The 576,716-nt window shown below is 38.8% G+C and overlaps 4 protein-coding genes, 3 long non-coding RNA genes, 3 other non-coding genes and 2 pseudogenes across 16 annotated transcripts in view; 8 read left to right on the forward strand and 4 right to left on the reverse strand.

The window, feature by feature from the left end:
• LOC141610993 (CSC1-like protein HYP1) overlaps positions 1 to 7,967 on the forward strand; it is a 19,631-nt gene extending 11,664 nt beyond the window's left edge. For both annotated transcript variants that reach the window (XM_074429367.1, XM_074429358.1), the window contains exons 8-11: positions 1,126 to 1,402; positions 3,709 to 3,984; positions 6,534 to 6,767; positions 7,558 to 7,967. In XM_074429367.1, the coding sequence (XP_074285468.1) occupies positions 1,126 to 1,402; positions 3,709 to 3,984; positions 6,534 to 6,767; positions 7,558 to 7,725 (955 nt within the window). In that variant the 3' untranslated portion in view covers positions 7,726 to 7,967. The remainder of the gene's footprint in view (positions 1 to 1,125; positions 1,403 to 3,708; positions 3,985 to 6,533; positions 6,768 to 7,557) is intronic.
• Positions 7,968 to 30,133: 22,166 nt separating this feature from the next.
• On the forward strand, positions 30,134 to 33,076 carry LOC141586128 (DNA polymerase-like; annotated as a pseudogene).
• Positions 33,077 to 34,415: 1,339 nt separating this feature from the next.
• Positions 34,416 to 39,940, forward strand: LOC141586139 (DNA polymerase-like; annotated as a pseudogene).
• A 29,706-nt stretch (positions 39,941 to 69,646) lies between these two features.
• On the forward strand, positions 69,647 to 69,753 carry LOC141620824 (small nucleolar RNA R71). Its single transcript, XR_012532047.1, has one exon. It is a non-coding gene; the product is annotated as a small nucleolar RNA R71 (small nucleolar RNA).
• Positions 69,754 to 132,319: 62,566 nt separating this feature from the next.
• On the reverse strand, positions 132,320 to 132,426 carry LOC141617785 (small nucleolar RNA R71). Its single transcript, XR_012531210.1, has one exon. It is a non-coding gene; the product is annotated as a small nucleolar RNA R71 (small nucleolar RNA).
• An 86,259-nt stretch (positions 132,427 to 218,685) lies between these two features.
• LOC141607803 (uncharacterized) lies at positions 218,686 to 473,295 on the forward strand. Its single transcript, XR_012526951.1, has 3 exons — positions 218,686 to 218,764; positions 473,037 to 473,129; positions 473,215 to 473,295. It is a non-coding gene; the product is annotated as an uncharacterized LOC141607803 (long non-coding RNA).
• LOC141611018 (putative WRKY transcription factor 4) lies at positions 320,111 to 325,110 on the forward strand. The gene is made up of 4 exons (XM_074429418.1): positions 320,111 to 320,775; positions 323,540 to 324,141; positions 324,231 to 324,389; positions 324,530 to 325,110. Exons 1-4 carry the CDS (start codon positions 320,359 to 320,361, stop codon positions 324,789 to 324,791), a joined length of 1,440 nt encoding a protein of 479 aa, XP_074285519.1. The 5' UTR covers positions 320,111 to 320,358; the 3' UTR covers positions 324,792 to 325,110.
• Positions 325,214 to 329,774, reverse strand: LOC141610999 (uncharacterized). 4 transcript variants are annotated; one of them, XM_074429406.1, is made up of 11 exons: positions 329,513 to 329,774; positions 328,057 to 328,399; positions 327,895 to 327,966; positions 327,509 to 327,646; positions 327,160 to 327,426; positions 326,771 to 326,903; positions 326,519 to 326,681; positions 326,273 to 326,401; positions 325,951 to 326,145; positions 325,730 to 325,852; positions 325,214 to 325,598 (listed from the first exon to the last, which is right to left on the reverse strand). In XM_074429406.1, exons 2-11 carry the CDS (start codon positions 328,334 to 328,336, stop codon positions 325,479 to 325,481), a joined length of 1,620 nt encoding a protein of 539 aa, XP_074285507.1. In that variant the 5' UTR covers positions 328,337 to 328,399; positions 329,513 to 329,774; the 3' UTR covers positions 325,214 to 325,478. The 4 variants fall into 4 exon arrangements, with proteins under 4 accessions (XP_074285507.1, XP_074285491.1, XP_074285498.1 ...); XM_074429390.1 differs by having other exon boundaries at positions 327,509 to 327,649; positions 329,513 to 329,597; XM_074429397.1 differs by lacking the exon at positions 329,513 to 329,774 and adding an exon at positions 328,631 to 328,718 and having other exon boundaries at positions 327,509 to 327,649.
• LOC141607692 (uncharacterized) lies at positions 330,582 to 333,209 on the reverse strand. Its single transcript, XR_012526938.1, has 3 exons — positions 333,060 to 333,209; positions 332,872 to 332,967; positions 330,582 to 330,835 (listed from the first exon to the last, which is right to left on the reverse strand). It is a non-coding gene; the product is annotated as an uncharacterized LOC141607692 (long non-coding RNA).
• Positions 461,889 to 465,091, forward strand: LOC141607731 (uncharacterized). Of its 3 annotated transcripts, none has more exons than XR_012526947.1 (4): positions 461,889 to 462,034; positions 462,322 to 462,374; positions 462,518 to 462,607; positions 464,512 to 465,091. It is a non-coding gene; the product is annotated as an uncharacterized LOC141607731 (long non-coding RNA). The 3 variants fall into 3 exon arrangements; XR_012526946.1 differs by having other exon boundaries at positions 461,889 to 462,029; XR_012526942.1 differs by having other exon boundaries at positions 461,889 to 462,374.
• Positions 473,296 to 571,159: 97,864 nt separating the features above from the next.
• On the forward strand, positions 571,160 to 571,266 carry LOC141622274 (small nucleolar RNA R71). Its single transcript, XR_012532920.1, has one exon. It is a non-coding gene; the product is annotated as a small nucleolar RNA R71 (small nucleolar RNA).
• A 2,354-nt stretch (positions 571,267 to 573,620) lies between these two features.
• On the reverse strand, positions 573,621 to 574,186 carry LOC141586164 (peroxidase 18-like). The gene is made up of 3 exons (XM_074407304.1): positions 574,160 to 574,186; positions 573,935 to 574,100; positions 573,621 to 573,850 (listed from the first exon to the last, which is right to left on the reverse strand). Exons 1-3 carry the CDS (start codon positions 574,184 to 574,186, stop codon positions 573,621 to 573,623), a joined length of 423 nt encoding a protein of 140 aa, XP_074263405.1.
• Positions 574,187 to 576,716: the final 2,530 nt, after the last annotated feature.

The following is a 576,716-nucleotide window of genomic DNA, read 5'->3' on the forward strand; positions in this document are numbered from 1 at the left end:
AATAATGGATACCTCATAAATGAGCTCGTGAGGGGGTACTTATAAAACTTTTCTTTGTCCATTAACCTTGTTGCACTGATGACGCATGGCATCAACATGTGGCTAATGACTTAAATATAGGCGCGACCTTCTTAATCACCCAATTGGGTTGACGTTGGACGAGTGTTTGTAATAAGTGGGCCGGCTTTTGTATATTCCATGCCCGTCAGTTATCCATTTTAGTATCCTAGATTATTATAATATTCCATATTAATATTATTTTCTTAAAAAAATTATTCTTGTATTGTTTTTTTATTGTTCTACTTGACAAAAAATCATTGTTGTTGTTGATGGTGATAATTATGTCTTTGTTTTCAAGTTTTCTTCGTCTTTGTTTTCAAGTTTTCTGCTTTGAACGACTTCCTTCAAGTGTATTTCGGGAGGGAAGGGAAGGGGAGACTAAATGGAGGCAGTAAGCTTTCTCTCCAATCTTACCTTTGTTGGAGGGGAAATGATTTGTCTTGGAGGGGAATGAAGTGATTCATTTTCCCTCCGCTCCAAATCCCTCCATGGTTCCATCTCCATTTTGCTACCGAAACAATGGAAATTGTCTCCCTCCAAATCTCTCCCCCTCCCTTTCCCTCCCTCCAAATTCCTCTATCCAAACAAGGCCTAAGTTGTTTTGGGATTAAGGGTATCTTCTTGATGTTGTTGTTGACTTGTTCGTAATATTCACTTATTATGATGGATTATCTTCTTAATCAAGTATGGACAGATGGAAGTAATATATGACTACGGTACACAAATTCGTGGAAAAGGAAAAAGAAACTTGAACTTTTGCATAAAAAAGCTCTTGTCCGGAAACATTTCTTAGATTTTGTTTATTTAATAATTTCATGGTAACTCACATGATGGGTAAGTAGACCGTCAGCATTGAATGTTAAATCTGCTTTTCATATATATGTCGGTCTCTGTTAGGTCACAATGTCTATGTCATATTACTTTTAGCCTTTGTTCTTACATAAAACTTTCATAGTGAACTCCTGCTCCCAACGCCATAGCTTTGTTTTATCAGTGTTAGTAATTGTCCATGACATTTTCTTTGCGAGTGAACTCTGATGTCATGACTCGTCTTTGGAATTGCAGAACATTCGTCAGTCAGGTGATCACTGGATATCTACCAAGTCTTATCCTTCAATTATTTCTATATTTTATACCACCCATCATGAAGATGCTGTCCTCGATCCAAGGGTACATATCCATGAGTGAAATACTGAAAAGTGCTTGTAGTAAAATGCTTTGGTTTACGATATGGAATGTATTCTTTGCAAATGTGCTATCTGGATCAGCTCTATATGGTTTTGACCTGTTTCTTGAGCCTAAAAGGATTCCTATGTTACTCGCTCAAGGTGTTCCTGCTCAGGTGAATAATCTCCTCTGTAAACAGTTGATCAGTTGGATTTCTTTTGTCAAAAATGGGAGGGAAATTTAACTTCTAAAAAAGGAACATGAACCATGTAAAGGTGGTGTTTCTTGCTCATCAGCCCTTTCGTTTTTTAACAAAGATGGGGTTCAATTACTGGACTTAGAGCATCTTTCTGCCCCTGCCCTAGTGTTTGACACTATTAGGCATGCTCCTTTTCTCTCCCGATCAAGAGCGTTGTTTTTAAAAAACATTTAGAATGCCAGTCACATGGTTCCATGTTCTTGCTAAGACTCAAGAGTTAAGACAGACGAGCGATTTAATGAGAATGGAGGTAAAAATATATACTCGTAGGTCTTTTGAGTCCTTTAATTTGTTTATATTCCAGATCACTTCACCCCAATGCCTCAAAACCATTCACTTATGGTGAGGTAAGGACCGCCACTATAATTCAACATGGACTTGCGATGATATTTTTTTGTTGCAAGAGACACTCAATTAAAGATGCAACAAGTACATCCCTGAATAACTGGTGTTATGTCTAAGGTAACCGAAAAATCAACTATTTTCGGTATATTTGATTCGATAGCATGAATTTGTATATAGAAGATGTTGACTTTGATGGGAGAATTATAAAGGAAGCATTCCACCAATTAAGGATCTCGGTGGGCTCAAATGTGGGATATGAATTGGGCTCATATATGGGATATGAATAATGAATTTATCGAGGAAATGTGGTAGAAATGAACCTATTAGAGAGTAAACAGGAGTGAACCTTTTGGAGATCAGCTAAAAGAGAATCTGGTTATTCGATTTTTTTGTCTTATTTTATATATCAAAACTGTTTTCTTTACATTTGAATATTGTCTATATTATTTTCAATTAATCTACGCAGATATTTTTTTTTTCTGTAGATCCTTTATTCTAATTTCTCTTATTTAAATTTGTGTTGGAATTAGTCCTTAGGTTTCCACATTTTTATGTCTTCCCCTATCATCTATTCACACTTTGTTTATTTTTAACATATATGCTTTTGTTTAATCGTGTTTCTTCTTCTTTTTTCATATTTTTCATTGTTGACTTTTCATGTTAGGAGTTAGCCTACCTAAAATCATTTTGGGACTAAGTCTTAGTTGTTTAATGATGTACGTGCAATACTGCCAAGTGCCAAACATATATCGAATCACTGACATTTTCATGTATAATCAAATGTTTTCTTAACGATTAACCATATCTTTATGTTGTGTAGTGACATGTCATTTTTTTTTTTTTTTTCATTTTTGCACTCCTTTATCGTAAAAAGTTGGCTTTTTGGAGAATTCAAACCGTGTTACACACTTACACGGTTACACCTATACCAATTTTCGAACTTCAAGCCATTCGTTTGGAAAATTAGATCCCTAGCGTACTATAGAGTAATCTACTCAAACCTCAAGGTGCCAAAGTAAACATTTCTCTAGGGGAAAAAAAGGGTAATGACGGTTTCCTTTTTTTTTTTTTTCATGTTTCCCTTCCCTTTTTTCTCCGTTCATCGTATTTTTTGATGTGGAACCAGTGACGGTTTCAAAGGAGATTCACGTCAGTGGACCCAAAATCATTTCGGGATTAAGGTTCTGTTACGTTGTCACAGGAGAAAAGAGAAAGAAGGGGCGGTGGGCAATGATAAAAGAAGTGTGAGATGACGAATAGTTAAACAGTAGCCTATTAAGCATTAGCCTATTACTGGGTGATCAGTACGACATCAATACAGACGCCTGTCCCTCAAGGAGTTTCAGGCCCCAGGCCCCAGGCACCTACTTCCTAACAATTTTATTATTTACATACATAAGGGTATCAAGAGCTCTTTTTCACATCTCAAAGCCAACATGAGTACATGACAATGTTATAAGTTGAATGACATATTCAGTATATCCTCATAAGTCGTATCCCTCTTTCTTGCAGCTAAACAACTTATCTCAGTGTGTGACAGCAGTTTGAGTGAACACATGACTCACAATTTGAGTGTTACATCAAATCTTTGCATTTCGGGATGTCATAAGACTCATAACATCAAAAAAATTCACTTTTTAAATAAGCTGTCAAACTCGTAGTCCTAGCCTCTAGTGATCTTAAATTTGTACTTTGAAGTATTTCGTAAGTTTAAAATAAATTAGAAACTCAGAAAGATAGACCTGGTTTTTTTTACCATTGTTTGCAAGAGCTGCAGAAGTATGTGTCAAAGATTATACAACCAAACTTTGTACATGGATTATTTAGCGGGAAGCACTTAGCATGTTTCTTATTTGGCTTGTATTTGCCATTTGCAGGCTACATTCTTCATTTCGTATGTTGTGACTAGTGGCTGGACGAATTTATCCTCTGAGCTGGTCCAGCTATTTGCTCTTGTCTGCAGTTTTCTGAAAAGAATATTCTCGGGTGAAGAGAGTGATGATTTGGTGGTGCCATCTATTCCTTATGAAAAAGAAATTCCAAGAATCCTCTCCTTTGGGCTTCTCGGAGTAACATATTTCCTCCTTGCGCCGCTTATATTACCTTTCATTTTAGTATACTTTTGTATGGGATACCTCATTTTCCGGAATCAGGTTGGTTAATCCACTTCTTGTCTTCCTTCACACTAGTATTTTTCTTTAATTTGATGGATATACTAGAGACAAAATAGAGAAATGATAAGTTAGAGGGTATGCCACTGTACAGTTTGAAGAACTTCAACTGAATTTCAAATCCTGCAAATACTATCTTCCATGATATTAAATCCTGGTTTTAGTTTTGATTCTCGGAATCAGTCAAGACGGTGGTGTTATAAATGTGTCTCGCCTCACAATGTAATCACTATAGCCTTCAAAACAAACCTATATAACTCGGTTTGATGGCCCATATCTAGTGCCATGCTGCTGTATGCTCCTTAACTTATGGTTAACTACTTAGTTGATAAAAACCCACCTTTACTTTCTATGACACTTTTTCAAAACTTAATTTTATAAATTTTCTTCAAAACTTCTACCTTATATAAGTATTTCCTCCAAATCTTCAAGTAAAAGCTTATTTTAGCAATTAATTTTTTTTACAGCAAAATCATGAACAAATGATTTTTATTTTTGCTGAAAAGGGCCAAAACTGTCTTTTATCATGAGGGAAAGACCAATTCTGATTTATACTCGCCTGAAATTGACTTTAAATTTTGTCAAAGTTAGCTTTTGGTAGGAAGTTTGGATGCAATGTTCATATACTAGGTAGGAGTCTTGAAGAAAATTTGAATAAGGTATAACTTATAAGTTTATACATACAAGATGGGAAGGATATTTTTGCTGACGGCTAAGAACTTTCATGGTTGTTGAGGAGGATGTAATATATGATTTTAATGGAGAAACTAACTAATCAATTCGATATTCGTGTTCCCAAAATGGTAAGTTAAAGTGCAACTGGCTGGACTAATGTCTACTAATAAGCTATAGAGTTTAGCGGAACGAACCAAAATAGAAAGGGTGTCTTTCGCTTTGGAGCAGAAAGAGTATGCATGGAAGGGCAATGGTTATTTTGCTCAAATATCTAGTTGCAGAGTTTGCAACCTGGCATTAGGTAGCTGCTTGTTCTAAGAGTGATGCTTGCTGATGTATCTCTGAAGCAAGGCAATACCCATAAATTTCTATCTTCCAACAACAACAACAACATCACAGCCTTAATCCCAAAATGATTTGGGGTCGGCTGACATGAATCATCCTTTAGAGCCGTGCATAGGTGAACGCACACCTCAAAAATGCGAAAAAATAGAAAAGGAAAAGTGAAAAACAAAAGGGGAGTGAAACATAATACGAAAGCCAAGTAAACTTAATAGGTTTTAAAATCGAAGTGCGGGTTTCTTTTAAAAAAAACTTAGAATTTAAATTGAGAACAAAGATTAAAACGATTTTGAAAACCGAAGTAAAACTTAAGGGTCCGGAATACCTTAAAAGTGAACCAAGTATTAATATATAAGAGAGTTGTTGGTAAAAAGGTGTAATAAATCCGAAAAGAACAAATAAATTTTAAAAATTAAATAAAAGCATTAAATATATCAAATAACGTCAAATACTAAAGTCCACATGTATCATTGCCCTCCATTGTGCCTTCTCCGTCACCATTCCCTCATCAAGCCCGAAAAATCTCATATCGTGCTATATCACTCTCAGCCATGTCTGTTTTGGTCTCCCTCTACCCCTAGCAACCTTTTCTGTTCCCCAAGTCTCCAGCTTGCTAGCTTGCTTTCTAACTGGTGCGTTCATAGGTCTCCTTCTCACATGGCCAAACCATCTTAGTCGGTTTTCCATCATCTTGTCCTCTGTTGGCGCAAATTTCACCTTTTCCCTAATCACTTCATTCCTTAATCAATCTTTCCTTGTATGACCGCACATCCACCTCAACATACGCATCTCCGCCACACTCATCTTTTGAATGTGACAATGTTTCACGGCCCAATACTCGGAGCCGTAAAGTAAAGCAGGTGTAATCGCCGTGCGATAAAATTTTCCCTTTAATCCTTGGGGCATATCTTTCTCGCATAAAAACCCTGTAGCACTTAACGCAATGCCTGATTAAGAGATTTTTATATTTGCCTTGCCTAGGTAGCAAATAAATGCACAAAATAAATGGAGAGATTCAGAGGGACCCACCTAAAGGGGTTGGGGGGACTTGGAGGCAATTCATCTGACATTTGAGAAACTAATTGTGAACTGAAACGAATGGTTAGTTCTCTAAAATATGTTCAGCGCGTCCGACATCAATTGAGTCATGATGTCATTTTCTGTTCCTTTTTAAGCCGTCGAAGTGTAACCAATTTTTGTATGAGACATTCTTTTTCTCCATATTGAGTATTGCAAAGGTTAACTATTAGTTCGTTCATCTAATGTCATTTAAATGTGAAAGCTAGTTTTAACGGAGTTTATAATAGACGACAAATGAGGTGCTACATTCTGCTGAAAGCTCATTCATGATGTTCTTTTTCTCTAGGTGGGATTTGTTAGTCAAAAGTCAAAAGAGCCTTTTCTCCTTTGATATTTGGCTGGACTTTAGTCTTGTTTAAAATGCTGTACTCTTTAGCTTTCTGAAGTGGCAGAGGTGAGTCGATTATGTAACTTGCCTGCTCTATTATGTGCAGCTTCTGACAGTGTATGCACCAAAGCATGGAAGTGGTGGTAAATACTGGACTATAGTACACAACTCCACAATATTTTCCTTGGTTCTCATGCAGATTATTGCAATAGGAATATTTGGGCTTAAAGATCTGCCTCTTGCATCTAGCTTAACTATTCCATTACCAGTGCTCACGCTTCTATTTAACGAGTATTGCCGCCAACGTTTCTTACCCATATTCACGGCCTATCCTACCGAGGTATAGATTTATGCACTTCTATATTTCCCAGTTGAGATGCATATTTTGTTATTATTCTATTGGGTATTTTTATTTTAAAGCGGGATGTAATGAGGGGTGGGACGAGTTAGTTTGGCAGATTACAGGGGGTGATTGATTACATACAAGGTGGTATAAGATGCAGTGAACACATTACTACCCATGGATATTGAAACTTTAGCACCATAGTTATAGTATAGGGCCTAGGGGGAACATAGCGGAGGGTTCATTACCTAAGCGATTTTGTGTTTGCTACTTCGCTTCATCTTGAAGTTAATGCGAGAATTAAAACGGTAGAGCAAGGCCTCAGTTGTTGCCTATGACGTGAAAGATTTTCTCACTTTTGCCTCCAATCAATAAATGGTTCTGTTGTTATTAACTGTTTTTGCAGACTTTCAGTCATTTATCATACATTTTAGCATATGTAATCTCAAGTTTAGTTTACATAATTTTGTTGTTATATTATTGTCTATGCCCTCTGATACTAAAATTGGGTTTCAAACCTTCACCTTGGAACTGCTTTCCGCTGCCTAATCTCGTTTGTTACATAGATATTTCCTCTTCCATTTTCCAAAGGGATACTTTTAATCTCTGGGAGTCTGAGACTTGCCCTTTGCTTCCCTTCCCATCCTTTACCTCCCTTGGAAGTTGGAACTGTTTTTCCCCTCTGCTTCCCTTCCCATCATTTACCTCCCTCCATCCCTTTCCCTGCACTTGTTTTTTATAATCCACCCATACCTTCAGTAATCAACCGTTCTGTAAATTTTTGCAGTGTTTGGTAACAAAAGATAGAAAAGAGCAGGGTAATCCCCGGATGGCCGAATTTCTCGACAAATTAGTTGATGCGTATCAAGATCCTGCTATAAGGCCAAAATATAATGACAGGGATGACGATACACACACCTCACCTCTTCTTCGTTCAAGTGAAATTGGAATTTAGCCGAATTATTGGCTTGAATGTTACAAGGCACAAGTTTTTATGTTAGAAAATGTACAGGCTATCACGGTTTTTCTTACTCTTGGTGATCTTATATAATTGCAGCTTTGCTTCTTTTTGCCATTATTTGGAGGCATGAATATATTCCATTTCGTTGGTTCGTCTTTTCTTGCGGATGCCTAATACTGGAGATCTCTTTTGAGAAACAAATGTTTAAATAAGACCATTATAGGATATTCAACTTCTTCGTTTTGTTAATTTTACAGCTGCCCAAAAAAAAAAAAAAAAAAAAAAAAACACCACCGTTTTGTGTAGTGCACTTCATCTTATGATAACGACACTTCCTATGTTTCACATCCTTATTTTGTTGGTTTTTCTATATATAACACCGTGTTCTCTCAAATTTACATGGTAATTTTCAGGGAGGGGCGGATGCTGTGATTTTACTTTGGGAGGGCACAATTTTTCTCCTCCGAAAGACTCCTAAGTTGTTATACTTATAATACCGTGTGTTTCGCAAGTATAATTAATAATTAATAATTAATAGATTGATAATTAATGCTTCTCTTGTTTGAAATTGTCCTTTTTTTAAGAAAAAAAAATTCTTGTATTTTTTGATATTTGGACAAGTTCAAAAAAGTAGAAAGGAATATTTCAAATGAACAGAGAAAACACACACTCCATCCATTTTTTTTAACACAATTAGTCTCCCTTGTGACGGACATTGTCCGTCATAAGGTGAAGACAAGGCGAATTGATACCATTTAGGCTAATATGGATACTAGTGGGGTATGTGTGTATTATTATATAATATTATTGATTTGACAAATGAAAAAAAAGGGAATCCATTTTTGAAATAATGGTCAAAAATAAAATATTTATCGTTTTGGGTCGGTTTTGAAAATATTTGTCAAAATGGTGTCCACGTAGGCTCGGGATTTCTGGACCTAAAACACGCCACTACCAATGGCGTGTTTATAATGAATAGGGAAAGAAACTTCATTAAAAAATGGACTAAAACAAACACGCCATTGGTAATGGCGGGTTTCGGAGGGGAAACACGCCACCCCCTATGGCGTTTTTTTTTTTTTTTTTTTTAAGTTCAGTCAGTTGAGGAAAAAAATTGTTGTAAAGACACGCCACTGCTAATGGCGTGTTTCCTTCACAAAACACGCCATTAGTAGTGGCGTGTTTCAGGTCTAGAAATCCCGAGCCTACGTGGACACCATTTTGACAAATATTTTCAAAACCGACCCAAAACGACAAATATTTTATTTTTGACCATTATTTCAAAAATGGACTCAAAAAAAGGGGCAAAAAATGTCTCACCTTTCACTCTACCTCACCTCTCTCATCACTCATCACACTCACCTCATCTCTCTCAACCTCACCTCTCTCTACAAACAATAATAAACGGTTCTTCATCACCTACTCCATCACCATTTTCAATCTTTAAATCACCCAAAAAAGTATTGTCACCATTTTCACGCTTCGTGAACGAGATGGGAAGAAGAAGAAAACAAATGGTTAAAAGGACACCCCCGAAGAAAAAAAAAATGGAAGGTATTGTGGTATTGTTCAAGATGTTGATTTGATGGTGGTAATTTTTATTTAGTAATTAGTACTAGAAAATGGTGACATTAGTGTAATTAATTGAATGTAAAGGCGGTCTTTTTTGGGTATTTATCGTTTTTTGGTATTTAAATTTTGTTTTATTGGTTATAATGCTTACAATGCATGCTTGGATAAATGGTTACAATGCATGCTTGAATAAATAAGAAGCATGGAGTGTATGGTGGTGTTTAATTGATGCAATCAATGGAATGTATTGTGTTGAATTTATCATATTTTTTATTGATAAATTGATTATTTACATTATTTATTAGTGGTGGGCATAATCCGCTCCGGACCGGAAAAATGGACCGGTCCGGACCAGAATCTATTAGACCGGAACCGGAATTAAAAATTCCGGCCCGGTCCAACATTTTTAAGGATTTCGGTTTCCGGTACAGTCCGGTCTTGGACCGGAAAGACCGGAATTATAGTATTTTTTTTAAATATTATATATAAAAAAAAGTATACGCCTATTTAATCCGTTCCAACCAGTTCGGTTTTTTTGACCGGAATTTGAAAAAGCGGCTATGTAAGAATAATTTCGGTCCAGTCCGGTCTTGGACCGGAATTTTTAATTCCGGTCCATGATTTTTTTGGATTCCGGTTCCGGTCCGTCCGGACCGATGCCCAGCCCTACTATTCATGCATAAATAGATAACAACAAAAGAAAAGAGAAGCAGCCGTAAGAGAAGGCTAAAATTAAGGTGACATTTGCAGAGCTGGTGGTGGAGACTGATGAAAGTGAAGCAAGTGATGGTTCAGACGAGATTTCAGAGGAGACGGAAGGCAGTGGCGATGAGGAAGGCGATGAGGAGAGGGAAGACAGTGGAAAGGAAAATGAAGGAAGTGGTGAGGAAGTGTCGGAATCCGAAGATGATGGTTTGCAAGGTGCGAAGCTTAACAAATTTGTTGTTTGATTGATAATAGATTTGTTATGTTTGTTGGGTACTAGTAATGAGTTATGCTGGTGTGAACATAGGTCACCTGCACGCCAAGCCAATTTGTGGACATAAAGCAGTCTGAAAGCCACGCTCGGTAGCGTAAAATTGCTTTCCACCAGATCACTTTAGATCGGTCGGTTTTGCCTCGGCAAGGGTCTCGAAACGATGCAAGAGATGTTCGGAGTCGCCACAAAGCATTTGTGGGATGCTTGGAACCCGTTCGAATCCACTTTATACCTAGGTCAACCAAGGCAAAAAGCGGTGTTTGACATAGGTACTAAAGATAAGGAGTCGTCCCTCTTTAGCATCCTATCTCTAGAATGACTCTCGTTCGCCCTGGATAAGGTCGTCCACTATCCAAAGTTTCTGAGTAAGAGGTGAAGGTACGTATTGGGAAGCCCTTTAATCGGACATCCAATCCCGCCCGCAGTAGCGGCCTCTACTGATCGATCTTGGTGGGTTAAATGCAAAAGTTGATGAAACGGATAAATGCATGAATGCGCATCCACAAGTTTAAACCTAACATGTGAGCTTTCTATGTCGGTTGTTTATCTAAATATCAAGTAATTGATGTCCAGTTGGATTTAGTGTTGATTTGCATGCAAGACGGAAATTAAACATCCATTTAACGAGTTAGGTTTATGATGCATAACGTGATCCATTTGTCTTAGAAAGGCGTTTTGCAAATACAAAGTAAAAGGGCAGGCTTGTCATCTGATCCGTCCTGTATTCGGGTTAACCGAAGTCGGGATTGTCCTAGACAAGTGCTGGAAAGGAAGCAGGACCTGCATCAGGCAACCCATTGAGACGCGAGCCATCAGGCGATGCAAAGGGACCTGTCCTGATTTGAAAACTAGAAAGCAGTAAGCCTGTATAGGCGCGAGGCAGCTGATTGTCCAAGGGGACGTCTTCTGACTGTTGAAAACGTTTGTAAAACGGTTTGTAAAGGGGAATTTGAACCCGTCTTTGTTTGAAAAGGTCGTTACCGCTTTTGTGTTAATGTGAAGAACAGACTTGAATAATCATCATTGTATTGACGATATTCGACGTCGGGTTCGGTTTTCCAAGCTTGACATGAATAGTTCTGAAAAATGTTGATTATGAACTAATTGTATTAAGTCCATTTGTTTGTAATTAGTCAATGTTTATCACCGTACTCGGGTTAAACCGACATGGTATGTGGAACCAAGGATGACTATTCATATATGACTAATATGTTTGTTTTTTAAATGTAAAGAAATGAATAAAAAGGTTTTAAAATGCCATTTTAAATGTGATTAACCAAATACTATCACCGAAACACGGATTAAACCGTCATGGTATAAGGAAACAATGGTGAACATGTTTTATGGTTAAAAAGGTTTATCATAAAAATGATTTGAAATGGTAAAAACCGGTTGTAAAGAGAAATTAAAATGGAAAGAATGAACTCAAACATGTTTGAGCTCTGACCTGGACACCCCATTGAGGCGCGAGGTACGTAGTGGTGACTAGGGCCTTCTGTTTCCGGTCAAAACTCGGTTTTGGCTCATTCGATCCGTATTTTGGACCATGTTATGCATGTTTTAACATGTTAAGGTCATAAAAACAGATAAAAAGACATGAAAGAAAAGGATTATTACACCCTCATACTTACATGCTAGGTTTGAGACGAGAAATCGACGGAAGTGTAAAAACTTGTTAGGTCGGAAAACTCGGTTGAAAACCGTTTTAGCAATGTAAAGAGTGTTTGTTTAGTTTAGTGATTGTGTAGTTGGTCGAAATGGTCGGTCAAGTGATTTAATGCACGATGACGGTACCAAACAATGTGTATGGCTTGTATTTTCGATCGGTAGGTCGAAAACACGTGTCGGTTTGTGACTTGAGAAGTCGAGTCTAGAATTTTAAGAGAGAAATGAGGGGGCGGACACTCGCGTACCTTCAAATGGTGGCATTTGAGGGGTATTTATAGAGGATTGAGTGGTTGTGTGCATTTTGAGAGACGTGGCCACATGGGCTACTCGAAGAGGCGCGAGCCATTTCGCGGGTCTTCGAGCTGTCTTGTCACTATCACGCAATTGAAATCATGATTTGTTTTATCCTAGGTTTTGGATGGCATGATTGTTGTACTTGACCATTCAAGTATACCGTGTATAGTTAACATGGAAGCTTTGTGATGTTTGTTTTTTGTGTTTGACTCGGTTTGACTCGTTGTTGGAGTCGAGATTTGAATTTTTGAGTCGGTTTTTAATCCGGTGTCGGTTTTGACTATAGTTAGTGTCATTGCGACCCCGTCGTCGTGCATAAAACACTCCGGGTACTTTTGAAAAGTTTTGAAAATGTTCTGTTTTTGAAATCGTTTTGAGTTTTCCGATGTATAGTTATACAAAACTGTCGATTAAACGATGCGATTCCTAAGCATGTTGTAGTCCGATAATCATCGGGTGTTTGTTGGAGATTCAACAGATACTGGGTATCTACAGAGCCCCCACTTTGACTGAGGCTTGGACATGGCGAAAGTCAAAGTACAGCCCCCAGGTCAATCGAAGTTACAACCTGGTGACCGGAGCGACGTCGGGCGGCTCGAAGGGATTCGGGCCAAGGACCTGCCGTCGAGAAGGGCGACGCCAAGGCGACTCGGGGGTACGAGTCAGGGACCTGTCCGTCGGGAACAGTTTAGAGTCTGCTGACTGTCCGTGTGGGTCGTTTAAAGTCCGTTAGACTACGTACGAAGGCTCGCCAGCCATAGGAAGGAGTCATACCTGAGGCATCTTCGGGATATGTCCTTGAGTTGTTTCCTGTTTGCGCACGAAGGCTCGCCAGCCGTGTTGCGGATATGATGGGGCTCGCCAGCCGCACTGAAGGTACGTTTTGAGGCTCGCAAGCCGTGTTGAAGGTGCGTTTTGAGGCTCGCCAGCCATGTTGAAGGTGCGTTTTGAGGCTCGCCAGCCATGTTGAAGGTCGAATGATCGACGGTGGGAAATAGCCGTGTTGGACGGGCTTATTTCGAGAGGTTGTTTGAGTAAGTGGGCTCTGCGTGGGGAGGTCTCCGGTATCCTGCTGGGGATTTTCGGTGTTTATATTGGATGTTTGTGGCGCCGGAAAGAGATAGGCCTGAGCCTGACTGAAGAGTTAAGAATGATAAACACCTAAGAGGGGGAGGGGGTGAATTAGGTGTACCTTTTAAAAATTTTCTCGTTTACTTGGTTAATGACTAACACAAGTGAGATCTATTAGGTACGAGTTTGAGAAACTTAATGGATTGTAAGTTCACAAACGGTACAGCAGGTCTATGCAACAGTATGATGAACTGTTGCACAGTACTGACAACGAGATAGGTAGATAAAAAAGCAAAGGATAAACGAATGTAAAAGTAAATAAACAAACAAGACGATGTTTTAAAAATTGGTTCAGCTCCTACTCCGGAGCCTACGTCCAACCGTTATTTTATTGCTTGTTTAGAAATTTACTCAAACTTAACTAAACCCCTTACAATGAAAATAACTCGTCAACCTACTCCGGTTGCAATTGCTTGAAGCTACTCCGCTTCAAGACTTTCCCTTGCTCAAAGCTACTCCGCTTCAAGACTTAAAGTTCGATCTCAACGGTTTCTGAGTCGAAATCTCGGTGGTTCACTTAAGAACATGGAGATTACAATTAAGACCTAAACACGAGAATCATTGAACATATTCTTTATGCAACAGTTAAGCGAACTGATACTTGGAGATTTTACAGCTTTGAAAAACAATTGAAGACTTTTGAAAAACAGAAAACGGTTTTGCAAATATTTGAAGAACAAAGCTTAAAATGCTGAAATGATTTTGCAAATGTTTTACAATGAGTGTTCTGAAAAGTCTTGCAATAAATGATAAATGAAGTGGCTATTTATAGAGAAAGGAAGTGTGTAAGAGAAGGATCTTAACACTTCTTTAATCTAATATCCATAGGTTTGTAGTATGCATTTTCATTTAAAATTATAAAAGAACAATCAGGTTTGTGAGGCTCAAGGTGGCTGCATTTTTCCAAAGCAAATGAGTGTTTCCCATAAAATATGGGAACTCACAATTTTGCCACAAATGGAAAAAGCATAAGACCTATTTTTAGCATGAAAAACAATTTGCACAAATGGGATTGACATCTTTAAATTATTGTGCAAGCATATTCTTTTTGTTATTTTTGTTCTTCAGTTTTGAAATAATATTCCTATTGAACATAGAAAGACTTTATAAAGAATTTGAAACACTTGTGAATTTTTCGGAAAATTCTCCATGCGTTAGTACCAAAAACCTTGGTGCAACAGTCACATGAACTGTTGCATGGTTTTGCAATCACTTATGCATAAAGAGGATATGTTTAACTACCTCGTTTACAACATTCATTCTAGGCAATGGGCTTTCTTGTCTTGCCTTCATCTTGATCATCTTGTTACTTTGATTAGCTTGTGGACTCTTTGATTGATCATTAATAGCTTCAATTTTGCTAAACAATTTAACTAAGAGGCAAACAATTAAATAACAAATGAAACTTGACATCATCAACCAAATGTGTTCTAACAAATTCCCCCTTTGATGATGGCAAGTTTTAAATATGTGTTAAGTTCCCCCTAATCCCATGGTGAGTCGGTCTTTGAACCATATTCAATAAGACATCAAATAAACATGACATGATCAAGGTGAATGAGGGTCAACATGCTTATCCTAAGTAGAACATCTAATCATTATATCTAAGACATTTCAACGGTGAACGTTAGCCTAAGAGTCATTGAATGATCATAAACACATAATTAACATACTTCCCCCTCTTGACATCATCAAAAGAAGGATGAAAACATGTTCAAGGAGTACAAGATAAACCACCAGCAAATTGTTCGAGAAAAGCTTAAAAACAGTTCACAGATTGCATGAGATATTAAGACAAGAAGCCAAAAGGGTTAGGAAGGCAATTTGGGCAAAAGATGGTTCGTTCATCATCATTGGGAACAGTTCTTCCAAGGATTTGGACACGTTCTATGAGATATTCATTGATGGTTTTGAGCGCAACAACTTACTTCTTAAGGGTCTCATTATATTGACAGCAAGTCTAGTCACAATGGTCAAAAGCTTGTCTAACTTCGCATTTACCGGACCCATTGCAACAGTTGATCCAACTGTTGCACCAGACGGCCGCTTTGGGATTTGATCCTCATTTTCTTTTGGCAATGGGTTTGGGTTTTGTGTTTGGTTTAAGATGAGATTCAACAAGAGGTTCATCACCATCACCAAAACGTTCAGTGATTTTTCTTTTGGATTTGGATTTGGATTTGGGGGTTTTCGGTAAAGAGGGGATGAAGACCATCATCAAGTACCTTGTCATAATTGTTTGGTTCATCAATTTGTTCATCATTTAGGATGAACTCATCTTCATGCATGACCTCCCTTTCTGATTTTTCGGCTGGAGTATCCATATTTTCATCAACATCATCATTTTTCCCACCTTTGGTTTCCTTTTCGTTTTCAACACCTTTTTTTTTTTTTTTTTTTTACTCACTCACTCCATCTTTCTCCTTTCCTTTTTCTTTTTCGACATCAACTTCCTTTTCAACAATACTTTCAGCTTCTTTAAAAACATCTTCAACGATCACTTTCTCTTTGTTGATTTCACTTGCCAATTCATTAAGTGTAAGCTTATCTTTCTCAGAATCAATATCGATATTAGAGTTCAACATCATTGAAATTTGGGGACTCCTTTTTAATCCACCACGACCTCGCCCTTTGCATGTCATGGTTTTCTTTCATGCAACAGTGGACTTGACTGTTGCAGGCTTGGTAGGGGACGGTTGGGTTTTGACGGATTTTTCGATATATGCAGCGGATTGGGTGGCCATTTTTTAATTTGGCAATGTATTCTGGGTTGAAGGAGTTAATAGGAAGGTCGGTTGGTTTAGTGAGGGTGTGGATAATGAGCGCTAGTTGAGTGTAAGAATGAAGAATTAATGCTCAAAAAGTGGGCTAGATGGAGGGATTATCTTGATTTGAAATAAGGTGAAGTTGAGAGGCTCAATGAAATAATTCACATGCAAGTGCAAGATTTTAATTAAAATTCTCGGTCCATTTTGCATGTTGGAGATTTTGACATTTTAAACTTTAGACATGTACATCCCTTTTTCTAGTCAATCATATAGGAAAAATAAATTCATTAGAGTCACATATCACCCAACAAACCAATTTCCAACCGAAGTTTTACGAATTGTTCTCTTTCCAACGGTTTTGTAAAAATGTCCGCAATTTGATTTTCCATTTTACAAAAGTTAAGACTAATTGTTCCTTTTTCGACTTGATCACGTAAGAAATGATGCCTAATCTCAATATGTTTAGTACATGAATTTTGTATTGGGTTATTTGAAATGTTAATTGCACTAGTATTATCGCAAAATATCGGAGTTGTTTCGAAGATCATACCATAGTCGTGCAATTGTTGATGAACCCAAATGATTTGTGTGCAACAGTCTTTGCCTTTGTTGTATTCACTTTCAGCCGTGGACAATGATACCGTGTTTTGCTTTTTGGATGCCCAAGTGGTTAAACAAGGGTCCATGAATGTAGCAATTCCAGATGTGCTTTTTATGTCCACCTTGCTGCCGCGTAATCCGCATCAGAGAATCCTACAAGATCAAGTTCGTAATGAGATGGATACCAAAGATGCAAGTCTTGTATTCCAATCAAATACTTGAAAGTCCGTTTGACGGTTTTAAAGTGTTATTCCTTAGGATTTGATTGGAAACAAGCACACAAACATACGCTAAATTGAATGTCGGGTCGACTAGTGTTTAAATAAAGCAATGAACCAATCATACCTCGATACACCGTTTCACTAACACTCTTACCATTTTGGCCTTGATCAAGTTTAATACCATTGGTGTAGAAATGGGTTTGGCATTAGTCAACCCAAACTTACTTAGCATTTACTTCAAATACTTTTGTCAATGGATCATGGTGCCTTGTTCACTTTGCTTAATTTGGAGACCAAGGAAGAATCCAAGTTCTCCCATCATGCTCATTTCAAACTCAGAAGTCATAAGATCCGAAAAGTACTTATAAAGAGTGTTGTTAGTTGCACCAAAAATAATGTCATCGACATATACTTGCACAAGCAACAGTTCCTCTGACCGTGACTTGATAAACAATGTTTTATCGACCGAACCACGTAGAAAACCATTTTCTAACAGGAATTTTGAAAGTCTATCATACCAAGCTCAGGGAGCCTGTTTTAAACCATAAAGTGCTTTGTCAAGTTTAAATACGTGATTAGGGAACTCATTGTTTATAAAGCCCGGAGGTTGTTTGACAAAAACTTCTTCTTCAAGATAGTCATTTAAGAAAGCGGTTTTAACATCCATTTGAAAAAGTTTTATGCCAACATGAGATGCAAAAGCTATGAGCATTCGTATGGCTTCAAGCCTAGCTACTGGTGCAAAGGTTTCATCGTAGTCAATCCCCTTTTGTTGATTAAACCCTTGTACCACTAGTCTAGCTTTATTCCTTACGATTTTTCCACTATCATCAAGCTTATTGCAAAAGACCCATCTAATACTAATTACAGTACGATTAGATGGTCTAGAGACAAGATGTCATACCTCATTCCTCTTGAATTGATCTAGCTCCTCTTGCATGGTCGTCACCCAACATGAGTCATTAAGAGCAATGGTGAAGTGGCTAGGTTCGATTTGTGAGAGATATGGATTGTAGGCACAAAAGTTTTGGAGGAATGACCTGGTTTTTACTTCTGATTCAAGGTCACTAGTCTGATTTGAGGGGGGATAGGAGCTTTGGCGTTTTCATTTTCTTGGAACAATGGTGTTGGAGGCTTCATTTGTTTCGTTTGATTCTGATGCAACAGTTGCAGTGACTGTTGCATGAGGTGATTTTGTGAGGGTGATTGTGGATCAGTTTCTATTTGAGTAGTGAATGGTTCACTACCATCCTCATTCCCCCTGGATGAGTTAGCTCTATTTAAAGATGAGGAAGGGTTAGTTCCCCCTGAATTTTGGCCAACTTCTTCATGCAACAGAGGTTCTGACTGTTGCACAACTTCCTCAACCTCTTCCACCATGTCCATGTCATGACAAATCATTCCAATGTCGAAATCATCATCTTTGTCTTCATCATCAGCCTGTTCATTAGACATAAAAAGACTAGATTCGTCAAATATTACATGAACGCTTTATTACATTTTCATAGTCCTTTTGTTGTAAACTTTGTAAGCTTTACTATGACTAGAATAACCAACAAATACTCCTTCATCACTACGAGAATCAAATTTACCTAGGTTGTTTTTGCCATTGTTGTGAACAAAGCATTTAATACCAAAGCATTTTAAATGTGAGATGTTTAGACTGTAACACCCCCATACTCCGAGTGCCTTACCAGGACCACTCAGGTATGAAGACATCACCATCTCGGTTGCCCGAGGTATGATAATCAAATAGACAAAACAGAAACAACATTTATTATAAGTAATTTAATGAATAAGTACAATCCGCGAAACCAAACTGAAAGTACAATACATTATTCCAAACTGTCTATTCTCAACTGAAAATTAAATAAAACTAAACTACAGCGGAAGACTCTATCGTCATGTCGTGGCCATCCCAGCTATCCCCGTATCATCTCTATACCTGTTCAATATCTGCTCACCATCCCCGAATGGATCACCGCAGGTTTTACAAAACAACACCGGGGTCAGTACTAATCACACAATCGAAATAGATAACAACAATAAGACAAACAGACAGTTGAACTGCCACACACACACACACACATCCAACCAACCGTCTCAATCACTGACTGTCCACTGGACCAGCCCTGCCAGTGGGGGACCGCAGCCGTTCCCACCTAAGCCCCGCTCATCGTACGAGCGATAACCCTGTCCATTAATGTGCACATCCCCTTTCGTGGCGGGTTCCACGAAGGGCGAAACTAGGGCGTGAGACCACTCCCGCAAGTGACCCCACTCAGCCGAGAACGCATCTCGAGAACCATCACAACACAACCACAATCACAATCACAATTACAATTACAATCATCATATCAATCAACTAACTACAGCACATTACCAATATCCCATTATGGGACTAATACTGAGTAGGAAATCCTACCTGGAAAGCACAACACGCAGACGGTATCTACAAATTGCCTCAAAACGCCTCTTCTATGAACTCTCCTCCTACCATACAACACATAGATACTACTATTCAATTACTATTCATAAAAACCCCCAAATCCTAAATTAGGGTTTCACTAATCTTAACAAAACATTATATAAATTGTATTAAAAGCTTACCCTCGACGCAAGGAATCCAACGACGCAAACTACGATGCAAACCGACCGTCTGAACTCCGGGAATTGTCAAGAACGCGATTAGGAAGAAGACAAGTTGCTTTCTCTCTTAAACAGGTTTTAGGTTTTGTAAAAAGTGATTTAGAACAAAGACGAATTGGTTTAAATACCTTAATCGCGTAATTAACAAAACCCGAGAAAACTCCCCCGTAAAACCGGACACTCGATCGAGTACCCAAGGTACTCGATCGAGTACCCTACTCGATCGAGTGCCCCACTACTCGATCGAGTGCCCAACAGGTCAGAAACTATTTTATTCTGCAACATACCCTTACTCGACAGAGTAAGGGCTACTCGATAGAGTACCCCCAAGACCATAAATACGGAGTATTACATAGACTTTCTTCCTCGTAGTAATTCATAAGGTGTTTCGTTAATTATTTTCCTAATCATGACTCGGTTGTAGATGTAACAAGATAATTACGGCCTCGGCCCAAAAGTTCTTTGGTACTTTAGAGCTAATGATCATAGTCCTACCCATGTTTTCAAGAGTTCGATTCATTCGTTCCACAACCCCATTTTGTTGAGGGGTTCTTGCGGCCGAAAAATTATGGCTAATACCATGATCATTACAATAGTCCTCAAATGATGAATTCTCAAGTTCGGTTCTATGGTCGGATCTTAAGAATGCAAGTTTTAGACCAAATTTGTTTTGAACCATTTTAACCCAAATTAAGAATTCATCAATTGCTTGGTCTTTGGAACTTAAGAAAACTAGCCAAACATATCTTGAAAGGTCATCTACAATCACACAAATATAGCGACTTTCACTCTTGCTAACAATACGCATGGGTCCACATAAATCAACGTGAACAAGTTCAAGGACATGAAAAGTGCTAACACAATTTTTGGATTTAAAGGAGCATTTAACTTGTTTACCTCTAACACAATCATCACAAAGTGATTTAAACTCAAATTTCATGTTAGGCATGCCATCTACTAGGTCAAGTTTCTTGAAAGTATTAAGGGTTTTAGCATTAACATGACCCAACCTTTTATGCCAAAGCAAAGGGTTATTTTTGTGAACACTCATACATGATAAAGTTTGACCCGACAATGAGCATAGGTTAGTCATGTACACATCTTTGACACGCTTACCTTCAAGAATTAACTCTCTAGTTTTACCATCAAGTATTCTACATATACTAGCATGAAATTCAACAATGTTACCTCAATCACACAATTGTGAAATGCTTAGAAGATTGTGTTTCAAACCTTTGACAAGCAACACTTTGTCGACACATAGTGACTTTGACTTACCAACTTTTCCAATACCAATGATTTCACCTCGTTTGTTGTCACCAAAAGTCACCGTGCCACCTTTGTAGGCTTCTAGCGAGAGGAATTGGTTTTCTTCTCCCGTCATGTGACGAGAGCATCCACTATCTAAGTACCAATTGCTGCTGCCTCCCACTAATGCCTATACAAGATCAAACAGTTAGTTTGGGAACCCAAACAAGTTTGGGTCCCTTCTTGACACTAGCTTGTTTCACCAAATCTTTCTTGATCCATACCTTTTTAGCTAATTTAGTGTTCTTTTCTAGGTCACGTTTTCTCTTTTCACAATTGTTAAGCTCATGACCAGTATTACCACAATAGTTGCAAATAACAAAATCAGGAAGTCCAGCGTACTTTCGTCTTCTAAAATCAGTTTTGTTTGGGTCTTAGTTTCGGATGCAACAGTGCGTGCTACTATTGCATTTGAAACCAAGTTCAACATTCTTTGCAAGCTTTTCATACTCTTGGGACTGTTTTAGAGGAAACTTTAAAACATTCTGACTTCCTTCCCATTTTAGGTGAAACATCTTAGCCTCATCTAGCTCTTTGGTTAATGTATCAATTTTAGCAAGATGATTAAGATTTAGTTGACCTACTTTGTCGAAAGCGTGTTTAGCATGTCTTACTTCATCACTAAGCAATAAACCAATTTGCTCAAGTTGCTCAAGTTGCTTGTTATCTCTTTTACACAAAGTGAGGTCAGCTAGCAGAGAGTCACGTTCCTTAATTAGCGAGGACACATGTTTTGTGAGAGTCTCAATTTCCCTTTTAGACTCAGATGCAACAGTTGCATCATCTGTTGCATGGATTTGTTCAGCCTTTTTCAAAGTTTCAATTTGAACAAGAAGGTCATCGTTTGATTTTTGCACTTGATCTAAAGCACTTTTAACATGACTTGACTCGTCGTTCAACATTTCAGCAATTTTGACAAGATCATCTTTTTGAATTTCGCATGTTGCAAGATCAATCAAGAGTTGGTCACGTTCTTTTGTTAGTGAGGACACGTTTTGACGAGGGACTCATCTCCTTTGTTAGACACGGATGCAACGATGCGGTGCTCTTTGCATGCGTTTTTCATCAACCCTTTTAGCAAGAAACAAATTCTGTTTTCGGAGCTTTTTAATCTCCTTTTCAAGACTCAATGATGTACTAGGTTGATCAACCTCATTTAGACATTCTTTCAAACCAACATTTTCTTCGGCTATGTCTTCAATTTCAGTTTGCATAACCTCTAATTTATTGTTTTGGACAAGACACTTATCAATGAATTGGTCTAAGAGGAGACAAACTTTGTCTTTAGAGAAAGATCGAACCTTTTTCTTGAGCTTATTTGCCTCATTGTCTGAATCTGAATCTGAGTTCACGGAGTGAGCCATAAGACATTTGACATTTTGTTTCTTTATTGACTTTGGAACATCATTGATTGATTGAGAAGAGATGCACATTTTGGCGTCTAATTCTTCCTCAAGGACATCGTCCTCATCGGAATCGGACATGCCCCAAATGGCTGTCAATACTTCATTCTTGTATTCTCTTTTAGCAAAATCACGCTTTTCTTTAGATTTGATGTCATTCCACTTAGGACATTCTTTTATTTGGTGACCGTTGTCACCACATTTGAAGCAACCCATAGTGGAACTAGATCTTCTTTTGGGAAAACGTCTTTTGCTAGTATTGTTATTTGACCTTTGTGAGTTTCGACCATTAATCATGCCAACAATGTTTTTGGTGAACATTGCAAACTCATCATCTTCATCCTCCTCATCACTTGAGAGAGCATTGAGAGCGAGTCCTTTCCTTTTAGAGCTTTCACTAGAGCGCTTCATGAGAGTTAACTCATGAGCCATGAGTGAGCCCATAAGTTCATCAAGGGACAACAAGGAAAGGTCTTTAGCTTCCTCAATAGCCGTAACCTTCGGTTGCCATTTTTCAGATAGGCTACGAAGGATTTTACGGACTAAATCCTCGGATTCAAAGTTTCTACCTAGACTCTTGAGGTCATTAACAATACTAGAGAAGCGTGAAGACAAACTATTAATTGACTCATCTCTTCCCATGTTGAACATCTCATATTGTTGCATGAGAAGATCAACACGGTACTTTTTGACTTGTGACGTTCCCTCATAAGCAAGATTAAGGGTGTCCCAAATTTCCTTTGCCGAGTCACATCCGGATATCCGGTTAATCTCTTGTTCACCGTTGTCATATTGAAGGATGGACATGGCTTTAGAGTTTTTCTCGACTTTCCTATAATCGGCTTCAACATATTTGTCCTCACTTTTGAGGGACTTAGTGCCATCGGCATTAGTCATCTCAATTTTGAGGGGACCCTTTTGAATGATCAACCAACATTCGTAGTCCGCACTTTTGACATAGTGCTCCATGCGGTGTTTCCACCAAGCATAGTTTTCCCCCTTAAAGATGGGAAACTTAGTATGTTTTGAATCGTCCATAACTATAGGATCAACTCTTTGGTTTTAACCAATATCATGAGCACGAGGCTTTGATAACAATTGAAGAGTTAAGAACGATAAACACCTAAGAGGGGGAGGGGGTGAATTAGGTGTACCTTTTAAAAATTTTCTCGTTTACTTGGTTAATGACTAACACAAGTGAGATCTATTAGGTACGAGTTTGAGAAACTTAATGGATTGTAAGTTCACAAACGGTACAGCAGGTCTATGCAATAGTATGATGAACTGTTGCACAGTACTGACAACGAGATAGGTAGATAAAAAAGCAAAGGATAAACGAATGTAAAAGTAAATAAACAAACAAGACGATGTTTTAAAAATTGGTTCAGCTCCTACTCCGGAGCCTACGTCCAACCGTTATTTTATTGCTTGTTTAGAAATTTACTCAAACTTAACTAAACCTCTTACAATGAAAATAACTCGTCAACCTACTCCGGTTGCAATTGCTTGAAGCTACTCCGCTTCAAGACTTTCCCTTGCTCAAAGCTACTCCGCTTCAAGACTTAAAGTTCTATCTCAACGGTTTACAGAGTCAGAATCTCAGTGGTTCACTTAAGAACATGGAGATTACAATTAAGACCTAAACACGAGAATCATTGAACATATTCTTTATGCAACAGTTAAGCGAACTGATACTTGGAGATTTTACAGCTTTAAAAACCAATTGAAGACTTTTGAAAAACAGAAAACGATTTTGCAAATATTTGAAGAACAAAGCTTAAAATGCTGAAATGATTTTGCAAATGTTTTACAATGAGTGTTCTGAAAAGTCTTGCAATAAATGATAAATGAAGTGGCTATTTATAAAGAAAGGAAGTGTGTAAGAGAAGGATCTTAACACTTCTTTAATCTAATATCCATAGGTTTGTAGTATGCATTTTCATTTAAAATTATAAAAGAACAATCAGGTTTGTGAGGCTCAAGGTGGCTGCATTTTTCCAAAGCAAATGAGTGTTTCCCATAAAATATGGGAACTCACAATTTTACCACAAATGGAAAAAGTATAAGACCTATTTTTAGCATGAAAAACAACTTGCACAAATGGGATTGACATCTTTAAATTATTGTGCAAGCATATTCTTTTTGTTATTTTTGTTCTTCAGTTTTGAAATAATATTCCTATTGAACATAGAAAGACTTTATAAAGAATTTGAAACACTTGTGAATTTTTCGGAAAATTCTCCATACGTTAGTACCAGAAATATTGGTGCAACAGTCACAGGAACTGTTGCATGGTTTTGCAATCACTTATGCATAAAGAGGATATGTTTAACTACCTCGTTTACAACATTCATTCTAGGCAATGGGCTTTCTTGTCTTGCCTTCATCTTGATCATCTTGTTACTTTGATTAGCTTGTGGACTCTTTGATTGATCATCAATAGCTTCAATTTTGCTAAACAATTTAACTAAGAGGCAAACAATTAAATAACAAATGAAACTTGACATCATCAACCAAATGTGTTCTAAAACTGACTCCTATTTGACGGCGGTCTCTGTTATCGTCGTTCGTAACTTCGAATTTCGAAGAGAAGTAACGGTTTTTTCTGTCGTTGTTCGGGGTTTGTAGAAATAGCGAATGTGAATTCCGCCATTCGATGTTTGTTTGAGAGATAATGGTTTTTGATTTCGTCATCTCGCGATTTGAAATTCGTGTAGAGTAGTGAATTTGAATTTCACTATCCTGTTCGAAGGCGTGACGGTTTTTAATTCCGTTGTTTGAAATTGTGGAAATAGCGAACTTGAAGTAATTTTATTTTTGTGAGGAAGATGACGGTTTTTAATTCCGTCGTTTGTAATTTGAAACTTGTGGAAATAGCGAATTTGAATTTCGCTACTTCATTTGTTTTGTGGTGGTGTTTTTTTTTTTAAGAGTGAAAAGTGACGGTTTTTAATTCAGTCGTTTGAAATCTGTGAAAGTAGCGAGTTTGAAGTTCGCTATTTTGTATTTATTTGAAAATGACGGTTTTTAATTCCGTCGTTTGAAATTTGTGAAAATAGTGAATTTGAATTTCACTATTTTGTTTTTGATTTGAAAATGACGGTTTTTAATTTCGTCGTTGGAATTTAGGAAAATAGCGAGTTTGAGTTTCACTATTTTGTTGGTTTTTTTGGTAATGACGCTTTTTAATTCCGTCGTTGGAAATTGGGGAATTCGTGTGGAAATTGGGCCAAACCCAAAATTTCGCTGAACAAGCAGGGAACACCCCAAAGAGGCGCGAGCCATCCTGCGATGCAAGGGGCTTCCCCTTTTTCTGTAATAAGACGCGAGGAAGCTCAGCTCCTCATTGTCTTCGTCTTCCTCGACACAAATCGCAAAAAACCCAACAAAATCGCTATTTTTGACCTTGCCATTTGCTTGTTTTCGTGCCTATTGTCCTTATGTCATCTCAAGGTATGTAAATCCTCTTGAATCCATTTGAATATGTTTGCCTTTTTGTTAATTGAATTAGGGCAAAACCTAACCCCTCGAAAATCGATTTGGACGTTTTTGCTTGGCCCATTTTCGAGTGAAATTGGTGGTTGCATTAGGTTAGAAACCTGTTTAGGAGTATAGGGGTGCCTTTAGTTTGCATTTTGATCCCTATTCCCGCTCTCTAGGAGCAAAAAACATGAATGAGACGAAAGTTCGTCTTATTTCACAATGTCGTGCTTGTTTGCTTGAGTTGTGTGCCCCACTAGGTTGCATTGTAGTCGGGGAAGACCGTGTTTGCCAAGTTGGACCTTCATTGGGCGTTGTGGGCAAAATTTGAATTTTTGCCTTTGTGAGACGGTTTTATGCTAACGAAATAAGCGTCTATTTGGGCTCAAACTAAGCCGGTTTTTCTTGAAATGGACCTTAAAGGTAGTTTAGGTGACTTTGAGACGTGATTAAATCACGTTGTTTTAATGTGGTCGTAATTTGAATTTTTGACCTGTTTGCGCCCGAATTGGCGTAAAATTGCCTTTTTCGAGCTGTGAAAAATGCCCAGTTGTGTCGGAAATTTTTATTGCTTACTTTTGCGGACCTTGTGTGGGCCTTAAAGTCTTGGGTGGATTTTTTGTACTTTTGTCGTTGTTTTGACTCGTCTTTTGCTTGAAAAGAAGGGCGAGTCGTTTTTTTTGTGAATTTTTGGTGAAGTGTTTTGCTGGATGGGTTTGGACGGGTTTGCCCTTGTTTTGTTTTTGCAGGTGGCTTTGTTTTTTTTTTTGGGTCTTGTACATTTTTTGCCGTCGTTATGCCTAAATTTCGGCTGACGCTATTTTTGTTTTGTCCTGATTGTAGGTAAGTGTTCCGAGGCTTCTGGGCCTACTGGGTCCGTGGCCGAGGCCTTAGAGGAGGAGGATGATCCAGGAGGAGGAGAGACGGCTATTGTCTTGTCCTTGTCGAGTTGTGTTTCTCCCTGGTGGCCTTTGTCCAGCCTTTGATCACGCGTTGATCATTGGCTGTTGTCTGCAGAAACTTGGAATCTGATGGTTGGGGTTAACATCAGTGCGTCGTTCTACCTTGCCGTTTTCAGTCGTCGTTAAATTCTGATGATTAAGGGTCAACATCAGGGTGGTAACCTATGTCATGGCTTCTCCTCGTCACTAAATTCCGATGATTGGGGGTTAATGTCGGGGCGATGCACTGTGTCACAATTCCTGATCGCCACGCCGTCCCAAGTCTGCTGGGCATTTTTTCCTTTTTTTGTTACGGAGTAGGAAAGAGGTATTATCGTCATGGTAACCACCTCTGCTTCTGCGGTTACTCCTCTCTTTTGCATGTTGTTCCCTTTCTTTTCTGATTAGAAGGATGGGGAGTGCTTAGTTCGGTAGGTGGCGGATAACCCCCAGTTCATTGTTTTAGGCCAGTGTTTGTATGATAAATACTTGTACCAGATCCTGTTTGTATGGTCAGTCGTTTGTATTGAACCTGTGTCGATGTATTTTGCGTGAGGCGGTTTGTATATATATGTTTTTGGTTTGTAGTTTATTTTTGTTTGGAGTTTTTTGTGTGTTGTGTTTCGGAGAAGCACGGTCAACAGTTGATTCCCCATTTGCTTCACCTTCTCTTCTTGCATCGTTAGTGTAGAAAACAGGCAACGGGTAGCACATACGCATATACGTAAACACGCAAAAGCATTTGATGAAAACAAAAATAACCACGATGACTCGAAGTTAAAATTGAAATTGTTCGTTGAAAGAAATTTTGAAAATTCCGCGACAAGTCGTCATGTTTGGATTTTTTAAATAAATTTGGTTTTAAAATTTCGAGAAATTAATTTGTGTTTGAATTAAATTGCATCGAATTTTACCAAAATTGATTTGCGACTCGAAAAACTAAAACTCAAACCGTCATGGATGAATTTCAAAAGAGGTTTTGCGAGTGTGTTTGATTGATCAAAACTTGGATTTGCAAGAGTTTGAAATTTTGAGGAAAATGACATCGTGTTATCAATTTTCGATATTTTTGTGAAAAAAAGCGAAAAATTTTCGACAGACGTGGAAACGATCCGTCGCGGATCGGGGCGATTAGCCCTTCCCCCTAAAAAAAAGAGGAGAAAATCCCGTATGTTTAAAGCTACGTCATGGAAACCGTGTCGAATTTCGTAAAACGCGAAAACAAGGAAATGTGAGTGTGAGAAAACACAAAAATTTCCAGATAGGCCTGAAGAGGCGCGAGCCTTAAGGCGAGAAAATATATGTGTCAGGAAGAAACACAACTTGATAGGGACAAATCAAGGTGCGGATCCTGAGAATCAGCCCAAAGAGGCGCGAGGCCCTGGGCGATGCAAATGAGCTTCCCCCTTTTCGGAAAAAAACGCTGATTATTTTGTATAAATATGGACGTTTGTGCTTCATTGTTTCATCATCCGAAACACGAAAAGCATCTCTACGAAAACCTTTCTTCTTCTTCAACAAAATAATTCATGGATACTTTCGAAAATATGTTGCGACATTGGTGTCGGGATTTGTCGCCTCCCGAGAAGTATCAACTCGTTGTAATGGGAGTTGGTCAATTGTTTGTACTTCATCAAGTTACGGTGCACTCCTCGCTTCTTGAAGCATGCTCTCGGTTTTGGGATTCGAAACATCATGTTTTCGTTTTTCCGAAAGGTGAAATTTGCTCTCTTGCCAAAGAAGTGGGCGCCACTGGAGGGTGGCCGGGTTGTACACCGGTGCTTCCTCCGACTCGGTTGTGTTACAAAGAGAAGTTTCATTCAATGTTGGGCTTGTCAACAAGCCAAGTGAACTTTCTCCTTGCTCCCCATGGTGTGGATATGTTGGCTCTTATCAACATTTTCTCAAATCGGTTGGATGTTAATGTCTCGGAGGTGGCTAGGAGAAGGGCTCTTGCCTTTTGCCTAGTGCATGCATACCTCCTTGTCGATGCCTTGAAGAAGGAGGGGTCAAGATGGTACGGTAGTATGACCCTTGTGCATGTGGTTGAGCAAATGGAGCACGGTTGGGATCCATCATGGTTGGTGCTTGGCGAGATCATCCAAGCTTTGAACAAAAAGGGCTCTTGTGGAGAAGCTCCCTTGTTCGGATCTCCAAGGATCCTCCAAGCGTGGCTCATGGGGAGGCTAAGGTATGTAGAGCCTCCGCTTGATTCTTCTTCTTATTCCTTCCGTCACCTTACTGTGAGGAAGAAGTTGTATTCGGATAGCTTTGCGTCCACCGAGGCTTATTGGACCTCGAAATTGGTGGAGGAGGGTGGTCCTCATATCCGTTGGGTGGTGCCGTGTTGGCACTTGAGGTCCTTCACGGGGTTGCCCGCTTCGGCCGCTAGTTCTCGTTCTTTGATGGTGGTGGGCTTGAAGGATGCTTCCTTCATCTATCCCGAAAGGCTCATGAGGCAAATTGGGCGCCAACAAAAGGTGCCCGCTCAAGATACTCTCGTTCAAGAGAGTGTTTTCCGAAACTCTGAGCTTGTGGAGATTTTTGAGAGGTAGTGGGCCACTCGGACGTTTTGGGAGGTACCAAACCCCGTTGCCACGACATGGGTGACTCCTGCTTATGTCAAGTGGTCAAAAGCTCAAACCTTGGAAGAAAGGTCCAAATTCGGTAAGGATGAAGTCGTTGACTTGAAGTATAGGGAAGTTGGCAAGGTCAACCGTGCCTTCTTTGACAACTTTGCTGATGATGTTAGCCCGGATAGAGTGAGGCCACCGAAGAGGAGGAGTTCGGGTCCCAAAGAGAGGGTGGGCCGTGTGTGGGCTCGGCTAGGACCGAGAATGAGGTCTTGCAAGAGACCGGAGGCCGTCGCCGTTGTAGATCCATTGAGGATTCGTTCCGAAGAGGAAGTCCATGCTAGGCAGGCCAACAAGAAGAGCAAGGGGAAAATGTACCTCGAGGGAAAAGGCAAGGGTAGAATGGACGAATGAAGACCGTCATTACCCGTTTTACTATTATGTTGTAATAGTGTTTGTGTGTTTTTATTATGTTGTACTAGCAATGTATTGTGTATTTTTGTGCTAGTTTTACTATGTGAGATGTCTTAGTCGACATTCTAGCTTTGAAAAGTTGTATACTTGCTTAGCATTATTTATTGTCAAGTTCGTAATCTTTTTCATTATTAATTAAAAGGCCCCCCAATTATTAATGCCCTTTAGACATATAAATCGTTCCGCTTACTATAGAGACGTAACACCAGGTCAGAGGACAGGTTCACGTCAATAACTATAGAACCAGAAATGGGTAAGCTTAGGCGGACAAAATCCTAAAAAGATTTTGAAAGAAAATGCTGATTTAACATGTCATCATACCACATAAGACTTGGAATGTTATGGTTATGATTAAAAAGCATCTTTTTCATATGAAGGCAAAATACCTTCAATATTCGAATCAATTTAACTTCAATATTAAGGGTGGATACCTTCGATCATATAAGATCCTTAAACCAAAGGTTCTACATTGTAGATATAGAAAGAAAGTCTTTCCATACTATTACTATACTCAGTATAAAAGAAGAAGAAATGAGAAAAAGAATGAGAAATATAAAGATAATGATAAATTCAAAGAGATAGTAGTCTTATTAAAGACACTGGATTCAGTAACAGAATCAGAAAAGAATTCGAACCCATATCCAAAGTTAATCATCCCATCTCGGATCTTTAATGAGGATATCCTCATCAACGAGTTTGACCTATTAACCATATCGGTTATGGATCTCTTAGTAAAGTATGTTTACCCTAGCATAAATTCTTATTGTAAAGCTAATATCATCTTATATATGAAAAAAGAGAATGATGAAAATATAATCAAACGTCTTTCTAAGACAGCTTTTCCACTAACCACAGATGATGGTGAAGTGCTTCCTAAGTTCAATATAACGAATCATGTCAATTGTTTATTACTACAATTAATTGATTTCTATGATGATTTTCTAATTACAGGAATAAGTATTAATGTTTATTTTGAACATAATATAAAACAACCTATACCTATTGTAGATTACAAGTCTAGATTAGAAGGGATATATGAATGCTATTATGATAAGAGTCATGATGATGATGAAAAGGTTGATGTTAAGAATTTAAAGCCAAAAATCCTTCGTTCTACTAAGAAAGTCTATTCTACTCATATAACAACGTTGAATAAGTATAAAAAGACAAGTTTAAAGCCTTTTATGGTGGCCGATACCGAAACTATCCTTATTGAGGATATTCATGTGCCATATGCTATAGGTGTGTTGAAGGTTTACCCGGGAGATGTCCCTCTAGTTGAGAATATAGATTCTTTCTTCAGTGAAGATTACAATAAAGAAAAGTTCCCAAAGTTTGAAGATAGGAGTGAGAAAATGATGTTTGATTTTATATTTAGGATTAAAACAATTGCTAGACGGAATAAAAAATATAAAATGGATATTATTTATTTTCATAACTTAGGACGATTCGATGGTCTTTTTCTTATTAAGCATCTCTCCTTACATCATCAAGATTTAAAAATCAAAGCCCTTATTAGAAATAATACGATCTATGAGATAGCCGTCTATTCGAAAAAGAGACTTTTATTCCGCTTCAGAGACTCGCTTCATCTACTCCCCAATGATCTACAATCTCTAGCTAAGAATCTATGCCCTGAGTATGGTTCTAAAGGATCTGTTGACTTTTCAAAAGTAACTCTGGAAACCATATCTTCAATGAAAGAGACCTTGATTTCATATATGAAACAGGATATTCGCCTATTGGGTGGTATTATGTTGAAATTCCAGAATTTGTATTTTCTAGCATACCAAGCTGACATATTAGATAAGCTAACCACCCCATCACACGCTCTCTCTCTCTCTCTCTTTCGTTCGTGGTTTTACAACGATAAAAAGCATTATATCCACATACCTGATGAAAATACAGATAATTATATTCGACGTGGATACTATGGTGGGCATACCGACGCATACCTTCCATACGGTAAAGACCTTTACTATTATGAGGTCAACTCTCTTTATCCTTATATTATGAGGGAATATCCAATGCCTGGAGGTAAGTCTGTTTGGCATTCTGATTTTGAAAAGATGGATTTAGATGAAATCTTTGGTTTCATTGAAGCTTATATAGAATGCCCAGAAAGCATAAAGAAACCCTTTCTACCATATAAAGATCCTAAAACTGGGACTCTGATCTTTCCAACGGGTACATTTATTGGTGTTTACTATAGTGAGGAGCTCAAGTTTGCAAGACAGATTGGATATAAAATAATACCTCTAAATGGATACATCTTTGAAAAGATGGAAAGCCCTTTCATTGGATACGTTAACGACCTCTTTGAAAGTAGATCCAAAGCTAAGCTTAAAGGTAATGACTCCTTATCCTTTATCTATAAACTCCTAATGAACTCATTATATGGGCGATTTGGCATCAATCCCGAATCCACCAAAACCGAAATTTGTGATGAAGAAAGATCGAATCTTATCCTTAAAACGAAGGGTTTAATGAAATATATAAAGATTAAAGAAGATCTTAATATAATAACATATATAAACAAACGGGGTCGTGGGGAAAGAGCTTCCGAATATTATATTCCGAAGATGGCTGCTGTTCAAATATCCGCGGCTATCACAGCATCAGCTAGGATCTACATGTATCCATTTATATCCAGAGATGATTGCTACTACACTGACACAGACTCTATAGTTTTAGGTAACCCTCTTCCAGATGAATTTATATCTTCAACAGAATTGGAGAAGTTTAAGTTAGAAGATAAAATCAAAGAGGGTGTCTTTTTAGCGCCAAAATCTTACTACTATAGCAGATATTCCTCAGAGAAAGACGTCCTGAAGTATAAGGGTGCTGGTAAATAATTTGCAACTAAAGACTGGTTTCTAGAACAGTATCGAGAACCCGACCGAATTCAGACTGTCCCAATAATCTCTCATTTTAAAAGAGATTGGGATTCACTAGATATAAGAAAGGAAGAAAGAAAATTCACTCTTAGACTCGTAGATAAAAATAAGAGGGTACGTCAAATAGAAAATGGTCGCTGGGTAGGTTCTGATCCTATTAATATCCATGACTTGCGTTGTATAAATAAAATTGGAAGAGTTATAATAAATAATTTAAAAAGAGAAAAGGAAGAAAAGAAAATGAAAGAAAAGAAGAAGGATAAGGATGATTCAATAAAGAAGACCCATACAATTGATCCTCAGAATGAGAAAAAGAATGAAGAGAATGAGAAAAAGAATGAAGTCAATACTGTGAAGAGTCACTTTTATAATGAAAAGATAATTTGAAAGAAAATGAAAAACCATTAGATAATAAGACAAAACCATCAGATAGAGGTAGGAAACCATCTGAGACAGACCCTCCCTGAACATAATTTAAATAAATGAAAAGATCTTTCTTATATAATTCTCAATAGATAGGATTTCATTTCAGAATTACCTTCTTCTTATCTTTATATTTAAGAATCTTCATATTAAGCGAATTCTTTTTCTTTATATAGAATATTAAGGGAAAGAGTCAAGAATAGGAAGAAAAGAGCATCAAAGAACCTCTATTACCTCATTAAATTACCTAGGGCAGATCTTCCTCTAGTGGGAATGAGTGGGGTCCCATTCCATACCTTACGCTAAGGGCCTAACTACACCTCTGACTAACTCCTTGTATCATTGATCTGAAAAGAAAGGCATAACTCCTATGTGTACTAACCCTTGACTTTCTTATCTTACCCTAAAAGGTAGAATGAATCAAAGTATGAACTCGGACCTAATAGTCTAAAAAGACCTCTTTCGTTAGTCTCTATACTTTACCTTTCGTTAAAGGAAAGAACTTGTTCCCCTATACATTCATTGCTACTTTCTTATCTTATTCTGACTCCTCTCTTTTTCTTTTTATAAAACATACATTATTCCATATATAGATGTGGACTCTTTTAAAATAAGACATAGTATTATAGAGGCAATATAGACAGAGAAAGCATTTCTTATCTTATGATCTTTCTTTTTTCTTTTTAAATTTAAAGGATCATAATGAAGCTCTGGAAAGAGTCTCTTTACCATTTGATTTAATGGTTCACCACATATACATGGACTTTTGATATTAATATGAGTACTACAGACTTTCTCAATATATGTATTTCGTAGGACTCTACTAATAAGTTTAAGATCAGGTGAACATACAGCTGCTGTAGGTTTTAAGAAGATCATTTCTGGAGATACTACCCACCAAATAACTAACCCTAGAATTAAGGAAAAAAGAAAAACAAAACGAAGATCATTTATATATGAGTAAGATATCATATCTCTTATATTCAAAGATAGAATTTTTTTCTTTCTTTTTAAACTCTTAAAATTCTCAGATAAGAGATCTTTAAACCCTAGCGTTTTCTCACGATAGATTCTCAATAATCTACTATAAATACCATAAATTCCTAAGTTAGGTGCTTTTAAAGCTATATAAGGTAATAAAGCATATTGAAGATAATATTCATATTTTTGATTAGACTGAGCTAAGATTCCTAAACCTTTCCATAAACAGTTTTGATCTGGTGATAATCTATCTAATGTAGAACGAAGTTCATCTTGTTCTTTCTTATTTAAATAATCATTTAGATCTGGAACCTTAGAAAGAATGATTTTAGTCTTTGGTATAGACACCAATCTTTTCTTTGTTATAGACACCCATATTGTTTTATCTAAATGATTTTCAGGTATACTTGGTGGTATAAGACTTTTCTTTCTTGTTATATAACTTTGTGAAGTTAGATTATTAAAGAAATTGATCATATTTTCTTTCTAATTCTTTGATGTTAGATGACATATTTAAAGATATTCATGAATATCTTATATTCTATAATTCATTCAATATCTTCTTTTTATTTAAAAATCAGCATTTTCTTTCAAAATCTTTTTAGGATTTTGTCCGCCTAAGCTTACCCATTTCTGGTTCTATAGTTATTGACGTGAACCTGTCCTCTGACCTGGTGTTACGTCTCTATACTAAGCGGAATGATTTATATGTCTAAAGGGCATTAATAATTATGGTTTAAAAAACATCTTTTTCATATGAAGGCAAAATACCTTCAATATTCGAATCAATTTAACTTCAATATTAAGGGTGGACACCTTCGATCATATAAGATACTTAAATTAAAGATTATACATTGTAGATATAGAAAGAAAGTCTTTCCATACTTTTACTATACTCAGTATAAAAGAAGAAGAAATGAGAAAAAGAATGAGAAATATAAAGATAATGATAAATTCAAAGAGATAGTAGTCTAATTAAAGACACTGGATTCAGTAACAGAATCAGAAAAGAATTCGAACCCATATCCAAAGTTAATCATCCCATCTCGGATCATTAATGAGGATATCCTCATCAACGAGTTTGACCTACTAACCATATCGGTTATGGATCTCTTAGTAAAGTATGTTTACCCTAGCATAAATTCTTATTGTAAAGCTAATATCATCTTATATATGAAAAAAGAGAATGATGAAAATATAATCAAACCGCTTTCTAAGACAGCTTTTCCACTAACCACAGATGATGGTGAAGTGCTTCCTAAGTTCAATATAACGAATCATGTCAATTGTTTATTACTACAATTAATTGATTTCTATGATGATTTTCTAATTACAGGAATAAGTATTAATGTTTATTTTGAACATAATATAAAACAACCTATACCTATTGTAGATTACAAGTCTAGATTAGAAGGGATATATGAATGCTATTATGATAAGAGTCATGATGATGATGAAAAGGTTGATGTTAAGAATTTAAAGCCAAAAAGCCTTCGTTCTACTAAGAAAGTCTATTCTACTCATATAACAACCTTGAATAAGTATAAAAAGACAAGTTTAAAGCCTTTTATGGTGGCCGATACCGAAACTATCCTTATTGAGGATATTCATGTGCCATATGCTATAGGTGTGTTGAAGGTTTACCCGGGAGATGTCCCTCTAGTTGAGAATATAGATTCTTTCTTCAGTGAAGATTACAATAAAGAAATGTTCCCAAAGTTTGAAGATAGGAGTGAGAAAATGATGTTTGATTTTATATTTAGGATTTAAACAATTGCTAGACGGAATAAGAAATATAAAATGGATATTATTTATTTTCATAACTTAGGACGATTCGATGGTCTTTTTCTTATTAAGCATCTCTCCTTACATCATCAATATTTAAAAATCAAAGCCCTTATTAGAAATAATACGATCTATGAGATAGCCGTCTATTCGAAAAAGAGACTTTTATTCCGCTTCAGAGACTCGCTTCATCTACTCCCCAATGATCTACAATCTCTAGCTAAGAATCTATGCCCTGAGTATGGTTCTAAAGGATCTGTTGACTTTTCAAAAGTAACTATGGAAACCATATCTTCAATGAAAGAGACCTTGATTTCATATATGAAACAGGATATTCGCCTATTGGGTGGTATTATGTTGAAATTCCAGAATTTGTATTTTCTAGCATACCAAGCTGACATATTAGATAAGCTAACCACCCCATCACACGCTCTCTCTCTCTCTCTCTCTCTCTTTCGTTCGTGGTTTTACAACGATAAAAAGCATTATATCCACATACCTGATGAAAATACAGATAATTATATTCGACGTGGATACTATGGTGGGCATACCGATGCATACCTTCTATACGGTAAAGACCTTTACTATTATGATGTCAACTCTCTTTATCCTTATATTATGAGGGAATATCCAATGCCTGGAGGTAAGCCTGTTTGGCATTTTGATTTTGAAAAGATGGATTTAGATGAAATCTTTGGTTTCATTGAAGCTTATATAGAATGCCCAGAAAGCATAAAGAAACCCTTTCTACCATATAAAGATCCTAAAACTGGGACTCTGATCTTTCCAACGGGTACATTTATTGGTGTTTACTATAGTGAGGAGCTCAAGTTTGCAAGACAGATTGGATATAAAATAATACCTCTAAATGGATACATCTTTGAAAAGATGGAAAGCCCTTTCATTGGATACGTTAACGACCTCTTTGAAAGTAGATCCAAAGCTAAGCTTGAAGGTAATGACTCCTTATCCTTTATCTATAAACTCCTAATGAACTCATTATATGGGCGATTTGGCATCAATCCCGAATCCACCAAAACCGAAATTTGTGATGAAGAAAGATCGAATCTTATCCTTAAAACGAAGGGTTTAATGAAATATATAAAGATTAAAGAAGATCTTAATATGATAACATATATAAACAAACGGGGTCGTGGGGAAGGAGCTTACGAATATTATATTCCGAAGATGGCTGCTGTTCAAATATCCGCGGCTATCACAGCATCAGCTAGGATCTACATGTATCCATTTATATCCAGAGATGATTGCTACTACACACGACACGACTCTATAGTTTTAGGTAACCCTCTTCCAGATGAATTCATATCTTCAACAGAATTGGGGAAGTTTAAGTTAGAAGATAAAATCAAAGAGGGTGTCTTTTTAGCGCCAAAATCTTACTACTATAGCAGATATTCCTCAGAGAAAGACGTCCTGAAGTATAAGGGTGTTGGTAAAGAATTTGCAACTAAAGACTGGTTTCTAGAACAGTATCGAGAACCCGACCGAATTCAGACTGTCCCAATAATCTCTCATTTTAAAAGAGATTGGGATTCACTAGATATAAGAAAGGAAGAAAGAAAATTCACTCTTAGACTCGTAGATAAAAATAAGAGGGTACGTCAAATAGAAAATGGTCGCTGGGTAGGTTCTGATCCTATTAATATCCATGACTTGCGTTGTATAAATAAAATTGGAAGAGTTATAATAAATAATTTAAAAAGAGAAAAGGAAGAAAAGAAAATGAAAGAAAAGAAGAAGGATAAGGATGATTCAATAAAGAAGACCCATACAATTGATCCTCAGAATGAGAAAAAGAATGAAGAGAATGAGAAAAAGAATGAAGTCAATACTGTGAAGAGTCACTTTTATAATGAAAAAAGATAATTTGAAATAAAATGAAAAACCATTAGATAATAAGACAAAACCATCAGATAGAGGTAGGAAACCATCTGAGACAGACCCTCCCTGAACATAATTTAAATAAATGAAAAGATCTTTCTTATATAACTCTCAATAGATAGGATTTCATTTCAGAATTACCTTCTTCTTATCTTTATATATAAGAATCTTCATATTAAGGGAATTCTTTTTCTTTATATAGAATATTAAGGGAAAGAGTGAAGAATAGGAAGAAAAGAGCATCAAAGAACCTCTATTACCTCATTAAATTACCTAGGGCAGATCTTCCTCTAGTGGGAATGAGTGGGGTCCCATTCCATACCTTACGCTAAGGGCCTAACTACACCTCTGACTAACTCCTTGTATCATTGATCTGAAAAGAAAGGCATAACACCTATGTGTACTAACCCTTGACTTTCTTATCTTACCCTATGAGGTAGAATGAATCAAAGTATGAACTCAGACCTAATAGTCTAAAAAGACCTCTTTCGTTAGTCTCTATACTTTACCTTTCGTTAAAGGAAATAACTTCTTCCCCTATACATTCATTGCTACTTTCTTATCTTATTCTGACTCCTCTCTTTTTCTTTTTATAAAACATACATTATTCCATATATAGATGTGGACTCATTTAAAATAAGACATAGTATTATAGAGGCAATATAGACAGAGAAAGCATTTCTTATCTTATGATCTTTCTTTTTTCTTTTTAAATTTATAGGATCATAATGAAGCTCTGGAAAGAGTCTCTTGACCATTTGATTTAATGGTTCACCACATATACATGGACTTTTGATATTAATATGAGTACTACAGACTTTCTCAATATATGTATTTCGTAGGACTCTACTAATAAGTTTAAGATCAGGTGAACATACAGCTGCTGTAGGTTTTAAGAAGATCATTTCTGGAGATACTACCCACCAAATAACTAACCCTAGAATTAAGGAAAAAAGAAAAAACAAAACGAAGATCATTTATATATGAGTAAGATATCATATCTCTTATATTCAAAGATAGAATTTTTTTCTTTCTTTTTAAACTCTTAAAATTCTCAGATAAGAGATCTTTAAACCCTAGCGTTTTCTCACGATAGATTCTCAATAATCTACTATAAATACCATAAATTCCTAAGTTAGGTGCTTTTAAAGCTATATAAGGTAATAAAGCATATTGAAGATAATATTCATATTTTTGATTAGACTGAGCTAAGACTCCTAAAGCTTTCCATAAACAGTTTTGATCTGGTGATAATCTATCTAATGTAGAACGAAGTTCATCTTGTTCTTTCTTATTTAAATAATCATTTAGATCTGGAACCTTAGAAAGAATGATTTTAGTCTTTGGTATAGACACCAATCTTTTCTTTGTTATAGACACCCATATTGTTTTATCTAAATGATTTTCAGGTATACTTGGTGGTATAAGACTTTTCTTTCTTGTTATATAACTTTGTGAAGTTAGATTATTAAAGAAATTGATCATATTTTCTTTCTAATTCTTTGATGTTAGATGACATATTTAAAGATATTCATGAATATCTTATATTCTATAATTCATTCAATATCTTCTTTTTATTTAAAAATCAGCATTTTCTTTCAAAATCTTTTTAGGATTTTGTCCGCCTAAGCTTACCCATTTCTGGTTCTATAGTTATTGACGTGAACCTGTCCTCTGACCTAGTGTTACGTCTCTATAGTAAGCGGAATGATTTATATGTCTAAAGGGCATTAATAATTGGGGGGCCTTTTTGTTACATCTCTATACTCTGAATGAGGTTACACAGTCTTATGATGCTGACCCTTTCCTTGATGGTATTTTACTGAAGTTCCTGGAGAGGATTTGCAGGAAACTGCAGAAATCTCTTCTTTTCTGAATGGTTCAGTTCCTCTTGCTAATAAGTATCAGGTTTTGGAACCAGGAGAGATACTAGAGGATGTTGAGATTATCTCCGAGACTGATTTGGTACTAGGTGATACTTCTGAAGGGGTCAAAATTGGTATGGCATCCACTCTGGAGAATGTAGATTCAGGATGCTCTTTGCTAGGTCAGAGATCTCCAGTGGAAATGCCTTCCTCTTCTGATCCTTCTTCCGAGTTACACTCAGGATGTGCTGTGTTGGATGGTAAGATTGTTGTCCCTCCTGATAAATCACAATAAAGATAGCTTCCTGGAATATAAGAGGGTTCAACTGTCCTTTAAAACATAGTGAAGTTAAAGATTACTTAGTGGTCAATAAGCTTGATATTATGGCTCTCTTAGAAACCAGGGTTAAGGAGCATAAAGCTTCCAAAATCATTAAAAAGAAGTTTAGTAATTGGCATGTGGTTTGCAATTATTCTCACCATTATAATGGGAGAATTTGGGTTTTTTTCAACCCTAGTACTGTTACTATGCTTAGTAATACTGTTGCTGATCAGATTATTCACTTTAAGGTGAACCATCATGAGTCTTGCTCAACTTTCCATTTGAGCATTGTCTATGGGTGTAATGATCCTCTGGATAGGCATAGGCTATGGTCTAGTCTTGTTGCTGGTTCCACTGCTGAACCTTGGTTGGTGCTTGGTGATTTTAATGTGGTGAGAACTCCTTCTGAGAAATTAAGTAACACTCCTCCTGTGCTTCAGGATATGCTTGATTTTAATGATTGTCTTGCTTCCTGTAATCTTGATGATCTCACTTACACTGGGGTTGATATGACATGGACTAATAAGCAGGATTCTGGGACTAGGGTTTGGTCTAAACTGGACAGGGTCCTAGCTAATCCTGGCTTCATTTCTTCCTTCCCCAATGCTTATGGTCATTTCCAGGAGCCTGGTATATCTGACCACTCTCCTGTTTTAGTCCATGTTTCTTATGATAAAAAGGTAGCTAAGAGGTTTAGTTTTCTCAATAGTTGGGCTGGGCATCCTGATTATTTACATACTGTAAAGGCAGCTTGGGAAACTCCTTTGCAGGGAAGTCCTATGTACTGCTTTTTTCAGAAGTTAAAAAGTGTCAAGCATGCTCTTACCCACTTTCATAAGCAGCATTTCAGTAATATATCTCAAAGAGTTCAGTCTGCTAAAGATGCTTTGGTGGAGTGTCAACACACTCTTGTTTCAAATCCTTACTCTGATAGTCTTATTCAGGAGGAAAGGCTCTTAATTGCTGAGTATACCAAGCTTAAAGAACATGAGCTCTCTATCCTTTCTCAAAGAGCAAAAATTAGGGATATCCAGGACTCTGATTGTAGTTCTAAATATTTTTTTGCAAAGATTTCTGAGAGAACTCATCAGCAGGTTATTGGTGGCATTCATGATCACCATGGCAAGCTTCATATGGGTTTTTCTTCTGTTAGTACTGCTTTTAATCGGTATTACCAGGACCTGCTGGGGCACAGCTGTACTACCATCCCCTTAGATACTGATTTTATCTCTTCTTGAGCTGTGGTTAATTCTGCAGATAGTCACTCCTTGGTTAGGGAGATCTCTCCTGCTGAAATCAGAGATGCACTCTTTAGTATGGACTCTAATAGTAGTCCTGGAATTGATGGTTTCTCAGCTGGGTTCTTTAAATCTGCTTGGAACATTATTGCCAAGGATTTTTGCAAAGCTGTGAACCAGTTTTTTTCCTCTGGCAGGATGTCTAAGCAGGCTAACTCAACTGTTATTTCTCTAATCCCTAAGAAGGCCATACCTAATGCTGTCACTGATTATATGCCTATATTTTGCTGCACTGTTTTCTATAAGACAGTTAGTAAGATACTTGCTAACAGGCTTCAAAGTATTCTTCCTTCCATTGTTGGTGCTGAACAAGCAGCCTTTATTAAAGGTAGAAGCATTTTTGAGAACATTATGCTATCTCAAACTTTGGTCAAAGGTTACAATAGGGCTAATATTTCCCCTCGCTGCATGATCAAGGTGGATATTAGGAAGGCCTTTGATTCCCTCCAATGGTCTTTTATTGCTAATATGCTTTCTGGTTTGGGTTTCCCTCAGCAATTCATTGACTGGGTGCTTGGTTGCATTCAAACTCCTTGGTACTCTTTAAAAATTAATGGAGAGCTCTCTGGGGTTTTTCAAGGGAAAAGTGGCATTAGGCAGGGTGATCCCCTTTCCCCTTACTTGTTTGTGCTTAGTATGGAAGTTTTGTCAAGATATCTCAGGACTCTTTGTGATCAACCCCTTGTCTCTTATCATCCTAAGTGCTCTAGGCTTAAACTTAATCACTTGGTCTTTGCTGATGACTTGATGATCTTTGTTAGGGGAGATGTCCCCTCTGTTGCAGCAGTTAAGAGTACTCTGAGTTTTTTTGCTGAGCTTTCTGGGCTTCATGCTAACATTGAGAAAACCAACATGTATTTTGGAGGGGTGCATCCTGATGTTAAGGAGGCTATGCTCGCAAAGAATCGGTTTCTCGATGGTCGGTTCCTTTCGAGATACTTAGGAGTCCCCTTGTCCACTTCTAGAATTTCAGTGGCAATGTTTGATTCCCTAATTCTCAAGATTAAGCATTCTATCCAACATTGGTCCTCTAACTTCCTTACCTATGCTGGTAGGGTGCAGTTAATCAATTCCATCATTTTTGGCATGGAAACGTTTTGGTGTTCTTGTACTCTTTTACCTCAGGAGGTTCTGCGAAGAGTCAATAAGCTTTGTAAGGACTTTTTTTGGGGAATACTGCCTGATGGCAGAAGAATGGTGTTTAAGAAATGGAAGGATATATGTTTGCCATGGGATACAGGAGGTTTCAATATTAAAGACCTCTCCACTTGGAATGATGCTCTGCAGTGTAGATGGATTTATCTGCTGGCTCATACTACTGAGGGGAGTTGGGTTTCCTGGCATCAGACTTATATTTTGCAACATTAATCTATCTGGTTTGTTCAATCCCAGGACAGTTTTTCCTCTAGTCTTAAAGGAATCTTGGCTGTACGGGACAGGCTAGTTGCTCTAGCAGGTAGCATTATCGCTTTGCTTCTTCTCGATTAACAATGGTACTCTCATGGTAAATTCAAAGTTACTGCAGACTATAGCTATTTGAGAGGTCTTTGTCTTAGCTGGTCCTTGACTGCAGGCTCATCTCTCATACTCGTCTTGTTCCAAGTCACAAGATTATTTGCTCTTTGGCAGCTCAACAGAAATTGGCAACAGTGGACAATCTGCAGAGTGGAGGGTTTTACGTGGTTAATCGATGTTCCCTCTGTGAAATTGCCCTTGAGGATCATGCTCACTTGTTCTTTAATTGTTCATTCTCTAAGGCTGTCTGGCATCAGCTTCTATAGTGGATGGGTATGCACCGTGCTAGTTCTTGTTTACTGACTGAACTTGAACACGTAAATTTTGGGAGTACACACAATTGGAGGATGGCCTGGTATTGTACTTCATTGGCAGCTGCTGTTTATCAAATCTGGAATGAGCGAAATACTCGTCTTTTTAGAGGAAGAAAGGCTGCAGTTACTGAAATTGTTAGTAGGGTTAAATTTCTTGTTTCTACTCGACTTCTAATGTGGACTAGTCATAAGCAATACTCGATTCTAGCTGCTAGTTTATGATCTTGTTGTATATTGGATAGTCTTTGCAAAAATCTCTTGTAATTTCTTTCATAATTTGAATGAAATGATAAATTTTTTGCAAAAAAAAAAAAAAATTAAATAAGAGGATTGCTTGTGTTAAAAGAAGTTGTGAACGCTTGTTTCTTCCATCCATCTTGTAAAGGCAATTCAGTTTGAATTATCCTAAACATTGCACCTGTGAAGGGGGTATTTGTGGGAAGGGAGAAAGGCTTCTTTTTTTTTTTGTGGAAAAGGGAATGTTTTCCTCTTTTCTTGTTTTTTGTTTGTTTTGAAGTTGGTATGGGTGATTGTTTTTTTATGTGTGGGGATGGTTGTATCCTTCTTGTGTAAGAAGGATTGCCTACGTATCCACCTGAAGAGGTGAAATCAAACCATGTTCGTAGTTCGAAACGTTTTGTTTATTTTGTTTGGGTGTTGTGGTTGTATCCTTCTTGTGTAAGAAAGGACTACCTACGTATCAACCTGAATAGGTGAAATCAAACCATGCTCGTAGTTCAGGTATTTTGTTTGAGTGCAAATGGATGCTGCCTTTGACAGATCAAAGGTCGTTTGAAATATGGTAAGGTGCCGTAACTTAGACTCGATAAAACATACAATTTCAAATCAGATCGCGTTGAGGAATTGAATTGAAAGGGATATTGTGGTCACTAGTCATGGAACTAGGGTAGGGTTTGTGATTGCTAAGGTTCAAGGGTAGTATTTATTGAGTTGGTCTAGGTTGGTTGGGTTTGTGAAATCCTCCTCGTCTAGGTCACTCAGTCTCACTGCGCCCCCGAAAAGTATTCTCTTGACCAGATATGGCCCGACCTAATTGGGTTTGAATATCCCCCTCGGATCGACGGGTAAGGGTGCTCGAACTGACTTGAGGACCAAGTCGCCTTCTTTGATATCCCTGGGTTTGACTTTTTTGTTGAATGCCCATTGTATACGTCGTTAGTATAGCTGGACGTTGTGCAAGGCGTTGAGTCACCGCTCGTCAAGGAGTGTGAGTTGTTCGAACCTTCGACGGGTACATTCCGCCTCAGGAACTTGACTTTCTAGTAGAATGCGCAGAGATGGAACCTCCAACTCTACCGGTTGAACCGCCTCCATACCGTACGCTAGGTAGAAGGGCGTTGCCCTTGTTGGTGTTCGAATGGAGGTTCGGTATCCCCAAAGTGCGAATGGGAGTTTGCTCGGTCAATCGCGGTAATTGTCTTCCATCTTTTTGATGATGGTGACAAGAGTTTTGTTTGCTGCCTCTACCGCTCCGTTGGTTTGGGGACGATAGGGGGATGGTCGATGCCGTTTGATTTTGTATTTGTCCAGCAAGGCTTGTGTTTTTGCCCGAAAGTGGGAGCCTTGGTCGCTGATGATTTCATGGGGTACCCCATATCTGTAGATGATATTGTCCTAGATGAACTTGGCCACGTGTTTGGCGGTCAAGACTGCATAGAACTGTGCTTCCACCGATTTGGTGAAGTAGTCAATTGCGACGAGGACAAAACAATGCCCTTTGGTGCCTATCGGGTTGACTTTTCCGATGATGTCGATGCCCCAGGCCGAGAAAGGTCAGGGTGATGTCATGGTGTATGAAAGGGATTGTGGTATATGTTATATGTTGGCGAATATTTGGCAATTGTGGTAATGTTTGACTTAGTTTCTGCAATCGGCTTCGATGGTGGTCCAATAGTAGCCTAACCGCATGATTTTTCGGGTTAGCATCATTGTGCTCATGTGAGGGCCGAATTCTCCGTCGTTGACCTCTCCCATGACTTTTTTGGCTTTGTGGCGATCAATGCAAATTAGAAGGATCCCCTAGGGTGTTCTTTTGTATAGTTGTTCTTGGTTTATCACGAATTGTGATGCAAGTAAACGGATGGCTCTTTGTCCTCTTGTATCAGAGTTAGGAGGGGATTCTTTTTTTGGTTTTGTAGTTGAGGATGGCTTGGTACCAAGGTTTGACATGGCTTTCCTCGTCGTTGTTAATGGCGCAGATGTGACCTGGCTTGCTCTTTCTCTCGACGCATAAGGGCATCGATGTTATGTCGTCAGGTATGTTGACGAGTGCGACAAGTTTTCTAGGGCATCAGCAAATTAATTTTCCTCTCGTGGCAAGTTGAAGTAGTCGACTTGGTCGAAGAATTCGGCCTCTTGATTGATTTTTGCTTGGTAGGGTGCCAAGATGTCGCTTCGGATTTTCCATGATCCGGACACCTGATTGATGATGAGTGAGGAATCGCTGTGGACCCTCAACATCTTGATGCCAAGTGTTATGACTGCTTGTAGGCCGATGAGGCATGGTTCGTATTCGGTGGCATTGTTGGTGACGGTGAAGTCTAGCTTGACTCAGATCGGAACGTGTTCCCCTTCTGGTGATATTAGAAGGATTCTTACCCCGAAGCCTCTCAGGTTTGATGCACCATCGAAGTATAGGTCCCATACGTCGGTATCAGCACAAAGCATGTCTTCGTCAGGAAGTGACCATGTGTCGGTCGTTGGATCCTCGTTGACGGGATTTTCTGCTAGGAAATCGGCGACTGCCCTTCCCTTGATAACCTTGAGGGGTACGAATTTGAGGTCAAATTCGGATAGCATGAGTGTCCACCTAGACAGCCTTCCGTTTAGTTTGGGTTTTTCGAAGATGTATTTGACCGGGTCCCTCTTGGAGTAGATGTGAACCGTGTAGCTGAGCATATAATGTCGCAGCTTCTTTGTTGACCAAACCAGGGCAAGGCATGTCTTTTTTCCAGTTGGGTGTACCTCGTTTCGTATTCGATGAACTTTTTGCTAATGTAGTAGATGGCCCGTTCTTCGCCGTCGACTGTTTGTGCTAGCATTGCTTCCATGGCTTTGTCGGTGACATACATGTATAGGGATAGGGGAATTCCCTGCTGAGGTGGCATGAGGATAGGAGGTTTGGATAGGATTTCCTTTATCCTGTCGAAGGCCTTTTGACAATCAACGTCCCAATCGGTGTGATCGGAGGCGCGGAGGTTCTTGAAGATTGGTTCACAAATCATAGTGAGTTTTGCTATGAAGCGGCTGATGTATTGGACTTGACTGAGAAATCCACGAAACTCCTTCTCGTTCTTAGGCCGAGGCATTTGTTGAAGAGCTTTTGTGGACGCGGGCGAAAAGCGAGCAAGCTTTTCTTGTGCATTTGTGGAGTCGCCACCAGTTTATTGTGGAAAATTGGAAACCGTTCGAATACCTCGTGTCATGTCAAGACACAAAGTAGTGACATGAACACCAAGAACTCGTTACCCTTGGCATTCTATGTCTAGAATGACTCTCGTGGATGCCAATAAACACGGATGTTCACAGAGATCTGGAGTAAGAGGTGAGGGTACGTATTAGGAAGCTCTTTTGATCGAACACCTAATCCCTCCCGCCTCGATAGCGGCCTCTACTAATGATTAGGGAAATTGTCTATACTCGATATGTTGTCGATTTATATTCATGCAATGCAACATTTATTAGATTAATCCTAGCATATGAGAATTAATACTAAGTCGGTTATCACGTAATTTAACATGCAATTGAGTCGAAGTAGAAATTTAAGATCGATTACATGTGAGAGCATACAAGCAATATGATAAAAGAAATACAAGAAAAATACAAAAAAGAAAATTATAATAATTACATTGGATTAATTGATTTATGTTGAAAATACATTTAAAACAGATAATTTTAGAAAAGAAAGAATAAATAAATAAACAAACAGAAATTAGGTGATAATACGATTAATAGTAAATTAAATACGTAAATTAATAAACTAAGTCAAGGCAGAAACGGGAGTTCAGAGACAGAACTCAACCAGGAACAGGCGCAGCAAAGTCGCGTCCTTTGGAAGAGGCGCAACAGACGCTGCGTCTGTTCCTGAGCTCAGTTCTGGCTGTGAAGCCGGAATTGCAAATCGTTAATATTCATTGGTGATTTTAATGCTTGATTATATTATTTGACTCGGATGGAAGTGGTTTAACAGATTATTTACATGTGATTGAGGTCATAAAAACGATAAAACATGGATAAAAACTAATTAGGGCGAATTAATTACAAGATTAAAAGAGATTAATAATTTACAAATTAAACAAACTAAACAAATTAATTAGGTTAACGACGAATTAATGATGGTAACGATAAATAACGAACGAAAATATATCAAAGATGAATTCCAGAGACTCAATATGGATGAATCGAACCTCTAAAAACCCGAATTGACTTAAATGACGAAAACCCGCAAATATGAATTATAAGGGATTTAAGTCGGGATGTTAGTGATGATAAGTTATTAATGAATTACAGGTTAAAATTATCATATTAGAATTATTGTGTTGAAAGAAACATGAACAATTGAAAGCAAAATAAAACATACAGACGAACAAAAGACGAAGGAAGAAGAAAGGAAGCAGGAACTGCGGCAGCCTCAAGAAGAGGCGCAGCAGTTGCTGCGTCCTTTCTCGACGATTGTCTCCTATAATCCGTAAAAAGGGTTTGAAATAAGGTTTTATAAATCGGTTTTAAACATATTTTCGACATAAATCTTACAATAATTATTACAAAAATAAAGAATAATAATTAAAAGAGAAGGATTTACACCCTCAGACTTACATGTTTGACGAAATGAGATTGACTAAGTTAACGTTTAGTGATGCTCGACTCGAATGTACGACGAAAGTGCCCTCTTAGAGGAATTATACAGATTGATTAAGTTGATTGATTGTGGAGTTGGTCAAATTGGTCGGTCATGCAAAATGAAGCTGGTACTCCGAAAGATCCGAGCTTACGTGGTCGAAAGTTCAAGGACGTAGACGCCAAAAAGTAAAACGTGGTCTAGAATGCAAAAGGAGAAGAGAAGGGCGGACACTCGCGTGAGAAATATGTGAGACCGAAGGTCTCTATTTATACTAATCAAACGACGGAAATTAGGGTTTTCGGAGAAACTTTGGAAGTGAATCTCGAAAAGATACGGAAAATACGCAGAAAAGGACTGAGGAAGAGGCGCAGCAAGCACTGCGTCTCTTGGAAGAGGCGCAGCACCTGCTGCGTCTTTTCCTCAGTGGTTTCCTCCTGCGGAAGAAAGATTTATGTGTTTCTATTATGGAATAGTGGATTAATCTTATTTCCTTAATATTTTATATGATAATTTCGGGATATATTTTACCAAAGATTAAAAGATTAGAAAATATGGAATAGAAATATCCGGAACATCCCAGAACATTCTGACTCGGCATTTTAAACGGTTATTAGAAAATGAAGACAGTTTTTGACCCGGACTCCAAATGTACTCTAATTACTGTCAAAATGACCGTATCGGCGCGTAGATGACGACTATGAGGTAGACACAAGTGTTTGAGCGATCACTTGATGATAAACTTATGAACTGTCACAAATCGTTCCGTGTACCAAACATGCGGCCCAATCATCACCGGGTGGTTTGCGGGAGGTGCAGAAATGAGGTATCTACAGAGCCCCCACTTTGACTGAGGCTTGGACAAGGCGAAAGTCAAAGTATAGTCATCAGGTCAATCGAAGATTATAACCTGACGACTATGGCGACGCGAGGCGGTTCAAGGGGTCTGAACCAAGGACCTGTCGTCGGGAACATTTTAGAGTCTGTCGACTATCGGGGAGGGTTGTTTAAAGTCCATTAGACTACGTAAGGAGGCTCGCCAGCCATAAGAAGAAACCATACCTAAAATTCCTTGAAACTCCAAGGGGAAATAAAACGCGATATTGGAAGAGGTAGCAGGACGTAGGCAGGAACTGCTAGGATAAATCTGCTTGGGTCGGCTTTCAAACAAACTTCGGAAGAGCTTGGCGTCGATGTTGATCTCCACGTGTTGAGAGGGACAAATGTCTGTCCGTATACTCTCGTCGGGGAACATAATCGGGAACTGATCTCCATGTTTCGAGAAGGACGATTGGCTGTCCGTGTACCCTCGCTGGGGGAACAGAATCGGGAACTGATCTCCATGTCTCGAGAGGGACGATTGGCTGTCCGTGTACTCTCGATTACGACAGTTTGCAGTTGGCTTGGAAATGCGGGTTTGAACGAAGAACAAATGTCAAATGTACCAAATATACGATGTGTGGTATCAAGGAAGAGGCGCACCAAAGATGGGCCCACAAATAACGAACTTATAACGAATCTTCAAAAATTCATTTTGAGGGAAAATGAGAAAGAGGCGCAGCAAGAGTTGCGTCTCTTGGAAGAGGCGCAGCACCTGCTGCGTCTTTTCCTGAGTGCGGTTTTCTTGAGTAAAAACTCGATGAAACACGGGATTCATTTCATAATTTCGAAACATAAAATCTCAATTACTCTCTCAAATTCCAACCATTTCTCGCCAAAATTTGATCAAAATCTTGCATTTGCCATGACTAGTCGAGGTATGTATATTAATTTTGCATTAATCTTCCGTATTTGATCAAATTGGATCGACAAATCAGGGTTTTTCAACCCTAAAAAGTCGAAAATTTGGGGCTTTTCCCCCAAATGATTTTGCCTTGTAAAATTGACCTTGCAAATGGATAATTGATAGTATAAGGATCGTAACCATGTATTTATTTCAAATTTTCGTTGAGTTTTGAGCATTTGAGTGAAATTGAGACGGTCTCACAGCTAAACCGTATATTGCTTCGAAAATAGCCTTAGGATTGCCAATTTGCGATGAAACTTGGTATTTGGAATCCTCGTATGATGGGTAAACTTCCTACCATTTCAGAATTTTGATTTGTTACAGCTTTTTCATGACACTTTTCTAGGGCATAATCGCCGTTATATCGAAATGCTGTAGAAATTTCGACTCGAACCCATGACTAGGCTTCAACTTAGGCTTAACTTGACCCAAATTACCACATGAGCGGACGCGTTTGTGGGAAAATTGGCCAAAGATGGCGAGAAAAGAGCGATTTCGGAGCTTTGAAAACTCGAAAATCCCCTAATTAAGGCTTGTCGTCACTTGACGCGGCCTAAATTAACTTTAATTTTGAAGGTGATGAGGCTTCTATTTCAGGGAGGGGTCCCATGGATGTGGACACATATCTTGACCCTTCTCGTACGCTTGAGGAGGCGTTAGAGCAGGCTTTCACTGCTGCAGTAGCAGCTGCTGAGGACGAGGTCGTCGAGGAGGAGGTTTTTTAGGAGGAGGAGGCCCCGAGGCGGGCCAACGTCGGACGAGGTGGTCACCAGCTGAGGGGAGCACCAGAGTGGGCTGAGACTTGGGACAACAGGCACCTCATCTGGGGTGCGGACGGTCACCTGTCCTATAGGACGGTGAAGAGCTTGGTAACTTGAACTCATCACTCTTTCATTCATCTTCTTTCATTTCTATTTGCTATTCCTTTTCCCTTTCATTTGAACTAAAGATAACTCTTGCTTCGAATCAAAATAGGAGGCTGGGAACAGCAGGTCTTTCTCGGGTTACACGACGATGATGAGGGTCTACGAGAGACTGTCAGCAGAGGAGCGGGCAATCATCGAGCGAGGAGCGTTTGGTGCCTTGGTACAGGCTTAGAGAGACATCATGAGGAGGAAGATTCGGGCTAACCTTAGCCTGGTTTGAGCCTTCCTGGATCGGTTTTGGGACACGACCTATACCTTTCACATGCCCTTCGGTGAGGTTGGGGTCACGTTGGAGGATTACGGCATGATTTCTGGCTTGCCGTGCGGGACTGAGGCTGTGGTGTGGCCGGAGACAGCCATGAGGATGGACTCGGCTGAGACTAGGAGCTTGATCGGCTGGAACCTGATGTCGAAGGCTGCTGCGATTCCCGGGTTAGTGCCTAGTTCCTATGTTCGGGATTACTTTGCTGGGAAGAGACCGAAGATGGTGGTGATCGATGGGAGGGAGACGGCTCCTCCTCCTTGCACTGCCGAGCAGAGAGCTCGTTTGTAGCTCTGGTGGTTCTTGTCTTCGATCTACCTCGGAGACAAGGGAGAGAGGCTGTCGACGAAGCATCTTCCCTTCCTTTCTGACCTGGATGACCTAGGCCGTTGGGACTGGGTCAATGCTGGCTTTGCGGTCCTCATTCGCTATATGAGGGCCATGGTTCGTCCGGAATTGATAGAGAAGGGGACTTCTCCTGCCACTGTTGGCCCTGGACTGTTGCTGGAGGTACGAACCTCCATTTATTTTCATGAAAGATCATTCCTTTATTGAATCACGAAAGATCTTTATTGATTATCTTGTTTTACAGGCGTGGGTGTACTCCTACTTTCCGAGTCTCGCGCCCAAGAGGGCGAAGCTAGGGGAGAGAGCTTATCCCGTCGTGAGGGATTGGGTGATGTGTCCCACGAAGAGCCAGCGTTCCTTCCACGACGCCTGTCGACGGGACGTGAACGCTCTGCAGCTGGACGGCGTGAGTATCTTCGGGCCACTTTTCTTTGTTCACTTTTTCATTGCTCTCTTTTGGAACCGATCATATGAATGACCTCTTGTTTTCTTTTCATAGTGGGTGCCCAGACCTTGGGCGGACTACACTAGCGCTCCTTCTTTTGTGGCTGAGGTCCTTCGACTTAGGAGCTCGAGCCGGTTGCTTTTGAGGACGTCGATGGGTCCTGTGTGGTACTTGGGCGAGCGCTTGGCTCGTCAGTGCTCCCGAGATGTCTTGACGGCTCCCATCGATCCTCCTCGGACAATGTTCAGGGAGCCTTTCGATGCTGAGAGGGAGGGTGACTTAGCTGGCGTCGGTGGCGACGCCCTCCTTCTTCCTGGTGAGGACTACTCGGCGTTCCTCTACAGGAGGTTGGCGTACTGGCCAGTCGTGGTAAGTGCTTTATTCTTTTTCGATTGACATGAAAACATGATGAATGATCATCAATTAATGAAAACCATTTGAATTTTACAGGAGGTTGAGGTGGCGGGCATCGAGCCCCCAGCGTACCCCGAGGCCCTCGAGTACACTGATGCGACGGGGATGACGACGATCTCCGAGCTTCGCGACTTTGACGCGGCGGTGAGAGATGCTGGTCTAGACGAGTGGCAGCATCTGATTCGGAGGGTATGCTCCCCAATTTAATCAGCTTTCGTATAAGAATACACTTGTTTAAACTTATCAAATTATTGAGGATACTTGAAATGTAGGTTGCGCCATCCCGGTTCGTGGCTTTGTGGAGAGTAGCCAACTGGCTACGGGCTACTGCCATCGAGGCACTTGTTGGCGGTCGAGGACGTCAGGTATGCACCTTCCGTTTACTTCATTCTTGAATTTTCTAACTTCCTTTATTGCTTGAAACGATTGACATGAGCCAATTCTTGTCATTTGCAGAGGGAGCATGACTTGGAGCGAGAGCTAGCCCAGTCCCGAGAGGAGACGGTGATACCCGTCGTTGTGAGTACCAAAAATAAGATTTATAATTTCCTATTAAGACTAACCTAGGCTAGTGGTAACAGGGTCAAACCACAAGGAGGCAGACGTAATTTCTAGCTGTCTAATAAAAGTCTAAGGTAACAATTGTGGGGGTTGAATTGGATTGGTCTATAGCTAAGAGTAAATAAAGACAATAAATTAAAAAGACGGATCAAACAGATAAAGAAGGGGTACTAGGATGATCGGTTTGTTATAGCTTCAAGGCAAGATACTAAACAGTCTAAATCAAAACACATGAGGCGGGAAATAAAGAGGTCCTCTCGGTCCACTCTTAACAAATAGCATCTTTCGATCTCGCTATAGGTCCCTAATATCACTAATACTAACTTTCATCCTAAAAAGTGATTTATGGTCTAAACTTTACCTATCTTTCGATCTCAGTTTAGTTTAGTCATTTTAATTGATGGTCTAACAACTGTCCCTATCTCTCGATCTAATGGGTCAGTCATATCCTAAACATCCAACTAGTCGTGTGCACTCGATTCGTCGAATAAAGAATTAAAACAATTAAAACGATAATAAAAACCTCACGTGGTCAGTCGATCGACCGGGTAGGGTGGTCGATCGACCAACACGCGAGTCAGGCCGTGTTCTTTATAATGCCGCCTACGCTATAATTCCCCTACATCCTAGCACAATTGATTTAGCTACTCATGATGATGGGTATAACAACAATAAAGCTAATGAAATAAACAAAAGAATTCATACTTGAAACGATAAAATAAACAATTGACATAAACGATGATAAAGGTTTCGGGAGACTAACTAACAATTCTATACTATAAGCAATAAAGTAATGAAACTGAAAATAGGGCAGGAAGAATACCGAAATTGAAGAGGAACGATTGAGAACCGAAAATTCCGATGCTAAACAATATTCCAAACCCTAATTATCAAACTAAATGTTACTATATAAAGACTTGATTAAAAACTTAATCCTGTATCTGATGTTCTAGGTTACGTTATATAGCAAACATACGTAACACTTATTATCAAAACCTAAACATAGTGGGCTTTAAGTTCCTCGATCTTTTAATTCTCGTCTGGAATAGCAGATTGGTCGATCGACTGCAAGGACTGGTCGATCGACTGAATAGCAATGAGCAGTAGCTTCTGAAGACCGATGGTTGGTCGATCGACTGATGGTAATGGTCGATCGACTGCTCGAGCTGCTACTTGACTTCTACAATTTCGTGGATTTGTCTTTCGGGCCTTGAATTGCGCACCAAGCTCGTTCCTCAGGTGAATACTTCACGTCAAATGCAATGCAGGATACTCGGGGACGGATTTAGCTCGATTTCCGCTGGATTCTTCACATTTCTGCAATAATGTACAAAAATACGGAAGTAGATGGAAACAGGGAGAAATGTAGGATAAACTACATGAATGAGCTCTGAAATGCGTGTAAAATGGGATGTAAAACATCATATAAAAGACACGCATCAAACTTCCCCAAACCAAACCCTTGCTTGTCCCCAAGCAAGAACTAGACTTGATCTAATGACCTAATGGAACGAGTTCAATCTCAGAGCGAAATGCAACATGTGAAACCTAAACTAATTTAATGCACAACCAATAATCAATTAGCAAATGAATCATGCAAACGAGTTATGAAGTCGTTAGATACTGCTGAACCGTCGACTGTAAAGACTTTATCAAATCGGACTCTCACGGGTCGCTCGTATCACTCAATAAGCACAGGTGAAAAATGTAAGATAGAAAGAAGAAAATATGTAATGACTCTCACCTAACTACGACCTATAAGAACATCCCTGCAGTCTAATATGAAAGTAATCTCTACAACCGTACATACGCATTCCAACCAACAAGAGACCATGACACATGCCGAGGTATATATGTGGATATGCGAGGTATGGGCAAGAAGAGGCAAAACATTTATGGAAAAGTGGAGGTACAGGTGATCAAGCTAGTACCGAAACGGAACCATATGGCAACATCCTTCTTCTTGCTCAAATCAAATGAAACGGTGCTATAGCAAGCACAAATCTCACAATCTCCAGGTATAAAAGTAATCAACTAACTCCCCATAAGATATGGATAATACTTGGGAGCAAAAATCGCCAAAAGATAAGGATTTGAATTATGCGAATTTGATTTTCTTTTCTTTCTCTCGAACCTCAGTCGATCGACCAATGAGGCCAGTCGATCGACCATCCTCTACAGTACACATGCGGTTTTTTTTCTTTCTTTTTTCCAACTTTTTTTCTTTTCTATTTCTTTCTTTCCTCCTTTTCGTCTTTCCAACAATATCTCAAACATGAGCATATGCTACCAAAAACTAAGTAACAATCCCAAGAACACAGACTACTAGCTTGACAAGGGCAGGCTAAATGTAGGATGTAGTAATGGGACAAAAAGGCTGTTTTTAGCAGTGTGGGGTTCATGGGCAAAACGAATAAGGGGAAACCTCTACCACATGTGTCAACTAACCACAGACCGAATGCGTACAGGTATTAAGCAGATTAAGTTCATATTTGTGCACATTTATGTGACATGCCTCATAAGGAGTACTACTCACATTCCTAAATAAACTGGTCATAGATGTCACCAGTTATAAGCTCTAAACCTCAGAAAATGATGTAGCTTGCCAATTTTCTAAGTCAAGTCTCAAGTCCAACAAATAATTAACGAAAACTCATAGATATGCACTTATACGATTCTACTAATAACATGATGATAAGCAAGGCTCAGGCAAAACAGGTGCAAAATGCAATATCATCCTTGAAATACTACCGTTCCGACTCGACCTATATGCTAAAATAAACGTGCATTTTATTTGAATTTTTTTGAAATTTTTCAATTTTTTTGGATTTTTGAATATAAGAATGAAATAAACAATGCAAAACAAGATGTAAACGTGAATGCAAGCAAATGATATGCGACGCAAAACCCTTCCCCAAACCAAATCGCACAATGTCCCCATTGTGCAAAATCATGTAATGAAGAAAAGAGAAATGGGAATTTGCGAGAAAATGAAATAAAAAAGACATGAAGTGGAAATCGGGAACTTACATGACTTTAAGCGCAGCAAAGGAAACCTCCCCAAACCAGCGTGAGCTAGGAGGTTTCAGTAGCCAGCAGTGCTACTAAAAGGTACCTGAAAAACAAATAAAACCCACGCATAAAATCGAGAAGACAATTTTGAAGCGGTAAAATATGTGCACAAATGAGAAAATTAGAAGAAAAAAATAATTTGACGGAAAGTAAAGTGGAGTAGAAAACTCCCTTAAGTCCGCATATCGACCAAACACAGCAGGGGAGAGGTCGTGAACAGTATCAAAAGACGCGTCCCTGGTCGATCGACCAAAAGGGGCAGTCGATCGACCAGTGTCTCAGGAACAGTAGCTCCTGGAAAGTGCAACTCAGTCGATCGACCAATGTAGCCAGTCGATCGACTGAAAATACTGCTTTATTCCTTATTTCTTCGTATTTGCTCAATTACTTGAGCTAATGAGGTCTAAAAACCTGAAAGTGCACAATAATACGTGCCCAAAATTGCGCAAGACCCAGAATAAAGTCTCAAACATATAAAATCCTAAGCAAGCAGAATAAAATGCGAAGTTTCGCGCACACCAAAGCAATAAAAAGTGTCTAACAAAAGCAAAAAAAAAATGAAGTTTATAAAGAGCTCGATCAACTAATAGTTGATCAAGAATGGCCACGGTATGGCCCACTTCGTCGGCTTCTGGCTACTAGAGGTAGCCTCAACGATGCTTATTTGATCAGCTGCACTATCCTTAGCTTTCACGTCCGCTGAACTCAATGGGTCAACACTCTCATCATCTCCCCAGTCGATGATCTCTTCGGGCTTGTCAGAATCAAAATTAGACTCTCTGGCTTTGACCGGCTCGTCATTAACTTCCTCATCAATTCCATAGCTTAGGCAACCAAGACCTCCTCTTTGAATGATCGGCTTCTTTACAGTTGAAGCAACTTGCAGCACTTCCTTCCCCAAACCAGCTCCTGCAACATCTAAAACAACAGATTCTTCCTCCTTTTTGCTCCCGATGCAGGGGCGGAGGCGTCAACACAGAAGTAGTGATAGAGACAGGCAATTCAGGAAGCACAAAGTACGATTTCTTTTCAGAAACCGTATTACAAGTCACAGGCCACATGGGGTCCTTTTTCTTAGCAGGTTGGGCAAAAACAATGGAATGCTTTCCCACTTTGAAAGTCAAGGTTCCTAGACCGACATCTATGACTGCACCAGCAGTGTGCAGAAATGGCCTACCCAAAATAATGGGAATATGGGCATCCTCAGGCATATCAAGGACCACAAAGTCTACAGGGAAGAAAAACTTCCCTATTTGGACAGGGATGTCCTCTAAGACTCCTACGGGTTGGACCGCAGAGCGATCGGCCATCTGGACGGTCATGTCGGTCACTGTAAACCAAGTCAGTTTAAGCTTCCTAGCTAGACTCAAAGGCATGCCGCTTATACTAGCTCCTAAGTCACATAATGCCTTCTCAATAGAGAAGGTACCTATATTGCAAGGAACAGAAAAGCTACCCGGGTCCTCTAGCTTATGGGGTGCAGTGTGAGACAGATAAGAGCATGACTCTTTGGTTAATGCGACAGTATAGACATTTTCAAGTGACTTTTTCTTAGACAGGATTTGTTTTATGAATTTAGTGTAGGCAGGCACTTGATTGACCAACTCAAGGAAAGGTACTTGTACATTCAAACTACGGATAACCTTTTCAAATTTATTGAAAGATACATGTTCCTTTGTCGGCACTAGTCTCTCCGGATATGGGGCTGTAAGAAGTACCTTAGCCCTCTCCTCTAAATCGCGCGTGCCGGTATCCGTGGACTTAGGTTGGAAGTCCACCACCTTCTCCTTATTGAAGCTTGAATCCTCCTCAAACCAACTCAAATGTGAGCCATTGACCGTCATCGGATCGAACTTCGGAGCCGGGACTGACCCATCAGCACTCGGGTCTTTCCCCAATATTTTCGGGATTGTCGTGCCCCGAAACAAATGATCCCTCGTTATCGGGCATTGAAGGACGAAATTTCTCGCTATCGCGATGATCTTGGTCGATCGACCACTATCCTCGATCGATCGACCGAGGTGTACAGATTCAGAAAAATGCTGTAACCCGCGTATCGATCGATCGGCCAAGGTGTATCGATCGATCGATGATATACCTGGTAGACTCCTTTTTCTTTGAATTATTCGTTACAGCTTTCTTTTGACTCGGATCTGCTTCATTCTTTTCAACAGCGTCCTCGACCATGGCAGGCCCCTCCAGGGTGGACCCGCTCCTCAACGTGATAGCGTTTAGGTCTCCTTTTGGTCGGTTTGAGTCGGTAAGTGTCCCGGAGCTCGAGTGGTACTCTTACTAGCCAATTGAGCAATTTGGGATTCATCCCGGCCTCTCTTGCTTGGGACTCCTTCAGCAACAAGTTCTTGAACTCAGCAAAATCAGAACTGTGGGATTGTTGTTGCTGCTGCGGCACATAAGGAGGTTTTTGATGTTGTTGTTGCTTTTGATGAGGGGGCACATAGGGCTGCTGCTGCAGAGGTGGAGTTGGATTCAGAACATTCTGGCTACTCCACCTCAGGTTGGGATGAACATTAGGCTCATAGTAGGTGTTTGTCTGCCTATAATGTTGAAAGGCAGCAGAAGACTCGAAGGGACTAGGGCAATTCTTCGAAACGTGTCCCTCAGCTCCGCACCTTTCACAGACGAAAGGACCGTCTGACACAGCATTTACTTGGTAAATACCCCCCTTTGAAGCTCCTCCTAATTCATATTTGTCAAATCTCGCAGTGAGAGCTTCAAGTGCAGCAACAGAGGAAGATTCAGCAGCTCTCCTCTGGTTCCCTCTGGAATTCCCATACTCAGCCTTGTGGGTGGCTAGATCGTCGATGATCTTCCACACCTTGGTCTCTCCCAAGTTCTCAGCAAATCGGCCATTGGCTGCAGCATCCAAAATAGCCCTCTGATCGTCATACAACCCATTATAGAAATGATTGCACAAGCTCCATTTTTCGAAACCATGGTGCGGTATGGTTCGCACCAGCTTCTTAAATCGGACTCATGCCTCGTGGAAGTTCTCATCCGACCCTTATTTGAAACTCGTGATTTGAGCTCTAATAGCAATCGTCTTTGAAGCAGAAAAGTACTTCTTGTAGAATGCCAATGCCAAGGAATTCCAGTCGATGATCCCATGAGCAGCTCGATCCAGATCTCTATACCACTCCCTTGCGGATCGGGGAGCGAGAAAATGAACATGGTCTCCTTGATCCGGTCTTGGGTCACGCCGGTGGTGGGGGTATGGAACAATGATGAGTCAATAAATGTCTCCATATGCTTAGCTGCATCTTCATTTGCAGCTCCCCCGAACTGGTTTCTCTCAACCATACTAATGTATGAAGGCTTTGGTTCGAATTTCCAGTCATCTCCTGGTAATTCAAACCCCTTATATAAATTTGCACTGTCGGCTCGAATGACTAGTCAGTGCTCGCTTCCTCGGCCATGACTGGAATTTTGGGAGAAGTGACTGTCTCGGCTGAAGAGGTGGAAACGGGTGAAGAATGTGGATCTTCCTCGAACAGCTCGTTCTCGTAATAGCTTGACAGAGTACTCAGCTCTTCCTCTGTCGGTAATATCCTTTGTGATCGTCTCAACTCGCGCAAAGATTTCTTTATCTCACGATTGAATGGTACTAGTTCACCACCCTGTGACCTGCGCATAAGAGGAAACTACAAAAAGAATATAAGAAGAGTTTAAGGAACAGAAGTCCCTTAAACTAAGAAAGACTAAATTAAAACAACTAAAAATTAGAACTATTGCCTCCCCGGCAACGGCGCCAAGATTTGATACCCGTCGTTGTGAGTACCAAAAATAAGATTTATAATTTCCTATTAAGACTAACCTAGGCTAGTGGTAACAGGGTCGAACCACAAGGAGGCAGACGTAATTTCTAGCTGTCTAATAAAAGTCTAAGGTAACAATTGTGGGGGTTTATTTGGATTGGTCTATAGCTAAGAGTAAATAAAGACAATAAACTAAAAAGACGGATCAAACAGATAAAGAAGGGGTACTAGGATGATCGGTTTGTTATAGCTTCATGGCAAAGATACTAAACAGGTCCAAATCAAAACACATGAGGCGGGAAATAAAGAGGTCCTCTCGGTCCACTCTTAACAAATAGCATCTTTCGATCTCGCTATAGGTCCCTAATATCACTAATACTAACTTTCATCCTGAAAAGTGATTTACGGTCTAAACTTTACCTATCTTTCGATCTCAGTTTAGTTTAGTCATTTTAATTGATGGTCTAACAACTGTCCCTATCTCTCGATCTAATGGGTCAGTCATATCCTAAACATCCAACTAGTCGTGTGCACTCGATTCGTCGAATAAAGAATTAAAACAATTAAAACGAAAATAAAAACCTCACGTGGTCAGTCGATCGACCGGGTAGGGTGGTCGATCGACCAACACGCGAGTCAGGCCGTGTTCTTTATAATGCCGCCTACGCTATAATTCCCCTACATCCTAGCACAATTGATTTAGCTACTCATGCTGATGGGTATAACAACAATAAAACTAATGAAATAAACAAAAGAATTCATACTTGAAACGATAAAATAAACAATTGACATAAACGATGATAAAGGTTTCGGGAGACTAACTAACAATTCTATACTATAAGCAATAAAGTAATGAAACTGAAAATAGGGCAGGAAGAATACCGAAATTGCAGAGGAACGATTGAGAACCGAAAATTCCGATGCTAAACAATATTCCAAACCCTAATTATCAAACTAAATGTTACTATATAAAGACTTGATTAAAAACTTAATCCTGTATCTGATGTTCTAGGTTACGTTATATAGCAAACATACGTAACACTTATTATCAAAACCTAAACATAGTGGGCTTCAAGTTCCTCGATCTTTTAATTCTCGTCTGGAATAGCAGATTGGTCGATCAACTGCAAGGACTGGTCGATCGACTGAATAGCAATGAGCAGTAGCTTCTGAAGACCGATGGTTGGTCGATCGACTGATGGTAATGGTTGATCGACTGCTCGAGCTGCTACTTGACTTCTACAATTTCGTGGATTTGTCTTTCGGGCCTTGAATTGCGCACCAAGCTCGTTCCTCGGGTGAATACTTCACGTCAAATGCAATGCAGGATACTCGGGGACGGATTTAGCTCGATTTCTGCTGGATTCTTCACATTTCTGCAATAATGTACAAAAATACGGAAGTAGACGGAAACAGGGAGAAATGTAGGATAAACTACATGAATGAGCTCTGAAATGCGTGTAAAATGGGATGTAAAACATCATATAAAAGACACGCATCAGACGGCTCGCCTGCTGAGGGAGCTAAAGGTCCGCGACGCCGAGATTGCTGCTCTCGAGGTGAGAGTTGCTGAGCTAGGCGGCGACCAGCTGTAGTTTGTTTATTGTTTTTATTGGCTGTACTTTATACATGTTGCACATTTTTAGGACCTTCATTTTGGACTTCCGGACTTTGTTTTGGGCTCGAGCCCCCAGTTTGGTGTACATATTCCCTTTTTGGTTGTATATATGGCGGCCTGAGTGCCTTTGCTGCTGGGTTGCTTTGTTTGTACCTGCAGGTTAGCTTTTGAACAGGTTTGGTAGATGACGGTTTACGCCGTCATGCTGCCGACATTTACACAGAAATTGCACATAAAACACATATTTGTACACATGGCCTAAATTAGCGCAAGACAAAGACTCGAAAATGCAAAATATTTACTGAAAATGACCGGACGGTAGGGAGGGTTACCCCCTAAAAAAAGAAAATAATAGAAACATATAAGTTTGAAATGTGAAATGGAATGGGAGTGAAATAATTCCCCCAAAAAGAAAATTAAAAAAGAAATGTGTAAGTTTGAAAATGGATATCTAAATTGGTGAAATGATTCCCCAAAAAGGAAAATTAAAAAAGAAATGTATAAGTGTGCTGAAATGACAAAAAGCCGATATTTCCTCGAAATACGTGCCCGTGGAATTTAGGAAACGCGCAATATGGTAATTTGACGGATTTACCAAAATAATAACCCGTATGAATAGGAAATTATTCTTGGAGGAATTAGGAAAGATTCAACGCGGAAAATCACAGAAAGAAGGCTTAGGAAGAGGCGCAGCAGGTGCTGCACCTGTTACCCAGTGTGTCTGTCCTGACAGATTTTAGGAAACAACTTTTAGTATAAATATAGACGTCGAGGGAGGTTTTATTCACATAGTTCTTCCGTCTTTCTCTCGTCTTATTACATAAAAGCTCTCTAATTAAGCATACATCATGAATACTCTTGAAATCCGTCTGAAAGAGTGGACAAATGAGTTCTCTAATATGGACAAACACGATATGGGCGCCTATAATTTTGGATTGATCTTGAGTTTGAAGCTGATCAAAGTAGTCAAACCGTTCCTAGATGCTTGTCTTGATTATTGGGACCCGAATTATCACGTATTTGCCTTTCCTGGAGGCGATATTTGCCCATTTCCCGAAGAAATTGCTGCGATCGGTGGTTGGGACCCGGAACATTTGCCTGCTATACCCTCTACTTCTCAAGGGTATAAGAATAAGTTCAGAGATTTGCTTGGGTTGACAAGAGCTGAGGTTGACCGTCTTGTGACCTCAAAAGGAGTGCGAATGTTGGACTTCATCGATCGATTCATAAACAGGGCAGATCCTACCATTTCCTATGTTGCAAGGCGAAGGGCATTTGGATTTTGCCTACTGCATGTGTATGTCCTTCAAGGGCATGTTGATGAGGATTTGAGAGGTGACCCTCGTTACTTGAGCTTAATTGAGCAAATGGAGCTGCGCAGGAGCCCAGCTTGCCTGTGTTTAGGAGAGATCCCGTTGGGGTTAAATAACAGGAAAGCCAACCGCGACCTTCCTTATTTGGGAAGTCCCATCATAATGCAGGTAACGGAACGAAGCTTTTTATTTCCCTTTTTTTGTTTTTCGATTTTTGTTGTTTTTTTGTTGTTTTTGTTGTTTGTTTTGATTCTAATACTTGCGTTTTGGTAGGTCTGGCTCATGGAGCGTCTTCGATTGATCGAGCCCCCAGTTAATGTTCCTGCTTATCATGCTCGCTCAATTGCAATGAGGACTAGACTTTACATGGTGGACTTCACTCGAGTCTGCAACTATTGGGAGAACAAACTGAAGAGTGATGATGGTCCACTGATTAGATGGATCGTACCATGGTGGCATCTCAAATCTGTCACTGGAGTATCGTCCTTGGATCCTACCCGATCGGTGCGCATTCCTGGCTTGGAGTTTATGATATGCATCTTCCCGGAGAGGTTGATGAAGCAGGTTGGATTAAAGCAGATAATTCCGAAGCTTGATGCCGTCCCGCAGACCGCTATGGCCCTTACCACTGAGAGCCGAAGAGAATGGGCCATCAAATGGGCTCAAAGAAATGTATGGTTCTTGAATTCTTCTGTTAGTGCTCTATGGGTGTCTGATTCCTATACGCGGTGGAGGAAAGCTACTACTCCGGAGGAGAGCGAGAGATTGAGGAAGCGCGAGCCTGTTGACTACAAGGTTCGTGATGTAGAAAAGGAGAAAGAGAAGCATCTGACTGAGGAATCGAGAGGAAGAAGCCGGGTTTCGAGTTGTTCATCCTTCGAAGAAACCGAAGACTTCTCCTGCCATGGAAAAGGTGGTTGACAAGAATGGCAAAGCAAGACCACGAGAGAGACCGTTGGTGATTAGGTCTGAAGTGGCGCAAGAGCGTCCGGCTCGAGGTCGAGATAAGAAATATGATAAAAATGACAAAGGCAAAGGGAAAATGGAAGAATAGTGATACCCGTCGTGAGGTATCAAAAATAAATTTATAATCTCCAACTACAACTATAGCTAGCGGCAGTCGGGTCGAACCACAGAGAGGCAGACGTAATTCTTAGTTGTTTAATTTCGGTCTTAAGGTAACAAAAATGTGGGGGTTTGATTGGATTTGGTCTAAAGCTAATAGCAGTAAAAGAAATGTAAACTAACGAAATAAATGAAATCAAATATAAGAAGAGGTACTAGGATGGTCGGTTCATTATAGCTTCGGCGGCAGCGTACTAAACAGGTCTAAATCAAACACATGAGGCGGGAAATAAAGAGGTCCTCTCGGTCCACTCTTAACAAATAGCATCTTTCGATCTCACTATAGGTCCCTAATATCACTAATACTAACTTTCGTCCTGAAAAGTGACTAACGATCTAAACTTTACCTATCTTTCGATCTCAGCATAGTTTAGTCATTTTAATTGGTGATCTAACAACTGTCCCTATCTCTCGATCTACTGGGTCAGTCATAAATTAAGCATCTAACTGGTCGCATCCATTCGATTCGTTAAATACAATATTAAAATCAATTAAAACGAAAGGTAACCTCATGTGGTCAGTCGATCCACCAGGTATAGCAGTCGATCGACTGACACGTGATTTCAGTCCAAATTAATATTACGCCGCCTACGCTATAATTCCCCTACATCCTAGCACAATAAATTTAGCTACTCATGCTGAGGGTGATAACAAAAATAAAACTAGGGCATAAAAGTACTGAATTCATAATTAAAGCGGTAAGATAAATAATTAACATGCAACGATAAAATTGGCTTGGAATCTAACTAGCAATTCTAGGCTAACGACGAAATAAAAGTGAATCGAAATAAGGCAGAAGGAATACCGAAATTGCAGAGGAATGATTAAGAATAAGAACGAAATTCCAATGCTAAAACAATGTTCCAAACCCTATTTCTTTGAATGAATAAAACTCAATGTTACTGTGTAATACTTAGATAAAAATCGGATCCTGTATCTGTCGAACTAGGTTACGTTATATAGAAAGTATACGTAACATAATTCCTAAACCTAATAACCCATGGGCTTGATTAATCTCGATCTTTTAATTCTCGTCTGGAATAGCGTCTTGGTCGATCGACTAAGGGTAGTGGTCGATCGACTGAGTAGCAGTGCACAGTAGCTTTTGGAACCCGATGGTTGATCGATCGACTGAAGGTAGTGGTCGATCGACTGCTTTAGCTGCTACTTGACTTTATATTTCTCGTGGACTTGTCTTTTGGGCCTTGAATTGCGCACCAAGCTCGTTCCTTAAGCGAATACTTCACATCAAATGCAATGCAGGATACTCGGGGACGGATTTAACTCAATTTCCGCTGGATTCTTCACATTTCTGCAATAATGTAAAAAAATACGAAAGTAGACGGAAATAGGAGAAATGGTAGCTTAAACTACACAAATGAGCTCTGAAATGCGTGGAAAATAGGATGTAAAACATCATATAAAAGACACGCATCAAACTTCCCCAAACCAAACCCTTGCTTGTCCCCAAGCAAGAACTAGACTCGATCTAATGACCTAATGGAACGAGTTCAATCTCAGAGCGAAATGCAATATGTAAAGCCTAAACCATTTTAATGCAACAACCAACAATCAATTAGTAATGCGAACCATGCAAACGAGTTATGAGGTCGTTAAAAACTGCTGAACCGTCAACCATAGAGACTTATCAAATTGGACTCTCACGGGTCGCTCATATCACACATAAGCACAGGTGAATATATAAGAGGATAGAAAGAATTCATTTTGTAAAGACTCTCACCTAACTACGACCTATAAGAACATGCTTGCAGTCTAATATGAAAATAATCTCTACAACCGTACATATGCATTCCAACCAATCAGATGACCATGACACATGCCGAGGTATATATATGGAAATGTGAGGTATGGGTAAGAAGAGGCAAAACATTTATGGGGATGTGGGGGTACAGGTGATCAAGCTAGTACCGTAACAGAACCATGCGACAATATCCAACTTCTTGCTCATAATCAGTCGAAATGGTGCTATAGCAAGCACAAAACTCACAATCTCCAGTATAATAGTAATCAACTAACTCCCCGTAAGATATGAATAATACATGGGAGAAAAAATCGCCATAAGATAAAGCTTGAATTATGCGAAATTGATTTCTTTTCTTTCTCTCGAACCTCAGTCGATCGACCTATGATGCCAGTCGATCGACTGCTTCAACAGTACAGAACCTCTTTTTCTCTTTTTCGAATTATTTTTTTTTTGTTTCTTTTTCTTTCCTTTCAACTTCTTTCCTCTTTCATTTCATCTTCCCAACAAAATCTCAAATAAGAGCAAGTGCCACCAAAAACGAAGTAACAATCCCAACAACTAAGACTACTAGCTTGACAAAGGACAGGCTAAATGTAGGATGTAGTAATTAGGACAAAAAGGGTATTTTTGGCAGTGTGGAGCTTATGGGCAAAACGAATAAAGGGAATCCTCTACCACATGTGTCAACAAACCACAAACCGAATGCATACTGGTATTAAGCAGATTAAGTTCATATTTATGCACATTAATGTAACATGTCTCATAAGGAGTACTACTCACATTCCTAAATAAACTGGTCATAGATGTCACCAGTTATGGGCTCTAAACCTCAGAAATATAAGTAGTTTAACAAAAATCTAAGTCAAATTTCAAGTCCAGCAAATATTTAACGAAAACTCGTAGATATGCACTTATACGATTCTACTAATAACATGTCAATTAGCGAGGCTTAGGCAAAAACAGATGCAAATGCAATATCATCCTTGAAATACTACCGTTCCGACTCGACCTATATGCTAAAATAAACATGCATTTTTTTTGAATTTTTTTGAAATTTTTCAATTTTTTTGAATTTTTCGTACATATAAGAGATGAAATGAACGATGAAATAAACGATGCAAAACGAAAATGTAAACGTGAATGCAAGCAAATGATATACGACGCAAAACCCTTCCCCAAACCAAATCGCACAATGTCCCCATTGTGCAAAATCATGTAATGAAGAAAAGAGAAACGGGAATTTGCGAGAAAATGAACAAATAAATATGACATGAAGTGGAAATCGGGAACTCACAAGACTTTAAGCGCAGCAAAGGAAACCTCCCCAAACCAGCGTAAGCTAGGAGGTTTCAGTAGCCAGCAGTGCTACTAATAAGTACCTGAAAAGACAAACAAAGTACCACGCATAAAATCGAGAAGGACAATAATGAAGCGGTATTATGTGCATAATTGAGAAAAATAGAAGAAATCAATAGTGACGGAAGATAAAGTGGAGTAGAAAACTCCCTTAATTCCGCAATTCGACCAAACATAGCAGGAGAGAGGTCGTAAACAGGTACAGCAGTGCAGGTCGGTCGATCGACCACATCACTCAGTCGATCGACCAGGGTGAAAGGAACAGTAGCTCCTGGAAACTGCAGACCAGTCGATCGACTATGCAGCCCAGTCGATCGACTGAAGATACTGCTGTAACTTCTTACTTCTTCGTATTTGCTCAATTACTTGAGCTAATGAGGTCTAAAAACCTGCAAATGCACAGTAATACGCGCCCAAAATTGCGCAAGATCCAAAATAAAGCCTAAAGCGTATAAAATCCTAAGCAAGCAAAATAAAATGCGAAGTTTCGCGCACACAAAAGCGATAAAAAGTGTCTAGCAAAAGCAAATAAAATGTTTGTAAAAACATGTGATCAACTAGTAGTTGATAAAGAACGGCCATGGAATGGCCCACTTGGTCGGCTTCTGGCTACTAGAGGTAGCCTCAACGGTGCGTATCCCATCAGCTGCACCCTTCTTAGCTTCCATGTCCGTATGGCTCAACGGATCAACACTTCAATCATCTCCCCAGTCAATGATCTCTTCGGACTCGTCAGAATCTAAATCGGACTTTCTCACTTTGACCGGCTCGTCATTAACTTCCTCATCGGTGGTATAGCTAAGGCAACCAAGACCTCCTCTTTGAATGATCGGCTCCTTCACAGCTAGAGTGACTTGCAGCTCTTCCTTCCCCAAACCAGCTCCTGCAATATCAGAAATAGACAAATCTTCCTCCAATTTGCTCCCAATCTGGGGCTGAGGGGTTACAACAGGAATAGAGATAGGCATATCATGAAGCACAAAGTACGATTTCTTGTCGGAAACCGTATTACAAGTCACAGGCCACATGGGGTCCTTCTTCTTAGCCGGCTGGGCAAAGACAATAGAATGCTTTCCCACTTTGAAGGTCAAGGTTCCTAGACCGACATCTATGACTGCACCAGCAGTGTGCAGAAATGGCCTACCCAAAATAATGGGAATATGGGCATCCTTAGGCATGTCAAGTACAACGAAGTCGACGGGGAAGAAAAACTTCCCTATTTGGACAGGAATGTCCTCTAAGACTCCTATTGGGGGACCGCAGATCGGTCACCATCTCATCTTGTCATGTCTCATCACTGCGAACCTAGTCAATTTGAGCTTCCTAGCAAGACTCAAGGGCATGACGCTTATACTAGCTCCTAAGTCACATAACGCCTTCTCAATAGAAAAGGTACCTATGCTACAAGGAACAGAAAAACTACCCGGATCCTCTAGTTTATGGGGTGCAGTGTGAGACAAATAAGAGCATGACTCTTTGGTTAATGCGACAGTATGCACATTTTCAAGTGACTTTTTCTTAGACAAGAGTTGTTTCATGAATTTAGTATAGGCAGACACTTGATTAACTAACTCAAGGAAAGGTACTTGTACATTCAAGCTACGAATAACTTTTTCAAATTTATTGAAAGATACCTGTTTCTTCGTCGGCACTAGTCTTTCCGGATATGGGGCTGTAAGAAGTAGCTTAGCCCTCTCCTCTAAATCGCGCATGCCGGTATCCGTGGACTTAGGCTGGAAGTCCACTACCTTCTCCTTGTTGAAGCTTGACCCCTCTTCAGACCGTCTCAAATGTGAGCCATTAACCGTCATTGGGTCGAACTTCGGAACCGGGACTGACCCATCAACACTCGGGTCATGCCCTAATATTTTCGGGGCGGTCGTACCTCGAGACAAATGATCCCTCAAGTTGTCGGGCATTGGAGGACGGAATTTCTCAATATCAGCAGCGATCTCAGACGATCGACCAGTGATGTCAGTTGATCGACTGAGATGAACAGGACCAGAAGCTTCTAAAACCCGCACTTCAGTCGATCGACCGGGTATGTCAGTCGATCGACTGATATACCTGGTAGACGCCTTTTTCTTTCCTTTGCTCATTCCAGCTTTGTTTTGACTCGGTTTTGCCTCATCTTTCGCAGTGGCATCCTCAACCATAGCAGGCCCCTCCAGGGTAGACCCACTCCTCAAGTTATGACATTTAGGGTCTCTTTCTGGTCAGTTTGAGTCGGTAAGTGTCCCGGAGCTCGAGTGATACTCTTGCTAGCCAATTGAGCAATTTGGCTCTCTAGCATCTTCATCCAGGCCTCTCTAGCTTGGGACTCCTTCAGCAATAAGTTCTTCAACTCGGTGAACTCGGAATTTTGGGATTGTTGTTGCTGCGGCACATAGAGAGGTTTTTGATATGGTTGTTTGTGAGGGGGCACATAAGCTTGCTGCTGCTGCTGCTGTTGTGGAGGTTGAGTCGGATTCAGGACATTCTGGCTACTCCACCTCAAGTTGGGGTGGACATTCGGCTCATAGTACGTGTTTGTCTGCCTATAATATTGAAAGGCAGCGCAAGACTCGAAGGGGACAGAACAATTCTCTGAGACATGCCCCTCAGCTCCACATCTTCTACAGACGAAAGGACCGTCTGAAACAACGTTAACATGGTACATCCCTCCTTTAGAAGCTCCTCCCAACTCATATTTGTCAAACCTTGCAGTGAGAGCTTCTAGTGCAGCAACAGAGGAAGATTCAGCAGCTCTCCTCTGGTTTCCTCTTGAATTCCCATATTCAGCCTTATGAGTGGCCAAATCATCGATGATCTTCCACCCCTTAGTCTCTCCCATGTTTTCAAAAATCGGCCGTTGGTCTGCAGACATCCAAAATAGCCCTCGATCGTCATACAGCCCATTATAGAACTGATTGCAAAGACTCCATTTTTCGAACCCATGGTGCGGTATGGTTCGCACCAATTTCTTGAAACGGACCCATGCTTCATGAAAGTTCTCATCAGGCCACTGTTTAAAGCTCGTGATCTGAGCTCTAATGGCATTTGTCTTCGAGGCAGAGAAGTACTTTTTGTAAAATGCCAAGGCCAATGAATTCCAGTCGGTGATCCCATGAGCGGCTCGATCCAGATCCCTATACCACTCTCTTGCAGCGTCACGAAGAGAGAAAATGAACATGGTCTCCTTGATCTGGTCTTGGGTCACACCGGTCGGCGGGGGTATAGAGCAGCAATAGTCAATAAAAATCTCCATATTCTTGGCTGCATCTTCATTTGCAGCTCCCCTGAACTGGTTTCTCTCAACCAAGTTAATATAGGAAGGCTTCGGCTCGAATTTCCTCACCTCCCCAGGTAGTTCGAATCCTTTGTAGAGATTCGCAGCTGTCGGCTCTGAGTGACTGGCAATGGTTGCTTCTTCGGCCATGACTGGAATTTCTGGAGAAGTGACTGTCTCAGCTGAAGAAATAGAAGCAGGAGATGTAGGTGGATCTTCCTCAAATAGAGTGTTCTCGTAGTAACTTGACAGAGTACTCAGCTCTTCCTCTGTCGGCAATACCCTTTGTGATCGTCTCAACTTGCGCAAGGATTTCTCGATCTCAGGATTGAACGGTACTAGTTCACCACCCTGTGACCTGCGCATAAGAAGAAACTACAAAAAGAATATAAGAAAAGTTTAAGGAACAGAAGTCCCTTAAACTAAAGAAAGACTAAAAATAAAACAGCTAAAAATTAGAACAATTGCCTCCCCGGCAACGGCGCCAAAATTTGATACCCGTCGTGAGGTGTCAAAAATAAATTTATAATCTCCAACTACAACTATAGCTAGCGGCAGTCGGGTCGAACCACAGAGAGGCAGACGTAATTCTTAGTTGTTTAATTTCGGTCTTAAGGTAACAAAAATGTAGGGGTTTGATTGGATTTGGTCTAAAGCTAATAGCAGTAAAAGAAATGTAAACTAACGAAATAAATGAAATCAAATATAAAAAGAGGTACTAGGATGGTCAGTTCATTATAGCTTCGGCGGCAGCATACTAAACAGGTCTAAATTAAACACATGAGGCGGGAAATAAAGAGGTCCTCTCGGTCCACTCTTAACAAATAGCATCTTTCGATCTCACTATAGGTCCCTAATATCACTAATACTAACTTTCGTCCTGAAAAGTGACTAACGGTCTAAACTTTACCTATCTTTCGATCTCAAAGATAGTTTAGTCATTTTAATTGGTGATCTAACAACTGTCCCTATCTCTCGATCTACTGGGTCAGTCATAAATTAAGCATCTAACTGGTCGCATGCATTCGATTCGTTAAATACAACATTAAAATCAATTAAAACGAAAGGTAACCTCACGTGGTCAGTCGATCGACCAGGTATAGCAGTCGATCGACTGACACGCGATTTCAGTCCAAATTAATATTACGCCACCTACGCTATAATTCCCCTACATCCTAGCACAATTAATTTAGCTACTCATGCTGAGGGTGATAACAACAATAAAACTAGGGCATAAAAGTACTGAATTCATAATTAAAGCGGTAAGATAAATAATTAACATGCAACGATAAAATTGGCTTGGAATCTAACTAGCAATTCTAGGCTAACGACGAAATAAAAGTGAATCGAAATAAGGCAGAAGGAATACCGAAATTGCAAAGGAATGATTAAGAATAAGAACGAAATTCCAATGCTAAAACAATGTTCCAAACCCTAATTCTTTGAATGAATAAAACTCAATGTTACTGTGTAATACTTAGATAAAAATCGGATCCTGTATCTGTCGAACTAGGTTACGTTATATAGAAAGTATACGTAACATAATTCCTAAACCTAATAACCCATGGGCTTGATTAATCTCGATCTTTTAATTCTCGTCTGGAATAGCGTCTTGGTCGATCGACTAAGGGTAGTGGTCGATCGACTAAGTAGCAGTGCACAGTAGCTTTTGGAACTCGATGGTTGGTCGATCGACTGAAGGTAGTGGTCGATCGACTGCTTTAGCTGCTACTTGACTTCATATTTCTCGTGGACTTGTCTTTTGGGCCTTGAATTGCGCACTAAGATCATTCCTTAAGCGGATACTTCACATCAAATGCAATGCAGGATACTCGGGGACGGATTTAGCTCAATTTCCGCTAGATTCTTCACATTTCTGCAATAATGTACAAAAATACGAAAGTAGACGGAAATAGAGGAAAGGTAGCTTAAACTACACAAATGAGCTCTGAAATGCATGGAAAATAGGATGTAAAACATCATATAAAAGACACGCATCAAATAGCCTGAGTCTTTATTATTATTTATTATTATTATTATTGTTTGTAATAAGAAGGTGGGGTTTTTAGAATGTAGCGTATTATTATTTTTTTAGCTTTATTTCTATTATGTAGCGTATTATTATTAAAAGAAATGAAATAAAAGAGGTTGATTGGTTATGAAACCGCTGAGATTTTCTATTATTATTCTTGTCGAATTCCAAATGCATATGGAAATGTCTTTATATTTACATTTAAAATAATGGGTTGTATCCTGTGAAGGATTGCCTACGTATTCATTTTAAAAAAAAATGAAATCAAACCCTTGCGCGTAGTTCAAGTAAATGTAAAAGAATAATTGTTCTAAGCAAGAGCTTGTAGTGAACTAGAAAATAAGCATGAGCTTTTTACTTACTCCTAAAGTGCAATTCAATTTATTTGATGATATGAGGATGACAAATTGTCAAAATGCAAGAGCAAGGTGACGTTAGCTTTATTTAGCTTGGCCAGGGGCCGTTTATATTCCGTGCCGCAGGAGCGATACGTAAGGTTACGCGAGGCGCGTTTTGTTCCTATTCTAGGCATAGTAACGTTTCAATTGGTCGAGGTTTGTCGGGTTGGCAAATTCATTCCCATCTAAGTCTGTGATCCTAACCGCACCCCCTGGAAGTATGGACTTGACTAGAAATGGTCCGGCGCAGTTGGGTTTGAATTTCCCTCGTGGATCGACAGGTAAAAGAGCTCTAATTGATTTGAGGACCAAGTCTTCTTCTTTGATGTTCCTTGGTTTAACCCTTTTGTTGAAGGCTCGTTTGATACGTGCCTGATACGTTTGCATATTATGTAATGCGCGCAATCTTCGTTCATCCAGGAGGATGAGTTCTTCATATCTATCCCTCTTCCAATCGGCTTCCGGGATTTGACTTTCGAGTAAAATACGCAAGGATGGTATTTCGAGCTAGACTGGTTGCACGGCTTCCATGCCGTAGGTCAAATAGAAAGAGGTGGCCCCAGTGGGTATCCTAACAGATGTGCGATATCCCCATAAGGCAAATGGTATCTTGCTTGGCCAATCTCGATAGTTGTCAATCATTTTCTTGAGGATTGTGACAACGTTCTTGTTTGCCGCCTCTACCACGCCATTAGTTTGTGGTCTATATGGCGAGGAGTGGTGATGCTTGATTTTGTACTTAGCTAGCAATTGCTCAGTCTCAGCCTAGAAATGTGACCCATTGTCACTAATGATCTCATGTGGGCAACCGTATCGACAGATGATGTTGGTTTGTACGAACTTCGCCATGTTCTTGGCTGTGAGACTAGTGTAGGAAGCCGCTTCTACCCATTTGATGAAATAGTAGATAACCACTAGAATGAAACAGTGACCTCCTGTTCCGGCTGGGGTGATCTTTCCGATGATGTCAATTCCCCAAGCAGATAAAGGCCAAGGAGATGTCATGGTGTAGAGTAGTGAAGGAGGGGCATGTTGCACATTCAAGAAAATTTGGCAGTTATGAAAATGTCTGACATACTTGATGCAATCGGATTCCATTGTGGTCCAATAGTATCCTAAACGCGTGATTTTCTTTGCCATCATTGGTCCACTCATGTGAAGGCCACATTCTCCATCATGGACTTCTTCCATCACTTTTCGTGCCTGTGAATGATCAAGGCAGCGTAGGATTACGCCAAGAGGTGTTCTTTTATATAATTCTCCTTACATGAGGACGTATTGGGAAGCTAGTAGGCGTATAACACGTTGTCCCCTCTTGTCCATATCTGGTGGATAGGTGCCATTGAGTTTGAAGTTCAGGATTGCTTGGAACCAAGGTTCCTTTGTAATTTCTTCTTCATCTGTATTTTGGTGCACATAAGCCGGTTCTGACCGTCGTTCAATGCATAGAGGCATTTCTACCATATTATCCGGCATATTATTCAAAGATGCAAGTTTTGCAAGAGCATCTGCAAATTGATTCTCTTCTCGAGGTAGATGTAGGTATGTTACTTGATCGAAGAATTAGGCAACTTGGTATATCCTTGCTTGATAGGGTGCTAGGCTTTCACTTCGAATTTTCCAAGATCCCGTAATTTGGTTGATGATCAAAGATGAATCTCCATGTACGCGAAGATTCTTGATGCCTAAACCTACTGCTGCTTGTAATCCGATGAGACAAGCACCATATTCTACCGCGTTATTTGTCACCTCGAAGTCGAGTTTGACAGATATTGGTGTATGCTCGCCTTCAGGAGAAATGAGCAACACTCCTATTCCAAATCCTCTCAAGTTCGATGCCCCATCAAAATAAAGGTCCCAGGAGTCTACATCGGTTTGGAGTATATCTTCATCCGGAAATGACCATGTGTCTATTGTTTGTGCATCATTGATGGGATTTTCTGCGAAGAACTCGGCAACGGCGCGCCCTTTTATAACTTTCAGAGGTACATACTTGAGATCGAACTCTGAGAGCATCAAGGTCCATCATGCTAGGCGTCCATTGAGAACGGGTTTCTCGAAGAGGTATTTGACAGGATCCATTTTGGAGTATACTTTGACGGAGTAGCTAAGCATGTAATGGCGTAGCTTCTTCGTTTCCCACACAAGAGCGAGGCATGTCTTCTCGAGTGGTGTGTATTTGCACTCGTACTCCAAGAACTTCTTACTAAGGTAGTAGATAACTCTTTCTTCTTTTCCTACGGTTTGGGCTAGCATGGCGCCCATGGCTGTTTCAGTTACCGTGAGATATAAACCAAGAGGTTGATCTCGTTGAGGTGGCATGAGCACTGGTGGCTTGGCTAGTATCTCCTTGATTCGGTCGAATGCCTTCTGACAGTCATCATCCCACATGGTGTGATCTGTTTTCTTTAGCTTTTTAAAGATAGGTTCACAGATCATGGTGAGTTTTGATATGAATCGACTTATGTATTGCACCTTACCCAGGAATTCTCCAACTTCTTTCTCTGTTTGAGGTTACGGCATTTCGATTAGGGCTTTGATATTAGAAGGGTCTATTTTTATTCCTCGTTGGCTAACAACGTATCCCAGGAGTTTACCAGATGTTACCCCGAATGCGCATTTCTGAGGGTTGAGTCTCATGTTGTACTTTCGTAGCCTTGAGAAGAATTTGCGAAGGTTCGCAATGTGCCCCTATCTATCCTTGGACTTGACAATCATATCATCTACGTATACCTCAACTTCTTTATGCATCATGTCATGTAAGAGCGTAGTTGCGGTGCGTTGATATGTAGCTTCGGCATTGATTAACCCAAATGGCATAACCGTGTAGCAATAGGTGCCCCATTGAGTGACGAAGGCGGTCTTATGCATATCTTCTATGACCATCTTGATCTGGTTATATCCTGCCTACCCATCCATGAAGGACAATAACGCGTGATCTGCTGTGTTATCCACCAATATGTCGATATGTGGTAGAGGAAAGTCATCCTTGGGACTTGCTTTGTTTAGGTCTCTGAAATACACACAAACCCGGATTCTCCCATCCTTTTTGGGTACGGGTACTATGTTAGCTACCCAGTCTGAGTACTCGGAAACTTTGATGAACCCGGCTTTGAATTATTTGTCGACTTCTTCTTTGATCTTAAGAGTCCATTCTGTCCTCATTCGTCGAAGCTTCTGGTTTACGGGTTTTAAACCTGGTTTAATCGGGATTCTATGTTCTGCAATGTCCCTGTCGATCGCTGGCATGTCTTTGTAGGACCAAGCAAAAACGTCTTTGAACTCGTGTAGGAGGTCTATAAAATTGGCCCTTTCGGTAGAGCTCAAGGTCGTCCCTATCCTAAGTTCTTGGGGTTCTAGTTCGGTTCCTACGTTGATGGGTTCAGTATCTTCTATTACTGGTCCCCCTTCCCCCTCTTGTAGTATTTCTTTGGCTATGTAGGGAGGTATTTCAATTGAGTCTAGGTCCGGGTCATCCTCATTATCATCATAAACAGAATTTCATTCTGAATAACACAAAGAGTAAGCAGAACCTGATTTATTCATATTAAAATTTGAGAAAAGTTGAAACAAAGAAGCCATCTGTTCTGTAGTCAGTGGCGGTAAAGGGACAGCTGTTGGGACATTTCCCGAACTGCTGTTGCTACTTGATGCTAAGCTAGGAGAAACAAAGGGAGTGGGAGTGACGACAGGAGGAGACTTCTGTGGGAAATATCGGTATATTTCATTAAGAAAATTTCGGATTATAAAGAAATTATGAAATATGAAATTGCTAGTCATAAACGAATTGTATAAACAAAAGAGTAGAGATTAGAATTAACCTTCGGTCCTAACAATTTGGCCTAAGAACAAATATCGAGATCGATATTCTCCTAATCGTTGCACCCAAAATGCTTTGAGAAATGCCTCTCCTTTTGCTAGAATGAGATCCCTAATTTCTAATGATTTTAGGGTTTTCTTTTGTGATGCGAGAATTAGGTCAAAAAGAAGTGAAGAAAATCCTCCCTTTTCTTTTTCTTTTAACCGTCCAAATAAGAGCAAAATAAGGAAGATTTTTTTCTTCCTTTTTTTCTCACTTTGACCGAAAAAACCACCAACCAAAATAAGGAGATAATCTTCTTATTTTGGTAGTTCTCATATTGTATAAAATGTGTATAATTATCAATTGTCGTTTATGTCGTCACGTATTAATAAGTCCACACACAACAGTTTGTAGTCGATTTATTAATACCGGTCTGACATCATTTAATATGACAATTTCGTATAATATATACATTAACTATAAATATCGCATATTTATAATTTGCAAATTAAATATAACTGGTTACGTTTAATTATGAATTAATATCTTAATTCGTTTAAGCTAACATTATATACATTAATAAAATATAACAGTTTATATTCAATTTACGAATTAACAATTAATTCGTCTAAGCTAATATTATTTAATTGAATTAAATAATCGACATCACATTGACTAACCTTTTAGTCAAATACATGGACTAACTTTTTAGTCATATAAGGAATCAATGTGATTATATTTTTATATAATCACATCTCTCAAACGCAACCTATAGGTGTGACTTTTAGGGACCAGTTGATCACCGCCATCAGTATGATAATAACGTCAAACTTCTAGCAAGCCAACCGTTATTAGTAAACGTTAATCAACTGATAAAATACTAAGTATACCTTATGAACCTATAAGAGATTTATATACGTTATCACACTAACTGTGAAGGACACTAGCTCCAACAATCTCCCACTTGTCCTCACAAGTGTATGTGCGATAACCGATTCTCATATCCTAAAATTTCTCCCACTCAATGTAAAACAATTTGGAAAATCCGTATTCACAAAGGTCGTATTTTACAAGTGATCAATATCAAGAGTGGTTTTCCCGACTAGAGAGTAGCTTAACTGATAAACGAATCATCATTCGAGCATGGCCATGCATTTCAGTTACAACTCCTCGAGTGGCCCTGAGAAATGACTAAACCTGATAAAGGTTGGATATTTTCTTCAACTCGAATCCTGCAGATATAAGCACAGTATGAAATGACCCAGTAAAAATCTGCTTAGCCTCCTGTTACGGTCGACCATGAGAAAGAAACCAAAGTCACCCTAAAACTGTCTTAATCTCAAGAGACTGTCGATAGTCAAAAGAATCGACTCTAGGAACACAATGGACGTCCAATCCACGACCTGGCACCGAATGTTTTTAAACATTTAGGACTCCATTACGTTGTCACAATGTCCTACGAGGTATCGTTATAACTCGCATCTGTGATCGATCAGCCAACCGTTTGACTTATGGCTCGTTGAACCCACCATCAATCAACTTCACAATATAATAGCCAGAGTTATCAGCTCATGTAGGCGATTACGGACGGAAACAAATATAATGTAATTCAGTTCACTTTGTGGCGTTCAAAGTTGTCGTACAATCCACATGAAAAACAAAATATGAACTAATACGATGAAGTTATAAATAGCATATGAAAAGGAAAATGTATCGAATCCATAATCAACTACTACAACTCAGGAACACGTTTAATTCCCATGGAAATAACGTGCCCTTCATGCTTATCATATTTCAATGGTTTAGTGAGAGGATCGCGATGTTATCATCTGAAGCTATTTTGTCAATCACTATCTCCTGTTGCTAAACGTAATCACGGATCAGGTGAGCCTTCCGATGTACATGTCTAGACTTTTTGCTAGACTTTGGCTCCTTGGCCTGGAAGATGGCACCTCTATTGTCACAATAGATGGTGATTGGGTCATTCGAACTAGGAACTATGGATAGTCCTTGTAAGAATTGACGCATCCATATAGCTTCCTTTGCTGCTTCTGAAGCGGCATAGTACTCGAATTCAGTAGTAGAATATGCTACAACTTCCTGTTTGGAACTTTTCCAGCTGACCGCAACACCATTAAGAGTAAAAACGAATCCAGACTGAGATTTTGAATCATCTCGATCCGTTTGGAAGCTAGCATCTGCGTAACCGATTGCAAATAGCTTAGCATCTCCTCCATAAGTCAATGCCCAATCCTTAGTCCTCCGTAGGTACTTAAGGATGTTTTTAACAGCGATCCAGTGTGTTTCACCTAGATTGATTTGGTACCGACTCGTCATACTCAATGCATATGCCACGTCTGGACATGTGCATATCATGGCATACCTGATTGATCCTATGGCTGATGCATAAGGAACGCGACTCATGCGTTCAACCCCTTTAGGTGTCGTGGGTGACTGAGACTTGCTCAAATGCATCCCAGAAGTCATTGGAAGGTTCCCCTTCTTGGAGTTGGTCATGCTGAACCTTTCAAGAATCTTATCTAAATAAGACTCTTGACTTAGTGATAACATCCATTGTGATCTATCTCGATAGATACGGATTCCCAATATGCGTTGTGCCTCACCCAGATCTTTCATCTGGAAATGGTTCTTCAACCATCCTTTTACCGAAGATACGAGAGGAATGTCATTCCCAATCAAGAGTATGTCATCGACATACAATATAAAGAAAACAATCTTGCTCCCACTCGACTTGATATATAAGCATGGTTCCTCGACCGATCGAGTGAAACCATAATCTTTTATTATCTGGTCGAAACGATGATTCCAACTCCGAGAAGCTTGCTTAAGTCCATAAATGGAACATTTAAGCTTGCACACTTTCTTAGGATTTTCAGGATCTATGAAACCTTCGGGTTGTACCATGTACAATTCCTCCTCCAAATAACCGTTTAAGAAGGCAGTTTTCACATCCATCTGCCAAATTTCATAGTCATTAAAATCGGCAATCGCTAAGATTATACGAATGGAACGCAACATAACTACGGGTGCAAAGATTTCATCATAATGCAATCCGTGCACTTGAGTGAAACCTTTTGCCACTAGTCGTGCCTTATAGGTATCTGGTTGCCCGTCTACAGAATGCTTTATTTTGTAAAGCCATTTGCACTGAAGAGGTCGTACCTTGTTAGGTAAATAACCAAGATCCCATACGTCATTCTCATACATGGAGTCCATCTCCGATTGCATGGCTTCAAGCCATAGCTTAGAGTCGGAACAGGTCATGGCACCTTTATAGGTAGCGGGTTCATTACTCTCTAGGAGCAAAACGTCATTTTCCTCGACCATACCAATGTATCTGTCTGGAGGATTAGAGACTCTACCCGACCTCCTAGGTTCCTGAGGAATGTTAACCGTGTCATTAGTTGAAGGAACATCTTCCTTTATCCGTTCCTCGGTAGTTGGTTCTTGAATCTCCGACAGCTCGAAGGTTTTATTACTTGACTTGTTCTCGAGAAATTATTTCTCTAAGAACTTTGCACTAGCCGCAACAAAAACTCGATGTTCGGTAGGCGAATAGAAGTAATGACCAAACATTCCTTTTGGATAACCAATAAAGTATGTCTTGACCGATCGCGGACCGAGCTTATCCTCGTGTCTCCTTTTGACATAAGCCTCACAGCCCCAAACCCGACTAAAGGACATGTTAGGGACCGTTCCCTTCCACATTTCATATGGAGTCTTGTCGACAGCTTTAGACGGACTTCGGTTAAGTATAAGAGCAGCTGACAAAAGAGCAAAACCCCATAATGAATCAGGTACTACCGTGTGACTCATCATGGATCGAACCATATCAAGAAGTGTTCGATTTCTCCGTTCGGACACACCATTTAATTGAGGTGTTCCAGGTGGAGTTAACTGTAAAACTATTCCACAGTCTTTAAGGTGTTGATCAAACTCATTTGAAAGTTATTCGCCACCCCGATCTGAACAGAGTGCTTTAACTTTTCTTCCCAGTTGGTTCTCAACCTTATTCTGGTATTCCTTGAATTTTTCAAAAGGCTCACTTTTATGCTTCATTAAGCAGACATATCCGTTTCTACTCAAATCATCCATGAAAGTGATAAAATATCTATAGCCGTATCTTGCGGTGATTGACATAGGTCCACATACATCAGTATGTATGAGTCCTAATAGGTCATTAGCGCGCATTCCAACACCTTTGAAGGAAATTAGAGTCATTTTGCCGATAAGACATGATTCACACGTGCCAAAAGATGAGAAATCAAATGTGGGGATAGTCCCATTCTCAATGAGTTTCTTTACACGTTTTTCATTTATGTGTCCCATTCGACAATGCCATAGATAAGTTTGATCTTTGTCACCAACCTTTAATTTCTTATTATTCGCATGTAATATATCTGTGGTTTGATCTAAGATATAAATTCCATTTATGGAAACTGCTTTACCATAAACCATTTCATTAAAAGAGAAAATACAGCTATTGTCCTTTATTGAAATTGAAAAACCGTCTTTATCAAGTACGGAAACAGAAATAATATTCTTAGATAAACTCGGTACATAGTAACAGTTATATAAATATAACTCAAAACCACTTGGGAGCTGGATTACGTATGTTCCCATTGAGACTGCAACAACTCTTGCTCCATTCCCGACTCGCAGGTCCACATCACCCTTTGCGAGGGGTGTGATGTTTTTTAGGCCCTGCAAATGATTACACAGATGAGAACCACAATCAGTATCAAGTACCCAAGTTCCGAAACTTGCATGGTTAATCTCAATCATATCAATATAAGATGACATACCAACAGGAGTAACGCGGCCTGCTTTTATGTCCTCACGGTACACGGGACAGTTCCTCCTCTAATGCCCAGTCTTGTGACAATGGTGGCACTCAACGTCACCGCCCTTGCTCTTTGCCTTGCCTTGTGAGCCACTAGTCTCACCAGGCCCACTCTTACCGTTTCCTGACTTCTTAAACTTTGGCTTTCCTACAGTTAGGTCGCCGTGAGCTTTGCCCTTACCCTTATTCTTGTTGGAAATCATGAGAACATCTTGCTTCATGCTCCCACTCAATTTCATATCCTTCTCGGTCTGTACGAGAAGTGAGTGTAGCTCATGAGGACTTTTCTTCATGTCATTCATGTAGTAATTTGCCCTGAAGAGGGCAAAACCATCATGAAGTGAATGAAGCATACGGTCAATGACTATGCTCTCACTGATTTTGCAATCAAGTGCCTCCAGTTTCTCGACATTCTCAATCATGTTAAGAATGTGTGGGCTAACCGGTTGGTCCTTTTGGAGTTTCGCATCAAAGAAGCGACAGGTATGCTCATAAGTAACGATTCTCGGTGCTTTTGAGAACTCATTAGTGAGCGTGGTGAAAATCTTGTTTGCACCTTGGGCAATGAAGCGTCTTTGCAAATTTGTTTCCATTGCAAAAATGAGTACGTTCTTTATCGCACCCGCTTCCATGACGAAGTCACTATAAGCAAGTGACTCGTTAGCTCTTGCATTGGGGCCTGGTTTGGCGGTATTGGCTCGATTAAGTACTTGAGCTTACCGTCGGCAATGGCGACATTCCGTAATGATGCCTCCCAGTCCGCAAAGTTGGACCCGTCATTCTTCAGTCGTGTGGACTGATTCATGTGGTCCATGAAAGTTTTGAGCCAGGACTCGCGTGCAAGTGTGGCACTTGGCATAGGGATTTCGTTATTTTCAGCCATTTGTTGTAAGCAGTATTATCAATATAAAACGAGTTCTACACTGCGAAAAGAAGAAGAAAAATATAATAAGCATACTCATCGTTATGATTTAAGTCTAATGCAAAAACTGTTATAATGCGTAGACTCAAGCATTTATACAATTGACCTCCCTCAAGAATTATATAAATGATCCCAAGACTCAATTATCTGTAAATTGATAAGCCAACCTCTTGGCTAATTCTACTTTTAGAATTCTTGGTTGATAAATTTCTGTAAATTCTATCTATAGTCCATCATAATAACGAGAAACTCTTCGGATTATAATGTTGAGGTAAAATAAGTCAACACCAACTACTTACCCAACGTAGAAGGGGTCATATGGAGAGTAAGATCCTATATGCCTACCGACGAAGAAGGGATTCATAGTTGTTTGGCCTTATAAAGACTAGTCTCAATTTTAGTTTTAGAGGAAGATCCCATCAACTTTATTTTAATTCATTTTAAGTAAACTAATATCTAGCATGCGAGAATGAATAAACTAAGGTGATGGCTTAAAAATGTGTGTGACATCTTCATGTCCATGATAACTAACATACAATCTATATGAGTCAATTTTCATGCATATTAGTAGGTGGTTTGGTTTAGGCGGAATATGATGCACTAATTATCATGCGATGAAAAGCAACAAGAAAGGAAAAACGTAAAATAAAACAAAGTCCTAGTGTGGCCTATCTACCAAAAGAACATAAATACAACTTTGGAATCCTTCCTAGGACCCGAGAAGCTTGTCTTGATGTTCCATCTTGGTCCATGTAGCGGGAGTGAGCAATCTAATCTCCATCTTTAGTCTTCTCAAAATTACAATTAATAAATTACAAAATAAACCTATTTACATTCTAATTTCAAAACCATAATACTAAAGAAAACCAAAGGAGATTCGAGATCTCAAAATTACATCAAGACTATGTTTCCATCATTACGAAAACATAATCAACTAAGGCCACACTAGGTAATACAAAATTACAACCGATTGCAAAAATACGTAAATTAAACCATTCAACAATTCATACAACTAAATAAAAATGCATCAACTATAAATTAACCATTCAAGACATAATTCCTTAATTATGTAGAGTAATTTATCCAAACCACCTATTTTAAAAATATCAAAATTATGTGACAATTCCTCAATTACTCACAATAATTCCAATCTTAATTCACATTAACTAGTGATATGAATTAATCCAACATTATTTTAAACCTCTTTAAAATAATTGGGTATCTAAAATTTGTGAACTTTTTCACAACAAACAATCATACATTATAAATTTAATGTATAATTATTATTGGCCAAAAACAAAAATAAAAACCGAAATTTTTTTTTTCTCTCTCGGCATTGTGCCCTAAAAAAACAAAAAAACAATTTTTTTTCTTTTCTCGGCATTTAGCCCTAAAAAAACAAAAAACAGTTTTTTTTTCTCTTTTCTCGGCATTTAGCCCTAAAAAAACAAAAAAAACAGTTTTTTTTCTTCTCTCGGCATTTAGTCCTAAAAAAAAACAAAAAACAGTTTTTTTTTTCTTTTCTCGGCATTTAGCCCTAAAAAAACAAAAAACAGTTTTTTTTCTCTTTTCTCGGCATTTAGCCCTAAAAAAACAGTTTTTTTTCTTCTCTCGGCATTTAGCCCTAAAAACAAAAAACAGTTTTTTTTATTGCTTTTCACGAAAAGAAAAAAAAAACTTATTAATGTGAACAAATTTGTTTAATGTTGCTATAATAACAAGATTGGCATAATCATCAATGTTTAATTTAAACATAGATCCAAACTAGATGATTCAATTTAACCTCTTAAAAAGAATATCCAAATTATGATTAAAACGATCATCACAATTGATTTGAACATTATTAAATTAACTTGTATGCCAAAACTATATAGCAAAAACAAATGAACATCATCAATCAAAACGATTTCCATTTACATTTTAATTTAATTCTTATTAAATCAAAACATCTACAAATTTATCATATTATCATCTTAACATATAAAAACAACAATATCAATAAATTAAATGGAAACAAAACATCAAAAAAACAGAAAAACTCTCGGCAAAAAAATTGGTTTCGGCCGAAAATATTTTTCAATTTTTTTTTTTGTTTTAATTCAATTATGAAAATCATATAAAATAATTTCGTGGCCTATGCTCTGATACCACTTGTGGGAAATATCGGTATATGTCATTAAGAAAATTTCGGATTATAACGAAATTATGAAATATGAAATTTCTAGTCATAAACGAATTGTATAAACAAAAGAGTAGAGATTAGAATTAACCTTCGGTCCTTGCAATTTGGCCTAAGAACAAATATCGAGATCCATATTCTCCAAATCGTTGCACCCAAAATGCTTTGAAAAATGCCTCTCCTTTTGCTAGAATGAGATCCCTAATTTCTAATGATTTTAGGGTTTTCTTTTGTGATGTGAGAATTAGGTCAAAAAGAAGTGAAGAAAATCCTCCCTTTTCTTTTTCTTTTAACCATCCAAATAAGAGCAAAATAAGGAAGATTTTTTTCTTCCTTTTTTTCTCACTTTGACCGAAGAAACCACCAACCAAAATACGGAGATAATCTTCTTATTTTTGTAGTTCTCATATTGTATAAAATGTGTATAATTATCAATTGTCGTTTATTTCGTCACGTATTAATAAGTCCACACACAACAGTTTGTAGTCGATTTATTAATACCGGTCTGACATCATTTAATATGACAATTTCGTATAATATATACATTAACTATAAATATCGCATATTTATAATTTGCTAATTAAATAAAACTGGTTACGTTTAATTACGAATTAACATCTTAATTCGTTTAAGCTAACATTATATACATTAATAAAATATAACAGTTTATACTCAATTTACGAATTAACAATTAATTCGTCTCAGCTAATATTATTTAATTGAATTAAATAATCGACTCATCATCACATTGACTAACCTTTTAGTCAAATACATGGACTAACCTTTTAGTCATATAAGGCATCAATGTGATTATATTTTCATATAATCACATCTCTCAAACACAACCTATAGGTGTGACTTTTAGGGACCAGTTGATCACCGCCATCAGTATGATAATAACGTCAAACTTCTAGCAAGCCAACCGTTATTAGTAAACGTTAATCAACTGATAAAATACTAAGTATACCCTGTGAACCTATAAGAGATTTATATACGTTATCACACTAACTGTGGAGGACACTAGCTCCAACAATCTCCCACTTGTCCTCACAAGTGTATGTGCGATAACCGATTCTCATATTCTAAAATTTCTCCCACTCAATGTAAAACAATTTGCAAAATCCGTATTCACAAAGGTCGTATTTTACAAGTGATCAATATCAAGAGTGGTTTTCCCGACTAGAGAGTAACTTAACTGATAAACGAATTATCATTCGAGCATGGCCATGCATTTCAGTTAAAACTCCTCGAGTGGCCCTGAGAAATGACTAAACCTGATAGAGGTTGGATATTTTCTTCAACTCGAATCCTGCAGATATAAGCACAGTATGAAATGACCCAGTAAAAATCTGCTTAGCCTCCTGTTACGGTCTACCATGAGAAAGAAACCAAAGTCACCCTAAAACTGTCTTAATCTCAAGAGACTGTCGATAGTCAAAAGAATCGACTCTAGGAACACAATGGACGTCCAATCCACGATCTGGCACTGAATGTTTTTAAACATTTAGGACTCCATTACGTTGTCACAATGTCCTACGAGGTATCGTTATAACTCACATCTGTGATTGATCAGCCAACCGTTTGACTTATGGCTCGTTGAACCCACTATCAATCAACTTCACGATATAATAGCCAGAGTTATCAGCTCATGTAGGCGATTACGGACGAAAACAAATATAATGTAATTCAGTTCACTTTGTGGCGTTCAAAGTTGTCGTACAATCCACATGAAAAACAAAATATGAAATAATACGATGAAGTTATAAATAGCATATGAAAAGGAAAATGTATCGAATCCATAATCAACTACTACAACTCAGGAACACGTTTAATTCCCATGGAAATAACGTGCCCTTCATGCTTATCATTTTTTAATGGTTTAGTGAGAGGATCCGCGATGTTATCATCCGAAGCTATCTTGTCAATCACTATCTCCTCTTGCTCCACGTAATCACGGATCAGGTGAGCCTTCCGATGTACATGTCTAGACTTGTTGCTAGACTTCGGCTCCTTGGCCTGGAAGATGGCACCTCTATTGTCACAATAGATGGTGATTGGGTCATTCGAACTAGGAACTATGGATAGTCCTTGTAAGAATTGACGCATCCATATAGCTTCCTTTCGCTTTCGAAGCGGCATAGTACTCGGATTCATAGTAGAATATGCTACAACTTCTGTTTGGAACTTTTCCAGTGACCGCACCATTAAGAGTAAAACGAATCCAGGTCGAGATTTTGAATCATCTCGATCCGTTTGGAAGCTAGCATCTGCGTAACCGATTGCAAATAGCTTAGCATCTCCTCCATAAGTCAATGCCCAATCCTTAGTCCTCCGTAGGTACTTAAGGGTGTTTTTAACAGCGATCCAGTGTGTTTCACCTGGATTGTTTTGATACCGACTCGTCATACTCAATGCATATGCCACGTCTGGACATGTGCATATCATGGCATACATGATTGATTCTATGGCTGATGCATAAGGAACTCGACTCATGCGTTCAACCTCTTTAGGTGTCGTGGGTGACTGAGACTTGCTCAAATGCATCCCAGAAGTCATTGGAAGGTTCCCCTTCTTGGAGTTGGTCATGCTGAACCTTTCAAGAATCTTATCTAAATAAGACTCTTGACTTAGTGATAACATCCGTTGTGATCTATCTCGATAGATACGGATTTCCAATATGCGTTGTGCCTCACCCAGATCTTTCATCTGGAAATGGTTCTTCAACCATCCTTTTACCAAAGATACGAGAGGAATGTCATTCCGAATCAAGAGTATGTCATCGACATACAATATAAAGAAAACAATCTTGCTCCCACTCGACTTGATATATAAGCATGGTTCCTCGACCAATCGAGTGAAACCATACTCTTTTATCATCTGGTCGAAACGATGATTCCAACTCCGAGAAGCTTGCTTAAGTCCATAAATGGAACGTTTAAGCTTGCACACTTTCTTAGGATTTTCAGGATCTATGAAACCTTCGGGTTGTACCATGTACAATTCCTCCTCCAAAGAACCGTTTAAGAAGGCGGTTTTCACATCCATCTGCCAAATTTCATAGTCATGAAAATCGGCAATCGCTAAGATTATACGAATGGAACGCAGCATAACTACGGGTGCAAAGATTTCATCATAATGCAATCCGTGCACTTGAGTGAAACCTTTTGCCACTAGTCGTGCCTTATAGGTATCTGGTTGCCCGTCTACAGAATGCTTTATTTTGTAAAGCCATTTGCACTGAAGAGGTCGTACCTTGTTAGGTAAATCAACAAGATCCCATACGTCATTGTCATACATGGAGTCCATCTCGGATTGCATGGCTTCAAGCCATAGCTTAGAGTCGGAACAGGTCATGGCACCTTTATAGGTAGCGGGTTCATTACTCTCTAGGAGCAAAACGTCATTTTCCTCGACCATACCAATGTATCTGTCTGGAGGATTAGAGACTCTACCCGACCTCCTAGGTTCCTGAGGAATGTTAACCGTGTCATTAGTTGAAGGAACATCTTCCTCCATCCGTTCCTCGGTAGTTGGTTCTTGAATCTCCGACAGCTCGAAGGTTCTATTACTTGACTTGTTCTCGAGAAATTCTTTCTCTAAGAACTTTGCACTAGCCGCAACAAAAACTCGATGTTCGGTAGGCGAATAGAAGTAATGACCAAACATTCCTTTTGGATAACCAATAAAGTATGTCTTGACCGATCGCGGGCCGAGCTTATCCTCGTGTCTCCACTTGACATAAGCCTCACAGCCCCAAACCCGAATAAAGGACAAGTTAGGGACCGTTCCCTTCCACATTTCATATGGAGTCTTGTCGACAGCTTTAGACGGACTTCGGTTAAGTATAAGAGCAAACAACAAAAGAGCAAAACCCCATAATGAATCAGGTACTACCGTGTGACTCATCATGGATCGAACCATATCAAGTAGTGTTCGATTTCTACATTCGGACACACCATTTAATTGAGGTGTTCCAGGTGGAGTTAACTGTAAAACTATTCCACAGTCTTTAAGGTGTTGATCAAACTCATTTGAAAGATATTCGCCACCCCGATCTGAACAGAGTGCTTTAACCTTTCTTCCCAGTTGGTTCTCAACCTTATTCTGGTATTCCTTGTATTTTTCAAAAGACTCACTTTTATGCTTCATTAAGTAGACATATCCGTATCTACTCAAATCATCCGTGAAAGTGATAAAATATCTATAGCCGTCTCTTGCGGTGATTGACATAGGTCCACATACATTAGTATGTATGAGTCCTAATAGGTCATTAGCGCGCATTCCAACACGTTTGAAGGAAATTCGAGTCATTTTGCCGATAAGACATGATTCACACGTGCCAAAAGATGAGAAATCAAATGTGGGGATTGTCCCATTCTCAATGAGTTTCTTTACACGTTTTTCATTTATGTGTCCCATTCGACAATGCCATAGATAAGTTTGATCTTTGTCACCAACCTTTAATTTCTTATTATTCGCATGTAATATATCTGTGGTTTGATCTAAGATATAAATTCCATTTATGGAAACTACTTTGCCATAAACCATTTCATTAAAAGAGAAAATACAGCTATTGTCCTTTATTGAAAATGAAAAACAGACTTTATCAAGTACGGAAACAGAAATAATATTCTTAGATAAACTGGGTACATAGTAACAGTTATATAAATATAACTCAAAACCACTCGGGAGCTGGATTACGTATGTTCCCTTTGAGACTGCAGCAACTCTTGCTCCATTCCCGACTCGCAGGTCCACATCACCCTTTGTGAGGGGTGTGATATTTTTTAGGCCCTGCAAATGATTACACAGATGAGAACCACAATCAGTATCAAGTACCCAAGTTCCGAAACATGCATGGTTAATCTCAATCATATCAATATAAGATGACATACCAACAGGAGTAACGCGGCCTGCTTTTATGTCCTCATGGTACACGCGACAGTTCCTCCTCCAATGCCCAGTCTTGTGACAATGGTGGCACTCAACGTCACCGCCCTTGCTCTTTGCCTTGCCTTGTGAGCCACTAGTCTCACCAGGCCCACTCTTACCGTTTCCTGACTTCTTAAACTTTGGTTTTCCTACAGTTAGGTCACCGTGAGCTTTGCCCTTACCCTTATTCTTGTTGGAAATCATGAGAACATCTTGCTTCATGCTCCCACTCAATTTCATATCCTTCTCGGTCTGTACGAGAAGTGAGTGTAGATCATGAGGACTTTTTTTCATGTCATTCATGTAGTAATTTGCCCTGAAGAGGGCAAAACCATGTCATTCTAGTTCAGTTCCTACGTTAATGGGTTCAGTATCTTCTATCACTGGTCCCCCTTCCCCTTCTTGCAGTATTTCAATTGAGTCAGGGTCTGTGTCATTCTCATCATCATCGTAAACAGAATTGCATTCAAGATAACACGAAGAGTAAGCAGAACCTGATTTATTCATATTAAGATTTGAGAAAAGTGGAAACAAAGAAGCCATCTGATCTGTGGTCAGTGGCGGTAAAGGGACAGCGGTTGGGACATTTCCCGAACTACTGTTCCTATTCGACACTAGGCTAGGAGAAACGAGGGGAGTGGGAATGACGACAGGAGGAGACTCTCTAGGAACTTCTCTAGACTTCGCCTCTGACTCCGACTCTGACTCTGACTCGAATTCATCATCTTCTGGTTCTCCTTTGAACATGTCTCCTTCTCCGGTAGTGAGCTTGAAGAGTCTTCCTTGATTTTTTGTCCACTTGATTGATTTTCTCCATCCTCTCTGCTAATTGGTGTTGATTTCTGTGTCCAGTGTGGCAATGATCTCATCTATGATGCTTTCGGCGCTCTTGATTAAGGGAAGATCTTGGAGGTAGACATCTTCCTCACTATCCGTCCATATCCCATTGATCACCTCTTGTTTTGGGGAGATAAGATGTGAGAAATCTAAGGTAGATTCGTCACTTGTAATCATCAGAACTCCAAGAGGATTCTGAGTGTTGTTAGGCTTACCACCAGGCGGTATTGGTAGGCGGCCGTCTTCAATCATGTCTTGAAGCAAATGTTTTAGCTTGTAGCATTTTTCTGTATCATGTCCCTTGTCTCTATGATATTCGCAATACGAATTCTCGTCCCAGAACTTGGATTTCTTTTCTGGTTCGGGCGTAGGGCCTATGGGTTGAAGCTTACCCTGTTTCATCAGTCTCTTTAGAGCATTAGAGTATGTGTCCCCAATATTAGTGAATTTTCTTGGTGGGGTACTCTTCTTAGATGGCTCGAGAAGGTTAACTTCATCAGTCTTGCTAGTAAAGCTGTAAGAACGACTTGTTGAGCCTTGATATCCATGACCTACCGTTTTGGACAAGAGCCCTTTACGGATGTCATCTTTGATCCTTGTTCCTAGTACAGTTAAGTCTTTGAAGGTCTTAATGTTTTGGTACCTCAAATGACTCGCATAGATGGGCTTTAAATTGTCCACGAATTTCTCCACGAGGGTAGCTTCATCTAGACGTTCAACAAGTTGAGTACTAGTCTTCCTCCACCTAGTTAGGAAGTCGGTGAAACCTTCTTTGTCATTTTGGGTAAGAACCTCTAAAGTGCGCATGTTGACTTGGATTTCGGCATTATCCGCATATTGCTTAGCGAACTCAATTGCGGCGTCGTCCCAGGTAGCAATCTTCTTGTGCTCTAGAGAATAGAACCATTGTCTTGGGATAGTGTCAAGAGATGAAGGAAATATCCTTAAGAACATCTCGGGTTTAATGCCTTTAATAGACATGTAATCCTTGAAAGCACGGATATGGTTCAAAGGGTTTTCATGCCCCTTGAATTTAGGGATATCCGTCATGTTGAAGTTGGTTGGCAATTTGGAGCTCACGACCTCATATTTGCGATTATTTTCTCTATAGATATCATCCCCTTTGAGATACATCAATTGTTCCTCCAAGTATTGGAGTCGTTTCTCAGCTGCAGTCATACCTATGGGAGGGTTAACCTCATGTGCTCCCATAGGAAGATTTTCATTCCCGAAGTTATTCACAAATTCATCAGACACTTTACTTTCTCGAGGAGGCAACCTTGTTTCCACAGTATATATTCGGCCCTCGATTGTGTCGAGGCGATCATACACTTGGTCTTGAGTGACTTGGAGACGAGCTAGCGCGGCTAGGATTTGATCATTACCATTCAGGGGTTGGTTGTTGCTTAGGTCGCTTGTGTCAGGCATCTTGGAAACTGAATAATAGATCGACGACGAATCAAAACACGATCGACCATTCTAGCAAACTTACTTGCAAAAAATGTTTTGACTTGTAGAGTGGGAGTGTGCCACTCGTGTTAAGTGAGTTTTTGAAGAAATGACAAAGTTGGAAAATGTTGGTCCTACTCAACTGTAGTGTAGTTGTAGGAGTGGACTCGAAGTGAGGTATTGAAATGGGCTTTGAGGCCCGAATTTTGACTCGACAATTGGACAGAGTTTTGACTGGTTTTGCGCTAATATTGGGCTTATGTTCGAAATTTTTACATTTTGAAAGAAATTTTGATTTTTACAAAAATTGTCGAGGTTTTGTTTAGAAATGGTGATCACATATGTTACAAGCATTTATACAGGCATTATAACGGGATGCTGAGTGCATTTAAAAGAGTTTTGGCTTAAAGGGTGGGTTGCCATACCGAACAATCAAACCCGGGGTCTGTGGAGAGGCTCGTACCAAACAAGAGTAAGGCCGATTCCTAGTCCATTTCCTCGAGTAGTGAAAGTCCTTGATACAAACAAGAGTAAGTACCACGGTATGGATGACGTCAATCGCTATCCATCCTTAGGCCCAAATTAGAATTTGGACTGTCTAGACGGGACGATTGGTCGAATTGGTTGGGTTGGGCCTAGGAAGGCCGAACAAAATGGTCTAGGAAGACCGAGTTATGAAAATCGACAACTGTCTTGTACAAACTATTCCCTAACCTTGTTCAAGTTTCACCCTTGGCAACACGTAAGTGAATTAATCCCCAGCGGAGTCGCCAAATTGTGGACGCGGGCCCACGGGGACAAAAAGCGAGCAGGCTTTTCTTGTGCATTTGTGGAGTTGCCACCAGTTTATTATGGAAAATTGAAAACCGTTCGAATACCTCGTGCCATGTCAAGACACAAAGTAGTGACATGAACACCAAGAACTCGTTACCCTTAGCATTCTATGTCTAGAATGACTCTCGTGGATGCCAATGAACACGGATGTTCATAGAGATCTGGAGTAAGGGGTGAGGGTACGTATTAGGAAGCTCTTTTGATCGAACACCTAATCCCGCCCGCCTCGATAGCGGCCTCTACTAATGATTAGGAAAATTGTCTATACTCGATATGTTGTCGATTTATATGCATGCAATGCAACATTCATTAGATTAATCCTAGCATGTGAGAATTAATACTAAGTCGGTTATCACGTAATTTAACATGCAATTGAGTCGAAGTAGAAATTTAAGATCGATTACATGTGAGAGCATACAAGCAATATGATAAAAGAAATACAATAAAAATACAAAAAAGAAATTTACAATAATTACATTGGATTAATTGATTTATGTCGAAAATACATTTAAAACGGATAATTTTAGAAAAGAAAGAAAGAATAAATAAACAAACAGAAATTAGGTGATAATACGATTAATAGTAAATTAAATACGTAAACTAATAAACTAAGTCAAGGCAGAAACGGGAGTTCGGAGACAGAACTCAACCAGGAACAGGCGCAGTAGAGCTGCGTCCTTTGGAAGAGGCGCAGCAGACGCTGCGTCTGTTCCTGAGCTCAGTTCTGGCTGTGAAGCCGGAATTGCAAATCGTTAATATTCATTGGTGATTTTAATACTTGATTATATTATTTAACTCGGATGGAAGTGGTTTAACAGATTATTTACATGTGATTGAGGTCATAAAAACGATAAAACATGGATAAAAACTAATTAGGACGAATTAATTACAAGATTAAAAGAGATTAATAATTTACAAATTAAACAAACTAAACAAATTAATTAGGTTAACGACGAATTAATGATGGTAACGATAAATAACGAATGAAAATATATCAAAGATGAATTCGAGAGACTCAATATGGATGAATCGAACCTCTAAAAACCCGAATTGACTTAAATGACGAAAACCCGCAAATATTAATTATAAGGGATTTAAGTCGGGATGCTACTGATGGTAAGTTATTAATGAATTACAGGTTAAAATTATCATATTAGAATTATTGTGTTGAAAGAAACATGAACAATTGAAAGCAAAATAAAACATACAGACGAACAAAAGACGAAGGAAGAAGAAAGGAAGCAGGAACTGCGGCAGCCTCAGGAAGAGGCGCAACAGGTGATGCGTCCCTTCGAAGAGGCGCAACAGTTGCTGCGTCCTTTCTCGACGTTTGTCTCCTGATAATCCGTAAAAAGGGTTTTAAATAAGATTTTATAAATCGGTTTTAAACATATTTTCGACATAAATCTTACAATAATGATTATAAAAATAAAGAACAATAATTAAAAGAGAAGGATTTACACCCTCAGACTTACATGTTTGACGAAACGAGATTGACTAAGTTAATGTTTAGTGATGCTCGACTCGAATGTACGACGAACATGCCCTCTTAGAGGAATTAAACAGATTGATTAAGTTGATTGATTGTGGAGTTGGTCAAATTGGTCGGTCATGCAAAACAAGGCTGGTACTCTGAAAGACCCGAGCTTACGTGGTCGAAAGTTCAAGCACGTAGACACCAAAAAGTAAGAACGTGGTCTAGAATGAAAAGGGAGAAGAGAAGGGCGGACACTCGCGTGAGAAATATGTGAGACCGAAGGTCTCTATTTATACTATTCACACGACGGAAATTAGGATTTTCGGAGAAACTTTGGAAGTGAATCTCGAAAAGATACGGAAAATACGCAGAAAAGGACTGAGGAAGAGGCGCAGCAAGCACTGCGTCTCTCGGAAGAGGCGCAGCACCTGCTGCGTCTTTTCCTCAGTGGTTTCCTCCTGCGGAAGAAAGATTTCCGTGTTTCTATTATGGAATAGCGGATTAATCTTATTTCCTTAATATTTTATATGATAATTTTGTGATATATTTTACCAAAGATTAAAATATTGGAAAATATGGAATAGAAATATCCGGAACATTCCAGAACATTTTGACTCGGCATTTTAAACGGTTATTAGAAAATGAAGACGATTTTTGACCCGGACTCCAAATGTACTCTAATTACTGTCAAAACGACCGTATCGGCGCGTAGATGATGACTATGAGGTAGACACAAGTGTTTGAGCGATCGCTTGATGATAAACTTACGAACTGTCACACATCATTCCGTGTACCAAACATGCGGCCCAATCATCACCGGGTGGTTTGCGTGAGGTGCAGAAATGAGGTATCTACAGCTTTGATTTTGGTAGGATCAATTTTCCATGTCCCTTTTGCTGACGACGTGTCCCAGGAGTTTTCCGGAGGTGACCCCAAATGCACATTTCTGAGGATTTAGTCTCATGTTGTATTTTCGAAGGCGAGCGAAGAATTTTTGAAGGGCTCTGATGTGGCCGTCCCGCTCTTTTGATTTGATGATCATCTCATCGACATATACCTCCACTTCCTTGTGCATCATGTCATGTAAAAGAGTGGTGGCGGTTCTTTTTTAGGTTGCTCCGGCATTGATTAGACCGAAGGGCATGACGGTGTAGCAGTATGTACCCCACTGTGTAGTAAATGCAGTCTTGTGCATGTCTTCCTATGCCATTTTGATCTGGTTGTACCCAGCATACCCGTCCATAAATGATAAAAGGGCATGCTCGGTGGTGTTATCCACCAGGATGTCAACATGTGGCAGATGGAAGTCATCTTTTGGACTTGCTTTGTTCTGGTCTCCAAAGTCGACGTAAACCCGGATTCTCCCGTCTTTCTTGGGTACAAGAACTATGTTGGCCACCCAGTCAGAGTATTCTGAAACTTTGATGAATCCGGCTTTGAACTGTTTGTCTACCTCTTCCATGATTTTCATGGCCCATTCAGGACGCATATGGAGCAACTTTTGTTTCACGGGCTTAGCTTCGGGTTTAATGGGTATCCTATGCTCTGCAATCTCTCTGTCGATCCCAGGCATGTCTTTATAGGACCATGCGAATACGTCCTTGTATTCGTGTAGAAGGTCGATGAACTGCTGCCTTTCCGAGGGGTTAAGGGTGGTCTCTATCCTAAGTTCTTGAGGCGTGTTGTCGGTCCCTACTTTAATGGGTATGGTCTCCTCAATGATGGGTGTCCTATCCTCCCGTTTGTCATGTTCCTTGGCTAGGTGAGGTGGGTAGTCACTCAAGTCAAATTCCTCATATTCGTTCACAATGGCATTACAGTTAAATTGAGACGAGTCGTACACAAACTTAGCGTTCATTAAGTCGACTTGAGCAAAAAGCTCGGATAGGATATACATCTCATGGGCAGTCAGAGGCGACGTAGTGGAGGAGGTGGCCCCTGGAACAGGCTCCAGGTTGCTACCTTCCGCGGGAGTGGGGATGACCCTAGTTAACTCGGCCTCTGAGGCTGCCACGAGTTTATGATAAAACAGTGGAAATAGGACTTTGACCGGAGCATCAGGAGCGCTAGGAGCTAAGACAGACTCTGACCCAGACTCAGACTCGGACTCCTTTTCATCTTCACTTCCCTCTTTGAACATAGGGCCCTCTTCCATTGTGATCTTGAGAATGCGGCCTCGCCGATTGGTCTACTTGATAGATTTACTCCAGCCTTGTGTAGCTTTCTCTGGGTCAGCATCAGAGATTAAGGTAGTGGGATCAAAATGGTTATCCTTGAGGTCAATGTTGATAATTTACTAATAGCCGAGATGCTTGATGTTGTTTTCTCCGAAGAGGAGACTCACACATTGCCAGTCCAGGCATGGGGTCGATTCATATTTGGTTGACGCAGCCTTGGTGTTGTCGGGGATGAAGTACAGTCTTGAAAGACCTCTACGCCCGAATGTTTAACCTTAGCTACGAGGTCGTAGATTAGCTCAGGAAAGCCGTTGTAGAGTCCGGACTCTCCCTTGGGGACGAAATATCCATTGAGAGTCAAATGGTAGGGACGGAGGATGACTCCGTGCTTTTTGCGCTTCGATACTAAGAGATTCATTTCCTGGATGTCTTCATCGGTTGGCTCATAGCCTAGCCCGAAGGGGATGTTGGGGACCTTGGCCTGCTTCATGGGAGGCAAGGTGCTCTTCAGCGGATTGAGAGGTAGGACCGGGAAAGAACCCTGGCGCATCAAAATGCGGTTGACTGTGAGGTTCGAGAACGGGTCATAATCAAAAGATGCTGATTCATCGGTTAGGGCATTTACAGCTTGGAATCCCCACATTTCACTGTCGTCCTCTTCAATGACCTGAGAGGTTATTCCCTTCTTTATGATAGCCTTAATCGGGGATGCGGGAATTGTGATTGTTTTCCCGTTGAAAGGGACCCTGATTTTCTGATGGAAGGTTGAGGTGACGGCCTTGGCGGCGTGAATCCAGGGGCGTCCCAGAAGCATGTTGAAAGAGGCGTCGATATCAACCACCTGAAAACTGGCTTGTCTTTCTAGGTGTCCAGTTGCAATGGTCAAGGTGATGAGCCCCGCAACCTTACGACGGGTGCCGTCATAGGCGCGTACTCCTTGATTAGTCGGGAACAAGTCAACTTCCTTGATACCCAGTTTATGAGCCGTCTTGAGGGTAATGACGTTGACCGTTGATCCGTCATCCACTAGAACCATAGGTATGTTTTTTTTAAGGCACTATACATTGATGTACATGGCCAGGTTATGGTTGGCTTCGAATGGAGGGATATCTTCATCATAGAAGATGATCGGGTTGTTCAGGTCGGGGATGTCCCTTGTTATGTGTGCTACCACTTCTTCAGGAGAGGAGGTAGAGGGAACCGTCAACTTTCCCAAGGCTTGTAGCAAAGCCTGCTGATGTTCGAATGATTTAGCGATCAGTTGCCAAATTGAAATTTCGGCTTTCGCCTTTTGAAGTTGTTTATGGATCGAGTTTTCGGGAACCTTGGGTTGAGTGTCCACGTCCGGGACGACTTGGTCATTTGTGGTTGGATTGGTTGTATTGTTCGGATTTTTGTATGGGCGCCTGGATCGGGCAAAGTGGCCGATCTCTTTTGCCTGTTTGCCTTTTCCCGGAACAATGTAGACATCCTCTGCGTCGTCTCTCCAGATACTGTTGATCTCGGGGTCACGAGGATACCTTGGAGGGGTATTCCTATGCGGGTAGTTTTTGTAGGGGATGTTCTTGTGGTTATGATTATTGTGGGGTTGATTATTGTGGGATTGATTAGGGTGAGGTGCATGCCAGAATGGTCACGGGAGCAATCCTTTCTGGAACTGGGAGTTTTGGGTGCTCATACGACCCTCCCTTGGGCGTGGTGTTGGTGTTGGCGGGTTGAAAATAAACCTATGGTCGATGTCCTCATGTCGGGTGATTCTTTCTGAGAGATTCACTATGGCTTCTTCAACCTTCGGGAACATGCTGAGCATGGTTGCGGCGCTGAACACGAACATCCCATCTGGGGTGTCCTTTTCCAAGGCATTCACCTCGTCATCAATAGGTAGGATGAGGTGTGAGCAATCTAGGGTTGGCTCGTCATCAGAGATGGCATTGATTCCCAAGGGCTTTGTCTTGTTATTTGGTTTTGTTGGCGGAAGTAAAGCTAATTCCCCTTTCTCGATCATATCTTAAATAGCGTGCTTCAGCTTAAAGCAGGCTTCCGTGTCATGCCCTTTGCCTTGGTGGTATTGGCAGTAGGCATTGGGATTCCAGAAACTGGTTTTCTTGGCCTCGGACGGGTCAGGAGTGGGCCCAATCGACTGTAGTTTCCCTTGGTCCATGAGTCTTTTTAGGGCACTGGCATAGGTTGTTCCCAAGTTTGTGAACACCCTTTGAGGACGCTCAGTTTTCTTTGTGGTTGGTTCGAGGAGGTTGACCTCACCAATTTTGTTTGTCTAACCTTAAGGACGAGATCCGGTTGATGTAGATCCCTGATAGCCTGTATCGGTGGTTTTGGCTAGAACTCTCTTGCGTAGGTCGTCTTTAATGCGGGTTCCGAGGATTTGTAGGTCCTGGAATGTTTTGATGTTTTGATATCTCAGTAGATTGGCATACACTGGATGGAGGTTGTTGACAAACTTCTCCACCAGAGTTGATTCACTCGGCTTACTGACCAATTGGGTGCTTACCCTCCTCCAACGGGTTAAGAATTCTGTGAACCCTTCCTTGTCATTCTGAGTCAGGACCTCAAGAGTGCGGGTGTTGGCTTGGATTTCGACATTATCGGCGTACTGTTTGGCAAAATCAACAGCGACTTCATCCCAAGTGGTAATGCTCTTGGGGTCGTGGGAATAGTACCATTGGCGGGGAATTGGTTCCAGGGACGATGGAAAGATGTGGACATGGGCCACGGGGGCGCTTGGGAAACAAGCGTTTGCATTTGTGGAGTCGCCACCAATTTGTTGTGGAAAATTGGAAACCGTTCGAATACCTCGTGTCATGTCAAGACACAAAGTAATGACATGAACACCAAGAACTCGTTACCCTTAGCATTCTATGTCTAGAATGACTCTCGTGGATGCCAATGAACACGGATGTTCGCAGAGATGTGGAGTAAGGGGTGATGGTACGTATTAGGAAGCTCTTTTGATCGAACACCTAATCCCGCCCGCCTCGATAGCGGCCTCTACTAATGATTAGGAAAGTTATTCATACTTGATATATTGTCAATTTATATGCATGCAATGCAACATCCATTAGATTAATCCTAGCATATGAGAATTAACTAAGTCGGTTAACACGTAATTTAATCATACAATTAATGTCAAAGTATAAATTTAGGGATCGATTACATATGAAGGCATACAAGCAATACGATGAAAGAAATACAATGAAAATACAATAAAGAAAATTACAATAATTATATTGGATTAATTGATTTATGTCGAAAATACATCTAAAACGGATAATTTGGGAAAAGAAAGAATAAAGGAGTTAACGATCAGGAATTAGGGTGATAATACGACTAATAATAAATTAATACGTAATTAAATAACTAAGTCAAAGCAACAACGGAAGTTCAGGGACGGAAATCAACCAGGAACAGGTGCAGCAGAGCTGCGTCCCTTGGAAGAGGCGCAGCAGTTGCTGCGTCCGTTCCTTGGCTCAGTTCTGGCTGTGAAGCCGGAATTGCAAGTCGTTAACATTCGTTGGTGATTTTAATGATCGATTAACATTATTTGACTCGGATGAAAGTGATTATCAGATTATTTACATGCGATTAACGGTCATAAAAACAATGAACATGGATGAAACTAATTAGGACGAGTATTTACAAGATTAAAGGGTTAATTAATTAATATAAACTAACAAACTAACTAATTAATTAGGTTAAATACGATGGATTAATGACGGACTAATGATGATAAAAAGGTTGAAATATATCAATGACGAATTCCAGAAACCCAATATGAATGAATCGAATTTCTACAACCCGGATTTGACTTTAATGACGAAAACCCGCAAATATGAATTACTTGGGATTTAAGTCGGGAATTTATGACGGATTAAATATTAATGATGATGAATATATTACATGTCAGAATGATTATGCTTAGATTGTTATATTAAAACAAGGAACAACTGAAGAAAGAAATAAAACAAACGAATCATCAAAGGACGAATGAAGAAGAAAGGAAGCAGGAACTGCGGCAGCCTCACGAAGAGGCGCAGTAGGTACTGCGTCCCTTCGAAGAGGCGCAGCAGTTGCTGCGTCCTTTCTCGACGGTCATCTTCTGGTAATCCGCAAAAGGGATTTAAAGCATGGTTTTAGAAATCGGTTTTAATACATATTTTCGACATAAACCTTACAATAATGATTACAAAAAATAAAGAACAATAATAAAATAGGGATTATACACCCTCAGACTTACATGTTTGACGAAACGAGATAAACTAAGTATACGTTTAGTGATGCTCGACTCGAATGTAGGCGAAAGTGCCCTCGTAAGAGGAAAACGAATAAGATTGATTAAAAAAGTTGATTATGGTGGAGTTGGTCAAATTGGTAGGTCATGCAAAACGAGGCTGGTACTCAGAAGGATCCGAGCTTACGTGGTCGAATGTTCAAGCACGTAGGCGCCAAAAAGTAAGAACGTGGTCTAGAATGCAAAGGGAGAAGAGAAGGGCGGACACTCGCGTGAGAAATATGTGAGACCGAAGGTCTCTATTTATACTAATCACGTGGAAGAAGTAGGGTTTTCGGAGAAACTTTGGAAGTGAATCTCGAAAAGATACGAAAAAATACGCAGAAAAGGACTTGGGAAGAGGCGCAGCAGTCAATGCGTCCCTTGGAAGAGGCGCAGCACCTGCTGCGTCCTTTCCCAAGTGGTTTCCTCCTGCGGAAGAAAGATTTCCGTGTTTAGTTTATGGAATAACGGAATAATTTAGTTTTCCTTAATATTATGTGTGAATATTACGGGAAATTGTAACACCCCCATTTATTCAGGAGCCTTTAGCTAGACATTCCCAAGTAAATGAGAGCGTTACCATCTTGGTTTCCCGAGGTAGTGTATAACAAAGTACAACAAACCAAAGTACTTTAAATTAAAACTTTAGTAAATACATGCTTATTACAATTTAACTAACTAAAACTTAAAATAAAATAATTACAACTCGCAGCGTAAATAAATAAAGTGATATAACTACATTTGTGATCTAGACTGTTGCAGGTCCGAAAGCTCACACGCCCAAGCTCCCCATATCCAGCTAACTCAAAACCTGCTATTTAAATCTGCTCCCCATTTAACCGGAAATATTAAATGGTTCACCACAGGATGCCATCAATTAAAGCAGGCATCAATTTTATTTTGACACAGAAGCAAACAAGTCAACCAATGGTTGAGTAGGATAAAATACATGAAAACAACCAATCTTCCACAACTATCAATATTCCAATCTTAACTGTTCACATGTCACATCTCGACATCAACTATCCACGTTATCCACCAGAGACTAAGCCTGGGGCAGTCCAAATACTCACACACGTTATCCACCAGAGACTAAGCCTGGGGCCTTCCAATTAATCACACACGTTATCCACCAGAGACTAAGCCTGGGGCAGTCCAATCACCACTCACGTTATCCACCGAGACTAAGCCTGGGGCGTCAATTCTCATAAACCATTCTCGTAATTAAACACGACAATCATGTATATAAACCATCCAATTAAATAACATCACAAACTAAATTGCCAATCAACCATATATCATAACCGTATGATAAATAACACCAATTACACAATCAGTTAAGTAGATTATCCTACCTAGTCAGCGAATTCCAATAACGCAATCCGAGTAAATATAAATCCAATTAACACGGCTTCTCACAAATCCATCACCTATACAAGTAATTATTATAATTACTAATTATTCACTTTATTTAAATAATTCAATTAATTATAAATTAATTATGTTAATTATGTACTCGTATAATTTAATTCAAAAACCCGTTTCAATAAGACAAAACCCGAGTACCCATTTAAACCCGTATCAAGTATTAACCCGTCTTGATAAATAAATAAATAAAATCAATCGCCCAACCCATTCACGTGTGAAACACATGAAAGCAACCCACAAACACCAACCTCATACTCACGACAAAACCGTGTTCAACAGCCCACCAAAACCCGTCCTTCACAACTCATCTAGCCACCATCGGCTCCACTGAAGCCTGCCATCTCCTAGCCCACACCACGGCACACCCCGAAGACCACTAACCACCAGTCTAGCCATCCCCCACAACCCGTATAAACACGCCCTAACCTCCTCCCTTTAGCCTGACGCAAACAAAAACACAAACAACGTCTTCACCCTTGACCACCCTCACGCCACCAGATACCACCACCTGAAACTCCCTCTGCCATCCTAGTCACGACACTAACCAACCCGTCACAACCACTCACGGCCACAACCCACGACACCGCCAACAATAACAACAAGCAACAAAACTCCTCTATTTTCGCAAAAATCTGTCACCCTTTGCACCACGTGCAACCTTCAGCCTCCCTAGGACCACCAATATGATCGACTAATCACCCCCGAGCCAACCACCTAAGTCTGGTCTCAAAACAGTTAGGTTCGAGTCGAGTCCAGTGGGTTTAAATTCCCTTGTTAAAAAACGGTCTCAATTACGAACCACCACCCCCTGCGTTTTCCGGCCAACCAACCACGGCAAAAACCACACTTGACCACCACATATGTTTACCCAACACCAGGAACCACCCTACCTCAAACCCAGGTCAGCCAAACCTCTGTTTTCGGTTCAAAATCGTATAAAACGTGTAAAACAACATAAACAACCACCCATAAAAACCCGCCTGAAACACCTCTCTCCCGTCGGTCAATGGTGGTCAAAGTTGGGTCCGGTCAATCCCTGGTGTCCCACAGTCAATGTCATGGTCTCGGGTCGGTCAACGGTTGTCTATATAACGAGTTATATTAGTCTTAAGGTGCGTATGTCATGAGACGATTAGAAAATTACCTTGTGACGATCTCCTAGCTAGTTATTTCTTCTCTTTTCTCTTATGTGAATTATTTGTGTTTTATGACCAATAAAGTCTATTTATATAGGTAGGTCATAGGTATAAGGAAGCAATTAGGAAACTATATAATTACCATATTATTTCTAGTATACAAATACGATGATTATTATTATTATTATTATTATTATTATTATTATTATTATTATTATTATTATTATTATTATTATTATTATTATTATTATTATTATTATTATTATTATTATTATTATTATTATTATTATTATTATTATTATTATTATTATTATTATTATTATTATTATTATTATTATTATTATTATTATTATTATTATTATTATTATTATTATTATTATTATACTTTAAATACTCAGTCCAACACATCTTCCTGACTCGTCCATTACTTTATTATTAGTTACCATCTTATTTGCAATTATTAATATAAATGTCTTTTAATTAATTATTAAAATTACATAAATAATTCTTTTAATTACTTATTAAATTACGGGGTATTACAAAAATTGTTTACCAAAGATTAAAAGATTTATAAAAGATTTATAAAATATGGAATAGAAATATCCGGAACATTCCAGAACATTCCGACTCGGCATTTTAAATGGTTGTCAGAAAATGAAGACGGTTTTAGGCCCAGACTCCAAATGTACCCTAATTACTGCCAAAACGACCGTATCGGCACGTAGATGACATTTAAGAGGTAGACATAAATGTTTGAGCGATCACCGGCTGATAAACTTACGAACTGTCACAAATCGTTCCGCGTACCAAACATGCGGCCCAATCATCACCGGGTGGTTTGCGGGAGGTGCAGAAATGAGGTATATACAGAGCCCCCACTTTGACTGAGGCTTGGACAAGGCGAAAGTCAAAGTATAGCCATCAGGTCAATCGAAGATTACGACATGACGAATATGGCGACGCGAGGCGGCTCAACGGGTCTAAGCCAAGGAATTGTCGTCGGGAACATTTTAGAGTGTGTCGACTATCGGGGAGAGTCGTTTAAAGTCCATTAGACTGCGTGGGGAGGCTCGCCAGCCATAAGAAGAGACCATACCTGAAATTCCTTGGAACTCCATGGAAAACAAAACGCGATATTGGGAGAATACAGCAGGACACAGTCTGGAACTGCTGGGAGAAATCTGCTTGTGTTCAGCTTCAAACAAACTTCGGAAGTATTTGGGGTCGATGTTGATCTCCATGTCTCGAGAGAGAAGTGACTGTCGGTCGTGAACTCTCGCTGGGGGGACATAATCGGTAACTTATCTCCATATCTCGAGAGGGAAAGTCTATCCGTGTACTCTCGCTGGGGGAAAGCAGAACCTGATTTATTCATAAAAAAATTTGAGAAAAGTTGAAACAAAGAAGTCATCTGTTCTGTAGTCAGTGGCGGTAAAGGGACAGCTGTTGGGACATTTCCCGAACTGCTGTTGCTACTTGATGCTAAGCTAGGAGAAATAAGGGGAGTGGGAGTGACGATAGGAGGAGACTCTTGTGGGAAATATCGGTATATTTCATTAAGAAAATTTCGGATTATAACGAAATTATGAAATATGAAACTGCTAGTCATAAACGAATTGTATAAACAAAAGAGTAGAGATTAGAATTAACTTTCGGTCCTAGCAATTTGGCCTAAGAACAAATATCGAGATCGAAATTCTCCTAATCGTTGCACCCAAAATGCTTTGAGAAATGCCTCTCCTTTTGCTAGAATGAGATCCCTAATTTCTAATGATTTTAGGGTTTTCTTTTGTGATGTGAGAATTAGGTCAAAAAGAAGTGAAGAAAATCCTCCCTTTTCTTTTTCTTTTAACCGTCCAAATAAGAGCAAAATTAGGAAGATTTTTTACTTCCTTTTTTTCTCACTTTGACCGAAAAAACTACCAACCAAAATAAGGAGATAATCTTATTATTTTGGTAGTTCTCATATTGTATAAAATGTGTATAATTATCAATTGTCGTTTATGTCGTGACGTATTAATAAGTCCACACACAACAGTTTGTAGTCGATTTATTCATACCGGTCTGACATCATTTAATATGACAATTTCGTATAATATATACATTAACTATGAATATCGCATATTTATAATTTGCTAATTAAATATAACTGGTTACGTTTAATTACGAATTAACATCTTAATTCGTTTAAGCTAACATTATATACATTAATAAAATATAACAGTTTATATTCAATTTACAAATTAACAATTAATTCGTCTCAGCTAATATTATTTAATTGAATTAAATAGTCGACTCATCATCACATTGACTAACCTTTTAGTCATATAAGGCATCAATGTGATTATATTTTCATATAATCACATCTCTCAAACACATCCTATAGGTGTGACTTTTAGGGACCAGTTGATCACCGCCATCAGTATGATAATAACGTCAAACTTCTAGCAAGCCAACCGTTATTAGTAAACGTTAATCAACTGATAAAATACTAAGTATACCCTGTGAACCTATAAGAGATTTATATACGTTATCACACTAACTGTGGAAGACACTAGCTCCAACAATCTCCCACTTGTCCTCACAAGTGTATGTGCGATAACCGATTCTCATATCCTAAAATTTCTCCCACTCAATGTAAAACAATTTGCAAAATCCGTATTCACAAAGGTCGTATTTTACAAGTGATCAATAGCAAGAGTGGTTTTGCCGACTAGAAAGTAACTTAACTGATAAACGAATAATCATTCGAGCATGGCCATGCATTTCAGTTACAACTCCTCGAGTGGCCCTGAGAAATGACTAAACCTGATAAAGGTTGGATATTTTCTTCAACTCGAATCCTGCAGATATAAGCACAGTATGAAATGACCCAGTAAAAATCTGCTTAGCCTCCTGTTACAGTCGACCATGAGAAAGAAACCAAAGTCACCCAAAAACTGTCTTAATCTCAAGAGACAATCGATAGTAAAAAGAATCGACTCTAGGAACACAATGGACGTCCAATCCACGACCTGGCACCGAATGTTTTTAAACATTTAGAACTCTATTACGTTGTCACAATGTCCTACGAGGTATCGTTATAACTCGTATCTGTGATCGATCAGCCAACCGTTTAACTTATGGCTCGTTAAACCCACCATCAATCAACTTCACAATATAATAGCCAGAGTTATCAGCTCATGTAGGCGATTACAGAAGAAAACAAATATAATGTAATTCAGTTCACTTTGTGGCGTTCAAAGTTGTCGTACAATCCACATGAAAAACAAAATATGAAATAATACGATGAAGTTATAAATAGCATATGAAAAGGAAAATGTATCGAATCCATCATCAACTACTACAACTCAGGAACACGTTTAATTCCCATGGAAATAACGTGCCCTTCATGCTTATCATATTTCAATGGTTTAGTGAGAGGATCTGCGATGTTATCATCCGAAGCAATCTTGTCAATCACTATCTCCTCTTGCTCTACGTAATCACGGATCAGGCGAGCCTTCCGATGTACATGTCTAGACTTGTTGCTAGACTTAGGCTCCTTGGCCTGGAAGATGGCACCTCTATTGTCACAATAGATGGTGATTGGGTCATTTGAACTAGGAACTATGAATAGTCCTTGTAAGAATTGACGCATCCATATAACTTCCTTTGCTGCTTCTGAAGCGGCATAGTACTCGGATTCAGTAGTAGAATCTGCTACAACTTCCTGTTTGGAACTTTTCCAGCTGACCGCAGCACCATTAAGAGTAAAAACGAATCCAGACTGAGATTTTGAATCATCTCGATCCGTTTGGAAGGTAGCATCTGCGTAACCGATTGCACATAGCTTAGCATCTCCTCCATAAGTTAATGCCCAATCCTTAGTCCTCCGTAGGTACTTAAGGATGTTTATAATAACGATCCAGTGTATTTCACCTGGATTGTTTTGGTACCGACTCGTCATACTCAATGCATATGCCACGTCTGGACGTGTGCATATCATGGCATACATGATTGATCCTATGGCTGATGCATAAGGAACGCGACTCATGCGTTCAACCCCTTCAGGTGTCGTGGGTGACTGAGACTTGCTCAAATGTATCCCAGAAGTCATTGGAAGGTTCCCCTTCGTGGAGTTGGTCATGATGAACCTTTCAAGAATCTTATCTAAATAAGACTCTTGACTTAGTGATAACATCCGTCGTGATCTATCTCGATAGATACGGATTCCCAATATGCGTTGTGCCTCACCCAGATCTTTCATCTGGAAATGGTTCTTCAACCATCCTTTTACCGAAGATACGAGAGGAATGTCATTCCCAATCAAGAGTATGTCATCGACATACAATATAAAGAAAACAATCTTGCTCCCACTCGACTTGATATATAAGCATGGTTCCCCGACCGATCGAGTGAAACCATACTCTTTTATCACCTGGTCGAAACGATGATTCCAACTCCGAGAAGCTTGCTTAAGTCCATAAATGGAACGTTTAAGCTTGCACACTTTCTTAGGATTTTCAGGATCTATGAAACCTTCGGGTTGTACCATATACAATTCCTCCTCCAAATAACCGTTTAAGAAGGCGGTTTTCACATCCATCTGCCAAATTTCATAGTCATGAAAAGCGGCAATCGCTAAGATTATCCGAATGGAACGCAGCATAACTACGGGTGCAAAGATTTCATTATAATGCAATCCGTGCACTTGAGTGAAACCTTTTGCCACTAGTCATGCCTTATAGGTATCTGTTTACCCGTCTACAGAATGGTTTATTTTGTAAAGCCATTTGCACTGAAGAGGTCGTACCTTGTTAGGTAAATCAACAAGATCCCATACGTCATTCTCATACATGGAGTCCATCTCGGATTGCATGGCTTCAAGCCATAGCTTAGAGTCGGAACAGGTCATGCCACCTTTATAGGTAGCGGGTTCATTACTCTCTTGGAGCAAAACGTCATTTTCCTCGACCATACCAATGTATCTGTCTGGAGGATTAGAGACTCTACCCGACCTCCTAGGTTCATCAGGAATGTTAACCGTGTCATTAGTTGAAGGAACATCTTCCTCCATCCGTTCCTCGGTAGTTGGTTCTTGAATCTCCGACAGCTCGAAGGTTCTATTACTTGACTTGTTCTCGAGAAATTCTTTCTCTAAGAACTTTGCACTAGCCGCAACAAAAACTCGATGTTCGGTAGGCGAATAGAACTAATGACCAAACATTCCTTTTGGATAACCAATAAAGTATGTCTTGACCGATCGCGGGCCGAGCGTATCCTCGTGTCTCCACTTGACATAAGCCTCGCAGCTCCAAACCCGAATAAACGACAAGTTAGGGACCGTTCCCTTCCACATTTCATATGGAGTCTTGTCGACAGCTTTAGACGGACTTCGGTTAAGTATAAGAGCAGCTGACAAAAGAGCAAAACCCCATATTGAATCAGGTACTACCGTGTGACTCATCATGGATCGAACCATATCAAGTATTGTTCGATTTCTCCGTTCGGACACACCATTTAATTGAGGTGTTCGAGGTGGAGTTAACTGTAAAACTATTCCACAGTCTTTAAGGTGTTGATCAAACTCATTTGAAAGATATTCGCCACCCCGATCTGAACGGAGTGCTTTAACCTTTCTTCCCAGTTGGTTCTCAACCTTATTCTGGTATTCCTTGAATTTTTCAAAAGACTCACTTTTATGCTTCATTAAGTAGACATATACATATCTACTCAAATCATCCGTGAAAGTGATAAAATCTCTATAGCTGTGTCTTGCGGTGATTGACATAGGTCCACATACATCAGTATGTATGAGTCCTAATAGGTCATTAGCGCGCATTCCAACACCTTTGAAGGAAATTCGAGTCATTTTGCCGATAAGACATGATTCACACGTGCCAAAAGATGAGAAATCAAATGTGGGGATAGTCCCATTCTCAATGAGTTTCTTTACACGTTTTTCATTTATGTGTCCCATTCGACAATGCCATAGATAAGTTTGATCTTTGTCACCAACCTTTAATTTCTTTTTATTCGCATGTAATATATCTGTGGTTTGATCTAAGATATAAATTCCATTTATGGAAACTGGTTTGCCATAAACCATTTCATTAAAAGAGAAAATACAGCTATTGTCCTTTATTGAAAATGAAAAACCGTCTTTATCAAGTACGGAAACAGAAATAATATTCTTAGATAAACTGGGTACATAGTAACAGTTATATAAATATAACTCAAAACCACTCGGGAGCTGGATTACGTATGTTCCCTTTGAGACTGCAGCAACTCTTGCTCCATTCCCGACTCGCAGGTCCACATCACCCTTTGCGAGGGGTGTGATGTTTTTTAGGCCCTGCAAATGATTACACAGATGAGAACCACAATTAGTATCAAGTACCCAAGTTCCGAAACTTGCATGGTTAATCTCAATCATATGAATATAATATGACATACCAACAGGAGTAACGCAACCTGCTTTTATGTCCTCACGGTACACGGGACAGTTCCTCCTCCAATGCCCAGTCTTGTGACAATGGAGGCACTCAACGTCACCGCCCTTGCTCTTTGCCTTACCTTGTGAGCCACTAGTCTCACCAGGCCCACTCTTACCGTTTCCAGACTTCTTAAACTTTGGCTTTCCTACAGTTAGGTCGCCGTGAGCTTTGCCCTTACCCTTATTCTTGTTGGAAATCATGAGAACATCTTGCTTCATGCTCCCACTCAATTTCATATCCTTCTCGGTCTGTACGAGAAGTGAGTGTAGCTCATGAGGACTTTTCTTCATGTCATTCATGTAGTAATTTGCCCTAAAGAGGGCAAAACCATCATGAAGTGAATGAAGCATACGGTCAATGACTATGCTCTCACTGATTTTGCAATCAAGTGCCTCCAGTTTCTCGACATTCTCAATCATGTTAAGAATGTGTGGGCTAACCGGTTGGCCCTTCTGAAGTTTCGCATCAAAGAAGCGACAGGTATGCTCATAAGTAACGATTCTCGGTGCTTTTGAGAACTCATTAGTGAGCGTGGTGAAAATCTTGTTTGCACCTTGGGCAATGAAGCGTCTTTGCAAATTGGTTTCCATTGCAAAAATGAGTACGTTCTTTATCGCACCCGCTTCTATGACGAAGTCACTATAAGCAAGTGACTCGTTAGCTCTTGCATTGGGGCCTGGGTTTGCCGGTATTGGCTTTGATAAGTACTTGAGCTTACCGTCAGCAATGGCAGCATTCCGTAATGATGCCTCCCAATCCGCAAAGTTGGACCCGTCATTCTTCAGTCGTGTGGACTGATTCATGTGGTCCATGAAAGTTTTGAGCCAGGACTCGCGTGCAAGTGTGGCACATGGCAGTATTATCAATATAAAACGAGTTCTACACTGCGAAAAGAAGAAGAAAAATATAATAAGCATACTCATCGTTATGATTTAAGTCTAATGCAAAAACTGTTATAATGCGTAGACTCAAGCATTTATACAATTGACCTCCCTCAAGAATTATATAAATGATCCCAAGACTCAATTATCTGTAAATTGATAAGCCAACCTCTTGGCTAATTCTACTTTTAGAATTCTTGGTTGATAAATTTCTGTAAATTCTATCTATAGTCCATCATAATCACGAGAAACTCTTCGGATTATAATGTTGAGGTAAAATAAGTCAACACCAACTACTTACCCAACGTAGAAGGGGTCATATGGAGAGTAAGGTCCTATATGCCTACCGACGAAGAAGGGATTCATAGTTGTTTGGCCTTATAAAGACTAGTCTCAATTTTAGTTTTAGAGGAGGATCCCATCAACTTTATTTTAATTCATTTTAAGTGAACTAATATCTAGCATGCGAGAATGAATAAACTAAGGTGATGGCTTAAAAATGTGTGTGACATCTTCATGTCCATGATAACTAACATACAATCTATATGAGTCAATTTTCATGCATATTAGTAGGTGGTTTGGTTTAGGCGGAATATGATGCACTAATTATCATGCGATGAAAAGCAACAAGAAAGGAAAAACGTAAAATAAAACAAAGTCCTAGTGTGGCCTATCTACCAAAAGAACATAAATACAACTTTGGAATCCTTCCTAGGACCCGAGAAGCTTGTTTCCATCATTACGAAAAATATAGTCAACTAAGGCCACACTAGGTAATACAAAATTACAACCGATTGCAAAAATACGTAAATTAAACCATTCAACAATTCATACAACTAAATAAAAATGCATCAACTATAAATTAACCATTCAAGACATAATTCCTTAATTATGTAGAGTAATTTATCCAAATCACCTATTTTAAAAATATCAAAATTATGTGACAATTCCTCAATTACTCACAATAATTCCAATCTTAATTCAGATTAACTAGTGATATGAATTAATCCAACATTATTTTAAACCTCTTTAAAATAATTGGGTATCTAAAATTTGTGAACTTTTTCACAACAAACAATCATACATTATAAATTTAATGTATAATTATTATTGGCCAAAAACAAACATAAAAACCGAAATTTTTTTTTCCTCTCTCGGCATTTTGCCCTAAAAAAACAAAAAGCAGTTTTTTTTTCTTTTCTCGGCATTTAGCCCTAAAAAAACAAAAAAACATTTTTTTTCTCTTTTCTCGGCATTTAGCCCTAAAAAAACAAAAAAAACAGTTTTTTTTTCCTTCTCTCGGCATTTAGCCCTAAAAAAAACAAAAAACAGTGTTTTTTTTCTTTTCTCGGCATTTAGCCCTAAAAAAAACAAAAAAACAGTTTTTTTCTCTTTTCTCGGCATTTAGCCCAAAAAAAACAAAAAAAAACAGTTTTTTTTTCTTCTCTTGGCATTTAGCCCTAAAAACAAAAAACAGTTTTTTTTTTATTGCTTTTCACGAAAAGAAAAAAAACTTATTAATGTGAACAAATTTGTTTAATGTTGCTATAATAACAAGATTGGCATAATCATCAATGTTTAATTTAAACATAGATCCAAACTAGATGATTCAATTTAACCTCTTAAAAAGAATATCCAAATTATGATTAAAATGATCATCACAATTGATTTGAACATTATTAAATTAACTTGTATGCCAAAACTATATAGCAAAAACAAATGAACATCATCAATCAAAACGATTTCCATTTACATTTTAATTTAATTCTTATTAAATCAAAACATCTACAAATTTATCATATTATCATCTTAACATATTAAAACAACAATATCAATAAATCAAATGGAAACAAAACATCAAAAAAACAGAAAAAATCTCGGCAAAAAAATTGGTTTCAGCCGAAATTTTTTTTCAATTTTTTTTTTTGTTTTAATTCATTTATGAAAATCATATAAAATAATTTCGTGGCCTATGCTCTGATACCACTTGTGGGAAATATCGGTATATTTCATTAAGAAAATTTCGGATTATAACGAAATTATGAAATATGAAATTGCTAGTCATAAACGAAATGTATAAACAAAAGAGTAGAGATTAGAATTAACCTTCGGTCCTAGCAATTTGGCCTAAGAACAAATATCGAGATCGATATTCTCCTAATCGTTGCACCCAAAACGCTTTGAGAAATGCCTCTCCTTTTGCTAGAATGAGATCCCTAATTTCTAATGATTTTAGGGTTTTCTTTTGTGATATGAGAATTAGGTCAAAAAGAAGTGAAGAAAATCCTCCCTTTTCTTTTTCTTTTAACCGTCCAAATAAGAGCAAAATAAGGAAGATTTTTTTCTTCCTTTTTTTTCTCACTTTGACCGAAAAAACCACCAACCAAAATAAGGAGATAATCTTCTTATTTTGGTAGTTCTCATATTGTATAAAATGTGTATAATTATCAATTGTCGTTTATGTCGTCACGTATTAATAAGTCCACACACAACAGTTAGTAGTCGATTTATTAATACCGGTCTGACATCATTTAATATGACAAGTTCGTATAATATATACATTAACTATAAATATCGCATATTTATAATTTGCTAATTAAATAAAACTGGTTACGTTTAATTACGAATTAACATCTTAATTCGTTTAAGCTAACATTATATACATTAATAAAATATAACAGTTTATACTCAATTTACGAATTAACAATTAATTCGTCTCAGCTAATATTATTTAATTGAATTAAATAATCGACTCATCATCACATTGACTAACCTTTTAGTCAAATACATGGACTAACCTTTTAGTCATATAAGGCATCAATGTGATTATATTTTCATATAATCACATCTCTCAAACACATCCTATAGGTGTGACTTCTAGGGACCAGTTGATCACCGCCATCAGTATGATAATAACGTCAAACTTCTAACAAGCCAACCGTTATTAGTAAACGTTAATCAACTGATAAAATACTAAGTATACCCTGTGAACCTATAAGAGATTTATATACGTTATCACACTAACTGTGGAGGACACTAGCTCCAACAACTCTCTAGGGACTTCTCTAGACTCCGACTCTGAGTCCGACTCTGACTCTGACTCGAACTCATCGTCTTATGGTTCTCCTTTGAACATCTCTCCTTCTGCAGTGGTGAGCTTTAAGAGTCTTCCTTGATTGTTCGTCCACTTGATCGACTTTCTCCATCCTTTCTGCTGATTTGAGTTGGTTTCTGTGCCGAGTGTGGCAATGATCTCATCTATGATGCTTTCGACGCTCTTGGTTAAGGGAAGATCCTGGAGGTAGACATCTTCCTCACTATCCGTCCATATCCCATTGATCACCTCTTGTTTTGGGGAGATAATATGTGAGCAATCTAAGGTAGATTCGTCACTTGTAATCATCAGAACTCCAAGAGGATTCTCAGTGTTGTTAGGCTTACCACTAGGCGGTATTGGTAGGCGGCCGTCTTCAATCATGTCTTGAAGCACATGTTTTAGCTTGTAGCATTTTTCTGTATCATGTCCCTTGCCTCTATGATATTCGCAATACGAATTCTCGTCCCAGAACTTGGATTTCTTTTCTGGTTCGGGCGTAGGGCCTATGGGTTGAAGCTTACCCTATTTCATCAGCTTCTTTAGAGCATTAGAGTATGTGTCCCCAATATTAGTGAATTTTCTTGGTGGGGTACTCTTCTTAGATGGCTCGAGAAGGTTAACTTCATCAGTCTTGCTAGTAGAGCCGTAAGAACGACTTGTTGAGCCTTGATATCCATGACCTACCGTTTTGGACAAGAGCCCTTTACGGATGTCATCCTTGATCCTTGTTCCTAGTACAGTTAAGTCTTTGAAGGTCTTAATGTTTTGGTACCTCAAATGACTCTCATAGATGGGCTTTAAATTGTCCACGAATTTCTCCACGAGGGTAGCTTCATCTGGACGTTCAACAAGTTGGGTACTAGTCTTCCTCCACCTACTTAGGAAGTCGGTGAAACCTTCTTTGTCATTTTGGGTAAGAACCTCTAAAGTGCGCATGTTGACTTGGATTTCGGCATTATCCGCATATTGCTTAGCGAACTCAATTGCAGCGTCGTCCCAGGTAGCAATCTTCTTGTGCTGTAGAGAGTAGAACCATTGTTTTGGGATAGTGTCAAGAGATGAAGGAAAGAACCTTAAGAACATCTCGGGTTTAATGCCTTTGATAGACATGTAATCCTTGAAAGCACGGATATGGTTCAAAGGGTTTTCATGCCCCTTGAATTTAAGGATATCCCTTATGTTGAAGTTGGTTGGCAATTTGGAGCTCACGACCTCATATTTGCGATTATTTTCCCTATAGATATCATCCCCTTTGAGATACATCAATTGTTCCTCCAAGTATTGGAGTCCTTTCTCAGCTGCAGTCATACCTACGGGAGGGTTAACCTCATGTGCTCCCATAGGAGGATTTTTATTCCCGAAGTTATTCACAAATTCATCAGACACTTCACTTTCTCGAGGAGGCAACCTTGTTTCCACAGTATATATTCGGCCCTCGATTGTGTCGAGGCGATCATACACTTGGTCTTGAGTGACTTAGAGACGAGCTAGCGCGGCTAGGATTTGATCATTACCATTCTGAGGTTGGTTGTTGCTCAGGTCGCTTGTGTCAGGCATCTTGGAAACTGAACAATAGATCGACGACGAATCAAAACACGATCGACCATTCTAGCACACTTACTTGCAAAAAATGTTTTGACTTGTAGAGTGGGAGTGTGCCACTCGTGTTAAGTGAGTTTTTGAAGAAATGACAAAGTTTGAAAATGTTGGTCCTAGTCAACTGTAGTGTAGTTGTAAGAGTGGACTCGAAGTGAGGTATTGAAATGGGCTTTGAGGCCCGAATTGTGACTCGACAATTGGACAGAATTTTGACTGGTTTTGCGCTAATATTGGGCTTATGTTCGAAATTTTTACATTTTGAAAGAAATTTTGATTTTTACAAAAATTGTCGAGGTTTTGTTTAGAAATGGTGATCACATATGTTACAAGCATTTATACAGGCATTATAACGGGATGCTGAGTGCATTTAAAAGGGTTTTGGCTTAAAGGGTGGGTTGCCATACCGAACAATCAAACCCGGGGTCTGTGGAGAGGCTCGTACCAAACAAGAGTAAGGCCGATTCCTAGTCTATTTCCTCGAGTAGTGAATGTCCTTGATACAAACAAGAGTAAGTACCACGGTATGGATGATGTCAATCGCTATCCATCCTTAGGTCCAAATTAGAATTTGGACCGTCTAGACGGGACGATTGGTCGAATGGGTTGGGTTGGGCCTAGGAAGGCCGAACAAAATGGTCTAGGAAGACCGAGTTATGAAAATCGACAACTGTCTTGTACAAACTATTCCCTAACCTTGTTCAAGTTTCACCCTTGGCAACACGTAAGTGTATTAATCCCCAGCGGAGTCGCCAAACTGTGGATGCGGGCCCACGGGGGTGAAAAGCGAGCAAGCTTTTCTTGTGCATTTGTGGAGTCACCACCAATTTATTGTGGAAAATTGGAAACCGTTCGAATACCTCGTGCCATGTCAAGACACAAAGTAGTGACATGAACACCAAGAACTCGTTACCCTTAGCATTCTATATCTAGAATGACTCTCGTGGATGCCACTGAACACGGATGTTCACGGAGATCTGGAGTAAGGGGTGAGGGTACGTATTAGGAAGCTCTTTTGATCGAACACCTAATCCCGCCCGCCTCGATAACGGCCTCTACTAATGATTAGGAAAATTGTCTATACTCGATATGTTGTCGATTTATATGCATGCAATGCAACATTCATTAGATTAATCCTAGTATGTGAGAATTAATACTAAGTCGGTTATCACGTAATTTAACATGCAATTGAGTCGAAGTAGAAATTTAAGATCGATTACATGTGAGAGCATACAAGCAATATGAAAAAAGAAATACAATAAAAATACAAAAAAGAAAATTACAATAATTACATTGGATTAATTGATTTATGTCGAAAATACATTTAAAACGGATAATTTTAGAAAAGAAAGAAAGAATAAATAAACAAACAGAAATTAGGTGATAATACGATTAATAGTAAATTAAATACGTAAACTAATAAACTAAGTCAAGGCAGAAACGGGAGTTCAGAGACAGAACTCAACCAGGAAAAGGCGCAGCAGAGCTGCGTCCTTTGGAAGAGGCGCAGCAGACGCTGCGTCTGTTCCTGAGCTCAGTTCTGGCTGTATAGCCGGAATTGCAAATCGTTAATATTCATTGGTGATTTTAATACTTGATTATATTATTTAACTCGGATGGAAGTGGTTTAACAGATTATTTACATGTGATTGAGGTCATAAAACCGATAAAACATGGATAAATACTAATTCGGACGAATTAATTACAAGATTAAAAGAGATTCATAATTTACAAATTAAACAAACTAAACAAATTAATTAGGTTAACGACGAATTAATGATGGTAACGATAAATAACGAATGAAAATATATCAAAGATGAATTCCAGAGACTCAATATGGATGAATCGAACCTCTAAAAACCCGAATTGACTTAAATGACGAAAACCTGGAAATATGAATTATAAGGGATTTAAGTCGGGATGCTAGTGATGTTAAGTTATTAATGAATTACAGGTTGAAATTATCATATTAGAATTATTGTGTTGAAAGAAACATGAACAATTGAAAGCAAAATAAAACATACAGACGAACAAAAGACGAAGGAAGAATAAAGGAAGCAGGATCTGCGGCAGCCTCTGGAAGAGGCGCAACAGGTGCTGCGTCCCTTCGAAGAGGCGCAACAGTTGCTGCGTCCTTTCTCGACGTTTGTCTCCTGATAATCCGTAAAAAGTGTTTGAAATAAGGTTTTATAAATCGGTTTTAAACATATTTTCGACATAAATCTTACAATAATGATTACAAAAATAAAGAACAATAATTAAAAGAGAAGGATTTACACCCTCAGACTTTCATGTTTGACGAAACGAGATTGACTAAGTTAATGTTTAGTGATGCTTGGCTCGAATGTACGACGAACGTGCCCTCTTAGAGGAATTAAACAGATTGAGTAAGTTGATTGATTGTGGAGTTGGTCAAATTGGTCGGTCATGCAAAACAAGGATGGTACTCAGAAAGACCCGAGCTTACGTGGTCGAAAGTTCAAGCACGTAGATGCCAAAAAGTAAGAACGTGGTCTAGAATGCAAAGGGAGAAGAGAAGGGCGGACACTCGCGTGAGAAATATGTGAGACCGAAGGTCTCTATTTATACTAATCACACGACGGAAATTAAGGTTTTCGGAGAAACTTTGGAAGTGAATCTCGAAAAGATACGGAAAATACGCAGAAAAGAACTGAGGAAGAGGCGCAGAAAGCACTGCGTCTCTCGGAAGAGGCGCAGCACCTGCTGCGTCTTTTCCTCAGTGGTTTCCTCCTGCGGAAGAAAGATTTCCGTGTTTCTATTATGGAATAGCGGATTAATCTTATTTCCTTAATATTTTACATGATAATTTCGGGATATATTTTACCAAAGATTAAAAGATTGGAAAATATGGAATAGAAATATCCGGAACATTCCAGAACATTCTGACTCGGCATTTTAAACGGTTATTAGAAAATGAAGACGAATTTTGACAGGGACTCCAAATGTACTCTAATTACTGTCAAAACGACCGTATCGGCGCGTAGATGACGACTATGAGGTAGACACAAGTGTTTGAGCGATCACTTGATGATAAACTTATAAACTGTCACACATCGTTCCGTGTACCAAACATGCGGCCTAATCATCACCGGGTGGTTTGCGGGAGGTGCAGAAATGAGGTATCTATAGCTTTGATTTTGGTAGGATCAATTTCGATGTCCCTTTTGCTGACGACGTGTCCCAGGAGTTTTCCAGAGGTGACCCCAAATGCACATTTCTGAGGATTTAGTCTCTTGTTGTATTTTCGAAGACGAGCAAAGAATTTTTGAAGGGCTCTGATGTGGCTGTCCCGCACTTTTGATTTGATGATCATCTCATCGACATATACCTCCACTTCCTTGTGCATCATGTCATGTAGGAGAGTGGTGGCGGTTCTTTGGTAGGTTGCTCCGGCATTGATTAGACCGAAGGGCATGACGGTGTAGCAGTATGTACCCCACTGTGTAGTGAATGCAGTCTTGTGCATGTCTTCCTCAGCCATTTTGATCTGGTTTTACCCAGCATACCCATCCATAAATGATAAAAGGGCATGCTCGGTGGTGTTATCCACCAGGATGTCAACATGTGGCAGAGGGAAGTCATCTTTTGGACTTGCTTTGTTCTGGTCTCTAAAGTCGATGCAAACCCGAATTCTCCGTCTTTCTTGGGTACAAGAACTATGTTGGCCACCCAGTCAGAGTATTCTAAAACTTTGATGAATCCGGCTTTGAACTGTTTGTCTTCCTCTTCCATGATTTTCAACGCCCATTCAGGACGCATATGGAGCAAATTTTGTTTCACGGGCTAAGCTCCGGGTTTAATGGGTATCCTGTGCTCTGCAATCTCTCTGTCGATCCCAGGCATGTCTTTATAGGACCATGTGAATACGTCCTTGTATTCGTGTAGAAGGTCGATGAACTGCTGCCTTTCCGAGGGGTCAAGGGTGGTCTCTATCCTAAGTTCTTGAGGCGTGTTGTCGGTCCCTACGTTGATGGGTTTGGTCTCCTCAATGATGGGTGTCCTATCCTTCCGTTTTTCATGTTCCTTGGCTAGGTGAGGTGGGTAGTCACTCAAGTCAAATTTCTCATATTCGTTCACAATGGCATTACAGTTAAATTGAGACGAGTCGTACACAAGCTTAGCGTTCATTAAGTCGACTTGAGCAAAATGCTCGGATAGGATATACATCTCATGGGCAGTCAAAGGCGACGCAGTGGAGGAGGTGGCCCCTGGAACAGGCTCCAGGTTGCTACCTTCTGCGGGAGTGGGGATGACCCTAGTTGACTCGGCCTCTGAGACTGCCACGAGTTTGTGATAAAACAGTGGAAATGGGACTTTGACCGGAGCATCAGGAGCGTTAGGAGCTAAGACAGACTCTGACCCAGACTCAGAGTCGGACTCCTTTTCATCTTCACTTCCCTCTTTGAACATAGGGCCCTCTCCCGTTGTGATCTTGAGAATGCGGCCTCGTCGATTGGTCCACTTGACAGATTTACTCCAGCCTTGTGTAGCTTTCTCTGGGTCAGCATCAGAGATTAAGGTAGTGGGATCAAACTGGTTATCCTTGAGGGCAATGTTGATGATGTACTCATAGCCGAGATGTTTGATGTTGTTTTCTCCGAAGAGGAGACTCACACATTGCCAGTCCAGGCATGGGGTCGATTCATATTTGGTAGACGCAGCCTTGGTGTTGTCGGGGATGAAGTACAGTCTTGAAAAACCTCTACGCCCGGATGTTTAACCTTAGCTACGAGGTCGTAGATTAGCTCAGGAAAGTCGTTGTAGAGTCCGGACTCTCCCTTGGGGATGAAATATCCATTGAGAGTCAAATGGTAGGGACGGAGGATGACACCGTGCTTTTTGCGCTTTGGTACTAGGAGATTCATTTCCTGGATGTCTTCATCGGTTGGCTCATAGCCTAGCCCGAAGGGGATGTTAGGGACCTTGACCTGCTTCATGGGAGGCAAGGTGCTCTTCAGCGGATTAAGAGGTAAGACCGGGAAATAACCCTGGCGCATCAAAATGCGGTTGACTGTGAGGTTCGAGAACGGGTCACAATCAAAGGATGTTGATTCATCGGTTAGGGCATTTAAAGCATGGAATCCCCACATTTCACTGTCTTCCTCTTCAATGACCTGAGAGGTTATTCCCTTCTTTATGATAGCCTTAATCGGGGATGCGGGAATTGTGATTGTTTTCCCGTTGAAAGGGACCCTGATTTTCTGATGGAGGGTTGAGGTGACGGCCTTGGCGGCGTGAATCCAGGGGCGTCCCAGAAGCATGTTGAAAGAGGCGTCGATATCAACCACCTGAAAATTGGCTTGTCTTTCCAGGGGTCCAGTTTCAATGGTCAAGGTGATGAGCCCCGCAACCTTACGACATGTGCCGTCATAGGCGCGTACTCCTTGATTAGTCGGGAACAAGTCAACTTCCTTGATACCCAGTTTATGAGCTGTCTTGAAGGTAATGACATTGACTGTTGATCCGTCATCCACTAGAACCATAGGTATGTTTTTTTTCAGGCACTATACAGTGATGTACAGAGCCAGGTTATGGTTGGCTTCGAATGGAGGGTATGCTTCATCAGAGAAGATGACCGGGTTGTTCAGGTCGGGGACGTCCCTTGTCATGTGTGCTACCACTTCTTCAGGAGAGGAGGTAGAGGGAACCGTCAACTTTACCAAGGCTTGTAGCAAAGCCTGCTGATGTTCGAATGATGTAGCGATCAGTTGCCAAATTGAAATTTCGGCCTTGGCCTTTTGAAGTTGTTTAAGGATCGAGCTTTCGGGAACCTTGGGTTGAGTGTCCACGTCCGGGACGACTTAGTCATTTGTGGTTGGATTGGTTGTATTGTTCGGATTTTGGTATGGGCGCCCAGAACGGGCAAAGTGGCCGATCTCTTTTGCCTGTTTGCCTTTTCCCGGAACAATGTAGACATCCTCTGCGTCGTCTCTCCATATACTGTTGATCTCGGGGTCACGAGGATACCTTGGAGGGGTATTCCTATGTGGGTAGTTTTTGTAGGGGATGTTCTTGTGGTTATGATTATTGTGGGGTTGATTATTGTGGGATTGATTAGGGTGAGGTGCATGCCAGAATGGTCGCGGGAGCAATCCTTTCTGGAACTGGGAGTTTTGGGTGCTCGTAGGACCCTCCCTTGGGCGTGGTGTTGGTGTTGGCGGGTTGAAAATAAATCTATGGTCGACATCCTCAAGTCGGGTGATTCTTTCTGAGAGATTGACTATGGCTTCTTCAACCTTCGGGAACATGCTGAGCATGGTTGCGGCGCTGAACACAAACATCCCATTTGGGGCGTCCTTTTCCAAGGCATTCACCTCGTCATCAATAGGTAGGATGAGGTGTGAGCAATCTAGGGTTGGCTCGTCATCAGAGATGGCATGGATTCCCAAGGGGTTTGTCTTGTTATTTGGTTTTGTTGGCGGAAGTAAAGGTAATTCCCCTTTCTCGATCATATCTTAAATAGCGTGCTTCAGCTTAAAGCAGGCTTCCGTGTCATGCCCTTTGCCCTGGTGGTATTGGCAGTAGGCATTGAAATTCCAGAAACGGGTTTTCTTGGCCTCGGATGGGTCAGGAGTGGGCCCAATCGACCGTAGTTATCCTTGGTCCATGAGTCTTTTTAGGGCACTGGCATAGGTTGTTCCCAAGTTTGTGAACACCCTTTGAGGACGCTCAGTTTTCTTTGTGGTTGGTTCGAGGAGGTTGACCTCATCAATTTTGTTTGTCTGACCTTAAGGACGAGATCCGGTTGATGTAGATCCCTGATAGCCTCTATCGGTGGTTTTGGCTAGAACTCTCTTGCGTAGGTCGTCTTTAATGCGGGTTCCGAGGATTGGTATAGGTCCTGGAATGTTTTGATGTTTTGATATCTCAGTAGATTGGCATAGACTGGATGGAGGTTGTTGACAAACTTCTCCACCAGAGTTGATTCACTCGGCTTACTAACCAATTGGGTGCTTACCCTCCTCCAACGGGTTAGGAATTCTGTGAACCCTTCCTTGTCATTCTGAGTCAGGACCTCAAGAGTGCGGGTGTTGGCTTGGCTTTCGACATTATCGGTGTACTGTTTGGCAAATTCAACGGCGACTTCATCCCAAGTGAAATGCTCTTGGGGTCGTGGGAATAGTACCATTGGCGGGGAATTGGTTCCAGGGACGATGGAAAGATGTGGACATGGCCACGACGGCTCTTGGGAAACAAGCGTTTGCATTTGTGGAGTCGCCACCAATTTATTGTGGAAAATTGGAAACCGTTCGAATACCTCGTGTCATGTCAAGACACAAAGTAATGACATGAACACCAAGAACTCGTTACCCTTAGCATTCTATGTCTAGAATGACTCTCGTGGATGCCAATGAACACGGATGTTCACAGAGATCTGGAGTAAGGGGTGAGAGTACGTATTAGAAAGCTCTTTTGATCGAACACCAAATCCCGCCCGCCTCGGTAGCGGCCTCTACTAATGATTAGGGAAGTTATTCATACTTAATATATTGTCAATTTATATGCATGCAATGCAACATCCATTAGATTAATCCTAGCATGTGAAAATTAACTAAGTCGGTTAACACGTAATTTAATCATACAATTAATGTCAAAGTAGAAATTTAGGGATCGATTACATGTGAAGGCATACAAGCAATATGATGAAAGAAATACAATGAAAATACAATAAAGAAAATTACAATAATTACATTGGATTGATTGATTTATGTCGAAAATACATCTAAAACGGATAATTTGGGAAAAGAAAGAATAAAGGAATTAACGAGCAGGAATTAGGGTGATAATACGACTAATAGTAAATTAATACGTAATTAAATAACTAAGTCAAAGCAACAACGGAAGTTCAGGGACGGAAATCAACCAGGAACAGGCGCAGCAGAGCTGTGTCCCTTGGAAGAGGGGCAGCAGTTGCTGCGTCCGTTCCTTGGCTCAGTTCTGGCTGTGAAGCCGGAATTGCAAGTCGTTAACATTCGTTGGTGATTTTAATGATCGATTAACTTTATTTGACTCGGATGAAAGTGATTATCAGATTATTTACATGCGATTAACGGTCATAAAAGCAATAAACATGGATGAAACTAATTAGGACGAGTATTTACAAGATTAAAGGGTTAATTAATTAATATAAACTAATAAACAAACTAATTAATTAGGTTAAATACGATGGATTAATGAAGGACTAATGATGATAAACAGGTGGAAATATATCAATGACGAATTCCAGAAACCCAATATGAATGAATCGAATTTCTACAACCCGGATTTGACTTTAATGACGAAAACCCGCAAATATGAATTACTTGGGATTTAAGTCGGGAATTTATGACGGATTAAATATTAATGATGATGAATATATTACATGTCAGAATTATTATGCTTATATTGTTATATTAAAACAAGGAACAAATGAAGAAAGAAATAAAACAAACGAATCATCAAAGGACGAAGGAAGAAGAAAGGAAGCAGGAACTGCGGCAGCCTCACGAAGAGGCGCAGCAGGTACTGCGTCCCTTCTCGACGGTCATCTTCTGGTAATCCGCAAAAGGGATTTAAAGCATGGTTTTAGAAATCGGTTTTAATACATATTTTCGACATAAACCTTACAATAATGATTACAAAAAATAAAGAACAATAATAAAATAGGGATTATACACCCTCAGACTTACATGTTTGACGAAACGAGATAAACTAAGTATACGTTTACTGATGCTCGACTCGAATGTAGACGAAAGTGCCCTCGTAAGAGGAAAATGAATAAGATTGATTAAAGTTGATTATGGTGGAGTTGGTCAAATTGGTAGGTCATGCAAAACGAGGCTGGTACTCAGAAGGATCCGAGCTTACGTGGTCGAATGTTCAACCACGTAGGCGCCAAAAAGTAAGAACGTGGTCTAGAATGCAAAGGGAGAAGAGAAGGGCGGACACTCGCATGAGAAATATGTGAGACCGAAGGTCTTTATTTATACTAATCACGTGGAAGAAGTAGGGTTTTCGGAGAAGCTTTGGAAGTGAATCTCGAAAAGATATGAAAAGATACGAAAAAATACGCAGAAAAGGACTTGGGAAGAGGCGCAGCAGTCACTGCGTCCCTTGGAAGAGGCACAGCACCTGCTGCGTCCTTTCCCAAGTGGTTTCCTCCTGCGGAAGAAAGATTTCCGTGTTTAGTTTATGGAATAACGGAATAATTTGATTTTCCTTAATATTATGTGTGAATATTACGGGAAATTGTTTACTGTGGGAAGTAATATTTTACAGTCAACTGGTCCACACATATCGGTAATGATTGGCTGACTAGAGTTTGACATTACTGTCGCGCGACGGTGGTGATCAGTTGATCCCCTTAGGTCATACCTATAGGAAAATACTCTTAATTGATTATTTAATTAATCGTATGCCGATACGAGTTAATTAAATTGCTTAAAATTGACGGATAATTTTGTGAGTAAAGTTAACATGTCTTATTGTAATTCGATTAAATTAGATACGGTCTAAGTAATCGAATTATTTTATTACTTAGAATAAAATATTGTTTACGAAACAATTGAAATTGAATGAATAATTTATTATAAATACAAGACGTTGTAATTTATAATTTGATAAACCATTTTGGTACAAGTAATCAAGAATTACTAGTTAAATTTTGTATGTGACATATTTTATTAATATGTTGATTTTTAATATGTTAAAAATACATTATAGTGTAACATGTCATGTAACATGTGACACATGACAAAATTGACAAATGACAAAATAAAATGGATCTTCCATTTTATGTATATGTGCCGAAAAATTGGAGGGAGTATTAGTGGATAAATTGTGTTGATTATTTTAATAAGAGAAAACACAATGATTATAACCTAATATATAGCCTTGAATACCTAGCTTTTGAGAAGAGCATCTTTTGCATGCATTGGCTCCCTAATTACCCACTCCCAAACCGGTTTTTCCACTATGAGGAACCAAATGGATTCCTCTATGATTCATTCACTACTTCTTCTATTTTTCTAGTGTAAGAAAAATACTCTACTCTCTACATTTTGTGAAATAATTTTAGAGATAGAAAACTCGTAAAAATCCTCTCCTCTTAACCGAAATAAGAGAGAACAAAATCAATTTTTGTGTCCAAATTTGAAGTAAGATTAGTATTATTACTAGCTCATAATAATATTAGTCATTAAGGGTATTCCTTGAGTATATGCTTTTGGGAGAAGTTCTAATTTGAACCGTGTTCATCCATTGTTGGAAAGCTCAAGAACTAACAAGAAGGAGATCTTGTTGGTGCCCAAAATCCGAAACACAAATGTAATAAGTGACGATTTCTTCTCTATTTTGTTTTATGTTTGCATGTATAAGATCTTGTTTTAATTTTATGACTAAATTAAACTTTCATACTATGAATATGTATACTAATGAGATTAATGAATCCTAACAGCTTTAACTCATGTTATCCCACAAGGGTCATTAAATTCCGGAAAATAATTTTTGTAACATAAGGAAAACTTGGGAGAGGTCAACTAAATTACAAGAAACTATAATAGAAATCCCCTTTCATTTGGTGTCTATAAAATTGAGAAATTGGGAAAATTCTACCCATATTCAAAAATTTGCTTCAAATTCTTACCTTTCTCATTCCATACCTTGTGTGATCTCCTCTTGTAGCATGGCAAGGAATGCTAGAAACGGCCGTGGAAGGAATGGTCGCCAACCCCAACAAGAAGCATTGCCCGCTATCACCCTCCCGGACTACCCGTCCATAGCTTTTGAGAGTGAGGAGCATCGAGACAAGTTTGAGGTCCTAGCCACTAGGAGGATGGCTCCGACCAAGTGTATGTCGGTAAGTACCTTGGAAGCCCTGGGCATAGAGAAGGAGGTGCATAACATCTTCACGGTCCTTGGATAGGAGGGATTGTACACCTTGGAGGAGATAAGTTACCACAACCTCACCCTCGAGTTTTTGAGCTCCTTCACCTATGACAAGAGGACCCATAAGGTGAGTTTTAGGCTCAAGAATACCCCTTTCAACTTAAGTAGTGATGCTTTTGCCGACCATGTAGGAGTAGATAAGCGAGTTGTTGGTCACCATGACAAGATTGAGAAGGACATGAAAGCCTCAAAATATTACCACCTTTATACAAGCAAGGAAAAGGTTAGTGTAAGTAACATGAAAACTAGTGACATTGATCACCCCGTCCTAAAGATTTTCTTCCGCTCCTTGACCAACCTCCTCTACGGGAGGAGGGACCCGAGCAAGCTCAAATCCACGGAGGTATTTATTTTGAGCTCCTACCTTAACCCCCATCATGAAAACCATCTCAACTTCAATGCCGTGTCTTTGGTATGTCTTGCCCTTGACAGGATGGCTGAGGTGGACCAATGCTCCTTAGATTGTGGAGCCTTGGTGACTCGATTGGCCAAGAACATGTTAGCCTACGAACCGGGGGCGGTGGATGCACCCATGTCTAAGAACGTGGTTTATTTTGATCTTGATTGGTTGAAAGCTAAGTCTTGGGTAGTGGATGGAGAGGAGGACAGCACCTATTCTTGGAGGGTTGATGATGAGTGGTATATGAAGCTTCCCGCCGGTGGGGACCTACCCCCGACTTCCCCTTTAGAGAAAGCTGGATCACCCTGCCCCGAGGCCCAAACGTATACCATCCCTAGTAACCTCACCTTTGAACTTGATGATGCCACCGAGAAACAGGATGCACCCCCGTTACCTCCCTCACCTCGTGCTCCCGTCGACCAAGCTCCCACATCTTTTCTACACTCCATGCCTACAACTATGATGCCCTCACCTTACGCCGAGAACTTTGGCCAAGCCCCACCCACCTTTGACTCCAACTATCCCATGTCATACCTTATACACCGAGTGAACACCAACCTTATGTTGAGACACATGCATGAGGCGGCCTATAACCAAGGAGTATGACCCGCCCACCGCCCTAGCTTTTGGTCCGGACCCGGAGACACTTCTGGAGTCTTCAAGGCCTATGGTATCCAACCATCGGATTGGGAGATCAATTTTCCTTTCGGCGTAGGACACTTGCGTGACCCATACATGGGTGATGCAGGAATCTATCCTAGCTATGCCTACCAAGGGAGTGGAAGCGAGGCGGGAACATCCGCGGCGGCGGAGGTCATGGACCTTGATGAAGTGTGGGAGGCGGCGGCTCACAAAGGACCGGAAGAGGAAGAATAAAATGAGGAAGAGGAGGAGGAACAAGCGGAAGGAGGAAACGAGACGGTGAAGAGTCGCTCCGGATGGGCAAAGTGGATGCCTAGCATTGGGAAGAATAGGAAGTCCTCCATGTAGTGATGGCCTTGTGATTCGAAATCCTCGAGACTTTTAATTATCATTTGAAACTTTGAACAATTTAATTTCTATGTTGTAAGCCGGCCATGAGGCCAAGACTATTAGACCTTGCATAGTAGGATGGTGTAGTGACCACTATTGGACCCCATTGCATGTATGTTCAACCATAAGGAAGCTTAGAGGCCATTAATGGCCGAGATTGGGACTACCTAGCGACACTCGGCCGAGTTCCCTATTCACTCGATCGAGTGGTGGTCCACTCGACCGAGTGCCTCCCTCACTCCATCGAGTAGGATTAAAAACGGGTTCTGGAAACCTCCTGTAAATACCCCCACTCGACCAAGTGGTGTGACCACTCGACCGAGTGACTCTGACTCGGTCGAGTAACTGATGAATTCGACCGAGTATAGTGGAATTTGACCCTTTTTGAGAATTTTAGACCACCTACGACGCATTTGACCTTGATTTTGGACTATGCCAACCTACTAAGATGTTAGAATATGTGTCCTCCGACAATAATGCGATCACAACTGTTGATCATAATGATCACATGTTTAAGTCTCATTTTATAGAATACAATTGGGAAGTAATATTTTACTGTCAACTGGTCCACACATATCGGTAATGATTGGCTGACTAGAGTTTGACATTACTGTCGTGAGACGGTGGTGACCAGTTGATCCCCTTAGGTCATACCTAAAGGGCAACACTCTTAATTGATCATTTAATTGATCGTATGACGATACGGGTCGATTAAATTACTTAAAATTGACGTACGATTTTGGAAGTAATATTTACGTGTCTCATTGTAATTTGATTAAATAAGATACGGTCTAAGTAATCAAATTGTTTTATTACTTAAATGAAATTATTGTTTAAGGAAACAATTGCATTTGAATGAATAAATTAATTATAAATACAAGATATTGTGATTTATAATTGGTAAAATTATTTTGGTACAAGTAATTATGAATTACTAAGTCGATTTTGTATATGACGTATTTTTATTAGTACGTTGATTTTTAATATGTTAAAAATACATAACAATTTTATGTGACATAGGACATGTGACAAATTGACAAATTGACAAAAATAAAATGGAGTCCATTTTATCTATTTTGGCCGAAATAATGGGGTTGTATTAGCAATATATTATGCTAATTGAGTTAGTGGAAAACATGATCATGGTTGCCTAATTCAAGCCATGCAAGCCTACTTGTTCTTGTGAAGGCAACCTCATGCATGCATTGGCTCCCTCTTTTTCCCCCTCTTCCACCCGGTTTTGAGAAGAAAACCACCTTGGTTTTTCTTCTTATTTTTACCAAATATACACTATGATATTCACTAGTGTGGATCATTATTCATTCATCTAAAATATTGAGTTTTAGAGAGATAAAAACTTCTTCCCTCTTCTCCTTCTCTTAACCGGTTTTAAGAGACGAAATCAAATATTTTTGGGTCAATTTTTATACTAAATTAATATTGTTCTAGTATTCATAATATTAATTTGATTAAGAGTTTGCCTTGGGTATTATTCCTTGGGAGGGATTCTACACTTGAATCCTAGTTCATCCATTAAGGAGAGCTCAAGAACAAGAGAGTAGGAGAACTCTCTTGTGCCCTTAAGATCCGAAAATACCAATGTAAGAATAAAGACTTCTTCCTTTTTAATTATTGTTTGCATGCATAAGATCACATTTTAATTTTATGACTAAATTAAAACAAAACATATATGAATATGTTGTGTATTTAGATCTAGTTTTCTAACAAGCGGTATCAAGAGCCTTGGTTGTTTGCATGCAAATCGGTTATAGTTTTTCCGAGTTATACGAATAACATATAAAACTTGTAAATTTGTGTTATTATGATATATCACGAAAATAATTATGCATGTTAAAGTTTCTGGTCCTAAAATGTTTTTAGGATATTTTGGTTAATTTATGGATTTTTATTGTTCATCTTATATAATAATGGCATTAAAAATGTGATTTTATGATTAAAATGTCATTTTCGGACTAAAATTAGCTAAACTTCGAATTTTCCAGTGATTTTTGGATATGTTATCACATGTTTTATTTTTAGATGACCTGTAAATTTTCATAATTGTTGGAGTTTTTATGCTCGAAATATGGATTTTTCATGATAAAAATCGAATCTAAATGAAAAATAGGTTAATATGAGATAAATTTCGAATCTGGTCATAGAAATTTATTATGTTGTCACATGCAATTTTACAAGATGTGTGTAAAATAATAGGCTATATTGAAATCTTTATGCATGATTTATGGATTTTTGAAGAAAGAAAGCATAAATAGTGACTTAATTAGTGAATAATTCCTAAAACATACTCAATGACTAAGGAAAAACGTCACATGTTGCATTTTATTATCTTTTTCAGATCTAAAATTAAAAATTTGATGAATATAATTTTTCTCATGTTTTTATGATTTTTATTGATAAGTCCGATAAACCGCAACATAGTTTTTCCGATAATATTACGAAATTTTAACCTAAGTTTTTGAACATTATGAGTGTCATGATTATTTTCCAGAATGTTCATAAGTTTAAATTTTAAATTTATTTGAATTTATTGGAATATTTTGTGATTTATTTGAAGTTTATAGCATTTTATTGTAATTTTTGGTCCTTTAATGAACAATTTTAAGAAATATGAGTTAATTATAGTCAAATAGTTAGTGAATACTAATTTTGAGTCCTAAGAGGTGATGTGACCATAATTGGCGCATATTTAGCCCCCGAATTACCATTGTTTCCATGCTTTTTAGTGCCTATTTGGGTCATTTCTTATCTTTAGTTCTTTGTTTTGCATATTCTTTGAGATTTTGATCCCTTGGTAGGAAAGGAGTAAGAATCTTGCATTTTCATGGCAAAACGAGGCTAAATTGATCGTATTCAATGACCAAGCATCAAGGAGAGACAAGACTAGAAGGCCTTTGTACATAGCATAGTAGAAGAGCAATGTTGAGAAAAGGATCCTTGAGTCCCCAAGGAAATCCCCAAGGAATCCATGAAGAAAAGGGAAGAAAAGAAGAAGAATTGACGCGGCCAGACAATCCGAACGGATTGTATACAATCCGCCCGTCAGTCCAGACCAATCCGAGCGTCCCTCAAAGGAATCCGCTCGGATTCCCCCTCGCCAATCCGAGCGTCTTGCCCAAGGATCCGCTCGGATTCTTCAGCCAAGATCCGGCCGTCCCGACTCCCATCCGCACGGATTGCAGTACAGCACGTTTTCATTCTTCAAGCTACGATAAGAGAAGCCCTTCTCTCGGAGAATACCGGAGTCTCCTTGCTCAACTTAAAAAGTGTAATTACTAGTTTAGCCCTTAGTTAACCCTAATGCATCCTCCCTAATTTTCACTATAAATACCCCATTAGTCTAATTAGAGAGGCATGTTCTTCTTATCAATAATTAGAGTAGTTAATATCAATCAAATCTCTCTTCAATATTGTAATCAAATATTAATCAAGTTTTAATCCAAGTTTTAGTTCTTAAATCTCTCTCTTGTTCTTCATTTATTTTGGGTAATTAGAAGATTATTGGGTTTATTGGGAGATTGACAACCTTCCATCAATCATCAAGTTCTTCTATTATTCTTTGCATTATTATTTTGGAATCATTAGTAGGTATAATCTCTTAATCCCTTTTTAATTATTGCTAATTACTTTCATTTATTCATCATGTTTCATTATGTTAGTATGATTGACAACCTTTCTAGCATGATCAATATGATAATGAGTGAGTAGTCTCTTAGCTAGGGTTTAATGGGTGATTAGGGAAACCAACATGGGGAATGATTCATGCTTAAATTAATATGCTTTCATAATCTTATTTGCTTGCTTGTTTTGATCTTAATACATGCACATGTTATATTTGATGAAATGCTAAGCCTATGAATCCTTGCATTTACTATCATCTCCTATCTTTTCAATGAGACTTGTAAGACATAACCCAACTCGAGTCTTGTTAGACCATGCATGTATTGAGTAGGAAAGATTAAGTCGACTTGTAGGTGTTGTACAATCTAATCGATTCGGCTCCGGGACCCAAACTTTCCTAGGATTGTAAGATATAACCCAACTCAATCCATCACAACAATAATTGCTTGCTTATAATTTGAGAACATGTTTGTATGATCATATCCCATGATTCCCCTATGAACCCATGACACCCTAGTGCCTTTAATCAATTGTTTACACCCCTTATTTTATTCATCTTGCTAGTTTATTTTCATTGCTATTTTAGTTTAGTAACCTTCTACATCAACCCAATTTGTGACACCCCTAGACACTACTAGTTACAATAGAATTCTCATTTCAATACCCGTCCCTTGGGATCCGACCTTTACTTGCCTCTTTACTAATTGTAGAGTTGTTTGTGAAGTATAAATTGTGTTTTGTATCGACCATTGACCAACGACCACATATGCTTAATTTGTGAAACGAAATGGCACCGATCAAAAATGGCGCCGTTGCCGGGGACGGTGTTTAATTGATTTAAGCTTTCTTTTATTGTTATTAGTCGTGTCTTTTTCACCTTGGGGAAGTAAAACTCCTCAAGGTTTGTTCTAATTGTTTTCTAGTTGTTTGATATTTTGCATGTCTAGAAGGTTACAAAGAGATTTGTTACCTTTTGACCGTGAAATCGAAAGAACCTTGACGAATAATAGGAGACTTGTTAGGAGGAATTTGGGAGGTGTTGGTGAAGTTGTTCAACCCACTAGTGAGTTTGTCAATCCTTTCGCAATAGAAGGAGAAGAAAACCCATTAAACAATACCACACAAAATCCACCTACAATGCCTAAATTATCGTCACACTCTATACCCACCGAGGAGGATCTACCAAATGGTACTCCTACACCGCAACATCTCACCGGTAACTTTATTGCCAAGTCCGCCTTCATCCAACTAGTTGAGAGGAGCCAATTCGGGGGAATGCCTAGTGAGGACCCTCATTCTCATATGGAAACCTTTTGCGATTATTGTGAAGCTATCTCTCAAACGGGCGTGACTCAAGACTAAATAAGATGGGTCTTATTTCCTTTTTCGTTAATCGGCACCGCAAAGCAATGGTTGAAGGGCCTTGATAAGGCCACCCTTGGAATAGATTCTTGGAAGAAGCTAGCTCTAGCTTTCTACAAAAAATTCTACCCACCGGAAAAGACTAACATGCTAAGAGCTCAAATCACGGGTTTTAAGCAAAGGGATGAAGAATCTTTGTATGAAGCTTGGGAGCGGTTCAAAGGTATTTGTCGCTCATGTCCTCACCATGGACTTAGCGAATGGTTTTTAGTGCAACAATTTTGGAATGGTTTATATGAAGATTCAAGGAACATTCTCAATATGGGATCAAATGGAATGTTCACCGAAGTTGATGACAATCAAACATGGAACAAAATTGAGGAAATGGCGGTCCATAATTCACAATATAGTAGACCTCGCAAGGCTACTAGAGGAGGAAAGTATGAAGTGGATTCCGTTACTCAATTGGGTGCTCAACTTAGTGCTCACATTGACACAATCAACTTGAAGTTTGAACAAGCTATTGCTAGACTTGAGGAAAACTCAAAAACATCAAAGCACCATGTCAATGCCATGACGGCATCCTCATCAATCCCAAGCGGGATATGTGAGAATTGTGGAACCTTGGGTCATGACTCAAGTGAATGTAGGGGAACAACCGAACAAGTTAATGCTTTCCAAGCTTACAAAAGTGGTACCCCTTATTCAAATTTTTACAATGAAAACACCAAGTTCCATCCAAATCTCTCATACAAAAGCCAAAATGTTCAAAACCCTCAAACAACATACACTCCACCACCCATGAGAAATCAAAATCAAAGACCCTTTTACAATCAAAACCAAGGCTACCAAAATCAAAATCCATACAATCACCAAAATGACCAAGGTTTTGATGTCCAAAAAGCGGTCCTCCAAATGCAAAAGAATCAACAAGAATTTTTCACTCAAATGCAAAAAGATAGCCAAGCAAAAGACACCACCATCAACAACATTCTAGCTCACACCAAGATGTTGGAAACACAATTGACCCAACTAGCATCTTCAAGTTCACAAAGACAAAAAGGGCAATTACCACCTCAAAGTAATCCCTCTAGACACGAAACGGTTAGTGCCATTCACTTGAGAAGTGGTACAAGATATGAAGCACCGAAGGAGCAAGTTGAGAATGAAGTTGTGAGAGCTAGTGAGAATGAAGTTGTGGTGCAAAGTCCCAAAGAAGGGGAATTATCAAAAGAAGAAAGTTCAAAGAAAAATGAAGACAAAACCAAAGAGAAGGAGCCCATTGTGATTAGACTTCCTTTTCCAAGTCGTCAAGCCAAGCCCAAATTTGATGATCAACTTGGAAAGTTCATGGAAATTGTGAAGAACTTAGAAGTCTCAATTCCTTTCACGGAATTAATCAATCACGTTCCGGCCTATGCAAAGTACATGAAAGATATCCTCACAAAGAAGAAGTCGATCCAGAAACTTGAGACTATCGCCTTCACTAAGGTGAGTAGTGCAATACTTCAAGGGAGTTCACCTCCAAAGTTAAAGGATCCGGGAAGCTTCTCAATACCGTGTACCATTGGCGACACGACGATCAACAAAGCCTTATGTGATCTAGGGGCTAGTGTGAGTGTCATGCCGTACTCGGTGAGTAAAAGGTTGGGAATGGGAGAGCTTAAATGCACCAATATCACTCTTCAAATGGCCGATAGATCGACGAAGACACCATTAGGGATATGGGAAGATGTCCCCGTGCGAATTGGGAAGTTTTTCATCCCGGTGGACTTTGTCATTGTTGATATGGAGGAAGATTCCAACATTCCAATCATCTTAGGAAGACCTTTCCTACACACCGCGGGTGCGGTGATTGATGTGAAACATGGAGAGCTCACTCTAGAAGTGGGAGATGAAAGCATAACTTTTAATCTTGACAATACCATGAGAGCTCCTCGTTTGCATGAGCCATGTTTCATGATTGACCATTATAGCCGAAAAGATGAAAAGAAGAAATCGGAACTCCAATGGAGGAAGAAAGTTGAAGATGCTCCATTCAAAGAGCAAGTGAATTGTGACAAGGAGAGCTTGCAAAGCTCATCAAAATCAACCAAGGAAGAAGATGATGGCCTCATTGGCCAAGAAAAGAAATTGGGAGAGTTGTCTCCATCTAAGTAAGAGATTTTCAATGATCAACTCAATGAAGTTTGTGGTCTTTGGGACGACGAATTTGAAGGGATCTTTAATCCCTACATTGGGCATGCCATCGATCATGATCAACAACAAGGGCCACGGTCTATTGAGGACCTCTACCACAACAATGAACAAGCTTTTGATTACTTTTTCAAGGTGTTAAGCAACATCAACAAAACCTTGAACATGCCCCCTTGACATCTCATCAAGAATGAGAGTTTGGTGGAGTCCTCCCTAAACCACCACTTGTAAATATTTCTAACTCCCTAACTTACTTTTAAATTTTTGTATTGCATTTTTTGTCATTTTTGGATTTTATTTACTTTGATCAAAATAATTGTCATGTAAGAGAGAAGTGAGGGAGGGATTAACAATTTTAATTGATGTGTAGTGCTTTACCTTAGTGTGGGGATGACAATTGCCTAGGCTATTCATGCCTTAGTAGTGCCCCCACAATGAAGAACACAAGATTTGAAAGAAAGAAAGAAAGAATGATAAGGGAATGCGTTTGTGCACGGATGGAACTGAATCCGTGTACACAAGGACCAATCCGAGCGGATTCCTGAGAATCCGCCCGTCTGAAGAAGATCCGAGCGTCCTGCTGAGAAGACGCCCGTCTTGGGCTGAGCTGAATTTGCAAAATTCTTGACTGTCAAAGAATCCGAGCGGATTTCTGGAAAGACGCCCGTCTCACAGAATCCGTCCGTCTTTTGAAAAAGACGCCCGTCTCAAAGCTGAAGAAAAACAAAGAAAAATCTCTGGACTGAAATCCGTCCGTCCTGCACGAAATCCGCCCGTCCCATCTCAGAAGAATCCGAGCGGATTCCTCAGAATCCGCCCGTCTCTAGGCGGGATTTTGAAAATTTTGAAGCTGTAGAATCCGCACGGATTGTCCCTGCGTCTTGAAAAATGTCGAGCTCTTTATAACCCATCCCACCTTCATTCATTCATTCATTCATAAACACTACCCATAACATCAAAACCCTCATCCTCTCCATCTCAAAAACAAAAACCCTCAACAAAATCCACCAAAATCAAATCAAACCATCTTTCAAACAACAAATCAATCACTCCATCTTCATTAACAATCAAAACCAAGAACAAATTCTTCACCTTTGAATCGATTTTTGTTTTTATAAAGGCAAAGCCTTTCACCTTCAAATCGATTTGGGCATTCTACAAATTGAAGATTTTTGACTCTTTACTTGGTTAGTTCATCAAATGGCAAGAACAAAGGGAGCAACAAGAGCAACAAAGGCAACAAAGGCACCAAAAGCAAAGGCTCTCTCTCAAAGGCAAAAAGCTCTACAAACAAAGAAAGCTTTGGCAATGGTGGTATCAACACCAAACTTGGAAGTGCAACCACAACAACAACAAACTTCTATGGGAGCATCACCTTCTACTCCGTGTCGATCAACTCTTGCATTATCCGGAGGTAACTTTCATTTCCGATACCCATAGAAATACATTTGTCAAGTTTGCTATGAAACAAATTCAATCCACCAAATTCATATGTCAAGATGCTTTAGAGAAATTAGGTGTTCTTGAACAAACAAAAGCCTTTTTCAATGCCATGGGTTTGAAGAAATTGTTTGAAATGAAGGAAGTAACATACCCCTCCCTTGTCTTCGAATTCTTAAGTTCTTTAAAAGTGACAAAAGTTGAGAATAGGGAAAATATTGAGTTTCGTCTAGCTAACACTAGTAGACGCATTACCTTTCCGGAATTGGGTGAAATTTTGGGTCTTAGCGATGAACATAAATATTATAAGCAATATGGGAAGTATGACCCCGAGCCTCTTTGGGAGGCAATCTCCGGGAAGAAATTTGAAGATTTTCATGCTTGTCGTTCTCTTTTGGTCCATCATCCGGGCATAAGAGTATGGCACAAAGTTGTGGGAAATACCATAATTGCTAGGAAAGACACCAATCATTTCACGGGACTCGATTTTATTCTCCTTGAATCAACTTTGAATATTGGAAGAATTCACACCAAGCCTTACAATTCTTTGAGGCTATTGGTTGATAGATGGCTCCATGTAGATAGTGGGAAGAAGGGTACAACCGTTATTGTTAATGGCGGCCTAGTCACGGTCCTAGCCAAGCACTTTGATCCTAATTTCAATAAGGATAACAAGTACAAGGCAAAGGAAGGTGGCCATCTTATTGATATGTCCATCATGATTAACAAGTTTAAGTGGGTTGCTCACAATCCTCTTGACACCAAATTTGGGTGGCTTACTAGTGAGGCTCGATCATTCACTTTACCCGCAAAGATTTGCCGTCTTAGTGTCCACCGGACCAACTATTTACTTCCCCTATCCGAAGAAGCCGAGTACATCATTCAACAACAAAAGGGTGATCATGAAACTCCCTCCTCTTCCATTGTTATACCGCCTTACCCCTTTGTGTATGAAGAGTTCAAACCGCAAGGAATTGAAATTGGAAAAGACTATGTAACTCTTCTTATGCAAGCCATGCACAAGCAAGCTTATGAAGATCGGAAGAATGCTTATTTGGCTCAATATCCTCCCCTCTTGCATCTAGCTAGGCAAGGACTCCTTGATCCATCTTGTCCTTTGCCTAGTTGGGCGGATAGAGAAGCCTTATTTCCGGGTGCATCAAGGGACGTGGTGGAAGACAATGAGGTTGTTGGAAATGGTGAAGAAATTGATGATAATATCGAGGAAGAAGCAAGTGGAGATGAAGAAAGAGATGATGAAGATGATGATGAAGAAAGTGATGAAGAAAGTGCCAAGGAAAGTGGCAATGTGACCACTTCTCATGAGGGAAGTGGTGATGATGATAGCATGATGGAAGACTAGCCTTGGAGACTCCTACACTCCCATGGTTTGTCTATATCTCTTTGTATTTTATTTCATTTTGATCATTGTTGGTTTAGTCCTAGCAACATCAAAGGACTCACACCTCGGTTCCATTGAGGTGTTCTTTATTGTTCCCATTTTTGAAAATCCAAAATGACAATCTAGTTTCATGCATAGCATAGTGTGTGCATGAACTATACCCATACTTTGACATTAGCAATAGTGTCTTATTTGGTTTGGGGAAGTTAATGCATACACAACGGGAGGTAATCTAAATTATCCTCTCCGTCATAACAAAAACCATGCATCATGTAGTATAGCTTAGTGTAGAATTGCATTTAGTATAGAAATCATGCATCATCCTTGCATAATTTCCATCATTTTGGCCATTGAGAACAATGCCCATATTAGTGTGGGGATGGGAATTCTAACACTTAACTTTTATTCAAAAAACCCATAAAAATTGAAAAATTTCAAAAATCATAAAAATTTGAAAAATTGAAAAACCAAAAACAAGTTCATTTCCTTTGTATATATTGTCTTGTATATATTGTGTTTCTTTTATCCTTGTTCACTTTGATTGACTACGCCACATCCGAGACATGAGGATATTGAAGACCGCATGGTATGATCTTTCCAATCTCCTTTTTCCTCTTTATGTTAATGACTATGTGGCTTTATTTTGATTGATGCGGTAAAAACAATGTGAACTTAGGACTTGCATTTAGTTTATATGTCATTTTAGTTGGTAGAATCATATGCATTAGGATGTACATATGTTAGTTGCATCATGGCATGTAGTTTGCATGTTAGAAAATTTTGTGAAACCGTCTACTTGGGAAGCTTGACAAGTGTATATAGGCCCTAGTAGATGCTTTTTATTCTTAAGACTTTGCTTGTTAAAATGCTTGTAAAACACCCTAGGATGTGTCATGCTAGTATCCTTTGACCCATGGTTTAAGGCCGAGTCAAGAGTACCTTGTGGTGTGATAACTCCTTGGCTACCGTTTATTCCAAGGTGACCCTTGAAACCATGCATACTTCCATCATTCATCCATGTTCTACCATACATTTTGTCATCAAAGGGAATGGGCACAAAAAGAAATCAATTTGAGTTCAATGAAATGAAAAATGAAAGAAAGTTTGCAAAAATGCATCAAATGAAAAGAGGAGCAAAAATAGAACTCCTAAGCTTCAAATACAAGGCACCCTCGTTACTAATTGGGGTGACTTTGAAAATGTTCAAAAAGAAATTCAAAAAGTTGTCAAGTATTGAAATGCCAAAAATCAAAAGAAATGGCAAAGAAAGTGTTCTCAAATGTCAAATGCCAATGAAATTGGGGGGAAAAACAAAAACAAAGCAAACTCCCAAAATGAAACTCAAATATCTATTGATCCCTTTATCCATCGTATCCATTTTTGTGCATGGTAGAGAGGGGACGACCCTTCTTCTTGTCTAGGCAAGAGGAGGAATTCCGCGATCCTCCAGTGTTTCTAACACCATAGGGAGTCTACTCTTGACAAAAGCATTTAACGATTGAGGACAAAGGTACCCTAGCTTGACACCTTTTGGAGGTGATTTATTGGTATCCTTCTAGGCTTAGTAGTTTGAACAAATTGCATCTATGAAGGATTGTGTACCCTTGAATTGCTTCCCTTGTAGATAATTTCCGCCACTTAGATGAGGAAAGTGGCTATTCTTTTTGTAGATGCATCCATTATGTGATTTTTGTGTGCTTAATGTTTGGATGTGTCGCCATTTTGGCAAGACCCACCTTGCCTTGCAAGAAGGCATCATACCTCATGGTTGTCTTGTTGTGAGTTGAAGGGGCGGAGTGAGACCCGCTAATTGTCTCATATCGGCTATTATTATTAGGTTAGGTTAGTATTGGTCCTAGTCTTTGTCACCTCTTTACTCGGGACGAGCAAAGGTTCGGTTTGGGGATATTTGATGTGACCATAATTGGCGCATATTTAGCCCCCGAATTACCATTGTTTCCATGCTTTTTAGTGCCTATTTGGGTCATTTCTTATCTTTAGTTCTTTGTTTTGCATATTCTTTGAGATTTTGATCCCTTGGTAGGAAAGGAGTAAGAATCTTGCATTTTCATGGCAAAACGAGGCTAAATTGATCGTATTCAATGACCAAGCATCAAGGAGAGACAAGACTAGAAGGCCTTTGTACATAGCATAGTAGAAGAGCAATGTTGAGAAAAGGATCCTTGAGTCCCCAAGGAAATCCCCAAGGAATCCATGAAGAAAAGGGAAGAAAAGAAGAAGAATTGACGCTGCCAGACAATCCGAACGGATTGTATACAATCCGCCCGTCCGTCCAGACCAATCCGAGCGTCCCTCAAAGGAATCCGCTCGGATTCCCCCTCGCCAATCCGAGCGTCTTGCCCAAGGATCCGCTCGGATTCTTCAGCCAAGATCCGGCCGTCCCGACTCCCATCCGCACGGATTGCAGTACAGCACGTTTTCATTCTTCAAGCTACGATAAGAGAAGCCCTTCTCTCGGAGAATACCGGAGTCTCCTTGCTCAACTTAAAAAGTGTAATTACTAGTTTAGCCCTTAGTTAACCCTAATGCATCCTCCCTAATTTTCACTATAAATACCCCATTAGTCTAATTAGAGAGGCATGTTCTTCTTATCAATAATTAGAGTACTTAATATCAATCAAATCTCTCTTCAATATTGTAATCAAATATTAATCAAGTTTTAATCCAAGTTTTAGTTCTTAAATCTCTCTCTTGTTCTTCATTTATTTTGGGTAATTAGAAGATTATTGGGTTTATTGGGAGATTGACAACCTTCCATCAATCATCAAGTTCTTCTATTATTCTTTGCATTATTATTTTGGAATCATTAGTAGGTATAATCTCTTAATCCCTTTTTAATTATTGCTAATTACTTTCATTTATTCATCATGTTTCATTATGTTAGTATGATTGACAACCTTTCTAGCATGATCAATATGATAATGAGTGAGTAGTCTCTTAGCTAGGGTTTAATGGGTGATTAGGGGAAACCAACATGGGGAATGATTCATGCTTAAATTAATATGCTTTCATAATCTTATTTGCTTGCTTGTTTTGATCTTAATACATGCACATGTTATATTTGATGAAATGCAAAGCCTATGAATCCTTGCATTTACTATCATCTCCTATCTTTTCAATGAGACTTGTAAGACATAACCCAACTCGAGTCTTGTTAGACCATGCATGTATTGAGTAGGAAAGATTAAGTCGACTTGTAGGTGTTGTACAATCTAATCGATTCGGCTCCGGGACCCAAACTTTCCTAGGATTGTAAGATATAACCCAACTCAATCCATCACAACAATAATTGCTTGCTTATAATTTGAGAACATGTTTGTATGATCATATCCCATGATTCCCCTATGAACCCATGACACCCTAGTGCCTTTAATCAATTGTTTACACCCCTTATTTTATTCATCTTGCTAGTTTATTTTCATTGCTATTTTAGTTTAGTAACCTTCTACATCAACCCAATTTGTGACACCCCTAGACACTACTAGTTACAATAGAATTCTCATTTCAATACCCGTCCCTTGGGATCCGACCTTTACTTGCCTCTTTACTAATTGTAGAGTTGTTTGTGAAGTATAAATTGTGTTTTGTATCGACCATTGACCAACGACCACATATGCTTAATTTGTGAAACGAAATGGCACCGATCAAGAGGTTAGGGTAATTAACTTGTGCATAAATATGAATTTATGTAATTTTTGTGATTATAAAACGTTGAATCACGCAAATCCGTAAAAACCGTGTAATATACGATATTGGCTCCTTAAAGGCGATTTAGCATAAAATTGGGCATGTTCATACATATTATAATGCTGCATTTTATTTATGATTGTCATAATTTTATTTTATGTAATTTTTGAATTATGTAATTTTACTTAGTATGGCCTTAGTTTTTAATTGATATTACCCGAAATGTATGGGAATATCGATTCGTTTGTAATTTATTGTGATCTCGTATCACCGTTTTATAATTTAATAGATTTATTTTATTTTATTTACAAATGTATAATAGGAAATTATGTAATTTGTTTTGTAATTTATTTATTCCGGAGTTCCTTGAAGACGGTGTCATTCAAGAAGGCGATACATAAAGACGGTGTTACCTCGAGATGCGTGCCTCAACCGAAGTTCAAGGGACCAATGGAGTTGGTTTCCGAATATGTAATAGTTAAATCGTTTTTCTTTTTTAGGAAGGCCATACTAGGATTTATTTTATGTTTTGCATTTTATTATATGTCGCATGCATCGCTAAATCGCCATAACTAAAACATGCATCATTTTTTATCGAGTTTATCGACCGTGTCCATTACAATTATCGTAGTTCACCGCTTTAGTTCACTTAAAACGTGATAGATAATAAATTGACATGACCTCTCGCTAAAATAAACAATTGAGACATAGCCTTACCAAAAAGTAGAAACCATGAAAACCTATTTCGTGAGGGAGTGCACTCGGCCATCCCGGGGTACAAACCTTGTTACGTAGGAGAAGTGGGTGATAAATGTCTATCCACCGAATTCGTGTTGATGAGGGTTTCATCGGCCATCCCGTGCCCAAGTTAATGTGAATTTGGATCATGGACACATTTATTCGAAATTTGGATTGACCTCAACGAAAGTATTCGTGACCGTAGTCACATGTGTTCCTGGCTATAGATAAACATTAGAGTAATTTTATCGACCAAGAGTTCTAAAAGTAGAATCGATTAAACGTTAATTCACCGAGTTATATTAATAAGGGTTTCATCGGCTATCCCGTGCCTAAGTTGATATGAATTTGGGTCTTGGAATCATTTATAATAGTTGGGTAGAGGTCACTATATAAATGCTCATATCTTGTTAATCTTTTTACAAGTATGATTTAAAAGGACAAATGTTAATATTTCCTTTCCTCCATACTTGTAGTTCATTACAATGAATCCATCAAATGCTACCGCACCGATAACTATTGAATCTTACCACAATGTTTTTGACGACGTTTGCTCCAACAATGATTTCGACACCACTAGAGAACTTCATTTTGGGATAGGTTCGGATGGAAACCTTAACTTCATCACTTCTACTAGACCACCTACTACTACTAGATCTCGTGTGAGCCCGTCTCAGGAAGACTACCTCATACAATCTATAGGGTCTTTGTCTCTGGAAGATAAAGATGCCAAAACTAGTGGGAGCTCAAGCAATCAAGTTCTTGCTTTAAAGGGCAAAACGTTCAAGAAGAAGGGAAAGAAGGTCAAAAACTTCAAGCAAGTTAATGATGAGTGCATTATTGCTATGGCATGGGACATTGGCTTAGGAATTGTCCCGTATATTTGCGAAATATAAGGGAAGGAATCATCGTTCCAAAAGGTAAAATTCCTAAGGAAATTTATGTTATTGATATAAATTATACTTCCACTACGACATGGGTACTAGATACCGGTTGTGGTTCTCACCTTTGTAATCATTTACAGGGTTTAAGTGACGTGAAGAGGCTTAGCAAGGGAGATGTGGATCTACGCCTTCGAAATGGAGCTCGAGTAGCGGCCGAAACCAAAGGAACTTATGTTTTAGCTTTGCCTAACGGATTTGAGTTGTATTTACATAATTGTTTTTATGTGCCTACACTCTCTAAAAACATTATTTCAATCGCCATGCTAGACATGGACGGTTTTTGTTTTGTCATTAAGGACAATCGTTGTACTATTTCAAGGAATGATTTGGTTATAGGCCAAGCTTCTTCCATCAATGAAATTTACATTTTAGAGACCTCAAATCCGACTAATGATATCTATAACATTCAATCGAAGAAACTCAAATCAAGTGACCCAAATGAAGCGTTCATTTGGCATTGTCGATTAGGTCACATAAACGAGAATCGCATCAAAAGATTAATTTCGACTAATGTGATTAAACCATTTGATTTTCAATCATATGGAACATGCGAATATTGCCTTCTTGGCAAAATGACTCGTAATCCTTTTAGTGGTAAAGGGACACGAGCTAGTGAACTATTGGGACTCATACATACCGATGTGTGTGGACCAATGAGTATCACCGCTCGTGGAAATTATGACTACTTCATAACCTTCACCGATGACTTAAGTAGACATGGGTATGTCTATTTAATGAAACATAAGAGTGAAGCGTTTGAGAAATTCAAGGAATTTCAAAACAAAGTAGAGAACCAATTGGACAAAAAGATAAAAGCACTACGTTCCGATCGTGGTGAGAATATCTTAGCCTTGAATTCGATTCACACTTGAAAGGTTGTGGTATTATATCACAACTTTCTCCACCTGGAACACCACAACTAAATGGTGTTTCCGAAAGGAGAAATCGAACCCTACTTGATATGGTTCGATCCATGATGAGTCAAACCGAGTTACCAAACTCGTTTTGGGGATTTGCAATCCAAACTGCAATTATATCTTTGAATAATAGTCCCACTAAGGCCACCGGAAAGACTCCATTTGAGATGTGGAGAGGAAGACTTCCTAATCTATCCTACATGAAAATTTGGGGATGTGATGCTTACGTCAAAACAAAGAATGACAACAAGCTTGCCCCAAGATCCGAAAAATGCATCTTTGTAGGTTACCCCTCGAATTATCGAGGATACTAGTTCTACAAACCTCAAGATAACAAAGTGTTTGTGTCTTGCGGGGCTGTCTTCTTAGAAAGAGACTTTATTTCTAAGAGACAGAGTGGGAGAAATTTTGAACTTGATGAAGTTCAAGAGCCACAAACCGAGGAAGAAACGCAAGAAGATGTTCCTTCGTCGTCTAACGCGGTTGACCCTCCCCCACTAAGAAGAACGAGTCGAGTTATTCGCCATCCTGATCGATATGTGGGACTTATCAAAGAAGATGGAACACTCGATGTGTTGCTTTTAGAAAGTGACGAGCCCGCTACCTACAAGGCCGCAATCTCTAGTCCTAATTCCTCCTTATGGCTTGAAGCCATGAAGTCCGAAATGGATTCTATGCACGAAAACCAAGTTTGGGACTTGGTAGATTTGCCTAAAGGGGCAAGACCTCTTCAATGCAAATGGATATTCAAAGTCAAAAATGGCATAGAAGGATATGATGATGTCTACAAAGCTAGGCTAGTGGCAAAAGTATTTACCCAAGTCCAAGGTCTCCAATACGATGAGACCTTCGCGCCCGTAGCCATGCTAAGATCCATACGGATTTTGTTAGCGATCGCCGCATTTCATGATTATGAAATATGGCAAATGGATGTCAAAACCGCTTTTCTAAATGGGCATTTAGAAGAGGAGGTGTACATGATACAACCCGAAGGTTTTGTTGATTCTAAAAATCCTAACAAAGTGTACAAGCTTAAGAGATCCATTTATGGTCTTAAGCAAGCATCTAGAAGTTGGAATCATCGATTCAATCATGTTATAAAGGAGAATGGTTTCACTCGAAGTGTTGAGGAACCATGTTTATACATGAAATTTAGTGGGAGCAATGTTGTGTTCCTAATCTTGTATGTCGATGACATACTACTCATTGGAAATGATATTCCGATGTTGTCTTCTGTTAAGAAGTGGTTAGGTAACCACTTCCAAATGAAGGATTTAGGAGAAGCACAACGCATATTAGGTATCCGAATCCATAGAGATAGATCCAAGAGGATATTGGCACTAAGTCAAGAGTCTTATGTTGATAAGATTCTTCGACTATTCAGCATGGATAAATCTAAAAGGGGATTGGTACCTATGGTAACTGGGACTATATTGAGCAAGACTCAATCTCCCTCCGAACCCCATGATGTTGAACGCATGAAGATGATCCCTTATGCTTCCGCTGTTGGATCAATTATGTACGCCATGATATGCACACGTCCTGATGTCTCGTATGCTTTGAGCATGACGAGTAGATATTAAGGAAATCCAGGTGAGAGTCACTGGATTACCGTTAAGAACATCCTTAAGTACTTGAGAAGGACTAAGGATTCTATCTTAGTGTTTGGAGGAGACACCGAACTCCGTGTTAATGGATACACGGACTCAAGTTTTCAAACAGATAGAGATGACATGAAATCACAAGCTGGTTTCGTTTTCATGCTCAATGGTGGTGCCGTTAGCTGAAGAAGCTTCAAGGAAGCTGTGACCGCGGATTCAACAACGGAGGCTGAGTACATTACAGCATCAGAAGCTGCCAAGGAAGCTGTGTGGATCAGGAAATTCACGGAAGGTCTAAGAGTAGTGCCTACCGCCAATGATCCCATCACTCTCTATTGTGATAATAGTGGGACGATCTTCCAAGCTAAGGAGCCAAAGTCTAGTAATAGATCTAGACATGTACTTAGAAAATATCATGTAATAAGAGATTTCATTGAATGAAAGGAAATTGCGATTTGTAAGGTTGGGACGGATGACAACATAGCCGATCCGCTCACCAAGCCTTTATTGCAGGCCAATCATGATGGACATGTTGCGTCCATGGGACTTAAACGTGTACCAAGTTTTTGTTAGATTTTGAAATGAAATAAAAGTGTTGTTTTTGTTCATGTTCACAATCACATTTGTCTTTTATCTTTAATTTATACATTGTTACATCCAAACGGGTTGTAGTGACAATTGAACCCCGTTAAAGGGAACACGGATTAACATAGTAGTCGCCCATAGTCACTTGTATGAGGTGACGTCTCGAAGTGACTAGAGTGTGATGCGATTGATGGCAAGTTCAAGTGCCATAGAGTCATGTGAGATGACTAGTCGATCACATAGGCAGACTGTTAGGAACACTTTGTCGGGCCTTATGACCGCTTATAGAGTTCTGGCAAATTTATATAGCCTGGTCGTGGCGAGAGCTACTATAGTATTCAAATGAGTCGATTCTTTTGACTAAAGACTATTCGCCTAAGATGGCACAGTTTCAGATTAACTTTGATTTGTGTTACTACGATCTTCGTAAATGGGGTCAAATGGGCACATTTTGGGTTATGATGGCTGTGGCTAGTCGAAGGGAATGAGTGCGATAGGAATTGTCCACCCCTAGTCAGGGTTATAACAATGTCTCAAGGCCACTCGAGGAGTAATAAAATGGAAGTGCGTGGCCACGCTCGGAATGTATCCATGGTGGATAAATCCGGTCAATCAGTTATTCTCCAGATCGAGGAAACCAATCTCGATATGATCACTTGCAAGTACGACCTGAAAGACACCTTGCATTGAGTGGGAGATAGTAATAGGACAAGAGAATTGGTGACGCACACTTGTCGAGGACAAGTGGGAGATTGTTGGAATATGTGTCCTCCGACAATAATGCGATCACAACTGTTGATCATAATGATCACATGTTTAAATCTCATTTTATAGAATACAATTGGGAAGTAATATTTTACTGTCAACTGGTCCACACATATCGGTAATGATTGGCTGACTAGAGTTTGACATTACTGTCGTGAGATGGTGGTGACCAGTTGATCCCCTTAGGTCATACCTAAAGGACAACACTCTTAATTGATCATTTAATTGATCGTATGACGATACGGGTCGATTAAATTACTTAAAATTGACGGACGATTTTGAAAGTAATATTTACGTGTCTCATTGTAATTTGATTAAATAAGATACGGTCTAAGTAATCGAATTGTTTTATTACTTAAATGAAATTATTGTTTAAGGAAACAATTGCATTTGAATGAATAAATTAATTATAAATACAAGATATTGTGATTTATAATTGGTAAAATTATTTTGGTACAAGTAATTATGAATTACTAAGTCCATTTTGTATATGACGTATTTTTATTAATACGTTGATTTTTAATATGTTAAAAATACATAACAATTTTATGTGACATATGACATGTGACAAATTGACAAATTAACAAAAATAAAATAGAGTCCATTTTATCTATTTTGGCCGAAATAATGGGGTTGTATTAGCAATATATTATGCTAATTGAGTTAGTGGAAAACATGATCATGGTTGCCTAATTCTAGCCATGCAAGCCTACTTGTTCTGGTGAAGGCAACCTCATGCATGCATTGGCTCCCTCTTTTTCCCCCTCTTCCACCCGGTTTTGAGAAGAATACCACCTTGGTTTTTCTTCTTATTTTTACCAAATATACACTATGATATTCACTAGTGTGGATCATTATTCATTCATCTAAAATATTGAGTTTTAGAGAGATAAAAACTTCTTCCCTCTTCTCCTTCTCTTAACCAGTTTTAAGAGACCAAATCAAATATTTTTGGGTCAATTTTTATACTAAATTAATATTGTTCTAGTATTCATAATATTAATTTGATTAAGAGTTTGTCTTGGGTATTATTCATTGGGAGGGATTCTACACTTGAATCCTAGTTCATCCATTAAGGAGAGCTCAAGAACAAGAGAGTAGGAGAACTCTCTTGTGCCCTTAAGATCCGAAAATACCAATGTAAGAATAAAGACTTCTTCCTTTTTAATTATTGTTTGCATGCATAAGATCACATTTTAATTTTATGACTAAATTAAAACAAAACATATATGAATATGTTGTGTATTTAGATCTAGTTTTCTAACATAAGAGTCGATTGACCATAGAAAAACCACACGATAGACCTTTATGAATTATTTACTCTTGGCCTTGTCAGTTGTTTGGATGGTATAAGGAAATAATCGAACTACAAATGATCATATGATGGCATAAAGTGCACGAAAACATGTAGACATTCCGTAATAATAGTGAAAAAGCGAATAATAGTAGTGACTACACACCACGTGACGAGTTGGTAACACTAGTACGTGTTGTGGCGGTCCATTACGATATTTGAATGATACGTTGAATGTTAAACGTGGTTGCGTCCAGTCATAAAGAGTACTAGGATTAATGTCTATATATATATATATATATATATATATATATATATATATTATAGAGGAAGGATCAACTAAGGTCCTTTATATATTTGAGTCCATAAGTTCTATTGTGAGCCATTGGATGGAGGGAGATGGATGGCCAAGATCAACCTCCAAAAATGTGTTTATGTACTAATATCACTCATTCTCTCCTCCTTCACTAATCTTTTTAATTAATCACTAATTCACTATAACTTCTTTTCCTCTCATCCACTTTTCTCACATATCACACAACTCATCTTCTCTCTAAAACCCCAAAAAATAAAAATCCAAAAAATCCAAATAAATAAAAAACCCAAAACCCAAATAAATAAATAAAACCCAAAAAATCCAATTAAATCAAAAAACCCAAAAAATCCAATTAAATCAAAAAACCCAAATAAATCATTCATTCTTCTCTTCCTCATTCACCACCACCCACCACTATCCCACCCGACACCAACTCACCACCCATCACCCACCACCGCCGCCGCCACACCGCCGCCACCGCACCGCCGCCAACTTTTTTTTTTTTTTTTTTGCCTCGGTTTTTTTTTTTTTTTTTTTTCGTTTGGTCTTTATTTTCATGTTTTGAGTTGTTTTTTCCATTCATTTTTTGTTGTTGTCTTTTATTTTCTTTTATTTTGTTACTTCTCCTTTTTTATTCATTTTCTCAAATCTCTTCTTGTTATACTTTTTTTTAAGATTTCGGGTTTTAAATCTTGTTATTTGGTTTATTTTAGATTTCGGGTTTGGTTGGGTTGTTGGTTTTTTGGTTTTATTATTGTTATTTGGTTTTTTGTTTTTGTTATTATGAGTTTTTTTGGTTTTTGTTATTATTTTTTTTTTCATATTTTTCATATTTATTGTTTGATTTTTTTACTATTTACGACTAAAGTTATACATTTTATGACCAAAGTTATACAAAAAAAGACTAAAGTTATACAAAAATTGGACTAAAGTTATACAAAAAATTGGACTAAAGTTATACAAAAATGAACCAGAGTTATACAAAAATGAACCAAAGTTATACAAAAATGAACCAAAGTTATACAAGAATGGACCAAAGTTATACAAAAATGGACTAAAGTTATACAAATATGGACTAAAGTTATACAAAAAAAGACTGAAGTTATACAAAAATAGACCAAAGTTATACAAAAAAAGACTAAAGTTATACAAAAATTGGACTAAAGTGATACAACAATGAACTAAAGTTATACAAAAATGAACCAAAGTTATACAAAAATGAACCAAAGTTATACAAAAATGGACTAAAGTGATACAAAAAATTGGACTAAAGTTATACAAGAATGAACCAAAGTTATACAAAAATGAACCAAAGTTATACAAAAATCGACCAGAGTTATACAAAAATGCACCAAAGTTATACAAAAAATGTACTAAAGTTATACAAAAAATGGACTAAAGTTATACAAAAATCGACCAGAGTTATACAAAAATGCACCAAAGTTATACAAAAAATGGACTAAAGTTATACAAAAATGGACTAACTTTTGTATAACTCTGGTGCATTTTTGTATAACTCTGGTGCATTTTTGTATAACTCTGGTCCATTTTTGTATAACTTTGGTTCATTTTTGTATAACTTTGGTTCATTTTTTGTATAACTTTAGTCCAATTTTTTGTATAACTCTGGTGCATTTTTGTATAACTCTGGTCAATTTTTGTATAACTTTGGTTCATTTTTGTATAACTTTGGTTCATTTTTGTATAACTTTAGTCCAATTTTTTGTATAACTTTAGTCCATTGTTGTATGACTTTAGTCCAATTTTTGTATAACTTTGGTGCATTTTTGTATAACTCTGGTCGATTTTTGAATAACTTTGGTTCATTTTTGTATAACTTTGGTTCATTTTTGTATAACTTTGGTTCATTTTTTGTATAACTTTAGTCCAATTTTTTGTATAACTCTGGTGCATTTTTGTATAATTTGGTCAATTTTTGTATAACTTTGGTTCATTTTTGTATAACTTTGGTTCATTTTTGTATAATTTTAGTCCAATTTTTTGTATAACTTTAGTCCAATTTTTGTATAACTTTAGTCTTTTTTTGTATAACTTTTGTCATAAAATGTATAACTTTAGTCATTAAATGTATAACTTTAGTCATAAAATGTATAACTTTAGTCGTAAATAGTAAAAAAATCAAACAATAAATATGAAAAATATGAAAAAAAAAAAAATAATAACAAAAACCAAAAAAGCTCATAATAACAAAAACAAAAAACCAAATAACAATAATAAAACCAAAAAACCAACAACCCAACCAAACCCGAAATCTGAAATAAACCAAATAACAATAAAAAAAAACCAAATTTAAATATCGTGTGTATAACTCTAATGCACGCAGTGTATAACTTTAATAGACAAGATGTATAACTTTAGTCCAAAAAATCAAATAACAATAACAACCAAATAAAAATATAACAACCAAATAAAACCAAATATGTAACACTAACAAAAAAAATACCAACAATAATAAATAACATTAAAATACCAAATCAGAAAAAAATAAATAAAAAAAATAGATCTAAAAAAACACCACACAAAATTAATACCAAATAACAATAAAAAAAAAACAAAAAAAAAACCAAATGAACAATAAAACCAGTGAAGTAAATCTAAAAAACAAAAAAAGACCCAAAAAACAAAAAACAAAGCAACAACACCAACGACAACACTAACGTCAACGACAACACCGACACCAACGACAACACCAACGACAAACCCACGAAACCACCATTTTTTCTGACCCGTGGTGTTTAGGCGGCAGCAGGGAGGGAGAAAGGTGGTACGGCAGTGAGTGGTTGTTGATGTCGGTTGTTGCGGTGGCTGTGAAGGAGGGAGGATGGTGTTTAAGGGTAGTCGGGTTTGTCGGGGGTGGGTTTAGATCTGGTTGGGAGGATGGTGTTTAGATTTGGTGGGTTTGTCGGGTGGGTTTGTCGTGTGGGTTTCTCGGTGGTGGTGGTGGGTCTGGTAGTTTGTGGTGGGCGGGTTGTGGGGTCGGGTGTGGTGTGTGGTGGTCTGTGGTGGGCTCCGGATGCGGGCGGGTGAGGAGGTGGGGGGTGGGGAAATGGTGGTCTAGTGAGGTGGAGGTGGCGGCAGGGTGGTGTAGGCCGAGAAGGAAGGAGGAAATGGGGTGTTTTATTTTGGGTTTTTTTGTTGGGAATTCAGAAAAAATGGGATTTAGTGAGAGAGTGGAAAGGTGGGATAATGAGAGGATAGATTAGGAGAGGGTAAATGTTTAAAGAGTTGGAATGATTAAGGTAGGTAATTAGAGGAGATTAATTTGTGACCTTTCATTTAGATGCAATCTCATCCATCCATCCCATATATCTAATGGTCCATATGAGGACTTAGGGACTCATTATATATGAGGACCTTATAAGAACCACTATATATATATATATATATATATATATATATATATATATATATATATATATATATATATATATATATATATATATATATATATATATATATATATATATATATATATATATATATATATATATATATATATATATATATATATATATATATATATTATTAGGATCATGTAAGTCCCCTCTTATATGTGAGTCCATAAGTCTCATTGTAAGCCTTTGGATCATGAAGATGGAGGGTTGAGATTGGAGCAAAAAAGAGGGGATTATAGGGTAATTAAGCACTCTCTCTCACTACCTTCACTAATACTCCCTCCATTCAACTCCACTTTACAAGTATTCTATTTCCGTCCATTCAACTCCACTTTACAGGTTTCCTTATTTGGACATATAAAAGACCTTTTTATCCTTATTGAAAATCTATATTTACAAAAAATGTCATTCATACCCCACATAAATCCACCATAAAACTCACCTTTATATTTTTTTAATATCTTTAACCCCACCATTCCCTTTCCCTATGTACTTTTAATAGTTTTTTTAATCCGTTTCTTAATACCCGCGCAAAAAGCAATGTTGCAAAGTGGAGTTGAATGGAGGGAGTACACATTAACTAAATACTAATCCACTATATATAATTTATTCTCCCACCTGCTTGTCTCTCATCTCACACAACTCACACAATTTACCTATTTCTCTCATCTCTCTCTAATAAACCAAATAAATCAAAATGAAATCCAAAATATCAAAATTCAAATTTTCCCCCCTCACCCTTACCCCTACCACCCCACCGCCTCTCCCCACGACGAACCCCACCACAGCCACATCTCCACTTCCTAACTTCACCACCACCGGGCCACCACCTTCTCCACCTCCCATCACCACACATACAACCTCCACCACAACCTCCGCACCACCACAACCCCACGCCCTCTTCAAATTTCCACTGCCGCCACACCACGCCGTCACCCCCTCACCTTCATTCTCCTTTTTCGATCTTTTTTTTGTTTCAGATCGAGCCCTCCGGCAGCAGCGCCAACATCAACTCGTCCGTCTTTTTTTTTTCTTTTTTTGTAATTGTTGTTCGTCGTTGGTGGAAGTTGTCGCTGTTGTTTGTGTGTGTGGTGTTGTTGTCGTGAAGGAGAGGGTGGGCTGTTTGGAGATGAAGGTGGTGGTTGGTGGCCGGAAGTCAGACCTCGCTCCTCCCTCCTCCGTCCTCCCTTCTCGCTGCTCTACCTTCTTCTTTTTTTCTGTTTTCTTTTTTTTGTTTGTACCAGTACCTTTGTTTACTTGGGCTCAAAAAACAAGATCTCCGACGAAAACGAGATCTACATTTTAATTATTTTTCTTTATTATTTTGAATATAGGTTTTATTTTATTTTTTGTTATTATAAATTTAGTGGTGGTAGAAGTCAGATTTACTTAGGTTTTGTATTTGGTGTTTTCTCCTTTAATTTTCACTCTTTTTTTTTTTTCCAGATTTTTTAGCCCTTTGAATTTGCACTTGGCTAAAATTACACTTTTTGTTGTTAGAATTACACTTTTTTCTGTTAGAAGTACATTTTTTTGTTAAAATTACACTTTTCTTCATTAAAATTACACTTTTTCCTGTTAAAATTATACCTTTTTTTTGCTAGAATAACACGTTTTTCGGCTAAAATTACACTTTTTGTTGTTAGAATTACACTTTTTTCTGTTAAAATTACACTTTTTTCTATTAGAATTACACTTTTTTCTGTTAGAATTACACTTTTTGTTAGAATTACACTTTTTTCTGTTAGAATTACACTTTTTTCGGTTAGAATTACACTTTTTTTTTGTTTGAATTACACTTTTTGTTGTTAGAATTACACTTTTTTCAGTTAGAATTACACTTTTTTCTGACTTTTTTCTGTTAGAATTACACTTTTTTCTGTTAGAATTACACTTTTTGTTAGAACTACACTTTTTGTTGTTAGAATTACACTTTTTTCTGTTAGAATTACACCTTTTTCTGTTAGAATTACACTTTTTTCTGTTAAAATTACACTTTTTTCTATTAGAATTACACTTTTTTCTATTAGAATTACACTTTTTGTTAGAATTACACTTGTTTTTGTTAGAATTACACTTGTTTTTGTTAGAATTACACTTTTTGTTGTTAGAATTACACTGTTTTCTGTTAGAATTACACTTTTTTCTGTTAGAATTACACTTTTTTCCGTTAAAATTACACTTTTTTCTATTGGACTAATGTTACACTCTCAATGGACTTAGTCATATTCTCATTGGACTAATGTTACACTCTCAATGGACTAAAATTACATTCTCAGTGGACTGAAATTATACTTTTCTGGACTAAAATTACACTTTTCTGGACTAAAATTACATTCTCCTTGACTAAAAATAACAATCTCATTGGACTGAAATTACACTTATCTGGACTAAAATAACACTTTTTGTCATTAAAATAACACTCGTAAAATGCTAAATTACAATAACTTGTGATAAAATTACAAAAATTCAAAATATTATTCGTTAAAATCACTCGGAAAAGATTGAAGTTAAACTTTGTAAAACGCTAAATTCTCGAAAATATTCCTTAAAATTACACTTTTTGTTGTAAGAATTACACTCGTAAAATCCTAAAATGTCGAAAACTTGTCTAAAAAAAAAACGAAAAAAAAACTGAAACTGGAAAAGTGTTAACAAAATTTCCATAAACTTTGAAGTATAAGATAAATGGTGGTGTTAATTGTGTATCATTAATCCATTAGTGAATGTATAATTAAAGCTAGAGAGAGAAAGTAGATTAATTAGTGTATAGGAAACTCATTAGTGTTAAGTATGCTTTTTTGCTTTCAATCTCAACCATCCTTAGTGGGATATCTAAGGGATGTAGTGAGGACTTAGGGACTCAAAATATATGGTGGACTCATTAGAACTTTACTCTATATATATATATATATATATATATATATATATATATATATATATATATATATATATATATATATATATATATATATATATATATATATATATATATATATATATATATATATATATATATATATATAAAAATATAGTATTAGGATCATGTTAGTCCACCTCTTACATGTGAGTCCATAAGTCTTCCTTAGAGCCTTTGGATGAGGAAGATGGAGGGTTGAGATTGGAAGCAAAAAAAGGAGGATTAATGTCTAATTAAACACTTCCCCTCTCTAATTTACTAATCCATACTAATTAAATATTAATCCACTATATAAGATTTATTTTTCCACCAACTTCTCTCTCATTCACACAATTCATTTCCCTACTCCCTCTCTAAAACCCAAATTAATTCAAAACACAAATAAATACTCTCATCCTAACCAAAAAAAAATCAAATTATTTCACACACCACCACCTCATTCCACCCACCACACCGCCGCACACCCCACAGCAACCACCGCCTCCCGCCACACCACCACACAACCACAGCCCACACTCCCCACACAGCCGCACACCCCACACCCCACAGCCACCACACCACCGCACACCCCACACCCCACACCCCACAGCCACAGCCACCACCGCACACACGACCACCACCTCTTCTCCTTCCTTCCCCACACAGCCGCACACCCCACACCCCACCGCGACAACAACACCACCATCACACGTCCGCCACCGCACACACAAACAACCACGACCTCCTTCCTCCACCGCCCTCCCCTTCTCTTTTTTCCAGATCTGCCGCCGTCTTCTTTTTTTTCCTTTTTTTTTTTCTTTTTTTTTCTTCTTTCTTCAATCTTACGGTGAATGTGGTTTTTTTGTTTTGCAGTGAGTTTGTTTTTTTTTTTGTTTTGTTTTTTTTTTTTGTTTTTTAATTGTAGATTTTTAATATTTGTTTTTTTTCTTTTTTTTTTGCTTGTGACTTTTTCTTTTCTTTTTTCTTTTTTAGATCTACTTTTTAGAGGTGGGGTTCTCTTTCTTTGCTTTTGTGTTTGTTTATGGGTGTGGAACTGTGGACGTGTGGTTGCGTTTTTTTTTTTTTTTTTTTTTTTTAAAATTTCTTATCTATTTTTGTAAAAAAGAATGGTGGTGGTTATTGTTGTAAAATATGATCCAAATATCATTTTTTTAAAGACGAGATGAGGGAGGAGGACTTATATCATTTCTTTGGTATATTTTAGTTGTAAGTTTTTGAAAAGAAATTTGATTTTATAAAATTTTGGATCTCACATAATATCATTTATTTTTCGAGTAAAAGTTGTGTTGGTGTTGTGATGGTGGAGATTTGATTTTTTTTTTAAAAAAACAAATGAAAAAGTTAAATCTAGTTTTAAGTTACACTTTTTGATGTTAAAATTACACTTTTTGATGTTAAAATTACACTTTTTGTTGTTGTTAGAATTACACTTTTTTCTGTTAAAATTACACTTTTCTCCATTAAAATTACACTTTTTTCTGTTAAAATTATACTTTTTTCTACTAGAATAACACTTTTTTCGGCTAAAATTACACTTTTTCTGCTAAAATTACACTTTTTGTTGTTGTTAGAATTACACTTTTTTCTGTTAAAATTACACTTTTCTTCATTAAAATTATACTTTTTTCTGTTAAAATAACACTTTTTTCTGCTAGAATAACACTTTTTTCGGCTAAAATTACACTTTTTGTTGTTGTTAGAATTACACTTTTTTCTGTTAAAATTACACTTTTCTCCGCTAAAATTACACTTTTTTCTGTTAAAATTACACTTTTTTCTGCTAGAATAACACTTTTTTCGGCTAAAATTACACTTTTTCTACTAGAATTACACTTACTTCTATTGGACTAATGTTACACTCTCAATGGACTTGGTCATATTCTCATATTCTCATTGGACTAATGTTACACTCTCAATAGACTAAAATTACATTCTCAGTGGACTGAAATTATACTTTTCTGGACTAAAATTACACTTTTCTGGACTAAAATTACATTCTCCTTGACTAAAAATAACAATCTCATTGGACTAAAATTACACTTACCTGGACTAAAATAACACTTTTTGTCATTAAAATAACACTCGTAAAATGCTAAATTACAAAAACTCGTGATAAAATTACAAAAATTCAAAATATTATTCGTTAAAATCACTCGGAAAAGATTGAAGTTAAACTTGTAAAACGCAAAATTTTCGAAAATATTCCTTAAAATTACACTTTTTGCTGTTAGAATTACACTCGTAAAATCCTAAAATGTCGAAAACTTGTCTCGAAAAAAAATGAAAAAACCGAACCAGGAAAAATGTTAACAAAATTTTCACAAACTTTGAAGTATAAGACAAAAGGTGGTGTTAATTGTGTATGATAATGAATTAGTGAATGTATTACTAAAACTAGAGAGAGAAGTAAATTAATTAGTGTTAAGTGTGTTTCTTGCTTTCAATCTCAACCTTCCACCATGCATGATCCAAGGGTTGTGGGAGGGACTTATGGACTCAAAAGATATAAGGGACTTATTTGAACTTTACTATATATACATATATATATATATATATACATACATATATATATAGAGAGAGAGATTGAATCATGTGAGGCACCCTTCTTAGGGTGAGGTAGCTGTACCCATTCTAAATCGTTAGATTTAAAATTAAAGACGCACAAGATGTTGACACGTGTCCCCATAATAATTCCTAACTATCGCACCTTTCCTCTCAAACAAAATCATTTACTCACCCTCACTTTCTCTCTCTTAATCTCGTCTTCGTCAACTCTCCGTTTTCGCCATTCTTCTGAGCTCCTGTCTTCGCCATTCACTCAGATTTCGACGCCATTTTCTCGCTGAGCTTCCTTCCGCCATTATCACTAAGCTTTTGACCTCCATTAACATCCGGAAGTTAGGTAATTTCAATCACTCATTTCGATTCATCCCGATTTTATTCCTCATTATTCACAAAAATTTCGATCAACTTATTTACTTTGTTAAATTCTCTATCAACTATTACAATTACTGATTTTCTTTCCTTTTTATGCAGGTTTTGATCGATTTGAGAGGAAATCTTCGTTCATTCCGTCTTTTTCGATTAATCTCGTCTTCGCCATTATCACTGACCTTTCATTCCGTATTTTTCACACTAACTTTCAATCGACTTAATTAATTGGTAAAATTCAAGCTCAACTAGTTTAATTACTTATTAATTTGTTTTTGTGCAGGTTTTAATCGTTTATTGATCTCAAGTGTGCACAATAGAATGCATACTGATTAATTGAAGATGATTTCTCCGCTTCTTCGTAAGATCCTTCCCCTTTCTTACTTATTTACTACATCGATTTCAGTTTTGGTTTGTTAATCACATACGTTTTGGTGTAAATCTTATTAAATCACTTTAATTGCTGAGTTTTAATCTTGTTTTAATGTTTCTCTTCACTTCACTTAAGTTAGTTTTAGCAGCTTATTGTAAAACTATATTCAAACTTTGTTTTCCTATTTTTGTGAATCTTATATCTTATTTTGTGAAGCTGGGATATGAATTTGTGAAACTAGAATCTGCTACTATAAACCTTGGACTGAATCCTTGCTCTTGTATTTGATTTGCTAAATCTTATGTAGTTAGTTAATTACCGAGTTTTGCTCTTGTTTTACTATTTTCCCTCACTCGACTTCATCGATTTTCTTTAAGTTTTCTTCGCATTCCTACTCTGCTCGATTATGCTCGTAGTTTATGTTTCATTGTTATTGTTCACTGTTAGTTTTGATCATTATATTAGTTAGGCCACTAGTGGTCTTGCAATCTCTCTCTTTTTCATGTGAAATATTTGTGAAACTTGGTCATAAATGGTTGAGATCCCCTATTTTGCTCTTTTTCTTATTTCGTGAATCATAGAGCTTATTTTGTGAATCCTAAAATTTATATTCTTATCTCTTTTTTCCCCCTGATTCCAGTATGCTAATCTCTGCCTGTCTGTTTAATTTTTCCGCTGTGTATCTTTGTCACACTAAAGAGTTTGATCTCGATTATACAGAATCCAACTGTTTGCTTAGCATAATTTTCAGTTTCTCTACCGTGCTCTCATTAAGCTAAAGTTCCGACTACTAACAGATATTTGATTTTCCAGGCTTTTTGATAACAATAATTTCACTGGGATGATTCCGTCAACATTGGGTCTTGTCCAGACTCTACAGGCAGTGTGAGTATCACTTAATCCAGGTTTTGATTTAGTTCTTAGTTTCATGCTGCTTACCTTTTTTTTCCCGCACTAGTCGTCTTGACAGAATAAACGGGAGGGCATATTCCATCCAACCTCAAGGATCTTACGATGTCAATGAGTCAGTAAGCAAAGTACTATCTATAAGTTGCTTGAGCTTTAGTAATCTCTAATTGAGTACACATTTGAATCCACAGTGTCTTATGTGAGACAGTTTTATAATAATATTGTCGTGTCATTATCCTGACACTGACTGCATATGAGAATTGGCCAGGTTAGTTTTTTTTGTGAGTTACTGGTGTTAAAGCGTATATGGGTGTGGTATATGAAATGGTTGATCTCACATTATATTAACACGAGATCCATCTTTCAAGAGAAAAATTGTTTTTAGTATTAACCTCTTTAATGTCCTTATTTATAAAACTTGAAAAGATTGTATAACGAAACATTCTTGTGGTTGTGCTATTCCAGGGTGCTGTCGAACAATGATTTTAGTAGTCCCGTGCCCGATCTTACAGGAATGAATAACCTTAACTATGTGTACGTGCAAACCCGTCTAGTGTTTTTATGTCATGCTCCATATGTTGGGAGTACGTAGTACGGTAGTAGTATCATAACCGTGTACACTACTACACAATTTTGCAGGGACATGAGCAACAACAGATTTTGGTTGCCAATATTTCCCTATGGCTTACATCCTTACAATCATCGACAACAAGATGTATGCTCTTTTGTGCTTTTGCCCAACTTTTGCTCCTTAACCTGCTGTGTTGGTTGCCTCCCTCACCCCTTTGCATATACTCTCATGCGAATGTACGCAACTTGATTTTGTTGATGCACTGCTTGTACTTATTATCTATTAGCTCAAAAGGTAGAGCATTGTGCTATTGCGCAAGGTGTGGGTTCGAGTCCCACATAGATGAACCAATATAAATATACGATTATAATATATTTATCAATGTTAATATATGTCCACTGTCACTTGTTTGTGTGTTAGATTCACAAAATCGGGTCTGGGATTCACAAAATCGGGTCTAGGATTCACAAAACTATGAAGTAAATTAGTGAGGTCGGCCGCCTCGCCATTCACAAGTCAAATTCCAAAATACAAGCAAACTACTCAGCACCCCCTGGCGGGCCAGTCTCAGTCTCACTAGAAGTCGCGACTAAAGCAAACACGGTCTCGCACTCCGGCCACCTCTCTAGAGAGCTCTCCAGCGTCTCCTCCTCCATCACGATCTTTGCCGTCAGGCCTGTCACTTGGCAAGTAATCAATTTCATCTATGATACAGTTAAGGACTATTAGCTTAAGGTTCCCCTTATTCCATCTATAAATACAGTTAAGGCCTAAGATTCCACTTGACAACGGTCCTATTCCATCTATGATACAGTTAAGGACTTGTATTTATTCATTGTTGCATATCTAAAGGCTATTAGCTTAAGGTTCCCCTTATTTAATCTTTGTTATGTACTCGTATATCTTAACGGCTATTAGCTTAAATGGGAGAGCAATGTGCAAATCTTGCACAAAGGTATGAGTCTCATATAGCCTAGTTAATTTAAGAATCTAGTGTATTAAACTTAAATACAATAACATTGAGGATGAGTTAGCCAAATCCGTCCTCAGATGTGCAAAATTGAGGATGAGTAGAAGAAGCTCAAACTTAGATATGCACAAACGGCGTGCATAAGCCAATGTTAGAAATTATCTAAATTGGGTGCAATTGGACATGACAGAAAAGGCCAAAACCCAAAAGTCCACTACAGAAATACTCCTACCAATTAGGCTTTGAAGTAACACTAGCAGTCAATAACCAACATGGGAGTCGAACCCACACCTTGTGCATTGCACAACGCTCTGCCATTTGAGCTAATTGGTTTTAAAATAATTAAATCATTCCACTAGTTTTCATCATGTGAGTTGTTCCCTGATCTTTTTCCACCTTCAGTGAGGAACAAAATTAATTGCGGTTTTTTTGAATATGTGCTGCTTTAGTTCATTCCATCTTGAAAGAATGTGAAAGAAAATCATACCCCCATTTATTTTAACCACTTATGATGATCAAGTTTCACAAAATAAGGTTTGAGATTCACCAAATAAGGAAAAGAGCAAAAAACGTGATTTTAACCACTTATGATGACCAAATTTTAACAAAACAAGCTCTAAGATTCACTGAACAAGGTCTGAGATTCATAAAATAAGGTCTGAGATTCACCAAATAAGGAAAAAAGCAAAATAGGTGATTTTAACCACTTATGATGATCAAGTTTCACAAAACAAGCCTTAAGATTCACTGAATAAGGTATAGGATTCACAAAATAAGGTCTGAGATTCACCAAATAAGAAAAAGAGCAAAAAAGGTGATTTTAACTACTTGTGATGACCAAGTTTCACAAAACAAGCTCTCAGATTCACTGAACATGGTCTGAGATTCACAAAATAAGGTCTGAGATTCACCAAATAAGGAAAAAAGCAAAATAGGTGATTTTAACCACTTATGATGATCAAGTTTCACAAAACAAGCCTTAAGATTCACTGAATAAGGTATGAGATTCACAAAATAAGGTCTGAGATTCACCAAATAAGAAAAAGAGCAAAAAAGGTGATTTTAACCACTTATGATGACCAAGTTTCACAAAACAAGCTCTCAGATTCACTGAACATGGTCTGGGATTCACAAAATAAGGTCTGAGATTCACCAAATAAGGAAAAAAGCAAAATAGGTGATTTTAACCACTTATGATGATCAAGTTTCACAAAACAAGCCTTAAGATTCACTGAATAAGGTATGAGATTCACAAAATAAGGTCTGAGATTCACCAAATAAGAAAAAGAGCAAAAAAGGTGATTTTAACCACTTATGATGACCAAGTTTCACAAAACAAGCTCTTAGATTCACTGAACAAGGTATGAGATTCACAAAATAAGGTCTATCTCAAGAAGAGTTCGTAAAGCACGTGATATAATAGACCAACTGAACTGGAAATATTAGAGGCTTTGCTTATCATTCTGAAGTTGAGCACACAGTTCATATTAATTATGCCTACCCTGAGATTGTTTCATTTCATCCATTGCACCATTGACATTTTTAAAGGTCAATCATTTCCAAACCACTAGCAGAAGTCTGATCATACCGTGGACAACGAGTTTATCAAATACCAACTAGACAAAATTAGTTTTTTTTAGACAAACGACTAAACTAAATCAGTTTAGTTGTTCGCATCACAGTTGACAAAAGGGGAGTTAATGTCCAAAAATCTTCAAAATAAAACGCTACAGTTTTATGAATGTTATACAATTTCTACCACACTGTTACACAGCCATAGCAATCATCTAGATGGAAGACTGTCCAAAACTATCAATGCATAAATTTCTGAATGATCACCAAAGGAAGAAATCTGAAATACAATCATAGTATTCAAATTCTGGTTTGCAAGGTTCAAACAAACACTCCTTTAACAAGTCTAACCTATTTAATGCATCCTTATCATCACAAATTTCAATCAAACAATCACATAATTGAAATACTTCATCAATTATCCTTTTGCAATACTACAATCAGCCAAACGCAATGCTTAAAAAAACAACAAAATTTATACAATTGAAGTAGAAAGGGGGGGAAAGATCGAAGTAATACCTGCTGTTAAGAAGCTGATTATGCGATTGATTAGCTTTAGAGCCTGAAAATTGAATTGAATAATTCTAGGGTTTTGGTTGTAATTTTCCTACCATTTTTGGAAAGAGGGAAGAATTAGGAAGAGAGTCAATCAGGTGAAGAAAACGCCAATGTTTGTTTTGGTACTCCGCGCTTCACACGTTTGAAGGACTCCGCGCTAACAGTCGGCTCTAAGTCTAATGAAGGAATTTGGTGAGGCCGGCCGCCTCGCCATAATGAGGTGCCTCACCTGATCCGGCCTCTATATATATATATATATATATATATACATATATATATATATATATATATATATATATATGTATGTATATATATATAGATGTATATATATATATATATATATATATATATATATATATATATATATATATACATATGGTAAGCATACACAACTTATGGTAATAATGGTAAGTTACCGGACGAGCGTCATGTGAGACCTATAGCGAACCTCGGGACGAAGTTCCTTTTTAGGGGGAGTGAATGTAAGAACTCGGAGAAATTTAGAAAGAAAGAGCGCAATACGTAGGAAAGTAATGAGAGCGAACAAGAAACTTAGGAGAGATAGGACACATGTGTGTAACAATAAGAGTGACGAGGGGAAGAAAATACAAGAGTACAAGAGGACCGAGAATGAAGCTTGAGAGAAGACCGAGGAATAATTGAAAATGGGAGTGAGTGGAGAACTTCGGGGACGAAGTTCATTTTAAGGGGGGGAAGATTTTAATACCCGGCATTTGTGGGACCCGTACTTAGACCTAGGGATGTGTGAGGGAACCCACACGTACTCCGATAAGACCAAGTAAGACCTAAACTAGACCTAGTGGACTTCCAGTGGACCGAGTAATACCTCAAGTGGACCAAGTGAGTCGGTACTCGGTCGAATGAGGGTACACTCGACCAAGTGAGAGACACTCGGTCGAGTGAACCGGTCACTCTCACTCCGTCGAGTGTGCTGAGTTGTACCAGAGAGATGATATTTCGGGATTTCCATTCTATCCAACCCTATCCCGTTCATTCTCCTCATTCTCCCTTCTTACACTAAAGCCCTATACCTTCTCTCTAAAACACTCCCAAATGCCTTTCCCTAAACCTTCAAGCTTGGATTAATGGTGGAACATGTCTCCTATGCCCCGATCTACCTTTGTAAGTAGAAATCTCACCCTTTTCTCTTTGTCTTATGAGTAAATTCGAGTTAGGGTTTACTAAGAAAGGTTAATTAGTATTTAGTTAGGTAAAATGAGTAATTAGTACCTTATAATGAGGGATTTTATGTTATAACTTAGTATAGAGTGAATTGTGATAGTTATTACATGATTTATGTAGGATGAGACGATTTTATGAGATAAATACTTGGTGATTTCGATTAGCTTGAGGATTATGCTTAAAGGTAGGTTATCCTACTCGGTTTCAATGTTGTATAAGCATGTTTGTATGTCTTCCTTTGTCATATGCATTCACAAATTGGTTAGTATGTCATGTGGGTATTAGAAGGGTTGTTATTCATAACATGTGGGGTAGAATTCATGAATTGGTCATATGCTTAATGTGGCTCTTTTATTTTCTATGTATAGTTGTCAATGAATTGTGTTGGAGACCTTTGATGGTGGTAGTTGATTCTTGAGGAGACGTAAGACGGTTGGGAAACCGTCTTACGCTCGGGTCGCCCCTTGGAGATTCCCACTCCAAGGGGAATGTGCACATTAATGGCTTGAGTATGGAGGGACGCGTGTGGTTGAGACACGTCGTCTGGCAGGGGATCCGGTTGGCTTCCGAACCCGGTACGCCTAGGCGTGTCCCCGTACCTAGTATGGTGATCAGTATGTCCGGGCGTGTCCCGGTACCGGAATAGAGATTGAGGGTATGTCTGGGTGTGTCCCGATACCGGTATGATGTGGATTTATCCGTGTCTCATTCATATAATCAACATGTTGCGTGTTTCCTTACTATGTCATGTCTTGCATTTATCAATGAAACTGACGTTTGTCTATCTGTGTAAATGTCACCTTTTTCCGGGGTGGCCTGTGTTGATCCATATGATATTTTCGATCATATGGGGAGCAGTTGTTTACAGGTTAGCTTTGGTAGCATGCGGGACGAGGGACGAGGCTTGGTGATCTCCGAGTCGGACATGATTGATTAGATTAGCCTAGGAGTCATGACTTGTAATCTTTCATTATTCATTATTCGTTGTAAACCATTAAACCTGCTATTTATAATATTGTTCTGGGATTGTATCTCCGATTTCACTTCCTCGCGAAACCGAGATGGTAACGCCCTAATTATCTTGGCCAAATAGTTGGGGTGTTACATACCGGGTCGGGAAGTCAATCGGATCCCCTGCCAGACGTCGTGTCTCAACCACACGAGTCCCTCCGTGACTCAAGTCATTAATGTGCACATCCCTCTTGGAGTGGGAAGTTCCAAGAGGCGACTCAAACGGAAGACAGTCTCCTAATCGCCTTCCGTCTCCATATAACAAGTAACCAATCAAACCTCCATGTCCTCCGACATACAAGACAACACAATAAATACGTTATACCATATAACATGCCAATTACTGACTCGCTCAATGCAATTGATAATAAATTACTCATTTAGCAAATAAACACAATATTGAAACTGAGTAGGATAAACCTACCTTTTCGCAAGCTCCATAAGCAAATCCAAATAATAATAATAATATTGCTCCATAAACCGTCACCTAAATAAAATACGATTACACATAATTACTAATATAATCTAATTAAATTATAATATATGATTTAATATAATTAAATCTGAATCCCGATTCAAACACTCGCCAAAACCCATCTCGCTCACAACCTCATACTCCCTCCCTAACTCTGGCAGCCACCACTTCAACCACCACCTGCCGCTGCCATCGTGGCCACGACCACCAGCCACGGTGGACCACGGTCAACAGTACAACAACAACACCGAACAGCCCACAACAACATACAACCCGATCTACACAACTCGCAACACTACACCCAACCACCACTAGCCGACCCCACTATCGACGCCGGCCCCACCGTAGTCTGCCCTAGCCACGGTGGACCAAGTAGGCAACCACCACGCTAGCAGCACCACCACTCGACACAACATAAACGACAAATAACAACTTATGCAATCACCAACACAACCCGTGCACCTCTCCTTTTCCACCTATTTCCGACCACCAACCACCAACCATTCCGCCACCTAAGACCACCACTATACTCCCCACTCAACCCACGGCCCAACCAGCCCAATGTTAGCCCAGGTCAGTCATGGTTTAAGGGTCAAAATCCGTCTTAAGACGGTCGCACAAAACAGCTATAACTCATTAAAACACTCGGTTAAACGTAGGTATGGGTGGTCAACGGTGGTCAACAAACGGTCAAGGGTGGACAAGGTTGTGACGGTCGAATAAAATAATATATAAGCTAGTGAGACGGTCTTACCTTACGAACTCGGGGCGGAGGGACAAAATTCTCCTTCTCCTTTCTCTTCCTCTCATCTCCTCTTTTCTCTCTTAAGATGGGTGGTGGATTTTGTGAGATTACAAATGGATAAGGGTGGGTGGATAAGCTAGGAAGGAGGGTATATAAGGTGAGTGCGGTATACTACGTATATAATACATGTATAGTATATCGTATTGCGTATTATTATTATCATTACAACTTATTATTATTATTATTATTATTATTATTATTATTATTATTATTATTATTATTATTATTATTACTATTATTACCATTATTATTACTATTACTATTATTATTATTCCGTCTCAAGCTCAACTTGCTAAATACAATAAGTTATTATTATTATTATTATTATAGAATTATTATATAATTATTAAATACGGAGAATTACACACAATTTCTATTCCCGCCTAACTATTCTCTGTTTGGGCATCATTTTAGCCCACGACAAAATATGTTTCAGCCCACTTCATTTTACACGACAAAATAGCAACATGATTCTTAGAAATTGTTTAATAACCAATCAAAAAAACACTACAAAAAATGGCAACTAATCTTTGACCATTTCCTTCCAATTCGGATATGAAAAGGATTTTTTATATAATTATATATCCTCTATGATTATATACTTTTATATTATACTTCTATTATATATATAAAGGATTTCTTGAGCATGCTATAAACTCAGAGATTAGTTGCCATTTTTTGTAGTGTATTTTTTTTTTGGTTATTAAAGAATTTCTAAGAAAGGATTTCTTGAGGATACTTCTAATCGGGTCTTTGTGACATAGGTTAAACGACTATTATAACTCCGTTTTGTTAGCTCTTAATTATAAGTGCATGATAAAGAAACACTTTTTTTTCTATTTGAAATAATTTTTTTTTTGTACATAAGAGGGGCAAAGCCCCAAAGATTAACTAATGACTAAACGAGGAAAAGAAACCCCTAAAATATCGTCTCGGAGTATAGACCGTAACTCCATCATAGGAGTGTCCAAAATAGTTATGGTAGATGAAAAATGAATTCCTTTGTTTGCCAACCAATCCGCAGCTCGATTAACTTCTCGATAAATATGATCGATATGCACTTTCGAGCCATCTAATGCAATCAGGTCCTTGCATTGTTTAATAAGACGACGAAGATGACCACTCGCCAATTGCTCACTACGAAAAAACTCCACACAAGGATTGTTGTCCATATGAACCAACAGTTTGGTTATTCTTAAAGACCGTGCATGTTTCAATCCTACTACCAAGGCTTTTATCTCGGCTCTCATAGACGTGCATATACCACTAGAAAAGGTAAAGGCAGAGATAAAGTTACCCGACTCGTCGCGAATGATACCAGCACAACCCGTCTGACCTGGGTTACCCTTAGAGGCTCCATCCGGACCTGGGTTACCCATAGAGGCTCCATTGCAATATTTAGCGCGTAGAACCCATGCCCATAACCTTGATGGCTCGGAGAGAACCCGCCACCCAAGTTTAACTAAGAAAGCGGTGATACGTGCATATTCTATACACTTTATTTGCAGTTTTGGCACGTATTTCTATGCGTATTTGTTAGCTTAAAGCTACTATTTCTCCCGAAACGGATTACTTTGGAATTTCTATGATTTATTGTAGGAATGAGTGGAAGTAATCTAAATCAAGCTTAAAACGTCCTCCGGAAGCAACTTCATGGAAATTTGGAAGATAGGAGTTCGGACTTGCTCACCTTGGGATGCGTGCATGGAGTATAGAGGCTGATTGGAAGAGAAAAGGAAGTCACTGCACAGCGTAGTTGGTCGATCGACCAACACCTCCAGTCGATCGACCGTGGAAGTTCAGCAGAAGAGTCTGCACTGTACTGCTTGGTCGATCGACCATGCCACTTAGTTGATCGACCAAGTCGCGAACCTGAGATTTATTTTATGTTTTAGTCTTTTAAAAGCCCAATGGTAATTAACTTTTGGGGCATCGTTTATCAGTAGTACGCAACAATAATTTAGGTTATGCTTTTTATTATTCAAGAAGTGAAGTTTAGATCTAGTTTTGTAGACAAGAAAGTGAGACAACAGATTCAAATTTCAATTACTTTGTTCATCAATTCTTTAGTAAGCTTTAATACAATTTCCTTCTTCTTTTATTTCTTATCAATTCAATTCTTGTTGTTACTAGTTTTATTCAAGCAATTCAGTTTTAATCTTTTGTCTTAAATTCAATTTCAATCATGTTAATTTCATTGTATGTCTTTAAGTTTGCAATTGTTATAGTTTTAATCATGCATAGCTAATTATCTTGATTGGGAACGAGGTGAGTCATGGCGTAAATTAGGGTCAATTTTATTAGTATGATTTTCTTCCATATCGATCTTATTACCTTTTGATAAACCCGTCTTGCTAGATTGAAAGATTAGTAGGTTAGGTTTTCATTAGTTTTGGAATTTCCTTTGAGCGAAAGCTTCGAGAAATTATAGGGAATTAGAAGACCGTAAGGTTAATTTTGAGCATTGATCGAAAGGCTTGCTCATATTTCCTTAGACCGTATTACAGGACCTCTGCTACCTTTTTGACCTGACCTTAGCCATGGTGAACCGAAGTTCCTGATCTTCTTTTTATCTTGTTTGAGAAATTTCTTATTTTAGCAATTAGTCACTAGAATCAAAAAATTCAACCCCCCCCCCCCCCCCCCATTTAATTGCTACTTCAATAGATTAAAAATTAGCAAATAGAATTGATCTTGTCTCTCTGTGGCTCGACCCTTACTATCACTAGCTATAGTTTTAGTTTGGATTATAAATTTAATTTTGATACAAAACGACGGTATCAAATTTGGCGTCGTTGCCGGGGAGACGGTGTAATTCTGTTTGCTTTATTTTTAGTTTATTTTTCTTGTCTCAAGGAACTTTGGTTCCTTGAGGCCGTTGCTTACTCTTGCTTCTAGTTTTGCTTTTGCACAGTTAGAAGACAGGTTCTTGAGAGGAAGACTGGAGTACTCTCAGTTTTGCGAACATGACTACAATATATGACAATCTTCACCACAAGAGCAAAGATGTTCCAAAGGGATACGAATTACCTACCCCTACTATCGGTCACTTCGAATTTCGTTCCTCCTATATCAATTTAGTGGAGCGAAATCGGTTTTCTGTCTACCGGACGAGGATCCTTTGAAGCATATGGAAATTTTCACGGACTCATGCTCCATACCTGCACTACTGGGTGACCCAAGATGAAGTAAAGGGGATGATGTTCCTATACTCCTTGAAGGATTCAACGAGATTGGTACCGCTACCTTGATAGGGTAGCAAATGAGTCACTGGATCGGACATCTCTAGCATTAGCTTTTTACAAAAAATACTTCCCACTCGCAAAGACCGATGCCTTGAGGAGCCAAGCATTACAAACTTCCAAAGCAAGGACCGATGAGGAATTTTGTGAAGCATGGAGACGTTTCAAGAGATTGGTTCGATCTGTTCCTCACCACGGTTTCCAGCAGGTGGTACCTTTGCAACCTATTCTACAATTCTCTATATGATGACTACAAGGTTATCCTGGACGCAGCTGTGAATGGTAGGTTCCAAAATAACACTGGTCAGAATAAAGGTTGGAACACTATAGAAGAGATGGAAGTCCATAGAGCTGAGTTTGGGAGTTCGCGTGGAAACTCGCGAAAGCAAAGTGATAAAATAAGTGTCGTTGCGACACTCATAGCTTCTATTACAGCCCGTCTCGAGAAGCTCGAGACTTCTGAAGCTCCCAAGGAAAGAGTTTAAATTCTTGTTCATAACTCAGATGAGACCGCGGAATTGAGAGAAATAGTCCGAGCTCTTTTGGTTCAAGTCACAAAAATAGAAGAAGCTGGGATTGAATCTGCAAAGAATTTTGTGAAGCAGTTAGAGAATTTAGAGGCTAACCAAGTCGCCAGTTCTTCAAGCAAATGTGAAGGGCCAATTGAAACCATTAATGCCATTAATCTCCGAAGTGGCCTCTCTTATGATGGTCCCGATAAGCCAAGAGAAGACTCGGGAAATGATGAAAAGAAAGATTTAAATTCTGGTGCGAAAACGAGCTTTCTCACAGCCCGATTACCGGGTCGATCGACCAACAACAGCAGTCGATCGACCAGGACTTCAGATGAAAAAGTTCCTGACCAGAAACTAATTGAACCCAGCGCATGTGGTCGATCGACCAACAATGTAAGTCGATCGACTGAAGTTCCTGACGAAGGAGTTTCTGACCAGAAACTGTTCATGCCCAGTGCGATTGGTCGATCGACCGAGACCAATGGTCGATCGACTGGGTCTCCAGTGCAGGACGCAAATCCGTCAATTAATTTGCATGATTCTATACTCATTGATGATTTGACGGAGGTTTTAAATTTACGGAAGCTGAAGGTTGCTGATCCTATGGCCACTGTTGCAGTCCCGTATCCGGAGCGTTTAAAGAATACTAAGCTGGAGCGCAAGTTTGGTAAGTTTTAGGAGATGGTCAAGAATCTTGAGGTAACCATTCCTTTCATTGATCTAATTACCCAGGCACCCTCTTATGCTAAATTTATAAAAGACATTTTGAATCGTAAGAGAAATTTTCATGATGATGGTAATGTTGCTTTTGTGGAAGAATGCAATGCTCTTTCGGAAATTAATATACCACCTAAATTAAAGGACCCGGGTAGCTTTTCAATTCCCTGCATTATAGGTAACCACGAAATTGGAAAGGCCCTTTGTGATTTAGGGGCCAGTGTCAGTGTCATGCCATATTCCGTTTGCGAAAGGCTAAATATTGGTAGACTTAAGGTGACCGATATTACCCTTCAGATGGCAAATAGATCGACTCAGAGACCTTTAGGAGTCTTAGAGGATGTACCCGTTCGAGTGGGTAAGTTTTTATTCCTGTCGATTTCGTTATTTTGGACATTGCGAGCACGATCGATACCTATTATTTTAGCTAGACCATTTTTACATACAGCTAGGGCTGTAATATATGTCAAACGCGGAATCATTACCTTAGAGATAGGGGATGACACCATTGAGTTCAGTCTTGCTCGTAAGTCGACTGAACCTGCTGATGATGATACGTGTTATTCCATTGATATTGTTGACAGGGCTGTCAATTGTAACTGGAGGGAATCCTTAGCCAAGGATCCCCTAGCTGATCTAACCCGTTTAGATGAGTGTGCAGATAATACAGCGGAGAATGCTGAGGAGCCAGATGTTTTGGTAGCCTCAATGGAGAGCTACGAGCTCACAGAGGAAGAAGATGAGATGCTCTTAAGCCTGGCCAACGAGAATTTGGTAAACACTTGTTATACCATTGAATTCGATTCTGCCTATGCTGTAGAGGTAAAGGTGCCAGAGCGTAGGCCACTTCCTCCTAATCTTAAGTATGTTTTTCTAGATGATACGGAGCAGTACCCAGCTATTGTTAGTGCTAAGCTTAATGATGACCAGCTTTCTGCTTTGATGTGTGTGCTTAAGAAAAACAGGAAGGCTTTAGGTTACTCTTTGGATGATTTTAAGGGCATCAGGCCTGATAATTGTATGCACAGGATAGAGCTGGAGGAAGGCCACAAGCCTTACAGACAGGGTCAAAACAAGTTGAACCTGAAGATGCAGGAAGTCGTTATGGCCGAGGTGATGAAACTACTCGATGCAGGTATTATTTATACAGTTGGCAACTCCAAGTGGGTTAGCTCAGTTCAGGTAGTTCCGAAGAAAGGAGGGGCTACCGTGGTTAAGAATGAGAAAAATGAATTAATACCAACGCGAGTTGTGACAGGGTGGCGGATGTGCATTGATTATAGACAGTTGAATGCCGCCACCAAGAAAGACCACTTCCCCCTCCCTTTTGTTGACCAAATGACTGAAAGACTTGCTTCTAACAAATTTTTCTGTTTTCTAGACGGATATTCAGGGTTCTTTCAGATCCCTATTCATCCGGATGATCAGAGTAAGACCACTTTTACTTGTCCACAGGGTGTTTTTGCATACCGCAGAATGCCTTTCGGATTATGTAACGCCCCAGCTACCTTTTAGAGGTGCATGATGGGGATTTTTTCTGATTATATAGAGAACATTATGGAGGTATTTATGGATGATCTCTTAGTTTATGGTAATGACTTTGATCGTTGTTTAGCCAATCTTGATAAAGTCATGCAGCGTTGTATTGATGTTAATCTTGTTTTAAACTGGGAAAAATGTCAGTTCATGGTCAATGAGGGAGTTGTGTTAGGGCATCTGATTTCTGATAAGGGTATACATATTGATAAGGCAAAAGTGCAGGTGATTGAGCAATTGCCTCCCCCTGTGAATGTTAAAGGAGTGAGGAGTTTCCTTGGTCACGCTGGTTTTTATCGGCGTTTCATTAAGGATTTTTCAAAAATTGCTAAACCACTTACACAATTGCTCCTTAAGGATGCTGTCTTTGAGTTTACTGATGAGTGCCTTTTAGCTTTTAACAGGTTAAAGAAGGCTCTAGTTTCTGCGCCAATCATTCAGCCGCCTGATTGGGACCTCCCATTCGAGATTATGTGTGATGCCAGCCATTATGCGATTGGTGCAGTTTTGGGACAGCGGAAGAATAAAGTTTTGAATGTCATATATTATGCGAGCCGAACTCTGGATGAGGCTCAAGTCAATTATTACATCACTGAGAAGGAGTTTCTGGCTGTAGTTTTTGCCTTAGACAAATTTCGGTCTTATTTGTTAGGTTCTAAGGTTGTTGTTTATACTGACCATGCAGCGCTGAAGACCCTCTTTCTTAAGAAGGATATGAAGCCGAGGCTTTTGAGGTGGATACTCCTTTTGCAGGAGTTTGATTTGGAGATCAAAGATAAGAAAGGTGCAGAGAATATGGTGGCTGACCATTTATCTCGTCTGCAGCTGACAGAAAGGGAGGATTCGTTACCCATTAATGATTCTTTTCCTGATGAGAGTCTGTTAGCTATTACTAATTCAGGGTCTTATCCACCTCCGTGGTTTGCTGATTATGCCAATTTTGTTGTGACAGGTAAGATACCACCCGAGCTTTCATGGCAGCCGAAGAAGCGGTTCGCTTATGATGCTAGATAATACTTTTGGGATGATCCTTATATTTTCAAGGAATGCGCAGAGGGTCTTATCCGGAGATGTGTGCCTCAATGGGAGGTGAAGGATATCCTAGAATCTTGCCACTCTTCTGCCTATGGTGGTCACCATGGTCCGTCCCGGACTGTGGCTAAGGTACTCCAATCTGGTTTCTATTGGCCAACTTTGCATGCAGATAGTCGCAATTTTGTTGCTGAGTGCGATGCCTGTCAAAGATCAGGGAATATTTCAAAGAGACATGAGATGCCACAGGTAGGCATTCTAGAGGTTGAGATTTTTGATGTCTGGGGCATTGATTATCAAGGACCTTTTCCGAGCAGTCAAGGTAATAAATATATCCTCGTAGCTGTAGATTATGTGTCCAAATGGGTAGAAGCTATCGCTACTCCCCATTGCGATGCAAAAGCTGTGATTAAGCTATTTAAAAAGATTATTTTCCCTCGTTTTGGTGTCCCTAGGGTTGTCATTAGCGATGGTGGAATGCATTTTAAAGAGAAACAACTTAGTGCTTTATTGACTAAATTTGGTGTCCAACATCGTAGAGGTTTGGGGTATCATCCCCAAACTAGTGGTCAAGTTGAGATTTCCAACCGAGAATTGAAAGAAGTTTTAGCTAAAGTTGTTTCTAAATCACGGAAATATTGGAGTCTTAAGTTAGATGATGTCTTATGGGCTTATAGAACCGCGTTTGAAACGCCAATTGGGATGTCACCCTTCCGATTGATTTATGGTAAGACATGTCATTTACCTGTTGAGCTGGAGCGTAAGTCTTGGTGGGCTATTTGTGATTTGAATTTGGATCCTAACCTCTCTCGTGAGAAACGTATGACACAGCTAAACGAGCTGGAGGAATTTAGGCTGCTGGCCTATGATAATGCTAGGATCTACAAAGAGAAAACGAAGCGCTGGCACGACAAGAGAATCATTAAGCTCGAGTTCCATATTGGCGATAAGGTACTCCTTTTTAATGCTCGTATCCGTTTATTTCCTGGAAAGCTGAAATCCAGGTGGACTGGCCCTTATACGGTCACAGCAGTTACAAAGTTCGGATCGGTTGAACTGGAGACCTCTGTTGGAGAAAGGTTCAAAGTTAATGGCCAATATGTGAAGCATTATCACGGAGCTGACGAATTTGTTGGGCAGGTCGAAGTACTTTACTTTGACCCAAATTTAGAAGCTGCAAACTGAGGTAAAAAGGTCGTGCGGGACCTCTTAAACAAGCGCTAACCGGGAGGCAACCCGGCTTGTACATTTTTTGTAATTAGGAACTTTACAGTCTTATTTCATTTAATTTGCATTAGAAGTTTTAGTTATTTGATTTTAATTAGCATTCCTTTTCTTACTCTTTTTCCGAGTTACTAAGCTGTGTTTAATCATAATTAGTAAAGATATTATTCTTATTATAGAACTCTAAACTAAAATTTTGAAAATGCTTTTATGATTTTAATGATTTTAACATTAGTGAATGTTAAATCTTGTTATTGGAGACGTCCCAATAATGGGTTTTCTCATTTATTGGTGTAGAAATATTTTTATATCTTGATATGAATGTGGATGTTCTTGTCTGATCAACAAGAGTATCACCGTTTCATTGAAAAGATACCTATATTTTTCTTATGATTATATTATTAAGATGTTGTATACTATAATTTCTCCTTCTAAGTTTCGAGGACGAAACTTTTTAAAAGGAGGAGTGATTGTAACACCCCGTAATTTCGGACCGTTAATATATTGCGGAAGTAATTTATTAATCAAGTAAAATTTGATATTAATGTATTTGAAGTAATAATAATTCAAAGAAATATAATTTTATTATATTTTGAAGAAAAGTATTTATTTTGATAGTTTCGAAATGTTTAAAAATAGTTTAAACCGTGTAAAAACTTTTTATTTCGAAATAAGGGCATATCGGGGAAAAATGACAACTCTTTTGAAAATTGGGCAAACGATTATGGAAATGGGTCATATGAATACTCAATTTTCTTGTAATCTCGTGTTTAAGAACTTTGGTCTTGTCGGAATTTGCAATTGACAAGCGGTTCTAATTATCATCGAGATGAACCAAAACCGACTCATAAAATTTCCGTCTCAATCCCGCCTTTCCTCTTCCTTTTCCGCGGCACCTCCCTTCCCCCTTTCCTTTTCATTTTTCTTTTTCCAACTTCATCTTCCTCAATGTTCTAAAGTGTTCTATCACAAAAACACCATCTTTAAACAAAAATTCAAGCTAATTTCATCATAACTTCCTCATTTCTACTCCAAATTTCACAAAATTTATATTTTCGGAATCCTCTCTTCAAGATCTACATCCTAGTGAAGATTTGGAGGACGAGTTTGGGGACTCGTATATTGTTGAAGATAGTGGTTAGTTGGCAGATTAGGGTTTGGGTTCAAGGTGCTAATTGCTCATTTTGTTGTTAAAGGTAACATATTTCGAGTTACTCGACGAATAATCGTCACATTCTTTGCTTTTTGTATGATTTTGGTGATTTTTATTTGAGTAGTTTATGTCACATGATAATATGGGTTAATTTCTTGTCTAGTTCATGTCTTTTGGTTAGTTTAAGTTAACATATTAGTATAGGAATGATTAATTGATGCTTGATTTATGTTAAACGAACAAAAATGGAGAAATGGAGGGTTGGGGTGGCGGCCAGCAAGCCCGGCAGTTCCCGTGCGGGCCACGGCGGCCCGGTCACCCGTTGCTTGTTTCGCGGTTTTTCATGCATTATTTGTCATTTCGGGTTTATTAATGTTATAATTAGTATAAGTAACAAATGGGTAATCTTTTGAAATGAATCATATTAGTAGTAAAAATTATGTTGATAGTAAAAATTATGTTTATTTTGGTAGTTGACACATGTTAGAATAGGTTATGAAATGAAATTGTAATGAATAGGCTCAAAATGAATTTTATAGCGATAATTGTAATGTTTGGATGATTATGCCGAAAACTCGAGCCTTGGTCCCTTTGATCAATCGATGTCGATCAATTGTGTGATTGGTCACCGCAATTTAACCCGTACTGTCGCAGATCGGGTTGCGGGTAAAAATTCGGTTGGATGAAATTTTATATGAATTGGATAATCGGCCTTTTTCTTATTTTAGGCCATTTATTAAGTTTTAGTTCACATGTGTTGTTGGTTGAATTTAATAGTTTCTTATATTGTAGAAACGGCCCTAGATTCCCTGAAACCTTTAATATTGTTAATATTGCTAGAAATGGTATTCGTATTAAATACTTTTTGCAGGTTGTTGTGTTTGTCATAGATAGGTCTTTATAGTCTTTGACGAGTATATGTTCACTGCTTAATAGCCTTTGTGTGCCCGACTTGGTGGGATTATATCCAAGTTGGGGCATGACCTCGTTACTTATTTTGATAGTAAGTGGTCAGCTTAAGTACTAGCCAACCCTTTGGTGGACTCCTTAGGGTACTCACTTTGTTTTAGAAAAATTGTGGGTCTTGGGTGCGGTGGTGTGTATCCGCATGTCTAGGTCTGCGCAGATTATAGGCTAGGGTTGTGTTGTGTCTTGGCCATGTTTTGATAGAACCTCTGAGCCAAGATACCGGTTCGATTACCTTCCCTACCTCGTGGTATAGACTCGAGTTACAGAGTGACTATTGACGGGACTAAGAACTTATGCCTGTCTTTGATATATTGTCCTTTCTTGTATGGTGATTTTATGAATTGTAATAGGTGAGATGTAAGCCGGTTACAATTGATAAAGTTTGGATTACTATTTGTTATATGTTTCACATGATAGTTTAATTTGGTCAGTTTAGGGGTCATAGGTTAGAATACTTGATAATTAAATTGTTTATCATATTGTTTACATGTTACATTAAATATGACATTTCGTGGCTGGGAGGACTCGAAGTTACTCCCCACTGAATTGTGGCTTTCGTGTTTGTATAAAATGCGATTGACAGGTTGATGATGCTTAGTTGGGGTTCACGGACGAGCTAGTGAGCAAGAGAACCTTGGACTTAGTTTGGTTATATTTTGTAGAAACCTTTAACTTTTGGTTGTGTATATATTTTGAAGGGACATATGTCTCCCTCTTCTATTTTGGTTTGTATCACTATATCCCCGTGTCTTTAGTTATGTTATGTAAATTAGTTTGTTAGCATTTGCAGGTTTTGGGCACTCTTAAGTTGGAAATGTTTGTGAATGGTTTAGGAAAGTTTTAAAAATTACAGGTTTTATCTAGTTGAACCAATTACAAACATATCCTGTCAGTTTTTTTGTAGAATTTACGCATTTATTTAACGCTATATATAAGGGTGTCACAGTTGGTATCAGAGCTTGTTGCTCCCGACGCACGTTTGTGCATCCCACTTAAATCACTTGACCTTTAAATAATAAACTTGAGAGATGGGTAGGATGGGTAGATTTAGGATTTTATGTGGTAGTCTGTTTGTGATTGCTAATTGTTAGGTACTAATTAATTTTCTCTTTTGTAAGATGGCTCCGCCAAGAAGAATTGATGATGCTCTTTTACTAGTTCTTACTCAAATTCTCCAAAACCAACAAAATTAGCAGAATCAACAAGCTCCTCCTCCCCCGCCTCCTGAGGGTACTCCAGGCACCTATACTTGGGTGGCTAATCAATTAACTCGAATCAACACTCCCACTTATGGTAGAGAGATTGATCCAGTTGCTCTTACGGGGTGGTTTCGGGAGTTGGAGAAAAGCTTTACGTTGTATGATGTTAAGAAGGAACATAAGGTGAAGTTGGCATCTCACTTCCTAGTACGAGAAACAGATCGATGGTGGTCCATGATCTGGCCTACTACGTTTCATCCGAACCGGGATTTGACTGGGAACGTTTCAAGGAATTAGTGGAGGCCCGATTCTATCCGCAAGAGCTTAAACAGCAGAAGTTGAAGGGATTCATGGAATTAAAGCAAGGAAGCCTTCATGTTCAGACCTTCACTGATAAATTCAACGAGTTGGCTCATTATGCAACTAGATTGGTGAAGAATGACAACGAAAAAGCCTTCTTTTATCTTGAAAAGTTCTCTCCTAAAATCAAAAGCATGGTCCGTCGGGATTCCACTAGCTTTGTTTCAATTTACAATGATGCTTTATGGGCTGAGAATTCCCTGAAAGACATCGAAAATGAAGCTCGTGCAACCAGTTCCAATCTTGGCAAGAGGCCTTTATATCCATCTTCTAGGCCTTATACTCCTTCACCCAGGTTCATCTCTTCTCCCTCTAACCCAAACAAGAGGAGATTTGTTTCTAATGTGCAAGCTAACCGGGGTGGTCAATCTTCAGCTTTTAACGACAATAAAGGTACTAAAGACCGAGTGTGCTATAACTGCAAGAAACCAGCACATCCTGGTAAATGCTTCGTTGATCCTATCATATGCTTTTCATGCAACAAACCGGGCCACAAGGCTAATGTTTGCCCGGAGAAGAAGGTGACGGCTCCTACTACTCCTGCCGCCCCAGTGAGGCCAGTGAGGCCGAAGGGTCGGATTTTTGTCATGAGTCGAGCAGAAGCTGAGGCACACCCTGATATCATTACTGGTACATTTTCTATTTTTGATGCTCCTTGTTTGTTACTATTTGATACGGGTGCCTCTTTATCTTTTATTTCAATAAAACTTTCCGATAAATTATCACTTGAATCATCACATGGAGAAAGCACATCTATATCCTTACCCTCTGGGGATGTCTTTTCCTGTTCTAAAATCTATCCGGAAGTCCCTATTTCTATTGCGGGATCTATATTTCCAGCAAATCTTTTCCAATTTCCGCTTGAAGAATTTGATGTCATTTTGGGCATGGATTGGTTACATACTTATCATGCTCGATTTGAATGTCGGGACCAGAAAATAATTCTTACAAGCCCTTCAGGTCACCGTGTGTCTTATCAAATGGTTAAAAGACAAACCGGTACTAAATTAATTTCTGCTATGAAGTTTGTCAATGCGATGAAAAAAGGTCATCAAGCCTTCTTGTGTATGGTGACTCCTTCTGATTCTTCCTCTCTGCCTCCTAAAGAGAACATTCCTGTAGTATGTGAATTTCCCGATGTTTTTCCTGATGAGCTACCGGGAATTCCGCCTGAAAGGGAAGTTGAATTTACTATTGATCTCATTCCTGGTACCGGCCCTATTGCTAAAGCTCCTTATAGGCCGGCACCGTCTGAAATGAAAGAGTCAAGGCTCACCGGATGATTTGATTGCCAAAGGTTTTATCCGACCTAGCTCTTCACCTTGGGGTGCTCCTGTTCTCTTTGTAAGGAAGAAGGATGGATCTATGCGATTATGCATAGATTATCGTGAACTTAACCGGGTTACTATTAAGAATAAATATCCTCTTCCTAGAATTGATGATCTTTTCGACCAACTCCGAGGTGCTTCCACTTTTTCTAAGATTGATCTTCGTTCGGGCTATCATCAAATTCCAGTCCGAGAAGTGATATTCTTAAAACCGCCTTCGATGCGAGATATGGTCATTTCGAGTTTACGGTGATGCCATTCGGTTTGACCAATGCTCCAGCAGTATTCATGGATCAGATGAACCGTACTTTCAGAGAACACCTTGACAAATGCGTTGTAGTGTTCATTGATGACATCCTGATCTATTCTAAATCTGAAGAAGAACATGTCCAACACCTTCGTGCTATTTTGGAGATTCTGCGCCGTGAAAAATGGTATGCTAAATTCTCTAAATGTGAATTCTGGTTACCTAAAGTGACCTTCCTTGGGCACGTCATTTCAAAAGAGGGCGTTATGGTAGATCCTGCCAAAATTGAAGCCGTTGTTGATTGGAAAAGTTCGACCAATGTTTCTGAAATCCGTAGTTTCCTTGGCTTGGCGGGTTACTATCGGCGATTTGTGAAGGATTTTTCAAAGATTGCTAGGCCGATGACTCAGTTGCTGAAGAAAGAGTCTAAGTTTGTGTGGTCTGAGGAGTGTGAAAATGCCTTCCAGGAATTGAAAAATAGGTTGACTACCGCTCCGGTGTTGACCTTACCTGAAGAAGGAGTGGACTTTGATGTTTACTGTGATGCTTCTAAGCATGGTATAGGTTGTGTCTTGATGCAAAAAGGGAAAGTCATTGCGTATGCCTCTCGACAGCTTAGAGTTCATGAAGTTAACTACCCGACTCATGATCTTGAATTAGCTGCGGTGGTGCATGCTTTAAAGATTTGGAGACACTACCTCATTGGAGTCCATTGCAACATCTACACCGACCACAAAAGCCTGAAATATATATTTACCCAAAAAGAGCTGAACATGAGACAAAGAAGATGGTTAGAATTGGTGAATGACTATGATGCCGATCTAATTTATCACGAAGGAAAAGCTAATGTGGTGGCTGATGCTCTTAGCAGAAAATCCTGTCATTCTTTGAATTCTTTTCAGAATTACCTCCGAACTTGCTTTAGAACTTCAAAAATTAGGAGTAAGCCTTGTAAAAAGGGGCTCTCATCATCTTGATGTCATGTCGGCCAACTCGACTTCTCTTGTGAGATCCGTGCTTGCCTTCCCGATGATCCTACTTTCAAATCCATTCGAGCTAAAATTCAACTTGGGCAAGCTAAGGATTGTAAGATTGATGATGATGGGTATCTTCGTTATCATGGTAGAATCTATGTTCCGAGTGCAGCCGATTTGAGAAAAAGAATTCTTGATGAAGCACACCTCTCTCCTTACTCCGTTCATCCGGGAGGTACCAAAATGTACAAAGATTTGAGATTGCAATTCTGGTGGCCTAGGATGAAGATTGAAGTTATGGAGTATGTCAAAATGCCTCACCCGCCGAAAGTAAAGGTAGAGCATCAAAAGCCTGGGGTTTGCTTCAACCCTCGGATGTTCCTCTTTGGAAATGGGAGTCTATTTCCATGGATTTTGTGATGGCTTTACCCAGGACTTCCACCGGGAAGAATGTTTGTTTGGGTGGTTGTGGACCGATTGACTAAGTGTGCTCGGTTTATTCCCATCAAAGAGACCTGGAGATTAGAAGTTCTAGCTGGTGCCTATGTGAATGAAGTAGTGCGCTATCATGGGGTTCCTAAAGATATAGTTTCAGATCGAGACCCTCGATTTTGTTCTCGTTTCTGGACTGTATTACAGGAGGCCTTGGGTAGTAAACTATTGATGAGCACTGCTTTTCATGCCGCCACTGATGGTCAAACTGAGAGAACAATTCAAACTTTAGAGGATCTTCTTCGTGCCTGTGCTTTAGATTTCCAAACTTCTTGGGAGAAATGTTTACCTCTGGTTGAGTTCTCTTACAACAACAGCTATCAAGCCTCCATTAAAATGGCACCATATGAAGCTCTGTACGGTAGAAAATGCCGTACTCCAGTCTGTTGGGATCAAACCCAAAATGTTCCAATGTTAGGACCTGATTTGGTGACCGAGTCCGTCGAACAAGTTAAGATCATTCGGGAGCGGATGAAAGCCGCTCAGGACCGTCAAAAATCATATGCTGATGTCCGTCGTCGACCACTTTCTTTTGAGGTTGATGATCAAGTATTCCTTAAAGTGTCACCTATGAAAGGGGTCAAACGGTTTGGCGTTAAAGGGAAGTTGAGCCCTAAATATATTGGACCTTTCCGGGTGATTGAAAAGATTGGTCCTGCTGCTTACCGTTTAGAATTGCCCCCAAATCTGAGCAAGGTTCACAATGTCTTCCATGTTTCTCAGTTGAGGAAGTACATTAGTGACCCTAGCCATATCATCCAAGAAGAGATTCTTGAATTGGAGCCTAACTTGGCAGTTGACGAAAGGCCAATTCAGATTCTTGAAAAAGCCAATAAGCAACTTAGGAGCAAAGTTGTACCTCTAGTCCGTGTTCTTTGGCATTGTGGAAATGTCGAAGAAGAGACTTGGGAGACTGAAGCTTCTATGTTAGCTAAATATCCTGAATTATTCTCGTAAGGTATTCCTTTTCTTACTCTTTTTCCGAGTTACTAAGTTGTGTTTAATCATAATTAGTAAAGATATTATTCTTATTATAGAACTCTAAACTAAAATTTTGAAAATGCTTTTATGATTTTAATGATTTTAACATTAGTGAATGTTAAATCTTGTTATTGGAGACGTCCCAATAATGGGTTTTCTCATTTATTGGTGTAGAAATATTTTTATATCTTGATATGAATGTGGATGTTCTTGTCTGATCAACAAGAGTATCACCGTTTCATTGAAAAGATACCTATATTTTTCTTATGATTATATTATTAAGATGTTGTATACTATAATTTCTCCTTCTAAGTTTCGAGGACGAAACTTTTTAAAAGGAGGAGTGATTGTAACACCCCGTAATTTCGGACCGTTAATATATTGCGGAAGTAATTTATTAATCAAGTAAAATTTGATATTAATGTATTTGAAGTAATAATAATTCAAAGAAATATAATTTTATTATATTTTGAAGAAAAGTATTTATTTTGATAGTTTCGAAATGTTTAAAAATAGTTTAAACCGTGTAAAAACTTTTTATTTCGAAATAAGGGCATATCGGGGAAAAATGACAACTCTTTTGAAAATTGGGCAAACGATTATGGAAATGGGTCATATGAATACTCAATTTTCTTGTAATCTCGTGTTTAAGAACTTTGGTCTTGTCGGAATTTGCAATTGACAAGCGGTTCTAATTATCATCGAGATGAACCAAAACCGACTCATAAAATTTCCGTCTCAATCCCGCCTTTCCTCTTCCTTTTCCGCGGCACCTCCCTTCCCCCTTTCCTTTTCATTTTTCTTTTTCCAACTTCATCTTCCTCAATGTTCTAAAGTGTTCTATCACAAAAACACCATCTTTAAACAAAAATTCAAGCTAATTTCATCATAACTTCCTCATTTCTACTCCAAATTTCACAAAATTTATATTTTCGGAATCCTCTCTTCAAGATCTACATCCTAGTGAAGATTTGGAGGACGAGTTTGGGGACTCGTATATTGTTGAAGATAGTGGTTAGTTGGCAGATTAGGGTTTGGGTTCAAGGTGCTAATTGCTCATTTTGTTGTTAAAGGTAACATATTTCGAGTTACTCGACGAATAATCGTCACATTCTTTGCTTTTTGTATGATTTTGGTGATTTTTATTTGAGTAGTTTATGTCACATGATAATATGGGTTAATTTCTTGTCTAGTTCATGTCTTTTGGTTAGTTTAAGTTAACATATTAGTATAGGAATGATTAATTGATGCTTCAGACGATGTTAAACTGAACAAAAATGGAGAAATGGAGGGTTGGGGTGGCGGCCAGCAGGCCCGGCAGGCCCGTGCAGGCCCACGGCTGGCCCGGGTCAGCCCGTTGCTTGTTTCGCGGTTTTTCATGCATTATTTGTCATTTCGGGTTTATTAATGTTATAATTAGTATAAGTAACAAATGGGTAATCTTTTGAAATGAATCATATTAGTAGTAAAAATTATGTTGATAGTAAAAATTATGTTTATTTTGGTAGTTGACACATGTTAGAATAGGTTATAAAATGAAATTGTAATGAATAGGCTCAAAATGAATTTTATAGCGATAATTGTAATGTTTGGATGATTATGCCGAAAACTGAGCCTTGGTCCCTTTGACTGAATCGATGTCAGTCAATTGTGTGATTGGTCAGCCGCAATTTAACCCGCACTGCCGCAGATCGTTGCATGTAAAAATTGATTGGATGAAATTTTATATGAATTGGATAATCGGCCTTTTTCTTATTTTAGGCCATTTATTAAGTTTTAGTTCACATGTGTTGTTGGTTGAATTTAATAGTTTCTTATATTGTAGAAACGGCCCTAGATTCCCTGAAACCTTTAATATTATTAATATTGCTAGAAATGGAATTCGTATTAAATACTTTTTGCAGGTTGTTGTGTTTGTCATAGATAGGTCTTTATAGTCTTTGACGAGTATATGTTCACTGCTTAATAGCCTTTGTGTTCCTGACTTGGTGGGATTATATCCAAGTTGGGGCATGACCTCGTTACTTATTTTGATAGTAAGTGGTCAGCTTAAGTACTAGCCAACCCTTTGGTGGACTCCTTAGGGTACTCACTTTGTTTTAGAAAAATTGGGGTCTTGGGTGCGGTGGTGTGTATCCGCATGTCTAGGTCTGCGCAGATTATAGGCTAGGGTTGTGTTGTGTCTTGGCCATGTTTTGATAGAACCTCTGAGCCAAGATACCGGTTCGATTACCTTCCCTACCTCGTGGTATAGTCTCGAGTTACAGAGTGACTATTGACGGGACTAAGAACTTATGCCTGTCTTTGATATATTGTCCTTTCTTGTATGGTGATTTTATGAATTGTTATAGGTGAGATGTAAGCCGGTTACAATTGATAAAGTTTGGATTACTATTTGTTATATGTTTCACATGATAGTTTAATTTGGTCAGTTTAGGGGTCATAGGTTAGAATACTTGATAATTAAATTGTTTATCATATTGTTTACATGTTACACTACATGTTACATTAAATATGACATTTCGTGGCTGGGAGGACTCGAAGTTACTCCCCACTGAATTGTGGCTTTCGTGTTTGTATAATGCGATTGACAGGTTGATGATGCTTAGTTGGGGTTCACGGACGAGCTAGTGAGCAACAGAACCTTGGACTTAGTTTGGTTATATTTTGTAGAAACCTTTAACTTTTGGTTGTGTATATATTTTGAAGGGACATATGTCTCCCTCTTCTATTTTGGTTTGTATCACTATATCCCCGTGTCTTTAGTTATGTTATGTAAATTAGTTTGTTAGCATTTGCAGGTTTTGGGCACTCTTAAGTTGGAAATGTTTGTGAATGGTTTAGGAAAGTTTTAAAAATTACAGGTTTTATCTAGTTGAACCAATTACAAACATATCCTGTCAGTTTTTCTGTAGAATTTACGTATTTATTTAACGCTATATATAAGGGTGTCACAAAAGGTATGTCTCTAATCCCTTTTTAATCCTTTATATTCGATTCTCGCTGAATTTCTATGCCCTTATTTGGAGCAATGTTACATTTTGATCGAAAAATCGATTTGGAGAAAATCAATTTCAGGCCAATTTCTTTCGATTTTTGTGCTTTAATTGCCTTTGCTATCCTATTCCCTTGATTTTCAAGCCATCTTAGCAACTAGGAAATGCTTAATTCCGTTTTCCCCAATTTTTCGAAACCCTAATTTCGTCTTCGAATTCTGATTTTTGTTTAGGGTTTTATCAATTGACATTGTTAAAGGTTATGGGAAGCTAGTTGTTGATTTGTTCATTTTGTAGGAAGCAACAATGACAAAAGGCAAGCAGACGATGTTCGGAGGGCAGTCCAGTCAAGGAGCTGCTAAACGGCCGCGGGGTCCGTTGTTAATGATCGAGGCAACTACGGATAGTTTACCTGACTATCCGCAGGTTATTAAAAATTCAGGCCACTCGTTTTCTTCATAGGCCAACTTTAGAGAAACTAGGTTGTTTTGAGTCTGTTGTGTCTCTGCTAAATGGGACAGGAATGTCGGGACTTGTGGACATGGCTGAGTTCACTTACTACACTTTGACCCTCGAGTTTTTCTCGTCTTTTGCTTTTGACCAGGCTTCTTTTGAAGCCAACCGGAGTAGCTCTTGCATTTCTTTTCGGCTATTCAATGTCACCTACTCCCTGACATTAGCCGACTTTGCTGGTTATTTGGGTCTTTATTTCGAGGGTAACACCTCGGAAACTTCTGATGTGCACAGGGTAATGTGGTCGTGTATCTCTGAATGGAACGGCCCTAAGAGGACGGGCACTTCCGTCCACTTACCCCCTTTTCGTTATTTTTTCCGGCTGATGGGTAATACCATTTTCGGCCGCAAGGAGTCAAATAATGTGAATACCATTGAATTGTCTATCTTGGCGGGCTATCTGAACATTGAAAGTCGGGTAGCACGTATCTATAACATAGCTTATTTGACCGCTTCTCACTTTCACACTATCAGTGAGGGCGCTTTGGCCACTATTGTTTGTGGTGGGTTGATGACGCGTTTGGCCAACCGTCTGATGCTTGTTTTTCCTCGAGAGGAGGCCCCTCTTGACCCTGACGCACGCTTCATGGACCTTGACTACGCCAGGTCTATGAAGTGGGTTGATTCGCGGGGTCGGTGGAAGATCGATTCTTCCATTTGTGATTCCATCCCTGTCCTTGGCCTCCCTCCCATTTTGCCCCTTACCACTGTTTTGGGGGCAGCTCGCCCGCCCTTGCCTAGCTACAGGCTCCCTATTAGGGCGGGCACCACTACTGCTAGTACCTCGAGGCGAGCTCGTGCCTCCTCTTCACAGGCCCCCTCCTCCTCCACTCCTGCTCCCACGGGTTTCCCGGCCACTTTTCGTCCCCCTCCACCTATGGTTATCCCTGCGGTCATGGACCAAAGGGCGGTTTCACGTGTGTTGGGTGACCTGTGCAGGAGTTTTGATCAGCACAGATTAGACACGGCTCTGGCCTTGTACCCAGTTTACGAGGAGTACGCTCGGACGGGGATGGTCCCACGAGGTGCTTGGACTCACCCGTCCTTCTTTGTTCCCCCGGTGGGCGGTTACCCTCAGCCTGCCGCGAGATCTACTCCCATGACTACTACTGCCGCTGCTGCTGAGGCGGAAGAGGAGGACGACTCGGAGTCCGAGGAGGAGAGTGGTTCTGAGTATGACGGTGGTGACTAGACGCATTCTGACCTCCCCCATTTTTGGCTGGTTTGGGGAGGTCGTCTTTTGTGAGTTCTGATCCCTTTTTGTTAGTTTCCTTTTACTATTTTTTTGCTTATATTCTTCCCTATATTGCTGTGAATGCTGGTGATTTGCTGCTGAGCACAATGAGGGCATTGTTCGTTTTGGTTTGGGGAGGGTATTTGCATATGTCTATTGCATCTGCATTTGTTTTTTATTGCATTTCAGTCACACGTTTATTGCATTTCAGCTTTCAATTGTTTTTAATTCTTTTAAAAAAAAAAGAAATAAAAAGGAAAAAAATTGAAAAACCACCAAAAATTCAAAAAAAAATCACGTTTACTTTCGCATTTAGGTCGAGTCGGAGCGGAAGGATTTCAATGATGAGTTTGCATTACATATTGTCTCATTGCCCTTTCCTTGCACTTTGAACATTTCCAAGTTTGTCACTTGCATAGTCTACGAGTTTTGTTGGAATTTTGCTAAACGAATATACTTGACTCAATATCGGCAAGCTACTTAAATTTCTGAGGATAGAGCTCAATAAATCGGTGACATTCATGACCGATTTCATGTAGGAATGAGAGTAGTTTCTCCTTATAAGGCATGTCACATTAATTTGCATAAGCATGAGTCTAGTCTACTTGATACCTATATGCATTCGGGTCCGTGGTTTGTTGACACATGTGGTAGAGGTTTCCCTTTCTCATTTTACCCATAAACCTCCCAAAGCCAAAGTTGCTTTTTTGTCCCATTTAGCTACATACTAAATTTAGCCACCTTAGCCGAGCTAGTAAAGGTAGTAAGTCGGGAATGTTGTCTTGTGATTTGGCTTTTATTATCTTGTTGGATGTTTTGTTGGGAAATGAAGGAAGGTTATGACTTGAAAAAAAAAATGAAATGAAAAAAAAAGGTGAACTGAACTGGGCAGTGAGTAGTAGTCCAGCAGGGGTAGTCGATCGACTGGGTCTGATGGTCGATCGACTGCCCGTCCAGGAAATGAAAAAAAATGAAAAGAAAAAAAAACAAAGGAAAGTCAGAAAAGAAAAGAAAGAAAAAATGAAGAAAAAAGAAAGAGAGATCACATGTTTTTATTGATTTTCGGGTAGTGATTTCTTAATTCCCATGTGCTATTCTTTCTATTTTTGGGGAATTGTTATTTTTGGTAAGCCGAAGTAAGAAGTGGATTTGCTTATAATTTGGTTTAGTGGTTATTAGCTCGGCTTAACCCCTCTTTCCCAAATTCATTTTAGCCTCTTTTTACCTCCAACCTCACGATCCCAAATCGCCTCGGCATGTGTCATGGTCTTTAAATGGTTGGAATGCATATGCACGGTTGTAGAGACTTTATTCATGCTAGATTGCAGGAATGTTCTTATGGGTCGTAGATAGGTGAGAGTCTTATTTTATTACTCTTCTGTCTTGCACAATATATCTTACCTTGTACTTAAATGAGCGAATGAGCGACTCGTGAGAGTCCGATATATACGAGTCTTGCAAGGTCGAAGGTTTAGCAATTTCTTTAACATGTTCAACTCGTTTGCATTTGACAAGAAATTTGGATGTTAATAATTGTATTAAGTCGGTTAAGTATGATATGGTCTGTATTAGCTCTGAGCATGAAATCCGTTCCATTAAAAGTTTTTAGTTGGGTCATAGTGCTTGCTTGGGGACAAGCAAGGTTTGGTTTGGGGAGATTTGATACGTTCATATTCTATACACTTTATTTGCAGTTTTGGCACGTATTTCTATGCGTATTTGTTAGCTTAAAGCTACTATTTCTCCCGAAACGGTTTACTTTGGAATTTCTATGATTTATTGTAGGAATGAGTGGAAGTAAGCTAAATCAAGCTTAAAACGTCCTCCGGAAGCAACTTCATGGAAACTTGGAAGATAGGAGTTCGGACTTGCTCACCTTGGGATGCGTGCATGGAGTTTAGAGGCTGATTGGAAGAGAAAAGGAAGTCACTGCACAGCGTAGTTGGTCGATCGACCAACACCTTCAGTCGATCGATCGTGGAAGTTCAGCAGAAGAGTCTGCACTGTACTGCTTGGTCGATCGACCATGCCACTTAGTCGATCGACCAAGCCGCGAACCTGAGATTTATTTTATGTTTTAGTCTTTTAAAAGCCCAATGGTAATTAACTTTTGGGGCATCGTTTATCAGTAGTACGCAACAATAATTTAGGTTATGCTTTTTATTATTCAAGAACTGAAGTTTAGATCTAGTTTTGTAGACAAGAAAGTGAGATGACCGATTCAAATTTCAATTACTTTGTTCATCAATTCTTTAGTAAGCTTTAATACAATTTCCTTCTTCTTTTATTTCTTATCAATTCAATTCTTGTTGTTACTAGTTTTATTCAAGCAATTCAGTTTTAATCTTTTGTCTTAAATTCAATTTCAATCATGTTAATTTCATTGTATGTCTTTAAGTTTGCAATTGTTATAGTTCTAATCATGCATAGCTAATTATCTTGAATGGGGACGTGGTGAGTCATGGCGTAAATTAGGGTCAATTTTATTAGTATGATTTTCTTCCATATCGATCTTATTACCTTTTGATAAATCCGTCTTGCTAGATTGAAAGATTAGTAGGTTAGGTTTTCAATAGTTTTGAAATTTCCTTTGAGCGAAAGCTTTGAGAAATTCTAGGGAATTAGAAGACCGTAAGGTTAATTTTGAGCATTGATCGAAAGGCTTGCTCATATTTCCTTAGACCGTATTACAGGACCTCTGTTACCTTTTTTACCTGACCTTAGCCATGGTGAACCGAAGTTCCTGATCTTCTTTTTATCTTGTTTGAGAAATTTCTTATTTTAGCAATTAGTCACTAGAATCAAACAAATTCAAAACCCCCCCATTTAATTGTTACTTCAATAGATTAAAAATTAGCAAATAGAATTGATCTTGTCTCTCTGTGGTTCGACCCTTACTATCACTAGCTATAGTTTTAGTTTGGATTATAAATTTAATTTTGATACAAAACGACGGTATCAAGCGGCATTAGACTGTAACACCCCGGTTTATAAAAGAAGTCCTCGTCAAGACATTCCCTCATAAAACGGACTGTTACCATCTCGGTTTCCCGAGGCAGTGAATAACAAATTAAACTCCAAGGCAATTTATATAATATTTTAACTTAATTATTACAAATTCTCTTTTCAAATTAAATTACAAGAACTGACGTAAGTAAAAGTGAAGTCTTCTAGATGATGATCTAGCTACTAGGTCGTCTGATCCAGTGTCTCACGCCCATCACGCTCCCGTCCTATCTCTTAAACTCCGTCAAGTCTGCTCCCCATAAACGGTTCATCACCGGTGTTCACGAATACACAGGGTCAACCACGAGGTTGAGTAGGGAAAACAATAAAACAATAAAATATGATATGCATGATACTCCGTCACCTCCATCTCCATCTCAACTCATCACACACATCTCATACCCCGGAACGCCCACCATACCGATCCCCAGACTATAAATATCGACCGAAGTCGATCTGCCACTCAACAATGAGGACACCAGGGCAAGTCTGCGAACCCGCCTGGCCTTATCACAACATCACATCGTATCTCAACACCGTCACCACCACATCCTCCTCCAACTCCAATGCATATGAAATGCTCAACAAGAATTAATGCAATGCAATATGTATATAAATCAAATCAACCGATAAATCATAAAGTCATGCCAGTTACCCGATGTTGTGATATCATACTCAATACGACCAAATCAGTCAATCACCTTTCCGAATATAAATGATAACGTAAATCAACAACCAGGAATCAAGTCAACACAATTCAACTATGACGATAATAGGACAAGTGTATTTCCCTACCTCAAAGTGCCAAAAATCCAATTAAGCGATTAAGCCGTCCAATGGACAGATGTCCAATAATATTCCATCACAAAATCGTTCTCTGAAAGATAAATAATGATAACAATTACTTAACTATTCCCGTTCCCAACATAGAGGGTTATTAATGATAGAACTTCCTAAAAATGGAAACTTTCCCGATATAGTAACTTTCCCTTAAACCCGACTCAAGATAATTAATTATGATTAATTATTATTTTATTTTAAACAACTCGGAACTAAAACCCAAAATGGTAATTAAAGGATTAAACGAATTATGCTTTTAAGAAAAACCCGTATCAATATTTGAACAACTCAACACCCGACTTGAATTATTAAATGTCTCGAATTAAATTAATCAATTATTTAATGACACGGGAATTACATTACTTAATTAAGAATATGACCCATTAACGAAATATAATGATTAAACTATGAAAACCCGTCTTTAATTATTTTAATGCACTCGGGAGTTAATTAATTTATTTAGAATACGATAACTTAAATAATAATTAAACGAATCAAACCCGACTAACCCACGCATCCCCTTCAACGTGACACAACTCTCTCCGACAACCACCAGCCCTCACCGCCGACCACCAGGCCTGACACCAGGTCTGGCCTGGTCACCTCCGACCACCACCAACGTGGTCGACCCACGCCGGTGGTCTGAACCACCGCCATCAATACCCCATGTCCGCAACCTTGCGCGCCTCAACAGCCATTTTTGGCTCGACTGCCACCACGACACACCCCCTGCTCCCTCGCCTAACCACCACCCTTGACACCACCGTCGAACGACGAATCTGACACACGTGACACCACCACTTCGACCTCCCCCAAGTCCATGGTGGCGCCACCCCAAAACTACCCGTCTAAAACCCGCATAAATCCCATTTCTAACTCGTTTGTTACCCCCCTGTTGCCGCCGCCTATTACCGCCACTAACACCACCAACAACCGCCCTAAACACCACCATTATACTCGTCCCTTACCACCCATTACCAATACCCTGCCAACAACTACCCTAGACGCCATTACAAGACGCGAAACAACCTACCAAAAACCCGTCATAATGCGAAAACAGAGAAGAAGGTGTTGAGTGCTTACCTTCCTGCCACCACGACAACCACCACTGCCACCCTAGGTCGTCGACACTAGACCCTTGCTCGTCCTTGCAGCACCGTCAACACCTAGCTCACTCTCTTTCTCTCTCTATTTGCGTGAATGGCTGAGATTGGATCTGAAAAAGGAGGTAGGAGGGAGGCGGGTAGGGGGTAGAGATTAGGGTAGTGTTTAGGTTATAATTAGGTTTAGGGTTATGATTAATGGGCTTAGGGTTAATTAGGGTTAAATGGGCTGAATGAGTTAATGGGCCACTCAAAGGTTCACTCACATTTCGAATTCCATATAAAACCGACTCAATTAACTTAGCTTGATACGACGCGAGTTAAATAAAATAACTTAACATAATTATCGACTCAACAATTTACCCGACTTAATTAGTAATATAAAATGTATAATAATTAATAATTAATAATATCCATTTAATTTATTATATAAAAATACGGGGTATTACAGTCTTCCCCCCTTAAAATGAACTTCGTCCCGAAGTTCGCTCCCATACCCCAAACCTCAAGATGGTATTGCATATTGTACTTACGGACGTCACGCATTTCTAACATGGTTAACACACACTTTTGACACATCAATTACACACAACAAATGCGAAATGTTACATTCCGCCCTCCTAAAAACAAACTTCGTCCCGAAGTTTAACTCGCTTTTTTCTTAACCCAACTAATCGCAACTAATAACTACTGCGAACACACGGATATATAACAACTATATAATCATCTGAGAACACCGTCATTTTCCATCTAAATTCCGACCTCAAACTCAAGTAACTCAACAACCGTGGTCGCACTGGACCGCAAACGTAACTCGGCACAAAGGCCCCACAACTCATAACTCAATACCGGTAGTTTGACTATACTCTCCTTTTACACATCAACCAACTAACAGAAGTAGGAATAACACATATAGGACTCATTTGCATAGGCAACCTCACAACGAAACATCAACTTGGTCAAACTACAATCTACAAACAAGTGCAAATTAAACATCAAGATTTTACAATCCTACCCAACTAAAAATATGGTTACGTCCTCGTAACCTCATTATTATAACAAAAGTTCTCAAACTACTGCTAACAACTGAAAGTGGCTACCGTTACCAGTAAAAATCATTAGTAATTATTCATTTTACCAATTATTGTAATCTTTTACCTTAGAAACATAGGGGATCCATCAACATGAGAAAAGAATTAGGGTCCAAGACTTACTAAATCGATTTATGAAAATTTATAACCTAATAGGTCCAGTCTGACTTTCATTTACATAATTGTGCAGTTTTAGGTCGAGCCACAGAATCACCAAATGAAGACAATCAGTTTCGCAGTACTTATCAGCCTAGAAATATTTTTAATCCTCATAGCAAAAGGGTTTGGTATTTATTCATGAATGACGAAAGCACCTTGATTGGCAAATTTTTACAACTTATTGGTCGAGTCAACAAGCGAGTAAACCGCGATATTGTAAGGTTAATCATACAAGACTATCATGCATAAAATTTCGTTCTTGGTATTGAATATATTTAAACTGCACCCAACTCAATGACATACAAGTTTAATGTATTTAACGACACCAATTTTACAATTATTCGTTACCTGTCATGCTAATATTAACGTACCATGTTGACACACAACTCACTTAAATCACCACATTACATTCCCGTTTTGACACTCGTAATTAACCACATCCACCAATTCGCTATATGAACGAACAATATGTCTAGATTATCCCACTACTTCGACTCGTTCTAGTTTCATTTCTCGGGCTAGCAACTATCATGAAACCATACAATCGATTACATCGGCGAAATCTCATTCCGAATTTATACTTACATGACAAAATTTAATTTGATTTGCAAAACTTTTACTTTTATACTTTGACGGTGAATAACTTTCTTAACATAATCTTATAACAGTATCACATAGAATCCATTTACTGACTTACTACGAAACTCAAAATCAGAGAACTTAATTCAATTCCTTTAAACAAAACAAGTTTAGGTGTCAACTCATATATCGTAATTTACAGGTTCATCTTATTCATTTCAGTCCTATCTTTACTAATGAACGATTATTACCTCAATCATCAGAATTTTAATTGCACTTCTTTATTCTGTTATATTCACGGCTCAACTAAACGTAGCTATAACGACTCTCATTTAAACCAACGCATATCATGTGAATCATCAGAAGGGTTATCCCATTATAATTGCTAATATAATTATCATGAACAATCTTTATTAAAATATAATTGATAGTAACGACTCGAGAATCTAGATATGTCAAATGTCGTGCTACAATTGCAAAATCATTTTAGCATTTTATGACAATATAATGGTGAACATATCCACTAAGAATTAACAACACCGTTTATTATCCTGTCCTAGGTTTAGGTCCCCTGAAATAGATTAATGCAATGTAAGTAATAAATATACTATAGGCACACCGACTCATATAAAAGGCATTAGAACTCAAATGTCATTCTACGTGTGTGAACATTTAGACACAATCATTACTACCACCCATTGGTAAACTTTTAAACATAATTATTGTAAATATTCATGCGAGTATATTAGAATAATCAAATTAACTTTTTACGCCATCAACTTTACCAAGATACGGCAATATAGTTTTATATTTTTATCTATCCGACCACTATGCAAGGTTATGAACACACGAGAGACATTACAACATGCCAAACATATATAAAATATGCAAACACTGGACTCGTATAAAATATTTCACCATTGATTAAGAATCAATTCAAGTTATTCAATTTTACTCATATTATCATGCCAACAAGGTTATCAACTAAGTTTTAATTTTATCACTTGTTAAAATGCATAACTACTGAACATGCGTGCTACTACCGTCACATAAAACATTATAAATTCACATTACTAAGACTCATGAATTAATCAAACAATCGTATGCAATTTCGACATAGACGCACATTTTAAATGTTTTGATTCACGTTGTAACTTCCAAAAATCACGAATAAATAATTGTTCGATTAAAACTTGTTTCATATTACTTTTATGAAACACGGTGAGTTCAAAACACAGGAAAATAGAGTTAGGTTTAAAGCACAAGAATTCCATTTTTAAAGAATTTTACAACTTAGTTGGTCCAAACAAACATGTGACAGCAATTGGTCTGAAATTTGGGTCAATTTGCAAAACTTATTATTAAATATAGAGACAACATGATTTCTTTCGTGGCTTATCAATTTGAACACATATGTGAATTTTACGACCGATGGAGTTGGAATTATGCGAAAATTATCAATTCCATTTAAATGAGGATTTTTACAAAATCGTTGGTCAAACATCACTGCACAGGGACTCTCTAACCCTAGCTTACTAAAATATTTATTACTCCGAATCCGTATATCATATAAGCATGAAACCGACGCCAAATGAACACTAACTCACAAGGCTACCTCTCATAAAATTTTTATTCGTAGGCAATAAACAGAGAAGAAATGGCAGTAAGGTCGATTAAAGAGTAACATCAACCAAAACGAGTTTTATCACTAAGTCATTCATTTCCTATGTCCCAATTCTTACAACTATACTACCGATACTAACCCATACCAACTTAGATCTCACACTGTACTTACGTAAACATATACCCCATAGAATCCCTTCGCATCTCGATCTACTCATTACATCTAAGTTACGTTTGTGATGACTAAAGATATGAAATTCTATCGTGTTTCTTATTACTATCGCAAGACTATACTAACATGGCTTCGGGATCACATAACCGCATATTACTTAGTCATAGTAGTACTATCAACACATCATTCATACAATTTACTTACCGTAGCGTTGTCCTGCATAATGGTTAGAATATATGGTCTCAAGGCATACATCAACTCAATTAAGCAATAATCAATGCATCAATCAGTTAATACTTAGGCAACGATATTTGAATTCCTGTTCATCCTCAAGCAACTATTCTACCCTTTCTCTCGTATACACTCATGGTTTCCGGTTCAACTGAGAGGATCACAGGTTCGGTGTGAGGGGGCCCCTAACTCATACCTTACCGTAGTGTGCTCCTAACAGTTCTATCCCGGGTTCATTTTATTTAGACACATCCTATGTTCATTGAGCTCATTGGTTCAGGCCTGAGGATCGTTCGCTCTGATACCACTTTGTAACACCCCGGTTTATAAAAGAAGTCCTCGTCAAGACATTCCCTCATAAAACGGACTGTTACCATCTCGGTTTCCCGAGGCAGTGAATAACAAATTAAACTCCAAGGCAATTTATATAATATTTTAACTTAATTATTACAAATTCTCTTTTCAAATTAAATTACAAGAACTGACGTAAGTAAAAGTGAAGTCTTCTAGATGATGATCTAGCTACTAGGTCGTCTGATCCAGTGTCTCACGCCCATCACGCTCCCGTCCTATCTCTTAAACCTGTCAAGTCTGCTCCCCATAAACGGTTCATCACAGGTGTTCACGAATACACAGGGTCAACCACGAGGTTGAGTAGGGAAAACAATAAAACAATAAAATATGATATGCATGATACTCCGTCACCTCCATCTCCATCTCAACTCGTCACACACATCTCATACCCCGAACGCCCACCATACCGATCCCCTAGACTATAAATATCGACCGAAGTCGATCTGCCACTCAACAACCGAGGACACCAGGGCAAGTCTGCGAGAACCCGCTGGGCCTTATCACAACATCACATCGTATCTCAACACCGTCACCACCACATCCTCCTCCAACTCCAATGCATATGAAATGCTCAACGATAATTAATGCAATGCAATATGTATATAAATCACGAATCGATAAATCATAAAATCATGCCGATTACCCGATGTTGTGATATCATACTCAATACGACCAAATCAGTCAATCACCTTTCCGAATATAAATGATAACGTAAATCAACAACCAGGAATCAAGTCAACACAATTCAACTATGACGATAATAGGACAAGTGTATTTCCCTACCTCAAAGTGCCAGCAAATCCAATTAAGCAGTTAAGCCGTCCAATGGACAGATGTCCAATAATATTCCATCACAAAATCGTTCTCTGAAAGATAAATAATGATAACAATTACTTAACTATTCCCGTTCCCAACATAGAGGGTTATTAATGATAGAACTTCCTAAAAATGGAAACTTTCCCGATATAGTAACTTTCCCTTAAACCCGACTCAAGATAATTAATTATGATTAATTATTATTTTATTTTAAACAACTCGGAACTAAAACCCAAAATGGTAATTAAAGGATTAAACGAATTATGCTTTTAAGAAAAACCCGTATCAATATTTGAACAACTCAACACCCGACTTGAATTATTAAATGTCTCGGGAATTAAATTAACTGAATTATTTAATGACACGGGAATTACATTACTTAATTAAGAATATGACCCATTAACGAAATATAATGATTAAACTATGAAAACCCGTCTTTAATTATTTTAATGCACTCGGGAGTTAATTAATTTATTTAGAATACGATAACTTAAATAATAATTAAACGAATCAAACCCGACTAACCCACGCATCCCCTTCAACGTGACACAACTCTCTCCGACAACCACCAGCCCTCACCGCCGACCACCAGGCCTGACACCAGGTCTGGCCTGGTCACCTCCGACCACCACCAACGTGGTCGACCCACGCCGGTGGTCTGAACCACCGCCATCAATACCCCATGTCTGCAACCTTGCGCCTCAACGAGCCATTTTTGGCTCGACCGCCACCACGACACACCCCCGCTCCCTCGCCTAACCACCACCACCTTGACACCACCGTCGAACACGAATCGACACACGTGACACCACCACTTCGACCTCCCCCAAGTCCATGGTGGCGCCACCCCAAAACTACCCGTCTAAAACCCGCATAAATCCCATCTCTAACTCGTTTGTTACCCCCCATTGCCGCCGCCTATTACCGCCACTAACACCACCAACAACCGCCCTAAACACCACCATTATACTCGTCCCCTTACCACCCATTACCAATACCCTGCCAACAACTACCCTAGACGCCATTACAAGACGCGAAACAACCTACCAAAAACCCGTCATAATGCGAAAACAGAGAAGAAGGTGTTGAGTGCTTACCTTCCTGCCACCACGACAACCACCACTGCCACCCTAGGTCGTCGACACTAGACCCTTGCTCGTCCTTGCAGCACCGTCAACACCTAGCTCACTCTCTTTCTCTCTCTATTTGCGTGAATGGCTGAGATTGGATCTGAAAAAGGAGGTAGGAGGGAGGCGGGTAGGGGGTAGAGATTAGGGTAGTGTTTAGGTTATAATTAGGTTTAGGGTTATGATTAATGGGCTTAGGGTTAATTAGGGTTAAATGGGCTGAACAGTTAATGGGCCAGCTCAAAGGTTCAGCTCACATTTCGAATTCCATATAAAACCGACTCAATTAACTTAGCTTGATACGACGCGAGTTAAATAAAATAACTTAACATAATTATCGACTCAACAATTTACCCGACTTAATTAGTAATATAAAATGTATAATAATTAATAATTAATAATATCCATTTAATTTATTATATAAAAATACGGGGTATTACATAGACTGCCGAGAGGAACGAATTCCAAGACCACCTATAGATTTTAGTTTTTGAATTGTTTCCCAAGATACCAAGTGCACCTTCCTCTTCTCTTCATTCCCTCCCCATAAGAACTTTCTAGTTTTTCTATCAATAGAATCACAAATCGACCGCGGAAGCTTCGCCGTATGCAAACTATAATTAGCTACAGTGGACAAAGTCGACTGTACTAAGGTGATTCTCCCTGCCAAAGAAAGGTGCTTCGTCTGCCACCCGGCCAACCGCTTATTAATTTTTTCTTCTAGATGTGCGAAGGTCGCTTTGGTAACCCTGCCATTAATTGTAGACATTCCAAGATAAATGCCCAGGTCCGTGGTGGCTTCAAAATCGAGTATATTTGCAATCTCTTCTCTATCAGAAACTGGAGTATTTTCCGAAAAAAATACCTTGGACTTTGCAATACTCACCTTCTCCCCGGATGCTCTACAAAAATTCTCCAAAACATAATGTTTATAACATACGCTTAATCTGCCCTAGCTTCTGCAAATAAGACCATATCATCTGCAAAGAAGAGGTTAGATATTTTGGGACCCTTTTTGCAAATAGGAACCGGCAGCCAATCGCTAAACCGTATTCGTTCATCAATGGCTTGTTGTAATTTTTCCAGGCACATGATGAATAAATAGGAGGATAATAGGTCTCCTTGACGGACTCCTTTTGTAGGCTTAAACTTCTCGGTTGGCTCACCATTCCATAGTATTTGTATAGAGGGTGTCGACACACATTCCATAATAGTATCGATCATAATCGTAGGGAAGCACATATCCTTCAACGTTGCCTCAATAAAATTCCATCTTAAGCGATCGTACGCCTTTTCTAGATCAATTTTAATGGCCATATATCCTTTTCTACCTTTGTGTTTTCGGATGGTATGAATTGTTTCCTGGAATACCACAATATTATCAGTGATTTGTCGGCCCGGGACGAACCCACTTTGGTTCTCCGAAATGAGGAAAGGCAAAATCTTCTTAAGACGATTAGCTATAATCTTACTCACGATTTTGTAAGCAACATTACAAAGGCTAATAGGGCGAAATTGAGAGATATGCTCTGGGCCGGTAACCTTAGGAATTAGGACGATATGTGTATCATTCATACCGGTGGGGAATCCCTTACCTTCGAGAGCTTTCATTGCCATGGCACACATGTCGTCTTTAACTATGTTCCAGTGTTTCTGAAAGAAAAGCGCCTGGAAGCCATCCGGACAAGCCGCCTTTAGTGACCCCATATCGTGAACGACTCATTCAATTTCAGCTAAAGATCGAATAATACTTTGTTAACCAATCCCAATGTTCATTGCTAAATTCATGGAATAAATCGTATGGAATATCAACATCAACGTCATTAATTTCCTCGGCAGTATATAGACGTTTATAGTAACCAACAATCATTTCTTTAATGTCATCAGGATTTTCAACCCAAGCACCTTCATCATTTTTTAAAGAATTTATCCATCTTCTAACAAGAGTGCTCACATGAAAGTAAGATGTATTCCGGTCACCGTCTCTTATGAAGTCAACTCGAGATTTTTGATATTGTAGGATCTCCTCGCGCTCTAACACCTCATCAAGTTCTTGCCTTAGCTGTGCCTCAAGCTTAATTAGGCGTCGTTCTTTTTTTTATTGAGAGATGCCTTTGACGGCCCTCAATACGAGCTAAAAGCTCACGTTTCTTATGGAAAATATTACCAAATACTTCCTGGTTCCAATTTTGAAGTTTGCTTGAAAGGTTAGAAAGTTGGTTAACAAGGTTGTCTCCATGTGACCAATTTTCGTCAATAAATTCCATAAACTTCTCATGTGTCAACCAGACTGCCTGATATCGAAAAGGTTTTGGTTTTTGGATCGATTGAAGTGGAGTAAACTCATTAGGAGAAATAAGGAGTGGACAATGATCAGATTGATATGCGGATAGGTGCTTCACACTAGCATCACCGAATAAAGTCCCCCATTCACTATTACAAAGTGCTCGATCTAGTCTAGCACTCTGCCTTGTGTCAACAGAATTTACCCTTGACCAAGTATGAGAAGGGCCAGATAATTCGAGTTCAATTAGTTCACAATTTTCTATCCAGTTATCAAATAACTCACAACGTCATGCCATACTTTGATTTCCTCCGTGCCTTTGAGCAAGAGATCGAGTCTCATTAAAATCCCCCGCTAGAAGCCAAGGATGGTTGTTATTCCTTGCAAACTGCTCTAACTCTGTCCATAGTACATAACGATTTTGAGGATTAGGACTTTCGTAAACTGCCGAGAAGAACCAAGGCAACTCACCTCTACGTGCCACTTCAACTGTAATGAATTGATTGTGTGAAGTAATTGGGATTACCGTGACAAGATCATCTCGCCAATAGAGCCATATTCCGCCACTAAAACCAATAGCTCGGGAATGACCATTATATCCCAACACCGTTCTAATTTTCTGAGCATGATTGCCATCCATATGAGTTTCGACGAGAGCTAGGATTGATGGTTTGTAGGTTTTAACAACCTTTTTGACTGCATTTATCTTAGTCTTTCGACTGGTCCCCTGGATATTCCACACCATACAGGTGATAGGGGGCAAATTGGGAGACAGAGGTGGGATTCTATCGGACATATGAACATATACGTAATTTAATTGCGATAGATAAGCTCGACTTACTAGCGAGAGAATGTTATTAACATTCCATGGAATCGCCATCTCCACTTGGAGACTCTGCGGCACTTCCTTGAGAATTCGAATCTTGATGTCCATGACTGGCGACTCCGGTACCATCACCCCCATATAAGGTGCGGGCATCCCCCTCCATATTAAAGTCTTGCCTATTCGAGTTGGAGGGATCATCTCGAATGATGGTGGTTGCGTTAGGTATCGAAGTTGGGGAAAAGGTGGATGGAATATTGAGATGTGAGGGTCTGAAATGGTTATCATCTTGTAGCTTTGTGGTCTCTTGGGTTTGATTCTTGATAGCATAGGTTTTTTCAGTTATATAAGGTTTGGTAACATTGGAGCTAGAATTATTTGGAATGGAAGGTGAATTAGTAATATCTTGTAAAATTTTGGAAGAAATAATAGTAGGATTTTTTGTAATATTATTTGGAATAACAGTACCAATCCTCGAGCCAACCTTTGTTAAAAAATCTTTGTCGAAGTATTCGAGTGGGAAGTTGGGGATACGAACCCGTGTCGTTAAGTGAGTCATTTCTTGGTAGGGACAAAATTCGGGATCCATTTTCGTATCGTTAGATAGTGGTCGTCGATCATCCAAGGCCCTTGAGTAATGACATGTTCATGATATTGTCTTGATGAAAATCGAGCGATGTAATAAGAACGTCCCAGGTCAGTTAGAGTGAGTTTTCCTTTGATTGACCATTTGGCTTGGAGTTTTCTCATTAGAGATGGGTACCCGATCTGTTTATCATACATTTTATTAATCAGTGCATGGCGGCAAGGCTTTCGCAATTTCGCTTTCTCATCTTTGCTTAGACGGATTTTTGGACAGGACTGATCTTCCTCCGCATCTGAAAGCTTCTCGTCATCTGAATCTATAGCCATATCCTCTAAATCAAATATATCATCCTGTTCCGGGTTGAAAGCGACCTTCTGGACCATATCCTTATACGAGATCCTCCCCCATCGAAGGTATGACTTTGGACATTCGTTATTGCTTGTTCAGCAGGCATTATTGTGTTAATAACATCTATGGATGAAGCATCGTTGACAAGGAATTCACTAATATGCGTCGTCTTACGTTTTGTTTTTTTTGTAAGTGAGGGAAGTTCGCAACAGGGGTCACCGTATTAACCTCTGTCACGGAGGCAGGAATCAATGTTGAGTTGACCGCCGATGGGGGGTCGTCAACCATAGCTTGCATTCGCAAGGAAGATTTTAGAGAGAAAATATTTTAAAAAGAGTATTTGAAATAAATTTGACACCACATACATTGTTTATAGATGAGGGCATAAAGATTGAGTCTTCGGTCATAATTTCTTAGGTGATTATAAGAAGAAAAAAAATCAATAAAGAAAAGGACTAAAATAAACGAGTGAAAGAAGATTATCAAGTATGCAGATCACATCTTAGATAGTTGGATGGAAGACTATCACATTAATCCCCGGTCAACCTAAACGATCCCCCTTTTTACTCTACATTTCTATTCATTTAACCCAAAGAGTCACCTCACTACTTTTCCTTATCTACTGCCATTTCTCTTAGCTTTGTCATTCAAGCTCGATGCATTGGAAGCTCATATATTTCCTTTGTTAATGACTTTGTAGGCTCGTCATAACCATGTAACTATATACTCCGTAATAAATTAATAAAGGTCATTTATATTTATATAGGGAGCAAATACAATGGATCATACATGCTAATAAGGTTAGTTCACATATTATGCAGGTTGACACAATAAGAGATGGTAATTTCGAAGGCTAGCATGGCCCTTTCCGGTTAGTAATTGAATTAGTTATTTGTGGGTTTTGTTGCCGTGGTATGATTTCTTTATCCATGACGCCAGGTACAAAAGATGAAGCATTAGAAAGAATGTTCTATTAAGCTAATTGAATAGGCTTCTACGTCATTTACTCTTTAAGAATACTTTAGCGTATCAAATACTATTCGTGAATATCAGAGTAGAGTTTCTAATTGTGTTGAAGATGGAAATGTTAATTTATGTAATGATATACAAAAGGAGGAATAATGATTTGTGAAGGATCCAACAAGGAAGATCTTACAATGTTAAAGTGGAAGAGTGACTTTGAATATGTGAGCTACTTAACCGTTTAAAGTCGGAAGGAACAAGATATACGATCTTTTTTGGAATCCCGCATAATCAAAGTTCAATGCACAATTTTGTGTTATTTATACATACATACCTCTGTTAGTTTTTGTATTTATACCTTTTGAATTGATTAGGAATTCATTTCCGACTTAACTTATTTTGAAGACCTGCAAATAGGGATGGTAATTGTGACTCAAACTCAACAGAAATCGAATCGATCAAAATGAAAAGTTTGATCTAAACCTAACTTTTAAAAACTCACACTCAATCTAATCAAATATTTTTGAAAATTTTGGCTATATCGAACTTGTTATTCCAATTTTTTTCATATAAGATTAACTTTTTAATTATATACTCAAATCAAGTAAAAACTACTTTTTGATAAATAGTGACTACTTTTGGTTATATAGTGACCACTTTTTATAACTAAAAATGACCATTTTTTTCAAAAGGGTCACAATTTACCATAAGATGGTCACTATTTACGAAAATGTACTCACTATTTGCCAAAAAACATGGAAAGACCGGCGTACAAGAGATGTCGTGGACTCGTGGGTATAAACATGATACTTCAGATGTGACAAGAATGTAAAAGTAAAAAACTACTGATATTATTTAAATATACTCCCTCCGTATCACACCAAAGATAATGCAGAGAAAATGGAGTATTTAAGAAAAAAGTGGAAAAAGTAAGGGCAAAGAGTGAAAAAATAGATGGAGTATGTAATTGTGAGTTTAATTGTGGTTTGGTATGTGAGGTATATATGTAATGACATTTTGTGTAAATATCATATGGGTATAAGGATAATTTGGTAATATTATGGGCTAGATAAGGAATGCTACCTTTGGTGTGTTACGTCCGTTTATAAGAGGTGTTACCTTTGATGTGGTACGAAGGGAGCATATGTTATCATAGTTATTAACGAGATTATTTACTCTAGACAGTTGGAAACTTTGGAAGTATGTATTAATTTGCAATATTATACTCCCTCCACACACTTATTTTCACCTCATTTCAATAAAATACTCCTCGCATAATATTAGAGAAATTGGGTGAAAATAATTGTGTGGATGGAGTAACTGTTCTTTTGTACTTGTTTATTACGAAGTACAATTCATTTAGGTTGGTTTTGACTACATATTTCTCATGTAATATAAATCGGTTGTATCATCACTTTTTTTTTTAACCGATTATATCATAAGTTAGACTATAATGTTGTATTATAAAAATTTAGAGCATATCTACGTATATTAGCTATATATGCCCGTGCATTTTTACACAGGTCCTAAACTAGTTTTTTTAGGCCCTGTTCTTTTGGACTGAAACGAATCTGATCTGAACTGAACTGAACTTATAGGATCTGAACTGAACTGAACTTATAGGATCTGAACTGAACTTATAGGATCTCGAACGATCGAACTTATAGGATCTCGAATCGAATCAACTTATAAGATCTGAACTTTTCTGAACTGAACTTATAGGAGCCGAACTTAACTTTATTTCATTTTATTTTATTTAACTTAACTACTACTACTACTATTATTATTATTATTATTATTATTATTATTATTATTATTATTATTATTATTATTATTATTATTATTATTATTATTATTATTATTATCATTATTATTATTATTATTATTATTATTATTATTATTATTATTATTATTATTATTATTATTATTATTATTATCATTATTATTATTATTATTATTATTATTATTATTATTGTTTGGGCTAAAAATCACTTAAAAGGGAAAAGCCCACTTAGTAAATAAATGGATCATATAAGGAGAAGAGGAGCCCGCGGTAGGAGTAAGCATGGGGAAGAAGGAATGGGCCGGCATATGCGCAGGAGGAGATCGAAGCCCACTGAAGGAAGCGTCTGGATTTAGGAAAGAGGATTCAGGGAGAAGTCAGGGAGATCATGGAGAATTAAGGGAGACGGTCAAACATGGAAAGAGTTATTATGGAAGTTATATTCCCTTTCCATAATCAAGGTAGGATATGTCTAGGGTTCTTACCCTATAAATAGCCAAGGAAGCAATCAAAGAAGGACATTCACATACGCACACATACATTCATCCAAGATCTTATAAACACGATACCTCGTGTTAGCAAGATTAGCATTACGATAGTGTTGTAATCATCCTCCTATTCAAAGCTAGTGCAATATTTGGCAGGGTACCGTCCCTCCCGCGGTTGTTCCCACATTGGGTTTTCCGCGTCACCAAATCTTACGTGTTAATTTATATTTCATACTTTAGTTCCTTATTTAAATATCATCATACAAACAAACAATCAAGTATCCGACGAGTAAGACCGCATTGACCTGAATCAACCAATTCGGTAAAAAGTACCTAAACAATTATTATTATTATTATTATTATTATTATTATTATTATTATTATTATTATTATTATTATTATTATTATTATTATTATTATTATTATTATTATTATTATTATTATTATTATTATTATTATTATTATTATTATTACTACTACTACTACTTGTCAAGAGAGAACATTGATAAAAAAAAAATTATAGTCTAAAACACAAGGTAAAATAATAACATTTTTCCGCTTTATATGCATTGGTTTGTTCATACATTATACTACGATTACATTTCGATAACAAATAAATCACATATTATATCTTTTTTTCTAACCATTTATTTCCATATTATCATAATTCTCATCACTTTCATCTTCACTATCACTCTCAACAACAGATCCATTGCCTCGCCAAATGTTTTTGACTATGTTGTTTCGTACCTAATACATGGCCTTATTCCGCTTTTTATCAAACATGCCCAAATTTATTGTGACGCTAAAATTATTAATGAGTGGAGTAATTTTTTTTAAAATAATAATGTATGTATCGAATAATTAATGTCAAATGTTTTTGTATCGGTCTTTAAAAATAATACTCCGTATATAGCTTTTCTGAACTAAATTTATAGGATCTGAATTTTTCTCAAATCAACTTATAGCATCCGAATCCGAACTTATTGGATCTCGAATTGAATCGAACTTATAGGATCTCGAATCGAATCAACTTATTGGATCTGAATCAACTTATAGGATCTCGAATCGAATCAATCAACTTATAGGATCTGAAGTGAACTGAAATTAAGTGACTTTATGTCCAAAAGAACAAGGCCTTAATATGCAGAGGATGCTCTGGAAAACCGCTTTATTTCAACGCTTTTCCTTTGAGCTAAATAATCCATTACTCATCTAACTTATCCGAGCCAACCTTTATTTTCAAATACGAGGCCCAAGAACCGTTGGGAAAAAAAATTGGATATCTTAAAGGGGCATATTAATGTATACTTTAAAAATTAATTTCTCAATGCTTCTCGTTCTTAGTCTTGAAATCTTCAATGCCTTTCTAACGCGCTACATACCCCCTCAATTGTTGTTGTGCTATTAAAATAAAGCTAAAGGATTACTTCTTCTATTGAGTAAATAGTTTTCGTGTTCAATTGAACGAGAGTTAAATAATACTATGAGAGTTATCAATATTTGCACTTCTTTTTTTTTTTTTTTTTGAAAAATCCTAAAGCAGGATTATAATCTCATTGATAAATCTGTGACACCTCATTCATTGCGGAAAAGTAAACACGTAATTCTAGAATAAAACTGCATGGATATGTTTGTAATAGGTTCATTTGGGTAAAAACCTGTAATTTTTAAAACCTGAACCTGTTATAAAGATATCCAAATTGAAAGGTGTCAAAACATACAAGGTCTAAATAGAAGTTTCATAACATAAACATCGCTAAAGTCGCGAATAGCAAAGTTATACAACCAAATGTAAAGAGGGAGACATATGTCGCTAAAATGTATGTGACATAAAAACTCGTATAAAAGTCTCTACAAATAAAACCAAATCTAAGTAAGTCCGAAGGTTACTTTGCTCGCTAGCTCGTCCATGAACCCCATATAAGCATCACCATACCTGTCGATCGCATTTTATACAAATACGAAAGCCACAGACAGTGGGGAGTAACTCCGAGTTCTCCCAGCCACGAAATGTCATAATTAATATAACATGTAAACATAAGAATATGAATATGGATAACACATAGCCTTAGCATATAGATGCTAGACAATCGTGCTTATCATGTGAACAACAATATAACAACACATAGTCCTAGCATGTGAATACTAGACCGACTCATACTACACTATCATGTGAATCACATAACATCCAGGAATCCAAACTCTATCAACCATAGCCGGCTTGCATCTCACCTTCTATGATTCATAGAATCATCAAACAAGAAAGGACAATATATCTAGAGACAGGCATAAGTTCTTAGTACAGTCAAGAGTCACTCTGTAACTCGAGTCTATACCACGAGGTAAGGTAAACACCCTAGTCCTAAACCTGCGCAGACCTAGCGACATGTGGAAAACTACCGCATCCAAGACCCATGATAACAACACATGAGTACCCCTAAGGAGTCCACCAAAGGGTTGGCTAGTACTTAAGCTGACTACATACTTCTAAGTATCCGACGAGTAAGACCGCATTGACCCGAATCAACCAATTCGGTAAAAAATACCTAAACAGTTTGGCGCCCACCGTGGGGCATTGTGGTCGTCAATCGTTGATAATCTAAGTACGCAATGGATAAGCAAGCATCGGAATCCGTGTCAGGGAGCAGACAACCATCACCACCGCCGACCTCTACTCAAAATCCAGCATCAACAGTGGTAACGCAGGCTCCCGGACATACCTCAAGAACCACACCAACAGCAAAAACCTCTTTGCCTCCTAAAACTCCTGCTGGCACAACCCAAGCCAGATCGGATAAGGAGCAACGAGCTCGAGCCTCACCCCGCGACCCAGTCCCACACAAATCTTGCTCGCTGGCGTAGAAAGCCTACAGAAGGCCATGGAAAACATGAGAGAAGATCAGAAGAAAGCTGAAGCTGAAGCAAGGAAGAGGGACAGAGAGCTCTGCGCGCAGATAGATATCCTAAAACAGCAGTCTGTCACCCCAGTAAGCAGGGCAGGCGAAGGAAGGTCCTAGCTAGTAGATCTGACATAGGGGGCAACAGACAGCAGGAATTCACTTCGGCAGATACCAGCTGAACTGGTAACAAGGTTGGATCTAGCTACAGTACCGACAGATGGAAGAATAACCCCAAAGGGGCTGGGATACCTCACACCAGACAACTGGCCATCGGCCAGCTGTGTGGAGGCAAGAACAGGTGGCATCCCTGTCAGCAGTTTTGCGGCGATTGATCAAACACCTGGAGCAGGATTCGAGGGGAACCAACAAGTAAACTGGCAGCAGGGAAGGATCGTTACTTCAACCCCACTAGCTGCTGGGACACATCAGAACCTTCAAGAATTCGGGTCAGGAGGCAGCATATTAAATCGGCCAAGGTGACAAAGCGGACCCGACTCGGGCGGATAACGAACCAAAGAGTACTTGGAGCTAAGAGAGATGCTAAGCAGGGTCCCAGGACTGCCACCCCCACTCGAGAAAGCAGCACCTGACAGCTATGCCGACTCACCATTCGTGGACACCATATCCATCACAGCCATGCCAAAGGGATTCACAAATCCAAATATGCCTCTCTTTCACGGCACAGCAGATCCCTTTGACCATATAAGCCAATCAAGCGAAGATGATAACGAATGAATGTAGGGGCAGTCAAGGAAGCTTGCATGTGTAAAGGATTTGGATCCACCTTAACGGGGTCGGCACTTCGATGGTTTGTAAGCCTGCCCAACAGGTCGATATCCACATTTGTTGAATTAGTAAACGCGTTCACCCAACAGTTTGCAAGCAGCAGGAAGCCGCAAAAGCATGCGGGAGATCTGTACAGAATTGTCCAGGGGGCAGGAGAGACCCTTGGGGAGTAAAATACTAGATTCAACAATGAGAAGGTGGCAGTACGAGAGTGCGACGTTTTGACAGCAGTAGAAGCCTTCAGGAGAGGCCTCCACCATGACTCCGACCTATACAAGCAGCTGACTATGCATCCCTGCCATAGCTTCGAAGCAGTGCAAGAGAAGGCAGTTGCCGCAATCGGGGGAGGAAGACATCCTAGCCAGAGCCAGTCTACCTAATACACCAAGTGTTTCTAGTACCTCAGCGGTGGAAAAATCAGGAAGAAAGCAAACCACCAGCAAAAAGGATGAGAGATACAGGTCATATGGAAGAGGATTCAACATAATCGAAGAAAATCGGCAACTCCCTACTCTGGCAGAATATGAATTCACTACAGGTATCGGAGGAATCCTGAAAGCACTCAGGGAAATGGGAGATGGAGTAAGGTGGCCAAAGCCACCAGTAGAAGGGCAGGCATGGAGAAAGGATAGCAAAAGAAGTGTGAATTCCACCGTGACATTGGGCACAACATTGAGAATTGCTACACATTACGAAGAGAGATCAAGTGCCTGTATGAGCAAGGAGAACTGAGCCACCTATTACCACGTGGAGGCAAGCAGCAGGATAAAGTAAGCTCCACAAAGCCTGCAACCCCACCCACATGCACCAAAATCATAAACGTGATAACAGGCGGCTCAGATCTGAGTGGACTGACATACTCAGCAGCTAAAAGGCATGCCACGGAAACCAAGGGAGATAGACCAGCAAATTCTTGCAGAATTTCTCACAGCAATCTGCCAGCCGTCACCTTTGATGAAGGAGATACGTACGACGAACGGGAACATCATGATGCACTCATTATCACCCTGTCAATGGCAAACTGCACAGTTAAAAAGGTCTTGGTAGATACAGGCAGCTCGGTCAATCTGATTATGCTAAAAACCATAGAAAATATGGGATTCAGCGAGAAGGATTTACAGAAGAAGACTATCCCGCTAGTAGGCTTCAGCGGGGAGACAGCCAACTCACTGGGCGAGATAGTCATCCCAACCTACATGGGAGGAGTCAATAAGCAGATCAGGTACCTGGTCATAGACGGACCCTCTACCTACAATGTCATCCTGGGAACTCCGTGGCTACACCAGATGAAAGCAGTCCCTTCAACGTATCACCAATGCATAAAATTTCCCACACCATGGGGAGTAGAGACAATAAGAGGAGACCAGGAGGAAGCTAGAGGCTGCTATAAGAAGGCACTAAAGTGCACTGCCAGCCCTCCCGCATAGCAATTACAGAAACAGCCTGTCCAGGACGAATACATCGAGCCCCCAGCAGAAGAGCTAGATCAAATTAACCTGGACAAGCTGCACCCAGAAAGAACTGTGCTAATTGGAGCTGGATGCACGGGAAGCTTGAGACAACAATTAATCGAATTTCTGCAACATAACATGGACTGTTTTGCATGGTCACACGACGATATGATACGGATAGATCTGTCCATTATAACGCATAAACTCAGTGTGGACCCAAAGTGTAAACCCATCCAGCAGAGGAGAAAGAAGTTTGCAGCATAAAAAAACAAGGTAATCAACCAAGAGGTAGATAGCCTCCTGGCAGCAAAGAAAATAAGAGAAGTAAAGTATCCAGAGTGGTTGTCTAACGTAGTAGTGGTGCCTAAGAAGAATGGAAAGTGGAGAGTATGTGTGGACTTCACCGACCTCAACAATGCATGCCCTAAAGATCCCTTCCCCCTGCCTCATATCGATGCAATGGTGGATGCAACAGCTGGCCATGAAATGCTGACATTTCTGGATGCATGGAGTGGCTACAATCAGATCAAGATGGATCCTGCAGATCAAGAGAAGACGACATTCATGTCTGAAAAAGGAATATATTGTTACAATGTTATGCCCTTTGGCCTAAAGAATTCAGGATCCACATACCAGAGGTTGGTGAACCGCATGTTTAAGGAGCAAATATGAAGAACTATGGAGGTGTATATTGATGACATGGTGGTAAAGTCAGAAAAAGCCAAAGATCATATGCGGCACCGGGCGAGACATTCAAAGACACCGAGGCGACAAAATGAAGTTAAATCCATCTAAATGTACCTTCGGGGTATCCTCTGGCAAATTCTTAGGCTATATTGTAACTCAAAGAGGATAGAATCCAAAGATCGAGCGATTAAAGCCATTTTACAATTAGAGTCACCTGAAAAACCTAAAGACGTTCAAAGGCTAGGCTGGTAAGGTAGCGACCCTGCAGTACATCTCAAGATCATCCGACAAGTGCAGTGTTCTATGATATATTAAGAAAGAGTCGAAGTTTGAGTGGACTGCAGACCACGAGCAAGCATTCGAGAGAGTCAAACACTACCTCGGACCCGCCATTCTTTGTCAAAACCGGAACCAGGAGAACCATTGTTCCTCTACCTAGCCGTCACGAGGTGGCCGTAAGTGTCGTTCTAGTCGAGAGCGCGAAAAGGAACAGAAGCCGATACTACGTGAGCAAGTCTCTGCTACCGGCAGAGACCAGGTACACATCTCTCGAAAAATTAGTATTAGCACTGGTAGTAGCATCTTACAAGCTGCGCCCTTATTTTGAATCCCACACCATACGTGTTGTGACTAACTACCCGCTGAAATATATCATGAGGAAGCCTGAACTGTCAGGCAGAATGTCAACGTGGTCTGTACACCTTAGTGGGTATGATATCCAGTATGAACCTAGAACAGCAATCAAATTGCAAGCACTAGCAGACTTTGTGTCAGATTTCAGCCCAGCCATCCAAAATCTGGCAAATGAGGAAATCCTCACCCTAGAGGGGAACGGGGAAGCAGAGGTCTGACAGATGCATATTGACGGAGCCTCCAACCAAAGGGGGGCAGGTGTAGGGTTGATCCTACGGTCACCACAAGGAGATCTGATAGCACAAGCAGTAAGATGTGAATTCAAGGCAACCAATAATGAAACAGAATACAAGGCCTTGATATTAGGAATGCAGCTAGCTCTGGAATTAGGAGTCAGGCACCTGCGCATATCCAGTGACTCTCTACTAATAGTCAACCACGTGAATGATGAGTTTATAGCCAGAGATTCAAAGATGATTGCATACTTGAAAGTAGCAAAGGAGTTAAAGCAAAAATTCGAAACTTGCAAGCTTAAGCAGATCCCCAGAGATCAGAATGTGGAAGAAGATGCCCTAGCAACTCTGGGGGCAGCGATCAAGCCGACAGAACTATCCAGCATTCCCATCGCGCACATGCTGGAACCTTCTATCCAGAAGACAGACGAAATAGATAAAGGAGAGCTGGAGGATCAACAGGACAAAATAGGAGTCCAGACAGCCACGGAAGCCGGGGAAGGTTCTCAGACAGCCAACCAGCCACCTGACTAACCCGCTGTACAGGCAAACGATTGGGATTGTCGCACACCTTACCTAGACTGGCTGCGGCATAATAAGCTGCCAGATGACAAGAAGGAAGCGAGGGCTTTCAGAATAAAAGCCTCCAGGTTTATACTTATTGACGATATACTATTCAGAAAGTCACTAGCAGGTCCCTACTTACGGTGTCTGAATAAGGAGGAGGCGCAGACTGTGTTACATGCTCTCCACAGTGGCGAATGTGGAAACCATGCAGGGGGCAGGAGTCTGGCAAATAAAGCTCTCAGACAAGGATACTTCTGGTACACAATGAAGGCAGATGCAGCAGAATACGCACGTAAGTGTGACACCTGCCAGCGCTCAGCACCAATGTGTGGACAGCGGGGCCCACGGAGGCGCTTGGGAGGAAGAGAACAAGCGTTTGCATTTTTGTTGGAGTCACCACCAATTTTTATGGGAAATTGGAACCGTTCGAATACCTCGTGCTATGTCAAGACACAAAGTAGAGACATGAACACTAAGCAATCGTTACCCTTAGCATTCTATGTCTAGAATGACTCTCGCGGATGCCAATGAACACGGGTGCTCATGGAGATCTGGAGTAAGGGGTGAGGGTACGTATTAGGAAGCTCTTTTGATCGAACACCTAATCCCGCCCGCCTCGATAGAGGCCTCTACTAATGATTAGGGAAGTTATTCGTACTTGATATATCGTCGGCTATATGCATGCAATGCAACATCCATTGTTTTGATCCTAGCATGTGAAGATTGACTAAGTCGGTTGACACGTAATTAGCATACAATTGGGTCGAAGTAGGATTTAAGTTCAATTACATGTGAAACATACAAACAATAAAAGAAATACAATAATTATAAATTAAAATAATGAAAATTACAATAATTACAATGGAATAGGCGATTTATGTCGAAAATACCTTTAAAACGGATGATTTGAGAAAAAGAATAAAAAGAAAGAATGAAATAAATTCTCGAACAGGAATTAGCGTGATATTACGGATAATAGTGAATTAATACGTAAACTAATTAAACTATGTCAAGGCAGAAACGGAGTTCAAGGACGAGAACTCGGCCGAAACAGCGCAGAGAGAGCTGCGTCCTTTGAATAAGCGCGTGACGCTGCGTCTGTTCCTTGGTTCAGTTCTGGCTATGAAGCCGTAATTGCAAGCCGTTAATGTTAATTGGTGATTTAATGATTAATTAAATTATTTACTCGGATGAAAGTGATTAGTAGGTTATTTAACATATGAATGGGTCATGAAAACAGTAGAACATGGATGAGACGGAATTAATCGAATTGACACAAGATGGAATAATGACAGAAGTGAAAAATATTAATGAGTCAAACAAATTAATTCAATTAATTAGGTTAGATACGATGGATTAATGACGAGTATATGACGAATACAATAAAAGACAGATGAAAACTATATCAAAGACGAATTCCAGAAACCCAATATTAACGAATTGAATCTCTACAACCCGGAATTGACTTTAATGACGAAAACCCGCAAATATTGGATTATTAGGGATTTAAGTCTGATTTGCGATGATTAAAGGATGTTAATGATGAATAAAAAATATACATGTGAATTATTAGACTATCATGATGAAAAATTAACAGGAAACAAAACAAGTAAAAGAACTTTGACGAATAACAGAGGACGAACGAAGAAGAAAGGAAGCAGGAACTGCGGCAGCCTCACGAAGAGGCGCAGCAGGAACTGCGCTCCTTCGAAGAGGCGTAGTAGTTGTTGCGTCCTTTCTCGACGGTTATCTACTGGAAATCCGTAAAAAGAGGTTTTAAAGCATGGTTTTAGAAATCGGTTTTAATGGTATTTTCGACATAAACCTTACAATTGATGATGATACAATAAATACAATAAATAAAAGAGAGATTACACCCTCAGACTTACATGTTGATGAAACGAGAAGGACTAAGATATCGATTAGTGATGCTCGACGCGAATGCAAAGAAAGTGCCCTCGTAAGAGGAAAACGATTAATTAATTAAGTTGATTATTGTGGAGTTGGTCAAATTGGTCGGTCATGCAACGGGACGGCTGGTACTCAGAAGGATCCGAGCTTACGTGGTCGAATGTTCAAGCACGTAGACGCCAAAAAGTAAGAACAAAGTCTAGAATGCAAAGGGAGAAGAGAAGGGCGGACACTCGCGTGAGAAATATGAGGAGCGAAGGCTCCTATTTATACTAATCACGTGAAGGAATTAGGGTTTCGGAGACTCTTTGGAAGTGAATCTCGGAAAGATATGAAAAAGATACGAGAAACATGCAGAAAAGGGCCTGGGAAGAGGCGCAGCAGCCACTGCGTCGCTTGGAAGAGGCGCAGCACCTGCTGCGTCTGTTCCCAAGGGGTTTCCTCCTGCTGAAGAAAGATTTCCGTGTTTGAGTTATGGTAGGACGGAAATAATCCGGTTTTCCATAATATCTTATGTGAATATTACGGGAAATTGCTTACTAAAAGATAAAATTTATGAAATATGGAATAGAAATATCCGGAACATTCCAGAACATTCTGACTCGGGATTTAACGGTTATCAGAAAATGGAGACGGTTTTAGGCCCGGACTCCGAATGTACTCTAATTACTGTCAAAACGACCGTATTGGGACGTAGATGACAACTAAGGGGTAAACATTAATATTTGAGCAATCACTTAACGATAATCTTACGAACTGTCACAAATCGTTTCGCGTATCAAACATGCGGCCCAATCATCACAGGGTGGTTTGCGGGAGGTGCAGAAATGAGGTATCTACAGAGCCCCCACTTTGACTGAGGCTTGGACAAGGCGAAAGTCAAAGTATAGCTATCAGGTCAATCAAAGATTACAACCTGACGACTATGGCGACGCGAGGCGGCTCAAGGGGTCTGAGCCAAGGACCTGTCGTCGGGAACACTTTAGAGTCTGTCGACTATCGGGGAGGGTCGTTTAAAGTCTATTAGACTACGTAAGGAAGCTCGCCAGCCATAAGGAGAGACCATACCTGAGACTTCTTTCTCGAGATGCTTCTGGAGGTGCGTAGGAGCTAAGGTTGAGCATGGGAGCTAAGGGTAAGACCTAAAGGATACATAAGGATGGGTACTAGGGTATGGGACCCTAAAGGAAAGCATCGTCGGGAGTGAGGCCTAAGGCAAGTTCAACTTAAGGGTAACTAAAGCTTGGGTATAGGAACTCTATTGGTTTGGGAACTTGAAGGCTTATGAACCTAAAAGGATTGGGATTCTATAGTTAAAAAGTCCTAATTTCGGGTTTACGAACCTAAAAAGGAAGGCTTTGGGGTTTGGGAACTTCTGGAGAACGACACCCTTGTCGCACTCCGCGGGGAAATAAGAAATATTGTGAATAGCAGGACACAGGCGGGAACTGCTGAGAGGAAAACTGCTTTGGGTAGTCTTCGGGAAATAATTGCAAGTGGCAGGACACAGGCGGGAACTGCTGGGAGGAAATCTGCTTAGGTAGATTGTCAATCCTTACGTCTTGAGAGAGACAGTACGTCCGCTTACTCTCGCTAGAGACACGATTGGGAATTGTTTATTTTCGTCATGAGAGGGAAATTATATCCGCTTACTCTCGCTGGAGACATAATGAAGGCGTGTCGAATTCCGTGAAGGAATGAATGCTCGTTGCGACAAGCAAAAGGTTTTGGAATGAATGAATAATACACAACAGTCTGCTGCGGGCTTGGAAATGCGGGCCGGAACGAAAGAAAATTGCCAAACGGACCAAAAGAATGAAAATAACATCGGGGAAGAGGCGCACCAAAGATGGGCCCACAAATAACGAATTCATAACGAATTTTTGAAAAATCCGTATGGAGGGAACCAAAAGGAAGAGGCGCAGCAAGAGCTGCGTCTCTTGGAAGAGGCGCAGCGCCTGCTGCGTCTATTCCCCAATTTGGTTTTCCTGCGTAAAAACGCGAAAATCAGGAGGTTTTGTTCATTTTTATTCGAAACATAAATCACTCACTTCTCTCTCAAATCTTCACCATTTCCGCCAAGGTTTGATTCAAAAGCTTGCATTAAACATGACTAATCGAGGTATGTGTCTTAATCTTGCATTAATCTTCTACATTTGTCCAATTTTAAGTTGAAAAATCTAGGGTTTATGACCCTTTCGATCGAAAATTTGGGGCTTTTTCCCCAAATGAATTTGCCTTGTCAAATTGACATTAGAAATGAATAGTAGGTAATGTTAGGAACATAACCATGTATTTGTTTCGAATTTTCATCAAGTTTTGAGCCTTTGAGTGAATTTTGAGACGGTTTTACAGCTGAGCCGTAAATTGCTTCGAAGATAGCCTTAGGAATGCCCATTCGCGATGAAACTTGATATTTGGGATCCTTGAATGATGGGTAAACTTTCTACCATCTCGGAATTTTGGTCTGTGGCAGCTTTTTCAGGACACTTTTCTAGGGCATAATCGCCATTATAGCGAAATGCTGTCGAAATTTCGACTCGAACCCGGGACTAGGCTTCAAACTAGACTTGACTTGACCCAATTTACCACATGAGTGATCGGGTAGGTAGGAATATGGCCAAAGATGGCGAAAAAAGAGCGGTTTCAGGGCTCCCGAAGGCTCGAAAATCCTTTAACCAAGGCTTGTCGTCGTGTGACGCGGCCTGAATTTGCTTTAATATTGCAGGTGATGAGGGTTCTACTTCTGGGAGAGCTCCCATGGAGATAGACGCTGCTACTGTCGAGGAGGCTTTGGAGCAGGCCTTCACCGCTGCGGTGATGGCTGCTGGGGACGAGGCTCACGAGGAGGAGGCCGTCGAGGAGGAGGCCCCGAGACGGGCCAACGTCGGACGAGGAGGTCGTCAGCTGAGAGGAGCTCTTGTGTGGGCTGAGACTTGGGAGAGCAAGCACCTGGTGTGGGCTGCAGAGGGTTACCTGTCCTACAGGATGGTGAAGAGTTTGGTAAATAGGAATTCACTACTCATTACTCATCCTCTTTCGTTCATTTGTCCAAATTTCTTTCAAATTTCATTCAAAACTAAAGATAGCTTTGTTTCAAATCACAATAGGAGGCCGGGAACATCAGGTCGTTCTCGGGTTACACGACAGCGATGGAGCACTACGAGCGTCTGTCGGCGGAGGAGAGGGCCATGATCGAGCGTGGAGCGTTCGGTCCTTTGGTTCAGGTCTGGAGGGATATCGCGAAGAGGAAGTTGCGGGCTAACCTTAGCCTGGTCCGCGCTTTCTTGGACCGATTCTGGTACACGACTTCCACGTTTCACATGTCTTTTGGTGAGGTGGGAGTCACTTTGGAGGACTACGGCATGATTTCTGGTCTGCCGTTCGGGACCGAGGAGGTGGTGTGGCCGGAGACTGCCATGAGGGCGGACTCGGCCGAGGCGAGGAGATTGATCGGCTGGAACTTGTTGCCGAAGGTCATTCTGATCTTGGGTTTGATACCCAGTTCCTACGTTTGAGACTACTTTGCGGGGAAGACCCCGACGCTGGTGACGATTGATGGGAGGGAGACGGCTCCTCCTCCTCCTGTCTGGTGAGCGAGAGGGCTCGTCGTGGCTCGTGGTTTCGTCTTCGATTTACCTCGGAGACAAGGGCGAGAGGTCGTCGACGAAGCTTCTTCCCTTCCTTTCGACCCGAGTTCCCCGGGGCGTTGGGACCGGGTCATCTTTGGGTTTGCGGTCCTCATCCGCTTCATGAGGGCCATGGTTCGTCCGGAGTTGATGGAGAAGGGGACTTCTCCTGGTGCCGTCGGACCGGACTACTCTTTGGGAGGTATGAACCTTCCTTTAGACCAAAGTAAATTCCTTTTCTTTATCAAATTACGAAAGATCGTCATTGATTATTTTGTTTTTTGCAGGCGTGGGTGTACTCCTACTTCCCGAGCCTCGCGCCCAAGAGGACGGAGCCGCTGGAGAAGGCCTATCCCGTGGTGAGGGATTGGGTGATGTGCCGGACGAAGAGCAAGCGTTCTTCTCACAACGTCTACCGGCGGGACGTGAACGCCCTTCAGCTGAGCAGCGTGAGTATCCTACTTATATTTGCTCGTGCTTCTTATATTTGATTTTAATTGATCGTAGGAATGATCCTTTCTTTATCTTGTCACAGTGGGTGCCCCGACCTTGGGCGGAGTACGCTGGAGCGCCTCCTTTTGTGGCTGAGGTCCTTCGACCTAGGAGCTCGGGCCGACTGCTGAGGGACGTCGATGGGTCTGTGTGGTACTTAAGCGAGCGCTTGGCTCGTCGGTGCTCGCGGGCGTGTTGACGGTTCCGTCGATCCTCCCAGGACGATGTTTAGGAGCCTTCGAGGCCGAGAGGGAGGCGGACTTGGCTGGTGCCAGTGGTGACGCCCTTCTTCTTCCTGGCGAGGACTACTCGGCGTTCCTTTACGGGAGGTTGGCGTACTGGCCGGTAGTGGTGAGTATCTTTTATTTTTTTCTCTTGATCCGATTATGAGATTTATGATGAAAGATCATCGATTAATGAGAAACATTTGTCTTTGTAGGAGGTCGAGGCGGCGGGCATCGAGCCCCCAGAGTACCCCGAGACCCTCGAGTACACTGACGCGAGCGGGAGGACGACGATCTCCGAGCTGCGTGACTTTGACGTAGCGGTGACGGATGCTGGCTTGGACGACTGGCAGCATCTGATTCGGAGGGTGAGCCTCTAACTTGTATAACCTTTGTGTAAGAACACATTCGGTTTTGTTCAATTGTTTGAGAATTTCTTTTTGAAAATGCAGGTTGCACCGTCTCGGTTTGTGGCGTTGTGGAGGGTGGCCAACCGGCTGCGAGCTACTGCCGTCGAGGCACTTGTCGGCGGTCGAGGTCGTCAGGTATGAACCTTACGCCTATCCTTTTTTTTTTATTTTTTTTTATTTTCTTATTTTGCTTGAAACAATTGACATGAGCCAATTTATTGTTCACAGGGTGACCGCGGGCTGGAGCGAGAGCTGACCCAGTCTCGGGAGGAGACAGCTCGCTTGTTGAGGGAGCTCGAGGTTCGGGACGCCGAGATTGCCGTTCTTGCGGCAAGAGTCGCAGAGTTGGAGGGCGCCCAGCAGTAGTTTTTGTTTGTTGGCTGTATTTTGTACATCTGTACGTTGATTTTGAACATTTTCGGACTTTGTTTGGGGCTCGAGCCCCCAGTTTGTTGTACATTTCCTTCGTTTGGTATATATATGATGGCCTGAGTGCCTTTGCTGCTGGGTTGTGTTGCTTGTATCTGCAGGTTAGTTTCGAACAAGTTTGGTAGATGACGGTTTACGCCGTCATGTTGCCGAAATTTACATAGAAAAACACGCAAAGCGTACATTTTTATATACATATGGCCTTAATTAGCGCAAAATGAGAGACTCAAAATAATGCGGAAAATGCAAAAAAAATGCAAAAATTTTGCCGGAAATGACCAGGCGGTAGGGAGGGTTACCCCCTAAAAAAAAGGAAAAATAGAAATCTATAAGTTTAGAAATGAAATTAAAGAATAGAAATTAATATTTAAAATGAAAATTATTTCCTAAAATGAAAATGAAATTTATTTCCTAAAATGAAAATAAACAAGTGTGATATAGTGGCAGAAATGTCGATGTCGCTTCGAAATGCGCGCCCGCGACATTAGGAAACCTGAAACATGGTAATCTTCCCGTATTTACCAAAATAATAACCTGTAGGAATAGGAAATTATTCGTTATGGAATTAGGAAAGATCCAACACGGAAAATCACAGAAGTGAAGCTCAGGAAGAGGCGCAGCATGGGTCGCGTCCCTTTGAAGAGGCGCAAAGCAGTCTTTGCGCTTTTCCCAATTGTTCCGTTCTGACGGATTTTTGGAAACAGCAATTAGTATAAATAGAAACGTCGATGGAGCTTTTATTCACACAAATCTTCCGTCTCATCTTTGTCTAAATAAATTTTCTCATCATGAATACTTTGGAGATCCGCTTGAAGGAATGGACCAACGAATTTTTCAATATGGAGAAGCATGATATGGGCTCTTATAACTTTGGATCGTTGTTGAGTTTGAAACTTATCAAGGTTGTGAAACCGTTCTTGGTTGCTTGCCTTGACTATTGGGACCCAAATTACCATGTTTTTGCGTTCCCTGGAGGTGATATTTGCCCCTTTCCTGAAGAGATTGCTGCTATTGGTGGATGGGACCCCGAACATTTGTCTGCCATTCCTTCTGCTTCTCAAGGGTACAAAAGCAAATTTAGAGATTTGCTTGGATTGACTAGACTTGAGGTGGACCGTCTAGTTACCTCAAAAGGTGTGAGAATGTTGGACTTCATAGATCGATTTATCAACAGGGTCGACCCCACCGTTTCTCATGTTGCTAGGCGGAGGGCTTTTGGCTTTTGCTTGTTCCATGTGTACGTCTTCTAAGGGCATGTTGATGAAGACTTGAGAGGTGATCCCCGTCTTTGCGCAGGAGCCCAACTTGCTTATGCTTAGGAGAGATCATATTAGGCTTGGATAATAGGAAATCCAACCGTGATCTGCCATTCTTAGGGAGTCCCGTCATTTTGCAGGTAAAAGACATTTTTTCTTCTCTTTTTTTTTCGTTTTTGTTTTTTTTTTTTTGTTTTTTTTTTTTTTTGTTTTTTTTTTTTATGTCTAATACCTGCTTTTGGTAGGTTTGGCTTATGGAGCGGCTCCGATTGATCGAGCCCCCAGTTCATGCGCTTTCCTATCATGCCCGCTCGATCGCGATGAGGACAAGGTTGTATATGGTGGACTTCACGCGGGTTTGTGATTATTGGAAGAACAAGCTGAAGAGTGATGATGGCCCGTTGATCAGGTGGGTCGTACCGTGATGGCACCTCAAGTCCGTCACTGGAGTGTCTTCTTTGGATCCCACTAGGTCCGTGCGCATTCCCGGATTGGAGTTTATGGTATGCATCTTTCCGGAAAGGCTGATGAGGCAAGTTGGGCTGAAACAGACGATCCTGAGGCTTGATACCGTCCCGCAGACTGCTATGGCGCTTACTACAGAGAGCCGAAGGGAGTGGGCTATCAAATGGGCCTAGAGAAACATGTGGTTCTTGAATTTCTCCGCCAACGTTTTATGGGTGTCGGATTCTTATCTGAGGTGGAGAGAGGCTACAACTCTGGAAGAGCGGGAGAAATTGAGGAAGCGCGAGCTCATCGACTACAAGGTGCGCGAGGGAGAGAAAGAAAAGGAGAAGCATCTGACAGAGGGAGAAGAAGAAGACGGGTTTCAAGTCATTCGTCCTTCGAAGAAATCAAAGACTACTCCTGTCGCAGAGATGGTGATTGGCAAGAATGGAAAAGCTAGACCTCGAGAAAGACCGTTGGTGATTAGGTCTGAAGTGGCGCAAGAGCTTCCGGCTCGAGGTCGTGACAAGAAATATGACAAGAATGACAAGGGCAAGGGGAAGATGGAGGAATAGCCCAAGTCTCTTTATTATTATTTGATTATTATTATTATTGTTGTTGTAATAAAAAGGAGGGATTTTTAGAATCCTAGCCTATTCTATTTTTTATTATGTAGCGTACTATTATTATTAGAAAATGAATGAAAATAAAAAAGGTTAAATGGTTATGAAACTGTGGTGATTTTCTACTTATTATTCTTGTCGAATTTCAAATGCGATGCAAATGTCCTTCTATTTACATTTTAGATATAATGGGTTGAATCCCGTGAAGGATTGCCTACGTATTCACTTTAAAAAGCGAAATTAAACCCTTGCGCGTAGTTCGAGTAAATGTAAAAGAATAATTGTTCGAAGCAAGAGCTTGTAATGAACGTAGAAAATAAGCATGAGCTTTTGCTTACTCCGAAGGTGCGAATTTAGTTTGTTTGATGATACAAGGATGACAAATTTGTCAAAATGCAAGAGCACAGTGACATTTAGCTTATTTTAGCTTGGCCAGGGGCCGTTTATTTAGTGCCGCAAGAGCGACACGTGGGGTTACGCGAGGTGCGTTTTCATTCCTATTCTAGGCATAGTACCGTTTCAGTTGGTCAAGGTTTGTTGGGTTTGAAAACTCATTCCCATCTAGGTCTGTGATCCTAACCGCACCCCCTGGGAGTATGGATTTGACTAGAAATGGTCCGGCCCAATTAGGTTTGAATTTTCCCCGTGGGTCAACAGGTAAGAGAGCTCTAACCGATTTAAGCACTAAATCTCCTTCTTTGATGTTTCTTGGCCTAACTCTTTTGTTGAAAGCTCGTTTGATACGTGCTTGGTATGTTTGGACATTATGCAAGGCGCGCAGCCTTCGTTCATCCAGGAGGATGAGCTCTTCATATCTATCCCTCTTCCAATCGGCCTCCGGGATTTGACTTTCTAGCAAAATACGCAAGGATGGTATTTCTAGCTCGACTGGTTGTATAGCTTCTATGCCGTAGGTCAAATAGAAAGGAGTAGCCCCAGTGGGCGTCCTAACAGATGTACGATACTCCCATAAAGCAAAGGGTATCTTGCTTGGCCAATCTCTAAAGTTGTCAATCATTTTCTTGAGAATCGTGACAACATTCTTGTTTGTCGCCTCTACCGCACCGTTAGTCTGTGGTCTATAGGGCGGAGAGTGGTGATGCTTAATCTTGTATTTGGCTAGCAATTGCTCGGTTTCAGCTTGGAAATGTGATCCGTTATCGCTAATGATCTCATGTGGGCAACCATATCGACAGATGATGTTGTTTTGTATGAACTTTGCCACATTTTTAGCCGTAAGACCAGTGTAGGAAGTCGCCTCTACCCATTTGGTGAAATAGTCAATCGCTACTAGAATGAAACAGTGACCTCCTGTTCCGGCTGGGGTTATCTTCCCGATTATGTCAATTCCCCATGCAGAAAATGGCCAAGGGGATGTCATTGTATAGAGCAATGAAGGAGGGATATGTTGTACATTCCCGAAGATTTGGCAGTTGTGGCAATGTCTTACGTATTTGATGCAATCGGACTCCATTGTGGTCCAATAATATCCCAAACGTGTGATCTTCTTTGCCATCATGGGCCCGCTCATGTGAGGAACGCATTCTCCGTCATGGACTTCTTCCATCACCTTTCGTGCCTGTGAATGATCAAGGCAACGTAGGACTACACCAAGAGGTGTCCTTTTGTATAATTCTCCTTGCATCAGAATGTATTGGGAAGCTAGTAGGCATATAGCACGTTGTCCCCTCTTATCCATATCTGGTGGATAGGTACCATTAAGCTTAAAATTCAGGATTGCTTGGAACCAGGGTTCCTGCGTGATTTCCTCTTCATCGGTGATTTGATGGACATAAGCCGGCTCTTACCGTCGTTCGATGCACAAAGGCATTTCCACCATGTGATCTGGCATATTAATCAATGATGCAAGTTTCGCAAGAGCGTCTGCAAATTGATTTTCCTCCCGAGGTAGGTGTAGGTAGGTTACGTGATCGAAGAATTGAGCGACTTGGTCTATTCTAGCCTGATAGGGTGCGAGGCTTTCGCTTCGGATTTTCCAAGATCCTGTGACTTGGTTAATGATTAGTGATGAATCCCCATGTACTCGGAGGTTTTTAATGCCCAAGCTTACTGCCGCTTGTAGTCCAATGAGACAAGCTTCGTATTCTGCAGCATTGTTTGTCACCTCGAAGTCGAGTTTGACAGCAATGGGTGTATGCTCGCCTTCAGGAGAAATGAGCAACACTCCTATTCCGAATCCTCTTAAGTTTGATGCTCCATCAAAGTATAGGTCCCAGGAGTCCACATCAGTTTGGAGTATATCCTCGTCTGAAAATGACCAAGTATCTATTGTTTGTGCGTCATCGATAGGATTTTCTGCGAAGAATTCGGCGACGGCGCGACCTTTTATAACTTTCAGTGGCACGTATTTGAGGTCGAATTCTGAGAGCATCAAGGTCCATCTTGCTAGACGTCCGTTGAGGACGGGTTTCTCGAAGAGGTATTTGACTGGATCCATTTTGGAGTATATCTTGACGGAGTAGCTATGCATGTAATGGCGTAGCTTCTTCGTTGCCCACACAAGAGCGAGGCATGTCCTTTCGAGTTGTGAGTATTTGCACTCGTATTCCAAGAACTTCTTACTAAGGTAGCAGATAGCTCTTTCTTCAATTCCTACAGTTTGAGCCAGCATGGCACCCATGGCCATTTCGGTTACTGTGAGATATAAACCAAGAGGTTGATCTCGTTGTGGTGGCATGAGCACTGGTGGTTTAGCCAATATCTCCTTTATCCGGTCGAATGCCTTTTGACAATCATCATCCCACATGGTGTGGTCTGTTTTCTTGAGTTTCTTGAAGATAGGCTCACAAATCATCGTAAGTTTCGATATGAATCGACTTATATATTGCACTTTTCCTAGGAATCCTCTGACTTCTTTTTCTGTTTGGGGTTGTGGCATTTCGATCAGAGCTTTGATTTTGGAAAGATCTATTTCTATACCTCGTTGGCTAACAACGTATCCCAGAAGTTTACCAGATGTTACCCCGAATGTGCATTTCTGAGGATTGAGCCTCATGTTGTACTTTCGTAGTCTTGCGAAGAACTTGCGAAGGTTCGTGATATGTCCCTCTCTTTCCTTAGATTTGAAAATCATGTCGTCTACATATACCTCAACTTCTTTGTGCATCATGTCATGTAGGAGTGTAGTTGCGGTGCGTTGATATGTAGCTCCGGCGTTGATTAATCCAAACGGCATTACCGTATAGCAATAGGTTCCCCATTGGGTGACGAACGCGGTCTTGTGCATATCTTCCATGGCCATCTTGATTTGGTTATAACCCGCATACCCATCCATGAAGGATAGTAATGCGTGGTCCGCAGTATTGTCTACCAATATGTCGATGTGAGGTAAAGAGAAGTCATCTTTTGAACTTGCTTTGTTTAAGTCCCTAAAGTCAACACAAACACGGATTCTCCCATCCTTTTTGGGTACGGGCACTGACACGTCTGTCGCGTACCTGTCAAAAATAACCAACTGGTTCCAACTAACTAATATAGCTAGGGAAGTCGGGTCGAATCCACAGAGAGGTAGGAATTTGTCTGCTAAACTAGGTTCGCCAAGGTAACCAATTTGGGGGTTTATAATTTGTAATTTCTAAACTAAAAGAGTAAAGAAAAGAGAAATAAAGGGAGGAGGTTGACAGATAAAGGAGAATAGCTAAGACAAGCGGTTCACCATAATCATCTGGTCGAGTAATCTAGGTCCCAGGTCAATGCAGTACGGTCTAAGGGGTGGCGAACGTCACCTTTCGGTCCTTAATTCACCCTAAAGTGTAAACAGTTTAACTTTCGCCCTCGCTGCAATACTCTATTGTTCGCTACTAGTCTCCCTCTTCCAACCTTTCGGTCCAGGTCAAGGTCCACCAAGGATAAGGGTCTAATTGCGTCGACTCAATTAGGCAATTACAATTATTTGTAGCACTTAAACAACAAAGACGGTACCGGTATTAACCTAGTAAATCGATTACTCTCCCTTCAAATCATGGGTCCCCTATAGTCTTAGCATAGGAAATTAGCTACTCATAGTTGTCAGATTAACAATAACAATAACCAAACAATTAAAATTAAACATGATGAATAATCTAATTGATTGAACGATTATAAAGTAAAGAGAGAAAAGGAATTAAAAACAATAAGTACGATAAAGAAAATTAAATTGATAATACCGAATTCGAGTAGCAAGGTAGAGAATAGAATTCCCAAGAATAGTGACAAAAGTAACAGATGAAATGTACGTAGTAAAAAGAGATCGGCGTAACGTAATGTTCTACTCAGTCTTATACTGTAAAAACATCTTAAACCTAATCTATGGACTGATTACGAAAAGCCCATAAAAGATTAGGCGGAAATAAACTAAAAGCACACGAGAACCCCTCGATCGAGTAAGATGATTACTCGATCGAACGCCAAGTCCCTCGATCGAGCTAGGATATCCTCTCGATCGATCACTGCTTGCTGAACCTTCTCGATCGACTCATTAAGCTGGTCGATCGACCAATCTTGAGTGTATAAAGCATTCGATCGAGCACTAAAGCACTCGATCGAGCTATATAGGCGCATCAGGACTTGAATTTCTTCCTTAACTCAGCTCATACGTCCTCCAAGTGTAAGATTCCTAAGCTCCGGCTCCTTATTTCCCATGAATGCATACAATTAGGACAATTAAGGCTCGATTTAGCTCCTCCTCGGTCAATTCCTGCAAATTACAATAAACGGACCAAAGTAGAATATTCGGGGGTGTTTGTAGCCAGATGCTACATAAAAAGCACAGAAATGCGTGTAAAAATGAGGTAAAAACCTTATACAAAAGACACGCATCAAATCTCCCCAAACCAAACCTTTGCTTGTCCCCAAGCAAATATGAATGCAACTAAGGGTGAACAATAGAACGGGACCAACGCATCAGCTACAAATCATCCACTAGAACCAATTTAATGCAACAAAATGACAAAGTGGCAACTGAGAAGTGCAAACGAGTTAAATTAATGTTCCAAGCATACTGAACCGTCGACCTTGCAAGATTCAAAGATGTCGGACTCTCACGGGTCGCTCGTCACTCAAAATCAGGTACAAGGTGAGAATATATGTGAAAGATAGGAAAAAGCAAGACACTCACCTAACTCGACCTATAAGAACATGCATGCAGTTAACATGAATAAAGTCTCTACAACCGTACATACGCATTCCAACCATACTAGTGACCAAGACACGTGCCGAGGACTTACATTTGGGTTAGTGAGGTAATGGGTAAGAAGGGGCTAAAATGAATTTGGATATGTGGGGTTAATAGCTAGGCTAGCAACAACGGATCCAAATATAGACTGCATCCCAACTTCGTACTCATAACAGCAAGATGAAACGGTGCAAAATTATGCACTAAACTCACAAAACCAAAAGTCGTCAACTCCCCATAAGATATAAATAAGGCATGGGAGTGTGAAACATTGTGCAATTCTCATTCTTTTTTATTCCTCTTTTTTTCATTTGAATTTTTTCTGTCTCTTTTTTTCGCTTTCTTTCCTTTTTTCGTTTTTTTTTTTTTTCTTTCGTTCCATTTTTTTCACAATTCGACACATTTTTTTTCTTTCTTTCCCTTCAATTCTTCCACCATCTTCTGAAATCAGATGAAATAACCATATTGCAATAACACATTCCAAGAACTACTCGTTACTAGCTCAGCTAGGGTAGGAAATATTATAGAAAGTAGTTGATGGGACAAAAAGGCAATTTGGCTATGTGAGGCTCATGGGTAGAATGAAATAAGGGGAACTGCCTCTCCTAACACGTGTCACCATCCACAGACCGAATGCATACAGGTATTAAGAAGACTAGACTCATGCTTATGCAAATTGATGTTACATGTCTTAAAGAGAGTACTACTCACATCCTAAATGAAACCGGTCATGAATGTCACCAGTTTAATAAGCTCTAACCTCAGAATGTATTGTAGCTTGCCGACATAAAGAATCAAGTCTATTCGTTCAGATAAAAGAGAAACAAAAACTCGTAGATTGTGCACATAAACATGCCAACTATCTGTCAAGAATATGCAGGGCTCAAGTAAAGATTCAAAGTAGCGTCAAAGTTCAAACGTTCCGACTCAATTTAAACATGAAAATTTTGAAAATTTTTGAATTTTTTTTTGATTTTTATATGATTTTTTTGAATTAATTAAAACAACAATGCATGCGGAAATAGATAAACGTGCAAGAAAAAATGCAAGAAACATGCAGACACAGATATGGATGCATAACCTCCCCAAACCAAACCGTACAATGCCCTCATTGTACCAAAAATAGGGAAAGAAATGCAAACTGAAAAGAAAAGGAGAAGTGGAGTCGGAGAACTTACAAAACGTCATATAGCGGGACCTCCCCAAACCGACCATGAACATGGGAGGTCAAAGAAAGTCAAACAGTGGCTTTGTATACGTAATGTAGCGGCTGGAAGTCATATCCCTTCGATCGAGCACGTGGAACAGCTCGATCGAGTGTTTTGCAGCAGGAGTGGACTCGATCGAGCATGGAATCACTCGATCGAGTAATCACGGGTAGGGATCTGGTCGATCGAGGACATCACCCCTCGATCGAGAAGCGTACACATCGGGAAGTGCTCGATCGAACACAAAAACCCTTCGATCGAGTACTTAACCTGCAAGGGACGCATAAAAGCAAGGAAGGCACAAAAATTGTTCATAAAGCAGCGTCTAATGTTTAACGTAGAGCTAAAGAAAAACAAATAAAACAAATAGTTCAACAAAAGTACAAATAAAACTGTCCGGGCTGCCTCCCGAAGAGCGCTGGTTTAATAGGTCCCGCACGACCTTCCTGGCATTAATTTACTGGCGCGTCGAGCTCGTCGAAGCGCAAGACTTCAACACGGTTGTCCGCTTCACTCGCCTCATGGTAGTGCTTCACATATTGGCCATTCACCTTGAATCTGTGACCCTCGGAGTCTTCAAGCTCCACGGATCCAAATTTGGTGACAGCTGTCACCGTGTACGGACCACTCCACCTGGACTTCAGCTTGCCAGGAAAGAGTCTCAACCGGGCATTAAACAGCAACACCTTCTGCCCCACATGAAACTCCCGAGGTAGGATTCTCTTGTCATGCCATCTCTTCGTCTTTTCCTTGTAAATGCGTGAGCTGTCATAGGCATTAAGCCGAAACTCCTCTAATTCATCAAGCTGCAAAAGACGATTCTGACCACACAATTTAGGATCATAATTAAGCTCACGGATTGCCCACCAGGCCTTACATTCCAGCTCAACAGGTAAGTGACACGATTTCCCATAAACTAACCTATAAGGTGATGCACCAATTGGTGTCTTAAAGGCAGTCCTATAGGCCCATAATGTGTCATCTAGCTTAAGACTCCAGTCTTTCCGTGATTTAGAAACTACTTTAGACAAGATCTCTTTCAGCTCGCGGTTGGAGACCTCTACCTGACCACTAGTTTGGGGATGATACCCCAAACCACGCCGGTGTTGGACACCAACTCTAGACAGTATGGAAGTGAGTTTCTTTTCCTTAAAATGCATCCCCTCGTCACTAATGACGACCCTAGGGACACCAAAACGGGGGAATATGATCTTTTTGAACATTTTTATCACGGTCTTACCATCACAATGAGGTGAAGCAATTGCCTTAACCCATTTTGACACGTAATCTACAGCTACTAAAATGTACCTGTTACCTTTACTGGACGGGAACGGTCCTTGGAAATCAATGCCCCAGACATCGAAAACCTCAACCTCTAGGATGCCGTTTTGTGGCATCTCATATCTCTTCGAAATATTCCCGGATCGTTGGCATGCATCACAAGTGACAAAAGACTTGGCGTCGGAAAACAAAGAAGGCCAAGAAAAACCAGATCGAAGTACCTTAGCCACGGTGCGCGATGGACCGTGGTGACCACCATATGAAGAGGAGTGACAGCCTTCCAGGACTATTTTGGTCTCCCACTGCGGAATACACCATCTGTAGAGACCGACCGTCGCACATTCCTTAAACAAGTAAGGATCATCCCGAAATCTTTTTGCTTAGCGTTATACGAAAACGCTTCTTTTCTTTGATGAGAAAGGTCGGGCGGCGACTTGCCACTGACAACGAAGTTAGCTATATCTGCATACCAAGGTTCTTGGTTAACAATAGACGATATAACAGCAATTAAAGTATCGTCAGGAAAAGAATCATCAATGGGTAGAGAATCTTCCCCTTCTTGTCGCATCAGTCGCGACAAGTGATCAGCTACAACGTTCTCAGCTCCTTTCTTATCCTTGATCTGCAAATCAAACTCCTGAAGAAGGAGTATCCATCTCAGTAGCCGTGGTTTGGCCTCCTTCTTAGCAAGGAGATGCCTCAAAGCTGCATGGTCAGTAAAAACAGTGACTTCTGACCCAACTAAATAAGTACGAAACTTCTCTAAGGCATAAACTACAGCTAACAGCTCCTTCTCAGTGGTAGTGTACTTCACTTGAGCCTCATCCAGAGTTCGGCTCGCATAGTAGATAGCATTCAAGGCTTTGTCTTTCCTCTGGCCAAGCACTGCTCCTAGTGCATAGTCACTCGCATCACACATGATCTCAAACAGCAAGTCCCAGTTGGGGGGCTGTATGATCGGCGCAGAGACTAAGGCCTGCTTTAACCTGTTAAAAGCAGAAAGACAAGCATCAGTAAACACAAAAGGGGCATCCTTAAGCAAAGAATCGTGTAAGTGGTTTAGCAATTTTGGAGAAATTCTTGATAAACCTAGGATAAAAACCGGCGTGACCAAGGAAGCTCCTCACCCCCTTAACATTAACAGGAGGTGGTAATTGCTTTGAATCACTTCCACCTTTGCTTTATCAACTTCTATTCCCCTATCAGAAACTAAGTGCCCTAAGACAACTCCCTCGTTGACCATAAAGTGGCACTTCTCCCAGTTCAGCACGAGATTAACCTCAATACAGCGCTGCAACACTTTCTCAAGGTTAGACAGACAGTCAGAAAAATCACTTCCATATACACTAAAATCATCCATAAAAACTTCCATGATAGACTCAATATACTCTGAAAATATCCCCATCATACACCTTTGGAAGGTGGCAGGGGCATTGCACAAACCAAAAGGCATTCTGCGATACGCAAAAACGCCCTTAGGACGGGTAAATGTAGTCTTAGCCGATCGATCTGGGTGGATAGGGATCTGAAAGAACCCCGAATACCCGTCTAAATAGCAGAAAAATTTATGAGAAGCTAACCTTTCTACCATTTGATCAATAAAAGGAAGGGGGAAGTGATCTTTCTTAGTGGCGGCATTCACTTATGCTCTGTAATCTATGCACATCCGCCCAACCACTACTCGAGTAGGTATTAATTCATTCTTCTCATTCTTAACTACGATTGTCCCTCCTTTCTTAGGAACCACCTCTCTGGACTCACCCATCTAGAATTACCGAGAATAAATAATACCGCATCCAAAGACTTCATTACCTCAGCCGTCACAACATCCTGCATTTTCTGGTTCAGCCGGCACTGACCCTGTCTGCAAGGTTTGTGATCCTCCTCCAGCTCTATCCTGTGCATACAAATATCGGGACTAATCCCCGTGATATCGTCCAGTGAATACCCATTGCCTTCCTGTTTCTCTTAAGTACAGCTAAACAAAGAGGTCACCGATCATCACTAAGCTTGGCACTAACAATGACTTGATATTGCTCTGTATAGTCTAAGAAAGCATATTTAAGGTGAGAAGGGAGAGGCTTACGTTCCGGTACCTTTACCTCAATGGAGCAAAGAGTGCTGATCATCTGTTCCACCTGCTCTCCTTCGTGCTCATCTAAATCATCAACAAGCAAATCCAACGCAGCGTCATCGTCGTTTGGGCTATCTGCACAGTCATCAAAAAGCATAAGAGCTTCCAGTGGGTCCTTCATAAAAGAACCCGACCAGAAGTCATAAATAGACTCGTCAATGATATCGACCGAATAGCAAGTGTCCTCTATCATTGGGTGGGCTAAAAATCTTGGGCAAACCGAATGTGATAGCGTCATCTCCTCTCGCAAGAGTCGACGCCCTTGTCGACATCAATAACCCAGTTTGTACAAAAGGAATGGTCTTCCTAAGATAATTTGGGTCCGAGTGTCCTCAGCTATATCCAAAACAATGAAATCTACTGGGATGTAGAGCTTGCCTATTTTCACAGGCACGTCCTCTAAGACACCTAAGGGCCTCCTAACAGATCTATCAGCCATCTGTAGGGTAATGTTAGCCACTTTGAAATGACTCATCTTCAGTTTCTTGCAGACAGGAAGGGGCATGACACTAACACTGGCACCTAAATCGCAAAGGGCCTTATCAATAACCATATTGCCTATGCCACAGGTAATAGAAAAGCTGCCCGGGTCTTTCATTTTTGGAGGGGCCTTATTCAACAGCAAATTACTAGACTCTTCCATAAATGAAATCGTCTCAAATTCACTCAAATTTCTCTTACGCGTCACAATATCCTTCATAAACTTAGCGTAAGTGGGTACCTGAGTAACAAGTTCGGAAAAGGGGACGGTTACCTGGAGGTTCTTCACGACGTCCACAAACTTACCGTACTGCTGCTCGATTTTTGCGTCCTTCAGACGACTTGGGAAGGGTACCCTAGTAGCGATGAGTGGCCTCGCAACTTTTTCTTTACCCTTATCAATGCGTGACGTCTCCACAAAGGGGGAAGATGACACGGTGGCGGTATTAGATAGTAAATTAGGATCCTCGCCACTTAAAGTCTTGGATCGAGTACTTTTATCAGTCGATCGACCAATTGCCTTTCCTGTCTCACTCGATCGACCTTGTTTTTCACTCGATCGAGTGATTTCTTTAGCATAGTTACTCGATCGAGTAAGATTGTCACTCGATCGACCAACTTGGAATTCTGCGGTTCTCGATCGACCACCATTTTCACTCGATCGAGTGATAGGATGGTTTAAACTGCTCGATCGAGTAGAAAAGTCACTCGATCGAGTGGTTACAAACACGCAAGCAAGTATTTCCTTCAAAAACTCGTCTAAATCATCATCCGAGTTATCGTCAGCTATCAAAACCTCGTCTTCTTCATGAGTAAGGTCATTTTGAAAATTCGTTGCACTGACTGGATCGCAAATTGGGAGAAGCTTGGCTTGTCATCGCGAGTGTTAAGCTGCGCGACTTGTTCTTTCAATTCCGATATAACCGTTTCAGATTGCCGTGACATCTTTGACATACTCAACATGATGGATTTTAATTCGGCAATTTCTTCTCTTGCAGAAGGAGAGACCGGTTGTGGTACTGGCGTAGAAGGGGTAGAATCATTCTTGATCTCTTCATACAGCTGGGAGAAAGGGACTCCCTGCTTGTATTTCTGATAGGCAAGAACGCGCTCAACACTTTCCATGCATAAGATAGGGTCATGCCCTTCCGTGCCACATCTACCACATGGCTCTTTATGCTCCGTAATAGTAGGCATCTTGGCAAATAAACTTTCAAAGCAACAACTAGCCTGCAAACTAATCAAAACTTTGCGAAAATAAGATCGACCTCAAGGAATGAATTCCCTGAGATGAGGGACAAACTTAATTAAAGCAACAAGTTTGCGCCACCTCCCCGGCAACGGCGCCAAAATTTGACACGGCTATCGCGTACCTGTAAAAAATAACCAACTGGCTCTAACTAATATAGCTAGGGAAGTCGGGTCGAATCCACGGAGAGGTAGGAAAATGTCAGCTAAATCTAAGTTCGTCAAGTAACGAAATTGGGGGTTTATAAAATGTGATTTTCTAGCTAAAGAGAATAAGGGAAAGAGAATAAAAGCGAGGAATTAAACAGATAAAGAAGAACAGCTAAGACAATCGGTTCACCATAATCATCCGGTCGAGTAATCTAGGTCTCAAGTCAATGCAAATGCGGTCTAAGGGGTAGCGAACGTCACCTTTCGGTCCTTAATTCACCCTAAAGTGTAAACAGCTTAACTTTCGCCCTCACTGCAATACTCTATTGTTCGCTACTAGTCTACCTTTTCCAACCTTTCGGTCCAGGTCAAGGATCACTAAGAATTAAAGGTCTAATTGCGTCGACTCAATTAAGCAATTACAATTAATTGTAGCATTTAACCAACAAAGACAGTACCAGCATTAACCTAATAAAACGATTACTCCCCCTTCATATTACGGATCCCCTATAGTCTTAACATAGGGAAATTAGCTACTCATAATCATCGAATCAACAATAGCAACAAAATGATAATCAAAACTAGACATAATGATACAATTAAAGGATTAAATAAAGCGATTACGATAACAATAAAGGGAAGGAAGAATTCCAGCAATGATTAAGAATTAAGAGATTAAAAAGAATGATAATAACGATCGTATCTCAAATCCGAGTAAAAGAAGCAAAAATCCAAAGAACAGTAGCCAGAACTAGAGTAAAAACAACGTGAGAGAGAAAAGTGCCCAAGTAACGTAGTTCCCCCTCAGTCTTATACTAAAACCTAATCTATGGACTGATTACAAAAGCCCATAAGTAATTTAGGCGGAAATTGACTAAAGCACGAGAAACCATTCGATCGAGTAGATAATCACTGCTGATCGAACAAATCATCACCAAACCACTCGATCGAGTGGTAATAACCCACTCGATCGAGCACCTCTTGCAAAAACTCCTCGATGGGCTCCTTAAACTGGTCGATCGACCAGTCTTGAGTACATAAAGCATTCGATCGAATAGTGAACCATTCGATCGAGCTATATAGGCACGTTAGGACTTGAATTGCTTCCGAACTCAGCTCATGCGTCTTCCAAGTGTTAGATTTCCAAGCTCCGGCTCCTTATTTTCCATGAATGCATACAATTGGGACAATTAAGGCTCGATTTAGCTCCTCTTCGGTCAATTCCTGCTAATTACAAATAACGGACCAAAGTAGAATATTCGGGGGTATTTGTAGCCAGATGCTACATAAAAAGCACAGAAATGCGTGTAGAAATGAGGTGAAAACCTTATATAAAAGACACGCATCAACGGAATATTACTAATTATTTACATGAATGAACGATTAATTAGTGACATGGGTGAATGAAATAAACTAAACATGATGAATTGATGACAAATTAATGACGAATATGTGAATAAACAAATGAAAATATGTCAAAGGTTGAATTCCAGAAACTCAATATGAACAAATCGAATTTCTACAATCCGGATTGACTTTAATGATGAAAACCCGCAAATATGAGATTACTTGGGATTTAAGCCGAATTTTAATGACGAATTAGATGTATTAATGATGAATAATAATATACATGTGAAATTATTGTGATATTATATCAAAGAATTAAAGAACAAACGAAAACAAACAAAAGACGAACGAATTACAGAGGACGAAGGAAGAAGAAAGGAAGCAGGAACTGCGGCAGCCTCAAGAAGAAGCGCAGCAGGAACTGCGCTCCTTCGAAGAGGCGCAGCAATTGCTGCATCCTTTCTCGACGGTTGTCTTCTGATAATCCGTAAAAAAAGAGTTTTTAAACGAGGTTTTAGAAATCGGTTTTAATTGGTATTTTCGACATAAACCTTACAATTGTGATACAAAAAGTAAATAACAATAAATAAAAGAGAGATTATACACCCTCAGACTTACATGTTTGACGAAACGAGAAGGACTAAGCTATCGATTAGTGATGCTCGACGCGAATGCAAAGAAAGTGCCCTCGTAAGAGGAAAACGATTAGTTAATTAAGTTGATTGATGTGTAGTTGGTCAAATTGGTCGGTCATGCAAACGAGGCTGGTACTCAGAAGGATCCGAGCTTACGTGGTCGAATGTTCAAGCACGTAGACGCCAAAAAGTAAAAACAAAGGTCTAGAATGAAAGGGAGAAGAGAAGGGCGGACACTCTCGTGAGAAATATGAGAAGCGAAGGCTCCTATTTATACTAATCACGTGAAGAAATTAGGGTTTCGGAGACTCTTTGGAAGTGTATCTCGAAAGATATAAAAAGATAAGAAAATTACGCAGAAAGGACTGGGAAGAGGCGCAGCAGCCACTGCGTCTCTTGGAAGAGGCGCAGCACCTGCTGCGTCTGTTCCCAAGGGGTTTCCTCCTGCGAAAGAAAGATTTCCGTGTTTAAGTTATGGTAGGACGGAATAATTTGGTTTTCCTTAATATATTATGTGAATATTTCGGGAAATTGTTTACCAAAGGATGAAAAGTTATGAAATATGGAATAGAAATATCCGGAACATTCCAAACATTCTCGACTCGGATTTAACGGTTATCGAAAAATGAAGATGGTTTTAGGCCCGGACTCCAAATGTACTCTAATTATCACAAAACGACCGTATCGGCGCGTAGATGACAACTAAGAGGTAGATATTAATGTTTGAGCAATCACTTGACGATAATCTTACGAATTGTCACAAATCGTTCCGCGTACCAAACATGCGGCCCAACCATCACCGGGTGGTTTTGCGGGAGGTGCGAAAATGAGGTATCTACACAAAAATGGATGAGGAAAATCAAAGTTGGTAAGGAACTATACTGGAGCATGTCATGTTGTTCTGATGTATGCTCTGTGGAAAGCAAAAAATGAAGCGCGGATGAATCAGGTGGTTCCCAGGCCTGAAGCTATTATCTCACATATTAGGAGGGATATTAAAGCTAGACTGTTGCGATTGAATGCAAGCACCATGAAGCCGAGTGATTGTCGATGGTTGACGAATTTGGCTATTTAATTATTTTCTCTTATACAGCTTTGCAATAGAATGTAGCTATGGTTGTAACTTACACCAAAAAAAAAACAGTGGTATAACGCTCATTGAAAAGCCTGGCATTCCTCTCCTGCCAAATAAACTAAACAGTAGCCGCCTACGCGAAACGAGCCCGTCATTTCCTCCAATGCCTGCCTCTGAAGCTAGCAAGACGGTAGAGTTCATGCTTTAGAGAACCAGGTCGCCTATAAACACCCTGCCAGGTGAAGAGCTGTTGCACAACGTAGTAAGAGAAAGGGCAGTCAATAAATAAATGTCGGCCTATTTCACTAGCAGATTGACAAAGAATGCACATTCCTTAAACAAGTAAGGGTCATCCCAGAAGTACTGCTTAGCGTTATACAGAAAACGCTTCTTCTGCTGAGAAGAAAGGTCGGGTGGCAGCTTGCCACTGACAACGAAGTTAGCTATATCTGCATACCAGGGTTCCTGGTCAACAATAGACGATATAACAGCAATTAAAGTATCGTCAGGAAAAGAATCATCAATAGGGAGAGAATCTTCCCCTTCTTGTCGCATCAGTCGCGACAAGTGATCAGCTACAACGTTCTCAGCTCCTTTCTTATCCTTGATCTGCAGGTCAAACTCCTGAAGAAGGAGTATCCATCTTAGTAGCCGCGGTTTAGCCTCCTTCTTAGCAAGAAGATGCCTCAAAGCTGCATGGTCAGTAAAAACAGTGACTTCTGACCCAACTAAATAAGTACGAAACTTTTCTAAGGCATAAACTACAGCTAACAGCTCCTTCTCAGTGGTTGTGTACTTCACTTGAGCCTCATCCAGAGTTCGGCTCGCATAGTAAATAGCATTCAAAGCTTTGTCTTTCCTCTGGCCTAGCACCGCTCCTAGTGCATAGTCACTCGCGTCGCACATGATCTCGAACAGCAAGTCCCAATTGGGAGGCTGTATGATCGGCGCAGAGACTAAGGCCTGCTTTAACCTGTTAAAAGCAGAAAGACAAGCGTCAGTAAACACAAAAGGGGCATCTTTAAGCAACAGCTGTGTAAGTGGTTTAGCAATTTTGGAGAAATCCTTGATAAACCGGCGATAAAAGCCAGCGTGACCAAGGAAGCTCCTCACCCCCTTGACATTAACAGGAGGTGGTAATTGCTGAATCACTTCCACCTTTGCTTTGTCAACTTCTATTCCCCTATCAGAAACCAAGTGCCCTAAGACAACTCCCTCGTTGACCATAAAGTGGCACTTCTCCCAGTTCAGCACAAGGTTGACCTCAATACAGCGCTGCAACACCTCAGCCATCACAACATCCTGCATCTTCTGGTTCAGCCTGCGCTGACCTTGTCTACAAGGTTTGTGATCCTCCTCCAGCTCTATCCTGTGCATACAAATATCGGGACTAATCCCCGTGATATCATCCAGTGAATAGCCCATTGCCTTCCTGTTTTTCTTAAGTACAGCTAACAAAGAAGTCAGCTAATCATCACTAAGCTTGGCACTGACAATGACTGGATACTGCTCTGTATCGTCTAGAAAAGCATATTTAAGATGAGATGGGAGAGGCTTACGTTCCGGTACCTTTACCTCAATGGAGCAAAGTGTGCTGATCATTTGTTCCACCTGCTCTCCCTCGTGCTCATCTAGATCATCAATAAGCAAATCCAACGCAGCGTCATCGTCCTCTGGGCTATCTGCACACTCATCAAAAAGCATGAGAGCTTCCAGTGGGTCCTTCATAAAAGAACCCGACCAGAAGTCATAAATAGACTCATCAATGATATCGACCGAATAACAAGTGTCCTCTATCATTGGGTGGGCTAAAAATCTTGGGCAAACTAAATGTGATAGCGTCATCCCCTCGCAAGAGTCGACGCCCTTGTCGACATCAATAACGGCCCCAAATGTACAAAGGAACGTCTTCCTAAAATAATTTGGGCCCGGTGTCCTCGGCTATATCCAAAACAATGAAATCTACGGGGATGTAAAGCTTGCCTATTTTCACAGCACATCCTCCAAGACACCTAAGGGTCTCCTAACGAGATCTATCGGCCATCTGTAGGGTAATGTTAGTCACCTTGAAGTGACTCATCTTCAATTGCTTGCAAACAAGAAGGGGCATGACACTCGCACCGGCACCTAAATCGCAAAGGGCGTTATCAATAACCATATTACCTATGACACGTAATAGAAAAGCTGCCCGGTCTTTCATTTTTGGAGGGGCCTTATTTAACAAATAGAGTTACTAGACTCTTCCATAAATGAAATCGTCTCAAATTCGCTCAAATTCCTCTTACGCGTCACAATATCCTTCATAAACTTAGCGTAAGTAGGAACCTCGAGTAACAAGTTCGAAAAAAGGGACATTACCTGAGGTTCTTCACGATATCCACGAACTTACCGTCTCGTTGTTTCGATCTTTGCGTCCTTCAGACGACTTGGGAAGGGTACCCTGGTAGCGATGAGTGGTCCCGCAACCTTTCCCTTACCCTTATCAATGCGTGACGTCTCCACAAAGGGAAGATGACACGGTGGCGGTATTAGATACTTGAATTAGGAATTCCGCCACTTAATGCAATCGGATCGAGTACCTTTACTTTGTCGATCGACCGCTTTCTTCTTCAATATCACTCGATCGACTGTCTTGACACTCGATCGAGTGTCTTCTTCAAAGATAGTTACTCGATCGACCAACTTGGAGTTCTATACTTCTCGATCGACCGCCATTATCACTCGATCGAGTGACTTGATGATTAGAACCGCTCGATCGAGTGGCTGAGTTGCTCGATCGAGTGGTTACTACACACGCAGCAAGTATTTCCTGCAAGAACTCATCTAGATCATCATCTGAATCATCATTAGCTGCCAATATCTTGTCTTCTTCATGAGGAGGGTCATTTTGGAAGTTCATTGCACTGACTGGATCGCAAATTGGAAGAAACTTGGCTTGATCCGTCGCTTGTGTCAACTGTGCGACTTTTTCTTTCAATTCCGATATAACCGTATCGATTTCTCGTGACATACTCAAAGATAATGGATTTCAACTCGGCAATTTCTTCTCTTGCAGAGGGAGAGGCTTGGTCGTGATATTGGCGTAGAAGGGGCAAAAACGCTCTTTATCTCTTCTATAGCCGGGAGAAAGGAACTCCCTGCTTGTACCTCTTATATGCAAGAGCGCGCTCTATACTCGCTACACATTCGTAGAGGTCATGTCCTTCCTCGCCACATCTACCACATGGCTCTGTATGCTCTGTAATCGTAGGCATATTGTCAACCAACCTTTGAAGCAACAAATAATCTGCAAAACTCACAAAAAATTTGCGAAAAATGAGATCGACCTCAAGGAACAAATTCCTTGAGACAAAAGACAAACTTAATTTAAGCAACAAAATTGCGCCACCTCCCCAAGAACGGCGCCAAAATTTGACACGTCCTGTCGCGACTGTCAAAAAATAACCAACTGGTTCCAACTAACTAATATAGCTAGGGAAGTCGGGTCGAATCCACAGAGAGGTAGGAATTTGTCTGCTAAACTAGGTTCGCCAAGGTAACCAATTTTGGGGTTTATAATTTGTAATTTCTAAACTAAAAGAGTAAAGAAAAGAGAAATAAAGGGAGGAGGTTGACAGATAAAGGAGAATAGCTAAGACAAGCGGTTCACAATAATCATCTGGTCGAGTAATCTAGGTCCCAGGTCAATGCAGTACGGTCTAAGGGGTGGCGAACGTCACCTTTCGGTCCTTAATTCACCCTAAAGTGTAAACAGTTTAACTTTCGCCCTCGCTGCAATACTCTATTGTTCGCTACTAGTCTCCCTCTTCCAACCTTTCGATCCAGGTCAAGGTCCACCAAGGATAAGGGTCTAATTGCGTCGACTCAATTAGGCAATTACAATTATTTGTAACACTTAAACAACAAAGACGGTACCGGTATTAACCTAGTAAATCGATTACTCTCCCTTCAAATCATGGGTCCCCTATAGTCTTAGCATAGGAAATTATCTACTCATAGTTGTCAGATTAACAATAACAATAACCAAACAATTAAAACTAAACATGATGAATAATCTAATTGATTGAACGATTATAAAGTAAAGAGAGAAAAGGAATTAAAAACAATAAGTACGATAAAGAAGTAAATTAAATTGATAATACCGAATTCGAGTAGCAAGGTAGAGAATAGAATTCCCAAGAATAGTGACAAAAGTAACAGATGAAATGTACGTAGTAAAAAGAGATCGGCGTAACGTAATGTTCTACTCAGTCTTATACTGTAAAAACATCTTAAACCTAATCTATGGACTGATTACGAAAAGCCCATAAAAGATTAGGCGGAAATAAACTAAAAGCACACGAGAACCCCTCGATCGAGTAAGATGATTACTCGATCGAACGCCAAGTCCCTCGATCGAGCTAGGATATCCTCTCGATCGATCACTGCTTGCTGAACCTTCTCGATCGACTCATTAAGCTGGTCGATCGACCAATCTTGAGTGTATAAAGCATTCGATCGAGCACTAAAGCACTCGATCGAGCTATATAGGCGCATCAGGACTTGAATTTCTTCTTTAACTCAGCTCATACGTCCTCCAAGTGTAAGATTCCTAAGCTCCGGCTCCTTATTTCCCATGAATGCATACAATTAGGACAATTAAGGCTCGATTTAGCTCCTCCTCGGTCAATTCCTGCAAATTACAATAACTACCCAGTCAGAATACTCGGAAACTTTGATGAACCCGGCTTTGAATTGCTTGTCAACTTCTTCCTTAATCTTTAGAGCCCACTCCGTTCTCATTCGTCGAAGCTTCTGTTTTACAGGTTTGAAACCTGGCTTAATCGGAATCCTATGTTCAGCGATATCCCTGTCGATCCCTGGCATGTCTTTGTAGGACCAAGCGAAAACGTCTTTAAATTCATTTAGGAGGTCTATGAAATCGGCCCTTTCGGTGGAGCTCAAGGTAGTCCCTATCCTAAGTTCTTGGGGTTTAGTTCGGTTCCTATGTTGATGGGTTCGGTATCTTCTATTACTGGTCCCCCTTCCCCTTCCTGTAGTATTTCTTTGGCTACGTAGGGAGGTATTTCGATTGAGTCTGGGTCTTGGTCATCCTCAGTATCATCGTAAACAGAATTGCACTCAAGATAACACAAAGAGTAAGCAGAACCTGATTTATTCATATTAAAATTTGAGTAAAGTTGAAACAAAGAAGCCAACTGATCCATGGTCAGTGGCGGCAAAAAGGACAGTGGTTGGGGCATTTCCCGAACTACTGTGACTACTCGAGACTAAGCTAGGAGAAACGAAGGGAGTGGGGATGACGACAGGAGTAGACTCTCTAATGACTTCTCTAGACTCCGACTCTGACTCCGACTCTGACTCCGACTCCGACTCGAACTCATCGTCTTCTGGTTCTCCTTTGAACATCTCTCCTTCTCCAGTGGTGAGCTTGAAGAGTCTTCCTTGATTGTTGGTCCATTTGATAGATTTTCTCCATCCTTTCTGCTGTCTTGCGTCGGTTTCTGGGATCAACGCGGTGGGGTTGAAGCGATCGTCTTGAAGTATCATAGTAATGATCTCATCCTGCGCGGCCCTAACGAATCGATCTTCTCCAAACAATAGGCTAACAGCTTGTTCGTCTAAGCAAGGTGCTTGACAGGTTTTGACGGTAGGAACCGTTTCTGGAGGGATGAAGTAGCAATCGTGAAAGATCTCGATTCCGGCTAACTTCCTCTCGAGATAATGCCAAGGTTCGGGAAATCCGTGAAAGAGTTCTAGACTTCCTTCTTGAACAAAGTATCCATTTAAAGTAGGGAGATATGGCCTTATTTGGACTCCTACGTGCTTGCGGTTTTAGACTTGGGCAAGCATTTCGAGAACCTCCTCCTTTGTAGGCTTGTACCCTAGTCCAAGTGGTATCCTTGTTGAGTTGCCTTCCTTGTATGGTGCGAAGGTATTCTTCCGAATAGGGTTCAAAGGCATTCCAGGGAAGTATCCCTGGGATTTGAGTATGTGGTTGACCACCAAGTTAGAGTAGGGATTATAGTATAAGGGTGCCAACTCACTTTCTATGACGCTTACACTTTGGAAGCCCCCAAGTTCGTATACAGGATCCGCAAGGACTTGATTGTTCGACTGTTTTTCGATTATTGCCTTGATGGGTGACGAAGTGATCGTCACTACTTTGCCGTTTAGTGGGATCTTGATCTTTTGATGAAGGGTGGATGTTACCGCTTTGGAAGCATGAATCCAAGGCCTTCCCAAAAGCATGTTGAATGAAGCTTCAATGTCCACTATTTGGAAGCTAACCTTTCGTTCGATTGGTCCCATGGCTATGGTTAAGTTAGCAAGTCCTACTACCTTTCGTCGTGTCCATCGTATGCACGCACACCTTGATTGGTAGGGGTCCAATCCGACTCTTTCATGCCTAGTTTGTATGCCGTTTTGAGGGGTATGACGTTGACCGCGGAGCCATCATCCACCAAGGTCATTGGCACATTCTTCTTTAGATAAATGACAGTGATGTATAGAGCAAGGTTGTGACTAGCGCCAAAAGGTGTCAAGTCTTCGTCTGAGAAAGTAATAGGATTACTTAGCTTAGGTGATTCTTGGAAGACCAAGTTGACTACATCCTCAGGAGTGGGGTTATGTGCTACATTTAGTTTGGCCAAAGCTTGCAGTAAAGCTTGGCGATGTGGGAATGAGCTTGCTACTAATTGCCAGACTGAAAGATCAGCCTTTGTTTTCTGTAATTGCTTGAGCAAATGATCAGTGGAGTCATCTTCGTTGTCATTTGGTGTGACGACGTTGGTTGGACCATTTTGAGTAGTGCTTTGATATGGGCGACCCGAACGAGTTAGGTGGTCCACATCTTGGTCTTCACCATTTTGGACTATTTCTTTGACTAGGGAGTTTTCAATGAGATACTCGTCCTCATCATCATCGGCCCAAACCCCATTGATTGCAGCTAGTTCCCTCATTCTCACGATATCGTCTTCTAGTCGTATGATTTGATCGACTAGTTTATCAACCACGGTGATTATTTCTTGCATAGTGGCATTTTGAGAGAAGATTAGCGGCACACGCTCTTCGGGTATTGCGTTGGGATTGCGTAAGGTTGTTACCATGTTTTCTAGTTCCCAAACTTGCCTATCTACACTCCTTGCCCATGTGATGAAGTCGGAAATGGTAGGGGAGATAGTAGATTAGAGCCCTTCATTCTCGATTGCATGAATTTCATTTTCGATGGGAGAAATGAGGTGTGAGCAATCTAAGGTAGATTCATCACTTGTGATCACTAGAACTCCAAGAGGATTCTGAGTGTTGTTGGGCTTACCTCCCGGTGGTATTGGGAGTCGACCATCTTCAATCATGTCTTGAAGTACGTTTTTCAACTTGTAGCATTTTTCTGTGTCGTGCCCCTTGCCCCTATGGTATTCACAGTATGAATTCTCGTCCCAAAACTTGGACTTCCGTTCGGGTTCGGGAGTAGGTCCAATGGGTTGGAGTTTACCTTGCTTCATTAGCCTCTTTAGAGCGTTGGAGTAAGTGTCCCCAAGGTTTGTGAATTTCCTTGGTGGGGTAGTTTTCTTGGATGGCTCGAGAAGGTTAACTTCATCGGTCTTACTAGTAGAGCCGTATGAACGACTTGTGGACCCTTGATATCCTCGACCTACCATTTTGGACAAGAGCCCTTTACGGATGTCGTCTTCAATCCTTGTCCCTAGTACGGTCAAGTCTTTGAAAGTCTTGATGTTTTGGTATCTCAAATGATTGGCATAGATGGGCTTGAGATTATCCACAAACTTCTCCACAAGAGTGGCCTCGTCCGGGCGTTCTACTAGTTGAGTGCTAGTCTTCCTCCACCTACATAGGAAGTCGGTGAATCCTTCTTTGTAATTTTGGGTAAGAACCTCTAGAGTACGCATGTTGACTTGGATCTCGGCATTATCCGCATATTGCTTGGAGAACTCGATTGCGGCATCTTCCCAAGTAGCGACCTTCTTGTGATCTAAAGAGTAGAACCATTGCCTTGGGATGGTATCAACAGATGAAGGAAAGATCCTTAAGAACATCTCGGGTTTGATGCCTTTGATAGACATGTAATCCTTGAAGGCATGGATGTGGTTAAAAGGGTTCTCGTGTCCCTTGAACTTAGGGATATCCGTCATACTAAAGTTAGTTGGCAATTTGGAATTGACGGCCTCATACTTGCGATTGTTCTCCCAATAAATGTCATCACCCTTAAGGTACATCAATTGCTCCTCTAGGTATTGGAGCCTTTTCTCAGCTACAGTCATCCCCATGAGAGGATTTTCATCCTTGGATTCGTTGTCAGAGTCACGTAGTACTTCACTTTCATGAGGAGGCAACCTTCCCTCCACGGCAAAGATACGGCCTTCGATAAGCTCAAGGCGGTCATAGGTTTGTTCTTGAGTAGATTGCATTTGGGCTAGCGCGGCTAGGATTCGATCATTACTATTTTGAAGTTGGTTGAAGTTTGCTTCATCACTTGATCCGGGCATCTTGGAAACTGGATAAGATATCGGCGACGAATCAAAACACGATCGACCATTCTAACACACTTGCTAAAAAGAGGAAAAGTTTTGACTCGTGAAGTGGTTGTGTGCCACTTGTGTTGAGTAAGTTTTGAAGAAAGACAAGGTCTTTGAAAATGTGTGTCCTAGTCAACTATAGTGTAGTTGTAGGAGTGGACTCGAAGTGAGGTTTTGAAATGGGCTTGTGGCCCGAATTTTGACACGACAAATGGACAGAGTTTTGACCGGATTCTGCGCTAATTAAGAGCCCATTTCGAAATTTTGTTTGAAAATGGGTTTTGGTCTTTTTGAAAAATCGTCATGATTTTGTTTAGAAATGGTGATCATGTAAGGTATACATTTTTATACAAGCATTATAACGGGATGCTGAGTGCATTTAGAAAAGGTTTTGGTTTAAAGGGTGGGTTGCCATACCGAACCATCAAATCCGAAGTCTGTGGAGAGGCTCGTGCCAAACAAGAGTAAGGCCGATTCCTAGTCCATTTCCTCAAGTAGTGAAGGCCCTTGATACAAACAAGAGTAAGCATCATGGTATGGATGACGTCAATCGCTATCCATCCTTAGGCCCAAATAAGAATTAGGACCGTTTAGACGGGACGATTGGTCGAATGGGTTGGGTTGGGCCTAGGAAGGCCGAATAAAACGATCTAGGAAGACCGAGTTATGAAAAACTGACAATTGTCTTGTACAAATTATTCCCTAACCTTGTTCAAGTTTCACCCTTGCTACACGTAAGTGTATGATCCCCAGCGGAGTCGCCAAACTGTGGACAGCGGGGCCCATGGGGGCGCTTGGGAGGAAGAGAACAAGCGTTTGCATTTTTGTTGGAGTCACCACCAATTTTTATGGGAAATTTGAACCGTTCGAATACCTCGTGCTATGTCAAGACACAAAGTAGAGACATGAACACTAAGCAATCGTTACCCTTAGCATTCTATGTCTAGAATGACTCTCGCGGATGCCAATGAACACGGGTGCTCATGGAGATCTGGAGTAAGGGGGGAGGGTACGTATTAGGAAGATCTTTTGATAGAACACCTAATCCCGCCCGCCTCGATAGCGGCCTCTACTAATGATTAGGGAAATTGTCTATACTCGATATGTTGTCGATTTATATGCATGCAATGCAACATATGAATGGGTCATGAAAACAGTAGAACATGGAGCCGTTAATGTTAATTGGTGATTTAATGATTAATTAAATTATTTACTCGGATGAAAGTGATTAGTAGGTTATTTAACATATGAATGGGTCATGAAAACAGTAGAACATGGATGAGACGGAATTAATCGAATTGACACAAGATGGAATAATGACAGAAGTGAAAAATATTAATGAGTCAAACAAATTAATTCAATTAATTAGGTTAGATACGATGGATTAATGACGAGTATATGACGAATACAATAAAAGACAGATGAAAACTATATCAAAGACGAATTCCAGAAACCCAATATTGACGAATTGAATCTCTACAACCCGGAATTGACTTTAATGACGAAAACCCGCAAATATTGGATTATTAGGGATTTAAGTCGGATTTGCGATGATTAAAGGATGTTAATGATGAATAAAAAATATACATGTGAATTATTAGACTATCATGATGAAAAATTAACAGGAAACAAAACAAGTAAAAGAACTTTGACGAATAACAGAGGACGAACGAAGAAGAAAGGAAGCAGGAACTGCGGCAGCCTCACGAAGAGGCGCAGCAGGAACTGCGCTCCTTCGAAGAGGCGCAGTAGTTGCTGCGTCCTTTCTTGACGGTTATCTACTGGAAATCCGTAAATAGAGGTTTTAAAGCATGGTTTTAGAAATCGGTTTTAATGGTATTTTCGACATAAACCTTACAATTGATGATGATACAATAAATACAATAAATAAAAGAGAGATTACACCCTCAGACTTACATGTTTATGAAACGAGAAGGACTAAGATATCGATTAGTGATGCTCGACGCGAATGCAAAGAAAGTGCCCTCGTAAGAGGAAAACGATTAATTAATTAAGTTGATTATTGTGGAGTTGGTCAAATTGGTCGGTCATGCAACGGGACGGCTGGTACTCAAAAGGATCCGAGCTTACGTGGTCGAATGTTCAAGCACGTAGACGCCAAAAAGTAAGAACAAAGTCTAGAATGCAAAGGGAGAAAAGAAGGGCGGACACTCGCGTGAGAAATATGAGGAGCGAAGGCTCCTATTTATACTAATCACGTGAAGGAATTAGGGTTTCGGAGACTCTTTGGAAGTGAATCTCGGAAAGATATGAAAAAGATACGAGAAACATGCAGAAAAGGGCCTGGGAAGAGGCGCAGCAGCCACTGCGTCGCTTGGAAGAGGCGCAGCACCTGCTGCGTCTGTTCCCAAGGGGTTTCCTCCTGCTGAAGAAAGATTTCCGTGTTTGAGTTATGGTAGGACGGAAATAATCCGGTTTTCCTTAATATCTTATGTGAATATTACGGGAAATTGCTTACTAAAAGATAAAATTTATGAAATATGGAATAGAAATATCCGGAACATTCCAGAACATTCTGACTCGGGATTTAACGGTTATCAGAAAATGGAGACGGTTTTAGGCCCGGACTCCGAATGTACTCAAATTACTGTCAAAACGACCGTATCGGGACGTAGATGCCAACTAAGGAGTAAACATTAATATTTGAGCAATCACTTGACGATAATCTTATGAACTGTCACAAATCGTTTCGCGTATCAAACGTGCGGCCCAATCATCACCGGGTGGTTTGCGGGAGGTGTAGAAATGAGGTATCTACACAATGATCCACCAGCCAGCAGAGCCCTTGCATCCTATCATTTCCCCCTGGTCGTTCATGACGTGGGGCATGGACATAGTAGGCCCCCTACCAAGAGCTACAGGAAACAGAATATGGATGCTAGCAATGACAGATTACTTCTCCAAATGGATAGAGGCGGAAACATTCACAGAAGTAAAGGACAAACAAGTCATCTCTTTCATAAAACGTAATATCATCTACAGGTTTGGTATCCCATCAGAAATCATATGTGAGAATGGCTCATAGTTCATCTCCAACGATGCTGAAGGTTAATGTGCCAGATGGAACATTACCTTGAAAAAATCAGCACCCAGGACTCCAAAATCTAACGGGCAAGCTGAGTCCAGCAATAAAATCATCATGGACAATCTGAGAAGGAGGTTACAGGAGTTAGGAGGAAAGTGGGCAGATGAGTTGCCACTGGTGTTATGGTCAGATAGAACAACGTCAAAGATAGCAACAGGCCAAACACCCTTCAGGCTGGTGTTTGGCGCGGAAGCAGTCATTCCATCAGAAGTTCTAGTTCCCACTCACAGGTATGGATGTATGACAGGGGAACTGAACAGTGAAGAGATGGTCAGGAGACTGGACACAATAGATGAGCTGCGAGCAAGTGCAAAAATACGCCTAGCTGCCTACAAGCAGTCAGTGGCCAGGAGTTACAACAAGAATGTGAAAGTCAGGCTCCTGGAGGTTGGAGACCTGGTTCTCCGAGAAGTGTTCCAAAACACTAAAAATCGAAAGGCAGGCAAATTCGCCTACAAATGGGAAGGACCATACCAGGTAGAAGGAGTTGTTGACCATGGCGCGTACAGACTGATGACTGTGGACGGTCAAATCATACAACGCCCATGGAACATACTTCACCTGAAGAGATATTAATTTTAATAATAAGTAGATTTTAGCTTGCAGGGTAATGTACTATGAAGAGTCAAATTATTTTAAAATAAAAGAAAGTCCGGTAGTAGGCATACTACCAATTTCATTCTCATTCTTGGCTTCTCTGACTTTTTCAAATTTTAAAACTACTATTGGATGGTGTGGACTGTCAGCGTCCTGAGACCACAATTGCTCTGGTACCCCATGAGATAGCGTCAGGTACCTCACACCGTTCTAATAGGATTTTTCTGTTTTCAGGCTTCTCTAAGTACATCACCCTGAATCCTAATGTCTATGGTACGTTGAAAGAGTATCTAGCAGGACTGTCAACTGCCAACGCGGGGTGACAAGGCACATGGCACTCCAACATGCCTAACCTACTTTCTCCATCAGGAGCACCCTCACCAAAGTGATCCGTGGAACATAAGAAAGGGAGCCTGGTTGACAGCTAAACACGCTTACCCAGCTACCCCTGATACCACCCCCTGGACGTAGCTTGCACTAATCGCAATTAATCAGGGCCTCAGCATGCATGCACACATATATGGCACGTAGGGATCTCTGTGCTACCAGAAACCTACAGCGTCCCATTGGTCCTAGAACGACGATAAATTTGCCTAAACTACGCCCATGTTGGCCTTAAACGTGATAAACACACCTTGCGTCATGAGCAAGGTTAAGTAGTCCAAAATTGCGGCATACGCCTAAATCAGTCATCAGACTGACACGGCAGCTAGCTGAGTCTGGATCAGCCTCTTCAGGCTGACACGACTGGTCTAAATCAACCTCTCAGGTTGACACGGCCACCCCACCTTACATTGCGTCGTACACCTAAGTCAGTCAACAGACTAAAACGGCAGCTAGATGAGTCTGAAAGTCAGCCTCTTCAGGGTGACAGGACTCGCCTAAATCAGCCAGCAGGCTGACACGACAACCTCCTAAACTAAGGAAACCTAAGAAACAAGCACACAGGATATAAGTTAAACTTCCCAAAATTAAGGCAAGGGGCATTCCAAAAACATGGCCAAAATACGGCCCCAGAGTTTAATCGCCACCTTGGCGAAGCTACCAGAAAGAGTTTAAAAACTTACAAGTCTGCCACCACTGGGCCAGACTACCAAAAAGTTCATTGATAAAAAAAAAACTTAATTATCGGTCATATTAATGACCTCCACTTCTGGCATCTCCTATGCCTGCTGACCTTCAGTTTCAGGTACTAGATCAGCTTACACACCCTCAGCTGTCATAGCTTCCTGAGCTCCGTCAGCAGCATCCTGGGGCAATCCAGCATCTCCAGCAGCAGCCTGCTCAGCCAGTGCAAGGGAATTCACCTCCCCAACTTCAGGCATCAGCGCACTCAGATCAGGTGGGGTGGGGTAGAGCATCTTCAGCTGCCTCTCCTCCTCTTCTATAGCTTGCTGGGTTAGAGCCTTCTCAAGAGCAGCACGCATCCCGCTGATTTTTCCCCGCCAGGTAGCATATACAACGACATTGGTGGCCAGGGAGATCAGCTCGCTGATCTTCTCGTTAGAGCGCTTGAGGGAATCAGAGAAGGTGATGCACACCTCTTGAGTGCGTGCCAGCTAATCAGCCCCTTCCTTCAACTTCTTCTTGGCACCAGCGAGCTCAGCCTTCAGCTCCACCACGCGTTCCTTCAGATCAGATTGTTGCTGCGCCAAGTCAGCAACTGTCCCCTTCAGCTCTTGGTTTTTGGCGCTGGTGGCACGGCTAGTGGTCTACACTATGTTGATCATCTTCCTGTTGTAAAGAGCAGACTGCAGGGTCTGGGGCAGGAAAAATTAAAAGTCAGCAAGAAGAATTCAAAGAAAAAAATTTAGAACAGGTAGAAGATGAAGATCACTTACCATAAAGGCGTTGTGCACATCATTCTTAGTCATCTCCTCTGCAGAAAATTCTGAGAAAGCCTCTTTTAGAGGAGGGAAGAGCAGCTGGTCGATTTCTAGCCAGTATGGCACCTTATCAACGTTCCCAAAACCCTCTGGGAAGAGAGAAATGATGCCTCCGCTAGCTGAAGTACGAGGACGGGTAGGAGGAGTAGGGGGATGGCGAGACAATGGATGAACCTCCAAGGGTTCAGGCCTAGCAGAACTGGAATGAGTAGGAGGAGTCTGGAAAGAGGTAGCAGGAGCACTCCTCTTGGAGGCAGATGCCACGTCAGGACTGACAGCGGATCTCTTTTTTTTTTACACTCTGAAGGATAGCTTCCAGAGGATCAACTTTTGAACCTGCAAGCAGACATCATCTGAGGCGTCAGGAAAATTAAAGCTGTCAGTGAAGTTGCATGCAAACTGAAACAACTGTAAGAGGCTTACCAGAAGACATGCTGTAAGCTGATTGAGGGGGGTTGGAGGAGGAAGCAGGTGAGAAACCAGGAAGCGGGTCAGGAAACTTTCTCTCGGATTCAGAGATACAGAACAACTTGCTTCGGGCAGGGATCTGGGCACCAATACGAGTCAGGTAGCAGGGGCCTACAAGAGGACGATGAAGTAAGCTAGTAAGCAACAAGATAAAACGAATCAGGTGACAGGGAGGCTACTTACTCGAAGTTATGACCCATTTCTCGAAGATGTAGTCGGCAGGCGGCTGGATAGAGTCCTTCCTCACAAAGAAGAAGTCCTCAAACCATTTCTCATCTCGAGATTTGGACACATGCCTGAAGGGAGCCTCTCTAGAGCCCCAGAGTGAGAATTGGCCCCTACCCAGGGACCTGATATTGTACATATGGGCCAGGTCGCCCAGAGAGATGGAATTACCGGTCTTTTGACAAGCGGCCAAGGAGTAAAGAAGAACCCTCCAGACAGTGGCGGAAATTTGTGCCATGGCGAAGTTGTTTGTGAAAATGAAGTCTTGGACGAGTTTGGGAAAAGGGAAGCGGAGACCATATCTAAACGGGTATAGATAAAAACAAACCCATCCTGGACGAAGGTCATAAGCTTTTTGACCCGGTTCAGGGATGGCAATATCCACCCCGTCACCAAGACCAAGCAAACCCTTGATCATGGGGATGTCAGCAGGAGTCAAGACGGAGTCACAGTCATGAGGGTAAGTGGAGAGTCCCCGGGAAGGAAAGACCGGGTCAGGATTGCGGTCAGTGGGTATGGAAGTTGATGATGAGTGTCGGGTTTTGCCCATGGTGAAGGAAGAGAAAATAGGAATTAAGAAGAAAATAAGGGAGAAATACCTGGTGGGAAGAACGACGGAGAGTGGAGTAGTGGAGCCGGCAAGGAAAAAAGAGAAGAGAGTTAAGAGTTTGGAGAAAGAGAGAGAGAGTTTTTATTGGAAATGATTAGGGATTAATGGAAGTGGAGGATGGAGGTTGAGGTTATAAAGGAAGAGGGAGAGAGTAAGGTGCGAGAAAAGAGGAGGTAGGCGGCTGAAATGATGGATTTGCATGAAAAGGGGTGCAAATGACGGCTTAGGGTTTTAGCAGTCGACTACGTAAATTCCTTGCTCGACACCTCGAAGCGTACTTCACAAGAAATTTGGGCCAAACTGTTTGGGCTAAAAATCACTCAAAAGGGAAAAGCCCACTTAGTAAATAAATGGATCATATAAGGAGAAGGGGAGCCCGCGGTAGGAGTAAGCATGGGGAAGAAGGAATGGGCCGGCATATGCGCAGGAGGAGATCGAAGCCCACTGAAGGAAGCGTCTGGATTTAGGAAAGAGGATTCAGGGAGAAGTCAGGGAGATCATGGAGAATTAAGGGAGACGGTCAAACATGGAAAGAGTTATTATGGAAGTTATATTCCTTTTCCATAATCAAGGTAGGATATGTCTAGGGTTCTTACCCTATAAATAGCCAAGGAAGCAATCAAAGAAGGACATTCACATACGCACACATACATTCATCCAAGATCTTATAAACACGATACCTCATGTTAGCAAGATTAGCATTACGATACTGTTGTAATCATCCTCCAATTCAAAGCTAGTGCAATATTTGGCAGGGTACCGTCCCTCCCGCGGTTGTTCCCACATTGGGTTTTCCGCGTCACCAAATCTTACGTGTTAATTTATATTTCATACTTTATTTCCTTATTTAAATATCATCATACAAACAAACAATCAAGTATCCGACGAGTAAGACCGCATTGACCTGAATCAACCAATTCGGTAAAAAGTACCTAAACAATTATTATTATTATTATTATTATTATTATTATTATTATTATTATTATTATTATTATTATTATTATTATTATTATTATTATTATTATTATTATTATTATTATTATTATTATTATTATTATTATTATTATTATTACTACTACTACTACTACTACTACTACTTGTCAAGAGAGAACATTGATAAAAAAAAATTATAGTCTAAAACACAAGGTAAAATAATAACATTTTTCCGCTTTATATGCATTGGTTTGTTCATACATTATACTACGATTACATTTCGATAACAAATAAATCACATATTATATCTTTTTTTCTAACCATTTATTTCCATATTATCATAATTCTCATCACTTTCATCTTCACTATCACTCTCAACAACAGATCCATTGCCTCACCAAATGTTTTTGACTATGTTGTTTCGTACCTAATACATGGCCTTATTCCGCTTTTTATCAAACATGCCCAAATTTATTGTGACGCTAAAATTATTAATGAGTGGAGTAATTTTTGTTTTAAATAATAATGTATGTATCGAATAATTAATGTCAAATGTTTTTGTATCGGTCTTTAAAAATAATACTCCGTATATAGCTTTTCTGAACTAAATTTATAGGATCTGAATTTTTCTGAACTGAACTTATAGGATCTGAACTAAACTTATTGGATCTGAACTGAACTGAACTTATAGGATCTGAACTAAACTGAACTTATTGGATCTGAACTGAACTTATAGGATCTTAACTGAACTGAACTGAACTGAACTTATAGGATCTGAAGTGAACTGAAATTAAGTGACTTTAAGTAAAAAAGAACAAGGCCTTAATATGAAGAGGATGCTCTGAAAAACCGCTTGATAGCAGGGTTTGTCGCACTCCCCCAATCAAACAATTAACTCAACTAATGTAGTAGGGTAGTCAAGGTCGAACCACAAGGAGCATGGGTGAATACTAATTGTTTTGACTCTTATGTTTAGCTAAGTCGGAGAAAATAAGGATGAATGATTATCTAAAGGTCTAAACTAAATAACAAGAAATAAATTAAACTAATTAAACTATAGAATGAGAAAGCAAGCTATTAAATACGATTTACTCAAGTTAATTAAGGCCTAGGGCACGACTAAACCACCGACATTCGTAATAAATCATGAGTTCCTTCAACTAGTTGTCAAGGGGGAAGTGTATTGGGTGGAGACGCCTCTAATTCGCCCATCAACTCCCTCCCGGGCTCATGGTGGGACACTAGTGATACCGAATCAACTCCCTCCCGGGCTCATGACTCGATTTCCCCCGACTCAAGACTCAAGGCTCACCAAAGTGGGCCCACTCCGCTCACCTCTCATCAAGATCAAGGGCTTAAGCCCGCGATAAACTCCCCGTCATCCCTACCCTTATCCCGAAGGTGAACTTCAAACCGAAAAACAAAGGCACCCCACTTGGGTTCTCCCTCCCGGGCTCAACCCAAGTCGGCACACGACCAAAAAGGGGTAATGTAATCAATCCCAACCTAACCAACTCCCGTTGGTGGACAAGGGTCAAAACCGACAATTACTCCCAAATAGACACAACAATTCAATTCCTTTGGTTAAACCCAACAACCCCTCCTCAACAACAAATTTAATGAACTCAATTAGATAAATTACTCATGTTAGGGTCTAATCGCACCCTAGTAAAAGACTACTCACTAATCATGTTTCTAAAGACAAGAGAAACAATAAAGATGGAGTCTTTAAGTATAAACATGGTCGAAGAATAAATTCTATTACTAATCATGCAACAATCCAACTTAAATTATAAGGAAAGACAATTTAATTCAAGAGACAATGAAGATTAAACTAAAGGCACAAACTTTAACTCAATAAACCCAAAGACTCAATCCTTAACATGAGAAATTCAAAGATTCAATCTTGTAAACAACAATGGTGAGTAGAGAAAAGATGAACAAGAGAGAGATTAGCATCAATTAAACAACAAGAAGTAGTATTCTAACATGAACAACTAAACAAGAATTAAGAGAAAAACAAAATGTAAACAAATGAAATAAGGAAGAGAAATTATACCACTTAATTGCAAAAGGTGGAAACTTTGGATTGAAAGAATGAAAGGATTCTTCAAATCCCCAAATACAACCCAAAATTACTAATTGTAAACTAATGGAAAGAGAAGAATTAAACTAATAATTAAAGAAAGATGACAACTTTTTATTGAATGAAAATGAGAGAGGAAATATGAGGGTTTTACAATATTGAGAGAGAATAAGATGAACTAATCTAATTTCTTATCTAATTTCTAAGGTAAAGTATGTGTGGTGTGTGTAAAAAGGGGTCTAATTATACTAGTTTTATACTACTACTAAATACAAACTAAATAATAAGATTAATAATAGGGTAATGCTAAATACAACCCATTGGGTTGTATTTAAGCATTAAATACCTTCTAATTTGGGTATTAACTTAGGAATTAAGAACTAAATTACACATTAACCAATACATTTAATGCATATATTAAGGAATTTATTTCCTCTTTTGGTTTCTTAAATACAACCCAGTGGGTTGTATTTATCATTACCCTTAATAATATTATTAGACTACTACTATTAATAATAATAATAATAATAATAATAATAATAATAATAATAATAATAATAATAATAATAATAATAATAATAATAATAATAATAATAATAATAATCCTCTAATCTATCGACAATTTCCTTAAAACAAAGCAAAAGCAGGACAAAAACAAAAAGGGGAAAAAAGGAGGACACGTGTGAATCAAAACGCAGCAAAAGGGTAAACTGCCGGTTGGCCGGCGGCCGGGCTGGTCACAGGTAGCGAGGCCATGGAGAAAAGAGCAGAAATCAAGTGGGATGTGTGTTCTACCGGTCAGTCGACCGCCGGGGCACCGGTGGAGAACAGCAAGACTGATGCGAAATTGTTGATTTGGTGCGTTGTGCCGGCTGGCCGGCTGCCGGTGCCTATGCCGGCAGCGAGACCTTCACAAAAAGGAGAACAAATTGGTGTGTTATGCCGGTTGAGGGAGTCGGTTGCCGGTTGACCGGCAGGGCAAAGCTTCATCAGTTTTCATCGATTTGAGTGGGCTAACATTCTTCATTCTCGTCTTCAATTCTGTTGTTGCTTTGATTCCGAGTTCATGATGCGAGTTGATGATGGTAACGTTGATAGATACGGGATGCAGGGGCATTATGATGAAGGATGTTGGTGCGTGTTGTTGTTAATGCAGGTGATGAGCGGGAATGAATGATGATGGTGAATGAATGAATGTCGAGATAGGAATTGGTTTTGTTGTCGTGGTGGTATGGTGGTGAGGAGGTTGATGATGGAGGCTGAAAATGGTGATGAAGGAGTACGGGTTTAATGGTAATGGTGATAATTGATGGAGGAAGAAGGTGGTTAATGGTGGGTAATTTGTGAATATGGTTGAATATGGAGGAGCTTGGTAACTAAATTGAGAATTAGCCATTGTTAATTGAAATTAAAGGTAGGAGTTGTAGCCAAAAACGAAAGAAAGCAGGGGAGGTAATTGGACTTTTGTGAATTGAATTTGGTGTATAATGATGAATCAAAGGAGGAAGGCACATGGGGTTTGTTTGGTTATTTCCTTGGTCAAATCAGTTGGCAACTACATCTCTTTAGGATAATTCAATCCATTTTCATCCACTTGATTTCGTCTCAACCCGTTTTATTTCCCTCTCGATCCAATTGGCTCCTCAATTTCCGTCTCATTATTCCTCCTTGCCTACACATTATTATAATAAAGTAATATTAATAATAATATTGAATAATTATCCGACTAATTAGTAAATATGACTACGACGACTAATTATTATAATTAGTAAATAAATGAGCTTTTTAACCGTTTAAGTACACAAAATCGAGTCGGAAAATAAGATAAAAGGATGAGCAAAATGACGCTAAATTACTACTTATCACCGCTTTATTTCAACGCTTTTCCTTTGAGCTAAATAATCCATTACTCATCTAACTTATCCGAGCCAACCTTTATTTTCAAATACGAGGCCCAAGAACCGTTGGGAAAAAAAAATTGGATATCTTAAAGGGGCATATTAATGTATACTTTAAAAATTAATTTCTCAATGCTTCTCGTTCTTAGTCTTGAAATCTTCAATGCCTTTCTAACGCGCTACATACCCCCTCAATTATTGTTGTGCTATTAAAATAAAGCTAAAGGATTACTTCTTCTATTGAGTAAATAGTTTTCGTGTTCAATTGAACGAGAGTTAAATAATACTATGAGAGTTATCAATATTTGCACTTCTTTTTTTTTTTTTTTTTTTGAAAAATCCTAAAGCAGGATTATAATCTCATTGATAAATCTGTGACACCTCATTCATTGCGGAAAAGTAAACACGTAATTCTAGAATAAAACTGCATGGATATGTTTGTAATAGGTTCATTTGGGTAAAAACCTGTAATTTTTAAAACCTGAACCTGTTATAAAGATATCCAAATTGAAAGGTGTCAAAACATACAAGGTCTAAATTGAAGTTTCATAACATAAACATCGCTAAAGTCGCGAATAGCAAAGTTATACAACCAAATGTAAAGAGGGAGACATATGTCCCTAAAATGTATGTGACATAAAAACTTGTATAAAAGTCTCTACAAATAAAACCAAATCTAAGTAAGTCCGAAGGTTACTTTGCTCGCTAGCTCGTCCATGAACCCCATATAAGCATCACCATATCTGTCGATCGCATTTTATACAAATACGAAAGCCACAGTCAGTGGGGAGTAACTCCGAGTTCTCCCAGCCACGAAATGTCATAATTAATATAACATGTAAACATAAGAATATGAATATGGATAACACATAGCCTTAGCATATAGATGCTAGACAATCGTGCTTATCATGTGAACAACAATATAACAACACATAGTGTGACACCCTCAACTTTTAGCGTTAAATAAACACGTAAATTCTACATAAAAACTGACAGGATATGTTTGTAATTGGTTCAACTAGACAAAACCTGTAATTTTTAAAACTTTTCTAAACCATTCACAAACATTTCCAAATGAAGAGCGCCAAACCTGCAAATACTAACAAACTAATTTACATAACATAGCTAAAGACAAGAAAATATAGTGATACAACCAAAGTAAAAGAGGGAGACATATGTCCCTCCAAAATATAAATACAACCATATGTTAAAGGTGTACTACAAAATATAACCAAACTAAGTCCAAGGTTCTTTTGCTCACTAGCTCGTCCGTGTACCCCAACTAAGCATCATCAACCTGTCAATCGCATTTTATACAAACACGAAAGCCACAATTCAGTGGGGAGTAACTTCGAGTCCTCCCAGCCACGAAATGTCATATTTAATGTAACATGTAATGTAACATGTAAACAACATGATAAATAATTCAATTATCAAGTATTCTAACCTATGAACACTAAACTGACCAATTTAAGCTATCATGTGAAACATATAACAAGCAGTAATCCAAACTATATCAATTGTAACCGGCTTACATCTCACCTATTACAATTCATAAAATTACCATACAAGAAAGGGCAATATATCAAAGACAGGCATAAGTTCTTAGCACCGTCAATAGTCACTCTGTAACTCGAGTCTATACCACGAGGTAGGGAAGGTAATCGAACCGGTATCTTGGCTCAGAGGTTCTATCAAAACATGGCCAAGACACAACACAACCCTAGCCTAAAATCACAAGCAGACCTAGACATGCGGATACACACCACCGCACCCAAGACCCACAATTTTTCTAAAACAAAGTGAGTACCCTAAGGAGTCCACCAAAGGGTTGGCTAGTACTTAAGCTGACCACTTACTCTCAAAATAAGTAACGAGGTCATGCCCCAACTTGGATATAATCCCACCAAGTCAGGAACACAAAGGCTATTAAGCAGTGAACATATACTCGTCAAAGATTATAAAGACCTATCTATGACAAACACAACAACCTGCAAGAAGTATTCAATACCAAATTCCATTTCAAGCGATATTAATAATATTAAAGGTTTCGGGGAATCTAAGGCCGTTTCTACAATATAAGAAACTACTCAAATCAACCAACAACATATGTGAAATAAAAACATAATAAATGGCCTAAAACAAGAATAAGGCCGATTATCCAATTCATACAAAATTTCATCCAACCGAATTTTTACCCGCAACCCCACCTGCGATGACAGTGCGGTTAAATTGTCACGACCAATCACACAATTGACTGACATCGATTCAGTCAAAGGGACCAAGGCTCAGTTTTCGGCATAATCATCCAACATTACAATTATCGCTATACAATTCATTTTAAGCCTATTCATTACAATTTCATATCATAATTTATCCTAACATGTGCAACTACCAATATAAGAATAATTTTTCCAACCTCATTATATTTACTACTAACATTATTTATTTCAAAAGTTTACCCATATGTTACTTATACTAAATATAACATTAATAAACCCGAAACGACAAATAATGCATGAAAAACCGTGAAATAAGCAACGGGCCAACCCGGGCCAACCCAGGGCCTGCCGTGGGCCTGCCGGGCCTGCTGGCCGCCACCCCTAACCTCCGTTTTCTCCGTTTTTGTTCATTTTAACACCGTTTTAAGCATCAATTAATCATTCCCAATTCATTTCCATACTAATATGTGAACTTAAACTAACAAAAGACATGAATTAGACATGAATTTAACCCATATTATCATGTGAAATAAACTACTCAAATAAAAATCACAAAATCATACAAGAAAACAAGATTGTGACATTAATTCGTCGAGTAACTCGAAATATGTTACCTTTAGCAACAAAATGAGCAACTAGCACCTTGAACACCAAACCCTAATATGCCAACTAGCCACTATCTTCAACTATATACGAGTCTCCAAACTCGTCTTCTAAATCTTCACCTAAATAAACAATAAAAACACAACTATAAGCACTAAAACCGAAATTATGCCCAAAATCATCTTAAATCGACATAAAGAAAACTGAAATTAAAACATACTAGGATGTAGATCTTGAAGAGAGGATTCCGAAAATATAAATTTTGCGAAAATCGGACTAGAAACGAAGAAATTATGATGAAATTACGATTGTAAGATTATTATTTTTTTTTTTTTTTGAGGAATTCGGTCAAGAGGCACCAAAAGAAGAACAAAAGAAGTTTTAGGAAGAAATGGGAAGGAGGAAGAGGAGGGTGTCGTGGAAAGGAGAGGAAAGGAGCGGGATGTGGCGGAATTTCATGAGTCGGTTTTGGCTCGTTTCGACGATAATTAGAACCGCTTGTTAATTGCAAATTCCGACAAGGCCAAAGTTCTTAAACATGAGATTACAAGAAGATTGAGTACTCATACGACCCATTTCCAAAATCGTTTGCCCAATTTTCAAAAGAGTTGTCATTTTTCCCGATATGCCCTTATTTCGAAATAAAAGGTTTTTACACGGTTTAAACTATTTTTAAACATTTCGAAACTATCAAAATAAATACTTTACTTCAAAATATAATAGAATTATATTTCTTTGAATTATTATTACTTCCAATACATTAATATCAAATTTTACTTGATTAATAAATTACCTCCGCAATATAATAATGGTCCGAAATTACGGGGTGTTACACATAGTCCTAGCATGTGAATACTAGACCGACTCATACTACACTATCATGTGAATCACATAACATCCAGGAATCCAAACTCTATCAACCATAGCCGGCTTGCATCTCACCTTCTATGATTCATAGAATCATCAAACAAGAAAGGACAATATATCTAGAGACAGGCATAAATTCCTAGTAAAGTCAAGAGTCACTCTGTAACTCGAGTCTATACCACGAGGTAAGTTAAACACCCTAGTCCTAAACCTCCGCAGACCTAGCGACATGCGGAAAACTACCGCATCCAAGACCCATGATAACAACACATGAGTACCCCTAAGGAGTTCACCAAAGGGTTGGCTAGTACTTAAGCTGACTACATACTTCTAAGAGTACGTCAGGAAGTCATACCCTAACTTGGATATAAACCCACCAAACTAAGACACAACGGCTATTAAGCGGTGAACATACACTCGTCAAAGACTATAAGGGCCTATCTATGACGATGGTCTAAGATACCAACACCCCACAAGACAAGTAGGACACCCACTTAACCATAAGGGGGCAAAGAGTCCAAACTGGCAACATAAATACTTATACTCAAATAGAGGACTCTAGGATAACATCCTTCCTTGTGAAAGACTACAAAAATATAAATTCAGCTGACAATCCAACAATATCCACAATCTCATTAGTAATCCAAAACTCAGCGAACCGTTAATCTCATAATTCATGAGAACAAGCTAAAATGGCAACAAGGCAAGAAGACTCAAGTATAAGGCAACCAATTCATCCAACAACCAACATATGAAAACACAATCATACTCAAAGACAAATCCTCGACCCTAGTCCCGCAACGGGTCATCGATCAAATCAAGGCTGACCGGTTTAAACCTAGCTTGACCAAACTCATTTGGTCAAATTGGCCCAGCTCAGAGTCTTGGCCCATTTTGGCCCACATCACGGAATTTACCACAATGTCATACTCTTGCCATTTTTAATTTCTATCATGTGAAAACTATTGACATAGAGAAAATATGCCAACTTATAAAATAGCCAATTCAACGGAAATATTAGCTTAAACAATTTCCTACATGCCAAAATACCAACATACTTCAAAACATGAACCATAGGCCCAAAACATCAAACAATATACCCAAGACCCGACCCAAAGTGACGGGTCAAAATCCGGTCCGGACCCACCGGGCCTGCCGGGTCTGCCGCGCCCCTTTATGGGCTGTTTTGGGCGGTTTTTCCGCCCTTTTCCCTTTTTCCTACCGAAATCCGTTTCAAGCTCAATTTAATACCGTCTCAAGCAACAATCAACAATACCCATTTCGTTTCAATACTCAAGTATATGAAATAACCACAAATTAGTAAACTTTAACAACACAAGTCATGTGAAAAACGAAACTAACACATTATCAATCACCTAAACACTCAACAAACAACAAACACAACATTTATGTGACATTAAATCGTCGAGTAACTCGGAATAGTTACCTTAAGCTAGCAAAGAGACAAGTAATAACTTGAGAAAGCTTCTAAAACCCAAAATTACTCTTCATCTTCAACCACATATGAGTCACCTAACTCATCTTCAAATTCTTCACCTATAAGAACAACAAAAACACAATTATTAAGCTTAAATTCGAAACCCTAAAAGATGAGCCTTAAAACAAAAATTGGGGAAAATGAAAATAAAGCTTACTAGGAGATGAGGAATGAAAAGAGGATTCCAAGCATATAATTTTTATGAAATTTGGTGGAGAAATGGAGGAATTATAAAGGATTTAGGGTTTGTAAAGAAGATTTTTGGTAGGTTTTTGGTGTTTGAGAGAAGGAGGAGATAGATTGAGAATGGAGGAAATGAAAATTAAAAGAGGAGGCAAATGGAGGGAGTTGGGCGGTCCATATGGCATGGGGAGGTTGGTCAATTATTTACGTTTTGGGTTTGCTTCGACGGTAATTAGAAATATTCGTCGAACGCGATTTCCGAGAATATTAAAGTTCTTAAACACGATTTTACTAAAAGATTAAGTACTCATATGCCCAACATCCAAACTCGTTTAGCCAACGACCGTAAGAAATGGGAAAATCCCAATATTACGACTTTTATCATAAATCTATTTTATCAAAGTAAAAGGTTTAAATATAGTTTAAATTACTTTCAAACATTTCTAAACTATCAAAAGTGATTACATTACTTCAAACTAAAATAAAATTATATTTTATCAAATTATTATTATTTCAAATAAATTAATATTAAATTAAAATGGATTAAAATATTACTTTTAAAATATAATAAAGGTCTTCAAATTTACGGGGTGTTACAATCATCCCTCCTTTTAAGAAGTTTCGTCCCCGAAACTTAGAAGAAGGAACATTGTATATATGTAGGTCTTTCTCTTTAAATCAATTAATCAACATCTTCAAAACATGAACTTATGAAAATATACGTGTCCTTTCAATGGAACGAAAATATCCTCGTCGGTCGCCCGAGAACACCAACATTCCAAATCAGAACAAAAATACATTTTTACGCTAACAACTGAGAAAACTAATTATCGGACGTCTCCAATAACGAGCCTTAACACTCATTGACGTTAAAACCAGTGGGAAAACATTAAAACATTTTCAAAAACCTTTAGTTCGAAACTCTTCAATAAGGATAATGACTCCACTAATCATGACTAAACTCTAACTACGGCTCTTATACAACTAAGCAATGACTACTAACGCGGAGAATATTCCAGGGAAGGAGAGGAACACTCGAAAGGATAGCTAAAACTCACAAGGATTAGATAAAGAAACGGAAAGTACCTCACGAGAAGAGTTCGGGACATTTAGCTAACATAGAAGATTCAGGCTCCCAAGTTTCTTCTTCGACATTTCCACAACGCCAAAGGATACGAACTAGGGGCACCACTTTGTTCCTAAGTTGCTTGTTTGCCCTTTCGAGGATTCGGATCGGCCTTTCTTCCAAAGTCAAGTTAGGTTCCAAATCTGGGATTTCTTCTTGAATAACATGGCTCGGATCACTAATGTACTTCCTCAACTGAGATACATGGAAGACATTATGAACCTTGCTCAAATTCGGGGGCAACTCTAAACGGTAAGCAACGGAACCAATCTTCTCAAGCACACGGAAAGGTCCAATGTATTTGGGACTCAGCTTTCCTTTCACACCAAAACGTTTCACCCCTTTCATAGGTGACACCTTAAGGAATACTCGATCATCAACCTCAAAGGCAAGTGGTCGACGACGGGCATCAGCATACGATTTCTGTCGGTCTTGAGCGGCTTTCATACGCTCTCGAATTATCTGAACCTGATTGATGGTCTCAGTCACCAAATCGGGTCCCAACACCTGAGCATCTTGGACTTGATCCCAACAGACCGGACTACGGCACTTCCTACCATACAAAGCTTCATAAGGTGACATCTTGATAGAAGTATGATAGCTATTGTTGTAGGAGAATTCAACAAGAGGTAAGCACTTCTCCCAAGAAGTGTGGAAGTCTAAAGCACAAGCACGGAGGAGGTCCTCTAAAGTCTGGATAGTCCTCTCAGTCTGTCCATCTGAAGCGGCATGAAAAGCGGTACTCATCAGTAGCTTACTACCCATGGCTTCTTGCAAAGCAGTCCAGAAACGGGAACAGAATCTCGGGTCATGATCTGAAACTATATCCTTAGGCACTCCATGGTAGCGTACTATGTCCTTCACATAGGCACCAGCTAGGACATCTAATCTCCATGTCTCCTTGATAGGTATGAACCTAGAACATTTGGTCAATCGATCTACAACCATCCAAACCGCATCTTTTCCGCTAGCAGTCTTAGGTAAAGCCATCACAAAGTCCATGGAGATTGACTCCCATTTCCAAAAGGGAACATCCAAAGGTTGTAGCAAACCCCCGGGATTCTGATGCTCAATCTTCACTTTCTGACAGGTAAGACACTTGCTAACATACTCTAGGACATCAATCTTCATCCTAGGCCACCAAAACTGTAATCTCAAGTCTTTATACATCTTGTCACCACCAGGATGAATAGAGTAAGGAGAAAGGTGAGCTTCATCAAGAATCTTCTTCCTCAACTCGGCTACTCTCGGAACATACATCCTACCTTGGTAACGAAGGTATCCATCACTATCCACCACACAATCCTTAGCTTGCCCAAGTTGGATTTTTGCTTGAATGGACTTGAAAGTAGCATCCTCAGGTAGGCAAGTACGGATCTCACGGTAATAGTCGGGTTCTGCACTCAAGGCACTAAGATAGTCAAAGCCCTTCCAAACAAGGCTTATCCCTAACTTTTGAAATTCCGTGGTAAGTTCATCAAGTAACACACGGATAGTGCTCAAAGAGTGACTAGTCTTCCTACTCAAAGCATCGGCCACCACATTTGCTTTCCCTTCATGATAAATCAACTCGGCATCATAATCATTCACCAACTCTACCCATCTTCTTTGCCTCATATTCAATTCTTTCTGGGTAAAGATACACCTCGAACTATTATGATCGGTATAAATGCGGCAATGAACTCCAGTAAGGTAATGCCTCCATGTCTTCAAGGCATGTACCACGGCGGCTAATTCAAGATCATGAGTCGGATAGTTCACCTCGTGAACCCTCAGTTGTCGAGAAGCATAAGCAATAACCCTTCGGTTTTGCATCAAGACACAACCTAGGCCATGCTTTGAAGCATCACAATAAACATCGTAGTCCACACCATCCTCAGGTAAGGTCAACACCGGAGCGGTAGTCAACCTAGTCTTCAACTCTAAGAAGGCATTCTCACACTCATCGGTCCACACACACTTAGACTCCTTCTTCAACAATTGAGTCATCGGTCTAGCTAACTTAGAGAAATCTTTCACGAATCGACGGTAATAACCTGCCAAACCGAGAAAGCTTCGAATCTCAGTCACATTTTTCGGACTCTTCCAATCAACAACGGCCTCAATCTTAGAAGAATCTACCATAACACCATCTTTGGATATGACATGTCCAAGAAAAGTTACTTGATGCAACCAAAATTCACATTTCGAGAACTTAGCATACCACTTTTGACGATGTAGAATGTCTAAGATGATACGGAGGTGTAGGGCATGTTCTTCATCATTCTTTGAGAAAATCAAGACATCATCAATGAAAACCACCACACACTTATCGAGGTACTCACTAAAGGTACGATTCATTTGATCCATGAAGATTGCCGGAGCATTAGTCAATCCGAAAGGCATCACTTTAAATTCGAAATGACCATATCTTGTGCTGAAAGCGGTCTTAGGAATATCGGACTCATGCACCGGAATTTTATGATAACCCGATCGGAGGTCAATCTTGGAAAAAGTAGAAGCACCACGTAATTGGTCAAAGAGATCATCAATTCGTGGAAGAGGATACTTATTCTTGATTGTCACACGATTGAGTTCATGATAATCAATGCAAAGTCGCATAGATCCATCCTTTTTCTTCACAAAGAGGACGGGGGAACCCCAAGGAGAAGCACTAGGCCTAATAAAGCCTTTCTCAATCAAGTCATCAAGTTGAACTCTCAACTCTTTCAATTCGGAAGGTGCCATACGATAAGGAGCTTTAGCAATAGGACCGGTTCCGGGAACTAGGTCAATGGAAAATTCAACATCTCTTTCAGGAGGAATCCCGGGTAATTCATCGGGAAATACATCCGGAAATTCACAAACAATGGGAACATCCCTCAAGGGAGAAAGAGAAGGAGAATTAGAAGTAGTCACTACACATAGGAATGCTTGATGACCCTTCTTCAAAGCATTCACCATCTTCATAGCTGAGATCAATTTCACACCTGTTTGCTTTCTAACCCCTTGATAAGATACGCGAGTACCCAAAGGGCTTTTAAGAACAATCTTTTGATCTCGACATTCAAATCGAGCATGATAAGTAGATAACCAATCCATGCCCAAAATAACATCAAACTCCTCAAGTGGAAATCGAAGGAGATTAGCCGGGAAAATAGATTCCGCTATCGATATAGGGACATCCGAATAAAAATAAGAACAAGAGAAGATGTCGCCGGAGGGTAAAGATATTGATGTACTATCTCCAAGTGAAGGTTCAAGAGGTAACTTGTCGGAGAATTTCATCGATATAAATGACAAAGAAGCACCGGTATCAAATAAAACCAAACAAGGGACATCAACTATTAAGAACGTACCAGTGACTATGTCTGGGTGTGCTTCAGCCTCAGCACGGCTCATCACAAAGATGCGACCTCTCGGCCTCTCAGGAACAGGAGGAGTAGTAGTAGTCTTCCTCGCAGGACACTCATTAGCCTTGTGTCCAGGCTTGTTGCAGGAGAAACACACAAATTGCTTATCAAAGCAACCAATTCCGGGATGCAAAGGCTTCTTACAATGATAGCACATACGACCCTTAGGATTTTTGTCGTTGCTAGGAGATAGAACACGAGCACCTTGATTTTCTTGTCCACTCGGAACAAACTTCTTCTTATTAGGATAAGAGGGGGAAGAAGTAGGCACAAAGGGTCTAGAAGGAGCAACATAAGGCCTAGAAGTGGAGTAGAGTGGCCTCTTGCCAAGGGAAGTACGAGAACCACGAACCTCTTCATCAATAGCCCGAATAGAGCTCTCGGCCCATAATGCATCATCATAGATTGAGACAAAGGAAGTAGAATCCCTACGGATCAAGCTCTTAAGCTTTGGAGTAAGCTTGTCAAGGTAAAAGAAAGCCTTTTCTTCTTCATTTTTGACAAGTCTAGAAGCATAGTGAGCAAGTTCATTGAACTTGTCGGTAAAACTTGACAGAAAGACTTCCTTGCTTCAAATTCATAAACTCTTTAAGCCTTTGTTGTTTCAGCTCCTTTGGATAGAACCTAGTCTCAACTAGATCCTTAAAGCGATCCCAACCAAAACCAGGCTCAAGAGTGGAAGTAGGACTAGTCATGGTCCACCATCTATCAGCTTCTTTCACAAGGAAGTGAGAAGCCAATTTCACCTTGTCCTCTTCACGAACATCATACAAGACAAAGCTTTTCTCCAATTCCCGAAACAATTCGGTGAGTGCCACCGGGTCTACTTCACCACCATAAGTTTGAGTCTTGTTTCGAGTCAATTGACTTACCACCCAAGTGTAAGAACCGGGTCTATCACCTTCTAGAAACTGAGGAGGGGGAGGAGGAGCTGGTTGGTTTTGCTGATTCTGAAGAATCTGAGTAAGAGCTAGCAAGATTGCATTATCTACGGATTTTGGAGGAGCCATCTTGCAAAAGAGAACATTGGTTAGCACCTAACAAATAGCAATCACAAAGAGACTACAACATAAGGTCCTAAGTCTACCCATCCTACCCATCTCTCAAGTTTATTATTTTAAGGTCAAGTTATTTATATTGGGGGCGCACAAACGTGCGTCGGGAGCAAATATGCTCTGATACCAACTGTGACACCCTCATTCATTGCGAAAAAGTAAACAGGTAATTCTAGAATAAAACTGCATGGATATGTTTGTAATAGGTTCATTTGGGTAAAAACCTGTAATTTTTAAACCTGAACCTGTTATAAAGATATCCAAATTGAAAGGTGTCAAAACATACAAGGTCTAAATAGAAGTTTCATAACATAACCATCGCTAAAGTCGCGAATAGCAAAGTTATACAACCAAATGTAAAGAGGGAGACATATGTACCTAAAATGTATGTGACATAAAAACTCGTATAAAAGTCTCTACAAATAAAACCAAATCTAAGTAAGTCCCAAGGTTACTTTGCTCGCTAGCTCGTCCATGAACCCTATATAAGCATCACCATACCTGTCGATCGCATTTTATACAAATACGAAAGCCACAGTCAGTGGGGAGTAACTCCGAGTTCTCCCAGCCACGAAATGTCATAATTAATATAACATGTAAACATAAGAATATGAATATGGATAACACATAGCCTTAGCATATAGATGCTAGACAATCGTGCTTATCATGTGAACAACAATATAACAACACATAGTCCTAGCATGTGAATACTAGACCGACTCATACTACACTATCATGTGAATCACATAACATCCAGGAATCCAAACTCTATCAACCATAGCCGGCTTGCATCTCACCTTCTATGATTCATAGAATCATCAAACAAGAAAGGAAAATATATCTAGAGACAGGCATAAGTTCCTAGTACAGTCAAGAGTCACTCTGGAACTCGAGTCTATACCACGAGGTAAGGTAAACACCCTAGTCCTAAACCTGCGCAGACCTAGCGACATGCGGAAAACTACCGCATCCAAGACCCATGATAACAACACATGAGTACCCCTAAGGAGTCCACCAAAGGATTGGCTAGTACTTAAGCTGACTACATACTTCTAAGAGTACGTCAGGAAGTCATACCCTAACTTGGATATAAACCCAACAAGCTAAGACACAAAAGCTATTAAGCGGTGAACATACACTCGACAAAGACTATAAGGGCCTATCTATGACGATGGTCTAAGATACCAACACCCCACAAGACAAGTAGGACACCCACTTAACCATAAGAGGGGCAAAGAGTCCAAACTGGCAACATAAATACTTATACTCAAATCAAGGACTCTAGGATAAGATCCTTCCTTGTGAAAGACTACAAAAATGTAAATTCAGCTGACAATCCAACAATATCCACAATCTCATTAGTAATCCAAAACTCAGCGAACCGTTAATCTCATAATTCATGAGAACAAGCTAAAATGGCAACAAGGCAAGAAGACTCAAGTATAAGGCAACCAATTCATCCAACAACCAACATATGAAAAGACAATCATACTCAAAGACAAATCCTCGACCCTAGTCCCGCGACGGGTCATCGGTCAAATCGAGGCTGAACGGTTTAAACCTAGCTTGACCAAACTCATTTGGTCAAATTGGCCCAGCTCAGAGTCTTGGCCCATTTTGGCCCACATCACGGAATTTACCACAATGTCATACTCTTGCCATTTTTAATTTCTATCATGTGAAAACTATTGACATAGAGAAAATATGCCAACTTATAAAATAACCAATTCAACGGAAATATTAGCTTAAACAATTTCCTACATGCCAAAATACCAACATACTTCAAAACATGAACCATAGGCCCAAAACATCAAACAATAGACCCAAGACCCGACCCAAAGTGACGGGTCAAAATCGGCCGAACCCACCGGGCTGCCGGTCCGCGCGCCCCCTTTATGGGCTGTTTTGGGCGGTTTTTCCGCCCTTTTCCCTTTTTCCTACCGAAATCCGTTTCAAGCTCAATTTAATACCGTCTCAAGCAACAATCAACAATACCCATTTCGTTTCAATACTCAAGTATATGAAATAACCACAAATTAGTAAACTTTAACAACACAAGTCATGTGAAAAACGAAACTAACACATTATCAATCACCTAAACACTCAACAAACAACAAACACAACATCTATGTGACATTAAATCGTCGAGTAACTCGGAATAGTTACCTTAAACTAGCAAAGAGACAAGTAATAACTTGAGAAAGCTTCTAAAACCCAAAATTACTCTTCATCTTCAACCACATATGAGTCACCTAACTCATCTTCAAATTCTTCACCTATAAGAACAACAAAAACACAATTACTAAGCTTAAATTCGAAACCCTAAAAGATGAGCCTTAAAACAAAAATTGGGGGAAATGAAAATAAAGCTTACTAGGAAATGAGGAATGAAAAGAGGATTCCAAGCATATAATTTTTATGAAATTTGGTGGAGAAATGGAGGAATTTTGAAGGATTTAGGGTTTGTAAGGAGGATTTTTGGTAGGTTTTTGGTGTTTGAGAGGAGGAGATAGATTGAGAATGGAGGAAATGAAAATTAAAAGAGGAGGCAAATGGAGGGAGTTGGGCAGTCCATATGGCATGGGGAGGTTGGTCAATTGTTTACGTTTTTGGTTTGCTTAGACGGTAATTAGAAATATTCGTCGAACGCGATTTTCGAGAATATTAAAGTTCTTAAACACGATTTTACTAAAAGATTAAGTACTCATATGCCCAACATCCAAACTCGTTTAGCCAACGACCGTAAGAAATGGGAAAATCCCAATATTACGACTTTTATCATAAATCTATTTTATCAAAGTAAAAGGTTTAAATATAGTTTAAATTACTTTCAAACATTTCTAAACTATCAAAAGTGATTACATTACTTCAAACTAAAATAAAATTATATTTTATCAAATTATTATTATTTCAAATAAATTAATATTAAATTAAAATGGATTAAAATATTACTTTTAAAACATAATAAAGGTCTTCAAATTTACGGAGTGTTACAATCATCCCTCCTTTTAAGAAGTTTCGTCCCCGAAACTTAGAAGAAGGAACATTGTATATATGTAGGTCTTTCTCTTTAAATCAATTAATCAACATCTTCAAAACATGAACTTATGAAAATATACGTGTCCTTTCAATGGAACGGAAATATCCTCGTCGGTCGCCCGAGAACACCAACATTCCAAATCAGAACAAAAATACATTTTTACGCTAACAACTGAGAAAACTAATTATCGGACGTCTCCAATAACGAGTCTTAACACTCATTGACGTTAAAACCAGTGGGAAAACATTAAAACATTTTCAAAAACCTTTAGTTCGAAACTCTTCAATAAGGATAATGACTCCACTAATCATGACTAAACTCTAACTACGGCTCTTATACAACTAAGCAATGACTACTAACGCGGAGAATATTCCAGGGAAGGAGAGGAACACTCGAAAGGATAGCTAAAACTAACAAGGATTAGATAAAGAAACGGAAAGTGCCTCACGAGAAGAGTTCGGGATATTTAGCTAACATAGAAGATTCAGGCTCCCAAGTTTCTTCTTCGACATTTCCACAACGCCAAAGGATACGAACTAGGGGCACCACTTTGTTTCTAAGTTGCTTGTTTGCCCTTTCGAGGATTCGGATCGGCCTTTCTTCCAAAGTCAAGTTAGGTTCCAAATCTGGGATTTCTTCTTGAATAACATGGCTCGGATCACTAATGTACTTCCTCAACTGAGATACATGGAAGAATTATGAACCTTCCTCAAATTCGGGGGCAACTCTAAACGGTAAGCAACGAGACCAATCTTCTCAAGCACACGGAAAGGTCCAATGTATTTGGGACTCAGCTTTCCTTTCACACCAAAACGTTTCACCCCTTTCATAGGTGACACCTTAAGGAATACTCGATCATCAACCTCAAAGGCAAGTGGTCGACGACGGGCATCAGCATACGATTTCTGTCGGTCTTGAGCGGCTTTCATACGCTCTCGAATGATCTGAACCTGATTGATGGTCTCAGTCACCAAATCGGGTCCCAACACATGAGCATCTTGGACTTGATCCCAACAGACCGGACTACGGCACTTCCTACCATACAAAGCTTCATAAGGTGACATCTTGATAGAAGTATGATAGCTATTGTTGTAGGAGAATTCAACAAGAGGTAAGCACTTCTCCCAAGAAGTGTGGAAGTCTAAAGCACAAGCACGGAGGAGGTCCTCTAAAGTCTGGATAGTCCTCTCAGTCTGTCCATCTGTAGCGGCATGAAAAGCGGTACTCATCAGTAGCTTACTACCCATGGCTTCTTGCAAAGCGATCCGAAACGGGAACGAGAATCTCGGTCATGATCTCGAAACTATATCCTTAGGCACTCCATGGTAGCGTACTATCTCCTTCACGTAGGCACCAGCTAGGACATCTAATCTCCATGTCTCCTTGATAGGTATGAACCTAGCACATTTGGTCAATCGATCTACAACCATCCAAACCGCATCTTTTCCGCTAGCAGTCTTAGGTAAAGCCATCACAAAGTCCATGGAGATTGACTCCCATTTCCAAAAGGGAACATCCAAAGGTTGTAGCAAACCCCCGGGATTCTGATGCTCAATCTTCACTTTCTGACAGGTAAGACACTTGCTAACATACTCTAGGACATCAATCTTCATCCTAGGCCACCAAAACTGTAATCTCAAGTCTTTATACATCTTGTCACCACCAGGATGAATAGAGTAAGGAGAAAGGTGAGCTTCATCAAGAATCTTCTTCCTCAACTCGGCTACTCTCGGAACATACATCCTACCTTGGTAACGAAGGTATCCATCACTATCCACCACACAATCCTTAGCTTGCCCAAGTTGGATTTTTGCTTGAATGGACTTGAAAGTAGCATCCTCAGGTAGGCAAGTACGGATCTCACGGTAATAGTCGGGTTCTGCACTCAAGGCACTAAGATAGTCAAAGCCCTTCCAAACAAGGCTTATCCCTAACTTTTGAAATTCCGTGGTAAGTTCATCAGGTAACACACGGATAGTGCTCAAAGAGTGACTAGTCTTCCTACTCAAAGCATCGGCCACCACATTTGCTTTCCCTTCATGATAAATCAACTCGGCATCATAATCATTCACCAACTCTAGCCATCTTCTTTGCCTCATATTCAATTCTTTCTGGGTAAAGATACACCTCAAACTCTTATGATCGGTATAAATGCGGCAATGAACTCCAATAAGGTAATGCCTCCATGTCTTCAAGGCATGTACCACGGCGGCTAATTCAAGATCATGAGTCGGATAGTTCACCTCGTGAACCCTCAGTTGTCGAGAAGCATAAGCAATAACCCTTCGATTTTGCATCAAGACACAACCTAGGCCATGCTTTGAAGCATCACAATAAACATCGTAGTCCACACCATCCTCAGGTAAGGTCAACACCGGAGTGGTAGTCAACCTAGTCTTCAACTCTAAGAAGGCGTTCTCACACTTATCGGTCCACACTGTAATACTCCGTATTTATAAGTCTTGGGGTACTCTATCGAGTAGGCCTTACTCTGTCGAGTAAGGGTAAGTGGCGTTTTAGAAAAGTTTCTGACCTGTTGGGTACTCGATCGAGTAGCTGGGGCACTCGATCGAGTAAAGGGGTACTCGATCGAGTACCTTGGGTACTCGATCGAGTGTCCGGTTTTACGGGGACTTTTCTCGGGTTTTGTTAATTATGCGATTAAGGTATTTAAGCTTCGTCGTCGTTATTCTAAATCACTTTTACAAAACCTAAACTACTGTTTAAGAGAGAAAGCAAACCAGTTCATCTTCTTAATCGCATTCTTAGCAATTCCCGGAGTTCAGACGGTCAGTTCTTGTCGTTGATTATACCGTTGAGTTCCTTGCGTCGAGGGTAAGATCTATGTACCCTTTTTATTGTCTTTCCTTTGATTTGGTTAAACCCTAATTTAGAGATTGGGGGTTTTATGTGTAGTATGTGATTTGGTAGCCTCTATGTGTTGTATGATAGGAGGAGGGTTCATAGAAGAGGCTTTTTGACTCGGCGAGAGAGACCGTCGATTGTGTGCATACCGGTAGGATTTTCTACTCAGTATTAGTCCCATAATGGGATATTGGTTGATGTATTGTATTTGGTTGTTTGATATAATAATTGTACTGTAATTGTGGTTGTGATCGTTGTTGATGGTTCGCGAGGCGTGGCCTCGGCTGAGTGGGGTCACTTGCGGGAGTGGCTTCACGCCCTAGTTTTGCCTTTTGTGGAACCCGCCACAGAAGGGATGTGCACATTAATGGACAGGGTTATCGCTCTCTATGTGGAGCGGGGATTTGGTGGGTACGGCTGCGGTCCCCCATCGGGCGGGGTCCAAAGGACAGTCGGATTGAGATGATGGGAATTGGTTGGTTGTGTGTGTGTGTGATTAAGATGCTTAAGTCTGTCTTTTATCTTATCATTGTTGTTTATATTGATTGTGTGATTAGTACTTGACCCGGTGTTATTTTGTAAACTGCGGTGATCCATTCGGGGATGGTGAGCGGATATTGAGCGATTATTGAGATGAGTCTTTGGGATCGTTTGGATGCCACGACATGATGATAGGAGTCTTCCGCTGTAGCTTATTAGTTATTTACATTTCAGTTAGAACAGTCAGTTTGAGATCATGTATCGTACTTTTGGTTTGGTTTTGAGGATTGTAACTATTCGCTAAATTATTTATAATAAACGTTGTTTCTTCATTGTTGTTTGATTATCATTGCCTCGGGTAACCGAGATGGTAATGTCTTCATACCTGAGTGGTCCTGGTAAGGCACTTGGAGTATAGGGGTGTTACAAATGGTATCAGAGCGACGATCCCGAAACCTGTAACCAATGAACCTAATGAACATAGGGAGTCAATTAAAATGAACCCGGGGTAAAAGTTGTAGGAGCTAATGCAAAGGCTTGGGAGACGTCCTAAAGTCGCGGGGTCGCCCTACAACTTTGAACCGGTCACGTGGGGGGAGTGTTTGTCGAGTCGTATGTGTGTTTGGTTAACTTGTGTAAGAATGTGATGAAATGTGTTAATTGTTGGATGTTCGAAGTTGAAGGTTGAGAATGTTAAAGGTTAATGAAATATGTGGAAACTGTTGATGGAATGATAGCATGTTGAATGTTTTACAACGTGGCATTTAATAACATGATGAAATGATCTCGTAGATAGTAGAAAAGATGCGTAGCATGTTTATTATGATATAATGTGGTTTATAAAGTTTAGCATGTTAGCATATGACGTAACATGCGGGTAGCTTTTATGAATTGGCATGACTCGATCGAGTGGGACTGACTCGATCGGGTGGGTTTTTGACGGTTTTGAGTCCAGAATCGTGTTTTTGGGTACTCGATCGAGTAACTAGGGGTACTCGATCGAGTAGGGGGTCACTCGATCGAGTAGCCTAGCTACTCGGTCGAGTAGGTAAGAGATCAGAAGGTCTGTTAGGGGTCTGATGTTTGGGTACTCGATCGAGTATGTTGGGCACTCGATCGAGTAGCCCGTTACTCGATCGAGTGTGTTTGGGAACTCGATCGAGTAGGTCCTGGGTGGCGTGTTTTCGTATTTTGAAGTTTAGTACGTGTGTTCATATCTACCCTTTCTTATATATGTATAGTTTCAAGATGCCGCCCAAGAAGACTGCTTTCTATGCGAGAGCTGAGCTTATGACCATGGATGACATCGTTAAGATGTTAGAGCACCAGGATGCTCTTACTGAGACCCTAAAGAAAGTGAATGAGGATAAGAATAAGGATAAGGAGAAGGAGGTTGACCATTCTAAAATCAGCCTCTACATTGCGAGGTTTAACCCGAAAGAGTACAAGGGAGTTGGCGAGCCTAATCTTCTTGATAGTTGGCTGAGAGAGATGGAGAACATATTAGACTTGGTTCACCGTCCCGATGAGATGAGGTGGAACAGTGCGTTCTATCTGAGGGAGGCAGCTGGCAAGTGGTGGGATTTAGTGAAAGTGAGTGCTAAGGAGATATATACAAACCAAGGCTTACCTGCTATACCTTGGGAGGATCGGAGTTTCGTAGGGCTGTGAGGAAGGAATTTGTAACGGAACATGTGAGGAGTAAGTTGAGAGAAGAGTTTGATGGTTTTAAGATGACCGCCGAGATGTCCGTGGGTGAGTACTACAGTCGTTCAATGAGAAGTCTAGGTATGCCGAGGATATGGGTTTGAGTGAGGAGAATCTGGCATTGAGGTTTGAGAGGGGTTGACCCCTAAGATTATGGATAAGTTACCCGTGGGAGTCCTTACGGATGTTAAGGAAGCTTATGAGAGGGCGGGGAGAGCCGAGAGGTTGGTGGAGATGGCTCAGGAGAGGTTAGGTGGTGAGAAGAGGAAGTCCGAGAGCGAGGGTGGTGGCCAATCGAATCACAAGAAAGGCAACCACAATCGATCTAAGGGATTTTCTTCTCGGGTCCGGGTTCGACTTGGGGCTTCCTTTGGGCGTGGCCGTGGAAGTGTGAGTAATAGTTGGGGAGTGACCTGCTATAGCCGTGGTGGTGTAGGCCACAAGAGACATGAGTGCACAAGTGCACCAGGGATCTTTCCGGAGGCTGCGCGAGCTTCGCGAGCAACATGACCGGGCCGGATCTTAGCCAAACCGGGAAGTCGAGTTACCAGTGGGAGGCAACCGCAACGGCGGTAATTCTTATCAGAAACCACCAACGAACAACAACAACAATCAAGGGTCGGGTGCTAAGCCGACCACCTCAGCCAGTACTGTCCAGGGAGGTGGGCAGAAGACCAGTGGCAAGTTATTCATGATGGAGAAGAAAGTAGCTGAGGAAGATGCGCACGTTATCGCCGGTACATTCCTTGTTAACGGTATTCCTACCTTTGTTTTGTTTGATTCGGGGGCTTCTCAGTCGTTTGTCTCTTCGAGTCATGTTAAACAGTTGGGTTTGAGAGTATATGAGTCTGTTAGTGAGCAAGTTTTCATACCTTCGGGTGAGTCTGTATCTTGTGGGAGATTGTTTAGAGATGTATCTATGATAGTTGGGCAAGTTGATTTTCCTGTAGACTTGCTGGAGTTTCCTTTTAACGGTTTTGAGATGATAGTCGGGATGGATTGGTTAGGAAATTATAAAGCTAAGATATACTGTCATCAAAAGAAAGTGTCTTTAAGAGGTCCTAAGGGTGTTAGTGTGTCTTATCGTGGGTTTCTAGTCAAACCCAAAGTTAAGTTGATTGCAGCTGTCACCTTGAAGTCTTATCTGAGGAAGGGATGTCCTTTGATCTTGTGCCATGTGAGAGATGACCGGATAGAGAGTCCGACAGTTGATGAGATACCCGTGGTGGGAGAGTTTGCAGATGTTTTTCCAGAGGAGATTCCGGGGTTGCCACCGAAGAGGGAGATAGATTTCACCGTTGAGTTGAAGCCAGGGACGGGGCCGATCTCTAAGGCACCGTACCGTATGGATCCTAAGGAGATGGATGAGCTTAGGAAGCAGTTGGATGATTTAATAGAGAAGGGATACATTAGATCAAGTGTATCGCCGTGGGGAGCACCAGTTCTTTTCGTGAAGAAGAAAGATGGGAGTTTCAGGTTATGCATAGATTACAGGGAGCTGAACCGAGTGACGATAAAGAACAAGTATCCTTTGCCAAGGATAGATGACCTGTTTGATCAGTTGAGTGGTGCATCAGTCTTTTCTAAGATTTATTTGAGGTCAGGGTACCATCAGGTGAAGATTAGAGAGGTGGACATACCAAAGACAGCTTTCACGTCGAGGTATGGCCATTATGAGTATGTGGTGATGCCGTTTGGGTTGTCTAATGCGCCGGCAGTGTTTATGGATTTGATGAATAGAATCTTCTTACGTTCTTGGACCAGTTTGTAGTGGTGTTTATCGATGATATCTTAGTCTACTCTAAGACTAAGGAGGAGCATGAGGAGCATCTGAGGATCGTGTTGCAGACTTTGAGGGATCATGAGTTGTATGCTAAGCTGTCCAAGTGTGAGTTCTTGTTAGAGAAAGTTGCTTTTTTGGGGCATGTGATCTCTAAAGATGGGGTAGCTATGGATCCGGCGAAGATTGAGGCAGTGACAAAGTGGGAAGCACCGAAGAATGTTGCCGAGGTTAGGAGTTTCTTGGGTTTAGCTGGATACTACAGACGGTTCGTGAAGGATTTCTCCAAGATAGCTAGACCTATGACAGCGTTGATGAGGAAAGAGAACAGGTTTCGTTGGGATGAGAGTTGTGAGACGGCGTTCCAAACATTAAAGAAGCGTTTGACCACGGCTCCTGTCTTAGCATTGCCTGAAGGGACCGAGAACTTTGAGGTTTATACAGATGTCTTAAAGAATGGGCTGGGATGTGTGTTGATGCAGAATGGTAAAGTGATTGCCTATGCTTCTAGGCAATTGAAGCCTTATGAGGAGAACTACCCTACTCATGATCTGGAGTTGGGTGCAGTGGTGTTTGCTCTCAAGATTTGGAGACATTACCTTTATGGAGCAATCTTTAAGGTATTTTCTGATCACAAGAGTCTCAAGTACATCTTCACGCAGAAGGAGTTGAACATGAGACAGAGGAGGTGGATGGAGGTGATTGGCGATTATGACATGGAAATCATCTACCATGAAGGGAAGGCCAATGTTGTTGCTGATGCTTTGAGTAGGAAGAGTGTACATTCTCTGTGTACAGCTCTATCCTTGATGAGGCTGAGGGATGAGGTAGCGAGTTTTGGGATACATATGATGCAGAAAGGAGATGCCATGGGTGATATGACAGTACATCTTGAGTTTTATGATGATATTCGAGGTAAGCAGGCTTTGGATCCTAAGATAGTGGAGTGGAGAGTGAGTAGAGAAAGGGACAAAGTCCGGTTTTCTATTCATACAGATGGTAGTTTGAGGTTTGATGGTAGGTGGTGTGTTCCTAATGATGAGGAGTTGAAAAAGACTATCATGACAGAGGCACATTGCACACCATATTCAGTTCATCCAGGTGGCGACAAGCTATATAAGGATTTGAAGAAAACGTTTTGGTGGCCTGGGATGAAGAAAGAGACAGCTGAGTTTGTATCCCGTTGTTTGACATGCCGTAGAGTTAAAGGGGAACAAATGACGACCACAAGGTAAGATTCAGCCTTTAGAGGTACCTGAGTGGAAGTGGGAATCCATTTCCATGGATTTCATTGTGGGTTTGCCAAAGAGTCAGCAAGGTAACAACATGATTTGGGTGATAGTGGATCGTCTGACCAAATTTGCTCACTTTGTTCCAATGAAAGATACATGGACTCAGGCACAATTGGCTATTGCCTATCAAAAGAACGTGCTTAAGTTACATGGAGTCCCTAAGGACATAGTGTCTGACAGAGATGCGAGGTTTATATCGAGGTTTTGGAAGGAGTTGCAGGAATCGTTGGGAACAACTTTGAAGATGAGTACAGCATTTCATCCTGCGACAGACGGGCAGACTGAGAGAACAATCAAGACTCTTGAGGATATGTTGCGAGCTTGTGTGATGGATTTTGGTGGTAGGCCGGGAGCGAGAGGTTGGACTTGATAGAATTTTCTTACAATAACAGCTATCACACCAATATAGGTATGGCACCGTTTGAGGCTTTGTATGGGAGGAGATGTAGGAGTCCAATCTGTTGGGACGATAGTCTTTGAGGCAAAGGGTTTTAGGACCGAGAGATGGTGCATGAGATGGTGGAACAGTTAAGATGATCGGGGAAGATGAGAGCAAACTCAGATCGACAAAAGAGTTATGCAGATCTACATCGCCGGGACATAGAGTTTCAAGTTGGGGACAAGGTTCTTTTGAAAGTGTCTCCTATGCGTGGGGTTATGAGATTTGGGAAGAAAGGCAAGCTAAGTCAGAAGTTTATAGGGCCTTATGAGATCTTAGAGCGAGTTGGGGAAGTTGCTTATCGTCTGGCTTTACCTGCTGCGTTAGAGAGAGTACATAATGTGTTTCACGTATCGCAGATGCGGAAGTATGTGAGTGACCCGTCACATGTGTTAGAGGCAGAGAGCTTAGAGCTAGATGAATCCTTATCATATCTTGAGGTGCCTAAGCAGATTCTAGACCGAAAAGTTAGAAAGACTAGGATTGGTGAGACAGTTTTGCTTAAGATCCTTTGGTCTAACCACGAGACCGAGGAAGCTACATGGGAGCCAGAGGAAGCTATGAAAGAGCGTTACCCTTTCCTTTTTGATCAGGTATGTATGGTTACGGGGACGTAACCTTGTTTCTTTTAGGGGGGTAGGAGATGATCGCGAATAGTTTTAAGAGTCTTATACCCCTTTTATATGTTGTGTCGGTATGTTTGTCGGGATGAGTTGGGTTAGTATCATGTTTTATGTTGAATTTTGTTTGATGGTTGAGTCGGGAATGTTATGGGAGCACCTTTGTTTAGTAGTGGTTTGAACTTCGGGGACGAAGTTCCTTTTAAGGAGGGAAGACTGTAATACTCCGTATTTATAAGTCTTGGGGTACTCTATCGAGTAGGCCTTACTCTGTCGAGTAAGGGTAAGTGGCGTTTTAGAAAAGTTTCGACTGTTGGGTACTCGATCGAGTAGTCCGGGCACTCGATCGAGTAAGGGGGTACTCGATCGAGTACCTTGGGTACTCGATCGAGTGTCCGGTTTTACGGGGAGTTTTCTCGGATTTTGTTAATTATGCGATTAAGGTATTTAAGCTTTGTCGTCGTTATTCTAAATCACTTTTACAAAACCTAAACTACTGTTTAAGAGAGAAAGCAAACCAGTTCATCTTCTTAATCGCATTCTTAGCAATTCCCGGAGTTCAGACGGTCAGTTCTTGTCGTTGATTATACCGTTGAGTTCCTTGCGTCGAGGGTAAGATCTATGTACCCTTTTTATTGTCTTTCCTTTGATTTGGTTAAACCCTAATTTAGAGATTGGGGGTTTTATGTGTAGTATGTGATTTGGTAGCCTCTATATGTTGTATGATAGGAGGAGGGTTCATAGAAGAGGCTTTTTGACTCAGCAGTAGAGACCGTCTGATTGTGTGCATACCAGGTATAATTTTCTACTCAGTATTAGTCCCATAATGGGATATTGGTTGATGTATTGTATTTGGTTGTTTGATATAATAATTGTACTGTAATTGTGGTTGTGATCGTTGTTGATGGTTCGCGAGGCGTGGCCTCGGCTGAGTGGGGTCACTTGCGGGAGTGACTTCAAGCCCTAGTTTCGCCTTCTGTGGAACCCGCCACAGAAGGGATGTGCACATTAATGGATAGGGTTATTGATGCATAGCATTTTAGTCACTTTTTACCCCGCATTTATATCTTATTACGACTCGATTTTGCGTGCTTAATTGTTTAATTAGCTCATTTATAATAATTAGTCATTTTATTTATATTTAATAATTAGTCGGATTCTTATTTAATATGAGTATTACTATTACTTTATTATAATAATGTGTAGGCAAGGAGAAATAATGAGACGGAGAGCGAGTAAAATGGGACGGAAATTGAGGAGCAAATTGGGACGAGACGGAAATAAGACAGATTACGGAGGAGTTAATGAGGAAAAAGGAATGGATTGCATTTAGCAAAGTCAAGCTTGCCATTTGACTTGACTAAAATCCAAACCCCCTGCTACTTTTGATTTCATCGTCCAAATTGTGAACAAAATAGTCAAGCACTCAAGCTCTCTCCAGATTTACCAATTAGCCATCACAAATTCCACCTCCATCAGATGCAATAATCACCATTCATTCACATCATCAACATAACCATATTCATCGCCACCATTGACGTCCTCTGCCTCAGTTAATCATCAACAACCCGTCATCAACATCGCCATTTTTGTTCACCTCACCTCCACCGAAACCCGACACCGATCAGCAGCTGCGCATTACCATGGCTGCCCGGAATGAGCTCCCATTTCCGTCATCCAGTCAAGCCATGAGCCCACTTCGTCATCATCAAGTCGCACCACCAGATTCAAGGCCAAGCTCGCACCACCGGCCCACAAATCAATGAAATTCGACCATCAGCCGGCCGACCGGCTGCCTGCCAACCGGCTGGTGGTCATTAATTGCAAATTCTACGACTTTGGATGAAATGTCTCGGCGCCGTTCAAGTCTCCGGCCGCCGGACTGCCGGCCCTCGGCCCCTGCTGTTACATATGAGGCGTATGAAGACAAGAAAGAGGAAAATGACACTTGTGCCCTTCTGTTTTATGTGACTTTGGTTGTGCGTTTGATGGAGGAGGGGGATTATTATTAATTATTAGTAGAATATATACTCCAATACTCTCATTATTAGACACACCCCTCATTACCCTACCTTAGAAATTAGATTAGAAATTAGTCTCTCTTATTCTCTCCATATTGTAAGACAAAAACATTTCCAATTAATTGACCCTTTAATCAAATTTGTAATCTTTACTAAATATTAGTGCAATTGTTCCTTTGTTCATTCAAGTTCCTCTCTTTTCATTAGTTTACAATTAGTAATTTTGGGTTGTATTTGGAGAATTGAAGAATCCTTCCATATTTCAATCCAAGTTTCCACCTTTTGCAATTAAGTTGGTATAATTTATCTTCCTTATTTCATTTGTTTACATTTTGTTTTTCTCTTAATTCTTGTTTAGTTGTTCATGTTAGAATACTACTTCTTGTTGTTTAATTGATGCTAATCTCTCTCTTGTTCATCTTTTCTTTGTTTTCCATTGTTGGTTGCTCTCAAAGATTGAATCTTTGAGTTACTTGTGTTAAAGGTTGTGTCTTTTAGTTTAATTCTCACCCATTCTTAGTTTAATTTGTCTTTCTTCATAATTTGTGTTGGATATTTACATGATTAGTAATAGAATTTGTTCTTCCACCATGTTTATGCTTAAAGTTTCCATCTTTATTGTTTCTCTTGCCTTTAGAAACATGATTAGTGAGTAGTCTTCTCACTAGGGTGCGATTAGACCCTAACATGAGTAATTTATCTAATTGAGTTTCATTAAATTTGTTGTTGAGGAGGGGTTGTTGCGGTTTAAACAAAGGAATTGGATTGTTGTGTCCATTTGGGAGAGATTGTCGGTTTTGACCCTTGTCCACCAACGGGAGTTGGTTAGATTGGGATTGATTACTTTACCCTTCTTAGTCGTGTGCCGACTTGGGTTGAGCCCGGAAGGGAGAAACCAAGTGGGGTGCCTTTGTTTTTCGGTTTGAAGTTCACCTTCGGGAGAAGGGTAGGGATGACCGGGAGTTTATCGCGGGCTTAAGCCCTTGATCTTGATAAGAGGTGAGCGGAGTGGGCCCACTTTGGTGAGCCTTGAGTCTTGAGTCGGGGAAAATCGAGTCATGAGCCCGAGAGGGAGTTGATTCGGTATCACTAGTGTCCCACCATGAGCCCGGGAGGGAGTTGGTGGGCGAATTAGAGGCGTCTCCACCCAATACACTTCCCCCTTGACAACTAGTTGAAGGAACTCATGATTTATTACGAATGTCGGTGGTTTAGTCGCGCCCTAGGTCCTTAATTAATTTGAGTAAATCGTATTTGTTAGCTTGCTTTCTCATTCTATAGTTTAATTAGTTTAATTTATTTCTTGTTATTTAGTTTAGACTTTTAGATAATCATTCATCCTTGTTTTCTCCGACTTAGCTAAGCACAAGAATTTAGACAATTAATAGTCACCCATGCTCCTTGTGGTTCGACCTCGACTACCCTACTACATTAGTTGAGTAAATTGTTTAATTGGGGGAGTGCGATAAACCCCGCTATCAGTTATCGCTCACTATGTGGAGTGGGGATTTGGTGGGTACGGCTGCGGTCCCCCATCGGGCGTGGTGGGTCCAAAGGGACGATCAAGATTGAGATGATGGGAATTGGTTGGTTGTGTGTGTGTGTGACAGCTTAAGTCATCTGTTTATCTTATCATTGTTATCTATATTGATTGTGTGATTAGTACTGACCCCGTGTTGTTTTGTAAACCCGTGGTGATCCATTCGGGATGGTGAGCGAGATATTGAGCGGTATTGAGATGAGTGCTGGGATCGCTGGGATGCCACGACATGATGATAGGAGTCTTCCGCTGTAGCTTATTAGTTATTTACATTTCAGTTAGAACAGTCAGTTTGAGATCATGTATCGTACTTTTGGTTTGGTTTTGAGGATTGTAACTATTCGCTAAATTATTTATAATAAACGTTGTTTCTTCATTGTTGTTTGATTATCATTGCCTCGGGTAACCGAGATGGTAATGTCTTCATACCTGAGTGGTCCTGGTAAGGCACTTGGAGTATGGGGGTGTTACACACACATACTTAGACTCCTTCTTCAACAATTGAGTCATCGGTCTAGCTAACTTAGAGAAATCTTTCACGAATAGACGGTAATAAACTGCCAAACCGAGAAAGCTTCGAATCTCAGTCACATTTTTCGGACTCTTCCAATCAACAACGGCCTCAATCTTAGAAGGATCTACAATAACACCATCTTTGGATATGACATGTCCAAGAAAAGTTACTTGATGCAACCAAAATTCACATTTCGAGAACTTAGCATACCACTTTTGACGATGTAGAATGTCTAAGATGATACGGAGGTGTAGGGCATGTTCTTCATCATTCTTTGAGAAAATCAAGACATCATCAATGAAAACCACCACACACTTATCGAGGTACTCACTAAAGGTACGATTCATATGATCCATGAAGATTGCCGGAGCATTAGTCAATCCGAAAGGCATCACTTTAAATTCGAAATGACCATATCTTGTGCTGAAAGCGGTCTTAGGAATATCGGACTCACGCACCGGAATTTGATGATAACCCGATCGGAGGTCAATCTTGGAAAAAGTAGAAGCACCACGTAATTGGTCAAAGAGATCATCAATTCGTGGAAGAGGATACTTGTTCTTGATTGTCACACGATTGAGTTCACGATAATCAATGCAAAGTCGCATAGATCCATCCTTTTTCTTCACAAAGAGGACGGGGGAACCCCTAGGAGAAGCATTAGGCCTAATAAAGCCTTTCTCAATCAAGTCATCAAGTTGAACTCTCAACTCTTTCAATTCGGAAGGTGCCATACGATAAGGAGCTTTAGCAATAGGACCGGTTCCGGGAACTAGGTCAATGGAAAATTCAACATCTCTTTCTGGAGGAATCCCGGGTAATTCATCGGGAAATACATCCGGAAATTCACAAACAATGGGAACATCCCTCAAGGGAGGAAGAGAAGGAGAATTAGAAGTAGTCACTACACATAGGAATGCTTGATGACCCTTCTTCAAAGCATTCACCATCTTCATAGCTGAGATCAACTTCACACCTGTTTGCTTTCTAACCCCTTGATAAGATACGCGAGTACCCAAAGGGCTTTTAAGAACAATCTTTTGATCTCGACATTCAAATCGAGCATGATAAGTAGATAACCAATCCATGCCCAAAATAACATCAAACTCCTCAAGTGGAAATCGAAGGAGATTAGCCGGGAAAATAGATTCCGCTATCGATATAGGGACATCCGAATAAAAATAAGAACAAGAGAAGATGTCACGAGGGGTAAAGATATTGATGTACTATCTCCAAGTGAAGGTTCAAGAGGTAACTTGTCGGAGAATTTCATCGATATAAATGACAAAGAAGCACCGGTATCAAATAAAACCAAACAAGGGACATCAACTATTAAGAACGTACCAGTGACTATGTCAGGTGTGCTTCACCTCGCACGGCTCATCACAAAGATGCGACCTCTCGGCCTCTCGGAACAAAGCAGGAGTAGTAGTAGTCTTCCTCTCAGGACACTCATTAGCCTTGTGTTCAGGCTTGTTGCAGGAGAAACACACAAATTGCTTATCAAAGCAACCAATTCCGGGATGCAAAGGCTTCTTACAATGATAGCACATACGACCCTTAGGATTTTTGTCGTTGCTAGGAGATAGAACACGAGCACCTTGATTTGCTTGTCCACTCGGAACAAACTTCTTCTTGTTAGGATAAGAGGGGGAAGAAGTAGGCACAAAGGGTCTAGAAGGAGCAACATAAGGCCTAGAAGTGGAGTAGAGTGGCCTCTTGCCAAGGGAAGTACGAGAAGCACGAGCCTCTTCATCAATAGCCCGAATAGAGCTCTCGGCCCATAATGCATCATCATAGATTGAGACAAAGGAAGTAGAATCCCTACGGATCAAGCTCTTAAGCTTTGGAGTAAGCTTGTCAAGGTAAAAGAAAGCCTTTTCTTCTTCATTTTTGACAAGTCTAGAAGCATAGTGAGCAAGTTCATTGAACTTGTCGGTAAAGGCTTGGACAGAAAGACTTTCTTGCTTCAAATTCATAAACTCTTTAAGCCTTTGTTGTTTCAGCTCCTTTAGATAGAACCTAGTCTCAACTAGATCCTTAAAGCGATCCCAACCAAAACCAGGCTCAAGAGTGGAAGTAGGACTAGTCATGGTCCACCATCTATCAGCTTCTTTCACAAGGAAGTGAGAAGCCAATTTCACCTTGTCCTCTTCACGAACATCATACAAGACAAAGCTCTTCTCCAATTCCCGAAACAATTCGGTGAGTGCCACCGGGTCTACTTCACCACCATAAGTTTGAGTCTTGTTTCGAGTCAATTGACTTACCACCCAAGTGTAAGAACCGGGTCTATCACCTTCTGGAAACTGAGGAGGGGGAGGAGGAGCTGGTTGGTTTTGCTGATTCTGAAGAATCTGAGTAAGAGCTAGCAAGATTGCATTATCTACGGATCTTGGAGGAGCCATCTTGCAAAAGAGAACATTGGTTAGCACCTAACAAATAGCAATCACAAAGAGACTACAACATAAGGTCCTAAGTCTACCCATCCTACCCATCTCTCAAGTTTATTATTTTAAGGTCAAGTTATTTATATTGGGGTGCACAATCGTGCGTCGGGAGCAAATATGCTCGATACCAACCGTGACACCCTCATTCATTGCGAAAAAGTAAACAGGTAATTCTAGAATAAAACTGCATGGATATGTTTGTAATAGGTTCATTTGGGTAAAAACCTGTAATTTTTAAACCTGAACCTGTTATAAAGATATCCAAATTAAAAGGTGTCAAAACATACAAGGTCTAAATAGAAGTTTCATAACATAACCATCGCTAAAGTCGCGAATAGCAAAGTTATACAACCAAATGTAAAGAGGGAGACATATGTCCCTAAAATGTATGTGACATAAAAACTCGTATAAGAGTCTCTACAAATAAAACCAAATCTAAGTAAGTCCCAAGGTTACTTTGCTCGCTAGCTCGTCCATGAACCCCATATAAGCATCACCATACCTGTCGATCGCATTTTATACAAATACAAAAGCCACAGTCAGTGGGGAGTAACTCCGAGTTCTCCCAGCCACGAAATGTCATAATTAATATAACATGTAAACATAAGAATATGAATATGGATAACACATAGCCTTAGCATATAGATGCTAGACAATCGTGCTTATAATGTGAACAACAATATAACAACACATAGTCCTAGTATGTGAATACTAGACCGACTCATACTACACTATCATGTGAATCACATAACATCCAGGAATCCAAACTCTATCAACCACAAATAGGCTTGCATCTCACCTTCTATGATTCATAGAATCATCAAACAAGAAAGGACAATATATCTAGAGACAGGCATAAGTTCCTAGTACAGTCAAGAGTCACTCTGTAACTCGAGTCTATACCACGAGGTAAGGTAAACACCCTAGTCCTAAACCTGCGCAGACCTAGCGACATGCGGAAAACTACCGCATCCAAGACCCATGATAACACCACATGAGTACCCCTAAGGAGTCCACCAAAGGGTTGGCTAGTACTTAAGCTGACTACATACTTCTAAGAGTACGTCAGGAAGTCATACCCTAACTTGGATATAAACCCACCAAGCTAAGACACAAAGGCTATTAAGCGGTGAACATACACTCGTCAAAGACTATAAGGGCCTATCTATGACGATGGTCTAAGATACCAATACCCCACAAGACAAGTAGGACACCCACTTAACCATAAGAGGGGCAAAGAGTCCAAACTGGCAACATAAATACTTATACTCAAATCAAGGACTCTAGGATAAGATCCTTCCTTGTGAAAGACTACAAAAATGTAAATTCAGCTGACAATCCAACAATATCCACAATCTCATTAGTAATCCAAAACTCAGCGAACCGTTAATCTCATAATTCATGAGAACAAGCTAAAATGGCAACAAGGCAAGAAGACTCAAGTATAAGGCAACCAATTCATCCAACAACCAACATATGAAAAGACAATCATACTCAAAGACAAATCCTCGACCCTAGTCCCGCGACGGGTCATCGGTCAAATCGAGGCTGAACGGTTTAAACCTAGCTTGACCAAACTCATTTGGTCAAATTGGCCCAGCTCAGAGTCTTGGCCCATTTTGGCCCACATCACGGAATTTACCACAATGTCATACTCTTGCCATTTTTAATTTCTATCATGTGAAAACTATTGACATAGAGAAAATATGTCAACTTATAAAATAACCAATTCAACGGAAATATTAGCTTAAACAATTTCCTACATGCCAAAATACCAACATACTTCAAAACATGAACCATAGGCCCAAAACATCAAACAATAGACCCAAGACCCGACCCAAAGTGACGGGTCAAAATCCGGGCCGAACCCACCGGGCCTGCCGGGTCTGCCGCGCCCCTTTATGGGCTGTTTTGGGCGGTTTTTCCGCCCTTTTCCCTTTTTCCTACCGAAATCCATTTCAAGCTCAATTTAATACCGTCTCAAGCAACAATCAACAATACCCATTTCGTTTCAATACTCAAGTATATGAAATAACCACAAATTAGTAAACTTTAACAACACAAGTCATGTGAAAAACGAAACTAACACATTATCAATCACCTAAACACTCAACAAACAACAAACACAACATCTATGTGACATTAAATCGTCGAGTAACTCGGAATAGTTACCTTAAACTAGCAAAGAGACAAGTAATAACTTGAGAAAGCTTCTAAAACCCAAAATTACTCTTCATCTTCAACCACATATGAGTCACCTAACTCATCTTCAAATTCTTCACCTATAAGAACAACAAAAACACAATTACTAAGCTTAAATTCGAAACCCTAAAAGATGAGCCTTAAAACAAAAATTGGGGGAAATGAAAATAAAGCTTACTAGGAAATGAGGAATGAAAAGAGGATTCCAAGCATATAATTTTTATGAAATTTGGTGGAGAAATGGAGGAATTATGAAGGATTTAGGGTTTGTAAGGAGGATTTTTGGTAGGTTTTTGGTGTTTGAGAGGAGGAGATAGATTGAGAATGGAGGAAATGAAAATTAAAAGAGGAGGCAAATGGAGGGAGTTGGGCGGTCCATATGGCATGGGGAGGTTGGTCAATTGTTTACGTTTTGGGTTTGCTTCGACGGTAACTAGAAATATTCGTCGAACGCGATTTTCGAGAATATTAAAGTTCTTAAACACGATTTTACTAAAAGATTAAGTACTCATATGCCCAACATCCAAACTCATTTAGCCAACGACCGTAAGAAATGGGAAAATCCCAATATTACTACTTTTATCATAAATCTATTTTATCAAAGTAAAAGGTTTAAATATAGTTTAAATTACTTTCAAACATTTCTAAACTATCAAAAGTGATTACATTACTTCAAACTAAAATAAAATTATATTTTATCAAATTATTATTATTTCAAATAAATTAATATTAAATTAAAATGGATTAAAATATTACTTTAAAATATAATAAAGGTCTTCAAATTTACGGAGTGTTACAAATCGGTTTTAGCAGTTTCAACGATATAACGAGGAATAGACGTACCATCGAGGAACCTACTTACACCCACAGCACAAGAATGAGCTAGCAAACCAAATGTGTTTGGTGTGGTGGTTGCTCACCTCATCCCTTAACCATAAGGTCAGGGGTTCAATCCCTGCCAATGGGAATAGAGCAAACTCTTTGGCCAGCCGTTTACCTCTTCGTGAGAGCACGCGCGGCGAGGGGATTATACACTGTTGACGACGGTGGACACCCCGGTTTACACCAAAAAAAAAAACAAGAATGAGCTAGCAAATGAGCTGCTCGGTTAAAAGTTCGACGAACATAAGACCAAGAGACGGAATTAAAACCTACACACAGCTTTAAAATATTCCTAATAACAATATGAACTTCTTTGTTTAGTACTTTTTGGCCCCTTAAGCAATAAATAATTATTGACATTTGTAAATTTTAATCAATATTTTAATTATTTTTTCAAATACGAAAGTGAGTGATAATCTGAATCAAATTGAACATTTAGATTTGATATATGACGGAATTTTAAAAAAAATATTTCTCTAAATTAGCTCACGGTTGTTAAATTGTTAAGTTTGTGAGTTTGGATTATCATCTCCCATTTTTTCATAGATCATCAAAAATTGTTCTCAACAAAGAGCGGGGTGGGTTGAATTGCACCTTGTAATGCTTTTGCTAATTTGAAGAATTTTAGGTCTAAGGGGGTTACGATAGTCGAATAATATAATAAACCATATATATAATTACAGCGGGTCTCTTTTCAGACGGCTTATTTCGTCTAAAGACTTTAAACGGATCTTAATTTTTAAATGGTAACATATTTATGGTCAGAGGGACCAATTTTAAATGGCCTGGCAACATTTTTACCAAAAATAGTCACATAAGACCTGTTTAAAACTTTCAAATAGATTAGGCCGTCTAAAAGGAAAATTAGTGATATAATTAAATTACAGATTATATACGTAATACGTTGATCCACACTTGTTTTCGCAAATGAAATACTCCCTCCTATTCCGAATAAGTGTCCCATTTGGACAATGGCACGAAAATTAAGGAATATAGTTAAAATAATGAAAATTATTGTATAGGGGTAAGAATATATGAGTTAAATAATGAAAAGTATTGAATATGATGGGTTATGGGTGGTTGGGGTGGTAAATAAAGAAAAGAGTTAAGGGTAGGAAAGTAAAAAACCATGTCCAAATATGGCAAATGGGACAGTTATGTGAATAGACGGAAATGCCAAGTGGGACAGTTATTTAGAATTGGAGGGAGTATGAGACAATAGGGCACAGGTGCTTTTTGCATGTATGCGGAGGTCCATATATCAAGTTTTGACATTTGTTGTTTATTAAAGACTTAATTATTACGTTCTTAGTGGATATAGAGAATGACCTTTTCTCGTCGTGGAAGGAGGTTGAAGACATGCTAACACACTAATTTCTCATCAAATTGTTATTAAAATTGAAATCTTATTAATTTTCGGTACGACCAACTCACATACTCCCTCCATTCAACTCTACAATGCTCTTTTCTATTTTACACACTATTCACAAGTGACAATTCATTATCAATTTTCTCTCAATACGTAAGTGAAAATAATTCATGTGGGATCTTGTTTGATTCGTCTTTACGAGTACATTAAAAATATCTAACTTTTATAATTTTTGCAAATACGCAGCTAACGATATTTAACGCGTAAAACACGCGTTGGCAAACGTGAAAAAGGAAAAAAGGGCTTGTGGAGTTGAATGAAGGGGGTATTTTACATAGCATTCGCCAAATCTCATTTTTTATGGTATACTCCGTAGTTTATATCACGTATGGGAAAAAATGATACTAAAACTCGGTATCACCTTACGAAATTTTATCATTATTCAAAAATATCTACTTCGTCATTATGAAAATATATAAATTAAAGTTTATTCTTGGCATCTTCGAAAGGTTCTCTAAAGCATAAGAGTTAGGAGCAGACTCCATACATTTGTATTTGAGTATTTGTAGCTGAAAATTTGTCAACTTTGAAAATGTCATTAAGCAATATCCAATGCAAATAAATTAGGTTTTAATCATTCTAGATTTGTGTTTGATGGTCATTGACTGTCTCCAGGTAAGGGCAATTAGGAAGGCAATTGGTCTCCCTTGTGACGGGTTACCATTTGTGGCGGATATTTTGTGAGTTAAAATGGTAACAAAATGGGTTAGTGGAGAAAGGGGACCACATAAATAGTGTTGCGAGAGAGAAAAAAGTGGAGTGCTTTGTGAGGTAAAATGGTCCAAAATCACTCAAGAGTGACGGATATGTCTTAAATCACAAAACAAGAATTTGTGTTAGGAAGGAAAGGACCACCCAAGTTGGCTAATAAGTAGGTCTCCATCATAAGCTAATAGAGTGACGTACGAGACCTGATTGCATGCACGTCTTTGCTGTTTACTTTCTGCTCTTTTTTCATCTCACTCAACGCACGTACACAAATTTTCATTTGGACATATCGACACACACAATGCATCTGCAAATTAATGCAAACAGTGGAATATACCATGGTTCTATCAACATCTTCATTCATTTTGTTTTACTCCGTATTATATTCTGCAATTAGATTTGTTATAATTATCAAACTCTCGGTGAATTTAAATAATATAATGAATTCAAACGAATAAAACCAAATCTCACAACAACTAAACATTGTGTATTATGAATCAGTATCACACATTGTTCAAAAATGAGTGAGCTAATTACTTTAGGATTTTAAATGACATATTTAGTTGAACACTATTAATTGGAAGCACAGATGATTTTAAGTGATGATTCATGTCAACCGATTTCAATTTATTTCTAAGGCTCTGATGTCGTCGTAGCGGAGAACGAAGCTTTAGTATTCTTTGTCAGGCGGTATAAACGATATAATGGGGTGATCTTATTAATGAAATAATCACGGTATTTATAATACAATGACTGAGTAATATTCCTAACATATTCCGGAAATATTATAATATACTCATAATATTCTTCATTCTATCTTTTCCTATATTATCTCTAACAATATAATCCTAACCTAATATATCTCTAATATACCCCTTCAGTCAAAATGGTAGTTAACAGACGCTTTGACTGGACCAAAAAATATATAGTTGATTATGTCGTTGTAGATGAGCCGAGTTATTTTGGTCGACGCTTGAACCAGATATAGTGCCTTGCGCGCATGTCTTGATCTTGCCATTAGAAGAGAGCCACACATAATAACACTAATAAAACTAATTAAAACTAATTGTGCACGAGCGTCGAAACTACTCGTGAGACACAAAACAAAAACATCAAGGTGCACGAGGGCTGAAGCAAACTCGTGAAACACCGACAACATAAAAAACAAAACAAATGGTGCACAAGGGCAAAAGCAAACTCGTGAAACACCGGAACTGTGAGGGCCGAAGCAAACTCAACAGTACAATTATAATTAAAAAAACAAAGCACACGTCCAAAGTAAACTGCCGACGAAGTCATACCACCCTTCCCGTTAGGCAGGGGTGGTTGCTGGGCGAACCCAGGGCGGACATGGAGACGGCAATGACGGGACGTAGCGGTAGTTTAGATGGCCATCGTAGCGGGATGCGATGACGGTCGCGGTTGCGAAGCAACATAGCAGATATGGTTGTATTAGCAACCAGAGACAACGACAAGTATGATGACGGTGCGGCGTGGACGAAATCAGCGACGGCGGCATCTATGGAGGCAAACCAATGTGAAGAACGGAGGAGGCAGAGAAATATTTATTCCATAAAAATTATCTAGGGTTTTGGTGGTTGGGAAAGGGCGACGACGTGGTTATGCGGCGGCGGCCTGGTCGAGCGGAGGTCTGGCGGCGTTTGGCTGGTTGGAGGATAGAAGGGTGAGGTTGTCGGGTTGGTAGGGAAAAGGTCGTTTGGGTTCGTCGGGGTTGATCGGCTACTACTCATAATATTCTCCATTCTATCTTTTCTTCTATTATCTCTAACAATATAATCATAACCTAATGTATCTCTAATATTCTTTTAATGGGATCTTATACACAAAAGGAGGTGTTGAGGGTATCCTAGTCATACAAATTAAATGAAACTTTATTTAAAACAAATTAATTGATTCATGTCCGCCGATTTCAATTTATCAAATTAACTTGACATAACATTATTATATACGATAGAACCATTAAAAAGGTATGGACAAGTCTCAAATATGTCGGAAACACAAGTAAAAATAGGAGTATCATTAACGTAGCATGCCTCGATTGAGAATTGTCATTTGGGAAGCAATAGATATTACAAAAAATGCATTAAATGTGTGCATGAACTCGAAAGATAAGCATCACTCTCCGACAACATACCAATTGCACAACTTGTTTACTACTGTATGTAATTTGTGACTGTTACTGTAAATTAATTATTTTCATGTACGCAACATTTCTATTGGTTATTTGTAGCTAGGCTGTATAATATTCATTGCTTCTTGTTGCTTTCTATCATCTTGCTCTTTATTCTTTAATAAGTAGGGTATGTATGTATATATATGTTCGTTAGTACGAATTCGTTGGTAAATTACTATTTGGAATTGACTAAATTCTAATTTAGATAGGTTCTTAAATTTGTACAATTTTAGTATTTTTTTTGTTTAGCAATTCTAAAACATGAAATAATAATAATTAGTGAGAATATCTTGTAAATATTTCCATATTAAGCTTATTAATATGTGCCCTATGGACACACGTAAGAAAAACTGAATAACGATTTTATTTTGCCGAATTATGGATTTTATGTACCTAAGACTGGTAGAGGGTAGTGAATTAGGTAATAAATTTTAAATTTCAACTTGACTCAATTAATTTGGGTAATCAAATAAGCAATGAAGTAAGTGATAATTAATACCCTTTTAAGTTGATTGTTAAAAGCGTTTTTAAGTAAAACAGTAACGAACAACAATGTTAGCAATTGTTACGACATCAAAGTAAAAAGGGATCAATACGGTTTTGAAGAAACAATTCAACAAACAGTAACTTGTCCACTTTACAAAATCTGATAGGGCAACGATTTAAATCGACATTATAAGTGAATGTTGTTCAGATTGTATAAAGAAGCTAAGAGTTGCATTGCAGTGGAAAATAATGAAATGAAGGAAATTAACACAATGATTTTGAATTTGCTTGACTAAACTCTAAAGACATCTATTTTATAATCTCCATTACTACTAAGAAAATAAAAATTCTCAATAATTTTCTCTCCAAAAGGAATCTGCTAAATAAGGAAACAAGGCTCTATTTTTATTAAATTATTATCTTTTAATTAAGATATAATCTTTAATCATTATAATATTTTTTTAACTAAGTTATAATCTTTTAATTAATATAAACAAAATTGGTATAAATCTAAAATTCATATATGAAAAACCGATAAATGAATATTATTAGCTTCGTATAAAAAAAACTTACCACGTTAATTTGTATAAAAAAAATTATAAACTGATATTATTAATTTTGTGACCAAAAAAAAACTTTAAAATTGTTTGAAAAAATTTATAAATTGAAATCATTAGTTTTGTGGTAAGAAATTTCATTAAAATACACATTTCATGACTTTACTCAATTTTTTTGATTAATTTTCCATTTCAATTTTTTATCCTCATATTAAAATATGAAAAATTAAGAATGTGACAATTTTAAATATATAAATAATACAGTACATTATAAATTAAATGATCTATAAATACCGTGCATTTATGCGCGGGATCCACACTAGTTTGGAATGAAAGAGAGTATTATAGTTATTTTATCGCTTGCTTGTTTTTGTGAACATTTTAGACAAATTTTTATTTAAGACGAACATTATATGTCTTAAGTTTAAGATGAGTTAAATATACATACGTGAAATGAATAGAACAAAAGTAAAATGCAATGAAAAAGGTAAAAACTTTGTCTTATATATCCATATATATTGATATTTAAGCCATTCTAAATAGAAGACAGATAATACCATCTAAAACAATAATAGTTGAACATTTGAAGTATCACAAGGGACTCAAGACCAATTGGGTGGTTTGGTTGGTTGAGTGAACAACTTGACTTCAGTAGTTGCTACTTGGAGGCAGGCCTACAAAGTAGAAACATGTCGACTACAAACATTGCAAATCATCATCCAATCCAATCATTCTTTATTTTTATCCTACTTACTCCGTATTAGATATCTTATTTAGTTGGTCGTGAAGCAAACACATACGCATACATTTTTTTTTTTTGTCGGAGTACATACGCATACTTATTCCACGTGATATTCCCCTTTTCAATTCTTACAAGTTACATCATCAACAAGTCCACGCTACTCTTAACTCGTCTCGTATCACTTCAAATTGTTTTTAAAACGGTATAAGAATCTGTTCACAATTGTAATTTAAGAAATTTTTAGAATGAAAGCCTATTTCCTATTTCTCTTTAGCTTACTAGTTAAATCTCCATATTCGAGTACCATTTATTATTACAAAAAAATAAGTTTTTTTTATTACATAATGTTTTAACGGATTTTTTTTGGAATTAAACCTCTTAAATTTATTTAACATTTCTGATTATCGTCATCATTATCCTAGCAACAACCACATCATTAATAATCAAATATCTTTGATAGTGTGGAAAGCGATTGCCTGCAGGTAATTGATGCTCTTAAGGAGAAGCGTACTGGGAGGAGTTTTTTTGCACAAGTTTTAGAGGATATTTTTCTTATTTGTAATGTCTTTGAGTCGGTTACTTGGTCGTATACAAATCGTGTGAACAATTGTGTTGCTCATGCTTTAGCTCACGCGATACCTAGGCTTTCTAATAGGGTCTTGTGGTCGAATGCGCTTCCGCCTTCGGCGAACTCGGCTGTTTTATTTGATTTATCTTTAATGAAGTAATCCCCTTCGGGGGTTTTCCCCTCAAAAAAAAATATCTTTGATAGTCTCGATTAAATCCAAAAATAAATAAAAAATCAAATATATGGTAAATTATGAAATAAAATTTAAGTGTAAGAGAGTTAATAATAGCTTACGACTTTTCCCTCTACTGCAGATCAAATGTTAAAATCATTGATTTAGGATGAAATATACATGGTTGAAAATAGTAAAAATTACGTTAAGATATGATGCACTTTTATTTGTAGTATGAAAAAAGGGTAAAACATTACTTACAAATTATTCTTTTTATATATTGAAGAGTTAAGAACGATTAACATCTAAGAGGGGGAGGGGGTGAATTAGGTGTACCTTTTAAAAATTTTATCCTTAACTTGGTTAATTAATTAACTTAAGTAAAGAATATTGAAGTACAAGACTTGAGAGACTTAATTCAATGTAAATTCACAAGAAGGTACAACAGTTATATGTCACAGTATAGGTGACTGTGACACAGAACTTGATTAGGTACAAGCGAGAAATAGCAAAGTGGAAACGTAAAAGTAAATGAACAAACAAACAACATTTTAAAAATTGGTTCAGCCTCTGCTCCGAGGCTTACGTCCAACCGTTATTTTATTGCTTGTTTAGAAATTTACTCAAACTTGCTAAACCCCTTACAATGAAAATAACTCGCCAACCTACTCCGGTTGCACTCAAACTTAAAGCTACTCCGCTTCAAGAGTTTATGGGTTCTATCTCAAGGTGTTACAGAATCTTGAATCTTAAGAGTTCACTAAATGAACATGGAGATCACAATGAAGATCTAACACTAGAATCACGGAACAAACTCATTATGTCACAGTACAACGAACTGATACTTGGAGGTTTTACAGCTTTTTTCGAAAACAATTTGAAGACTTTAAAAATCAGAAAAACGTTTTGCAAACACTTGAAGAACAAAGCTTTAAATGCACAAATGATTTGCAAGGTTTTTACAATAAATTCTTTGGAAGTCTTTAGAAATAAATGTGACTAAGACACTCTATTTATAGTGGATTTAGTCTTAGGTAAGTACAACTTAGAAAAATTAAATCCAATATTAAAATGGTAACCTTGAGTGATGGTAAGTGTTAGACTATAGGCTTGGGGCTTAAGAAATCAGAAAACTTAAGCTACTACACTCAAGATATGACCTTTTACCAAAATGGCAAAAAACTTTTCTTACTTTAGAAGTTTGACAAGTCTTCTTTGCCATTTTAGTAAAAGAGGTTTGCACAAAACTAGAGGCTTAGTCAAGTGGTTTTGTGACTCCAAAATTTCAGATTGTTTTCAAGTTTTTGAAAGTTCAAATGTTTAAGGTTTGAAATTTGCAAAGTTTTAACACTTAAAACATTTTGTCGAAAGACCTCCTCCATACGGTAGTACTAGAAACCACAGTACAGCGTATTGTTGCATGGTTTTGCTATAACTTGACTTAAATGAGAATGTTGCACTTGCTCTTACATTTTTCGACTAAGGCTTAGAAAATATCATTGTCTTGACTTTCTTGATTATCTTGATCATCTTGAATCAATGTTGAAAGTCCATTTGATTGCTTCAATCACTAATCATTTCAACTAAGAGCAAACAATCAAATAACAAAGGAACTTGGCATCATCAACACAATGTGTTCTAACAAATTCCCCCTTTGATGATGACAAGTCCAAACATGTGTGATATTCCCCCTTAGTCCATGGTTAGTCGGTCTTTGGTCATTTCAACATAAACATAATTTATAAACATGATCAAGGTAGTCGAAAGGTGCAACATGCTTGACTAATTAGGTAAAACTTCTAATCATGGAAGCTAAGGCATAGTCATGGTGAACGTTGGCCGAAGAGTTAAAAGATCACACATAGTATAGTTGAACTACTTCCCTCTCTTGACATCGTCAAAGGAGGATAAAACATGTTCAAGGATAGCGAGAATAGATCAAAACACACACAAATAAGTCCAAGCATAAAAGAAAAACATCCAAGAGTTGCAAGATAAGTTTATAAAGCAAAGAGCCGAAAAGCTTAAGGAGAAAGAGGGTTAGAAAGGCAACAACAAAGTTACGGGGATGACTTCCTCTTGTCAAGACGTTCAAGGAGATCTTCATTCATGGTACGCAAATCATTCATCTCATCCCGAAGCTTAGCATTCTCTTTAACCAAGCGATTAACCATTCCCAAGAGTTGATCCAACTTACTAAGCACAAGGCCAAGATCAACAGAAGCGTGAACTGTGGCATCACCTCTTCCCAGATTTTTCTTTGTCAATTTCCCATTTTGAATTTCCATATTCATTCGGGAAAGGAGACCCGGAGTCATCTCATCACTTAGCTTCTCAACAGCGGGACTCCCTTTCAACACTAAACCTTCCTTCTCGAAAATTAGAGAAAGCCATATCCTATATGGAACCACGATATTCTTATCATAATTCCCATCTTGAAATTCGACAGCTATCTCATTGATACGGTGGAACATGAGACGAGAAAGATTAATGGGAATATTTTTGACAATATGATGAATGAGGAGCATGTCGAGGAGAGAGCACCTCCCTCGACTGTTATTGCTAGGTACCAGATTCCTAAAGACAAGATTGAAGATAAATCAAATTGGGGCCGGGAGTTCAAGGGCATAGACATTTGTAGGACCATGTTCCTCATGAGGTCTAAGAACTTTCATAACCTCGGTAGATGTGACTTCCTCAACCTCACCCCAGTCACGTTTTGGAAAAGTGGTTAGCCCAACATCATTAATCTCTAAATGGGCCGCAAGTTGCTTAGTTGTGAGGACAAGGGGTTTTTGATTGATGTAGGCCGAGAGGGTACCAGATGCAACATTAACTTTGACAGTAGCATAAAATTGAATAATCTAGGACAAGTAGATATGGCTATACTTGTCCAAAAGATTTATCCAACCCTGAGCTACCATTACCTCTTTGAAGTACTTAAAGGCGGGTGAAGAGTTATACCAGGATATTTTGTATCGTATGCCACTATGAAAGCAACAGTGCAGAATACCGTGACATAGCTTCAATGTTTCTTCGGGAAGGTCAATAGAATTAAGATGATTTAAGACATCATTTTTGAATTGATCGGAATGAGGTGCAACAATCAGATCCATGCATGTATTGAGGGGAATATTCTCCAAAATAATCTCATCTTCATCAATTGTATCCAAACTTGGCAGATCCCGATGATACCGAGGTCGTTTGGATGCCTTGGTTCTTGAACCGGATCCCTTCCTTCGTTGAGTGACTTTAGGTTTAGGTGGGGATGCTTCTAGTGTTACATCGTCATCATCACCAAATATTTCGATCATCTTTCTCTTGGATCGTGTCCGAGAGGACCTTTTTGGGAAAAGTGGATCAAGCCCATCATCAACTTCCTTCCCAACATCACAATCATCAACATTGATCATCTCTTCAACAGGGGATGCCTTTGTTGCATCAGTCTCATCCGGCACATCTTCCTCCATTTTCTCATTCACCAAGTCTTTTAAGATTTCATCAATACCATCATCCTTCTTTTCCTCACTTAATTTTTCTTCACTCTTTTCTTTTTCCTTTTTCTCACTTGTCTCACTCTCTTTTTCTGATTTTTCTTCACTCTCCCTTTTTTTTTTCATTGTTCTCACCAATTTCTCCCTCTTTTTCTGATTTTTCTCCACTCTCTTTTTCTTTCTGTATTTCCTTTTGATTTTCAACCTCAACTTCCCTCATCTGTTTCTCAACTTCATTGAAATCATCACCTTCTTCTTGTTTGTCTTCATCACATTCCCCCTCTTTCTTTTCACTTGAATGACTCCTTTTCTTCTTCTATTTTTCTTTCGATTTCACAATTTCATCCTCCTTTTCGATTGTTTCAACTTTCTCAGATTCCATGGTGGCGGGTTCCTCATCAGTATCAAAGTCAACCTCGACATCCAACTGTAGCGAGATTGGAGGTCTTCTACCTCGTCCTCCTCTGCCTCTACCACCTCCTCTTTTAGCGGTTGTTTTTCTTCGTGTCACAGTAGGTTTAACGGTAGCAGAGGTGGTGTCTTTGGTGGTTTTGGTGGTGATGAGAATAGTTTCTGCAGCGGTTTCGGGAGCCATTTTTTGCTTTGCAATGAACTTTGGATCAAAGGTGTTTCTAAGGTTTACAAGTTCTTTGGACAATCGAGGTTTTGGAGGCATCTTTGAGTATAAAGGGATTGATTTGGACGGTTTTTGAGAATAAAGAAAGTTTTGAAAGGATTTTTATTGTTTAGTGGATAAAAGGGATTAGTTGTGAATTTGCATGAAGGGCAATGATGTGTACGGTGGGATTAAAGAGAGTTGAATGTGGTTTTGTGAGGGGCACGGTTAATAAGGGTAGGTGGAGTGTTTAATTGTGATTGATGGGACATAAAGTGGGAGTGGCTCAATGCACAAAGAAAGAAAAGACTCAAATGCAACTAAAGGATCTTAATTTATGATGCCCGGATCATATTTGCATGCATATGATATTTATTTTGCTAAACAACATATTAATTCCAACCTCTAGTCAATCATTGAAGAAAATAGTTTAGTTTAGCTACATGTCACCTAGTAAACCAATTTCCGACCGAAGTCTTACGAATTGTTCTCTTTCCAACGGTTTTGTGAAAATGTCCGCAATTTGATTTTCCATTTTACAAAAGCTTAGACATATATTACCCTTTTCAACTTGATCACGTAAAAAATGATGTCGTATGTCGATGTGTTTAGTTCGTGAGTGTTGTATAGGATTCTTTGATATATTAATCGCACTAGTATTGTCACAAAATATATGGGTATTCACGAAAATAAGGCCATAATCATGCAATTGTTGACGTACCCAAAGAATTTGTGCACAACATAGAGCGGCACTAACATATTCACTTTCGGCCGTGGACAATGCAACGGTGTTTTGCTTCTTAGAAGCCCACGAAATGAGACACGGACCTAGGAAAGTAGCAATGCCCGAAGTGCTTTTCCTATCCAATGTATCACCGGCATAATCCGCATCTGAAAAACCTACAAGATCAAGTTCGTAGTGAGTTGGGTACCAAAGATATAGCCCTTGTGTTCCAATCAAATACCTAAAAATCCGTTTGACGGCTTTGAAATATGATTCCTTAGGATTTTCTTGGAAACGGGCACAAGCACACACACTAAATTGTATGTCGGGTCGACTAGCGGTTAAGTAGAGTAAGGAACCGATCATACCTCGATATACCTTTTCACTAATGCTCCTACCATTTTCGTCCTTATCAAGCTTGATTTTAGGCACCATTGGTGTAGGCATAGGATTAGAATCAGTCAACCCAAACTTACTTAACATTTCTTTTAAGTACTTTTGTTGATGAATCATTGTTCCGTTCTCATTTTGTTTGATTTGAAGACCAAGAAAAAATCCAAGTTCTCCCATCATACTCATTTCAAATTCGGAAGTCATTAAATCAGAAAAGTACTTATAAAGAACATTGTTAGTTGCTCCAAAAATAATGTCATCGACATATACTTGCACAAGCAACAGTTCATCTCCTTGTGGCTTGATAAACAACGTTTTATCCACGGACCCACGTAAGAAACCATTTTCCAATACAAATTTCGAAAGCCTATCATACCAGGCCCTAGGAGTCTGTTTTAAACCATAAAGTGCTTTATCAAGTTTAAAAACATGATTGGGAAATTCGTTGTTTACAAAGCCCGGAGGTTGTTCAACAAACACTTCTTCATCAAGGTATCCATTTAAAAATGCGGTTTTGACATCCATTTGAAAAAGTTTTATACCTAGAAAGGACGCAAAAGCTACAAGCATTCGTATGGCTTCAAGCCTAGCTACCGGTGCAAAGGTTTCATCATAATCAATTCCTTCTTGTTGGTTAAAGCCTTGCACCACTAGTCTAGCTTTATTCCTTACGATTTCTCCAACATCATCTAGCTTGTTGCGAAAGACCCACCGTGTACCAATTACAGTACGTTGGGAGGGCCTAGGGACAAGATGCCATACCTTGTTCCTTTCGAATTGCTCCAATTCCTCTTGCATTGCTATCATCCAGCATTGATCAGTCAAGGCTACTGTGACATGGATTGGTTCAATTTGTGAGATGAAAGCATTGTGTGCACAGAAATTTTGAAGTGATGATCTGGTTTTTACTCCAGAGGTTAGGTCACTGGTTAGATTTGATAAAGGATGTGAGCTTTGGTGTTTCCATTTTTTGGGAATAAGTGGGTTAGAGGATTCGGGTTGTTCGTCTCCAACAGTAGAGGGGACTGTTGCATGAGGATTGTTTGAAGGAGGTGATTGTGGTTCGTTTATGATTAGATTGGGCTGTTCTTCACCATCCTTGTTCCCCCTGGATGAGGTAGCATCATCTTGTGTAGGAGGACGATTAGTTCCCCCTGAATTTTGGACATCCTCCTCATGCAACAGTGGCTCCAATCAAGGTTGCTCACCTCTTCCACCACTTGATCCATATCATGTCGTGTCATACCAATCTCAAAATCATCATCATATTCATCATCCTCATCATCAACCTGTGTGTTTGACACAAAAAGACTAGATTCGTCAAATATTACATGAACGCTTTCTTCCATTTTCATAGTCCTTTTGTTATAAACCTTATAGGCTTTACTATGATCGGAATAACCAACAAAAACTCCTTCATCACTACGAGCATCAAATTTGCCAAGGTTGTCTTTTCCATTATTGTGCACAAAGCATTTACTACCAAAGCATTTTAAATGTGAAAGATTAGGTTTTCTTCCTCGTGGTAGTTCATAGGGAGTTTTCTCAATGATTTTTCTAATCATGACACGGTTGTAAATATAACAAGATGTGTTTACGGCTTCGGCCCAAAAATTCTTAGGAACTTTAGAGCTAATGAGCATGGTCCTAGCCATATTTTCAAGATTTCGATTCATTCGTTCCACAACCCCATTTTGTTGTGGGGTTCTTGCGGCCTAAAAGTTATGACTAACACCATTCTCATTACAATAAGACTCAAATGACAAGTTCTCAAACTCGGTTCCATGGTCGGATCTCAATGAGACAAGTTTATAACCAAATTTGTTTTGAACCTTTTTTACCAAAATTAAGAACTCATCAAATGTTTGATCCTTAGAACTTAAGAAGAGAAGCCAAACAAATATTGTGAAGTCATCTACAATGACACAAATATAACGACTTCCACCTCTACTCACAACTCGCATGGGACCACATAAATCAATATGAATGAGTTCAAGAGGTAAGGAAGTGCTAACAACCTTTTTGGATTTAAAAGAGCATTTAACTTTTTTTTCTTTAACACAATCATCACAAAGTGATTTAAATTCAAACTTAATGTTAGGAATGCCGTCAACTAGATCAAGTCTCTTGAGGGTGTTAAGTGTCTTAGCATTTACATGACCAAGTCGTTTGTGCCAAAGCCAAGGGTCGTTCTTTTGAACACTCATACATGATAGTGATTGACCCGACAATGAATATAAGTTAATCATATAGACATCTTTGACACGTTTACCTTTAAGTATGAGTTCTCTAGTTTTTTCATTGATGATTCTACATTCACTAGCAAGAAATTCAACAATATTACCTCGATCACATAGTTGTGAAATGCTCAAGAGATTGTGTTTCAAACCTTTGACAAGCAACACTTTGTCCACGCATAATGACTTTGACTTACCAAATTTTCCAATACCAATGATTTCACCTTTCTTGTTGTCGCCAAAAGTCACCATGCCACCATCGTAGGCTTCTAGCGAGAGGAATTGGTTTTCATCTCCCGTCATGTGACGAGAGCATCTACTGTCTAAGTACCAATTGCTGCTGCCCCTCACTAATGCCTATAAGAAATCAAACATTTAGTTTAGGAACCCAAACAAGTTTGGGCTCCTTCTTGACAACGACCTTTTTGACTTCCTCTTTCTTGATCCACACTTGTTTAGCATTTTTAGTGTTTCTTTCTAAGTCACGGACTCTTTTTTCACAACCATTAAACTCATGACCTGTTTTGCCACAATAGTTACAAATGATGTACTCAGGAAGACCAGCATACTTTCTTCTTCGAAAGCCAGTTTGACTTGGATCCTGGTTTCGAGTGCAACAGTGTGTGTTACTGTTGCATTTCAAACCAAGTCCAGCTTTCTTTGCAAATTTTTCATTTTCTTGTGATTGTTTCAAGAGAAACTCCAAAACATTCTGACTTCCTTCCCATTTTAAGTAGAACATCTTAGCCTCATCTAGCTCTTTAGTCAATGTTTCGATTTTAGCAAGATGATTAAGATTCAATTTACCTAAATTGTCGAAAGCTTGTTTTGCAAGTCTTGCTTCATCACTAAGTAACATCCCAATTTGTTCCAATTGTTTATTATCCCTTTGACACAATTTGAGGTCAGCTAGAAGAGTGTCACGTTCCTTAGTCAAAGAAGACACTAATTCCGTGAGAGTATCTATTTCTTTTCTGGACTCGGATGCCACAAGAGAGACCTCTGTGGCATGAGTCCTGCTCACCCTTTTAACGTCTCAATTTGAGCAAGAAGGTAATCATTTGATTTTTGAGCTCGTTCTAAGGCACTTTTGACATGACTAGACTCATCATTTAACATTTCAGCAATCTTAACAAGATCATCCTTTTCGTTGTTACAAGTAGCTAAGTCAATCAAAAGTTGGTCACGTTCTTGAGTTAGTGACGACACATTTCCTTTGTTAGAACTGGATGCAACAGTGCAGGGATCTGTTGCACCGGTTTCATCGACTTTGTTGGCTAAAACCAAATTTTGTTTTCGAAGCTTTTTGATTTCTTTCTCAAGACTCAACATGGAACTAGGTTGATCATTCTCATTTAGACTTTCTTTTAGGACGACATTTTCCTTAGTTAGGTCCTCAATTTCGATTTGCATAGCTTCCAACTTATTAGTTTGGACACGACATTTATCAATAAATTGATCAAGGAGGAGACAAATTTTGTCTTTAGAGAAGGATCGAACCTTTTTCTTGAGCTTAATTATCTCATGGTCCAGAATAAGAGTCTGAGTCTCTTTGAATGAGCCATAAGACATTTGATGTCTTCTTTCTTTGAATATTTGGAACCACCTTTTGAAGAGCTAGAAGAGATGCATAATTTGGCGTCTAATTCATCCTCAAGGACATCGTCCTCTTCAGAATCAGACATTCCCCAAATAGTAGTCATTACCTTGTTTTTGTAATCACGTTTTGCAAAGTCACGTTTTTCCTTAGATTTGATATCGTTCCACTTTGGGAATTCTTTGATTTGGTGACCTTTGTCACCACATTTAAAGCAACCAACAGTGGAGTTAGATCTTCTCTTAGGAAAACGGCGTTTACTAGAGTTGTTGCTATACCTTTGAGAGTTTCGACCATTTATCATGCCAACAATGTTTTTAGTGAACATTGCAAACTCATCGTCTTCATCCTCCTCATCACTTGAGAGAGCATTAAGAGCGAGTCCTTTCCCTTTAGAGCTTTCACTAGAACGCTTCATGAGAGTTAACTCATGAGCCATAAGTGAGCCCATAAATTCATCAAGGGTGAGCAAAGAAAGGTCCTTAGCTTCCTCAATAGCCGTAACCTTCGGTTGCCACTTTTCAGTTAGGCTACGAAGGATTTTACGGACTAAATCCTCGAATTAAAAACTCCTACCTAAACTCTTAAGGTCATTGACAATACTAGAAAAACGTGAAGACAAACTATTAATTGACTAATCTCGTTCCATATTGAACATCTCATATTGTTGCATGAGAAGATCAATACGGTATTTCTTGACTTGTGACGTTCCCTCATAAGCAAGGCTTAGGGTGTCTCAAATTTCTTTGGCCGAAGCACATCCAGATATACGATTAATCTCGTGGTCACCGATCCCATATTGAAGAATGGACTGTTGGGGTTGGTGTCCTTAACAGTTAGTGCAAGGACTTATAAACCTCTAAAAGGATCAAAGGGCATACTTTGGTATTATTATCAGTTGATCCACGTTTATCAATAACGGTTGGCTTGCTAGATAAGTTTGACGTTATTGTCATACAGATGGCGGTGATCAACTGGTCCCTAAAAGTCACACCTATAGGATACGTTTGAGAGACGTGATAAGATGAAAATACTTGTCATGTAGATGCCAAAATTGACTAACCAATTAGTCCGAGTTATTTGACTAGTAATTAGTCAAATATGTGATGTTGAGATATTATATTTAATACGGATTAAATATCATGGGCTAAGGCGAATTAACCAGTTAATTCGTAAAATTAAATATAAACGATTTATATTTAATTAAATGTATATTGAATATAACTATACAATACTGTTTTTGTCGGACACGAATTAATAATTCAGCTAACCCGTATTATTAGCTGATGCCTTAATTTCCGATAACCGATAACAGTTTATAATCAAACCGCGTCATATACATTTGGAATTTAATGAACCGGACCACGAGTTAAAACCAAGAGGAAGTGGAAGCCCACTTCCCTTGTGTGGGTCTCGGTTTTGCCGAGTGAGAGGGATCAAAAGGGAGAGCTTCTCCTCCCTTCTGACCTAATCATCATTTGGAAAAAAATTAGGGTTTTGAAGAGCATTCTCCTCTGAAAAACCTGAGATCTCTCATCTCGAAAAAAAACACACATCAGTTCTCCCAATATTGCAAGGCAATCGGAGAACACCATCTAGCACAAGGGCATATCTCGGACAAGGTCTTGGGTGCAACAATTAGGAGGGAATCTGGTTTGATTTCTGTTCTTTACGCCGTGCATCAAAGGACCCGAGGTTGATTTCTATACATTAATCATTTCATTATGTTTTTCGTTTTATGACTATAAATTGCATGTTTAAATTTACGTTATAGTCCTGCAATTAAAGGGTAGTATACGGATATTAACCCACAAGTGGTATCAGAGCGAGGCCACGTGAAATTTTCCATGTGTTTTTCATAAAACTATCTTGAAACGATTTTTGTTTTGTCTAAAAATCCGTGCGGCAAATAATTCTCACGGCAAAATTTTTTCTCATTATTGCTGCGCGTTTTTGGTTGCATTGGGAACCGTGTCCTGTTTACACGGTTGCTCTTGTTGTTGTTTTGTCTCGAAAACCGTACCGTGACATGTTTTACACGGGTTATTTTCGTTTTGATATTATGCATATTGTTATTTTACACGATCATTATAACAATATGTTAATGTCTAGCATTTTGTAGTTTTGTTTTCAATCAGTTTTGATCAAAATAGCGTTTGTTTTGTTTCACCAAAACTGTTTCACGAGGGTTTTAAGTTTCCAGAGACTTTTGCACTCGATCGACCAAGGTTTTAATCGATCGAGTGGTTTTTCTGTTCAGATTTTACTCGATCGAGTCCTTGTTGTACTCGATCGACCCTTTAAAACCCCACTTGCTGATCGGAGGAGTCCTCGTACTCGATCGAGCAGTATTGCTGATATAAGTCCTCGATCGACCACCAGTGTTGTCGATCGAGCACCTCCTGATTAGCACACCCCTCGATCGACTTGCAATTCAGTCGATCGAGCCCTTTTGTCCCTCGATCGAGCACTTATGTCCCTGGATCGAAGGATTTCGTTTTTGACAGCTTTGAAAATTTGTTTCTTTTGATTTAAATTTTCTTTTGGCTTCAATATGTACTTTATACGGATATAGTACACTCGCTATGATTGTGAAACGGTTCACACACGTACCATTAAGTTATTTTAAAGCGTATTTAAAGTAACGGATTGTAATGGATTAAAATTAAATGATAGAAGCGGTTTTATCACATGAATTTTAATCATTAAAAGGTGGTTTGGATAAATTTAACATAATTACGGAATTATGTCACGAATGAATTTGTTTTTAGTTGATGCATTTTTATTTATCGTTAATTTTTGAATGCCGTGAATGCCCTTTTATTACGTATTTAATTTTACAAACGGTTGTAACTTAGTGTGGCCTTAGTAGAACGTGTTACCGTAATGATGGAACACGGTCTTGGTTGTATTTTGAGATCTTGTATCTCCGTTTTGGATTTTTCACTTGTAATTACAGTTTTAATTAGAATGTAAATAGGTTTATATTTTGTAATTTTAATTGTAATTTTTGAGAAGACCAAAAATGGAGACCGGATGCTCACTCCCGCTACTTGGATCAAGATGGAACATCAAGACAAGCTTTTCGGGTCCATCGGTGGATTCCAAAGTTGTATTATGTTCTTATACTAGGATAGGCCACACTAGGAAATTTTTTATTTACGTATTGCATTCCTTTATTTATTTTTCGCAACGATTATATGCATCATTTTCCGCCTAAAAACCAAACCACCTATTTATTGCATGAAAACTGACACATATAGAGGTCTCGAGTTAGTTTTCATTGACATTCTCATGTCACACGTTTTAAAGCCATCATCCAAATAAATTCATTCACGACAGACGCTAGTTATTCGTTCACTTAAAATGAATTATAATTTTGTTGATGGGATCTTCCTCGTATAAACTAAAATTGAGAACGGTCTTTATAGGTCAAACTCCAATGAGTCCCTTCTTCGTCGGTAGGCATAATATGACCCCTTCTACGTCGGGTAAGTTGGAACCGATTGACCTGTTTTATCTCAACACTGTGGTCACTCGTACGATCCTGTGACTATGGTGGACTATAGATAGGATTTACGGAAATCTATCGACCAAGAGTTCTTCCGGAAGAATTAGCTAAACAGTTGGCTTATCAATTTACAGAAATTGAGTCTTGGGATCACTTGTATCTTTCTTGAGGGAGATCAATTATGCAAGTGCGAGAGTCTACATGTTTAAAATGAATTTTAAAATAGACTTAAATCACCTCGATGAGTTGCTTATTTCGTTTTTGTTTTTCTTTCTTTTTCAGTGTAGATCACGTATCTTAAACTGCTAAACAACAAATGGCTGGTTCTACTGAAAACCCAATGCCAAGTGCCACATTGGACCGTGAGTCCTGGCTTCGGATCTTCATGAATCGGATGAATCGGTCTACTCGATCAAGAATGATGGATCCAACTTCGCGGACCGGGAAGCGGCATTACGGAATGCTGCTTTGCTGGCGACGGAAGCTCAAATATCTCTTGGAGCCCATCCCGGCAAACCCAGGTCCCACGGCTAGAGCTGCTGAAGTCACCAAGTTTAATGATTTCTGTATGGAAGCGGGTGCGATTAAAAACGTACTCATTTTTGCAATGGAACCCAATTTGCAGAAACGCTTCATAGCCCATGGTGCAAACAAGATTTTCACCACGCTCACTAAGGAATTCTCGAAAGCACCGAGAATCGTGACCTATGAGCATACCACTCGCTTCTTTGATGCGAGACTCGAAGGGCCAACCGGTTAGCCCACACATTCTCAAAGATGATTGAGAATGTCGAGAAGCTGGAAACCTTTAATTGTAACATCAGCGAGAACATTGTTATCGACCGCATTCTTCACTCACTCCACGATGGTTATTCGCAATTTAGAGCGAATTACTATATGAATGATTTGAAGAAAACTCCCCATGAACCGCACTCCCTCCTCGTACAGACCGAGAAGGACATGAAGTTCAGTGGGAGCATGAAACAGGATGTTCTCGTTGTGTCAAATAAAGGAAAGGGTAAGGGCAAAGCTCGTGCAAACCTAGCGAGAGGTAAGGCGAAGTTCAAGAAGTCGGGTTCGGGTAAGAGTGGGCCTGGTGAGTCGAGCACCTCATCGGGCACGACAAAGAGCAAGAATGAAAACATGGAATGCCATCACCGCCACAAGATCGGGCATTGGAGACGCACATGTCCTGTTTATCATGAGGACTTAAAGGCAGGTCGTGTTAAACCTGTTGGTATGTCTTCCTCTTCTTCTGCTTTTATTCATATGATTGAGATTAACCACGCAAGTTACGGAACTTGGGTACTTGATACTGGTTGTGGTTCTCATCTGTGTAATCATGTGCAGGGGCTCCGAAACATCGAACCCCTCGTAAAGGGTGAGGTGGACCTGCGTGTTGGGAATGGAGCAAGAGTAGCTGCCATCTCCAAGGGGACATATGTGATCCAGCTTCCTAGCGGACTTGAGTTGTCTTTATATGACTGCTATTATGTTCCTAGTCTTTCAAAAAACATTATTTCAGTTTCTGCACTTGATAAACTTGGTTTTTCATTTGTAATAGAAAATAATTCTTGCATTTTCTCATTACACGATATGATTTACGGCCAAGGAGTCTCCATGAACGGAATTTATGTTTTAGATCAGACCAATGAAATATTACACGTAATGAATAAAAAGTTAAAGGTTGGTGACAAAGATCAAACGTATCTATGGCAATCGCCGTATGTATGGGACACATTAATGAGAAACGCGTTAAACACTCATCAAACATGGAGCTATCTCGGCCTTTGATTTTCAATCATTTGGCACGTGTGAATCATGTCTCATCGGTAAGATGACTCGTATTTCCTTCAAAGGTGTTGGAATGCGCGCTGCTGACCTATTAGGACTCATACACACGGATGTATGTGGCCCTATGTCAATCACCGCACGAGAAGGCTATAGGTATTTCATCACTTTCACGGACGATTTGAGTAGATATGGCTATGTCTACTTAATGAAGCACAAAAGTGAATCCTTTGAGAAATTCAAGGAATACCAAAATAGGGTACAGAACCTATTAGGTAGAAAGATTAAAACACTACGTTCGGATCGTGGTGGCGAGTATCTTTCTCACGAGTTTGATCAACACCTCAAAGACTGTGGGATTGCCTTACGCTTAACTCCACCGAACACCTCAATTGAATGGTGTGTCCGAACGGAGAAATCGAACACTACTTGATATGGTTCGATCCATGATGAGTCACACGGTTTTACCTGATTCATTATGGGGTTATGCTCTTATGTCAGCCGCTCTAATACTTAACCGAAGTCCGTCTAAAGTCATGTGACAAGACTCCATATGAACTATGGAAGGGAACGGTCCCTAACTTGTCCTTTATACGGGTTTGGGGCTGCGAGGCTTATGTCAAGTGGAGACACGAGGATAAGCTCGGCCCGCGATCGGTCAAGACATACTTTATAGGTTATCCTAAAGGAACACTTGGTCATTACTTCTATTCGCCAACCGAACAACGCGTTTTTGTTGCGGCTAGTGCGACATTCTTAGAGAAGGAATTTCTCGAGAATGCAAAGAGTGATAGAACCTTCGACCTGTCGGAGATTCCAAAACCAAACACCGAGCAACCATTGGAGGAACCTGTTCCTTCAATCCCGGCTGCGGTGAATATTCCCGAGGAACCTAGGAGGTCGGGAAGAGTCTCTATTCCTCCACACAGATACATTGGTATGGTCGAGGAACATGACATAGATGACGTTCTACTCTTAACGAGTAGTGAACCCGCAACCTATAAAGGTGCCATGACTAGTTTCGACTCAAAGCTATGGCTTGAGGCCATGCAATCCGAGATGGACTCCATGTATGAGAACAACGTGTGGGATCTTGTTGACTTACCCGCTAAGGTTCGTCCCCTTCAATGCAAATGGCTTTACAAGATAAAGCATTCTGTGGAAGGTCAACAAGATATCTACAAAGCACGACTAGTTGCTAAAGGTTTCACCCAAGTGCCAGGTTTGCACTACGATGAGATTTTTGCACCCGTAGTCATGCTGCGTTCCATTCGGATTATCTTAGCGATTGCCGCTTTTCATGACTATGAAATTTGGCAAATGGACGTGAAAACCGCCTTCTTAAACGGCTTTTTGGAGGAAGAGTTGTACATGGTACAACCCGAAGGTTTCATTGATCCAAAGACATCCTAAGAAAGTGTGCAAGCTTAAGCGTTCCATTTATGGACTTAAGCAAGCATCAAAGAGTTGGAATCATCGCTTCGACCAAGTGATAAAAGACAATGGATTTACTCGATCGGTCGAGGAACCATGTCTATATATCAAGTCGAGTGGGAGCAAGATTGTCTTCCTAATATTGTATGTTGACGACATACTCCCGATTGGGAATGACATACCTCTCTTAACTTCGGTGAAAGTATGGTTGAAAAACCATTTCCAGATGAAAGATCCGGGAGAGGCACAAAGAATTCTAGGCATCCGTATCTATCGAGATAGATCACGACGGATGTTATCTCTCGATCAGAGTCTTACATAGACAAAGTCCTAGAGAGATTCAGTATGACTAACTCCAAGAAGGGGTTCCTTCCTATGGCTCCGGGGTGCATTTGAGCCGTCTCGGCACCGAGACACCGGAAGAGAAAGAGCGCATGACACGGATTCCTTATGCTTCGGCTATAGGATCAATCATGTATGCCATGATATGCACACGTCCGGACGTGGCATATGCATTGAGTATGACAAGTCGATTCCAACAAATCCGGTGAACCACATTGGGTGGCTGTCAAGAACATTCTTAAGTACCTACGGAGGACTAAAGATTGGGCATTGACTTATGGAGGCTCTCAAACGCTATGCGCAACCTGTTCTGTGAGATGCTAGCTTCCAAACGGATCGAGATGACTCGAAATCTCGATCAGGATTCGTTTTTACTCTTAATGGCGCTGCAGTCACCGGAAGAGTTCGAAACAAACTGTTACTACAAGATTCTACGACCGAGTCCGAGTACTATGCCGCGTCTGAAGCTACAAAGGAAGCGATATGGATGCGTCAATTCTTACATGGGCTATCTGTAGTGCCTAGTTCGAATGACCCGATCACCATCTATTGCGACAATAGTGGTGCCATCTTCCAAGCTAAGGAGCCAAAGTCTAGCAACAAGTCTAGACATGTACAACGGAAAGCTCATCTAATCCGAGATTACGTGGAGCAAAAGGAATTAGTGATAGAAAAGATTGCTACTGATGATAACATAGCAGATCCTCTCACTAAACCATTACGACAAGATAAGCATGAAGGGCATGTTAATTCCATGGGAATTAAACGTGTTCCTAAGTTGTAGTACTCTTTTATGGATTAGATTCATTCGCTTTTGTACTCTATACGACATCATCGTTTTGATATTTTATATATATATATTTTGTTTTTCATGTGGAATTGTACGACAATTTTTGAACACCACAAAGTGAACTGAACGAACATTATATTTTCCAGTCCTTAATTGCCCACATGAGCTGATAACTCTGGCAATTATTTTGTGACGTTGGTTGATGGTGGGTTCAACGAGCCATAAGTCAACCGGTTGACTGACCAATCACAAAGGCGATTTATACGGATATTTCGTAGGACACTATTGTGACATCGACGTGGAGTCCTAAATGTTTTATAACATTCGTTGCCCGGTCGTGGATAGGACTTCCATGGTGATCCTAAGAGTCGATTCTTTTGACTATCGACTGTCTCTTGAGACTAAGGCAGATTTTGGGTGACTTTGGTTTCTTTCTCACGGTCATCCGTAACAGGGGGCCAAGTAGATTTTTTCTGGGTCATTTCATGCTGTGCTTAGATCGGAAGGAGTTCGAGTTGAAGGAAATATTCAGCCTCTATCGGTACTCGATATTTCTCGGGGCCACTCGAGGAGTCAGAATCGAAATGCATGGCCATGCTCGGATACGGATTCGTTTTATCGGTTAAGTTACTCTCTAGTCGGGGAAACCACTCTAGATACGGATCGATTGTAAAATACGACCTTTGCGGATCCGGATCTGCAAATTGTTTTACATTGAGTGGGAGAGATTTTAAATGAATATGAGAATCGGTTATCGCACATACACTTGTACGGACAAGTGGGAGTTTGTTGGAGCTTGTGTCCTCCGGTTAGTGCGGATAACGTCATTGCACATACACTTGTACGGACAAGTGGGAGCTTGTTGGGGTTGGTGTCCTTAACCGTTAGTGCAAGGACTTATAAACCTCTAAAAGGATCAAAGGGCATACTTTGGTATTATTATCAGTTGATCCACGTTTATCAATAACGGTTGGCTTTCTAGATAAGTTTGACGTTATTGTCATACAGATGGCGGTGATCAACTGGTCCCTAAAAGTCACACCTATAGGATACGTTTGAGAGACGTGACAATGATGAAAATACTTCATGTAGATGCCAAGATTGACTAACCAGTTAGTCCGAGTTATTTGACTAGTAATTAGTCAAATATGTGATGTTGAGATATTATATTTAATACGGATTAAATATCATGGGCTAAGGCGAATTAACCAGTTAATTCGTAAAATTAAATATAAACGATTTATATTTAATTAAATGTATATTGAATATAACTATACAATACTCGTTTTTGTCGGACACGAATTAATAATTCACTAACCCGTATTATTAGGCGATGCCTTAATTTCCGATAACCGATAATTTATAATCAAACCGCGTCATATACATTTGGAATTTAATGAACCGGACCACGAGTTAAAACCAAGAGGAAGTGGAAGCCCACTTCCCTTGTGTGGGTCTCGGTTTTTCCGAGTGAGAGGGATCAAAAGGGAGAGCTTCTCCTCCCTTCTGACCTAATCATCATTTGGAAAAAAATTAGGGTTTTGAAGAGCATTCTCCTCTGAAAAACCTGAGATCTCTCATCTCGAAAAAAAACACACATCAGTTCTCCCAATATTGCAAGGCAATCGGAGAACACCATCTAGCACAAGGGCATATCTCGGACAAGGTCTTGGGTGCAACAATTAGGAGGGAATCTGGTTTGATTTCTGTTCTTTACGCCGTGCATCAAAGGACCCGAGGTTGATTTCTATACATTAATCATTTCATTATGTTTTTCGTTTTATGACTATAAATTGCATGTTTAAATTTACGTCATAGTCCTGCAATTAAAGGGTAGTATACGGATATTAACCCACATGGACATGGCCTTAGAGTTTTTCTCGATTTTCTTATAATCGGCCTCAACATACTTATCCTCACTTTTCAAGGAACTAGTGCCATTAGCATTAGTCACTTCGATTTTGAGGGGACCCTTTTAAATGATTAACCAACATTCATAGTCCGCACTTTTGACATAGTGCTCCATACGATGTTTCCACCAGGCATAATTTTCTCCCTTGAAAATGGGATACTTAGTGTATTTTGAATCGTCCATAACTATAGGATCAACTCTTTGGATTTAACCAATATCAAGAGCACGAGGCTCTGATACCAATTGAAGAGTTAAGAACGATTAACACCTAAGAGGGGGACGGAGTGAATTAGGTGTACCTTTTAAAAATTTTATCCTTAACTTGGTTAATTAATTAACTTAAGTAAAGAATATTGAAGTACAAGACTTGAGAGACTTAATTCAATGTAAGTTCACAAGAAGGTACAGCAGTTCTATGTCACAGTATAGGTGACTGTGACATAGAACTTGATTAGGTACAAGCGAGAAATAGCAAAGTGGAAGAACGTAAAAGTAAATGAACAGACAAACGACATTTTAAAAATTGGTTCAGCCTCTACTCCGAGGCCTACGTCCAACCGTTATTTTATTGCTTGTTTAGAAATTTACTCAAACTTGCTAAACCCCTTACAATGAAAATAACTCGCCAACCTACTCCGGTTGCACTCAAACTTAAAGCTACTCCGCTTCAAGAGTTTATGGATTCTATCTCAAGGTGTTACAGAATCTTGAATCTGAAGAGTTCACTAAATGAACATGGAGATCACAATGAAGATCTAACACGAGAACCATGGAACAAACTCATTATGTCACAGTACAGCGAACTGATACTTGGAGGTTTTACAGATTTTTTCGAAAACAATTTGAAGACTTTAAAAATCAGAAAAACGTTTTGCAAACACTTGAAGAACAAAGCTTTAAATGCACAAATGATTTGCAAGGTTTTTACAATAAATGCTTTGGAAGTCTTTAGAAATAAATGTGACTAAGACACTCTATTTATAGTGGATTTAGTCTTAGGTAAGTACAACTTAGAAAAATTAAATCCAATATTAAAATGGTAGCCTTGAGTGATGGTAAGTGTTAGATTATAGGCTTGGGGCTTAAGAAATCAGAAAACTTAAGCTACTACACTCAACATGTGACCTTTTAGCAAAATGGCAAAAAACTTTTCTTACTTTAGAAGTTTGACAAGTCTTCTTTGCCATTTTAGTAAAAGAGGTTTGCACAAAACTGGAGGCTTAGTCAAGTGGTTTTGTGACTCCAAAATTTTAGATTGTTTTCAAGCTTTTGAAAGTTCAAATGTTTAAGGTTTGAAATTTGCAAAGTTTTAACACTTAAAACATTTTGTCGAAAGACCTCCTCCATACGGTAGTACCAGAAACCACAGTACAGCGTATTGTTGCATGGTTTTGCCATAACTTGACTTAAATGAGAATGTTGCACTTGCTCTTACATTTTTCGACTAAGGCTTAGAAAATATCATTGTCTTGACTTTCTTGATTTTCTTGATCATCTTGAATCAATGTTGAAAGTCCATTTGATTGCTTCAATCACTAATCATTTCAACTAAGAGCAAACAATCAAATAACAAAGGGACTTAGCATCATCAACACAACGTGTTCTAACATATATCAAATCATCAATACATGTACTATAAAATCTACTCCCTCCAATTCGTTATAATGTTCTCCTTTGTCTTTGGCACGATACTTAAGGAATGAGTTAAGGATACAACAAGGACTTAATCTTTCAAACGTTTTTGCGTTAAGGACCTAAGGTTTGATAGTTTAGCGATAAGGACTTCTCTTGCCATTCCGTTACGTAAACCGTTATTGTCACATTGTTTTTTCATACCTTTGTATATGGCCCACCTTTTACCTGATCTGCCCATCAATTTTCATCAAACCCCTCTGCTAATCACCATTAAGACATTAATCAACAACAATACTAATATTATACTCCCTCAAAAAAAATACTAATAATATACGTTTTAAAGTTTAGATGTTTCCTAACAAAATTTATGTGAAAACTATATTAGTTTGTTATTTAAAATATTTTTCACTTCGGTTTCTTATTATGGGTCAAAATACAGTTGTTTGTAGTGCTCAAAATGTTGAACAACAATACGATACAATTTATTATACGGGGTACACGAAAAAATCATGTATACAAAAATCGGGTATATAGTTAAACTGGGCCGGTTTGGTATATCGATAAATTTGTAATTTTAAAAACCGTATATCCGATAATGTTTTTAAATCTGTATCGGGTATACGATTTTGCTCCCCTCTAGTTACTACTTACTCCTACCTTGGTGGATAACTAGGATAAGAGTAGACTTGGCAAATGGGCCAAACGGGTCGGGTTCGGGTCATTTCGGGTTCGTGTCATTTTCGGGTTAACTAATACCAAGTTATTTGTTTCGATCCGCGACCCGTTTGACCCGAACCCGAAATGACCCTCTATTTTAGGGTCGAGACCCGACCCGTTAGGTCAAAGGTAAATCATGAATTTTATTAAAATATTAATATTTATGTATTATATTTGAAAAAATAGTTAAAAAATTATTTTTTTATTAATTAAAATTACAAACTTAACTAAAAAGTCAATTTTATATAACTTTTATAATATTTAATTTTATAATATTTAATAATAAAATAATTATTAAAAAAAATATTTTAATAATTATGTCAATATAATTAATGTAAAAGTTGAATATGATTAAAATATTGATTTTAAATATGTTTTACTTTTTTAAAAAAATATTTTTTAAATTAAAAAAATCGTTTAAAAAAAACGTTAAAAATTATTTCTTTACCTGTATTCTGATCCTAACCCGACCCGTGACCCGTATGACCCAACCCGTATCCTGGCCGACCCATTTGACAGGTCTAGGTTATTCGGAAGATGATGGATATTTGCCTAATATGCATTGCTTTAACGCTTTTTGTTTAATCCGTACACGGGTGGGTGTTTTGAGGGAGAAAGATACGGAGTACATTTGTAAACTCAACAAGCAAAGTATAGAACGGCAATTTTAACGGAAGTCTAACCTAGGTCCTTAACGCTAAACATTTAGAGTTCAAGTCCTTATTTCTAAAAAATATGAAAGTTTAGGTCCTAGTTGTGTGCTTAACTCCTTAAGGAATACTATTAAAAATGAATAAAAGACATTGGTGGGGTTGGTGTTAAGAGAGAGATGAATTATTAGGAGTTAAATAAGGAGTTGTGGGGCCAAAACATTAAGAAAAATAATAAAATAGGAGTAAAAGAGTTGTGTGGGGTTTGGTGATAAGAGAGAGATGAATAAAATAAGATTAAAAGTTACCAAAAAAAGAAAGGGGAACATTACTTGAATAATCCGTTTCGGGAAAGAGAGAACATTATTGCGAATAAGAGGGAGTATAATATTAGTGGGGACCCAATTTCATGAGTCCATTTTTGAAATAATGGTCAAAAATAAAATATTTGTCGTTTTGGGTCGGTTTTGAAAATATTTGTCAAAATGGTGTCCACGTAGGCTCGGGATTTCTAGACCTGAAACACGCCACTACTAATGGCGTGTTTTGTGAAGGAAACACGCCATTAGCAGTGGCGTGTCTTTACAACAATATTTTTCCTCAACTAACTGAACTTAAAGAAAAAAAAAAAAATTTACATAAGACACACCATAGGGGGTGGCGTGTTTCCCCACTGAAACCCGCCATTCCCAATGGCGTGTTTGTTTTAGTCCATTTTTTAATGAAGTTTCTTTCCCTACTCATTATAAACACGCCATTGGTAGTGGCGTGTTTTAGGTCCAGAAATCCCGAGCCTACGTGGACACCATTTTGACAAATATTTTCAAAACCGATCCAAAACGACAAATATTTTATTTTTGACCATTATTTCAAAAATGGATTCCAATTTCATTATATCTCCATCTTAACCATTACGCTAATACAATAATCAATACCTATTGGTTAAAGCATTTTGTTATTAATCAACCCATTATTTACATTTTACAAAGGGTTATGCTCTTTCATAAACATGATTTATTCATGCAAATGATTGACCATTTTACCTCTCCCATTTCAATCCCATATTTTCCTAATTTCCTATTTCCTTTCCTTTGAATTTCACTCATCAACCACAATCCCTGCCACCACCACTTAACCACCTGCCTAGACCACCTCCTTGAATGTTGACCTCCGCCCCCTCCATCACCACCCTCTCCTGCCACCCCCAATCACCCCTTCCTCATAAAACCCAATTTTCATAATCCCTTATTTCATCAACCCTAATATAATTTAATTTAATCAACTTAATTTGTTGTAAAAAAAATTGGTACACGATTAATAAAGCTAGAATTATGACTTGAACAAAAATTAAGATTTAAAATTGAATAATTTGTTGAGAATTTGATTAATTTTGTGGGGAAGAGAATTAGAGAGATTTTGTTTAATTTTTTTTGTTGAAGGGTAATGGATGGAAACCTAATGGTAAAAAGACAACGAAAAAGTAATTTTTTTCCATAAAAGAGTATATAGCTACCGTGTCTCATATTAAATTAGAACTAAGTGTTTGTTTCTAGGCAAATGTAAAATTGTCTGAAATATTATTATAGAATGTAAATATTTTCTAATACCATGTAAATATATATTTTTTATTAAAATGTTAGAATTACTTTTATAAAGCAACAACTTTAATTATAATATTTTATTATTAAATGATCACTTTCTATTAAAAATTGTTGATATTTTATCGTGTACTTCCTTCTATTCACTATGATGTTCCACATTGCTTTTTGTGTAATTTTTAAGAGAATTGAGATTTGTGGTGGAAAATGGAGGAAATGGAAAGTAAGAGAGAAAATGTGGGGTCATATATCCTAAGAACCACAAATTATAGACTAATAAGGAAAATGGAAGATCTTAGTGAATTTGTCGTTTTAGAAAATGTGGATGATGTTAGAAAATAGGAGGGAGTAATTTTTAAGACTTTTCAAAGAAAACTTCCTCTTGTTTTTATAAGAAGTGGAGATAGATTAATATATCCTTATCCAATCACAACAAAATTTAAACCCTAGAGAATCTATATAAAGCCAGCACACCATGATCATTTCTTTTTCAATTCCAAACCAACAACAACAACAAAAAAAAAAAAAAATCCCATCAAAATCTGAACCCATCAAATAGATAGAAAAAAATCTGAACAAATCAAACAAATAACTACTCCAAAAAGTTGAACTTTGGAAGCTAGCTTTTTCCCAACAAAAATTTATATGTCAATGAGCAATGAATTTAAGCAAAGTTTAAAATTACCTGAACAAAACCAACAACAAAACCCAAGTATAAACATTCCACTAAGAACAGCAGGGGAGTCTTTATTCCTTGGAACCCCAGGTTCGAACCCGGTCCATACGACCATGTTCTCGAGCATGCTCACTGAAAATTACGGCGATGGCGATAGTTCCCGGTACTACCAGGACCTCCTAATGGGTTCAACCTCAACCGGGTTGACCCTGGTACCGGAGAACTGGGGTGGGGATTCCTTGGTGAAAGATGGGGGAACCGGGTTTAAGCAGAAGAGGCCCGGGAACTTGGTTTTACCTGTTCAAGTTTCACCGGTTTTTAATATTTCACCCGGGTTTAGTCCCTCCCTTTTCCTCACCTCCCCGACATTCCTTTCGCCTACCCTGGTATACTCATCTCTCACTGCATCGATATTTATATAAGACGGCTTTACACCGTATTGAGTAATTTTACAAAAAATACATATGAGAATGAGATGACTGTGTAACATATTAACATTGACCTTTTGTTTGAAATCGTACAATGAAAATCCATGTTTTTATTTTTGCTAGGCTTCTAGTAGAACTGGTATTTATAAACGGAAAATGCACGCGGTATTTTCGAGGTTTGGTATTTTGCCCGAATTACTCAATTTTTTTTATCCGGAAAACTTTAAGAGGTTATCTCTTGTTTACGCGTTCAGAAATTGACAATTTTTTTTTTTCATATCGATTTCTTTCTGAGAACTACGATTTGAAAAAAAAAAATTGTCGTATTTGGATCACTTAGCAGGAGTTTTTGTAGGTCAAAGTTTTTTGAACGAAAAAACTTTGAGTGACTATATCTCTTGGTCACGAGTTCCAAACTCGAAAAATTTCTTTTTTCAAGCTGTAGTTCTCGGAAATATGATTGATTTGGAAAAACAAATCGTCACTTCATGAGTTTGTAAAAACGAGTTATGGCCTCTTAAAGTTTCCGGATCAAAAAATAGTGTACTTCGGGCAAAATGTCAAACCTCCTGCGTACCGCGTGTATTTTCCGTTTTATAAAGTTGAGTTGGAATTTTGAAAAATGAAATCTACCCCTTCGAAATTTTTCATTGAGTACTACTCCGTATTATTAATTTGACGAGCATGGTAAATATAAATCATACTCTACTTTTTATGTGTCGCTATTGTACAAAGTTCATCGTAAATTCATAATTTTAATTTGTCAATGAAGTTTTTATGGCATTTGTTCACATATATACTCACTATATCAAAATATGATCATCCGACTTGGTCATGCAGTCATGCTGTAATGTTGTGGTACATGTGATGAAGTGATTTCTTATGACAATAATAGTAGTACTCCAAATTCACAAATTCTTATTTGTGACGAGAAATGTGACCATTTTATTTTGGGTTATGATAAATACAACCCACTGGGTTGTATTTAAGAACCTAAAAGAGGAAATAAATAGTTAACTTATACATTAATTACATTGATTTATGTGTAATTTACTCTCTAATTTCTAAATTAATACCAAATATAGAAGGGTATTAAATGTTTAAATACAACCCAGTGGGTTGTATTTATCATTTCCCTTTTTATGATAAAACCCTTTATCTTAATTATTTGTTTACTTTTTATATTCTTTGTGAGTAATATTTTAATCAAATACAAATAAATAATTGGGACGGAAGGAGTACCTTATGTGATAAATAAGAATTTGTGGATGATTAATTTTATGGTTATTTCATAGGAATAATCCATCCTATTGGTGGTCTGGTTAAATTACTTATCTTTTAAGTAATCTGAATTTAATCATTCTTATCCCCCTTCCTTCCTAGAACACACTCGAGTGACTGGCCACCTAAACAATAGGTTACCTTATGTTTTTAAGGGTTGATAAACATCTTAATTATTTTACAAGAATAATCCAAACTATGAGTAACCTTGTGATAATACTCTCAGCTATATTTAATCTCATAATATCCGAACTATTAACACTCCTCCCGCGGTCACTCCTCCGGAGCCGACTCCCTCCATTATCCTATCCTCTTTTCTCTTCTTCTCTCAATTCCAACCTTATCAATGGGCAACCTAAGTACCTAACCATGCAACTAAATCGTCCTAACCTGCAACAAACTGAAAATGTAAAATCAATCCAAAACAATAAAAACTCGAATCAAAACCAAAATGTCATTATCCACGGGAACAACGCAACAACAACAGCATCGCATCACCCTCTTCGATCACCTCTCTAAAAACTCCCCACCTTCGCTTCAAAGACCCCACCACAACAACCACCACACCGTCAGCACCAAACCAAAACGACAACAACAACAACAACAACAATCCTTTAGCCACCTTCTCCGGAGACCTAATATTCTCCTTATTCCTATTCCCATCATTCTCATCAACTCAATTCTCATCACAAGCACTCTCTTCCGCCGCCGCCGCCTCAACCGTCAAACGTGATGGTGATTGGGTGGTCAAAATGGATGATGGTGATAGGAGGGATTAAAGGATGGAGTAATTTAAGTAGGTCACACATATGATGGATTATTCTTATGAAGTATTAGTGGCCACGTCATTTTTCACCTGTAATAGCAGGTAAAAAAAACAAGCAAGTTTATTCCGGGAAGGAAGGGGGAATAAGAGAGATTAAATTCAAATTAGTTTAAGGATGAAGTAATTTAAGCAGGTCACCCACAGGGGTGGATTATTCCTATGAAATAACCCTTAATTTTATCATAAAATTTTCACATTTCTCAGTCATAATTTGACTCGTTCTAAAAGTGACCAACCGCTTCAAATGATAGTTTTGAAAGAATTTTGTTAAATAATTTATTTATTTGAACATTATTATTCCATGAATGACATTATTTAGATTTTACACTCTTGCCTTTATCTTAAAACACAAAGAGACATATTTTTGATGGTCCATAATATGGAACTGAATAACTTGTACTCGACAACAAAGAGAAGTGCAATTAGTTTAGTGAGTCATTTTGCTTTGTTCCATAATACTATTGATGTAGATGTCAACTAGATTAACATGTAAAGCCATTTGATGGTCGTATGCAATTATGCATAATCGAAATTCAAAATCCGTCACCACCTAAACAACAATTGTTACCCAAAATAATGTAGATAATGAAAGACTAAGGAGTGTACAAAATGCAGAGTCCATTCGGAATGTCACCACAACAAACACTGGCTCAACTAACAGCTCAAGCTCAAGCAGCACTATCCCAAAATGAGGCGGCAAATAATGTACTATCGTCAATGGCGGTTTTCAACCACAACCCGACAGCTAGGCAGCCATTATCAGAAGCAGCATCAGCTCCTCACATGGAGAAAAGGCCCCCAAACTTGCCCATAAATGTGGATAAGCCACAAGACGATGGTTATAACTGGAGGAAGTATGGACAAAAGCAAGTGAAAGGGAGTGAGTACCCTAGAAGTTATTACAGGTGTACTACTGCAAATTGCCCTGTTAAGAAGAAGGTGGAGAGGTCTTTTGACGGTCATATTACCGAGATCATTTACAAAGGGCAGCACACTCATGAGCCTCCTCAACATGGAAGAAGATCAGTAAACAAAGATGTTGTTGGTTCGGAAGGGCACGGTGGTAATTTCAGGTTGACTGGTAGAGACAATGATCACTGTTCCCAGGCTACTTGTATGCTTTTACATGGGCCTAGTGATAGTGAAGAATCTGGTGAAAATTATCAAGTTGAAGATGAAGATGAAGACGATGACGATCCTAAGCCCAAGAGACAAAGGTAATTAAATATATACAATGTTGAATTCATTTCATTTCCTTACCCTACTATAGGCAGTGTTGTGATAATGTTATTGGTGATGTGAACAGAAATGGTGCAGCAGGGCAATGTGATGGGCCTTTCACACATAGGACAATGACAGAGCCGAAAATAGTAGTGCAGACCAGAAGCGAAGTAGATCTATTAGATGATGGGTACAGATGGCGTAAGTATGGCCAGAAAGTTGTCAAAGGCAATCCTAATCCAAGGTCATTCATTCAGCTTCATACACCTTCTTTACTAGTTCATTTCATCCACCCGTTAGGCGGTAAATTAATATATCTGTTCCAAGGCATAACTAATTTCCGCTAAACTGTCCTGATATATGTTACAACTATTTCCACTGTAGGAGTTACTATAAGTGCACCACCGTGGGGTGCAAAGTTCGGAAGCACGTAGAGAGGGCTTCAACTGACCCGAGAGCAGTGATAACCACGTATGAAGGCAAGCATAGCCACGAGGTTCCAGCCCCTAGAGGCACTACAATCCATGCCTCTAACTATGAAGCACAGCAATTGAAGCAACACACCTCTATTGGTGTCATGGATTTTCATAACAAAAATCAAACACCGGCAGCTCTTCGCCTTAAACAAGAGCAGAATCTCGGTTAAACTTGTCTATCACCACTGATTTTAAATTTTGTGAACGAGATGCGCAAAACTACTTCTCTGTTAAATCGACAAAGCGTAAAGTTGGGTATATCTGACCCTTTTAATCTGTAATAGGTTGGATTGTTGCGGTCATGGGGTAATGTTGTCGCTCGGTATGACCTTTTTTTGGGTGGGTTTGTGTGCTAACCAACGTTGTATATAAAAGTATGAGAACTTGAAGTTAGTTGGGAGATTGATAACATTCTTGATGTTTGTATATCGGCTGAAAAATTGTCTGACAAAACTTTTGACTGATCAATTATGTATTTGGTTTGCTCGGTAATTTTTGTAAAATCATTGTAATTTGACTGTATTTATATTCGGTTGTTGCAGCTGCTCGTGTTTTTAAAAATTCGCACATGCAATAAAAGAGTAATCAATAAATGAATTAGCAACTACTATGATTTACAATATCAGTATGATCAGTACAATAAATTAAGAAACAAAGTACCAATTTTAATTGTATTACACTGAAAATGTGAAGTCAATCTCAAAAAATATACGGAATAGTATGTTATAAGACAGTAAGGTAGATTTTCCCCATCTTCTTCTTCTTCTTCTGGCGAAGGACATAAGAGACATTGTTTACAGAGTGAACGTCTTCATTTGGCATAATGTTTCCTATTCACCCTGAAATAGGTATTTTTATCAAAAGGACGTACCGTCCACAGGCATAAGCGTGGGAATTTGGCCGCGGTCGACAAAGTCAATCTTGTTCAATCTTAGGCAGCATAACATTTGCTCTGGTAGCTCTTCAGGCTTCTGTGCCTGTCCAAAATGAGAATTTGGAGGTTAGAATCTGGTTAATGACATGTACAAGCTAGTTTACTTATGTCGAACATCAAATATCTAATACGGGTACCACAAACAGATGAAGTAAGAAAGAATGTAAAGAATACCTGAACGGTCAAACCAAGATCAACAATGCCATTTTTCAAGCGTTCTCGAAAGGACTCGAGTCCCTTCCTGGATATGTAACTAAACCGATGAACATCCAAGTCTATTTCAAAGTAGTTCTCGCCCTGAAAAGGATGGATAAAGAGGATAACATAATTATAACATTCCGAGATCTCCAGAAGAGTCTCCTCCATGTAGGCATGAAGTAGTATATTGATTGTACCTTGTAAAAACTGTGCTGTGGGCGTGAGAGTACAGGCTTTTCATTATAAGACAGCACCAGCTTTTTTTCAGTAGAACTCAAACTAAGATCTTCAGGATTAACTAAGCCTGCAATTATCTTCAGCCTTTCACGATAAGAAATCTCATTTTCTTTGGCGAATCCCTTGACTTTCTCTACCTCATCATCGATTAATCTCTGCCACATTGAAACAACATCAACTCTAACAACAACATAGCACTGATTTTGTAAATCACAGGTGTGGTCATATCCGAGCAGGGGAATAAAACAGACATGGTTCTAATGTTTGTCCCTCAATATTTACCTTCAAGCAATCTTGGAAATGAGGAGAAACTTCCTTCTCAAAGCTTTCAGAGATCTTGAAGTAGAGAACAAGGCTCAATCCCTCTCCGTCATAATCGCCACCAAACATTGCTGTTGGATAAGAAGGAACCTTCCATGTTTTTCCAAAACATTGAGTCAATTTCCATAAGCATTGCAAATATGTAGAATTAGTACCTGAAAGATGGTCTTGTACTCTTGTAGTAATGTAATGTGCGGCCAATCATACCTGAATGTTAACAATGAGAAGAGGAGGGAATTTCCCATCCATTTTAACAGAAGGAAGTTCAAGATGTTGGGCAATATGATTGATCTTTCTTTGGCAAGTAAATAAGTCGACACCAAATGGCTTGAAAGGGCTAACGTCTGGAGCCGGACATTTCTTCTTGTCTCTGCAAGTTGCAACAAAGGTATAAACAGCTACGAATTCCACCAGTGGATTGACTAATTCAGCAATAAGCTCAAAGGAACAACTACATACTTAAAGTAGTATTCACTACGTAAATGAAACTTTGATGGTGACACCTCTGACCAACATCCTTCAATCATTTCCCCAGCAGAACATGGAATCAAAAATCCTGCTCTTGGATGATACAGGAAACGTTTTGATGCACCTGGATATGATCACAAAAACTTATATGAGACGCACAGACAGTCTTACATGTTAGACCACCCCTTTAACCCTATATATGGTCATATGGATTAGAAATACTCGGGGTTTTGGATTGGTCTCATATATGGAACACATTGATGAATATGAATAAGGTACTCCATTCATCCCATATATGTCGTCCTCATTTGAATAGTTGGCTTAAGAAACATTATATTAGGAGAAGTTGGACACAATTGAAGTTGGACACAACAGCTTACAGCTCTCGTCCCCATCACAGGATCTTCTTTTGAATGAAAGCCTGATAATAGCTGATTTCTTCTGTTGATAAAGGGGACCTGAAGTTGTGAGCAAAGTTTTGTCATTGAAACTCACTGAAGGAAGCAAGTGCGGGAATCCAACTTTCATTTTCGAGTTGTTGTCTTGAGTCTTATCTAATGAATCGCGCCTCTCCTTCAAATAATTAAAGCTCCCAATGGAACAATCTAATAGCTTCTTGGTGGTACTGCAAAGCTCATCCGCATTTCCTAAGCACATAATATATACATGATTTCATTAATTCATTATTTGTTACAAAAAATTCAGCAATTTTTTTTTTATGTAACTTACTTCCGTCTATTTTCACATAACCTCCCCGATACTCTTCGTACTTGCACCCATTATCCATAAATTGTGATGCAGATTCATATTGGACTACTTCACCTATTGTTATATTTCCGATTGGATGACCTACAACGGGAACATTATCTGCTGGGAAAAAGGCGTCAAGTGTCAGATTTGGAACTGGATTAGAAATATAATTTTCATGTAATAAGCAAAGCGTGCATTTCCATCTGTAAGTTCACCAAACCACACATACTGTAACCTTGACTTAACTACTTGACTGTATTACATCGTCCATGGCTTGACGGGAGACAAATAATAATAATAATAATAATAATAATAATAATAATAATAATAATAATAATAATAATAATAATAATAACGGACATTACCTCCATAAACGCTGCTAAATTCTTCATCCGTGTCAGAATCCAATATACTGACTGAATCAAACCATGCTTCATCTTGAAAAATAATTGAACATGAAATAAAGTGAAATGTCAGTCATGTAATTTAGAAAAAGTAGAAGCATAAGCCGAAGCAAAAGATGTTACCAGCAGAAACAATTTGACTATGTTGCCACTGCATTTGCATGCGATTGAAAGATGCATTTGAGACTTGAGATTTTCGGCAAGCAGGCATTTCAGGCATTGTGATGTTATGTAGAAACTGACTGACAGCCGTGTCACTTACAAAGCTTCCTGCATCACTGATTCTCTGTGGTGTCCCACCGGCAGGAAAATGTGGGACCCGCCCACGCCTTTTGGCAGAACGATAATGCAACTTCCTCCGCCTCCTAACGGGCTTAGCATGAGTTGAGTAGCAACCACCCATTTTAAAAGCTTATTTTACACGCAGTAGTCTTAGACTATGAAAGGATCTCCAAGGAGCTCTTATCTGCAAAAACAAAATACACACGGTCAACATCGGAACCAAATCAAGGATTTTAACACAATATAGAATTTATAAACATACTGGTTACAAATAAGGATAAATGATGAAAACCTAACAAAACGAATTTCTAAATGATTAACCTAACATGAATAGAAACCATGAGCTTCTTCATTCATGGTTACGACATAGAAACATAGGATGAAATTCAAATAAAACGAGGGTAGATCTCTTAACGATATAAATTGTAAGGCTCTTTGGTGAGCTTGCGAAAGGACACGATACAAAAGCCAAACTCTTTCAGCTAATTTATGGCTGTGAAAACTGCAAATGTTTGTTATATTAGTTAGTAGTTAATCATTTTATTGTGAATCAAAGCTCCTTTTGAGCTCATTTACTGAAGCTCTTCTCATTTGATCCTTAAATGAATTGAGGTTGAGCACAATCTCGATTATTAGTGAAATGAGCTGAGATGAAGCTCGTTTTAAGTTTATTGACAGGCCTAAGGAGACAGCGAACACAACAACTGACTCGTGCTACCACATTTTGTGAAAGAGAATGTACTAGATAGCAGCATGCATAAATACCTCCTCATGTTTATGTTCAAGAGTTTCTTTCAGTTTAAAATGCAAAATTGTTCATTATTGGTTCTAATATTACTGATGTCTAAGGTAAATCAAAGATATGTCTAATGTCTTGTTGCATTGTAGATGAATTGGCTATAACAACAAATCAACAAAAAGGAGGGAACCTGCAAGCAAGCCAAATACGGAGTAATAATTATCTAATATGCACAAAAGTTGGCATAGTAGGCAGTTATCAAAATTTTACAGATGGGTCTACTCAAAGATGTTTCATTCCGAAACAAATTGACAACAGGCGAACAATTCAATTGTTAATATAATGATCAACTTTTTGTTCTCTCTCTCATGTGAAATAGTCACACAGCACACTTTTAATGGGTTGGACCTTGCTTCGCACCAGATGTCCATAACAACTCCATTGAATTAGATATCTCAATTTATCCATAAAAAAGAAAAAAGAAAAAAGAAAAGAATGCAACTCATATTTAAAAGAACCTATACAATCAAATGAAGCGGTGCGAGTCAAATGTTATACCTTGGGGATCATTAAAATCAGCAGAAGATCCCGTAAAATAATAAAAAAAGTTTACCATAAACCAAAATCTCCCTCTCCCTGTAATATCCAGAGAGAGAGAGGAAAAATATAAAAAAAAAATTATAATAATTGGATATAAGTATAAGAAAAAATTAGTTTCCCATGAATCAAACCAAAATATTTTTGAAAGAAGCAAAAGGTAAAAGTATGAAATCCTTGAAACAATTAAGGGAAAAAATGTTGTTCGATAACCAACCCCCTTTAATTAGAGTATAATGAAAGAACCGATTTTATTTGATATAGTAAAATATGATTTAGAAAGCCATAAAAAAAGGTGGACGTCACAAATCATACAATAATTTTATTTCCAATTTACTAGATTGTAGTAGTTGAAAATTGGGTGTTTTTTGAAAGAATGCTAAAATTAAACCATGACGGTTGTCCGAGATTTAGGTTGCTCATCACATTGTATTTATGGAAGAGAGAAAGGATTGCCTCGTTGTCGCGCCAATATTAATGAACTTTCAAATTTATGCCAAAAAAACTTCTTTAATTAAGATTACAAGTTTCAAACTTTCTTCACTAACGCTTTTAACGTTTATCAATGATTGATTAAGATGTTATTCATTTTGCCCATGGTAAGCTCCTCTCCACTAGGACACTGTCACGGGGTGATTTGCATTGATTACCGAAAACTAAATGCCACAACCATTAAAGATCAGTTCCCACTTCCGTTTATAGATCTAATATTGGAAACACTTGGAAACCATGCCTAGTTTTGCTTACTTGACGGTCACGGGATTCCTTCACACCCCCTATTCACACAGAAAACAATTATATAAGACATATCACTTGGGGTTCCTTTTTTTTTCCCTTTCGAAGTTGACGAATCTCAATCTTTTCACAATATGAAAATCAATAACCCCAAAACCATCATCATAAGACATATCACATAACATCCCAAAGTTGGTCGTAGTGATTTTCACTTGGTCATTAGCGAAATTTTAGCTTTATGTAATGGTTTTAGTTCTGTTTAAGTGAACCCCCGCAATAAACGTAACATAAAACTAGTAAAATGCAGCGGAGCTTATGAAATTTTTAAAACTTTTTAAGTTCAAAGCGCGGGTTCAATAAAACATAAAGAAATGAAAAGTTAAGAAAAGGCTTTTATACAAATATTAACTTAATTAAATGAATGCAAGGGATTCCGATCCCTTGATAACACACAAATACGGTACTATACATTACTAGAAACTACTACGTGTAGGGCCAATCGTTGTAAGTACAACGCTCGCTAGCTCACTCGTCGTAAACCCCAAATACCTGTTCATTCATTAAAATTAATGCCACAGTCAGTGGGGAGTAACTCAGGGTTCTCCCAGCCATATTATATCAAAACACAGATGAACAAGAACATATTATAGCATATGAGACATAGTCAATATTCAATACATGTGAACAATATATCCAATACATGTGAGGTTAAACAAGAATAATGGCATATGAGACATGCGTGTGAGACAAACCGACCAATGCATCATACATGGTAACACCAACTCTAAGCAAATCATAGATATCATGCGCAATGGGTAACAGAAGGCCAACAATAGAATACATGTCAATGAAAACCAGTAGCCATTTACATTGAAATCATTTTAACATATAAGACGGGACGTGGCTACTAATGTCTCATGCATACTTATGGCTTGCATCTCACCATAAATACGAATGGGAACATCAATCCCTCCGATCATATCGATACTAGGTGGCTTGCATCTCACCCCTAGTGCTCAATAGGACCAAAAGACTCTTACCATCCAAACAATCAAAAGGTATCATTCTCACGGTAAATGGCATATGTAAGACTCATAACTATGCAAGACTTTTACTCCCTAAAACTCAGATTCCCCTGGTAGGACTACGATAATAATACGGTCCTAGTCTAAATCTGGCCAGACTCTCGGACTGTACACTTCCGATTCGACATGCGGCAGAACAGCCCGCATCCAAGACTTGATGACAGAACGGAAATCGAGTACCCCAATCGCCAGAATAGCACGAAAGTGGCGGAAATAAAATGAGATAACCCACACTTGCCAGAACATCACAAGTGGGGCGAAAAAGGAAAGAGATAAACCATACTTGCCATAATAGCACAAGTAGGTTAGACCCGCACTTGCCAGAACAGCACAAGTGGGGCGTAAGGATAGTCAAGCTAGTATGCTACAGAATATGACACCACCATAAGTAGATACCCAAGAACCACACTAGATTGTTACCTTCTCAATATGCAATAAACATCTCACATCTAAGACCCAGGCAACAGAACGGAAGCCAAGTATACCAAATTCGTCAGAACAACACGAAAGAGGTGGGCAAAAAGTGAGATAAACCCGCACTTGCCAGAACAACACAAGTAAGGTATCATTATAAGTCAAGCAAAAGTATAGTATAGTGGCAATTTCACATGGATACGGCTCATCCAATTATTCAAGTAGATTAAATCACCCATAATTAAAATACGATAAATAAATGAGAATAAATGAATTAAAGTTATTATTATAAATAAAGTATGTAATTTCATATAGTTATGACGTAAATAAATAATAAGTTCCACATTTAAGATTCATGTGAAAAATATATAAATGAACGATAAATAATGAATGAGACATCGGCAAGGGGCTCCAATGATTAAAAAGTGTCAACACACCATACAAAAGCATTAGAACCAAGGTTAATAAGCATAACCAACAAGAAACCTAAACCCAAATACAAAACAACAAATTTAGGACTCGACTTCAATAAGGGTCAACTTCAAATGGTCATAACTTGCGTTCTGGACATGAGAATAAGGTGAAACAACTGGAGGTGATAGGTTATCCTCTTACGGTTCTAACGGTAGGTCGTACGCCCAAAATGGATAAGAAATGAGGGAGTTATGGCCGTTTTACGATAAGTGGTCAGGCTGAAACCGCAGCCACATATTCCCACGACACAAACAACATGAACTCCATTCAGATCCCAATTCAATTTTATTGTACATTCACAACCCCAAATTATTCATATAACCAAAGATCGTTGTAATTACGACATACTACCATGTCTCGACAATAAACACCCACAACATGTAACGAAGATCGTCGCAAATTACAATATACATACAATAGTAAAACAACACCTCATTCCTCACAAACCAACTTTACCCAATTGATATTATTTGCAATAAACCATCTCAATAACATAAAAAACACAATTAAAACATCATCTAACATTAATAATCCAACAAAATTCATCAATAACATGTAAAGGTAGTAACTTTACTAGCTAAAGACTAAAACCCAACATATAATTTCACATACAAGATATAATACCGAGTAGCCCATCACCGTTATCTTTTAGATCTTCAATAAACAAGATTCCGGCCCAAAACTACGCCAGGATACTAAAGCTTTCACCTAGAAACAAGATTAAGACAAAAAAGGTTAGAAAATTCATCTCACAAAAAGATGGATTTTCTAAAAGATTCAAAACGTAAGATTTTTCTTACATAGAAAGAAGGAGGAGAATGAGAGGAGAAGATTGGTACAAAAATCACCAGATTTCGTTGAGAAACGAAGAAATGGCATCCGTCTTAAGGTTTGATTTTGTGAAGGCTTTAATGGAGGAAAACACATATTTTCTAAGGGAAGAAGATGAAGGGGAGTTGCTGAAATTTTGAGAATAAAACCCTAAAATATGGAGTTTTGATTGTCTTAAAGAGGGTCCATAGGTTTGTTTAGGCCCAAAATCAAAGGCACAAGGTTTGTGACTCGGCTTTGCACTAAAAGATTCACAACACGACTTTTAAGGGTGTTTTCGGGTCAAAACAAAACCAAATAAATTTTTATGAAACTAAAACACGATTTTGAAAATATAAAACCAAATAAATAATATACTAAATAAAATCGAGTATTATTAAACTATCAACTTTAATATGTTACCCAGAGATATGAAATCGCGGGTGTTACAGTTTAGCAATGACATGTAAAAAAACGGATCAAGGCCGTTCAAAAAACTTTGTTTTAATAAGAAATAGAAATAGCGTCAAAACAATGTACATGATCGGCAAAAAAAAGTAATTAACGTAGAAGCAAGTTATCATCATAGTAGTTTAATCTCTTCACTAAGATTCCTAGACATTCTAATATAAATGAAATAACATGTTTTTTGTTTTTTATTATTATAATTATAAGGGTAATTTGATAACTTATACCTTGAATAACTCGATTTTTCAAATCTTATACCTAACATAATTTTTTTTCAAAACTTATATCAAAAATCCTATTTTCTTCCAAACTTAATACCAAATCTAAAAAAAAAACTTAAAAAGACTATTTTTCCCTTACTAATTAGTAATTAGTCCACCCACCATTTCTCCACCACTTAACCCATGAACACCCACATCCACCATAACCAACACCACAACATTACTTTCTTCCCCGCTGGCACCGCCACCAGCACCATCGGAGGCGCTCCATCCTGCCGGCGATCCCCTCTAACTCCACCATCTCCCGTCGAACATGTGGGGAAGTGGAGTGATTGTGGTGGGCGTTATAGTGTCTGTATCAATGGGTTAAGGCAGGCTACCATTTTTATGCCATCAATATTCATCGAACATGATCTGCAAATACCTAAACAAATCAAGACACACATAATCCATCACCTATTCCAATTATAACGTTACTCGTGGCCTACTTATCCTCCAAAATGTCTGTTTGTTACCTTTTTTTACCCCTAAAATAACTTGTTTTCAAGCAAGTAATACCATTATTTCACTCTAGTATCATCAAATTCGGAAATTTCACTTATGTATTTCTGGTTTCAGTAATTCTTTATAGATTTGAATACTAAAAATTAGGGTGTTCGACAGGATGACGGTGGATCTAATGGGGGTTGCCGGCAGGAGGGCTGGTGGTGGAGCCGGCGGGAAAGATCGTGGTGTCGTGGTGTTGGCGATGGTGGATATGGGTGTTAATGGGTAAAAGGGGTGGAGATTTGGTATTAAGTTTGGAAGAAAATAGGATTTTTGGTATAAGTTTTGAAAAAACGTTATCTTAGGTATAACATTTAAAAAATTGAGTTATTTAAGGTATAAGTTATCAAATTACCGTAATTATAATTATTTTTAGCAAAACCAAACCATGCGTGTTGAAATATAATAAATATGCAGATGTACACAACATAAACATATGTATACCCCTTCAAACTAACAATAATCAATGCACTCTTTTCACTAAGATTCCTAGTGTGGGTGCCATCTTTTGGGTAGTTTCACACAAGTCTTGTTAAAAACACAAATTTTCATTTGTGACGGACAGTATCCGTCACAAGGTGAAGACGGGGCGAATCGATATCATTTAGGCTAATATAGGCTGGATAGTGGAATGGTAGTGGGTTTGCTAATAATATATTTTATTGTGGGTGGGGGACAATAGGGTACTAAGCAATAAATCCTATCAAATCTATGTAAGAACACATCCAACATATTAAATCCCATGCTAATAAAATAATTCTTCAAATCTTCAACCTAAAATCTCAATATTCCTCAATCTTCATCTTCATTAATCCAACAATCATCAAATGTTCTATCACAAATTCATATTTTCCTTAACTTTGTAAATTCCTCATAAAACCACAAAAAAAAAATGTCTGAAGCTGATGTTGTTAACACTGAAATTATTGATGTTGAAAACAGAATTGTTGATGTTGGAAATGAGGATGGTGTATTTGTTGGTAATGACGAAGATTTCGTGACGATGTTGATGAGTAAAGGTGTGTATTTTTTAATTTAAAGTTCCTGTCTTCGTTGATTAGATTTTAGGGCAACAATATGTTCGGGTCTATATATTTGCATGTTTAGATCAAAATTTACGGCTGAAATTGTGGTGTTGTTGTTGTTTAATTACTTTTAGTTGAATGTTTTACTTCAAGAGCAACCGTTTAGGACGATGATAGACATATTCATCAATATAATGCATGATGTAATGTGTTGTTTTAGATGAAGGAAATTTTTGTTGTTGTTGTTTTTGTTGTTGTTGTTGTTGTTGTTGTTGTTGTTGTTGTTGTTGTTGTTGTTGTTGTTGTTGTTAAATCAGATTTAGATGAAGAAAAATATGAAATTTTGATGAAGATTTTATTAATGTTGGAAACTTAAATTTAAAACTAATGTTATCAATATTCCTTGCATATGTTTAGGGTTTTTACATATTAACTTAAAATTCAAACAACTTCTAACAAATCTTATCACAGATGAGCAATTATCAACTTTGTATAAAGTTTGATTATTCAATGCAAAGTAATGGTTTATTGATAAATATACAATATGTTCAATGGAAAGGAAAACTGACGTACACTAACCATATGTTCAATGGGTAATGTCAATTTAAATGCCAGCTGAAAAGTTTTTACAGTTATTCAGTAATATATGTGACCATTTTAGCTTACAGCGTGACCAGTTTAGAGTTCAGTGTTACCATTTTAACCAAAGCTATAAATTTATTGTTTGCCAGGTACTGATCTTTCAGGCGGTTTACTTGGAATAAAAGCTACAAAATGGGAACACATTTATAGCTTGTATCAGAAACACTCGCAACTGAAGGGATTCAGTATCAAGAATCTACATCTGGTAGGGCCGATGTGAAAGATAGACCGTTGATTGAGAGATACTTTAGATATTCTCTTGCTAAGGTGAACATGGGAATGGGAGTAGAGTTGTTTTGAATGACGTCCTTGAAGTATCTACTAGTAATATGAGGAATGCTTCAATTAATCGATGTAAATGCGAAGCTTGTGTTAGGACGCAAGTAAATAAGGACGGAATATGGGAGGTAGTGGAGCATGTTGTAGAAAATAATCACCCTTTCAAACCCCCTAAGTGGCAGCATCATCATAGGTCGGAGCGAAAAATTACAGAAGCAGAGGGTGAGGTAATAAAGGCAATGACTGAAGCGCATGTGCCCCCTTCTGTCCAATTCAGGGTTGCTGCGGCAGGGGCTGGTAGTGATGCGTTTGTGGGCACACAAAGCGAGACCATATTAACTATGTTAACAGATTAAAGATGAAACCAATTCAGGGTTGTTGCGGCAGGGGCTGGTAGTGATGCCTTTGTCGGGCACACAAAGCGAGACCATATTAACTATGTTAACAGATTAAAGATGAAACCAATCGAAGGTGGTGATGCAGCAACATTAATCAACCTCATGACCAGAAGGCAAGCGGAGGAGCCGAGGTTCTTCTTTCGTGTTCAATTTGACGAAGAAGGACGACTAAGTAACCTATTCTGGGGGGATGCGATGATGAGAGAGGAGTATTTGTTATACAGAGATGTTAAAATATTTGATACGACGTATCGCACAAATAAGTACAATCTTATATGTGGAGCATTTGTGGGTATTAACAATCATTGGTCGAACATCATGTTCGGTTGTGCTTTCCTGCCGAACGAGAGGGAAGAATCATTTGAGTGGTTGTTCAATGTTTTTAATGAATCAACGGGTCAGGATGTCCGCCCTGTCTCAATTTTCAATGACCAAGACCAAGCAATAGCAAATGCCATTGAAAAGGTTTGACATTTATGACTAAATAATTAAACAATCTGCAGGAATCACTATGTGACCATATTTGAGCATATATGTTATCACTTTAAGCTAAGATGATATCATTTCTTAAAATATAAGTGATTGTTTCTACTGTCACCACCTTAGCTGACAATTGTTATGTTTTAATTTTTTTTAACATCTAAACATAATATACAAAACATGGTGACATGTAATTGAATTTTGATAATGTCACCACCTTAACAAGGATATGTGACTGCTGAAAATGTAAACATGGACACTTATATGTGACTGTTGAAAATGTGATCACCTTATCAAAGATATGTAGCTATGTTTGAGGAATGTACCAATATTATTAACTTGTTTACATAATTGGTGAATGTGACCACCTTATCATACATATGTACCTATCTTAGTGTGATTATACAATTGTTTCTACTGTGACCACCTTAGCTGACAATTGTTATGTTTTAAATTTTCTTAACATCTAAACATAATAAATAAAACATGGTAACATGTAATTGAATTTTGATAATGTCACCACCTTAACAAGGATATGTGACTGCTCAAAATGTGAACATGGACACTTATATGTGACTGTTGGAAATGTGATCACCTTATCAAAGATATGTATCTATGTTTGAGGAATGAACCAATATTATTAACTTGTTAACATAATTGGTGAATGTGACCGTCTTATCATACATATGTACCTATCTTAGTGTGATTATACAATTGTCACCATAACAACATATTTGCATCAACTAACATACAAACATGGTTACTTTATTGGTTAAATATGGTCACATATTTGTTTGAAGGAGAACATGTCACAGTGTTACCATCTTAGTGTGTAGCAACATAAGCTAACATGGTTACATTTGTGTCATAATGTCTTATGTCACCACGTTCCTACATCAATGACCAGTCTTCTTAGTTTGTAGCAACATAAGCTAACATGGTTACATTGTGTCATATTCTCTCAAGTCACCACATTCTTACATAAATGTTGCCATCTTACAGTGTACCAACATAAGCTAACATGATCACATTGTGCTATATTGTCTTAAGACATATTTATCTTTGTTATTGTGGTTACATTTTCTTCCTCGGGATGGTACATTTAGGACATACAGTGTATATGTCACCATTTATATTCATGCAGAAATGCATATGTTTTAATGCTAATAATGGTAAACTGATGACATGTTTATACAGAAACGAGACCTCGTCTATGTCAGTGGCACATTCAACAAAACGCCATATCTCACTTTGGGAAATTAAAGGGTGATCGGCCATTCCAAAACTTATTCAACAAATGCCTCAACGGTTGTTATAATGGGATTGAATTTGAAGAAACATGGCAGAAAATGTTGATAGAATATGGGTTAGTGAACCATTCATGGTTTAAGAGATTGTACAAACATAGAGCGAAATGGAGCACTGCCTTGAACAATCAATACTTTTCAGCCGGGATTTTATTGTCCCAAAAGAGTGAGAGCACAAACTATGCGATGGGTTTCCAAGCTTCAAAGACCACTTCAATGACTGCATTTTTTTTGGAATTTTTGAAAACACAGTCAAAAGATGGAGAGGTGAGGAAGAGCGAACAAAATTCAATGGTATAACATCTACACCGACCTCTGTGTACCCTATAGTGGATTTGCTATTACACGCATCTCAGGTGTAGACATTGGAGCTCTTCCGAGTATTTGAGAAAGAATTCGGTGCTGCTATGGGAACCCGTGCTCTAATCCTCCCGGTTGATGACCCGAGGTTTTGTTGTATCGTGTCCACCTTGCAGGGCACGAGGAGGACGCACATCATGTGACGTACGCTTATAACAACAATTTAATAGAATGCACTTGTCGAAAGTACCAGGTTATGGGTATGCTTTGTAGTCACACCATCTGTGTCCTTCACATGCATTCCGTTGTGGAGATACCGGACATGTACATACTACGGAGATGACCCAAATTTTCAAAAGCCACAGTGTGGGATAAGCTCCTCCCAAGCGACATCCGCAGAACCGCCGCTCATGACGCCATCAATTGGTGTCGTTCAAAATTGATAGCTATGAACTATCTCATCACAAAATGCCAGGATGTTGCTGATGCAAGAGTTGTTGTGGATAAGCTGTTTTTTAAGGCTAATGAGGAGGTAACATTGTTGCTTTCTAACCTTAATATTGAGGAAGAGGAAACAACCGTAGATGTGACCGTGCCTCCTATTTCTGACCCCTTACGTTGTACGACAAAGGGTGGCAGTCAACGAAAAAAAAGGAACATGGGGCCGAAGAAGAAGGCTAAGAAAGGAACTGAAGTTGAGAGTACTATGTACGTTGCTGTCCCTCGTCTTATATGACCAATAGGATAGGCAAAGGCTGATAATGTGACCAAAGTTTACCTTTTGTGCTCCATATGTGACCATTGTAGGTAAACAAAATGTATCAATGTATGGGAGATATGTTACCATTTTGAAACGAAATTGGCAACCGTCTATTTTGAGCCAAAAAGCCGGTTTTGCAAGGTGAAAAGAAAAGCACAATTGAAAGATTCCAAGGACAAAATGACCTCATATAGTCCCCTTTTGTGTCCCCTATAGGTGCCAAAGCAATTAAAGATCAATGGGCAACATTACAAGCTTGCAATTACACTTCCAATGCTCTATAAAGTGGCTACCATCAGCCATGTATTTTCAGTCCAAGAGCTCTCCGTTTTGGACTCATATGACTAGTTTTTTAGGTGTAATTTGTCAACTTTGTATTTTGTTTTGTTCCTCTTTAATTTGTAGCCTTTAGATTAACTTTTTAGATGGATGACTAGGATTTAGTTGTTTCTCTTTTAATTTTAGCCCTAGGATGTGTTGTTAGATGAAGGGCTTAGATGAGTTGAGAGTCTATATAAATAGAGCTCCTATTCCATGTAAGAAATCAGATTTTGTTGAAATGAGAATATGAGGTTTTGATAACCTTTTCTTTAGTTCATTGCTTAGTGCTTGAACAACCTCCTTTGCTTAGTGCTTGGAGATGTCGAGTGTCTCGTCTTGCTTCGTGATTTGGACGAATACACGAGGGAGTTAGTCCTTGCTTCGTGATCTTGGACGATCTCTTAGGCTTAAAATTGCTTCGTGATCTTGTTTAAGTCATATCTTTTTCCTTTTATGTTGTTCAAATAAATCCTTACAAAACAATCCAAAACCGAAATAATACAAGCACATCAAAAACAGCCTGTTTCAGCCGAGTTTAAACAGACCACTCGAATATTTATACACTCTTTTGTCTCGTTTTTCTGTGGGTTTTTAAATTGTTAATTTTTGTGTCATAAGCAACAGTCCACCTAACTGTTATTTTTGTCACTCGGGTCTTGTATTGTTTCGCTTGTTTGATTGGGTTTGTTCTTGGTCATGGCTCCTCCTCTCTTTCTTGTTTACTCATGGTAATGCGAGGGTGAGGTAAAGCCAAGCGGTTTCCGGGACCGTCCTATCCTTAGCCCAGTTTTAGGTCTCTTTTTATCTTGTTTTTGTGTCATTTATGACGGTCTCGAGCAAGGTTTCAATTGTGGCTGTTTTCATTGTTGATTTGCAGCCATATTTAGCCTTCTATTCGGACCACCTATGGAGGGCCTAGTCGTTTTAGTGCACATTTTAACTAAGATAATGTGTTCTTTTTTCGAAGGTGATAAAAATGTAAGTTTTGCAAGCATGATCACACATATGTCAGGGTGGATTTATGTTTACATGTAAACATAATACTCTATAGATGGTGACATATAAGTGATTGTTGAATATGTTACAACCTTAAGCGAGAAATGTACCTATGTTTGCTGAATGTTATAAAAAGACAGGTTTTGGCAACACAAGGACTAAACATTCACATTTATCTTATAGTTGAATTAGTCACCACCTTCCTTACGGAATGTACCAAGATTATCTCTAAAATTATTCTTAACATGTTAACAGTATTAGCTAAACATAGTGACATATAAGTGATCGTTCAAAATGTGCCCCCCCACCAAATATGAGTATCAATATTCATGTTTTACTAAAAATGAATACCTAACATGAAATCGGATCTCCTTACCAAAGATATGCATCGTTTTTAACTAAACTTAGCATGATAAGTTCTGCTTCATAACATGGTCACATTGCTGTACAACATTAAAATGTCACCACATTACGCTAAACTGTCACCGCATTGGTCTACATATGTTACAACATTGTTATGTCATAAGGTTGTTACAAAACAAGGATTGTCGCACAATCCCTACTACCATGAAGGTCTAAAAAGTGTGACCCAAAATATTACATTGTTAACTAAACCACCAACTACTAATCCAAAATATTACTCATTAACCTAACACCGACTGTTACATTAACGAGATGTGACCCATCTTCATTTCTTCTTGCTAGGCTTATGGGGAAGGGGCAACATCCTTAGCACTATTATAAACCGGACCTCCTGGTGGACGGTCTCTAGCACGGGTGTACCTCAGCTCGTAAGAGTGAGCTGGTGCCTCTCCCCCAATGCCAATGTCATCTATCCCCAAGTCAAACGAGGGTGGGAGCACCAAGTTCTCCAAAGCATTGTCCACCTGATCAAGCATGGCAATGAAGGCAGCATAGAATACAAGGTCATTTTCCAATTGTTGCGTGATAGTCTCTTCTGATGCTTCCGCTTCTCCAGAACCTCCCTGCGTCTTTTGCTGCACCGCTTCAGACAAGCTAGGACCCGCCTCCATTTTTGCTGCCATCTGACGATGCAAGCGTGAGACCAACTGCTGGTTCCTCTTTGACATGTACCATTTCAGTACACGCTCCAACACATAGACAAATATTGATTAAATGCAACTCAATTGTAATATGTATCACATCCCCAATAGGGAAATCAACTTATTAATATCATCACAGTTAAACACACCTACATATCACAACTATGATGGTCACTTTTGAACACAAAAAGTGAACATTCAAAAACTGAAGCCTGGGAATCAGAATGTCACCATCTTTAGTGAGAATGTCACCAACTTAATAAGATCATCACATTTAAACACACCTACATATCACAGCTATGATGGTCACATTTTAACACAAAAATATAACGATCTCAAACTGAATATAGGGAATCCGAATGTCACCATCTTTAGTGAGAATGTCATCAACTTAAGAACATCGTCACATTTAAACACACCTACATATCACAGCCATGATGGTCACATTTTAACACTAAAATATAACAATCTCAAACTGAAGCTAGGGTGTAATACTACAGTTTTCTAAAGTGTTTTACTCGGCCGAATATGGCTTACTCGGCCGAGTAATGCGTCGTTTGTTCCTGGTCAGGCTACTGTCCAGGAATACTCGGCCGAGTATACTCTATACTCGACCGATTATCCGGTATGATGGAGATTATTTCCGCGGTTTGATTAGAGATGATTAGAGTTATAAATTAAGATTTACTGTTTCACTTTTTACGTTTTACAAAACCTAAAATATTCTACGTAACTCTAATCCTCTCAAATCTCTCCCAATATTGTTGATGGTTCGTGAGTCCTTGTTCATTTCTCTCTTGCGTCGATTTCATTGGAAAGTCTCTAGTGCTTTGTAATCAGTTAATAGGTTATCTTTTAGAGTTTTACCCAATTATTGATTTGGGTTAATTTGGGGGAATGGTTTATAGTGATGGTATGTGATTATTCGTGTATAGGTGACGGTGTCATGGAGTATTGCTATTAATTGCTTGTGTGTGCTTGGATTGCAAAAAGGTAGGATTTCCCTACTCGGTTTACTGTTTAATTGATTTAAGATTATGTGGTAGTTGTTTGTACGATTGATATTGTGATTATCTGCTGTAGTTGGATTGGAGTTTGGTGTTGGTGTGATGGTGGTTGTTGGTGATGTTCACGAGGCGCGTCCTCGGCTAAGTGGAGTCACTTCCGGGAGTGGCTTCACGCCCTAGTTTTGCCCTCTGTGCAACCCGCCACGGGAGGGGATGTGAACATTAATGAATAGGTTATCGCTCGTTGATGAGCGGGGATTTGGTGGGTATGGCTGCGGCCCCCCACTGGCAGAGCTACACACTTTGGTGTGTAGTCAGTTACGAGGTGTGTTTGGGAGTTGGAGGTGGATTATGATCAGCTGTTTATCTTATTGTACTTTGTCTTATTTTGATTATGCAGTGAACTAACCCCATTGTTGTTTTGTAAATCTGTGGTGATCCATTCGGGGATGGTGAACAGATTGTGACAGGTGATGATGGTCTTTAGCTTTGGGGACGAGATGAGAGTCATCACTTCGAGTCTAGCTTCCGCTGTCATGAGATTTACCTTTATAGTTTCAGTCGTTTGAGTACTAGTGAACATTGTTTTTGGATTTGGTTTTGGAACATGTAAACATTAAATCATTATACTCTAATAAATGTTGTTTTGGAATGGTAACTTTGATATACTAGCCTCAGGAAACCGAGATGGTGGCGGTCTCTCATGCTAGGGTGGTCCTAGTAAGGCACCTTGGTATGTGGGGGTGTCATCACAAAGGGGTATAAGAGCGACGATTCTGGAACCTAAAACCAATGAACCTAATGAACATAGGGAGTCTAAATAAAATGAACCTGGGGAGAGTTGTTTGGAACTACTGCAAAGACTTGGGACACGTCCCGAAGTCGCATTGAGGCCCTTACAATTTCTAGCCGGTCAACATGGGGGTGTCTTGGGAATCGTGTGTGTTTAAAGTAATGTGTGTTGTATTTGTAGCTATAATTTTTGTGAAGTTGTTGGATGAAATGAGAAAGTAATGTGTGTTGTACTTAGAGCTTTAAGTATATGTTGGATGAAGTGTATTTTTGGGTTGAATGGAAGTGATTGGAGTATATGTAATGTGATGTGGGGTATGTGGTATGTCTATATGATCATGATGATGCTAATGTTTGGGTTGTTGGTAGTAGCATGTGATTAAGGTCATGCGTCTATATATATGAATGTTGTATTTAATTTACATATGGGTATGATAAAAGTTCACCTATGTACTGGTTTTTAGAAGTATTGAGTTATTATTGTTTGCCTTATTCATGTTCAAGTTATTTTGTTTAGAAAATTTGATTTGTATGAAGACCGATTATGGAAGGGCTATTTTAAAACTATCATAAGTCGAGTTTTAGAAATTATATTGCCGTGATTCTAATTGGAGATGATAGCTTGTCCTCTTACGATTATAACGATAGATCACACGCCCAAAATGACCAAGTAACGAGTGAGATATGACTGTTTTACGAAAACTGGACATTGTTGAGAACTGTGCCGGTACTCGACCGAGTAGGCCCTACTCGGCCGAGTAACATTCATACTCGACCGAGTAATCCATATTCGGCCGAGTAATCTTTCTGCGATAATTTTGTTCAGTTTCTAGAGTCGTGAACTCGGCCGGGTAGTCTCATTACTCGACCGAGTGTTCTGTACTCGGCCGAGTACTTCATGCACTCGACCGAGTACCTCTTTGGGCGTTTGTGTTGAGTTGGCGGCTACGTTCTTACATATGTTTAAGTCGTAGGTTATGTGCACTCGTATGTTTTGGGTCTTAAAACTTTCTTTTACATTTGTGACGGTCTTGATACGTAAGTTATCAGATGCTATGCAGTGGGTAATGCCGACTTATGAGGGATATGTGTTGGGTAGGGAGGACATGAATTATATGTGGTTGTGAGGGATAGTGGAAAAGGAAAGGAAAGATTGATGAGCTTATCGAGGCAGGGAGCATGTTTTGTGAGATGTGGTGAGTGATATAGTCGCGTGTTGAGTAATATAAAAGTAAGTGTATATGGGCAAGGGTGATGTAAGTGAAAAGAAACGTGATAATGCAAAGATTGAGATACGGGATGCGAATAGTGGCAAATTGGGATGTGTAAGGATTTATGTAGGGAGACGGTTAGGATTTTGTTGGTTAACGATATATGTGACGGAAGGTCGTTCAAAAGGGATGAAAACGAATGGTGTATAGTGAGATTGAGTTATGCCGTGATGTATAGATAGTTGTCGAGTTTGGGAAATTTGGATTATCAAGAGGTGAGCCTAGTGTGTAATTCTTTGGGCAATTAACCGTATGAGATGAATTTTTGGTTTCCAGGGATACGAAAGGGAGACACAACTAATTGAAGAGTAACCGTTAGTTGTATAGACTTGATGGTGACAAGTGTGAGTGAGTAGTATGATGAAAGATGATCAGTGATAAGAAATAATGAGAATATATTAATATGAATGAATGGGATTTGAGTTGTGAAGCAATAAGAAGGTAACCGGATTACTAAAGAGTTAGGTAGAAGAAGGAAGGAGATGAATTATTAATTGGTATTATTGGATGGAAGTAAGCTGAGAGAATGTTGACCAAAGTTATGGAACATGTAGGATCGCATCATGAGAGGGTGTGAGTTAATGGTTATATAGGAGTTTAGGACGACATGTTAGCTATGAATTTCGAGGTATTAAGGGAATAAGAAGCTGGTAGAGTGTTTGCACGATATGAGATTTTAGTGAAGAGTTAGGTGACGATACGATAAAGGATAGAATTGGAAAGAATGTTGAGGTAAATTTTGTTGGTGGATTTGATGTTCGTTATTGGGATGACAACCAAAGAGAGGAAACAATTATTATATTAAGAAGTGATAGTAAGAGAGTAGTCACATGAAGGATGGGGGTGTCGTAGTGTTGTCACTAGTGGTTGAGGATGATGTTATATAGGGAAGTTAGTTGGTCTAAAGGGGTTGATTATATGGAGAGTGATTGGTATATATGGTTGTGAGGGAGTATAAGATGTGGATGTAGGAGGTGTTTGCTAGTAGTTGGGTACTGATGATATGGTTACGTTCGCCGGGTGGTGATAATTGTATGGATGGGAGGATATGTTATGAAGGGCATCTGAGTTAAGTTCGGATGAGAGATATTCATTATCAAGTGGTAACTTACGTGATCAGGATTGGCTAGTTAGATTCGATTATGGGTCCATGATGTGTGTAAATCGTTGTGTGAGGTTCTCACCTCACGAGTAATGGTATGGTGTGATAGTTATGAGTCGTTATATGAGTTTTCCGCATCATATGTTATACTTGTATGTGTATGTATGATATCTGTAAGTGACAGTGTGAGGTTCCGGCCTCATGAGTAATAGTATGGATGATATTCATAAGGTTATTATCTGTTATTCCATGTAATATGTTGCGTTGTGATCTAGTAAAGCGGTTTTAAGGAAGTCTTCTGGGCAAGGAAGTTGTACTGAGTCAGTGTCTATGGGAATGTATAAGTTGCGATGACTATCGATGTGGTTGTTGTGCCTCGGGTGGCGATCCGGGCACGATACTTCGTGTTGTGATACGAGTATTTTCGCGTTGCAGTGGCGCTGTTGAGGGAGGTGTTGCGATGCTGTCATCGGTTGTGGTGGAGTAGGCGGAATACTTATGAGACGAGTTTTCGAAAGTGTACACCAGTTATATAGATTGTTGTTTTGTTTACTGCTGCTTCCTGTGAGTTTCGGTCTGGACATATGGACTATTGTTTTGTTTATTGATATTTCTTACCAGTTTTGGCTTAGGAGTGAGGGTAAAGTATGATATGTAAGAGAGTTGCGCATGTGGTAGTTGTAATCATGGTATAGTGATATCCTGTTGATGGGACACATTTGTGAAGAGTTGTTAGAGTACTTTCGATCTTGTTTTGGATGAGGCATTGGTTGACATAGTTGTGACAAGAGTTTTGTGGAATGAGTGTGCGCTGAGCCAGAAGCGGCAACTGGTTCGTAATCTTTATTGGGACAGTTAGTGTAGGGTTTTGGGAACTAGTATTATATTAAGTTATGGATGAGTTTTACGGCAATAAACAGGAGTACTTAAGGATCTAGTGTGAGTGTATGTAACAATTGTGGATCGTGAGTTATGATTGTGGAGATAAGTGCATGTATAAAGAAGTATGTCGTTTATGGTATAGGTTAGGTGATGTGACGAATGAATTGAGGTATGAGAACGGCTAGAGTAAGAGAGCCTTAGATATATGAATGGATGTAGGTAGGTGTTGAAGCTATAGGCAGTTATCGGTGACATGCGGTGGTGATGAAGATAATAAGAAGATATAGCTAAAGATATAGTTTTAGTGAGTTACGAGGACGTAACATTTATCTTAAGAGGAGTAGAATGCGACAAACAGAGTTTGATGGTTGTACATGTTATAGTTTAATTGGAAGTTTGAGGGTTGGTATAGAATAAAGGATGGATTTGTGTTGTGGTTAATTTTATTACAGGTAAGGGGGCAATACTTGTAGTAGTATTATGTTTATGAGTGTGAGTAAACTTCGAGGACGAAGTTCGTTTTAAGGGTGGTAGAATGTAACATTCCGTTTTGGTGGTCGATCTTGTTTGGTTGATTGTCTTGGTATTAAGTTTGCTAGTGAGCGTTACGGGAGTAAGACAGAGTTGACAACACTTATGTTGTGGGTATTTGATAGTATTATGGAGTTAGTATCAAGAGGCTATGCTGTAGTTGAGACGATATCGTGAGCCGTGCTGTGGAAGTAAGCTTGGTGGAGTTAGTGTTAGGTGTTCATGTTTTATAGGTTGGGTTGGAACATCGGGGACAAAGTTTTTTTTAAGGAGAGAAGACTGTAATACTACGGTTTTCTTAGTCTGTTACTCAGCCGAATATGGCTTACTCGGCCGAGTAATGCGTCGTGTGTTCTTGGTCAGGCTACTGTCCAGGAATACTCGGCCGAGTATGGTAATACTCAACCGAGTAGGGGATACTCGGCCGAGTATACTCTATACTCGACTGAGTATCTGTTCTGAGGGAGATTATTTCCGCGGTTTGATTAGAGACGATTAGAGTTATAAATTAAGATTTACTGTTTCACTTTTTACGTTTTACAAAACCTAAAATATTATAGGTAACTCTAATCCTCTCTAATCTCTCCCAAGATCGTTGATGGTTCATGAGTCCCTGTTCATTTTTCCCTTGCGTCAATTTCATTGGTAAGTCTCTAGTGCTTTGTAATCAGTTAATAGGTTGTCTTTTAGGGTTTTGTCCTATTGATTTGGGTTAATTTGGGGGAATGGTTTATAGTGATGGTATGTGATTATTCGTGTGTAGGTGACAGTGTCATGGAGTATCGCTATTGATTTTTTGTGTGTGCTTGGATTGCAAAAAGGTAGGGTTTCCCTACTCGGTTTACTCTTTAATTGATTTAAGATTATGTGGTAATTGTTTGTACGATTGATATTGTGATTATCTGCTGGTGTTGGATTGGATTTTGGTGTTGGTGTGATGGTGGTTGTTGGTGATGTTCGCGAGGCGCGTCCTCGGTTCAGTGGAGTCACTTGCGGGAGTGGCTTCACGCCCTAGTTTCGCCCTCTGTGGAACCCGCCAGAGGAGGGGATGTGCACATTAATGAACATGGTTATCGCTCGTTAATGAACGGGGATTTGGTGGGTACGGCTGCGACCCCCACTAGCAGAGCTACACACTTTAGTGTGTAGTCAGTTACGAGGTATGTTTGGGAGTTGGAGGTGGATTGTGATCAGCTGTATATCCTATCGTACTTTGTCTTATTTTGATTATGCAGTAAACTGACCCCGTTATTGTTTTGTAAATCTGTGGTGATCCATTCGGGGATGGTGAGCAGATTGTGACAGGTGATGATGGTCATTAGCTTTGGAGACAAGATAGGAGTCATCACTTCGAGTCTAGCTTCCGCTGTCATGAGATTTACCTTTATAGTTTCAGTCGTTTGAGTACTAGTGAACATTGTTTTTGGATTTGGTTTTGGAACATGTAAACATTAAATCATTATACTCTAATAAATGTTGTTTTGGAATGGTAACTTTGATATACTAGCCTCGGAAAATCGAGATGGTGACGGTCTCTCATGCTCGGGTGGTCCTGGTAAGGCACCTTGGTATGTGGGGGTGTCACATAGGGAATCAGAATGTCACCATCTTTAGTGAGAATGTCACCAACTTAATAAGATCATCACATTTAAACACACCTACATATCACGCTATGATGGTCACATTTTAACACTAAAATATAACAATCTCAAAATGAAACTAAGGCAATCAGAATGTCACCATCTTTAGTGAGGATGTCACCATCTTTAGTGAGAATGTCACCAACTTAATAAGATCATCACATTTCAACACACCTACATATTACGTTGTGATGGTCACATTTTAACACTTAAGCATACAACATCAATTCTAGGAGAAGAAAAGATATTCTAAGTCACCATCTGAAGTGCAATATGTAACCATTTGCAGTTGTAATCACACTCAACAATTCTAAGTGAACAATAGATATTTTTAAGGACTTACGTCTTTATACTTCTTGTAGAGTTCCTCATCAGTAGGGAGGTCATCTGGTAGCGGAAGCGACAAACACCTAGGCCCTTTATTCTTTACAGTGGTCCTTTTCTCAGCTCTTTTCTCAGCTGGACGAGCTTCCCCATGCACTATGTACAACTTCCATTTCATCACTCACACTTTGAGCCGGGAGCCGGTAGAATGACTTCTCCAGATTAATGGAGACCGGGTACGTCTTTAGATCCCAGATCCCTATACCAAAGCCCTTATGGACAGTGTAAGCGTTGCATTCCTCCTTAACCCGCGCTTTCATCGCGTCATAGCTCCAATGTCTTATCAAGGGTAAGGTAGATTCTGCAGGCTCACCCCTCTAAAACAGCCGATGAAAGTAGAGCAAATGAAAGAACATTAGGCAGCCACCCATGCTTTTGCTATCGTTGTCCTTCCGTGAATCCACGGCATAATCAAAATGATCAAGCACGTAAGAGCACCGGTCCATGTTCGAAATGGCAGCAACATCCTCCATCGCCCTAATCAACCTCACGTCAACACGGTTGTGGACTGCTGGGACCAAGAAGGATCCCATTGCAAACAATACAAACAATTTTTCAAAATCTGGCCCACTTTGAACCAATTTCAGCATTTCACCTTTCACCTTGTCCAAAGATATATCTTTCTTCGGCAAAGCATCGAACTTCTCTCTCCAGAATTGCACCACCTCTTTATCGTCTGTTACCGCCGGTACCGACTAACCCATACATGGTAACATGAACATCATGTTTACTTACTGCGAAATGGACAAACCTATTAAATAAGAACAACCTTGTATGTTTATCATAACGCTTCAACAACCAATCAACTATAGTATGAATAAACTTAGATGCCTTCAGCTCTAGAAGCCCTCTGAACCCAATATCTTCAACGTCCTTCCTCTGAGTTGTCGATAAGTGCTCAATAACATAGTGTAGTGCAGCTGGTGACCCATGTCCCTCAACCTCCTTCAATTTCCTATTTCCGGACACAATTATTTAGTCATTAAAGAATAATATGAATTAACTATCATGGAGAGAAACAGTTGGTGCACACACAATTAAATGGTCACATAGTTTAGAACTGTAGGCAACTTATATTCCTTCCTTTCTCTGTCTTTTTTTAACCACTTTTATTTTTATCCCCTACACTTGTGGTTGACTTTCTCTTTGAGCTTTGGCCAACTTCCACCTCCTTTGAGCATTCTCCAACAGTGGCCTTTTTCCTCTCCACTTTCAAAGGCTCTGGTTGCACCACATGAATATCTGCGGGATCAGAATCAGCTTATAAAATTGCTAAAAAAAACAGTCATGTCACCATTAATTCCAATATTGATACCATTTTCATATATCCCAAAACAATTATAGATGTCACCATACTAAGGTAAGCTCGCTACACTACTATAATGTTGAACTCTATTAAACACATGTACATATTACAACTAAGATGGACACATTTTAATACCAAAAAAAATGTGTAATCATTTTTTTTACTTATTGTTGCCATTTTTAGATGCTTTCACACACAATCAACCACATCTCAGCTGACAAACGTGATGACATTTTTGACTATTAACAAACATGTCACCAGTTTAGAAGAATAGATGTCACCATATTAAGCTAAGCTGATTACACTACTCTAATGTTCAACTCAATTAAACACATGTACATATTACAACTAAGGTGATTACATTTTAATACTAAAAAATATGCCATCATTCTTCCTACTTATTGTTACCATTTTTAAATGCCTTCACATACATTCAGCCACATCAATAAATAGGTACATCAGCTAACAAAGATGGCGACATTTTTAGTACTAACATACATGTCACCATTTTAGACGTATAGATGTCACCACATTAAACTATGCTGATAATACTACTATAATGTTCATCTCAATTAAACACATGTACATATTACAACTTAGATGGTCACATTTTAGAACTATAAAATATGTCATTATTCTTCCTACTTATTGTTTCCTTTTTTTGATGCTTTCGCATTCAATCAACCACATCCTAAAATAGGTATCTCAGCTAACAAAGATTGTCACTTTTTTTTACTATTAACAGACATGTCACCATTTTAGAGGCATAGATGTTACCATATTAAACTAATATGATAATACTAATTTAATGTTCAACTCACTTAAACATACCTACATATAACAACTAAAATGGCCACATCTTAACGCTCTAACATATGTGTAGATACCTCATTTCTGCACCTCCCGCCAAACACCCAGTGATGATGGGCCGCATGTTTAGCACATGTCGCGATTTTATGACAATTCTTAAATCGGTTAATAAAAAGTAACTCGTACACTTGTGTCTACCTCATGGTTGTCATCTAGGTGTCATTACGGTCATTTTGGCAGTAATTAGAGTACATTTGGAGTCCAGGTCAAAAACCGTTTCCATTTTCTAAAACCGTCAATCCCGAGCCAAAAAGCGACGTGCTTGTCTACCTAAGGTTAGGATGTCATAAATTGTTAGGAGTATGTCTCATTTTGAGTCCCATGTCACTTCTTTAAGCGAAACTTAAGTTTACATTACAAAATGTGCATTTCATTTAGCTAAAATAACAACAAGACCTTTAGGCCTTTTTACAAGGTGATAACGACTTTTCTGGGTCTGGCCTATTTCAGAAAATGTTCTAGATGTTTGTCTTAGCTTTCAAACGCCACCAAAATCATCTTAATCCGAGTCTTGTAGAGAAAGTTATGCCTAAAATACGACAGGTTGTCAAACGCGCTTTCTTGCGCAGAAGGAAACTACCCGAGTGATAACGCACCAAGTGGTGCGCCTCTTCTGTGGGACGTAACACCTGCTGCGCCTTTTCTCAGGGCTTTTGTTTCATCGAAATTTCCGTGTTTCAGCCTAAGCCAATTTTTTCTTTCCTATTTCCTTCCGTATCCCTTTCCTAAACCCTACCTCGTGATTAGTATAAATAGAAGCCTTCGCCTCACATATTTTTCACGCAGTGTCCGCCCCTTCTCTTCTCCCTTTGCATTCTAAGACTGCGCTCTTGCTTTTCGACGCCTACGTTCTTGCTCTACGCGACTACGTAAGCCCAGATCATTTTGGGTACCAGTTACGTTGCATAGACCGACCAATATGACCACTGCACAATCATTAAACTAATATTTTAAATTACTTTTTTAAGGGCACTTTCATATTTGCATTAAAGTTCGAGTCGAGTTGCCACTAAAAACCGATTTAGTTAAATCTCGCGACGCTAACATGTAAATCTGAGGGTGTAAAACCCATTTAATATTATTTCATTATTTTTGTATCTTTTGTTTACGTTTGTACATCATATTAGTGCCAAAACACCTTTCAATCTTATATATATATATATATATATATATATATATATATATATATAGAGAGAGAGAGAGAGAGAGAGAGAGAGAGAGAGAGAGAGAGAGGTGGGATCCCGTGAGAACGATCATTCGGTGAGAACGGATATCTACCCACACCAATTAGTAACATTAACAACAAATACAACCTGGCAATTTAGTCAAATTAAACCCAAACACAAACCCATACAAACTAACACGATCTACACCCACATATCACAGTCAGCCACCGCCATAGACATCACCGGCAGCCACCACCGCCGTCAAAATCACCGGCCGACATCACCGACAACACCACACACCGCACACCATTATCACCAACGCACCTCCGACACAAACACAACCAGATCCGCTATTCTCACAACCCTCATTCCTCATCACCACCAACCACCCGTCGTCGCCGTCGTCATCAACAACCAGCATAGTAAGCGATGTCGAACATTCCCGATGACGTCGCAACTCCGGCTACACCATTGAACACCACCAATCTCCAACATTCCCGATTTTCAAAATCCAAATCTAGTTTCACCTTCATTCGATTGTTGTCGGCGACCAGTAAGATGGAGAGCCACCGACGAACAACCATAATACTGACGCAACTCCGGCGAGGCCATTTAGCATCACCAACAAATCTGCCTTCATTCGATTGCTCCTTCTTCCCCTTCAACCACCAAATTAGATTATTTATTAATTAATATTGGCATAAATCTACACGAATTATTGATGTATCTACACTAATTTTTGATGTATCTAGGCACTATTTTAATGTATCTAATATATATACACAAAATTAGTTATTATCAGTAGTAGTACCATACCTGTTTCTTTACCATTTATGTGATATTTGTACAGATTTTTTGGGTACGTGTATGTCAAAACATCCCTGGTCATTTTTTTATTAACCTCGAATAAATATATTTAAGTGGTATTCTAGTAAGTCATGGTCATGCTGATGGAAGAGGAATGTATATTTGGAGCTTATAAATGACCATTTCTTTGTTTCCGTCAAACTATACTTTGTAGATGATGGTTGTGAATGTATCTGAAGCAGACACATTAATAGATGGTTAAAACTGTATGTGTGGGAATTAAATCTACAATGCAAGATGGTATTAACAATTTCTGGAGGGTCCATTTATTACGTTATCTTTGTAACAGGTCGACTAGCCGCTACAAGCATGGAATTGGATTAGCTATTGGCTGCGAAGAGTATAATAAATGAGTCATTCATTTTATAGCTGTGAGTACATTCATTTTATTCACTGAATGCTCAACTTAAGACTTGGAGGTTTGTACTTCTTGGATCGAGTCATCTTTTATCAGCACCGAATTTCTAAAAGAACAATGCCAATTTTAAGTCGAAACAAGTCACTATCAACTTGGGAAGATGGGAAACAAGTAAAACGTGATCAGATGTTGGTGGTAGCAGTTGTCCAAACTTTAACTTAAAAAAATATTGATTAGTATTCATTAATAGCAAAGGGCAAACATATTAACTAACCAAATCAAAATGCCAGCACAAATGAAGAAACATGAAAGGCATTAATACAATTGAATTCAATTGATCAACTGATACTGTATGATTACAACTATCGCTTTCGGTTTCTCAGCACAAATGAACACCACTAATCTCCAACATTCATGATTTTCAAAACCCAGAACTGGTTTCGCCTTCATTCGATTGTTGCCGCCAATGACGACAACCAGTAAGATGGCACGCCACCGACGAACAACCATAATGCTGACGCAACTCCGGTGAGGCCATTGAGCATCACCAACAAATCCGCCTTCATTTGATTGCCCCTTCTTCCCCTTCAACCACCAAATTAGATTACTTAATTGATTAATATTGAATCTAGGCACTATTTTAATGTATCTAACATAGATACACAAAATTAGTTATTAGGTACATTAAAATTGGTTTGGGATACATCGATAAATAAACTAGATACACTAATTTCGCTTAGCTCCGACAGTGATGGATCCGATGATAGTTGGACGGAGAAAGTAGCTGAGTTTTCTCCGACGAGCGAAACCTTCTTATTTTTTGTAAATCTAAAAAATGGGATATTTCGGTACAGTTCGCAAGTGTTGGATACGAACTGCGGTGAAAAGAAAAAGGAGGGAGGCCGTAGTAGGCCTGACAGCCGCAATAATTAGGGTGAGCTCTGTTCGATCTCAAGTTAGCTTCCATCAGAAAACTCCGGTCATCAGACGATCATCAGTCGGCTCAATGGTGGTGACGGAGTTGTGCCTACATCAGCGATGTTCGCCGGCGTCGCTATTGATCGACATGGGGAGCGATGCTAATAGGTAACGATGGAAGACGAGGGTGTTTATGTTTTGATGAGGGAGGTGGAAATGGCATAAGGTATCTGATTGAGTCAAGGTTACGCCGGCGGCGGTTTCGCTGTGCTCCGGCGAGGTGACCGATGATGGGTTGGGTGGTGATAAGGAATAGGGTGATGTTTGGTTTGATTGAAATGTGAGGGTTGGGGTAACTGAGTCAGGAAGGTATTGAGTTTTGTTATTGATTTTGGCTGTTACCGTGAGATTTTAGTTAAGTTAGTTTGTTCTCACCGTTCTCACCGAATGGTCGTTCTCACCGGATCTCACCTCTCTCTCTCTCTCTCTCTCTCTCTCTCTCTATATATATATATATATATATATATATATATATATATATATATATATATATATATATATATATATATATATATATAGAGAGAGAGAGAGAAGAGAGAAGAAATGATCATGTAAGGCCATGATATATATTGAGTCCATAAGGTCTTTTGTGAGCCATTGGATGGAGGGAGATGGAGGGATGAGATGAACCCACCCAAAGTCATTATACAAGCAAATTAACACACTTTATTAATCCACCCTAATTAACCACTAATTTACTATATATTTGTTTTCTACCCACCCATTTCTCTCTCATCTCACACATTTCACTCTTCTCTTATCTCAAAACCTCAAAAAAAAACCCAAAAAATACAAATAAATAAAAAACCCAAAAAATCCAAATAAATAAAAAAAACCCAAAAAATCCAAATAAATAAAAAAACCGAAAAAATCTAAATAAATCAAAAAATCCAAATAAATCAAAAAACCAAATAAATCATTCATTTCTCTCTTCCTCATTCACCACCACCCACCACTATCCCACCCGACACCACCACCACCGCCGTCGGTAATTATATAAACTCGTTTTTTTTTTTTTTCCAGATTTTGCGTCTCGGTTTATTTCGTCATTTTTTTTTTTTTTTATCGATTTTGTGTTAAATTAGTTGTTTGGGGTCGGTTTATTCTATTTCTTAATTTTTGTTAGTTTTTGTTGTTATTTATTCTTTTCAAATCTATTCTTATTATACGGTTTTTAAATAAAAATTTCGGGTTTTAAATATCGTTTTTTTTTTGGTGATGTACTTTTTTTCAACTAAGATCTACTAAAATATTGACTAAAGTTATACAAATAAGGACTAAAGTTATACAAAAATTGACTAAAGTTATACAAAAATGAACCCAAGTTATACAAAAATAGACCAAAGTTATACAAAAAAAGACTAAAGTTATACAAAAATTGGACTAAAGTTATACAAAAAATTGGACTAAAGTTATACAAAAATGAACCAAAGTTATACAAAAATGGACCAAAGTTATACAAATATGGATTAAAGTTATACAAATATGGGCTAAAGTTATACAAATAAGGACTAAAGTTATACAAAAATGGACCAAAGTTATACAAAAATGAACCAAAGTTATACAAAAATGGACTAAAGTTATACAAACATGAACCAAAGTTATACAAAAATAGACCAAAGTTATACAAAAATGAACCAAAGTTATACAAAAATTGGACTAAAGTTATACAAAAAGTTGGACTAAAGTTATACAAAAAGTTGGACTAAAGTTATACAAAAATGAACCAAAGTTATACAAAAATGAACCAAAGTTATACAAAAATTGGACTAAAGTTATACAAAAATTTGACTAAAGTTATACAAAAAGTTGGACTAAAGTTATACAAAAATGAACCAAAGTTATACAAAAATGAACCAAAGTTATACAAAAATGAACCAAAGTTATACAAAAATGAACCAAACTTTAGTCCATTTTTGTATAACTTTGGTTCATTTTTGTATAACTTTGGTTCATTTTTGTATAACTTTGGTCCAATTTTTTGTATAACTTTGGTCAAATTTTTGTATAATTTTGGTCGATTTTTGTATAACTTTGGTCGATTTTTGTATAACTTTGGTTCATTTTTGTATAACTTTGGTTCATTTTTGTATAACTTTAGTCCAATTTTTTGTATAACTTTGGTTCATTTTTGTATAACTTTGGTTCATTTTTGTATAACTTTAGTCCATTGTTGTATGACTTTAGTCCAATTTTTGTATAACTTTAGTCTTTTTTTGTATAACTTTGGTCTATTTTTGTATAACTTTAGTCCTTATTTGTATAACTTCAGTCCAAATTTGTGTAATTTTAGTCCAAAATTGTATAACTTTATTCCATAAAAGTACAACTTCAGTCCAAAATTGTATAACTTTAGTCCAAAATTGTATAACTTTAATGCACGCAGTGTATAACTGTAATAGACAAGATGTATAACTTTAATGCACCCAGTGTATAACTTTAATGTTTTAAGTGTATAACTTTAGTCGTAAATAGTATAACTTTTATAAAAACCAAATAAATATGAAAAATCGTAATTAATCAACAAATATTAAATCTGAAAAAAAAATTAAATAATAACAAAAACCAAAAAAACTCATAATAACAAAAACAAAAAACCAAATAACAATAATAAAACCAAAAAACCAACAACCCAACCCAACCCGAAATCTGAAATAAACCAAATAACAATAAAAAAAAACCAAATTTAAATATCGTGTGTATAACTCTAATGCACGCAGTGTATAACTTTAATAGACAATATGTATAACTTTAGTCCAAAAAATCAAATAACAATAACAACCCAATAAAAAAAAAAACAAAAACAAAGAACAAAAACAAAACAAAAAAAAACCAAAACAAAAAAAAACCAAATAAAAACAGACGCATAGAGGCTTTGGCAGCTTCAACAACAAACCATACCAAATAAAAACCAAAACAAAAAAAAAACAAAATGGCAAGAGATCTGGAAAACGTAAAAAAAAACTCTTGCTATAAAAACAAAATCGAAAAAAAGAGAAAGGAAGAGGAAAAGGGGAGATCTGAAAACCAAAAAAAATGGAAGGAGGAGGAAGGAAGGACGGCGGGAGGAGGAAGGTCGGTGGAGGGAGGATTGGCGGCAGGAGGTGCGGGGGTGACGGCGGGTTTGGTGGTCACCATTGGTCGGGTGTTGGGGGGGGGGGGGGGGTGTTGCGGGGTGTTGCGGGGTCGTGCGGGGTCGTGTGGCGGCGTGAATGGAGGGAGTCAGCCGGGTTGTGAATGGTGGTATCTGGGGTGGGGGTAGGTGTGTGGTGGTTTCGGGTTAGAGAGGAGGGTGGCAGTCGGGTTGTCGGGTCGTTGTTGGTGTTGTTGCTGGTTGATTTCGGTGTTGTTGTTGGTTGTTGTAGCTGGTTGATGTCGGTGGTGTTGTTGTTGGTTGTTGTTGTGGTTGCGGTGGTGGGTCGGGTGTGGTGTCGGGTCGTTGTTGGTGTTGTTGCTGGTTGGTTTTGGGGTTTTTTTTTTTTGTTTGGTTTTTTTTTAGTTTCAGTTTGGGTTTTTTTTTTGTTTAGAGAGGGTGGGAGGAAAATGAGAGAGAAAGAGTGAATGAGAGAAATGAGAGAGGATGAGTGAATGAGGAAGTGAGTTGGGAGATTAGAATGGTGGAAGAGTTGTACAAAATTAGGTAGAGTTATACACAATTAGGGAGGGAGATTAGAGAGGTTCATTTGTGACCCTTGAATGAGATGTAATCTCATCCCTCCATCCCTTCCATCCAAAGGCCCTTATAAGGACTTAGGGACTTATTAGATGTAGTGGCCTTAGAAGAACCCTTCTATATATATATATATATATATATATATATATATATATATATATATATATATATATATATATATATATATATATATATATATATATATATATATATATATATATATATATATATATATAGGTGAGATCCTAGTGAGAACGACCATTCGGTGAGAACACACTAGATACATTAGAATATATATATATATAAGAGGTGCACTTTTTTTTTGTTTTTTTACCAAATCTCATATACACTTTTAACTAAAGTAGGTACACTTTATACCAAAATTCTATATACGCATTTTAAGAATGTAGATAAAGCTTTTTTTTTTTTTTTTTTTTTTTTTTTTTTTTTACCAAATCTCATATACACTTTTAACTAAAGTAGGTACACTTTTTTTTACCAAAATTCTATATACGCATTTTAAGAATGTAGATACACCTTTTTTTTGTTTTTACCAAATCTCATATACACTTTTAACTAACGTAGGTACACTTTTTACAAAATTCTATATACGCATTTTAAGAATGTAGATATACCCCTTTTTTTTTTTTTTTTTTTTTTTTTTTTTTTTTTTTTTTTTTTTACCAAATCTTATATACACTTTTAACTAAAGTAGGTACACTTTTTACCAAAATTCTATGCGCATTTTAAGAATGTAGATACACCTTTTTTTTTTTTACCAAATCTCATATACACTTTTAACTAAAGTAGGTACACTTTTTTACCAAAATTCTATATACGCATTTTAAGAATGTAGATACACCTTTTTTGGTAGAATGTATTATTGATTCCGAGAATTTATGATATTGTTAACCAAAAGTGGAGAAATATATGTTAGATATACTTTTTTTTTAACAAAATCTTAGGTACACTAAAACATATCGTAGATACACCTTTTTTTTTCATAATTCTAGATACATTTTTTGTCGATGTAGATACATTTTTTTATTTTTTACCAAATCTCAGATACATTCTATACTATCGTAGATACACTTTTTTTACATGTATTCTAGGTACACTTTTATCCATACTAGGTACACTTTTTTCCATCCTAGATACACAAAAAAATACAAATTATCTAGATATACTAAATATTATCCAACGGCCAATAATTTTTACAATATCAATTTCATCACTATATGATTACGTGTTTTTGGGGGCACAAATTTCATCGAAATATTCATACTATTTATCTGTACAAACTAGAAAGAGCTACAAGATTAACAAGAAGCCCCTAAAAGTGTGCAAACACCAAAATGAAGTGAGTTACCAAAAAAAATGCATTCGACATATATTCTGTATTCTCATATGTACATTCGATTATTGTCAACAAACAATCTATAGAATTAATTAATGGTTAACAAAAAGTTCACTCTAACCAAGAATTGTTCATTTTGCTGTTTGCACACTTTTAGGGGCTTCTGAAGCGTCAAAATCATAGTCGATCCAACAACTTAACCTCGACATTCATAAAAACCCGGGTTAATCAAAATCATAGTCGATCAAGTTACGACCAGATAGGTCAAATAATTAAGTCGTGTTGGTAAATTTATTACAATTACATTTAATAGAGAGTTAGAAAAATAAATACAGCCGGAAAGAATAAGGAATGATCGATGAATAAGTAAAATAAATAGAGAAAAAATCGATTAATTAAGCTCAAATTTATGACGAACCAATCACATTTAATTCATCAAATACATGCACTTAATATCAATTCACTTGACTAATAATTAAATAACCATATCATTCAATAATCTTCTTCAATTCATTGCTCTTCCAATTTTAGACACTCCCACTCCATAGATATATTCCACAAAAAACATTCCCAATTACCAAGCTCAATACTTTGTTTCCATTTTATATTCTTTGCAAGACGGTCTCACACGGTAAGACGGTCCATTTGTGTAAAAATCATTCTTTTATTGATTGCAATAAATGAATGTTTTTTTCTAGAAAATGACCGTCAGACTGTCTTATTTTAGAATTTGTGTTTAATGAAAGGTAAACAAATGATTGAGACAGAAAAGGAAGAGAAAGGAGACTAACAAGAATACGGGCGGCGAGAGAGTGAGAAGGACCGCGAGAGGAAAGAGAAGAAAGAGCAACTTCAGCAGCAGAATGTTCAGCTTGACGAAGGGTAGTACATTAATTAGGAGACTCAAAGTTTTCACCATTAAAGTTAACAAAGTGATATACAGTATATATTTCTACAAAGACATGAAATTGATTGATTGATTGATTAGACGAGATTGGAAGGTCTATCGATTTGGTATCGGAAATACCCTTTTTTTTTTTTTTTTTTGGTAGAATGTAAGAATTCTATTAATAAAATTGGGCTACTACAAACCTAGTTTATCAACCAAGACAACAAATTAGAGGGTACATATATACCCCTGCTCAACTTACTCACTAACCATTACATCAATTCCACACTAACTGTTTCCTAGCCTTAGCCACTCTGCCCATCCAACTTTGAACATCAGACTGGACCCTTTTCCAGACAACCTCCGGATGCCATACCAGATGGTTAAACTGGCAGTTATTACGAGCCCACCATACATGGTACACCAATGCTTGCACTACTAAAGAAATGAATTTCCGTCTGTTCTGATTTTGAGCTTGCCACCAACTCAAAACATTACTCTTAGGAATCACTAACCCACTCCAGTCATGAATAAATAGCAGGATCTTCTTACTATAAGAGCAAGAGAAGAAAAGATGAGCATGGTCTTCATCTGCATCTAAACAAAGAGAGCAAAGTAAGTCACTGCATTGAAACATTCTGCTGAGCCTGTCTTTGGTCAGAAGACGGAAATACTTACATGAGACTAAAGCGTGTCACCACCATACTTGCGTCACCCCTGCCGCGACATCACCGACACACCAAATGGCACCGGCGCACCATGAAACCATACAAAAACCAAGCACAGCTTTACCGTTTCTCTACCTCGAGCATAATCAATGAATTTGAATTATGGTCGTCGAAGATGGTGATAGACTGACAGTGGTCGCCATTACAACAACTTCGACCACCTTCATCGGCATCGCTCTGAAAATCGAACCAAAAATTAGAGTAAGAGAGAGGATACGAGAGGGAGTTTAACCTGATTTATCCACAAATATCATTTCCAATGCGTCGCCGGCGGGGAGGATGGTGGCGACAAGGTGATCACGGTGGCAAGCGTCGACACTGGCAGTTGAGGGAAGAAAACGAAGAAGAAACACAAAATTTGTACTGAAGATTGCAGTATGTTGAAGGTGTATGGCTGTGGTGGCTGGCGGAGATCCGGCGCCGACGAGGTGTAGTCGAACCTCCGGTGGTCATCTGGCGGTGTGTGAGGGTGGTTGCCTAGTGGCTGGTTTTAGCAAATGGTAATGGTGCTATGGCACTGTGTTTGAGAAAATGGATTTATCGGGAATAAAAGGGTGGTTAGTAGGGATTAGATTAGCTTGTTCTCACCGTTCTCCCCGAATGACCGTTCTCACGGATCTTATATATATATATATATATATATATATATATATATATATATATATATATATATATATATATATATATATATATATATATATATATATATATATATATATATATAAAGCTGGGTTGAAGCTTTGTGAATGCGCCATGTGTCAACCCAGCCTTAAATACAAGTATTAATTAAAGCTGAACATTAAATATACATAATAAATGCTGTATAAATCTCAGCAAAATATTAATTATAATTTAATAAATTTTATTATAAAAATACATTAAATAATTACGGTGATTTGATTCTAAATTTATTAAAAAATTCTAAAATGTAAATAATTACGTTCATTGCGAAAAATGCTTTAAATTGAGTATAATTTTTATTATATTTATTGAAATATTTTGATTTGTAAAGATGATTAAAGTGAGTGTCTCATAATATTTTATGTTTACGTAAAAAGACATTTTGAGAAAGTTATAAAACTTAGATCATTAAATCCTAAGAAAAATATATTTGGAAGAGTCATTGTATTTCTTAAAAACACAATTTAAAGAAAATTACTAAGAGTCATAGTGTGATAACGAGTATGTGTACGAGTATGTATGTACACAGTGATCGCGAGTGAATTTGAATAATCAAAATAAAAGTAATGATTATTAAATAATCTAATATTATAAACGACATGAAAAAGTAGAAAAAACGTTACATTTTTTATTTTTCTTTAAGATCTTCAATTAAAATATGTATACGTCAAGTATAAATATTGATTATGACTAACTAAATATTACTTTTAGTTAAATATTTAACCTCAAAAAATATTATTTGAGAAAGTTCAACCTATTTTATTTTTATTTACAGGTAAACTCTTAAACATCATTTATATGTAGTTGTTTAAAAATACAAAAGGTGCAATTCTTATATATATGTTTGACACATAACACATGCAATACACAATCAAACCATTTGAATAAGTTGAGTTTGAACTCTATATATTTGATGCATAAATATCACACATTATACATAAAAAAATTAAAAATTACATAAAATTATATTCACATCATTTTGAACAAATATTAATTGATTTGGAACATAATAATCGTGAAATGATATAATTTGACAACTTAATGTTGATTGTTGCATTATTCGAATTAATTTTATTTTAATTAATATTATATTTGATCAGTCACAAAATAATTTATAAAACGTTGATCATGCGTAATTAATTATCACTTATTAGTTTTAATTAAAATTGTATGCATTTAATTTAAAACATTGCAGTTAAACCTAAAAAAAATAATTTGAGAAAAAATAATTTATTTTTATTTATAAGTAAAAATATTAAAGGTCATATATAAATTATGTTATTTTTATTCAATTATAATAATAAAATTTTAAAACAGGCCGCCCGAAGCGCGGGATACTACCTAGTCTTTAATAAAATTAAGCTTTAAAACCGAGATTAAGCAATCAGACTTGTTTGACGCCTAGAGAAAATGCATCAGACGATGCGCCTCTTAGAAGGATTACATCATCTGTTGCGTTTCTTCTGGGGTTGCCTGATCTGCTGATCGTCTTCCCTTTTCGTCTTTGTTTATGTGCCTAACTCCTTTTTTGGTCCGAGGATCTTTTCAGATCCGAGGAAGATCAGTTTTCTTATTTTATTTTATTTTCCAATATTTTTCCAAAGTCCTAATCTTTTATTTGGTTAATTTGATTTTAGATCTCTAATAATTCAATATTTGACGATTTAAATTCAATTAATCAAATCTTTTGATTTTAAATCTCTAGTAATTAATATTAGAAGGTTTAAATTCAATTCTTTTCAGTTTTATTTTTCTAAATTAATTTTCAAAGATTCAAACTTTATTTCTTTTAGGTTTAGTTTAGAATCATTAGTAATTAATATTAATCGGTCTTATTCTAAATCTAATTCAACACTTTTCTATCTTTTATTTATATACTTCCTTTTATTTTACTTAGTTTATTTTGTTTATTTTCTAAATACCATTCCATAAATAAAACCAAACCATTTTCCTAATTAATCAACTCTAACAACCAACCGGATAAAATCATAGAGGAAAAAAAGATGGTTAGATATAGAGAGAGAAAAATATAAGAAAACACAAAAAAAGAGGAACCCTAGGGATCTGCTATGGCGGCTGCAAAATCTACTTCGAAAAATTCAACAAAAAATCAAAAAATTTCATCGATGATGAACACTAATAAGTTCGATCTTCTTTCTCATGACAATATAGAAGAATTTCTGGCTCTAACCAAAGTTACTCAAGGACCCACAAGTGCAGATGCGCTTAAAGAAAAATCAATCCATGAAGTTGTGGGAATTCCTGCGGTAAATATTGAGGTTCTTGTGGAAGATGTAACAGAGGAAGAGGCTGGCAGCACTACCATGCCGAGTTTGCCGGTTATTGAGGAGGAACCAGCTGGGTTGCTTCAATTTACTGCAAAGGAGGTGAAAGTGGAGCTTGAGTACTGGAAGAACTTTGTTTACTGTTTCATCTTAGGGCCTAACCCCCCTGGGACATTGTGGAAGGATACATCAGGAGATTATGGGTTAACCATCAGGTAGATAAGCTTTCCTTCTTACCGAATGGTGTATTCATGGTTAGATTCCATTCGAAAGGTGCTAAGGAGGCTGTTTTACGACAGGGACACTTCCTGTTTGACAACAAGCCTCTTATAGTTAAGCCTTGGACCCCTGATGTGGAACTATTTAAGCATGAGGTCAAGTCTGTACCTGTGTGGGTCAAATTACACAAACTACCTCTGAAATTCTGGGGTAAAGAAATAACACGTATCTCAGGTTTGATTGGGGAATATATTAAGTGTGATTTGGCCACTGAGGATAAGACTAAGATTGGGTATGCTAGAGTAATGGTTGGATTAATGATAGGCAACCCTATTCCTGAAAAAGGTAAAAGTTTTGGATGAGAATGGTGATCTAATGATTATTGATGTCGAATTTGAGTGGAAACCTCTTGTTTGTGATGGATGCAAGGGCATTGGGCATAGTACTACAGAGTGTAGGAAGTCCAAGAAGAAGCAGCCAGTGGTGTCTAACACAAAGAAAACTACTGCTAAGGTGTGGAAACCTAAAGCACCATCTAAAGAGATAGTTCAGAAGGACAAAACCCCAGTGACAACAGTAATTACATCGCCAAATGTTGCCACCACGTCCAAAATCCCCGTGGAATTACAACTCCAAAATCCTGTGGTCTGGCATAACTCTGGGAGGTACTCAATGGGCCCTGCTCCTGCTAAACCCATAGGGAGACTCAGTAGACAAGACATTAGTGAAGGAGGGTATACTGTGCACAGATTTGGACAACATACCTTCCTGAAAACTTTGAATCACTCTCATACACCCAAGGTAGGCATTGGGACAAGTGGTAATGCTCCTCACGTTGTGGTGAGGAATGCATAGCCTTGGGTTTTGGAACATGAGGGGCTTGAATAACCCTACCAAACAGAAACATGTTAAGTAGTTTATGCATATGAATAAGGTGGGTTTATTTAGGCTCCTTGAGACAAAGGTGAAAGCCTTGTCTTTAAATAGTATAAATGGAATAATGGTTGATGGTTGGAGTATATCTACTAATAATAGATGGCACAAGGGTGGTAGGATTTGGATATTATGGAATCCAGATATTTTTCTTATTGAGTTTTATGATTATTCTGCCCAATGCATCAACATGAAAGTTACTGAAGTTGTTATCACTAAACTGTTTTATGTGTCTTTGGTATATGCATTTAATGAGCTGCAAGACAGGAGAAGTCTATGGGATCAACTTATCAAATTTGCATTTGTGATGAATGGGCCTTGGATGGTAGCTGGAGATTTTAATTGTGTACTGTATCACACTAAAAGGCTGGGTGGTGAGAGTTCAGATGCAGAGATTGATGAGATCCAGAGTTGTTTGGATGCTTGTGGATTGGTGGATAGTCCTGCAAAAGGGGCACTATACACATGGAATAATAAGCAAGATGCAAGCACCAGAGTTTTTAGCAGACTCGACAGAGTACTAATTAATAGTGATTGGAGTATGATGATGAGTGATTTGTACGCCCATTTCTTACCTGAAGGCACCTTTGACCATACTCCTTGTATAATCAAGAGTTCTGATCAGCTTGATACTTTTAAGAGACCTTTCAAGTATTATAACATGTGGGGGCAAGGATCATAGGTTTTTACCTAACCTAAAAAGTCGGTGGCCTGTTCAGTTCCAAGGCACTAAGATGTTCAAAGTGGTTAGAAAGCTTAAATTGTTCAAGAATCATCTTAGGCAATTTAACAAGGATCATTTTGCTGATATTGAGAGTACCACTATTTTGGCCTTGAGACATTTGGAGGCTATTTAGATTAAGATTGCAGAGGATCCTAGTAATAATTATTGGTTGAATATGGAGAAACAAGCTGTGGAAGAATATAAAACATTACAGGGAGCTTGTACCTTATTTCTCAGTCAGAAAGCTAAGCTAGGATGGAATAAAGAGGGAGATAATAATACAAAATATTTCGATGGTGTTATCAGAAGTAGAGTTATCAAGAATCAGGTCCTGAGTGTGAAAGATGTTAGGGGTCAGGAACATTCTGATCCTCAAGCAGTCAAGGATGCCTTCCATGAATATTATAAAGATCTATTGGGGATTGCTATTCAGACTGATAAGGTTGACACTCAGATTACCAGAAGAGACAGGGTGTGTGCTGCTGTTCAACAGGATGTCCTAATGATGCCTGTGACTAAGCAGAAAGTCAAAGCTGCTATCTTCTCTATTCCTGAACATAAAGCACCTGGACCGGATGGGTACTCAAGTGCCTTCTTCAAAGATTCGTGGAACATTATAGGGGATGAAGTTTGTGATTCTATCCAAGACTTTTTTAGAACTGGCAAGCTCCTCAAACAGTTGAATGCTACTACCATTACCCTTATTCCTAAATGCAAGATGCCTACCCATGTTCATCAATTCAGACCTATTACCTGTTGCAACGTTCTATACAAATGTATCTCCAAAATTATTTGCAACAGGCTATCTGTAGTTTTGCCTGAGTTGGTGAGTATGAATCAAGGGGGATTTTTTAAGGGGAGGAGTATAATAGAGAATATAATGGTCTGTCAATACTTGGTGAGGATGTACAACAGACAAACTTGCTCTGCTCGATGTATGTTCAAGATGGACCTCATGAAGGCTTATGACTCTGTTAGCTGGATGTTTTTAGAAGAGATTTTGAAAGTATGATACCACCATATACCAAGGTGCCTTACCAGGACCACCCTAGCATGAGAGACCGTCACCATCTCGGTTTTCCGAGGCTAGTATATCAAAGTTACCATTCCAAAACAACAATTATTAAGGTATAACGAATTAATGTTTACATGTTCCAAAACCAATTCCAAAAACAATGTTCACTAGTACTCAAACAACTGAAACTATAAAGATAAATCTCATGACAGCGGAAGCTAGACTCAAGTGATGACTCCTTATCTCGTCCCCAAAGCTAATAATCATCATCACCTGTCACAATATGCTCACCATCCCCGAATGGATCACCATAGATTTTACAAAATAACAACGGGGTCAGTTTACTTCATAATCAAAATAAGACAAGCACGATAAGATAAACAACTGATCATCATCCACCTCTAACTCCCAATCACATCAAGTAACTAACTACACACTAAAGTGTGTAGCCCTGCCAGTGGGGGACCGTAGCCTTGCCTACCTAAGCCCCGCTCATCAATGAGCGATAACCCTGTTCATTAATGTGCACATCCCCTCCTGTGGCGGGTTCCACAGAGGGCGAAACTAGGGCGTGAAGCCACTCCCGCAAGTGACTCCACTCAGCCGAGGACGCACCTCGTGAACATCATCAACCATCTCAACACCAACACCGAACTCCAATCCAACAACAGTAATCAATCATGATATCAATCGTACAAACAATTACAACATATATTAAATCAATTAAACAGTAAACGGAGTAGAGGAAACCCTACCTTTTCGCAATCCAAGCACACAAAAGCAATCAATAGCAATTCCCCATGACACCGTCACCTACACACAATAATAACATAATTCTAATTACCACATGCCAAAACCCATTTCCACAAATCACAAATTAGGGAAAAACCCTAAAAGACAAATTAATGAAACTTATGAAATCAGAGGCTTATGGGCACAACCGACGCAAGGAAAGATGAACTAGACTCACGAACGATCCACGCAATTGAGAGAGAGGTTTGGAGAGGATTAGAATTATGTTGTGCTGCTTAGGTTTTATTAAAATGATTAAGAACCGTAAATCCCGTTTTTATAACTCTAATCCTTTCTAAATCAAACCACGGAAATAAACCTTGTCAGACTGGATACTCGGTCGAGTATACCCATACTCGGCCGAGTATTCCTGGACAGTAGTCCGTCCAGAAACACACGACACACTTACTCGGCCGAGTAAGCCATATTCGGCCGAGTAACCAACTTAAAAAACCGTAGTATTACAGTCTTCCCTCCTTAAAAAGAACTTCGTCCCCGAAGTTCCAACTCAACCTATAAAACAGCAATCTATATAACTGATTTATACTTTCGAAAGTTCGTCTCATCAGTAAATAAACAACAATCTATATAACCGTGCCCGGATCGCCACTCGAGGCACAACAACCATATCGATAGTAAACGCAACTTTTACAATCCCTTAACACTGACTCAGTACAACTTCCTTGACCAGAAGACTTTCTTAAAACCGCTTTACTAGATCACAGCGCAACATACTACACTGAATAACATATAACGACTTATAACTATCACACCATACCATTACTCGTGAGGTCAAAACCTCACACAAACATTTACATATATCATGGACCCATAAACAAATATAACTAGCCAATCCTGATCACGTAAGTTACCACTTGATAAAGAATATCTCTCATCCGAACTTAACTCAGATGCCCTTCATAACATATCCTCCCATCCACATAATTATCACCACCTGGCGAACGTAACCATATCATCAGTACCCAACTACCAGCAAACACCTCCTATATCCACATCTTATACTCCTTCACATCCATATATACCAACCAGGCCTCCATAAAATCAACCTTTTTAGAACGACTAACTTCCCTATTTAACATCATCCTTAACCATTAGTGACAATACTATGACATCACCATCCTTCATGCGACTACTCTCTTACTATAACCTCTTAAAATAACAATCGTTTCTTCTCTTTGGTTATCATCCCAAATAACGAACATCAAATCCATCAACAAAATTTACCTCAACATTATTTCCAATTCCGTCCTTTATTATTTGCAGGTATAAACCGGAGAGGAGCATAATCAAGCTTAATACATGTCCCTATGCATGCATTTAGGATATGAGTTGAGTCAGAGCTTGGAGACTACTATTTTGAGATGCGTATAGAAGTAAGGAAGCTTAGAGGACAAAGGAAGAGCTTCATATTACTAGTGCCTATTTTTAAGAGCCATATCTCTAGTTCTACAAATTATAATCAGTTGATTCTAATTGGAGATGAAATTTTATCCTCTTAACTTTCCAACTCCACCAAAAACGCTCTATTTGCCCTAATAACGAAGAAATGGCGGCAGTTTGAAGTTCAATACGCGAAGCAGGAATTGCGTGCTAGAAAGTGATCGATCGAGTACTATAGTGATCGATCGAGTACTTAATGTCCTCGATCGAGAGGTGACTTTTTGATAGTGCTCAGTCGATTACCTAATGTCCTCGATCGAGAGGTTTTTGCTAGGATTTACTCGATCGAGGAGTTCAAATGTCCTCGATCGAGTACTTTTCTATCTGACGCAAGATTTTAATATCTTGTCATCGTATCTTAGCAAAATAAATATCTCTCCTATAAATAGGAGAGACTTAATTAGGTTTTATCATCGAGAATATCACTTTTTCTACTCTTTATACTATTCGACGTTACACTGCTCTTTATTTTCCGGATCTCGTTCTATGTAATCTTTCTCTTACTCTTCTTCTATTTAATCTATTTCTCTTTTGCACATCTCTTATTATTATGTTTGTTCTTGCTTTATCTTTCGTTATAGTTTTATTAGTTATTATGCGTAGCTAGCCCCTTAATGCTAGGATTAGGGGAGCCATGATAGTGAAATGATGATGCTTTAATCGGTTTAGGAGGTTTTGTTGTGAGAGTTATTAGATAGCAATATAACTGTAATTGTTAGGTTGAATGCATGCAACTGAATCAATTAATCCGGTTAAACTCAGACCTACATCGAGAGATTAGAATGAATAGACCTGTTATGAACAATAGAATACACTAATGAGGGTGAAAGCTAAGTTAATAGTATTTTAGGGCGGATAGCGGACCGAGAGGACCTTTCCTTTACCCTTCTCACATCAGACCGACTAACCTGCCTTTAGCTGATTTGTGTATTATCATGATGAACCGACATCCTGGCATCTTTCTCTCTTTTTGACCTCAATCCTTCTTACTCTTGCCCTTTAATTGTTGTTTCTTTTATTGCTCTTTAGTTTAGTCAAAATTACTCAAACCCCCAAATTGTGACCATAGACAGACTAGAATAGTGAGTAGATAGTGACCGCCTCCCTGTGGATACGATACCCGACTTGCCTCTACTGCATTAGTTAGAGCCAGTTGTTTTTATTTTTTATAGGGTTGCGATAGCCGTGTCATATCCCTAGAAAACCAAACATTCACCTCATACCGTTAATTGCCCAAAGAATTATACACTAGGCTCACCTCTTGATAATCCAAATTCCCAAACTCAGTCACTATCTACAAATCCACGTTGCGACATAACTCCATCTAAGTTCACTATATACCCCTCTTGTCCATCCCTCTACAACAACCTTTCTTTACATATATATTCTTAACCAACACAATCCTAACCATCTCCCTCTATAAATCCTTACACCTCTCAAGTTGTCACTATTCACATCCTTCCTTTCAATCTTTCATTCTCACGTTTCTTTACACTTACATCACTCTTGCCCATATACACTTACTTTTATATTACTCGACACGCGACTATATCACCCACCATATCTCACAAAACATGCTCCTTGTCTCGATTAGCTCATCAATCTTCCCTTTCTTTTTCCACTATCCCTCACAACCACATATAACACATGTCCTCCCAGTCCAACACATATCCCTCATAAGCCGGCATTCTCCATATCATAGCATCTGGTAACTTACGTATCAAGACCGTTACATATATAAAAGAATGCTTTAAGACCCAAAACATACATGTGCATATAACCTACTACTCAAAACATGTGTAAGAACGTAGCCGTCAACTCAAAACAACCGCCCAAAGAGATACTCGGTCGAGTGCATGACGTACTCTACCGAGTACAGGACATTCGGTCGAGTAATGAGACTACTCGGCCGAGCTCACGACTCCAGAAGCTGAACAGGATTATCACAGAAAGATTACTCGGCCGAATATAGGTTACTCAGTCGAGTATAAAAGATACTCGGCCGAGTAGGGCCTACTCAGTCGAGTATCGGCACAGTTCTCAGCAACGTCCAGTTTTCGTAAAACAGTTATATCTCACTTGTTACTTGGTCATTTTTGGCGTGTGACCTATCGGTAAAATCATAAGAGGAGAAGCTATCACCTCCGATTGGAATTACAAAAATATCGTTTCTAGAACTTGACTTAAGACAGTTTTAAGACAGCCCTTCCATAATTAGTCTTTATACAAATCAAATTTTCTGCACAAAACAACTTGAACATGAGTAAGGAAAACGATAACAACTCAATACCTCTAGAAACCAGTACATAGGTGAACTTTTATCATACTCATATGTAAATTAAACACAACATTCATATATATAGACGCATGACCTTAATCACATGCTACTACCAGCAAACCAAACATTAACATCATCATGATCATATACACATACCCCGCATCACATTACATATACTCCAATCACTTCCATTCAACCCAAAAATATACGTCATCCAACATATACTTAAAGGTACAAGTACAACACACATTACTTTCTCATTTCATCTAACAATTTTACAAAAATCACAGCTACACTTACAGCACACATTACTTTAAACACACAACGATTCCCAAGACACCCCCATGTTGACCGGCTAGAAATTGTAAGGGCCTCAATGCGACTTCGGGACGTCTCCCAAGTCTTTGCGGTAGCTCCAAACGACTCTCCCCGAGTTCATTTTATTTAGACTCCCTACGTTCATTAGGTTAATTGGTTTTAGGTTCCAGAATCGTTGCTCTGATACCACTTTGTGACACCTCCACATACCAAGGTGCCTTACCAGGACCACCCTAGCATGAGAGACCGTCACCATCTCGGTTTCCCGAGGCTAGTATATCAAAGTTACCATTCCAAAACAATAATTATTAAGGTATAACGAATTAATGTTGCAAAACCAATTCCAAAAACAATGTTCACTAGTACTCAAACAACTGAAACTATAAAGATAAATCTCATGACAATGGAAGCTAGACTCGAGTGATGATTCCCCATCTCATCCCCAAAGCTAATAATCATCATCACCTGTCACAATCTGCTCACCATCCCCAAATACATCACCAGAGATTTTACCAAACAACAACGGGGTCAGTTTACTGCACAATCAAAATAAGACAAGTACGATAAGATAAACAACTGATCATCATCCACCTCCAACTCCGAATCACATCAAGTAACTGACTACACACTAAAGTGGGTAGCCCTGCCAGTGGGGGACCGCAGCTTTGCCCACCTAAGCCCCGCTCATCAACGAGCGATAACCCTGTTCATTAATATGCACATCTAGGGATGGCAATGGAGCGGATCTGGATAGGGTCCGATAGGATCCAGATCCATATCCGCCACACCAACGTTGGATCCATATCCGACCCATATCCAGTGGATCCAAATTTTCCAGATCCATATCCAGATCCATTTTCAAATAAGTGGATCCATATCCAACCCATATCCACGGGGTCCGATAAATTAGGATCCATATCCTACCCATCAGGGTACGGATCCGCGGATCTGGATAGGGTCCAGGATCCGTTGCCATCTCTAACTTACAACTTGTGTACTATGTTTGTGTAATGTTAGTAGGGATGACAATGGACCGGATCTGGACAGGGTCCGATAGGATCCAGATCCATATCCGCCACACCAACGTTGGATCCATATCCGACCCATATCCAGCGGATCCAAATTTTCCAGATCCATATCCAGATCCATTTTCAAATAAGTGGATCCATATCCAACCCATATCCAAGGGGTCCGAAAAATTAGGATCCATATCCTACCCATCAGGGTCCGGATCCGCGGATCTGGATAGGGTCCAGGATCCGTTGCCATCTCTATGCACATCCCTTCCTGTGGCGGGTTCCACAGAGGGCAAAACTAGGGCGTGAAGCCACTCCCGCAAGTGACTCTACTCAGCCGAGGATGCACCTCGCGAACATCATCAACCATCTCAACACCAACACCGAACTCCAATTTAAAAACAGTAACCAATCATGATATCAATCGTACAAACAATTACAACACATATCTTAAATCAATTAAACAGTAAACAGAGTAGGGGAAACCCTACCTTTTCACAATTCAAGCACACACATGCAATCAATAGCAATTCCCCATGATACCGTCACCAACACATAATAATCACATAATTCCAATTACCACCTGCCAAAACCCCTTTCCCCCAAATCACAAATCAGGGCAAAACCCTAAAAGACAAATTAATGAAACTTATGAAATCAGAGGCTTACCAACACAATCGACTCAAGGAAAGATGAACTAGACTCACGAACGATCCACGGAATTGAGAGTGAGAGATTTGGAGACGATTAGAGTTACGTTGTGCTGCTTAGGTTATGTTAAAATGATTAAGAACTGCAAATCCCGTTTTTATAACTCTAATCCTTTCTAAATCAAACTGCGGAAATAAACCTCGGAATACTGGATACTCGGTCGAGTATAGAGTATACTCGGCCGAGTATCCTCTACTCGGTCGAGTATACCCATACTCGGCCTAGTATTCCTAGACAGTAGTCTGTCCAGAAACACATGACACACTTACTCGGCCGAGTAAGCCATATTCGGCTGAATAACCAACTTAGAAAAATGTAGTATTACACCTTTCAACTCCCAACTCATTTTTGGAACTTAATCATGGAATGTGTGAGTAGTGCTGCATATACTCTTAGTCTCAATGGTGATAATTTTGGTTTCTTCCAGAGGAAAAGGGGACTGAGGCAAGGGGATCCAATGTCTCCACTACTTTTCACTTTATGTATGGAATATCTAACAAGAATTATTGATTGTGCCACAGACAAGATGATATTTAATTACCACCCTCTTTGCAAACAAATGAAACTCACACATTTGATGTTTGCAGACGATCTGTTGATGTTTTGTAAAGGGGATGCACAATCCATTCCGGTACTGCTGTGGGCATTTGAATCCTTTTTCAGGGCTTCAGGACTAAAAATGAACTCACAAAAGTTCTGTGCATACTTCAATGGTGTTTGCCCTGGGTCAAAGAAGGATATCTTATCAGTTTCTGGGTTAAAAGAAGGTTCACTACCTTTTAAGTACCTAGGTGTGCCTATCACTGTAGGCAGGTTAGAAAAGTTTGATTGTGCAGTGCTCATTGATAAGATTGTTGAGAGGATCAGGAGTCTAGGGGCTAAGAAACTCTCATTTGCATGGAGATTAGTTCTTGTCAGAGTTGTATTATCTACCATGTATAGCTACTGTGCTTCTATGTTTGTTTTACCTAAGGGGGTCATGAACAGGGTAGATACAATTTGCAGGAACTATCTGTGGGAAGGGAGTACAGAGAATAATAAAGCTCCCTTGATAGCCTGGCATAAAGTATGTGTGCCTAAAAACGAAGGGGGTCTTGGACTCAGATTGAGCTCAGTTTGGAATATAGCTACTATTGGCAAACTGGTCTGGTGGTTGTCAGTGAAGCCTGATAAGCTCTGGGTCTAGTGGGTACATCATGTTTATTTAAAGGGTCAGTCCTGGCAATCATACTGTCCATCATCAGATACCAGTTGGCTCTGGAGAAAGGTATGTCAAATAAGAGACATTATCAGGGAGGGATTTATTGATGGGAATTGGAGTATTTGTTGGAATATGTGTCCTCCGACAATAATGCGATCACAACTGTTGATCATGATGATCACATGTTTAAGTCTCATTTTAAAGAATACAATTGGGAAGTAATTTTTACTGTCAACTGGTCCACACATATCGGTAATGATTGGCTGACTAGAGTTTGACATTACTGTCGTGCGACGGTGGTGACCAGTTGATCCCCTTAGGTCATACCTAAAGGGTAACACTCTTAATTGATCATTTAATTAATCATATGACGATACGGGTTAATTAATTTATTTAAAATTGACGGACGATTTTGGAAATAATATTTACGTGTCTCATTGTAATTTGATTAAATAAGATACGGTCTAAGTAATCGAATTGTTTTATTGCTTAGATGAAATTATTGTTTAAGGAAACAATTACATTTGAATGAATAAATTATTATAAATACAATATGTTGTTATTTATAATTGGTAAATTATTTTGGTACAAGTAATTATGAATTACTAAGTCGATTTTGTATGTGACGTATTTTTATTAATACGTTGATTTTTAATATGTTAAAAATACATAACAATTTTACATGACATGTGACATGTGATAAATTGACAAATTGACAAAGATAAAATGGAGTCCATTTTATCTAATATGACCGAAATTAAGGGGTGATATTAGGAAAATATTATGTTGATTAAGTAAGTGGTAAACATAATTATTTGCCTAAACCTAGCCATGAAAACCTAGTGGTTATTGTGAAGAGCACTTTGATCATGCATTGGGCATCACTACCTCCCCCTTCCACCCGGTTTTAAGAGGATAAAACCATGGGTTTTTCTCCTTAATTTTTACCAAAAATACACTACCTAAAATCATAAGTGCATTATTCATTCTTCACATCTAAAAATAAGAGTTTTTAGAGAGATAAAAATCCTTCCTTTTCTCCCTTCTCTTAGCCGAAATACTAAGAGATCAAATAATATTTTTGGTCAATTTTATACAAAATTAATATTGTTCTAGTAATAATAATATTAATTTTATTAAGTTGTTACTTTGGGTATTAATCCTTGGGAGGGATTCTCTACTTGAATCCTTGTTCATCCACTTAAGGAAGCTCAAGAACAAGTGAGTAGGAGAACTCACTTGTGCCCATTAAATCCGAAATCTTCAATGTAAGATGATGATTTCTTCTTTAATTTTTATTGTTTGCATGCATAAGATCGACATTTAATTTTATGACTAAATTAATTATCACATATATGAATATGTATAGTAATGAGATATAGATTTCCAACAGTATTGGTGTTGGGGGTTATTCGGTTAATGCTTGTTATAATTGGGTGAGAGATAAAAGGCCAGAAGTGGTCTGGCATAGAATTGCTTGGCTGATCTCAGGTCAAGCTTTAATGATGAAAGAGAAGTTATTCAGATTTCAGGTCACAACTGATGATGCGTGCTGTATTTGTGCTCTTGATACTGAAAGTCATGTACATCTTTTCCAGGATTGCACTTACAGTCAGAAGATCTATCGTAATCTTGTTGTGAAGCTTGTTACTGATATGGGTACTAGTACTACTAATCAGCTACAAATGATCAGAAGAAGAAGGTAGAGCAAGCTGAGGAAGCAGGTGACTCTTGCTACACTGTTGGCTGCTTGGTACCTGATATTGAATCAGAGAAATGAAGCACGGCTATTTCTTCGGGTGTTAAAACCAGATTTGGTAGCTGCTTAAGCTTTGCTTGATGTCCAAACTAGGCTACGAGTTAGTTGTCCAAAGTTTATTACTACTAAGGATAAGCTTTGGTTGTTTATAGTGCAATTAATGTAATATTAGCACCAAAATGTTGTGTGTTCAAAGAGTGTTTGTAATGCGGATTTTGATCATCAATGAAAAGCTTACATTTTAGCAAAAACAAAAACAAAAACAAAACCAACTGGATCTGACTTTCACAGTCGGAACCCGCCTAAGAGCAGACGCATGAAGTACTGCGCCTGTTCTAGAGGACGCACCTTCTGCTGCGCCTACTCCTTGTCAGTTTCTGCCTCTGAACTCATTCCTGTTTTGACGTAGTGTATATATTAATCAAGCATTATTCGTATTATCACCTATTTAACCATATTTTGAGTCTTTTAATTTATTTTGTCATTATTTCCTTATTTCTTTTATCTCATTTTCTATTTCAATTAATTTCCTTTTCTTTTAAATTTTCTTTTATTTCTTTCCTAAATCCCGTCTTTGGCATTTATATAATATATATTTAGTTGTAAATTATATTTTATTCTTTTGTATGCTTATTCACATGTAAATGAGTGTAATTCTTCACTCCGACTTAATTGAGTGCTAAATTGCTTGTCCATCGACAAAGTCTAAATTCTCACATGTTAGGATTAATCTATCGATGTCGCATTGCATGCATACAATTGACAATATATCAAGTATAAATAACTTCCCAGATCATTAGTAGAGGCCGCTATCGAGGCAGGCGGGATTAGGTGTTTGATTAAAATAGCTTCCTAATACATACCCTCACCCCTTACTCAAGATCTCTGTGAGCATCCGTGTTCATTGGCATCGCGAGAATCATTCTAGACATAGAATGCTAAGGGTAACGGATTTCTTAGTGTTCATGTCACTACTTTGTGTCTTGACATGACGCGAAGTATTCGAACGGTTCCAATTTTCCATAAAAACTGGTGGCGACGCCACAAATGCAGGCTTGTCAAACCATTCACCGGTTTCAATGCCTTTCAAATCAGTAACGGCTCATGACATGCTTTGGCCTCGCGCCGGAGTTCCGTGGGAGAAGTGACGCCGCCTCGAAACCAATGCGCTCAGCGCGTGTGGCTGTGTTCACAGTTTGGCGACTCCGCTGGGGATGATACACTTAGACTAAGTCTAGTGTTATCTAGGGTGAAACTTGAATAAGGTTAGGGAATAGTTTATATGAGACAGTTATCCGTTTTCATTACTCGACCTTCTTAGGTCATTTTAGCTAGCCTTCCTAGGCTTTTAACCCAACCAATTCGACCAATCGTCCCGTCTGGACGGTGCAGGTTCCTATTTGTGCCCAAAGATGGATAGCGATTGACGTCAACCATACCACGATGCTTACTCATGTTTATTCAAGAGCTTTCACTACTCGAGTGAATAGACTAGGAACCGACCCGACTCATGTTTGGCACGGACCTCTTCGCAGACCAGGGTATGATAGCTTGGTATGACAACCCACCCTTTTAAACCAAAACCTTTTAATTGCACTCAGCATACTGTTATAATGCCTATTTGTGTGTGAACATTGTGTGTGTTTTCCAAATCAATCACGTGTCTAAATTCCTCATTTATAAACAAAATAATGTCAAATTTTTTGTGTAAATAAAATTCAATTTCAAACCTTTCAAATATCACTTTTGTAAACCAAACCATGTCAAAATCTCTATAGATAATCCCTTTTCAATCCTAAAAAAAGACCATTTATAAACCAGATAATGCCGAATTTTCCGATTTTCAAATTTCAATTTTCCAAAAAAAAAAAATCCTTTTCAAAAATCCATTTTGTAAACTAAATAATGTCCAATTTTCTGTAGATGTAAAATCCATTTCCAATTACACAACACAAAAAAAAAACCCTTTTGTCAAATTCCATTCAATTCTCTATAAATAAAATCCTTTGTAAAAAAAAAAAATCAAAAAAAAAAAACTTAAAAATCCAAAAAACCCAAAAACGTTTTAAATCAAAATATTTTCAAACCATGTAAATGCAAATGTGTAAATTCAATTGGGCTAAGTCAAAGTCAAAATTCAAACCGCCTATGCCCTAGTCGGAACTCTGTCGAGTTATAAACCCGTCTTTCCTTACATTTTGGGTTTCAAATTCAAGTCAAGTCCTAAGGCGTCAAGCCGTCATTTTGGACCCCCTACCTCAATTCAGTCAGGATCTAAACATTTCCAACACCTAAGTCACACGTGCCCGAGTCGTACACAAAAGACTTAATGGGGCTCATCTTTCAAATCCATTTTCTTTCAAAACCGTCTTTTCAAAACCTTCCTAATGACACGTCCCAAACACGAGTCATCAATCCCGTCAATAAGGTCAATCATATAAAGGTCCGTCCGTCAAAGTCAACACTTAAGTCTAAGATCAAAGTCAAGCACCGGAACTCAAACACGAGAGGTCACTCACGACATTTCACGAATTCACAAGTCAAAGTCTAAATTTGTTATCTTGTCCTCGTGATTACTTGTCCCTTCTTGTACTAGTTTTTGCTTATCGCCTTAGTATGCGTGATCCCATGTCGAATCGAGTTGTAACGCGCATAATTTCTGTCCAGTAAGAATCCAGCAATTTCCAGCACTCAGCAAAGTCACGAAGCAGCTCAAGCCACAATCACCGTGTCTCTCCGAGACGCTTATGCCATGGTCCTACGAGTTCAAGCTACAGTGGAAAATTTGAGCATTCGTGATGTGACTCGTATTTACGCACATTTAGTCCCCTGACTAGCCTCGTTCCTACAATTTCTAGCATGGATTAGGGTCGTTTCTTATCTTTAGCTTCCTATTATGCATATTCTATGAGGTTTTGTGCCCTTGGTAGGAGAGGAGTTCTAGCCTTGCTTAAACGGAGCAAAATTGATCGCATCTAACGACCAAGCAACAAGGAGGAGACCAATACTAAAGGCCTAAATCAATAAAACAAGTAAATGGGCAATGATGAAGGACCCCCACGACCTCTAAACACTACTAGGATAACTCGAGATAGTGACGGGAAATCTGACGGAAAAAACAAACCGTCAGATAACACGGGAAACTGACAGATTTCTAACGGAAACACCGTCAGTAACGAGTCCTGACGGAAATTCCGTTAGATAATATTGGCGCGTTGACAAAGTCAATGGCACTAAATAGTATGTGACGGAAAATCCTTCAGAAAACCCTTAATTCTGACGGAATATCCGTCAGATGTTTCTCACACACTGTGGTGCACCCCAACTATTATAATAATTGGACATCTGACGGAATTTCCGTCAGTACTAGCTCAATTTTAACGGAATTTCCGTCAGACATTTCAGATATTTAACACACCGTGGTGCAACCCAACTGTCACAATAATTGAACATCTGACGGAAATTCCGTCAGTACGAGCTAAATTCTGACGGATTTTCCGTCAGATATTTTTCTTACTGTGGTGTGTTATAGTTGGGTGAATTATTGAGCATCTGATGGAATATCCGTCAGTAATAAAAAAATACTGACGGAATATCCGTCAGGAGCACAGAATAACTGACGGAATTTCCGTCAGACACGCCTTTTAACTCAAACGCAAACAAACTCCTTCGACACTTTACCAATTCATTTCCCCCTAATCACTTAAACCTCTAACCCTAACCCTCTAAAACCCGACACCACCACCACCCTCCTCCACTTCCGGCGCCACTACCACCACGCCGTCGCTGCCACTATTAGGTAATTTCCTTTGTCTTTTCTTCCTCTCTCCTTTCTCTTTTTCCTTTTCCTTTTCTTGTTTTCATTTTTTTTTGTGCTCCAACAGCCGTCGTCGTCCGTGCCGCCACTGTCCTTGCCTCCGCTGTCCTGCCACCTTCTTTCTCATTTTTCCTTTTTAATTATTTGTGAAGTTAATTAGGTATTTTTTAACCTCGTTTTAATTAATCTTTGTTTAATTAGCTTAATTGATTTAGGATAGTAGTTATTGTTGTAATTGTTGTTGAATTATTGTTGGTATTGATGTATGTTGACTTAGGATAGAAGCTCATTTTGTTTAAATGTATGTTGTGTTGTGAATTTTTTTTGAAGTGTTAATAATATTGTTAAAAATTGGAACTATTGTTAATTTGATTAGCTGTGTAATCTTAATGTTTCTTCTTCTTTTAATTCTTTGTTTCTTGTTGAACCATATAGCTTATATGTTTATGTTAGGATTCATTAATCTCATATGTTTACATATTCATAGTATGATAGTTTAATTTAGTCATAAAATTAAATCGGATCTTATGCATGCAAAACAATTACAAGTATAAGGAGAAAATCAATTCTTACATTGAGTGTTTCGGATAAATGGGCACTAGTAAGTTCACCCTCTTACTAGATCTTGAGCTTTCCTTATGGATGAACAATCTTCAAGTGTAGAATCTCTCCCCAAGGATTGTACCAAGATAATACCCTTAATAGTTTAATTAATATGAGACTAGTATTAATAAAACTACCCTTAAAATGACACAAAATAATTTGTATTTGCTCTTGATGTATTTCGGTCAAGAGGAGGTATTTTGTGAGATTTTGCTCTCTTATTCTTTCACAAAGTGTAGAGTAATTTTTTTTAGCACACTCAAAAATCACATACCTTTTTTGAGTTGTAGAATGAATGAATAATAATAGAAGACAAAACTCCTTCTATTTCTTATGGTTGGCCGAAATAATAGCCTTGGGTAGCATGCCCAATGCTTTTCCTTTTTGCTCTTCACAAGAGACTAGGCATGCAACCCTAGTTTTAGGTTTGTTCTTCTCAAGATGTTTAGCCTTGCATGCCTACACCCTAGGGTTATGATTGTGTTTGTAGAATAAAATAATTCAAACAAAAACAACCCTAAAACCCCTCCAATTTCGGTCACCCATATAACATGGTGGTCCATTTTATTTTTGTCATTTGTCAATTGTGACATATGTGACATGTTACATGACATGTTACATTATAATGCATTTTTAACATATTAAAAATCATCATATTAATAATATGTCACATACAAAAATAACTAGTAATTAATAATTACTTGTACCAAAATGGGTCATATGATTATAAACTACAACATCTTGTATTTATAATAAATTATTCATTATATTTTTAATTGTTTCATAAGCAATAAATTAATCTAAGTAATAAAACAATTCGATTACTTAGATCGAATCTTATTTAATCAAATTACAATAAGACACGTAATTTTACTCACAAAATCACTCGTCAATTTTAAGGAATTTAATTAACCCGTATCAGCATACGATTCATTAAATAATCAATTAAGAGCATTACCCTATAGGTATGACCTTAGGTGATCAACTGGTCACCACTGTCGCACGACAGTAATGTCAAACTCTAGTTAGCCAATCATTAACGATATATGTGGACTAGTTGACTAAGAAGTATTACTTTCCCTCATGTATTCTTAATATGAGATTTAAACATGTGATCATCATGATCGACAATTGTGATCGCATTATTGTCGGGGACACTTACTCCAACAATCTCCCACTTGTCCTCGACAAGTGTGCGTCACCAATTCTCTTGTCCTATTACTATCTCCCACTCAATGCAAGGTGTCTTTCGGGTCGTACTCGCAAGTGATCATATCGAGAGTGGTTTCCTCGATCTGGAGAATAACTGATTGACCGGAATTATCTACCATAGATACCTTCCGAGCGTGGCCACGCATTTCCAGTTTATTACTCCTCGAGTGGCCCTGAGATATTGTTTTAACCCGACAAAGGGGTGGACAATTCCTATCGCACTGTTCCCTTCGACTAGTCACAGCTCATCATAACCCAAAATAAGCCCTTTAACCCCATTTACGAAGGTCGTAGGATCATAAATCAAAGTTACTCTGAAATTGTGCCACCTTGGGCGAAGAGTCTTTAGTCAAAAGAATCGACTCATTAGAATACTATAGTAGCTCTTGCCACGACCAGGCTATATAAATTTGCCAGAACTCTATAAGCCGTCATTAGGCCCAACAAAGTGTTCCCAACAGTCTGCCTATGTGATTGACTAGTTATCTCATATGACTCTATGGCACTTGAACTTGCCATCAATTGCATCACACTCTAGTCACTTCGAGACGTCACCTCATACAGGTGACTATGGGCAAATACCATGTTAATTCGGGTTCACTTTAACGGGGTTCAATATTGTTTGTACAACCCGTTTGGATGTAACAAAGTAAGAAAAGAGTTTTTAAAGTAAAAACTCGAACGATAAATGCGATTATCACATATGAATAGTCAATACCTGATTACTACTTCATATTCTATAATCCAATTTGATCTTGAATGTAGTTGTTTATCTCAATTCAATTGAAATGACATGACTCATCATGTTAAGCCTATGAGAACGCTTTGGTTAGTAGGTTTTATCAACTTCTTGTACCTTACTTAACCTTACTACATACCCGTTTTCCTTTGTAATGTATACATTTGCATTACAAAACTTTCTGAGTACATGTCTAGATCCAATTTAGACATAAGCTCTCTAGTCATAGAACAGCTCCCCTTTTTTTTTCACGATTGGGGGACCCATCCCTCTCACACATCTCATGATTGCAAGTGTACTCAATTTCCATTGTAAGCATCTCTCATTGTTCTTTATTGCCTAGAACGATTCTAACAAATCCATTTCTTAAATAACATAGCCACAATGGTTCCTTAACCATCTTTAGGTGTTTTGAATACGGTTTTTGTCCGAAACCTTATACAATCTCAACAGTCATTAGTGTAAGCCCTTACACAAATTTGTGAATTGCATCAAAAACACTTAACTTTACATCCTTAATGCTTCCTCAAGCACTTAAGGATAATCTATATGGCTACTAGGTAACTATTACTTAAATTCGATTTGAAACAATTCCAATTCATCATACTCAAAGTATATGAAGTGTTATACATCATTACTCATTTAATTGATCCGGCAGCGGAAGCAAATGGAATCAATCAAATATGTTCAACTCGATTAAACTAATCATGAATCTTTATCAACAAAAGACTTCTTATTTGGCGCTAATATCATGTGGATTTATCTCCATAAATCTGGATATTATAGCTGTATTATATTACTCCAAAAGTCTTAAATCATTCCCAATGATCAATATGTCATCCCCATATAAGACTAATTAAAATTTCCGTAACTCCCACTAAACTTCATGTATAAACACAACTTCTCGACCCATCGAGAAAAGTTTTACAACATGATCAAATTATTGACTCCAACTCATTGATGTCCTACTTAAGACTATCTCTTAAGTTGCACATTGTCTTAGGATTGTAAGAATCTATAAAACTCATAACATGTATTGAATACATCCCTTCTAATTGAAGAAGTGGGTTTTAGATTCACTCGCTATATATATATCATCATAATGAAACACAATCCCAAAGAAGATCCGAATAGTGCAAAATACTTTGCAACTAATCAAGCTTTGATATCTCTCTTTGATATCCAACAATTCCACTTGGAATTTATTTCGGATTTTCATGGCTCTAAGCCTTGTATTGAGTTGTGACTTAAACACTCTCATGTAAGTCATATGTTCATTACTTTCCAGAAGTAACTTGAATCAACCAATTTATTTGTAAGTTGCAAGCTCTTTACTTTCTAAAAGTAACACGAATTCATCATCTTCAACAAGTGATAAGTTCAACCTCCTAGGTTTCGGAGAAACAACGTTATGTAGCCAAGAAAGACTGGTTTCTTGCGACATATAATTTTTGACACAATTCTTTTGTGGCTCTTGAATATTTTCTCCCACTCTGTCTTCTAGAAATAAACTTGTATTCTAGAGAGACAGCTTCACGAGCCACAAACGCGTTGTACTCGTGATTATTGTAAGGAAAAATGAGCATTTGTTTCTTGTGAAAACTTACAAGCATGGTACCCTACCATTTCATATCTCATATGAATCGTTTTAGATTTAGTGGAGAAATAGTTTAGACAATATGATAAAATCCCCAAAAGGATCAAGTAACTCAAAGTAACTTGATTAAAGTTCAAACCATATCGAATAGGGTTTGATTTCTTTATCTAACCACACATTATCCCATAATGCGTGCAAAGAGAGATTAACTTGTGATATTATATCACATTTCCTTTGGCTTGTATCAAAGTCTTCACTTAGATAATCCCATCACGACTAAATCGTGATTCCTGGAACCCTTTGAACTTCTTCAAAGATTTCTCTTTTTACCTTATGAAGTGAACACATTAGTGTCAACTTAAATCGTTGGTAAAAGAAAATGATCAACCTATTCTGGATCAATGATTTTCATCCTCGATCTCCTTTTCAACCAAAAGGCAGGAGACATCTGGCTTTGAATACAAGATACGCATATACCATAAGATTAACAATCTATTGGTTCCAAGAGTACTCGATAACTCTTTGCGTTCATCATTCCTGTAATAACCCGGATTATAAAACAAAGGAAAAACTTATATAAAGAGAATATCAGAGTACGATACTGATAAAAGGGTCAAGGTGGCGGAAACACCTGACCAATCCGGTTTGCTACTAAATCCAAAACCAAACTAATACATTATTCAAGGTTCTCAAAACATAAAAGAAACTCCTAATTTATTATTCATCTCGCCGCACAGCACTTCCCCAGCAAGATATCATCCAAATAGCAAACGTCTGAACAACCTGAGAATGGGGGTCGACAATCAGTCGGGAGTAACTAGATGCTCTCCCAGTCATGTTTATAACAATTGAATATAATCAACAATCAATAACAATTGAAAGGCATAAACATTAAACATGCGAGATCATCTATACTCATGAAAACCCAACATAGCTTACCATGACTTAATCAATCTTAAACGGATGCAAACATGCAAACCTAGACCATATGCAACCACTAGACCATGAACACTTACAAGACTAGTAGCGACAAACGACCCACAACAACCTAAGGAACAAAGCTAGCATTGAAGCATATCAAACATGGTGGCACACAATCCACAGCAACCGAAGGCACAAAGCTAGCAATCAAGCATAGCGAATAGAGCGAACGCCCGTTAGAGCATATAACCACTGCCTCTAACTTGCCAGAGCGTATAATCACTGCCTCTAGCTGACGGAGCGTATAACCACTGCCTCCACGGTACTATGTATAGCGTATAACCACTGCCTATATGTCTAAGACCTGGCCAGACTCTCGGTAAACCGAACGACACTCGGGGAACAGAGCGTATAACCACTGCCTCTGCCCAATCCCGAACATAGACCAAATAAATCCCGCATCAACGGGTGGCTTTGGTTCATTCCGATAGCACATAACCGTAACTACCGTAATCTATTCAAACTAGCCAACAAACAAATGAACAGTATAACCGACTATACTAACATGCGTGCACAACATCACGACTCAACTCATAGGATAGTATAACTGACCATCCTACTTATCATATGAACAAGAGTAACCAAAGATATATGCAACACAAGGACATACACGTTGAACACAATACAACATATGAAACAAGTATAAGCAACCAATGTTATAGTAACTTCAGCTATAACTTTAACATTAACCCTTCAATGTTATGGTAACCGTAACTGTAACCATAACATAAACTCTAGATGCGAGGTTATAGTAACCTCTACTATAACTTTAGTGTATATAACTTGAAGTTATACTACCTCAACCATAACCTTGACACGAAACTCAAAGTTATACTAGCATTAACCATAACCTTGAGCCATAATCCCAGGGTTACATTAGTTACAGCTATAACCTTGACTCGCACTTCAATGTTGTAGTAGGTTCGGCTATAATTAGAGTAACAACCCAAAGTTGTATTAACTTTAGCTATAACTCATGAATCATCATCAAGGTTATACTAGCTTTAGCTATAACTTTGGAGAGCACTCTTGGCCACCTATCATGCCGCCACTAGGGTTTGATTCGGAAACCCTAATTACGCTCATGACACCCATAATAAACATATAAACAACATACGGCATATAATTAATGCATTAAACATATACAAACATGTGAAACATATTTAATCATGATAACAAATAATCAAACATGTACCAATTTACACAAATCAATAATTAAATCATGTAAATTACATCAATTGGCATAAACACAATTAAAAGAAAACACCTAGTTATCTTAGTAAGCAAGTAAACCCTAGAGATCGTCTTCAACGATATAAACGTCCTCTCCAAGAGCAACTTCCACGCCTTCATTGAAATCATCCACGTGCCAAAGATAACGAAACTAATAAATATACTAACTATATATATATATATATATATATATATATATATATATATATATATATATATATATATATATATATATATATATATATATATATATATATATATATAAACTATAAAAACTATAAAAACTATAAAACTATGCGAAAACATAAGACTTACGAAGGAGATAGATAAATCCAAGAAGTAGGATCGATCTAAGCACGAAAGATGATGAAGGAAGGAGGAAGAGGAAGAACGGCACGAAACCCTAGGCGAGGGGCGTGCGGCACAAGGGAGAAAGAGAGGAGGAGAGAATTTAGGTTTAGGGTTTTGTGAGAAAAGAGAAGCAAGGGTTTGATTTCCCTTCTTATATATAGAGAAGCTCATGGGTTTATTCTAGGTTTAGGCCCAAAACTCACCCATCTGCACCAAAATCACGTGAGACCTAAGAGAGAAACGGGTCTTCACCGTTTTTCGAGCCCAACGTGCCCAAAAGACAAAAGGTGGATATTTTCCCGGAAAATAAAATATGAAATATGGGAAAATAAAATTATAGAATTATATTACGGAAATTAGGGGTGTTACAATCCAACTCCCTAAAAAGAAGTTTCGTCCTCGAAACTTGATAAGAGAACTACCTCACTCGAAAAGATGTGGATGCTTCTCTCGCATAGACGCTTCGGTTTCCCAAGTCTCTTGCTCCAACTTCTGACTCCTCCACAGAACCCGAACCAAAGGTACAACCTTATTCCTTAACCTTTTCTCCTGACGTTCCAAAATGCGAACAGGACGTTCCTCATAAGTCAGGTTAGGCTCAACCTCGATAACATCAGCCTGTAGAACATGAGAAGGATCACTGCGATAACGTCGCAACTGCGACACATGGAAAACATCATGAATCTTCGACAAGTTCGGAGGTAAAGCCAACCTATAGGCTACCTCGCCAACTCTCTCGAGCACCTCATACGGTCCAATGTACTTAGGACTAAGCTTGCCCTTAAGTCCAAACCTCTTAACACCTTTCATCGGTGAAACCTTAAGAAAAACTTTATCGCCAACCTCAAACTCAGTCGGCCCACGTCGCACGTCTGCATACGTCTTCTGTCGATCCTGGGTTGCCTTAAGCTTCTCACGGATCAGCCTCACTTGCTCAATCGATTCCCGAACCAACTCTGGACCAAGAACGACAGCCTCACTAGAATCGTCCCAACACAAAGGACTACGACACTTCCTTCCATAAAGTGCCTCAAACGGAACCATCTGAATACTAGCTTGGTAACTGTTGTTGTAGGAGAACTCCACAAGCGGTAAACTCTTCTCCCAACTAACTTGGAACTCCAAAGCGCACGCTCGCAACATATCCTCAAGCGTCTGAATCGTACGCTCAGTCTGACCATCAGTTACCGCATGAAAAGTCGTACTCATCTTAAGCTCACTACCCAAAGCCAACTGAAGCTTCTTCCAAAACTGAGAACAAAACCTCGGATCACGGTCAGAGATGATATCCTTAGGAACCCCATGAAGACGAATGATCTCTCGCTGATAAGCATTTGCTAGTTCCTCGAGACTCCAAGTCTCCTTCATTGGAATGAAATGCGCGACCTTAGTTAAACGATCAACCACGACCCAAATCTCATTCACTCCTCTCGGCGACCTCGGCAAACCCATGACGAAGTCCATCGAAATCGAATCCCATTTCCATGTGGGAATCTCCAAGGGTTGCAGTAGACCACCAGGTCTCTGATGTTCGAACTTGACCTTCTGACAAACCAAGCAACGACTCACAAACTCGGCGATCTCTTTCTTCATACCAGGCCACCAAAACTTTAGCTTCAGATCCTTATACATCTTATCACCACCAGGATGAACCGAATAGGGAGTACTATGAGCCTCTTTGAGAATCTTACATTTTAAGACCTCACAGCTAGGCACACACCAACGACCTTGGAATCGTAGACCATCATCAGGTCCAACGTCGAAGTCTTTGGCGCGCCCTTCGCTTAAAGCGACTCGAACTCCTTCTAAGTATTCATCCTCTCTTTGCTTAACTCGGATCTCATGAAGGATCTCGGGTTCAGCAACCATCGCACTCAAATCTAAAGTACCAGGAAGAACTACCTCAAGGCTCATCTTCTGGAACTCTCGCCTTAAGTCATCAGGTAACACCAATATAGATCTCATACCATGGCACACCTTGCGACTCAAAGCATCGGCAACCACGTTTGCCTTACCCTCATGATACTGCAGCTCAATCTTGTAGTCGTTAAGCAGCTCTAACCAACGTCTCTGCCTCATATTAAGATCTCTCTGAGTGAATATATACTTCAAGCTCTTATGATCCGTATAAAAGTTGCAAGAGACTCCATACAAGTAGTGTCGCCACAGCTTAAGTGCAAACACCACTGCTGCTAACTCAAGATCGTGAGTCGGATAGTTCATCTCGTGAACTTTCAACTGTCGGGAAGCATAAGCCACAACTTTACCCTTCTGCATCAAGACACAACCCAACCCAAACTTTGACGCATCGCAGAAAACATCGAACTCAACACCCTCTTCCGGTAGAGTCAACACAAGAGCGGTAGTCAACCTCTTTTTCAATTCCTAAAAGGCAGCTTCACAAGCCTCGGTCCAAATGAACTTGGATTCCTTCTTCATTAACTGGGTCATCGGTCTCGCGATCTTAGAGAAATCATGTACAAACCGACGATAATACCCAGCTAGACCAAGGAAACTCCGAACCTCGTTCACATTCTTTGGACTTTCCCAATCGACCACGGCTCGAATCTTCGACGGATCAACCATAACTCCATCGCCAGATATCACATGACCCAAGAAGGTAACTTCCTTTAACCAAAACTCACACTTTGAGAACTTAGCATACCACTTCTGCTTACGCAGAATTTCCAAGATAACACGAAGGTGACTCCCGTGTTCAGCCTCATCTCTCGAGTAAATCAGTATGTCATCTATGAACACCAGGGCACACTTATCCAAATATTCGCTGAAAGTGCGGTTCATCTGATCCATAAAAACAGCAGGTGCATTCGTCAGCCCAAACGGCATCACCACGAACTCATAGTGGCCATACCTCGAACGAAAAGCAGTCTTAGGAATATCCTCATTCCTAACTGGAATTTGATGGTAACCTGACCTCAGATCGATCTTAGAGAACACACTAGCACCACGGAGTTGATCAAACAAGTCCTCGATCCTCGGCAAAGGATACTTATTCTTGATAGTAACCTTGTTCAGCTCACGATAGTCAATGCACAACCGCATACTACCATCCTTCTTCTTGACAAACAAAACAGGAGCACCCCACGGCGAAGCACTCGGTCGGATAAAACCCTTATAGATCATCTCCTCAAGTTGCTTCTTGAGTTCTTGTAACTCAGCTGGTGCCATACGATAAGGAGCTTTCGAAATGGGACCAGTTCCAGGTAGCAACTCAATCGAGAACTCTACATCTCGCTCAGGAGGAATACCAGGTAGATCCTCAGGAAAGACATCGGGAAACTCCCTAACCACAGGGATATCCTCTAACTTAGGCTCAACTGAAACACCATGAACACTGCACAGATAGATCTGATGACCCTTTCTACCCATGTTAACCATCTTCATAGCAGAAACCCACTTGACCGTAGGTGTAACCCTGACACCTTGATAAGAAACCCTCGAACCTGTGGGACTCTTAAGCACAATCTTCTGATCACGACAAAGGAACCTAGCGTCATAGCGAGATAACCAATCCATACCCAAAATCACATCAAACTCTCTGAGTTTGAATTGTACGAGATCGGCGGGAAGGATCGCCCCTGCGATACTGACAGGTACGTCCTTGAAAAGAATGGAGCAAGAAATAATCTCACCCGTAGGAAGGGATATAGAGGTATGAACGGATGAGGAAGAAGAGAGTCCAACACGGACGAAAAAGGATTCGGATACGAAAGACATCGATGCACCCGTATCAAAAAGGAGAAAAGCAGATAAAGAATGAACGAGAAAGGTACCCGTAACCACCTCTGGACTAGCATCTGCTTCAGCACGACTCACCACAAACACTCGACCAGTCTTCGGGGCTTCAACCTTAGGAGTATCAAACTTAGGCTTCTGGGGACAATCAACAGCCTTGTGTCCCGGAGCTTTGCACGTGAAACATGTGATAGGAGTACCAGGAGCACAACTCGTACTCGGGTGGTAAGCTTTTCCGCAACGAAAACACCACTCGTTTTTCTTGAACTGGTTCTGATCACGGGAGGCATACGGACGAGCCTCGAACTTCTGCTTCTTCTGCGAAGCAGTAGGAGCAATATAAGGCCTCTTCACGAACTTACTCTTTGCACTCTCCTCAGCCTCGGTAGCAAGAACCGAATCATAAATGCTAAGAGCACGATCATAAGCCTGCTGGAAAGAAGTTGAAGGAATGCCAGACATAGCAGTCCGGACCTTAGGAGCTAGATTCTTCTCATAGCGACGAGTCCTCGAAACTTCGTCCATAGCTACAGAAGTAACGAAACGTGACAGCTTCACGAACTTGTTGGTGTACTCCTCAACGGTCATGGAACCTTGCTGTAGACGAAGAAACTCCTGCTCCTTCTGCCAGCGCATCTCTTCAGGATAAAACCTTTTCTTCAGAGCTTCAGAGAAGACAGCCCAACCATATCCTGGTTGAACTTCCAGACCAGCTCTAGCAAGAGCCCACCAGTTGTCGACCTTGTCCTTCAGATAATAGGTGGCGATATCCACCATCTGATCCTCAGGACATCCAGTAGCAAGGAACAGCTTCTCGATCTCTCGAATCCAAGCCTCCAAAGTAGTAGGATCATTCGCACCATCATAAGTAGGAGGACGGTGATGAGCAAAGCGATCAAACACAGTCGGTTGCGGATGGTTGTTGTTGTTGTTGTTGTTGTTGTTGTTGAGGTGGTTGGTGAAACCTTCGGCCATAGATGCCAAAGTGGCCTCTAGTCTCCTGATGCGGTCAGCATCGGTCTCACCATTAGCGTTACGCACCATCTGCAAGAACGAAATCTCGTTATAAGTGGTAGAACCTAAGTACCACTCCAAACAACTACTCATACACATTACAAACATAAGAAAACCAACCAATCCTATTGGTTTCTACCCCATTTACTCTCACTCATTAACTAGGTCATTTATTTTAGTCATCAACTAAGCGAGAGTTGGGAGCGTGTTCGCTCTGATACCAACTGTAACAACCCGGATTATAAAACAAAGGAAAAACTTATATAAGGAGAATATCAGAGTACGATACTGATAAAAGGGTCAAGGTGGCGGAAATACCTGACCAATCCGGTTTGCTACTAAATCCAAAACCAAACTAATACATTATTCAAGGTTCTCAAAACATAAAAGAAACTCCTAATTTATTATTCATCTCGCCGCACAGCACTTCCCCAGCAAGATATCATCCAAACAACAAACGTCTGAACAACCTGAGAATGGGGGTCGACAATCAGTCGGGAGTAACTAGATGCTCTCCCAGTCATGTTTACAACAATTGAATATAATCAACAATCAATAACAATTGAAAGGCATAAACAGTAAACATGCGAGATCATCAATACTCATGAAAACCCAACATAGCTTACCATGACTTAATCAATCTTAAACGGATGCAAACATGCAAACCTAGACCATATGCAACCACTAGACCATGAACACTTACAAGACTAGTAGCGACAAACGACCCACAACAACCTAAGGCACAAAGCTAGCATTGAAGCATAGCAAACATGGTGGCACACAATCCACCGCAACCGAAGGCACAAAGCTAGCAATCAAGCATAGCGAATAGAGCGAACGCCCGTTAGAGCGTATAACCAATGCCTCTAACTTGCCAGAGCGTATAACCACTGCCTCTAGCTGACGGAGCGTATAACCACTGCCTCCATCGGTGTGGAGCGTATAACCACTGCCTCTACGGTACTATGTATAGCGTATAACCACTGCCTATATGTCTAAGACCTGGCCAAACTCTCGGTAAACCGAACGACACTCGGGGAACAGAGCGTATAACCACTGCCTCTGCCCAATCCCGAACATAGACCAAATAAATCCCGCATCAACTGGTGGCTTTGGTTCATTCCGATAGCACATAACCGTAACTACCGTAATCTATTCAAACTAGCCAACAAACAAATGAACAGTATAACCGACTATACTAACATGCGTGCACAACATCACGACTCAACTCATAGGATAGTATAACTGACCATCCTACTTATCATATGAACAAGAGTAACCAAAGATATATGCAACACAAGGACATACACGTTGAACACAATACAACATATGCAACAAGTATAAGCAACCAATGTTATAGTAACTTCAGCTATAACTTTAACATTAACCCTTCAATGTTATGGTAACCCTAACCATAACATAAACTCTAGATGCGAGGTTATAGTAACCTCTACTATAACTTTAGTGTATATAACTTGAAGTTATACTACCTCAACCATAACCTTGACACGAAACTCAAAGTTATACTAGCATTAACCATAACCTTGAGCCATAATCCCAGGGTTACATTAGTTACAGCTATAACCTTGACTCGCACTTCAATGTTGTAGTAGGTTCGGCTATAACTAGAGTAACAACCCAAAGTTGTATTAACTTTAGCTATAACTCATGAATCATCATCAAGGTTATACTAGCTTTAGCTATAACTTTGGAGAGCACTCTTGGCCACCTATCATGCCGCCACTAGGGTTTGATTCGGAAACCCTAATTACGCTCATGACACCCATAATAAACATATAAACAACATACGGCATATAATTAATGCATTAAACATATACAAACATGGGAAACATATTTAATCATGATAACAAATAATCAAACATGTACCAATTTACACAAATCAATAATTAAATCATGTAAATTACATCAATTGGCATAAACACAATTAAACGAAAACACCTAGTTACCTTAGTAAGCAAGTAAACCCTAGAGATCGTCTTCAACGATATAAACGTCCTCTCCAGGAGCAACTTCCACGCCTTCATTGAAATCATCCACGTGCCAAAGATAACGAAACTAATAAATATACTAACTATATATATATATATATAAACTATAAAAACTATAAAACTATGCGAAAACATAAGACTTACAAAGGAGATAGATAAATCCAAGAAGTAGGATCGATCTAAGCACGAAAGATGATGAAGGAAGGAGGAAGAGGAAGAACGACACGAAACCCTAGGCGAGGGGCGTGCGGCACAAGGGAGAAAGAGAGGAGAAGAGAATTTAGGTTTAGGGTTTTGTGAGAAAAGAGAAGCAAGGGTTTGATTTCCCTTCTTATATATAGAGAAGCTCATGGGTTTATTCTAGGTTTAGGCCCAAAACTCACCCATCTACACCAAAATCACGTGAGACCCAAGAGAGAAACGGGTCTTCACCGTTTTTCGAACCCAACGTGCCCAAAAGACAAAAGGCGGATATTTTCCCGGGAAAAAAAATATGAAATATGGGAAAATAAAATTATAGAATTATATTACGGAAATTAGGGGTGTTACAATTCCAGAATTTAAGGTTTAATCTTGCGTTACCAATTTGAGTCTTGCATCATCTACATGATATATCATTCTAGTTTGGTTTAGAATATAATCACCTTGATAATGGGCTAGCCATACATCAAATCGTGGTGTAAAGGGTCACAAAAGTGAAAATCCTTTGGAATCTTAACAAGATTATATTCTTATTTATAGTTTATGCACTTAAGAGGCATAATTAAGGTACAATTATAAATCCAAAACTAGATTGAGTACACAATGACTCTATCTCTCGACATCATTTATTGCTAGTCGTCATATTCTAATCATCCTATGTATCAAATACAATGATGAAAACCACCATCGGTTTCTAATAATGATGAAGTAGTACTAGCAAAACTTATGTCAATCAAATAAACATTTAGAGAAGAAGGTCTCATTAGATGTCCCACAACTAATTTGCTTATACTTTCAATAATTTGGGGTAGTTTCCTTTCTAGTGTCCAACACTTCCAAAATGGAAACTTTATCGGTCGGGATTGATAGGTTTAGTATCGTTATTCTCAATAACTTAACTTTTACTATTACCTTGTATCAACTCCATTCTAATTTTACTTCTTGGAACCTCGTCCTTTTCTTAACGGTTAAGAGAATGCTCCCACTCATTTCAATGAGTCTTTGCTTAGAGAAGCAAAATTGAATTTCATGAAGACTACTCTTCAATTCATTCGTTTAGTCTTAAAACGTTTATTGAAGTGGTTGCGGTATTTTGGTCAATGTTGATTTCCAACAAATCTAGTTACCAAAATGATCTAACGTTTCAAAGTACTTAACTCAATTAAGCACATGAGAAACAATTCATTGTAAGTAGATATGTTAGTCAAGAATCAAAAACCCTTTTGATCACGAATAACTTTTATCAATACTATTCACAAGAGATCCTTGTAATGAATAACACAAGGTTTTAGAAGAAAATTCATATTTGTCTTTAGTTACGATGTTTTAATGGATATTTGAATTAAAATCGAAATGATATCGTATAATTTGAGGTAAAGAAATAGAACAATATGATAACGGAATAATGAAAACAAAACATTTATCGTTATAATAATACTTGTAAATAATTAACAAGTAAAGCATTTACATAGTGACCTCTACCCAACTATTATAAATGATTCCAAGATCCAAATTCATATTAACTTGGGCACGCTTTGGCGATACAACCCTCATCAATATAACTCGGTGGATTAACTCTTTAATCGATTCTACTTTTAGAACTCTTGGTCGATAAAATTACATTAATATTTATCTTTAGCCCAAAACACATCCGGCTATGGTCAAGAATACTTTTGTTGAGTTCAACCCAAATTTCGAATAAATGTGTCCATGATCCAAATTCACATTAACTTGGGCACGCTTTGGCGATACAACCCTCATCAACATGAATTCGGTGGATAGACATTTATCACCCACTTCCCCTACGTAACAAGGTTTGTACCCCGGTTTGGCCGAGCGCACTGACACGTCTGTCGCGTACCTGTCAAAAATACCAACTGGCTCTAACTAATATAGCTAGAGAAGTCGGGTCGAATCCACAGAGAGGTAGGAAATTGTCAGCTAAATCTAAGTTCGTCAAGGTAATCAAATTGGGGGATTTTTAAATGTGATATTCTAAACTAATAAGAATAGGGAAGAGAAGATAAGTGAAAGGAATTAAGCAGACAAAGAGAAACAGCTAAGACAAACGGTTCACCATAATCATTCAGTCAAGTAATCTAGGTCTCAGGTCAATGCAAAACGGTCTAAGGACAGTGAATATCTCCTTTCGGTCTCAATTCGCCCTAAAGCGTAAATAGCTTAGCTTTCGCCCTCACTACAATACCCTATTGTTCGCTACTAGTCTCGCCTTTTCCAACCTTTCGGTCCAGGTCAGGGATCAATGAGATATAAATGCCTAATCGCGTCGACTCAATTAGACAGATACAGATAATTGCAGCATTTAAACAACAAAGACTATACCAGCATTAACCCAATAAAACAATTACTATCCCTTCATAATTATGGATCCCCTATAGTCTTAGCAGAGGGGAATTAGCTACTCATCATTATCGAATTAACAACAACAACAAATAGATAATTAAAACTAAACATGATAAAAAAAACTAACAATAATCGAATTAAAGTAATTATGATAATAGTAAAGGGAAGAAGGAATTAAAGCAAACGATTAAGAGTTAAGAGATTAAAGTAGAACAAGAGTACCAATCGTATCCAAATTTCAGTAGCAAAGTATAAGAGAAGAGCAAAATCCAATCCACAGTAGCAAAGTATCCAGTGAAAGTGAACGAACCCAGAGAGCCCAGAGAGTAACGTAGTCCCTATACTCTATCTTATACGAAAAATCCATCCTAAACCTAATCTATGGACTAATTACAAAAGCCCATAAATTAATTAGTCGGAAAATAACTAAAGCACGACAAACCACTCGATCGAGTAGAAATAAACTACTCGATCGAGCCAAACTAACACCAAGCCACTCGATCGAGTAGAAATAAACTACTCGATCAAGCACTTCTTGCTTTGTCTCCTCTTGTGTATACTCGAAAGTGGTCGATCGAGCATCCTTAGGTATATAGAGCATTCGACCGAGCATAAAATCTACTCGATCGAGCTGTTTAAGCACGTTAGACCTTGAAACACTTCCCGAATCCAGCTCACGCGTCTTCCAAGTGTTAAATTTCCAAACTCCGGCTCCTCATTCTCCATAAATGCATGTAAATGGGACGGATTAAGGCTCGGTTTAGCTCCTCTTTGGTCAATTCCTACAAATTACATAAAACGAACCAAAGTAGGATATTCGGGGGTATTTGTAGCTAGATGCTACATAAAAAGTACAGAAATGCGTGTAAAAATGAGGTAAAAACCTTATATAAAAGACACGCATCAAATCTCCCCAAACCAAACCTTTGCTTGTCCCCAAGCAAATATGAATGCAACTAAGAATAAACAATGGAACGGGACCAACGCATCAGCTACAAATCACCCACTAAAACCAATTTAATGCAACAGCTGACAGAGTGGCAAAAGAAAAGTGCAAACGAGTTAAATCAATGTTTCAAACTTACTGAACCGTCGACCTTGCAAGACTCAAAAGATATCGGACTCTCACGGGTCGCTCGTCACTCAAAATTAGGCACAGGGTGAGTATATATGTGAAGGATAGAAAGAAGTAAGACACTCACCTAACTCGACCTATAAGAGCATGCATGCAGTTAACATGAATAAAGTCTCTACAACCGTATATATGCATTCCAACCATACTAGTGACCAAGACACATGCCGAGGACTTACATTTGGGTAAGTGAGGTAATGGGTAAGAAGGGGCTAAGATGAATTTGGATATGTGGAGTTAATAGCCAGGCTAGCAACAACGGATCCAAACATAAACTGCATCCCAACTTCGTACTCAATATAACAAGATGAAACGATGTAAAAACCATGCACTAAACTCACAAAACACCAAGAACTCGTCAACTCCCCGTAAGATATAAGTAAGGCATGGGAGTGAACATCATTATACAATTCTCATTTTTCTTCACACAAGATTTTTCTTTCTTTTTCTTCTTTTCTTATTTCGTTTTTTTTTTCGCTCTCTTTTTTTTTCTTTTTCGTTCCATTTTTTCATCATTTTTTTTTTCAACAATTCTCTTCTTACATTCCCTTCAATTCTTCCACCATCTTCTGAAATCAGATAAAATAACCATACTGTAATAAAGCATTCCAACAACTACTCGTCACTAGCTCGGCTAGGGTAGGAAGTATTATAGAAAGTAGTTAATAGGACAAAAAGGCAATTTGGCTATGTGAGGCTCATGGGTAGAATGAAATAAAGGGAATTGCCTCTCCTAACATGTGTCACCATCCACAGACCGAATGCATACAGTTATTAAGAAGACTAGACTCATGCTTATGCAAATTGATGTTACATGCCTTAAAGAGAGTACTACTCATATCCTAAATGAAACCGGTCATGAATGTCACCAGTTTATAAAGCTCTAACCTCAGAATGTAATGTAGCTTGCCGACATAATGAATCAAGTCTATTCGTTCAGATAAGAAGGAAACAAAAACTCGTAGATTATGCACATAATCACGCCACTAAATGTCAAGAATATGCAAGGCTCAAGTAAGGGTTCAAAGCAGCGTCAATGTTCAAACGTTCTGACTCAAATTAAACGTGAAATTTTTGAATTTTATGACTTTTTTGAATTAATTAAAACAACAATGCATGTGAAAATAATTAAACGTGCAAGCGAAAATGCAAGAAAACATGCAGACAGACATAGATATGGATGCATACCTCCCCAAACCAAACCGTACAATGCCCTCATTGTACCAAAAATAGGGAAAGAAATGCAAACTGAAAAGAAAAGGCGAAGTGGAGTCGGAAAACTTACAAAACGTCATATAGAGGGACCTTCCCAAACCGACCATGAGCATGGGAGGTCAAGGAAAGTCAAGCAGTAGCTCAATAGACGTAAAACAGCCGCTGGAAGACGAAACTGCTCGATCGAGCAACTTGTAACAGCTCGATCGAGTAAACTGGCAATTGGAAGGACTCGATCGAGTAGATAACTAGTCGATCGAGTAGATGCATTTTCTGCTTTGGTCGATCGAGGAAGATACCAATCGATTGACTGACAAAAACCTCAAAAAGCACTCGATCGAGTGAAGTAACCTGCAAAACACGCATTGCAAAGCAAAGAAAGCATAAAGAGTTCGTAAAGCAGCGTCTAAAGTTCAACATAAAGCTAAAGAAAAATAAATAGTTCAACAAAAGTACAATAAAACAGTCTGGGCTGCCTCCCGGAGAGCGCTGGTTTATGAGGTCCCGCAAGACCTTTCTGGCATCAAATAACTGGCGTGTCAAGCGTGTCGAAATACAAGACTTCAACATGATTGTCTGTTTCATTCGCCTCGTGGTAATGCTTCACATATTGGACATTCACCTTGAACCTATGACCTTCGGAATCTTCGAGCTCCACGGATCCAAATTTGGTAACAGCCGTCACCGTATAAGAACCACTCCACCTGGACTTCAGCTTGCCAGGGAATAATCTCAATCGGACATTGAAAAGCAGCACCTTTTGCCCAACATGAAACTCACGAGGTAGAATCCTTTTGTCATGCCATCTCTTCGTCTTTTCTTTGTAAATGCGCGAGCTATCATAGGCATTAAGCCTAAACTCTTCCAACTCATCTAGCTGCAAAAGACGATTCTGACCACACAACTTAGGATCATAGTTAAGCTCACGAATTGCCCACCAAGCCTTACATTCCAATTCAACAGGTAAGTGACACGATTTTCCATAAACTAGCCTATAAGGTGATGCACCAATTGGTGTCTTAAAGGCAGTTCTGTAGGCCCATAATGTGTCATCTAGCTTAAGACTCCAGTCCTTCCGTGATTTAGAAACTACCTTAGACAAGATCTCTTTCAACTCGCGATTAGAGACCTCAACCTGACCACTAGTTTGGGGATGATACCCCAAACCACGCCGGTGTTGGACACCAACTTTAGACAGAATAGAAGTGAGTTTCTTTTCTTTAAAATGCATTCCCCCATCACTAATGACGACCCTAGGGACACCAAATCGGGGGAATATGATCTTTTTAAACATCTTTATCACGGTCTTATCATCACAATGGGGTGAGGCAATTGCCTCAACCCATTTTGACACATAGTCTACAGCCACTAAGATATACCTGTTACCTTTACTGGATGGGAACGGTCCTTGGAAATGAATGCCCCAGACATCGAAAACCTCAACCTCTAAGATGCCGTTTTGTGGCATCCCATGTCTCTTTGAAATGTTCCCTGATCGTTGGCAAGCATCACAAGCTGAAACAAAAGACTTAGCGTCGGCAAAAAACAAAGAAGGCCAAGAAACCAGATCGAAGTACCTTAGCCACGGTGCGCGATGGACCGTGGTGACCACCATATGAAGAGGAGTGACAGCCCTCCAGGACTACTTTGGTCTCCCACTGCGGAATACACCGTCTGTAGAGACCGTCTGCACATTCCTTAAACAAGTAAGGATCATCCCGTAATCTTGCTTAGCGTTGTCGTAAAACGCTTCCTCTGGCGATGAGAAAGGTCGGGCGGCAGCTTGCCACTGACAACGAAGTTAGCTATATCTGCATACCAAGGTTCTTGGTTAACAATAGACGATATAACAACAATTAAAGTATCGTCAGGAAAAGAATCATCAATAAGTAGAGAATCTTCCCCTTCTTGTCGCATCGATCGCGACAAATGATCGCCTACGACGTTCTCAGCTCCTTTCTTGTCCTTAATCTGCAAATCAAACTCCCGAAGGAGGAGTATCCATCTCAGTAGCCGTGGTTTAGCCTCCTTCTTAGCAAGGAGATGCCTCAAAGCTGCATGGTCGGTAAAAAAGAACTTCGACCCAACTAAATAAGTACGAAACTTCTAAAGGCATAAGGTACAAATAGCGACTCTTTCTCGGTGGTAGTGTACTTCACTTGAGCCTCATCCAGAGTTCGGCTCGCATAGTAGATAGCATTCAAAGCTTTGTCTTTCCTTTGGCCTAGCACCGCTCCTAGTGTATAGTCACTCGCATCACACATAATCTCAAACGGCAAGTCCCAAATCGGGAGGTCAGTATGATCGGCGCAGAGATTAAAGCCTCGCTTTAACCCATTAAAAAAGAGAAAGACAATCATCGATAAACACAAAAGGGGCATCCTTAAGTAGCAGCTATGTAAGTGGTTTAGCAATTTTTGAGAAGTCCTTGATAAACCGGCGATAAAAGCCAGCGTGACCAAGGAAACTCCTCACCCCCTTAACATTAACAGGAGGTGGTAATTGCTGAATCACTTCCACCTTTGCTTTATCAACCTCTATTCCCCTATTAGAAACTAAGTGCCCCTAAAACAACTCCCTCGTTGACCATAAAGTGGCACTTCTCCCGATTCAAAGACAAGGTTAACCTCAATACAAATAACAACACTTTCTCAAGGTTAGACAGACAGTTAGAAAAATCACTTCCATACACACTGAAATCGTCCATAAAAACTTCCATAATAGACTCAATATACTCTGAAAATATCCCCATCATACACCTTTGAAAGGTGGCAGGGGCATTACACAAACCAAAAGGCATCCTGCGATAAGCAAAAATGCCCTGACGACAAGTAAATGTAGTCTTAGCCTGATCGTCTGGGTGGATAGGGATCTGAAAGAACCCTGAATACCCGTCTAAATAGCAGAAAAATTTATGAGAAGCTAACCTTTCTACCATTTGATCAATAAAAGGAAGGGGAAAGTGATCTTTCTTGGTGGCGGCATTGAGCTGTCTGTAATCTATGCACATCCGGCAACCAGTCACTACTCTAGTAGGTATTAATTCATTCTTCTCATTCTTAACAACAGTTGTCCCTCCTTTCTTCGGGACCACCTGTACTGGACTCACCCATTTAGAATTACCAACAGAATAAATAATACCTGCATCCAGCAGCTTCATTACCTCAGCCATCACAACATCCTGCATCTTCTGGTTCAGCCGGCACTGACCTTGCCTGCAAGGTTTATGATCTTCCTCCAGCTCTATCCTGTGCATACAAACATCGGGACTAATCTCCTTGATATCGTCCAGTGAATAACCCATTGCTTTCCTGTTTTTCTTAAGTACAGCTAACAAAGAAGTTAGCTGATCATCATTAAGCTTAGCACTAACAATGACTGGATATTGCTCAGTATCATCTAAGAAGACATATTTAAGATGAGAAGGGAGAGGCTTACGTTCCGGTACCTTTACCTCAATGGAGCAAAGGGTGCTAATCATTTGTTCCACTTGCTCTCCCTCCTGCTCATCCAAATCATCAACAAGCAAATCCAACGCAGCGTCATCGTCGTCTGGGTTATCTGCACACTCATCAAAAAGCATAAGAGCTTCTAGTGGGTCCTTCATAAAAGAACCTGACCAGAAGTCATAGATAGACTCGTCAATAATGTCAACCGAATAGCAAGTATCCTCTATCATTGGCCGAGCCAAAGTGCTAGACAGATTGAAGGTGATCGCGTCATCCCCTATTGCAAGAGTCAAATGCCCTTGTTTGACATCAATAACGGCCCCAGCTGTACAAAGGAATGGTCTTCCTAAGATAATTTGGGTCCGGGTGTCCTCAGCTATATCTAAAACAATGAAATCAACTGGGATAAAGAGCTTGCCTATTTTCACAGGCACGTCCTCTAAGACACCTAAGGGCTTCCTAACAGATCTATCAGCTATCTGTAGGGTAATGTTAGTCACTTTAAAATGACTCATGTTCAGTTTCTTGTAGACAAGAAGAGGCATGACGCTAACACTGGCTCCTAAATCACAAAGAGCCTTATCAATAACCATGTTGCCTATAATACAGGTAATAGAAAAGCTGCCCGGGTCTTTCATTTTTGGAGGAGCCTTATTCAAAAGTAAATTACTAGACTCTTCCATAAATGAAATCGTCTCAAATTCACTTAAATTTCTCTTACGCGTCACAATATCTTTCATAAACTTAGCGTAAGCAGTACCGAGTAACAAGTTCGAGAAAGGGACAAATTACCGAGATTCTTCACGACGTCCACAAACTTACCGTACTGTCGCTCGATCTTTGCGTCCTTTAGATGACCTGGGAAGGGCACTCTGGTAGCAATGAGTGGACCCGCAACTTTCTCCTTACCTTTATCAATGTGTGACACCTCCACAGCAGGGGAAGATGACACGGTAGCGGGATTAGATAGTAAAATAGGGTCTCCGCCACTTCTGGTACTCGATCGAGCACAATTACCACTCGATCGACCATTCTCTCTTTCTGTCTTACTCGATCGACCGGTTTTATCACTCTATCGAGTGATTTCTGCAACAAACTTACTCGATCGAGTAAGAATATCACTCGATCGACCATCTTCAATTTCTGCACTACTCGATCGACCAGTAATTTCACTCGATCGAGTGTTGGGATGAATAAATTCACTCGATTGAGTTGATTTTTCACTCGATCGAGTGTCTGCATTGCACGCAGCAAGTATTTCTTGCAAAAACTCGTCTATATCATCCTCCGAGGCATCTTTAGCTATCAAAACCTCGTCTTCTGGTACTTTTGGCCCTTCATGAGTAAGGCCAACTTGGAAATTCGTTGCACTAACTGGATTGCACGTCGGTAGAAGCTCGGCTTGGTCTTTCGCGAGTGTTAACTGCGCGACTTGTTCTCTCAACTCCGCTATAACCGTTTCTTTCCTATTGCACTTTTCTTCAAACTATTGTGATATGCTCATCACAATGGATTTTAATTCGGCAATTTCTTCATTTGTAGAAGGAGAAACCGGTTGCGGCGCTGGCGTGGAAGGGGTAGAGACATTCTTTATTTCTTCATACAACTGAGAGAAAGGAACTCCCTGCTTGTATTTATGGTAAGCAAGGACGCGCTCTACACTTTCCATGCATCTAATAGGGTCATGCCCTTCTGTGCCACATCTACCATATGGCTCTATATGCTCAGTAATCGTAGGCATCCTGGCAAATAGACTTTCAAAGCAACGACTAACCTGCAAAACTAATCAAAACTTTGCGAGAATGAGATCGACCTCAAGGAATAAATTCCTTGAGACGAGAGACAAACTTAATTAAAGCAACAAAATTGCGCCACCTCCCTAAGAATCGCGCGCCAAAATTTGACACGTCGTGGTGCACTCAAAAAAATACCAACTAGCTCTAACTAATATAGCTAGGGAAGTCGGGTCGAATCCACAGAGAGGTGGGAAATTGTCAGCTAAATCTAAGTTCGTCAAGGTAATCAAATTGGGGGGTTTTTAAATGTGATATTCTAAACTAATAAGAATAGGGAAGAAAAGATAAGAGAAAGGAATTAAGCAGACAAAGAGAAACAGCTAAGACAAACGGTTCACCATAATCATTCAGTCAAGTAATCTAGGTCTCAGGTCAATGCAAAAACGGTCTAAGGAGCAGTGAATATCTCCTTTCGGTCTCAATTCGCCCTAAAGCGTAAATAGCTTAGCTTTCGCCCTCACTATAATACCCTATTGTTCGCTACTAGTCTCGTCTTTTCCAACCTTTCGGTCCAGGTCAAGGATCACTGAGATATAAATGCCTAATCGCGTCGACTCAATTAGACAGATACAGATAATTACAGCATTTAAATAACAAAGACTATACCAGCATTAACCCAATAAAACAATTACTATCCCTTCATAATTATGGATCCCCTATAGTCTTAGCAGAGGGGAATTAGCTACTCATCATTATCGAATTAACAACAACAACAAATAGATAATTAAAACTAAACATGATAAAAAAAACTAACAATAATCGAATTAAAGTAATTATGATAATAGTAAAGGGAAGAAGGAATTAAAGCAAACGATTAAGAGTTAAGAGATTAAAGTAGAACAAGAGTACCAATCGTATCCAAATTTCAGTAGCAAAGTATAAGAGAAGAGCAAAATCCAATCCACAGTAGCAAAGTATCGAGTGAAAGTGAACGAACCCAGAGAGTAACGTAGTCCCTATACTCTATCTTATACGAAAAATCCATCCTAAACCTAATCTATGGACTAATTACAAAAGCCCATAAATTAATTAGGCGGAAAATAACTAAAGCACGACAAACCACTCGATCGAGTAGAAATAAACTACTCGATCGAGCCAAACTAACACCAAGCCACTCGATCGAGTAGAAATAAACTACTCGATCGAGCACTTCTTGCTTTGTCTCCTCTTGTGTATACTCGAAAGTGGTCGATCGAGCATCCTTAGGTATATAGAGCATTCGACCGAGCATAAAATCTACTCGATCGAGCTGTTTAAGAACGTTAGACCTTGAAACACTTCCCGAATCCAGCTCACGCGTCTTCCAAGTGTTAAATTTCCAAACTCCGGCTCCTCATTCTCCATAAATGCATGTAAATGGGACGGATTAAGGCTCGGTTTAGCTCCTCTTTGGTCAATTCCTACAAATTACATAAAACGAACCAAAGTAGGATATTCGGGGGTATTTGTAGCTAGATGCTACATAAAAAGTACAGAAATGCGTGTAAAAATGAGGTAAAAACCATATATAAAAGACACGCATCACGCACTCCCTCACGAAATAGGTTTTCATGGTTTCTAATTTTTGGTAAGGCTAAGTCTCAATTGTTTATTTAGCGAGAGGTCATGTCAATTTATTATCTATCACGTTTTAAGTGAACTAAAGCAGTGAACTACGATAATTGTAATTGACACGGTCGATAAACTCGATTTAAAATACATGTTTAGTTATGGCGATTTAGCGACGCATGCAACATATAAATAAAATGCAAAGCATAAAAATAAAATCCTAGTATGGCCTTCCTAAAATAGTAAATCTAATAAACTATTACAAATTCGGAAACCAACTCCTTTGGTCCCTTGAACTTCGGTCTTGGCACGCATCTCGAGGTAACACCATCTTCATGGAAACTCCGGGAAATTACAAATAATAAATAAAAATTACATAATTTCCTATTATACATTTGTAATAAAAATAAAACTATTAAATTACAAAACGGTGATACGAGATCACAATAATTACAACCGAATCGATATTCCCATGCATTTCGGGTAATATCAATTTAAAACTAAGGCCATACTAAGTAAAATTACATAATTCAAAAATTATATAAAAATAAAATATGACAATCATAAATAAAATGCAGCATTATAATATTTATGAACATGCTTAATTTTATGCTAAATCGCCTTTTAAGAGCCAATATCGTATATTTTATTTTTTATGGATTTCCGTGATTTAATTTATTAAAATCACAATAATTACATAAATTCATATTTATGTACAAGTTAATTACCCTAACCATCTTAGGACTCAAAACTTAGTCTTAACTAACCTTATGACAATAATTCAACTTGATTTCTTAATATTGTTCATCATTGGACCAAAAATAAAATATTATACTATAAACTTCAAATTAAATTATAAAAATTTCAAATAATTTCAAAATTTGAAATTTAAACTCATGAATATTCTGGAAAAATACCATGACACTCATAATGTTCAAAACTTAGGTTAAAAATTTTGAAAATTTCTCAAGGAAAAACATCGTTGCGATTTATCGGTTTCATCAATTATGACAATAAAAAAATGAGCAAATTAATTTTAACCAACTTTTCACTTTTAGATCTGAAATGTGGGATAAAATGCAACATATTATATTTTTATTTAGTCATGAAATATGTTTTAGCATTATTGGCTAATTTAAGTAACTATTTATCGAATGTTTACTCAAAAATTCATAAATCATGCATAAGAAGTTCAATTCATCTAAGATTTTTACACACACTGAGTAAAAATGCATGTGACAACATATAAAATTTCCATGACCAGATTCGAAATATAACTCATATTAACCTAATAAACCCTTTAAATTCGATTTAAGCTTATAAAATCCATATTTAATGCAAAATAACTTAGTTTATCACGAGATTTAACATGCCATCAGTAGATAATATATGTGAAAATATATCCAAAAACCACTGAAAAATTAGAAGTTTAGCTATTTTTCGTCCAAAAATGACATTTTTCTCATAAAAATCACATTTTAATGCCAATAATATATAAAATGAACAATAAAAATCCATAAATCGTCCTATGTGACCTAAAAACCATTTAGGACCAGAAACTTTTAACATACAAAATTATTTCGTGATTTATCTTCATAAATCCTAAATAACAAATTTTATATGTTAACTAATTAACTCGGAAAAACAAAACCGATTTTGCATGCAACAACCATAATGCTCTGATACCACTTGTTAGGCTTCATTAATCTCATATGTTTACATATTCATAGTATGATAGTTTAATTTAGTCATAAAATTAAATCGGATCTTATGCATGCAAAACAATTACAAGTATAAGGAGAAAATCAATTCTTACATTGAGTGTTTCGGATAAATGGGCACTAGTAAGTTCACCCTCTTACTAGATCTTGAGTTTTCCTTATGGATGAACAAGATTCAAGTGTAGAATCTCTCCCCAAGGATTGTACCAAGATAATACCCTTAATAGTTTAATTAATATGAGACTAGTATTAATAAAACTATCCTTAAAATGAAACAAAATAATTTGTATTTGCTCTTGATGTATTTCGGTCAAGAGGAGGTATTTTGTGAGATTTTGCTCTCTTATTCTTTCACAAAGTGTAGAGTAATTTTTTTTAGCACACTCAAAAATCACATACCTTTTTGAGTTGTAGAATGAATGAATAATAATAGAAGAGAAAACTCCTTCTATTTCTTATGGTTGGCCGAAATAATAGTCTTGGGTAGCATGCCCAATGCTTTTCATTTTTGCTCTTCACAAGAGACTAGGCATGCAACCCTAGTTTTAGGTTTGTTCTTCTCAAGATGATTAGCCTTGCATGCCTACACCCTAGGGTTATGATTGTGTTTGTAGAATAAAATAATTCAAACAAAAACAACCCTAAAACCCCTCCAATTTCGGTCACCCATATAACATGGTGGTCCATTTTATTTTTGTCATTTGTCAATTGTGACATATGTGACATGTTATATGACATGTTACATTATAATGCATTTTTAACACATTAAAAATCATCATATTAATAAAATATGTCACATACAAAAATAACTAGTAATTAATAATTACTTGACCAAAATGGGTCATATGATTATAAATTACAACATCTTCTATTTATAATAAATTATTCAATCTATTTTTAATTGTTTCATAAACAATAAATTAATCTAAGTAATAAAATAATCCGATTACTTAGATCGAATCTTATTTAATCAAATTACAATAAGCCACGTAATTTTACTCACAAAATCACTCGTCAATTTTAAGGAATTTAATTAACCCGTATCAGCATACGATTAATTAAATAATCAATTAAGAGCATTACCCTATAGGTATGACCTTTGGGGATCAACTGGTCACCACCGTCGCACGACAGTAATGTCAAACTCTAGTCAGCCAATCATTACCGATATGTGTGGACCAGTTGACTAAGAAGTATAACTTTTCCTCATGTATTCTTAATATGAGATTTAAACATGTGATCATTATGATCGACAATTGTGATCGCATTATTGTCGGGGACACTTACTCCAACAGTTTATGTTTTGATGATGTCAAGGTGTTTTATATTTTATATACTTGTTGCGCGTAATCGTTTGTCTAAGTGTTTTAGAATCAACTTATCTAATACAACCAACAAAGGAGATTGTGATGAAAGTATAAAATGTTCAAGCCTCTATTCAAGATCAAACGATATGAAGATTCATTCAAGATTTATGTGAAGACGAAGTCCGTCTAAAAGATTAATCAAGCTTGGATGATGACGTAGCCTATACTCGAAGATCTCCCTGAAGATTAGAATAGTATAGGTGATTATCTCGTAATGATAACCAAGAATGAGTTTCTTGAATTGGTAAAGTTATAGCTTTGCAGCTATAACATTACTAGTAAAAGAGCTCAATGTTATAGTTCTCCTACTATAACATTGAGATGCTGAGTTTGTTATACACGACTTATAATGTTTCAAAATTGTTTTGAAAATTGTTTTAAGTTTATTTTAAATGTTTTGATAAAAGTATTTTTATAATAAAGCCCGGTTTAGTGCGGAGTTCGGTTTTTTGTTGGACGTTGACTAGTAGTTGTTTTGGGTCAACTTATGAGTTGGACCATGCTACTAATTAGGGTTTCAACAAAGCCTCTCGTAAAACCTAAATTTTAACCCATATATTGGGCTAGGGTTTGCACGAGTCACGAGGCATATGAGCCGTGACATCTCGTGTAACCTAAGGTGTATTTAGTAAAGATTTTATTCCATAATAATATGTTTACATATCTTATATATCTTACTTAATATATTTGTTTATGATAAAAGATATTCTTGTTTTAGGAAATCTTATCATATTTAGAATTTTTAGTAGAGATAATATTTGAATAGATTATATTCTATCTTTTGGAATATTCTTTATTATCTTTTAAGGCTTTTAGGAAAGAAATAATAGAAGATATGATTTGTTAACATATCTTCTATATTCGGCTATTAGGGTTTGTATAAACCGAGTTGCCCTACTCTTTCCTTCCTATAAATACTTTGCTCTTTACAACATCTAAAATAGAGACCTTAAGCATAAAAATTGATTTTAATTTTACAAAGCAAACCGTGTGTTTTCAAGCAGAAAAACCGATTTGTTATTTTTGAAAGGTCGTATGTTTTAAACTTGTATACTCGTTTTTATTGTTATCGTTATAAGATAATAGTGCTTAGTTGATTTCTTTCTCGTTCATTAACGTGAACTATTAGAAGAATCATTAGTGCTCTCTTATTAGCGTAAGTTAGTCACTCGAGTATTTAACGGTATTCATTGAGTTACAGCTAGAGTTAGTTGTACGAGTTGGGTTAGTAAATTTGTAATCCGTAGAAAGGTAATAAATTTATTAATCGAGAATAGTGGACGTAGGTTTCGACTTGTGAAACTAAACCACTTCAAAAACCGTGTGTCTCCTCGTTCTTTCGTTCGTTTGTTTATTTCGTTTTACATTCACTAGTTGATTAGTAAAAGTTTAATCAATAAACTTTAAATAATCAATTACATATACATAATCGAAAAAGCTTTAAAAAGTTTTAAATCCTCAATTTACTCCCCCCCCCCTCTTGAGTATTTTGGATCAATAGACTTTTCAATTGGTATCAGAGCCTCATGCTCTTGATTGCCTAACCGCAAAGAGGCTGATCTATCTTGTTTTTCATTTATCTTATCGTTTTATATTCCGCTGCCTATCACGTGATAAATGGATTCCAAATATCTCAAGTGTCCCGTCTTTGATGGGAAGAATTATGGATTGTGGAAAAGCATGATGACTCACTATGTGAAAGGTCACGATTGGGAGTGCTGGAGGATTATCCAAAACGGACCGCACAAAATTCTTGTAGCATCCGAGGAAGGCACTACCTATGAAAAGAAAGAAGAGGACTATGTCGAGGCCGACTACAAGAAGGCCGAAAAGAACTCCAAAGCAATAAGTCTCCTGCAAAACGGAATGACTTCTACAGAGTTTGATCGATTTTCTTCATGCTCTACGGCCAAGGAGATATGGGATGGGCTTGAACTAGCTTATGAAGGTACTTCCATTGTTAGGAAGCACCGAATATATTTGCTTATGCAAAAATATGAGCTATTCATTATGGAGCCTAATGAGTCCTTAGATAGTATGTCCGCAAGGTTTTCAAGCATCATAAACGAACTGAAAAACCTAGGTAGGAAATTCAGTACTGAGGACATTGCTAGAAAGGTTCTTAGGAGCCTGACTAAGAAGTGGCGTGCTAAAGTCACTGCAATGGAGCAATCACGAGATCTTGAAAACCTATCCTATCAAGAACTCATCGGTGCTCTTATGGCCCATGAAATTACTCTTAACAAAGATGACGCTGAACCAAGCCATAATAAGAGTATGGCCTTAAAGAGCGAAGAAGTTGACTCTGAACTAGAGGATGAAACTGTTCTGTTTGCACGACGTTTCAAAAATAAGATATTTCGAAACAAACAAACAAAATCATCCTACAAGAAAACAACAACAAGTCATCCAACAAAAAGGTTACTGAATCAAAGTCATCTTTCGCAAACAGAGGTTGTTTCAAGTGTGGAGAATCTGGTCACATGATCAAGGATTGTCCAACATGGGAGAAGATTAAGGACAAGACAAAACGTGAGAAGACAAAGAGAGAATTCAAACAAGTTATGATGGCTTCGTGTTGGGGAGACCTTGACTCAGAAGATGACGAGGAATCTGAAGACGACGAAGTGGTCAACCTTTGTCTCAGGAGTGTTAGTCTTGACCTAATCTCCGACAGCGACGATGAAAGCACAAGCTCTCACTCAAACTATTGCTTTCTTGGAGAATCAGACGAAGATGACGATGAAGAGGTAAGTTATCTTGAGCTTAAAAAACGCATTAAGAAATTATCTAAAAGTGCTTTAATTGAATTCTTTGAACAATCTCTAGATAAGTGTGACGAACAGGACTTGGAATTAAAAGATCTAAAGGAACAGATTCTCGAAATTGCAGAAGAAAATTACACTCTGAAGGCTAAGTCTAAAAAGTTAAAGTCTAAGGTTACAGGTGAGAAAGCAACAACGTTAGACTCTACTATGGCTAGAAATAAGGAATTAGAGTCCAAAGTTATAGCTAATGAAGCTATAACTTCCGACCTAAAGCTTAACATCAAGCACCTTCAAGCCAAAGTTATAGCTAATGAAGCTATAACTTTAGAACTTAGAAAAGCCAAAGAACTTTTGGAAACTAGAATCACATCTGATGAAGCAGTGATCTTAGACCAAATGAAAGAGATAGATTCCCTTTCAAAGCAATTAAAGGAATCTAAGACCGACATGATCAATGTTAAGAAACAACATTCCGATGTTATATTCCTTCTTAACAAACGATTCCAAGACTTTCGTGATAACTTTAAGAAGGATAATGATGTAGATCACACGAAATGTCAAGAGGAAATTAAAACCCTAAAAGAACTACTTCTACATGCTAGAAAGGTCCATGATAAGTGGGAAGGCAGCACAAAAAACCTAAACTTCCTAACCGAACAATCTGACAATAATATAAAGATAGGGTTAGGACATGAGTGCTACAGCCGTAGAGATCACTCTAAATGCAAATCAACACCTTCGGATTTTGATTTCAGAAAAAGGAAGTATGCTGATCTTCCTGAATACCTGATTTGCAATTACTATGGTCATACGGGTCACAACCAAATCAATTGTGTCAAAAAGGCTCATGATATACGAAAAAATGTCGACCATGCTAAAACTCTTGACACGGTTGATGAGAATGATGAGACCCCCATTAAGGAACCTAACGAAGAAAGGAACAATAAATTTTGTTAGTTCTATGACATGGCCTTCAACTATAGCAAGAAACCTAGCACCTCACAAAACCCTTGTCAATCTCAAGCTAGTAAACCCATTCACAAGGGAAATAGTCATAAAAGACCTAGAGAAATTCCTAGACCAAGAGAAAACCCTAACCCTAGAACTCCTCCCAAGCCAAATAAACCAAGGGTTAGAAAAGCGGTTATTAGAAAAGTTTGGATTCGAAAAGACTTGGTATATAGAGTAACTAATCATAAGGGACCCAACTTAGCTTGGGTACCTAAAAACTGTATCTAATCCCTTCTACAGGAAGTAGTGAAAGAAAACAATCAATGGTACCTTGATAGTGGATGTTCAAGACACATGACTGGAGATAAGAATCTGTTTCTTTCACTCAAGCCCTTCAACGGAGGAAAAGTGACGTTCGGGGACAACAAAAAGGGAAAAGTTATTGGCGTTGGCAAAATCGAAATTTCTAAGTCTCACGCAATCAGTGATGTTTATCACGTGGATGGTCTAAAACATAACTTGCTAAGCATATCTCAACTATGCGACAAAGGTAACAAAGTAGTTTTTCATACTGATAGTTGTCGCATTATTATTGAAGGAACTAGCAATGTTATTCTAGAAGGCCACAGGAAAAGAAATGTTTATATGGTAGATTTAAATGCTGTGCCTACTAACTCTTTTTCATGCATGAAAGTTACTCTTGATGATCCTTGTTTATGGCATAAACGGTTTGGTCACATTAGCTCACTAACCTTGAACAAGCTCAAGAAGTGGGACTTGGTTGAAGGATTACCTAAGATCAAGTTCGACCAAGAAAGGATGTGTGACACGTGTGCAAGGTGCAAACAAGTAAGATCATCGTTCAAACCTAAAAGAGTAGTAAGCACAAATCAAGCCTTGGAATTAGTACACATGGATTTATGTGGACCAATGAAGGTAAGGAGTAGAGGAGGATCCAGGTACGTCTTTGTTCTTGTAGACGATTACTCAAGGTATGTATGGCCTATCTTTCTTCATTTAAACGACGAAACGTTTGATGAATTTGATTGTCTTATGAAACGTGTTCAAAACAAATATAAGACTAATCTTGTATCTATTCTTATGGATCATGGCACCGAGTTTGACAATCAAGCTTTTATAGAATATTGTAGAGTTAATGGTGTAGGGCATAACTTTTCTGCACCAGGAACTCCTCAACAAAACGGTGTCGTCGAACGTATGAATAGAACTTTAGAAGATATGGCACGTACAATGCTTTTGTGTAGTGGTTTACCTCGTAACTTTTGGGCTGAAGCCATTAGTACTTCTTGCTACATCCATAATCATGCTATGATCCGACCTATTCTTAAGAAAACCCCCTACGAACTCCTTAGAGGTCGAAAACCTAATATCTCCCATCTTCGTTGCTTTGGAAAGTAAATGTTTTGTTCACAATAACGGTAAAAACCGGTTAAGTAAGTTCGACTCTAGGAGTGATGAGGCAATTTTAATAGGATACTGAGATCATAGCAAGGCTTACAAAGTCTTCAATAAGAGAACTCTTTGTATTGATGAAAGTGTCCACGTTATTTTTGATGAAGATAACGTGTTTGATAAGCCTTTACATGATGAGGAAGAAGACTTGGATGAACCTGACTTTCGTCTCTCAAGAGACGATCCCCTGGAATTGGTATTGGAGGATAATGAGATTAAAGAAACAAGTGATGAACTTGATCGTTCCTCAAAAGATAAAAAGGAGAAAACCAAAGTTATAGTTGAAGATACTATAACATTGACTCAAAATCAAGGTGTAGAGTCCGAGGTTATAATCGGCTCTAATACAACACCCGGATTGGATTCAGGGGGAACTTCCTCCAATTCCGAGCCAAATAAAGTTGGGTCAAACTCAAATAACGATGATGAACCAAGTACTTCAACAAAGTGGAAATACAAGAGCTCACACCCCATGGACAATATTCTAGGGAATATTAAGAAGGGTGTTCAAACGAGACGTTCCTTGAATAACTTATGCTCTTTCTACTCTTTCCTATCCATGATCGAACCAACAAATATCAATGAAGCTCTTGCTGAATCTGATTGGATTATAGCTATGCAAGAAGAGCTACAACAGTTCGATAAAAACAAGGTTTGGCATTTAGTTCCAAGACCAAAGGATCGTTCTGTCATTGGAACAAGGTGGGTTTTTAGGAACAAACTAGATGATGTTGGAGTCATTATAAGAAACAAAGCAAGATTGGTGGTCCAAGGTTATAATCAACAAGAAGGAATAGATTATGGCGAGACCTTCGCACCTGTTGCTCGTCTTGAAGCTATTAGACTTCTGATAGCATTCGCAGCACACAAGGGAATGAAACTCTTCCAAATGGACGTCAAGACAGCATTCTTAAATGAACATTTACTAGAAGAAGTCTTCGTTGAACAACCCCCTGGATTTAAGAATAGTAAAATTTGAAGATCACGTCTTCAAGTTGGATAAAGCCCTATATGGATTGAAACAAGCATCTAGGGCATGGTACGACAGATTATCTAAGTTTCTACTTGACAATGGATTCAGTAGAGGATCCGTTGATAAAACCCTATTTCTAAAGTCTGAGGGTTCTGACCTTTTGGTTGTTCAAATCTACGTCGATGACATCATATTTGGATCCACCAACCGAAGCCTATGCAAATATTTTTCTGAGCTAATGACCTCCGAGTTCGAGATGAGTATGATGGGAGAATTGAAATTCTTCCTAGGTCTGCAAATACAAAAAACCGATGAAGGCATTAAAATCCATCAACAAAAATACATCAAGGAATTGATTCGTAAGTTTGGAATGGAAAATTCTCATGCTATGCCTACTCCAATGGTCGAGAATAAGAAGTTGACATTAGATGAAGACGGTAAATCAGTTGATAAAACTACTTACCGTGGAATGATTGGGTCACTGTTATATTTGACCGCAAGTAGACCCGATATTATGTTTAGCGTATGCGTATGTGCGAGATATCAATCATCTCCCAAAGAATCGCATATGACGGCCGTAAAACGAATTTTACGATATTTAATTGGAACGGCCAAGCTGTATTTATGGTATCCGTTGGAGTGTAACTTCGATCTAGTCGGTTATTCCAATGCCGACTACGCAGGATGTTCTCTAGACAGAAAAAGCTCATCGGGTGTCGCCACATTTGTCGGACCGTGTATCATTACGTGGGGTTCGAAGAAACAAAACTCGGTTGCTCTCTCAACTGCTGAAGCCGAATATATTGCTGCAGGACTGGTATGTACTCAACTTTTATGGCTTAAGCAATAATTACGTGATTATGGTGTTGACGTAGGATGCATTCCTATTTTATGTGATAATACTAGTGCAATAATTATTTCTAAAAATCCCGCACAACATTCACGTACTAAACACATTGAAATTAGACACCATTTTATTCGAGACCATGTTGAGAAGGGGAATATAAAACTTGAATTTTGTAGTACTGAAAAACAATGGGCAGACATTTTGACAAAATCGTTAGCTAGAGAACGATTTGAGACTTTACGGTTGGAAATTGGTTTAATTGGTGGTACCTAAGTTTCTATACACGTTCAATTTCTTTATGACTGACTAGTTAAGTTAAGATTGTATGACTGTGTCCGTATATTGCATTGCATGAATAATTTCGTTTATAGAAATATATTTATCATAAATTTCTATTTGTTATTTAGAATTTAATTGTCTATACAAACTTAATTCCTTATCAAATAAATAAGACACGCCATATCTTTTATCTTTCCTAATCACATACAAATTCTCCTAAATTACTTTCCATGTTACACGACTCATCTTTCCTATACACATTCAACTTTCTAAATTTTATCTTTTACCATATTAATTGTATCACCTAAAATCCTATACCTACCATAAATCCTATCACTATTTGACACTTACCATATTTGATAATCACTTCCTATGACCTAGACCTAGACCTACTCTTATAATTACCCCCTCCCTTGCGTGTGAACCGTACCACATCCCCCACTTGCATAATTTTTGGCGCTGTTTGGTAAACAGCATATTGGTCAAATTTTAGCATATTCAAGGCTTTTAGCATGTTTGACCAATCAATATGCTAATTTTAGTGTTTGGTAAACAGCATATTGAAACAGCATATTTGGGGTCAATATGCTGTTTTACAATATGTCATTTACCCCAAAGATATTGGTTAGCATATTGTAAAATAGGAAATTTTTCTCCATTTTACAAAGAAAACTAACAATCTACTAATCGTAATCTGCCAATTACCAAACACTCAAATCAATTCTGCTAATTATAATTTGCTAGTCAAACCTTCTAATAAAATCTGTCATTTATAATCTGCTTTTGCAATCTGCTTATGCTGAAATTAATCCGCTGTTTACCAAACAGGGCCTTTATCTTTTCAAAATAATTACCATCATCACCATCACCTCCTTTACACAACCATCACCACCACTACCATCTCATGATCTTAATTCCACTAATTTTCCTTCACCTCAACCAAACCCAATTACGCCCCTGTTTCGTGGTCGGGACGAGTCGATGTCCGAGGGAAAAAGACGCCGCCTTTTTAAAGGGAAAAATAAGGTAGTTGTCGATGAAGGTGAAGATGTTGAGGAACCCGAGGTTATTGTTCGGAACGGTGTTGCTCGTACCTTGCTCCGGGATGTTTCGAAAGCCGCAACCAAAGAAGGGTTAAATCGTGTTCGGCTAACTCATGACGAAAGCATCCTTGTTTCTCGTGTTTTGAGGTATTCTATTCATGGAGGAAGGTATTATCCGAAATCTTGGTTGATTAATGTTCCCGCTCTTAAGTTCTTTGTTGATTTTCTTGATTTTTAAGGGTGGAGTCACATTAGTCAATTTTCGGGTCCTATTTATCCGGTTGAAGTTGTTCAATTCTTTTCTAGTGTGTCGGTTAAGAAGGGAGTCTTGCATGTGTTGGTTAATGGTGTTGATGTGACGGTCTCTGTTTCTGATTTTTGCTCTGCTTTTTCGGTTCCCGATGACGGAATTGAAATTAATCCGAGTCTTGAATGGTCTAATGTGGTTAGTGAAAAGGAGATGTTAGTTAAGAGGTACTTTGAGGAGGTTGGGACGGACGGAGGTAATATTGTGGTTCGTCCTCTCTCGGCAAAAATCAAGTTCCTCTTGAACTTTCTTTGGAACACGGTTGTACCGAGGAGAGGAGGTCGTGATAAAGTTTCGAGTTATGAGGCTATTATAATATATTCATGGTTGGAGGGACAAAAAGTGAACTTGGCAAGTCTTGTGTTGCATCGTATCATCCAAACGAGTTTCACGGTTACCAAGGAAAAATTAAGTACAACAATCGACCTACCATATGGGATGTGGGTGTCTCGGTTGTTAGAAATAAAACAAGTGGTGGGACAGGATAGCTACGATGTAAGTGCACGGGATTTCATGTGTGATCGGTTGATCAAGCTTATGGGTCTTGCCGTTGATGGACCCGAGTTACTTCTTGTCAAGGATGTTGAAAAAAGCCCGGGTGATTCGGGTTTGGGGGCTATGGAGGCGAAATTGGAATGTTTTATGACTGGTTTAATGGAGAAATTTGAGGAGCATTCAACCAACTTGGCTACGGCCTTGTCACATGTTGGACCATCACGGTCTTTGGAGTCGGGTTTGGATGCTTCTCGGGTTTATTCTTGGATGGATGCGGTGGATAAGAGGCTAGAGGGTTTTTGAACGGGAATTGAAGGTAGTCCGTGGGGAAGTGTTCCCACATGGTGACCGTCTTACATTTCTCACGAGTCAAGGTGGAGCGTTGGTCATGCACGGAAAGGCTATGGCAAGTGATCAATCGCTTACATTGGAGGCCACGAAGGCTTTGTCCTTGAAGGTGCTCAACTTTGAACGGAGTATTCAAACTCTTTCTCAGCTTGTGCGGAGTTCCTTCGATCGTCTCGATGCCTTGGAGCATCGTACTCAGCCGGACTACGTGAACCCTTACAGAACCCGCAACATTTGATTTCCCTCTGCCTTCCCATATTTAGCCCTTTCTATTTTTAGCTTTCTTTTTCATGGTGTGTTTTGCAAACTTATCATTCGGCCCAATTTTGGCATGCACTTGTGGATTATGGCCCAAGTGTTTCTTTAAACATGTGTTTCATTCGGCCCATTGGCTTTAAGCATGTTTTCTTAAGTTTGTTTGATAATTAATCTTCTAGTTGCTTATAGTTATGCATGCTAAATTTGCTCTTTATGACGTTTTATCTCTTGTCTCGTCTTATATTATTCTAGTCATTTTTTATTTGTTCTTAACTTTTCGATGATGTCAAGAGGGGGAAAGAACGTCTATCGTAAGCATCTACCTAAGCTTGCTCGTTGTCAAAACCGATTGTCTCTTAAAGTCCTTAAAGTTTCGGTTTTTGATAAATCGTCTTGATCTTGCGTTGATCTTTATTATTAAGATGACGGTATTATATTGAGGGGGAACTACATACTTATTCACAATTTTAGGAGGCTTGTCATCATCAAAAAGGGGGAATTTGTTGAACCATATAGCTTATATGTTTATGTTTTGATGATGTCAAGGTGTTTTATATTTTATATACTTGTTGCGTGTAATCGTTTGTCTAAGTGTTTTAGAATCAACTTATCTAATACAAGCAACAAAGGAGATTGTGATGAAAGTATAAAATGTTCAAGCCTCTATTCAAGATCAAACGATATGAAGATTCATTCAAGATTTATGTGAAGACGAAGTCCGTCTAAAGATTAATCAAGCTTGGATGATGACGTAGCCTATACTCGAAGATCTCCCCGAAGATTAGAATAGTATAGGTGATTATCTCGTAATGATAACCAAGAATGAGTTTCTTGAATTGGTAAAGTTATTACTTTACAGCTATAACATTACTAGTAAAAGAGCTCAATGTTATAGTTCTCCTACTATAACATTGAGATGCTGAGTTTGTTATACACGACTTATAATGTTTCAAAATTGTTTTGAAAATTTTTTTAAGTTTATTTTAAATGTTTTGATAAAAGTATTTTTATAATAAAGCCCGGTTTAGTGCGAAGCTCGGTTTTTTGTTGGACGTTGACTAGTAGTTGTTTTGGGTCAACTTATGAGTTGGACCATGCTACTAATTAGGGTTTCAACAAAGCCTCTCCTAAAACCTAAATTCTAACCCATATATTGAGCTAGGGTTTGCACGAGTCACGAGGCATATGAGCCGTGACATCTCGTGTAACCTAAGGTGTATTTAGTAAAGATTTTATTCCATAATAATATCTTTACATATCTTATATATCTTACTTAATATATTTGTTTATGATAAAAGATATTCTTGTTTTAGGAAATCTTATCATATTTAGAATTTTTAATAGAGATAATATTTGAATAGATTATATTCTATCTTTTGGAATATTCTTTATTATCTTTTAAGGCTTTTAGGAAAGAAATAATAGAAGATATGATTTGTTAACATATCTTCTATATTCGGCTATTAGGGTTTGTATAAACCGAGTTGCCCTACTCTTTCCTTCCTATAAATATTTTGCTCTTTACAACATCTAAAATAGAGACCTTAAGCATAAAAATTGATTTCAATTTTACAAAGCAAACCGTGTGTTTTCAAGCAGAAAAACCGATTTGTTATTTTTGAAAGGTCGTGTGTTTTAAACTCGTATAATCGTTTTTATTGTTATCGTTATAAGATAATAGTGCTTAGTTGATTTCTTTCTCATTCATTAACGTGAACTATTAGAAGAATCATTAGTGCTCTCTTATTAGCGTAAGTTAGTCACTCGAGTATTTAACGGTACTCATTGAGTTACAGCTAGAGTTAGTTGTACGAGTTGGGTTAGTAAATTTGTAATCCGTAGAAAGGTACTAAATTTATTAATCGAGAATAGTGGACGTAGGTTTCGACTTGTGAAACTGAACCACTTCAAAAACCGTGTGTCTCCTCGTTCTTTCGTTCGTTTGTTTATTTCGTTTTACATTCACTAGTTGATTAGTTAAAGTTTAATCAATAAACTTTAAATAATCAATTACATATACATAATCGAAAAAGCTTTAAAAAGTTTTAAATCCTCAATTCCCCCCCCCCTCTTGAGTATTTTGGATCAATAGACTCTTCATTTCTTAATTTGGTGATTTATTAATTTTCTTTTGATTTAATTTTTGTTTAATTAGGTTAATTGCCTTAAGATAGAAGACTTTGTTGAATTGATGTTGATATTGTTGTTGGTGTTCATGCATGTTTTCTTAGGTTAGAAGCAATTATTTTAATCTAGAAATTTGTTAAATTTTGTGAAATGTTAATGTTTTTAAAATGATAATTAGACTTAATGCTAATTAGATTAGAAATGTAGAATGAAAAATTAGTCTTAGTGTTACGTAGTTTTTGTTAATTGACATTATTAGGATAATAGTCATTGTTGTATGTTTTGTTTTTTAATATTGTAAAAATTATTGTTCATATTGACCTAGTACCCGTTCAAAAATTACTCAGTAGGAGTAATTTTTGAATAGTCCCCGTTTTGGGACTGTCTTTGTACGTTTCAAGTCACTTAGGTAGTAAACATGTACTTGTGATTTGTTAATGAGAAAAGAGTTTGGTGACAATTCCTTAATGTTCTCTGAATGCATATGTGGAGTAATTATTTATTCTACATTGTATATTTGGAGAACGGATGGGAATTGTTGCCGTATTTTTTCTTCATTAATAAATCGCAAGTGTGTGTTTGCTAGTGACTTGAAACGTACATTGATGGGTTTAGGTTGGAGTGATAAGGACCCAATTCAAAGAAAGAAAGACTATTTGTAGACAATCGTCATCGTCATTTATATTTGTTATAATGTTTAATTATTGTGTATTATACTTGGTTGTGATTGTTGTTAAGTTATTGTCTTTTTTAATGGATTATTGTGTGTGTGTGTGTGTGTGTGTGTGTGTGTGTGTGTGTGTGTGTGTGTGTGTGTGTGTGTGTGTGTGTGTGTGTGTGTGTGTGTGTGTGTGTGTGTGTGTGTGTGTGTATATATATAGCAGAGATCCGGTGAGTTCAGGGTTTTAAATGAGTCCGTCCTGTAATTACAGACCGTAGGATCTATTGAATAGACGCGCTAGATTGCGCCATGTCACCTTAGCAATTTTTACACAACACCTCCAAACGTCCCGTGTTTCTTCACCTGTTTCCTCTCTCCTCTCACATGTCTCTCTCTAACCTCTGTCTCTCAATCCATCCCTAGATCAAAGAAAAAACCGTCGAAAATCTCAAAAATGTCTCAGATGAAAAACGAACATCGAATACATTAGTTTGCGCTAACGATTAGTTTGATGTTGAAAGTCTTTACTTGATTTCTTATCTCAATCATGTTGTTTCTCGTCTTCGCATCAGAAGGTAAACTAATCTCGATTTCTCTCATATATTACAGGGAATAAATTTAGGTATTCTTTTTCTAATTTATTTGTTATTCTCAAGATTGCTTTAATATATGCACCATAGCTGAAATCAACAATTTGCTTTGCATTAATATAGCTTTCTTAATTCGTGCTTGTATTTCTTAATTTGTGATATGGATAATTGGATAGGGTTATATTCTGTGAATCACTATTACAAATAAGTTTAATTTTTTGAAAGTTTTCTGTTGATTCTTATCTCAATTGTGTTGGTGAACAACATCAGAACTCGAATTTTAGCTAACTTTGTTGTTGATGCTATTAGTTTATCATCTCAATCGTTGTAATTAATTTGTTATTTTAACACATTATTTGTTGTTATTGTCACACATATTTGTTGTTATTGTAACACGAATTTGTTGTTATTGTAACACGGATTTGTTGTTATTGTAAGACAGTTACCTATTTCCTCATCGTACAGATTAGTGTTGTAATTGCAACACATTTTTCTTCTTGTAACACATAATTCTTAGTTATTGTGTTATGACAATTATTTGGTTATACTAGCTCAGGTTACCTACTATTGTAATACATATTTGGCTACTCTCATAAAATATTTGACGGTCCTATCTTTCTTTGCATCTTAAATCTTGCAGAGTTACTCTTTCGTGGAAATGTTTTGGTCTGGTAAGGCTATTGTAAATGGAGGCATTACATGACTTACGTTCTTGTTTTGATAATCAGTATGTTGGTATACCACAAGGTACATATGTAACACACCCATGCTCCAAGTGTCTTACCAGGACCACTTAAGGCATGAGAATGCTACCATCTCGGTTACCCGAGGCAATGAATATCAAATAGACCATAAAGAAACGTACTTTAATAATTAAGTTTAAAGTGATACAAACAAAAACGGATAATGTGAAATACAACTGTTCTTAAAACTGTCAAACCAACTATCCAAAGTAAAAGAATGTTCGACACAGCGGAAGACTTCTAAAATAGCTCGTGATGACTCAACCCAGCTATCTCATGCGCATCAACTCATACCTGCTCAATAACTGCTCACCATCCCCGAATGGATCACCACAGTTTTTAAAACATTTAAACGGGGTCAGTACTGATTACACAAAAGAAACAGCTGCAATAAAACAACATTACAATCCAATCCAATCACCCAAACTCCGTCACATCACTACACTCCTGACTACACACTGAAGTGTGTAGTCCTGCCAGAATACTCATCGCAAAAAGTATTCCACACCGCCAGTGGGGGGACCGCAACCGTTCCCACCTAAGCCCCGCTCAGCTCATCCGAGTGATAAACCCATGTTCCTTAATGTGCACATCCCTTCTGTGGCGGGTTCCACAGAAGATGAATCTAGGGCGTGAAGCCACTCCCGCAAGTGACTCCACTCAGTCGAGGACGCACCTCGCAAACCATAGACAGTTATACGATTATCACATTACACTACCAACAATCACCAATTGAGAATCCAATACCAATACGGTATACAACAACAACAGTTAATCACCAACACAACCATGTAATCAATACTGAGTAGGGAAACCCTACATGGAATAGCAATCACACGAGACCGTCTAGCAGCTAATTAGAACTTCTCCTCTACGAATCCTCCTCCTATAACATGTATATATATAATTACTACCAACACATCATAATACTCCCAAATCCCCCAAATCTACCCAATTAGGGTTTAACCAAACTCAACGAAATACTTTAAAACTTATACAAGAAGCTTACCCTTGACGCAACGATCAAAACGGTATAACGAACGAGACAATCCGACGATCCTCGCCTTGAGATTTGCTAATAATGCGAGAGATGCGAACAACGTAACTTTTAATCTTCTCTTGAAAGGTTTTAGGATGATAAAAGTGTTTAGGAAATAATGACGGAAGCCTTTTATATTAATCTCGCGTTATTAACAAAACCCGGCTAAACAATCCCGTAAAATACACTTACTCGATCGAGTAAGTCATTTACTCGATCGAGTGCCCCTTACTCGATCGAGTGTCACACTTACTCGATCGAGTACCCATCAGGCAGACTACTGTTTTGCGTAAAAAACTACTTACTCAACAGAGTAAGTCCCACTCGATAGAGTACCCATAGACATAGAAAATCGTAGTATTACAGTCTTCCCTCCTTAAAAAGAACTTCGTCCCCGAAGTTCAACTCATACACAAAAACAAAACACACTATCTCCCCTCCGACACAACAACATAACAAAACTCAAAACAAAACTCCCAACGAACACTCAAACCGACTCAAAGCATCTACTAACTGTACTAAGACCAACATAAACCATACAAAAACCTTATGCGACTATCTCCTACCCCCCTAAAAGAAACATGGTTACGTCCCCGTAACCACACATATTTGATCAAAAAGAGACGGATACCTCTCCCTCATAGCTTCCTCCGCCTCCCAAGTAGCCTCCTCAACCTCATGGTAAGACCAAAGAACCTTAAGCAACACCGTTTCCCCATGTCTAGTTTTCCTAACCTTTTGATCAAGAATCTGTTTTGGCACCTCAAGATAAGACAAGGACTCATCCTAATCGATGTTCTCTACGTCTAACACATGTGAAGGATCGCTCACATACTTCCTTAACTGAGATACATGAAACACATTATGCACTATATACAAAGCAGCTGGTAAAGCTAACCGATAAGCAACCTCACCCACATGATCCAAAATCTCATATGGTCCGATAAACTTCTGGCTCAGCTTCCCTTTCTTACCAAATCTCATGACTCCACGCATAGGAGACACTTTCAAAAGAACCTTGTCCCCAACCTGAAATTCTATGTCACGACGATGTAAATCTGCATAACTCTTTTATCGATCCTGGGCTGCTTTCATGTTTTGTCTAATCAGCTTAACCTGTTCTACCATCTCCTATACCATCTTTGGTCCTAAAACCACTGCCTCAGCTATATCATCACAACAAATCGGACTCCTACACCTCCTCCCATACAAAGCCTCAAACGGTGCCATACCAATACTCGTGTGATAGCTGTTGTTATAAGAAAACTCAATCAGATCCAATCTCTCCTCCCAGCTACCACCAAAATCCATAACACAAGCTTGTAACATATCCTCTAAAGTCTTGATGGTCCTCTTTGTCTGGCCATCTGTCGCAGGATGAAATGCAGTACTCATCTTCAAAGTAGTTCCCATCAACTCCTGCAACTCTTTCCAAAACCGTGATATGAACCTCGTGATGCGTGCATTTTATATAGGTATTTTGTACTTCATTTGCACGCATTTCTATGCATTTTGTGTAGTGTTTAGCTACAAATGTCCCCCGAATTGTCTACTTTGGTTTCTCTTGTCTTATTTGCAGGAATGAACCAAATAGGAGCATAATTAAGCTTAATACTTGTCCCTATGCTTGCATTTAGGAGATTAGTAGAGTCGGAGCCTTAAGACTACTATTTTGAGATGCGCAAAGAAGTAAGTTAGCTAGGCGAGCAAAGGAAGAACTTCAAATTACTAGTGCCTAATTTGAAGAATCATATCTTGCGTTCTACAACATATTTTCAGGTGATTCCAATGGGAGATGAAATCTTGTTCTCTTAGCTTTCGAACGCCACTGGAAATGCCCTGTTTGCCCAAGTAACGAAAAAATCGCAGCCGTTTGAAGTTCAGTGCGCGAAGCAGGAATTGTGCGCTGGAAAGTACTCGATCGAGTACAATTGTGTTCGATCGACTCATTTTTCTACTCGATCGAGTAGTGCCTTTTTGATAAGTGTTCGATCGAGTACCTAACTACTCGATCGACAGGTTTTAGCTTGGATTTGCTCGATCGAGTGATGAAAAAGTCCTCGATCGAGTATTTAGCTATTATACTCGGGATTTTTATCCCGTGATAGGTTTAGTTTTGTTAATTTTCACTTCCCTATATAAGGGAGTCGTAACTAGGTTAATAGAAACTTCTTTTACCTTTTAAGACTTCTCTTAATACACTTTACTCTTGATGTGGGTGATGTCGTCGGGGCACCCAATCAAACACATTTATAATACTCAACAAACAACTAGTTAGTGGTAAGTCGAGGTCGATCCATGGGACGGTGTGCTTTGGTTTCTAAGTCTATCTATCTCAATTTATGCTAGTGTCACAATAGATTTGAGTTTGTAGTTGTTTTCTAGACTAATAAAAGCAATAAAGTAAAACAAGCAATAAAAGAAAGGATGTAAACAAATGATTAAAAGTGCTAGGATATCATGGGGTCATAGGGGATTCATGGTGTTGATCATACAAACATGTTTACAAAGTTGCAAGAAATTAATGTTGTGAAGGAACCGAGTTGGTTTATGTCTTACGGTTCTTAGGAAGAGTTGGGTCCCGGAGCCGAATCGATTAGATTGTACAACACCTACAAGTCGACTTACTTTCCCCTTATTCAACTTCTATGCATGGTCTAACAAGACTCGAGTTGGTTTATATCTTACAAGTCTCATTGAATAGATAAGAGATGGTAAAAATGCAAGGATTCATAGGCTTAGCATTTCATCAAACATAACATGTGCATAAAGTTGAGATCACAACAAGCAAGCAATTTAATTATGAAAACATATTAGATTAAGCATGATTAATCCCATGTTGGTTTCCCGTAATTACCCACTAATCCTAGCTAAGAGACTACTCACTTATTATCATGGTAAACATGTCATTAATGGTGTCAATCATCACAACAAGTGTAAACATGATAAGAGAATGAGGAAATAAACAATAAAGAGTAAAGGGTAAAAGGATTATACCAAACTTGAGATGATTCCAAATAATAAAGCAAAGAATAAAAGAAGAGAACTTGATTGATTGATGAAGGGTTGTCAATTCTCCAATAATAACCCAATAGTCTTCAATTACCCAATAATAAACTTGAATAATAAACTTGAACAATAATTAAGGAAAGATTAATGTGTAATTTGTGGAAAGATTAAAGAGTAATCTATTCGAATCTACTTCTAATCTAATCTAAGAGGAATTTCTAATATGGGAATTTGGTCTAATCTAAAAACTTCCTTCTTTGATTATTTACAAATGGGGTATTTATAGTAGGGATTCATTAGGTTAACTAAGGCTAAATTAGTAATTAACATTTGTGAGTTCTAAGCAAGGAATTGCTAGTCTTTTCGGAGAGATGAGCATCTCAGCTGAAGACGCCACGATCCGCTCGTCCAGGAGGGGAATCCGCTCGGATTGTTACAGAGGTGGACGGGCGTCTATGGGCAAATCCGCTCGGATTGTAGCAAGGGAATTCGAGCGTCTTCAAGGCTTGGACGCTCGGATTCAGGCTCTTGGACGGGCGTCTTGTCTCCTTGGCCGCTTGGATTCTGCTTCAGAATCCTTCTCTTCGATTACTTCTTATTCTTATGAGATTGGTCTTTAATTCTTGCCTCTCCTTCAATACTCGTTCAGCCAAGATCATCAATGTCATTCCAAATAAGCTTAAGAGACGGGAATTTCCGCCTAATTGTCTCCTTTCCTACAAATCAAACACAAAGCAATAGGAAAGCAAAATAGGAAGCATTTGACGGCTAAAATGGCTATGAGACGCTATAATAATGTGCAAAATAGGCTCAATTAGAGGATTAAATGTGCGCAAATAATGTTCACATCAAATATCCCCAAACCGAACCTTTACTCGTCCCGAGTAAAGAGGTGACAAAAACTAGACCTTTTTTTAAACTAACCTACTAATATAACCGATGTGAGACAATTAGCGGGTCTCACTCCGCCCCTTCAACTCACAATAAGACAACCATGAGATAGGATGCCTTATTGCAAGGCAAGGTAGGTCTTGCCAAAATGGCGACACATCCAAACATTAAAGCACACAAAATCAAGTAATGGATGCAACTACAAAAGAATAGCCACTTTCCTCATCTAAGTGGCGGAAATTATCTACAAGGGAAGTAATTCAAGGGTACACACTCCTTCATAGATGCAATTTCTTCAAACTACTAAGCCTAGAAGGATACCAATAAATCACCTCCAAGTTGTGTCAAGCTAGGGTACCTTTGTCCTCAATCGTTAAATGCTTTTGTCAAGAATAGACTCCCTATGGTGTTAGAAACACTGGAGGATCGCGGAATTCCCCCTCTTGCCTAGACAATAAGAAGGGTCGTCCCCTCTCTACCATGCACAAAAATGGATACGATGGATAAAGGGATCAATAGTATTTGAGTTTTATTTGGGAGTTTGCTTTTGTTTTTGTTTGTTCCCCCCCCCCCCCACCAATTTGTGGCATTTGACATTTTGAGAACACTTTCTTTGCCATTTCTTTTGATTTTTGGCATTTCCAATACTTGACAATTTTCAACTTTTTGCATTTTCTTTTGAACATTTTCAAAGTCACCCCAATTAGTAACGAGGGTGCCTTATATTTGAAGCATAGGAGTTCATTTTTGTTATTCCTCTTTTCTTTTGATGCAATTGCAAACTTTTTCTTTTCTTTTCTTTTCTTTTCTTGAACTCAAGTTTTTGAACAATTTCTTTTTGTGCCCATTCCCTTTGATGACAAAATATGGTAGAACATGGATGAGTGATGTTTGCATGGTTTCAAGGGTCACCTTGGAATAAACGGTAGCCAAGGAGTTATCACACCACAAGGTACTCTTGATTAGGCCTTAATCCATGGGTCAAAGGATACAAGCATGACACATACTAGGGTGTTTTACAAGTATTCTAACAAGCAAAGTCTTAAGAAGAAAAATCATCTACTAGGGCCTATATACACTTGTCAAGCTTCCCAAGTAGACGGTTTCACAAAATTTTTCTAACATCCAAACTACATGCCATGATGCAACTATCATATATACATCCAAATGCGTATGCTTCTACCAACTAGTATGCCAAATAATCTAAAGGCAATCCTATAATCACATTGTTTTTACCGCATCAATCAAAATAAAGCGACATAGTCATTAACATAAAGAGGAAAAAGGAGATTGGAAAGATCATACCATGAGGTCTTCAATATCCTCATGTCTCGGATGTGGTATAGTCGATCAATGTGAACAAGGATGAAGAAACACAATGTATACAATATATACAAGACTACACTATAAAGGAAGTGAACTTGTTTTTGGATTTTTAAATTTTTCAAATTTTTATGGTTTTGATTTTATTAAATTAAAGAACATATTTTTGGGATTTTTCGAAAATTTTCAATTTTTATGTATTTTGGAATATAAATTCCCATCCCCCCACTTTATTTTGGACATTGTCCTCAATGTACATGTAGGAGTAGGAATGAAAAAAGAAATACATGTTTTTGGATTTTTGATTTTTTGAAATAAAGTACAAATGCAATATGATATGAATGCATGCATGCTCTAACTAAATGCAATTCTATATGACATATATAACAAATGAATGCAATCTAAACTATACTATATGATGCATGGTTTCTAGTAAACTATGATCAAACCTCCCCAAACCGATTTAAACACTATCTCTAGTGTAAAAAAGAATAGGATTGGTCATTAGTGACTATGCATGAATTCTAGTCTATATGCAACTATCTACATGAATCATGTGAGATATATTACAATGCAACTATACTATACGAACTAACTAATGTAAATGCAATATGAAATATAATACAAATGCAAGTGAAAGCTAAACTAAATGCAATGTATATACAAAAGAGAGAGGGAGAGAAAAGTATCATACAAATGGAGGTGATGAGGTAGGCATCTTTCACTCGTCATCATCATTTTGAGGGTAGCCATACCGGTGAGAACTTCCTCCTTGGTCATATCCTCCTCCTTCGCTAGAATGCCCTCCACCTTGGCCACCAAGATTCCAGGCTTGGTCCCCTTGATTAGGGAACAAGAGGTGTGGTTGGGCCCAAGAGGGCTGAGGGCCATTAGGGTCGATATACCATTGTTGTGCCATTTGATAGTACTGGGGATAAAGGGCCAAGTAGTTGTCAACCCTCCCTTCATGTACCCCGAGGTCAACTCTATTCATAAGGTTCATCAGGTCATTAATGCCTGGGGTATCGGGGATTTGCGGCCTGAATTGTGCATAGGGAGCAGGGTACGGTGGGATAGGCACATAAGAAGGTGGGGGAATAGGCCTTGCCGGTATCCCACGAGGTATTTGTTGTTGGCGGGGTGCCTCTTCCCTTTGAGGGGGATTGACGATGATTTGGATGTCGAGGAGGTAGCTCGGCCTAGGCGAATACGGGCTCAACCGTGGGTCGGTACCCGGTATATTCCACCCCGAAAGAATGATGGAGGTGCACCCTTTTGGGAACCATTCTACACTCCCGCCTTCAGTGTAGGCACACCACCGGTGGTGGTTGAAGACGTCATCCTCATCAATCAAAGTACTCCCCTCAAGAGGAGCATAAGTCTCACAGGAGTTGAACCGGGGGCAAAGGAAGTTAGCCAAAATAGTAATTAGACCTCCCATCATGAAGGTCTTGAGTTGGGTGCTCCCTTGAGAAAAGTCATAGAACCTTGTAAGCATCTCAAGGGGGGTATTGAAGTTGTATCGCCTCGTCCCCCGAACATTTAGATAGGACTCAAGGAATGTCAAATCAATGAGAGTGCACCTATCTTGTTCATACCTCCCATTGATGGTGCCGGCTACAAAACGTTCGGTGATCCGAATCACCGGGTGTTGGATAGCGAAGGTATAGCACTGTTTTTGGTGGATGAAATCCCTCCCGGAAATAGCCTTCCAAAGTAGGTCCACATTGAAATCAGCGGGTTTATCGGTATAGTCGGTTGGTACAACAATACCGAAAATGTGAGCAAATTGATCAAGTGTGAGGCTATGGTCTAGGTTGCACAACCTAAACTCCATGCTCACATTGGTTCGAGTGTTCGTGACAATACGGAGGCTACTCAAAAATTCCAGGGTGAGACTAAGGTACGTCTCCTAATGGGCATGGAATAATTTTCCAATCCCTAAGCCATCAAAGAACATCTCGGTGTGGTACCTTATCCCAAGGGTTTCTAACACCCTAGTATCGATAAACTGAGTGGGTTCATAGTGCTTACCTAGCAACTCGATGAACTTCTTACGGTGGGCATCGGAGGTGAAGAGTACCTCCGGGAAGTACTCAAGTTGCTCTATCCCTCCTCTCATGATGGGGCAGAAGTTCCTTAGCGGCACCCTTTCTTGTGGGGATGAAGAGGATGAACCCTTGCGTTTCCTAGCGGCGGATTCAACAAGTTTCATAACCTTGCCCTTAAGATTCATCATCTTGAATTGGGAAATTGGGGTTTTGTTGGCTTTTATTGTGAGCGGAGTGTTTTTGGGGATGAAGATGAGTGATTTAGGGTTAGATAGGTGAGGAAATGAGGGAGAAAGGGGGTGTTTTTATAGAAAAAGGGGGAAGACGAGCGGACACGGGTGGGGCCTGGGCGGATAATTCGAAAAAAACGCCAGAATCTGAGCGGCTTCCTTGTGGGACGAGCGTCTTGCCTCTGCATAATCCGAGCGTCTTACAGAAAATCTGCTCGGATTTCGTGACAAGAACTTTGCATTTTCTAAAGTAGGCAGAAGACGAGCGTCTTCTGTCTTAGACGAGCGTCTGACTTTGGACGAGCGGCTTCTCAACAATCCGCTCGGATTTTGATACAGTCCCAAAACTTTTCTTCAGGTACCTTTCAGGACGAGCGTCCAAAATGCAATCCGAGCGTCTTCCCTATGGACGAGCGTCTTTTGCCAAATCCGCTCGAATTCTGATTCAGCGCTGAACAGTACCCTGGTGAAGGCCTTGGACGAGCGTCCACCCCTCGGGACGAGCGTATTTTTGTTGTTTCTCTTCCTTTTCTTTCTTTTCTTTGCAAAATCATACCCTTACACCAATTTGTTGTTCCTCCTTATCCTTTTCTGAAATTTTGCTCAATAAAAATGTAAGAAAACTCTCTCTCACTACTCTCATGCAATAAATTAAATAAAAATGCAAAAATGTACAATATTATACAATGTAGAATTTCATGAAATATCTTACAAATGGTGGTTTGAGGTAGGACTCCACCAAACTAGTTCAAATTGTAGAAATTCTTGTCCATAGAGCCCAAGGCTCTCAATGGAAGATCGAAAGCTTGTGAACAAGCTCCAAATAAGCACAAGTATGAGTTGCTCCATTTGAACATGAAATTTGGCCAAGGAAGCTTGCCATAAGTTCTTTCTTTCACCTTGTCCTTGGCACTAGAGCTTTCCCAATGCTTCCAATAAATAAGCCCATGATTCTTGTCAACACTAGGTACGAAGTGTGGTTCATTTTCATCCGTATACTTCCACTCACCAACTTCTTCTTCAATTTTGGTGACGGTAATAGCATTTTGATTTTTCAATCCTTCCAAGGTGGAAGGAGAATTGTCATGGCTTTGATGATCGAGTTCCTTACAAGTTGGCATCGTGGGTGCCAAATTTCCACAAGTAACTTCACGTGCAAGTTTCTCTTTGAGCTTTTCCACCAAGTAGCTTTTGTATGATGCTTTGACCTTTTGAAGAAGGTCCACCATATCCTCTTCAACAATCATAGGTTCCATGGTAGATGCGAAAAGGTCTTTATGGTCAATAGGGGAGGGACATTCATCTTCTTGATAGGATATCTCAAATGTCTCAAGGATAGGTTCCTCAAGTAAGGTGATATTACAAGTCCATCCCTCTCGGTCCTTGTATGGAACGTATTCTTCATAGGCCCTTTTTATGGTCTCATCATCATTGCTATCTTCATATGAATCATGAATGGGTGCTTCATTCTTCTTCATTAATTCTTCCTCCAACATCTTAATGTTCACATCAAAAGACACACCCTCATACTCACAAAGGCTAAGAGTATTTGGCTTACTCAACCTTGTGTCTTCTTCATCAAATATCACACTTTCATACTCACAAGAGCTCAATGAGGTTAGCTCTTTCCACTTCTCATTTTCCATTTCAAAGGTTACTACTTCAAATTCACATTCGTGATCAATGTCCAAGGAATGGTGAGGAGTGGTTGCTTGGGATTCTTTCATTTGGGAAATTTGAATCTCTAATTCCTCACCTTGGGCAACAATGCCTTGAAGAACATTGTCCCTCTTTTGGCTATCCTCTATCATTTGTTTGAAGAAGTTTTGTTGATCTCCCATCATTTGGAGAATCACATTTTGAATGGGTTCATCTTCTAGTTGTGGATAGGTGTGAAAGTGGTTGTATTGTGGCAATTGAAATTCGTTATGAAGTGGGTATTGGGTGGGTGGCTGTTGTGGATATTGGATGTGGTGATTTTGGTGGGAAAAGTTGGGGTAGTAGTTAGGATTTTCATTGTACAAATAGTAAGGTAGGTTTGTGTTGACTTGCTTCTCAAACTCCCCATACCCATAGTCGTACTCAAAATATCCACCACATACTCCATATGTCAAGTCTTGAGCCATCATAGCTAAGACAAGAAAACAACTACAAGCATGGAAACTTCACAAAAACGGTAAGAACAATCCTTGAGGAACAAGTTCCTCAAGGTGAAAGCAAAATCAAAATACACAATCAAGAAAGAACTTAATCACATAGCACCATCCCCGGCAACGGCGCCATTTTGATGTGGGTGATGTTGCCGGGTCACCCAATCAAACACATTTATAATACTCAACAAACAACTAGTTAGTGGTAAGTCGAGGTCGATCCATGGGACGGTGTGCTTTGGGTTCGAAGTCTATCTATCTCAATTTATGCTAGTGTCACAATTGATTTTGGTTTGTAGTTGTGTTCTAGACTAATAAAAGCAATAAAGTAAAACAAGCAATAAAAGGAAGGATGTAAACAAATGATTAAAAGTGCTAGGATATCATGGGGTTATAGGGGATTCATGGTGTTGATCATACAAACATGTTTACAAAGTTACAAGCAATTAATGTTATGAAGGAACCGAGTTGGTTTATGTCTTACGGTTCTTAGGAAGAGTTGGGTCCCGGAGCCGAATCGATTAGATTGTACAACACCTACAAGTCGACTTACTTTCCCCCTATTCAACTTCTATGCATGGTCTAACAAGACTCGAGTTGGTTTATATCTTACAAGTTTCATTAAATAGATAAGAGATGGTAAAAATGCAAGGATTCATAGGCTTAGCATTTCATCAAACATAACATGTGCATAAAGTTGAGATCACAACAAGCAAGCAATTTAATTATGAAAACATATTAGATTAAGCATGATTAATCCCATGTTGGTTTCTCCTAATTACCCACTAATCCTAGCTAAGAGACTACTCACTTATTATCATGGTAAACATGTCATTAATGGTGTCAGTTATCACAACAAGTGTAAACATGATAAGAGAATGAGGAAATAAACAATAAAGAGTAAAGGGTAAAATAATTATACCAAACTTGAGATGATTCCAAATAATAAAGCAAAGAATAAAAGAAGAGAACTTGATTGATTGATGAAGGGTTGTCAATTCTCCAATAATAACCCAATAATCTTCAATTACCCAATAATAAACTTGAATAATAATTAAGGAAAGATTAATGTGTAATTTGTGGAAAGATTAAAGAGTAATCTATTCGAATCTACTTCTAATCTAATCTAAGAGGAATTTCTAATATGGGAATTTGGTCTAATCTAAAAACTTCCTTCTTTGATTATTTACAAATGGGGTATTTATAGTAGGGATTCATTAGGTTAACTAAGGCTAAATTAGTAATTAACATTTGTGAGTTCTAAGCAGGGAATTGCTAGTCTTTTCGGAGAGATGAGCATCTCAGCTGAAGACGCCACGATCCGCTCGTCCAGGAGGGGAATCCGCTCGGATTGTTGCAGAGGTGGACGAGAGTCTATGGGCAAATCCGCTCGGATTGTAGCAAGGGAATTCGAGCGTCTTCAAGGCTTGGACGCTCGGATTCAGGCTCTTGGACGGGCGTCTTGTCTCCTTGGCCGCTTGGATTCTGCTTCAGAATCCTTCTCTTCGATTACTTCTTATTCTTATGAGATTGGTCTTTAATTCTTGCCTCTCCTTCAATACTCGTTCAACCAAGATCATCAATGTCCTTCCAAATAAGCTTAAGAGACGGGAATTTCCGCCTAATTGTCTCATTTCCTACAAATCAAACACAAAGCAATAGGAAAGCAAAATAGGAAGCATTTGACAGCTAAAATGGCTATGAGACGCTATAATAATGTGCAAAATAGGCTCAATTAGAGGATTAAATGTGCGCAAATAATGTTCACATCAAATATCCCCAAACCGAACCTTTACTCGTCCCGAGTAAAGAGGTGACAAAAACTAGACCTTTTTTTAAACTAACCTACTAATATAACCGATGTGAGACAATTAGCGGGTCTCACTACGCCCCTTCAACTCACAACAAGACAACCATGAGATAGGATGCCTTCTTGCAAGGCAAGGTAGGTCTTGCCAAAATGGCGACACATCCAAACATTAAAGCACACAAAATAAAGTAATGGATGCATCTACAAAAGAATAGCCACTTTCCTCATCTAAGTGGCGGAAATTATATACAAGGGAAGCAATTCAAGGGTACACACTCCTTCATAGATGCAATTTCTTCAAACTACTAAGCCTAGAAGGATACCAATAAATCACCTCCAAGTTGTGTCAAGCTAGGGTACCTTTGTCCTCAATCGTTAAATGCTTTTGTCAAGAATAGACTCCCTATGGTGTTAGAAACACTGGAGGATCACGGAATTCCCCCTCTTGCCTAGACAATAAGAAGGGTCGTCCCCTCTCTACCATGCACAAAAATGGATACGATGGATAAAGGGATCAATAGTATTTGAGTTTTATTTGGTAGTTTGCTTTTGTTTTTGTTTGTTTCCTCCCCCCCCCCCCCAATTTGTGGCATTTGACATTTTGAGAACACTTTCTTTGCCATTTCTTTGATTTTTGGCATTTCCAATACTTGACAATTTTCAACTTTTTGCATTTTCTTTTGAACATTTTTAAAGTCACCCCAATTAGTAACGAGGGTGCCTTATATTTGAAGCATAAGAGTTCATTTTTGTTATTCCTCTTTTCTTTTGATGCAATTGCAAAGTTTTTCTTTTCTTTTCTTTTCTTTTGATGCAATTGCTAGTCTTTTTGGAGAGATGAGCATCTCAGCTGAAGACGCCACGATGCGCTCGTCCACGAGGGGAATCCGCTCGGATTGTTGCAAAGGTGGACGAGCGTCTATGGGCAAATCCGCTCGGATTGTACCAAGGGAATCCGAGCGTCTTTAAGGCTTGGACACTCGGATTCAGGCTCTTGGACGGGCGTCTTGTCTCCTTGGCCGCTCGGATTCTGCTTCAGAATCCTTCTCTTCGATTACTTCTCATTCTTATGAGATTGGTCTTTAATTCTTGCCTCTCCTTCAATACTCGTTCAACCAAGATCGTCAATGTCCTTCCAAATAAGCTCAAGAGACGGGAATTTCTGCCTAATTGTCTCCTTTCCTACAAATCAAACACAAAGCAATAGGAAAGCAAAATAGGAAGAATTTGACGGCTAAAATGGCTATGAGACGCTATCATAATGTGCAAAATAGGCTCAATTAAAGGATTAAATGTGCGCAAATAATGTTCACATCAACTCTCTTAATCTTTCCCTTAAACTTTCTATTGTAACTTTGCTCGGATTTGGGTTGTTCTTTATGCCGGAATTCTTGTGATTGTAATCCCTCTTATCTTTATTAATCTCAATCTTGTTATTAATTGCTTTAATCCCTTGTTTCTCTTATCATTAATTTCTGCCCTAATTTCATTTATGCAATTTTGTTGTTATTTCATCATGCTTTTAATTAGTTCAGTCACTGTTATTAATATTGACAACATTAGTAATATGAGTAGCTAATTTCTCTTATGTTAGGACTAGGGAATCCATGGTAGGATTGCGACGATGTAGCGAATAGACTAGATGGTTTACTTGTGAGAATCTGTCCCATAGCAATATAACTGTACACCAATTTAGTTGAATGCATGCTTCTAAATTACATTAATCTGGTTAATTTCGTTCCTGGATCGGAAGATTGGAATGAACAAACCTGCTATGAACAGTAGACTACCCTAATGAGGACGGAAGTTAAGTTAGCGGAAATCTAGGATAGAAAGTGGACCGGAAGGACCTTTCTTGTATCCTTCTCACAGTAGATTGTCTAGGCTATTTGCAACTGAGTCGATAAACTGCCATGGTGAACCGAAATCCTGACATGCACTCTTTTATCTGATCACATCTATCATTTACTGCTCTTACTTTATTTCTCTTACCCTTGGACTTCCAGTAATTTAGAAAATTAATTATAAAAACCCCATTTGTGACATAGATAGATGGATTACAGATAGATACCTTGCCTCCCTGTGGAGATCGACCCTACTTATCACTAGCTTCTGTTAGTTATATTTAGGTTTATTTTTGGTACAGAAACGACCGTATCAAATTTTGGCGCCGTTGCCGGGGAGGCAACTAGCCTGTTTATCTGTTCATTTTCGTCTGTCTTGCGCCTCAAGGGATTTATTCCTTGAGGCAGTTCTTATCTTTTTCCTTTAGTGTTGTTTTGATAGGTCCTACAGGTCCTACCTAGACAGGATTCTAGGAGAAAGATCGTCAATGGGAAGGCTTGATTACCTTTGATTCTTCTGCCAAGATGTCTAGCGTCTCTAGAATTATAGCACAGTTTGAAACTCAGAATGCAAGATCTGAGCAGCTGGAGAATAGACGATCTTGGGGTAGTCCACCTCAGTCCCATATTACGGCGCAGCAGGTGGTTCATTGTAAGAGATGTGGTGCTGTGGGGCACGATGTTGTTACTTGTTATGCGGAGAATGACCGAGTCTATGCTTATCGGCAGTATAGACAAGGTCGTTATGGTTCTCAAAGTGGGGGTTACCCAAACTATTCTCCACTTCCGCTGCAGAATTACTATGTGCCGCCACATCTGATTCAGCAGCAAGGCTTTCAAAGGCCTTCATTTTGTTTTCCGCCACAGCAGGTTCCTCCTTCCACTATCAACAAGGAAGAGATTACTGAATTGAAGTCTTTAGTGAAGGCACTTGCTCTACAAGTGCAAGAAACTGCGCAAGCTAGAGATGCTTCTATCAAGAGACTTGAGACTCAATTGGCTCAAGTAGCTGCCGAGCAAGATGCTGATATGTATGACTCGGAAATTGATGATATTGTCGAAAATGAAGCATCAAACGAAGAATTTAATGTTGTTCCGTATGAAAAATTCGATCAAGCTAGCTTTAGTATTCGATCGAATGACTTATTTGAGGAGGAGCTCGTTCGAACATATTTTTTTGTTCGATCGAACAGTTTATTCGAAGAGGAACTGGATCGAACAGCTACAGAGACTATTCGATCGATCATTGCTGAGGAAAAAAACCTCGATCGAACGGTCATAGGGACTGTTCGATCGAGCAGTTTGGGTGAAGAAAGCTTTCGATCGAATCTATTAGCTATGGACAGTGTTGATTCGTCATTCATGCCTATTCTGTATGACATTAAGAAGCTAAATGAAGACCAATCCTATCCGACTAGAGGTATTGCTATTCCTTTAGTTGATTCCGATAATATTATTTCTATTCCTTCCGTTAAATCATTCACTGCTGTTGATTTAACGCCTCCGCCCCAGTTTGGGAGCAAGTTGGAAGAATGTCGTCGTGTTTCTTCTTATACAGGTCTTGACAGGTTAGAAGACCCGAGAGGAGGATTTGAAGGATTTATCCCGCGTAAGAGGAAGGCGCGAGAGAAGGCTAATAGTGACGTCTATTATGCTGCAATAAGTTGCTGTCCTCCTGTTGATGCGATGGTATGGAGGCCTAAGGCCAAGCTGATGGATGCTGAGGGGACCTCATTCAGTCAACAGCCTTTTGTGGGCCATTAATTTCTGTCGGTGGATGAAGAAAAGAAGGTCGAGCTGGGACCTATCTAAAACCAGCGCTACCGGGAGGCAACCCGGAATTTAAATTTCTTTCTAGTTGTTTTTTCAAACATTTTAGTTTTTGTTGTGTGCTTAATAATTGGTTTTTACAACCATAGACTATGAACAATTTGGACTTGGTTTTTAGTAGAAATTTGTAGACTGCAGGACCATTCGATCGAGTAATTCTTTTCCTCGATCGAATACTTTGGCAACCATTTGTACTCGATCGAGTACTAACTTCTCTCGATCGAGTACCATCGGATAGAATTTGGTTGATTTGCTTCCTGTGACGCTGTTCTGGAGCTGCTTTGCGACCTCCCATGTTGCTGGCTGGTTTGGGGAGGTCCCTTCTTCCCGTTATCTTGTAAGTTTTCCGCTTCTACACTCTCTCTCCTTTTTAGTTTGCATTTCCTTTCCCTGTTTTAGGTACAATGAGGGCATTGTACGGTTTGGTTTGGGGAGGTTATGCATCCATATCTGTGTCTGCATCTTGTTTTATTGCATTTCTGCTATCACGTTTAATTTTCGTATGCATTGTTGTTTATTTTCATAAAAAATCAAAAATCTAAAAATTACAAATTCAAAACAAAAATTCAAAAAATTCACGTTTATTTTTTGCATATAGGTTGAGTCGGAACGGTAGATTTCCGTGACGGAATTGCACTTTAACTTGTCATTTTTTACTTAAGCCTTGCATCTAATTGATAGTTATTAGCTGAGTCTTGCGCATATCTACGAGTTTTTGTTCAAATTTAGCTGACTGTTTAGACTTGACCTGATAAATTGGCAACCTACTCTATAAATTCTGAGTTTTAGAGCCTTATAACTGGTGACATTTATGACCGGTTTACATAGGAATTGAGAGTAGTACTCCTTGCATAGCATGTTCATCACTTTTGCACATTTATGAAATTCGATTTCTTGTCAATTGCATACATTCAGGTTTGTGGTCGGTGTCACATGTAGGGAGGTGCTTGCAAATTTCCTTTTCTTACATTTTTCAACCATTTAGCTCCACTTAAGCCAAATTTAGCCTCTTTCACCCATTAGCTAGCTACACCCAAAACTAAGTCTGCCCAGTCAAGCTAGTTTAGTGTGTCATTTGTGGTATGTTGATCCATGTTGCGAGTTTGGTTCGTTTTTATTGTTTGGAGTTGGTGGAAAAATAAGGAAGGACAAAGGAATGAAAGAAAAAGACGTGAAAAAGAAAAGAAAAAAAAAACACGTGTGATAGAAAAAAAGAAAAAAATTGAAAAAAAAGAAGAATTGAAACACACGTGAAACAGAAGAAAGAAAAAGAAAGAAAAAAATCAGAAAGTTGAGTTGAGTTTGGTTGAAAAATAGAGATTGTTTGTGCTTATTTCTATCTTGTGACGGTCTCCCTCCTCCGTTTTATTCATATATTTTTGAGGAGATAGTGTATTTGGACAGTGAGTTGTGTGCCAATGAAGGGCACTTGTACTTTATTTTACAGTCAGTTGAGATTCAGATGATCTTATATGACCTTGTTTACGAACTAGCTTGACGCTTTACCTTCACATTTCCATAATTTGTTTTGCCTTTTCTCACCTAAACCTAACTTTCCCATACCATTTATAAGTCCTCAGCTGTGACGGACATTGTTGGTTGGAGTGTATGCGTAGTACTTGAATCGTCTATCATTTTTGTTGCACGCATGTTATGTAGGTCGCAGTTTAGGTGAGTGAGTGTATTCTCCTTCCCTCTTACACATAATTATTCACCTTTGCTTCATGAGAGAAGAGTGACTACGTGAGAGTCCGATTTTGTTGGTCTTGCAAGGTCGATAGGTCATCCTTGTTTATGGACATCTTATAACTCGTTTGCGTTTTGACTACTGTAGCTATGATTGTTAAGTTTTGATTGCATTAATTTGGTTCAAGTAGACAGGTTATAGCTAGCTCTGAGTTTTCATTTCCGTTCTATTAGTTTGCATTTAGTTTCCTTGGGGACAAGCAAAGATTTGGTTTGGGGAGATTTGATGCGTGCATTTTATATAGGTATTTCGTACTTTATTTGCACGCATTTCTATGCATTTTGTGTAGTGTTTACCTACAAATGTCCCCCGAATTGTCTACTTTGGTTTCTCTTGTCTTATTTGCAGGAATGAACCAAATAGGAGCATAATCAAGCTTAATACCTGTCCCTATGCTTGCATTTAGGAGATTAGTTGAGTCGGAGCCTTAAGACTACTATTTTGAGATGCGCAAAGAAGTTAGTTAGCTAGGCGAGCAAAGGAAAAACTTTAAATTACTAGTGCTTACTTTGAAGAGTCATATCTCGAGTTCTACAACAGATTTTTAGGTGATTCCAATGGGAGATAAAATCTTGTCCTCCTAGCTTTCGAACGCCACCGGAAACGCCCTATTTTCCCAAGTAACGAAGAAATGACAGCCGTTTGAAGTTCAGTGCGCGAAGCAGGAATTGTGCGCTGGAAAGTACTCGATCGAGTACAATTGTGTTCGATCGACTCATTTTTCTACTCGATCGAGTAGTGCCTTTTTTATAAGTGTTAGATTGAGTACCTAAACTACTCGATCAACAGGTTTTAGCTTGGATTTGCTCGATCGAGTGATATAAAAGTCCTCGATCGAGTATTTAGCTATTATACTCGAGATTTTTATCCCGTGATAGGTTTAGTTTTGTTAATTTTCACTTCCCTATATAAGGGAGTCGTAACTAGGTTAATAGACACTTCTTCTTTTACCTTTTAAGACTTCTCTTAATACACTTTACTCTCTTAATCTTTCCCTTAAACTTTCTACTGTAACTTTGCTCTTGGATTTCTTTGCTCGGATTTGGGTTGTTCTTTACGCCGGAATTCTTGTGATTGTAATCCCTCTTATCTTTATTAATCTTAATCTTGTTATTAATTGCTTTAATCCCTTGTTTCTCTTATCATTAATTTCTGCCCTAATTTCATTTATGCAATTTTATTGTTATTTCATCATGCTTTCAATTAGTTCATTCACTGTTATTAATATTGACAACATTAGTAATATGAGTAGCTAATTTCTCTTATGTTAGGACTAGGGAATCCATGGTAGGATTGCAACGATGTAGTGAATAGACTAGATGGTTTACTTGTGAGAATCTGTCCCATAGCAATATAACTGTACACCAATTTAGTTGAATGCATGCTTCTAAATTAAATTAATCTGGTTAATTTCGTTCCTGGATCGGAAGATTGGAATGAACAGACCTGCTATGAACAGTAGACTACCCTAATGAGGACGGAAGTTAAGTTAGCGGAAATGTAGGATAGAAAGTGGACCGGAAGGACCTTTCTTGTATCCTTCTCATAGTAGATTGTCTAGGCTATTTGCAACTGAGTCGATAAACTGCCATGGTGAACCGAAATCCTGACATGCTCTCTTTTATCTGATCACATCTATCATTTACTGCTCTTACTTTATTTCTCTTACCCTTTGACTTCCAGTAATTTAGAAAATTAAATATAAAAACCCCATTTGTGACTTAGATAGACGGATTACAGATAGATACCTTGCCTCCCTGTGGAGATCGACCCTACTTATCACTAGCTTCTATTAGTTATATTTAGGTTTATTTTTGGTACAGAAACGACCGTATCACCTCGCATCTCTGTCTAACACTATATCCTTAGGCACCCCATGCCAACGAACCACATGCTTCCTATAAGCCTAAGCCAACTGTATCTTGGTCCAAGTATCCTTCATCGGCACAAAGTGAGCTGACTTGGTCAAACGATCAACTATAACCCATATCATGTTGTTACCCTGCTGACTCCTCGGCAAACCCACTATAAAATCCATAGAAATGGACTCCCATTTCCACTCAGGTACCTCAAGAGACTGAATCTTACCTTGTGGTCGTCGCTGCTACCCCTTAACTCTCGGATATGTCAAACAACGAGCCACAAACTCAGCTGTTTCCTTCTTCATCCAAGGCCACCAGAAAGTCTTCTTCAAATCTTTATATAACTTGTCACCGCCTGGATGTACCGAATATGATGTGCAATGAGCCTATGTCATGATCATCTTTCTCAATTCCTCATCATTAGGAACACACCATCTCCCATCAAATCTCACACTGCCATCCGTATGAATAGAGAATCGAGACACCGTCCCTTTCTCTACTCCGGTTCTCCACTCCTCAATCTTAGGATCCAAAGCCTGTTTTCTGCGAATATCATCATAAAGATATGGCTCCACTGTCAAGTCTCCTCTAGCAACCCCTTTCTGTATCATATGTATCCCCACCTTCCCCACCTCATCTCTCAATCGCATCAAAGACATAGCTGTGCAAAGAGAATGCACACTCTTCCTGCTCAACGCATCTGCAACCATAATAGTCTTCCCTTCGTGGTATATAATATCCATGTCATAATCCCCAATCAACTCCATCCACCTCCTCTGTCTCATGTTCAACTCCTTTTGAGTGAAGATGTACTTGAGACTCTTGTGATCTGAAATACCTTAAAGGTCACCCCATAATGATAGTGCCTCCAAATGTTAAGAGCAAACACAACTGCACCCAACTCCAGATCATGTGTCGGATAGTTCTCCTCATAAAGCTTCAATTGCCTAGGAGCATAGGCAATCACTTTCCCGTTCTGCATCAACACACAACCCAAACCATTCTTTGATGCATCTGTATACACTTCAAAGTTCTCACATCCTTCAGGTAATGCCAAGATTGGAGCCGTGGTCAAACGGTCCTTTAATGTTTGGAACGCCGTCTAACAACTTTCATCCCAGCGAAACCTGTTCTCTTTCCTCATAAAAGCTATCATAGGTCTGGCTATCTTGGAAAAGTCTTTCATAAACCGATGGTAGTACCCTGCCAAACCCAAGAAACTCCAGATCTCCGCTACATTCTTCGGTGCTTCCCACCGAGTAACTGCCTCTATCTTTGCAGGATCCACATCAACACCCTTCTTAGAAATCACATTTGATGCGTGTCTTTTATTTGATGTTTTACATCCCATTTTACACGCATTTCAGAGCTCATTCATGTAGTTTATGCTACATTTCTCCCTATTTCTGTCTACTTCCGTATTTTTGTACATTATTGCAGAAATGTGAAGAATCCAGCGGAAATCGAGCTAAATCCGTCCCCGAGTATCCTGCATTGCATATGACGTGAAGTATTCACCCGAGGAACGAGCTTGGTGCGCAATTCAAGGCCCAAAAGACAAGTCCACGAGTTTATAGATGTCAAGTAGCAGCTCAAGCAGTCGATCGACCTCCGCCATCAGTCGATCGACCAACCTGCGGGTTCCAGAAGCTACTGTTTACTGAAGATCAGTCGATCGACCAGTCCTAGCAGTCGATCGACCAATTTGCTATTCCAGACGAGAATTAAAAGACCGTGAATCTTGAAGCCCAAAGTTATGTTAGGTTTAGGAAATAAAGTTACGTTAGTTGCTATATAACGTAACCTAGAAACATCAGTTTAACATTCAGTTTTGACATCCAGTTTTTATCTAAGTTTCAGATCCGATATTCATCAAGTTTTTACATTAAGTTTTACATACGGTTCTTAGAATTAGGGTTTGGAATATTGTTAGCATTAGAATTTTCGTTCTTGTTCTTAATCTTTCCTCTGTAATCTCGGTATTTTTTTGACCTATTTCAGTTTACTCCTATTTCGTTATTAGTATAGAATTGATAGTTAGATTCCCGAACCATATTATTGTTGCATGTTAATTGATTTTCCTACCGCTTTAATCATGAATTCAGTAATTTTATGCCCTAGTATTATTGTTGTTATCACTTTTAGCATGAGTAGCTAAATCAACTGTGCTAGGATGTAGGCGAATTATGGCGTAGGCGGCGTAGTATTAAATTGGACTGAATTCGCGTGTCAGTCGTTCGACTGCCATACCTGGTCGATCGACTGACCACGTGAGGTTACCTTTCATTTTAATTGACTTTAATGATGTATTTAACGAATCGAATGCATGCGACCAGTTAGATGCTTAATTTATGACTGACCCATTAGATCGAAAGATAGGGAAAGTTATTTGATCACCAATTAAGATGACTAAACTGTGTTGAGATCGAAAGATAGGTATGGTTTAGACCGTTAGTCACTTTTCAGGACGAGAGTCTGTATTAGTGATATTAGGGACCTATACCGAGATCGAAAGATGCTATTTGTCGAGAGTGGACCGAGAGGACCTCTTGTTTCCCGCCTCACTTGTGTTCGATTTAGACCTGTTTAGTATGCTGCCGCCGAAGCTGTAATGAACCGACCATCCTAGTACCTCTCCTTTATCTATTTAGTCCGTCTTTTTAGTTTACTGTCTTTATTTATTCTTAGCTATAGACCAAATCAATCCAACCAACCCCCCACCTTATTGTTACCTTAGACTGAATTTAAACAACTAGAATTTACATTTGCCTCTCTGTGGTTCGACCCGACTGCCGCTAGCTATAGTTGTAGTTGGAAATTATAAATCTTATTTTTGACACCTCACGACGGGTATCAAATTTTGGCGCCGTTGCCGGGGAGGCAATAGTTCTAATTTTTAGTTGTTTTATTTTTAGTCTTTCTTAGTTTAAGGGACTTCTGTTTCTTAAACTTTTCTTATATTCTTTTTGTAGTTTCTTCTTATGCGCAGGTCACAGGGTGGTGAACTAGTACCATTCGATCCTGAGATAGAGAAATCTTTGCGCGAGTTGAGACGATCACAAAGGGTATTACCGACAGAGGAAGAGTTGAGTACTCTGTCAAGCTATTACGAGAACGATCTATTCGAGGAAGACCCACATTCTTCACTCGTTTCCACCTCTTCAGCCGAGACAGTTACTTCTCCAGAAATTCCAGTCATGGCTGAGGAAGCGAGTATAGCTAGTCATTCTGAGCCGACAGCTGCAAACTTATATAAGGGGTTCGAATTACCAGGAGATGCCAGGAAGTTCGAACCAAAGCCTTCATACATTAATATGGTTGAGAGAAACCAGTTCGGGGGAGCTGCAAATGAAGATGCAGCTAAGCATATGGAGACGTTTATTGACTACTGCTGTTCCATACCCCCACCAGCCGGCGTGACCCAAGACCAGATCAAGGAGACTATGTTCATTTTCTCGCTCCGTGATGCTGCAAGGGAGTGGTATAGAGATCTGGATCGAGCTGCTCATGGGATCACCGACTGGAATTCCTTGGCATTGGCATTCTACAAGAAGTACTTTTCTGCTTTAAAGACGATTGCTATTAGAGCTCAAATCACGAGTTTCAAACAAGGGCCGGATGTGAACTTCCACGAGGCATGGGTCCGATTTAAGAAGCTGGTGCGAACCATACCGCACCATGGTTTCGAAAAATGGAGCTTGTGCAATCATTTCTATAATGGGCTGTATGACGATCAGAGGGCTATTTTGGATGCTGCAGCCAATGGCCGATTTGCTGAGAACTTGGGAGAGACCAAGGGGTGGAAGATCATCGACGATCTAGCCACCCACAAGGCTGAGTATGGGAATTCCAGAGGGAACCAGAGGAGAGCTGCTGAATCTTCCTCTGTTGCTGCACTTGAAGCTCTCACTGCGAGATTTGACAAATATGAATTAGGAGGAGCTTCAAAGGGGGACATTTACCAAGTAAATGCTGTGTCAGACGGTCCTTTCGTCTGTGAAAGGTGTGGAGCTGAGGGACACGTTTCGAAGAATTGCCCTAGTCCCTTTGAGTCTTGTGCTGCCTTTCAACATTATAGGCAGACAAACACCTACTATGAGCCTAATGTTCATCCCAACCTGAGGTGGAGTAGCCAGAATGTCCTAAATCCAACTCCACCTCCGCAGCAGCAACCCTATGTGCCCCCTCATCAAAAGCAACAACAATATCAAAAACCTCCTTATGTGCCGCAGCAGCAACAACCATCCCACAGTTCTGATTTCGCTGAGTTCAAGAACTTGTTGCTGAAGGAGTCCTAAGCAAGAGAGGCCGGGATGAAGCTACTAGAGAGCCAAATTGCTCAATTGGCTAGTAAGAGTACCTCTCGAGCTCCGGGACACTTACCGACTGAAACCGACCAAAAGGAGACCTTGAACGCCATCACATTGAGGAGTGGGTCCACCCTGGAGGGGTCTGCCATGGTCGAGGACGTTGTTGAAAAGAATTAGGCGGATCCTAGTCAAAAGAAAGTTGTAACGAATAATTTAAAGAAAAAGGCGTCTATCAGGTATATCAGTCGATCGACTGATACACCCGGTCGATCGACTGATATGCGGGTTACAGCAGCTTCTGAAACTGTACACCTTGGTCGATCGACTGAGGATAGTGGTCGATCGACCAAGATCACTGCTGATAGCGAGATTGTTCGTCCCCCGATGCCCGATAACTTAAGGGACTATTTGTTTCGGGGCACGACAGCTCCGAAAGTGTTAGGGTCAGACCCGAGTGCTGATGGGTCCGTCCCGATTCCGAAGTTCGATCCGATGACGGTTAATGGCTCACATTTGAGACGGTCTGAGGAAGGTTCGAGCTTTAACAAGGAGAAAGCAGTGGACTTCCAGCCTAAGTCCACAGATGCCGGCATGCGCAACTTAGAGGAGAGGGCTAAGGTACTTCTTACAGCCCCATATCCGGAGAGACTAGTGCCAACAAAGGAACAGGTATCTTTCAGTAAATTTGAAAAAGTTATTCGTAGCTTGAATGTACAAGTACCCTTCCTTGAGTTGGTCAATCAAGTGCCTGCCTACACTAAATTCATGAAACAACTCTTGTCTAAGAAAAAGTCGCTTGAACATGTTCACACTATCGCGTTAACCAAAGAGTCATGCTCTTACTTGTCTCACACTGCACCCCATAAGCTAGAGGACCCGGGTAGCTTTTCTGTTGCTTGCAATATAGATACCTTCTCTATTGAGAAGGCATTATGTGACTTAGGAGCTAGTATAAGCGTCATGCCTTTGAGTCTAGCTAGGAAGCTCAAATTGACTAGGTTCGCAGTGACAGATATGACAGTTCAGATAGCTGACCGATCGGCGGTCCAGCCAATAGAAGTCTTAGTGGACATCCCTGTCCAAATAGGGAAGTTCTTCTTCCCTGTCGACTTCGTGGTACTTGACATGCCTGAGGATGCTCATATACCCATCATTTTGGGTAGGCCATTTCTGCACACTGCTGGTGCAGTCATAGATGTCGGTCTAGGAACCTTGACTTTCAAAGTGGGAAAGCATTCTATTGTCTTTGCCCAACCTGCTAAGAAAAAGGACCCCATGTGGCTCAGTGACTTGTAATACGGTTTACGAAAAGAAATCGTACTTTGTGCTTCCCGAATTGCCTATCTCTATTACTACTTCGTGTTAACCCCTCCGTCCCCGGGCATCGGGAGCAAAAAGGAGGAAGAATCTGTTGTTTAGATGTTGCAGAGCTGGTTTGGGAAGGAAGTCTTTGCAAGTTGCTCCAATCGTAAAGAAGCCGATCATTCAAAGAGGAGGTCTTGGTTGCCTGAGCTATGGAATTGATGAGGTAGTTGATGACGAGCCGGTCACAGCCAGAGAGTCTGACTATGATTCTGATAAGCCCGAAGAGATCCTTGACTGGGGAGATGATGATAGTGTTGATCCGTTAAGCCATACGGACATGGAAGCTAAGAAAGGTGCAGCTGCTCAATTAAGCACCGTTGAGGCTACCTCTAGTAGCCAGAAGCCGACGAAGTGGGCCATACCGTGGTCATTTTTGATCAACTATTAGTTGATCGAGCTCTTTATAAACTTCATTTTATTTGCTTTTGTTAGACGTTCTTTTTATTGCTTTTGTGTGCGCGAAAACTTCGCATTTTATTTTGTTTGCTTAGGATTTCATACGTTTGAGACTTTATTTTGGGTTTTGCGCAACTTTGGGCGCGTATTAGTGTGCACTTGCAGGTTTTTAGACCTCATTAGCTCAAGTTATTGAGCAAATACGAAGAAATAAGGAGTACAAGAAGATTTCTTTGATCGATCGATCGGCTACATTGGTCGATCGACTGAGTTGCACTTTCCAGGAGCTACTGTTCCTGACACATTGGTCGATCGACTGCCATCCTTGGTCGATCGACCAAGGACGCTGCTATACCTATTCACGACCTCTCCCCTGCTGTGTTTGGTCGATATGCGGACTTAAGGGAGTTTTCTACTCCACTTTATTTTCCGTCCAATTATTTATTTCTTCTATTTTCTCAGTTGTGCATAATTTTACCGCTTCAAAACTGTCTTCTCGGTTTTATGCGTGGGTTTTATTTGTCTTTCAGGTACCTTATTAGTAGCACTGCTGGCTACTGAAACCTCCTAGCTCAAGCTGGTTTGGGGAGGTTTCCCTTTTGCTGCGTTTAAAGTCTTGTGAGTTCCTGATTTCCACTTCATGTCTTTTTTATTTCATTTTCCCGCAAATTCCCATTTCTCTTTTCTTCATTACATGATTTTGCACAATGGGGACATTGTGTGATTTGGTTTGGGGAAGGGTTTTGCGTCGCATATCATTTGCTTTCATTCACGTTTACATTCTGTTTTGCATTGTTCATTTCAATTTATATAATGCCAAAATTCAAAAAAATTTCAAAAATTTCCATAAAATGCACGTTTATTTTAGCATATAGGTCGAGTCGGAACGGTAGTATTTCAAGGATGATATTGCATTTTGCACCTGTTTTGCCTAAGCCTTGCTAGATTGACATGTTATTAGTAGAATCGTATAAGTGCATGTCTACGAGTTTTCGTTACATTTCTTGCTGAACTTGAGACTTGACTTCGAAAATTGGCAAACTACATCATGTTTCTGAGATTAGAGCCTATAACCGGTGACATCTATGACCGGTTTATTTAGGAATGTGAGTAGAACTCCTTATGAGGCATGTCACATAAATGTGCATAAATATGAACTTAATCTGCTTAATACCTGTACACATTCGGTCTGTGGTTAGTTGACACATGTGGTAGAGGTTTCCCCTTATTCATTTTGCCCATGAACTCCACACTGCCAAAAATATCCTTTTTATCCTAATTACTACATCCTACATTTAGCATGTCCTTTGTCAAGCTAGTAGTCTGTGTTCTTAGGGTTGTTACTCATTTTTGGTGGCATATGCTCTGTTGAGACGTTATTGGGAAGATGAAATGAAGGAAGGAAAGAAACATAGAAAAAAAAAGAAAAAAAAAGATGGAAAAAATGATTCGAAAAAAAAAAAAGAGTTCTGTACTGTTTAAGCAGTCGATCGACTGCCCCTTTTGGTCGATCGACTGAGGTTCGAGAAAGAGAACGAAATCAAATTCGCATAATTCAAACCTTTATCTTTTGGCGATTTTTGCTCCCATGTGTTATTCATATTTTATGGGGAGTTAGTTGATTACTTTTATCTCTGGAAATTGTGAGATTTGTGCTTGCTATAGCACCGTTCCATTTGTTTTTGAGCAAGAAGTTGGATGTTGCCATATGGTTCCGTTTCGGTACTAGCTTAATCACCTGTACCCCCACTTTTCCATAAATGTTTTGCCTCTTCTTACCCATACCTCACATATCCACATATATACCTCGGCATGTGTCATGGTCATTTGTTGGTTGGAATGCGTATGTACGGTTGTAGAGATTGCTTTCATATTAGACTGCAGGCATGTTCTTATAGGTCGTAGTTAGGTGAAAGTCATTACAATTACTTCTTTCTATCTTTACATATACTCACCTGTGTTTATTGAGTGGTATGAGCGACCCGTGAGAGTCCAATTTGATAAGTCTCTACAGTTGACGGTTCAGCAGTTTTTAACGACTCCATAACTCGTTTGCATGATTCAATTGCTAATTGATTGTTGGTTGTGCATTAAATTGGTTTAGGCTTTACATGTTGCATTTCGCTCTGAGATTGAACTCGTTCCATTAGGTCATTAGATCGAGTCTAGTTCTTGCTTGGGGACAAGCAAGGGTTTGGTTTGGGGAAGTTTGATGCGTGTCTTTTATTTGATGTTTTACATCCCATTTTACACGCATTTCAGAGCTCATTCATGTAGTTTATGCTAAATTTCTCCCTATTTCTGTCTACTTCCGTATTTTTGTACATTATTGCAGAAATGTGAAGAATCCAGCGGAAATCGAGCTAAATCCGTCCCCGAGTATCCTGCATTGCATATGACGTGAAGTATTCACCCGAGGAACGAGCTTGGTGCGCAATTCAAGGCCCAAAAGACAAGTCCACGAGTTTATAGATGTCAAGTAGCAGCTCAAGCAGTCGATCGACCTCCGCCATCAGTCGATCGACCAACCTGCGGGTTCCAGAAGCTACTGTTTACTGAAGATCAGTCGATCGACCAGTCCTAGCAGTCGATCGACCAATTTGCTATTCCAGACGAGAATTAAAAGACTGTGAATCTTGAAGCCCAAAGTTATGTTAGGTTTAGGAAATAAAGTTACGTTAGTTGCTATATAACGTAACCTAGAAACATCAGTTTAACATTCAGTTTTGACATACAATTTTTATCTAAGTTTCAGATCCGATATTCATCAAGTTTTTACATTAAGTTTTACATACGGTTCTTAGAATTAGGGTTTGGAATATTGTTAGCATTAGAATTTTCGTTCTTGTTCTTAATCTTTCCTCTGCAATCTCGGTATTTTTCTGCCCTATTTCAGTTTACTCCTATTTCGTAATTAGTATAGAATTGATAGTTAGATTCCCGAACCATATTATTGTTGCATGTTAATTGATTTTCCTACCGCTTTAATCATGAATTCAGTAATTTTATGCCCTATTATTATTGTTGTTATCACTTTCAGCATGAGTAGCTAAATCAATTGTGCTAGGATGTAGGCGAATTATGGCGTAGGCGGCGTAGTATTAAATTGGACTGAATTCGCGTGTCAGTCGATCGACTGCCATACCTGATCGATCGACTGACCACGTGAGGTTACCTTTCGTTTTAATTGATTTTAATTATGTATTTAACGAATCGAATGCATGCGACCAGTTAGATGCTTAATTTATGACTGACCCATTAGATCGAAAGATAGGGAAAGTTATTTGATCACCAATTAAGATGACTAAACTGTGCTGAGATCGAAAGATAGGTATAGTTTAGACCGTTAGTCACTTTTCAGGACGAGAGTCAGTATTAGTGATATTAGGGACCTATAGCGAGATCGAAAGATGCTATTTGTCGAGAGTGGACCGAGAGGACCTCTTGTTTCCCGCCTCACTTGTGTTCGATTTAGACCTGTTTAGTATGCTGCCGCCGAAGCTGTAATGAACCGACCATCCTAGTACCTCTCCTTTATCTATTTAGTCCGTCTTTTTAGTTTACCGTCTTTATTTATTCTTAGCTATAGACCAAATCAATCCAACCAACCCCCCACCTTATTCTTACCTTAGACTGAATTTAAACAACTAGAATTTGCATCTGCCTCTCTGTGGTTCGACCCGACTGCCGCTAGCTATAGTTGTAGTTGGAAATTATAAATCTTATTTTTGACACCTCACGACGGGTATCAACATGCCCCAGAAAAGCAACCTCCTCTAACCAGAACTCACACTTAGACAACTTTGCATACAGCTGATTGTCTCGCAAAGTCTGCAACACCAACCTCAAATGTTCCTCATGTTCCTCCTTAGTCTTAGAGTAGACTAAGATATCATCGATAAAGACCACAACAAACCGATCCAAAAACTGACTGAAGATCCGGTTCATCAAATACATAAACACTGCAGGTGCATTAGACAACCCAAACGGCATCACACCATACTCATAGTGACCATACCTCGATGTAAAAGCTGCCTTCGGTATATCCTCCTCCCGAATCTTCACCTGATGGTAACCCGACCTCAAATCAATCTTAGAAAAGACCGCTGCCCCGTTCAACTGATCAAACAAATCATCTATCCTTGGCAAAGGATACCTGTTCTTCACGGTAACCCTGTTCAGCTCTCTGTAGTCGATACACAACCTCAAACTCCCATCTTTCTTTTTCACAAACAAGACTGGTGCTCCCCACGATGATACACTAGGTCTAATGTACCCATTCTCAATCAAATCATCTAGCTGTTTCTTCAGCTCCTCCAACTCCTTAGGACCCATATGGTACGGTACCTTAAAGATTGGCCCCGTCCCTGGTTTCAACTCAACACTGAAATCTATCTCCCTCTTTGGTGGCAACCCTGGTATCTCCTCCGGAAAGACATCTGGAAACTCCCCCACCACTGGTATCTGGTCAACTGTCGGACTCACCATACTATGATCTCTCACATGGCATAAGATCAACGGACATCCCTTCCTCAGATAAGACTTCAAGGTCACTGCTGCAATCAACTTGACTTTGGGTTTGATAACAAACCCACGATAAGACACATTAATCCCCTTAGGACCTCTTAGAGAAACTCTCTTTTGATGACAGTCTATCTTAGCCTTATACTTACCCAACCAGTCCATACCAACTATCATCTCAAAACCATCTAATGGAAACTCTAACAAATCCACTAGTAAGTCAACCTGCCCAACTATCATAGACACACCCCTATACAACCTCCCACAAGGTACAGACTCACCCGATGGTATGAACACCTCCTCTTTTACAGACTCAAACTCTCTCAAGCCCAAAAGCTTAGCATGACTCGACGATACAAAAGACTATGACGCCCCCGAATCAAATAAAACAAAGGTAAAGACTCCATTAACAAGAAAATTACCCGTGATAACGTGAGCATCCTCCTCAGCTGATTTCTTCTCCATCATGAACAGCTTACCACTGGTCTTCTGTCCACCTCCCTGGACAGTACTACTGAAATAGACGGCTTAGCAGCCGACCCATGGTTGTTGTTCGTCGCCGGTCTCTGATATGAATTACCGCCATTGCGGTTAGCCCCACCATCGTTGTTACTCTGACCACCCTGATTATTCCACGACCTAGCCGGTCTGTTACTAGCATAGCTCTGAGATGGACCCTGAGAGAAACTCCCCTGTGACTGCCTCTGAAAACCCATGCCCATAGCACTGGTACACTCGTGCCTCTTGTGGCCCACACCGCCACAGTTAAAGCAAGACAAACCCCAACTGCTACTACCACCACCACGGCCACGCCCGTAAGAAGCTCCACCGCTACACCCCGGCCCCGAAGAGTAAGCCTTCACCAGGTTATGGCCGCCCCTCTTGTAACTAGACTGACCACCACCCTCACTCTCAGCCTTCTTCTTCTCAGAAGCTCTCTCTGTTCTCTTTAGTCATCTCTACCAACCTCCCAGCTCTCCCAGCTCGCTCATATACCTCCTTAACATCAGTAAGGACCCCTACCGGCAACTTCTCCATAATCTTGGGTGTCAACCCCTTCTCAAATCTCAATGCCAAGTTATCTTGGCTCAGCCCCATATCCTCTGCGTACCTTGACTTCTCGTTGAACTTGTGATAATACTAAGCAACTATCATATCAGAAGTCATCTTGAAGTCATCAAACTCCTCTCTTAGCTTGCTACGCACATGCTCTGGCACAAAGTCTCGCCTCATAGCCCTCTTAAACTCATCCCAAGGTATAGCAGATAACCCCTGTCTCACATATAGATCCAGAGCACTCACCCTATCCTTATCCCACCACTCTCCGGCTGCTTCCCTCAAGTAGAACGCAGCTTGTTCCACTCGAAAGTCCTATGGGCAATGAACCACATTGAGTATCTTTTTCATCTCCCTATGCCAATTATCCAGCAGAATTGGTGCCCCAGTGCCCATGTAATCCTTAGGGTTAAACCTCGCTATATTGATACTCATCTTGGCGAAATCTACACCCGCCTCCTTATCTTTTCCGAACTTCTTTAAAGTCTCAGTAAGAGCATCTTGGTGCTCCAACATCATAACTATCTCATCTACGCTCATGTTCTCAGCCCTGGCATACAACGCGTTTCTCTTTGGCGGCATCTTGAAACTATATAAGGAAGAACAAACATAAACACACATCCCATACTCAAAAACACGAAAACAACCTGTACAGAACCCACTCGATCGAGTACCACAACCCACTCGATCGTTGTGAGGCCACTCGATCGAGTTGCTCACTTACTCGATCGAGTGCCTCGACTCCAGAACCTGACCAGAAAGCATCCAAAATGTACTCGACCGAGCCACCACTTTACTCGATCGAGCTGACCCCACTCGATCGAGTGCCCAAACCTACTCGATCGAGTGCCCAAAAATAAACTACTGCCCAGACACAAAAAACAACCCACTCGATCGAGTCACACCTACTCAATCGAGTGCCCCCCACTCGATCGAGTCATACTGACTCGTATACTACCCGCATGCGTATCTCAACACTACCAACCAGCTATGTTTATATACCAAATGACAAACGACAACATATCACTTTATATGTTTGTGTATATATATATATATATGTGTGTGTGTGTGTGTGTGTGTGTGTGTGTGTGTGTGTGTGTGTGTGTGTGTGTGTGTGTGTGTGTGTGTGTGTGTGTGTGTGTGTGTGTGTGTGTGTGTATATCACAAACAACAATCCTACTCCACATGTTTCTAAAATGCCACGTTATAAAATATTCATCATACACATTCTTACTACTCATCGTCTTTCTCCATCACATTCCCCATTCTCCACATGAATTCATCCACCAATTCACACAACACATTACTATATAGATATACAACACACAAGGTAAACACATAACGATCCCGACATACACCCCATAGTGGTCGGTTTAAAGTTTTAGGGCGAGATCAGGACTTTAGGACGTCTCCCAAGTCTTTGCATTAGCTCCTAACAACTCCTACCCGGGTTCATTTTAGTTTAACTTCCTAAGTTCATTGGGTTCATTAGTTACAGGTTCCAAAATCGGCGCTCTGATACCACTTTGTAACATCCCCACACTCGAAGTGCCTTACCAGGACCACTTAAGGCATGAGAATGCTACCATCTCGGTTACCCAAGGCAATGAATATCAAATAGACCATAAAGAAACGTACTTTAATAATTAAGTTTAAAGTGATATAAACCAAAACGGATAATGTGAAATACAGCTGTTCTCAAAACTGTCAAACCAACTAATCCAAAGTAAAAGAATGTTCGACACAACGGAAGACTTCTAAAACAGCTCGTGATGACTCAACCCAGCTATCCCATGTGCATCAACTCATACCTGCTCAATAACTGCTCACCATCCCCGAATGGATCACCACAGTTTTTAAAACATTTAAACGGGGTCAGTACTGATTACACAAAACAAACAGCTGCAATAAAACAACATTACAATCCAATCCAATCACCCAAACTCCGTCACATCACCACACTCCTGGCTACACACTGAAGTGTGTAGTCCTGCCAGAATACTCATCGCAACAAGTATTCCAGACCGCCAGTGGGGGACCGCAGCCATTCCCACCTAAGCTCCGCTCATCTCATCTGAGCGATAAACCCATGTTCCTTAATGTGCACATCCCTTCTGTGGCGGGTTCCACAGAAGGTGAATCAAGGGCGTGAAGCCACTCCCACAAGTGACTCCACTCAGCCGAGGATGCACCTCGCAAGCCAGAGACAGTTATACGATAATCACATTACACTACCAACAATCACCAATTCAGAATCCATGCCAATACGGTATACAACAACAACAGTTAATCACCAACACAACCATGGAATCAATTCTGAGTAGGGAAATCCTACCTGGAATAGCAATCACACGAGACCGTCTAGTAGCTAATCAGAACTTCACCTCTACGAATCCTCCTCCTATAACATGTATACATACAACTACTACCAACACATCATAATACTCCCAAATCCCTCAAATCTACCCAATTAGGGTTTAACCAAACTCAACGAAATACTATAAAAATTATACAAGAAGCTTACCCTTGACGCAACGATCACAACGGTATAACGAAAAAGACAATCTGATGATCCTAGCCTTGGGATTTGCTAATAATGCAAGAGATGCAAACAACGTAACTTTTAATCTTCTCTTGAAAGGTTTTAGGATGATAAAAGTGTTTAGGAAATAATGACGGAAGCCTTTTATCTTAATCTCGCGTTATTAACGAAACCCGGCTAAACAATCCCGTAAAATACACTTACTCGATCGAGTAAGTCACTTACTCGATCGAGTGCCCCTTACTCGATCGAGCGTCACACTTACTCGATCGAGTACCCATCAGACAAACTACTGTTTTGCGTAAAAAGCTACTTACTCGACAGAGTAAGTCCCACTCGATAGAGTACCCATAGACATAGAAAACCGTAGTATTACAACATATAAGTGAATTTCTTAATATGAGTTGTTCATTTCGTCACAAAAGAAGATAAGGATTCTAGTGCCACGAATATTCATGATTTACTCTTTTGAAAGCCGATTAGCTCAAATGGTAGAGCATTATTCAATGCACAAGATGTGGGTTCGATACCCATATTGATTATTATATACTAGTGTAACTTTAATAAAGAACATATATTGTTACTTAGCATCTCCGCATTAGTGGATTGCTGGCCTTCCATGTGATTTTTAAGTAGCACATTGACGAAGAATTCTATCGTTTCAACTCTGATTATGGGATACATCAATTTATAGTACTAAGAGCTAATGGCCAATCCGTTAATGCAACCAAAAGTATTCTTTGTGTTTTCTCCCGTTGACTCTTATCCTACTTTCAGTATGATTGGACTTGAAGAACTTGTAACTTGTGAACATCTCTTTCCTGTTATTGCAGCCTTGCAGGTTAGCATGACGCTTAAAGGAGAAGAAAATTTGCAGTAGTTGTTTACTTGAAATACCAATCAGTTAGAAATTGTTGCATAATTTCTGCTTTCGCGTATATATGGATGTTTTATAGAAGTATTCCAGTTCGTTTTGATGCATAACTTATGAGCATCACAAACCTGTTATTGCAGGTTAACATATGTTAATAATAACCAGTATACTCCCATAAGGGTAATAACTAATTTAATCAAGTGTTACTCTAATGAGTAATTAACGTTACTTTATAGGGTAACCAATATTACTTCACTAATACATAAAATCGTATATTAGGCTACTGATTGTGTCGAATAGGAGTATTATGCTCCATTTAGGTCTTAATCATGAATTCTACACGCTGTATGGTGTTGTTGACGCTTTAGAGTTTATGTGTGTGAGTTTTGCATATGTTGTTCTTATGATTGGCCACCGTCAATGGATGGGTTTTGGCTTCTCATGCATTAAAAAAACTCGTGCCTTCAAAGTTATAGAGGATATTGGTTATTAATGAGAATATTTGCATTTTTACTCAAAAAAGTGCGATTCTCTGAAACAACATGTGTTATAATATGGCGTAGCTGGTGTTACTAAGGCGTCTAAGGAATAGCTTGTGTGATTTATTAATGTAGGTGGTATTACTCTAAGGAAAAATTAGAATTACTCTTGTGGAACAATTAGTGGTTATTCTGGAAATTAATAAGATATCCGCACATTATTCTAGGAACTAACAAAATGTGCAATTCAGGAACTGTGAAACCCAAAATTTCGAGCCAAACCTATTAACTAATGCTACTAGACAATGATCAATGGATGTATATTATTATTATGGTACAAGAGCTCCACACCTGCTCAAGACATTAACTTAATCACACTTGGTCGTCTATGTAGGATTTGAACCTACATCTTGTGCAATGGCACAATGCTCTACCTTTTGAGGTAATAGACGTTAAACTGCCTCAATTGATGGTTCTAGCACTAGTGTTACTTCAGTGACTTACCCGCTGCAACAATGAATTTTACCTTTGAAGAGTCCAATGAGCCCACTAGTCCATCAATGGAAATCCGATAGAAAACTCAAGCTGAGAAAGTCACAATCCATTGAATAAGATCGACTCAAGGTGAGAGCTCAAAAAAGAAAGAAAAGCCACCTGTTCGGTAATGAAAGCGTCGACGCTTCCCTTTGTTCAGGACTCCACAGCTACAGATCAGCAAGCACCTACCTTGTTTGAGTTTGAGAAAGGGCCGCTCTGCGGAATCTATTCCATCTCCATCTATCCCTCTAAGAGACCGAATCTCCCCCTACTCTGGCTTAAGGGCACTTTTCCCTAAAATTATTGTTGACACAATAAATCAAAGGAAGAAGCAATAATATCTTATATAAACTTGGCAAAAACAATGCAAAATCTCAAGTATAATTAACCATTACTCCACTCTCACACAAGATTTATTTAATTTGGTGAGTATCAAGCAAGGGAGAGTGAAAGAGAAGAAAACTATAACTTGAAAATAGTAAGCATATAATTATTATAATAACATAGTTAAACTATTATCATAACATAGTTAAACCGTTACTGTAACACGAGTAAACTATTATTATAACAAAGACAAACTAGTCAAGTTATTTTGAAGAGTTAATTTTTGAAGTTCCCATCTGTAAGTGCAATGTAGCCGCACTCTTGTAACTAATCAGAATTCATGTGAGTTAAAATAATTACAAATTACCACTGTGAAGAAAAAAAAGAAACAAAGTAGTCTGAGGCATAATACGTACCGATCTGAGGGTTATGGAATAAGAATGGGATAGTTCTCCAGAGGTAATCGGGTTCGGGTTGGAAATCAGCATCGAAAATAGCAACATAGTTACACTCTTGTACATACTCTATGTTGATACCTTTTCCTGCCCATCTTTGGCATTCCATTTCCACCATGTTCTATTATTGATATATGCTTCACCCATTCCTTTTGTTAAGATCTATTCTCTTGCGATTAAACCATTATTGTAACAAAGTTTAACCGTTATTGTAACACGGTTAAACCATTATTGTAACACAACTAAACCATTATTGTAACACAAATAAATACAAAAACATGCATCATTGAGTTCACAGTAATAAATATTAAGATTAAACATTACATAATCAAGCAATTGAGAACTGCTTAAAGTTCGAAAGCAAATCTTCTCTTTTATGGAAATTGAACCATTCAAGTATAAACTATTGAAAATAAAGAAACGCATTAATAAGACTAGAATTATAGTAATATTGTTACACCATTATTGTAACATGGTTAAATCGTTGTTGTAACACGTTACATTGACATCTTCAGAACATGTATTGCATCACTTAGAGCTTCGCATGATTCAATAACTTTAGCGAAAGGAGCAAATTTTTCAGAAGTAATAGAACACCATTTTTCCATTATCACAATTAGTCATTGAGTAACATACTTATATCGTTACAATAACACACTTAAACCATTAGAGTAACACAACTACATCTACACCATTGTTCTACTATCGTTAAAGTAACACACTTATACCATTACAGTAACAGAACTACACAATTACTTTATATATCACCATTGCATCATTATCAAAGATTGTTATACCATTGAACACACGATTATACTATTAAAATAATAGTATTATCGAATACATCTCAACCTGTCTAAAAATTTGTTTCGCTTGCTGTAATTAAAATAGAAAATCTCTCTCATGACTTGGAATGATTTGTAGATATCATAAAAAGAATCAAACAATAGAAAAAAATCATATTTAGGAACAACTACAAGATTCAGAACAATGAGCTTTAAGAAGGCTATCATCATAAGCAATTTTTACGAATATAAACACAAGAACATCAAAACAAATTTAACTGAAACATTGATTGAGAAAGAATCTATTACATCAATTTAAATGAAAAATAACAGTATACATCATCAATTATTTTAATATTTGATAAAACTACTTTCAGAAAACATTAATTGAAAAAACTCACACAGAGTACTCACCAGAGAATACTAACAAATAAGCAAAATGTCAATTAAAACTCAACTAGAATGAAAAAGATCATCAAATTCTTTGATAGGAGATAAATTACCTTTGAAAAGCAAAGAAGATTAAAAAATCTGACACGATATTCAGAAATTCTAAAATAAGGTCAAATTACGGTTTCAGCATTTTAGGCGTTATTGAAATGATTTTTTTTTTAAAAAAAACAAATAAAATCGTGAGAAAACATACCATAACACCAACATGAAGGCCATTCGAGAATGAAATTGTGATCCAAATTGAAAAAGTGTGCAGTAGTTGAAGAGGAATACGAATAGATGGATGAGAACCAAAAGTTTGATGAGAGAGAAAGTCACATATGTTAAATGAGGGGAGTTGGGATTTGAGAAATACAGAGCTTTTATAACTAGGATTGTGAATTACGACATTACCCTTACTAAGACGCTCAATCTCAGCCATTGATTCGACAGATCTGACGGACTCACTCTAAGGGCTTGCCTGAAATCCATGGAATTATTAAGGGGGTAAGTTTTATTCGGCGATAATTACTGGGAAAATTAATTAGTGGGGTAATGAGTTCTTTGATGATATGTTTGGCATAAGAGTAATGATTACTGAGTAGATCTTTTACTCCCTCAATCATTACCTAGGGGGGAGGGTGGGTAATGTATTACCCCTTCACAAGGGTAATAATTCCAGGAGGCGAATAATTACCCTCATACCAAACATGAGAAATACACCTCACATATTACTCTCATATTCATTCCCCTCCTATTACCCTCAATCCAAGCAAGCCCTAAGAAGCTAGACTCTCTTGACCGTCAGATGCTTCTTAGGGTGAGTCCGACCTACTAATCTGGACCGTCAGATGCGTGAGATCCAATGGCCAAGATGTAGCGCGAGTTATTAACTTATTAAGGGTAGTTTTGTAATTCAACGTTTTTTGTATAAGAAGTCGTCCTCTAGTTGTTTTTGTCATTCCTTATTCTCTTTTTTCTCTTTGTTCCCAAACTTCCACCATTTTTTCTCCCAAATTAAGGAGCTATGGCGCAGATCTCATAGTCAATGGAATTTGTGTAATTCAATCGTAATTTATGCAATTCATTCGTCTCTATGCTTACAGTTTACATCAACCGATGGAGTTTCGTACGGTTCTCCCTCATCTCTCTCACATTTGTTTCCAAATTCACTGTTTTTCACTTCGTTTTTCGATTTAATTTTGTATTATTGCAGATAAATAAGGTGGATTTAACTACTTTGACCTACTTAGATTGTTGATCGATTCAATGTAAGATTATTTTACCGATTCGATTTCGATTTTCATTGCTAATATTTGTAGTTTTGAACATTATTTCATGAATTACTTGCTCAATTTGTGGAAAGCTTGGTTATTCGGAATAATTTTCGATTTTTATTGCTAATAATTCTGCATCTCTAGTGATATTGCGACGTTTACGGAGCTAGGACCGTTGTTTATGGAAGAAAATTCAGGTGTGACATTTCTTATATTTCAATTTTGCCAATTTTTACAATTAGGTTTTGTAATTGTGCATTTGAGCTTGTATTCATGTCGATGTATTGTTCATATCTTCCCATGCTTTTCATAATCTATGCTTTAATTTGATTCTAATCAGGATATTTGTGCCAATGTCGAATAAAATCGCCATATAAATCGGTGACGCATGCGGCAACGAAGCTTCAACGATGATGTGACTATTCTGATGGTACCATCTTTCTATATTAATTGGCATTTGAATAACCTCATTTAGTGTTTAATTTTTATATCATTTCTTTATCTTGTGATTCAAATTCTAAAACGACAAATCTTCTTTCAATTCATTTATATGTGTGTTACAGTAATGGTATGGTTGTGTTACTCTATTGGTACACGTGTGTTACAGTAATGGTATGGTTGTGTTACTCTATTGGTATAAACGTGTTACTCCATTATAATGGTATTCCGTATATATGTGTTATTATAATGGTGTGCTTATGTTACACTAATGATATATGTGTGTTATTATAATGATATTAGTGTGAGTGCAATATAAAGAACTCGTCATTTCCGTAAAAAGAACGATATGTTAAAAGTATTGAGTTTAAATTAGAATGTTGAACAAACAGATGAATTCAGGGATGAGTAGATGAACTAGTTTTTGGTATCCACTGGCGAGAGGGAGTACTTAATAATCCTTTTTATCACTTGAGTGGTTGCTTACTTGTTTGCTTGTGTCTAAGTTCAAAAACCATACATTGTTGCAAGCAAGTATTTTCCTTTTAATTAGACCGATGAAGTTTTACATTCTACATGTATGTAAGGTGATAGTTTGTAATCCATTATGGAATGGTGCATGTTTCTAGAGTATTAGGTTAGAACTTCAGCTGAACTGATCGATCATGAAAGTGATCGAAGCGTAATACATTAACACTCATCCCCATTGACATTGACTATAATGTTCCACAAATAGAAGACACCTTCAACTAGCTGTTACTTAGTTTCTGTTGAACAACATCTTTCGACATGCATTTATTCGACTTTGACGACGACGATGTTAATGGAAGATTCAATAAGAAAAAGTTTAATTGATCACACATGTATTATTCTAACTAAGAGTTTTAATACTTTTGTTTGTTCTCATGTTAATAGCATCTAGTTAGATTTTATAGCATCTAGTTAGATTTTATCATCTCCCCTCTCTCCAACTCTAGTTTTTGTTTTTATGTTACAATGACACCATATACATGTTACAATAATTGTTCATGTGTGTTATAATAATTTCATAACAAAAAATAGTCTCTTCGAATCTGACTTCCGATTTGCTTATCAGATTACGTGTGTTGTTATAATGGTATAGTGGTGAAGTAGTATACGTGTGGTGTTATAATGGCATAGTGGTGTCAGTATAATGGGTGGGGTAATTGTGTTACTATATAGGTATATTTGTGTTACGCTATTGGTATACATGTGTTATAATAATAGTATAGGGGTGTTGCAATCAAATCTGCAGTAAAAAAACACCAATTTCGTAAATTCGATAAAATGTGATAAGGTTGAAAGGACCAGGTATAGGTCTGATGTCTTTCTTTTCAGCAGGTACTGTTATAGGATCTTATTGCTTGAATGTTTATTGTTTTAATTTTTGTTTTCGGTTTTTAACAATTTATGCTTCTTAGTTTATGGTCATTTGTAAGCCTATTGCAACTTGTATGTTGTGTTTGTTAAACTTGATGAACTTGATGAACTGAATTTGAGGTTTTATCGGCTTAATGACTTCTTGGTGATGAATTAAAAGTTGCCAGCTCAAGTGATGAACTCTTAGTTTGATGATTATAGCTAAGATTTAAAACCATTAAAGTTGACGAAATATAACTGTGTTAATGTGTGCTGGTACATTTGTGTATAGAAGGGAATATAATATACAAGCTCGCGTATAAGGACTTTTTCATTGTGTTTGTGAGGCTTCATAAGGATGATATGCAATAAGCTGACAATGGCAAACTGGCAAAGTGTGTCATAGACTCATAGCGGGATTAACTGGTCTTTATTTGCTTTACCGCTGATCATGTTTTCTCATTGCTGCTTCATTTTGACATTAACAACTCTTATACAATGTGCTTTCACTTACAGATGTCGGAACTATTCAACTAAAAGATCTCGTTAACTGGCAAAATACCTTCAGGCCTCTTTAATACTATGTCTGAATTTTCGGGATGTTGGCAAAAGGATGCAACCTACACAAAGACACTGGCCTTTGATGTCATAACTTTATACACAGTTGCTTTACAGCAAACTCATTTGGTGTTGCGTGACCATGTGAAACAAGTTGTCCCTTCAACATGGGAGCCAACTCCATTGGCAAGGTTACATATTGTTCATCATCTTCAGTTTTTTCTTATTGTTAGATTCCTGTATACGTTAAAAGATTAGGGTTGATGCCAAACATAGGATGATTGTTATGAGTATGATTGAGAGAACATATAGCGATATGGGTGTTAAACTCTTATACTTAAATCTCATATTCTAACCGTCCTGTATGGGCTCGTTGGAACATATAGCGAACTAAGAAAGTTGTTCGTATCATGAACACACTCTTGCCAGACTGTAAGAAGTGGTGGTGTTCCCCATCATTCTTACTTCAAGATTTCTTAAAATTATAAGTTAAGCTCACTGAAGAATTCTACAGTTGTATATATTGGAAAAGATCAGGTGCCACTCATTTCATCTTTGTTTACTTAGTATTATATATTGAAGGCTATTAGCTCAAATGGGAGAGCAATGTGCAAATTTTGCACAAAGGTATGGGTTCGAATCCCATATTGTCTAGTTAATGTAACCATCTCTAGCACTAATGATAAGCCATGACCAAATTTATGCGTGGTGCAAAATTAAGGATGAACAGCCCATGAAACTCAAGTGTGCTACTCCAACATGCATGAGCATGTAACACAACACTGGAGCGAGCAGAGATTCAGAGGCCAGCGAGTGTATAACAACTATTAGGGCATATCCTTGTCAAAGCAGGATACAAGTTTAAGTCTTTTGTAACTTTAAAAATCATGTATTATTTGAATTTAACGCAAGTAGACACGACACAAACGGACATTAACCCAGTAATCCATTAATGCTGAGTAACTATCTTCGTTATCTAAAGTAACACTAGTATATAATAACCAATATGGGAGTCGAACCCACATCTTGTGCATTGCACAATGCTCTACCATTTGAGCTAATTGGCATTCGATCAAAAAGAGTAAATTAATCATGATATTCATGGCACTAGTATCCTTCTCTTCTTTTGTGAGACAAATGAACAACTCATATACACAAGTCTAGCACTTATCTAGCCCTTATCTATACCGTGTTGTAGCCCAACAAACTGAGTATTAGAACATAAACTTAAGTCATGCAATGACTCAATTCAATAGTGAACAAACAGAGTATACCGAAACATTATCAATAATGGATAATATATGTTACAGCAACATTCAATATATGTTACAAGAAGAGCTCACATGTGTTACAATGACAATATTCCTATTATGAGGGACAAAAGATAATGTGCTACAAATCTACAATAACCAAATTTTAACAACTGATAATGCGTGTTACAATAACAAATAATTATACTTTACAAGAAGACAACATATGTGTTACAATCACTGTACTCATATGAATGAACTCAGGGGATATTGATAAATTATGTTAAAATAACCACAAATTTTTATTACAATTCTAATCCGATTTAACATTGACAAAACGTCAATCCAAGTACCAGACAACCCTCTTCAGAATGCCTATGGCTAATTCAGCTTATCCCAAAAACATAAACATGGTATCTTGTTCATCACATTACTCTTTTAAATTATGCGAGACAAAGATAATGATAAATATGTTACAATAACCACAAATATATGTTACAATAATAACAAATTTGTGTTACATTAGCAAAATCATATGTATTACAATAAGCATTGGTTTATGTTACTGTAACGACGAACATGTATTACAATAACATGTATTACAACAGAAATCTCAATATTAGTTACTTCATAATAATCATACATACTCTACCTTTAAGCTAAACGACTTTTATGATAAACTCATTTAAATCTCCCAAAATTCGACCCAAATTAGCCAAAAGTTATTCCAATTACATATAATCTATTCGATTAGAGTTGCCTATCTCCACAACTAATATATTTAAGATATCATTTATCGATGGATAAATTACCAATTTTCACCACAATAAATTTTGAAAAATCATCTACAAGCTTTTCAATTGATTTAACTAATTGTAAGAACATGAAGTAATAGAAAGAAATATCTTACCTTGATGTTGTCGTTGTGGCTATACAAATTGAGATTTCATTTTCAATTGAAGTTTCTTTATTAGCATTTGCATTTTTTGGAAATTTATGGAGTTTTCTAGGGTTTCTTATTTTTAGTGTGTTTTTACTGGAAAACGAAATAGAGAGAGACCGAGCTGAAGAGAGAGACTGTAACTGTGTAAATGTGAGCGAGAGTCAGTAAACAAACTTCAGCGCTTTTTTTATTTTTATTTTTAGATTTTCGATCAATCGTGGCCCTTGATTTCGTCAGATCGTACAACCCTGTGGACAGCGGGCCGCCCACGGGGGCGCTTGGTGAGAACGAAACAAGCGTTTGCATTTTGTATGGAGTCGCCACCAATTTTTATGGGAAATTGGAACCGTTCGAATACCTCGCGTCATGTCAAGACACAAAGTAGAGACATGAACACTAAGCAATCGTTACCCTTAGCATTCTATGTCTAGAATGACTCTCGTGGATGCCAATGAACACGGGTGCTCACGGAGATCTGGAGTAAGGGGTGAGGGTACGTATTAGGAAGCTCTTTTGATCGAACACCTAATCCCGCCCGCCTCGATAGCGGCCTCTACTAATGATTAGGGAAGTTATTCGTACTCGATATATCGTCGGCTATATGCATGCAATGCAACATCCAAGTTTTAATCCTAGCATGTGAGAATTTAACTAAGTCGGTTGACACGTAATTAGCATACAATTGGGTCGAAGTAGGATTTAATGTTGATTTACATGTGAAAACATACAAATGATAAAAGAAATGCAATAATTGAAAAGAAAATTACAATAATTACAATGGAATAGGCGATTTATGTCGAAAATACCTTCAAAACGGATAATTTGAGAAAAAGAATAAAAGAAGGAATTACGAACAGAACAGAAGTGATAATACGGATAATAGTTAGTTAATACGTAAGCTAATTAAACTAGGTCAAGGCGAAACGGAGTTCGGGGACGAACTCATCACGAACAGCGCAGAGATCGCGCCCTGCGGAAGAGGCGCGGCGATTCTTGCTGCGTCTGTTCCAAGGGTGAGTTCTGGTTGTGAAGCCGGAACTGCAAGTCATTAATGTCGATTGGTAAATTTGATGATTGATTGATAATATTTACTCGGATGAAAGTAATTAACAGATTAATTATATGTGAACGATGGTCATAAAAGCGATAAACATGAATGAGATGGAATTAAACGAATTAGTTACATGATGAAGCGATGTTAATGAATGAGTCCTCTGTTGAAATAAATTAACTAGTCTAAACATGATGAATATACAACGAATATACGACAAACATGTGAATAAACAAACGAAAACTATATCAATGACGAATCCCAGAAACCCAATATGAACAAATTGAATCTCTGAAATCCGGGTTTGAATTTAATGACGAAAACCCGTAAATATTGGATTATTTAGGATTTAAGTCGGACTTATGATGATTAAAACAAGTTAATGATGATGATTAATATGATACAATATACATGTGAATTATCAGTGACGATTATATCAAAGAATTAACGGACGAGCAAATAGCAAATAAAAAGAAAGCGAATTACAGAGGACGAGGAAGAAGAAAAGAAGCGAGGCTGCGGCGGCCTCACGAAAAAGGCGCAGCGAACTGCGCTCCTTCGAAGAGGCGCAGCAGTTGCTGCGTCTTTTCTCGACGTCTGTCTACTGGAAATCCGCAAAAACAGGTTTTAACAAAGGGTTTTAGAAATCGATTTTAACGGTATTTTCGACATAAACCTTACAATGATGATACGAAAAGTAAAAATACAATGAATAAAGAGAATTATACACCCTCAGACTTACATGTTGACGGAACGAGATGAACTAAGATATCGACTAGTGAATGCTCGACGCGAATGCAAAGAGAGTGCCCTCGTAAGAGGAAAACGATTGATTAATTAAAGTTGATTGAGTGTAGTTGGTCAAATTGGTCGGTCATGCAACGGAGAGGCTGGTACCCGGAAAGATCCGAGCTTACGTGGTCGGAAGTCCAAGCACGTAGGCGCCAATTAGTAAGAACGAAGTCTAGAATGCAAAGGGAGAAGAGAAGGGCGGACACTCGCGTGAGAAATATGAGGAACGAAAGCTCCTATTTATACTAATCACGTGAAGGAATAGGGTTTCGGAGACTCTTTGGAAGTGAATCTCGGAAAGATATGAAAAAGATACGTAAATCATGCAAAGAAGGGCCTGGGAAAAGGCGCGGCGACCACTGCGTCTCTTGAAGAGGCGCGGACTGCTGCGTCTATTCCCGGAGGTTTCCTCTGTTTGAAGAAAGATTTCCGTGTTTGAGTTATGGTAGCACGGAAATAATTCGATTATCTTATGAATATTACGAGATATTATTTGCCAAAAGATAAAATTTATGAAATATGGAATAGAAATATCCGGAACATTCCAGAACATTCCGACTCGGGATTTAACAGATTATCGAAAAATGGAGACGGTTTTGACCCGGACTCCGAATGTACTCTAATTACTGCCAAAACGACCGTATCAGGACGTAGATGACAACTAAGAGGTTGACATTAATATTTGAGCAAACACTTGACGATAATCTTACGAACTGTCACAAATCGTTCCGTGAATCAAACATGCGGCCCAATCATCACCGGGTGGTTTGCGGGAGGTGCAGAAACGAGGTGTCTCAGAGCCCCCACTTTGACTGAGGCTTGGACAAGGCGAAAGTCAAAGTATAGCCATCAGGTCAATCGAAGATTACAACCTGACGACTATGGCGATGCGAGGCGGTTCAAGGGGTCTGAGCCAAGGACCTATCGTCGGGAACATTTTAGAGTCTGTCGACTATCGGGGAGGGTCGTTTAAAGTCCATTAGACTACGTAAGGAAGCTCGCCAGCCATAAGGAGAGATCATACCTGAGACTTAATCGAACTTTGCGGGGAAACAAGAAATATTGAAAGCGGCGGGACGTCGGTAGAAATCTGGGGAATCCGTTCTGCGTCGGTCTCAAGCGAACTCTGGCAAAACTTGAGGTTGAATCTGCTTGCGTCGGTCTCAAAAAAACTCTTGCTGGGGAATATTTTGACGACTAGGAACATCTTGATCGTCGTGGAAGAAATCTTGAGTGAGCAGTACTGCAAAATACTACTGTGCTGGGGACAGACGACTAGGAACATCTTGATCGTCATGGAAGGAATCTTGAGTGAGCGATCTTGCAAAATACTCTGCATTGGACATAATGATCTTGAGCAATACTGCAAAATACTGCTGCGCGGGATAAAATGATCTTGAGCAATACTGCAAAATACTGCTGCGCTGGATAAAATCCGGACCGGAACGAAAGAAAATCATCGAACGGACCAAAAGAATATAATAGCGTTGAAGAAGAGGCGCACCAAAGATGGGCCCACAAATAACGAACTCATAACGAATTTTTGAAAATTCGTATGGAGGGAACACAAGGAAGAGGCGCAGCAAGAGCTGCGTCTCTTGGAAGAGGCGCAGCGCCTGCTGCGTCTTTTCCCCAATTTGGCTATTTCCGCGTAAAAACGCGAACTCAGAAGGATTGTGTTTCATTATTTCGAAACATAATTCTTGCATTTCTCTCTCAAATCTTCACCATTTCCATCGAGGTTTGATCCAAAAGCTTGCATTAAACATGACTAATCGAGGTATGTGTCTTAATCTTACATTAATCATCTACATTTGTTGAATTTTGAGCCGCGAGATTTAGGGTTTTCGACCCTTTTGATCGAAAATTTGGGGCTTTTCCCCCAAATGGATTTGCTATGCCAAATTGATGCTAGAAATGGACAGTAGGCAATGTTAGGAACATAACCATGTATTCGCTTTGAATTTTCATCGAGTTTTGAGCCCTTGAATGAATTTTGAGACGGTTTTACAGCTGAACCGTAAATTGCTTCGAAAATAGCCTTAGGATTGTCCATTGGCGATGAAATTTGATATTTGGGATCCTTGGATGATGGGTAAACTTTCTACCATCTCAAAATTTTGGTTTGTGACAACTTTTTCAGGGCACCTTTCTAGGGCATAATCGTCGTTATAACGAAATGCTGCCGAATTTTCGACTTGAAACCGGAACTAGGCTTTGACTTGGACTTGACTTGACCCAATTTATCACATGAGTGATTGGGTTGGTGGGAATATGGCCAAAGATGGCATGGAAAGGACAGTTTTCAGGGCCCTGAGGGCTCGAAAGCTCCTTGACAAAGGCTTGTCGTCATGTGACGCGGCCTAAATTTACTTTAATGTTGCAGGTGATGAGGCTTCTACTTCTGGGAGGACTCCCATGGAGATAGACGCCAGTACTGTTGAGGAGGCTTTAAAGCAGGCCCTCACCACTGCGGCGATGGCCACTGGAGACGAGGCTCACGAGGAGGAGGCCGTCGAGGAGGAGGAGGCCCCGAGACGGGCCAACGTCAGGCGAGGAGGTCGTCAGCTAAGGGGGGCTTCTGCGTGGGCTGAGACCTGGGAGAGTAGGCACCTCGTGTGGGCTGCAGAGGGTCACCTGTCCTACAGGATGGTGAAGAGCTTGGTAAATAAGAATTCACTACTCATCACCTATTTTCTTTCATTCTTTTTGTCCAAACTTCTTGCAAATTTCATTCAAAACTAAAGATAGCTTTGTTTCAAATCATTATAGGAGGCCGGGAACATCAGGTCGTTCTCGGGTTACACGACAGCGATGGAGCACTACGAGCGGCTGTCGGCGGAGGAGAGGGCCATGATCGAGCGTAGAGCGTTTGGTCCTCTGGTTCAGGTCTGGAGGGATATCGTGAAAAGGAAGTTGCGGGCTAACCTTAGTCTGGTCCGTGCTTTCTTGGATCGATTCTGGGATACGACTTCCACGTTTCACCTGCCTTTCGGTGAGGTGGGAGTCACTCTGGAGGACTACGACATGATTTACGTCCGCCGTGTGGGGCCGAGGAGATGGTGTGGCCGGAGAGACTCGCTATGAGGGCGGATTCGGCCGAGGCGAGGAGATTGATCGGAGTGGGAACTTGTCGCCGAAGGTGTTGCGTGCCGGTTTGGTACCCAGTACCTACGTTCGAGACTACTTTGCGGGGAAGACCCCGGGCTACGGTGACGATCGATGGGAGGGAGACGGCTCCTCCTCCTTGTACAGCTGAGCAGAGGGCTCGTTTTTGGCTGTGGTGGTTTCTGTCTTCGATTTACCTTGGAGACAAGGGCGAGAGGCTATCGACGAAGCTTCTTCCCTTTCTTTCTGACCTGAGTTCCCTAGGGCGCTGGGATTGGGTCACTGCTGGTTTTGCGGTCCTCATTCGCTTCATGAGGGCCATGGTTCGTCCGGAGTTGATGGAGAAGGGGACTTCTCCTGGCGCCGTCGGACCTGGACTACTGTTGAAGGTATGAACCTTCCTTTAGACCAAAGTAAGTTCCTTTCTTTATCGAATCACGAAAGATCATCATTGATTATTCTGTTTTACAGGCGTGGGTGTACTCTTACTTCCCGAGTCTCGCGCCCAAGAGGACGGAGCCGTTGGAGAAGGCTTATCCCGTGGTGAGGGATTGGGTGATGTGCCGGACGAAGAGCAAGCGTTCTTCTCACAATGTCTACCGGCGGGATGTGAACGCCCTTCAGCTGAGCAGCGTGAGTATCCCACTCGTATTTATATTTCTTATCCTTTGCCTTCACTTGATCATAGAAATGATCTTTGCCTTATCTTGTCGCAGTGGGTGCCCAGACCTTGGGCGGAGTACGCTGGAGCGCCTCCTTTTGTTGCTGAGGTTCTTCGACCTAGGAGCCCGAGTCGGCTGCTGTTGTGGACGTCGATGGGTCCCGTTTGGCTCGTCAGTGCTCTCGGGGCGCGTTGACGGTTCCCGTTGATCCTCCGAGGACGATGTTTAGGGAGCCTACTGAGGCTGAGAGGGAGGCGGACCTGGCTGGTGCCAGTGGCGACGACCTTCTTCTGCCTGGCGAGGACTACTCGGCGTTCCTTTACGGGAGGTTGGCGTACTGGCCAGTAGTGGTGAGTATCTTTTACTTTTCTTTGATTTGGTTTCGGGAATTACGACGAAAGATCGTCGATTAACGAGAACTATTTGTCCTTTGCAGGAGGTCGAGGCGGCGGGCATCGAGCCCCCAGTGTACCCCGAGACCCTTGAGTACACCGACGCGACTGGGAGGACGACGATCTCCGAGTTGCGTGACTTTGACGTAGCTGTGACGGATCTTTGGCCTAGACAACCGGCGAAAGATCGATTCGGAGGGTGAGCCTCCCGCTTATATACCTTTCGTGTAAGAACACATTTGATTGAACTTGTTCAATTTACTGAGAATTTCTTTTGAAATGCAGGTCGCGCCATCTCGGTTCGTGGCACTATGGAGGGTGGCCAACCGGCTACGAGCTACTGCCATCGAGGCACTCGTCGGTGGTCGAGGCCGTCAGGTATGAAGCTCATTTGATTTCTTTTGATTTTTGGTTTTTCAGTTTTGTTTGAGTTGATTGACATGAGCCAATTTCTTGTTTACAGGGTGACCGCGAGCTGGAGCGAGAGTTGGCCCAGTCTCGGGAGGAGACGGCTCGCTTGTTGAGGGAGCTCGAGTTTCGGGACGCCGAGATTGCTTGCTCTTACGGCGAGGGTTCTTGAGTTGGAGGGTGTCCAGCAGAGTTTTGTGTAGTTTTGTACATTTGGACATCGATTTTGAACGTTTTTGGACTCGTTTGGGCGCAAGCCCCGTTGCTGGACTTTGGACTTGGTTGGGCGCAAGCCCCGGTTGCTTGTACATTTGTGTATATGATGGCCTGAGTGCCTTTGCTTTCTTTGGGTTATGTTGGTTGTACCCGCAGGTTAGTTCTTGAACAGTTTGGTAGACAACGGTTTACGCCGTCATCTTTGCCGAAATTTACATGGAAATCTCACCAAAACATACATTTTATACACATGTGGTCTTAATTAGCGCAAAAATGAGACTCAAAAGGACACAAAAATGCAAAAAATTTGCCGGAAATGACCGGACGGTAGGGAGGGTTACCCCCTAAAAAAAAAGAAAAAGAGAAATCTACAAGTGTAGAAATGAAAATGTTGAAATTCGTTAAAAATGAAAACAAAAGAAAATTATTTCCTAAAAATGAAATTTACTTCCTAAAAATGAAAAGAATGAAATTTATTTCCTAAGAATACATAAATGAATTAAAATAATAATAAAAAGAAGAATTAAGTGCGATGAAAATGGCGAAGGTGTCGACGTTGCCTCGAAATGCGTGCCCGCGAATTTAGGAAACTTGAAACATGGTAAACTGCTCGTATTTACCAAAATAAAATCCCGTAGGAATAGGAAATTATTCGTTATAGAATTAGGAAAGATCCAAACGCGGAATCTTCCACGGACACGTTGATGAAGATTTGCGAGGTGATCCCCGTCTTTTGGGTCTTATCGAGCAAATGGAGCTGCGCAGGAGCCCAGCTTGTTTATGCTTAGGGGAGATTATCTTGGGTTTGGATAATAGGAAATCCAACCGTGATCTGCCACTTTTGGGGAGTCCCGTTATCTTACAGGTAAAAGACACCTTTTCTTTTCCTTTTTTTTTTCATTCTTTTTTTTTTTTTTTTTTTTTTTTTTTTTTTTTTGTTGTTTGGTGTCTAATACCTGCTTTTGGTAGGTTTGGCTTATGGAACGCTCCACGCTCGAGCCCCCAGTTCATGCACTTTTCTATCATTCCCGTATGATTGCGATGAGGACGCGGTTGTACATGGTGGACTTCACTCGGGTCTGCGACTATTGGAAGAACAAGCTGAAGAATGATGATGGCCCGTTGATTAGGTGGGTCGTACCGTGGTGGCACCTCAAGTCTGTCACTGGAGTGTCTTCTTTGGATCCCACTAGGTCCGTGCGCATTCCGGGATTGGAGTTCATGGTATGCATCTTTCCGGAAAGATTGATGAGGCAAGTTGGGCTGAAGCAGACTATCCCGAGGCTTGATACCGTTCCGCAGACTGCTGTAGCGCTTACCATCGAGAGCCGAAGAGAGTGGGCCATTAAATGGGCCCAAAGAAACATGTGGTTCTTGAGCTTCTCCGCCAATGTTTTGTGGGTGTCGGATTCCTATCTGAGGTGGAGAAAGGCTGCAACTTCGGAAGAACGCGAAAGACTGAGGAAACGCGAGCCTGTTGACTACAAGGTACGCGAGGGAGAGAAAGAGAAGGAGAAGCATCTGACAGAGGGAGAAGAAGAAGCTGGATTTCAGGTCATTCATCCTTCGAAGAAATCAAAGACTACTCCTGTTGCGGAAATGGTGGTTGGCAAGAATGGAAGAGTCAGGCCTCGAGAAAGACCGTTGGTGATTAGGTCTGAAGTGGTGCAAGAGCGTCCGGCTCGAGGTCGTGACAAGAAATATGACAAGAATGACAAGGGCAAGGGGAAGATGGAGTAATAGCCCGAGTCCTTATTTATTATTTGATTATTATTATTATCGTTGTAATAAAAAAGGAGGGATTTTTAGAATCCTAGCCTATTCTATTTTTATTATGTAACGTACTATTATTATTAGAAAGCGAATGGAATAAAAAAGGTTGAATGGTTATGAAACCGTTGTGATTTTCTTTTATTATTCTTGTCGAATTTCAAATGCAATGCAAATGTCCTTCTATTTACATTTTAGATATAACTGGTTGAATCCTGTGAGGGATTGCCTACGTATTCACTTAAAAAAGCGAAATCAAACCCTTGCGCGTAGTTCAAGTAAATGTAAAAGAATAATTGTTCGAAGCAAGAGCTTATAATGAACATAGAAAATAAGCATGAGCTTTTGCTTGTTCTCAAGGTGCGAATTTAGTTTATTTGATGATATGAGGATGACAATCTTGTCAAAATGCAAGAGCATAGTGACACTTAGCTTATTTCAGCTTGGCCAGGGGCCGTTTATTTAGTGCCACAAGAGCGACACATGGGTTTACGCGAGGCGCGTGTGTGGTCCTATGCTAGGCATAGTATCGTTTCAGTTGGTCAAGGTTTGTGGGGTTTGAAAACTCGTTCCCATCTAGGTCTGTGATTCTAACCGCACCCCCTGGGAGTATGGATTTGACTAGATATGGTCCGGCCCAATTAGGTTTGAATTTTCCCCTCGGGTCGACAGGTAAAAGAGCTCTAACCGATTTGAGTACTAAGTCTCCTTCTTTGATGTTTCTTGGCCTAACCCTTTTGTTGAAAGCTCGTTTGATACGTGCTTGATAGGTTTGGACATTATGTAAGGCGCGTAGCCTACGTTCATCCAGGAGGATGAGTTCTTCATATCTATCCTTCTTCCAATCGGCTTCAGGGATTTGGCTTTCGAGTAGAATACGCAAGGATGGTATTTCTAGTTCGACTGGTTGTACGGCTTCCATGCCGTAGGTCAAATAGAAAGGAGTAGCCCCAGTGGGCATTCTAACAGATGTACGGTACCCCCACAAAGCAAAGGGTATCTTGCTTGGCCAATCTCTATAGTTGTCAGTCATTTTCTTGAGAATTGTGACAACGTTCTTGTTTGCCGCTTCTACCGCGCCGTTAGTCTGTGGTCTATAGGGCGAAGAGTGGTGATGCTTAATCTTGTATTTGGCCAGCAATTGCTCGGTTTCGGCTTGGAAGTGTGACCCATTATCGCTGATGATCTCATGTGGGCAACCATATCGACAGATGATGTTGTTTTGTATGAACTTTGCCACATTTTTAGCCGTAAGACTAGTGTAGGAAGCCGCTTCTACCCACTTGGTGAAGTAGTCGATTGCTACTAGAATGAAACAGTGACCTCCTGTTCCGGCTGGGGTTATTTTCCCGATTATGTCAATTCCCCGTGCAGAAAATGGCCAAGGAGATGTCATCGTATAGAGCAATGAAGGAGGGACATGTTGCACATTCCCGAAGATTTGACAATTGTGGCAATATCTCACGTATTTGATGCAATCAGATTCCATTGTGGTCCAATAATATCCCAAACGTGTGATTTTCTTTGCCATCATAGGCCCACTCATGTGGGGACCGCATTCTCCGTCGTGGACTTCTTCCATCACCTTTCGCGCCTGTGAATGATCAAGGCAACGTAGGACTACACCAAGAGGTGTTCTCTTGTATAATTCTCCTTGCATCAGAATGTATTGGGAAGCTAATAGGCGTATAGCACGTTGTCCCCTCTTGTCCATATCTGGTGGATAGGTACCATTGAGCTTAAAGTTCAAGATTGCTTGGAACCAGGGTTCCTGTGCGATTTCTTCTTCATTGGTGATTTGATGGACATAAGCCGGCTCTGACCGTCGTTCGATACACAAAGGCATTTCCATCATGTGGTCTGGCATATTTATTAGAGATGCAAGTTTCGCAAGAGCATCTGCAAATTGATTTTCCTCCCGAGGTAGGTGTAGGTATGTTACGTGATCAAAGAATTGAGCGACTTGGTCTATCCTAGCTTGATAGGGTGCGAGGCTTTCGCTTCGGATTTTCCAGGATCTTGTAACTTGGTTGATGATCAGTGATGAATCCCCATGTACTCGGAGGTTTTGATACCTAAGCTTACTCGCGCTTGTAGTCCAATGAGACAAGCTTCATACTCTGCAGCGTTGTTTGTCACCTCGAAGTCGAGTTTGACAGCAATCGGTGTATGCTCACCTTCAGGAGAAATGAGCAACACTCCTATTCCGAATCCTCTTAAATTTAATGCCCCATCAAAGTATAGATCCCAGGAGTCTACGTCTGTTTGAAGTATATCCTCGTCGGGAAATGACCAAGTATCTATGGTTTGTGCGTCGTTGATGGGATTTTCTGCGAAGAATTCGGCGACGGCGCGACCTTTTATGACTTTCAGTGGGACATATTTGAGGTCGAATTCTGAGAGCATCAGAGTCCATCTTGCCAGACGTCCGTTGAGGACGGGTTTCTCGAAGAGGTATTTGACTGGATCCATTTTGGAATATATCTTGACGGAGTAGCTAAGCATGTAGTGACGTAGCTTCTTCGTTGCCCACACAAGAGCGAGGCATGTCTTTTCGAGTTGCGAGTATTTGCACTCATACTCCAAAAACTTCTTACTTAGATAGTAAATAGCTCTTTCTTCGCTTCCTACAGTTTGAGCTAGCATGGCACCCATGGCGGTTTCAGTTACTGTGAGATATAAACCAAGAGGTTGATCTCGTTGCGGTGGCATGAGCACTGGTGGTTTAGCCAATATCTCCTTGATTCGGTCAAACGCCTTTTGACAATCATCATCCCACATGGTGTGGTCTGTTTTCTTGAGTTTCTTGAAGATAGGCTCGCAAATCATCGTAAGTTTCGATATGAATCGACTTATGTATTGTACTTTTCCCAGGAATCCTCTGATTTCTTTTTCTGTTTGAGGTTGTGGCATTTCGATCAGAGCTTTGATTTTTGAGGGATCTATTTCTATACCGCGTTGGCTAACGACATATCCCAGGAGTTTTCCGGATGTTACCCCGAATGTGCATTTCTGAGGATTGAGTCTCATGTTGTACTTTCGTAGCCTCGCGAAGAACTTGCGAAGGTTTGCAATATGTCCCTCTCTTTCCTTGGATTTGACGATCATGTCATCTACATATACCTCAACTTCTTTGTGCATCATGTCATGTAGGAGTGTAGTTGCGGTGCGTTGGTATGTAGCTCCGGCGTTAATCAATCCGAATGGCATTCTTTGTATAGCAATATGTTCCCCATTGGGTGACGAATGCGGTCTTGTGCATATCTTCCATGGCCATCTTGATTTGGTTATAACCCGCATATCCATCCATGAAGGATAGTAATGCATGGTCTGCAGATATTGTCCACCAATATGTCAATGTGAGGTAGAGGAAGTCATCTTTCGGACTCGCTTTGTTCAAGTCCCCAAGTCAACACAAACACGGATTCTCCCGTCCTTTTTGGGCACAGGTACTATGTTAGCTACCCAGTCAGAGTACTCGGAAACTTTGATGAACCCGGCTTTGAATTGTTTATCCACTTCTTCCTTAATCTTTAGAGCCCATTCTGTTCTCATTCGTCGAAGCTTCATTTTTGCTGAGGTTTGAAACCCGGCTTAATCGGAATCCTATGTTCGGCGATATCCCTGTCGATCCCTGGCATGTCTTTGTAGGACCAAGCGAAAACGTCTTTGAATTCATTTAGGAGGTCTATGAAATCGGCCCTTTCGGTAGAGCTCAAGGTAGTCCCTATCCTAAGTTCTTTGGGTTCTAATTCGGTTCCTACGTTGATGGGTTCGGTATCTTCTATTACTGGTCCCCCTTCCCCTTCCTGTAATATTTCTTTGGCTACGTAGGGAGGTATTTCGGTCAAGTCTGGGTCTTGGTCATCCTCAGTATCATCATAAACAGAATTGCACTCGAAAGAACACAGAGAGTAAGCAGAACCTGATTTATTCATATTAAGGTTTGAGTAAAGTTGAAACAAAGAAGCCAACCGATCCATGGTCGGTGGCGGCAAAGGGACGATAGTTGGGACATTTCCCGAACTACCGTGACTACTCGAGGCTAAGCTAGGAGAAACGAAGGGAGTGGGGATGACAACAGGAGTAGATTCTCTAATGACTCCTCTAGACTCTGACTCTGACTCCGACTCCGACTCCGACTCGAACTCGTCGTCTTCTGGTTCTCCTTTGAACATCTCTCCTTCTCCAGTAGTGAGCTTGAAGAGTCTTCCTTGGTTGTTGGTCCATTTGATAGATTTTCTCCATCCTTTCTGCTGCTTTGTGTCGATTTCTGTGATCAACGCGGTGGGGTTGAAAGCGATCGTCCTGAAGTACCATAGTAATGATCTCATCCTGCGCGGCCCTAATGAATCGGTCCTCTCCAAACAATAGGCTAACAGCGTTCGTCGAAGCAAGGTGCTTGACGGGTTTTGACGGTAGGAACCGTTTCGGGAGGAATGAAGTAGCAATCGTGAAAGATCTCGATTCCGGCTAACTTCCTCTCAAGATAATGCCAAGGTTCGGGAAATCCATGAAAGGGTTCTGAACTTCCTTCTTGGACAAAGTACCCGTTTAGAGTGGGGAGATATGGTCTCATTTGGACTCCCACGTGCTTGCGATTTTGGACTTGGGCAAGCATTTCGAGAACTTCTTCTTTTGTGGGTTTGTACCCTAGTCCAAGTGGTATCCTTGTCGAGTTGCCTTCCTTGTATGGTGCGAAGGTGTTCTTCCGAATTGGGTTCAAAGGCATTCCAGGGAAGTATCTCTGAGATTTGAGTATGTGGTTGACCACCAAGTTGGAGTAGGGATTATAGTATAAGGGTGCCAACTCACTTTCTATGACATTCACACTTTGGAAGCCCCCAAGTTCGTATATGGGATCCGCAAGGACTTGATTGTTTGATTGCTTCTCGATTATTGCCTTGATGGGTGACGAAGTGATCGTCACAACTTTGCCATTTAGTGGGATCTTGATCTTTTGATGAAGGGTGGATGTTACCGCTTTGGAAGCGTGAATCCAAGGCCTTCCCAGAAGTATATTGAATGAAGCTTCGATGTCCACTATTTGGAAGTTAACTTTCCGTTCGATTGGTCCCGTGGCTATGGTTAGGTTAGCAAGTCCAACCACTTTCCGTCGTGTACCGTCATATGCACGTACACCTTGATTTGTAGGAGTCCAATCCGACTCTTTCATGCCTAGTTTGTATGCCGTTTTGAGGGGTATGACGTTGACCGCGGAGCCATCATCTACCAAAGTCATTAGCACATTCTTCTTTAGACAAATGACAGTGATGTATAGAGCAAGGTTGTGACTAGCGCCAAAAGGCGGCAAGTCTTCATCTGAGAAAGTAATAGGATTACTTAGCCTCGGTGATTCTTGGAAGACCAAGTTGACTACATCTTCAGGAGTGGAGTTATGTGCTACATTCAATTTGGCCAAAGCTTGCAGTAAAGCTTGGCGATGCGGAAATGAGCTTGCCACTAGTTGCCAAACTGAAAGATCAGCCTTGGTCTTTTGTAATTGCTTGAGCAAATGATCAGTGGGGTCATCTTCGTTGTCATTTGGTGTGATGACGTTGGTTGAACCGTTTTGAGTAGTGCTTTGATATGGGCGACCCGAACGAGTGAGGTGATCCACATCTTGGTCTTCACCATTTTGGACTATTTCCTTCACTAAGGAGTTTTCAATGAGATATTCGTCTTCATCATCATCGGCCCAAACCCCAATGATTGCAGCTAGTTCCTTCATTCTCATGATATCACTTTCTAGTTGTATGATTTGATCGACTAGTTTATCAACCACGGCGACTACTTCTTGCATAGTGGCATTTTGAGAGAAGATCAATGGTACGCGTTCTTTAGGTATTGCATTAGGATTGCGCAAGGTCGTTACCATGTTTTCTAGTTCCCACACTTGTCTATCTACACTCCTTGCCCATGCGATGAAGTCGGAAATGGTAGGGGAGATAGTGGAGTAGAGCCTTTCTTTCTCAATTGCATGAATTTCATTTTCGGTGGGAGAAATGAGGTGTGAGCAATCTAAGGTAGATTCGTCACTTGTAATCACTAGAACTCCAAGAGGATTCTGAGTGTTGTTGGGCTTACCTCCTGGTGGAATTAGAAGTCGACCATCTTCGATCATGTCTTGAAGCACGTGTTTCAACTTGTAGCATTTTTCTGTGTCGTGCCCTTTGCCCCTATGGTATTCACAGTATGAATTTTCATCCCAAAACTTGGACTTCTTTTCGGGTTCGGGAGTAGGTCCAATGGGTTGGAGTTTACCTTGTTTCATTAGCCTTTTTAGAGCGTTGGAGTACGTATCCCCAAGGTTTGTGAACTTCCTTGGTGGGGTAGTTTTCTTGGATGGCTCGAGAAGGTTAACCTCATCGGTCTTGCTAGTAGAGCCGTATGAACGACTTGTGGACCCTTGATATCCTCTACCTACCGTTTTGGACAAGAGTCCTTTACGGATGTCATCTTCAATTCGTGTCCCTAATACGGTTAAGTCCTTGAAAGTTTTGATGTTTTGATATCTCAAATGACTGGCATATATGGGTTTGAGATTATCCACGAACTTTTCCACGAGAGTAGCCTCATCCGGGCGTTCAACTAGTTGAGTACTAGTCTTCCTCCACCTACTTAGGAAGTCGGTGAATCCTTCTTTGTCATTTTGGGTAAGAACCTCTAGAGTACGCATGTTGACTTGGATCTCGGCATTATCCGCATATTGTTTCGAGAACTCGATTGCGGCGTCCTCCCAAGTAGCGACCTTTTTGTGATCTAAAGTGTAGAACCATTGCTTTGGGATGGTGTCAAGAGATGAAGGAAAGATCCTTAAGAACATCTCGGGTTTGATGCCTTTGATAGACATGTAATCTTTGAAGGCGCGGATGTGGTTCAAAGGGTTCTCATGTCCTTTAAACTTAGGGATATCCGTCATGCTAAAGTTAGTTGGTAATTTGGAATTGACGGCTTCATACTTGCGATTGTTTTCCCTATAAATGTCATCCCCCTTAAGGTACATCAATTGCTCCTCTAGGTATTGGAGTCTCTTCTCGGCTGCGGTTGTCCCTATGATGGGATTCTCATCTTTAGACTCGTCATCGGAAAATTGTAGTACTTCACCTTTAAGGGGAGGCAACCTTCCCTCTACATCAAAGATACGGCCTTCGATAAGTTCAAGGCGGTCATAGGTTTGTTCTTGAGTGATTTGCATTTGGGCTAGCGCGGCTAGGATTCGATCACTACTCTCTTGAATTTGCTGGAGGTTTGTTTCATCACTTGATCCGGGCATCTTAGAAACTGGATAAGAGATCGGCGACGAATCAAAACACGATCGACCATTCTATCACACTTGCTAAAAGAGGAAAAGTTTTGACTCGTGAAGTGGGTGTGTGCCACTTGTGTTGAGTGAGTTTTGAAGAAAGACAAGGTCTTTGAAAATGTGTGTCCTAGTCAACTGTAGTGTAGTTGTAGGAGTGGACTCGAAGTGAGGTTTTGAAATGGGCTTATGGCCCGAATTTTGACGCGACAAACGGACAGAGCTTTGACCGGATTTTGCGCTAATTGAAGGCCCATTTTCGAAATTCTTGTTTGAAAATAAGGATTTTGATTTTTTGAAAATTCGTCATGGTTTGTTTAGAAATGGTGATCACGTAAGATTTACACATTTATACAAGCATTATAACGGGATGCTGAGTGCATTTAAAAGGGTTTTGGTTTAAAGGGTGGGTTGCCATACCGAACCATCAAACCCGAAGTCTGTGGAGAGGCTCGTGCCAAACAAGAGTAAGGCCGATTCCTAGTCCATTTCCTCAAGTAGTGAAGGCCCTTGATACAAACAAGAGTAAGCATCATGGTATGGATGACGTCAATCGCTATCCATCCTTAGGCCCAAATAAGAATTAGGACCGTTTAGACGGGACGATTGGTCGAATGGGTTGGGTTGGGCCTAGGAAGGCCGAATAAACGATCTAGGAAGATCGAGTTATGAAAACCGACAATTGTCTTGTACAAACTTATTCCCTAACCTTGTTCAAGTTTCACCCTTGCTACACGTAAGTGTATTTTCCCCAGCGGAATCGCCAAACTGTGGACAGCGGGTCGCCCACGGGGGCGCTTGGTGAGAACGAAACAAGCGTTTGTATTTTGTATGGAGTCGCCACCAATTTTTATGGGAAACTGGAACCGTTCGAATACCTCGCGTCATGTCAAGACACAAAGTAGAGACATGAACACTAAGCAATCGTTACCCTTAGCATTCTATGTCTAGAATGACTCTCGTGGATGCCAATGAACACGGGTGCTCACGGAGATCCGGGTAAGGGGGTGAGGGTACGTATTAGGAAGCTCTTTTGATCGAACACCTAATCCCGCCCGCCTCGATAGCGGCCTCTACTAATGATTAGGGAAGTTATTCGTACTCGATATATCGTCGGCTATATGCATGCAATGCAACATCCAAGTTTTAATCCTAGCATGTGAGAATTTAACTAAGTCGGTTGACACGTAATTAGCATACAATTGGGTCGAAGTAGGATTTAATGTTGATTTACATGTGAAAACATACAAATGATAAAAGAAATGCAATAATTGAAAAGAAAATTACAATAATTACAATGGAATAGGCGATTTATGTCGAAAATACCTTCAAAACGGATAATTTGAGAAAAAGAATAAAAGAAGGAATTACGAACAGAACAGAAGTGATAATACGGATAATAGTTAGTTAATACGTAAGCTAATTAAACTAGGTCAAGGCAGAAACGGAGTTCAGGGACGAACTCATCCTGAACAGCGCAAAGCAGAGAGACTCGCCCTCGGAAGAGGCGCGGCGATTCTTTGCGTCTTCTCCAAGGGTGAGTTCTGGCTGTGAAGCCGGAACTGCAAGTCGTTAATGTCTATTGGTAAATTTGATGATTGATTGATAATATTTACTCGGATGAAAGTGATTAACAGATTAATTATATGTGAACGATGGTCATAAAAGCGATAAACATGAATGAGATGGAATTAAACGAATTAGTTACATGATGAAGCAATGTTAATGAATGAGTCCTCTGTTGAAATAAATTAACTAGTCTAAACATGATGAATATACAACGAATATACGACAAACATGTGAATAAACAAACGAAAACTATATCAATGACGAATCCCAGAAACCCAATATGAACAAATTGAATCTCTGAAATCCGGGTTTGAATTTAATGACGAAAACCCGTAAATATTGGATTATTTAGGATTTAAGTCGGACTTATGATGATTAAAACAAGTTAATGATGATGATTAATATGATACAATATACATGTGAATTATCAGTGACGATTATATCAAAGAATTAACGGACGAGCAAATAGCAAATAAAAAGAAAGCGAATTACAGAGGACGAGGAAGAAGAAAAGAAGCAGGAACTGCGGCAGCCTCACGAAAAGGCGCAGCAGGAACTGCGCTCCTTCGAAGAGGCGCGGCGATTCTTTCTGCGTCTTTTCTCGACGTCATCTCTGGAAATCCGCAAAAACAGGTTTTAACAAAGGGTTTTAGAAATCGATTTTAACGGTATTTTCGACATAAACCTTACAATGATGATACGAAAAGTAAAAATACAATGAATAAAGAGAATTATACACCCTCAGACTTACATGTTGACGGAACGAGATGAACTAAGATATCGACTAGTGAATGCTCGACGCGAATGCAAAGAGAGTGCCCTCGTAAGAGGAAAACGATTGATTAATTAAAGTTGATTGAGTGTAGTTGGTCAAATTGGTCGGTCATGCAACGGAGAGGCTGGTACCCGGAAAGATCCGAGCTTACGTGGTCGGAAGTCCAAGCACGTAGACGCCAATTAGTAAGAACGAAGTCTAGAATGCAAAGGGAGAAGAGAAGGGCGGACACTCGCGTGAGAAATATGAGGAACGAAAGCTCCTATTTATACTAATCACGTGAAGGAATAGGGTTTCAGAGACTCTTTGGAAGTGAATCTCGGAAAGATATGAAAAAGATACGTAAATCATGCAAAGAAGGGCACTGGGAAAAGGCGCAGCGACCACGTCTCTTGGAAGAGGCGCTGCACCTGCTGCGTCTATTCCCAGGAGGTTTCCTCCTGCTGAAGAAAGATTTCCGTGTTTGAGTTATGGTAGGACGGAAATAATTCGATTATCTTATGAATATTACGAGATATTATTTGCCAAAAGATAAAATTTATGAAATATGGAATAGAAATATCCGGAACATTCCAGAACATTCCGACTCGGGATTTAACAATTATCGAAAAATGGAGACGGTTTTTGACCGGACTCCAAATGTACTCTAATTACTGCCAAAACGACCGTATCAGGGCGTAGATGACAACTAAGAGGTTGACATTAATATTTGAGCAAACACTTGACGATAATCTTACGAATCGTCACAAATCGTTAAAGTGTGAATCAAACATGCGGCTCAATCATCACCGGGTGGTTTGCGGGAGGTGCGAAAACGAGGTGTCTACAAACCCTAATTGGTAGGACGGACTCACCCCAAGAGTTAGACTCACCGGATCCCCGCTATATATATATATATATATATATATATATATATATATATATATATATATATATATATATATATATATATATATATATATATATATATATATATATAGAGAGAGAGAGAGAGAGAGAGAGAGAGAGATAGGATCTTGTGAGTTTTGGTTCTTATGGTGAGTTGTGAGTTTGGAAAATCTCATCCACTAGATTACATCAGAGATGAATGGCCAAGATCTAATCTTACCTTTCATATAAACCACTGTCATTTACTTATTTTCTCTTTTTTCTAGTGTTACTCTTTTTTTTTTTACTTTAATTTTTTTTATCTTTTTTTTTGCCCCGTGTTATTGTGTTTTTTTTACGACTTTGATTTTTTTTTCTCTCTTGTCTTTCTCTAATTTTCTCATTATGTTACCTTTTTTTCTCTTTCTTTTTGTACCAAATTTTTTTTTTACTTGAATTTTTTTTACTTTTATTTTTTTTTTGCTCGTGTTATTATGTTGTTATTGTGCTTTTTTTTTTACTTTGATTTTTTTAACGACTTTGATTTTTTTTTCTCTTTTTTTTTACCACATATTATTGTGCTGTTATTGTTATTCCGCTGTTATTGTGATGTTATTCTGCTGTTACTTTGATTTTTTTAACGACTTTGATTTTATTTTCTTTTTTTTTTTATCACGTGTTATTGTGATGTTATTCTACTGTTATTCTGCTGTTATTGTAATGTTATTCCGGTGTCACTTTGATTTTTTTACTACTTTGATTTTTTGTACTACTTTGATTTTTTTTCTCTTTTTTTTTTACCGCATGTTATTGTGATGTTATTCTGTTGTTATTGGGATGTTATTCCGGTGCCACTTTGATATTTTTACGACTTTGATTTTTTTCTTTTTTACCACGTGTTATTGTGCTGTTATTCTGTTGTTATTGTTATTCTGGTGTTATTGTGATGTTATTCCGGTGTCACTTTGATTTTTTTACTACTTTTTTTGTTACACTTGTTATTGCAGTGTTACTCTTATGTAGGGATGTCAGCGGGGCGGATACAAGTGGGTACCGCCCCGCACCCGCCCCAGTTGGGGCGGGGATGGGTAGAGCTTTGGCGGGTGGTGGGGCGGGTGCGGGTATGAAAATTGTACCCGTCATGGGTAATGGGGCGGGGATGAATTTTGAATCTTACCCGCCTACCCGCCAATTGCTAAAAAAATTAGTGCGATTATTAAAAAAAATTTAAATCTTATTTAGTTATAATTAAGATATAATGTAAATAATAACTATTTTATCAAGTTTTTTACTAACTGCTGAAAAAAAACTTAAGATAAATTCAAAAAAATTGAAATTAATAATGATTAAATCAACATTTTCGAAAAAATTTATCGAACAAAATTACGGTGTAGCGGGTTAATGGATAAGCGGGGCGGGTACGGTTTTATATTTCCACCCGTTGGGGCGAGGATGGTTTTGAAAACTTGTACCCGCCACGGGTGGTGGGGCGGGGACGGGTACGAGTTTTTCTTGGTGGGTACGGGTATGGGGGAGCCTATATCCACCACCGCCCCGCCCCAATGACATCCCTACTCTTATGTTCTCACGGTTTTCTAATTTTCTCACAATGTTACTTTTTTTTTCCTACCACGTGTTACTCAGATGTTATTCTGCTGCTATTCCGGTGTTATTCTGGTGTGATTGTGTTGTTACTCCGGTGTTATTATGATATTATTCTGGTGTTATTGTACTGTTACTCCAGCGTTATTTCGGTGTTATTGTAGTGTTACTAATGTGTTACTGTAGCGTTATTGTAGTGTTATTGTGGTGTTATAGTCGGATTAGCTTCGTCATTTTTATTTTACGTTCAATGATTTGTGAATTATTGATTCTAGAAAAAGGATTCGGTTGTAATTTGACATGTGAAATATGAGATCATACATGTATCCGACATTTTACTCACAACATCAACTGCAAAATAAAAAATGGAACAATTATTTTCTGATGATTCACCCGACTAAACATTGGTAACAATCATGAATTTCAGAGTTGTTGATGCCAAGGAAGAATGTCCATTAAAAATGGCCTGAGCATCGGAAAACCAAGTGAAGGTAGAACCGAAAAGGTAGTTACATAGTCATCAGCTTCATCCTTCAAGTATAGTATAAACCAAGATACGACGACAGTGAAGTATCGACAGAAAAGCTACACGCAGATTAGGGAGAAGTAAATCTTGATTCGGCAAATCAGAACACAAGCCTATAACATTGCCTCATCCCTATCTGAAATTGAGCAGTTACATGTTTCATTTATAAGACACATTTCTACATAAAGAAATGACATTTATAAATAATCACCCAAAATCATCAACTCTAAACTGAGGGAGCGCATGAACATCGCGTAGAAATTCGCATCATGTCAGGCAAACGAACAAATAGACAAAGGCAGATAATAAAGAAATCGAAAATTCATCAGGAGACTAAAGGCCCACATTTAAATGAGCTTGCAGTCCTTGCACAATGCAATGATGCATCGTTTCATAGTTAAGATTAACAACCAAAATAATTGGACATATTTGATCGGAGCTTCAACATGAACAAGACATTGATAAAGTTACACCAACAAAACAACAACAAACAATTTGAGGCAAAACATGCACAAAGAATAGTATTATCGTCGAAATACATTAAATTAAACAGCAGAAAACCGAAGTCTAATACGAGAAGCAAAAGAGACAGGTATAGTAACAAACAAACATTCTCAGCGTTCTCACCATTATTAACACCTTAAATTCGACTCAGAATCGATTTCATCATCATCAGAATCCGTTATTAATAGGGTGGATAGAACAAGGCAGCTGCCAAGGCTCAAGCTTAAATTTTGTCTTTCTACCACTCTATAACCTTACTTAAGGTTTTTATTACATCATCAATGGCGGAAGCTCCATCAACGGCGGCGCCGATCAACTTCGCCGCATTCCTTACTCTGAAGCTCTCCACCACCGGTCTTCTCCGGTCACTTCATTATCTCTCCACCGAGATCGCCGCCGTAAAAGCCGCCATGTTTAAGCGAAGCTCTATCTCAATTATTCAAAACCAATTATACTTCTTCATGGATATGAACAATTTCTAGGGTTTGGTTTATATTGTAGACAATTTTGACTGAAATCATCAATTAAATCTTCAATTACTTCTATAAAAGCGTGATTTATCTGTTGCTTGACCATTCAAAAAGACAAATTTGTTGAGCAATAATAGATGAAAGGGAATAGAAATTGATGAATTGATTGTTAATTTTAGAATTGAGAAGCTGCTACTTTATTTTCCCCAAATGCTAGGGTTGTCTGATGTATTTTTTTGGCTGGAATGGAGGAGTAAAGAGGACGAATGATATTTTTAATGTCGGCCTTTGTTTGTTTTTTTATTTCATCTTAGTCCGTTGTTTTCCCTTAATCTAATGATCCATATTTTAAAGCACAAACTCACAACTCACCGTAAGAACCAAACTCACGAGATCCCGCCTCTCTATATATATATAATAAGGATCCCGTACGAACTAAATTAAGTTACGAACCGTACGAACTGAATAGGAACCATTGGATTGAAGAAATCAACGGTCCAAAACTACCTCCTTTCCCATCACTCGCATAAAGTCAATAATGCCATCTCATTCTCAAATCACTCCACTCTATTCCCACAAACCCAAACTCCATCTTCATCACTCCTCTCCATCCTCTCTCATCACCGACTACAGCTGTTGTCGCCGCCGGCGAACCACCGACAACCAGGTCGATTGACGGCGCCCAACGAAGGCTTCTCCTCGTCTCCTTGCTACATTTCTCGTTGATGCTTTTCCTCATCTCCTTTATTTTTTCTTCTCTCGTGGCTCACCTTCGCACGGTGCCGGAGCTTCGGGCTTCATTACTTTTCCGGCGAGTCAATCTAGCGCCATCTCGCCGTCTTTAATCTCACTATCATAGTTTAATTCGAAATCTCACTAAAACTGCATTTCCATAATTTTTTTTTGAAAGTTCTTGTTAATTTGAATAGATCTACCAATTACAAACAAAATTTAATAAATAAATTTTGAAATTTTACTTCCTTTTTGGTAGATCTAACATTTAGATCGAATTCTGAAACGGAAAAAAAACCGGGCCTTACCTAATTTCGGCTCTCAACTTCCCGATAACTTCGTCGTGCCTTTTAATGTCGTCGATCTATAACTCAAATGTCGAATTTAAAGAGGAAATGAGTGATTTATTTGCCTCGAAATTCTACCACAATTCATTAATTCAATCATTTTTTTTTTTTTTGTAATTCTTATTCATTTTTAATTGATCTATTCTTTAGATCACTACATTTGTATGAAAATATTGTTTTAATATTACCAGATCTACAAATTTGTAAGTAATAATAGTTGGCGACGGCCGGAAGTGGTGATAAGGAGGTTCATGGTAGGGTGTTGCGGGTTGGCTTGTGGTGGGGTGAGTCGTGGTGTTGGGGATCTGGGCTTTTTCTGGAATTGGGTGTGTTTCAAGCATGCGGATTTCGAGGTTTCTGATTCTGTTAGTGTTGGTCTTGGTGGTCGGGTATGGCTTCTGCTTTAGTGGTGGCAGTGGGTGTGAAGACTTTTGTGGTGGCAGTGGGTGTGAAGACTTTGGTGGTGGTCGGAGTGGTAGAGATGGTGGATACACAAATAACTAGTCCAGATACGCAAGCGAGTATGGTGAGGTACACAAATGGATGTGTGTACCTGGAGTCGTGATAGATGTATGGAGGTACACAAAAAGTGGTTGATGGTGATGCTGGCTTCAGTAGGCCGCAAGCGTGGGTGGTGTGCGGTGGTATGGTGGTGGCCGATGGCCAGTGGTGGGTGGTGGTGGTTGCCAGAGGGCTGGATACACTTATTAGTATTGTAGATACACAAGTCAATGCTTTTGGATACATGTGTATCTGGTTGTAGGGATGGTGGGGCAGTGCTGATGGCGGTGGGGGTGGTGGCGGTAGGTGGTGGTGGGATGTGGTAGTATGGTAGAAGGGTGGATACACAAAATACCACCCTAGATACACACAGTATTAATACGAGATACATGTGTATCCGACAGTAGAACCATGTGTATCTGGTATTAATATGATGCGTATCCGGAAGTATAAACTTGTGTATCCAGAAATATTAAAATGTGTATCTGGTGTTAATATCATGTGTATCCGCAAAAAATATAAAATGTATCCGTAAAAAAATTAGTTTAAAAAAGTATAAAAGTGCATCTATAATTTTAGTGTTAAAAAATTTGTATTTACATATGTAATAAAATGTATCTAATAAGGAGTGTATGTAGTAAAGAAATAAAGTGTATCTGAAAAAAAAAAAAAAAATGTCAAAATAAGCTAGTTCGTACGGTTCGTACGTTAAGGCAGTTCGTACTTGAACCCGCCCCTATATATATATATATATATATATATATATATATATATATATATATATATATATATATATATATATATATATAGGCCGGATCCGGTGAGGCCATTAATTATGGCGAGGCGGCCGGCCTCACCAAATGACTTCATGGTTTTGTGAACCCTGGACTTAATTTCGTGAATCCTAGACCCGATTTTGTGAATCTAACACATAAACAAGTGACATTAGACATATATTAGTATTGATAAATATATTATATTCGTATATTTATATTTATTTATCTATGTGGGACTCGAACCCACACCTTGCGCGATAGCACAATGCTCTACCTTTTGAGCTAATAGATGATAAGTACAAATAGTAATTGTGCATCAACAAATAACAAACACTTGAAACATGATACATCAACCTCATATAGTTATTTCTTACTAGGAAATTAACCAATTTAAGTCCTAAGTTCACATAACCGGGTCCATTCTTCACGAAATCAAGTCTAGATTTCACAAAATCAAACCATAAATTTATTTCAGAGTGAACTACCCAGTAATCTAACTTTTAGTGAAAGCACATAATGACCAGTAAGTGAAATAAATCCACCTATAAAACAAAAGCTGTTTGCCAAAATCAAGTTTGACAAAATCAAGTTTCACAAAATCAAGTCTAGGGTTCACATAATCTAGTTCAAGTTTCACAAAATCAAGTCCAAGTTTCACAAAATCAAGTCTATGTTTGCCAAAATCAGGTTTCACAGAATAAGGTCTAGGGTTCACATAATATACTCCAAGCTTCACAAAATCAAGTCCAGGTTTCACAAAAATCAGGTCTATGTTTGAACCTTATTTTGTGAACCTTGGACTTAATCTTGTGAATCTCGGGCCTGATCTTGTGAACTCTGAAGAAACTGCCTCATTACAGGATAAAGCAACCACAAATTACAGGATAAAGCAACCACAAATTTACACAAAGAAACTGCCTCATTACAGGATAAAGCAACCACAAATTTATTTCAGAGTGAACTACCCAGTAATCTAACTTTTAGTGAAAGCACATAATGACCAGTAAGTGAAATAAATCCACCCATAAAACAAAAGTTGTTAAATCACAAAAAGACATCCTAATTTATATACATTCACAGCTAAGTTTAGACCTTAGAAAAGCTGCACCAACCAAGTCCACTTTGGAATCCCACACTCACACATCTATTATGTTGAACAAGAATCAAAATAAAGGACCCTATTTCAACAACTAACATCTCATGCAATTTACGATAATCAAGACATGAGTTAGAAATTTGGATCTAGCAAAATGGAACTATTTAAAGACACAAAAGTACAAAACCATTAAGTAAAAGGTACTTTAGCAGTTAGCTACCTGAAGACGATATGTCACTATCATCGGAGGGCAATCCTTTGCTGAGGCAGAACCACCAGAAGGCAATACAGAGGCATTAGCTCCAGAGTTTAAACATGGGACATTTGCCTACTTCCATACTTGCTCATAGACTTGGGCAATGCTTAAATCAAGAGAAATGATATTACCAGCAACTAGCAATTCCATTCCATAGTCATCTTCTACAAGCCCCAATAAATCTAACTAATGACAGATTTTGTTTTTCACATCACGCATGAGCGGACCAATTTCAGAACTGGAATATGGATTTTTGGTCATGGACCCTCTGATAAATTCTTCCTTAGTGTGTGCCTTATTTAGAATCAGCAGGTAAACAGACTATGGCTTTGATAGAGAGATCAGATTACATAGTTGCTCCAAGATGAACTGTATAAGATAGAGAGTTAAGTCAGATGGAGTAATATAATAGTCACTAGATAAACTTAAAAAAATAGTAGTAAGTCCATATAACAAACAAGGATAGAGATATTTATTTCTACCAATGAAGTTTGCCCTTTCTTCTCATCTCCATGAATTTGCAGGCCGCAGATACATGCCTTTATAAATTATTGCTTATTGTCATTGCTCTCCTGCAAAAGACTCTCCAGAAGATCTTTTAGAAGCATGTTGCAATCACTTCTCAACTTCGTCTTCTGAACCACTAATCCCCGAATAACAATGAGGGCTTCAAGGACTTCTGATAACAAGTTATCTCGCATAAATCTGGCATAGGAACAAACATAACGTAAATACTTTGGCAAGGAGATAATTTTCTGAAAAATGCAAATATCCATTAGCTATACCTTGCTCTGATATTCGGAATCTCCAGAAATTTTCCAAGCAGCTCTATTAACTTGTGAAGTATAAACCCCTGTGAAATGTCTATGTGCAGGCTGCTCTCCAGGGATTCAATGTTATTAACTTCTTGGGTGATCAACTTGCAAATAGTACTCAAGCATCCCCGGACAGTGAGGAATAGACGAGCATCTTCCGTCTCTATCATCTTGAAGAGCAGTTCAAAATACTCCGCAGCATTCAGCAGCAGAGAGAGTCGAAGGCAACCATGTCATCAACAAGTTCAACAAGCGAAACTGCCTCGCTGAACTCTGAGAACATAGAAGGTTTACCAGTATACACATTTCCGACCTTATTGATTGGGAACAAGCACTTAGTATGAGCCCAGAGACCCATGATCCCAGCTCAAATGACAGCAAGTTATTTCTTGCACAAGCCCTACGCTTCCATCTCAGTCCATACTTCAAAGCTAGGAAATCATATCTCTGAGGTCGCGACCTATAACCATCACCTTTGAATACTTGTGAAACTTTGTACTGCCTCCTGACAAAATCAAGATATGATGCTCCTTTCTCCCATTCTGAATAACTCAATATCTGTATGTCCTGAGCTTTTTGTGAACCATCCCAGTTTCTCTCGACCAACTCAGGCACATACTTACCCCACTGACCGCAGTGCCAAAGCTACTAGGAGGAACTCGACCAACTCCGGTACAAACTCAAGCTCCGGTAAAAACGACATCAGTACCTCAAAGACTCTGCCTATGAAGGAAATGTTCAAGATTACGACTGCAGCAATTTGCGACCAGAGACGGTATATTGCAGAAACATCAGATGAATGATCAAGAGGACAAGAACCAATCAAGCACATCAGACGAAAATTCAAATCAATTAAAATGACAGTAAGTTGATCAAAACATATTTTCGGCATCTTCATAAATTTGTACAGTCAAATTGTCATAACTTCTACGTAACATATCCCCACTTATATCAGCATTTGTACAAAAACTATCCAAGAGAACGAAAAATTCATCCAAGAAATCGAAACACATAACTTAACATCTAAACCTAACAATTATCACAGCTTTGAGTTTGTCATCTTAAAGTTCTGGATGAACACAGCTGAACATCTAAACGTAACAATTTTCGTGAACACTCGAGAACCGCTTCTCAATTACTCATAATCCGGAATTCTCAAGAACATCATAAATTAATTTATCACACATTCACTCTTTCGCCTACTTTTGTATTCATAATTCATTTCCTTCACAATCAAAAACTATTGTAATTTGTAAGACGTCATAACCTAAAAACTTAATTAGAATCAAATTAAATCAACAACAAATACATAACTAACTGAACATCGAAGAAATGAAATGAACTGAACATAATCGAAATCGAATTGCATAAACTATCAATCAGCTACGTCAATGCATCATCATAGTAGATTTCTGGAAAATCAAAAATATGCAAATTCATTAGAACATCAAAAACTATGCTCATAGTGCAAAAAAGAAGAAATCGATAAGTGAAATTATGTACCGTATTGAGCAACATCGAGGTTGAATTCATTGAAATTAGGATGAATCGAAATTACTTGGAGCGGAAAATTAAGATGATCGAAATTAGAATGAATCGAAATTGCCTAGATCGGAAAATAAATTAGATTGACGAGCTGAAGAACCGAGTCGAAGAACCGAGTTGAAGAAGGGGAGTAAAGAGAGAGAAAGAGAGAATGCGAGTGATTGTGTGTCGACTGTCAGTGAATGAGTGAAATTGAAAGGGGGAAATGTGTGTTTGTTGGGGTTTTGTATGGGGATACGTGGCATTATCTGGTACATCTGTAATTTTTTAATCTGACGGTTTAAGATTGGTACAGCTACCTCATCCTAAGAAGGGTGTCTCACATGATTCAATTTATATATATATATATATATATATATATATATATATATATATATATATATATATATATATATATATATATATATATATATATATATATATATATATATATATATATATAGATTTAGGATCCTGAGAACAAACATTTGGTGAGAACGGTGAGAACGTGGTACATATATTCACTATCCACACGATTAAATCAAAATATAAGGAAAAATGTTAATTTACCACCCCATCCCCCCGTCATTCTCAAATGCAGACAATCCACCCCACTCACCATACCCCGCCACCTACCGCTTCATCTCCGGCCATTCAGACAACCCTCGATTCCATCCGGAGTTCAGCAGCACACCGGTACCTCCAACAATATTTATCAGCCGTCGTTGGCACCTAGTACCTGTCATCGTCACCGGCGACGATCGCCAACATCTCCGGCGAACCGTCTCGAACTTTTCTGATGCTTCTACTTTCGAGCTCCATGGACTTCATTCAACGGTTCCGAACCTACAACTTTCAAACTCCATATCTCGATTCTACTTCTTCAATCTCGATTTCGGCAATATCTTCTTAAGATCTCGATTTTCCGGCGATATTCGTGACATGGGAGAGGTCAACGAGGGAAGGAAACCGCATAGAGAGGAAACGTGATGTTGGCTTTGGGCGAATCTTTGGTCTTACTGGTGAAAGGCAGACGGTAAGTCGTCAGCGACTTTATCGTCTATTTCGATGTATCTACACCAATTTTTAATGTATCTTACAACTATTTTAATGTAACTTAACATAGTTATACAAAATTAATTATTAGGTACATTAAAATGGGTTTGAGATACATCAATATAGAAATCATATATACTATTTTCGTGTAGCTCCAATCGGTATTGAATCTCAAAATAATAGGTTGTGGTCAGGCTGCGGGCCCGTCGGAGTTCTCACCGGCGACGGTATCAGTAAGATCGTGACTCATCATCAGATGTTTATTGTAATAGTATCGTGACTCATGATTCTGGTCATTATCAGATGATGTCGAGTGCCGGGTATAATAAGCTTGCTCAGTTTATTACTGGGAATTGTTTGACTGGTATTAGTATTGCTTGGTGGAAATGGACTCATAATGCTCATTACATTGCTTGTAATAGTTTGGATCATGACCCTGATCTGCAACATATTCCTGTTTTTGCTGTTTCCGCGAAGTTTTTCAATAATATGACTTCTGTTTTCTATGGAAGGAAGATGGAGTTTGATGCGCTTTCGAGGTTTTTGATCAGTTATCAGCATTTCACACTTTATCCTGTCATGGTTGTGGGTAGGATCAATTTGTATATCCAAACCTTTCTTCTGTTGTTCAACCCGAAAAGGAATGTACCCAATAGGACTCATAACCCGAATTTATGTGAAAATTGATACCTGATACACGATTACACGTCGACGAGGTTGACTCCAAATAAGCGGTTGTGGTCAGGTCGTGGTGGTGTTCCGGTGTTGGAACTCGCCGGCGGTGACATCCAGTATAGAGATGACGATGGTGTTTGTGTGTGGCTGATATTATTGGTTAACAATGGTGATTTAATATGGAAGTGACAATTGAATCAAATATTCTTAACTAGGTGTGCCCGTAAAACGAAGGAAGCAGGGAGTTGGTGGTTTTAATTGAAAATATTCTCAGCCGTTCACTTTATGTTAATCCAAGGGATGAGGGTCATTCTCACCGTTCTCACCGAGTGTTCGTTCTCACCTGATCTCACCTCTATATATATATATATATATATATATATATAAAGGATCATGTAAGTCCTATGTTTTATGTTGAGTCCATGAGTCTTAATCTAAGCCTTTAGATCATAGATAATGGATGGTTGATATCAAAAAGGAAAAAACACACAATTTACATTTCCCATGCAAAAATTAATTCTTCTCTTTTTCATAACTCCATTTCCCTATACATTAATTAATTCTCTCATCTATAATCTCCTTCTCCATTCTCATCTAATCATAATTTTCTTTTTCATCTCTCATAAAATCAGATTTTTTGTTGTGTTTACAATTCCCGCGTGAAATAAAAGCGGTTTCATAAAAAGCTCCGTAAATCTTCTTTCAGACTCCGATTAAGGTGAAACAAAAGCCTAAATTTATTATTTTTTCGAGCCCGTTACAGTGGTGATATTTTTGCATACAATTGAGTTTTTGAAATATTCATTACTGCTCAGTTATGCTCGAAATATAAAGGTTTGTGTGTTTGTTATTTCTTGTGAATTCTTTGTTTAGATTTATTGGAATCATTGGTTTGGTTTTTGAAATGATTTTATAGTGTAATTTAGTATTTTTTTTTATGGTGGGTTAGTTCTTATAAGTAACAAATTTTATTTGGAAAACTTTTGTTTCCTTTGTTAATTTAAATTCAAACCCAAGATTAGTTACGTATTTTTTTTTGTGATTTTTTTATTGTCACCAATTTTGATGTTTTTTACGTTTGAATTATAGGTTCGGAAAGACGGTCAACCAAGCCCAATCGTTGTTGATGACGTTTCGGCGGTATAGATTGATGAAGAATGATACTGTCGTTTCGTACCAAAAATAAATACCTAAGTTACTACTAACAGAAGTCAGCGGTAAGTAGGGTCGATCTCCACAGGGAGGCTAAGTTGCTATCTATCTGTTTAATTCGGTCTGTTAGAGTGTCACAGAAATGGGGGTTTTGAATTGATTGTGAACTAACTAAACTACTGAAACTAAAGGCAAGAGAAGGGAATAAAGGAAATTAAAAATAAGAGAAAGGAAGTATGCTAGGAGTCGGTCTACCGTGGCAGCTATCAGATCTTATACTATCGGGAATACTAAGGCGATTAGACTATTGATAAGAAGAGCTATGGTCGTCACCTTTCGGTCCTTAAACCGCCCTAGAGCGTAAACAGCTTAACTTTCGCCCTCACTGCAATACCCTATTGTAATTAAGCAAGCCTTCCCTTCCAATTTTTTGATCTAGGTCGGGGTTAACTAAATTTATGGTCTCCTGCATGCATTCATTCGACCGGATAACAATTAAATTGCCTAATACAATTCCTATCGCAAGACTAATCTATATAAGTCAGTTAAAACATTGCTACCACGGCTTCCCTAATCCTAACATACTAGGGGAATTAGCTACTCATAATAAAATAAGCAATGACAATAATTAAAGAAGAAATAAGCATTAAAAGAGAATAAGGGACGAAATTACTGAATTAAGTGATCCGGAAAAGAAAGAGCAAAGTAACAGTAACAAAGTGACAGAGTATTAAGAGTAATTAGAGAGGAGAGAACCCCCAAATTATGTCGACCTCCTATCCTATTTATAAGAAAAATAGGATTATTAACCTAATTGCGGAAAATAAAGCTTAAAAGCCCAGCCCGTCAAGGATTGTTGCTCGATCGAGCACTTAAGGCTCTCGATCGAGTGATATTCCTTAGCATTCCTCTCGATCGAGAACTTCTTCCCCTTTAATCACTCGATCGAGAAGAAGTAGCTCTCGATCGAGCAAATGGGCTCTCGATCGAATAAAAATAGTTCTCGATCGAGCACTTCTCAGCGCGTAATTCCTGCTTCGCGCACTGAACTTCAAACGGCTGCCATTTCTTCGTTACTTGGTCAAACAGGGTGATTCCGGTGGCGTTGGAAAGCTAAGAGGACAAACTTTTATCTACAATTGGAATCACCTGAACATCTGTTGTAGTACTCGAGATATGGCTCTTACAAGCAGGAACTAGCGAATTGAAGCACTCTCTTGGCTCGCCTAACTTCCTTACTCCAATGCGCATCTCAAAATGGTGCTTTCCAAGCTCCGACTCAACTCATCTCCTAAATGCATGCGTAGGGACATGTTTTAGGCTTGATTCCGCATCTCTAAGCTCATTCCTGCAATTAATACAAAAACTTCCAAAGTATGCAATTCGGGGTATATTCGTAGCAAATAACTACTAAAATAGCATAGAAATACGTGCATAAAATAGGCTAAAAGGCTATACAAAATGCACGTATCAAATCTCCCCAAACCAAACATTTACTCGTCCCCGAGTAAACTAAAATGCAACTAAAGGAACGGAAAAAGATAACTCAGAGCTAGCTACAAATGCTCACTTAAGCCAATTTAATGCAAGCAAACTAACATTTATAGCAACAGTCAAATGCAAACGAGTTATAAGATATTTATAATAAAGCTGAACCGTCGACCTTGCAAGACCTTTAATAATGGACTCTCACGGGTCACTCTTCTCTCATGAAGCAAAGGGTAAGCATATATATGTAAGAGAGAAAGAAAAATAGTCGCTCACCTAGACTACGACCCACATAAACATGCATGCAACTAATATGATAGACAATTCTAGCTACCGTACACACATTCCAAACAAACGAGGTCCTGTCACAGCCGAGGGCTTACAAAAATATGGTAAAGTGAGGCAATGGGTAAGAAAAGGCAAAACATGTTATGGGAATGTGGAGGTATAGGTGATCAAGCTAGTACCTAAACAGAACCATATGAGACATATCCATTTCCAACTCAATTATGAAATTAAGCAGTGTGCCCTTCATTTGGCACAAAATCTCACTAAACCAAACTGAACTAACTCCTCAAAAGATATAAATAAAGCATAGGAGCGAAACCGTCTAACAAACAACATCTTTTTTTTCTTTTTCTATATTTTTTTTCGGTTTCTCTTTTTTTTCTCTTTCTTCTTTTTTTCCGAACTCCTTTTTCAACTTCTTTTTCACGTTTTTTTTTTTTCATCATCCTCCTTTTCTTCATAAATTACCAACTCCAAATCAACAGATACAAGCCAAAATTTGATACAATGAAATATATACCGCAAAACATACACTAAACTAGCTTGACAAGGCAGGCTAAATTTGGATGTAGCTAAGGGTCAACTGACAAATTTGGCTAATGTGTAGTTAAATGGGTAAAAATGGAAGAAAGGGAAATTGTAAGCACCTCCCTGCATGTGACACCAACCACTAACCCGAATGTATGTAGGCAAAAAGCAATTGAATTTCATATACGTGCAAATTAATGAACATGTTATGCAAGGAGTAACTACTCACAATCCTACATGACACTGGTCACAAATGACACCAGTTTATAAGGCTCTAGTTCCTCAGAATTTATAAGTAGGTTGCCAAAATTTCAGGTCAAGTCTATTCGTTCAGCTAAATTAAACATTAACTCGTAGATATGCAAAATGACAAAGCTAAAAGATAACAGTTCAATGCAAGGCTTAAGCAAAAAAGGATGATATAGTGCAATTTCATCATTGAAATCGACCGTTCCGACTCAACCTATATGCTAAATTAAACGTGAAATTTGTTTGAATTTTTAACAATTTTCTGATTTTTAGGGAATAAACAACAATGCAAACATAAATAAAACGTGATAACAGAAATGCATTAAAAACAATATGCAGACACAGATATGGATGCATAACCTCCCCAAACCAAACCGTACAATGCCCCCATTGTACCAAAACATGGAAAGGAAACGCAAACTAAAAGAGAAAGAGAGAAAAAACAGAAAAACTCACAAAATGCGCGAATAAGGGGACCTCCCTAAACCGACCATGAACATGGGAGGTTGCTAAGGCCCGAAAACCGTCTCAGGAAGCTAATCCAAGTCAACACGCGAAAGGGCACCCAAAATCAGCTCGATCGAATGGATTTGGCAGCACAAGTGCTCGATCGAGTACAAAAAGTACTCGATCGAGTGATCCACAGCATATTCCTGCATAATGCAATGAAAAACAGCCCGCAACTGACAAAAACAAGCATACTGAGATAGTCTATGGTATAAAACCATTTATTACAACTGAAATAAAATAAAAATGCAAAATAAAATCGCCGGGTTGCCTCCCGGGTAGCGCTAGCTTCAGTCAAGTCCCAGCTCGACCTTCTTTTTCTTCGAGCCTCTCTAATTAAATACAATCAAAACAGCTCAAAGCGCGCAGCAACCTGTCAAATAGCTGCGCATGTGCTACACAACAGCATAAGTAGCACCAAAGTGGAATCAAGAAATAGGAAATGAAATTAAACAACCGTTTGAGTCTAACAAATTTCCTATGTGAGCTCCTAAATTTATCCACAAAATAAAGGAGCGCGGGAGCAATTGTCAATATATAAGGGTCCCGATTCAGATTAGCAAACTTGAAATGATAAGGACGGTGAAAATTCGTTAAATTATGCGTCCACATATGAGAGGGTGTAGCATTAAAAGAAGGAGCACAAATTAAACGAGGCAATATACTGTTAAAACAAACAATAATGAAATTATCGCTTACTACCTCGGGTTGGTCGCTCTCAACGACGGAATCACTGACAAAGGAATGGATTACCTCATCCGTGCTAGGAGCAATTACCGTCTCAGCTTCTTCATCAACCTCCTCAGTGGAATCCATCCCGTAAATCGCAGCTTCAAGTGTATCCGACTCGGCTGTGAATAAGGGAGGTTCACCGTAACCTTCATCATCGTCAAACTCGTCATCCAATATGAACCCAAGTGAAGAATTAAAGCTCCCAATGGCCAAATCAGTCGATCGAGAAAAATACTCACTCGATCGACCACTTTCCTCCCAAGATCTCACTCGATCGAGTAACTAAATCACTCGATCGAGAACTATCCTCCCGCATGTCACTCGATCGAGAAGAGATATTACTCGATCGAGGACTTTCTTCCCGTACAGACCGATATCCTCGCATAAACTCTAGAAATACGATAGAAATTCGTCATCCGAAATATAGAAATCATTTTCAAGATTGGGCAACGCGGTTCTTCATGGGAAAAACCGCTCTTGGTCAAGTACACCTCTTCTGGTTGCCGATCATTCAACCCAGCTGTTAACCGAGCAATTTCAGACTGCAACTCGGCAATTTCAGTGACTTGAGCACCCATATATCTACCATATTCTAGAATTAAGGATTTCAGCTCCGCGATTTCTTTTTTCTGTATATCACGAGGATCTTGTTGCGGTGGCCATTGATGGGGTGGATGTGGCGGCACAACTACAAATGCATTGTGCTCAAGAAGACCACATCCCCAAGATTTCTTCCTTTCCCAACTAGCAGGTTTCTCGGCTTGGGCTTCAAACTGAGCAATTAGTCGGGAGACAGATGTCATCTTGGCAAGAGGGATCGAAGGTACTCAAACCTTCCCTTCGATGATCTCCCTCGTGCTTTGTTTAATACACCCGTAGGCCTATCAAAACAAAGACTAACGAAAAAGATAAGACGGCCTCAAGGTACTTAGTCTTCCCTTGAGGCGAAAGGACAAACAAAATAAAACAGATAAAAAGCGTCGCCTCCCCGACAACGGCGCCAAAATTTGATATTGTCGTTTCGTACCAAAAATAAATACCTAAGTTACTACTAAAAGTCGGTGGTAAGTAGGGTCGATCTCCACAGGAGGCTAAGTTGCTATCTATCTATTAATTTAATTCGATCTCATTAGAGTGTCACGAAATGGGGGTTTTGAATTGATTGTGAACTAACTAAACTAATGAAACTAAAGGCAAGAGAAGGGAATAAAGGAAATTAAAAATAAGAGAAAGGAAGTATGCTAGAGTCGGTCTACCGTGGCGCTATCGATCTTATACTATCGGGAATACTAAGGCGATTAGACTATTGATAAGAAGAGCTATGGTCGTCACCTTTCGGTCCTTAAACCGCCCTAGAGCGTAAACAGCTTAACTTTCGCCCTCACTGCAATACCCTATTGTAATTAAGCAAGCCTTCCCTTCCAATCTTTCGATCTAGGTCAGGGTTAACTAAATTTATGGTCTCCTGCATGCATTCATTCGACCGGATAACAATTAAATTGCCTAATACAATTCCTATCGCAAGACTAATCTATATAAGTCAGTTAAAACATTGCTACCACGGCTTCCCTAATCCTAACATACTAGGGGAATTAGCTACTCATAATAAAATAAGCAATGACAATAATTAAAGAAGAAATAAGCATTAAAAGAGAATAAGGGACGAAATTACTGAATTAAGTGATCCTGAAAAGAAAGAGCAAAGTAACAGTAACAAAGTGACAGAGTATTAAGAGTAATTAGAGAGGAGAGAACCCCCAAATTATGTCGACCTCCTATCCTATTTATAAGAAAAATAGGATTATTAACCTAATTACGGAAAATAAAGCTTAAAAGCCCGGCCGTCAAGGATTGTTGCTCGATCGAGCACTTAAGGCTCTCGATCGAGTGATATTCCTTAGCATTCCTCTCGATCGAGAACTTCTTCCCCTTTAATCACTCGATCGAGAAGAAGTAGCTCTCGATCGAGCAAATGGGCTCTCGATCGAATAAAAATAGTTCTCGATCGAGCACTTCTCGCGCGTAATTCCGCTTCGCGCACTGAACTTCAAACGGCTGCCATTTCTTCGTTACTTGGTCAAACAGGGTGATTCCGGTGGCGTTGGAAAGCTAAGAGGACAAACTTTTATCTACAATTGGAATCACCTGAACATCTGTTGTAGTACTCGAGATATGGCTCTTACAAGCAGGAACTAGCGAATTGAAGCACTCTCTTGGCTCGCCTAACTTCCTTACTCCAATGCGCATCTCAAAATGGTGCTTTCCAAGCTCCGACTCAACTCATCTCCTAAATGCATGCGTAGGGACATGTTTTAGGCTTGATTCCGCATCTCTAAGCTCATTCCTGCAATTAATACAAAAACTTCCAAAGTATGCAATTCGGGGTATATTCGTAGCAAATAACTACTAAAATAGCATAGAAATACGTGCATAAAATAGGCTAAAAGGCTATACAAAATGCACGTATCAAATCTCCCCAAACCAAACATTTACTCGTCCCCGAGTAAACTAAAATGCAACTAAAGGAACGGAAAAAGATAACTCAGAGCTAGCTACAAATGCTCACTTAAGCCAATTTAATGCAAGCAAACTAACATTTATAGCAACAGTCAAATGCAAACGAGTTATAAGATATTTATAATAAAGCCTGAACCGTCGACCTTGCAAGACCTTTAATAATGGACTCTCACGGGTCACTCTTCTCTCATGAAGCAAAGGGTAAGCATATATATGTAAGAGAGAAAGAAAAATAGTCGCTCACCTAGACTACGACCCACATAAACATGCATGCAACTAATATGATAGACAATTCTAGCTACCGTACACACATTCCAAACAAACGAGGTCCTGTCACAGCCGAGGGCTTACAAAAATATGGTAAAGTGAGGCAATGGGTAAGAAAAGGCAAAACATGTTATGGGAATGTGGAGGTATAGGTGATCAAGCTAGTACCTAAACAGAACCATATGAGACATATCCATTTCCAACTCAATTATGAAATTAAGCAGTGTGCCCTTCATTTGGCACAAAATCTCACTAAACCAAACTGAACTAACTCCTCAAAAGATATAAATAAAGCATAGGAGCGAAACCGTCTAACAAACAACATCTTTTTTTTCTTTTTCTATATTTTTTTTCGGTTTCTCTTTCTTTTCGAATTCTTCTTTTTTTCCGAACTCCTTTTTCAACTTCTTTTTCACGTTTTTTTTTTTTCATCATCCTCCTTTTCTTCATAAATTACCAACTCCAAATCAACAGATACAAGCCAAAATTTGATACAATGAAATATATACCGCAAAACATACACTAAACTAGCTTGACAAGGCAGGCTAAATTTGGATGTAGCTAAGGGTCAACTGACAAATTTGGCTAATGTGGAGTTAAATGGGTAAAAATGGAAGAAAGGGAAATTGTAAGCACCTCCCTGCATGTGACACCAACCACTAACCCGAATGTATGTAGGCAAAAAGCAATTGAATTTCATATACGTGCAAATTAATGAACATGTTATGCAAGGAGTAACTACTCACAATCCTACATGACACTGGTCACAAATGACACCAGTTTATAAGGCTCTAGTTCCTCAGAATTTATAAGTAGGTTGCCAAAATTTCAGGTCAAGTCTATTCGTTCAGCTAAATTAAACATTAACTCGTAGATATGCAAAATGACAAAGCTAAAAGATAACAGTTCAATGCAAGGCTTAAGCAAAAAAAGGACAGATATAGTGCAATTTCATCATTGAAATCGACCGTTCCGACTCAACCTATATGCTAAATTAAACGTGAAATTTGTTTGAATTTTTAACAATTTTCTGATTTTTAGGGAATAAACAACAATGCAAACATAAATAAAACGTGATAACAGAAATGCATTAAAAACAATATGCAGACACAGATATGGATGCATAACCTCCTCAAACCAAACCGTACAATGCCCCCATTGTACCAAAACATGGAAAGGAAACGCAAACTAAAAGAGAAAGAGATAAAAAACGGAAAAACTCACAAAATGCACGAATAAGGGGACCTCCCTAAACCGACCATGAACATGGGTGGTTGCTAAGGCCCGAAAACCGTCTCAGGAAGCTAATCCAAGTCAACACGCGAAAGGGCACCCAAAATCAGCTCGATCGAATGGATTTGGCAGCACAAGTGCTCGATCGAGTACAAAAAGTACTCGATCGAGTGATCCGCAGCATATTCCTGCATAATGCAATGAAAAACAGCCCGCAACTGACAAAAACAAGCATACTGAGATAGTCTATGGTATAAAACCATTTATTACAACTAAAATAAAATAAAAATGCAAAATAAAATCGCCGGGTTGCCTCCCGGGTAGCGCTAGCTTCAGTCAAGTCCCAGCTCGACCTTCTTTTTCTTCGAGCCTCTCTAATTAAATACAATCAAAACAGCTCAAAGCGCGCAGCAACCTGTCAAATAGCTGCGCATGTGCTACACAACAGCATAAGTAGCACCAAAGTGGAATCAAGAAATAGGAAATGAAATTAAACAACCGTTTGAGTCTAACAAATTTCCCATGTGAGCTCCTAAATTTATCCACAAAATAAAGGAGCGCGGGAGCAATTGTCAATATATAAGGGTCCCGATTCAGATTAGCAAACTTGAAATGATAAGGACGGTGAAAATTCGTTAAATTATGCGTCCACATATGAGAGGGTGTAGCATTAAAAGAAGGAGCACAAATTAAACGAGGCAATATACTGTTAAAACAAACAATAATGAAATTATGTCTTACTACCTCGGGTTGGTCGCTCTCAACGACGGAATCACTGACAAAGGAATGGATTACCTCATCCGTGCTAGGGGCAATTACCGTCTCAGCTGCTTCTTCATCAACCTCCTCAGTGGAATCCATCCCGTAAATCGCAGCTTCAAGTGTATCCGACTCCTACCGTGAATAAGGGAGGTTCACCGTAACCTTCATCATCGTCAAACTCGTCATCCAATATGAACCCAAGTGACGAATTAAAGCTCCCAATGGCCAAATCGATCGATCGAGAAAAATACTCACTCGATCGACCACTTTCCTCCTCAAGATCTCACTCGATCGAGTAACTAAATCACTCGATCGAGAACTATCCTCCTGCATGTCACTCGATCGAGAAGAGATATTACTCGATCGAGGACTTTCTTCCTGTACAGCGCTGATATCCTCGCATAAACTCTGGAAATACGATAGAAATTCGTCATCCGAAATATAGAAATCATTTTCAGCATTGGGCAACGCGGGTTCTTCATGGGAAAAACCGCTCTTGGTCAAGTACACCTCTTCTGGTTGCCGATCATTCAACCCAGCTGTTAACCGAGCAATTTCAGACTGCAACTCGGCAATTTCAGTGACTTGAGCACCCATATATCTACCATATTCTAGAATTAAGGATTTCAGCTCCGCGATTTCTTTTTTCTGTATATCACGAGGATCTTGTTGCGGTGGCCATTGATGGGGTGGATGTGGCGGCACAACTACAGCTGCATTGTGCTCAAGAAGACCACATCCCCAAGATTTCTTCCTTTCCCAACTAGCAGGTTTCTCAGCTTGGGCTTCAAACTGAGCAATTAGTCGGGAGACAGATGTCATCTTGGCAAGAGGGATCGAAGGTACTCAAACCTTCCCTTCGATGATCTCCCTCAGTAGCCTGTTTAATACACCTGTAGGCCTATCAAAACAGCACTAACGAAAAAGATAAGACGGCCTCAAGGTACTTAGTCTTCCCTTGAGGCGAAAGGACAAACAAAATAAAACAGATAAAAAGCGTCGCCTCCCCGACAACGGCGCCAAAATTTGATACTGTCGTTTCGTACCAAAAATAAATACCTAAGTTACTACTAACAGAAGTCAGTGGTAAGTAGGGTCGATCTCCACAGGGAGGCTAAGTTGCTATCTATCTGTTTAATTCGGTCTGTTAGAGTGTCACAGAAATGGGGGTTTTGAATTGATTGTGAACTAACTAAACTAATGAAACTAAAGGCAAGAGAAGGGAATAAAGGAAATTAAAAATAAGAGAAAGGAAGTATGCTAGGAGTCGGTCTACCGTGGCAGCTATCAGATCTTATACTATCGGGAATACTAAGGCGATTAGACTATTGATAAGAAGAGCTATGGTCGTCACCTTTCGGTCCTTAAACCGCCCTAGAGCGTAAACAGCTTAACTTTCGCCCTCACTGCAATACCCTATTGTAATTAAGCAAGCCTTCCCTTCCAATCTTTCGATCTAGGTCGTGGTTAACTAGATTTATGGTCTCCCGCATGCATTCATTCGACCGGATAACAATTAAATTGCCTAATACAATTCCTATCGCAAGACTAATCTATATAAGTCAGTTAAAACATTGCTACCACGGCTTCCCTAATCCTAACATACTATGGGAATTAGCTACTCATAATAAAATAAGCAATGACAATAATTAAAGAAGAAATAAGCATTAAAAGAGAATAAGGGACGAAATTACTGAATTAAGTGATCCTAAAAGAAAGAGCAAAGTAACAAGAATAAAGTGACAGAGTATTAAGAGTAATTAGAGAGGAGAGAACCCCCAAATTATGTCGACCTCCTATCCTATTTATAAGAAAAATAGGATTATTAACCTAATTACGGAAAATAAAGCTTAAAAGCCCGGCCCAAAGGATTGTTGCTCGATCGAGCACTTAAGGCTCTCGATCGAGTGATATTCCTTAGCATTCCTCTCGATCGAGAACTTCTTCCCCTTTAATCACTCGATCGAGAAGAAGTAGCTCTCGATCGAGCAAATGGGCTCTCGATCGAATAAAAATAGTTCTCGATCGAGCACTTCTCGCGCTTAATTCCTCGCTTCGCGACTGAACTTCAAACGGCTGCCATTTCTTCGTTACTTGGTCAAACAGGGTGATTCCGGTGGCGTTGGAAAGCTAAGAGGACAAACTTTTATCTACAATTGGAATCACCTGAACATCTGTTGTAGTACTCGAGATATGGCTCTTACAAGCAGGAACTAGCGAATTGAAGCACTCTCTTGGCTCGCCTAACTTCCTTACTCCAATGCGCATCTCAAAATGGTGCTTTCCAAGCTCCGACTCAACTCATCTCCTAAATGCATGCGTAGGGACATGTTTTAGGCTTGATTCCGCATCTCTAAGCTCATTCCTGCAATTAATACAAAAACTTCCAAAGTATGCAATTCGGGGTATATTCGTAGCAAATAACTACTAAAATAGCATAGAAATACGTGCATAAAATAGGCTAAAAGGCTATACAAAATGCACGTATCAAATCTCCCCAAACCAAACATTTACTCGTCCCCGAGTAAACTAAAATGCAACTAAAGGAACGGAAAAAGATAACTCAGAGCTAGCTACAAATGCTCACTTAAGCCAATTTAATGCAAGCAAACTAACATTTATAGCAACAGTCGTCAAATGCAAACGAGTTATAAGATATTTATAATAAAGCTGAACCGTCGACCTTGCAAGACCTTTAATAATGGACTCTCACGGGTCACTCTTCTCTCATGAAGCAAAGGGTAAGCATATATATGTAAGAGAGAAAGAAAAATAGTCGCTCACCTAGACTACGACCCACATAAACATGCATGCAACTAATATGATAGACAATTCTAGCTACCGTACACACATTCCAAACAAACGAGGTCCTGTCACAGCCGAGGGCTTACAAAAATATGGTAAAGTGAGGCAATGGGTAAGAAAAGGCAAAACATGTTATGGGAATGTGGAGGTATAGGTGATCAAGCTAGTACCTAAACAGAACCATATGAGACATATCCATTTCCAACTCAATTATGAAATTAAGCACAGTGCCCTTCATTTGGCACAAAATCTCACTAAACCAAACTGAACTAACTCCTCAAAAGATATAAATAAAGCATAGGAGCGAAACCGTCTAACAAACAACATCTTTTTTTTTCTTTTTCTATATTTTTTTTCGGTTTCTCTTTCTTTTCGAATTCTTCTTTTTTTCCGAACTCCTTTTTCAACTTCTTTTTCACGTTTTTTTTTTTCATCATCCTCCTTTTCTTCATAAATTACCAACTCCAAATCAACAGATACAAGGCAAAATTTGATACAATGAAATATATACCGCAAAACATACACTAAACTAGCTTGACAAGGCAGGCTAAATTTGGATGTAGCTAAGGGTCAACTGGCAAATTTGGCTAATGTGGAGTTAAATGGGTAAAAATGGAAGAAAGGGAAATTGTAAGCACCTCCCTGCATGTGACACCAACCACTAACCCGAATGTATGTAGGCAAAAAGCAATTGAATTTCATATACGTGCAAATTAATGAACATATTATGCAAGGAGTAACTACTCACAATCCTACATGACATTGGTCACAAATGACACCAGTTTATAAGGCTCTAGTTCCTCAGAATTTATAAGTAGGTTGCCAAAATTTCAGGTCAAGTCTATTCGTTCAGCTAAATTAAACATTAACTCGTAGATATGCAAAATGACAAAGCTAAAAGATAACAGTTCAATGCAAGGCTTAAGCAAAAAAAGGACAAATATAGTGCAATTTCATCATTGAAATCGACCGTTCCGACTCAACCTATATGCTAAATTAAACGTGAAATTTGTTTGAATTTTTAACAATTTTCTGATTTTTAGGGAATAAACAACAATGCAAACATAAATAAAACGTGATAACAGAAATGCATTAAAAACAATATGCAGACACATATATGGATGCATAACCTCCCGAAACCAAACCGTACAATGCCCCCATTGTACCAAAACATGGAAAGGAAACGCAAACTAAAAGAGAAAGAGAGAAAAAACGGAAAAACTCACAAAATGCGCGAATAAGGGGACCTCCCCAAACCGACCATGAACATGGGAGGTTGCTAAGGCCCGAAAACTGTCTCAGGAAGCTAATCCAAGTCAACACGCGAAAGGGCACTTAAAATCAGCTCGATCGAATGGATTTGGCAGCACAAGTGCTCGATCGAGTACAAAAAGTACTCGATCGAGTGATCCACAGCATATTCCTGCATAATGCAATGAAAAACAGCCCGCAACTGACAAAAACAAGCATACTGAGATAGTCTATGGTATAAAACCATTTATTACAACTGAAATAAAATAAAAATGCAAAATAAAATCGCCGGGTTGCCTCCCGGGTAGCGCTAGCTTCAGTCAGGTCCCAGCTCGACCTTCTTTTTCTTCGAGCCTCTCTAATTAAATACAATCAAAACAGCTCAAAGCGCGCAGCAACCTGTCAAATAGCTGCGCATGTGCTACACAACAGCATAAGTAGCACCAAAGTGGAATCAAGAAATAGGAAATGAAATTAAACAACCGTTTGAGTCTAACAAATTTTCTATGTGAGCTCCTAAATTTATCCACAAAATAAAGGAGCGCGGGAGCAATTGTCAATATATAAGGGTCACGGTTTAGATTAGCAAACTTGAAATGATAAGGACGGTGAAAATTCGTTAAATTATGCGTCCACATATGAGAGGGTGTAGCATTAAAAGAAGGAGCACAAATTAAACGAGGCAATATACTGTTAAAACAAACAATAATGAAATTATCGCTTACTACCTCAGGTTGGTCGCTCTCAACGACGGAATCACTGACAAAGGAATGGATTACCTCATCCGTGCTAGGAGCAATTACCGTCTCAGCTGCTTCTTCATCAACCTCCTCAGTGGAATCCATCCCGTAAATCGCACTTCAAGTGTATCCGACTTACTGTGAATAAGGGAGGTTCACCGTAACCTTCATCATCGTCAAACTCGTCATCCAATATGAACCCAAGTGACGAATTAAAGCTCCCAATGGCCAAATCAGTCGATCGAGAAAAATACTCACTCGATCGACCACTTTCCTCCCGCATCTCACTCGATCGAGTAACTAAATCACTCGATCGAGAACTATCCTCCTGCATGTCACTCGATCGAGAAGAGATATTACTCGATCGAGGACTTTCTTCCTGTACAGCGCTGATATTGATACCCGTCGTTGTGAGTACCAAAAATAAGATTTATAATTTCCTATTAAAACTAACCTAGGCTAGTGGTAACAGGGTCGAACCACAAGGAGGCGAATGTAATTAATAGCTGTCTAATTTAGTCTAAGGTAACGAAAGTGGGGGTTTAATTGATTTGGTCTACAAATGAAGAAATAAAGACAATAAACAAAATACGGATAAAAATAGATAATAAAAGGGGTGCAAGGATGGTCGGTTCGTTATAGTTTCAAGGCAAAGATACTAAACAGTCTAAATCAAAACACATGAGGCGGGAAATAAAGAGGTCCTCTCGGTCCACTCTTAACAAATAGCATCTTTCGATCTCGCTATAAGTCCCTAATATCACTAATACTAACTTTCGTCCTGAAAAGTGACTTATAATCTAAACTTTACCTATCTTTCGATCTCAAAGATAGTTTAGTCATTTTAATTGGTGATCTAACAACTGTCCCTATCTCTCGGTCTAATGGGTCAGTCATATCCTAAACATTCAACTAGTCGTGTGCACTCGATTCGTCAAATTAAGAATTAAAACAATTAAAACGAAAATAAAAACCTCACGTGGTCAGTCGATCGACCAGGCATGGCGGTCGATCGACTGACATGCGAATTCAGTCCGTGTTCATTATTTTGCCGCCTACACTATAATTCCCCTACATCCTAGCACGAATAAATTAGCTACTCATACTAACGATGATAACAACAATGTAATTAACGAAATAGACGGAAGAATTCATGCTTAAAACAACGGAATAAAAAGCTAACATTAAACGATAACTATGGTTTCGGGAAACTAACTAACAATTCTAAATCTATGAATGCAAATAAAATAATAAACTAGACTAAGAAGAATACCAAGATCGCAGAAGAATTGTAACGGAATGATTGAAAGCACAACGAAAATCCGATGCGAAATAGTTTCCCAAACCCTAATTATTTGATAAACTAAACTGATAAAGAACCTAATGAAAAACTGAATGAGTAAAGTTCTTAGTCAGGTTACGTTATATAGCAAACTAACGTAACTAAATCCCTAAACCTAATATAGATTTGGGCTTTGTATTTCTCGATCTTTATGTTTAATCCGCGTATCGCTCAGAACTTGGTCGATCGACCATGTTGCTCGATCGATCGACCAACCTATACTGAACAAAGTAGCTTCGATCTCGTGCTCGTCGATCGACCATAAGCATCGATCGATCGACCAAGGTTGTCAGACAAGAGTGCATTCTGACGAATTCTGCAGCAGCGACCGATCTTAAAACAGCTGCCATTTCTTCGTTCCTTGGTCAAATCAGGCGTTCTACATGGCGTTGGAAAGCTAAGAGGATAAGCTTTCACCTCCAATTGGAATCACTCGATTATCAGTTTAGAACTCGAGATATTGCCATCTGAAGCAGGCTGCAATATTGTGAAGTGCTTCTTTGCATTTTAAACTCGTACGCACCTGTGCTTTTGCTATCTTTAGGCCTTAAAACGCGCACCAAGCTCATTCCTCGAGTCAATACTTCATGTCAAATGCAATGTCAATTACTTAGGGACGGATTCGGCTCGATTTCCACTCAATTCTTCATATTTCTGCAATAATAGACAAAAACACGAAAGTAGAGGAAAATAGGGAAATAATGGCATATATTGCACATTTGAGCTCTGAAATGCATGTAGAATAAAGTGTGAAACATCATATTTTAGACACGCATCAAATCTCCCCAAACCAAACCTTGCTTGTCCCCAAGCAAGAACTAGACTCGATCCTAAAACTTAATGGAACGAGTTCAATCTCAGAGCCAAATGCAAACCGAATATCCTAAACCAATTTAATGCAACAACTAACAATCAATTAGTAATGTGAATCATGCAAACGAGTTATAAAGTCGTTAAAAACTGCTGAACCGTCAACTGTAGAGACTTATCAAATTGGACTCTCGCGGGTCGCTCAAATCTCTCATAAGAACAGGTGAATATGTGAAAGATAGAATGAATTAGATTTGTAAAGACTCTCACCTAACTACGACCTATGAAGACATGCCAGCAATAAAATATGAAAATGATCTCTATAACCGTACATATGCATTCCGACCAACAAATGACCATGACACATGCCGAGGTATATATGGGATATGTGAGGTATGGGTAAGAAGAGGCAAAATATTTATGGAAAAGTGGAGGTACAGGTGATCAAGCTAGTACCAAAACGGAACCATATGGCAACATCCAACTTCTTGCTCATAATCAAACTAAACGGTGCTATAGCAAGCACAAATCTCACAAATCTCCAAACTAACAAATCAATAAACTCCCCATAAAATATGAATAAAACATGGGAGCAAAAATCGCCAAAAGATAAGGATTGAATTATGCGAATTGATTTCTTCCTCGAATCTTCAGTCGATCGACCAAAAGGGGCAGTCGATCGACTGCTTTGAACAGTACATGACACTTTTTTTTTCTTTCTTTTTCGAATCATTTTTTTTCATTTCCTTTTTTTTTTCTTCTTTTCGTTTCTTTCTTTCCTCCTTTTCATCTTTCCATCAAAATCTCAAACATGAGCATATGCTACTAAAAACGAGTCACAATCCCAAAAACTAGGCTACTAGCTTGACAAAGGCAAGCTATGTGTAGGATGTAGTAATCGGGACAAAAAGGATATTTTTGGCAGTGTGGAGCTTATGGGCAAAATGAATAAAGGGAAACCTCTACCACATGTGTCGACAAACCACAAACCGAATGCATACAGGTATTAAGTAGATCAAGTTCATATTTATGCAAATTAAGGAAACATGTCTCATAAGGAGTAATACTCACATTCCTAAATAAACCGATCCCGAATGTCACCATTATAGGCTCTAAAACTCGTAAATATGATGTAGTTTGCCAATTTTCTAAGTCAAATCTCAAGTTCAGCAAGAATGTAACGAAAACTCGTAGATATGCATTTACGATTCTACTAATAACATGTTAATCAAGCAAGGCTCAAGCAAAACAGGTGCAATTGCAGTATCATCCTTGAAATACTACCGTTCCGACTCGACCTATATGCTAAAATAAACGTGCATTTTATGGAATTTTTTTTTTTGCATTTTTTCAATTTTTTTGAATTTTTGTATAAATGGATGAAATGGAATAAAACAATGCAAAACAGAATTAAACGTGAATGCAAACAAATGAAATGCGACGCAAAACCCTTCCCCAAACCAAATCACACAATGTCCCCATTGTGCAAAATCATATAATGAAGAAAAGAGAAATGGGAATTTGCGAGAAAAAAAGTAAATATGACATGAAGTGGAACTTGGGAACTCACAAGACTTTAAGCGCAGCAAAAGGAAACCTCCCCAAACCAGCGTGAGCTAGGAGGTTTCAGTAGCCAGCAGTGCTACCAATAAATACCTGAAAAGACAAACAAAAACCGCGCGTAAAACCGAGAAAACAATATTGAACCGGTAATTATGTGCAAAGTTACGAAAATGGAAGAAATCAGAAATGAGTCGGGAAAAATAGAGTAGAAAACTCCCTCAATCCCGCAAAACGACCCAGCACAGCAGGGGAAAGGTCGTGAACAGGTACAGCAGCGGCAGTGGTCGATCGACCATAGATGGCAGTCGATCGACCAAAGTGAACAGAAATGAAACTCCCGAGATGCGCAACTCAGCCGATCGACCATGGAAGGCAGTCGATCGACTGGGAAAACTGCTGTAACTTTCTGATTTCTTCGAATTAGCTCAATAACTTGAGCTAATAAGGTCCATATACCTGCATACACACATAATAACGCGCCCAAAATTGCGCAAAACCCAAAGTAATGTCTAAAGCATATAAAATCCTAAGCAACAAAATTAAATGCGAAGTCTCGCGCACACAAATGCAATAAAAAGAGTTTAAAAGCAAATAAAATGAAGGTTTTTGATAAAACTTGTGATCAGCTAATAAAACGACCACGGTATGGCCCACTACTAGGCTTCTGACTGAACGCAGTGGCTTCAGAAACTGTCAAATCTACCCCCGGCCTCCATAACATGGCAACGGAAGAACAACAACGTCGCGCAGCATCCGGATCCCAATTTTTCACCTCAGCGCACAGCTTCTTCTTAGACGGCATATCCTCATCAGGACCTCCTCCTGGATCATATATCCTGGCAGTTCCAGACTTCAAGCTAGGAATACCCAACTCACCTCCGGGGTCTTTGAACTTGCCAAGACCTGTAGAAAGAGAAACAAAGCGATGTTCCTCCAACTTGTTCCCAAACTGGGACGGAGGCGTCAATCCTACAGCAGCAAATGGTTCAACAGAAGGAGTAGGAAGGTATACATAATCGACTAAAGGAGTGGAATTACCTCTAATCGGATAGGAGTGGTTTTCATTTACCTTCTCATCGTCATCCGGAATAGGCGTTGGTGACGATTTAACAATTCCCAAGGCTGCAGGGGTTGATCGAACAACATCACTAATCGATCGAGTAGTTTCCTCCTCCAAAGATAATCGGTCGATCGACCACTCGATTCCGGTCGATCGACCGCTCTTCCTTCTCGCAATGTCATTCGTTCGACCACACAAATCGCTTGATCGAATTCTTCATGTGGCACAAAGATTGAAGTCTTCAATTGACGCTTCATCTTCCTCCAAATCATCATCCTCCGAGTCATACACATCATCGTTTTGCTCGACAGCTACTTGAGCCAAGAGAAGCTCAAGTCTTTTGAAAGAAGCTTCTCTCTGTTCAGCGATTTCTTGCATTTGGAGTTTAAGCATCTCCATCATAGGCTTCATTTCCGCACTCTCTTCAGAAGGAAGAGGGTCTTGCTGAGGTGGTACAAAGAAATATGAAGGCTCTTGGAAGCCTTGCTGATAGCATGGATGTGGCGGTGCATAATGATCTTGTTTATAATGCCGATAAGCATAGACTTGGTCCATATCTCGCTCGGCACATAACGAAGCATGCCCCTCGCCGCCACATTTCCCACAAATCTCCACCGCTCCTCCCAAGAATGGAACATGAGTGGACTCTCCCAAGTACTTTATAATTAAACAACACTAAAGAAGGAGATGAGAACGCCTCAAGGTACTCGTCTTCCCTTGAGGTGAAAAAAAGACTAAAATAAAACAACTAAAAATTAGAACAATTGCCTCCCTAAGAACGGCGCCAAAATTTGATACCCGTCGTTGTGAGTACCAAAAATAAGATTTATAATTTCCTATTAAAACTAACCTAGGCTAGTGGTAACAGGGTCGAACCATAAGGAGGCGAATGTAATTAATAGTCATCTAATTTAGTCTAAGGTAACGAAAGTGGGGTTTAATTGATTTGGTCTACAGCTAACAGCAAATAAAGACAATAAACAAAATACGGATAAAAATAGATAATAAAAGGGGTGCAAGGATGGTCGGTTCGTTATAGTTTCGGCGGCAGCATACTAAACAGGTCTAAATCAAAACACATGAGGCGGGAAATAAAGAGGTCCTCTCGGTCCACTCTTAACAAATAGCATCTTTCGATCTCGCTATAAGTCCCTAATATCACTAATACTAACTTTCGTCCTGAAAAGTGACTTATAATCTAAACTTTACCTATCTTTCGATCTCAGCATAGTTTAGTCATTTTAATTGGTGATCTAACAACTGTCCCTATCTCTCGATCTAATGGGTCAGTCATATCCTAAACATTCAACTAGTCGTGTGCACTCGATTCGTCGAATTAAGAATTAAAACAATTAAAACGAAAATAAAAACCTCACGTGGTCAGTCGATCGACCAGGCATGGCGGTCGATCGACTGACATGCGAATTCAGTCCGTGTTCATTATTTTGCCGCCTACACTATAATTCCCCTACATCCTAGCACGAATAAATTAGCTACTCATACTAACGATGATAACAACAATGTAATTAACGAAATAGACGGAAGAATTCATGCTTAAAACAACGGAATAAAAAGCTAACATTAAACGATAACTATGGTTTCGGGAAACTAACTAACAATTCTAAATCTATGAATGCAAATAAAATAATAAACTAGAATAAGAAGAATACCAAGATCGCAGAAGAATTGTAACGGAATGATTGAAAGCATAACGAAAATCCGATGCGAAATAGTTTCCCAAACCCTAATTATTTGATAAACTAAACTGATAAAGAACCTAATGAAAAACTGAATGATTAAAGTTCTTAGTCAGGTTACGTTATATAGCAAACTAACGTACCTAAATCCCTAAACCTAATATAGCTTTGGGCTTTGTATTTCTCGATCTTTATGTTTAATCCGCGTATCAGCTCGTAACTTGGTCGATCGACCATGTTGCTCAGTCGATCGACCAACCTATACTGAACAGTAGCTTCTGATCTCGTGCTCTGGTCGATCGACCATAAGCATCGATCGATCGACCAAGGTTGCTTTGTCAGACAAGAGTGCATTCGACGAATTCTGCGCAGCGCACCGATCTTAAAACAGCTGCCATTTCTTCGTTCCTTGGTCAAATCAGGCGTTCTACATGGCGTTGGAAAGCTAAGAGGATAAGCTTTCACCTCCAATTGAAATCACTCGATTATCAGTTCTAGAACTCGAGATATTGCCATCTGAAGCAGGCTGCAATATTGTGAAGTGCTTCTTTGCATTTTAAACTCGTACGCACCCGTGCTTTTGCTATCTTTAGGCCTTAAAATGCGCACCAAGCTCATTCCTCGAGTCAATACTTCATGTCAAATGCAATGTCAATTACTTAGGGACGGATTCGGCTCGATTTTCGCTCAATTCTTCATATTTCTGCAATAATAGACAAAAACACGAAAGTAGAGGAAAATAGGGAAATAATGCCATATATTGCACATTTGAGCTCTGAAATGCATGTAGAATAAAGTGTGAAACATCATATTTTAGAAACGCATCAGATATCCTCGCATAAACTCTGGAAATACGATAGAAATTCGTCATCCGAAATATAGAAATCATTTTCAGCATTGGGCAACGCGGGTTCTTCATGGGAAAAACCGCTCTTGGTCAAGTACACCTCTTCTGGTTGCCGATCATTCAACCCAGCTGTTAACCGAGCAATTTCAGACTGCAACTCGGCAATTTCAGTGACTTGAGCACCCATATATCTACCATATTCTAGAATTAAGGATTTCAGCTCCGCGATTTCTTTTTTCTGTATATCACGAGGATCTTGTTGCGGTGGCCATTGATGGGGTGGATGTGGCGGCACAACTACAGCTGCATTGTGCTCAGCAGCACCACATCCCCAAGATTTCTTCCTTTCCCAACTAGCAGGTTTCTCAGCTTGGGCTTCAAACTGAGCAATTAGTCGGGAGACAGATGTCATCTTGGCAAGAGGGATCGAAGGTACTCAAACCTTCCCTTCGATGATCTCCCTCAGTAGCCTGTTTAATACACCTGTAGGCCTATCAAAACAGCACTAACGAAAAAGATAAGACGGCCTCAAGGTACTTAGTCTTCCCTTGAGGCGAAAGGACAAACAAAATAAAACAGATAAAAAGCGTCGCCTCCCCGACAACGGCGCCAAAATTTGATACTGTCGTTTCGTACCAAAAATAAATACCTAAGTTACTACTAACAGAAGTCAGCGGTAAGTAGGGTCGATCTCCACAGGGAGGCTAAGTTGCTATCTATCTGTTTAATTCGGTCTGTTAGAGTGTCACAGAAATGGGGGTTTTGAATTGATTGTGAACTAACTAAACTAATGAAACTAAAGGCAAGAGAAGGGAATAAAGGAAATTAAAAATAAGAGAAAGGAAGTATGCTAGGAGTCGGTCTACCGTGGCAGCTATCAGATCTTATACTATCGGGAATACTAAGGCGATTAGACTATTGATAAGAAGAGCTATGGTCGTCACCTTTCGGTCCTTAAACCGCCCTAGAGCGTAAACAGCTTAACTTTCGCCCTCACTGCAATACCCTATTGTAATTAAGCAAGCCTTCCCTTCCAATCTTTCGATCTAGGTCAGGGTTAACTAAATTTATGGTCTCCTGCATGCATTCATTCGACCGGATAACAATTAAATTGCCTAATACAATTCCTATCGCAAGACTAATCTATATAAGTCAGTTAAAACATTGCTACCACGGCTTCCCTAATCCTAACATACTAGGGGAATTAGCTACTCATAATAAAATAAGCAATGACAATAATTAAAGAAGAAATAAGCATTAAAAGAGAATAAGGGACGAAATTACTGAATTAAGTGATCCGGAAAAGAAAGAGCAAAGTAACAGTAACAAAGTGACAGAGTATTAAGAGTAATTAGAGAGGAGAGAACCCCCAAATTATGTCGACCTCCTATCCTATTTATAAGAAAAATAGGATTATTAACCTAATTGCGGAAAATAAAGCTTAAAAGCCCAGCCCGTCAAGGATTGTTGCTCGATCGAGCACTTAAGGCTCTCGATCGAGTGATATTCCTTAGCATTCCTCTCGATCGAGAACTTCTTCCCCTTTAATCACTCGATCGAGAAGAAGTAGCTCTCGATCGAGCAAATGGGCTCTCGATCGAATAAAAATAGTTCTCGATCGAGCACTTCTCAGCGCGTAATTCCTGCTTCGCGCACTGAACTTCAAACGGCTGCCATTTCTTCGTTACTTGGTCAAACAGGGTGATTCCGGTGGCGTTGGAAAGCTAAGAGGACAAAATTTTATCTCCAATTCGAATCACCTGAATATCTGTTGTAGAACTAGAGATATGGCTCTTACAAGCAGGAACTAGCGAATTGAAGCACTCTCTTGGCTCGCCTAACTTCCTTACTCCAATGCGCATCTCAAAATGGTGCTTTCCAAGCTCCGACTCAACTCATCTCCTAAATGCATGCGTAGGGACATGTTTTAGGCTTGATTCCATATCTCTAAGCTCATTCCTGCAATTAATACAAAAACTTCCAAAGTATGCAATTCGGGGTATATTCGTAGCAAATAACTACTAAAATAGCATAGAAATACGTGCATAAAATAGGCTAAAAGGCTATACAAAATGCACGTATCAAAGAAAATGTGAGATTTGGATAGATGGATGAAGACATGTTTTTATAAATACGAATATTATTTTGAATTTTTGTAAGTTAAGCAAAAGTTTATGTAACTTTAGTATTGTACTAGTGTACTTTTAGTCTTTCATAGTGTAATTTCGAATATATTAATTTGAATTTATGTAATTTTAAGACAAGATTATGTAACTTTAGTGTTTTACGAGTGTAACTTTAGTCCTTGATAATGTAACTTTTGTCTTTTATGAGTGTAACTTTAGTGTAATTAATGAGTAAATTAATTATTTAAATTCAAGTAAAAAGGGTGTAAATTCAAATGGTATCGTGTAACATCAATTAAAATATAGTGTTTTACGAGTGTAATTTTAGTCTTTTACGTTTGTGACTTTAAATCTTAATAGTGTAATTTTATACCACAAATTGATTTTGACGCATATTAGTTTGAATTTTTATAATTTTATTGATTTACGAATGTAACTTTAGTCTTTTACGGGTGTAATTTTTGTCTTTTATGGGTGTAACTTTAGTCTTTTATGAGTGTAACTTAATCACACAACAGTTAAAGTGTAACTTTGACCATACATCGTGAGTGTAACTTTAACCCTACAATGCGTAACTGTAATGCAACACTAGTGTAACTTTAACAAAAATGTGTATACAACAACCTAGGGTTATTATCAATGGTTACCAAATTATGTATAGCTTGGTTCGGAGGGAATAAAACAAATAATACTCGTGAAACATCAAGCAAATATGCCATAACTTCAAACAAATAGAGTGTAACTTATGAGTAATTAGTAGTACTCAAAATTTTGAGGACTTAATGGTATACAAAAATAGTACCATTGCGTTGAGCTCGAAAAAATAATAAATTTAGACTTTTATTTCGCCTTAATCGGAGTCCGAATGATGAGTTACCAAGCTTTTTAAGAAACCGCTTTTATTTTAAGCGGGTATGAAATTTCGTTTTATAATTCCAATATTTTGATATTTGAAATATAAATGGTGATATATAAATTGAATGAATTAGTTGATGAAAAAGAGAAAATAATTGATTATGTTAATTGAGAATTGAAATGATGAGAGAGGAAGCATTAATTACTTGTGGGTAAGTGTGTTTTTACTTTTAATATCATCCATTGATCTTGTAAGATCTAGAGGCTTAGATTAGGACTTAGAGACTCAACGAAAATTGTGGACTCATCTGAACCTAACTTTATATATATATATATATATATATATATAGGCAAGATCCGGTGAGTCCACCTATATTTTTGAGTCCCATGAGTCCACTTATGTATCACACGTTGTACACAAGAATATCACTTGTTAATTTTTAAACCAAACAATAACAATACAAAGCGCTAAGCTTCGCGATGCTCAGCAATAGAAGGGAGATTTAGTATTTTGTAGAGATCCCCATCGAAAGGGGAATGGGGAAAAGTTAAGAGGGTGTGCAAAACAGTGGATAAAATCTACAAGATCACGAAGGGATTGTTCAAAGCTAAGATGCAAACGGCTAATCTGTTCTTACCTCATCTCCAAGAGATGCGGACTTATTTAACAGAAGAATGCTTAAGACATTGAATAAGTACATGTACCTAATGCCTACACTTGCCGCATTCTTGGATTCTCGTTACAAGATGGAACTAATCGAGTCTTATTTTATGAATATTGGTAATGGTGATGATGAAAAGGCTGCGTATGTTTTGCAAACTATTCACGGGCTCTAATGCTCTAAGATGGCTATGTGGGACCAACTAAAGAACCCCACAACTCAGATCTTGTTTTGTATTTGACCGAGCCAGTCTTGTTGTATCCCCGATTTTAATCCTTCCTGATTTTCCATTCAGTAAAATGTTTTCACACTTGAGATCTCTATGAATAATTGGTGGGTTATGATAGTGCAGGTAACTTAAGGCTTTCAAGATCTCTCTAGCCCAATTCTTGATCGGCTTTCGGTCTAGATGACTATGTTTCTTGCTTGCACGCATGCACATACATGTCAGTAAAACAACTAGACAGATCTTGAAAGCCGAATGAAGATAGTGAAAGGCGGAATGAAAGGCGGAGTTAGGTTCAGTGGTGTGATATTGTATAGTATAACCCGTGATATTGTTTAGTACAACAAGTGATATTGTTTATTGTAAGGTGCGATATTGTTTTGTATAACTTGTGATACTCTTTTACTGGAACAATATCACAGTTTAGACATAAAAAAATTATTAATTAAAAAAAAATTTATTCAAAAAAAAAAAAATTATTCATAAAAAAAATCGTGATATTTTTGTGTTGAGCGTGTGATACATAAGTGGACTCACGAGACTCAAAAAAATAGGGTGGACTCATGTGATCCTAATTATATATATATATATATATATATATATAGATAGATAGATAGATAGATAGATAGATAGATAGATAGATAGATAGATAGATAGATAGAGAGAGAGAGAGAGAGAGAGAGAGAGGTTCTTATGAGTCCATTACATCTTATAAGTCCCTAAGTCCTCATAAAGGCCTTTGGATGAGGGGAATGGAGGGATAAGATTACATCTCCATTAAGGGCCACAAATGAATCTCCCTAATCTACCTCCCTAATCATTCATAATCTCCTTCCCATACTAATCTATTTCTCCTTACCTACTCCCTCACTAATCATTAATCACTCATTCATTTCTCTCATTCTCTCATTCCTCTCATTTTTTTTCTCTGAACCAGAAAAAACCAAAACCAAAAATCAAAAACCAAAAGAAAAAAAAAACTCTATATTCTCTCGGTCTGCCGCCCCCACCACCCTCACACAACTACACACAACCAACCCACGACCCCCGTACCACCCCCGCACAGCCCGACAACAACAAAAACAATACGCCAGAATCCCGACCTCCGTCGCCAACCAACCAAAGCGACACCACCAACCCTTACCACCACCCGTCAACTCCCTTTTTTTCCTTTCAGATATGACCACCGACGCCCCCACAACCGCCACCACGCCACACACTCAACCTGCTGCTGCCGCCGCTCACGCCGACCACCACTACTGACGGCCTACCCTCTCTCGCTCTCCTTTCTCTCCGCCTACCACCAACCGTCCTCCTTTGAGATTCATCTTTTTTTTTTTTAAAAAAAAAAATAAAGAGGTTGGTGTTTGTGTTTTTTGTCAGATCTACAATTATTTGTTTTTTTTTTCCAATCCAAATTTTTGTGGTTGTTGATGTTATTCAAATTACATTTTAAATTTTTCAGATTTATTGTTTTAAATTTTTTTTTAAATCTCGTCTTCTTAAATTTCGTCTTGTTATATAAATTTTTCAGATTTAATATTTAAACATAATTCCAGTAACATTATGTGGAACTAAAGTTACACGATTTACGATTAAAGTTGCATTATTTAAGACAAAAGTTATAATTATTGTTGGGTGGTTGTTGATTTTTGTTTTAATTATTCTTAGATCTCGTTTTTTTATTGTTGTTAAATAACTATAAAATAAACTTGTTTTTTTTGTAGTGTTACATAATTTGTGTTTTTAGATAATAGTTTTTTTTTTTTTCAGATCTAGCATTGTTGGTTTAAAATTAGTATTGTTGGTTTTTTTCAGATTGTAATCTTGAAGTTCAGATGTTTTTTTGCAATATTATTGTTGGTTTTTTTGCAATTTTCGGTATTATAATACTTTTAAATCTAGAATTGGTTTTAAGTATTTCGATTTTTTTATTTCTCTTTTTTCAAAGTTCCATATTTTGTGCTAAAGTTATATAATAATCAAAATAAAGTTATACTATTAACGTCTAAAGTTATACATTGTATAAATTGAAGTTACACAAACATTAGAGTTATACAACGTGAATTTAAATTTATTAATTCTAATTTTTGCAATTTTAAGGCAATTTTTTATAATTTTTGCAATTTTCAATGTTAAAGAATTTATTTCAAATATCGTTTTGTTATTGTGTTGGTTATTTTGTTGTTTATTTCAAAGTTAGATAAGCATTAGTTACACCCTTCAAACTTCAATCTGTATAACTTCAATAACCATTATTGAAACTTTATTACACATTTTGTGTAACTTCAATGCTCATTATGTGCAACTTCAATGCTTATTATGTTCAACTTCAGTGGTATTATGTGCAACTTCAATAGCTATATGTGCAACTTCAATGACAATATGTGCAAGTTCAATCTCGCCTTGTTATTGTGTTGGTTTCAAATCTGAATTTAAATTTGGACTAAAGTTGCATGATTTTGGACTAAAGTTACACAATTTTGGACTAAAGTTATACAAAAAAAGACTAAAGTTACAGTATGACAAATTATATAAACTTGTCTACAAATTAAAGAAATTCCAATTAATGACTCAAGTTACAATATTTATGACTAAAGTTGCACTATTTACGAATAAAGTTATACCCTTTAAACTTTAAAGTTACAATATTTAGGACAAAAGTTATATCATTATCGATTAAAGTTATATACTTAAAATATTAAATCTCTTTTTTTTTTCTCATTTCTCTTTTTTTGGACTAAAGTTGCACAATTTTTGACTCAAGTTAGATAATTTTGTACTAAAGTTATACAAAAAAAGACAAAAGTTACAGTAGGACAATTTATATAAACTTGTCTTAAAATTTAATAAATTCACTCTCAAGAAATAAAGTTTTGCATATAAATTACAAAAGTTATACAAATTTCGACTAAAGTTATACATATATGGACTAAGGTTACACAATATTGACTTAAAATTATACAAATTAAATTTATATATTCAAAATCATGTAACTCTAGTACTTTAAGAGTGTAACTTTAGTCCTTAATATTATAACTTCAGTTCTATAGTCCATTTTATACATTATTTTGAGTTTATGTAACTCTAGTTTTTTGTGTGTGTAACTTTAGTTCACTGATAGTGTAACTTTAGTCCATAATATTGTAACTTTAGTCCTTTTTTTGTAACTTTAGTCCCTTTTTGTACAATTTTAGTCCAAAATTGTGTAACTTTAGTTCAAAATCGTGTAACTTTAGTTCAAATTTATATAACTTTAATCCAAATACAAATTCAGATTTGAAACCAACACAATAACAAGATGAGATTGAAGTTACATAATGTCAGTGAAAATATACATAATGTGGATTGAAGTTATACATAATGTCAGTGAAGTTATACACATTAAAGTTTAAATACTAAATCTGAAAATTTTATACAACAAGACGAAATTTAACAAGACGAAATTTTAAATAATTTATAAAACAAGAGATTGAAGTTATACACATTGAAATTTGAGAAAATAAATAAATACACATTGAAATTTAAATACAAAAACTGCAAAATTTATATAACAAGACGAATTTTAACGAGACTTAAAAAAAATAAAAAAAACAAGACGATATTTGAAATGTCAAAATATGAATTATAATAACTTTAATATATCTGATGGGGCATATTCTGCACCCGCTGACCAGTCAACATATTGAGCAAGGTCAAAGATATCCACAGCAAGTCAACAGCTTAGACAGCCTAACCGACGAGGCACATCGGCTGTCGAGATGGGTCCCGGCCGGGCAACCAGCCAGCCGGGGCACACATCCGCGAACTCATATCCAAGACCCCTCGGCGGTGAGTCAACAGGGCCCGCCGGCCTGCCATGGGCCCCTCGGCCGAGGGGTAGGTCAGTCTTTCCACCTGCTAGCCACTTGGCCACTTGGCCACTACGTGACAAAAGGTGAAAGTCTATAAATACTCCTCTACTCTCATTGAGTAAAGGATCCACAATTTAACCTAAGAATCACTATTCATCTGGTAATATCTTCCTTATCTCTCTAAATACAAATTACCGAAATTAGCAGGTAACAAAATGGACAAGTGCAATAAGTGAAGAAAGTAGAATAGTTAGGATTAAAGTGGGTTAATGCATAGTTTTGATTAATATAAGAAGACCCCACATAGTATGGATTATTCTCATTAATTAATCCTTAATAATATTACGTATAGTCTTAAATCGAGAATCTTACCTTAAAATTTTGTCCAACATTTTTTTTATATATACCATGATGTATAAGATTAATTTTTAAATTTTGTATTTGAAACGTAGTTTCATTGTTTAGTATTATTGCAATGTTTGTTAATAATGTGTTGTTTTGCTTATATACGGATCAATGCTTTGTTTACCTTTTGGGTCGTATAGTTTTGATGAATAAAGACATGTAGATAATTTGTTGAGTAGTAGTTTTGATGAGGGTAGTTGGGCAAATGCCAATAAATTGTGATGAGTGGTGTTGTATTTGAGAGTTATGAGTGTGAAACATGTGTTTTATCGGGATTAATGTAAGTTTCGTTTGAGTTGGATTTGATGCCAAGTAACAACAACTTACCTCTCTAAGTTACTGACTTGAGCGTCGGAGTGAGTTCGCTCGGTCCAAAGCCGAGCCCTCAGTTTGTTCATCGTTTCAGGAGACCGCAAGGAGGATTCAACCAAAGACGTCATTCTACAAGCACGGGTGGTAACATATAACTGCTCTGGAATTACACCCGGAACAATATCTAAGATTAATATTAAAAAATATAAATAAAACAACTCCAAACAACAAATTTAACACAAAATATGAAAAAAAATAAAATAAAAATAAAAATAGACGATAAAAAAGAGACCCACAATCTGAAAAAAAAAAAAAAAAAAAAAAAAAAAAAAAAAACGTTACTGATTTGCAGTGGTGGTGGGACGGTGGGTAGTGGTGGTGGTGGGTGGTGTCGGGTGGGGTGGTGATGTATGAGGAAGAGAAGTTTTTGATTTGTTTGTATTTTTGATTTTTTTGGGTTTTTTTTATTTATTTGGATTTTTGGGTTTTTTATTTATTTGGATTTTTTAGGTTTTTATTTATTTGTGTTTTTTTATTTGGGGTTTGAGAGAAGAGAGGAGTAAAATGTGTAAGATGAGAGAGAAATGGCTGAGTAGAAAACAAATATATAGTAAATTAGTGATTAATTAGGATGGATTAGTGAGGGAGGAGAGAGATGGTGAGATTAGCCATTAAACACACTTTTTGCGGGTTGATCTTGGCCATCCATCTTCACCATCCAAGGGCCCTTAATAGAATTTATGAACATATATATATATATATATATATATATATATATATATATATATATATATATATATATATATATATATATATATATATAGAATCGGATCCCGTATTTAACTAAATTAGGGTGCGAACCGTACGAACTGACTCAAATCAACCTAAAACTAACGCGCATTACTCCATTCTCACCTCTGCCCCTCACATTTTTTAACTCTCCTCCACACAAACTTTCTCTCTCTCATGGTAAGTTTTGACATCTGTTGTGAGAAACTGATAACATAAAACATAAAAATTGAAGCCGAAATTATGTTTAAGATGTCGGTCACCTTCCTTGATAGTCTGCAAAACCTCATACCGAGGTTTTTTATCATTCCTTTTTTCTTATCATTCCTTTTCAATACCTGCAATTTTCGCTAATGGTTATTCTTAGCATACATTGACAGTTCGACACCAACACCTCACATTCTCATCTCAACCTCTAACCTCCCTCACCCTTGTCCACCACCATTTCTGCCGTTGATGCCGACCACCTCGCCGGAGTTCACCCCAGAAAATCCCCGCCACATCAACTAGGCTATCGTCGGCAGTCTTATGCAATCGACGAAACCACCACTTTTATTGAGTTTCGCTCAAATTCATCACGTCAATCCTCCAATTTTGATCAATTTCATGTAAGTTTCTTTAATTTCGTAATCATTCTCATAGTTTTCATTAATGATGAATTAGCTTGGAGTCGGGTGATTTTTTTCAGATCTTGTATTTTAGATCTCGAATTTGCTAACTAAAGAGGTGGGTGATTTTTTTCAGATCTTTTTTTTGAAAAGGTTCAGCCATGGTGGTCGATTGATGATGAATTGGCGACTCACTCTGTCCCGTACTTCCGGCGTGTAGATCTAGGCGTGAAAGTGTATTTCTCATCCCAATCCTACACTGCGCCGGCATTGTGTCCCTCCCCTTCCGTAGATCTACTAAAAACAATTGTGATTTTTGGAAAAATAACAATAGGGGATTTGTGGGAGAATGTCGAGTCTAAAAACATCCTCGTCGCATAAGGTCGACTCTGCCAGTGTTGGTGGTGGGGACGGCAACGCTTTGGCGGTGGATTGGGCTGTGTCCAAGGAGGCTCGTGATGTCGTCAGGGTTGTTAGTAACGTCTGCGGTGGTGGTGGTTCAGGTGATGAGTGTGATGTTGAGTGTGTGGGTGTTGGTGGTTGTGAAAGTTAGTGGTGTTTACGACATTGTGGGAAGTCGGTGGCAGTGGTGACGGTGGAGTGGTGGTGGTGGTGGTGGCTGTGCGTGGTGGTGGCAGTGGTGACGGTGGAGTGGTGGTGGCAGTGGTGACGGTGGAGTGGTGGTGGCAGTCGGTGGTTGTGGTGCATGGTGGTGGGAAGTAGTGCTTGGTATGGATACATGTATGAATACTACTAGATACATGTATGAATCCCATTAGATACATGTGTATCCGGTAGTATAACCATATGTATCCGGAAATAATACGATTTGTATCCGGAAGTATGAACTTGTGTATCCAGAAGTATTACAATGTGTATCTGGCTTTAATGTCATGTGTATCTGCAAAAAATATATAATGTATTCGAAAAAAATATAAAACGTATCCGAGAGTTAGTGTTAAAATTTGTAACAATTTCCACAAACTGTATCCGCTAATAATATAAAATGTATCCGTAAATAGTATAAAATGTATCTCGAGTTAGTCTTAAAACTCCCAAAAAAATTAATATGAAAAAAGTGTATCTACATATGTTAGAAAATGTATCTGCATAAGAGGTGTATCTGGTAAGCAAATAGAGTGTATCTGAAAAAAAAAAAAATAGGTTTGAAGCTAGTTCGTAATGTTCGGTTCAGACGTTAAAAGCGATTCATACTGAACCCGCCCCTATATATATATATATATATATATATATATATATATATATATATATATATATATATATATATATATATATATATTATTTGAAAAGTAAATACATAATAACATGAAAAGATTAGAACGTCAGTGGATGTATGAAAGATTAGACGAAAAAAAGAAACCCAAGAAATCATTTGCAGAGGGGGTGAAAGAATTTATTAAATTCGCGGAAGATAGTAGTTGTATAAGAATTTAGGTGAAATGAGGGGTCCATGTAAGAAATGCAAAAACCAAGCTTTTAAAAGGAAAAGTGATGTTAAAATTCGTCTTTGTTCGAATGGTTTCGCCGATAATTACTATGTATGAACATATCACGGTGAGAAACTACCTAGCGAAGCAAGTACACGTATTTTAGCTAGTCAGAATCCTTACCGTGAGTTCGTCGAAAATGCATTACGTGATACTGTTGACCAAATTTTAATGGATCGACTCAATCCCTATGACCTTAACGATGCAGAAGTGCGTTATGAAATCCCGAGCCCCCAAGTTTCTTCCTTCTTTAAAATGTTAGAGCAAGCTGAACAACCAGTGTATGAGGGAAGTAATATGAGTTTGTTGCAAGTGGTTTCTAGGTTGGTAGCACTCAAATGTGAGAACAACATATCTCTTAGATGCGCTAATGGTTTTGTGTCGTTCGTTGGTGACCTAATTCCAAAGGAAAATCAAATGGCTCGCAATTTTAATGAGATTAAGAAAGTTCTCAAGGGACTCCAACTACCCCATGAGAAGATTGATGCATGTCTCAATGGATGCATGCTTTTCTGGGAGGAAAATGTTAATCTTGAGGAATGTACAAAGTGTTGTGCATCTCAGTATAAAGGTAAAAAGAATTCAAGTGGGAGGCGAATTCCATGTAAACCATTAACTTATTTCCGGCTTGCGCCAAGGTTACAACGACTATATGCAACCAAGCATATAGCAGGTGAGATGAGTTGACACTACAAAAAGTCTCAATTAAGAGAAAGGGGGACAATGGCATATCCAAGTGATGGAGAAGCGTGGAAACATTTCGATAGAGAGCATCCAGATTTTGCAAGTGAGCCCCGGAATGTTCGGCTAGGTTTGTGTACAGATGGATTTCAACCTTTTGGGCAATTCGGGACGAAATACTCCTGTTGGCCCGTGATTGTGACTCCGTACAACTTACCTTCCTGGTTATGCATGAAGAAAAAATTTCTGTTCTTATCTGTGCTCGTTCCCGGTCCTAAGAACCCTAAGTCAAATTTAGATATCTACCTCCAACCGTTGATCAAAGAGTTTAACCAACTTTGGAAAACCGGCGTGGACACCTACGATGTTTCTAAGAAATAAAATTTTCAATTAAATGCTGCATTAATGTGGACGATCAACGATTTTCCGGCATATGCCATGCTTTTCAGTTGGTCCACAAGTGGATACCGTGCTTGTCCTTATTGTCAATAAAATGACCATAGATCTTTTTGGCTTAAAAATAGCAAAAAGGTTTGTTGGTTTGATTGTCACCGTGAGTTCTTAAGACCTGATCATCCTTTCCGCAACAATTGTAAGCATTTTCTAAAGAACAGAAAAATTGAGAATCGCATAGCCGCATCAAAATTAACGGGTGATGTAGTGAAAAGACTTGCAAAAAATAGTTAATGCTTCTGATCAAGAATTTAAAAGATTGAAGAATGAAGGTTGGTGGAAACAAAGCATATTCTGGGAACTTCCTTACTGGAAAACGTTGTTGATTCGACACAACTTAGACGTTATGCACATTAAGAAATTTTTTTTGAACAGCTTATCAACACGATAATGGATGTACCAGTTAAAACTAAATTTGGTCCTAAGGGTAAAGACGACTTTAATGAACTTTGTTATAAACGACCCATATCATCTAGGTTTATTTTAGAAACCGCGGAGAAAAAGGCGCTATGTGAATGGGTTGTTAATTTGAAATTCCCGGATGGTTATGCTTCAGATTTGAGTTGGTGTATTGACCATAAAAAGATGGTGTTGCATTCCATGAAAAGTCATGATTGTCATGTTTTTATGGAACGGCTACTACATGTTGCCTTGAAACTGTTGCTCCCGACAGGTTCTGGGAATGCAATAACCGAGATAAGCCAATTTTTTAGAGACCAGTGTACTTCTACGATTAGAGTTGATTCTATGGAACATCTAGAGTCAAACATTGCGGAGATAATATGCAAGTTAGAGAAGATATTTCCCCCCGTCTTTCTTCAGTTCCATGGAGCATTTGCCTCTTCACCTACCTTATGAAGCGAAAGTTGGAAGGCTTGTTCAATATCGATGGATATATCCATTTGAGAGATTTCTTAATCATTTAAAAAAACTTGGCAACAAAGCTCGGGTGGAAGGTTCAATATGCAACGCTTTTTTGTTAGAGGAAATTTCAAATTTTTTTTTCTTTTATTTCGAAGATCACATTGACACAAAAGCAAAGGACTTAGATGTTGGTGTAAATTCCGATGACCAGTTAAATTCTAAGTTACCCCAGTTATTCAATGATGACATGCGAACTACAACCGGGAAATGTATTCAGAGGTAATTGACTGAGAAAGAGTATGAAGAAGCTCATTTTTATGTGCTAAGGAACTGTGGAGAATTTTTAGTGTCTTATGAAAAGTAAGTTAGTACTTCATCGTTACTCAATTCAATGATGTCAGAGTTACTTGACTAAGAAAAAGTATGAAGAAGCTCATTTTTATGTGCTAAGGAACTGTGGATAATTTTTAGAGTCTTATGAAAAGTAAGTTAGTACTTCATCGTTACTCAATTATTTTTTAATTATCAAATTAGATCAAAGTTATAGGTAATACATAACTAAAACATGCTTTTGGTACTTATAGGGAATTTGAGACACATATCAAACTCATATTTCCTGATGTCACGTCTTCTAATGATGTTTGGACAAAACATGACAAAAGTTTTCCGAAATGAAGTAAGTGATGATACATTTTCTTTGAAATTAAACAACACATTTGAATTTCTTATTAAATATTGAGAAGAATATAACACCTTAATTAACATTTTATTTTATTCATAGGTTCAAAGATGGAAGGATCCTCTAATAATAACTTTAGCATTGGGTCCTAGTAATATGGTGAAGTCTTGGAGACGGTATTCCATCAATGGCTATAAATTTCGAGCTTTTAAGGAGGGAGTTGATGTTTCGAAATCTACCTTAAGCAATGGGGTTTCTGTGAATTCAACTGAAGGGTTGGACTATTAGGAAACCCTAAATTTCGACGTTTTTTAAGGAGTAGTAGTGGTGGATCTCGTCCTGAATAGGAGAACGAGGAGGCTGAGGATGACGATCCTTAAGCTCCAACAGAGGAGCAGGAGGGCATGCAGGTGATTCTCTCAGAGGACCGTTCTCGGCGAGGTCGTTATTGGTATGTTTATGTTAATTTTTTTTGAAACTTTTATGAATTATATATATATATATATATATATATATATAGGCAAGATCCGGTGAGTTTGCCACTTTTCGTGAGTTACCCCCGCATATATAAACAATTGATGTAACAAATATACCTGCTCACACAAAGAAATTTATCGCAATTTCTCTCTACTTTTTTTCTCCTTTCTCTCTCTTTACAAACACAAAACATCAACAAATTCAATTAAAATCTTCCAGATTCATCAACAAATTCATCAATTCTTCCCAATTTTTTTTGTAATTTCAATCGTCTACACCAAATTCATTTATAAATTTAATTATTTTATTTGATACGATCAATTTTTTCTCCAATTATTGATGAAATTTCGGAAAAACCCTAATATATCAAATCAAATCCGACTTTTGTGTTTAATTTTTCGTGAATTTCAGTAAAAGCAGGATGAGAATAACAAACACTCGTCAGATTTCTGTCTTTTTGCGATTTCATGAATAATAACATTAGTAAGTAACAAAATCAACAGAAAATTTGTTGATTACAACAAAATTCTGATAAGATTTCATTACTTTTGGTAATTTGCAGGTGGAATGACGACGTTGAACAGGGATAATTGATGCTCCATGGAATAATTGACGTCGTGTAATAGAATAACTGATTTTGTATGATAGAATAATTACGTTACTGTAATAAAATAACTTGTTTATTGAGAATAATGTTCTCTGGTATGTATAGTTATTTTAATGTAGAAACTCAGTTATTGTAATGTAGGAACTCAGTTATTGTAATGTAGAAACTTTGGTATTTGTAGTTGATGTATTGTAGAAACTCAGTTATTGTAATGAAGAAACGTGGTTATTTAATAGTTATTTAAATGCAGAAACTAAGTTATTGTAATTTGGAAACTCAGTTATTGTAATGTAGGAACTCAATTATTGTAATGTATAAACTCAGTTATTGTAATGTAGAAACTATGGTATTTGTAGTTATTGTAATGTAGAAACTCGGTTATTGTAATAAATAAAGTCAGTTATTCTATATGTTATTCAGTTATTCACTCGTTAGTTGTTTAAAGTCAGTTTAGTTATTTTACAGTCCATTTATTTTACAAGCCAATTACTTCTTGGGTGTTCTGTTAAGTTATGTTCTAATTTTTGGTGATTTCAGGTTGAATCACGATAGACGCGGATAATTGACGTTTAATGGAAAAATTGATGTATATACTTGGTCATTTGTTGTTAGTTTTCATCTTGTTTAATTGAATAACTCAGTTATTGTAATGTGGAAACTCCGTTATTGTAATGTAGAAAACTCAGTTATTTTAATGTAGAAACTCAGTTATTGTAATGTAGAAACTCAATTATTGTAACGTAAAATTTTGGTATTTGTAGTTATTGTAATGTAGAAACTCTTGCCGTTATTTTCGCGTTTCTTCCACCAGTATTTCTTCCCGACGAGAACCATATCTTGCCTATTGATGAGGGATGATAAAAAGAGGATGAAGATGAATTGGAATCTGAATTTGACATAAGCAACACTTATTTACAACATAAAAATAGAGTAATTAAACCAGAGTCGTATAATAATTGCCTTAAATTATTACAATAATCGTGATTGAACAATAACCATGAGTGAATTATTGTATAGCTATAATAATTATTACAATAATCATGATTGAACTTTACAATAACCGTGATTGAACTTTACAATAACCAGGATTGAACTATTGTGTACTTTGTCTAATACTTTATCCTTGAGGTTAAACATTAAAAAGAAGTTTGTCTTGCTGGTGTTTTCACCATTCTTCCCAATGAGAACCATGTCTAACCTATTGATGAAGGTTGAACCAGCAAAAAGTGAAAGCTTCCTGAAAGAAATAAAAACAAAGAAAGGCATAAGTTGAAAATAACTATGTAACTGAATACAATAACCACTTATAAGTATTAAAATAACCATAAAAACACTATAAAATAATTGGATAGTTTACAGAAATAAAAGCATATTTTGTCAGAATGAAGTAACTAAGCAAAATGAAATACAATAATCCAACTAATTCATTGAAATAACTGAATCAACACAATACAATAATTGGTTATTTCAGAGAAATAATAATGTACCAAAAAAACTCAACTGCATCAAGACGCACCATTGTTAGCAACATAAGATACTGTAAACAACCTCATTATTCTTTCACCTATCTACATTCATAATAGTTTGATTAAACAACCAGAAAGAACAACATCCAATTCCAAAATCAGGTGCAAAATCGCAAAATATAATTACAAAACCCTAGAATTATGCGAAAACGGAAAAAAATGTCATTTAAGAGCATAAACACAATAAATGGAACAACATAATGAAGATAACTGAATAAATTGATGATTACAAACACAACAAACATTAAATTCAAACAAAGAACAAGAAGATGAAATGCGAAATTGAAGACATTCAACGAAAAAAAAATAGTACAAAAAGAAGAAATTCATTACCTGATTACACGAAATTGAAGATGAGGTAGAATTACTTAGCATGAAGAAGGAGCACGAAGAACAATCACGAAGAAAGAGCACACAGAAATACAGTAGAAGATGAATATTAGAAGGAGATTGTGAAGAGAGAGAAAGTTACTAGAAAAATGGAGAAAAAAAGAAGTTAAACGCCTATATACCATCTTCTTATACAAGATGTAATATTTAATCTCAGCCATCCATCTTAGATTAGATCAATGGTCCAGATTCAGAGGGGTAACTCACCAAAAAAACCCAACTCATATGATCCTATATATATATATATATATATATATATATATATATATATATATATATATATATATATATATATATATATATATATATATATATCATTTACATAATAATGTTTTAATTTCAAATATTTATGTGTTTTTCAGGTGGGATGACTCGGAAATCAAGCAATATGTTACTTGGTCGTTCGCCCGTAACCAGGAGATGAGTACTTCACTAGGTGGGGTGATGCGAGCCAAGCACAACGTTTGAAGATGTGGACTTATGTTGCGGTAATTAATTTGACACTTATCTATAATTATTTATTTCAATAATAATTTTCTTAAGTTTATAATAATTTTCTTAAGTTTTATATAATTAATTTGACACTCGTTTTTGAAACAGACTCATGTAAGATCCGTCGATCGTGGCTATGATTCTAGGCCTGAGTGGCAGACTAGGGTAACAAGGCGGATTACCTCTCTTATTAATGGACTCAGGTATAATAAGAAAAAGCCAGATTGGGTGCCTGTGACTTGGTGGGAGAACCTTAAGAATAGGGAAGAAACACTACTACAAAAACGCGGGATACCGACGGAAATAATCAGGCCGTATTGACGGCTTTTCCGTCAGTATTTCCATTTCCTGACGGAAATTCCGTCAGGAACCAGGGTCAGCGTATTTCGTCACTAAAATACCTATCCTGGCGGAATTTTCGTCAGTAAACACAAATACTGACGGATCACTGACGGGAAAACCGTCTTTGTTTCTAGCTTGCAAGTGACGGAATTTCCGTTAGGAAATGGAAATACTGACGGAATTTCCGTCACATCCTGACACGTGGCATTTTTTTAGCGCCAATCTGAAACACATAAAAAGGGGGATCTGACGGAAATTCCGTCAATTTTTTCACATTACTGACGGAAATTCCGTCGATATGTAGGACACGTGGCAGTCTCATGAGAATTCTGGGAATTGGTAAAAAATGGCAGTGACGGAAATTCCGTCGGTATTTTTGCTATTACGGACGGAATTTCCGTCAGTTTTATTAAAAAACAGGCCTGGAAACAGCAGCCTGCTGCCCAGCCACGATGCATTATTGCATCGTTTCAAATACAGCCACGATGCCTATTTGCATCGTTTCAAATACAACCAAAACCTGCAAAACACATAAAATCGTCGACCGCCAAGCGGGAATCCATTTTTACGTCGACCGCTATTGCGGGAATCAAGAGAGGCAACAAAAGAGAATTGAACGCAAATGTTTTACATAAAAAGATAGTCAAATTCGTACATTGTCTTACTAATTAAACACGAATCACCATGTTTTTCATACTCCCTACATACGACGACAATAGTAACCAAACTAAAGGCTCTAACCTAAAGGCTCTAACCTATAGGCTCAATAAACCTACCACCACCTCCAAACCCGTGTCCATCATCCGCAAAGTCATCCCGCCTATGTGGAGTAAATTGTGAACACGTGTTTGGAGGTTGAGATGCTTGCATATCAGCCCAAGCCTTTTACATTGCCGCCATTTGTTCAACCTGTTCAAGAACGTTTTTTTCAAGAGCAATTCGAGCGGCTCGCTTATCATTCATTTGGGTGGAAAGCTGTGAAATCATGCTAGGAGCATAAGAGAAAGACCGTCGACTAGCTTTGTTAGTAGGAGGATTATACCATATTTCGGCCTCTTTATCTCCGGTCCCAAATATCCGGTTCTTCTCGTCAAAGCCTCCTACAGCCTTGTAGTACGCCCGGATCTCGTCGGGAGACTGTCCAGGTGGCAATGGTATACTCATCTCCTCATGGTAATCATGCTGAAAAAAGAGACAAAATTGTCCGAAATGATATATATATATATATATATATATATATATATATATATATATATATATATATATATATATATATATATATATATATATATATACACACACACACACACACCTATCTTTATAAGAAAGATATTATCGTTCTTTCTAAGAAAGATATTACCGTTCTTTGTAATAAAAATAAATATTAAATTGAATACAAAAACTTACGTCAATCTCAGCAGCTCGAGGATTAACCCACTCGCCCTTCTTATTTTTCTTCTTCTTCGTAAACAACTTGTAGGGAGTGACCTCTTGACCCTGAAATTAGTATGGAAACAAGTAAAATCAAGTATATATTTGTCAATCATATATATTAACCACTTTTTAAAAGTAATATAAATAATACTTACCAATTCCTTAAAAGCATCGGAGCAACTCTTCCGACCAAGAGTGTGGGTGCCCAATGCTTTCCCGTCTTTACCACCCGACTTCCTATTTGCCGTGTTGATTTTCAAATGTTTGGCAAAAGTAGGATCTTGTGGCCTAATCTTAAGGTTATCCCACCAAGTATCAGGCACCCATTTTGGCTTTTTCTTATTATATTTTAGTCCATTAATAAGAGTGGTAATCCGCCTCGTTACCCTCGACTGCCACTCAGGCGTAGGATCATAGCCATGATCGATGGATCTTACATGAGTCTGTTTCAAAAACAAGTGTGATATTAGTTATATAAAACTTAAGAAAATTATTATTAAAATACATAATTACCGCAAAGTAATTCCACATCTTCTGACGCTGTGCGTGACTCGCTTCACCCCACCTAGTGAAGTACTCATCTCCTAGGTTACGGTTGAACGACCAAGTAACATATTTCTTGATCGGTCGTCATCCCACCTGAAAAACACATAAATATTTGAAATTAAAATCAGAAATGTTATATATATATATATATATATATATATATATATATATATATATATATATATATATATATATATATATATAAGTTTTAAAAATAAAAAAATTAACATAAACTTACCAAAAATGATCTGGCCGAGCACAGGCTGATGAGAGAGTCACCTGCATGCCCTCCTGTCTTCGTGTTGGAGGATCAGGATCGACCTCATCCTCAAACTCCTCGTCCTCCCGATCATGTTGAGATGCATTACTATTGCTCCCAAAAACACGGCGAAAATGTTCGGCATAATCCATGCTTGAAAACAATTCAAATTGTTAGTTCAAAGAAAAAATCGTTAGTTCAAATCAACCATTTCTGCAGGGTATATATAAACAATGGAAACAAACACTAACTATGGAAAACAGGGTATATGTCGTTTTAACTTGATTCACACAAATTAAGATTTGCAACTGTACTACTTTTTATCATTATTGTTTTATTTGGTGTTCATGTGTCCTATGGAAAACTGTGAACTAATTACCACTTGCTTCTTCTTTAATGCATTTTATTGGCTGAATTGAGAGGTTTCTTATAACCAAACCTTGGAAATTGAAACACACTATTGATGTTTAGCTAAAACGACATGTATAAAACAAAAAACCAAATAGGCTAGAACGACAAGTAATAAAAAAACGGAGGGAGAATAATTTTAAACAATGCAAATTCTATTGAATGTTTAAAATTTAAACTTTTTTACAAATTTATTAATAATTTTACAATTACAACTAGTCCTCCTCACTATCACTGTCACTACAAATCAAAAGAGGTTCATCATCTGAAAAAAGCACTCCTACTTCTTCCTCTGATTCCTCATTTTCGTATCTAATAAGTTCTTCAACTTCATCTTCATCCCCTTCTTCTCCGACGTCTCTGTCATATTCCCCTTGACCTCTTTCCACTGCCACTTCGTATACATCTTCATCCTCTATATCTTCCAACAAAATCGGTGAAATTGAGTGATCATTCACAACCACATCTTCTTGAAAGACACTTTCTTCAATAGGAGCATCAACTTGTGATCTTGCCTTGGTTTTAAAAACCGCGGACCACTGAATACCTTGATTACCTTTCTTAATGGTTGGATAAGGAGCATAACAAACTTGATCGACTTGAAAAGCTGCCACAAATGGGTTATGTCCACGAAGTTTCTTTTTCTCGTTTACATCAACAAGTCTATAAACCTTATGGATACTAAGTCCTTATGGGGAATTATCAAACCAATCACATTTAAACAATATAACCTTATAAACTCTTTGCTCGGCATAATAAGAAAGCTCAATTACTTCATTTAGGGTTCCATAGTAGTCCAACCCTTCAGTTGAATTCACAAATACCCCATTGCTTAACGTAGATTTCAAAACATCAACTCCCTCCGTAAAAGCTCGAAATTTATAGCCATTGATGGAATACCGTCTCCATGACTTCACCATGTTACTAGGACCCAATGCTAAAGCTATTATTAGAAGATCCTTCAATCTATGAACCTATGAATAAAAAAAATTTTAATTAAGTTGTTATATTTTTTTCAATATCTAATAAGAAATCTAAATGTGTAGTTCAATTTCAAAGAAAATGTAACATCACTTACTTGATTTCGGAACCATTTCGGAAAACTTTTGTCATGTTTTGCCCAAACATCATCAGAGGATGTGACATCAGGAAAATTGATTTTGATATGTGTCTCAAATTCCCTATAAGTAGGGAGAGCATGTTTTAGTTATGTATTACCTATAAATTCGATCTAATTTGATAATTAAAAAACAATTGAGTAATGATGAAGTATTAACTTACTTTTCATAAGACTCTAAAAATTCTCCAAAGTTCCTTAGCACATAAAAATGAGCTTCTTCATACTCTTTCTCAGTTAAGTACCTCTGTATATATTTCCCGGTTGTAGTCCCCATGTCATCATTGAATAACTCAGGTAACTTAGATTTTAACCGGTCATCGGAATTTACACCAACATCTAAGTCTTTTGCTTTTGTGTCAATGTGATCTTCGAAATAAAAGGAATAGAAATTTGAAATTTCCTCTAACAAAAAAGCGTTGCATATTGAACCCTCCACTCGAGCTTTGTTGCCAATCTTTTTTTTTTTAAATGATTAAGAAATCTCTCAAATGGATACATCCATCGATATTGAACAGGTCCACCAACTTTCGCTTCATAAGGTAAGTGAAGAGGCAAATGCTCCATGGAACTGAAAAAAGACGGGGGAAATATCTTCTCTAACTTGCATATTATCTCCGCAATGTTTGACTCCAGACATTCCATAAAATCAACTCTAATCGTAGAAGTACACAGGTCTCTAAAAAATTGGATTATCTCAGTTATTGCATTCCAAGAACCTGTCGAGAGCAACTCTTTCAAGGCAACAGGGAGTAGTCGTTCCATAAAGACATGACAATCATGACTTTTCATGGAATGCAACACGATATTTTTATGGTCAACACACCGACTCAAATCTGAAGCATAACCATCCGGGAATTTTAAATTAGCAACCCAGTCACATAGGGCCTTTTTCTCCGCGGTTGATAAAACAAACCTAGATGATATGGGCCGTTTATAGCAAAGTTCATTAAAGTCGTCTTTATCCTTAGGGCCAAATTTAGTTTTACCTGGTACATCCATCATGGTGTTGATAAGTTGTTCAAAAAAAATTTTCTCAATATGCATAACGTCCAAGTTGTGTCGAATCAGCAACGTTTTCCAGTAGGGAAGTTCCCAGAATATGCTTTGTTTCCACCAACCTTCATTCTGATCTTTCAATCTTTTCAATTCTTGATCAAAAGCATCAACTATTTTTGGCAAGTCTTTTACGCAATCCCACAGTTCATCACCCGTTAGTTTCGATGCGGCTATGCGATTCTCGGTTCTTCTGTTTTTAAGAAAATGCTTACAATTGTCGCATAAAGGATGGTCAGGTCTTAAGAACTCACGGTGACAATCAAACCAACAAACCTTTTTGCTATTTCTAAGCCAAAAAGATCTATGATCATTTTCTGGACAATAAGGACAAGCACGATACCCACTTGTGGACCAACCAGAAAGCATGCCATATGCCGGGAAATCGTTAATCGTTCACATTAATGCAGGCTTTAATTGAAAATTTTGTTTCTTAGATACATCGTAGGTAACCACGCCGGTTTCCCAAAGTTGTTTCAACTCTTTGATCAACGGTTGGAGGAAAACATCTAAATTTGACTTAGGGTTCTTAGGACCGGGAACTAGCACAGATAAGAAAAGAAATTGTCTATTCATGCATAACCAAGGAAGTAAGTTGTACGGAGTCACAATCACAGGCCAACAAGAGTATTTCGTCCCGAACTACCCAAAAGGTTGAAATCCATCCGTACACAAACCTAGCCGAACATTCCGGGGTTCACTTGCAAAATATGGATGCTCTCTATCGAAATGTTTCCACGTTTCTCCATCACTTGGATGTGCCATTGTCCCCCTTTCTCTTAATCGAGAGTTTTTGTAGTGTCAACTCATCTCACCTGCTATGTGCTTGGTTGCATATAGTCGTTGTAACCTTGGCGCAAGCGGGAAATAAGTTACTGGTTTACATGGAATTCGCCTCCCACTTGAATTCTTTTTACCTTTATACCGAGATGCACGCCACTTTGTACATTTTTCAAGATTAGAATTTCCTCCCAGAAAAGCATGCATCCATTGATTCATTGATCAATCTTTTCATGGGGTAGTTGGAGTCCCTTCAGAACTTTTTTAATCTCATTAAAATTGCGCGCCATTTGATTTTCCTTTGGAATTATGTCACCAACGAACGACACAAAACCGTTAGCACATCTAAGAGATATGTTGTTCTCACATTTGAGTGATAACAACCTAGTAGCTGCTGACAACAAACTCATATCATTTCCCTCATACACCGGCTGTTCGGCTTGCTCTAACATTTTAAAGAACGAAGAAACTTGGGGGTTCGGGGTTTCATAACGCACTTATTCATCGTTAAGGTCATCAGGATTAAGTCGATCCTCCAAATTTTGGTCAACAGTATCACGCAATGCATTTTCTACGAACTCACGATAAGGATTCTCACTAGCATTTGTACTAGGTAGTTTCTCACCGTGATATGTCCATACATAATAATTATCGGCGAAACCATTCGACCAAAGATGAATTTGAACATCTGCTTTCCTTTTAAAACCTAGGTTTTTGCATTTATTACACGGACACCTCATTTCACCTAAATTCTTGTACTCACTACTTTCTTCCGCGAATTTAATAAACACTTTCACCCCCTCTGCAAATGCTTTCTTGGGTTTCTTTTTTTCGTCGAATCTTTCATTCATCCACTACCGTTCTAATCTTTTCATGTTATTATGTATCTACACATTTATATATGTCATTAAAAAAGATAATAACCTAACAACAATCACAATCAAGAATAATACACAATAATTTAACATTTTAACCAATATAAATATTGTATTTCTTTGAATTGGATCCTTATCACTCCAACCTAAACCCATCAATGTACGTTGCAAGTCACTAGCAAACATGTACTTGTGATTTATTAATGAGGAAAAAAATTCGGCAGCAATTCCCATCCGTTCTGCAAATACACAATGTAGAATAAATAATTACTCTACATATGCATTTAGAGAACAATAATGGAATTGTCACCAAACTCTTTCCTCATTAACAAATCACAAGCACATGTTTACTACCTAAGTACCTTAAAACGTACAAAGACAGTCCCAAAACGGGGACTATTCAAAAATTACTCCTAGTGAGTAATTTTTGAACGGGTACTAGGTCCATATGAACAATAATTTTAATAATATTAAAAAAACATACAACAATGACTACTTTTATTTTCAATTAACAAAAACTAACATGAATAATTTTTTATTTTACATATCTAGTCTAATTATCATTTTAAAAACATTAACATTTCACAAAATTTAACAATAATCTAATTAACAAAAATTCCAATATTAAAATATATTATTAACAATAATTCTAATTTTTAACAATAAAATTAGATGCATACATTAAAACATAACAACATACATTTAAACAAAATTGGCTTCTATCCTAAGTCAACATGCATCAACTTCAACAACAATTCAACAATAATTAAAACAATAACTAATATTCTAAATCAATTAAGATAATTAAACAAAAAAAAATTAAAAGGAGAAATACCTAATTAACTCCACAAAGAAAAAAAATGAAAAGGAAGGATGAGAAAGAAGAAAGGTGACGGCAGCGGCGGGGTGGTTGTGGAAAATAAATAAATTAAAAACAAGAAAAGGAAAAGGAAAAAGAGAAAGGAGAAAAGAAGAAAAGACAAATATAATTACCTTATAGTGATGGCGACGGCGTGGTGGTGTTGATGGTGGTGGTGGTGGTGCCGGAAGTGGAGGAGGGTGGTGGTGGTGTCGGGTTTTAAGGTGGTGGTGTTAGGGTTTGGCGATTATTAATTTGGGCGAAAATTGGTAAAGTGATGAAGGAATGATCCCGTGTTTGAGATAAAAGGTACGACTGACGGAAATTCCATCAGTTAAATAGGATTCCAGACGGAATTTCCGTCAGTATTTACAAAAAACTGACGGAAATTCCGTCATAGGCCAACTTTATCAGACCAATAATGCATAAACTGGACACGTCACATTATTTGACCAACTGGCGGAATTTCCGTCAGTGTTTTCAAATTACTGACGGAATATCCGTCAGTGGGTCAATTACTGTGACAGGTTGTAACACATCGTGGTTTCAAAAAACTAACACATGTGACGGAAATTCCGTCAGTTTTTATGCTTTACTGACGGAATATCCGTCAGATATCCCAAATGTGACTCACAACTGTCACCCACTGTTGCGTGTGAATGCCAATGACAGAAATTCCGTCAGTTTTTTGGAAATACTGACGGATATTCCGTCACATGTTTTTTAGCGCAATTGACTTTGTCAACGCGCCAATTACAACTGACGGGAAATCCGTCAGGAATGGATACCGACGGAAATTCCGTCAAATAGCCGTCAGTATCCCGTGTTTTCTGACGGCTTGTTTTTTCCGTCGGTATGCCCGTCACTATGCCGCGTTTTCTTTGTATTGAAATCGATCCCAATTTTGCCAAACACTCGAAAATAAACAAGGTAAATAGGAGGTCAGGTGCTAAAGATAGGAAAGCATTAGGCACCCACACTCTTGGTCGGAAGAGTTGCTCCGATGCCTTTAAAAAATTGGTAAGTATTGTATATATTGCTTTTAAAAAGTGGTTAATTGTAATACCCCGTATTTTTGATGGTATTTATAATTACGAGTTGGGCTTTTTAATGATTAGTTATAACATTTATAATTGACAAATTGAAAAAAAGACGAGGAATATAATAAAATAATAATGGATGAGTCGGGATTGGATGATGGGCCATTGCATTGGGCCGCATGCGTAGTATACTCTTGGATTTTAATAAGTAGTAAGAATAGTAATAGCATTAATAATACTAATCATACTAATAATATTAATAATAATAATAGTAATTTTGCTTGACAAAATTCGTGCAAGGATCACTTCTTGGGCTAATGCTTTTCTCAGTTACCCTGGTAAGCTTCAATTGATCAACTCTGTTATTTTTGGCCTTAATAATTTTTGGGGTGCTAGCATTATCTTACCTAAGGGGATAGTAAAAGCTATCAACAAATTGTGCAAGGACTTTTTATGGGGGATTAAAGAAGGTGACAGGAGGTTGGTTTTTAAAAGTTGGGCTAGTTTTTGTTGTCCCAGGAAGGAAGAAGGTGTTAACATTAAGGAGGTTTTAAGTTGGAATAAATCTCAGATGTTGGCCTGGATTAAGAAGCTTTTGCTGCACTCTGATTCTATCTGGGTTAAGTGGGTTGAAGCTTACATTCTTAAAGAGGTTGACATTTGGTCCTTTCGTCTAACATCATCATATTCCTGGTTTTGGTCCAATGTTATTCACTGTCGAGATTATCTTGTTCAGACTCTTGGAAGTCCTGCACAGGCCTGCTCTTTTCTTATGCAGCCTGACTATAAGGCCAAATTTTATGAGCTTATTCGTCCTAAGGGGTCTCTTTTCTATCCTCACAGAACTATCTGGGATGGACTTAGCTACCCCAAGCACTCTTTCATTGGCTTGCTAGCTGCTCAAGGTAAGCTCCCCACTTTGGACAACCTTTGCTGTCGTGGATTAGTCATGGTGAATAGATGCTCTTTGTGTGAGCAGGCCTCTGAGTCAGTCCCACACCTCTTCTTTGGGTGTGCCTTCTCTGCTATGGTCTGGCAACCCATAGCTTGCTGGCTTAGAGTTCCTCCTACTCTTCCCCTCACTGAGCTTCTGAGCTGGTATCACAGCCATAACAGAGGCAAGAGCACCTTCAAGAAACAAAGACGAAGTGCCTTGCTCTGTGTCATCTACCTGCTTTGGCAAGAGAGAAATAGGCGCATTTTCAAGAACATCAAAGCTGCTCCAGTTCAGCTTGTCTGGCGTACTAAGTATCTTATAGCTTTACGAGTCTCGTTTTCTAATGGTGATGTAATAGCGGGGCATTAAAACTGCCTCCTCTTTAGCTGTTCTCTTTTTTCTCAGGTCTTAAGGTGGTCACTCTGATCTCCTTGTAGGATATAGGATCTTGTAATTTTTCATTCCCATATTTAATAGAATGATCCTGATTACCTGCAAAAAAAAAAAAAAAAAAAATACATATCCTTAACCTATAAATACAAGTTAATGGTCTCTAACCTAGTTTATATATTCATAATAAATCTGAAGAATTCACAAAGAGGAGAGATTGGGATCGACATTCGATATTCACAAGACTAACATCGCTAATTAACTCGAGGTAAGACCGTCTCATGTATACTCTTTGATATGCTATAACTCATAAAGTAGACCACCATAGGACAAGCCATGACCATCGTTGTGATCGTGGACCACCAGAGACCTTATTTGACCTCCGTGGACCACCTTAGACCGGTGGGGAAAGGGGTGTTCGAAGGGTTTTTGGTGGGTGGTTATATGGTTGTTGATTTCGCATAAAACACCGGTTAACCCCTTTGCTGTGACTCGAACGGACTCGGGTCTGGGTTGGTGGAACTCGGGGTGATGGGTGGTCGGTGCTGGGTGGTTGTAGGTGGTTGTTTGCGGTGATGGTGACCGGAAATTCGAAGGTGAGAGCTTAGGTCGTGTTTAGGAGTAAAACTTAGATTTACACCCTTTGCCGTGACTCGTTTGATTTGGACTCGGGTTGGTTGGGACCGTGGAGGAGAGGTGAGTTGATTGGTGGTGGTTGTAGGGTTCGACGTAGGACCATGGTGGCAGGGTGGCCGGAAAAGCGTGAAACAGGGGAGGGTTATGAGGATTGTTACTGTCGGCTTTTGGTGGGCTGTTCTGGGTTGTTATGGCAGGTGGTGGAACCACCATAGGTCAAGGTAGACCATGGTGGTGGCCACGGGCTACCATGGTGGTGGTAAGGGTGGTGAGTGTGTGTTTGTATTATAGTTGAGTTGGGTGTGGGGAGGCTGTTTAGGGCACGTTTAGGATAGTTGCTGGGGACTGTTTAGCAGATTGTTGGAGGTTGTCGGGGTGTGTCGTGGTATAGGCTAGTGGTGGCTAGGTTGAGTGGTGCCGGTGGTGACTCGTGGTGTTGGGAAAAAGCGGGTTTAGGAAGGGTGTTGGTCACGATTTATAAAGTATGTAGGAGGTGTTTTTGCGTTGTTTTAACGGGATGTATGGGTATTTGGTTAATGGAGTTTAATCAATAATTAAGACGGGTTTTACGTAATAATTTATACGAGAACATAATTGACGTAACTAATTTATAATTGATTGGATTATTTAAATAAAGTAAATAATTAGTAATTATAATTATTACTTGTCTAGGTGACGGAGTTGTGAGATGTTATGTTAATTGGATTTTTATTTACTCGGATTGCGTTATTGGAATTTGCTGACGAGGTAGGATAACTACTCAACTGGCTGTTAGGATTGTATTTCACATGAGTATTGTGGCTGGAAGTATACTTGTTATATCGTTGTGGTTGAGTATTGTGGACTATATCCGGCTGATTATTAGTATTGTTCGTTGCATTCATATAAGTATGGCATTTGCGTTAGTTATCAGATTTATTCTGGCAGACATTATTTATAGTAATGTATAGTGGTTATCAGATTTATTCTGGCAGACGATTATAATCGTGAATTCTCGAGGCACGCCCCATGCTGGTTCTGCAGACCGTCTGGTGGACATTTATCAACTGTGTGTTGTGGCAGACATTACTTTATAGTAATGTAATGTGTTTACTCACCTTCGGGTTGAGGCTACCCCGACCAGGGATTGGCGGGATAAATAGTGTTGCAAGTGATGAACTCGGCTGAATGGTTCTATTAAGTCATATCATGCATACTCATATTGTTATTGTCATCTACTGTTGTTAGTTATTCCTACTCAACCTCGTTGTTGACAGTGTATTCGTGAACACCTGTGATGAACCATAAATGGGGAGCAGACTTGCAGGTGCTTAAGATTAGCTGACTTGGGAGCATTGGACGTGAGCTCGACTTGGACCATAGTTGCTGTCTAGATCACTTAGTTGACTTATACAACTTTATTTATGTAATTTCCGCTGCGTAGTTAATTGTAATGTTAAGGTTTAAATTTAATCAATTGGCAATGTAATAAAAGCATTATTTCAGTTAAAGTTATTAAAGTTCTTTGGTTTGTTTTAATTTGTATCATTTATCTCGGGCAACCGAGATGGTAACAGTCCTATTTATTGGGAATGTCTTGCTAAATGCGCCTAAATAAATGGGGGTGTTACATTAATATAAATGAAATTAAAACCCCAAGCTATCAAATTAAAACCCCAAGCTCTAATAACACCATCCCTGATTAATAGCTTCACTGTTCTCTCACAAGCAGTCACCGGAGCTCCGGTAGACACTACCGACCAAAGCTCGATTGAACGCCGTACACCATCACCGGAGCTCCGACAATCCACCACCGGCCTTAAAACTTCAATAATTTTTCTCTTTCTCGTCCTATTTCCTTTCACCTCTGATGCCCTTCAACAACCATAATCGACCATCGCCGGAGGTACAACCTTGCTCACCGGCGTTATTCTTCCTTCCTCACTCCACTTTTCACGGATAAAGATCTTCACTCACCGGTGAATAAGCTGACGTTAACACGAGAGGCCGATGACAAGTTGCCTGCGACACCTATTCCTCATAAATTCTCCAACTCTTTTCTTCTCATGGCCCTCTTCGTCGCTGGACACTACTCAACATCTAACAACCTCCAATGGTGACTTTCACGGGCCTATATCTCACCATCACCCTCCGTAGGTTTCCCATCTATTTTAATGTATCTACTCTAATATTTGATGTATCTAAACACTATTTTAATGTATTTTAAGATAGATACACAAAATTAGTTATTAGGTGCACTAAAATTGGTTCGAGATACATCAATATATAAACTGGATACACTGATTTCTTTTAACTCCGACAACGACGATGGTTGGAAGGACGATGAGGAGATTCTAGTGTTGCGACGAGGACGAGGTCGGACGCCGTTGAGTGTCGGTTGATGAGGTGTTGATGTAGGCGAAATGTTGTAGATAATGGTGTTGGTGGTCATAGAGACAAAGTCGTCGGCGTGCAGAACGACGGACTTCAGTTACTTGGTGATAGGCGGTGAAGAAAGCAGATGGAGATGGTGTTAATGGCTGATTTTGTCGTTGAAAATGGTGATCTAAAATGAACTTGCCTAATTAAATTGATTTGTCTCACATAATTAAAAAATGGGGTTTGGGTTTTTCAATAAAACGAAGAAAGCAGAGGGGAGTTGATGATTTGGGTTAGATCCTTCAGAGTGCCATTCTGAACAGCAGGTTGTATATCTTCGCATATTCAATTGCAGACATCGGTGTGCTCCTCTTATTAGAATGTGTGGTCATCCCATTTCCATTTTTACCATCTAGTAAGCTCTGATTTCTATTCAAGCCAGTTTTGCTGATGCTTCTAAAATTTGATGGCAAACTACTTTCCTGCTTCCTTCCATTCTGAACCAGTGAGACAGAACATCATACACAGGAATTTCGAAAAAGTTCTGCTGAGATTCTGTATCTAACCCAGTAGTATTTGATTGAATATGAAGTTTCATGATATTAATATATTTCAGAGAAAGGTTAATCCAAGGAACTTTGTATCTCCAAGCAAAAAAAAAAGACGCAATGAATGATATTATACAACATGGTGTTCTGGATCCCATTTCCATTTCCTCTTTCATAATGAGTCATGACTCATGGTTGAGGTAGGCGCGCTTCTCTTTGGTGCAGCTCTATTATCAGCATCCGAGCCTTCCTCACAGGACTGAGTTTTTCCTCCTGATGTTGAAGAACCAGGTTCAGCATCTTCAGCCCTACCTTAACTCCAGTTAACAAAAATCTCTGATGACCCGAGACGAAGGAATTCACGGTATGGATAGAGATGTCACACTTCCTGCACAGAAGAGCTCTATCTTCTAAACAAAAAAATAGCCAACTGTCTCCTGCAACAATTTCCACATCCCAATATCCCATCGTAGTTTGTCGAGTTAGTAGGGATATCATGACAGAAACTATTCGTCTTTAAAATGACCTAATTACAAGTTTACAACTATTCGCGTTACAAATTGTACCTAATAGTCTTAGTTTTCAATAATTGCAATTTAACTCATAATCTACAAAAACATCAGTTACCACATACAAAACTATAGCTGATCACATGACGCCCAGTCGTCCATAGGTATAGAATTTGTAAAAATGTATCTGCACTAGTTTTCAATGTATCTAACCACAAATTTAATGTATCTCAAGATTAATACGCAAAATTAGTTACCAGATACATTAAAATTGGTTTGAGACACATTAATATATAAACCAAATACACTAATTTCGTTTTTAATCAAATTGATTTTGTAGTGAATTTTAAAGAAGAGTGTTTCAATCCATTTGAATGCCATTGCAAGGTACACGTACAGGCGCGCATAGGTATAGAATTTTTAAAAATCGAAATTACCGGATTCGTATTTATCCTATGAATTTGTTTGGTATAGAATTGATGTATGCTGCTTCCCACGATTAGCTAGTTTGATTATGTGCTTGATTTTCTAGGTTTTAGCTGTAATTTCAATTGATTTCTGGAAATGCCATGAATCGAAGATAGAAGAGGAAAGTTGATTGGGGATCGACGGTGAAGGGCTGCTCGCCGGAGTTCGACGTATTTGATGGTGGTTGTCGTTGTCGGCGAGGCGACTGCAATTGATGATTGGTGACGGGGATAGATGACGGGGGTGATGAGATTTGGGTAGGAAAAAAGGAGTTTGTTAGTTACTTACTTACACGTGAGGATGTAGATTATATATGTAGTACGTTCTCACCGTTCTCACCGAGTGTTCGTTCTCACCGGATCCCACCTCTATATATGTATATATATATGTATATATATATATATATATATATATATATATATATATATATATATATATATATATATATATAGAGAGAGAGAGAGAGAGAGAGAGAGAGAGAGAGAGAGAGAGAGAGAGTTAGGTTCTTGTAAGTTTTGTTTCTTATGATGAGTTGTGAGTTTGTGCTTGAAAATCTCAGCCACTAAATTATATTAGAGATGAATGACCAAGATCTAATCTTACTTGTCATATAAAATAACTGTCATTTACTTATTTTCTCTTTTTTCTAGTGCTACTCTTTTTTTTTTTACTTTAATTTTTTTTATCTCTTTTTTACCTCGTGTTATTATGCTTTTTTTAAAAACTTTGATTTTTTTTTTTTTCACTTATGTTTTTTTCTCGAATTTTCTCATTAAGTTACCTTTTTTTTTTCTTTTTGTACCAGATTTTTTTTTACTTGAAATTTTTTTACTCTTATTTTTTTTACCTTGTGTTATTATGCTGTTATTGTGCTTTTTTTACTTTGATTTTTTACGACTTTTGATTTTTTTTTTTTCTTTTTTTTTTACCACATGTTATTGTGCTGTTATTGTTATTCCGCTGTTATTGTGATGTTATTCTGCTGTCACTTTGATTTTTTTTTATGACTTTGATTTTTTTTTCTTTTTTTTTTTTTACCACGTGTTATTGTGCTGTTATTCTACCGTTATTCTGCTGTTATTGTGATGTTATTCCGGTGTCACTTTGATTTTTTTACTACTTTGATTTTTTTTACTACTTTGATTTTTTTACTCTTTTTTTTACCGCATGTTATTGTGTTGTTATTCTGGTGTTATTGTGATGTTATTCCGGTGTCACTTTTATTTTTTTAACTACTTTGGGTTTTTTACTCTTTTTTTTACCACGTGTTATTTGTGCTGTTATTCTGCTGTTATTGTTATTCTGGTGTTATTGTGATGTTATTCAGGTGTCACTTTGATTTTTTTACTACTTTTGATTTTTTTACTTTTTTCTACCACATGTTATTGTGCTGTTATTCTGGTGTTATTGTTATTCTGGTGTTATTGTGATGTTATTCCGGTGTCACTTTGATTTTTTTTACTACTTTTGATTTTTTTTACTTTTTTTTTACCACATGTTATTGTGCAGTTATTCTGGTATTATTGTGTGATGTTATTCCGGTGTCACTTTGATTTTTTTTTTACTACTTTGAATTTTTTTTACTCTTTTTTTTTTATCACGTGTTATTGTGTTGTTATTCTGGTGATATTGTTATTCTGGTGTTATTGTGATGTTATTCCGGTGTCATTTTGATTTTTTTTAACTACTTTAATTTTTTTAGTCATGTTATTCCGGTGTTATTGTACTGTTATTCTAGTGTTATTCTGTTGTTATTTTAGTGTTATTGTAATGTTATTCTTATGTTAGTGTGGTATTACTTTGATGTTATTGTAATATTATTGTAGTGTTATTGTGATGTTATTCCATTATTACTCTACATTTTTCATTATTATTAACTCGAGAATGATACAGTCGATTTTATTTAAATTATACCTTTCCTTTTATTTTTTTAAAATTATATACCAACAACTTCGGTACATTATTATACCTCCATCAACGCCTTCTTTTATTAGCCGATGAAGCTCCTATCTTTGTATTTTGAGTTTACAACGCGCTTATCGAATAATGGAAGTGCGAAAAATGCAAGTTAAGTAAACATGTTGAAGGAATAGACATGGTTAAGCAGAATTCTATGAATAAAAATAGCGGAAACGAAATTACTTATTGACTAAACTTTAACAAAGAAAGGGTGAAACAAAGCTATTGACATGCCTTCTAATCGACTTAACCACGCAATCAGTATCGAACACTTCAACACACGACGATTGTCTCGCGTAATGATCCTTTAATGACCATTATGCGATGATCTTTCGAACATGAATTAGACAATATTTTATTATTTTTGTTACTTGTAGACCTCATTTCTGCTAATTCTAAAGAGTGTTGATGAATAATATGCAGGTAAAATAAGATGGGGTCTCTCTGGTGGGTCTTTCTTTGGAGTTGCGTTCCACTAAGGGTGAGACAACATCGGCACTCCTTGCATCACATGGCAATGCTTTGCTCACAATGAACACTTTTTCTTCCAAGTTCACTAAAGTGATTATGCCACACCAAGTCACCAAACTAGAATCATCGGAAGGGTGGGTCCTACAGGAGAACGCCATTGCAATGTCTGGTTATACTCTGACAGATATCCGAGCAGTATGCTACTTTTTGGAACCCAATGTTATTGATACCGTCGTAGAGTACCAAAGATAAATTTATAATCCAAACTACTACTATAGCTAGTGGCAGTCAGGGTCGAACCACAGAGAGGCGATGCAATTAATAGTTGTCCGATTTTAGTCTTAAAGTAACAAATGTGTGGGGGTTTGTTTTGAATTGTTCTATAACTAAAGTAAATAAATGAGTGATAAAAGAAACTGGATGAAGTCAAATATTAAAAGGATACTAAGACGGTCGGTTCACTGTAGTTTGGGCGGCATGATACTAGGTAAGTCTGAGATAATCATGTGAGACGGGAAAATAAGAAGTCCTCTCGGTCCATTCTTAACAGGTAGCATCTTTCGATCTAGCTACGGGTCCCTAATATCACTAATACTAACTCTCGTCCTGAAAAGTGATTTAAAAGTCTTAATTAATTTATCTCTCGATCTTATTAATTTAGTCGTCTTAATTAAGTAGTCTATTTCCGTCCCCTATCTCTCGATCTTATCGGGTCAGTCAATTCCTAAGCATTCAACTAGTCGCGTGCACTCGATTTGTCAAATATAGCAATTAAATTAATTAAGCCGAAGGTATTCTCACGTGGGCTGGTCGATTGACCAGGGTAGGCCAGTCGATCGACCATGGCGCGACTCAGGTCTACAAATTTTACGCCGCCTATACTACAGATTCCCTACATCTTAGCACATTAAATTTAGCTACTCATGATGATAATAAAAACAGTAAAATTGATAAACAAAGCAGATGATTTCATAATTGAATTAACTAAACAAATAATTAACATGAAACGATAAATTGGCTTTGGGATCCTATCTAGCAATTCTAAACTACGGAAGAATTAAAGCAATGAAATTGAACAAAGAAACAGCAGAATACCGTACGAAGAACTGAAGAGGAAAGAACCAAAGCTTAATGCGAAAAGTAAATTTTATTGACGAAAACTAAACTAAACTAATGAATATTGAATTGTATGTTATGCACTCAATGATAAAAACTGGATTATAGATGCTGAGGAAGAGTTACGTTATATAAGAATTATCACGTAACCTAATCCTCATAACCTAATTACAATGGGCTTCCTAATTCTCGTCCTTTTAATTTGCGTCAGATTAACGGTTCGGTCGATCGACCAATGGGACCGGTCGATCGACCGAGATACGCTGAACAGTAGCTTCTGTAAGTCGTGCTCTGGTCGATCGACTGAAAGCACCAGTCTATCGACCACTTCAACAGGTACTTGGCTCCAAAAGTTTTGTGAATTCGTCTTTCGAGCCTCGATACGCGCACCAAGTTCGCTCCTCAAGTAAATGCTTCATGTCAAATGCAATGCTAAGTACTCGGAGACGGATTCAGCTCGATTTCCGCTGAATTCTTCACATTTCTGGAATATTACACAAAAACACGAAAGTAGACGGAAATAGGGAAAATAGTAGCTTAAACTACATAAATGAGCTCTGAAATGCGTGTAAAATAGGGTGTAAAACATCATATTTAGGACACGCATCAAACTTCTCCAAACCAAACCCTTGCTTGTCCCCAAGCAAGAATTAGACTCGATCCTAAAACCTAATGGAACGAGTTCAATCTCAGAGCGAAATGCTACTATAAAGCCTAAACCAATTTAATGCAACAACTAACAATCAATTAGAAATATGAATCATGAAAACGAGTTATAAAGTCGTCAAAAACTGCTGAACCGTCAACTATAGAGATTTATCATCATGGACTCTCACGGGTCGCTCATATCACACATAAGCACAGGTGAATATATGTAAAAGATAGAAAGAATTCATTTTGTAGTGACACTCACCTAACTACGACCTATAAGAATATGCCTGCAATCTAATATGAAAATAATCTCTACAACCATACATATGCATTCCAACCGAACAAATGACCATGACACATGCCGAGGTAAATATGGATATGTGAGGTAATGGGTAAGAAGGGGCTAAGATAAATTTGGATAAAAACAGAGTTAAAAGCCAAGCTAGCAACTAAGTGAACCAAATTATAACAACATCCAACTTCGAACTCAAGATTTCAAACGAAGCGGTGCTAATTAGAAGCGCAAATCTCACAATTTCCACAATTAGTCAACTCCCCATAAGATACAAATACAACATGGGAACAAAAATCGCCATTTAACAAGACCTTGAATTATGCGATTTTGATTTTTTTCTTTCATTACTGCAGCGAGCAGTCGATCGACCAAGTGGGACGGTCGACCGACCGAGTCTTCTTTTTTTTCTTCGAATCATTTTTTCCTTTCTTTTTTCTTTCTTTTTTTTTCTCTTTTTCTTTTCTTGTCCTTTTCATCTTCCCAACATCATCTCAAAATGAGCATTAGCCACCAAAAATGAAATAACAATCCCGAGAACATAAACTACTAGCTTGACAAGGGCAGGCTAAATGTAGGATGTAGTAACGGGAGAAAAAGGCTATTTTTGGCAGTGTGGAGCTTATGGGCAAAATGAACAAAGGGTGACCTCTTCCACATGTGTCAACTAACCACAAACCCGAATGCATACAGGTATCAAGTAGATTAAGTTCATATTTATGCATATTGATGTAACATGTCTCATAAGGAGTAACTACTCACAATCCTAGACAAACTGGTCATGAATGACACCAGTTATAAGCTCCAAACCTCATAAAATGATGTAGTTTGCCATAAATCTAAGTCAAGTCTAAAGTTCAGCAAGGAATTTAACGAAAACTCGTAGACTATGCATATATGATTCTACTAATAACATGTCAATTAAGCACGGCTTAGGCATAAACAGATGCAAATGCAATGTCATCATTGAAATACTATCGTTCCGATTCGACCTATATGCTAAAATAAACGTGATATTTTTTTGGATTTTTTTGAAATTTTTCAAATTTTTTTTTTGAATTTTTTGTATATATATAAGAGAAATAAAACAACAAATGCAAGCTGAAGTGCAATAAATGTGAAACAGAAATGCAATAAAACATATGAATGCAATGAAAAACCCTTCCCCAAACCAAATCACACAATGTCCCCATTGTGCAAAATCATGTAATGAAATAAAAGGGAAATGGGAATTTGCGAAAAAATTAACTGAATAAGACATGAAAAGGACTCGGAAACTCACAAGACTTTAAGCGCAGCAAAAGGAAACCTCCCCAAACCAGCGTGAGCTAGGAGGTTTCAGTAGCCAGCAGTGCTACCATAGGTAGCTGAAAAGAAACAAAAGTACCGCGCGTAATTCCGAGAAAACAATTTTCGAAACGCAAGATTATGTGCAAAATAAGAAAACGGAAGAAAAACAGAAATAAATTGGAGAATAAAGTGGAGAAAAGACTCCCTCAACTCCACAATCGACCAAACACAGCAGGGGAATGGTCGTGAACAGGTACAGCAGCGGGAAGCGGTGGATCGACCATGTAGGTCGGTCGATCGACCAGGGGTGACAAGAACAGAAGCCCCTGGAATCGCGGCGCAGTCGATCGACCAAGGTAGGCAGTCGATCGACCATGAAACCTGCTGTAAGTTTTTGATTTCTTCGAAGTAGCTCAATAAATTGAGCTAATAAGGTTTATGAACCTGCAAATGCACATAATAACGCGCCCAAAATTGCGCAAAACCCAAAGTAATAGTCTAAAGTCTGTAAATCCTAGGCAAACTTATTAAAGCGAAGTCTCGCGCACACAAAAGCAATAAAAAGTTTAACAAAAGCAATAAAATGTCTTTTTAGAAAAGTCTTAATCAACTAATCGTTGATAAAAAATGGCCATGGACTGGCCCACTTGCTCGGCTTCTAGCTACAAGAGGTAGCCTCTACTGTGCTTATCTCCTCAGCGGCACTCATATTAATCCCAACATCCGCAGAACTCAACGGATCAACTTCTCTAACATCTTCCCAATCAATGACCTCGTCTGGCTCGTCAAAATCCAAATCGGACTCTGTCACTTTGACTGGCTCCTCATCACGCTCCTCATCTGTACCATAGCTCAGACATCCTAGGCCGCCTCTTTGAACAATTGGCTCCTTCACAGCTAGAGCAACATGCGGCTCTTCCTTCCCCAGACCATTTCCTGCAATAGTCAAAACAGAAGAATCTTCCTCCACTTTGCTCCCAATCTGAGGCGGAGGTGTCACAAAAGGAGTAGGCATAGGGGCAGGCATATCAAAAAGCACAAAATAAGATTTCTTCTATAACCTTTCACCAAAAAAAAAAAAGATTTCTTCTCAGAAATCGTATTACAAGTGACAGGCCACATAGGATCTTTCTTCTTAGCGGTCTGGGCAAAAACAATGGACTGTTTCCCTACTTTAAAGGTCAAAGTCCCTGAGCCAACATCTATAACTGCACCAGCAGTGTGCAGAAATGGTCTACCCAAAATGATAGTGTAGATACCCGTATCCGTCGATATTGGAATTTATAGAGAACCCGACAAACACCCGATGATGATAGGACACATTTATTCTTTAGTTGTCATTATTTGGGCTCGTTTTACGATGTAGAATGAGCATTGTCGATGAAGTATTTTATTAATTTAAATGATATTTAAATTAAATGTTTTTTTAAAGTAAATTCATTTTATTGTTTTAATTTGAATTTATTTTCTTAAATTTATTTTATTGAAAATAAAATATATTTTTGATTTGAAAAATCATTCTTTAGTTATTTGATTTGAAAAATCAATTTATATCGTTTATAAACCGTATTTGAAGAACTCGATTTTTACAACGATTTTATACGCGATTTTGAGCTCGTTTTCTACTTGATTTGGGCTCGATTTTCGACGCACTTTCGGCCCAACCTCCTCTCCCATGACCCGTGTTCGATTCTTAGCTGAAGCCTACCCCAAACCCTTTGTTTAACCCATCCAATTCCCGTCCCAAACAGCCCACACAACCAACCCTTTCCCTTACCCGTGTTCAGCATTGTCAAGCCCCAAACCCGCTCCAAACACCACTTACACCCGTGCCCATTAACCCTAAACCATACCCTAGTATCCTACCCATATTACCCTAGCTTAAACACCAAGAAAAACCCCTCCAAAACCCTACACGAGCTCATGAAAGCTGCTGGACAGCAGCAGCGAAACAGGAGCAGCCCGATTGCTTGTTGCTCTCTTTTACCCTACTTTAACTCCTTATAAGTACCTCCCCTCTGCCATACTTTCATTCCTCTAAGTTCTCCATACATACTACCGTCACTCACAAGAAGTAAACTCCAAAAACAAACCCTAATTGCCTCTCAAAGCCCTCGACAAAACCGAGACATCCAAACTGAAATAGTTTGTGTCTCTCTCGAAATACAATTCGTTTCCCCTTCAAATATCCATTAAAATTCGAGTTTCTTGTTCCTAATTAACCACATAACATCCATCTATATCTTAGATAAAGATTCACGAGCCAAATTGACCTTGAGAGTACACGAATCCCCTCGAAAAATAGAGTGTCATACACTCTGTTTTCGAGGCTTTTCCTGTCTGTCCAGTTCTGTTTGTGCTCGTTTTTCGTGCCCAATAACTCAGAAAGAGCGTGGTTTGGTTTAAGATATTTGTTCTACTCTCTTTCTAGTTTTCAAAACATCTTTTAAATCTAATTTTTACCGTGAAACGAGTGAGAAATTGCAGTTTGAAAGTTGCTGTCCAGATTTGCAAAAAAACGTGTTGTTGCGTTGTTCCTTCGTCGACGACGGCCTCTGGAGATAAAATCTACGATCGATTACGACCCAAGACGGTGTCAACGATACATGTAGGTTGAGGGTGCATCAAATCCTCCTATTCTCCCTTTTATTTCATTCTTCTTATGTTTGTTTTTTTCATTGTTCGTTTTACATTGTTTATCGTTTTGTTTATCGTTTGACATCGTTAACTATGAAACTAGTTTAGTCCGAGTATGAATTAAAGTACCACCATGAACACCCGCGTTGACTTGAGATAGGAAAGAAATCCGCCACATCGGTCGGTCGTATCCCCCGTCTCATTTACATATCCTCGTGTTCAAGGTAGGGCATTAATAAAACGAATCCTAACTTTGTTCCTCGCTTTTGACCCCTTGCTTGTTTCGTTCAAATCGACCTACCCTACGACCCTTCGCATGTTAGTTCAACCTCTGATTGTTAACATATGACTCATTTAGATGACATTAGATCAATTTAATAACCTAATTAGACACGTTAGGTGGCTTCGACACAAGCATTAAAATCGACTAACAATTCTATAACCTAATTGAATGCATCTCTCCTTTCACATGATTTCTCGCTAGTATAAGAGTGCGTGCTTAGCACCTTCTTATTAACACTCGACGAGTTAATTTAATTAGCGAACTTGACCTAATTTGACCCCTTAGGCCTTATAGAACACTCGGTTTTAGGCGAAGCCTTCTGACCTCTTTTGTCATCGATTTCTAATGTATTTTCCATATCGCTTTGCAAATCTATCTAACCTAATGAACCTAACATAGGAACTAGGGTGGCCGTGTCTGGGGCCGTGTGCTTGGTCGTGCCTTTTGTTGTTCTTGCTTCATCTTTATATCGTTTATTCATCGTTGTTTCGTATTTTGTAATTACCTTTTGTTTATCGAGTCGTTTCTTGTAATTCGTTTGTAATTAGCTTTCTATTTGGTCGAGTCAAATGATTTATAAAAACCTTAGTCTTATTTGGTTAGATAGTTGTACTCCAATTCGTGTAGGAGCGTAGTAAATCGCATGTTGTTTAAAGCGACATGGCCCGATTTATGCTAATGCATGCTTTGGTGTGTGGCCTAATGTCTAATTCGATGAGGTTAAGCGAAAGCACGCATTAAGAGGAGTGACCCAAGGCCGTGAGTCATGTAAACCGTGGGCCACCCCTTTGTGCACGTTTTCCTAGGCCGAATGGCCATGTGTCGTGTATAGTGTCGTATATAGCGATTGTATTTAGATCGAGTTGTATACTTAATTTCTTGTTGTGTCGGCATGAAATGCCCGGTTTGTAATAGGGTAGATCCCAACGGCTCCCCCACTCCCATTAAGCCTTGTTTAATTCGTTTTATGTGTTGTTAGATCAATCAACCCACATGCTAAATTACAACTTTGACAAAGTTAGTTTAGTTGCATCTAAAACGACATAGAAATTGTTGTCACATGTTAGGGTTTTAAAACGATGTTTTCATATCATATATCGTAGTAGCTACAACCTTGTTTGAAATCCGATACTTGACTTAGTAGAGGCCGTCATTGACGGGCGGGGTTAGGTGTCCTTATGGGCTTCCTAACACGTACCCTCACCCCTTACTCAAGATCTATGGTTTGTGGGTCCGTCTAAATACCATTGGATTACGAGAGTCATTCAAATCGAGTGATATAGGGTACAAGTCTTTATCTTTAATCACTCGTAGTCGATTGGCTTTATGCTTTTCGATGAAAGGTGTAAAGTTGGCTTGAATGGTTCCAAGTTCCCATAAAACTTGGTGGCAAATCTAATTTGTCTTAATTCGATTCAAAAGAACCTCGAGTCGATAATGCCTAGTGTGGATCCCGCGGACGCAGTTCCCGAGGGCCTTGTCCACAGTTTGGCGACTCCACTGGGGAAAGTAAAACATTACTCGTAGTGCTACGATTCATGCGTAAACCCTTAAGGACTTTACCGGGCCGTCCCAGCGCTTCTTTGTGACGCGTGGGGGGCGACGTCCCACTATGCCCGGAACTGGCACATTGCTTGCTTCCGCTCCGCCTCGTCGTGGTTCTTGATGGTGGGGATGCTCTTCTAGATACTCTACCTAAAGGCCCTTGCTCTATAAGACCCAAAAAGGTTGGAGGGCATATACCTTCTTGTAGAAGACTTGCCGAGACTTAGAGATGTCTAAGAACATACATCCTTATAACATGAGAATGACAATGTGCAAGGTGAATTTCCCGAGTCTTTTCAAATTTTCCGTATCGATTTCAAAACCGAACTTTTGAACAACTTATTTTCAAAATAGCATGGTTTTAAAAACGCGGAATGCTGCCCAAGTAGGACTAGATTTTTCGGCCCAAAATGAGCTTTTATAGCCGGCATGCTGCCCATTTTAAATCTCATTTTCAAATCGATTATTCGTTTTTTTTTTTCAAATTCAATCCAAAATATTTCTCGAACCTTAACCAAGCATGAAATGCGTCGAGTCGTGTCCGGGTCTTGGCCGTGTTTGGCTAGGCGTGTTTCATCCTGAGTATCTAGAACACGACCCTGTTGGGTCACCCAAGCTCACCTCTTGGGATTCGAGTCATGTGGGTCGACCAATTGGTCCAGGATAGTACACAAAAACGTCCAAGCTAGGCCATTTTAGGGTGTTTCACTTAAACCTATGGGCTATGTTAGTCCAATCACGGGTTTAGTCACACCGAGTCCAGTTTAGAATCGAGCTATGACAACTTGAGTCATGTCGTCTTGTCGAGTCTGAAATGAATCGAGGTCTAAATCTAACCGTGAGTCGAACCTTTTGGTTAATCAGTCTTATGTCGAGTCTTGACTTGAGTCAAGTTGGTGTCGTGTCCTTAAGTGCGCAGGGGCTCTTACTTTTAAATATTGACTCGGTTCGGGGTTTTCTTGTAGAAAGGCCGCTAAAAACCCGACGTCAAGCAATGGAAGATGCTGTTAACAAACTCACTGAGGCCGTGAACCTCATGATGACCAGAATGGATGTGATCGAATCCAAGATGGGTGAAGATTCATCTACCCCACCTCTGACTGATCTGGAGAAACGATTCAAGTTCATTGAGGACCGTCTGAAACTCTCCCAGGGGAAGAACATCCAATACGAAAATGCTAGGGCCTATGCCCCGGTTCAGGATAAGTTGCCCACAAACATGGTACTCACTGATAACCCAAAGTTTAAGGGCACAGAAGATCCAGTCCACCATGTTAAGGCCTATAAGGGGTACTTAGCACTGAAGGGAGTACCTGCTGACATGCTCTCTGAAATTTTCGCTCAATCTCTGGATGAACACCCGAAGGCGTGGTTCTACAATATGGACCTTAAGAACTTCCCCACTTTCGAAGATATTACGGTGGAGTTCTGCAAGCACTATGCTGATAATGTCGAGATTCAAACCAACATAAGAACATTGGAGGTGATGACACAGAAAGACAAAGAAGGCTTTACTGAATTCCTTGCAAGATGGCGCGCTGAAAGCGTGAAATTAGCCAAGAAGCCTGATGAAGTTGAAATGGTAGATAAGTTCGTGAAGAATCTACGACCTATTTACCGCAATGCTCTAAAATACCAGAATTTTGGATCTTTCAAAGAATTGATAAGAATCGGGATAAAGGTAGAAGATGATGTCATAAGGGCAGAGGCTGAAAAGCCGAAAGGGTACCAAGGGGCCTCATTGCTAAGGGCAAGGCCCCGGCAACGGCCCATATTGATGAAGCCATCAATCTCTTAGAAGGGCAATCGAAGAAGTCGCAGTGCCAAACACCTAGGGCATTCACCGATATCGGATGCACTTATACATACGCTCTCCAAAGGCTCATAGCCCAAGGAAAGCTGAAGCCTATTGGTCCAACTCCGGACCCTCCCGCTGATCAACAAGGTAAATGTTATAAACCAAATGCCTACTGCGCCTTTCATCAAGGGAAAGGCCATGATACTGAAAGGTGTTATCGACTAAAGCACGAAATTCAAGACATGATTGAGAGTGGAACACTCCCGATCCCAACTGTTAAACCCAATAACATCACCAATCCATTTGGCGATCACGCTAACCTTGTTTCTGTCGAAGACAATGTCGATTATTCTCATCTTATCCGCCCATGTCACTTGAAAGGGGTGTTTATTGGGAAAATATTTTTGGATTGCTTTGAATTCTTGCCAAACCCGAAGAATGAAATTCAAGTCGGGAGTCTTGCTCTAGAATGTACTCCTCTCATTAACGAAGTTAATAAAAGACAATTCGATTCACCAACCTCCATCACTAGCGTAGATCCTCAGAGGACTACCTCGGGATGGAGGCAGACCATCAAAGGGATCAAGGACCAGAGCCGAGCATCTAAGCTGACAGCTGAACAAGGGAAAGCTCATGACCAGATTTAAAATTATGAGTCGGGATCTGTTTTCTTATCTTAGTCGAGTCGAGTCTAGAACTTTCTTTTCCTGAAGTTCAGTCGTTTGTTCCGCGATGACCTAGGGTGTGTCCTAGGAATCGTTCCTTCGAGTCTGTTAAGCATTTGTCATTCCAATAAAAGGTTGCAGTTTCGCTTCCCAATATGTCTTGTTTTCATTCCTCAATCATTCCGGAAACATGGTAAAATGCACAACACACTCAAAGGCATCCTTGGGGTAGAAATATGTCCCGTTTCAAAATGAAAGGTACACTAGGATCCCGTGTGTAATTCCTTTACCTATTCCATGTCTGGTGGCAGAAAACCTCCATCTGAACCAATGTTTATGACAAGCTTTTAGATGATTCTATGACGAACCCGGACTAGCTCCTTGTTTCCCCTATCGATGACGGAAGGCAAGCCTTTTCCCCAACAAAATCATCCCATCTCGAAGAGAGAAGATATCAACCCGTTCTAACAAGGAATTGTTAGTTCTTACCCAAATTAGTTGGCGAAGCCCTGTTTTCAAGGTGTATCCATTTATGACTAAGAGAATGAATAGAAGATCATTTTCAAAAAAAAAAAGAAAAAAAAAAGATGAAAAAAAAAGGATGAATGAAAAGAAAAATGAAAAAAGAAAAGTGATGAAAGAAAAGGAAAAAAAGAAAAAAAGATGTGGAAGTCATTGCAGAACGCTTTTGGTTGAATGTCGAAGTTACGGAAGCCAGAAGTCAAGTCAAGTACCCATAGTTGAAGTTCAATGGGCGAAGCCCAAAAGCTTAAGTAGTAACCTCTTTACCCTCTAAGTCCTTCCCGAGACGATTCAAAGGGATAGTCGGGAATTTTGAGAATTATTCCGCTTGTGTTGTTACACCCAGCCTTTAGGGTCCAGACATGGAAATTTGAACCCACATCATTTTTCAACCCATTTGCACTCGTGGTTCATCAAACCTGAGATACCATTTCCAACCACGTTATAAGCCATAGCCCTTGGCCTTAGCACCACAAAACGAACCTTCAGAATGATGGTTTACCTTGCGAACCTATTTTTACCAAGCTCCACATCCCAAAAGATCCAAGCCTTTTACACCTAACCCCAAACACGGAATTTAACGGTACTTTACAGGCTAGAATGGGATACGACATGATATCTTAGGTGAAACCTTCGAGTGTGTACACACAATAAATATGCCAAGTTTATGCACCTTGATCGAACTACGTCGGATTTGATTTCGCTCCACGCGAATACGTAGGCAGTCCTTCTAAACAAGGGATTCAATCCACTCATCAACCAAGTTGTCATCTTGTCGGTTTCTTACGGGTCCTAACCAAGTCCAAATGAAGCCACCTTTGTTTGAGTCGGTCTTAGCACTCGATGTAGGCTAGGATGAGGATATAGGTTCGGATGAATAGTATCAAGTCTCAGAATGAGCTTTATCGAACGGTTTAGGCAAAGATGCCGAGTCATATAGATGTAGGTTTGTGTTGGGAACAGAAAATATGAAAAACCCACTGAAAAGAAAGAAGGCGTGGAAGAAAAATAGTAAAAGCCCGCTGAAAAGAAAGAAGGCGGTGGCAAGAAATGATGAATACTCGTTGAAAAGAAAGGAGGCGAGGAGAAGAGTGGCAGAATGTTCCTAACAAGAGTGATGTGTGATGTCCAACTGTTCTCATAAAATCAGTCTGTGTTTAGTGTCGGGCGAAGCCAACGTTGTTGCTCCGTGAGTTTAATCCACCTTGTCAATGCCAAGTGATCTTGATTCCCATGTGTCCTCGGGAGCTCGCCCATGCCATACGATATCCTCGTTCCACGTCCGACGACCTTGTGATTCCCATTTGCCGTTTTTTGGGCGCCAGAATGGCCTATTTACATTTCTACCCCCAACAAGTCAATACTTGAATTAAAACCCGTGCACACTTATGGTTTTATTTTCCTTTTTTGTTTTACGGTAGCGGGTTACGCCCACGTTGTTTACAAGTCATACAGAGTGTCTGAGTTTTATTTCATGCTCACCCATCAAGGTTCGATTTCAAAAAGTTTCAAAATTTCAAAATTCCAAAAACTTTTTGCGAATTGTGGATAGATGATCCAAGTAGTGGAATCCTTGTGGGTCGATGATCCAATCCTTCGAAATTCAAAAATTCAAAATTCAATTTTTGAAGGGCCGATGGCCCAATATTCTAAATGATGACAAATTCGAAATTCGGGTCGATGACCCAATCATTCAACATTTTCAAATTCAATTTTCGGGTCGATGACCCAATCATTCAAAATTTTCAAATTGAATTTTCGGGTCGATGACCCAATCATTCAAAATTTTCAAATTCAATTTTCGGGTCGATGACCCAATATTTCAAATGATCCAATTTCAAGATCGATGATCTAAATGTGCTTATGTGATGATTTTTGCTAGTACGTTTTTGTGTTTCAAATATAGCAGGATATGCTTCAATCAGGCTCTAAAGTCTTCGACTTTAGAGCCATTGCAAACTGGGGGCTCTGAAGCCGTTGGCTTCAGAGACCATTATCAGGATGTAAAGGATGACATCCACTAAGAATTCAATTCAATACAAGAGTATGAAATGGAAGAATTTCGTAGCTGAAAGCAAATGATGAAAGCGGCGGCAACCTCCTTGGAAAGTCCTGTCCCATTCGGACAAGCGCCAGCAGATGATAAATTTTGGGCAAATGTCAGCAGATGATGAATTTTGGACATACGCCAACAGATGATAAACTTTGGGCATGTGTCAGCAGTTGCCGAACTACGACGCGGGTTTGATTCCGTCAGAAACGGATACGTAGGCGCCTAAGGATAAGGCTCAATCCATCATATATGCAACTTTATGGGTCGACGACCAAAAACGATAATTTGACACAACAGAAGCAAGAGTCAATCCCCAGCGAAGTTTCAGGTATGATCTCTTCTTATGGCTGGCGAGCTTATATACGCAAGTCTAATGGACTATAAACGACCCGCAGAATCCTCAGGTCGAGAGGGACCTGGGATATACTTTGACTTTCGCCTTGTCCAAGCCTCAGTCAAAGTGGGGGCTCTGTAGATACCCGTATCCGTCGATATTGGAATTTATAGAGAACCCGACAAACACCCGATGATGATAGGACACATTTATTATTTAGTTGTCATTTTTTGGGCTCGTTTTACGATGTAGAATGAGCGTTGTCGACGAAGTATTTTATTAATTTAAATGATATTTAAATTAAATGTTTTTTTAAAGTAAATTCATTTTATTGTTTTAATTTGAATTTATTTTCTTAAATTTATTTTATTGAAAATAAAATATATTTTTGATTTGAAAAATCATTCTTTAGTTATTTGATTTGAAAAATCAATTTATATCGTTTATAAACCGTATTTGAAGAACTCGATTTTTACAACGATTTTATACGCGATTTTGAGCTCGTTTTCTACTTGATTTGGGCTCGATTTTCGACGCACTTTCGGCCCAACCTCCTCTCCCATGACCCGTGTTCGATTCTTAGCTGAAGCCTACCCTAAACCCTTTGTTTAACCCATCCAATTCCCGTCCCAAACAGCCCACACAACCAACCGTTTTCCTTACCCGTGTTCAGCATTGTCACGCCCCAAACCCGCTCCAAACACCACTTACACCCGTGCCCATTAACCCTAAACCATACCCTAGTATCCTACCCATATTACCCTAGCTTAACCACCAAAAAACACCCCTCCAAAACCCTACACGAGCTCATGAAAGCTGCTGGACAGCAGCAGCGAAACAGGAGCAGCCCGACTGCTTGTTGCTCTCTTTTACCCTACTTTAACTCCCTATAAATACCTCCCCTCTGCCATACTTTCATTCCTCTAAGTTCTCCATACATACTACCGTCACTCACAAGCAGTAAACTCCAGAAACAAACTCTAATTGCCTCTCAATACCCTCGACAAAACCGAGACATCCAAACTGAAACAGTTTGTGTCTCTCTCGAAATACAATTCGTTTCCCCTTCAAATCTCCATTAAAATTCGAGTTTCTTATTCCTAATTAACCACATAACATCCATCTACATCTTAGATAAAGATTCACGAGCCAAATTGACCTTGAGAGTACACGAATCCCCTCGAAAAAGCAGTGTCATACACTCTTTTTTTTCCCGACTTTCTGTCTGTCCAGTTCTGTTTGTGATCGTTTTTCGTGCCTAATAACTCAGAACGAACGTGGTTTGTTTTAAGATCTTTGTTCTAATCTCTTTCTAGTTTTCAAAACATCTTTTAAATCTAATTTTCACCATGAAACGAATGAGAAATTGCATTTTAAAAGTTGCTGTCCAGATTTGCAAAAAAACGTGTTGTTGCTTTGTTCCTTCGTCGACGACGGCCTCTCGAGATAAAATCTACGATCGATTACGACCCAAGACGGTGTCAACGATACATGTAGGTTGAGGGTGCATCAAATCCTCCTCTTCTCCCTTTTATTTCGTTCTTCTTATGTTTGTTTTTTTCATTGTTCGTTTTACATTGTTTATCGTTTTGTTTATCGTTTGACATCGTTAACTATGAAACTAGTTTAGTCCGAGTATGAGTTAAAGTACCACCATGAACACCCGCGTTGACTTGAGATGGGAAAGAAATCTGCCACATCGGTCGGTTCGTATCCCCCGTCTCATTTACATATCCTCGTGTTCAAGGTAGGGCATTAATAAAACGAATCCTATCTTTGTTCCTCGCTTTTGACCCCTTGCTTGTTTCGTTCAAATCGACCTACCATACGACCCTTCGCATGTTAGTTCGACCTCTGATTGTTAACATATGACTCATTTAGACGATATTAGATCAATTTAATAACCTAATTAGACACGTTAGGTGGCTTCGACACAAGCATTAAAATCGACTAACAATTCTATAACCTAATTGAATGCATCTCTCCTTTCACATGATTTCTCGCTAGTATAAGAGTGCGTGCTTAGCACCTTCTTATTAACACTCGACGAGTTAATTTAATTAGCGAACTTGACCTAATTTGACCCCTTAGGCCGTATAGAACACTCGGTTTTAGGCGAAGCCTTCTGACCTCTTTTGTCATCGATTTCTAATGTATTTTCCATATCGCTTTGCAAATCTATCTAACCTAATGAACCTAACATAGGAACTAGGGTGGCCGTGTCTGGGGCCGTGTGCTTGGCCGTGCCTTTTGTTGTTCTTGCTTCATCTTTATATCGTTTATTCATCGTTGTTTCGTATTTTGTAATTACCTTTTGTTTATCGAGTCGTTTCTTGTAATTCGTTTGTAATTAGCTTTCTATTTGGTCGAGTCAAATGATTTATAAAAACCTTAGTCTTATTTGGTTAGATAGTTGTACTCCAATTCGTGTAGGAGCGTAGTAAATCGCATGTTGTTTAAAGCGACATGGCCCGATTTATGCTAATGCATGCTTTGGTGTGTGGCCTAATGTCTAATTCGATGAGGTTAAGCGAAAGCACACATTACGAGGAGTGACCCAAGGCCGTGAGTCATGTAAACCGTGGGCCACCACTTTGTGCACGTTTTCCTAGGCCGAATGGCCAAGTGTCGTGTATAATGTCGTATATAGCGATTGTATTTAGATCGAGTTGTATATTTAATTTCTTGTTGTGTCGGCATGAAATGCCCGGTTTGTAATAGGGTAGATCCCAACGGCTCCCCCACTCCCATTAAGCCTTGTTTGTTTCGTTTTATGTGTTGTTAGATCAATCAACCCACATGCTAAATTACAACTTTGACAAAGTTAGTTTAGTTGCATCTAAAACGACATAGAAATTGTTGTCACATGTTAGGGTTTTAAAACGATGTTTGCATATCATATATCACAGTAGCTACGACCTTGTTTGAAATCCGATACTGGACTTAGTAGAGGCCGTCATTGACGGGCGGGGTTAGGTGTCCTTATGGGCTTCCTAACACGTACCCTCACCCCTTACTCAAGATCTATGGTTTGTGGATCCTTCTAAATACCATTGGATTACGAGAGTCATTCAAATCGAGTGATATAGGGTACAAGTCTTTATCTTTAATCACTCGTAGTCGATTGGCTTTATGCTTTTCGATGAAAGGTGTAAAGTTGGCTTGAACGGTTCCAAGTTCCCATAAAACTTGGTGGCGACTCTAATTTGTCTTAATTCGATTCGAAAGAACCTCGAGTCGATAATGCCTAGTGTGGATCCCGCGGACGCAGTTCCCGAGGGCCTTGTCCACAGATAGGAATGTGAGCATCCTCGGGTATATCTAGTACAACGAAGTCAACTGGGAAAAAGAACTTTCCTATTTGCACAGGAATGTCCTCTAAGACTCCTATAGGCTGGACCGCAGAAGGATCAGCCATCTATACTGTCATGTTAGTAACTGCAAACCTAGTCAATTTTAATTTCTTAGCAAGACTCAAAGGCATAACGCTAATGTTGGCCCCTAGGTCACACAAGGCCTTATCAATAGAAAAGGTGCCAATATTACATGGAATAGAAAAGCTACCTGGGCCAGCTAACTTATGAGTTGCAGTATGAGTTAAATAAGAACATGACTCCTCAGTTAGTGCGACAGATTGCACAATATCAAGTGACTTCTTTTTAGACAAAAGCTGCTTCATAAATTTCGTGTAAGCAGGCACTTGATTAACTAATTCAAGGAAAGGAACTTGCACATTTAAACTACGAATAACATTTTCAAATTTGTTAAACGATACCTGTTCCTTTGTCGGCATCAATCTCTCTGGATAAGGGGCTGTAAGAAGTAACTTAGCCCGCTCCTCTAGATCTCTCATACCGGCATCAGTGGACTTAGGCTGGAAATCCACTACCTTCTCCTTGTTGTAGCTCGAACCTTCTTCAGACCGTCTCAAGAATGAACCATTAATCGTCATTGGGTCATACTTTGGAACCGGAACAGACCCATCAACATTTGGATCTTGCCTCAATAATTTCGGAGTCGTCGTACCCCGAAATAAGTGGTACCTCAAGTTATCTGGCATTGGAGGACGAAAAGGTTCACGATCAGCAGCGGCTTCAGTCGATCGACCATGTGGGTCAGTTGATCGACTGACTTCCTCAGGACTAGAAGCTGTACTGTTTCGCGAACTGGTCGATCGACCGGGTGTGGCAGTCGATCGACTGCCATACCTGCTGATCGTCTTTTTCTTGCTACTGCTCATTCCGGCCTTCTTCTTGCTCGGTTCCGCCTCATCTTTTTCAGTAACAACTTCGACCATGGCAGGCCCATCAAGGGTAGACCCACTCCTCAAAGTGATCGTATTAAGAGTCTCTTTTTTTTCCGGCTGCGACGATAAATGCCCCGGAGCTCTTGTTGCACTTTTGCTTGCCAATTGAGCAATTTGACTCTCCAACATTTTTGTAGAAGTCTCTCTAGCTAGAGACTCCTTTTGCAGCAAACCCGACAAATTTTGAACCATGTTTTTCAACTCAGAAATGTCAGAACCTTGAAATTGCTGCTGCTGAGGCACATAGAGAGACTTTTGATACTGCTGCTGCTTATGAGGGGGCACATAATTCTGCTGCTGCTGCGGTGGAGGACCCGGATTGAGGACATTCTGGTTAGTCCACCTCAAGTTGGGGTGGATATTAGAGGGATCGGGATAAGTACCAGTCTGCCTATAATGTTGAAAGGCAGCACATGTTTCATTCGAACTGGTACAAAATTCCGAAACATGTCCCTCTGCACCACATCTTTTGCATGTAAAGGGACCGTCTGAAACTGCATTAACTTTATATATACCTCCTTTTTGAGATCCCCTAAAATCTATCTTGTCGAATCTTGCAGTAAGGGCCTCTATTACAGCTACAGCAAGAGATTCAGCTGATCTTCTCTGATTTCCTCTAGAATTCCCATGCTCAGCTTTATGGGTGGCTATGTCATCGATGATTTTCCACCCCTTTATCTCACCGCTATTTTCTTGAAATCTTCCATTAGCTGCAGCATCTAGGATAGCTCTTTGATCATCATAAAGACCATTGTAGAATTGGTTGCACAGAAACCATTTCTCAAACCCATGGTGCGGAATAGTTCGCACTAGTCTCTTGAAACGGACCCATGCCTCATGAAATTCTTCATCAGGACCCTGTTTAAAGCTCGTGATCTGAGCTCTAATCGCATTGGTCTTTGAGGCAGAGAAATATTTCTTGTAAAATGCTAGGGCCAGCGAATTCCAATCAGTAATCCCATTAGCAGCTCGATCCAGATCTCGGCACCACTCCCTAGCAGCATCACGGAGCGAAAATATGAACATCGTCTCTTTTACCTGATCCGGGGTCGCACCTGCTGGTGGGGGTATGGAACAACGGTAGTCAATGAATGTCTCCATATGTTTAGCTGCATCTTCATTTGCAGCTCCCCCAAATTGGTTTCTCTCAACCAAGTTAATATAAGACGGTTTTGGCTCGAATTTCCTTTCCGTTCCGGCTGGCAACGCGAATCCCTTATAGAGGTTCTCAGCTTTTGGCTCGGAGTGACTGGCTATACTTGCTTCTTCAGCCATCTTTAGAAAATCTGGAGAAGTAACGGTCTCAGCTGAAGAAGTAGAAATAGGTGACGAAGGTAGATCCTCCTCAAATAGCTCGTTCTCGTAGTAACTGGACAAAGTACTCAGCTCTTCCTCTGTCGGCAATACTCTAGATGATCGTCTCAACGCACGCAAAGTCCTTTCGATCTCAGGATCTAACGGTCTTAATTCACCACCCTGTGACCTGCGCATAAGAGGAAACTACAAGTAGAATATGAGAAGAGTTTAAGGAACAGATGTCCCTTAAACTAAGGAAAAGACTAAAAATAGAAACAATTAAAAATTAAACGATTGCCTCCCCGGCAACGGCGCCAAAATTTGATACCGTCGTAGAGTACCAAAGATAAATTTATAATCCAAACTACTACTATAGCTAGTGGCAGTCAGGGTCGAACCACAGAGAGGCGATGCAATTAATAGTTGTCCGATTTTAGTCTTAAAGTAACAAATGTGTGAGGGTTTGTTTTGAATTGTTCTATAACTAAAGTAAATAAATGAGTGATAAAAGAAACTGGATGAAATCAAATATTAAAAGGATGCTAAGACGGTCAGTTCACTGTAGTTTCGGCGGCAGGATACTAGGTAAGTCTGAGATAATCACGTGAGACGGGAAAATAAGAAGTCCTCTCGGTCCATTCTTAACAGGTAGCATCTTTCGATCTAGCTACGGGTCCCTAATATCACTAATACTAACTCTCGTCCTGAAAAGTGATTTAAAAGTCTTAATTAATTTATCTCTCGATCTTATTAATTTAGTCGTCTTAATTAAGTAGTCTATTTCCGTCCCCTATCTCTCGATCTTATCGGGTCGGTCAATTCCTAAGCATTCAACTAGTCGCGTGCACTCGATTTGTCAAATATAGCAATTAAATTAATTAAGCCGAAGGTATTCTCACGTGGGCTGTTCGATCGACCAGGGTAGGCCAGTCGATCGACCATGGCGCGGCTCAGGTCTACAAATTTTACGCCGCCTACACTACAGATTCCCTACATCTTAGCACATTAAATTTAGCTACTCATGATGATAATAAAAACAGTAAAATTGATAAACAAAGCAGATGATTTCATAATTGAATTAACTAAACAAATAATTAACATGAAACGATAAATTGGCTTTGGGATCCTATCTAGCAATTCTAAACTACGGAAGAATTAAAGCAATGAAATTTAACAAAGAAACAGAAGAATACCGTACGAAGAACTGAAGAGGAAAGAACCAAAGCTTAATGCGAAAATTAAATTTTATTGACGAAAACTAAACTAAACTAATGAATATTGAATTGTATGTTAAGAACTCAATGATAAAAACTGGATTATAGATGCTGAGGAAGAGTTACGTTATATAAGAATTATCACGTAACCTAATCCTCATAACCTAATTACAATGGGCTTCCTAATTATCGTCCTTTCAATTTGCGTCAGATTAACGGTTCGGTCGATCGACCAATGGGACCGGTCGATCGACCGAGATACGCTGAACAGTAGCTTCTATAAGTCGTGCTCTGGTCGATCGACTGAAAGCACCAGTCTATCGAACACTTCAACAGGTACTTGGCTCCAAAAGCTTCATGAATTCGTCTTTCGAGCCTCGATACGCGCACCAAGTTCGCTCCTCAAGTAAATGCTTCATGTCAAATGCAATGCTAAGTACTCGGAGATGGATTCGGCTCGATTTCCGCTGAATTCTTCACATTTCTGCAATATTACATAAAAACATGAAAGTAGACGGAAATAGGGAAAATAGTAGCTTAAACTACATAAATGAGCTCTGAAATGCGTGTAAAATAGGGTGTAAAACATCATATTTAAGACACGCATCAATTATACCTTCAGATCAAATTGAGCGTGACTATTATGCAGTTCTCGGCCATCTCTCAATACAAACTCCCGGTCATAATTTAACGTTTCCTCCATCATCTTCCTGGCTGCTTGAGGCACAATCCGTGTTATAGGAAGTCTCTGGCCAATATAAGTCCGTAGTACTGATTGTCAAAGTAGAATGGCGTCTTTGGATCTGTCATAACTACTTCTGATGCACTCTGCGAACACTTTTTAGCCAAACTCAGTGCATAATCTTTGCCGAGGGTTGAATCGAAAAATGTCAGGTTTCCGTTTGAGTCGATTTTAAATCTATCGTCAAAAACACTACAGTGAGCTGATCCAATGGTGTGTGCACCTGCAACGCCAACACACTCAGAAATAACTTAGTAACCTGTTGAAATTAAGGATGCAATTCCCAGTAATTTATTATTTATAATACCTGAGAGGATAACAATATCTTCCATAGATAACCCTTTAGAGCCAAAAATCTGAATCATAGTATCCACTGTGAAACTTGTGTCGATAAGGTTTGGCCTGACATTTGACATAGCCGAAACCCTTCCATCTAGCCTTCCTTTTGGAATCTGGATGTCTGGCCCTCCTACCTATTATTATAACTACCACATTATTTAAATCTGAAAGCAAAAGATATATGATGTTATACCAGCGCGACAACATTTCTAGCTGCCATTGCGAATCGAATCAGTCCTTTATAATAAAGGAACTTCTCATAGCTTGATAATACGACCCAACACCATTAATATTCCCCATTAATTTTTCCCCCAATTTCGCAACCAAATATATTACGCAAACTTTCAAAAAGTAATGAATTAATTAATACAATTAAACAGCGAAATGGTAATAATTCGACTGAATTTGTTGATAAAAAATGATGAATTGATCGTATTATTAGATTGATGATTTTAGATTGATGATATGATGATTTTTTTGGGGGGAAAATTATATGATGATGTTGCTAATTGATTAAGCAAAGAGGAGAAGGGGATAAAGATTGAGAGAGACCAAGAAATATTGGAAAAGTCAGCCAATTTAGATCGACACATAAGAAACAGCTGTTTGTAAAAATTAAATCTCAGCCATCTATTTTCCTTTATTTAATGGCTAAGATTTGTGAGCACACAAACTCACAACTCACCGTAAGAACCAAACTCACGAGATCCCGCCTATAAATATATATATATATATATATCTAGGATCCGGTGAGAACAAACATTCAGTGCAAATGGTGAGAACGAACTACAACCACAAGATTTAAAACAATTGAACAGATAAGATTAATTGCTTTCTTTTTACGCATTAAAAAAATTTACTCATTGAAACTATTCCTCTCTCCTCTCATTTTTTCCGCGTATTGCATCCCTTCTTTTTTTCCCCAATTTTATTCCACCATTTTTAATTCATTTTTCCTCATCAAATTGTATGTTAATCTTGCGAAAACAACGACGAAAGATCATCATTCATCTGTGATCTCCTCATATTAGCTTCCGTAATCGAATAATCGACCTCATTTTCATAAGTATTCATGTTTGTCTGTGCTTCATTCTTATTTGTTTTGCTATAATTCGTTGTTGACTCGCTGACTCGTCAGGCAACTCGCCAAGTTATGGCCCCTCATCGTCTTCCTCCTAGCTATGGCCCCATTATTTGAATCTTTTCTACCAGATCGCCGCCGACTCGCACAATTTGCACTACACGAGGTCGATGTATCTGGATTCGACATTGATGTATCTCAAAGCAATTTTAATGTACCTAGCAAGTAATTTTGTGTATCTATGTTTAGATACATTAAAATTGGTTTGAGATACATCAATAAGTAAACCAGATACATTAATTTCGATTAGCCCCCACACTGATCTGTGATGAATTGAAGTTACACACAAAATTAGTACCCTGCAAATTACAATTATCAACCACTCCCATTGGCCATTGCTATCAATGATTGTCATAGTCCCCATTACTGCTTGTATTTGGCTACAACAAACTTCCATGTTCGTTCTTCTTCATAAAAGACAACCCCATAACATTTAGAATTCTTGAACAAGGCGACGTTTAATTTCGTACAATAAAAACAAACAACAGCAGGTGTCGAGCAGAATTGTCGAAGGTTAACTCGTGTATTCCAATGGATATTACGCCACCGTTCTTGCTGACTGATACCCGTCGTTGTGAGTACCAAAAATAATATTTATAATTCCTATTAAAACTAACCTAGGCTAGTGGTAACAGGGTCGAACCACAAGGAGGCGAATGTAATTAATAATTGTCTAATTCAGTCTAAGGTAACAAATGTGGGGGTTGAATTGATTTTGTCAGTAGCTAACAGCAATAAAAATTAAACTAAAGAAGTATATATTAAAACAAATATAACAACTCGGAACCGTTTAGAGAGAGAGAATGAACGTAGAGAGAGAAAGCTTGTAACCAATTTACTTTATCAGCAATGGCGAGGAGTAAAAAGGCTACGAATCATAGTATTAGTTCATCTAAAAACAAAAATAGTAATTCATCATCTAATAATAATCATCAAAAGAGTAATAGTAATACGCCAAATAATAAGGAACTGAGTGAAATAGCAACACAGGTGAGTGTAGCGGAGAGTTCGCGGGCATCGGAACTTCGAGCTTTCAACCTAAACAAAGAATTGAACGTGATTCCTGAAGATAAGTCGACTGATGAGGACGAATGGCAGGTGGTTGGAGCACGGAAGAACAAAAATGGTGGTACAATGGGGGTTTGTCCTAAACTCAAGCTTGACGCCTCTGATGTTCAAGGTGAGCTGGATTTCTGGGCTTCTTCCATCTATTGCTATGTTCTTGGTGCTAATCCCCCTAGTCATGTGATTGATGGATTTGTGAGGAGGTTATGGCGCCAATTATCGATTGATAAGGTATCATTCCTACCTAATGGTATTTGTATCATTCGATTTAATAAGAGTGAAGATAAGGATTCTGTTCTTAATTCTGGGCCCTTGTTTTTTGATAATAAACCCTTTATTATTAAGAATTGGAACCCCGAATTGAAGTGTGTGAAGGATAAACCGGACTGGTGAATATTTGGGTGAGGTTCTATAACCTGGAACTCAAATTCTGGGGGAAAGCATTACCTAAGATTGCTGGGCTGGTTGGGAAAGCTGTAAGGAGTGACAAGGCTACAGACAATAGAGAATTCCTGGAATATGCTCGGTTTATGGTTGAGGTTAA

This window comes from Silene latifolia, chromosome 1, assembly GCF_048544455.1.
Source record: "Silene latifolia isolate original U9 population chromosome 1, ASM4854445v1, whole genome shotgun sequence".
NCBI lineage: Eukaryota > Viridiplantae > Streptophyta > Magnoliopsida > Caryophyllales > Caryophyllaceae > Silene > Silene latifolia.

Bases quoted from the DNA above. Each gene is read 5' to 3' on its own strand.
- LOC141611018 (XM_074429418.1), top strand. From the start codon at position 320,359: ATGTCAATGAGCAATGAATTTAAGCAAAGTTTAAAATTACCTGAACAA. The intron at 320,776-323,539 runs GTATACTCATCT...TACAAAATGCAG, and splicing joins CATTCCTTTCGCCTACCCTG to AGTCCATTCGGAATGTCACC. The intron at 324,390-324,529 runs GTCATTCATTCA...TTTCCACTGTAG, and splicing joins AAAGGCAATCCTAATCCAAG to GAGTTACTATAAGTGCACCA.
- LOC141610999 (XM_074429390.1), bottom strand. From the start codon at position 328,336: ATGGGTGGTTGCTACTCAACTCATGCTAAGCCCGTTAGGAGGCGGAGG. The intron at 325,853-325,950 runs GTACAATCAATA...CATCCTTTTCAG, and splicing joins CACAGCACAGTTTTTACAAG to GGCGAGAACTACTTTGAAAT. The intron at 325,599-325,729 runs GTATTCTTTACA...CATTTTGGACAG, and splicing joins ATCTTGGTTTGACCGTTCAG to GCACAGAAGCCTGAAGAGCT.
- LOC141586164 (XM_074407304.1), bottom strand. From the start codon at position 574,186: ATGGCAGCTAGAAATGTTGTCGCGCTG. The intron at 574,101-574,159 runs GTATAACATCAT...TTATAATAATAG, and splicing joins CTAGAAATGTTGTCGCGCTG to GTAGGAGGGCCAGACATCCA. The intron at 573,851-573,934 runs GTATTATAAATA...TTGGCGTTGCAG, and splicing joins AGATATTGTTATCCTCTCAG to GTGCACACACCATTGGATCA.